Consider the following 506454-nt stretch of genomic DNA (forward strand, 5'->3'; position numbering starts at 1 on the left):
AACGACATCTCTTTGTCACCTAGAGTTGCGCTACTGAATGACTTGCCGAAATTACCGTGCAAATTAAGACTGACCATACTCCAAATGAGCATGACAGGAGCCAAAGCGCTCATAGCATTACACTGGAAGACCCCCTACTCACCGACATTGACAAACTGGACGGACAAAGTCACTGACCTCCTAAACCTGGAGGAATATGGCTACACTAAGAGGGGGAAATTACACATGCTAGCAGATATAAAATTCCTATGGGAGGGTGGTGGACGAGATACCGTACCAACTGCACCCACGGAAATTTAGCTCCTAGACCCACAAGGGGGACACTTCAACAAGACTTTCTTTAGAAGGACTAATGAGTGAAAGGACAGATTTTCAACCACACTTTTAAACTCTCTTTTGAAGACGCACTTCTTCAAGATAAGCATTATAGAGGATGACAGATATTTTCTTTTTTCTTTTCTTTTCTTCTTTTTCCTTTTACTTTCTTTCTTCTCTTGTTTGTTTTATGTGTATGTTCAAGTTGTTCGCAAACTGTTATTATCATTAAGATTCAATTCTCTTTTTTGTGATTCAAAGTATAAGGGTAAGTTAACATAGACCAGTTATCAATCCCCGGTGTGAAACTTTGGACTTTGAGACATTTACAAGAACCCGGGTTATAGATAGCTCAAAACCGATAATGTCAATGCCATGTATATAGTATATGTCTACCATAGATAAGAATATCATTGGAAATGCATTGTACAATCTTTTTCTGAATCAATAAAACTGTTAAAATAAAAAAAAAAAAAAAAAAAAAAAAGAAATCTAACGACAAAACTCCAGCCGCAGAAAAAAGTCAGTAGTTAAGAGCTTTTTGGGCTAACGCCGGTTTATAAAGCTCTTAACTACTGTACTCTAAAGTACACTAACACCCATAAACTACCTATGTACCCCTAAACCGAGGTCCCCCCACATCGCCGACACTCAATTTATTTTTTTTAACCCCTAATCTGCCGACCGCAAAGCGCCGCCAGCTAAATTATCCCTATGTACCCCTAATCTGCTGCCCCTAACACCGCCGACCCCTGTATTATATTTATTAACCCCTAACCTGCCCCCCACAACGTCGCCGCCAGCTACCTACAATAATTAACCCCTAATCTGCCGACCGCAAAGCGCCGCCACCTACATTATAGCTATGTACCCTTAATCTGCTGCCCCTAACACCGCCGACCCCTATATTATATTTATTAACCCCTAATCTGTCGCCCTCAACGTCGCCTCCACCTGCCTACACTTATTAACCCCTAATCTGCCGAGCGGACCGCACCGCTATTATAATAAAGTTATTAACCCCTAATCCGCCTCACTAACCCTATAATAAATAGTATTAACCCCTAATCTGCCCTCCCTAACATCGCCGACACCTAACTTCAAACATTAACCCCTAATCTGCCGACCGGAGCTCACCGCTATTCTAATAAATGTATTAACCCCTAAAGCTAAGTCTAACCCTAACACTAATACCCCCCTAAGTTAAATATAATTTAAATCTAACGAAATTAATTAACTCTTATTAAATAAATTATTCCTATTTAAAGCTAAATACTTACCTGTAAAATAAACCCTAATATATAGCTACAATATAAATAATAATTACATTGTAGCTATTTTAGGATTAATATTTATTTTACAGGCAACTTTGTAATTATTTTAACCAGGTACAATAGCTATTAAATAGTTAAGAACTATTTAATAGCTACCTAGTTAAAATAATTACAAATTTACCTGTAAAATAAATCCTAACCTAAGTTACAATTAAACCTAACACTACACTAGCAATAAATAAATTAAATAAAATACCTACAATTACCTACAATTAAACCTAACACTACACTATCAATAAATTAATTAAATACAATATGTACAAATAACTACAATGAAATAAACTAACTAAAGTACAAAAAATAAAAAAGAACTAAGTTACAAAAAATAAAAAAATATTTACAAACATAAGAAAAATATTACAACAATTTTAAACTAATTACACCTACTCTAAGCCCCCTAATAAAATAACAAAGACCCCCAAAATAAAAAATGCCCTACTCTATTCTAAATTACTAAAGTTCAAAGCTCTTTTACCTTACCAGCCCTGAACAGGGCCCTTTGCGGGGCATGCCCCAAGAAGTTCAGCTCTTTTTCCTGTAAAAAAAAAACATACAATACGCCCCCCCCCCAACATTACAACCCACCACCCACATACCCCTAATCTAACCCAAACCCCCCTTAAATAAACCTAACACTAAGCCCCTGAAGATCATCCTACCTTGTCTTCACCTCACCAGGTATCACCGATCCGTCCTGGCTCCAAAATCTTCATCCAACCCAAGCGGGGGCTAGACATCCATCATCCGGTGGCTGAAGAGGTCCAGAAGAGGCTCCAAAGTCTTCATCCTATCCGGGAAGAAGAGTAGATCCGGACCGGCAACCATCATCTTCCAAGCGGCATCTTCTATCTTCATCCGATGAGGACCGGCTCCATCCTGAAGACCTCCGACGCGGACCCATCTTCATCCGGCGACGTCCAACTGAAGAATGACGGTTCCTTTAAGGGACGTCATCCAAGATGGCGTCCCTCGAATTCCGATTGGCTGATAGGATTCTATCAGCCAATCGGAATTAAGGTAGGAATATTCTGATTGGCTGATGGAATCAGCCAATCAGAATCAAGTTCAATCCGATTGGCTGATCCAATCAGCCAATCAGATTGAGCTCGCATTCTATTGGCTGTTCCGATCAGCCAATAGAATGCGAGCTCAATCTGATTGGCTGATTGGATCAGCCAATTGGATTGATCTTGATTCTGATTGGCTGATTCCATCAGCCAATCAGAATATTCCTACCTTAATTCCGATTGGCTGATAGAATCCTATCAGCCAATCGGAATTCGAGGGACGCCATCTTGGATGACGTCCCTTAAAGGAACCGTCATTCTTCAGTTGGACGTCGCTGGATGAAGATGGGTCCGCGTCGGAAGTCTTCAGGATGGAGCCGGTCCTCATCGGATGAAGATAGAAGATGCCGCTTGGAAGATGATGGTTGCCGGTCCGGATCTACTCTTCTTCCCGGATAGGATGAAGACTTTGGAGCCTCTTCTGGACCTCTTCAGCCACCGGATGATGGATGTCTAGCCCCCGCTTGGGTTGGATGAAGATTTTGGAGCCAGGACGGATCGGTGATACCTGGTGAGGTGAAGACAAGGTAGGATGATCTTCAGGGGCTTAGTGTTAGGTTTATTTAAGGGGGGTTTGGGTTAGATTAGGGGTATGTGGGTGGTGGGTTGTAATGTTGGGGGGGTGGGTATTGTATGTTTTTTTTTTACAGGAAAAAGAGCTGAACTTCTTGGGGCATGCCCCGCAAAGGGCCCTGTTCAGGGCTGGTAAGGTAAAAGAGCTTTGAACTTTAGTAATTTAGAATAGGGTAGGGCATTTTTTATTTTGGGGGTCTTTGTTATTTTATTAGGGGGCTTAGAGTAGGTGTAATTAGTTTAAAAATGTTGTAATATTTTTCTTATGTTTGTAAATATTTTTTTATTTTTTGTAACTTAGTTCTTTTTTATTTTTTGTACTTTAGTTAGTTTATTTCATTGTAGTTATTTGTACATATTGTATTTAATTAATTTATTGATAGTGTAGTGTTAGGTTTAATTGTAGGTAATTGTAGGTATTTTATTTAATTTATTTAATAGTGTAGTGTTAGGTTTAATTGTAACTTAGGTTAGGATTTATTTTACAGGTAATTTTGTTATTATTTTAACTAGGTAACTATTAAATAGTTCTTAACTATTTAATAGCTATTGTACATGGTTAAAATAATTACAAAGTTGCCTGTAAAATAAATATTAATCCTAAAATAGCTACAATGTAATTATAATTTATATTGTAGCTATATTAGGATTTATTTTACAGGTAAGTATTTAGCTTTAAATAGGAATAATTTATTTAATAAGAGTTAATTTCGTTAGATTAAAATTATTTTTAATTTAGGGGGGTGTTAGTGTTAGGGTTAGACTTAGCTTTAGGGGTTAATACATTTATTAGAATAGCGGTGAGCTCCAGTCGGCAGATTAGGGGTTAATGATTGAAGTTAGGTGTCGGCGATGTTAGGGAGGGCAGATTAGGGGTTAATACTATTTATTATAGGGTTAGTGAGGCGGATTAGGGGTTAATAACTTTATTATGATAGCGGTGCGGTCCGCTCGGCAGATTAGGGGTTAATAAGTGTAGGCAGGTGGAGGCGACGTTGTGGGGGGCAGATTAGGGGTTAATAAATATAATATAGGGGTCGGCGGTGTTAGGGGCAGCAGATTAGGGGTACATAAGGATAATGTAAGTAGCGGCGGTTTACAGAGCGGCAGATTAGGGGTTAAAAATAATATGCAGGGGTCAGCGATAGCGGGGGCGGCAGATTAGGGGTTAATAAGTGTAAGGCTAGGGGTGTTTATACTCGGGGTACATGTTAGGGTGTTAGGTGTAGACGTAGGAAGTGTTTACGCATAGCAAACAATGGGGCTGCGTTAGGAGCTGAACGCGGCTTTTTTGCAGGTGTTAGGTTTTTTTTCAGCTCAAACAGCCCCATTGTTTCCTATGGGGGAATCGTGCACGAGCACGTTTTTGAGGCTGGCCGCGTCCGTAAGCAACTCTGGTATCAAGAGTTGAAGCTGCGTTAAATATGCTCTACGCTCCTTTTTTGGAGCCTAACGCAGCCTTTATGTGGACTCTCAATACCAGAGTTATTTTTATGGTGCGGCCAGAAAAAAGCCGGCGTTAGCTACGCGGGTCCTTACCGCCAAAACTCTAAATCTAGCCGTTACTTAGCTTAGCCTCCTTTATTGCCTTTACTATCTCCTGTATTGTGATTGGAACATTAAGTGCTGCGAGTTGTTCCTCTGTAATTTTAGGTATTATAACTTGTGACCAGAAGTTTTCTTGATTCGGGTTATCGCTCTTAATGTTTGTGTATAGCTGTTGGTAGTAATTAAAAAATAGTTCACTAATATCTCTAGAGTCTGTGCACCTCTGGTCCTCTTTTCTGATGGCTAGAATATAATTTTTCTTCCTTCTATTCTTGACTAGATTGGCCAAATACTTGGCCGAGCAACCATGAAATCCTTTAAACTTTATACTAATTTTTTGCTCTTCTTCCTGAGATTTTTGTTTTAATACTATATCCCTTTCTCGCCTTGCTTTATTATCGTTTCCCCAGCAGTTTATATCCGATTTGTTATTATAAAACTTCCTATAGGCGTTTTTAACTTGGTTAGATAGTTGTATTTCCCTGGCTAGTGCTTTCTTTTTCCTACCATGCACATATGACTTAATTTCTCCCCTTAATACTGCTTTTGATGCTTCCCAGAATGTTACTATTTTTTTCAAATATGTGATATTATTCATACAGTAGTCTCTCCATTTCTGTTTTAACCAGTAAGAAAATCTAGTGTTATAATACATATAGCGTGGGAAGGGAATAGTTTGAGTACCAGTTTTAGGTCTAGTCCCTATCTGGAAGAAAAGTGAAATGATTGCATGATCTGATACTGAGATATCACTTATCTGTGGATCGATCTTCATTATAGAGAGGGACTCAGCCACCAATAGAAAGTCAATTTTCGAGAAAGATTTATGTGACTTGGATTCCCATGTAAAAGTATGAAGGTTTGGGTTTTTAAACGCGCCTTATATCTATTAACTTGAGCTTGTGACAGACATTTGTAAAGTATTTTTGTTTTTAGAATATTTCTATTTCAGGGACTAGGGACATATTAAAATCACCCCCTACAATCAGGTTAGCTGATACAAATGAAAATAGTTTAATCTTAATTTTTTCCCAGAATTCCTTAGAGAATTTATTTGGGGCATAGATATTACAAAGTACAAATTTAACTGCGTTAACCTGGATCTGGACAATCATATACCTAGCATCTTTATCTAGTTCAATTTTAATGATCTCATAAGTTAGGTTTTTACTTAGGAGGATGGCTACCCCTAGTTTTCTGCTTGTACAGGGGGTCGCTATCACCTCACTGACCCATTTTGATTTTAATTTAGGGATTTCGATCTCTTAAATGTGTTTCCTGTAGGAAGACAATACTCAGATTTTGTTTACCTAATTTTTTAATTATAAGTTAAAGGGACATGACACCCACATTTTTTCTTTCATGATTTAGAAAGAGAATGCAATTTTAAACATCTTTCTAATTTACTTATATCATCTAATTTGTTTTATTCTCTTGATATTCTTTGCAGAAAAGCATATCTAGATATGCTCAGCAGCTGCTGATTGGTTGCTGCACATAGAAGCCTCGTGTGATTGGCTCACCATGTGCATTGCTTTTTCTTCAACTAAGGATATCTAAAAAATGAAGCAAAATAAATAATAGCAGTAAATTGTAATGTTTAAATTTCTATTCTCTATCTGAATCATGAAAGAAAGATTTTCGGTTTAGTGGCCCTTTAACGTTTGCTCGTTGAGGTGATACCGCCTATATTCCAAGAGAGAACATTCAAGTCATTTAACATGATATAGATTCACTTTTTATTTTCCCTACCCCCATTTTTTCCACATTCTATCCCTGTCTAGAGATAGTATCTACACTACAGCATCTAACTGGTAGGCAACGGGGGGAGAGAGAGAGGACGAGAGAGAAAAAAAAAAAAACAGCACAAAAGTAAAGAAAAAAGTGGGAAAAAACCCACCCCAGAGTATACATAAAAAATGCAAATATGTGTCCTAATATTCTCTATCTAGTCCTACATTTCTTGATATTTGTTTAGAGTTTACAAATTCTTTTGCCTCAGCTGGATCGTTGAATGTGTATCTATTACCATTCTCCTCAACTATAATCTTAGCTGGGTATAGCATACGTGCTTGAAGACCTTTCTTAATCATAGATGTGCATAGTGGAGCCATAATCTTCCTTTTTTGTGATGTTTCTATGGAGAAATCCTGAAACAACACGATTTTTTTCCCTCCTGTGGTAAATGTTTCTATTTTCCTAAACAATCTTAGTAGTTCTAACTTGTCTTGGTATCTTAGTAGTTAAAAAATACACATTCTGGGTCTGGAAATGTTATCTTCACTAGGGCTCCTAACGCCAATTCTGTGTGCTCTTTCAATAGGGAGGGGAAGGAGATGTGAAGGAAATCCTAAGGCTTGCGGTAAAACCTTACTAGTGAATTCTATTAAGTCTAGATATTCCGGAATTTCGGGCAGCCCAACTATTCTTATAATGTTGCGTCTGGAGCGATCTTCCAGATCCTCCAGATGAGCTTGCATGTTCTGAATTTTGGAAACTTGTGCAGTTTAAGCTGATTCTTGAGTGTTAACTAGGTCCTCTAAATTGGAAACTCTATTTTCCACCTCTGTCCTCCTAGTGGCAAATTGTTTAACCTCAGTGTTTAATGTGGCCAGTTCAGTAGAGATGCCACATAGTTATTTTTTAATAATATCAAACTGTGGCGAGAAGAGGTTGCTTAATTGGGCTACCAGGGTTTAAATATCAAAGGGGAGTGGAGATACTTCAACAAAGTCAGAGCTGGTATCAGTGACCCTAGTTTTTTTATCTTTTGATTTAACAGGCATTATGGGAGAATGGTGTTTCACTTGGGTGGTATGTTTTTTTCACTCTAGATTTGCCACTTGTAGCACGCTTAGAGTCTGTAGATAGTAAAGTGGCCTATCCTCGAGAGGCTCTGTTAACTTGGAGACTAAGGTTACAACCAAACATTAACACGTATCCTCCTTATTATGCTGGATGTTATATTAAATGTTTTGTTTTTGGAAACTGGAAGATGGCAGACAAGTTTTCTCTCTCCACTTCACCCTTTGGTCTGGTATTGCAGTTCCTCCACTCTCAAAGAGAGATGTTTTGATTGCTTAGTTTTATTTCCTACGCTCCTCATATATCTATGTTTAGATTTTTGCGGTTTATCCATCAGCCCTGAGTTCAGTACCTTTTTGGAGATGTCTGAGATGGTCTGAACCAGGACTATTGCTATTATAATAGTGATTCTTCTCCAGGTTTAGCCCTAGAATATTCTCATCATGTCTTCTAGACTTTTCTCGGGGAATTGCCCTGGACAACCCTAAGAGAGATTTTTTTTTTTATCCTAGAGGTTCGTTCAGGGATGTCTATCCAAGATTCCAGTTTTTCTGGAGACCTTCTTGAGAGATTTGTCTCTTTAGCTGACAGATCTGGTTGGGGTTCTCTGGAACCTTGGTGGATCTGGTTTATACAGAGTTTAGATCAATCTTCTTTGCTCTAATAGCTTAGATGCTAGTAGTTTGGTCTGTCTTTCATATTCTATGGAAGTAATCTCTTTGGGTCCTGTTTCATCATTCTGGAATGTACAAGTAGTGTCCTAGCGATGAAAGAGGGATCTTGCATCTTTCTTTAGGCGGAGATGTATCTCTAGGATATTTTTCATGTGTGAGTTTCGGAGCGGGTTAAAATGGTGTCTCTTCTAAATACCAAGCTTCCTAGATACGGATCTAATCAAGGGATTCACTTGCAGCTCTGGTCATCCCTCTGGCGGTTCCTCCTGTTTCCTTTTTTCCTCGGGGAATAGCCTGTTTTTCATACTGGAGCAGGCTTCAGTGCTTCTACTCGACCCGGCTTGGCATCATTGACTACGGTTCTGGTGTCAATGTCATCCTTTCCCCCATGGAATTTGCCTCTGAGTTAGGACTTTCTATTTAAGGGTCCTTTCCTACATCCCATCTAGATTCTATAAAACGGTCTGCCTGGAGATTGGACACCTAGTCTCGACAAGGATTTTCTGATAGATAATTGATCTTATGTTCAGGATCGTATGCCAGTTATTTGTAAAATTTACACTATGTATGTTGTACATACTTTTTCTGGTGTAAATCCAAAGATTTCTCTTGGAGCAGGTCCATTCTTCAGGAGACCCTGGAGAAGGATTTTTCAGTCTGGTCTCTAAAAGGCCAGATCTCTGTTATTTCACTTAACCTAAGTGTCTGGCCGACTCCAGATATTCAATCTCCTGTTCAGACCTTAGTATGATTCAGGACTGTGTTTTAGTAGGTTGCTCCTTCTTGGAGCCTTATCCTTGTTTCTAGAGTTCTGCAGAAGGCTCCATTTGAACCTGTGAACTCTGATAAATTTAGTTTCTGTTTTTGGATTTTTTTTTTGTCTCTACTCACTCTTCAGGAGCTTTTGGCTCTTTAATGTGATTGTTATTGTTTTATTTTTCATGAGGATATGGCGGTCCTTCGTACCAACATGGGATTCTCTCCTGAGTTTGGTGTATGAGACAGTGAAGTGGAGCGCTGAACTCAACCCACGTAGCCAACCTCTTATACTACCTCCTTCCTGGGTAGTTTTTGTTAAAGGAAATTTACGTTAGAGTGCAGGTGGCGCTAGAAGTTAATCAAGCGATGGGTTAATAAACTATTGTCTAAGCCTATTTCATTCAGCCTCTAACAATGGGCGTATCTTAATATAGTATAAGTCTGGCTAATAACCGTTGGCAAACTAGAGGGTTCCAGAGAGAAATACATTTCTAAAACTAGTTTCTAAAATATCATAACAAGTTTATTCAGCAGTTTTCTTAGATCATAACATAAAAATTCATCACACACAATCATACATGTGGCCCATACAATTCAGTCGATTCACCTTCCAAACACACAATGTCACAATATGTTAATATCCTCAATTAAAACAGTAAAAAATAAAACATATAGATAATCAGTTTGTATACACAAAAAATTATGGCAATAAAAGTGTTAAGCAATCAGGCTTAGAGAGTAAATGCCTTTTTCCAGTCTCTTATATTATAATGGTGATCCTTCCTCGATATAAAGTTTTGCTTAGTCCATAGATAGACTTCTGTAGCAATCAGGATCAAGTGACAACTATCTCAAGTTGATTAGGGCAAAGCCCGGTTGTTCAAGCCGCTCTTATAACTTGCTAATGTGACCAGTACTAGAAGTGATTCCAGATTAACTTATTGTATTTTTGGCTCTCACTTTTCTTGTCAGAGGAGTCACAATTAGAGTAACAGTTTGTAAATGTTAAGAAATAAGTCTGTTTGGATTTAACCCCAACGGACTGCCGTGGTCCGGTATTGAAGTAGCTATGCAGGGGGGAACTGATAACAGCACAAACACTCTCACCTGCTTCTCTTCGTCTCGGTATATCCACTCCTGTATAGGTATGCTGTTCAGATGTATGTCTCGGACCTCCGGGTCCTAATCTGTAACTGTCTTCACTCCTGAGTCTGGGTCAAACCGCAAGTTTTCTCTGGAGTTGACATTCCTTCGTTCTGCCCTAGTCCTTAAGGAACGTCTGTTGTTCTGATGTTTCTATTGCCGAACATTAAGGGATTTTGATCCTCTGCCCTTTTTTGTGGTCTCTGGTAAATGTAGGGCCAGAAAACCACTTCTCCTTTATTTTTGGTTGAGAATGGTTATATGGTTGGCTTGTGAGTCAGCTGGATAACTGCCTCCTGTTGGGGTTACAGCTAATTCACTAGGGCTGTTTCGTCTGCCGGGGTATTTAACATTGTGTTTTCTGTGAACATATCTGCAAGGCGACCGTTTGGTCTTCATTGCATATTTTTTCAGAGTTTTACAAATCTGCTTAACAAAGCTGAGGCTTCCTCTGGGAGGAAAGTTATTCAATCGGTGGTGCCTTCTGTTTAGGTCCGCCTGTCTTATTCTTCCTCCCTTCCATTATGTGGCCTCTAGCTTGGGTATTGGTTACCACTAGTAATTGAATGGATTTGTGGACTCTCCATGCCATTGGAAAGAAAACAAAATTTATGATTTCCTGATAAATTATTTTCTTTCCTGGCATGGAGAGTCCACGACCCGCCCTTAATTTATTTTAAGATGGCGGTTTCTCTATTTTAAAAAAAACAGCAGGCACCTCTAACCCTTGTCATCTTCTCTTTCCATGTTCCTTTTGTTATGCTCGTGGGATTCTCCGCTATTAGACCAAACTCGGCCAGTAGTCTTCTTATCCCAGCGTCGAGCCGGAATGATAGGGAATATCCCAGAGCAGAGAAAGTTCGCAAGATGAGGTAAGCAGCACTCACCACAGGCAGGATAGTCTTCAGCGGCAACTGTAAAGCAGTCCAAAGGTAAACCACTAGAATGGTCAGGCAGGCAGGGTTTGGCAACGGTAAAGCAGTGCAAGGGTAAACCACTCGTTTCTGAGTGACTTACATAGGAGCAGGACTCGCGCCACAGGAATCCGGACCGGCATCAGAAAAAAGTAGCGTGCAGCGATGACGCCGGCACCGCACGCATCCGGACCCGACACAGTCCCTTACAACGAGCAGGGAAGGAGACACTGCACCCTAGGAAGAGCTAGAGCGGCACGGTGTGACACCTTCGGCTGAATGACTGGGAGTTATGGGAAATGGGAGTAATACTTAACAGCTCTGCTGGGGTGTTCTTTGCTTCCCCCTGGTGGCCAGGAGTTGAATTCCCACTAGTAATTGAATGGATTCGTGGACTCTCCATGCCAGGAAAGAAAATAATTTATCAGGTAAGCATAAATTTTGTTTTTAAACATAATATGGCAATAATTTTTTTTTTAGCCGCAAAACAGTAACAGAGGATTATTTTAGCCACTTAACACAATGAGGCCTACTTATCAAGCCGTCAACTTACTTGCATTCGACGGCACCAATACGCTCACCTGACATCGCCTAACATTGCGGCCGCGGACCTGAATACACTCTCCATATTTAATAAAAAAGCTGTCAAAAAGCCGTGCACCAAGTACGGGGTGATGAGCAGTGGACTGTTGTTAACTAACAGTCATCGATCTCGTTGCTATTCGGCTTTTTCCCAGCTTTATTTATATACTCTCACTAAACACTGCCACTATACTAAACTGTTTAACCCTTATCCCGCTGCTCCCCGACACCGCCGCAACCTAACAACCCGCTAACTTTATATTAAATATTAACTCATCCCTATGTTATAATAAATTTAAACTTACCTTTAGATTTAAATTAAACTATATTAAACTAATAATTAATCTAACCTAACTATTAGACTAAAATTACATTAAACTATATTAAACTAATAATTAATCTACCCTAACTGTTATACTACATTACATTAAACTACATTAAACTAATAATTAATCTACCCTAACTGTTATACTAAAATTTCATTAAACTACAAATTAAATTAAATATATTATATAGTTAAAAACCTAACCCTACTCAAATAATTTAAATCTACTATTACAAATTACAAAGTTACAAAAAACTAACTAAGTTACACAAAATAACAAACACTAAGTTACAAAAAAAGCAAAACACTAAGTTACACAAAATAAAAAATAAATTATCAAAGATTTAAACTAATTACACCTAATCTAATATTCCTATGAAAATAAAAAAGCCCCCCCCCAAAATAAAAAAAAACCCTAGCCTACAATAAACTATTAATGGCCCTTAAAAGGGCCTTTTGCGGGCATTGCCCCAAAGAAATCAGCTCTTTTACCTGTAAATAAAAAATACAAACACCCCCCAACAGTAAAACCCACCACCGACACAACCAACCCCCCAAATAAAAACCTAATCTAAAAAACCTAAGCTCCCCATTGCCCGGAAAAGGGCATTTGTATGGGCATTGCCCTTATAGGGCATTAAGCTCTTTTTCAAAAGCCCAAACCCTAATCTAAAATTAAAACCCACCCAATAAACACTTCAAAAAGCCTAACACTAACCCCCGAAGATCAACTTACAGTTTCTGAAGAGCCGACATCCATCCTCAACGAAGTGGCAGAAGTCCTCATTGAATCCGGCAGAAGTCTTCATCCAAGCGGGCCAACGTCTTCATCCAACCGGGCAGAAGTCTTCATCCAGATGGCATCTTCTATCTTCATCCATCCGGCGCGGAGCGGCTCCTTCAAGACATCCGACGTCTTCAAGACATCCGACGCGGACTTCGTTCGATGTCTTCTTTACAATGAATGTTCCTTTAAATGACGTCATCCAAGATGGCGTCCCTTAGAGTCCGATTGGCTGATAGAATTCTATCAGCCAATCGGAATTAAGGTTGAAAAAATCCTATTGGCTGTTGCAATCAGCCAATAGGATTGAGCTTTCATCCTATTGGATGAAAGCTCAATTGAAGTTCAATCCGATTGGCTGATCCAATCAGCCAATCGGATTGAGCTCGCATTCTATTGGCTGTTCCAATCAGCCAATAGAATGCGAGCTCAATCCTATTGGCTGATTGGATCAGCCAATCGGATTGAACTTCAATCCGATTGGCTGATAGCATCAGCCAATCGGATTTTTCCTACCTTAATTCCGATTGGCTGATAGGATTCTATCAGCCAATCGGAATTCAAGGGACGCCATCTTGGATGACGTCACTTACAGGACCAGTCATTCAGTCATCGCTGTTGGATGGAAGAGGATGCTCCGCGTTGGATGTCTTGAAGATGGACCCGCTCCGCTCCGGTTGGAAGAAGATAGAAGGTGCCGCTTGGATGAAGAGTTCTGCCGGTCTGGATGTCCTCTTCTGCCCGGATAGGATAAAGACTTCGGACCCTCTGGAGGACCACTTGTGCCCGGCTGGGTGAAGACGGCTCAAGGTAGCGTGATCTTCAAGGGGGTTAGTGTTAGGTTTTTTTAAGGGGGGATTGGGTGGGTTTTAGATTAGAGGTATGTGGGTGGTGGGTTGTAATGTTGGGGGGGTATTGTATTTTTTTTTACAGGTAAAAGAGCTGATTACTTTGGGGCAATGCCCCGCAAAAGGCCCTTTTAAGGGCTATTTGTAATTTAGTATAGGGTAGGGAATTTTATTATTTTGGGGGGCTTTTTTATTTTATTAGGGGGATTAGATTAGGTGTAATTAGTTTTAAAAATTTTAATTTCTTTTTTATTTTCTGTAATTTAGTGGGGGGTTTTCCGTAATTTAGTTTATTTAATTTAATTGTAATTAGTTTAATTTAATTTAGTTAATTTATTTATTTATAGAGTAGTGTTAGGTGTAATTGTAACTTAGGTTAGGGTTTATTTTACAGGTATATTTGTATTTATTTTAGCTAGGTAGTTATTAAATAGTTAATAACTATTTAATAACTTTTGTACCTAGTTAAAATAAATACAAAGTTGCCTGTAAAATTAAATTAAATCCTAAAATAGCTATAATGTAACTATTAGTTATATTGTAGCTATATTAGGGTTTATTTTATAGGTAAGTATTTAGTTTTAAATAGGATTTATTTATTTAATTATAGTAATTTTAGTTATATTTATTAAAAATCGATTTAAGTTAGGGGGGTGTTAGGGTTAGGGTTAGACTTAGGTTTAGGGGTTAATACATTTAATATAGTAGCGGCGAGGTTGGGGGCAGCAGATTAGGGGTTAATAATTGTAGTTAGGTTGCGGCGACATTGGGGGTGGCAGATTAGGGGTTAATATATATAATGTAGGTGGTGGTGGTATTAGGGGCAGCAGATTAGGGGTTCATAGTTATAACATAGGTGGCGGCGGTGTCCGGAGCGGCAGATTAGGGGTTAATAGTATAATGCAGGTGGCGATGATGTCGGGGGCGGCAGATTAGGGGTTAATAAGTTTAAGGTTAGGGGTGTTTAGACTCGGGGTTCATGTTAGGGTGTTAGGTGTAGACATAAAAGGTATTTCCCAATAGGAAACAATGGAGCTGCGTTAGAAGCTGGACGCTGCTTTTTTGCAGGTGTTAGGTTTTTTTCCAGCCGTTTCAGCCCCATTGTTTCCTATGGGGAAATCGTACACAAGCACGTTTTAGCCAGCTTACCGCTACCGTAAGCAGCACTGGTATTACAGTGAGAAGTGGAGCTAAATTTGCTCAACGCTCAACGCAGCCATTCAGAAAACTTGTAATACCAGCGTTGTTTAATGTCAGCGCTGGAAAACAAAGGCTCGTTAGCAACGCACCCCTGTTACCGCATAACTCGTAATCTAGGCTATAGTTATTTTAGCTACTATACAGCAATACAAGGTTATTTTAGCCATCTAAAAAGTAGTAAACATAGGATTATTTTCTCTATTACACAGCAATGAACAAAGTGTTGTTTTAGCCACAATAGGGCAATACAAAGATTATTTTAGCCACTTGTCTAGATTAATTGCTGCTAGATACTGTATGTTAAAAGTCTTTCAGAACTCATCAATTCTTTCTGTTGTAAGCAAGGTTTTCACCTGAATCTTGCTTTATCAGAACTTCTCACTGGTTTCTCCTAGTGTATGTTGTATTAGCATTAAATTGTCTTTTTTGTCATAATCCTATTGATAGGGCAAGGCTGTTGTAATCAACAAGATTACTGAGAAACAATTGAATACTAAATAATCTTTGTCAAAACCTTACAATGAGTATTGAAATGAAGATACTTGTTACTGAAGTATAACAGCAGTATCTCACCTGAAAAGCCAGTCCTTAAAAAAAAATTGTACCGTTCCAAATAACGTGATGATATTCACAGTACCAAAAACCTGACAACACATTAACCTATATATGTATACAGAAAAAAAAATGTATGCTTACCTGATAAATTTATTCATTTCATGATGGCGAGTATTCATGAGCCATTACATGTGGGATTAACCTCCAGTCCACTAGGGGGAGACAAAAACAACATAGCAGAGCTTTAAACCCTCCCACCTTGCCATAATCCCTCAGGCTTATATATGGCCAAGAAAAACAGGAAAGACAAAGTAGAGCAAGTGAAGTCTAAATTGTTACTGCCACAATTTGTAGAAAAAATAATAGTGGTTCTCGTGGACACTAATCATCATAAAATAAATGCATTTATCAAGTAAGCATACATCGTAATATCTTTCATAAAATGGTGAGAGTCCACAAACAAACCTATACCCATGCTCTGAAATCCACAACATGAAATAGGGTGAGATAATAGTTAAGACAGATATGTTATTGAACAGGTACAGCAAAAAGCAGAACATTCTTGCCTAATGAAGCCTCAGAAGAAGCAAACTCATTAAAATGGTGGTATGTAATAAGGACCAAGTAGCAGTCTTTTTTCCATGGACTCTTCATTCCTGAAAACCCAAGCGGAAGTAACTGCTCTAGTGGAATGAACAGTAATATCCTCTGGGGAAGTCTACTCTGCAAACAAATACAACTTATTAATGAAAGCCTTAAAGGGACACTGTACCCAAAATTTTTCTTTTGTGATTCAGATTGAGCATGAAATTTTAAGCAACTTTCTAATTTACTCCTATTATCAAATTTTCTTCATTCTCTTGGTATCTTTATTTGAAATGCAAGAATGTAAGTTTAGATGCCGGCCCATTTTTGGTGAACAACCTGGGTTGTCCTTGCTGATTGGTGGATAAATTCATCCACCAATAAAAAAGTGCTGTCCAGAGTACTGAAACCAAAAAAAAGCTTAGATGCCTTCTTTTTCAAATAATGATAGCAAGAGAACAAAGAAAAATTGATAATAGGAGTAAATTAGAAAGTTGCTTAAAATTGCATGCTCTTTCTGAATTACAAAAGAAAAAAATTGAGTTCAGTGTCCCTTTAAGCCAAGCAACTGAAGTAATTGATGTAGCTATGTTTTTGTTTATATGGACTAGAAAATGAATAAAAAATAAGAATATCTAAAATCTTTAACTTCTAAATAAAATGTTAAGGCTCTGATATCTAAATTGTGAAGAAGTCGCTCCTTAGAATTCCAAGGAGCTGAAAGGAACCACAAGATACAACCTTGGGTAGGAAAGAACAGTTGGTTTCTAAAACCACCTTATCCTGATGAAAAATCAGGTAAGCAAAATTACATAACGGAGCTGAAAGTTGAAACAAGATTAGGCATTTAATTTAGAGATTTAAGTTCTTAAAGGGACATAATACCCATATACTAAATTACTTGAAAGTGATGCACCATAACTGTAAAAAGCTGACAATAAAATATCTCCTAAGCATCTCTCTGTAAAAAAGGAAGATATTTTACCTCAAAATTTATTTATCTTACCAGAGTAAATGCTGTTATACATTTATACATAAATACAGTTATACTTCAGCTGCTGTCCAGCTACAAGTTTAAAGAGAAAAAAAAACAATAGCCAGTCAGCATCAGCAGTGCTGAGGTAAGGCTTTGCCTTTGCTTTGATCTAATGAGATTTCATAGAAGTTACTTAAACTGAAAAGGAAAATAACATGACTGTGCCTGCACATGCACAATGCACACTGAGGTGGGGTGTGAATACTTAGGACATTTTAGGTAAAATATCTTCAATTTTTTACATAGAGATGTTCAGGTGATATTTTCTACTCAGCTTTTTACAGCTATGCTGCATCACTGTAAAAAGCTGACAATAAAATATCACCTGAGCATCTCTCTGTAAAAGAGGAAGATATTTTACCTCAAAGTATCTTCATTTTACCAGATTAAGTGCTGTGTAAACAGTTACACTTCAGCTGCTGCCCAACTGCAAGTTTTTTTTAAAAAAAATAGCCAATCAGCATCAGTAGTGCTGAAGTAATGCTTTGCCTTTTCTGTGATCTCATGAGTTTTCAAAGAATTTACTTAAAGTGAATAGGAAAAATAACATGCCCACTGCACACTGGGGTGGTGTGAATATTTAGGAAATTTGAGGTAAAATATCTTCCATTTTTACATAGAGATGTTCAGGTGGTGTTTTCTAGTCAGTTTTTTACAGCTACAGTATGCTACCTCACTTTCATGTGCTTCAACATTTGGGTATCATGTCTCTTGAAAGAAGGGACCATGAAAGAGAAAGTTATTCCTGAGGGGAAGGCTGTCTGGAGGACATTTGGAGTTAATATGCATACCAAGCCCTGTAAGGCCATGCTGGAGCAATCAGTATTACAGATGCTTATCTTTGTTTTATTCTGGATATCATCCTAGATAGCAACACAAATGAGGAAAGATGTAAATGATTTTGAACAACCAGAAAGTCATTAGGGCATCTACGACAGTCAGCTACTGATCCTAAGATTTCACACAATATTGGGGCAGCTTGTGATAGTGAGAGGCCATGAGATCTATTTTTGCCCCAACATCTCCCCATATGGTTGACTTCCTGATTCAGTGATCATTCACCATGGTGAAATTACTGACGCTAAGGAAATCAGCTTCCCAGTTGTCTTCCCCGAGGAATTATGCAATGATGGCATTCTGCCCAGGTTAAAATACGGCTATGTCTTACATTGCTAAGGCTCTTCGAGTTGCGCAGTGACATTGTCTCATTGAAACCTCCAAAGAAAGCGCTGCAATGCCCATAAGATAGTGCTTAGTTACAAGATGTTGATTGGTATACTCTCCCCCTGAGGAGACCAGATTCCCTGTGCTTTTCCTTGACAGTCTGACATTTGTTTTGATCAACACCCATGTTGGCCAAAGAAAGGAGGCCCCTAGAAGAAGAGACTGGTTAGTTTGCCACCAAGTCAGTGATTGCCTTGACTTGAAGTCTAGAGAGACTTTTGGAGATAGATCTTTGTAATCTCTGTACCACTACTGCAACAATCTCAGTTGTAGTGTGTGTAGGTGGAATTTGGCAAATGGAACTGCATCTGAGGTTACTACTATGAGACAACATTCATGCATTGATCTACTGAAGAAAGGAAGGATAGTTGTAGAAGATCACACGTCTTCTTCAACTTGAGCCTGGTCTGTGGAATTATAGAAGGTTGACATTCCAACCATGAATATGATGGATTGGAAGGGCTTTGATTGTATTTTTCTTTGCCATTTGGAGGGAGGGTGCGTGAACCAGAATGTTGTTTAGATATGGAGCTGCTGCAATTCTCTGAGCTCTCACTACTGACAAAAGAGCACGAGAGAAGAGACTGTCAATCACTGAGAGCTAGTAAGCTCTTGGTGATTTCTCTTCGCCACCTTACATTGCAGGAAGCAGTCTTGCATGTGTGAACCTGCCCTGCAAGGGCCCCAGAGCAGCTTATGCTGCTTCATACATTGAGCCCAAAGTCTGAATGCTTGACGCAATAAAAACAACTTTATGAATTTCAGCACAGTCCTAATGTTAGCGAACTTCAGTTTTGTGTACTCGTTTCACTGTTAGCAGACCCGCTCACATGACCAGTTTCCATAAATAATCATCCTCAAACTGGCTTTGCTGATCAACAGCTCATCCCTTGGAGCTCACTGTGGGGAGCAGTCACAATCCTGCTGAAAAAAAAACACATTTTTTTTACAATACCATGGTACTCAGCCAGATTATGTCTTCCTTTTACGTCCAGTTTCAATAGCTTTGGTTCTCTACGTGTTTTGGTCTGCAAAGCCTTTATTAAGATACCTTAGCTAAATCAGTTCTAGTGTATAAATACCCTTACAATTGGGTTAGAAAGTTAACTCCTTGTGATCCAGAAAGAAAAAAACGTCTGAACATAGTGCACAATAAAACAAGAAAAAAGTTAGATTGTAAAATTACAATCATAATTAAACATCTAGTATAATAAAAATAATTAATAAATTAATAATATACAAAGCCATTGAACAAAGTAGCATCTAAAAACATTATTAGGTCTATTTATTATTGTAGCATATCATGTCCGCCGCTCATCGATAAATGCAGACAGCATACGCTGTCAGCATTTATCATTGCACCAGCAGTTCTTGTGAACTGCTGGTGCAATGCAATGCCGCCCCCTGCAGATTTGTGGCCGCTAGCAGGGGGTGTCAATCAACCCCATCGTATTCGATCGGGTTGATTCCTGTCCGCCGCCTCAGAGCAGGCTGACAGGTTATGGAGCTGCTTCATAACTTCTGTTTCCGACAAGCCCCGTACGGAGCTTGATAAATTGGCCCCTATGTATTCTTTCCAGAATGTTCAATGTTATTCAGACATTATCCTTAATTATTACTAAAATAATTAAGATCGTATGCAAACTTTTTTCTTTAAAACTTTTATAATTTCCTTAAGAACCCCATTATACAGTACAAATATCGATCTTCCTAATTTCTTCCTTATATTAAATAGTTTAAATCCATTTTAGCATTTTACCCCTTTGGGTTAAGTAAACTATAAATAAGTTTAGTTTCTTTAAGTAGTAGATCTTTTTCCATATCCCCTGCACTACAACTGTTTCTTACTTTTTTTAATACCCAATATTTAAAGAATGTTGTGTTTTCATTATGTGACTCGTTAAAATGTTTATATAGTGACAATCATTATTCCTTTGTTCAATATTCAGTAGATGCTTCCCAATTCTATCAAGTAGACGACTGCTAGTGCCAGGCATTAATTGGGGGACGATATCCGTTGATTTAGTAGTCTGTTAACTTTGTTACTTGTGGGACCTTGTCCCTATCTCCACACAGACCGGTGCTTACTAGAGCTCTTTATGCACTTATTTAGTTAATATTGTTGTTGGGGTCAATCCCCTTTTCAGTTAATAATTTGGCATTGAGCTTTTCCGTTAGTTTGCACTGGAACTGTGTGGAGTTTAGTACAGCAATCAATTGTTTATGTGGATAGCAGTCTCCCTCTTTACATTTTTACTCTAAGTTTTAAAGACACTACACACACTTTATACAGCCTATTGTATATATTAATTTATTTCAATAAATGTTATGTTTTATATTTAACCTGACCTAGGCGATTCTCCCTATCACCTTCCATATGATCTTTTTATTGTCCAAAGAGTGCTAGTATACTGTCGCTTTTCTTTACATTTTTTCAATTACATTATTGGACAGTCAGCACCCCCCTATCTTTCTTTATTCAATATATTTATCTTATTTAGATCTGATTATCAGATCTGGATCTCATTCTCATATTAGTTATTGATTAGTAGGGGTTTTCTCTAATTAGCTTTATCCCATTTATATTATTCTCTTCATAGAGGAATTGCCTGGTATTTCGGCGCTGGACTGATCGTAATAGGCAAGATTAGACTGATATACTACAGGAAAGTTCTATTTGTGAAAAGCATTACTGGGATTAAAGAAGCTGCACCCAGGTGGTAAATCACCATAGAACAGGCTAACAATGGTACTGAGCCGGTTGTTCATTCCTGTGAGTGTGCTTCTCTCTCTGTGTGTATATATATATATATATATATATATATATATATTTATATATTCATGTGTTTATATGTGTATATATGTTTTGAAATAAATATATACACATATAAACACATAAATATATATATATATATACATATATATATACATACATTCATATAGTTATATATTAATGTGTTGTTGCGATCAGGGTTGCGCGAGCTGTGGCATGAAAACGAGGCTCCATTGAAGTCTATGGGGAAATGTGATTATGTCCTTTTTGAGCGCAAGGATGCGACCACAAAGTTGTGTTCTTTTTACTATCAACTTGCAATACCTGCTCACATTAACGCATACAACAACAACAAAAAAAACAAATTTGCGCTCCAACTGTAATTAACCCTAAGACGTTAAAGGAATAGGAAACCCCAAATTGTATTTTGTGATTCAGACAGAACATACCATTTTTTAAAAAGTTTACAATTTACTTCCATTATTAAATTTGCTTCTTTCCATGATATTCTTTGTTGAAGAGATACCTAGGTAAGCATCTGCCATCTAGTGCTCTTGCAAATGGATAACATTCTTGCAAAACTGCTGCCATATAGTGCTCCATAAATGGGCCGACTACTAAGTGCACGTACCTGCTTTTCAACAAAAGATACCAAGAGAATGAAGAAAAATAGGAAGTTAATTATTTCCAATATACTTCCCTTATCAAAACATAAACATGCACATGGTCTGAGACTACAGCTCCTGCTAGAGGGAAAATTGAATTAACTTCAAAATTTGCCAGAAAAAATATTCTACTGTTTTAGTTCAATATACTGTGTACCATTAAGGTGGGGAATAACAGCTATTGTTTATCAGCTGCCTGCTATGGTTAAGTAAGAGGTCTGTGTGATGAGCTCTGTAAATCTCTTGCAGAGGAAACCCCAATAAAAATAATAGACTTAGATTACATATGTTTACATTCATATACTAAATATTGAAGTCTATGGGGGAAACTTAAACCGCGATCCACATGCTTTTGAGCGGGAGGATGTGATCGCGAGGGAGCGATATTTGCACTTCCCAACTGTAATCTCACGCTTAGTAGAGCGCACAGAAATTTCAAAACTGAGTGTAGATTATTTGTTCACGGAAATGTAAATATGCTCTCCAACTGTAACCTAGCCTTTATTGTGAATCAAGTAAACAATGCAATGTATCGATTACTGTAAATATTATACATATTGAGAGGAAGAAAGGACATCTTTATAACAGGCAGAGATGGTGTACCCTAGACCCTAAGTGAAATAGAGAACTGTAGATAAAGATAAAGAAGTATTTGTGTATGCCGTGTATGAATATGAGTATGTATGTGTGTGTATGTAAAGATGTGTGTGTATACATGTGTGTATATGAGTATGTATATGTGTGTATGTATTGATGTGTGTGTAAACATGTGTGTATGCCGTATGTATATGCGTATGTATATGTGTGTAGACACGTGTGTATGCTGTATATGTATGTATTGATGTGTGTGTATACATGTGTGTGTATGCCATATGTATATGAGTATGTATATGTGTGTAAACATGTGTGTATGCCATATGTATATGCGTATGTATATGTGTGTATACATGTGTGTATGCTGTATATGTATGTACAGGTAGCCCTCAGTTTACGCCGGGGTTAGGTTCCAGAAGGAATGGTTGTAAATCGAAACCGTTGTAAATTGAAACCCAGTTTATAATGTAAGTCAATGGGAAGTGAGGGAGATAGGTTCCAGGCCCCTCTCAAAATTGTCATAAGTAACACCTAATACATTTTTTTTAAAGCTTTGAAATGAAGACTTTAAATGCTAAACAGCATTATAAACCTAATAAAATAATCACACAACACAGAATATCTAATTAAACTAAGTTAAATGAACAAAAATATTTGCAAAACAGCATTATAAACCTAATAAAATAATCACACAACAAAGACTTCACTTGCATTTTCTGCAAACAGTTCTTTCTATGCCTTCCAATCCAGACTGATTTATAGACAGGAGATCTTGTTCCTTTGAAATCTGCTCGATAGCTCAGGTCTGGTTAAACTGATTAATTTCAGCTTGCCTGGCTTTGCGACAACACAAGCGGACAGCTCCACCTACTGGCTATTTTAATAAATGCACTGCTTCTCAATGCTTTTCAATAGCAGTCACATGACTGGAAAAAAGGTTGTTATTCTGAAACGGTGTAAATTGAACCGTTGTAAAATGAGGGCCACCTGTATATGAGTATGTATGTGTGTGTATGTATTGATGTGTGTGTATAAATGTGTGTGTGTGCCATATGTGTGTGTATATGAGTATGTATATGTGTGTATGCCGTATGTGTATGTATATGAGTATGTATATGTGTGTATGTGTTGATGTGCGTATACATATGTGTGTGTATGCCGCGAGCCACGTACGGAGCTTGATAAATTAACCCCTAAGTATTCTTTCCAGAATATTTAATGTTATTCAGACATTATCCTTAATTATTACTAAAATAATTAAGATCGTATGCAAACTTTTTTCTTTAAAACTTTTATAATTTCCTTAAGAACCCCATCATACAGTACAAATATCCATCTTCCTAATTTCTTCTTTATATTAAATAGTTTAAATCCATTTTAGCATTTTACCCCTTTGGGTTAAGTAAACTATAAATAAGTTTAGTTTCTTTAAGTAGTAGATCTTTTTCCATATCCCCTGCACTACAACTGTTTCTTACTTTTTTTAATACCCAATATTTAAAGAATGTTGTGTTTTCATTATGTGACTCGTTAAAATGTTTATATAGTGACAATCATTATTCCTTTGTTCAATATTCAGTAGAAGCTTCCCAATTCTATCAAGTAGACGACTGCTAGTGTATCTTAAAAATTGAAGGTTGCAGGAGCATTGTAATAAATAAATAACATCAATATCCATATATCTTATGATGCCTTTAATGTTTTCCTTATTTCCGGTGTTAGAGGAAGTAACTGTTTTCATTTTGCTACTATGTTTGCAAGCTTTGCCACTAATACAAGGGAAAAACCCTTCTAATACCTCATTGTCGAAGCTAATATCAACTGTATTCAATTATTTCTAAAATCACTAGGGGCAAGGATATTTTTAAAGTTCTTTGCTTCTTTGTAAATAAATTCAGGATGATTACAAACTCGATTTCCCAACAACGGATCTTTTTTGATTATCTGCCAATGTTTATTAATAATCCTCTTGATCAATCAATGTTGTGAACTGTAGTTGGTAATGAAATCAATCTCCAGTTGATCTGTCCCATCACCTGTTTTTCTGTGGGATACTATACTTCATTATAGCTAATAATTATTTTTGTTATTTTTCTTTTACTGCTTCCTAAAACTAAGACATTACTTACATTTACAGATCTGTTATGCTTTATACTCAGATTAAAATATATATTTATAATAATACTGTACTTTTCTCCTCAAATACAGAATTGAAGGATTTAAATGAAGCAACAGGTGAGTACATAACTTTTCCAGCCTATAAATATTATAAAATTTTTAATTATGTTTATTCCGAATGATTTTGTTTAGCATTCAAGCCCTTAAAGAACACACAAATTACATACGAATAGAAGCATTTTGCAGTGTGCATGAATAATTATGGGAGCTAGCTGGTGATTGGTGGCTGCACGTATATGCCTCTTGTCAATTGCTCAACCGAGGTGTTCAGCTAGCTCCCAGAAGTGCATTGCTGTTCCTTCAATAAAGGATATCAGGATAATGAAGCAAATGTGATAATATAAGTAAATGAGAAAGTTATTTACATTTGTCTGCTCTAGCTGAATCTTAAAAGAAATATTTTGGTTTCATGTTCTTTTAGCCTCTAAAGACCAGCGACATACCCTGCACGTCTCTGGTCTGTCAATGGGGGCTCGCTTTTATAATAGGGAGGCTCTCGCTGACAGTGGCAAGACATTACGATTATAGGAGGCCTGCTGGAGGGAGGTTTTGATAGCACGGTCTTGTTGCCGCCGGCAAGACCTGCGCTACTAAGGGCCGAAAAAACCTTCTTGACCAGCGTTGTGGTCGCTAAGGGGTTTAAGGCAAGAAATAGTGCAACAATAAAATGATTTAACACTTTTATTTTTGTGCTTTGATGTCCTTTTAAAGGGACATTAAACCCAAAAAATTTCTTTCATGGTTTAGAAAGAGCATGCAATTTTAAAGAACTTTCTAATTTACTTCTATTATCTAACATACTTCATTCCCTTGCTCAGTAGCTGCTGATTGGTCACTGCACATAGATGCCTTGTGTGATTGGCTCACCAATGTGCATTTCTATTTATTCAACAAAGGATATCTAAAGAATAAAGCAAATTAGATAATAGAAGTAAATTTGAATGTTGTTTAACATTGTATTCTTTATCTGAATCATGAAAGAAAATGCTTGGGTTTAATGTCCCTTTAACTAAACAAATGAGTCTGAAATAGATTCACATTAATTAGTCTAATGTCTATTGCGGCCTAGTCAAAGGTGAGGGTTGAAATCACAAAATGATTTTTTTATACCATCCTAGTAAAGTAACATACACTGATTTTTCTATTAAGGGCAAGTATGCGCCTTTTCGGGTGCATGTAAAAGACCATTCGTATTACAAGCTGAAAGTAAATGCGAGCACATGTGCGATAACGTAGTTTGCGCCAGAATGATTCCTTCAACTTTAAAGCTCTGGTTAATTGTTAAACGAGACAAAAAATTTGCACCAAAAACACATAAAAAATAATATAAATGTTTAATAAAAAATATTGCACAAAAAAAATGATAAGGGCTTAAAGTTACGAGATGTCAGTGGTTTTACATAGGGACCCATAGGAACACATTTTTTTATATTTGTATGTCTATAAATATATACGTATATGAATGTGTGTATATACAGTATATATACAGTATATATATATATATATATATATATATATATATATATATCAAACAAGTAGAATCCTAGGATAAAATCCCAGGAAGCTCAGGGTCTATTAGCGCTCCATATAAGGGTAATACAGTATAAACCCTAGATAATAGTTATAGAATTTTAATCCTATATATGCAAATGGCTGCTGCGGCACCAAACTCGAAGGGAGATTCCCTATTTCACCCTTCTTAATAAGAAAAATCAAAAACAAATACAAGGTTAGCGCTGCCTAGCATAGATATAAAAACAGTATTAGCAAATGATAAATAAAATAAATAAATACATACAGTATATCTATCAATAAATATAGTGAGAAATAGCAGTATAGAGATAAAAAAATGATAAAACAATCACAGTAAAGTCCATAAGTACATAGGTAAAAGAGCAAAATCTGTAATGCAAATAAATCCGGATATTTCTTGTTTCTTCAGATAGGATCCCCCTAAGGGTATGCACTTACTTGAGCAAACCTCAATCAATATGAGGTAAGTAGAGACGTAATCACCATCAAATCACGCTGTCTGAGTAGCCACTCGTTTAGGAAGCAGGTCCTTCTTTACTCTTGGGATTCCCAAAGGTAGAAACTTTCCGACTCCCTTAGTTACCAGTCCACGAGCACTTGCAACTTTTTCCTCTCCCATATCTCCGCATGCTGCTGGCAGTGAGAGCTGCGAAGCACATCAAGCCCATACGAAGTTTCACCACACTCCAAGGAAAGGGAGTCTAAAAGTTTCTACCTTTGGGAATCCCAAGAGTAAAGAAGGACCTGCTTCCTAAACGAGTGGCTATTCAGACAGCGTGATTTGATGGTGATTACGTCTCTACTTACCTCATATTGATTGAGGTTTGCTCAAGTAAGTGCATACCCTTAGGGGGATTTAATCTGAAGAAACAAGAAATATCCGGATTTATTTGCATTACAGATTTTGCTCTTTTACCTATGTACTTATGGACTTTACTGTGATTGTTTTATCATTTTTTTTATCTTTATACTGCTATTTCTCACTATATATATTGATAGATATACTGTATGTATTTTTTTATTTTATTTATCATTTGCTATTACTGTTTTTATATCTATGCTAGGCAGCGCTAACCTTGTATTTGTTTTTGATATATATATATATATATATAATGTCCACAATAATGGAAGTCATTCACAGGGTCTTAGTACAAATCATCCAATATTTCATTGACGTTTTAGGGTTTCCTCTGTTTTCAAAACAAGTAGTACTTGTTTTGAGAACTGGGGAAACCCCAAAACATCATTTAAATATTGGATGATTTGTACTAAGACCCTGTGAGTGACTTCCATTATTGTGGACTTTATATTATTGTTGAAGTGCACCCAGGGCTACACAGGCCGATTCCCTTTCTATTAGGACCAGGAGTGCTTCCACCTCACTGACGGGGCCCAATGAAAGCCAAAACGATTGTCTGGAGTTGCTGTGTTCCTTGTTCAGAGAGGAATTGCCTGGTATTTTGGCGCTGGACTGACCGTAATAGGCGGGATCAGACTGATATACTACAGGAAAGTTCTTCTCTGTGAAAAGCATTACTGGGCTAAAAGAAGCTGCACCCAGGTTGTAAATCACCTTAGAACAGGCTAACAATGGTATTGAGCCAGTTGTTCGTTCCTGTGAGTGTGCTTCTCTCTGTGTGTATTTAGTTTCCCTATGGGCAAAAGGGTAAACCAGACGTGGACTCCTTGCCTTGCTCAGTGTGCTTAGAGGAATATGGCTACACCTTACTGACGAGGCCCAATGAAGGCCTAAACAATCGTCTGGGGTTGCTGTGTTCCTTGTTCAGAGTGGAATTGCCTGGTATTTCAGTGCTGGACTGACCGTAATAGGCGGTATCAGACTGATATACTACAGGAAAGTTCTTCTCTGTGAAAAGCATTACTGGGCTAAAAGAAGCTGCACCCAGGTGGTAAATCGCCATAGAACAGGCTAACAATAGTATTGAGCCAGTTGTTCGTTCCTGTGAGTGTGCTTCTCTCTGTGTGTATTTAGTTTCCCTATGGGAAAAAGGGAAATCCAGACGTGGACTCCTTGCTCAGTGTGCTTAGAGGAATATGGCTACACCTCACTGACGAGGCCCAATGAAGGCCGAAACAATCGTCTGGGGTTGCTGTGTTCCTTGTTCAGAGTGGAATTGCCTGGTATTTCAGTGCTGGACTGACCGTAATAGGCGGTATCAGACTGATATACTACAGGAAAGTTCTTCTCTGTGAAAAGCATTACTGGGCTAAAAGAAGCTGCACCCAGGTGGTAAATCGCCATAGAACAGGCTAACAATAGTATTGAGCCAGTTGTTCGTTCCTGTGAGTGTGCTTCTCTCTGTGTGTATTTAGTTTCCATATTGGAAAAAAGGGAAACCAGACGTGGACTCATTGCCTTGCTCAGTGTGCTTAGAGGAATACGGCTACACCTCACTGACAAGCCCCAATGAAAGCCGACAAGATCGTCTGGGGTTGCTGTGTTCCTTGCTCAGAGCAGAATTGCCTGGTATTTCGGCGCTGGACTGACCGTAAAAGGCGGGATCAGACTCATATACTACAGGAAAGTTCTACTCTGTGAAAAGCATTACTGGGCTAAAAGAAGATGTTGTTGCGATCAGGGTTGTGCAAGCTGTGGCATGAAAACGAGGCTCCATTAAAGTCTATGGGGAAATGTGATTATGTCCTTTTTGAGCACAAGAATGCGAACGCAAAGTTGTGTTCTTTTTACTATCAACTTGCAATACCTGCTCACATTAAAGCATACAGCAAAGAAAATCAAGCAAATTTGCGCTCCAACTGTAATTTAGCCCTAAGACGTTAAAGGAATATGAAACCCCAAATTGTATTTCTCCTGTTAAGTGTGGTCAGTCCACGGGTCATCATTACTTCTGGGATATTAACTCCTCCCCAACAGGAAGTGCAAGAGGATTCACCCAGCAGAGCTGCTATATAGCTCCTCCCCTCTACGTCACCCCCAGTCATTCTCTTGCACCCAACGAATAGATAGGATGTGTGAGAGGACTGTGGTGATTATACTTAGTTTTATACCTTCAATCAAAAGTTTGTTATTTTATAATAGCACCGGAGTGTGTTATTCCTTCTCTGGTAGAATTTGAAGAAGAATCTACCTGAGTTTTTTCTATGATTTTAGCCGGCGTAGTTAAGATCATATTGCTGTTTCTCGGCCATCTGAGGAGAGGTAAACTTCAGATCAGGGGACAGCGGGCAGATTAATCTGCAAGAGGTATGTAGCAGCTTATTATTTTCTGACAATGGAATTGATGAGAAAATTCTGCCATACCGATATAATGTAAATTGAGCCTTAAATGCAGTAGCAGCAACTGGTATCAGGCTGTCATGTATGTATATTTTACACTTCAGTATTCTGGGGAATGGCACTTCACTGGAATTATACTGTATGCATAAGACTTTAGCCTAATTTGCAGGGACTAGCAACAGGCTTTTTAATAACACTTAATTTATTTATGTTAAACGTTTTTTGCTGGCATGTAAAATCGTTTAAATTTCTGAGGTACTGGGTGAAAAAATGTTTTGGGCACTATTTTTTCCACTTGGCAGTCGTTTTTATTTAATTTATGACAGTTTACTGATCTCTCTCACTGTTGTGTATGAGGGGGAGGGGCCTTTTTTGGCGCTTTTGCTACGCATCAAAAAATTCAGTCAGAAGTTTATTGTCTTCCCTGCATGATCCGGTTCATCTCTACAGAACTCAGGGGTCTTCAAAACTTGTTTTGAGGGAGGTAATCACTCACAGCAGAGCTGTGAGATTGTAGTTGACTGTGATAAAAAACGTTTATTTCTGTATTTTTTTTTTTTTTCTGCTATCAGGGTTAGTTATCCTTTGCTAATGGGAGCAATCCTTTGCTAAAAGTGTGTTTTTTACAAAGATTTGATGCTATAACTTTTCAGTTTATCAATTTTCAACTGTCATAACTTTTTCTGTGCTTCTTATAGGCACAGTACGTTTTCATATTATAGTAAATTACTTGAAAAGTATTTCCAAGTTGCTAGTTTATTTGCTAGTGTGTTAAACATGTCTGATTCAGAGGAAGATATCTGTGCTATATGTGCTAAAGCCAAAGTGGAGCCCAATAGAAATTTATGTACTAACTGTATTGATGCTACTTTAAATAAAAGTCAATCTGTACAAATTGAACATATTTCACCAAACAACGAGGGGAGAGTTATGCCGACTAACTCGCCTCACGTGTCAGTACCTGCATCTCCCGCTCAGGAGGTGCGTGATATTGTAGCGCCGAGTACATCTGGGCGGCCATTACAAATCACATTACAGGATATGGCTACTGTTATGACTGAAGTTTTGGCTAAATTACCAGAACTAAGAGGTAAGCGTGATCACTCTGGGGGGAGAACAGAGTGCGCTGATAATATTAGGGCCATGTCAGACACTGCGTCACAATTTGCAGAACATGAGGACGGAGAGCTTCATTCTGCGGGTGACGGTTCTGATCCAAACAGACTGGATTCAGATATTTCAAATTTTAAATTTAAACTGGAAAACCTCCGTGTATTACTAGGGGAGGTGTTAGCGGCTCTGAATGATTGTAACACAGTTGCAATACCAGAGAAATTGTGTAGGTTGGATAAATATTTTGCGGTACCGTCGAGTACTGACGTTTTTCCTATACCTAAGAGACTTACTGAAATTGTTACTAAGGAGTGGGATAGACCCGGTGTGCCGTTCTCACCCCCTCCAATATTTAGAAAGATGTTTCCAATAGACGCCACCACACGGGACTTATGGCAAACGGTCCCTAAGGTGGAGGGAGCAGTTTCTACTTTAGCTAAGCGTACCACTATCCCGGTGGAGGATAGCTGTGCCTTTTCAGATCCAATGGATAAAAAGTTAGAGGGTTACCTTAAGAAAATGTTTGTTCAACAAGGTTTTATATTGCAACCTCTTGCATGTATTGCGCCTGTCACGGCTGCAGCAGCATTTTGGTTTGAGTCTCTGGAAGAGACACTTGAATCAGCTCCATTAGATGAGATTACACACAAGCTTAAAGCCCTTAAGTTAGCTAACTCATTTATTTCGGATGCCGTAGTACATTTAACTAAACTTACGGCTAAGAATTCCGGATTCGCCATTCAGGCGCGCAGAGCACTGTGGCTAAAATCCTGGTCAGCTGATGTTACTTCTAAATCTAAATTGCTTAATATTCCTTTCAAAGGGCAGACCTTATTCGGGCCCGGGTTGAAAGAAATTATCGCTGACATTACAGGAGGTAAAGGCCATGCCCTGCCTCAAGACAGAGCCAAACCTAAGGCTAGACAGTCTAATTTTCGTTCCTTTCGTAATTTCAAAGCAGGAGCAGCATCAACTTCCTCTGCACCAAAACAGGAAGGAGCTGTTGCTCGCTACAGACAAGGCTGGAGACCTAACCAGTTCTGGAACAAGGGCAAGCAGGCCAGGAAACCTGCTGCTGCCCCTAAGACAGCATGAATCGAGGGCCCCCGATCCGGGAACGGATCTAGTGGGGGGCAGACTTTCTCTCTTCACCCAGGCTTGGGCAAGAGATGTCCAGGATCCCTGGGCGTTAGAGATCATATCTCAGGGATACCTTCTGGACTTCAAATCCTCTCCCCCAAGAGGGAGATTTCATCTGTCAAGGTTGTCAACAAACCAAATAAAGAAAGAGGCGTTTCTACGCTGCGTACAAGATCTTTTATTAATGGGAGTGATCCATCCGGTTCCGCGGTCGGAACAAGGACAAGGGTTTTACTCAAATCTGTTTGTGGTTCCCAAAAAAGAGGGAACTTTCAGGCCAATCTTGGATTTAAAGATCCTAAACAAATTCCTAAGAGTTCCATCGTTCAAAATGGAAACTATTCGGACAATTTTACCCATGGTCCAAAAGGGTCAGTACATGACCACAGTGGATTTAAAGGATGCTTACCTTCACATACCGATTCACAAAGATCATTACCGGTATCTAAGGTTTGCCTTTCTAGACAGGCATTACCAGTTTGTAGCTCTTCCATTCGGATTGGCTACGGCTCCAAGAATCTTCACAAAGGTTCTGGGTGCTCTTCTGGCGGTACTAAGACCGCGAGGAATTTCGGTAGCTCCGTACCTAGACGACATTCTGATACAAGCTTCAAGCTTTCAAACTGCCAAGTCTCATACAGAGTTAGTACTGGCATTTCTAAGGTCGCATAGATGGAAGGTGAACGAAAAGAAGAGTTCTCTCTTTCCACTCACAAGAGTTCCCTTCTTGGGGACTCTTATAGATTCTGTAGAAATGAAGATTTACCTGACAGAAGACAGGTTAACAAAGCTTCAAAATGCTTGCCGTGTCCTTCATTCCATTCAACACCCGTCAGTAGCTCAATGCATGGAGGTGATCGGCTTAATGGTAGCGGCAATGGACATAGTACCCTTTGCACGCCTACATCTCAGACCGCTGCAATTGTGCATGCTAAGTCAGTGGAATGGGGATTACTCAGACTTGTCCCCTACTCTGAATCTGGATCAAGAGACCAGAAATTCTCTTCTATGGTGGCTTTCTCGGCCACATCTGTCCAGGGGGATGCCATTCAGCAGGCCGGACTGGACAATTGTAACAACAGACGCCAGCCTACTAGGTTGGGGCGCTGTCTGGAATTCTCTGAAGGCTCAGGGACAATGGAATCAGGAGGAGAGTCTCCTACCAATAAACATTCTGGAATTGAGAGCAGTTCTCAATGCCCTTCTGGCTTGGCCCCAGATAACAACTCGGGGGTTCATCAGGTTTCAGTCGGACAACATCACGACTGTAGCTTACATCAACCATCAGGGAGGGACAAGAAGCTCCCTAGCAATGATGGAAGTATCAAAGATAATTCGCTGGGCAGAGTCTCACTCTTGCCACCTGTCAGCAATCCACATCCCGGGAGTGGAGAACTGGGAGGCGGATTTCTTAAGTCGTCAGACTTTTCATCCGGGGGAGTGGGAACTTCATCCGGAGGTCTTTGCCCAAATACTTCGACGTTGGGGCAAACCAGAGATAGATCTCATGGCGTCTCGACAGAATGCCAAGCTTCCTCGTTACGGGTCCAGATCCAGGGATCCGGGAGCGGTTCTGATAGATGCTTTGACAGCACCTTGGACCTTCGGGATGGCTTATGTGTTTCCACCCTTCCCGATGCTTCCTCGATTGATTGCCAGAATCAAACAGGAGAGAGCATCAGTGATTCTAATAGCGCCTGCATGGCCACGCAGGACTTGGTATGCAGATCTAGTGGACATGTCATCCTGTCCACCTTGGTCTCTACCTCTGAAACAGGACCTTCTGATCCAGGGTCCCTTCAAACATCAAAATCTAATTTCTCTGAAGCTGACTGCTTGGAAATTGAACGCTTGATTTTATCAAAACGTGGTTTTTCTGAGTCAGTTATTGATACCTTAATACAGGCTAGGAAGCCTGTTACCAGAAAAATTTACCATAAGATATGGCGCAAATACTTATATTGGTGCGAATCCAAGAGTTACTCATGGAGTAAGGTTAGGATTCCGAGGATATTGTCTTTTCTACAAGAAGGTTTAGAAAAGGGTTTATCCGCTAGTTCCTTAAAGGGACAGATTTCAGCTCTGTCCATTCTTTTACACAAACGTCTGTCAGAAGTTCCGGACGTTCAAGCTTTTTGTCAGGCTTTAGCTAGGATCAAGCCTGTGTTTAAAACTGTTGCTCCACCATGGAGTTTGAACTTAGTTCTTAATGTGTTACAGGGTGTTCCGTTTGAACCCCTTCATTCCATTGATATCAAGCTGTTATTTTGGAAAGTTCTATTTTTAATGGCGATTTCCTCGGCTCAAAGAATCTCTGAGTTATCCGCTTTACATTGTGATTCTCCTTATCTGATTTTTCATTCAGACAAGGTAGTTCTGCGTACTAAACCTGGGTTCCTACCTAAGGTGGTCACTACCAGGAATATCAATCAAGAGATTGTGGTTCCATCTTTGTGTCCTAATCCTTCTTCGAAGAAGGAACGTCTGCTTCACAATCTAGATGTAGTCCGTGCCCTGAAATTTTATCTACAGGCAACTAAGGATTTTCGACAAACGTCTTCCCTGTTTGTCGTTTATTCTGGTCAGAGAAGAGGTCAAAAAGCTTCGGCTACCTCTCTCTCTTTTTGGCTTCGTAGCATAATTCGGTTAGCCTATGAGACTGCTGGACAGCAGCCTCCTGAAAGAATTACAGCACATTCTACTAGAGCTGTGGCTTCCACTTGGGCCTTTAAGAATGAGGCTTCTGTTGAACAGATTTGCAAGGCTGCAACTTGGTCTTCTCTTCATACTTTTTCCAAATTTTACAAATTTGATACTTTTGCTTCTTCGGAGGCTGTTTTTGGGAGAAAGGTTCTTCAGGCAGTGGTTCCTTCCGTATAAAGAGCCTGCCTGTCCCTCCCGTCATCTGTGTATTTTAGCTTTGGTATTGGTATCCCAGAAGTAATGATGACCCGTGGACTGACCACACTTAACAGGAGAAAACAAAATTTATGCTTACCTGATAAATTCCTTTCTCCTGTAGTGTGGTCAGTCCACGGCCCGCCCTGTTTTTTATGGCAGGTAAAAAATTTTTGATTTATACTCCAGTCACCACTACACCCTTTGGCTTCTCCTTTCTCGTTGGTCCTTGGTCGAATGACTGGAGGTGACGTAGAGGGGAGGAGCTATATAGCAGCTCTGCTGGGTGAATCCTCTTGCACTTCCTGTTGGGGAGGAGTTAATATCCCAGAAGTAATGATGACCCGTGGACTGATCACACTACAGGAGAAAGGAATTTATCAGGTAAGCATAAATTTTGTTTTTGTGATTCAGACAGAACATACAGTTTTTAAAAAGATTCCAATTTACTTCCATTATTAAATTTGCTTCTTTCCATGATATTCTTTGTTGAAGAGCTACCTAGGTAAGCATCTGCCATCTAGTGCTCTTGCAAATGGATAACATTCTTGCAAAACTGCTACCATATAGTGCTCTATAAATGGTCCGACTACTAAGTGCATGTACCTGCTTTTCAACAAAAGATACCAAGAGAATGAAGAAAAATAGGAAGTTAATTATTTCCAATATACTTCCATTATTAAAACATAAACATGCACATGGTCTGAGACTCCAGCTCCTGCTGGAGGGAAAATTGAATTAACTTCAAAATTTGCCAGAAAAATATTCTACAATTTTAGTTCAGTATACTGTGTACCATTAAGATGGGGAATAACAGCTATTGTTTATCAGCTGCCTGCTATGGTTAAGTAAGAGGTCTGTGTGATGAGCTCTGTAAATCTCTTGCAGAGGAAAACCCAATAAAAATAATGCACTTAGATTACATATGTTTACATTCATATACTAAATATTGAAGTCTATGGGGGAAACTTAAACCGCGCTCCACATGCTTTTGAGCGGGAGGATGTGATCGCGAGGGAGTGATATTTGCACTTCACAACTGTAATCTCATGCTCAGTAGAGCACACAGAAATTAGAAATTGAGAGGAAGAAAGGACATCTTTATAACAGGCAGAGATGGTGTACCCTACACCCTAAGTGAAATAGAGAATTGTAGCTAAAGAAGTATGTTTGTATGCCATGTATGTGTGTGTGTGTATTGATGTGTGTGTATACCGTATGTATATGAGTATGTATATGAGTATGTATGTGTGTATGTATTGATGTGTGTGTATACATGTGTGTGTATGCCGTATGTATATGAGTATGTATATGTGTGTATACTTGTGTGTGTATGCCGTATGTATATGAGTATGTATATGTGTGTATGCTGTATATGTATGTATATGAGTATGTATGTGTGTGTATGTATTGATATGTGTGTGTGTGTACATGTGTGTGTGCCATATGTGTGTTTATTTGAGTATGCATATGTGTGTATACATGTGTGTATGCCGTATATGTATGTATATGAGTATGTTTGTGTGTGTGTATGTGTTGATGTGTCTATACATATGTGTGTATGTTGTATGTGTATGTATATGAGTATGTATTTGTGTGTATGTGTTAATGTGCGTATACATATGTGTGTGTATATAAGTATGCATATGTGTGTATACATGTGTGTATGCTGTATATGTATGTATATGAGTATGTATGTGTGTGTATGTATTGATATGTGTGTGTGCCATATGTGTGTTTATTTGAGTATGCATATGTGTGTATACATGTGTGTATGCCATATATGTATGTATATGAGTATGTTTGTGTGTATGTGTTGATGTGTCTATACATATGTGTGTATGTCGTATGTGTATGTATATGAGTATGTATTTGTGTGTATGTGTTGATGTGCGTATACATATGTGTGTGTATATGAGTATTCATATGTGTGTATACATGTGTGTATGCCGTATATGTATGTATAGGAGTATGTTTGTGTGTGTGTATGCGTTGATGTGTGTATACATATGTGTGTATGCTGTATGTATATGAGTATGTATTTGTGTGTGTTGATGTGTGTATACATATGTGTGTGTATATGAGTATGCATATGTGTGTATACATGTGTGTATGCCGTATATGTATGTATATGAGTATGTTTGTGTGTATGTGTTGATGTGCGTATACATATGTGTGTGTATATGAGTATGTGTTGATGTGTGTATACATATGTGTGTATGCCGTATGTGTATGTATATGAGTATGTATTTGTGTATATGTGTTGATGTGTGTATACATATGTGTGTGTGTGCCATATGTATATGAGTATGTTTGTGTGTGTGTGTATGTGTTGATGTGTGTATACATATGTGTGAATGCCATAAGTGTATGTATATGAGTATGTTTGTGTGTGTGTGTATGTGTTGATGTGTGTATACATATGTGTGTATGCCATAAGTGTATGTATATGAGTATGTATTTGTGTGTATGTGTTGTGTGTATACATATGTGTGTGTATGAGTATGCATATGTGTGTATACATGTGTGTATCCTGCAGTGACGTGCAGTGAGGTCAGAGGCAGGTGAGGCACTGGCTAGGATATGCTTCATTTTTTAGATATCCTTTGTTGAAGAAATAGCAATGTACATGGGTGAGCCAATCACATGAGGTATCTATTGTGCAGCCACCAATCAGCAGCTACTGAGCATATTTAGATATGATTTTAAACAAAGGATATCAAGAGAATGAAGACTATTATATATTAAATGTAAATTGGACAGAGGGGGTGAGAGAGACAGAGGGTGAGAGAGAGACAAAGAGAGACAGAGGGGAGAGAGAGAGACAAAGAGAGACAGAGGGGAGAGAGACAGAGAAAGAGACCATGAGGGAAAATGAGACACGTAAGGAGAGAGACAGAGGGGGTAGGAGAGACAGAGGGGGGGGGGGGGAGACAGAAGAAAGAGACAGAGTGGAGAGAGAGAAACAGAGGTGGAGAGAGAGAGAGAAACACAGAGGGGAGAGAGAGAGAGAGACAGACAGAGGGGGAGGGAGAAAGGGAGAGATGGAGGGGGAGGGAGAGAGAGAGATAGGGGGAGAGAGAGAGAGACAGAGGGGAGAGAGAGAGAGAGAGAGAGAGACACAGAGGGGAGAGAGAGAGACAGAGGGAAGAGAGAGAGAGACAGAGGGGAGAGAGAGAGAGACAGAGGGGGAGGGAGAAAGGGAGAGACAGAGGGGGAGGGAGAGAATGAGAGAGACAGAGGGGGAGGGAGAGAATGAGAGACAGAGGGGAGAGAGAGAGAGAGACAGGGGGGGGGAGGGAGAGAGAGAGAGAGAGAGAGAGAGAGAGGGGGAGAGAGACAGACAGAGGGGAGAGAGAGAGAGACAGAGGGGAGAGAGAGAGAGAGACAGAGGGGGAGGGAGAAAGGGAGAGACAGAGGGGGAGGGAGAAAGGGAGAGACAGAGGGGGAGGGAGAAAGGGAGAGACAGAGGGGGAGGGAGAAAGGGAGAGACAGAGGGGGAGGGAGAAAGGGAGAGAAAGAGACACAGAGGGGAGAGAGAGGGAGAGACAGAGGGGTAGGGAGAAAGGGAGAGACAGAGGGGGAGGAAGAGAGAGAGAGACAGAGGGGAGAGAGAGAGAGAGAGAGAGAGAGAGAGACAGAGGGGAGAGAGAGAGAGAGAGACAGAGGGGAGAGTGAGAGGGGGAGAGAGAGAGACAGAGGGGGAGGGAGATAGAGACAGAGGGGAGAGAGAGAGAGACAGAGGGGAGAGAGAGACAGAGGGGGGAGAGAGACAGAGGGGGGAGAGAGACAGAGGGGAGAGGGAGAGACAGAGGGGAGAGAGAGAGACAGAGGGGAGAGAGAGACAGAGGGGAGAGAGACAGAGGGGAGAGAGAGAGACAGAGGGGGGGGGAGAGACAGAGGGGGAGGGAGGAGGGAGAGAGAGACAGAAAGGAGAGAGGAGAGACAGAGAGGAGAGAGAGAGACAGACGGGAGAGAGATAGAGACAAAGGGGAGAGAGAGAGAGAGAGAGGGGAAGGGAGAGAGGGAGAGAGACAGAGGGGGAGGGAGAGAGGGAGAGAGACAGAGGGGGAGGGAGAGAGAAAGACACAGGGGGAGGGAGAGAGAGACAGAGGGAGAGAGGGAGAGAGAGAGAGAGAGAGAGAGAGAGAGAGAGAGAGAGAGAGGGGGAGAGACAGAGGGGGGAGAGAGAGACAGAGGGGAGAGAGAGAAACAGAGGGGAAGGGAGAAAGGGAGAGACAGAGGGGGAGGGAGGGAGAGAGACACAGAGGGGAGAGAGAGAGACAGAGGGGAGATAGAGAGAGAGAGAGAGAGAGAGAGAGAGAGAGAGAGAGAGAGAGAGAGAGACAGAGGGGGAGGGAGAGAGAGACAGAGGGGGAGGGAGAGGGGAGAGAGAGAGACAGAGGGGAGAGAGAGAGAGAGACAGAGGGGAGAGAGAGAGACAGAGGGGAAGGGATAGAGACAGAGGGGAAGGGATAGAGACAGAGGGGAAGGGAGAGGGGAAGGGAGATAGACAGAGGGGGAGGGAGAAAGGGAGAGACAGGGGGGAGGGAGAGACAGAGGGGGAGGGAGAGATAGAGACAGAGGGGAAGGGAGAGAGAGAGACAGAGGGGGAGGGAGAGAGAGACACAGAGGGGAGAGAGAGAGACACAGAGGGGAGAGAGAGAGACACAGAGGGGGAGGGAGAAAGGGAGAGACAGAGGGGGAGGGAGAGAGACAGAGGGGAGGGAGAGAGAGAAACAGAGGGGGAGGGAGAGAGAGAGACAGAGGGGGAGGGAGAGAAAGAGAGACAGAGGGGGAGGGAGAAAGGGAGAGACAGAGGGGGAGGGAGAGAGACACACAGAGGGGAGAGAGAGAGACAGAGGGGAGGGAGAGAGAGAGAGAGAGAGGGGGAGGGAGAGAGGGAGAGACGGGGAGGGAGAGAGGGAGAGACAGAGGGGGAGGGAGAAAGGGAGAGACAGAGGAGGAGGGGGAGAGAGAGAGACAGAGGGGGAGAGAGAGAGACAGAGGGGAGAGAGAGAGAGACAAAAAGGGAGAAAGAGAGACAAAAAGGGAGAAAGAGAGAGGGGGAGGGAGAGAGTGAGAGACAGAGGGGGAGGGAGAAAGTGAGAGACAGAGGGGAAGGGAGAGAGAGAGAGAGACAGAGGGGAGAGAGAGACACACAGAGGGGAGAGAGAGACACACAGAGGGGAGAGAGAGACAGAGGGAGAGAGAGACATAGGGGAGAGAGAGAGAGACAGAGGGGAGAGAGAGAGAGAGACAGGGGGAGAGAGAGAGACAGAGGGGAGAGAGAGAGAGAGAGACAGGGGGAGAGAGAGAGAGACAGAGAGAGACAGAGGGGAGAGAGAGAGACAGAGGGGAGAAAGAGAGACAGAGGGGAGAGAGAGAGACAGAGGGGCGAGAGAGACAGAGGGGAGAGAGAGAAACAGAGGGGAGAGAGAGAAACAGAGGGGAGAGAGAGAAACAGAGGGGAGAGAGAGAGACAGAGGGGGAGAGAGAGAGACAGAGGGGGATGGAGAAAGGGAGAGACATAGGGGGAGGGAGAGAGGGAGAGACAGAGGGGAGGGAGAGAGAGAGACAGAGGGGAGGGAGAGAGAGAGACAGAGGGGGAGGGAGAGAGAGAGACAGAGGGGGAGGGAGAGAAAGAGAGACAGAGGGGGAGGGAGAAAGGGAGAGACAGAGGGGGAGGGAGAGAGAGACAGAGGGGAGAGTGAGAGGGGGAGAGAGAGAGAGAGAAAGAGGGGGAGGGAGAAAGGGAGAGACAGAGGGGGAGGGAGAGAGACACACAGAGGGGAGAGAGAGAGAGAGACAGAGGGGAGGGAGAGAGAGAGAGACAGAGGGGGAGGGAGAGAGGGAGAGACAGAGGGGGAGGGAGAAAGGGAGAGACAGAGGAGGAGGGAGAGAGAGAGACAGAGGGGGAGAGAGAGAGGGGAGAGAGAGAGACAAAAAGGGAGAAAGAGAGACAAAAAGGGAGAAAGAGAGAGGGGGAGGGAGGGAGTGAGAGACAGAGGGGGAGGGAGAAAGTGAGAGACAGAGGGGAAGGGAGAGAGAGAGAGACAGAGGGGAGAGAGACACACACAGAGGGGAGAGAGAGACAGAGGGGAGAGAGAGAGACAGAGGGGAGAGAGAGAGAGAGACAGGGGGAGAGAGAGAGACAGAGGGGAGAGAGAGAGAGAGAGACAGGGGGAGAGAGAGAGACAGAGGGGAGAGACAGAGGGGAGAGAGAGAGACAGAGGGGAGAGAGAGAGACAGAGGGGAGGGAGAGACAGAGGGGAGAGAGAGAAACAGAGGGGAGAGAGAGAAACAGAGGGGAGAGAGAGAAACAGAGGGGAGAGAGAGAAACAGAGGGGAGAGAGAGAGACAGAGGAGGGGAGAGAGAGACAGGGGAGGGGGGGGAGAGAGAGACAGGGGAGGGGGGAGAGAGAGAGAGACAGGGGAGGGGGAGAGAGAGAGAGACAGGGGAGGGGGGGAGAGACAGGGAGGGGGGAGAGAGAGAGAGAGAGAAGGGGAGGGGAGAGAGAGAAGGGGAGGGGGGAGAGACACAGGGGAGGAGGGAGAGACAGAGGGGAAGGGGGAGAGAGAGAGAGACAGGGGCGGGGGGAGAGACACAGGGGAGGGGGGAGAGACACAGGGGAGGGGGGAGAGACACAGGGGAGGGGGGAGAGACACAGGGGAGGGGGGAAAGAGAGAGAGACAGGGGAGGGGGGGGAGAGACAGGGAGGGGGGAGAGAGAGAGAGAGAGAAGGGGAGGGGGGAGAGACACAGGGGAGGAGGGAGAGACACAGGGGAGGGGGGGGAAGACACAGGGGCGGGGGGGAGAGACACAGGGGAGGGGGGAGAGACACAGGGGAGGGGGAGAGACACAGGGGAGGGGGAGAGACACAGGGGAGGAAGGGTGGGGGAGAGACACAGGGAAGGAAGGGTGGGAGAGAGATACAGGGGAGGAAGGGTGGGAGGGAGATAGTGCAGGACCAAGAGTGTTCAGATTTTACCTGCACTAAAGGTTGCCATGATGCTAAACAGACTAACTGTAGCTTCTAATTGGTCATAGCAAGAAGTTATCTTCAAGTGGTTTATCCTTATTCTAAAGTAGGAACCACCCCCCCTTTTTTCCCAACAAAATAAATTTTAAATGTGTGCAGACTTTATGCAGTGCTGCTTGCCAAGCATATTATACATATAAAATGAATTTCCCTTGAATAAATAAAAAGCATTTAATATACAATGAGAAAAAACTATAAAGATATAACTGTATTCACACCATCCTTTACAAGTTCCCACCTGTTATAATGACTGTTAACTAGAGGAGTGACAGAACAGGATAAAAACCATGACAGCAAGCAAGTAAAAAGGCTGCATGGAACAAAAGTCTGTACTTTCTACAGCAAAGCACATTAAGCAAGCTTCAGTCTATGCTGAAAATCCCTATATACATTTTTTTTAACCATGTAAAATATTCAGTATAAATTTGCATTTTGTTTTATAAATAATTATTCTATATATTATTTTTCATAAAATGTATAATGTGGTCTTAAAATTTAAATGAGGATACAATTATATTTAAAGTGCTACAACATTGAATTATCAGTACAAACAACTACAGAAATAGAATAACCAACGCATAAAAAAGTTCATGTGCCTGTGTTTTGAAATCTGGCAGGCAAGAGGTTAAACAAGATACTGCAGCAATAGTTTAACTATTTTATAAAACAGGCTCAAATTGTATTGTAAAGGTTACACTGAAGAATTTAGGGAAATGTTCAAATACAAAATTAAATGTAGTATTTTGTCTCTGTTAAAAGGATGTTTTTCAATTGCCCTGAAAATATTCCATTGGGAGGACTTACCTTCAGCTGTGGGGTTTCCATAAACATGGGGATCCAGGGAAAAAGAAGAAGCTGAGGTCCCCAGTAGGAGCAGAGTATAGATCCAGGAAGTGCACTGAAGGCTGCAGCAGCTAGCTGGTTGCTTAGCAACCGTTACCGGAGTCTTTTCCCTGCATGCTCTGTATTAGAAAGTCTCCTGTCCTGTATGCAGTAAGTTGCAGTGCACGGCCATGCAGATTAATATGAAACAAAAATATCAGAATCATTTGTGGAATGCTTCCAGATGGATTAGAATCATTAGATATATAGCTCTAATGATTCTAATCCATCTGGAAGCATTCCACAAATGATTCTGGATATTTTTGTTTCCTAAGGTAGGGGGATCAGCAGCTCAGTCTCTGTCACGTGACTCACTGTGTGTGTACTACTGTACTCCGGCTGTAATAATAAAATAATATTCAATAGTTCTTTTCAATTGCAGATTTCAACTCAAGACCAAGTTCTATCTAGACTACTGCTGTCTTCTTGTCACTCAGTCACCCACCTATGACCGTGCAGTGCCGCACTGACTTCCTCTGAGTCTCTGACTCACTCAGCTGAGCTGACAGCCTGCCCGACATTCAGTCCAGTCCACCAGTCCTCCCACTCCACACCCGGTCCGGTCGTAGACTGTCTCAGTGACTCAGTCCCTCGCCGACAGTACACAATAGTTAGTAGTAGTACATACATAAGATTATTACACACAACACAGTACACCACCTGACCCTTCCTTTCTGTCCTCCTGACGCAGACGCAGACCTGCCTAATTTCCCGCCCGGCAACTCAGCCCAGAGACTCAGACATACTCATGTCTGATTGGCTGAGGGGCGGGCAGGCAGGGCTGAGGGCTCCTCAAGCCTCCGGTGGGAGCAGTATATGGACCGCAAGAGACTGCTGCACATAGCTATTATTCCAGTGGGTGGCAGTCTTTAGCAGCCCATATACAACACATTCCTGTTACATTCATATTGCGCAATGAAAGGATAGCTTGCCTCTTCTTTCTTGCACAATATGAATGTATATTACGTTTTTTTTTTTTAAAAAAAAAAAAACCAAAATGGAAATAAAATAATGAATTTGGTGGAGGGGTGGGGGGGTTGGGGGGGTCACCTTTTAAGATAAAAAAAAAAAAATGAAAATAAAAAAACATTATTTTTTTTTAATTATTATTTTTATAAATAAGCCTGTAATGCACCATTTGGCCAGGGGAGGCACTGCCTCACCTGCCTCCTATGAGTGCACGTCACTGGTATCCTGTATGTATTTGTGTGTATGTGTTGATGTGCGTATACATATGTGTATGTATATGAGTATGTATGTGTGTGTATGTGTTGATGTGTGTATACATATGTGTGTGTATGTGTTGATGTGCGTATACATATGTGTGTGTATACTTCCCTGTAAGTATATACTACACTATAAAGGTTTCTTCTTGTGTGCTTCCCACCTTTGCTTTTATCTATGTGAGGACCAAAGTAGTGGAGTTTGGGCAGTTGTTGGGCTGAGGTTCTGTGCTCCTCCAGCTGTGGAAATCACCTCCCGCTATTGGATCTGCATAGAAAATAACTGCCATTTTACCTGCAAAATGTTGTTGCTTTTCCTTTTCTATGGCAAATAAGGGACAGATATAAATGAGTTCCTGCACTGATCAAGCAAACACTGTACAACATGCAGGAGGGCGGGGGCACTGAAATCTATGGAATGGACTCCAGCCTCTCTGGGGACAGAGCAAAAAGAATAATTTTATATTAAAATGACATGAAAATACAGCAAAATAAGTAATATAAGTGCATTTTATTCTTCAAATCTTTACTTGGATGATGTGGGGGGGTAATAGAATTTTAAAATGAATGACCATGTCTTGCGAGTCTGTATTTACTTGTTAATAAACTTGTTGTTTGACAAATGCATTACTGCTCTCATCTCTTTGAGTTTAGTAAATAATAGCTGCTATCTACACTGTACTCATTATAGAGTGAAACTGATTCTGATTGCACGGTCACAGTAATGAAGAATCAGAATAACCGCACACATTATGTAATTGCTCTCTGGCACACAGGGGGTTACTATATCTAGTGTGATTGCAAAGAATATACAATGTATATTATGTAAATGTAATACTTTGTTTATTTTCAGATAACCAAACCAGAAGTACAGATGAGGAGATGGAGTTATGAACAGATTCATGAAACAACTTAAAGGGACAGTCAAGTCAAAATGAAACTTTCATGATTCAGATAGGACATGCACTTCTAAACAACTTTCCAATTTACTTTTATCATCAAATTTGCTTTGTTCCCTTGTTGGTATTTTTGAAAAGCTAAACCTAGGTAGGCTCAAACTGATTTCTAAAACCATTGAAAACCGCCTCTTAGCTCAGAGCATTTTAAAAGTTAGACAGTGCTAGGTCATGTGTTTCATATAGATAACAGTTTGCTCACTCCCGTGGAGTTATTTATAAGTCTGCACTGATTTGCTAAACTGTATGTCTGTCAAAAGCACTGGCATAAGGGGGCAGTCTGCAGAGGCTTAGATACAAGGTAATCACAGCAGTAATATGTGTATTAATATAACTGTGTTGGTTATGCAAAATTGGGGATTGGGTATTAAAGGGAGTATCTATCTTTTTAAACATTAAAAATTCTAAAGTAGACTGTCCCTTTAATGTATGATAGTACAGCTGGTAATAACGACATTATTTAAAAAAAATTAAATGATTATAACAAAATTGTATATTTTTTTTAACACTTATGGTGTTACTGAACTTGTGTTGTTTTATAGCAAAAATAATCACAAATGACTGAATACTTATGAAGGAACTTTTTTATTTAAAATAAAAAGGTGAGATTATTCAGCAGTTTGAGGTTGTATTGTCCATTGTTTATAGACAAATATAAAAATGACAGATGGTGCTGAATTCATCTGAAAATGGTAAATGAAAAGCCTATTAACACACAAACCAAATGCATGTATGAAAGGCTTTAGTTAATGCGATTAAAACCATTACTCTAAAGGTGGGAAAGATTTTTTGCAGATGGGAAAGGCTTCATAAATTTCAAATTTATACAATTTAGGTGGGAAAGTTAACATTTGCTCTATGCAATGAGGATTTAACACTGTCCTTGTTAGTTGATTAATTCTTCTGTCATCCAGTAATTATGTAAGCTTCGCTTTTGTTCTTGGTCAATCCTGACCCCATTTAAAAGTTAAAACGCTGCAGGCTTGCAGCAGTAGCACTAGCTACTAATTTAATTTTATTTAAGTTTTAACTGCTTTCAATTTGCTCCTTTGCTGCTATTGAGATGTTTTCCATAGAAAATAGCAGAGAAATTATCTCTAGTGAACACTGAAGCATTATGTTTTGTTTTTTCCAATATTTATTAAGGGGGTCACGTGCTGTCTGCATTTATCGATGTGCTGTCGGCATTTATCTTTACTTTGTTACATTGGCCCCTTGGCCTTTTAAACCTGATGCACTTTGTCATTAATTGTATTGGGGACTTATACAGTTATTCATTAGCGTTTTAAGTTAGCTTAGGGTGTTAGATCTCCTGACAAGATCTATGCTACTCTTTTTAGAATTGTGATTGTCTGGCCTGCAATTGCCTTCATCATCTCAATTAAGTATGATTTAAAAAAAAAACATAGGATATCAGTATTATTTATGCCAGACTAGTTGGGGGACACTACTTTCAACACTTAGGGCTAGATTACAATTGAGGTGCAAACTATTTTATGCACGTGATATGTAATTTTTGCAAACCATTTCCATTGCGCTAATATTACAAGTTGAGCGAAATTTACACGTCAATCTTTACCGCACTCTCAGAGCTGTGGTTAACTGTTTTCCGAAACAAAAAGTTGTACAAAACACTTAAAAAATACATTAAAAATACATACAAAATACATTAAAATGTACAGTTACACTCATAACACCATCTATTAAAAATAATTGTAAAAAATATTGCATAAAACAGTTATAAGGACTCAAAGATATGAGATCTTAGCTGTTAGAAAAAAATGGCAGCCAAAGTACCTTAACATAGAGATGCATACAGATACATGTCTAAAGATGTTTTTTGTATGTAGATATATACAGAGTATATATATATATATATATATATATATATATATATATATATATACGCTGAAAACCATGAAGGAAGAAAAGCGCAACTGGACTCAAGTGAAAAGGGTTTTAATAGCACACAATAAAGACCTTTAACCCTTTAATGACCGACGATGTGCAGGGTACGTCCTCCAAAAAAATACACTTATTGACCGAGGACGTACCCTGCACGTTGTCGGTCTCTGAAAGCAGTGGAAGTGATCCTGATGTCTTCCAGACGCTTTCCGGTTATTGCAGTGATGCCTCGATATCAAGGCATCCTGCAATAACATTCCTTACCCTTCCGATGCAGAGAGAGCCACTCTGTGACCCTCTCTGCATCGGACATCAATGTCCGCAATCGTTGGAGGGTGGGGGGCGGGTGGGTGGACATCGATGCCTTCTTGGATACAGAGGGGGGTGGGATCATGGGCAGGGTAGCCGGGGGGTGCACAGACACGGAGGGGCAGCGCGTGCATGGGGCAGGAGCCGCTACACTGCAGAAAAATGTTGAAAGAAAAGTGGGAGAGGGGTAGTGGAAATTTAAAATAAAAATGATCTAAGGGATCTGGGAGGGGGTGGGGGGTTGGTGTTTGGGCGGGGGGGAAGCTACACTACACTAGCAGAGAGCTGCCAGTACCCAAGATGGCTCCCAATAAGTTAGAGGGGGAGGGTTAGAGAGCTGTTTGGGGGGGATCAGGGAGGTTGCGGCTAAGGCGGGATCCTACACAGCAGCATATGTAAATGATAGCTTTTAAAAAGATAGCTTTTATTATAGTACTGGCAGACTTTCTGCCAGTACTTAAGATGGCTGGGACAATTGTGGGGTGGGGAGGGAAGAGAGCTGTTTGGTAGGGATCAGGGGGTGGGATGTGTCAGGTGGGAGGCTGATCTCTACACTAAAGCTAAAATTAACCCTACAAGCTACCTAATTAACCCCTTCACTGCTAGCCATAATACACGTGTGATGCGCAGCGGCATTTAGCGGCCTTCTAATTACCAAAAAGCAGTGCCAAAGCCATATATGTCTGCTATTTCTGAAAAAAGGGGATCCCAGAGAAGCATTTACAAACATTTGTGCCATAATTGCACAAAATGTTTGTAAATGATTTCAGTGAGAAACCTAAAATTTGGAAAAATGTAACGTTTTTTTTTTTATCGCATTTGGCGGTGAAATGGTGGCATGAAATATACCAAGATGGGCCTAGTTCAATACTTGGGGTTGTCTACTACACTACACTAAAGCTAAAATTAATCCTACAAGCTCCCTACATGCTCCCTAATTAACCCCTTCACTGCTGGGCATAATACATGTATGGTGCGCAGTGGCATTTAGCGGCCTTCTAATTACCAAAAAACAACGTCAAAGCCATATATGTCTGCTATTTCTGAACAAAGGGGATAACAGAGAAGCATTTGCAACCATTTATGCCATAATTGCACAAGTTGTAAATAATTTCAGTGAGAGACCTAAAGTTTGTGAAAAAAATTGTGATAAAGTGAACAATTTTTTTTTATTTGATCGCTAGTAATGTTGCGAACCTAAAATTTTGCGTTCGCAAACGGCGAACGCAAACTTCCACAACTGTTCGCGAACGGGCGAACCGGGCGAACCGCCATAGACTTCAATATGCAGGCGAATTTTAAAACCCACAGGGACTCTTTCTGGCCACAATAGTGATGGAAAAGTTGTTTCAAGGGTACTAACACCTGGACTGTGGCATGCCGGAGGGGGATCCATGGCAAAACTCCCATGGAAAATTACATAGTTGATGCAGAGTCTGGTTTTAATCCATAAAGGGCATAAATCACCTAACATTCCTAAATTGTTTGGAATAACGTGCTTTAAAACATCAGGTATGTACACTACTGTTACACCAGATATGAGTTGCACTGGGGTGACACTGTGCCCTGGCAGACAGGCACTTAAACGCACACATGTGAAGGAAACTGACTGCTATTATTTAACACAGTTAAAAAAGTGTTGTTTTTTTAAAATCTACACTACTGTTACACCACATATGAGTTGCACTGGGGTGACACTGTGCCCTGGCAGGCAGGCACTTAAACGCACACGTGTGAAGGAAACTGACTGCTATTATTTAACACAGTCAAAAAAGTGTTTTTTTTTTTAAATCTACACTACTGTTACACCACATATGAGTTGCACTGGGGTGACACTGTGCCCTGGCAGACAGGCACTTAAACGCACACGTGTGAAGGAAACTGACTGCTATTATTTAACACAGTCAAAAAAGTGTTGTTTTTTTAAATCTACACTACTGTTTCACCACATATGAGTTGCACTGGGGTGACACTGTGCCCTGGCAGGCAGGCACTTAAAGGCACACGTGTGAAGGAAACTGACTGCTATTATTTAACACAGTCAAAAAAGTGTTGTTTTTTTTAAATCTACACTACTGTTACACCAGATATGAGTGGTGGCACTGGGCAAGTGGGCACAGTATACGCTGTGAGCCTGACACACATGCTGGCAGGCAGGCAACTGCAATTAGATTACACAGGGAAAAAAAAAAAAAGCAGCCCTAAAAAACAGCAGAGATCAGATGAGTCCTTCAGGACTGTAGTGGACACTGAATACACTAGCCTAGCTATAGATTTCCCTACTAAATCAGCAGCAGCTACACTGTCCCTCCTCTCACTAACAATGCAGCTTCCGAATGAATCTAAAATGGATGCTGTCCAGGAGGTATGAGGGTCTGGGAGGGAGGGTCTGCTGCTGATTGGCTGGAATGTGCCTGCTGACTGTGATGTACAGGGTCAAAGTATTACTCAATGATGATGAATAGGGGGTGGATCGAACATCGCATATGTTCGCCCGCCGCGGCAAAGGCGAACATGCTATATTCGCCGGGAACTATTCGCCGGCGAACAATTCGCGACATCACTATTGATCGCATTTGGCGGTGAAATGGTGGCATGAAATATACCAAAATGTTCCTAGATCAATACTTTGGGTTGTCTTATAAAAAAAAAAATATATATATACATGTCAAGGGATATTCAGGGATTTCTGAAAGATATCAGTGTCCCAATGTAACTAGCGCTAATTTTGAAAAAAAAGTGGTTTGGAAATAGCAAAGTGCTACTTGTATTTATTGCCCTATAACTTAAAAAACTTATAAACGCATTTGGCGGTGAAATGGTGGCATGAAATATACCAAGATGGGCCTAGTTCAATACTTGGGGTTGTCTACTACACTACACTAAAGCTAAAATTAATCCTACAAGCTCCCTACATGCTCCCTAATTAACCCCTTCACTGCTGGGCATAATACATGTATGGTGCGCAGTGGCATTTAGCGGCCTTCTAATTACCAAAAAACAACGTCAAAGCCATATATGTCTGCTATTTCTGAACAAAGGGGATAACAGAGAAGCATTTGCAACCATTTATGCCATAATTGCACAAGTTGTAAATAATTTCAGTGAGAGACCTAAAGTTTGTGAAAAAAATTGTGATAAAGTGAACAATTTTTTTTTATTTGATCGCTAGTAATGTTGCGAACCTAAAATTTTGCGTTCGCAAACGGCGAACGCAAACTTCCACAACTGTTCGCGAACGGGCGAACCGGGCGAACCGCCATAGACTTCAATATGCAGGCGAATTTTAAAACCCACAGGGACTCTTTCTGGCCACAATAGTGATGGAAAAGTTGTTTCAAGGGTACTAACACCTGGACTGTGGCATGCCGGAGGGGGATCCATGGCAAAACTCCCATGGAAAATTACATAGTTGATGCAGAGTCTGGTTTTAATCCATAAAGGGCATAAATCACCTAACATTCCTAAATTGTTTGGAATAACGTGCTTTAAAACATCAGGTATGTACACTACTGTTACACCAGATATGAGTTGCACTGGGGTGACACTGTGCCCTGGCAGACAGGCACTTAAACGCACACATGTGAAGGAAACTGACTGCTATTATTTAACACAGTTAAAAAAGTGTTGTTTTTTTAAAATCTACACTACTGTTACACCACATATGAGTTGCACTGGGGTGACACTGTGCCCTGGCAGGCAGGCACTTAAACGCACACGTGTGAAGGAAACTGACTGCTATTATTTAACACAGTCAAAAAAGTGTTTTTTTTTTAAATCTACACTACTGTTACACCACATATGAGTTGCACTGGGGTGACACTGTGCCCTGGCAGACAGGCACTTAAACGCACACGTGTGAAGGAAACTGACTGCTATTATTTAACACAGTCAAAAAAGTGTTGTTTTTTTAAATCTACACTACTGTTTCACCACATATGAGTTGCACTGGGGTGACACTGTGCCCTGGCAGGCAGGCACTTAAAGGCACACGTGTGAAGGAAACTGACTGCTATTATTTAACACAGTCAAAAAAGTGTTGTTTTTTTTAAATCTACACTACTGTTACACCAGATATGAGTGGTGGCACTGGGCAAGTGGGCACAGTATACGCTGTGAGCCTGACACACATGCTGGCAGGCAGGCAACTGCAATTAGATTACACAGGGAAAAAAAAAAAAAGCAGCCCTAAAAAACAGCAGAGATCAGATGAGTCCTTCAGGACTGTAGTGGACACTGAATACACTAGCCTAGCTATAGATTTCCCTACTAAATCAGCAGCAGCTACACTGTCCCTCCTCTCACTAACAATGCAGCTTCCGAATGAATCTAAAATGGATGCTGTCCAGGAGGTATGAGGGTCTGGGAGGGAGGGTCTGCTGCTGATTGGCTGGAATGTGCCTGCTGACTGTGATGTACAGGGTCAAAGTATTACTCAATGATGATGAATAGGGGGTGGATCGAACATCGCATATGTTCGCCCGCCGCGGCAAAGGCGAACATGCTATATTCGCCGGGAACTATTCGCCGGCGAACAATTCGCGACATCACTATTGATCGCATTTGGCGGTGAAATGGTGGCATGAAATATACCAAAATGTTCCTAGATCAATACTTTGGGTTGTCTTATAAAAAAAAATATATATATATATACATGTCAAGGGATATTCAGGGATTTCTGAAAGATATCAGTGTCCCAATGTAACTAGCGCTAATTTTGAAAAAAAAGTGGTTTGGAAATAGCAAAGTGCTACTTGTATTTATTGCCCTATAACTTGCAAAAAAAGCAAAGAACATGTAAACATTAGGTATTTCTAAACTCAGGACAAAATTTAGAAACTATTTAGCAGGGGGTTTTTATGGTGGTTGTGAATGTTTAACAGATTTTGGGGCTCAAAATTAGAAAAAGTGTGTTGTTTTCCATTTTTTTCCTCATATTTTATAAAAAAAATTTGTAGCAAATTATAAGATATGATTAAAATAATGGTATATTTAGAAAGTCCATTTATTGGCAAGAAAAACTGTATATAATATGTGTGGGTACATTAAATGAGTAAGAGGAAAATTACAGCTAAACACAAACACCGCAAAAATGTAAAAATAGCCTTGGTCCCAAACGGACAGAAAATGGAAAAGTGCTGTGGTCATTAAGGGTTTAAAAACAATAGGTATTCAGCGTACCAGATAATAAAAACATATATGCATATCAGACAATACTGTCTTTGAAGTAGAGCAGGTTACCGCCTTGATCAGCTGTGCTGTAGTGGTCTCAAAACGGGCTGTTTCCCCTGGATAGCGTTAAGCTTGTCAGCTGCTTGCTTCAATAGACTGGAGGTTCCGGTGTTATTGGGAAGTCCTTGACTGTGCTCCTGTTGTACGTAACACCTGTTACACCTGTTACATTCACCCATAGGGGATTATTGATTCTCCTCCTCCAGTCTATTGAAGCAAGCAGCCAACAAGCTTCACGCTATCCAGGGGAAACAGCCCGTTTTGAGACCACTACCCCACAGCTGATCAAGGCGTTTTCAATCGGTAACCTGCTCTACTTCAAAGACAGTATTGTCTGATATGCACATATGTTTTTATTATCTAGTATGCTGCATACCTATTGTTTTTAAAGGTCTTTATTGTGTGTTATTAAAGCCTCTTTCACTTGAGTCCAGTTGCACTTTTCTTTCTTCATGTTTTTCAGCGTTTGCCTTCTCTTTAGGGATATTTGATGATACACCCTCAGAAAAGCAGCATACACCATTTTGCGGTGGGGACTCAGAGTTTAACTGCTCAAACTCTACACACATTCATCAGATTGGTGAGATTATAATATCAGGAGAACTATATGAGACTGACACGGATGTAAAATTATCAGTGTGTTATTATCACAATAATTGTTCCTAGAATTTGTATATTTTTAAAGTCGTTTTTTAAAGTCTGTTTTTATAGATTTCCTTCTTAGATATTATATAACATATATCCTATTATACTACAGACCATTACAATTAGGGCATCTGCTTGTTAAGCAATCTCAGTGTTCTACTTTCTACTTTAGTAGCAACATACAAAGATATTTTATACAATATATTTCATTTGTGATTTTTTATATATACTGTATATACAAACTATCCACTTCCTCCTCAGCAGCGCTGATACGTTGTTGTTTTATATATAGATAGATAGATAGATAGATAGATAGATAGATAGATAGATAGATATGTCTATACATGTGTACATATATATTAATGTTTTTATATGTGGAAACAATTTTTGTTTCCCCATTAACTTCTATAGGGAATGCGGAAATGCAATGGTTTTGGTGCAATCTAGGTTGTTATTTTTTTGTCTCCATTGATTTATATGGGAGAATACATGCACACGAAAACTCATGGTAGGAATTTTGCACTATTCGGATTAACACTTGTGAAAAATAAATTTTGTTTTTTTACTTGTAATACTAACACAACCCGACTAGTGCAAAAAGCTTAACTCTAGTAATGTTTTCAAGATCGTGAAAACGTGTTTTACTGCGCCACTTGTAATCTAGCCCTTATTTTTTATTTACACACACTGCCCAGTAACATGTTGTGTGTCTGTAGCTTTCAGCATAATATCTGTGTAACATGTTAACTCTTGTAACTGTTTGTAGCTGGTTAAACACTTATTCAATCCTAAGCCCCCATTTATGATTGTGCGGACGGACATGATCCGCTATAGCGAACCATGTCCAACGCAAATCGATAAATGCCGACAGCATACGCTGTCGGCATTTATCATTGCACCAGCAGTTCTTGTGAACTGCTGGTGCAATGCCGCCCCCTGCAGATTCGCAGCCAATCGGCTGCTAGCAGGGGGTGTCAATCAGCCCGATCGTACATGATCAGGCGGATTGCTATACGCAGCCTCAGAGGTGTATGAGTTAGGGAGCAGCGGTTCCCCTGAAGGCTCACACGGAAACAAGGGGAACAGGGGCCATTCGGCCCTTGTTAAATAGACACCAAAATGTTTTCGCATTACGGTCACTATATAATTTCTCAAAGAAAAGATGGAATAATATTTTGTATAATTTTATGTATGACATTTTACATTTACCATCTCATAATAGAGTTTCAAAATATGTATAAATTAATTTGTTTAAGATAAAATGATAGCATTGCTACCAATGTACCTTTTGTGTTCCAGTGCACATATTTTTTACTATATAAGAGTGAAGAATTCGACTTGTCCTTCCATGTGCTCTTTTGTCTAAAGTATAAACATCTTAAAAAAATAAAAACACTATGGTAAATCTTATAAATGACTACTTATTATTTGCTTGCTAATATATAGTGTGCTATCCATGGATTGTGCGCCTTCATCATGTGTACATATGGTACTTCCCTTCAGGTGAACCTCAAGCAGTAATCCAGCTTTTCAAGTAAAACTATGGAAAACAGTTTGGAGATTTCTGGTGGTAATTAAATATTTTTTTTCATTATGTGCTCTTGGAGTATTGCAAATCTTTGCCTCCTGCTAGTGGCCCGGAATTTGAATCCAATGAGTAATGGCTCATGGACCCTCAACACCTTATGAAAGAAAAGGTTTACCAGAGAATCTTAACGCAGCCAAAACAAAATAAGTGGGGGGTTCAGCTATGGAAAATTAACTACTTTTGGAAACCTGTAGTAAAGTGTTAACACTTTAGTAAATAATATTAAAATATATCCATAGCAAAATACATGTATAATATATTAACTAAGGGCCAGATTATGAGTGGAGCACAAACATTTGCGCACAAGTGATAGGGGTTTATTAAGAGTGTTTGCTCTCGTCATGCTTACCGCTGGTATTACAAGCTGAAAGTAAACACGATCGCTTGAACAGAATCGTGATTTATTCTAGAATGATTACCGTGACTTCAGAGTTTCAGAAAAGAAAAATGTTGCACAAAACATTTCAAAAATATATTACAAAGTATAGTTGCACTCATAACACTATCTAATAAAAATTATTCACAAAAAAATATTACACAAAAAAGTTAAATGGGCTCAAAGATAGGAGGTCTCAGATGTCAAAAAGGCAGGGAAATGGCTTTAACTTAGACGTACATACATATATCGGTCTAAAGATGTATATGTATTTATATATATATATATATGCAAACAATTTCCAGTTCAGCCCACCGGGAGATATCAGCCTGGGTGCAAAAATACAAGGTATATGTAACAAAGACAAATGCACTCTCAGGACTTCCACAAAACTTTTTTTAATGGAACGTTTTCGGGGGTTCACAACCCCTTCATCAGCATCAACTTGCAAACAAACATATCACAATTTATAGTGTTTCTAAATAACATCTCACCAATCCAGTGTTACTCCAAAAAGTGCGCAAAAATTATCGAGTGTGGAACGCATCTTGCGTTCCACAGTGTGAGTGCCGACCGGAAGTGATATCATCTGACTTCCGGTTTCGCGGCAATATAGTGTAAAATTTACAAAACATATTATATATACTGCCGTCAAATAATAACTGATACATACGAAGTATCTAATGTGTGTCAAATAAACATGTGTCTAAATGCCTCCTGAGTTAATCAGCATTTGTTTTTTTAAATCGCCGTTATCATTACCCTGATCGGCAATTACAGGTGTCACCGTATGTGTACATCACCATAGTAACAGTTGTTATGGTTATACTAAACAATCCTACGTTGTGTCTTGATACTGTGTGAATACCCATACTCTGATAATCATATATACGTGATAGTGAATGATAGGTTTTTTTTGTCTCCTTCATATATACAAACTACCATTCATGTGCATAAATAAAATATGCAACTATTTACAGTTATTTACAAACAGATGTGGTTGTACTTGCTATACTGGTTATCAACTCATGTATTACAATGAAATATCTGCAGACCGTAAGGGAGGCTCATCATTGGTTGTATATCCCCAAAATTGTATATGCAGAAGTTAATCTTAGTACTTTAAGTTATCCAGCAGAAAATTGAATAAATGTAAAGTGTGTTATGGTTACTTGTGAACACGTCAATTTAACCCTTAGTGCCACAGTAGTTAAACTGTCAGTGTATCAATGTAGCTACTTTATTATGACTATGTGTGAGTACTGTGCAGCAATAGGAATTAGCTCCTAATTACAATGTGAATTCTTACACAGATATAACCTATCAAGTTATGGCTGGGGAGAGGCTGGGTAATAACCTCAATATTCACATTCCCATGTTTAAATGGATATTTACACAGAAGCTCAACTTCACACATATATTTAAGAAGATATGGGAGTCCAACTTGTAGATGCCCTGAGTACAGGCAGTCCCTTTAGTAACTTATTCATGTCAAGGAGTGTTGAACGCCCTGAAAATAAGGACTAAGGTGCATATGAAGGTAATTCTACCTCAGGGTCCAGGCTTCCACAACCCTAGCGGGGGGTATCCCCTCCACCGGGATGTGTCGTAAGCAATCAGATACCACCGTTGCAGGAACCATGGAGCTGGAAGCTACACGTAGCCACAATGACCCTAGGTAATACCCCAAGTATGTGGCACAGCCTTAAAGAATCAAGTAAGATTTTTGAAATCTGGGGTGGTATTTAAACCTCCTGGGTGTATGGTTCCGAGTTTGAAGATCCACTGAGCTTCACGTTTGAGCAATATCTTGCTCCTATCCCCTCCCCGGTCCAACGGGGGTATATGATCAATCAGGATGTAACGTATCGAAGAGACACCATGGCCTTGTTTAGCGCAGTGGCGTGCAACAGGCTGTTCAGAGTCCCCCTGTTTTAGTGCAGATCGTATTGCATGCCTGTGGTTTGCCATTCGCTCCCGTAACGTGCCTGTAGTTTTACCCACATAAAAGCACGAGCATGGGCAGAAGAGGAGGTACACTACATGTGTGGTGGTACATGTAATGGAGTGGTTGATCGCATATCTCCTGTTGGTGTGTGGATGCTGAAAACTTTTGGTACTGACCAGGCCATTACACGTTGTGCAGCCTAAGCATCTGTAAGATCCTTTGATGTTTGTTCTGGGCCCTGTTGTATGACATGATTTCTGATCCGTGCGCATGAGGAGGTCTTTGAGATTAGTACCTCTCTTAAAACCCACCATAGGTTGTAACTGGTGAGAGAATGTTAGTTTTGGGTCAGATGTCATGATGGGCCAATGCTGATGTAAAATGTATCCCGTATTTTTTGTGGTTGGAGTGAAAGTAGTTGACATGATTAGTTTATTGCTCATTTCCCTCTTGGGTGTGGATTTGATCAGTTCATCTTGGGTAAGTGAGGATGCTGTGGTCATGTTGTCTCGGATAATGGAGGGTTTATATCCCCTCTCCCGGAATCTTTCTCCCACTCCTGCCAGTTGGGAGACCCCAGTGTGTGCCTCTGTGTTATTTCTCATTGTTCTGACAAACTGAGACTTGACTATGCCCTTTAAGAGGGCAGGGGGGTGGCAGCTGTCTGCTCTCAGGATCGAATTGCGGTCAGTTTTTTTATAATATAAGGTAGTGCCCAACTGATGTTCCTTTTTGAAGACTGTTAGATCAAGGAAATTGATGGACTGTGTATCAGATATATATAACACACAGAGAAAACCCAGCACTCACTTACAAGCTCTCAGCTAAGATTTAAAAGCAAAACTGGAAAGGTTAGTCACCGCATCTGGCCAAATGGGACAAGCTCAGGTACCACGTCAAGGTCCTTTCCAAATACCTGAGACCCTATAACAGCCACACAATGCAAGCTTTCAAATCCAAACAAACTGAAAACAAAAAAAGGGTGCACAGGAATATGTAATCACCCTAGACATATACAAAACACGGAAGGGAACTGCACTCTCATACCGGACCGGGTACACATCCTATGACCCTGCAACATGCTCAGCCCTGGGTGCCACTGGCACTCACAGGAAGCTGTGCTGTCCCCAGAGCCACAAGCAGTTAACCCCAGACAGGTCTGGGTGCAAGAACCATAGGGAAAATTACAAAACAAATTAATACAACACACAGAGAAAACCCAGCACTCACTTACAAGCTCTCAGCTAAGATATAAAAGCAAAACTGGAAAGGTTAGTCACCGCATCTGGCCAAATGGGACAAGCTCAGGTACCACGTCAAGGTCCTTTCCAAATACCTGAGACCCTATAACAGCCACACAATGCAAGCTTTCAAATCCAAACAAACTGAAAACAAAAAAAGGGTGCACAGGAATATGTAATCACCCTAGACATATACAAAATACGGAAGGGAACTGCACTCTCATACCGGACCGGGTACACATCCTATGACCCTGCAACATGCTCAGCCCTGGGTGCCACTGGCACTCACAGGAAGCTGTGCTGTCCCCAGAGCCACAAGCAGTTAACCCCAGACAGGTCTGGGTGCAAGAACCATAGGGAAAATTACAAAAGCTTGCATTGTGTGGCTGTTATAGGGTCTCAGGTATTTGGAAAGGACCTTGACGTGGTACCTGAGCTTGTCCCATTTGGCCAGATGCGGTGACTAACCTTTCCAGTTTTGCTTTTAAATCTTAGCTGAGAGCTTGTAAGTGAGTGCTGGGTTTTCTCTGTGTGTTGTATTAATTTGTTTTGTAATTTTCCCTATGGTTCTTGCACCCAGACCTGTCTGGGGTTAACTGCTTGTGGCTCTGGGGACAGCACAGCTTCCTGTGAGTGCCAGTGGCACCCAGGGCTGAGCATGTTGCAGGGTCATAGGATGTGTACCCGGTCCGGTATGAGAGTGCAGTTCCCTTCCGTGTTTTGTATATGTCTAGGGTGATTACATATTCCTGTGCACCCTTTTTTTGTTTTCAGTTTGTTTGGATTTGAAAGCTTGCATTGTGTGGCCGTTATAGGGTCTCAGGTATTTGGAAAGGACCTTGACGTGGTACCTGAGCTTGTCCCATTTGGCCAGATGCGGTGACTAACCTTTCCAGTTTTGCTTTTAAATCTTAGCTGAGAGCTTGTAAGTGAGTGCTGGGTTTTCTCTGTGTGTTGTATTAATTTGTTTTGTAATTTTCCCTATGGTTCTTGCACCCAGACCTGTCTGGGGTTAACTGCTTGTGGCTCTGGGGACAGCACAGCTTCCTGTGAGTGCCAGTGGCACCCAGGGCTGAGCATGTTGCAGGGTCATGGGATGTGTACCCGGTCCGGTATGAGAGTGCAGTTCCCTTCCGTGTTTTGTATATATATATATATATATTTCTTTCATGTAATTAACAAGAGTCCATGAGCTAGTGACGTATGGGATATACATTCCTACCAGGAGGGGCAAAGTTTCCCAAACCTTAAAATGCCTATAAATACACCCCTCACCACACCCACAAATCAGTTTTACAAACTTTGCCTCCAAGGGAGGTGGTGAAGTAAGTTTGTGCTAGATTCTACGTTGATATGCGCTCCGCAGCAAGTTGGAGCCCGGTTTTCCTCTCAGCGTGCAGTGAATGTCAGAGGGATGTGAAGAGAGTATTGCCTATTGAATGCAGTGATCTCCTTCTACGGGGTCTATTTCATAAGGTTCTCTGTTATCGGTCGTAGAGATTCATCTCTTACCTCCCTTTTCAGATCGACGATATACTCTTATATTTACCATTTCCTCTACTGATTCTCGTTTCAGTACTGGTTTGGCTTTCTACAAACATGTAGATGAGTGTCCTGGGGTAAGTAAGTCTTATTTTCTGTGACACTCTAAGCTATGGTTGGGCACTTTATTTATAAAGTTCTAAATATATGTATTCAAACATTTATTTGCCTTGACTCAGAATGTTCAACTTTCCTTATTTCCAGACAGTCAGTTTCATATTTGGGATTATGCATTGAATTATCATATTTTTTCTTACCTCAAAAATTTGACTTTTTTCCCTGTGGGCTGTTAGGCTCGCGGGGGCTGAAAATGCTTCATTTTATTGCGTCATTCTTGGCGCGGACTTTTTTGGCGCAAAAATTCTTTTCCGTTTCCGGCGTCATACGTGTCGCCGGAAGTTGCGTCATTTTTTTGACGTTATTTTGCGTCAAAGATGTCGGCGTTCCGGATGTGGCGTCTTTTTTGGCGCCAAAAGCATTTAGGCGCCAAATAATGTGGGCGTCTTTTTTGGCGCTAAAAAATATGGGCGTCATTTTTGTCTCCACATTATTTAAGTCTCATTATTTATTGCTTCTGGTTGCTAGAAGCTTGTTCACTGGCATTTTTTTCCCATTCCTGAAACTGTCATTTAAGGAATTTGATCAATTTTGCTTTATATGTTGTTTTTTTCTTTTACATATTGCAAGATGTTCCACGTTGCAACTGAGTCAGAAGTTACTACAGGAAAATCACTGCACAGTGCTGGAGCTACCAAGCTAAGTCTGCTATAAACTTTTGGTATCTGTTTCTCCAGCTGTTATTTGTATTGCATGTCATGTCAAACTTATTAATGCAGATAAAATTTCCTTTAGTACTGTTACATTACCTGTTGCTGTCCGTCAACATCTAATTTTCAGAGTGTTCCTGATAACATAAGAGATTTTATTTTTTAAATCCATTAAGAAGGCTATGTCTGTTATTTCTCCTTCTAGTATACATAAAAGTCTTTTAAAATTTCTCTTTTTTTCAGATGAATTTTTAAATGAACATCATCATTCTGATACTGATAATGGTTCTTCTGGTTCAGAGGTTTCTGTCTCAGAGGTTGATGCTGATAAATCTTTGTATTTGTTCAAGATGGAATTTATTCGTTCTTTACTTAAAGAAGTGTTATTTGCATTAGAAATAGAGGATTCTGGTCCTCTTGATACTAAATGTAAACGTTTAAATAAGGTTTTTAAATCTCCTGTAGTTATTCCAGAAGTGTTTTATCTCCCTGATGCTATTTCTGAAGTAATTTCCAGGGAATGGAATAATTTGGGTAATTTATTTACTCCTTCTAGACGTTTAAGCAAATTATATCCTGTGCCATCTGACAGATTAGAGTTTGTTGGGACAAAAATCCCTAAGGTTATGGGGCTGTCTCTACTCCTGCTAATGTACTACTATTCCTATGGCAGATAGTACTTCATTTAAGGATCCTTTAGATAGGAAAATTGAATCCTTTCTAAGAAAAGCTTACTTATGTTCAGGTAATCTTCTTAGACCTGCTATATTTTTAGCGGATGTTGCTGCAGCTTCAACTTTTTTGGTTAGAAGCTTTAGCGCAACAAGTAACAGATCATAATTTTATAGCATTATTATTATTCTATAACATGCTAATAATTTTATTGGTGATACCATCTTTTGATATCATTAGAGTTGATGTCAGGTATATGTCTCTAGCTATTTTAGCTAGAAAAGCTTTATGGATTAAACTTGGAATGCTGACATGTCTTCTAAGTCAACTTTGCTTTCCCTTTCTTTCCAGGGTAAATAATCATTTCGTTCCTTTCCTCACAACAAGGAACACAAGCCTGATCCTTCATCCTCAGGAGCGGTATCAGTTTGGAAACTATTTCCAGTTTGGAATATATCCAAGCCTTATAGAAACCTATAGCCAGCTCCTAAGTACCTATGAAGGTGCGGCCCTTATTCCAGCTCAGCTGGTATGGGGCAGATTACGTTTTCTTCAAAGAAATTTGGATCAATTCCGTTCTTAATCTCTGGTTTCAGAAACATTGTTTCAGAAAGGTACAGAATTGGCTTCAAGTTAAGGCCTCCTGCTAAGAGATTCTTTTCTTTCCCGTGTCCCAATTGACACAGCAAGGCTCAGCATTTCTGAAATGTGTTTCAGATCTAGAGTTGGCTGGAGTATTTATGCCAGTTCCAGTTCTGGAACAGGGGCTGGGGTTTTATTTTATCTCTTCATTGTACCAAAGAAGGTCAATTCCTTCAGACCAGTTCTGGATCTATCATTATTGAATCGTTATGTTAGGATACCAACATTCAAGATGGTTACTGTAGGACTATCCTGCCTTTTGTTTAGCAAGGGCATTATATGTCTACAATAGATTTACAGGATGTGTATCTGCATATTCCGATTCATCCAGATCACTTTTAGTGTCTGAGATTCTCTTTTTAGACAAGCATTACCAGTTTTGTGGCTCTACTATTTGGCCTAGCCTCAGTTCCAAGAATTTTTTTCAAAGGTTCTCGGTGCCCTTCTTTCTGTAATCAGAGAATAGGGTTTTGGTATTTCCTTATTTGGACGATATCTTGGTACTTGCTCAGTCTTCTCATTTTTCGAAGAATCTCATACGAATCGACTTGTGTTGTTTCTTCAAGTTCATGGTTGGAGGATCAATTTACCAATCAGTTTATTGATTCCTCAGACAAGGGTAACCTTTTTAGGTTTCTAGATAAATTCAGTGTCTATGACTCTGTCCTTGTCAGACAAGAGAAGTTTAACATTGATATCAGCTTGTCAAAACCTTCAGTCACAATCATTCCCTTTGGTAGCCTTATGCATGGAAATGTTGGATCTTAGGACTGCCGCATCAGATGCGATCTCCTTTGCTCGTTTTCACATGCGACCTCTTCAGCTCTGTATGCTGAACCAATGGTGCAGGGATTACTCAAAGATATCTCAATTAATATCTTTAAACCGATTTTACGACACTCTCTGGCATGGTGGACAGATCACCATCGTTTAGTTCAGGGGGCTTCTTTGTTCTTCCGACCTGGACTATAATCTCAACAGATACGAGTCTTACAGGTTGGGGAGCTGTGTGGGGGTATCTGACGGCACAAGGGGTTTGGGAATCTCAGGAGGTGAGATTTCCGATCAATATTTTGGAACCCCGTGCAATTTTCAGAGCTCTTCAGTCTTGGCCTCTTCTGAAGAGAGAGTTGTTCATTGTTTTCAGATAAGACATTGTCACAACTGTGGCATACATCAATCATCAAGGAGGGACTCACAGTCCTCTGGCTATGAAAGAAGTATCTCGAATTTTGGTTTGGGCGGAATCCAGCTCCTGTCTAATCTCTGCGGTTTATATCCCAGGTATGGACAATTGGAAAGCGGATTATCTCAGTCGCCAAACGTTGCATCCGGGCGAATGGTCTCTTCACCCAGAGGTATTTCTTCAGATTGTTCAAATGTGGGAACTTCCAGAAATAGTTCTGATGGCTTCTCATCTAAACAAGAAACTTCCCAGGTATCTGTCCAGATCCCGGGATCCTCAGGCGGAGGCAGTGGATGCATTTTCACTTCCTTGGAAGTATCATCCTGCCTATATCTTTCCGCCTCTAGTTCTTCTTCCAAGAGTAATCTCCAAGATTCTGAAGGAATGCTCGTTTGTTCTGCTGGTAGCTCCGGCATGGCCTCACAGGTTTTGGTATGCGGATCTTGTCCGGATGGCCTCTTGCCAACCGTGGACTCTTCCGTTAAGACCAGACCTTTTGTCTCAAGGTCCTTTTTTCCATCAGGATCTGAAATCCTTAAATTTAAAGGTATGGAGATTGAACGCTTGATTCTTGGTCAAAGAGGTTTCTCTGACTCTATCATTAATACTATGTTACAGGCTCGTACATCTGTATCCAGAGAGATATATTATAGAGTCTGGAAGACTTATATTTTTTGGTGTCTTTCTCATCATTTTTCTTGGCATTCTTTTAGAATACCGAGAATATTACAATTTCTTCAGGATGGTTTAGATAAGGGTTTGTCCGCAAGTTCCTTGAAAGGTCAAATCTCTGCTCTTTCTGTTCTTTTTCACAGAAAGATTGCTATTCTTCCTGATATTCATTGTTTTGTACAAGCTTTGGTTTGTATAAAGCCTATCATTAAGTCAATTTCTCCTCCTTGGAGTTTGAATTTGGTTCTGGGGGCTCTTCAAGCTCCTCCATTTGAACCTATGCATTCATTGGATATTAATTACTTTCTTGGAAAGTTTTGTTCCTTTTGGCCATCTCTTCTGCCAGAAGAGTTTCTGAATTATCTGCTCTTTCTTATGAGTCTCCTTTTCTGATTCTTCATCAGGATAAGGCGGTGTTGCGAACTTCTTTTAAATTTTTTACCTAAAGTTGTGAATTCCAACAACATTAGTAGAGAAATTGTGGTTCCTTCATTATGTCCTAATCCTAAGAATTCTAAGGAGAAATCGTTGCATTCTTTGGATGTTGTTAGAGCTTTGAAATATTATGTTGAAGCTACGAAATCTTTCCGTAAGACTTCTAGTCTATTTGTTATCTTTTCCGGTTCTAGAAAAGGCCAGAAAGCTTCTGCAATTTCTTTGGTATCTTGGTTGAAATCTTTAATTCATCTTGCCTATGTTGAGTCGGGTAAAATTCCGCCTCAGAGAATTACAGCTCATTCTACTAGGTCAGTATCTACTTCCTGGGCGTTTAGGAATGAAGCTTCGGTTGACCAGATCTGCAAAGCAGCAACTTGGTCCTCTTTGCATACTTTTACTAAATTCTACCATTTTGATGTATTTTCTTCTTCTGAAGCAGTTTTGGTAGAAAAGTTCTTCAGGCAGCGGTTTCAGTTTGAATCTTCTGCTTATGTTTTTTGTTAAACTTTATTTTGGGTGTGGATTATTTTCAGCAGGAATTGGCTGTCTTTATTTTATCCCTCCCTCTCTAGTGACTCTTGTGTGGAAAGATCCACATCTTGGGTAGTCATTATCCCATACGTCACTAGCTCATGGACTCTTGTTAATTACATGAAAGAAAACATAATTTATGTAAGAACTTACCTGATAAATTCATTTCTTTCATATTAACAAGAGTCCATGAGGCCCACCCTTTTTTGGGGTGGTTATGATTTTTTTGTATAAAGCACAATTATTCCAATTCCTTATTTTATATGCTTCGCACTTTTTTTCTTATCACCCCACTTCTTGGCTATTCGTTAAACTGATTTGTGGGTGTGGTGAGGGGTGTATTTATAGGCATTTTAAGGTTTGGGAAACTTTGCCCCTCCTGGTAGGAATGTATATCCCATACGTCACTAGCTCATGGACTCTTGTTAATATGAAAGAAATGAATTTATCAGGTAAGTTCTTACATAAATTATGTTATATATATATTTCCATCTAAAGGGGAGGAGAGTCCATGGCTTCATTCATTACTATTGAGAATTAAGAACCTGGCCACCAGGAGGAGTCAAAGACACCCCAGCCAAAGGCTTAAATACCTCCCCCACTCCCCTCATCCCCCAGTCATTCTTTGCCTTTCGTCGCAGGAGGCAAAGAATGACTGGGGATGAATTCGGCAAAGAATTTGGAGGTCTCTTATGGAGGGTATTACTTTTCGCAATGGAACAGGAGTTTTAAGTAGCCCTATAAGCTTCTCAGTGAGGGCCTGGGTGAAAGTTAGAGTCCGGAGATGCAGGGAGAGTCTCTTTTGTGAAACCATCCCGACTCATATTAATAGCTCCTACAGCAATCGGCGTTGATGAGTTTAGCAGACTGCTTTCTTCTCTCAAGTCCATGTCAGGAGTGATGCTACGACCTGTCACACTTGAAGGGCCGTGTTCCTGTTCCACGGCGTAGATTCTGGTAAGATTGTTTCATTTTTTATTACATAATGTTAACACAGAAGACAGGGTCACAGTGTGGCGCCTTTTATCTTTGCAGAATTATGGGTTAATATTCCTGATAAGGGGATTATTGAACAGGGGGGTTTATACATGATATTGTTTATTGTGTCATTGCTGCGTTATTTGCTGGATGAGGCTCTGGCAATGTGTGGAACTGTCAGGTTTTTTCCTGGGAGTTTTTGCGCAGCCTTTTTTGGCACTCTTTCTCCTTTATGCAGGGGCGGTCCTGCGAGGCACCCGTGTGACCGGGCGGGGTTTCTTCAATTCTGGTCTGATCTGCGACGGAGAAGACTAAGTGGTTTCTGTAAAGATGGCAAACATTTACAAGAACGAGTGGGAACGATTAGGTTCTTCCTTTTCCTCTTCCTTTTAGAAAATTTTCCCCATTCCGGAGGCTCAGCTGGAGCTGTGGGGGACCATTCCCAAGGTGGATGGGGCTATCTCCATGCTCGCTACGTGAACGACTATTCCCCTAGAGGATAGTTCGTCGTTTAAGGAGCCCATGGATAAAAAGTTAGAGAACATGCTGAGATAGATGTTTCAGCACACAGGGTTTGTTTTTCAGCCGGCAGCAGCCATAGCTGCAGTTACTGGAGCTGCATCATATTGGTATGATTCCCTGTGTGAGATGATTGAGGGTGAGCCCTCTTTCGAAGAGGTGCAGGAGAAGACTAAGGCTCTGAAGCTAGCCAATTCTTTCATTTGTGACTCCAATATGCAGATTATCCGCCTAAATGCTTGGTCCAGGCCTGGACTCAATCATATCCATGGTTACGGGAGGCAAGGGAGCCTTCCTGCCCCAGGATAAGAAAGCTAAACCTAAGGGATCTACTTTTCGTCCCTTTCATATGGATAAGGCCCAGCGCCAGCAGCCCGCCGCGAAAGCGGACTAGTCCAAGGGAACTTGGAAACCTGCTCAGTCTTGGAACAAGTCCAAGCAGAACAAGAAGCCCGCCGAGACCAAGTCAGCATGAAGGGGTGGCCCTTGACAGGTCTACGGACCGAGTAGGGGGCAGGTTGTCTCTATTCTCCAAAGCCTGTTTGCAGGATGTTCAGGATCCTTGGGTTCTAGAGGTTGTCTCCCAGGGTTACAGGATAGGGTTCAGGTCTCTTCCGCCAAGGGGTAGATTCCTCTTGTCAAACCTGTCATCAACACCGGAAAAGAAAGAGGCTTTTATAGAACGTGTGAGGGATCTCTTCTCTCTAGGTGTTATCGTACCGAGGCTTTTATAGAACGTGTGAAGGATCTCTTCTCTCTAGGTGTTATCGTACCAGTATCCCTTGCAGAAAGGGGTCTACGATATTATTCAAATCTGTTTGTGGTTCCAAAAAAGGAGGGCACATTCCCGCCCGATTTTGGACCTCAAGTTCCTGTCCGTTCCATCGTTCAAAATGGAAACAATCAGGTCCATTTTGCCCTTAGTTCAAGAGGGGCAGTTAATGACCACAATAGACTTGAAGGATGCCTACCTTCATGTTCCAATTCACAGGGACCACTTCAAGTTCCTCAGATTGTCGTTTCTGGACCAGCACTTCCAGTTTGTGGCCCTTCCTTTTGGTCTGGCGACGGCCCAAGAGTCTTCACAAAGGTTCTGGGGGCCTTGCTTGTAGTGGCCAGATCCAGGGGCATTGCGGTGGCGCCTTATCTGGACGACATTCTTGTTCAGGCGCCTTCCTTTAGTCTGGAAGAGGACCATTCAAGGGCTCTGCTCCTGTTGTTCCAATCTCACAGTTGGAAGGTAAACTCTGTAAAGAGTTCCCTGGTACCCAGCACCAGTTTGGAGTTTCTGGGCACGATCATAGACTCTGTGTCCATGAAAATATTTCTCACAGATCAGATGCAAGAAGCTTGCATCCACCTGCCTGGCCCTTCAATCCTCAGAGAGGCCCTCGGTGGCCCAATGTATGGAGGTGATTGGGCTTATGGTCTCTAGCATAGACATCATTCCATTCACCAGGTTTTATCTCAGGCCTCTTCAATTGTGCATGGTGAGGCAGTGGAACGGCGATCATTCCTATCTGTCACAGCTGATATCAATGGATGTGTGGACTCGGACCTCTCTCTCTTGGTGGATCCGTCCGGACCAACTGTCCATGGGGACATTCTTCTTGAGACTGTCCTGGGAGATTGTGACCACGGACGAGAGTCTGGCGGGATGGGTAACTGTTGGGGGTGCCAGGATGGCACAGGGAAAATGCTGGAGTCCCTTTTGCCAATAAATAGCCTGGGGGCGTTCAACTTCATAAGGTTTCAGACGGACAACATTATCTCAGTGGCTTACATTAACCATCAGGGGAGTATGAGGAGCTCCCTACCAATGAGGGAGGTGTCTCGGATCCTGGAGTGGGCGGAGTCCCACAACTGCTCGTTTTCAGCGATCCACATTCCGGGTGTGGACAACTGGGAAGTGGACTTCCTCAGCAGGCAAACATTCCATCCGGGGGAATGGTCTCTTCACCCCCCGAGGTGTTTGCAGAGATTTGTCTCAGATGGAGGACGCCGGAGATAGATCTCATGGCGTCCAGACTCAATTGCAAACTTCCCTGATACGTGTCGAGGTTGAGGGACCCCCAGGCAGAACTGATAGATGCATTGGTGGTGTCTTGGGGGTTCAGTCTAGCGTACATTTTTCCTCCATTACCACTTCTACCTTGTATAGTGGCACGTATAAAACAGGAGAGAGAGTCGACCATTCTGATTGCTCCTTCATGGCCGTGGAGGACGTGGTTTATGGACCTGGTGGGGATGTCATCCTCTCCACCCTGGAGGTTACCCTGTTGCAGGGATCTGCTGGAAAAGGGTCCTTTTCAACATCAATATCTCGATTCTCTGAGGCTGACTACGTGGAGATTGAACGCTTAGTTTTAACCAAGAGAGGCTTTTCTGAAAGCGTAATTGATACTCTAGTTCAGGCAAGAAAACCAGTAATGTGGCACATCTACCATAAGGTGTGGAGAACTTACTTGTCCTGGTGTGAGAGACATGGATACCCTTGGCACAAGGTGAAGGTTTCCAGGATTCTGTCCTTTCTCCAAGAAGGTTTGGATAAGGGACTTGCCGCTAGTTCCTTAAAGGGACAGATTTCGGCTTTATCAGTTTTGTTACATAGGAGACTCGCTGAGCTCCATGACATTCAATATTTTGTTCAAGATTTGTCTAGAATCAGGCCTGTCTTTAGGCAGTCTGCTCCTCCATGGAGCTTAAACTTGGTCCTTAAGGTTTTGCAGGAGGTTCCGTTTGAGCCTATGCATTCTCTTGACGTAAAAATTCTGTCCTGGAAGGTTCTCTTCCTGTTGGCCATTGCATTGGCTCACAGAGTATCTGAACTGGCGGCCTTGCAACATGAGCCCCCTTATCTGGTTTTTTATGTGGGTAAGGCTGTTCTTCGCACAGGCTTGGGGTTTCTCCCCAAGGTAGTGTCTACTCGTAACATCAATCAGGAAATAGTTGTCCCTTCTTTGTGTCCTAACCCCCCTTCTCCTAAAGAGAGGTTACTTCATAATCTGGATGTGGTTCGTGCCCTGAAATTCTATCTTCAGGCTACAAAGGATTTCAGACAATCTAAATCTCTGTTTGTTGTGTATTCAGGGAAGTGCAGGGGTCAGAGGGCTTCTGCCTTTTTTTTGTCTTTTTGGCTGAGGAGCTTGATCCGCTTGGCCTATGAGACAGCGGGACATAAGCCTCCTCAGAGGATCACAGCTCATTCCACTAGCACGATGGCTTCGTCTTGGGCCTTCAAGAATGAGGCCTCTATGGAGCAGATTTGTAAGGCGGCTACCTGGTCTTCCTTACATACTTTTAGAAAGTTTTACAAATTTGACGTCTTTGCTTCTGCGGAAGCTGTTTTTGGGAGAAAGGTTCTGTAGGCTGGGGTGCCCTCAGATTAGGGGTCCGCCTTTTACCCTCCCGGTTTCATTCAGTGTCCTCTAAAGCATGGGTATATATTCCCAATAGAATCTCCGGTAGGCGGACCTACATTTTTTTTTTGGCACTATTTATACACTGATATTTCTCCTACTGTTCCTTGTTCCTTTGGAAGAATGACTGGGGGATGAGGGGAGTGGGGGAGTTATTAAAGCCTTTGGCTGGGGTGTCTTTTCCTCCTCCTGGTGGCCAGGTTCTTAATTCCCAATAGTAATGAATGAAGCTGTGGACTGTCCTCCCCACGATGGAAATAAAATTATCAGGTAAGCATAATTTATGTTATACACATACACACAGAGAAGCTCACTCACAGGAACATCAACCAGCTTAATAACATTGTTAGCCTGTTCTATGGCTATTTACCTTCTGGGTGCATCTTCTTTTTAGCCCACTAATGCTTTTCACAGATTAGAACTTTCCTGTAGTATATCAGTCTGATCCCGCCTATTACTGTCAGTACAGCGCAGAAATACCAGGAAATTCCTCTCTGAACAAAGAACACAGCAACCCCAGACAATCATTTCAGCCTTCATTGGGTCTCATCAGTGATGTGTAACCATATTCATCTAAGCACACTGTGCAAGGAGTCTATGTCTGATTGCCTCTTTTTCTCTTACGGAGATTTAATACACAAAGAGAGAAGCACACTCACATGAACCAGCTCAGTAAAATTGCTAGCCTGTTCTACAGCAATTTACAACCTGTGTGTAGCTTCTTTTTAGCCCAGTAATGCTTTTCACAGAGTATATCAGGCTGATCCTGCCTATTATGGTCAGTCCAGCGCCAAAATACCAGGCAATTCCTCTCTGAACAAGGAACACAGCAACCCCAGAATATTGTTTTAGCCTTTATTGGGCCTCATCAGTGAAGTGTAGCCATATTCCTCTAAGTCTCCCTAAGGGAAAAAGGGGCATCAGATATATATAGAAATATACATTTCTGAATAAATAGAACATAATGTGCTATGTCAAGATCATGGGAATGTGAAATGTTAATATTTTTATGTTGGGTTAATGCACGTGAGAAAATCGGGTTTGTGTGCGAGTAGTGTGTTAGGTTTTTGCCCACTTTTTTTGCACTATTGTCATCTATGGAAAATAGGTGATCGTACGCACGATATTCTAAGTTTAGCTTTCTACGCTTGTCAGGTTAGCACGTGAGCGAAAAGAGTTTATCTTCAAATTGTAATATGAATGTAACCCAACGCATGCAAAAAGCTTACTTCTAGCGCAGTTAACTCCCGAGTGAGAACATTAAATAATGTTCCATTTGCAATCCGGCCCTATATCGGGACTGTTACCATCTGTAAAGAAGTTTCCTGCCTTCAGTCAATAAGCCAGAGAAAAAAAATAGACTGTGAAACCGGCTCTGTTCTTTTTTCCTCAAAAGATAAGAGTGCTATCTCTTTTCAAAACTCCAATCCGGCCTTGACACCTGGTTCTTCTTTGGCCATAAATAAGCAGCACAAAAAAGTCCAACCCCAACATCTGTATGAAGGTGCGGTTCCCAAAACAGATTTTGTTCTGGTAGAGGGCAGATGAGTCCTTTATAAAAAAAACATGGTGTCTTGAGTCCAGGACACTTGGGTTCAATATATCAGATCCCAGGGTTACAGAACAGGTTTTCGATCCTGGTCTCTTAAAGATCTATTCCATCTGTCTCATTTCCCTAAATCTTGTGAAGATGGCTGTCTTCATAATATATTCAGGTTTTAGAAGGAGGTGAGTATTTGTTCCAGTACATTTCTCAATAGGGTTGTGGTTTTTACTCCAACCTCTTCTTTGTCCCAAATAAAGAAGGGACTTGCAGTCTCTTTTTTGGTCCTGAACACTCTAAACAAGTTTAAAGGGTCCATTTCAAGAAGGAAACTATTTGCTCTTTTTTACCCTTAATCCAACAGGGTCAATTCATGTCTTTTATAGACCTCAAGGATGCATACCTACTCATCTCTATAAACAAGGATCATTATATATTCCCCAGGTTTGCATTCCTAGACAACACTATCTGTTTGTCACCCTTACATTTGGTGTGGCTTCAGTTCCACGCATCTTCACAAAGGTTTTAGGAGCATTATTGGCGGTGATAACAGCTCAAGGGATCTCAATTGCCTCTTATCTGGATGATATCTTAGTGCAGGCTAAGGCTTCTCTATTTCTAGCTATTGCCTATACTCAAAGGCTCCTACCTTTTCTCCAGGACCATGGTTGGAGATCCAATGTTGCAAAGAGCACTTTATCTCCAACTATAAAGGTGTCCTTTTCTAGAAGTCATCATATGTACAGTCCTAATGTGTCTTTTCCTGAAGGAATCATGCTGATTAAACTTCAGAAGGTGTTTCTGACCCTAAAACGTACTTCATTTCCATCAGTGGCTCAATGCATGGAGGTAGTGAGTCTTATGACTATAGACGCAGTTTCATTTGCTGCCTCCACTTGCAACCCCTTCATCGACCTATGCTCAATCAGTAGTCAAAGAATTATCTGCAATTGGAACATATTGCTCTGGTTTGTTTTACCCAGACAGTCTCTGTCTTGGTGGATACAAGGTGCTTCTTTGACTCTTGGGGTGTCTTTTCTTTGCCCATCATGTGCTAATGTGATGATATTCGCGAAGAGCACAAGGAGTTTGGTAACTTCGCCTCCAGAGGGGACCAATCAACATTCTGGAACTCCAAACGATTCTTCTGGCTTTTCAGTCCTGACCCCTCTTAAGGTTTATCAGTTTCCAGTCAGACAATATTTCAGCAGTGGCCTACAAAAATTATCAAGGGGTATCAAGGGGTACCCGCAGTCCATTGGCTATGCAGGAAGTGTCCCAGATATTGTTTTGGGCAGAGAGGAATCAATGCTCCCTGTCAGCAGTTCACATTCCACTAGTGAACAATTGGGAAGCAAATAACCTCTGCCATCATTAGATCCACCCAGGAGGGTGGTCTTTCCATCAGGATATCATCAATCAATTAGTGAACATATGCGGTCTACTAGATAGTTGTGATGGCCTTCCAGTTTATTCACAAACTTCCAATGTATTGTGCAAGATTAAGAGATCTAAAGGCTCAAATGATAGTCACCTTGGTGTGTCCATAGAACTTTTATCCAGCATACTTTTTTTCCCAATTTGCTCTTCTTCCAGGAGTAATTGCTTGAATCAAACAGTAGTCAGCTACTGCAATCTTGATTGCTCCAGCCTGGCCTCACAGAATATGGTGTGCAGATCTAGTGCAGATGTACTTTTCTCCTCCATAGTTTCTTCTTCTAAGACAAGAGATATTGTCTCAAGTGCCTCTTTTCCATCAGGATTTCACATCTCTAAGTTTCACGGCATAGAGGTTTAACACCTAATTTTAAAACATACAGGGTTCTCTGATTCAGTTATTGACACTCTGTTTCAAGCCTGAAAGTCTGGTGCCAAAAAAAGATCACAAAATTTGGAAGGCATTCTTTAACCCCTTAATGACCGAGGACGTGCAGGGTACGTCCTCTAAAAAAATACCCTTAACAACTTCCAGCTGCTTTCCGGTTATTGCAGTGATGCCTTGATATCAAGGCATCCTACAATAACCCTTAGTAGCCATCCGATGCAGAGAGGGCCACTCTGTGGCCCTCTCTGCACCGGACATCTATGGCTTTCATCGTTGGTGGGTGGGAGCCTGTGTGGGAGGCGGGTGGCGGCAATCGATAGCCCAGGTGATGTGGAGGAATGCGCGCACGTGCACGAAGAGGCGGGGGCGTGCGCGTGCACGGGAGGGAGCGGGTGGGAACCGCTACACTACAGAGATAATTAACTGATTAGTGGTGGAACCGTGGAAAAATGTTAAAAAAAAAAAAAATAAGGGAAATCAGGGGGTGTTTGGTTGCTCTGTGGAGGGAGGGAAGATACACTACAGAAAAAAAACGGGAGAAAAAAAATAAAACCATTTTTTTCTGCAAACTGGGTACTGGCAGACAGCTGCCAGTACCCAAGATGGCCCCCAATAAGGCAGAGGGGGGGGGTTAGAGAGCTGTTTGGGGGGGATCAGGGAGGTTGGGGGTTATGGGGGGTCTACAAAGCAGCATATGTAAATATGCCCCAAATAAATAAAAAACAAACAAAAAGATACCTTTTATTTTAGTACTGCCAGACTTTCTGCCAGTACTTAAGATGGCGGGGACAATTGTGGGGTGGGGGAGGGAAGGAAGCTGTTTGGGAGGGATCAGGGGGTGTGATGTGTCAGGTGGGAGGCTGATCTCTACTCTAAAGCTAAAATTAACCCTGCACGCTCCCTACAAACTACCTAATTAACCCCTTCACTGCTAGCCATAATACATGTGTGATGCGCAGCAGCATTTAGCGGCCTTCTAATTACCAAAAAGCAACGCCAAAGTCATATATGTCTGCTATTTCTGAACAAAGGGGATCCCAGAGAAGCATTTACAACCATTTGTGCCATAATTGCACAAGCTGTTTGTAAATACTTTCAGTGAAAACCTAAAATTGTGAAAAAATTATTATTTTTTTTAATTTGATCGCATTTGGCTGTGAAATGGTGGCATGAAATATACCAAAATGGGCCTAGATCAATACTTGGGGTTCTCTACTACACTACACTAAAGCTAAAATTAACCCTAAAAGCTCCCTACATGCTCCCTAATTAACCACTGCTGGGCATAATACACGTGTGGTGCGCAGTGGCATTTAGCAGCCTTCTAATTTTCCAAAAAGCAAAGCCAAAGCCATATATGTCTGCTATTTATGAACAAAGGGGATCCAAGAGAAGCATTTACAACCATTTATTTCATTATTGCATAAGTTGTTTGTAAATAATTTCAGTGAGAAACCTAAAGTTTGTGAAAAAATTTGTGAAAAAGTGAACAATTTTTTTTATTTGATCGCGTTTGGCGGTGAAATGGTGGCATGAAATATACCAAAATGGGTCTAGATCAATACTTTGGGATGTCTTCTAAAAAAAAATATAAACATGTCAATGGATATTCAGGGATTCCTGAAAGATATTAGTGTTCCAATGTAACTAGCGCTAATTTTGAAAAAAAAAAAGTGGTTTGGAAATAGCAAAGTGCTACTTGTATTTATGGCCCTATAACTTGCAAAAAAAGCAAAGAACATGTAAACATTGGGTATTTCTAAACTCAGGACAAAATTTAGAAACTATTTAGCATGGGTGTTTTTTGGTGGTTGTAGATGTGTAACAGATTTTGGGGGTCAAAGTTAGAAAAACTGCGTTTTTTTCAATTTTTTCCTCATATTTTATAATTTTTTTATAGTAAATTATAAGATATGATGAAAATAATGGTATCATTTGAAAGTACATTTAATGGCAAAAAAAACGGTATATAATATGTGTGGGTACAGTAAATGAGTAAGAGGAAAATTACAGCTAAACACAAACACTGCAAAATGTAAAAATAGCCTTGGTCCCAAACGGACAGAAAATGGAAAAGTGCTGTGGTCATTAAAGGGTTTATTGCTGTTTTTCTGGAGGATTTTATTAATATTCCTTTAGGATTCCTAGAATTCTTTAGTTTCTACAAGATGACCTTGACAAAGGTTTGTCTGCTAACTCTCTGAAGGGTCAAAGTTTGCTTTATCTGTTCTCTTTCATAGAAAAAGTCACTATTTGGATCCACACTCCAGGGCCATCCCCAGTATGAACAAAGACTGCTTAAATGCAGAGAGGGGTGCTAAAACCTTCATGGACCCCCCTCCAAGGTCCAGAACTAATATAATGTGGAAAAGAGAAGGTAGCACACTGATGAATGGAAACACCTTTATTGGAGCAACATTTCGATGCTACTTGCCCCTTTCTCAAGCTTACATACACTGAGTTGTGAACACAACTTTATTCACAAGGCAATTAGTGAAGGACCAATCCCCAAGCTGAAAGTGGACGTGTATAAATAATGACATCACACAAACACTTGTAATTGATTTTTAACCCAATAAAAACTGAAAAGAGGGGGGAGTTGGACCCTCAAAAAAATAAAATAAAAACAATGAATAATACAGAACCAGAGGCATAGACTAAAAGATCTCAATGTATAGAGCAAACAAATCAAATTAATAGTAACAAATCAAACTCCCTATTGAGGTCTTTAGGTGTCATGGTATCTAATAGCCAAATCAATTTGGCTTCTTTGTATAACAAATCCCTCATCCTGTCTCCTCCTCTTGGCTTTTTACTGACATGATCAATAAACATAAATCTTAACTGATTGGCTTGATGGCCCTTTTCCAAAAAGTGTGAGGGGACAGGAAGATGGGATTGTTTCTCATTGCCAATTTTCAATTTGTGCTGGCAGAAGCAGTCCTTAACCTTCTGAGTGGTCTCGCCTATATATAACAGGCCACATTTTATATAACAGGCATGCACCAATTTTTTAGAATAAAGGACACTTAGATTATGCTTCACATTAAATAACAGGCAATCCAAAACCTGATTCAAATGGATATAACAAAAAAATGGGGGAGAGAATGTAAAGCGCCCAAAATAATAATATTTCTGTCTTAAAATTTAAAAATATATACAAGCAAGCAATATAATATAATATATATATATATATATATATATATATAAAATGTTTATATTATATGTGTAACAATACGATATAAAAACTTTCTGTTATACACCATACAGTATATGTAACAATAAATCAACCAATGCGTATTCTATTATAGGTGGATAGTTAAATAAAACCTCAAACAACCATTGCTCAAAGAATGTAATATTTTGTTATGATGATTAAAATAGAAATAAAACTATTAAATGAAATAAGTTCAATTCATGCATGAATATAAATACTATTACTAAAATATATTAAAATCCTAAAATCTCCCTTGTGGAGATGTCTGAGAAAGAAACAAATCTTTTTTTTCCAAAAAGGATTTAGTGCACACTTAATTGAGAAAAAAAATTGAGTGTAATATTGTGGTTCCTATATACAATATAGAGCCACAGTTGTCAAAGTTCTTTTTTATCCAAATGAGTTTTTCTGTAAGAATAACCGTCCGGATTTACCTTAGGTAAATAGTTCTCCTTAGTGACAAGGTCTTACCGCAAATCCTTTGTATGAAAATACTTTACTTTGTCTGGTTAAACCAACCGGAAGATGGATCCGTTGATCAGTGGTGTGTGTGTTCTTTGATGTGATGCGTCCTTGTATCCGTGCAGTCCTTTCAGCACGCCCACCAATGCGGGATGGCGTCACCAATTGAACAACCAATCCGTAGCGGCAACGCGTTTCAGCTCCTCAGAGCCTTTCTCAAGCCAATACGGATGTTGGTATTAACGGTCTTTTTAAAGCCCAGGAACAGGGCGGTCCTCATGTGTTTTCAAGCAACTATTATTTGGCTATTAAAGTTATAACTTTATTTATAAATGCCCTTAATCAAATTTGATTGTAACAGACTGGGATAATATTACCAAGTGTCAATTCTATTGTGCATCATTTGTAGAGGTATAACCCATCCATCCATTATTTCTGCTAACGCATTAAAACAAATAAATATCAAAACAAATACTGCACTCTGTCTCACAGGAAAAGGTCTGGTATCGAATTAACACATATATATTAATAAAAGTTATCCATAAAAAGTTAAAAAACAGAATTTATGTTTACCTGATAAATTACTTTCTCCAACGGTGTGTCCGGTCCACGGCGTCATCCTTACTTGTGGGATATTCTCTTCCCCAACAGGAAATGGCAAAGAGCCCAGCAAAGCTGGTCACATGATCCCTCCCAGGCTCCGCCTACCCCAGTCATTCGACCGACGTTAAGGAGGAATATTTGCATAGGAGAAACCATATGTTACCGTGGTGACTGTAGTTAAAGAAAATAAATTATCAGACCTGATTAAAAAAAAAAAAACCAGGGCGGGCCGTGGACCGGACACACCGTTGGAGAAAGTAATTTATCAGGTAAACATAAATTCTGTTTTCTCCAACATAGGTGTGTCCGGTCCACGGCGTCATCCTTACTTGTGGGAACCAATACCAAAGCTTTAGGACACGGATGAAGGGAGGGAGCAAATCAGGTCACCTAAATGGAAGGCACCACGGCTTGCAAAACCTTTCTCCCAAAAATAGCCTCAGAAGAAGCAAAAGTATCAAAGTTGTAAAATTTAGAAAAAGTGTGCAGTGAAGACCAAGTCGCTGCCTTACATATCTGATCAACAGAAGCCTCGTTCTTGAAGGCCCATGTGGAAGCCACAGCCCTAGTGGAGTGAGCTGTGATTCTTTCAGGAGGCTGCCGTCCGGCAGTCTCATACGCCAATCGGATAATGCTGTTAATCCAGAAGGAGAGAGAGGTAGAAGTTGCTTTTTGACCTCTCCGTTTACCAGAATAAACAACAAACAAAGACTAAGTTTGTCTGAAATCCTTAGTAGCTGCTAAGTAAAATTTGAGAGCACGAACTACATCCAAGTTGTGCAACAAACGTTCCTTCTTTGAAACTGGATTAGGACACAAAGAAGGCACAACTATCTCCTGGTTAATGTTCTTGTTAGAAACAACTTTTGGAAGAAAACCAGGTTTAGTACGCAAAACCACCTTATCTGCATGAAACACCAGATAAGGAGAAGAACACTGCAGAGCAGATAATTCTGAAACTCTTCTAGCAGAAGAAATTGCAACCAAAAACAAAACTTTCCAAGATAATAACTTAATATCAACGGAATGTAAGGGTTCAAACGGAACCCCCTGAAGAACTGAAAGAACTAGGTTGAGACTCCAAGGAGGAGTCAAAATTTTGTAAACAGGCTTGATTCTAACCAGAGCCTGAACAAAGGCTAGAACATCTGGCACAGCTGCCAGCTTTTTGTGAAGTAACACAGACAAGGCAGAAATCTGTCCCAACAAGGAACTTGCAGATAATCCTTTTTCCAATCCTTCTCGAAGGAAGGATAGACTCTTAACCTTGTCCCAAGGGAATCCTGCAGATTCACACCAACAGATATACCAAATTATGTGGTAATTTTTCTGGTTACAGGCTTTCAGGCCTGAACAAGAGTATTAATAACAGAATCTGAGAACCCTCGCTTTGATAAGATCAAGCGTTCAATCTCCAAGCAGTCAGCTGGAGTGGGTCGAACGGACCTAGAACAAGAAGGTCTCGTCTCAAAGGTAGCTTCCATGGTGGAGCCGATGACATATTCACCAGATCTGCATACCAAGTCCTGCGTGGCCACGCAGGAGCTATCAAAATCACCGACGCCCTCTCCTGATTGATCCTGGCTACCAGCCTGGGGATGAGAGGAAACGGCGGGAACACATAAGCTAGTTTGAAGGTCCAAGGTGCTACCAGTGCATCCACTAGAGCCGCCTTGGGATCCCTGGATCTGGACCCGTAGTAAGGAACTCTGAAGTTCTGACGAGAGGCCATCAGATCCATGTCTGGAATGCCCCACGGTTGAGTGACTTGGGCAAAGATTTCCGGATGGAGTTCCCACTCCCCCGGATGCAATGTCTGACGACTCAGAAAATCCGCTTCCCAATTTTCCACTCCTGGAATGTGGATAGCAGACAGGTGGCAGGAGTGAGACTCCGCCCATAGAATGATTTTGGTCACTTCTTCCATCGCTAGGGAACTCCTTGTTCCCCCCTGATGGTTGATGTATGAACTTGGCCCTCGCTAGCTGAGGCCAAGCTTTGAGAGCATTGAATATCGCTCTCAGGACCAGAATATTTATCGGTAGAAGAGATTCTACCCGAGACCAAAGACCCTGAGCTTTCAGGGATCCCCAGACCGCGCCCCAGCCCATCAGACTGGCGTCGGTCGTGACAATGACCCACTCTGGTCTGCGGAAGGTCATCCCTTGTGACAGGTTGTCCAGGGACAGCCACCAACGGAATGAGTCTCTGGTCCTCTGATTTACTTGTATCTTCGGAGACAAGTCTGAATAGTCCCCATTCCACTGACTGAGCATGAACAATTGTAATGGTCTTAGATGAATGCGCACAAAAGGAACTATGTCCATTGCCGCTACCATGAAACCTATCACTTCCATGCACTGCGCTATGGAAGGAAGAGGAACGGAATGAAGTATCCGACAAGAGTCTAGAAGTTTTGTTTTTCTGGCTTCTGTCAGAAAAATCCTCATTTCTAAGGAGTCTATTATAGTTCCCAAGAAGGGAACCCTCGTTGACGGAGATAGAGAACTCTTTTCCACGTTCACTTTCCATCCGTGAGATCTGAGAAAGGCCAGGACAATGTCCGTGTGAGCCTTTACTTGAGGAAGGGACGACGCTCGAATCAGAATGTCGTCCAAGTAAGGTACTACAGCAATGCCCCTTGGTCTTAGCACCGCCAGAAGGGACCCTAGTACCTATGAGAAAATCCTAGGAGCAGTGGCTAATCCGAAAGAAAACGCCACGAACTGGAAATGCTTGTCCAGGAATGCAAACCTTAGGAACCGATGATGTTCCTTGTGGATAGGAATATGTAGATACACATCCTTGAAATCCACCTTGGTCATGAATTGACCTTCCTGGATGGAAGGAAGAAGTGTTCGAATGGTTTCCATCTTGAACGATGGAACCTTGAGAAACTTGTTCAAGATCTTGAGATCTAAGATTGGTCTGAACGTTCCCTCTTTTTTGGGAACTATGAACAGATTGGAGTAGAACCCCATCCCTTGTTCTCCTAATGGAACAGGATGAATCACTCCCATTTTTAGCAGGTCTTCTACCCAATGTAAGAATGCCTGTCTTCTTATGTGGTCTGAAGACAACTGAGACCTGTGGAACCTCCCCCTTGGAGGAAGCCCCTTGAACTCCAGAGAATAACCTTGGGAGACTATTTCTAGCGCCCAAGGATCCAGAACATCTCTTGCCCAAGCCTGAGCGAAGAGAGAGAGTCTGCCCCCCACCAGATCCGGTCCCGGATCGGGGGCCCGCATTTCATGCTGTCTTGGTAGCAGTGGCAGGTTTCCTGGCCTGCTTTCCTTTGTTCCAGCCTTGCATAGGTCTCCAGGCTGGATTGGCTTGAGAAGTATTACCTTCCTGCTTAGAGGACGTAGCCCTTGGGGCTGATCCGTTTCTGCGAAAGGGACGAAACTTAGGTTGAAAAGACCTATCCTGAGGAAGGGCGTGGCCCTTGCCCCCAGTGATATCAGAGATAATCTCTTTCAAGTCAGGGCCAAAGAGTGTTTTCCCCTTGAAAGGAATGTCAAGCAATTGTTCTTGGAAGACGCATCCGCTGCCCAAGATTTTAACCAAAGCGCTCTGCGCCACAATAGCAAACCCAGAATTTTTTCGCCGCTAACCTAGCCAATTGCAAGGTGGCGTCTAGGGTGAAAGAATTAGCCAATTTAAGAGCACGAATTCTGTCCATAATCTCCTCATAAGAAGAAGAATTACTAATAATCGCCTTTCCTAGCTCATCAAACTAGAAACACGCGGCTGCAGTGACAGGGACAATGCATGCAATTGGTTGTAGAAGGGAACCTTGCTGAACAAACATCTTTTTTAGCAGACCTTCTAATTTTTTATCCATAGGATCTTGGAAAGCATAACTATCTTCTATGGTATAGTGGCGCGCTTGTGTAGAGTAGAAACCGCCCCCTCGACCTTGGGGACTGTCTGCCATCAGTCCTTTCTGGGGTCGACTATAGGAAAACTATTTTTTAAATATGGGGGGAGGTACTAAAGGTATACCGGGCCTGTCCCATTCTTTACTAACAATGTACGCCACCCGCTTGGATATAGGAAAAGCTTCGGGGGGCCCCGGGGCCACTAAGAACTTTTCCATTTTACATAATGGTTCTGGAATGACCAGATAATCACTAAAAAACTCTAAGCCATCTCCGTGGAGATGTTGCCTGTACAACGGCAAAGAGAATGACTGAGGTAGGCGGAGCCTGGGAGGGATCATGTGACCAGCTTTGCTGGGCTCTTTGCCATTTCCTGTTGGGGAAGAGAATATCCCACAAGTAAGGATGACGCCGTGGACCGGACACACCTATGTTGGAGAAATATTATATTTTATCACCATGATAGAGAAATATATTACATGAAAAGGGAGAAAAATAAATGTCACAAAAATGCCAAATTAATTAGGAATTATGCTTATATATATATGCATATATTTAGAAAAAAGGATGTCATATAATATCATTAACAAATTTATACAGTAAAAAATATTAAAAATATTAAAAATATTTCTTTATTTCATGAAAGGGGAGAAAAGTAAATAAATGTCACAAAATTGATAAAAAGATAAAAAAACTTTTCCCCATTCAATGAGGAAAAATGGCAGGAAAAAATGACAACATCAAAGAGAAAGAATTTATTTTAAAATGTTATTAATATAGAAAATTATTTTAGGAAGCTCCCTAATTCAAATTCAAGGTTTAGGCCATACGGATTTAGGGTATCTAAATTAAAAATCCATTTGCTTTCTAGTTGTAATAGGCAATTATATTTATCTCCACCTCTTGTTTATTTTTTTAGTTTTGCTAACCCTGTATAGTTAAAATGTTTTACATTGCCACTATTACATTCTTTAAAATGTTTCGGCACCGGTAAATCTTTATTTCTCTCTTGGTCCATATGTTCTATTGATAAAATATGTTCGCGTATTCTTTCTCTTAGTTGTCTCTCAGACTCACCAACATATTGCATCCCACACTTACATTGGATAACGTATATAACATCATTATCTGTACACCTAATGCAGTCATTAATCCTAAATTCTTTTTTTTTTTTTTTTTAAACTTTATTTGTATAAATACTGGATCCGCAACAACATGAAAACATACACATTGTACAGAGATTTACCTTTACACATACAAAGGTTGAAAAGGAGACAGCATACTTCTCGCACTGCTTGGGTGGATGAGCGACGCTAATCAGAGATTAATTTCCATACCGTTACAGACCCCAGCATCATTTTCTATTTTTAACAAATACAAAACATTAATAAACACCAACTTAACACTCAACCTGAGTGAATAGTCACTTTACTAGATCCTCCACTCCGGGGGGGGGGGGGGGGCCTACACCCTGGCACACGAAAGGGGGACAAAACATGGTCCTGATGATTCTAAATTAGACCTTAATTTTAGGAGAGCAATAGGGCAAAAGTCCTCTACACAGAGCTCAAATTATGGAGGCCCAGGGGGAGGGCACCATCTACCATGAAGATTCTCCTCCAGCATGAACAAGGAGTTGCGGAAGGGATAGAGTATCCTATGTCTTACTTGTGGGGATATGTGGAGGAGATAGGGTTCCCATTTGTGGGTAAAGGCCTTGATTCTTTTTTCTAAGTCTCCCTGTACGTCTGATTGTTCCACAAGTACCTGGTTATGTATTGCAAGTAATAACTTCCTAAAGGGAGGGGCTCTTTTGGTTACCCAAAATTGCAGAATTAGTCTCCTGGCAAGGAGTATAACAGCGTGGAGAAATTTTTTGTGTCTTGGTGTAACCGTAAAGTCATGGAGAAATATAATGTTAGATGACGTCAAAACCACTCTCTCTCTCAGGACCTTTTGTAGCCAAAACCCAAGTCTCCCCCACAGTCCAACTAGTTTTGGGCAGTCCCAAATGAGATGTATAATGTCAGGAGACGGTAAGGAACATTTAATGCAACTATCAACTGCCTGCGGTATGATTTTAGCTCTAAGCCCTGGGAGAATGTATGCCTGGTGCAGCAACTTTGTATGAGCTTCTCTCGAATACGCAGCGAGAGTGGCCCCATGAACTCTAGAAAAACTATCAGTTAAATCTGGCATGGTAATGGATATATCTCTTGTTCGCTGCCATTTGTTGTGTAGCGTCTGTATGACCGGCTGCTCCAGGTGTGTCACTATTTCATTGTATATGCTGGTAATGGAATGTGAGCCTCGTTTTGTAATGCGGAACAGCCTATCTATACTGGAGCTAGTATCTGCAAGTTGTTTGGTGGTGACTAGGGCGTTCACATAGTGCCTGCATTGAATGTAGGCAAATCTGGTATTGAGTGGGATGTTGTAGGCTTCCCTAAGAGCCTGGAATGAGAGCATCTGAAGTGTGGTGGGGGTAAGTAACTGAGCAACAGAAGTCAGCCCAAGAGCTCCCCACACCGGAAAGCCTGTGTAGTGTATCCCGGAATGAACTTAGGATTCCCCTGGATGGGTAAGTGCTTAGTGACTTCATGGTCAATCTTCCAGAATCTACACAGCTTGCGCTATGCTGTAAGCAGGTCGCGAAATAGTATGCTTTGTGAAATATGGGGGGGGAGAGAAGACAGCCTAGCATGTGGCAAATAAGCCAGACTCAGAGGTGCAACCATATCTATTTCTACCGCAGGGCTAAAATAGTCAGATCGCGTAAGCCATCCCATAGTCAGCTTAGCTAGTGTTGCCCAATTATACCATTGGATGTTTGGAAACTTAAAGCCTCCCGCATTTACTGGCATAGACACTTTGGATTTGCTGATCCTATGCTTCCTCTGGTTCCATATAAATGAGGCAAATGTGGTCGAAATGGTTTGTATGTCCTTGTTGTGAAGAAGCAGGGGAAGCATCTGTAAGGGATATAAGATTTTTGGCAGAATGATCATTTTGAGCAAATGGATTCTGCCATGTAAGGAGAAAGGAAGTCCCCACCATCCCCTAATGAGATCTTATGTACTAGCTATAACCCCGGGAATGTTAAGGTAGTAGAGGCGCGTGGGATCAATATGCAACTGGATGCCCAAATACTTAAAGGAGCCAGCTGTGATATGCAGATTTGTGCCACCAAGTGTGGAATTCTTGCTGTTTTTGAGCCAAGTCACCTCTGACTTGTCGACGTTTATTTTATAGCCAGTAAAGCTACCAAACCTTGAGAGAATCTCAAGCATTTTAGGTATATTTAAGACCGGGTCGCTTATATAAAGGAGCAGGTCGTCCGCAAAGAGAGATAAGTGCAAGAGTTGTGTGTGGATCTGTAGGCCAACACAATGCTGACGTATATAACACGCTAAGGGTTCGATGGCCAGGTCAAAAAGGAACGGGGACAGTGGGCAGCCCTGCCTTGTCCCCCTGCCAAGCATAAAAGAAGGGGACAAGTTGTTATTTATAATTATGGATGCCGAGGGAGAATCATATAGTCTTTGTATGATCTCGAAGAAGTGACCCGTTATCCTGAATTTTGCCAGCGCTGTATAAAGATGGTCCCACTCCACTCTATCAAATGCTTCTCGGCGTCTACAGCAAGAAAGCAGGCATCAGGCAGTGGGGTGTCTGTGGAGGATTTGCGGGCTCGGTGGTATTGATCAATAACTGCAAGCGTTTTTCTCAAATTGAGTACAGAAGAACGGTGTTTAACAAACCCGGTTTGGTCCGGATGGACCAGAAAATTAAGGACCTCTGCCAGTCTATTGGCCAGAATCTTAGTTAGTAGTTTATAGTCTCCATTCAATAGGGAGATCGGCCTATAAGAGCAAGGCGCGGTAGGGTCTCTATCGGGCTTAAGTATAATGCAGATGTTCGCATCTGAAAATCTAGGATCAGGGACAGATGCCCCGAAAGATACTCAGTGTAGAGGGCCGCCAATGTGGGGGCTATATCAGGGGACAGGATTTTGTAGTATTCTGCGGGGAGACCATCGGGTCCCGCCGCCTTGCCGAGTTTAATGTGTTTGATGGTTTCTAATAGTTCACGCGGTTGGATGGGCGCATTTTAAGAGGACAGCTGGTCCTGTGTCAGGGTTGGAACAGCTACATCGTTCCAAAAAGAGCGTTTATCAGGTTCAGATATCTCCTGCTTAGAGTACAGAGTAGTATAGAAAGAGACAAACTCCCGCATAATTGCAGGAGTGTCTGTGCAGAGCTCGCCCTTGACATTTAACGCTGGAATATATGATTTAGGCATGACCACCTTAACCATAGAAGCCATGGTCCCACCAGCCTTATTCCCATATCTGCAAAACTTCCCCTGTCTGTGTATCGCGTATGCATTTTCTACCATTTGGATGTGTGTGTCCCTTTCCTGTTTAAGGTCGTAGTAGAGCTGTCTAGTTTGGGGTGTGGGATGGGACAAGTAATTATTATAAGCTGCTGCGAGGTTTGCTAACATCTGATCTGATAACTTTTTGCCTTTAAGATTGTGATGTGCAGTATATGCCGTGATTCTCCCTCTCAGAACAGCTTTGGAGGCATGCCAAAAGAGGTCTACATTATCCTGATGCTGCGCATTATCCGCCATATAGTCTATCCAGAAGGAACGCAATTGCTGCCGAAAGTCGGCGTTACTATATAGGAAAGAGGGGAATCTCCATGTTTTTTGAGAACTATTAGGGGAGTTAAAATCCAAGAGGAGCAGGATGGGTGCATGGTCCGAGATAGTTACTGGGTAAATTTTAGTAAGAGGGATATGTGGTGTAAGAGCAGGGGTTGTCAAGAAAAAGTCAATCCTAGACATAGTATGATGTGACTTAGAGACACAGGTGTAGTCTTTAACTGTCGGGTTTCGCAACCTCCACAGGTCAATCAGTCCCAAGCCCACCCTGAATATCTCGGCAAGTTTCACCTCAGATTTTTGTCTGCGGGAGGAGGTACGCAAGAGAGGTTCAGTCGTGGATTCTACAAGTCTGTCAAGCGGTAAAAGTTGCGTCATGTTAAAGTCTCCCCCCATGATTAGAGGAAGCTTACTCCTTTTTCCTAAGTGGTCCCAGAAGTGGGGCGATAAATTGTTCGGACCATATACATTACAGAGTAAGTATGATTTGGATGCAATGCTCATGTTGGTGATTATGAAACGTCCTTTAGTATCTAAGTGTGTGTCTTTAAAGGTGGCAGAGAGTCCCCCTCTTATCAAAATAGCCACCCCTCTCTTCCTTCCCTCCGTGGGCATGCTAATAACCTGTCCCACCCATCTGGTTTTAAGCTTATCGTGTTCTTCTTGAGTTAAGCGGGTCTCTTGCAAGAGAGCTATGCCTGCGTGTATTGTGTTTAAATAATGCAGAATTTTACTTCGTTTGGCGGGAGATGTAATACCCCCAACATTCCATGAAACTATATTACACCTTATTGCCATAATATAGGAAAAGAAAGATGCAGTGACCCCGGCCCATTATGGGAAGTAAGTGGATGGGGGGTAGGGAGGGAATCATCAGCGTGTGCAATGTTGCGTGCCAGGGTGCAGTACCTACAGAAACAGGGGCAGAAGAGGATCCAAGTATCAGCTCACATAACCACCAGAGCGCTAGTTGGTCTTGGGGTCGGGGTTCCCCGGAGTGGAGGTAGAGCCTCTGGAGAGGACACAGAGAGGAGGATGTTAGAAGAGCACATAATAACAGCAACATTGAGGCCCCCCCCCCCCCAGTACCATGCCCCACTCCACCGGTGCTACTAGTCATACTGCAAAGCAGTGGACAAGAAATCAGTGCTAATCCCCCATGACTGCAGATGGGTAGAGCAACAGGGGAGTGCTGGCCAGACATCTGCAAAGAGAGATAGAAAAATACATTCAGCAGTAATAATGATAATAAAAGAGAGTGCAAACCCCTAGGGTTTAAAATGCTAATCTTGAATATACTACAGTGTTGTTCATTATCAAGTGCTTGTAAAATGGATAGGAAATAAGGCATAGGGTCCTGTAAATGCGGCCCAAGGGCATAACAATCTCCAATAGACGACATAGCCTTGGCGAACAGCTGGTTGACAAAGCTAATCATTAACCAGTAATGCAGCCACCAGGGGCAAGGCTGTATAGGGAAAAAGGTGGATAATCCACCTAGGCTTAGGCCGAAGTTTGAATTAGATTCACAAGTAGATAAAAGGCCTAAGAGGGTTAGGGGCAACAATAGTTGACATATGGGTCTCTGTGGTGGAGACATTTCATATAGGCCTTCTTGGTTGGGGTATAGAGCCTGGCAGGATTTATCGGGAGATTAAAATCAGGAACAGGGCATAACAAATCTCTCTTTAGGTTATGTGTAACTGCGTATGGGGTTGGGTATGTGCCATGCCTAGGACCCTGGGCTGCAAAACTAAGAGTGGAGTGTGGAAATATGAAAACATTCAAAACAATAACAACTATTTTAACTTTCAAAAACATTGTAAACAAAGCCCAACGGAGCAGACTCTCTCTCACAGAATCCACCTCCAGGGAATCCCCCAAAGCGACAGACATCTTACTCCTCTGTCCCTCCATCAGGAGACAGAAGAAGAAAACATAAAGGGATCAAGAGGGCTAGGCGCCCTAAGTCAGTGTACTTCATCCGGCGTATCCTTGTCTAGGTATGTTTGCAGTTCCTTAGGAGTGCTGAAGTATTTAGGCCCAGAAGATGTTTGCAACCGTAGCTTAGCCGGGTATAGGAGTGTGGCCTGTTTCCCCTCCTTATGCAATCTTGAGCACAGTGGGGCAAAGTCTCTTCGCAGTTTAGACACCTCAGCAGAGAAGTCCTGAAAAATTAGCAGTTTCTTTCCCTCAAACTGTAGATTTCCAGCATGGGCCCGGTATGCTCTCAGCAAAGCAAGTTTTTCCTGATAATTTAGGCACTTGAAGATCACTTGCCGGGGGCGAGAATTCAAGGTTTCCAGACCCTTATCCGGACCCAACCGATGGGCCCGTTCCACATCTAGAGGCAGGTGATCTGGATTCATTTTTAGCAGTTTAGGCAGGGTTAAGGCAGTAAATTCTAGCAGGTTTTTGTTTTGAATTGTTTCCGGCACCCCCACTACCCTAAGATTATTCCTTCGACTTCGGTTTTCAAGGTCTTCGACCTTCTCCTGTAGAGCCTTATTCTGTCGCTGGAGTTGTCTCACTGAGGCAGAGGTAGACGTTTGCACATCTTTCATATCAGATATGCGCTGTTCGGCGTGGGTGAGCCTAGTAGAAAACTGACACACTTCACTGATGAGCGTGTCCATCCCTGCTTGGAGGGTGTCCATTTTGGGTAAGAAAAAGGATTTTAGCTCTTGAAGTAAGGTAGATGAGTCTGCCATGATAAGATGTGAGGGTCTAGGGGACGGTGGATGGTCTGGATGCTGGTCCATTGCTGGCCGCTTCTTCTCTGAGTGTTTGCCTCTGGAAGACATTGTTTCCGCCGCCCTGCTGGTAGTAGGCGCAAAATAGTGGTCAAGCTTCATGCAAACCTTGCTCTGGTCTTATTACAAGTTTATTATTGCTTGCCTGCTATAAATGGAGATGTCCCCTAGGTGGCAGTTCAGGACAACAAATCTCAACTTGCAAATATAATATCAGGTAGATGAAAATAGAAAAACCTGCACAATGAGGAAGATAGATAATTAGCTGCTCTCACAATTATCCTATTTAGATAGAGATAGTCCACACAATCATGCTGTAAACGGTAAATACCAATCCAAAAGATCATAAGCAACATGGAGAGTTAACAGTGCAGCCCATCAAGTAGGCGCAAACCTCAGTGAGATAAACCGAGGCTTCCCCCTTCACCTCTCTGTCTCCTGCAAGTTTCACACTAAGGCCGCAGACCCAGCAAAGCAGTGCAAAAGACAGTTCCTGGGAGATGTGTTTCCCCAAAGTTCAGCCGAAGGCCCAGATAATGTGGGTAGTGGGAAGTCCCTGTTACAGTGTCCGCAGGGTAAGGGGATTATCTTAGTCAGTTCCCCATGTGGCAGTTGGCACTTGTTGGCTTCTTGGCAGGCAACTGGAGCGGATCAAGTTAAAAGTTAAAAGTTAGTAGGCCCCGTCTGTGGTGTAAGTGTTAACCTGGGTGAGGTGTGGCAGCTGTAGCTGTAGCAGCAACGGTATTAATGCAAACCTCCGTGACTCCAGAACTAAACCAGCCCGCCACGCTTACCCCCACCTCAGGTACCGCACTGCCTTTTATTTGTAAATGTCCAAGGGGCACTATCTGGGACCTTGAGGTATCTTACCGCCGTCGCTCTGTAGCGTTGCAAGGTGGTGTCCTCCGGTGTTCCCAGCCCGGCTGGCGTGACTGCTGAGGAAGGAGGCTTGGATCCAAGATGGCACCTGTACCTTGCGCTCCGTTGCGCACTGCTGACTCTGTGGGGGCAAGGGCAATATTGTAGCCCTTCACGCTGCTTTGCCAGTTAGGGTAGGGAGTAAAGGGGGTCCCAACAAGGCTGTTGTGCATGGGAATTGGGCCGGCAGCAGGCTATTTAGCTGTTTTTAAGAGCTGAGGATGCGGAGCTCTTCTCCCCTGCTGCCAGTCCGTTGCGCCGCCCACCGGAAGTCCCCCTAAATTCTTTTTTATTTGCATTTGAAACAATAGATTTACTTTTCCTTGAATGCACCAATTTTTTGCCCATTGTGTTGCCTTTACGATAAGCAGCTCTAGGCAATTGTTTAAATTTCTGTATGTCAGGGCAAGCTTCCTTCAGCATGAACCAGTTTTCTTGATAATATGAAATGTATTGTTGCTCATAGAGCTATATGTGCTGACAAATGAGACCCTATTTGGATAATCGCCTGTCTTAATGTAAGTGTCACTAGTAGGACTCATCTGAATAGTCTTAAGTTCATGTGGGCTATACCCTCTCTTGATGAATTTCTCCACCATTTGACCTGACCTTTCCTGACGTTTCTCTGGGTCACTGACATTTCTATTGACTCGTATGAGCTGGGATTTGGGAACACTCTTAAATACCCTTGGAGGGTGAAAACTAGATCTATGTAGCAAAGTGTTGCGATCAGTGGGTTTAGTGTACAAATCAGTGTGCAATCTATCTTCAGTTTTATAAAACATAGTGTCAAGGAACTCAATGTTAGTCATACTTGTTTTAGTACTGAATTTCAGAAATGGGACTTCCCTTTCTATCTCATTTTTTAATTGATTGAGTTCCTCCGGTGTGCCCTGCCACAGGATGAACAGGTCATCTATGTAGCGGACCCATCCTAAACAGAATCGCTGAAAAAGACAATGAGTGTATACATATTTCTCCTCAACCTAATTCATAGTGAGGCATGCATATGATGGGGCCACATTCGGCCCCATCGTCGTACCCTTGTTACTACTAAGGGTGGCCAACAAAAGTTTTTTGACACCCCTAAGAATGGGACATTCCCATGCCTTGGATGTGCCCAATGTAATAGTGTGATCAAGGGAGGAGAGATATCACATCCCCACACAGGTAAAAAAAAAAAAATCCCAGGGTATTTTACATTTAATTCTACATATGTAGTGTATGCGCTCAAGTGCCTACGTGGACTGTTATATATAGGCGAGACCACTCAGAAGGTTAAGGACCGCTTCTGCCAGCACAAATCCAATATTGGCAATGAGAAACAATCTCATCTTCCTGTCCCCTCCCACTTTTTGGAAAAGAGCCATCAAGCCAATCATTTAAGATTTATGGTTATTGATCATGTCAGTAAAAAGCCAAGAGGAGGAGACAGAATGAGGGATTTGTTATACAAAGAAGCCAAATGGATTTGGCTATTAGATAGGCCTCAATAGGGAGTTTGAATTGTTGCCATTAATTTAATTTGTTTGCTCTAGACATTGAGATCTTTTAGTATATGCCTCTGGTTCTGTATTATTCATTGTTTTTAATTTTATTTTTTTGAGGGTCCAATCCCCCCCTCTTTTCAGTTTGTATTGGGTTAAAAATCAATTACAAGTGTTTGTGTGATGTCATTATTTATACATGCCCACTGTCAGCTTGGGGATTGGTCCTTCACTAATTGCCTTGTGAATAAAGTTGTGTTCAATTATTTAGCTATGTAGTATTTAAATAGTTAATAACTATTTAATAACTATTGTACCGAGTTAAAATAAATACAAAGTTGCCTTTAAAATAAAAATAAATCCTAAAATAGCTACAATGTAATTATTAATTATATTGTAACTATATTAGGGTTTATTTTATAGGTAAGTATTTAGTTTTAAATAGGAATAATATAGTTAATAAGAGTAATTTTTATTTAGATTTATTTAAATAATATTTAAGTTAGGGAGGTGTTAGGGTTAGGGTTAGACTTAGGTTTAGGGGTTAATAAGTTTAATATAGTGGCGGCCGTGTAGGGGGGGCAGGATAGGGGTTAATAAATTTAATACCAAGATTTATCATACAGAGATATTCAAGTGTACGTTTACACTAATATAGCAATTGCTTAGACATTTATCGACTTACAGCTCACTCTGAGCCCCACGCATTGCGGACGTCATAATGTCATAGTGTCATAAAATCCCCCACAAAGTGATTAAATTCAGTACAAAGCACAAGATACAGCTTACCCCTCCTCTGTCAAGTTTATGCTCTTCTGTGGCGGTTTCGTAAGGACTTAAACTCTCAGCATGATCCTAGTGTAATCACAAACTCACCAGTCCGAAATGGCGCTTGACGCTAATGCTCCCAGAGGGGGGTGTGTGTATCACCTGAGTGCAAATGCTGAATCCCAATGTCCGACATAGGCTGCAATGCAGGACTCGCTGGGGCTCTCCGCTACCCCTGAAAATCAATACTTCAATGCAGAAACAACAAATGTAGCGATGTCCATAAAGCACCAAACAGGAGAAGAGGTATTAAAGTAAAACGTACATTTTATTATACAAAATTTAAAAGAGCAAAAGGGCACAGCACACAGAGCTGCTGCTGACGCGTTTCCTGCCTAGCGGCACTTCCTCAGATCTAAACTACAGGTAAGACTGCAGGTGTTAAATTGCCTACGGTGTTGTCTGCTTAGACCAATAAAATAACAGTATTTGATTTTCGCTATCCATTGCACAGACAAACTCCTCAATTCATATCTCAAAAGCCACAGTATTACACTTGACCTATCACATTTGAATTAACAAATTCAATCTAAACTACCTATCTTAAAAAAGATATAATAAAATGTACGTTTTACTTTAATACCTCTTCTCCTGATTGGTGCTTTATGGACATCGCTACATTTGTTGTTTCTGCATTGAAGTATTGATTTTCAGGGGTAGCGGAGAGCCCCAGCGAGTCCTGCATTGCAGCCTATGTCGGACATTGGGATTCAGCATTTGCACTCATGTGATACACACACCCCCCTCTGGGAGCATTAGCGTCAAGCGCCATTTTGGACTGGTGAGTTTGTGATTACACTAGGATCATGCTGAGTGTGTAAGTCCTTACGAAACCGCCACAGAAGAGGATAAACTTGACAGAGGTGGGGTAAGCTGTATCTTGTGCTTTGTACTGAATTTAATCACTTTGTGGGGGATTTTATGACACTATGACATTATGACATCCGCAATGCGTGGGGGAGTGAGCTGTAAGTCGATAAATGTCTAAGCAATTGCTATATGTAAACGTACACGTGAATATCTCTGTATGATAAATCTTGGTATTATGTTTATTGCTTCAAACAATCTCCATTATACAGAGTAAAATCGTGTCAACGACACATACTTGTTTGGATTCCCACTGAGTTGTTATAATTAACATGGCTGCTTCATGTGATAAGAGCAGGAGAGAGATTTTTGAGAAATTAATAAATGGCACAGCAACAGTCTGTTTGAAAAAAGAGGGGCTGGAAACATTATATGCTAAGAAAGAAAAAACCCACATTAAAGAACTTAAACTATGGTGGGATATTGAATTTCTGGAACACTATATAGAAGAAAAAAAGATCCCAAGGGGCCTGAGAGTAAAAAAATTCCCAGCATTTTACAAAGAATATCCGGAATTTATGGTAGGCTGGAATGAAACACTTACAGACTGTTCGCTAATTTTGATGGGAAAACTAGTCAAGTTCAAAAAAGAACAAAGAGAATTAATTCTTGCTGAAATAGATCTGATAGAAGAACAACTAAAGGATTATAAAGATGATGAGAAATTTATACTATTCAAAAATCAATGAAATGAAACAATGGAAAAAATGAATGTGGAATTATCAGATTTCAAATTTAAGAAATATGAGAGAGATTCAAAAGACTACGAATTAGGGATAGTCTATAATTGGAATACAGATAAGAAAAAGAATTATATGAAAAAACAAAGAAAGAGAGATAGCAGCAAGACTACGCCAAAGAAAGTAACCTTCACTAGTTTTGAAAGTACTACAACGGATGGAGGTGAAAAATCAGATTTGACAGTTAATATTCCTACCACTTCAACTCCAAAGAGAGCAGTTGAAATTCACACTACAGATCTGGGAGCTAGGCCAAAAAACGGGGTAAGCAACAAGAAGAAAGAGAAAGACAAAGCCCCAGAAATTCAAGAGGAAAACAGGATTGTAATAGAAGTACAAACCCCAAGATACCCAAGTCGAAAGACTCAGTGGAAAAGGAAGAACAACAAAAACTAAAGATAATAAACTTGTCTCCTATACAATTAAGTAAACAAGAAGAACTGGTTCTGTCCAAAGGACTAGGTTTTTCTCCTTCTAGGGACTTTAACTTATTTGATACCATTTTGGATACTAACAAATTTGTTGCATTGAGAAAACACTTTGCAAATCGGAATGCATCCTTAGAGATTGTTAATTCTACAGTATCTGAACATAGACCAGCCCCTACCAAGAATGAAAACTGTAATTTTGGTGATTTATGTGACATTGTTTCTTTGTGTGATTTACAGCTAGAGTCTAATTTGGCAAGTGGGGGTCATAGACAGCAACTGATGAAAGAGGTTAAGAAAAGTACTTTTTACCCTGTTAATGCGAGAAATTATATCATTGAAATATTTCATTCAATAGTGGAACAAGATTTAATCACTCTGTCAGAGGATATCTCAAAGAATAAAACACCTTATAACAATCTAAATAGCAAAGAACTTGCTTTAAAGAAATTGGAGACTAACCCTGACATAGTGATCTTAAAATCTGATAAGGGAGGATCTATAGTGGTTCTGAGTAAAGAACAATATCTGAATGAGGCATATAGACAGCTAAACGAGACATACAAAAAACTTACATTTAATCCAACACATAAATTTCAAAATGAATTAACACACCTTATAGACCTGGGAATTGAAAAGTCAATTTTGACTAACAAAATAACACCTAGATTTAGAGTTTTGCTTTAGCAGTCCAAACCAGCGTTAAGGGGTCCTAACGCTGGTTTTGGCCGCCCGCTGGTATTTAGAGTCAGTCAGGAAAGGGTCTAACGCTCACTTTCCAGCCGCGACTTTTCCATACCGCAGATCCCCCTATGCCATTTGCGTAGCCTATCTTTTCAATGGGATCTTCCTAACGCCGGTATTTAGAGTCTTGGCTGAAGTGAGCGTTAGAACTCTAACGACAAAACTCCAGCCGCAGAAAAAAGTCAGGAGTAAAAAGCTTTATGCGCTAACGCCGGTTCATAAAGCTCTTAACTACTGTGCTCTAAAGTACACTAACACCCATAAACTACCTATGCACCCCTAAACCGAGGTCCCCCCACATCACCGCCACTATAATTATTTTTTAACCCCTAATCTGCCGACCGCACACCGCCGCAACCTACATTATCCCTATGAACCCCTAATCTGCTGCCCCTAACATCGCCGACCCCTATATTATATTTATTAACCCCTAATCTGCCGCCCCCAACGTCACCGCTACCTACCTACACTTATTAACCCCTAATCTGCCGACCGGACCTCGCCGCTACTCTAATAAATGTATTAACCCCTAAAGCTAAGGCTAACCCTAACACCCCCCTAAATTAAATATAATTTTAATCTAACAAAATAAAATAAATCTTATTAAATAAATTAATCCTATTTAAAGCTAAATACTTACCTGTAAAATAAACCCTAATATAGCTGCAATATAACGAATAATTATATTGTAGCTATTTTAGGATTTTTATTTATTTTACAGGCAACTTTGTATTTATTTTAACTAGGTACAATAGCTATTAAATCGTTATTAACTATTTAATAGCTACCTAGTTAAAATAATTACAAAATTACCTGTAAAATATATCCTAACCTAAGTTACAATTAAACCTAACACTACACTATCAATAAATTAATTAACTAAACTACCTACAATTATCTATAATTACATCAACTAAACTTAATTAAAAAAAAAACAAACACTAAATTACAAAAAATAAAAAAAGATTACAAGAATTTTAAACTAATTACACCTACTCTAAGCCCCCTAAAAAAATAACAAAGCCCCCCAAAATAAAAAAATGACCTACCCTATTCTAAAATAAAAAGTTAACAGCTCTTTTACCTTACCAGCCCTTAAAAGGGCCTTTTGCGGGGCATGCCCCAAAGTCATCAGCTCTTTTGCATTTAAAAAAAACATACAATACCCCCCCCCAACATTACAACCCACCACCCACATAGCTCTAATCTAACCCAAACCACCCTTAACAAACCTAACACTAAGCCTCTGAAGATCTCCCTACCTTATCTTCACCACGCCGGGTATCACCGATCCGTCCAGAAGAGGGTCCGAAGTCTTCATCCTATCCGGCAAGAAGAGGTCCAGAAGAGGGTCCAAAGTCTTAATCCTATCTGGCAAGAAGAGGACATCCGGACCGGTAGACATGTTTATCCAGGTGGCGTCTTCTATCTTCATCCATCCGGCGCGGAGCGGGACCATCTTGAAGCAGCCGATGCGGATCCATCCTCTTCTTCCGGCGACTCCAGACGAATGAAGGTTCCTTTAAGTGACGTCGTCCAAGATGGCATCCCTCGAATTCCGATTGGCTGATAGGATTCTATCAGCCAATCGGAATTAAGGTAGGAAAAATCTGATTGGCTGATTGAATCAGCCAATCAGATTGAAGTTCAATCCGATTGGCTGATCCAATCAGCCAATCAGATTGAGCTCGCATTCTATTGGCTGATTGGAACAGCCAATAGAATGTGAGCTCAATCTGATTGGCTGATTGGATCAGCCAATCGGATTGAACTTGAATCAGCCAATCAGATTGAGCTTGCATTCTATTGGCTGATCGGAATAGCCAATAGAATGTGAGCTGATAGAATCCTATCAGCCAATCGGAATTCAAGGGACGCCATCTTGGATGATGTCACTTAAAGAAACCTTCATTCGTCGGGAGTTGCCGGAAGAAGAGGATGGATCCGCGTTGGCTGCTTCAAGATGGTCCCGCTCCGCGCCAGATGGATGAAGATAGAAGACGCCGCCTGGATGAACATGTCTACCGGTCCAGATGTCCTCTTCTTGCCGGATAGGATGAAGACTTCGGACCCTCTTCTGGACCTCTTCTTGCCGGATAGGATGAAGACTTCGGACCCTCTTCTGGACGGATCGGTGATACCCGGCGTGGTGAAGATAAGGTAGGGAGATCTTCAGGGGCTTAGTGTTAGGTTTGTTAAGGGTGGTTTGGGTTAGATTATAGGTATGTGGGTGGTGGGTTGTAATGTTGGGGGGGTATTGTATGTTTTTTTTAAAAGCAAAAGAGCTGATTACTTTGGGACATGCCCCGCAAAAGGCCCTTTTAAGGGCTGGTAAGGCAAAAGAGCTGTTAACTTTTTATTTTAGAATAGGGTTGGGCATTTTTTTATTTTGGGGGGCTTTGTTATTTTTTTAGGGGGCTTAGAGTAGGTGTAATTAGTTTAAAATTCTTGTAATCTTTTTTTATTTTTGTAATTTAGTGTTTGTTTTTTTTGTAATTTAGTTTAGTTTATTTAATTGTAGATAATTGTAGGTAGTTTAGTTAATTAATGTATTTATAGTGTAGTGTTAGGTTTAATTGTAACTTAGGTTAGGATTTATTTTACAGGTAATTTTGTAATTATTTTAACTAGGTAGCTATTAAATAGTTAATAACGATTTAATAGCTATTGTACCTAGTTAAAATAAATACAAAGTTGCCTGTAAAATAAATATAAATCCTAAAATAGCTACAATATAATTATTCGTTATATTGTAGCTATATTAGGGTTTATTTTACAGGTAAGTATTTAATGATAGTAAAGTGATTTCTATAGAAGAAAAAACTATGGGGACGCGCTACTACAGAAACAAGTGATGGTGTAAAAATCGTGGTGTATCTGCTTAGATGAAAAGTGGATGTTGTGCAAATAAAGACAAAAAATTGGTTGATAAACGAATTAGCAACTTAGCTCGGTGTATGGTAACACCAACCACTGTGGTGTGTTTAAGGCAAAAAAATGCTTAAGAGAGAGAAAAATATATATAAAAATAAATATAAAAATAAACATATAACAAAACACTTGTGCAATTTGAACATATAAATATGTATAGGTGAAACTCCCAGTGTCCAGTATACTTGAAAAGTCCAAGACCTAAAAAAGAGTAAGTGGAAACAGACAATGGACAGTCCACTTCAAAAAAAGGATATGGTAGCAATCATAAGTTCGTGATAAAAAGGCTTGCTCCGCTTGTGTCCACGGTGTAATGGATCAATGAATCTGTGAGAATATAAAAGCAACAACGGGCGCCAACATAGTGTGAATCAGTTTACATCAACTGAGAGATAAAGTATAAGAAATATACTCACAAGTGGAGTGGCACCTTGAATCAACAAGGTGCGTGCAGGCAGGCTGACATTCAAAACCAGCAGTCAGTACGCTGGAGGTCTCACCCGGGAAACCTATGGATTGATGAAAACAGGTGTGGCTTGCGTCAGCTGTGGGTCGTTTGAGAGGCCGGAATACCAGTGGAGAGGTGCAAACAACTGTGAATACTTTCCCCAAACGATCGTGTTTGTACAATCAGATTTGATCCCAAATGAACTGATGGTAGTCCAAATAAGGAAAAGTGTTTAAAATCCAACCAAATATGAAATCAATAGGACATCAGTATAAAATCGCAAAGAAACCGGGTCTGTATAAAAACAGAATATTTTATTTGCTACGCGTTTCTCAGTCCGTAAAGGACCGTTTCCTCAGGCATATACATAGGTGTTTCACAGGTGACTTCATACATAAGGTCATGGGTTTGAGCCCAACTTGGAAATTTATTGAATCTCAAATTATTTTTAAGACAGATAAAGCGCTGTTCTCCTATTTTTGGGGATTGCTTTTTATGTTATTGTCCAATTATACTATTCATGTAACAAGTCATGATGCCTCGCTATAATAATTGTTCAACAAATTGGTACCCTTATAATTTTCGGTTTCCATTTCATACTATAACTTTGGCATGTTTTTGGTATATCTAGACCAACATTACCTAATTTGTTATTACATCTGACTAGCTCTTTTAGATAAACACAAACCTAGTATACATAGGGTCAAGAGTTCGAGTCCAACCTAGAATTTTATTGAAGTCTAAAATATTTTGAAGACAAGAAAAGCGCTGTTCTCTTTTATGAATGGTTTTTATGCTATTTCCTAACTACACTATTTATGAAATGATCACTTATCCAGCATATTAGTTTGGGTGATGCATTTTCAGTAACATTATTACAGGTCACATTACTAGCGTAAACATGCACTTAAACAGTTACTTGCAAAAAAAAATTTATTTTTGATATTTTATGATATGTATATCATTTCCGAATACTGCTCAATATGACACTTTTATTACATTGTTTTTAATATTATTATTTTTTAATGTACAATTGTTTGGAGATGACCTCCAGATTAGATTCCGGGTCATTATCAGGTATAAATAGTCACCTGTGAAACACCTATGTATATGCCTGAGGAAACGGTCCTTTACGGACTGAGAAACGCGTAGCAAATAAAATATTCTGTTTTTATACAGACCCGGTTTCTTTGCGATTTTATACTGATGTCCTATTGATTTCATATTTGGTTGGATTTTAAACACTTTTCCTTATTTGGACTACCATCAGTTCATTTGGGATCAAATCTGATTGTACAAACACGATCGTTTGGGGAAAGTATTCACAGTTGTTTGCACCTCTCCACTGGTATTCCGGCCTCTCAAACGACCCACAGCTGACGCAAGCCACACCTGTTTTCATCAATCCATAGGTTTCCCGGGTGAGACCTCCAGCGTACTGACTGCTGGTTTTGAATGTCAGCCTGCCTGCACGCACCTTGTTGATTCAAGGTGCCACTCCACTTGTGAGTATATTTCTTATACTTTATCTCTCAGTTGATGTAAACTGATTCACACTATGTTGGCGCCCGTTGTTGCTTTTATATTCTCACAGATTCATTGATCCATTACACCGTGGACACAAGCGGAGCAAGCCTTTTTATCACGAACTTATGATTGCTACCATATCCTTCTTTTGAAGTGGACTGTCCATTGTCTGTTTCCACTTACTCTTTTTTAGGTCTTGGACTTTTCAAGTATACTGGACACTGGGAGTTTCACCTATACATATTTATATGTTCAAATTGCACAAGTGTTTTGTTATATGTTTATTTTTATATTTATTTTTATATATATTTTTCTCTCTCTTAAGCATTTTTTTGCCTTAAACACACCACAGTGGTTGGTGTTACCATACACCGAGCTAAGTTGCTAATTCGTTTATCAACCAATTTTTTGTCTTTATTTGCACAACATCCACTTTTCATCTAAGCAAATACACCACGATTTTTACACCATCACTTGTTTCTGTAGTAGCGCATCCCCATAGTTTTTTCTTCTATAGAAATCACTTTACTATCATTTAGTACTCTGGTGTTCATTAGGGGACAGTCTCGCTTCATAATCACATTTAGTTCAATCCTCACACACTGTTTTTTCTTTGATATATTATTTTATTCACTAACAACACTAGAAAGTCCACAGAATAACAACTAATACACGTACTGATTTTATTAAACATTCAAACACACATTGTATTTTTAGAATGCAGTCCAAGGATGATAGAAATAAGAAACGCTCTAACTACATTTTACAAAGTAGCACTGTGACCCTAGAAACATATTCTGACCCCAATGTACAAAAATCCATGAAAGATTTGTTCCATCTACTTGAAGAGGAACTAATGAAAGAGCACCGCCATTGGTGGGATTTAAAAACTTTAGAAAAGTATGTAGAAACTAAACAGATCCCTAGAGGTTTGCGAATTCTGAAACATTGTTCCTTTAAGGAAGACAAAGATCTTTTAGACAGTTGGTACAAAGCCCTAGATGAGTGTTCTTTTAGTTTAATTAAAATTTTAATTGATCACAGACAAAAACTCACTGATGAATGCAGTCACAATATAGAAAAAATTCAGAAAGATCTACAGACACATGCCAACAATCCTGAGTATCAAAAGACTCTTAAAGAAATCAATGATCGTACTGACAAATACCAGGATGAAATTGTTATAAATAAAAGCAGAAAATTACAAAGGGACCAAATAGACTACAATAATGATCAAGTATACACTTTCAATAGAATAGAGAAAGAGAAGTCTTTACCCGTACACAAGGAAAACATTAGGGTTCATCAAAACTCTTCTGTTTCTCAGAATTCAGAAGGCCATAATTGGACTACGGTCCAAAATGGAAGCCACAAAAGAGAACAATTTAGAAATCAGAGGAATACACAACACAATTACAGTGGTAATTACAGACATGATCATTATGACCATAGACCATATTACTCAGAAAATCAGAGTAATTATGGACAAAGAATGTATCAACCCAATACAAATAGAAATACACATTATTATTCCCATGGGACCTATCAGAGTCAATTCAAGGAGAGAAATAGTAACATCTCTAAGCCATGTTACAATTCACCTTACCAAGGTCCTATGCCTTATTCGCATTCAAACATACATAAAAACACCCACAACCAGGGCGTCCAAGATTTTTATCCACAACATAACCAAAAAACTTTGTTAGAAACACCACATGACCAGATACCTAAACCAAATATCTCTTTTGAACATCAGAATAGATATGGTGCTTTAGCATCGATTTCTGATGGAGAAAACACCCCCAGCACATCACATGGTTATTCCTCATCTTTTTTAGAGAACGGCCACAATCAAAACAGATTATTTTTTCCGCACACCAATCTAGAAAACCAAAGAAAAAGACCACTCCCTTCAGACCAAGAGGTTCAAGAGGAAGGGGTCTTTCAGCCCAAAAAGAGAAACTATCCAAATTAGAACATGGCATATTCAATTTGTCATCACATATCCTAACTACCAATGAAAAAAGAGTACTCCATAAGGGCCTCTCTTATTGTCCACCCAATCCTCATAATTTATATCATTTATTTGTTGATGTAAACAAATTTACAAGGAAATTATCTTTGCAAAAATTTTTTGCACAAAAGAAACTCAAGCAACAAAAATATATACACACGGAAAACACACAGACAATTTTAGTCAACAATATGACTCCAAATAACAACATGCAAGTAATATATTCTGATACAGAGGGCCTAACCACTCATCTGTTTGACGATTACATACATACAGATATAAAGGTCAAATCACAATTTACACCATCTTTATCCACCAATCATTACATTGAGTTATTTCAAAGATCAGTTATTGAAGATTTAGAAAAATTATCCAAAAATCAAAAGAAACAATATTATTTTCACAAAAGTGAACAAATAGCTTTAAGCACTTTAGTTAATAACGAAAATTTGATAATCAGGGATGCCGATAAGGGCGGTGGCATAGTTTTACAGGATATTGGTGATTATTTACTAGAGGCTAATAAAATTCTAACAGACACCCATTATTATAGAGAAATCATGTTTAACCCCACTAGTGCCTTCTTAAAGGGATATAGCAATCTGATACAGAAAGGTATTACAACGGGCATTTTGAATAAAGAAGAAAAGGAATTTCTAAAAGTAACCAATCCAAGTGTGGCACACTATTACCATTTGCCCAAAATACATAAAAATCAAGCGAATCCACCGGGGCGCCCTATTATAGCGGGCATAGGCAATCTCACGTACAACCTATCCTTTTATATAGACCAATTTCTACAGAAATATGTGGTCAATTTACCTTCTTATATTAAAGACAGTACACATCTTTTATACCAACTCAAAAATGTTCGTAACAACAATGATCTTATATGGATCACTTGTGACGTGGGATCTCTTTATTCCAACATCTGTCACAATATGGGAATAAATGCGATCTCTGTTTTTTTGGATAATGATCCATATATGCCTGATCTTCAAAAGGAATTCATTTTAGAAGGGATAGAATATATACTCAAACACAATTATTTTATTTTTCAGGATACATTTTTCATGCAAGTCAAGGGTACGGCCATGGGTACCAGGTTCGCCCCAAGCTTTGCCAATCTCTTCATGGGGATTTTTGAAGACCAATATATTTACTCTGCAGGCTTTTGGGCGAACCTGGTATTCTATGGCCGCTACATTGACGACCTTATCTTTATTTTAAGAGGGGATCTCACATCAGCCAATTCCATAGTTGAACACCTAAATACCAATCATATGGGTCTCACGTTTACAGCAAACATTCAGAATTGTTCCATAGAGTATTTAGATCTACTGTTGAGCTGGGATAGTACAGGGAATGTTGTCTCCCAAACCTTCTTTAAGAAGGTGGACAGCAACAGTTACCTGGATTTTTCCAGCAACCACCACATTGGGTGGAAAAGAAATATCCCTTTCAGTCAATTCCAAAGAATACGGAGAAATTGCTCACATTTAAACACCTTTGAGTCACAAAGCAAGATTCTATATCAACGCTTTCTTGACAAGGGATACCCTATAGACCTACTTGATCGTTGCCTTAACAAAGCACGAGATCTAGACAGAAATCTCTTTTTTAAAAAATTTGAAAACAAAACAACTAATTCTAGTGACCCAACTAGTGTCAAGGCAGACAGCGAACCTCTCTTTATAACACAATACAATAGTAACAATAAAAAAATTTGTAACATATTGAACAAACATTGGAACATTATCCAAAAGGATCCTTTATTGAAAAATATAGTTAAAGAAAGACCAAAAATCGTCTATAGACGGGCACCAACCCTTAGGAACAAACTAGCACCAAGCAAAAGGGTCAAACATTGCCAATCCTCTCTTAATAATCCGAAAAAAACTCTGAATTTTCTAAGATCACATGGTTCTTACAAATGTGGCAAGAGAGGATGTAATATGTGCAAATTTATCAGTTCCCAAAAAACATTTAAATCCAATACCACCGGTCTCACTTACCGGATCTCACATCGTCTCAATTGCGAATCGAAGTATATTGTTTATCTTTTAAATTGTGTATGTGGGGTCCAATATATTGGACGTACCACTAGAAACATACGCACCCGTTGGGGTGAACATTATCGTAATTGCAAGAATTGCAAGAAAAGTAAAATTAACCATAGTGTTCCTAATCATTGTGAAATGATATATGATGGTAGATCAGACATTTTTAAAATCATTCCAATAGATCATGTACCCCCTTCGACAGATTACGATCGTCTAATTAAACTTAGACAATTAGAAACATATTGGATACACAAACTCAAAACACTGTACCCCCAGGGTTTGAATGCCAATGTTGATTTGGCAGCTTTCATTTAAATTTATTTACATTATAATTGGGCGCAGAGAATTTATTGCATATTATATTCTGTACACATCAATAGACTTCACCGGTTTTATAGACACATCTTTATTGCTCAAACATTTTTTCAGGTACATACATACAAAGAGAATGAATCAGACCAAACATTGCAATTAGTCCTTAGTAATATATAGGATCCACCCACCAGTTTAGAGCCTAGTAAACCGAGATCCTCATATAATCTGTTATCCACAGATAGCTCATCAGACTAAGTATAGGTTTGCCATACACAAGGGCACGAGTTCGTGTCTACCCCACAAACAGTGAGAAATTCATCATCATTCATTTTTTTCACATCAGACTTCATATTATTTCCAACTACAACACCATCACTACCACTTATCTTTACTGCTAAATCCAACTCACTCATGTGGCCACTATATACCATACACAGATATATTATTTTACTAACAATTACCATACAATATACATAGTGAATTATGTTTTTAGTCTCATTTAGAATCTAATAACATTTATCTAATATTCATTATCATTTTTGCATCTTGCAATAAGTCATGCTGCTATGCAATAACAATTGTTCAACAAATTGGTACCCTAATAGTTTTCGGCTTTTATTTCTTACTACAACTTTGGCATGTCTCTGGTATATCTGGACCAACATCACCCAATTTGTTATTATATCCGATTAGCTCTTTTGGATAAGCATAAACCTAGTATACATAAGGTCATGGGTTTGAGCCCAACTTGGAAATTTATTGAATCTCAAATTATTTTTAAGACAGATAAAGCGCTGTTCTCCTATTTTTGGGGATTGCTTTTTATGTTATTGTCCAATTATACTATTCATGTAACAAATCATGATGCCTCGCTATAATAATTGTTCAACAAATTGGTACCCTTATAATTTTCGGTTTCCATTTCATACTATAACTTTGGCATGTTTTTGGTATATCTAGACCAACATTACCTAATTTGTTATTACATCTGTCTAGCTCTTTTAGATAAACACAAACCTAGTATACATAGGGTCAAGAGTTCGAGTCCAACCTAGAATTTTATTGAAGTCTAAAATATTTTGAAGACAAGAAAAGCGCTGTTCTCTTTTATGAATGGTTTTTATGCTATTTCCTAACTACACTATTTATGAAATGATCACTTATCCAGCATATTAGTTTGGGTGATGCATTTTCAGTAACATTATTACAGGTCACATTACTAGCGTAAACATGCACTTGTTGCTTTTATATTCTCACAGGTAAGTATTTAGCTTTAAATAGGATTAATTTATTTAATAAGATTTATTTTATTTCGTTAGATTAAAATTATATTTAACTTAGGGGGGTGTTAGGGTTAGGGTTAGACTTAGCTTTAGGGGTTAATACATTTATTAGAGTAGCGGCGAGGTCCGGTCGGCAGATTAGAGGTTAATAAGTGTAGGTAGGTAGCGGCGACATTGGGGGCGGCAGATTAGGGGTTAATAAATATAATATAGGGGTCGGCGATGTTAGGGGCAGCAGATTAGGGGTTCATAGGGATAATGTAGGTTGCGGCGGTGTACGGAGTGGCAGATTAGGGGTTAATAATAATATGCAGGGGTCAGCGATAGCGGGGGCAGCAGATTAGGGGTTAATAAGTGTAAGGTTAGGGGTGTTTAGACTTGGGGTTCATGTTAGGGTGTTAGGTGCAGACTTAGGAAGTGTTTCCCCATAGGAAACAATGGGGCTGCGTTAAGAGCTGAACGCTGCTTTTTTGCAGGTGTTAGGTTTTTTTTCAGCTCAAACTGCCCTATTGTTTCCTATGGGGGAATCGTGCACGAGCACGTTTTTGAAGCTGGCCGCGTCCGTAAGCAACGCTGGTATTGAGAGTTGAAGTGGCGGTAAATTATGCTCTATGCTCCCTTTTTGGAGCCTAACGCAGCCCTTCAGACAACTCTAAATACCAGCATTATTTAAAAGGTGCGGGGGAAAAAACACACGTAGCTAATGCACCCCTTTGGCCGCAAAACTCTAAATCTAGCGGTTAGTGATTATGTATTTGTGGAATATCCGAGAGTGCCAGTATTCAAATTTCTGCCAAAAGTGCATAAATCGCTGATCAATCCCCCAGGGAGACCAATTATTTTAGCTATTGGTTCCCTGGGGGAAAGATTAGGTCAATGGGTGGATGCACAATTGCAACCGGTGGTGTAATCTCTACCTGGGCTCTTAAAAGACACTAAGCATCTTCTTAGATTATTACAAAAGGTCAATTGGTGCGAAAATAAAAATTTTGTAACTATTGATGTTGCTTCGCTCTACTCGTGCATCCCCCATGATAGAGGTTTGATAGCTGTAAAGAACATGCTGGTAAGATTTTCTGATTATGGTGAAGAATTGATTGAGTATATACTAGAGGTTATTTCCTTTTTACTAGAGCATAATTATTTTATCTTTAACAGTGAGTTCTTTATACAACTTAGAGGAACTGCGATGGGGGCGAAATTCGCCCCATCATATGCAAACCTTTACCTGGGAGATTTTGAAAGAATATTTATCTTTAGCGAAGAGAAATCTTTTGTAAAAAATATTAAATTTTACACAAGATTTATAGATGATATTCTTGTAGTGTGGGAGGGGCCAGTTGTTGAATTAGAACTGTTCATGAAATATCTGAATAACAATGTGGGCAATTTAAGTTTCACCCATACTGCCTCTGAGACTAACATGTATTATTATCTCATGATCAAGATAGTATTATCCCAGAAGTATATAGGAAGGAAATTAGTGGTAACACCATTTTAAGAGCGGATTCCTCCCATCCACATCATCTGAATAGGGGCATACCCAAGGGACAGTACATCAGATTGAGACGTAACTGTACCAATCTAAAATCTTACTGGGAACATGCAAATGAATTAACCTCGCGTTTCGTAGAGAGAGGTTATGATTCTTCTTTGTTACAGAATATTGCAGGACAAGTATCTGGGTTTGATAGAAACAATCTCCTTACAGATAAAAAGAAAGAGAAGGCAAGTCATGGGGATATTAGTTTCATAACTACTTACAGTAGACAATATAGTAATATCTGTGAAATTATTAAAAAGAGGTTGTCTATATTGGAAAAAGATAATGATCTGAAAAGTGTATCCAGTAACTGTAAATTTGTATCTAGTAGAGCGGAAACAATTGGAGACAGAATAGACAAAAATTTTACAACAAAAGCAAGTGATGTTGGAGCCAAGACAAACTGTCTCTCTCAAAAAACAGGATTTTATAAATGTAGATGTAGACCGTGCAAGAGCTGTCATTATGCCACAGTAGGAGACAAATTTACATCTACAAATACAGGGAAGTTATACGACATTAGGACGAGACTTCATTGTAATTCGACCTATGTTGTATATCTTATTTCCTGTGGTTTTTGTAATTTTCAGTACGGGGGTCTTACTTCAAGGTTTCTTAAGGACAGGATAAGGGAACACCTTCTGTCCTTAGAAGCAGAAGTCCCTAAAACGCCAGTGGCAAAACATTTTGCCAAGCATGATGAGGGTTTGAAGTATTTTCATTTTCAGGGTATTGACCAAGTAAGAGTTAATGCAAAGGGAGGAGATAGATATATGGCCCTAAGCAAAAAAGAGGTCTTTTGGATCTATACATTAAAAACAGGATATCCATTGGGAATTAATAAAATCAGCGATGTTAAATTATTTATAGATCATAATTAGTTTTGTGATGAAAATTTATGTCTTTCTATATATAATAATTTAACATAATATTTTCTTGTAGGTTTGTTTTCCTGTATGATCTTTACCAGTTGTTTATTCAATCGTAATATATGTGAGCTTGAATTATACTAGGCTTAACTTTGTGTTAGAGGAGACGATTGTATAAATTATTAATTAAGACATTTATATTTTTTATACTGAGAATGTATTGTATAATTGAGTCTCCCTAAGAATGAATATATGTCTTTTCAATGAAATGCCATAGTCATAAAATTCAAGTATTTATATTAGTATCAACTTCAATTCTATAGCATATCAAAATGTTTTTTTCAAGTCACTCTTTTTACTATGTAGTATAATCTTTTTTAAGATAGGTAGTTTAGATTGAATTTGTTAATACGAATGTGATAGGTCAAGTGTAATACTGTGGCTTTTGAGATATGAATTGAGGAGTTTGTCTGTGCAATGGATAGCAAAAATCAAATACTGTTATTTTATTGGTCTAAGCAGACAACACCGTAGGCAATTTAACACCTGCAGTCTTACCTGTAGTTTAGCCCTGAGGAAGTGCCGCTAGGCAGGAAACGCGTCAGCAGCAGCTCTGTGTGCTGTGCCCTTTTAAATTTTGTATAATAAAATGGGCGTTTTACTTTAATACCTCTTCTCCTGTTTGGTGCTTTATGGACATCGCTACATTTGTTGTTTCTTAATAAATTTAATATAGGTGGCGGCGGTATAGGGGGGGCAGGATAGGGGTTAATAAATGTAATATAGGTGGCGGCGGTATAGGGGGGGCAGGATAGGGGTTAATAAATTTCATGTAGGGGGCGGCGGTATAGGGGGGGCAGGATAGGGATTAATAAGTTTAATATAGGTGGCGGCGGGGTCTAGGAGCGGCGGTTTAGGGGTTAAACAATTTATTTAGTTGTGGCGGGGTCCGGGATCCGCAGGATAGGGGTTAATAACTTTATGTAGGTGGCGGCGGTATAGGGGGCAGCAGATTAGGGGTTAATAGGGATAATGTAGGTGGCGGGGTCCGGGAGTGGCGGTTTAGGGGTTAATATATTTATTATAGTTGCGGCAGGGTCCGGGAGCGGCGGTTTAGGAGTTAATAAGTATTATATAGGTGGCGGCAGTGTAGGGGGGGCAGATTAGGGGTGTTTAGACTCGGGGTACATGTTAGGGTGTTAGGTGCATACATTTCCCATAGGAATCAATGGGATATCGGGCAGCAGCAAATATAAGCTTTCGCTGCTGTCAGACTCCCATTGATTCCTATGGGATCCGCCACCTCCAGGGCGGCGGATAGAAAACCAGGTACGCTGGGCCGGAAAAGTGCCGAGCGTACCTGGTAGGATTTTGATAACTTTCAAAAGTAGTCAGATACTGCCGAACTTGCGTTCGGCACATCTGGAGTGACGTAAGAATCGATCTGTGTCGGACTAAGTCCGGCGGATCGTAGCTTACGTCACTAGATTCTACTTTTGCCGGTCTGTAGGGCTTCATAAATATGGCGAATCAGCCTCGCCACAAATACGCTGCGTAATTCCAGCGTATTTGCGGTTGAGGGCTTGATAAATACAGGCCTATATGTCTATTGAGGAATCAATACCCAAAGGCATGTATTACTGAGTAAATAATGTTGGATGGGGGTGCTATGTACAAAACAACAAGTTGAATTTAATCAGTATCAAGACTGATAAACAAATACATATAGGTAGCACTCACAGTCCTAAACAACTGGAATAGTTAGAGCAAGAGAACAAGGGGGCAGAGCGAAATAAAAAATTATAAAGAAAATGTGACCTTTATTAGGATGCATAAAATCAATCATACACAAACATTTAAAAACACAAATGATTAAGTCTGAAAAAATATATTGTCCAAAGATACTGATACAGGTCAGAGAGAGTATTACAGTATATAAGTGATAGAAACCTAGGATGTGGCTGTTAACCCTTAGTTTATATCACATTATAGAGGCAAGTGTGCTGAACAAGTGTCATATCTATGAAGAGACCTAATATCACAGGTATTGGAATGGCTGGGAGAACAATTTCCTCAAATATATTCAATATTTATTATAGCCACAGTACTAAATGGTTTAAAAATGGTGCTATAATTTACACATAGGAGGTATAGAAAATAGATACAATGTCCATATGTATGTAAACTAGACTCTATTATAAGTAATACATTTACACGCGCATACATCCGCAGCGTGTCTTGTTAAAGTTAGTTTACCAATTATCAGTCTACACCTTTAAAAAATTCTAACCATCCATTGCTTGGCATATAATGGCTTTATATATAGCATTTGAAATGTAAGGGCTATAAAACAGATAAATAATTATATTAGTTCAATTATAAATAGTTTAGGTGCATAAGTAGACCTCCTCTATATATCCAAGGATTACAAATCCCACAATTGCAAATCTGTACCAATAGGCCTAATACGCTAAATTCAGAGTACCCTGATTTGAAGTAGGTACACTATCTGAGAGAGTATAGGCTGTTTGTTATATCATCTATAGTGAGAGTTCACGGGCATACATCGTAATGACTAAGTAGAAGTATACCGCCTAAACCTCTAAAACAGACTATCATTAGAAATTAAAATTTACAAAGACCCAATCCCCCTGATATAAGGGTACGGGGGCGCCATTTACAAGGATATTTATGCGCATTTACTCTGCCTCTTAAGACATCATGACCTATCAGATTAGATGTGAGATTGGTTCAATCACAGCACTAGATTACTGCAATGACTCCCTCTGTACTCTTACTTAATATTCTGTTGATGCTTTGTTGAAAGAGTAGTTCTAGCTCAACATAGGTGAAGGGGAGAGTGGCAGGTAGCTCAAGGTCCATTTAGCTGAAGTAGAGATTGGCAGGTAGCTCAAGTTCTATATAGGTGAAGGGGAGAGTAGCAGGTTGCTCAAGTTCTATATAGGTGAAGGAGAGAGTTGCAGGTACCTCAAGTTCTATATAGGTGAAGGGGAGAGTAGCAGGTTGTTAAAGTTCTATATAGGTGAAGAAGAGAGTAGCAGGTAGTTAAAGTTCTATATAGGTGAAGGGGAGAGTAGCAGGTAGTTAAAGTTCTATATAGGTGAAGGGGAGAGTAGCCGGTAGTTAAAGTTCTATATAGGTGAAGGAGAGAGTTGCAGGTAGCTCAAGTTCTATATAGGTGAAGGGGAGAGTAGAAGGTAGTTAAAGTTCTATATAGGTGAAGGGGAGAATGGCAGGTAGTTCAAGTTCTATACAGGTGAAGGGGAGAGTGGCAGGTAGTTAAATGTATATATAGATGAAGGGGAGTGTATCAGGTAGTTAAAGTTCTATATAGGTGAAGTGGAGAGTAGCCGGTAGTTAAAGTTCTATATAGGTGAAGGAGAGAGTTGCAGGTAGCTCAAGTTCTATATAGGTGAAGGGGAGAGTAGAAGGTAGTTAAAGTTCTATATAGGTGAAGTGGAGAGTAGCCAGTAGTTAAAGTTCTATATAGGTGAAGGGGAGAGTGGCAAGTAGTTAAAGTTCTATATAGGTGAAGGGGAGAGTAGAAGGTAGTTAAAGTTCTATATAGGTGAAGGGGAGAGTAGAAGGTAGTTAAAGTTCTATATAGGTGAAGTGGAGAGTAGCCAGTAGTTAAAGTTCTATATAGGTGAAGGGGAGAGTGGCAAGTAGTTAAAGTTCTATATAGGTGAAGGGGAGAGGGGCCGGTAGTTAAAGTTCTATATAGGTGAAGGGGAGAGTGGCAGGTAGTTCAAGTTCTATATAGGTGAAGGGGAGAGTGGCAGGTAGTTCAAGTTCTATATAGGTGAAGGGGAGAGTGGCAGGTAGTTCAAGTTCTATATAGGTGAAGGGGAGAGTGGCAGGTATTTCAAGTTCTATATAGGTGAAGGGGAGAGTGGCAGGTAGTTCAAGTTCTATATAGGTGAAGGGGAGAGTGGCAGGTAGTTCAAGTTTTATATAGGTGAAGGGGAGAGTGGCAGGTAGTTCAAGTTCTATATAGGTGAAGGGGAGAGTGGCAGAGGGAGAAAATATTCTTTTTTGTTTCTGTGAACACTGTGAGGATTATAGGACGTTAAGTAAAAATCCCATACTTCTGCAAAGCACTACCCAGGTGCTGAAACAAAAATGGGCTGGCTCCTTAGCTTATATTCCTGCTTTTTTAAATAAAAAAAAATACCAAGAGAACAAGAAAAATTTATGAGGAGTAAATTAGAAAGTTGCTTAACATTGAATGCTCAATTTATGGAAATGTGGGTTTTTATATCTCTTTAAGATGCTTTTATTAGTAAGATTATAATAAAGGTTGTGTTTTAACCGCCCAGTGTTATTATGGTACTTGTATATTGGTGACTCTATTATTGAATTTATGGAACCATATGTATGTGTGAGATCATTGACAAATGCTTCTTTTCTGTCTTTTTGTTATAAGACTATCACATATTCTGCAATAACTCTTACAGAGCACATGACCCACCAAACTTGCGTCAGTAAGTGCGCCTACATCTCCGTCTTAGACCTGGATTCTGTTGTACATTTATTGTGAGTATGAGGGAGGTGTCTGGAACTTGGTATGCAGGAATGGAAAACCAATACAAAGAAAGTGTTTCTTGAATAAACTTTTACTTAAGAAATGTAATGCAGAAACAGGTAAAACATATTGAGGTCAATATTGAACCAAATAAGTTTTTACAATGAAAAGTTCAAGCACAAGTCTCTCAGCAATCACAGAACCCAGCGGGTATTGTTGGTGAGGAATGTTGTGAAATATCCAGGAACAAGAAAGCATATATAATTAAGCACAAGTCTCTCAACAAGCACAGCATATGTCTTTGATCTCAGCAGTAGTATAAGCATACACAAGTATCACAACAGAGGTCTTTGGTCACAGCAATAGTATAAGCATACACAAGTATCACAGAAGAGGTCTTTGGTCTCAGCAGTAGTCTAAGCATACCCAAGTATCACTGCAGAGGTCTTTGTTCACAGCAGTAGTGTAAGCATACACAAGTATCATGGCAGAGGTCTTTGGTCTCAGCAGTTGTATACGCATACCCAAGTTTCACAGCAGAGATATCTGGTATCAGCAGCAGGATAAGCATACCCAAGTACAGTATGCCAGCAGAGGTCTTTGGTATCAGCAGTGGGATAAGCATACCCAAGTATCATAACAGAGGTCTTTAGTCTCAGCAGAAGGACAGGCATACACAAATATCATAGCAAAGGTCTTTGGTCTCAGCAGAAGGACAGGCATACACAAGTATCAGCAGAGGAGCAGGAAAAAGGACCTTACAAGGCAATAACTTATTACAGAGTGAGGTACTGAGTAGCCTTTTATAGGAACTCCCACACCTGCGCCCTCCAGGTGTGAGTTTCTGAAACTAGTGCCTGGCCTTTTAAATCTAGGCAGAGTGCAGCCGCACACACCTAGAGACTAGTTCTAGCTGCAGCTGCTTGAAGACTGGTCTCTGTTTCTCTCCACGTGGGACATCGAGACAGATTGCTGATGGCTCTGCATTCGCTGCAACTGCGGCTAGGAGAGCAGGTAAGCTGGGGTCCATGTATTCTCCGCAACGGCAGCTAGAGTAACCTGACATTTGTAAAGGGTTTAAAGTTTACAACTGCTTAATATCTAGTTCTTAGACAACAAGTACATGTCACTAATGCTCACTCTACTAAAACTAAAAATTTCCTTTTATAATTTTTTAAATGAAGCATATAATAGCCAGCACCCTGTTTGCTATAAAACCATACAAATACAAATGTTTAAGATAAAAAGCAGTAAGATTTATCAGAACAAAAAGTTAGCTAGAAATACTTTTATTAACCCCTATGTTTTTAGTTATGATAAATAGGTTAACTTGGATGCATTTTCCTAAATACGCTTCCTCGAAGGGGTTGCACTCTCATTAGGGTACGACCCCTCTCTCTTTTATGCTGCTTACTCAGGTGTTCATTATGCAATTGGCAGTCTTTATGTTTATCCGATACCAAACAGATTAAAATTAATTGAGCTCCCGCTATAGAAGGAGCTTAGTTTTAGACTAGCATTTAAATGTATGTGATTTAGGTTACGACTACTCTCTCCATATATTCAAAGAGGTAGCCTCTAATGCGCACAATATTTTCCTCTAGACCAATATTGCTAGCCTATACACCAATACTTTAGCTGATACCCATCATTCTGATAGATTACACAATACAATTTGTGTGTAGTGTGTGCATGTGTGTACCGTTTGGCTGGATTTTATATTTCCAATAAAGTTATTTTGTGTGACAAGATTTCATTTGATACGTTCTATCCTTAATTACATACATTGGGGCCAATTTACCATAGTGCAAGCGGACATGATACAATGTAACGTATCATGTCCGCCGCACATCGATAAATGCCGACAGCATACGCTGTCGGCATTTATCATTGCACAATTCTGGGGAACTGCTTGTACAATGCCGTCCTCTACAGATTCACAGCCAATCGGCCGCTAGCAGGGGGTGTCAATCAACCCAATCGCATTTGATTGGGTTGATTTCTGTCCGCTGCCTCAAAGCAGACGGACAAGTTATGGAGCAGGGGACCACAGCTTCATAACTTCTGTTTCTGGCGAGCCTGAAGGCTCACACGGAAAGAGGGGCATCAAGCTCCATTTGAAGCTTGATAAATCGGCCCCATAGAGTAAAGCAACTCTTTTTTTTTTGTGCAACTTTTTTTGCCTTTTTGTAGAATTCTTTTAATTAGAGCCCAGGTAAAATGGTAGGACAGATGGACAGAGCTTTCAAACTTCAAGATGGCTGTGTGATAAGAAAGACTCCCACAGGTATATTGGTGAACAAGGACACATACCCACGGTGATAAAAACAAAAAAGCTAACACATTTTACATTAATTTTACATTAAACACAGTTATGCATAATTAAACATTTGCAATACATATTGATTATTTATTTTACCTGCTTTTACAGTAATTGTATGTGCCTGTATTTATAACAAAAATAACCCTTTCATTACTCACACTTTATTTCATATAATGTAATATATCACTTTAAATTGGTATGCAGTATTTAAAACTTCTTGTATGTATACTGGTATGCAGTATTTAAAGCCATTTCTGTTGTGTTGCTTTAGAATAACAAATCAGCCAAGTCTTAGGGCTTGATGATTTAAACTTTGTCAGCTCAAACCAAGTTTTTCTCGCAGACTTTCGCAGGTCTGCCCTGGTGAAATGATTGCAGAAAAGGGGCAGTCCCTGCGAGTGGCGAGATGGCTCCTACTAAAAGTAATGGAGCTTGCTGGATAGGGACACCGCAAGGAGCAGGGGGTGCACTTTAAAAATGAAATCCTGCAGCCGATATAAATCACATTACGCTTCTTTCTGCCTATAGTGTCTTACATTCGCCTATATTTTCATATGAATGTGTTTTTCTATTAGGGTATTAAGTATTTGTAGTGTTTTGAGAAAAGCTTGTCACGCCCATCTTCAGCCCTGTGACGGACTCCCGCTACCCTGACTGTGTAGCTCTGCCAAAGCATTCTTCCTGTACATGGAACCTAAAGCTGTAGAGCGGAGAAAGTGATTTTAGCAAGAGCCCACCCAAATAACAAGACAAGACCAGTATTAAGGTGAAACACGAACAGAATTTATTGGGAAAAACACACTGCTTATATACACATTGGCCATCTTGATAAGAGCCTTACCTGATCCCAAGATTCCCGCCCCTCCAGACAGACTGGTGCCTCCATACCAACAATAGGGACCCCACAGTAGCTATCCTGCAATCTCGTGGGTGATCCCGATGGAGCAGCGGCTATTCCCAGGTTTCATAGTAGAGCTCCGGGCCCCAAGTGGTCTCAGTCCAAAAAGGGTCATGATCTGTCACTGGTGGCCGGAGCGGCAGCTGGTCAAAGGTACGCCGGGTCAGCCAGAGGCAGAAGTGGTAGAGGGGAGTCCTGAAATTACAAGTTTCGAAGTGAGCTCCCTCTTGGAAATCACCTCAACCCTTGTCCTTCATATGAAGTACAAACCCCAAAAGCGCGGAGCTCTGGGGAAAAGGGCCTCTGGAGCAACCTGGGTTGTAAGTTCAGCGGGGATCCCTATCGAGTCCAGCCGGCGAGTAGTTCCATAATATTACGGCCAGACCTCGATAAGGCGGTAAGGGGATAAGCAGGGTAGCGATCAGCTCTTTCAGGGAAAGTTCAAGCAGTGTAGCAACAATAAAAAGGGGATCAGTGAAAACACACTAATCAAACAATGGGGAGGTGGCCTTGGCAGCTTGGTATCTTTAACAGTGGTCCCCCCCCCCCCATAGTCCGGCAGACCCAGCTAGATCCTGATGGGTCGGCTTGGGGCTGTCAGGTGCAGCTAATCCAATTCAGTTTGCCGGGAGAGGCCATCTGCATTGCCGTTGCTCTTACCTGGCCGATACTGAATTGTAAAGTTAAAGGGCCATAATACCCAAATGTTTAAACACTTGAAAGTGATGCAGCATAGCTGTAAAAAGCTGACTAGAAAATATCTCCTGAACATCTCTATGTAAAAAAGAAAGATATTTTACCTCAAAAGTTCCTCAGTAGCCACCTCCCATTGTAAAGGATTTCTAAGCAGCATTTTAGTGTGTCTGTCCTTGGACAGCTGAAAGGATGAGCCTCGTGAACTCTCATATTATTTCACCAATCAGGTAAAGGAAGCTTACTATGAAATCTCATGAGAGTTAAGTCAAATCTCATGAGATCAAGGTAAGAGTTCATGACCTCAGCACTGCTGATGCTGATTGGCTGCTGTTCATTTCTTCATTTTTTTTAAATTTTTACCTGCAGCTGGGAGCAGGTGAAGTATAACTGTTTACACAGAACTTACTCTGCTGAGCTGAGGAGATTGTGAGGTAAAATATCTTCCTTTTTTACATAGAGATGCTCAGGTGATATTTTCCTGTCAGCTTTTTACAGTCATACTGCATCAGTTTCAAGTGATTTAGCATATGAGTATTATGTCCCTTTAATGGGCTGCAAGGCCAAGCTCCACTGCAACAGGCGTTCCTTGTCCCCAGAAACCCTGTTAAGCCAGATCAGGGGGGTTGTGGTCTATGGGGTGCTCACAGCCCTCCTCATCCACCTGGCTCAGCCCTGCTCCCAACCCGAACATGGAGGCATTTGGGTCTCAGTCTCGAGTGCCTCAGTCTGGAGTCTGGCTTGTTGGTGGGTAGTAACCGGGCAAGCATCCGGAGGACCATCTATGAGGAAGGAAGAGGCGAGGTGTCCCAGATCATTTCCTAGCAACACCTCTGCCGGCAAATGGCTCATGATGACTACTTCTACAGCATGGGAACCTGCTCTCCAGTGCAAGTGGACCCATGCTGTGGGGATTCGGAGCATCTTACCCCCAGCCACACAAACTGTTATTAACTAAAGGGTCTGGTCTAAACTAGTGACCAAGTGTGGCTGTACAAGGGTAATGGTGGCTCTGCTGTCCCGTAATCCTTGAGCCTGCTGGCTGTTCATCCACTCTGGATGGCAATGATGCAGGTGATTGTCGCCAGCGCCTGCTTGTACTTGATCTACTTCATATAAAACTCTGAATTCCACTTCGACCCAAGTGGCGGGGTCCGTGGGGCTTCCTGACTCCAAGCAGTGAGCTGCTGCTTTGGAAACTCCAGCGGAAGTTCTGGTCCAGTTGGGGTGTGGTTGATTCTTTGAACAATTGGACCGTGCATGGCCCACCAAATTCCTGTCTTCCGATCAGAGTGGAGCAGGGGGTACTGGTGGGTCACTGGAGGCAGAGGGGATGCAGGAGTGGAGTGGGCTGTTGGATTGGGTTTGGGTCGATCTGTGGGTCTGCCAGGACAGCAGCTTGATCCACCATCTCATGTTTCCGATCTCTGATCCATTCTTGTACCTTCCGCGTGGAGTGGTCATAAAAATGCTCCATAAGGATGAGTTGGAATGCTTGGGCCAGGGTGGTCACTTGGCAACCCGAAAACTAATAGTCCAGGGAGCAAGTGAACTGGTGGGTCCACTCTGTAAAGGGTTGCCCCTCTCTCCTCTTCAGGCTCTGGAACTTCAGATGGTGAACCTCAGGGGTGATGGCATACCTAGCCAAGATGTGCTCCTTCACCCGCTCAAAGTTCCACTTGTCTTTTAGGGGAATGGCTTCCAAGGCATCCAAGGCCCTCCCCAACAGTTTCCCAATCAGGAGGGTAACCCTGTCGGCATCATCGATGCCCTGCAGCTCGCACTGAGTCTCGAATACCTGTTGGTATCGGTCAATTTCCTCCTCTCCATCTTTAAAGGCACGGAAAGCATCATGGGGTAACTTCTTCCGGGGGAGCAGGCCTCAGATCGGCCAATGCAGCTCCCCCCATAGCTTTCTGGACCTCCAGAATTTTGAGGCATGTAGTGTCAGCAATAATTTGCGTGATGGTCTCCTGGGGTGGGGTGGTCCCATAGAGCGCCAGCCGCCACTGGATCTCCCTCTGGACTTCAGACATCTCCGTTCCTCCAGTTGAGGGCTCGCTGACCCTGTCACTGCCCCGGCTGCTGCTGGGCTCACTGGCCTGATCACTGGCTCGAAGGCCTTCCACCAGCTCGGCGATGACCGCTGCCTTGGATTTGTTGCTGGCCACTTATCCGCAAACTTCCAGCATGTCTTTAAGTGTACTTCTTTTAAACCCGGAGTATCGCTGCTCCATCCAAAGGGGCTCTGGTGGTTGCTTGAATGTTTCAGGTAGGAGGAAGCATCCCACTGCTGCTAACCAGTTGTGACAGTCTCCATCTACCCCAACTGGGTAGCTCCGCCAAAGGGTCCTTCCTGTACCTGGAACCTGTAGCTGTAGAGCGGAGAAAGTAATTTTAGCAAGAGCCCACCCTAATAACCAGACAAGACCAGTATTAAGGTGAAACACAAACAGACTTTATAAGGAAAAACACATTGGCCATCTTGATAAGAGCCTAATCTGATCCCACCATTCCCGCCCCTCCAGAAAGACTGGTGCCTCCATATGAACAATAGGTACATAGGGATCCCACAGTAGCTAGGCCACGATATTGGGGTGTTCCCAAGGGAGTGGCCTCTATTCCCAGGTACCATGGTAGAGCTCCGGGCCCCAAGTGGTCTCAGTCTAAAAAGTGACCTGATCCGTCACTGGGGGCCGGAGCGGCAGCTGGTCAAAGGTATGCCGGGTCAGCCAGAGGCAGAAGGGCTAGAGGGGAGGCCTGAAACCCAGAGTTCCAAAGTGACCCCCCTCCTGAAAATCACCCCAACCCTTGCCCTTCATGTAAAGTACAAACCCCCAAAAGAGAGGAGCTCTGGGGCAAAGGGCCCCTTAAGCGACCTGGGTGGAAGTTCACCGGGATTCCCTATTGAGTCCACCCGGCAAGTAGTTCCATGACAATCCGGCTGGACCTTAATAAGGCAGTGAGGGGATAAGCAAAGTAGCGATCAGCTTTTTTTCGGGGCAAAGTTCAAGCAGTGCAGCAACACCAAAAAGCAGGTCGGTGAAAACAAAGTAATCCAACAATGGGGAGGTGACCTTGGCAGTTTGGTATCTGTGACAAGCCCATTTTATAAAGAAACAACAATTACGCTTTGAATTTTGTATTAATAAGTACAAATTTCTGTGTGATTTTTGCACATCCAGTGCACTAAAATTACAATCTACGATATGCATATTTAATACGATTTATTCATGCGTAAATTACATACAAATTTTACATTTTTGTTAAAATCCGATTTTTGGTGACGAATTTTGTTACGATTTTTGATGCACCTTAACAATACAATTTCCCCCTGCTTATTTTTGTGTGATTGGTTCAATTATTGGTTTTGTATTAGGTTTAAAATACAAATGTTATTGTGCACATTTCATATGAAAATGCAGTATACGCCGCTCTTGATATACTCTTGATATACTTTGCTGAAATGCATATCTAGATAGGCTCAGTAGCTGCTGATTGAAGGCTGTACATAGATGCCTCATGTGATTGGCTCACCCATGTGCATCACTATTTATTCAACAAAGGATATCTAAAGATTAATGCAAATTAGATAATAGAAGTAAATTAGAATGTTGTTTAAAATTGTATCCTCTACTTGAATCCTGAAAGAAAATTTTTGGGCTAAGTGTCCCTTTAAGATATGCACAATATTTTATCCATTAACTGTAAAGTGTCTTTTCCCAGAAATCACTTGTCCCTCTCCATAGTTACATCATTATGCTGTTATCCTAGTTCCTACATCTGAAACTGAAAGTAAATGTTTGTACTTTATACTGCTAAATCAACTGGCTGTCTCAATTTCTGTGATGAGAAATGGAGCTGGAAAGATTATTTGTGCTGCTTTTTCTACAACCGACATGTGAGTTTAACCTGAAATATTCTCTGCAGGGAAAATACTGTAGTTTGTAGCTGTGTATCGCAGTGATGATATGTGACATGCAGCAGGGATCTGTACAGGGTGTATACCGGTGTGACATGCAGCAGGGATCTGTACAGGGTGTATACCAGTGTGACATGCAGCAGGGATCTGTACAGGGTGTATACCGGTTTGACATGCAGCAGGGATCTGTACAGGGTGTATACCGGTGTGACATGCGGCAGGGATCTGTACAGGGTGTATACCAATGTGACATGCAGCAGGGATCTGTACAGGGTGTATACCGGTGTGACATGCAGCAGGGATCTGTACAGGGTGTATACCAGTGTGACATGCAGCAGGGATCTGTACAGGGTGTATACCAGTGTGAAAAGTTCCAGGAAGCGCTCAGACACTGCACTCGATGCGGCAAAAGGTTACCAGGAACCCTGCAGTGGCCTTCACGTAGAGAGTCACACCCCCTCCAATGCGTCGTAATGACGTCACAGCTTCACCCGACTGGTGCGAGGACAGGAACGTTCCACCTGTGCTCCAAATTCAGTCAACAATGTTAGTAGTCAGCGCACCCAGGTAGGTAAAGAAAAACGTAGAGAAATGATATTTGATCCAACTCTTTTATTTGTAACGAGTCACATTACAAATGTATAGGCATCAAAAATAATACGGCTGGCAGCTCAGGTCAGGTTAGGGAAAAACAAAAAGGTCAGACGCGTTTCCTAGTGCATTAAGCACATTATCAGCATTAGCTCCTTAGCTCCTCAGTGACCATTAATGTGCACCCATAATTCCAAGGTTTATATGCACAGGTAAACTCCTCCTAGGTAATTGCCTAACCAATTATGTGTAAGCAACTGGGTAAATATGGGGAAACTGCACATATAGGAAAAATTGGGTGCACATTAGGGGGATTTTTAGAAATAACACGCTCAGTATGCTACAGTCCCTAAAATAAAAATAGTCAAAAAATGACTTCATGTATATATATATTATTTGATATCCATAATATACTGAAAAAGTTTGGGACGGTGCAGTATTAGCATGTGTATAATTATTTGTAAAAAACAACAATTAAAGACACATTTCATTAAATGCAGAATGTGATGAAAAATTTAAAGGTACAGCAATGAACAATTAAATTTGAAAAGTTGAAAACGGTTTTGAAAAAATAATCATAAATAAAGATTCAAATCAGGCTTGCTATTGATCCACATACAGCTTAACATCCCACTCTGAGTTAAGACCAATTGGCATTCGAGTATCCAAATGAAAAATCCAAAAAACCTCTCTTTTACTGAGGGTTATCCCTCTATTACCCCCTCTGGGGTGTCTCGGGATACATTGGATACCCTGGAATGTCAAGAGGGAAATGTCAGAGTTATGAAATTTTTTGAAATGCAAAGATATTGGGGTAGTGGACTCAGGGTCCTCTATAGAGCGTAAATGTTCAAGAAAGCGATCTTTCAAGGCTCGTGTAGTTTGACCTACGTATTGCCTTGAACAACCCTTGTATGTCAAAAGGTAGATGACATAACAAGAATTACAAGTCATGTGTTCCCGAATTTGAAAACTCTTGTCATTAGCAGAAGATACAAAGCTTGTCCCAAAAGAAGCATGAGAACAAGATTTGCACCTCCTGCTCCCACATTTGAAAAACCCTGGCTTAATTGAAAGCCAATTCTGTGTATGTGGTACTCGTGGCAACATGGAGGGAGAGAGAAGATTCCCTAGAGTTGGTGATTTGCGTGACACAAAGCAAGTGCCATCTCTTACAATGCTTTTAAGGCTCTCATCGGTATCTAAAATTGGTAAAACTCTCCTTACTATATCACAGATTTGCCCAAATTCAACACTATACGTAGTGATGAACTTGAGTTTATTGAATCCACTCATTTTGGTAGATTTTTCTGATTGAAAAAAAGTTTTCCTATCAAACTGATCTACTTCCTGTTTGGTCCGTTCAAGAAGGTCCTTAGAATAACCTCTCTCAATAAGTCTGGCTGTTAGTTCTGCAGAAAATTTTGAATAAGTCTGTTGATTGCTACAGTTACGTTTGACCCTGATGTATTGGGACTTGGGTATGTCATCTACCTTTTGACATGCAAGGGTTGTTCAAGGCAATACGTAGGTCAAACTACACGAGCCTTGAAAGATCGCTTTCTTGAACATTTACGCTCTATAGAGGACCCTGAGTCCACTACCCCAATATCTTTGCATTTCAAAAAATGTCATAACTCTGACATTTCCCTCTTGACATTCCAGGGTATCCAATGTATCCCGAGACACCCCAGAGGGGGTAATAGAGGGATAACCCTCAGTAAAAGAGAGGTTTTTTGGATTTTTCATTTGGATACTCGAATGCCAATTGGTCTTAACTCAGAGTGGGATGTTAAGCTGTATGTGGATCAATAGCAAGCCTGATTTGAATCTTTATTTATGATTATTTTTTCAAAACTGTTTTCAACTTTTCAAATTTAATTGTTCATTGCTGTACCTTTAAATTTTTCATCACATTCTGCATTTAATGAAATGTGTCTTTAATTGTTGTTTTTTACAAATAATTATACACATGCTAATACTGCACCGTCCCAAACTTTTTCAGTATATTATGGATATCAAATAATATATATATACATGAAGTCATTTTTTGACTATTTTTATTTTAGGGACTGTAGCATACTGAGCGTGTTATTTCTAAAAATCCCCCTAATTTGCACCCAATTTTTCCTATATGTGCAGTTTCCCCATATTTACCCAGTTGCTTACACATAATTGGTTAGGCAATTACCTAGGAGGAGTTTACCTGTGCATATAAACCTTGGAATTATGGGTGCACATTAATGGTCACTGAGGAGCTAAGGAGCTAATGCTGATAATGTGCTTAATGCACTAGGAAATGCGTCTGACCTTTTTGTTTTTCCCTAACCTGACCTGAGCTGCCAGCCATATTATTTTTGATGCCTATACATTTGTAATGTGACTCGTTACAAATAAAAGAGTTGGATCAAATATCATTTCTCTACGTTTTTCTTTACCTACCTGGGTGCGCTGACTACTAACATTGTTGTATACCAGTGTGACATGCGGCAGGGATCTGTACAGGGTGTATACCAATGTGACATGCAGCAGGGATCTGTACAGGGTGTATACCGGTGTGACATGCAGCAGGGATCTGTACAGGGTGTATACCGGTGTGACATGCGGCAGGGATCTGTACAGGGTGTATACCAGTGTGACATGCGGCAGGGATCTGTACAGGGTGTATACCAGTGTGACATGTAGCAGGGATCTGTACAGGGTGTATACCGGTGTGACATGCGGCAGGGATCTGTACAGGGTGTATACCGGTGTGACATGCAGCAGGGATCTGTACAGGGTGTTTACCAGTGTGACATGCAGCAGGGATCTGTACAGGGTGTATACCGGTGTGACATGCAGCAGGGATCTGTACAGGGTGTATACCGGTGTGACATGCAGCAGGGATCTGTACAGGGTGTATACCAGTGTGACATGCGGCAGGGATCTGTACAGGGTATATACCAGTGTGACATGTAGCAGGGATCTGTACAGGGTGTATACCGGTGTGACATGCGGCAGGGATCTGTACAGTGTGTATACTAGTGTGACATGCAGCAGGGATCTGTACAGGGTGTATACCGGTGTGACGTGCAGCAGGGATCTGTACAGGGTGTTTACCAGTGTGACATGCAGCAGGGATCTGTACAGGGTGTATACCAGTGTGACATGCAGCAGGGATCTGTACAGGGTGTATACCGGTGTGACATGCCGCAGGGATCTGTACAGGGTGTTTACCGGTGTGACATGCAGCAGGGATCTGTACAGGGTGTATACCGGTGTGACATGCAGCAGGGATCTGTACAGGGTGTATACCAGTGTGACATGCAGCAGGGATCTGTACAGGGTGTATACCGGTGTGACATGCAGCAGGGATCTGTACAGGGTGTATACCGGTGTGACATGCAGCAGGGATCTGTACAGGGTGTATACCAGTGTGACATGCAGCAGGGATCTGTACAGGGTGTATACCAGTGTGACATGTAGCAGGGATCTGTACAGGGTGTATACCAGCAGGGTGTATACCAGCAATATCATGTGCTGATGTCTTTCTGCTCCCAGATGATGAAAATGGCTGATGAAAACAAAATTTTATTTTATGTAGAGAAATCTGTGCTTAAAAATGATATACTGTATATAATAGGGAGAAGCGACTACATTGTCTCTGTTATCAAGAAATTGATCATTTTAGGCTGTTAGTTACTGGTCAATGTTTTTAAAAATGCTTAGCAGAAACCTGTATGTTTTAATTAATGTTTTATTAAAAAATAAGTATATAATGTAATAAACCAGCAAATTAGATATTTTAAAATTTTATTTTTTAAATGGTAATTTTTCTTTATAATTTTTAATCAAGGTGGGATTTATTGTGCTTTATGGTTTAAAAATAAAATCAAATGAACTGACTCAATTTTGCTATATTCTGGTTTGTTTTTGTTTCATGCAAAACGCAAGTTACAGAAAAAAATAAAATAAAAATAAACTGCAAATCTAATACAGTTTATTCAGCATATTGTTTTCCAAGTTCTCCTAAAAAGTAACTATTACAATGTATCTGTATACAGACGTGTTGTTAGTGCTTTAGTTACAATTACCCTTATATATCTATGATTGCTGCAGAATAATAGGATTTTTGTTAAAATAGATAAAAGGGATACTAAGCAATACATTAATGCTAGCTATAATAATGTATTAAAAGCACAGCACACACTCAAGCACAGGCCTCAGAAGATGGCCGGTGTAACCTGTATATTGAAAATAGCCTATTACTTTGGTCGGCCTCCTTTTTTCTAATATAAGGAACATAAGGGGAGATTTATTAAAACTTACCGAATCTTGGTATATGCCCTGAATTATTCTCTCTATATTTTTTAAAAGGATAATATTGGTAAACGGCTATTAAATACTCCTCACAATTGTAGCCTTTTTAGGGTTAATCTGAGGAAACTGGTTGAACTTAATATTATATAATCTCTTATTACCCAAGGGTCTGTTGGTAACCAAGGACCATAAACCAAAGCGAAAGTGATATAACATCTTCCTGTACTTTTTCTGTAGCAGAAAGTAGGTGATTTAGGCATGATCATTTAAACTCACTAAGTTTACATCACACTAGTCCACATTTTATTTCACTGTTTTTTTTTTCTCCCCCCTTCCAAGATTCACTCATATTTCACCATGGGGGTTTTCTCCCCTTAAGCACACTATGTACTGTCTCTAGCTTATATCCTTTCGGCTAGTTTTCTGTCTTCCATCACAATCACGAGGAATATATGGAAAGATTCCTCATCCCACACATCACATTTTCACAGATCATGCCGCCCAAAATTAAAGACAGGAAGCTACGCACATCGGATGCAATGATGGAAAATACTAGCAAAGGTATAAATGTGAAAGCAGACCTACAACCATTAATCACTCAGCTGAGTGACATTTTTTTGGCCCAATTTGAATTCCCTTAAAAATCAATTGTCTGGCCTATCATCAGAACTTAAAGTATTTGCCAATAGACTCACAGAAGTAGAAGATAGAGTATCTACAGTAGAAGACACATGTAATAATTATTCGCAAAGAATATCAGATTTGGAAAAGAAGAATATGATTTTGACTGCCAGGATAGATGACTTAGAAGACCGCTCTCGGCGGAATAATCTAAAAATAATAGGCTTACCGGAGTCAGATCAATATAAGAATCTTTTACAGTTTGCATCAATAACTCTCCCTCAGGCCCTAGGTATAGAATATGTGCAGGTGCCAATACTGGTAGAAAGAGCGCACAGATTGGGACCACCTAGACGTAGAGGCAATGGGAAAAATGCCCAGAGACCAATTTTGATAAAGTTTTTGAACTTCCAAGACAAAACAAATATTCTTAGAGCATATAGAAAAGCTGGAGATTTTCATATTGGAGAAAATAAAATCTTACTATTTCAAGATTACTCAGCAGATACAGCTTTTAGGAGAAAAGAAATGGCACCCTTCTGTTCTAGGCTGATACAAGAGGGCTTTTTAGCCAAACTACTGTATCCTGCTAAAATTGTCATAGAAGAGAAGGAGGGCATAGCTAGACTAGACAATTTAGAAGAAGCTAAAGCTTATTTAAAAAAATACAAGATATCACTCACATGAAAAATTACGGAATTTATAGTAGGTAATCTACTCTGAGAATGACTATGCTAATATATCTGTTAGAAAGGGGAAACTTGTTTAATGCACTTAGGATATATAGGCTGTCTATTAAGCTGAGATACATGTTAAAAGATCTAGTAGATCTTGTTTTGCTTCAGCTGGAAATTTTTTGTTGTTTTGTTGTTATTTTTAATTGCTTGTATGGTTATGGGGGCGCTTTTTTTTTTCCCTTCCCCAATAGACAACAAATGCATTATAAATGAAAGGGAATATTAGATGTCTATCGTGGAATGTGGGGGGTATCACCTCTCCAATTAAAAGGAAAATAATAATTAATCAATTGGGTAAACATAATCCTGATATAGACCTACTACAAGAAACACACTTTAAAGCGGAGGAAATTGTTAAACTTAAAAGTAAGTGGGTTGGGGAGGTAATAGCCACCCCATGCTCTAGAAGGAAAAAAGGAGTTGCCATCTTGATAAATGGCTAGATGGGCAGTTTTGGAGATACAGGTGAACAGCCTCAGACTGGTGATCTGTAATGTTTATGGTCCCAACAATACGGAGCCTAGTTTTTGGAACAACCTAGTTTTTATGCTAACCAAATTCCTTGGACAAAATATAATTTTAGCGGGTGATTTCAATGTAATACCTATAGAAATGCTAGATAAATTCTCGCCCAAAATTTCACCCTTCTCCAAGCAGAAAGCAAAAATCTTTAAACAAGTTTGCAAAAACTTAAAGCTCCATGATATTTGGCGTCTGCAGTACCCTGATACGAGGTCCTTCACCTGTGACTCTAAAAGCCACGGCTCCTTCTCACGGATAGATTTCTTTTTGATATCGAGCTCACTAATTAAATTAGAAGTTAAGGCAGAGATATTTGATATTCTGATATCAGATCATACAATTGTCTCCCTAGATCTTCAGTTACAATCAACCCAGAGTAGTGAAAGGAATAACTTTTTCTTCCAAAAATTTCTAGTAGATAATTTAGAATTTGGTAATTGGTTAAAATATAAGTGGAGAGAATAGGAAACTCTAAATATAGCATACCGTGGGAAAATAGAAATATTCTGGGAAGCCGCGAAGGCCTATCTTAGAGGACATATTAAAGCCTATATGTCTTTAAAAAAAAAGGAAGTTACAAGAAAGGGAAATCCAGGTATCTAAACAAGTTCACAATGCATATGTAAATATATCAATAACCCCTCTAAACATTCTAGAGATAAATATAGAATAGCTAAAGCAGAAAGGGATATTTTCATTAAAAAAAGGTCTCATGGGAAGAACTTAAATTAAGCACTAAATATAAAGGCCAATTCGGGAAGTCGGCTACATTTTTATCCAGGTTAGATAAAGCCAGGACAAAATCCAACATAATAGAATCAATTAATGACGGGCCAAATAGAGTCACAGACCAGACTAAAATCAAAAAAGTTTTTTTAGAATTTTATCAAAATCTATATTCAGCAAAAGAAATAAATATTGAGAATAAGAATAATTTCTGGCATAAGATAATATTACCTAAGATTGCGCAGGAGTCAGTTAGCGCTCTTAATAGACCTATAACAAAAGAGGAAGTATTGGAAGCCATAAACAATGCTAAGTCTAATAAATCGCAAGGTCCGGATCAGATACCTGCTGAAATGTACAAAATACTTAGAACAGAGATAGTAGATAGTTTAGTTTTATTGTACAACCGATATTATATCGATGGTCTAAATATGTCTAAATATTTTTCCGAGTCCATCATTTCATTGATTTTGAAAAAAGGGAAAAACCCATTAGATCCTAAGTCATATAGACCTATTTCATTACTCAATGTCGATTATAAGTTATTAACACATATTGTTGCGAACCGACTGAAATCTTGTCTGGACCCCATTATTCATGCTGATCAAACAGGCTTTATGTATCAAAGATCTTCCATCAAAAATAGTCGGAAAGTAGCCTTAGTACTAGAACATTTTTGGAACAAAACTGTGGATAGGAAAACAGACAACCAGGATTTTGCATTAATTACAATTGATGCCGAAAAGGCATTTGATTCTGTGGTCTGGGACCATCTGTTCTCTGCGTTAATTTTTTTTGTTTTTTCAGGACATTTTCCACAATTTATTAAAATTCTATATGACCACCCACGATCTAGTATTTTAGTCAATGGTAGTCATACTGCAAATCTAACTCTATACAGGGGAACGAGACAGGGATGCCCACTCTCCCTGCTACTGTTTAATCTGGTGATAGAACCCCTGGCTATTATATTATGGCAAGAGCTACTCGGTATTAGGTTAGGGCAAGAAAAATTAGTTTTATCTTTATATGCAGATGATCTGCTACTATTTGTAAGAAATACAAAGAGAAATATACCACAGGCATTAAATATTATTGATAAGTTTGGTTCTATCTCAGGGTACAAAATTAATGCTAGCAAGTCCGAAATTCTCTGGTTACGCAAGACCAAAAAAAGTATCCAAGAACATCCATTTCAAGAGTCCGCTAGTATTAACTACCTAGGGTTAAATTTTCATGCCGACCCAAACCACTGGTACAAATTAAATTTCTTTATCTTTTTTAAAAAAGCCTCTGAGAAATTACAACGATGGATGGTCTTTCCCATTTCCCTTTCTGCCAAGGTGATGATTATAAAAACTATATTGTTCCCTCAATTAATGTACATAATGCAAAACCTACCACTATTTATTAAGAGTCAAGATATAAAAAGATTCAATAGAGAGTGTAGTAACTTCTTATGGAATAATAAGAGACATATGCTATCTATAACAAAATTAGTACTTAGGCCCGAAGAAGGTGGTCTATCTCTCCCTGACATTAAAAAGTACAATATAGCTATACTCGCTCGCTTCGCATTTGATTGGCTAACAGAAGCCAACCACCTTACACATTGTGGTATAGAAGAACAATTGTGCGCACCATACATATTGAAAGCCCTGTTACACTGCCCAATAGCACAGTTGCCATACGATATTAAAAAGATGATACTAATACGGAACACTATAGAAGCATGGCAAAAATTAAATAAACTACTTGAACTTAAGTCTGAGATATCCCCACATCTTCCAATACGAGGTAATCCAAAATTTATTCCTGGTTTATCCCATGAAGTTTATAATGTTTTGGGCGCAAAAAGGTCTAATATATGTCTATCAATGCCTAAATAACCACCTTCAGATGAGAACTTTTGAAGACATTGTTAAAGAATTTTCTCTTTCAAACAAAAATTTTTTTGCTTATCTCCAGATTAGACATTTTATAGCAGAAAGTAAAACATCAGATCTTGAAAGTGAAGGATGGGGGCAAATTGAAAAATATCTAATGACTTATAAAACAGGCAAACATAGTATTGCCCTATTATATTAAATTATGTTAGCTAAGCAAGGCCAGTTAATAGTTAATAGTCTCTGTGAGAAATGGAATACCTCCTACCCGGATATCTCTTTAGACACATTGAATGTAAGTTTTAAATGGTTTAAGAGCGCTACTATTTCTATATCCTGGAAAGAATCCCATATAAAGCTACTTAATAATGCTTATCTTACACCAATGAAAATGTCTAAATGGAATACGAATTCCTTCAATACATGCCCTAGATGCAATAACTCTATGGCAAATATAATACATTGTTTCTGGGATTGTCCCAAAATTATGCAGTTCTGGACCAAAGTAGAATTTTGGCTTAACAATGGTCTAGATAATAGGATAAAAATTAATTCTAAGCACATATTCTTTCTCTTTACCTCAGAAACTAACAGAGACAATGTTAATCTTATTAACATGGCGATCATGTTGGGCCGCAATTTAATATTAAAAAATTGGAAAAGCAAAAAGACTCCCTCATTCTCATGTTTCATAAATTCAATATACTCCCAAATAATCTTTGAACAAATGAGTATCTCTGCTTTACAAAAGAAAAAGATTAAACCTTTTTTTTAAATGGCTAAGAGTTATATTATCTTACCCACGAGATATTCAATTTTCCCTTGTCAATAATTTTCGAAGATCAGATTATTTTGAAACCCTGATCTTATCTGGGGTTTTTCCTACCGAATGGTATTGAATGTGGCTGAAGCATCAGGGGGGAAGGGAAGAGCACGTAGGAAAGGCGGGGGGTTGGCGAGAGATAAGAGAGAGAAATAGGGCTTGGTTGTGTTCTCCCCCATTTTTTTTTCCTTTCCTTTTTTTTTTTTTTTTTTTTTGAATTGGTCCCCCCCTATCTTTTGTAATTGAGGATTAAGGTAGAGGGATCTATAGGTTTGGAAGAGATAATTTGGGTACCAGATTATATTATGTTTGAATTCTATTGTTTGAATAAGAGGGAATTATATCTGTAATTATTTCTATAAGATTTCAATACGTTTTCTCTGTTTCTAAGCTCTACCCATTTTTTTTTTCTTTTTTTTTCTTTATGTCCTGTGAATGAATGGATACCCTTTTTCTCTCATAATTGAGGGTTAAGGTAAAGGGATTTATAGCTTTGGAAAATACAACTTGGGTACTAAACTTTATTATGTTTGAATCATATTGTTAGAATAAGAGGGGATCATACCCATAATTATTTCTATATGATTGCAATACGATGTTTTCTCTGTTCATAAATTGTACCCATTTTTGTTTCAATAAAATTATTTAAAAAAAATAAATAAAAAAAAACACATATGAGAATAATATGCAGATTTCTTTAACATTTATATTAGTTGTTAAATGTTAAAGAAGTTATTTTAGTTTCTATAAAGTAATTGGCTATCATGTTGTAATGTAGTTTTACCTACTATATAGGTTTAAATGCATGTTCTTATATAATTTATTTCTGCTGGGGCCATTTAGTTATAAACTGATAAAGTAACAACCACAAAGTGTTTTGTATCCTTTTATTTATTCCTTTTATTTGTTTAATGTGTTCCCAATGACATAACAGCTGCATAATATGATATATTGAAATTTGCTCCTTTAGGTTTATTCTTGCAACTAAAATAACATTTTTTTTCTCATTTACCGCCCATTATGACCTTTGTGTATAAAAAGAGAAATATAAGATAAACAAGTCTGTTCTTCTCACAGGCTCATCCAATTTAAATTTACATGGTCTTAAGAACAATGAGTTGTGGTTTCATTCGGCAAAAGCAGTCATTTAACACTCTCCATCTGGTATAATGCAAAACAAATTTGACACTACAGGGCCCTTTTAGTCTCAAAAATACTCCTGCTTAGACTGACTGATTTTTTTTTTTTGTAGGAGACATTTTTGCCTAAATGGGACTTAATCATAATTCACATTTAATATTTTAATAGTAAACATCACTGCTTTAGTTATCTCTTTTACTGTGCATGTCTTGTGAAGCATACTTATATATGCTGTGTGCACTTGCATTCATAGCTTGCTGATCCTCAGTGTGCATGTCGGTAATCATATGAGCTAACACCAGCTGTTTTATTAGTTGCAAATTGTAACTGCAAGTGCATGAGGTATACATAAATATGCTCCACAAGTGATCACTAAGACAGTGATAGTTTTACTAAGCATTTTACTTATAGGGACATGTTATCCTAAAAGTTGAAACACTTAAAAGTGATGCAGCATATCTGTAAAAAACTGACCAGAAAATATCACCAGAACATCAGAATTGTCTTATCAGCCATATCTTACTGTAAAGGGATTTTAAGCAGCCAATCAGGATGCTTGTCCTGAGACTAGCAAGGGAGTTTGCATCTTTCTCTCCTCAGTTTGAGGAAGTTATAACACAAATATTGTGAAATCTCACAAGATCACAGTAAAGCAAAGTGTGAACTCGATACTGATGATGCAGATTGGCTGCTTGTGGTTTGGTTTTTGTTTCTACCATGCAGATTACAATAAAGAATAACTGATCACAGAGCGCTTACTCGGGTGAGCTGAACACATTTTGAGGGAAAAATATCTTTCTTTTAGAAATAGAAATGTGCATGTGATACTTTGTAGTCAGCTTTTAACAGTTATTCTGCATTGCTTTCAAGTGATTTATCATATGGGAATTATGTCCCTTACACTATTGTTCATTTCACTATTGAGTTGAATGTGGGACATAAAACATAACATTTTTTGTTCCTGAATAATACAGATCCTACAATTTTAAACAACTTTCCAATTTTCTTCTATTATTACATTTTCTTTTTTTTTCTTTTGTTATCCTTTGTTGAAGGTGCAGTGATACACTACTAGGAGCTAGCTGAATACATTGTGTGAGCCAATACAAGAGGCATATATGTGCTGCCACCAATCAGCAGCTAGCTCCCAGTAGTGAATTACTGCTCCTGAGCCTACTTGGGTATACTTTTTAACAAAAGATAACAAGAGAACAAAGCAAATTAGTTAATAGAAGTACATTGGACAGTTTTGTTTTTAAAATTGCTCACTCGATCTAAATCATGAAATAAAACTGTGTTTTATTCCTCTTTAATTACTGACTTTCTATGAAGTTTCCATTTGGAATATTGTTGTTACTTTTGTTTTAGTGTTATAAATATTTTATTGCACAAACTAATAGCAATCTGTCCCATAGTCTGTACTTTGACCAGAGCGGCTATAAAACTTTTTTGTTTGTTCCGTTAATGAATGCCAATGGCAGCTTTGTGTTGTTCGTTATCTTTATATTTTAGTTTGTGGATGAGTTTCACATGTGCATGTCTGGTACTGGCAGATCCCATCACAATATAAGAGAGAGTGTGACACACTATTTAAGGTCTTTTCTCCAGATCACACTATGAATCAGTAAAATTCTGCTGTAAAATGAAAAATGAAATTATTCAGATATCTTTCTGCGTTATCTTTTAAGTTCAGAAATCTGTAACATGCTTCTGTCACAAAAATGTTACTAAATTAGTTGAATACATTTCCAAAAAGTAGATTATACCCAGATTATAAAGATAGTATTGCTATGCTTTCTAAAATGGTAACATTTGAAAATGCATAATAGATTATTTTGATCAAAAATACATGAATTAAAAATACATTATCTATTTAACCCCTTTGCTACCAGGAATTAAAAAAAAAAAAAAACTTGCCTTAAATACCGAATATTTTTTTGAATTTTTGCTATTAGTCCATTTAAACAGAAATAGAGACTTGCTTTTTTTAATATATATATATATATTTTTTGACAACCTATGGTACCATGCCACCAAATGCGAACCTATAAAAAAATAGTTAACTTTTTCACAAACTTTGGGTTTGTCACTGAAATTATTTACATACCGCTTGTACAATCATAAGAGATTATATATACATATAGGGCACAGGCTTCAGCGCAAGTGCTGAATAGTGATGTCCCAAACTGTTCGCCCGCGAACGGTTCACAGCGAACATAGGTTGTTCGCGTTCGCGTTTGTGGGCGAACACATGGCGATGTTCGATCCGCCCCTATGTGTCATCATTGTGGAAACTTTGACCCTTTATGTCACAGCCGCCTGACACATTAGAGCCAATCAACATCAGACACTCCCTCACAGACACTCCCAGCTACTAGGAATCTGCCATTTTAGACTCATAACGACCTTGCTTTTTTAATGAGAGGACGTGTTGTGTTTTTGCTCCTGACATTAATAGGAAAAACATAGCTAGGCTAGTGTATTTACAGTCCAGAAGGACTCCACTCATCTCTGCGGCAAGCACAGCATCCCAAAAAGCCCTTTTTAGGGCTATATTTCGTGCCGTTTTTTTTGTTTGTTTGTTTGTTTTTTATTAGCATTTGCCTGGCTTTCAGCTGTGTGTTTAAGGCTCACAGCATATGCTGTGACTACTGCCACCACTGATATCTCCCTAACAACATTAGTTTAAATTTAACTAACCCAAAAATATAATTATTTTTCTAGTGTAATTTTTTTTCATTTTCTATCAGGCCAGTGTCACACAGCATATACTCTGGTTCATTGCTCTGTGCCAGCCAGCAGCCACCAGTGTTAATATCCGATTATAACATTATTTTTATTTAAAAAAAAAACACAAAAAAATATTTTTCTAGTGTAATCTAATTACATTTACTATCATGCCTGTGTCTGTCAGGCTCACTCAGCATTAATATACCTCTTTTTTTTTCTTTTGGTTAATTGGTCTGTGCCAGGCAGCCACCCAGCACTCATATCTATTTTTCTTTAACCTTAATTTTAATATATAAAAAAAAAAGTTTAAATTTGTTTGCTAGTGTAATCAAATCTAATTTTCTATCCGGCCTGTGTGTTTTGCTGACATAGAGAGCCTACTGTGTTTACTTGCTGCCCTCCCTAGTCTATGAGCCACGACTCATATGTGTTTAACCTTTTTTTAATTTCCCCCCCAAAAAAATTATTTCAATCATTTTTCTAGTGTAATCTAATAGTATTTTCTATCAGGCGTGTGTGCATCCGACATACATAGCCTACTGTTTTTAATAGCTGCCCTTCCAAGGCTATCAGCCACGACTCATATGTATGTGCTTAACCTTTTTCTTAAAATTTCCAAAAAAAAGTCTTTAAATCATTATGCTAGTGTAATCTAATTGTATTTTCTATCGGGCCTGTGTCTAACTGTCTATCTGACTTACACAGCATACTGTTGTTATAATTGCTGCCCTACGTAGCAGCCAGCCAGTGCGACCACTCATAGAGTCATATGTGCATTGCACTTCTTAACATAATTTTAATATTAAAATCTAAAATTTTAAAATATTTTGCTAGTGTAATGTAACTTAATTTTCTATCAGTCCTGTGTTTTTGTCACTTACACTGCATACTGTGTTAAATTACTGCCCTACCTACCATCCACGACTCATATCTGCCAGCCTGTCTGCCATGCCCAAGTAGCCAATTAGTGGCACCAATCACAATTCTTGTAACAGTAATAAAAAAAAAAAAAAACATAATTTTTTGGACTGCAAATATTCAGTCTCCTAGGGCCATTGAATTTCATTTACCTCCTGCCTGCCACTGCCAGCCTTTTGTGCCAGGCCGTCTAGCCAACTATTTACACCAATCATAATTGTTGTCACAGTCAGACAGTATAGTTATTAATTTAAATAAAAAATTTTTTTAGTGTTGATCTTAACCCTCAGTTTGCTCGTGCCTTTGAATTGCACTTTTCTACAGCCTTCCAAGCCTGTGTGCCAGGCCTACTTAAAAAATATTTACACCAATCATATTTGTTGTGACAGTATTCTAATAATTAAAAATTAAAATTTTTGGTAATAGTTGCTGTGATTTGAATCGTCAGTTTGCTGGTGCCATTGAAACGCACTTTCCTCCTGCCTTGCAGCCTGCTGTGAGCCAGGCCCCCACCTAGCCAATTGTTGTCAGCAATCATATTTCTGTTAACAGTATTGCAAAAATTGTCAATCATCACTGTTTAGACTGTCAGTAATCAGTCTCCTAGTGTCCTTGAATTGCATCTCCCTCCTGCCTGCCATCCTTTTGTGCCAGGCCGTCTTGCCAACTATTTACACCAATCCTAATTTTTTGTCACAGTATAGTTACTAATTAAAATTAAAAAACATCTTTATTGTTGATGATCTTAACATATCATGTAGACCACCACCACCGAGAGTCCTGGAAGCAGTGACGTGCATTGACGTCAGAGGCTGGAGAGGCAGTGGCTAGGATACGCCTTCATTCTTTAGATATCCTTTGTTGAAGAAATAGCAATGCATATGAGTGAGCCAATCACATGAGGTATCTATGTGCAGCCACCAATCAACAGCTACTGAGCATATTTAGATATGATTTTCAACAAAGAATATCAAAAGAATGAAGAAAATTAGATATTAGATGTAAATTGGAAAGTTATTTAAAATTGCATGCTCTTTCTAAATCATGAAAGAAAACATATGGGTTTCATGTCCCTTTAAATGGTGTCTTGGAAAACTGGTCAACTTATTAAACATCTGATTTTAGTCTAAAGGATTGTAACAGAAACTCTTGCCAGATAACAAAATGCTTGCTCTGATTATGAGATCTATAAATCCATGCCCATTAAAATATGTTTAAAACATACTTTTTACTTTAATGCTGCAAATTATGCTTGTAGATTCTTTCATTATTCAGTAAATATAAAAATGTCTTGATCCAGTGGCGGCTGGTGAAATTTAAAGATGGTGGGGCACTTGACCCCACCCCTTTAAATAAAGCCACACCATCAGATGGCACTACCAATTCATTAAGTAAATAAATAAAAGGTAGATAGAAACACAGAAAAGCACTCGGGGGGAGAGGGAGAGAGAGACGGGGGAAAGACACACAGAGGGTTAGAGAGAAAGAGAGAGAGACACAATCACACACAGAGGGTTAGAGAGAGAGAGAAAGAGAGAGAGACACAATCACACACAAAGGGTTAGAGAGAGAGAGAGAGAGAGAGAGAGAGAGAGAGAGACACAATCACACACAGAGGGTTAGAGAGAGAGAGAAAGAGACACAATCATATACAGAGGGTTAGAAAGAGAGAGAGACACAATCACACACAGAGGGTTAGAGAGAGAGAAAGAGAGAGAGACACAATCACACACAGAGGGTTAGAGAAAGAGAGACACAATCACACACAGAGGGTTAGAGAGAGAGAGAAAGAGAGACACAATCACACACAGAGGGTTAGAGAGAGAGAAAGAGAGAGAGACACCATCATATACAGAGGGTGAGAGAGAGAGAGAGAGAGAGAGAGAGATAATCACACACAAAGGGTTAGAGAGAGAGAAAGAGAGAGGGAGACACAATCACACACAGAGGGTTAGAGAGAGAGACACACACTCACACACAGAGGGTTAGAGAGAGAGAGAAAGAAAGAGAGAGACACAATCACACACAGAGAGTTAGAGAAAGAGAGACACAATCACACACAGAGGGTTAGAGAGACACATAAGGGATGAGAGAGTCAGAGGAAGAGAGACAGAGAGAGAAAGAGACCATGGGGGGGAGAACAGCACATAAGGAGAGAGATGGATAGATATAGAGAGAGAGAGACACACACACAGTCACAAATAAATATCTGAAACAGAACAGCACATATGAATGGGAGCATTAATAAATTATTATTTGTTGTCTACATCAGGGTTGTCCAACATACACCTAAGGAATCACTGGATTACATGAAATACTTTAGCTACAGGAGCCATGGAGAATATTTGCTATAATCATTCTAAATTGCTTGGTTTCATTTTACATTACCATGCTGTTGGTCTAGCTTACTCTGGTCAAATAACAACTCATCCATACAAACAGCAGTGCTACAGAGAGTTCAGAAAGTGAGATATGAATTAGTGTGCAGTACAGAGGCAAGCTGCTGGGTGTAAAGTTTGAGTAAACAAAATACAAAAACGATCCTTAAACTGCTGTAAAAGAGTAAAAAAAACAAAAAAACACTAGACCACATTCATTAAATTATAATTTTCACTAACAGAATCCCTTTCAGTAAAATCTAAGGTTGCAGAACATACTTTAATAAAATGTGTCTAAAACATTGCTCTCTCTGCATCTCTTCCTGCCCTGTAGTCTGTAAGGAAGTGACAGTGGAACATTCCACTGCACTTGGAGGGGAAGAACAGAACTTTCTTTTTTTATTGAATAAAAGCTTACAGCTTTACAGGACAGCAACAAAATAAATTAAAGTATTTTTTTCCGTTTTTGTTTTGTTTTATATAATTAAATATCCAGCCCCAACCCTAAGTTTCACTTACTAATGCCTCTCACTGGATTGGTTCAGCCCAAATAGGACTGCCTCAAATAAGCAGTTATGGGCCATGCAATGATCTTAACCACTTTCATCCAGTAGGTGGCGCAGCATGTTGTGTAATGGTGGGCAGACCTGCTTGTGCCTCTCCATTGCACAAGATGTAGCTGTGAAAAAAAAATGCTGGGGGAAAAAAATTGCAATTTAAAAAAAAAAAAAAAAAAAAAAAAGCCAATAAAAAATATATATTTTTGCCCATATGAGAGGTGAAGCACTGCCTCACCTGCCTCTAGTGACTGCACATCACTGCCTGGAAGTAACAGGGATGATGAGATGAAAGTGCTAAGAATAGTACTACTTGAAACAACAGAGTTAGCCATGGGTGTTAATCCAAGACCGCTTGGATTTATTTTTGTATTGGGTGCAGCTAATCATGCAGGCCATATAGAGCTGACAACATTCGGTGTTGTATCAGCTATAAAAATAATAAGAACTGTACTATCAAAATACAGACAATGAAGGGCCTATGAAGACTGAGCAAAGGTTGGATTGTAGTATTTTGTTCGGCTAATCATGATGGCCATATAGACCGTCCGTAACAGGGATGAAAGTGCTAAGAATAGTACTAATTGAAACAACAGAGTTAGCCATGGGTGTTAGTCTAAGACCACTCGGCTTTTTTTTGGGTTTGGGTGCAGCTAATCATGAAGGACAGATAGACCTGCCACCATTTGGTGTTGTAACAGGTATGAAAATGCAAAGAACAGTACTACATAACACAACCTACTTACCATGGGTCCCAGAACATATGTTTGGTTGTTATATTTTGTAAGGGTAATCATGCAGGCCATATAGACCTCCACCGATAGGGTGAGTATGAGTAACAGCTATTAAAATGCGAAGGACATTACTAATTAACACAACATAGTTACCATGGGTCGCAGACCAAGAGCAGATGTCTTATTATTATATTTTGTATGGGTAATCATCCAGGCCGTATAGACCTCACCAAATAGGGGGAGTTACAGAGATTAAAGTGCTAAGAATGGTAGTACTTAAAACACAACCTCGTTAAAATAGGTAGCAGACCACATGTCTTATTATTATAATTTTTCAGGGTAATCTGGCAGGCCATATAGAACTCCCACGATAGGGGGGGGGACAGGGATTAAAGTGCTAAGAAAAGTACTAATTGACACAAGCTAGTTGGGTCCAAGAACGCATGTTTGATTATTAGAATTTATTAGGGTAATTATATATCTAACAAATATATCTATTTCTCTTCTATCGATTCTATCTAACTATCAGTCTATGTATATCTATCTATCCTATCTATCACTATCAATCTATCTTCTGTCCGGGATGTTTTGAGACAGCCACTTTGGGAATGTTAGTTGATTTAGACCCATTATGGCTTAAAAGCAGACTCTGCATCAACTATGTAATTTTCCATGGGAGTTTTGCCAGGGATCCCCCTCCAGCATGCAACAGTCCAGGTGTTAGGACCCTTGAAACAACTTTTCCATCACTATTGTGGCCAGAAAGAGTCCTTGTAGGTTTTAAAGTTCGCCTGCCTATTGAATTCAATGGCGGTTCGCGCGGTTCGCACGGTTCGCACGTTCGCGAACAATACCGGAAGTTCGAGTCCGCGGTTCGCAAACCGAAAATTTTAGGTTCGCGACATCACTAGTGCTGAAACACGCGCCGCACGTAATTTCACCTCGCACATCGGGGTATCCAATAAACCCTGCCAGCAGTTCATTAAGTGCCGTAAATCGGATAAACTAGCTATGTCCAGAAATGAGCATAAATACAAATTTCTGGAGTCGTCAGTAATTTACGGCACTTTAGAAATTGCTGGCGCCTAAGAAAATAAAAAAAAATAACAAATCTCCCATAAGAGTCTAACACGCCTCCCAAAAATAAACCCGACACGTAAAACCCCTATATCTGCCATCAAACCCACATCGGAACTAATAATAAAAGTATTAACCACGAAACCAACAACCCCTCACAACGCAATATGCCTAATTAAACTATTAACCCATAATCTGCCATTAACCCACATTGCGATCTACCTAGTAAAAGTATTAACCCCTAATCTGCCATTAACCCACATTGCAAAGTACCTATTAAAACTATTAACCCCTAATCCACTATTAACCCATATCGCAACAAACCTTATAAATCTATTACCCCTAATCTACCATCCCCACACAACGCAATAATCCTAATAAAACTATTAACCTCTAAACTACCATCCCACACAAACGCAATAAACTTAATTAACCTATTAACCCCTAATCTGCCATCCCCACACAACGCAATAATCCTAATAAAACTATTAACCCCTAAACTGCCACAACCACACAACGCAAATAACTAATTAAATTACTAAGCCCCCTAACCTATCACCCCCTAACCTAACACCCCCTAAATTAACCCCATTACCTAAATTAAAAAATAGTAAGTTACAAACAATTAAAATAAAAACTAACATTCGTTAAAATTAAAAAACAAAAAAATAAGATTAAATTCATATAAGATTACAAAAAATAAAAAATTCTAACATTACAGAAAATAATGAACAAAATTATCCAAAAAAAAATTAAACCTAATCCCTATGAAAATAAAAAAGCCCTCAAAATAAAAACACCCCCTAATCTAATGCTTAACTACCAATAGCCCTCAAAAAGGGCTTTTTGTAGGGCATTGCTCTAAATTAAACAGCTCTTTTGCAGTTAAAAATAATTCTAAGCTTCCTCTAACAGTAAAACCCACCACCCACCAAACCCCCCAAAATAAATAAACCTAACACTAAAAAACCTAAACTACCCATTGCCCCTAAAGGGGCATTCATATAGGCATTGCCCTTAAAGAGGCATTAAGCACTTTTACTGCCCTTAAAAGGGCATTCAGCTCTTTTAAAAGTGCCCATAACCTTAATCTAAAAAAAACAAACCCCCAAAAAATAAAAAAAGCCTAAATCTAGCCCCCAGGTAGGTACTCACAGTTCCTGAAGTCTGGCGGAGAAGGTCCTGTTCCAGGCGGTGAAGTCTTCTTACAAGTGACGACATCTTATTCCAAGCGGCGACCTCTTCTATCTTCTTCCAGGAACAAGTCAGCGTAGAGCAGAGGGCGGGACTGAAGACCGGTGACCGCGGAACTGAAGACCGCGGAGCCATGGAGTGTGGCGATCCTCTTCGTACGATCACCGCCGCACACTGAGGATTAAATTCAAGGTACGCATTTAAATATGGGGTACCTTAAATTTCTATTGGCTGATTTGAGTCTTCAAATTCAAATCAACCAATAGAATGAGAGCTACTGAAATCCTATTGGCTGTTCAAATCAGCCAAAATGATTTCAGTAGTTCTCATCCTATTGGCTGATTGAATTTGAAGAATCAAATCAGCCAATAGGAATTCAAGGTACCCCATATTTAAACATGTACCTTGAATTTAGTCCTCACTGTGCGGCGGTGATCTTACATAGAGGATCTCCACGCTCCATGGCTCCACTGTCGTCTGTCTTCAGTTCCACCGTCGCCAGTCTTCAGTTCTGCGGTCACCCGTGTTCAGTTCCATCCACCGCTCTGTGCCGGCCTGTTCCTGGAAGAAGATAGAAGAGGTTGCCGCTTGGAAGAATACTTCAACGTCTGGAACAGGACCTTCTCCGCCGGACTTCAGGAACAGTGAGTACTTACCTGGGGGTTAGATTTAGTCTTTTTTTTAATTTTGTGTTTTTTTTCAGATTAGGGTTATAGGCACTCTTAAAAGAGCTGAATGCCCTATTAAGGGCAGTAAAAGAGCTGAATGCCCTTTTAAGGGCAATGCCCATACAAATGTCCCTTTAGAAGCAATGGGTAGTTTAGGTTTTTTAGTGTTAGGTTTATTTATTTTGGGGGATTTGTTGGGTGGTGGGTTTTACTGTTAGGGGGGCCTAGAATTTTTTTTAACTGCAAAAGAGCTGTTTAACTTAGGGCAATGCCCTACAAAAAGCCATTTTAATGGCTATTGGTAGTTTAGCATTAGATTAGAGGGTGTTTTTATTTTGCGGGGCTTTTTTATTTTCATAGGGATTAGGTTTAATTTCTTTCCTAAGATATGGTGAGTCCACGGCATCATCAATTACTAGTAAGAATATCACTCCTGGCCAGCAGGAGGAGGCAAAGAGCACCACAACCAAGCTGTTAAGTATCACTCCCCTTCCCACAAAAACCAGTCATTATCTTTGCCTTCGGTGCAAGGAGGAGATGAAAAGTTGGTGTCTGAAGAAGATTTGATTTATTTCACTTCAATCAAGATTTTATTATTTTGCTGCATTTTCCTAACATGTTTGCTGCCCTTGGTATAGAAAGCCAGAGTAGGTTTACTCTGTTCTTTCTTTTTTCTACAGGTCTCTGTGAGGAGTGGCGTCCTCTCATACCATGTAAGCTGTCCTCCTGCCGGACGGCTAGATGCATCTAGCCGCCCGGCAGGAGGACAGCTTACATGGTATGAGAGGACGCCACTCCTCACAGAGACCTGTAGAAAAAAGAAAGAACAGAGTAAACCTACTGCATCTTGCATTTTGTCTTCTAGGCGAGGAGACTTGCACTTCAGAGTTTTAGAACATAACTCTCTGCTTTTTATTATTGGAACTTTAAGAATCCTTAGTAGGATTTAATTCAGGTAGTATGCAGTCACTTTCTATATATGTGACTAGAGACTTGAGTTGAACTCGTTTATGAGTATGAAAAGGTTAACTCATTAATTTGGGCTCATTTTTATTATTGAACATGTTAATGTTCTTTGGTTGTCTTCAATACTTCTGTGGGTCATTTGATATTAAACTGCTCAAAGTGTGTTTACTTTCGTTTTGAACTGGTTTGGAAGCGCACACTTTGCTAAATGGCACAGCTTCTCTCAACCTGGTCCTGTGATCTTCCTCTTTGCTTCGGAGTGGTGGCTGCTTCCGTCAGAGGATTATGTTTTAATGCGGCTAGTGGCTGTGATATGGCTGCGCATTGATGCAGCTGTTTATTTATACAATAAGTGGCTGGTTAGCTTGTTTTATTTTTGTACACAATGCGCGCCGTCATTGAGGACGGATTGATCACGTGACCCCGTCTCCTTCACTGGCCGAGAATTGGGCGGCGGGTTTGTTTGTGGTCAGTGTGTTTTGAGACTTTTTCAGTGATAAAAAATTCTTATAGCATATAGAGAACAAGTTATTCAAATGGCTATCGTTTTTATTAGTGAAACACTAATCCAACTTTTGTTTACTTTTTAAGTATTTATATTTTGTGTTTTTTTCTGTTAGTTTGTTCATGGAGCTAGAGATCTGCTCCCAGGGATAAATATATGCTATGATTTGCATAACTTATTATGTTACTATGCGATTTGTTGCACCTGATTAAACGGTCTTTAAAATGTATTTATTTTCTGAGCCTCATGTCTCTTAGGATGATGCTGTTCAGGCGATGCCATAGCTTTTTCCTCAAGCGTCCCAAGCCTTAATGGCATCACATGCAGTGCCCTGTGGTTCCTTTTAATCTCCTAGAGGAGTTAATTTGCTTGCAGAAATTTCTGCTCAGGTATCTTCAACGGTATCTGTGGCATTATCTGCTTTTCCTATGTTAAGGGAAGACACAAAAGGAACATAAGAGATTCAGATTGTAAGGTTTCTGTTTCATCTGCTGCTACTCAAGCTGTCCTTCCTTTCACGTCGGTAGCCTCTGAGAGTAAAATCTCAGATTCAGACAGTAAAATTCCTTCGTCTGATACTGAAGTCGTTACCTTCAGATGTATGCTTTAAGACCTCCTGTATTGTTAAAGGAGGTTTTTGCTACTTGGAAGACACCAATTGTCATTGTCAACCCTTGGAAGTTTTGCAACTTTATCTTTACTATGATGTTCCTCCCTATGTTGAAGTGTCTCGAGATGTGCTATGGAGATTTTTCACAGGACTAGAGGAAGTTTAGGATACTTTTCTTCCTATCTCCCATCTTTTACAGGATTTTTCCTGTCTCGGACTCCATTAAGTGCACGGCTCCTTAAGTAGAAGGGTTTTTTCTACGATGACTCAGATAATTTTGATCCCTATGGAGGATAGCTGCTCCTTTATGTATCCATAGACAAGAAGCTGGAGGCTTATTGATCATTCAGAATTTCTATGGGAAACTGCAATTGAGTAGTGCCACTGGGTCCAGTACAACATCTTTTTGGTGAGATGTCTTGTCTTATAGACTTGGAACCTAGATATCGAGCTTCGCTGTGTTAGCCTGCCGGACGTTGTGGCAAGAAACTTGGTCAATCTTATGTTTCCTCCAAGTACAAGCTTCTGGCATTTAATGACAAGGGTGAGACCTTGTAAGGACCTGTCTGACATGAATAATTTCTGATATTTGTTCCTTTCATAGTTTCAAAGGACAGTCTTCCTTTTCTCTTCCAAGCAGGAACAGTCCAAGTCTTCTTGGAATTCCAATCAGTCTTAGAACATGGGGAAGCTTGTTAAAAAACCTATAGCTGTGTTTAAGTCAGCATGAAGGGTTTGGCTCAGATCAGGAATCGGATCAAGTGGGAGACAGATTTTCTCCAGGGACAAAATGTCTCACGGATACAAATAGGGTTCATTCCTTTTTCTGCCAGGGGCAAATTCCTTCTCTCAAGATTATCTGCAGTTCAGATAAAGAGAGAGGCGTTCCTGAAATGTGTTTAGGACCTGTTCTTCTTGGGAGTGGTAGTTCCAGTTCCAGTAAGGGACCAGGGCCTAGGATTTTATTCTAATCTGTTTGTGGTTCCCAAAAAAAGGGAACTTTCTGACTTATTCTTGACCTGAAGGGGCCTATGTATCAAAGGTCTTGCGGACCTGATCCGACAGTGTGGATCAGGTCCGCAAGACCTCCCTGAATGTGGAGAGCAATACGCTCTCTGTATTCAGCATTGCACCAGCAGCTCACAAGAGCTGCTGGTGCAACACCGCCCCCTGCAGACTCGCGGCCAATGGGCCGCCAGCAGGGAGGTATCAATCAACCCAATTGTACTCGTTCAGGTTGAATTTTGGCGATTCCTGGCCGCCTGCTCAGAGCAGGTGGACAGGGTTATGGAGCAGTGGTCGACCGCTCCTTCATAACTGCTGTTTCTGGCGAACACAGGCCCACAAGCTCCATACGGAACTTGATAAATGGGCCTCAAAGTGTCTAAACAAGTATCTTAGAGTACCGTTGTTCAAGATGGAAACTAACCATTCCATTCTTCCTTTAGTGCAAGAGGGTCAGTTATTGATGACCATAGACCTGAAGGATGTGTACTTTCATGTTACCAGTCACAGGAATCTTTACACATTTTTGAGATTCGCCTTTCAGGACAAACTCTTTCAGTTGGTGGATCTTCCGTTTGGCCTTGCCACAGCTCCCAGAATTTTCTCAAAGGTTCTGGAGGTTCTCTTAGCAATGACTTCCTACCTGGATGACATATTGGTTCAGGCGCCATCTTTTCAACAAGTAAACTCTCACACAGAGATCCTGTTGTCTTTTCTACGTTCCCCAGATGGAAAGTGAACCTGGAAAAGAATTCCCTTGTTCCAGCTACAAGGGTAGTTTTTCTTAGGGACAATAATCGACTCCCTATCAATGAATATTTTTCTGACAGAGGTCAGAAGATTCAAGATTCTTTCCTCTTGCCTCTCTCTACAGTCTACTGTTTGACCATCAGTGGCTCAATGTATGGAGGTAATTGGTCTGATGGATGCTTCCATGGACATTATTCCCTTTGCTCGATTCCATTTGAGAGCTCTGCAGTTATGCATGCTCAGTCAATGGAACGGGGACCATGCGGATCTGTCTCAGAGGATAGATCTAGATCAGTTAATAAGAGACTCTCTCCTGTGGTGGCTTTCTCAGGAACATTTGTCTCAGTGAACATGCTTTTGAAGATCTTCCTGGATGATTGTGACCACGGACGCCAGCCTGCTGGGCTGGGGAGCAGTCTGGGACTCATTAAAAGTGCAGGGATTCTGGACTTGGGAAGTGTCTGCTCTCCCCATTAAACATCTTGCAGTTAAGAGCAATTTTCAATGCTCTGATGGCTTGGCCTCAGCTGTCCTTAGACCGGTTTATCAGGTTCCAGTTAGACAACATAACCTAAGTGGCTTACATCAACCACCAGGTAGGAACTCTGAGTTCCTTAGCCATGAAGTAGGTGGCTCGGATTATTCAGTGGGCAAAAGCTCACAATTGCTGTCTATCTGCCATCCACATTCCAGGAGTGGACAACTGGGAAGCGGATCTTCTGGGCAGACAGACTTTTCATCCCGGGAGTGGGAACTCCATCCATAGGTATTCTCCAGTTTAGTCCTCAGATGGGGGGTTGAACGCTTAGTTCTGTCTAAGCTTAGTTTAGTCGGTCATTGAGACCATGATTCAGGCTTGCAAGCCTGTTACTAGAAAGATTTACCATAAGATATGGCGTAAATATTTTTATTAGTGTGAATCCAAAGGCTATTTTGTCCTTTCTTCAGGAAAATCTGGAGAAGGGTTTGTCAGTCAGTACCCTTAAGGGTCAAATTTCTGCATTATCTATTTTGCTACATAAGCATCTGGCGGACGTGCCAGACGTGTAATCTTTTTGTCAGGCCTTGGTCAGTATCAGGCACGTGTTTTAGTCTGTTGCTCCTCCTTGGAGCCTTAACCTTGTTCTTAAGGTTTTGCAGCAAGCTCTGTTTGGGCCGTTGAATTCCATAGATATTAAGTTGTTCTCTTGGAAGGTTTTGTTTCTTATTGCTATCTCTTCAGCTCGGAGAGTCTCTGAACTCTCTGCTTTGCAGTATGATTTGCCTTATCTAATCTTTCATGCCGATAAGGCGGTTCTTGGTACTAAGTTAGGTTTCCTTCTTAAAGTTGTTTCAAATAGAAATATTAAGCAGGAAATTGTTGTTCCTTCTCTATGTCCTAATCCTTCTTCTCATAAGGATCGTTTGTTGCACAACTTGGTTATTGTGCGTGTTCTTATATTCTATCTGCAGGCGACTAAGGATTTTTGCCAGTCTTCTGCCCTGTCTGTTTGTTTCACTGGGAAAGTAAAGTTTAGAAAGCTACTGCTACTTCTCTTTCTCTCTGGTTGAGAAGTATAATTTGTTTGGCTTATGAGACTGCTGGACTGCAGCCTCCTGAGAGAATTACAGTTCATTCAACGAGCGCTTTTTCCTATTTTTGTCCTTTGAAAAATGAAGCTTATGTGGAACAGATTTGCAAGGCTGCAACTTGGTCTTCCTTAAATACCTTTTCCACATTTTATAAATTTGATACTTTTGCCTCGGCTGAGGCCTCTTTTGGGAGAAAGGTTCTTCAGATGACAGTGCCTTCTGTTTAGGTCTACCTATCTTGTCCCTCCCTAATCATCTGTGTCCTCTAGCTTGGGTATTGGTTTCCACTAGTAATTGATGATGCCGTGGACTCACCATATCTTAGGAAAGAAAACATAATTTATGCTTACCTGATAAATTTCTTTCTTTCCGGATATGGTGAGTCCACTGTCCGCCCTTTATTTTAAGACAGTTATTTTTTACTAAACTTCAGGCACCTCTACACCTTGTGTTACTCCTTTTTTCTCCATTTACATTTGGTCGAATGACTGTGGTTCGTGGGAAGGTAAGTGATACTTAACAGCTTGGCTGTTGTGCTCTTTGCCTCCTCCTGCTGGCCAGGAGTGATATTCCCACTAGTAATTGATGATGCTGTGGACTCACCATATCCAGAAATAAATACATTTATCAGGTAAGCATAAATTATGTTTTTTTTTATTTTGGATAATTTTGTTTACTATTTTCTGTAATGTTGGAATTTTTTAGATTAATTTAATCTTAGATTTTTTTTATTGTTATGTAATGTTAGCTTTTTTATTTTAATTGTTTGTAACTTAGTATTTTTTAATTTAGGTAATTGGGGTTAATTTTCGGGGGTGTTACATTAGGGGGTGTTAGGGGGCTTAGTAATTGAATTAGTTATAGATGTTGTGTGGGTTTGGTGGTTTAGGGGTTAATAGTTTTATTAGGATTATTGTGCTGTGTGGGGATGGCGGATTAGGGGTTAATAGCTTAATTAAGTTTATTGTGTTGGTGGGGTGGCGGTTGAGGGGTTAATAGTTTTAAAAGGTACTTTGCGATATTGGTGAGTGGCAGATTAGGTGTTAATAGTTTATTAAGGTATATTGCGTTGTGGGGTGATGGCGGTTTAGGGGTTAATAGGTTAATTAGATGTTTTGCGATGTGGGACTTGGCTTGGGACTTGGCTGATTAGGGGTTAATATAGTTTATTAGTTATTGCGGTGGGGGATGGCGGTTGACAGGTAGATAGATATAGTAAATTCAACGATAATGCATATGGTATCAATATAGAAAATAAATTGTTATAAATAAAAATACAAAATATAAAAAATTGGTTTAAAAATGGTTTAAAAAGTCGGGACGTCTCCCGATAATGAAAAATGTTAAAAGAAAATTTCACCAGAATCAATTTTATAGAACAGGATCATATGATCTCTAGACACATAAAGCATATATTCTCAATTTATAATCTCAGCAATATATTTCCAAATAATCACCAGCTTTCAAGAGGCAAGCACTGTGTGTAGTATGTGCAACAAAGTCCAAAATATTCAATAAGGGCCGTCTAAGGCAATATGTTATCAAACAACCACCAAAATTAAAGGGGGCACTCGCTGTGTAGCGCATTAATAACAATAAAGTCGAGAATATTCAATAAGGACCATCCGAGGTAAATACCGGTGACTCCAGAAAGTAAGCCAATAACGGCAAAGTACCTGTATCTTTTGATTAAGTGAGTAAAGGTGCTTTTGTTGTAATTAGTATTTGTGGTTCCTCTCAGCGGCTCCGTCCGCATCTAGGAGGACAACCTTTGATGCCTGTTTGCAGTGTGTGTATCACGTGGCTCGGGTTCCATCATGTATGACAGTTCTGTCAATCCGATAGAAAGGTGACTGTAGCGCTACAGCTTCTTATGAGAGATCAGTCTCTATTGAAGTATTCTAGGGATCCTTCCCTTTACATTTCCTTTAGGAGTAATCAAGCAGTTACCTAATTAAGAAACAAAGCAATTTCTTACAGTACGATGCAGACTTAGCAAGTCTGTTAGTAACAAGGTTATGACAGGAAAATTCCTGCTCGGTGGGATGTGTCTACGCATTTCGCCCTGGACTGGGCTTTATCAAGACTCTTGAGGGTTGACAGAGTTAATATTCTATCATGAAGTGGCATTGCAACACTTAGGTTATAATGGTATAGAGATTAAGGGGTGGGCTAAGTATAAAAGAGTTCTGTAGGCTATGAGCTGGTAGTAATATCATTGCACAATCCCTTCCTATAAAGCCACAAATACAGAGTGAAGGATGCTGAAGTGTGTAAGGTATTAAATCTGGATCACTCCATTTAAAACTTTCACCTGTTGCCCATCCTTCTCCCCGCCGGCTGAGGGGGAAGACAGGAGCCACAACTATATGTGTAACTAGGAGGAACTAATACACTTCAATGTATCTTAACACTACAAGAGATCTATAAGAAAATGGGCTCTGATATACACTAAACGTGCATAAGACGTTATTTTAAAACCTTGCATTAATATTGGTGTATGCTGACAAGCAACACATAATAGCATGTAGCATAGTATATAGCACAAAACTGCACAAAATAAATTCACCATAGACTTATTAGGATATGGAGATAGGCAACTGATAGTGCAAATGGCTGTGCAAATGGATACATCTGCTGTTCTTCTTCTTCTTCTTCTTATTATATAGAATAGAAGTATAATATAGGGGAGTCCGTGGGGTTTTATACATGTCCAGATAAAGATATTTTTAGCAAGTCAAAGGAATTTTAAGGCAGTCAAAATAAAATTATATCATGTGAATTAGAATGCAGATTGAGTTTATCTCTGTCCCTATTTTCCCTTCAAGTAACCTTGTTCACTTGATAGAGAACAGGCCATTTTCAGACCTTAAGATACCCATAACGTTTAGGGAATAGTAGATAATGAAGGCCTTAATCCGGACTTAATTTGACTCAACTATAAATCTATAATAGGGATAATAAACTATGAAACATAGAACTAGGGAGATATACTGGGTTTAGCCATAACAGAGTCATATTGCAGAGACATTAACATCTGTAGACCAGGCACATGTATAACAAGTCAAACCACCTATATAATAACTTGGTAATCACTTGTCACATATGTATAAATTCCCACTGTATATATCTTATGCACAACAGGAACCTATTATTAAAACAGAACAGTATCAGTGAGAACTATAAGGAGTAGCTGTATAGGAGCATTGAATCAGCATTAAGACATTTAACTTTATCAAATACATAGCTCTGTAACATCATGTCTAACATTACAAAGGCCTGTGAAAAAGAATTATGCATCTATATTCACGAGAATAAGCACATGCCTATGTATCCCATACATAAATAGCAATGAAAGCTGGCGCTATGTATCACACCACTTGAGACCCAAATTATGCTAGCTGAGCTGTGCAGACTTGAACTGCGCATTTCGCATATTAAAGATTGTTCATGTGTGAGAAACATTAAAGTTATAAAGTTCATGTGGCAAGAAAACTCAGCAATTCAGAAATCGTAAAGTAAGAGCATGGTAATTTTTTAACCAATTTTATATCCATTAATACCCCTATAGGAGATCCAAGTAGACTTCTAACACCGAAAAGTTGGGTCTAATCGTCCAATATAGGTTTAGGGGTATTAAAGTGACGGCCAGGCAGTTATCCAATCCCTCTCTTGTAGTGGCAACATTTTGCAGGTAGTTGAGAATCTTGTATGGGATCTATGGACCCAATCAGCATGCTCAGAGTGCACACCGGACAGATGGCAGGGTCTCCAGTAAAGAGTAAAGTCAGGTTTTTGGCTCTACAAACACATTTGAGCCTGTGGAATAAAACCTTTATGGTTGGCATTACTGAGATTTGCCTCAGTCTTCTAAAGGTAGGAGTACCGGATTAGGACCTACCCAATAGTGACTGTGGCGCAGCTGATGCGTATAGTGTTACATCTAGAGAAGTCCGTTTTCCAGATATTATACAGTATAAGTGAAAACCCGAGCAGGCGTTTGCAAAAAGGAAAAGATACAGGCAACACAGATATGTTATTTCCAGGAGAAATGGATTAAAGCATGACCCCACTTCTTTTGCCCACCTCAGTCACCCAGCATTATGCACCCTTTAAACATACAGGATCCTGTTGTATTGATTGACAGAAGTCACTATTTTTCAAATAGATACTCACAGCAAATTCCATGTGTAATGCTAGATAGTGTCTGACAATTCAACCAGCCATAACTACTGCCGCAACTCCGTTAGCCTATTAAACAACAGCTGTGGTTACCTCGATCCCTGAATGTCTGGTTACTGCAAATGCGGTGCTATGCTGACTGAGGTATTTTGCAAGATGGCGCCCAATGTGCCGATGCTCAGTTACTGTTGCTCCAATGTGCTGCAGAGAGGGCTCTGATATCAATCATGAAAACATGTAGCTGCTCCAGGGGGGTTCCCCTGCATTGTGCATGTTATTTCCCCTCTTTATGATGGTGTAAGGTCCATCCTGAGCTCCGGTCCCTCAGAGCCTCTTCACTGAGCGGCCATGTCAAAGCATGGCCAAGCTCCGCCCCCGACGTCCTGACTTTTTGAACCATTTTAAACATATTTTTTATATTTTGTATTTTTATTTATAACATTAATTTATGTTCTATATTGATACCATATGCATTACCGTTGAATTTACTATATCTGATTTTGTTACTATATGTTATATTTAGATTAAATTGTATCCATGCTTTTAGTGCTCCTCTCTTTTCTTTTATTGTGTATTCTAGTTTAAACTTGAGGGGTTAAACTGAGGTAGCAGGATATCATCTCTAGCGCTTTTTATATATTTTAATTAAGGTAGATAGATATTGCACATGCGTTAGGCGTTAGTTATTTTCAGGAGGTAGATAGATATTGCGCATGCGTTAGGTGTTTTTTTCATACTTTTTTATTTAAATAAATAGATGTCTCCAGCAAAATAGCAATCTTATATCACATATGAATCATAAATAAACATAAATATTATTGCCTCGCAGGGCTGTAGACCAATAATAACATCAATTGCATTTCTTGTCCAAAAAAGAAAACTGTGGAGACAATTAAAAAGAGAAACCCCTAGATTTTATATTTTGATATCCAATATAACCTAAATTCTTGCTAATTATAATAACATAAATAAATATCTTGATATCCCTTCTCAACGCATCCGTTAGGTGTTAGTTACTATTTTCAGGGGGTTACGGTGCTCACATACTCAGAGCAAGGCTTACTGCACCTGCCTATGTGTGGCGAGGTGAAAATGGAGTAAAATTTCTCAATTTTTGCCACGTAAGTCCTTGCACTGAATATGTGATACCGATTTGCGATGCGGTTCTGTTAGCTTATGGGAGTAAAAATTGCGGCCGACGGGTGAAATATACATGCCACATTTATTTGCAGCTCTGTATATGTGATACCAAAACCGAGTAAAAACCGGCGTCGCCGGCTTTTGCGGGCGACGCAGCATATGTAATCTTGCTCATGGTGCTCTGGGCTCCCTTTTGCTCAGAAATAGCAGACATTCATGACTTTGCAATTATTTTTGCCAATTAGAATGCCACTAATTGCAACTGCGTACCACACTTCTGAAATTCCCAACAGTGAAGGGGTTAATTGGTTAGCTGGTAAGGGTAATAGTATTTTTAATGCAGAGATTACCTTCCTACCTGACACTTCCCACCTCCCTGAACCCTCCCAAACCGCTTCTTCCCACCTGCACCCACACTCCTGACCTCCATTTTAGGTACTATGTAACAACGTATTAGTACAGCAACTTGAGGAGTCCAGTGTGCTTGAAGACAGGGACTCTGCCAGGCTCCCCCAATCACAACAGTATATACAAACGTGTACACCACTGTTATTCTTAGATTTCTTTATTCTCTGTTAAGGTACAGACATAAAAAAGTGACGTTTCGAGTGTTGCCACTCTTACTCATGCATTTATGTCTGTACCTTAAAGGGCCACTGTAAGTAAATATTTTCTATGCCTGTTACTAACTAACTACCCCAAATATGCTTTTTATCAATAGCATTTCATTAACATATCTCTACCGTATATTAGAAATCTTGTCTGCAAATGTAATCGTTTTCCAAACCCACTCCGTGGGTATCCTTTGCTCTGTACCAATCCGTTTACAATACCTAGGTTTCAAAATGGCGCTTTAAACACAAAGTTATTGGTTTAAGTATTTTGAACATGCAGTGCTGAAAATAGTGGGCAGGATAATGTGACATCATGGGCGAATAAAAGATATAACTTTTAGAACATTATGAAACTTCGTTTTGGAGAAAATATAGGTTTTAATTAATGTTTATTAACTTTAATATGTTAGTTGTTTAGCTTAAAAATTATAACAGAAAGTAATCCTTTAACAGAGAATAAAAAAATCTAAGAATAACAGTGCTGTGGACAAGTTTGTATATACCATTTTAGGTACTGGTAGACAGTGTGCCAGTATGATTTTAGGATTTATTTATTTTTTAAAAAATAAATTAATTTTATTTATTTTCTGCAGTGTAGGATTCCCCTTACCCTCTTACCTCCCTGATCCCTCCCAAACAGCTCTTTAAACCTCCCTGTTCCCAGTGGTGTCCACCATCTTAGGTACTGGCAGCTATCTGCCAGTACCCAGTTTACAGTTTTAATTTAAAGCTCAATCCTATTGGCTGATTACAACAGCCAATAGGATTTCCCCCCCCCCTTAATTCCTATTGGCTGATAGAATTTTATCAGCCAATCGGAATGTAAGGGACGCCATCTTGGATGACGTCATTTAAAGGGAAACCTTATTCTTCAGCAACCATCGTAAGAAGAGGATGCTCTGCGACGGATGTCTTGAAGATGGACCCGCTCTGCGCCGGATGGATGAAGATAGAATATGCCGTCTTGGATGAAGACTTCTGCCCGCTTGGATGAAGACTTCTGCCAGCTTCGAGGAGGAATTCTGCCTGCTTGAATGAAGACTTCTGCCGGATTGTTGAGGACTTCTGGATCGTCGGGGGTTAGTGTTAGGTTTTTTTAAGGGTTTATTGGGTGGGTTTTATTTTTAGCTTAGGGTTTTGGGCAATGTAAAAGAGCTAAATGCCCTTTTAAGGGCAATGCCCATCCAAATGCCCTTTTCAGGGCAATGGGGAGCTTAGGTTTATTTATTTATATGGTGGGTTTGGTTGTGTGGGTGGTGGGTTTTACTGTTGGGGGGTTGTTTGTATTATTTTACAGGTAAAGGAGCTGATTTCTTTGGGGCAATGCCCCGCAAAATGCCCTTTTAAAGGCCATTGGCAGTTTAGTGTAGGCTAGGGATTTTTTTTATTTTGGGGGAGCTTTTTTATTTTGATAGGGCTATTAGATTAGGAGTAATTGGTTTTTATTTTTGATCATTTCTTTTTTTATTTTTGTGTAATTTAGTGTTGATTTTTTTGTAATTTAGATAATTGTATTTTGTTAATTTAATTTATTTAATTTTATTGTAATGTTAGGTGTTAGTGTAACTCAGGTTAGGTTTTATTTTACAGGTAAATTTGTATTTATTTTAACTAGGTAGCTAGTAAATAGTTAATAACTATTTACTAACTAGTCTACCTAGTTAAAATAAATACAAACTTGCATGTAAAATAAAAATAAAACCTAAACTAGATACAATGTAAATATTAGTTTTATTGTAGCTAGCTTAGGGTTTATTTTACAGGTAAGTATTTAGTTTTAAATAGGAATTATTTAGGTAATAATAGTAGGTTTTATTTAGATTTATTTTAATTATATTTGTTAGGGGGTGTTAGGGTTAGGGTTATGTTAGGGTTAGGTTTAGGGGTTAATAGATTTATCATAGCGGCGGAGTGGGCGGACTGCAGATTAGGGGTTAATTATATTTAAATAGTGTTTTTGATGCGGGAGGGCGGCGTTTTAGGGGTTAATAATTTTATTATAGTGGTGACGATGTGGGATGGCCTCAGTTTACGGTTAATAGGTAGTTTATGGGTCTTTAGTGTACTTTGTGACAGTTTAGTTATGAGTTTTATGCTACAGCTTTGTAGCGTAAAACTCATAACTACTGACTTTAGATGGCGGTACGGATCTTGTCATTTTAGGCTGTACCGCTGACTTTTTGGCCTCACAGCAAAACCTGTAATACTGGCGCTATGGAAGTCCCATTGAAAAAGGACTTTTCTTAAAGTGCGGTACTGACGCTGCGTGACGGCCAAAAAAGCGTGTGGTACAGCTATTCTGACAAGACTTGTAATAGCAGCGGTAGGGAAAAAGCATCGTTATGGGCCATAACAATGCTTTTTCACTCATAACGCAAAACTCGTAATCTGGCTGTTTGTTTTTATGTAAATTATACTGTTCGTTAAAAAGCTGTCTCCAGTAAAGTGAAAAGATAATAGCAAAATATGAGTCTCTGTCCTTGCAATAAAATCCTTCAGCTTCAAAATACTAACAGTACAGTTTATACTGACACTGCACATGATCAGATGTGTGAGTTACGTTCACTGTGCTAATAGCTTTTTAACTAAAACAGTGATTATCCTACATACATCCCTATAAAAAAAAAAAACATTTAACGGTTCTTAAAGGGATATGAAACCCAAACACTTTGTTCTGTGATTCAGACAGAAGATACAATTTTTAAAAGTGTCCAATTTACTTCAATTATCAAATTTGCTTAGTTCTTATTGAAGAGATACGTAGGTAGGTGTCTGTAATACTACAAGACAGGAAATAGTGCTGCTATCTAGTGGTCTTGCAAATGGATAAGATTATTGCAAAACAACTGCCATATAGTGCTCCAGATATATGCACGGTTCTCAGCTTATGTCCTTGCTTTTCAACAAAAGTTACCAATAGAACAAATGAAAATTAATAATAGAAGTAAATTAGAGATTTGTTTACAATTTTACTTTTTATCTGAATCATGAATTAATATTTTTGCGTCTCATATCCCTTTAAGAAATGGATTGCTCCTATGTATTCTAAATGTCTCCTACATTTTAAATAAATTTGCCAACCGCTGAATCACATACATTTATTTACAACAATATATCATGTTTACAAACAAATTTGTATGATTTGAAGAGTGGTCCAAGTGTCTTTGTTCTGAAAAAGGAGGATTTAAACATGTTGTTTGTCTCTTTCTGTAAAACCAATTTAAATTTAAACCAATGCAACAATATCAGTTGCATACTTCCTGCTAATGCTCATTGGCCTACATGTACTTCCTGCTAATGCTCATTTGCCTACATGTACTTCCTGCTAATGCTCATTGGACTATAAATACAACTCCCACTCTTCTATTGACAAAGAGGAGCATTCTTCTGAAACCTAAAAATATATTCATTATAGATACATTTAGTTTTCAAAATGACAACTTTAATACATTTTAAAATGTACTGTTTTAGATAAATTAAAAAAAAAAATAACTTTCAATCTTCATCTAATATTCCACTGTTCATTATACTGCAGGCTAACAGAAAACTATACAATAACCTATTTGTTGCCATAGGGTATCAGTGCAGTAAGACTGTATAGTCAGGAGATAGATTACTTGCAGAGATATTATTTGGTGAAATGTAGATTTGCAGCGCTCTAAAGTTACAAACTCTCTTTGAGAATTCAGAATCTAGAATGAAAATTTTAGGCTTGTTCAGATTATTTTACTAAATGTCATGCAGTTATGTGCTACAAAAATACAATACATTCTAAATATTGTGCTTTCAGGTGACACATTTTATCATTATATTGCAATTTAGTTTGTGATAAGATTAATAGATTGTAGTAGCTGTATTAGTTTAGTAGGTAAATATCGCAATAACAAGGGTATTGTAATATGCAGTGATGCTTTTTTAATTGGACTAACATTACATAGTAAATCACAAGCTTTTTAGTTATATCTCACTTCCTCTGGTCTGAAGCAAGAATGGAAAACATTTGAATGGAAAATGGTGACACATTTTACCACATTAAACACAGGACTAAATGCAGATTCCAGCTTTTTGTCACATTATCAAAACTATATATAGTAAGTCCCCTAACATCTGTCATTGGCTTATACACATATGTACATATTAACATCAGTGACTGACTGTGCATTATAATGTATATGTTACGTACATACAGTGTAAGGTGTTGGTTTCAGGAGGAGGGTGTCAGATCAGGCCTAAGCCTCGGGCCCACTGTACCACCTGGAGATGACGTAGATTATCTGATAAGGACGTCCAGAGAACAGTAATTCAGACCATGCAGCAATGATCTAACACTATTCTGTTTATTGAAAGACGCACAACATGTCTTATAGGCACCAATTACAGTGTACAGGGTTAACTTGATGACACGTTATGGCCGCGTCATTTTACACAGTTATACACAGTGTTGTTCAGGAAAGTTACTAGCGCTAAACAATATTTCTATAGTCATAATAAGGAGTGCATCTAGGATGAACACAAGGTTATTTGAACATCTTATAGAGATAGCGGTTTCCAGGCGTTTTGCCCAGAACAACTACAAGGCCAACTAGCTTTGCAGAAACCAATAACAAAAATATATTTCTCCCTAGAGAATAAACTACTTATAATAAAGATTATTCAGACAAGATGGATGCCAAAGACAAAATGGCGCCCAAGAACAAGATGGCGCTACTTACGCTAACAATAATTCCTAACATACCACTCTTTTATTCTAACAGAATAACATAAAAATAGACAGGCGCAGAAAATGAGGAAAGCCTTTAACAACAGTATGAGCCTAATACTACGGTAACAGAACTCTATGTGAGAATACTATAGAGAAAAATATTCACATGTCGTGGTATAATTTTATAGGCTAACAGGGCACAATTTGTCACTGCACATAGGTGCAGCCTCTCCAATACGCTCCGTCTAACTTCCAGCATCCCCAAAACTACCGGTCTATCTGCACAAAGACCCAACCAGCCCCCCATCTACCCCCAAACAACGCTGCATCTTTTATTTCTCCACCTGCATTGATAGCACCCCCCCCCAATATGTCCAACAGTTCTTTACACTCTTCACAGTGAAGCATGACATGGGAACAGCACAAATGTCTCTAGGTGGCCTCTGATCACTTTAAGAACAGTCTTTGTCCTCTTAGAGCACTCCACCTTCCTCAGACACTTTGCTTTAATACAGTTCATATGCAGTAGGGGTGCTTATCCAGTGTTCTTCCGCAGGGAGATGCTGGAAATATGATGGTTTGTTCATGGGGTAGACAAGGTAGCCAGTGGATCGCCATAGCAAGCAGACACTCGAGTCAGAAGGAGTCTAAGAAGGAAACAAAACAGCACAAGATGAGTACACACCCCAATACAATCACAATTATGTCCAAATAAAACTTCTTTCATCTTTTTTGTAAGCATCACAATTCCTTTAGCTTAACTCATCCTATGTCATTTAGAACCAAAAAAACATGGTGGATATATAATACAAACTAAATACATTAATACTTTTACAGAGAATAATTCACAGCTTCTCTATACAATTTAAATGATACTTCATGAATACTAAGCAAGTGAAAACTGCTAGATGTCATCAAGAGACTGAATGGCTATGCTAAAACTTATGCTAAGGCCTGCCCTGTAGCAAAAATATAAAATAAAACAGTCAATACAAATATTTTCTTAAAAAAAAATGAATCTCTTTACACTGTCAATCTGAACTACTAAAAATAAAAGAACCTAGTGTTGCTTTATTCTGCACAGCTACTATCTATAATATTTATAGTTCTCCAACTATGATCCTAATAGTCAACAATCTCATCTGATATAAACACTACTAGTTTACTAATTATTTTATGCAACCTAAATTCTCTCACACTTCTGTATGAGGAAAGCATACAATCATAACATCATTTAAAACTACAAAATCTCTTAAAGGTAAACATATCTTTATGGAAAAATAATTCCTTTCATTGACAAACCTCTGGAATTACCAACTTCACTTTGCAGATACCATACCAATTAATAAAAGGGGAAAATACATTTGCTTTCATAAACTATAATTATGCTACTCCCTAAATAAATATTTCTCTGTATAGTTAATACAAACTTCTAGCTGAGACATATCCTCATTGCGTTCCATAGGGTGAAGGGTCTAAAATATTCTGATATATTGCAGCATTTCCTTAAAATTATAAAGGTGCAAACATATTTTCTATACTCAGTGGGCCATTCAATAGGTTACAATACTGCAAGGTTTAGAGTTATGCTTATCTAAAGGGTTACTTTGTTAAGTACATAAACCACAATGTGCACTAATACCAATAAGGCATGCTTTTCTGTAGACAAAACTATATGACTTCTTATAACTAATATGATCAACAGAAAATAACACCAATACAAGAGAATACATAACAAGCAATATAAGTAAACAAGTTAAAACAATACTCCCCTAATTTAATTGGTTGACCCTGTAACAGCATAACAGGTCCTCAATATCAACCGGCAAGGCACAGTCCAGAGAAGGATAGTCTTTATGTTCTGACGACACACATCAGAGGAAACAGTCATGGATTACCCAGAGTCCAGTTCTGGGGCTGGTACCAGCATGCAATGCAAAGAATGAATCCAAAGATAGTTCAGCAACTTTTACTGCAATATGGTGGTTAAAACAAGCTTGACAAAAGGTCTTTTATCTTCATTTTTTCTCTCTTTAAAAGGTTTACTTGCATTCAATCTTCAATCTTTTGAAGAGTGTACTTATGGAATTTTGTCTGTACAGATTTTACCTAAATATGGAAAACTCAAAATTAATTCAGTTAGTGTCTTTATTCTCTGGATACAGCTGCATGATCTCATCCTGCAAATACAAATATTGTGTTAAGAACACAATAGGTTCACTTTCTTACTTAAAATAATAATCACCCATCTCACATAAAGATACTCAGCAATACTCATCAATATTTCCCCCTTGTTTCCGTGAAACATCCCATGTAGCACGCAAACACAATATAACAATAAACTAAAAGACAAATCATGCACTCCACTCATGCATGCAGAATACTATTCTCAATAGCACGCAACATCAAATACACCTCACTATTCAATATGCCATTCATACAGCACGCTTCCACACGCAGTCACAAAAGAGAAAAACATAACAATCTCTTAGAAAACATTTCAAACCACTTGTCCATTCCACAAAACAAAACATTAGCAGCCGACACAAACTTTAAACAACCACAATTAACCTGAAATTCAACACATATACTGACATTCACTGAAACACAGCACTCGCAAAAGACTACAAATAATTAAAATCCTATAAGAACCATCTATACCCTGGTTTCTGCAACTTCTACTATGCACAATACTATGAGATCATACTAATGATACAATCACTGCAGATGCTCAATAAACTCCAGTTGCATATTTACAAATAAATCCCTCACCATAAACTTACAAAGGAACACACAAACACCTAAATATCCTATTTTGGTAAAGATTAGATAATAATGGTACAGCCACTGTTCTATATAGCTCCTGCCTGCATGCACCATGCAAATCCACTGTTAAATAAATCAGGTGTGGCACAAATAACTTGTGAAAAACTCTAGAATCCAGTCTATACTTTTACATAACCAAAATTTTAATAACAACACAATTATTTGATTTAACTTTGTTTATAATTTGATATTCACCATTCTGCAGCTCTCTAGCCAAATATAACAATTGTATATAACAAAAAAAATGAGCTTTCTACAAAAGAATAATAATAAAATGTCCCCTTTAAATTATTCCCAATGATCCATTGGCCTTACTTATAATAAAAATGTATACTGACGTTCATTAAATAGCCTAAGCAAGCATAACCAGCATAAAAAACACACTCACAGTGAGATGCAGGCTAGTTAAAGGGACATTTTACCCAAATTAAAAATTATCTTTAATTGAAACTGCTGACACAGTTAAATATATTAGTGTTAGGCTTACAGTAAACCTCATTGTCTTCTCTGTAAATATTTCCTTAAAATCTCAGATTTTATATCAGTTTGCCTGTATCCCTTTAAATATTTTCTCTCCTCCTTTTTTTTTCCTTCTCCGCTAGTCTCACAGATCGCAACACCAAGATTGTAGACAATTTATCAGTTCAGCTTGCATTACAGAGAGAATTAAGTTACACTGCGTAAATATCTGCTATCTAAACGGCAGATTTAAAAAGAATCATACAAAGAAAGGTCTCAAAAAATATATTTTGCAAACTGCTAATACAGTGCTATTGCTGCTCATGAACTCATTTCACATGAGTGAACTGGTCCTTTAAATAATAAAATGACAATTTTCCATTGCTCTGTCTAAGCCCTAAGCTTCGGTTTTACAGACAAATATAACACAATAAAATATACTTATTACCTGAGATTCAACCCATTGCAATAACTGTGTCTTGAAAGCACAAAACTAGCTACTTAATATACACAAACAAACTCATAAATACTATTCAGCTTGTATAACAAGCCATTGACAGTACTTTAATATCAAACCTATGTTACAGTGTATTGTCCCTTTAAGGACTAACCATTTATCACGTAAATTACATACGTATATCCTAACCATGATTTAGGCTGCTTGTATGATTTACCACACAAATTCAACTTATGTACTGTATCATGACCTGCATATTAATTTACTTGCAACAGAAACTGACCCAAATACTTTTAGATAAATTTAATGATATACAGCCTATAACCATATTTTATCTTTTCCACTAACGCTGTGCCCAGATCTTGCAAATACAATGTTAATCTTTTTCATTTACCCAAACATGACCAAAGGTCCTCAATCATCCGCACATTCACAAATCCCTTAACTAGTTCACTTGCAAAAAACAACATATTTATATGCCGCAACAGGTGGACAGTTTTTTTTTTTTATTTGCGTACAACAATTATCACTTAAAACTAAAACTGCTATTAATAACACACATACTTAAAACATGCTGTTGAATTTAAAATACAATTATAAAGCTATAACAAGCAAACTTCAAATACCTCATCACAACGTCTGATTTCTTAGCTAATAAACTAGCTTAAATAATTACCATACAGCACCAAAGTCATTTTTACAGCAATACACACACACAAGCTCATCTCATCTCGCATACCAGAAATTCACTCCCTTTTTTTCTTTCCTTCTCCAGAAAACAAATATTTCATAACATACCAAAGACATATCAAAATACAACAAGATTAACTTTCCACCAAATTTAAAATGTATTTGAAAGTGTCCGAATTTGCAGAGAATGGCCATTTTCCCACAAATTGAGAAAAACACATTTCAAACAGGATAAAACATCCTCTACTTTTTTTTTTTAAACAACTCTTTTACACGTGATAACAGACACAGTGAAAACCGACAAACCATCACATGACACATCAAATGCACAAAATCTATGTTTTGTTACTGCAAACAAAGAGAGAAAAGAGTTTTACAAACGGAGCTGCTGTAACAGTTTTTTTTTTCTGTTCTCTGACTATGTGATCTGTGTGTGCGCTCGGTGGCCCCCCTTCTTTGCCCTCAACATTCTTTAACACAGAGTTTTCTCTTTGAATCTACACAGCAGTGCTTACTGACAGTTTTTTTTTTTAATGATCCCCTCCCTTTCTCGAGTGGATGTCTCTCTGCTTCTGAAATACTTCTGTTAACCCCTTTGTAGACATTAAAAATGCAATGACGTTCTCCTTTTCGAACACACATTTATTATCAATATTTTACATGCAAATAAGAGCAGCAATGCTAAAATGCACAGTCACAACAGCACAGCACAGCAATTAAAAGCATGCAAGCAAAGCATCAAATATCAAACATCAGCTCCAGGTGGGTAACAAAACTCTATTATAGGAATGGATATGGACAACTTCAACACACGTGAGACTCAAACTCACTGTCACAAAGCGATGGCAACTTGCACGGGGATATAAGACCCTCACGTCAAGTGCATGCCAACTTTTATCTTGCGCGCTTCAACAGACAGGACTACAATATCTGTCTTAAACTAGAACAGGACTATTAACCTGTCTAGAGGGATTATCACAAGTGCCGACAGGACTCAAACCTTTGCACAAACCCTGCTTCTGTCTTTACTGCAGGAATCCCTTTTAACCCTTTATCATATATTACCAACACCTATTACAAAAAATAAAACCAACTAAATTTAGGTTCAGATTCACAGAGGGAAAGTAGAGTAAAAAAACACTCATCCACTTACCCCGTTTAAATCCCACGAGCTGACACCAGAAACTGTAAGGTGTTGGTTTCAGGAGGGGGGTGTCAGGTCAGGCCTAAGCCTCGGGCCCACTGTACCACCTGGAGATGACGATTATCTGATAAGGACGTCCAGAGAACAGTAATTCAGACCATGCAGCAATGATCTAACACTATTCTATTTATTGAAAGACACACAACATGTCTTATAGGCACCAATTACAGTGTACAGGGTTAACTTGATGACACGTTATGGCCGCGTCATTTTACACAGTGATACACAGTGTTGTTCAGGAAAGTTACTAGCTCTAAACAATATTTCTATAGTCATAATAAGGAGTGCATCTAGGATGAACACAAGGTTATTTGAACATCTTATAGAGATAGCGGTTTCCAGGTGTTTTGACAAGAACAACTACAAGGCCAACTAGCTTTGCAGAAACCAATAACAAAAATATATTTCTCACTAGAGAATAAACTACTTATAATAAAGATTATTCAGACAAGATGGATGCCAAAGACAAAATGGCGCCCAAGAACAAGATGGCGCTACTTACGCTAACAATAATTCCTAACATACAGTATATCTCAGCATGCTATTCTCTGTTCTAAGCTTATTCAGCATTTATCCTGATAGTGTGTGTTTTTCTTGTCATTTTCTAACCCCCATGATTTTTTCAGACTGGTCTTCTGTTAATTATGACCCCCTTAACTTCTCATGATCTCTCCCACCACCTTTCTCTACAACCCCCCTTCTTTCCAAGACATCAATGAACAAATTCTATCATATTGATTAATATTGCTTCAGACCAGAGGATGGGAGGTATAACTCGAAAGCTTGTGATTTACTATCTAATGTTAGTCCCATAAAAAAAGATATCACTGCATATTGCAATACTCTTGTTATTGTGATAAGATTAAAAATAGATTTTAGTTTGGCATAAAAAGGAGGTTGTACGTGAACAACATTTATTACTGCTTTCAAAACATTATATACTCAGGTTTTATATGGGACAATGTGTAAAATTGTTGTTTCTTTTCCAGTGGGAGTTGTGCTAGATGTCAATGTTCCTCCATCCCTTAGCGCAGAATTGGGATCTGATGTTACCCTTCCTTGTACCTCCACTGTGAAAGATTCTGCTCTGAATGTTAATTATTTAGCATTTGTGTGGCAATTTAAAGGCCAAGACATTCTCACTTGGAACAATAAGAAGAAAAGCTCCAACGCAAGAGTGGTGTTCAATGACCAAGAAGCCAGAAAAGGAAATGCTACTCTGGTTCTTCAAAATGTTAGTACCTCAGATGAAGGAAGTTATACGTGTACAGCTATTTACAGCCCAGAAACCCAAACAAGACAAATCCAGCTGACTGTTTATGGTAAGAGGTAGCCTAAAGACACTTTATCTGGCACTAGGGTGTATACAATGTATATAGATTTGTTTGTTCTTATGTAAAAAGCAAATTTTAAGATATTATGGCCTCTATCACAATCTATGGGGAGCAGCTTTTTCAGTTCTTTTGTGGGCCAAAAAGGCTACTTATCAATTTGGCGAGATCACAATAGTGCGTTTTTGACTGATTCCTGCATTCACAAAAAGGATTTCGGATCCTCGATAAAAGTCCTGTTTTCCTTATGAAGCCGAAAGGTTCAACAGCTTTTCCAGACCATTTTTGGCTTTACAAATTCTCCACCTCTAAGCACTTGAAAAGTCCTCGAAATGGCTTTTTGGGCAACTTTAACACTATTTCACAGCTATTTTCAAACAGTCTGCTATCTTGCACATATGCCACTGAAATGGTCACTGAAGACATTCTAGAGGGTAATTAACATACAGGGTATTGATTCATTAAAGCTCCATTAATCCCTATTAGAGAGCCTATATACAGGGAACAGGGGAAAACATTTACATATGTATAGGGACATATAGATATGTAGATGTGCTGACTATGTGATATCATCTACAGCTAGATTATATTAATAGTTAATATTGCCACTTTGGTTGTCACTAACAGCACTGGTGTCTTTTAAATCAGATTTTTATAGTTCAAAACAATAGCCCATTCACACATTTACGGCTACAGAAATGATCTATTCATAATCTATGTATGTAACCCCTTTGTTCACTAGCAAAGGACAATACTAATTTGCATGTGTGGCATTTATCACAATACATCCTCAACACTCAGTAACCATATGAATGCCATACGTATCTTGGCATGATTATCACTAGCAGTACTGGTGTCTTTTAAATCAGCCTTTTTAAGGAGATCACTTAATCTCAACTTTCATAGCTATAACTAAATATTGCAATCTGCTTCCATCCGCACCACTGCTAACCAATGGTGGCTCTTGGGTTATTCAAATGGGAGTTCACTATATATATATATCTCATAACCAAAAAAATGTTTATCCTTATATCTGGTAACTTTATTTCTTGGGAGTCACCATCATTCTCCATGTAACCATACTGCTTCGACTACATAGCTCAACTATAATAAAATATAATGTATTTCTCTAACATTAAATATATTCCTATATTTCTTACATCACACCATCAGAGCACTGCACTGTACCCCACTAAACATAAAAGCTATGAAAGCACAAGCACATACTTTTCATTATACAAGAGTGGAATAATAATTATTAACTTTACATTTTCTGTAATGTTCATTTAAAGCAATGATGCATTAACTGCTCCCCTGCCTCCTCAACTCTCACCCATCCATCACATCCAGGTTCAGGTAATCAGCCCCACTCTGAAGCATTCACTCACTTGCTCACACTCTGCACCAAGGCAGGATAGGTTGCTGTTTATGATGGACGGTCCGATCTTGGAGTCAGACGACATGATGAAAACTAAATGGACACAGAATGCAACCACCTAACACATGCTCACAGTTCCGAACTTCCGAGTGAACGCCGGGAAACGGAGTCCAAGAGGCGTGTATACGCTCCGAGATAAAAGAGAAACTAATGAAATTTCCCAGTATGCTCCTGTGATGGGGGAACGACACAAAGCATGGCTCACTTGCACAGGCTGAACTGTGCGATTAAGCCAGTATAGGGATGGGTTGGAGGGTGGGAGTGGCATCTCAGCTTCTGCATGAAAAGCAATACAGGTAGCTAATGACAAAGGCATGTAGGCTCTACTGCATGTGCGGTTAAATAAAGAAAAAAACAGTGGAGGAAAAAAAAATATTTTACGACAAAAAACTTTTTTGATTTCACTTTTTTGGGGTATAAATTAAATATAATTTTTCCAATAGGGGGCTATTGCAAAAATTATATTTTCTTCAGAATTTTTTTTCTTCTTCTTTTGACTGGGGATTCACGTGCGGGTGTGCACATAAAGAGGAGCCTCCACTGCTGCTAACCCTTCTAAACATTTTAAGTTGTTAGGATGGACAGGCTGTTCACTGGTTTTCTAGTGTGCATAGAGGCGTGTCCCCTATATAAACCTGTTTACAAAGGCACAATCTTATTTAAGGGTCTCACAGGAAGATACAAAGTAGCCAGGCAGCAGGGTCACGATTTGCATTTAAAAAAACTATATCATTAGTCTTTTGCATGGAAACTTATAGTTGCCATTTTGTTCACACCAAAATGGAAACAGTGCTTTAGCAAACAATAGAAATAAATATTGTTTAAAACAATACTTGTGAAAGTTGCAAAGCGATCATATAGAGATAGAAAAACATTGCACAGTCTGCTCATCCTGACAACCTAAAAGATGCATTTAGATGGGTTAGCTGTGGTGTGGATGGAAACAGATTGCATTAGTTAATTATAGCTATGAAAGTTGAGATTAAGTGATCTCCTTTAAAAGGCTGATTTAAAAGACACCAGTACTGCTAGTGATAATCATGCCAAGATACGTATGACATTCATATGGTTACTAAGTGTTGAGGATGTAATGTGATAAATGCCACACATGCAAATTAGTATTTTCCTTTGCTAGTGAACAAAGGGGTTACATAAATAGATTGTGAAAAGATCATTTCTGTAGCCTTAAAGGTGTGAATGGGCTATTGTATGTTTCAGTTACAGGAGACCTCCCAGTTTCTATTTTGAAAAGAGGTACTTTACACATGAAACGTCCTTTTCAGGAGCTTTTCTGCTGAAAACGCATTTGCGTCAACAGGGTTTTAACAAACAAAACAATGTAGCATTGTGATCACTCAAGAAACTCAGCTCTCTATTCGGTCAGAAAGCAAAAAAAAAAACATTTTCAGGAGCAAATTGCCAATAGAATGTAATTGAGGCTTAAATGTTAACCTGTATGAACTTCATTTGCATGCTTCTACCCGGAATCTCTAGCTGCAGATGAAACAAATTGTATGATTACAAGATATGTTGGATATCAGGGATCATGACTTGTCTGAAAGATGTAAATGCACTGCACAGTAATTTGTTTTAATTATACTTTACAGTATGTTTAACCTTTTAGTATTAAGTCTGAAAGCTTTGATTGGCATAACTTCTTGACATACTTTCTCTAAAATGTTGGTGATCAGTGTTGGAGGGTGGTGGTTGGTTGATGGTATATAATACATACTGGTGGTGGTTGGGTTGTGGTTTGTAACCAGGCAAAGCTAAGAAAGCTTCAGTTTCATCTGCACAACAAGAAATGCATTATAAACCCAAAAGCAGATGTTACCTTAACCTTCTAGAATAAAATTAATTTACCCTACATCCAGTGACACATGCTTGTGGGCATGTGGACAGGAAGGAAATATGCTTCATATATGGTTGTCTTGCCATAGGTTGGCAAATTTCTGGTTAGAACTGCTCAACTATATGTCTGAACTTCTGGGAATAGCTATCCAGAAAGACCCTAATATTTTATTGTACTATGCGCTTCCTAAACTCAAGGACGCAACAAAACACAGTTTGTTATTGTATAAGCTTAATGGTGCAAAAAAATAATAATCCCAAAATATTGGAAACAGGAGTGGTTATGTCATGTCACTGAATTGATCCAAGCAAGCAGAACATTACCATTACTCGCAAAATGGCACAAAAAAAATAAAAATAAATGAAAGGCCACAAAAAATAAACCATGGATCCTCATCTTTTCTTCCTCAGTTGTACATCCAAATGGACCTTGCAATGAACCCCCCCCAAAAAATCCACAATGTTCTTGGCAATGTCAGCAGTGGTCCTCCAGGTCATTGATGTCAGCAGTTGTCATACCCGGCGACAGTTCCTCCGTGACTGTGGATCATCTCCAGTGGTGGGGGTGAAACTAATCTGGCGGCGGTGATCCTTGTCAGTGCTAGCGCTCCTTTTTTCTATGCTCCATTCTTCATGCTGTCCGGTAGCACACTGAATTTTTTATGTCAGTTTACCCCTTTTAAGTGTGTGCTGGCATTCCTATAGGATAATTTAAAAAAAAAAAAATTCAAACCAGCCAATAGAAAGTGATTTTTAAAATCAGCCAATAGAAATATAGTAAATTCTATTGGCTGATTTAAAAAATATAGGGGGGTTAGGGTACATGGGGGTAAGGGCATAGAAGGGGTTAATAGTATAGAGATGCTTTATATGTACTGTATATACACATTTTTATTTATATGTTTTTTTCTCTTGGAATTAATATTATTTTAATTTAATTATTGTATTGATGTTGAACAGGTTTTTGTTACGGTGTGTTATATTGTTTGTTTTAACAATAATATTTATTTTTCATGATATAAATATGTTCTATAACACAATGGCAGTGAGTTTCCAGTTTTGCATAGCTGCATTTGTTTAACTTTGCAGTGTTAAACATTGCCCAGTTATGTAAAACTATACATTTGCCGATACTGTTTTTTTGTTAACATATGTATATAACAAAACATAAATATTATTGTAAAGAAACAAACAATATAACACGCCAAAACAACAACTGTATAAAATCACTACAATATTTAAAATACATAGTATCACATTGTTCAATTGAATACATATAAATGAAACATTGTATATACATGTATACACACAGCTCCTATAGTTTTAATAGGAAAGTTTTTTTCTTTTTTTTTTCTTAATTAGAATGGTAGATAGATTGCAGACATGTAGATATAGGCATTTTGTGAGGTTTGCTGGGAGTTCCATGGGGGTAAACTGTATTTAAAAGGGGAAATATAACCAGTAGTGTGAAATATTAAAAGTGTGCATTATTTGAAGTGCACCTACACCAAAATCTTTTTTGGTTTTAGCGAACACACTGTCTGTGTTGTGTAGGAACATTTAATCTACAGACCCCCCCCCCCCCCCATGCTAATATCACATATGAGTGGTGATGCTGGCACACTTTTGCAGAAACTGCAATCCCTATTACATCCTATGGGACATATGGATGTTTGTATCTGACCACAGGCCTTGAGATTCCGTTTTGCAGGACTGGGCACTGATACCTGACTGTTCTAATATTCCCTTTTATTTACTGTTGATATATATTATTCAGTACTAATGTTTTGTACAAATGTATGGTTGTTTAATAAAGCTTGTTTAAAATAAAATGTTATTTGTATAGAAGTCCGTAGTAACTATATTCAGTAAGAAAACAGAAAAACAAGCACACACTAACATAATTATCTGAAAATATGAAATAGATATATAGTTAATTATGTTTAATACAAGAACAATTTATTCTTGTTTAAATTTTTTTTAAATATATCAACATACAACTGAGCCACAATGTGTCTCACAATGAGACAGTTTGAGAGAGTTTGATGGGCTTGAATGCAGAATTATATAATGAAATGAGGCTCTTATACACCCTGTAAATATTGACACAAGAATAAATATAAAAATATTTAGGAAAAGACACTAAACAAAGAGACAATATGGAGATAGATTCTAGCAACTGATTTGTAGCAAAGACATTTTTACATGTTTTTCTTTCTATATATAATGATATCGTTTTTCCTGTGATTAGTTATATGAGAATGCAGTATAAACACATCTGTGGTTACGCCTTTATACTTTGTAAGTTGTAAGTCTGACAACAGCAAAATGAGAACTCCCAGAGGTCCTTAATAACATTTGTGATTTAGATTTATCATATATAATGGTAGGAAGAAATAAAATGAATAAAGGAGAAATAATAGAATGCTCTAATGTACCACAGAATTGTATCATTGCATTGTTGTTTGCAGATAATTATGTGCAGTTATGATTATCATTACACTATTGCTTGAGCAGACCTGCATATTTAAACCTTTGCAAAGCTGTTAAAGGTACAGTATGCTTACATTTTTTTATTGTTTAAAAAGATAGATAATCCCTTTATTACCCATTCCCTAGTTTTGCATAACCAACATGGTTATATAAATACACTTTTTACCTCTGTAATTACCTTGTATCTAAACCTCTGCAGACTGCCCCCTTATCTCAGTTCTTTTGACAGACTTCAATTTTAGCTAATCATTGCTGACTCGTAAATAACTCCACAGGAGTGAGCACAATGTTATCTATATAACACATGGACTAGCACTGTCTAGATATAAAAAACTGTGAAAATGGTCCATTCCTGAACATGGCTGCTGAGCCATTCACGGGTGGCAAATATACATAGCTGTCATTCATGAGTTCTGTTCATCACAGGATCAGCAGTGTGCGTATTTTATAGGGTGCTTAACACCTTTCCAGGTGTTAAACACATAGGTCTGTACAAACAGTAGTGTAATAATAAAAAGTTCTAGCACATTAGAACATTTTGCTCCATTAAACGGATATGAAACCCCAATTTTTTCTTTCATGATTCAGATAGAGCATCAGTTTTAAGCAACGTTCTAATTTACTCCTATTGTTTATTTCTTCATTTTCTTGGCATCTTTATTTGAAATGGAGGAATATAAGCTTAGGAGCTGGACCATTTTTGGTACAGTACCTGAGTAGCGCTTGCTTATTGGTGCCTAAATGTAGCCGGCTCCTAAGCTTACATTCTTACTTTTTCAAATAAAGATACCAAGAAAACAAAGAAAAATTGATAATAAGGGGTCAATTTATTAATGTGCGGATAGACATGATATGATTCAACGTATCATGTCCGTCGCACATCGATAAATGCCGACACGGGGAATCAAGCTCCATACGGAGCTTGATAAATTGACCCCCAAGACTAAATTAGAAAGTTGCTTAAAATTGCTGCTCTATCTGAATCATTAAAAATAAATAAATTGGGTTTTATATCCCTTTAAGGTTACTCCTGCAGTGTGTTTAAAGGGCCATAATACCCAAATGTTTAAACACTTGAAAGTGCTGCAGCATAGCTGTAAAAAGCTGACTAGAAAATATCACATGAACATCTCTATGTAAAAAAGAAAGATATTTTACCTCAAAAGTTCCTCAGTAGCCACCTCCCATTGTAAAGGATTTCTAAGCAGCATTTTAGTGTGTCTGTCCTGGGACAGCTTAGGGGATGAGCCTTGTGCACTCTCATATTATTTCCCTATTCAGCTTACTATGAAATCTCATGAGAGTTAAGTGAAATCTCATGAGATCACAGTAAAAGAGTTCATGACCTCAGCACTGCTGATGCTGATTGGCTGCTGTTCATTTCTTCATTTTTTTTATTTTTTTTTACCTGCAGCTGGGAGCAGCTGAGTATAACTTTTTACACAGAACTTACTCTGCTGAGCTGAGGAGATTGTGAGGTAAAATATCTTCCTTTTTTACATAGAGATGCTCAGGTGATATTTTCCTGTCAGCTTTTTACATTTATACTGCATCACTTTCAAGTGATTTAGCATATGAGTATTATGTCCCTTTAAGCAAAACGTAGGTCATATGAAGTAAGATCATGATCTATATCTGGTGGCAATGTCTAATGTGTTTGTCTTATCTTACAGAGCTTCCAATAATCAGCAATATTAAGAGGTTGGATGACCAGCTGCTGTGCTCAGTCACTGGGTTCTACCCAAAAGATATCTTTGTAGCATTATTAATGGATGGAAAGGTGCTGAACAGTTCTGTTTTGGTCAGTAACCAGAATATAGATGGCACATACAGCATTAATATATCTGCACCATACACAGAGATGGAAAAATCTAAGTCTTTTTCCTGCAAAGTTCAACACAAATATCTACCAAGCCCCCTTGAGAAGCACGTCCAGCTGGTGGTTGAAGGTGAGATGACAACTCTTAATATATGTGCACTGCACTTTAAAAATGTAATTGTGTTGTATAGAAATACATGAGTGAATAATAAGGGGTAATACTTCATAGTAACATGAGGTATATTAGTGTGTGTCATTATGCCCAGCTTCTAACCCAACAAAAATAACGACTAGACCACTTTTTGTACTTTTTGGGAACGGTGTACATTTAATTTTAAAATGCAGTTATACTTATTTGTTATACAGTTGTATCAAGAAACAAAAATCTATTTGTATAAAATAATAATGTTAAACATAATATAAACACGTTCTCTTACTTGAAAAGAGATATTTCTTCCTCAGAGAGAGGCAAGCTGAGGCAGAAATCGACATAAAATTACACACAGCATGTATGGACACAGACACACAGAGTGGTAGAGATAGACGCACATAGTCAGGGATACAATGACACAATCAGTAATACACACACTACATACAAATACATAGACAGACACAGTCAGTAATAGACATACACTACATACAAATACATAGACAGACACAGTCAGTAATAGGCACACTACATACAAATACATAGACAGACACAGTCAGTAATAGACACACACTACATACAAATACATAGACAGACACAGTCAGTAATAGACACACACTACATACAAATACATAGACAGACACAGTCAGTAATAGACACACTACATACAAATACATAGACAGACACAGTCAGTAATAGACACACACTACATACAAATACATAGACAGACACAGTCAGTAATAGACACACTACATACAAATACATAGACAGACACAGTCAGTAATAGACACACACTACATACAAATACATAGACAGACACAGTCAGTAATAGACACACACTACATACAAATACATAGACAGAAACAGTCAGTAATAGACACACACTACATACAAATACATAGACAGACACAGTCAGTAATAGACACACACTACATACAAATACATAGACAGACACAGTCAGTAATAGACACACACTACATACAAATACATAGACAGACACAGTCATTAATAGACACACACTACATACAAATACATAGACAGACACAGTCAGTAATAGACACACACTACATACAAATACATAGACAGACACAGTCACTAATAGACACACACTACATCCAAATACACAGACAGACACAGTCAGTAATACGCACACTACATACAAATACATAGACAGACACAGTCAGTAATAGACACACACTACATACAAATACATAGACAGACACAGTCAGTAATAGACACACTACATACAAATACATAGACAGACACAGTCATTAATAGACACACACTACATACAAATACATAGACAGAAACAGTCAGTAATAGACACACACTACATACAAATACATAGACAGAAACAGTCAGTAATAGACACACACTACATACAAATACATAGACAGACACAGTCAGTAATAGACACACACTACATACAAATACATAGACAGACACAGTCAGTAATAGACACACACTGCATACAAATACATAGACAGAAACAGTCAGTAATAGACACACACTACATACAAATACATAGACAGAAACAGTCAGTAATAGACACACACTACATACAAATACATAGACAGACACAGTCAGTAATAGACACACACTACATACAAATACATAGACAGACACAGTCAGTAATAGACACATACTACATACAAATACATAGACAGACACAGTCATTAATAGACACACACTACATACAAATACATAGACAGACACAGTCAGTAATAGACACACACTACATACAAATACATAGACAGACACAGTCACTAATAGACACACACTACATCCAAATACACAGACAGACACAGTCAGTAATACGCACACTACATACAAATACATAGACAGACACAGTCAGTAATAGACACACACTACATACAAATACATAGACAAACACAGTCAGTAATAGACACACACTACATACAAATACATAGACAGACACTGCTGAGAAATTAGAATCAGGGATGGCTACAAACAGAAACATACATAGGAAGGAGTATACAAACACACAAAGAGGCACACAGGCACAGAGATAGGCTGACACAGTGAGGGAAAGACATAAACAGACACACACACCCAGGGATAGAAACATACAGTGAGGCAGGGGATAAACACACTTACACACACAAAAAAGCATATAGAGAGTAAGGCACTTACAGATACATAAGGTAGGGATAGACACACGCACACACACACACATGCAGAGACAGACAAAAACAAATGCATGGACAGATACACACACACATGCAATTGCAGGAGCAGATATAGACCCACACAGTCAAAAGTAGGGACAGACACACACACACACACACACAGAGAGTAAAACACACACACTCGCAGGGACAAACAAACACATAAAGGGACAGACACACACATGCAGGGACAAACACACACACATGCAGGGACATATACACACATGCAGGGACAAACACACATAAAGGGACAGACACACACATGCAGGGACAAACACACACTTGCAGGGACAAACACACACATGCAGGGACAGGCAAACACTTGCAGGGTCAAACACACACACTTGCAGGGTCAAACACACACACACACACTTGCAGGGTCAGACACACACACACACACTTGCAGGGTCAAACACACACACTCGTAGGGACAAAAACACACATGCAGGGACAAACACACATGCAGGGCAAACACACACACTCGCAGGGACAAACACACACACTCGCAGGGACAAACACACACACTTGCAGGGTCAAACACACACACACACACTTGCAGGGTCAGACACACACACTTGCAGGGTCAAATACACACACTCGTAGGGACAAAAACACACATGCAGGGACAAACACACATGCAGGGCAAACACACACACTCGCAGGGACAAACACACACATGCAGGGGCAAACACACACATGCAGGGACAGGCACACACTTGCAGGGTCAAACACACACACTTGCAGAGTCAAACACATACACACACACACTTGCAGGGTCAAACACACACACACTTGCAGGGTCAAACACACACACTTGCAGGGTCAAACACACACACACACTCGTAGGGACAAAAACACACATGCAGGGACAAACACACATGCAGGGACAATCACACACACACAGGGACAAACACACACAAACTTGCAGGATCAAACACACACACTTGCAGGGTCAAACACACACACACTTGCAGGGACAAACACACACACTTGCAGGGTCAAACACACACACACTTGCAGGGACAAACACACACACTTGCAGGGTCAAACACACACACTTGCAGGGACAAACACACACACACTTGCAGGGACAGACACACTTGCAGGGACAGACACAGTGAAAAACAAGTTTAGAGTGAGTGCACCTGGTGAGTGTTAATGTTTGGGGAAAATTGGTTAATATAACCACGCTCTAAACCCTACAAGTGTGACAGTTGTTCCTTCAAACGACTGTCAAAGAATGAAGCGCAATAACCAAGGTGAGGGGAGATAAAGGTATAATTGGTGGTGATAGTATGTTACTGTGTAACCTAAATAAGAGTTTATGCTTAAGCGTTATGGTTGAAAAAATAATATATTTATTTTAAAACACTTTAAAACATGTGCATAATAAAAGTATAGAGCTCTATTACTTTAAGACATATAAAACAATATACAATATACAATTTGTAATAACAATAATTGAAGATAGAAAATAGTTGCTAAAATATTGTACACTTTTTGCTTGTTTCTGTGGTCTATACGGTCTCTTTTGAGGCTTTAAAAGTTTAGTATTATTGTTGTTCTAGTACTCACGATTTTGTCTTGAGTGTAAAAGGCTTTTTAGCTTTATGGGGTTATAAAAAACCGTTGCGGAGGCAATATACGTTTGGAGTAATTAAAGCCTTAAAATTGACGATCTTGCTTTTTGTAGCTTTGGAGGTAAATATGAACAAGCAGTAGATTTGTTTCTATTTCTATTTCCTTTGTTAGGAGTTGCAAAGTTTTAAAAGAGGCTGATACAATGTATATCTCCAATGGTTGTGCTTAAGAAAAATCTTAGCCGTTTTAACGCTGTTATGGTGCTTGAAAGTTCCTCAATTTTTCGTGGGGGGTTTCAAATTGAATTATCCGTTGGTCTCTGAGACTGTATACCCTATTTTATGCTAGTATGCTGTTCAGGGTTTGCAGGAGTCTCTAAGAGGCTTATAGCGTTTGAAAATTTCTCAATCTTTAGCAGGAGTTTGATTGGGAATATCCGTTGGTCTCTGAGACTGTTTACCCTTATGATTTTTGCTGGTGGTTGTTCAGGGTTTGCAGGAGTCTCTAAGAGGCAGTTCTGTCTGTTGTCCGGTGTTTTTCTTCTTTTGCGCTTAATATTTCAAGCGCTAGATATAGCTGAATCCGTTGAAGGGAAGATAGTTCTTGTCCCACAGTGTGGGCATAAACTGTCAAAGAGGGTGCACACTCAGGTGGGCAGATCTACGCGTTTCGGCGGGTGCCTTTATCAAGATGCCTCTGAGAGTGTTCGCGGTCCTTTTTAAAAAGGGGTAGGTAGGTCCTGATTGGTTAATTACAGAGTCTTAGTTGACCAATCTTTGTGCAGATATTTGAGCAGAGTGTTCGGTTACAATTTTTAGCTGTAGTACAGATTTGTGGAATGATATAATAACGTCAGTTAGAATGAAACTTTTAACATATAAAGCTACTCATAATTTTTTAAACATAGTTGATCTGAATGTGTGTTTAGTTTGTGTGTGCGCCCTCTAAAAACATTCTATAGATGATAGAAATATACTGTTTAAATTTGTGAATAGGAGAAGATAAACTAAATATAATTGTGAGTTGGAAAGAAGGGGGTGTTTTTGTTTTAGGACATATGTGATAACTTAGAATTTTTGCATCCGCATAAAAATGCTTTAATTATTTTGCTGTTTTGTTGCTGAATGGTGTGTAAAATTTGCGACAAATTTCGAAACGTTGATGTAATATGATATATTCCTCTGTGAATATATGTAGATATAGGAATGTTTAAATTTAAAAGTTTTAGATCAGAAAGTTTAAATCAAACTCCATATTTAATCCATGTGGATATAAAGTTTTAAAGGAGTAAATATATTCCGCTTCTTTTCTAAGTAGGAGGTTTTCTAGATTTCCCCCTCTGGGATTAAGGAAAACTTTTTTGACTCCCCAATATTTCAGGTGGTGGATATTGCCATTATGATATTCAGTAAAATGTTTATATAGATTGGTGCTAGTTGATTTATGTTCGATATGGTGAAGGTGTTCTCTTATGCGGTCTCTGAGCATACGGCTCGTTTGGCCAAAGTATTGGTAACCACATAAACATTGTAAACAATAAATGACATTCTTATCTGAACATTGTATGATTTCCTTGATGTTGATATATTGGTTGTTATTATTAGATTTCAGGGTTTTAATCTTGCTACTATGTTTGCATGATTTACAGGATATACATGGAAAGAAGCCTTCAACTTTTTCTTTATTAAGATCGAATGTATTGGGGTTGTGAATTTCCTTATTTTTGAATTCACTTGGTGATAGTATGTTTTTTAGATTTTTTGCTTTTTTAAAAATGATGTCGGGATTATTTTTCAATCTATGTCCCAAAATTTGGTCATGTTTAATATAATGCCAGTGTTTGTTTAAAATCTTTTTGATTTCATGATGTTGTGAGTTGTATTGCGTTATAAAAGGAATAAATAAGGGATCGTTTTTGTTTTGGTTAGGTGTTGATTTTTGTTTTGGTGCGAGTATCAAGTTCCTATCCATTTCTTTTACCTCTAATTGTGTTTTCTCCAAAGTGTGGATGTTATATCTTTTTTCAATGAATCTTTGTTTTAAAGTTTCTGATTGGGTGGAGTATTGATTAATATCTGAACAATTTTTCCTGATTCTGGTGAATTGATTTTTGGGGATATTTGTTTTCCATTTATTTAGGTGGCAGCTTTTATTGTGTATGTAGTTATTGGCGTCTGTTTTTTTAAAGAAGGTTTTGGTTGTAATCATCATATTTTTAATTTCTATTTCTAGGTCCAAATAGTGAATTGAGTTTGTGCTAAATTCATGAGTGAAATTAAGGCCTAGTATGTTGTTATTTAAGTCTTCTAGAAATAATTCTAGAAGTTCAGGTTCGCCTTTCCAAATTATAAATAGGTCATCTATATAGCGGTAATATAGCACAAGGTTCGCCCCCCATGGGCTAGAATTTATGTAATTATGTTCAAAATAACCCATGAATAGATTAGCATAACTGGGGGCGAACCTTGTGCCCATAGCAGTCCCCTTGTGTTGTAGAAAAATCTCTTCATTAAATAAAAAAGAGTTGTTATATAATATAAAATGGATACAATCAATTAGGAATTTATTTTGTTCTTTATTTAAATTTGGATCCTTGTCTAAGAAGAATTTTATAGCTTTAAGCCCTTTTTGGTGATCTATGTTTGTGTATAGGGAATTTACATCACATGTTACTAAAAGGAAGTTTTCTTCCCAAGATATATCTTTTAGGATGTTGAGTAATTGAGTCGAGTCTTTTAGATAGGAGGGTAACTGGGAAACGTATGACTGTAAGAAGAAATCGACATATTGCGAAAGATTTGATGTGAGGGATCCTATGCCTGAAATGCAGGGACAAACACACATGCAGGGCAAACACACACACTCGCAGGGACAAACACACACATGCAGGGGCAAACACACACATGCAGGGACAGGCACACACTTGCAGGGTCAAACACACACACTTGCAGAGTCAAACACATACACACACACACTTGCAGGGTCAAACACACACACACACTTTCAGGGTCAAACACACACACTTGCAGGGTCAAACACACACACACTCGTAGGGACAAAAACACAGATGCAGGGACAAACACACATGCAGGGACAATCACACACACACAGGGACAAACACACACAAACTTGCAGGATCAAACACACACACTTGCAGGGTCAAACACACACACACTTGCAGGGACAAACACACACACTTGCAGGGTCAAACACACACACTTGCAGGGACAAACACACACACTTGCAGGGACAGACACACTTGCAGGGACAGACACACACACGCAGGGACAAACACACACATGCAGGGACAGGCAAACACTTGCAGGGTCAAACACACACACTTGCAGGGTCAAACACACACTCTTGCAGAGTCAAACACACACACACACTTGCAGGGTCAGACACACACACTTGCAGGGTCAAACACACACACTTGTAGGGACAAAAACACACATGCAGGGACAAACACACATGCAGGGCAAACACACACACTCGCAGAGACAAACACACACACCCACAGGGTCAAACACACACACTCGCAGGGACAAACACACACATGCAGGGGCAAACACACACATGCAGGGACAGGCACACACTTGCAGGGTCAAACACACACACTTGCAGAGTCAAACACATACACACACACACTTTCAGGGTCAAACACACACACTTGTAGGGTCAAACACACACACACACACTCATAGGGACAAAAACACACATGCAGGGGCAATCACACACATGTAGGAACAATCACACACACCCGCAGGGACAAACACACACACTTGCAGGGACAAACACACACACTTGCAGGGACAGACACACACACTTGCAGGCACAGACACACACACGCAGGGACAAACACACACACGCAGGGACAGACACACACGCAGGGACAAACACGCACACGCGCAGGGACAGACACACGTGCGCAGGGACAAACACACACGCAGACAACATTCATCCTTTAATACACCTTTTTCATCCCTTTCATGTACTGAGCTTTCTAGCTCTGCAGAGAAGCATGCGCGCATATACTAAACTTTTAAAAAAAGGAAAATTACACATTTTTGAAAAATAAATAATTGTAATTTCTGCATCTTATGCAACTCACCCACTTATAATTTCTACTCATCTTGGATAACACAAGTGAACTTTTTCAAGCTTTGTGTAGGAAGAAAGTTTCATTTGTTCCTATATAAAACCTTTAGTAGATTAGTAACTTCTCCCCTCTTGTACTGTACACTATTGTGTCTTTATGTATATATATATAAATTTATGCTCCCTATATTTTCTATGGCAATGTGCACTCATTTTACAAGTTAAAAGTAAATGTGATTGATAAAACACACCCCTATTTATCATGATGCATACGCTCTCAGCATTTATCATTGCACCAGCAATTCTGGTGAACTGCTGGTGCAATACCGCCCCCTGCAGAATTGGCCTCTAGCAGGGGGTGTCAATCAACCCGATTGTATTGGATTGGGTTGATTTTCGGCGATGTCTAAAGATTTCTGCCTGGAGGATGATGATCTTAGCATTTCTAACTAAGATCCAGTGCTGTTCCCACAGAATGGCTGAGGAGTACAGGAAAGTTCAGTGTGAGGAACGTTTTCATGCTATACAGCAATGAGGTATGTTCAGTCATTTTTTCTGGAGAGACTGTGATATTTCAGAAAGGCTGACAGTATCCCCATGAGGGTAAGGGTAAGCAGTAATCCTAGACTTATAAAAAAAGAAGCATTACTAAGCTTGCTTTAAGGGCTAATTGAAATTATGGTTGACACTCAGTTTGAATGATATGAACAAACGGTTGTGTGTACTGGGAGTGCTGTTAATAAGTTTTTGAGGGACAAGTTTATTGAGGGTACACTTGGCTTTTTGGGGTTTTAGAACCCACATGTCTGGTTAAAATGCTTTTGTATGTTTTTGGGAGGCCTTAGAAACATTGAGTGAGATGGGCGGGGCCTAATTTTGCGCCTCAGTTGCGCAGTTGTTTTCTCTTGACAAGCAGCAAGCTACAACACCGGAGGGTCCTGGTGAACATTTTGGGCCAAAACAAAGCTTTAACCCCACATTTCCAATCCCTAAGGGCAGGTAGGCACCACAGCAGAGCTGTGGCAAGGTGCTGACAGGTTTTTTTTCCGGTTTTTGGCACTTTGTCAATCCGGTTTCCATATTTAAGGGTTAAATGGTTCATTTGCTTGTGGGGCAATCTTACTAAAGCTTATTGAATCTGCTGTAAAAAAATTCGAAAAGTTTGATGCATTTTTAAGCAGTTTTGCAGTTTGTGTATGCCTTTTTTTCTCTTAAAGGCACAGTACCGTTTTTTAAAATTGTTGTTTTTTCACTGAATAAAGTGTTTTCCAAGCTTGCTTGCCTCATTACTAGCCTGTTCAACATGTCTGACATTGAGGAAACTCCTTGTTCAATATGTTTAGAAGCCATTGTGGAACCCCCTCTTAGAATGTGTCCCACATGTACTGATATGTCTATAAATTGCAAACAGCATATTTTGACTTATAAGAGTTTGGCGCTGGATGATTCTCAGACAGAAGGAAATCAGGTTATGCCATCTAGTTCTCCCCAAGTGTCACAACCAGTAACGCCCGCACAAGTGACGCCAAGTACCTCTAGTGCGTCTAATAAATCTCCTAAAGAAAATTTTTGTTCATCAGGGTTTTCTTTTCCAACCTATAGCGTGTATTGTTCCTGTAACCACTGCAGCTGCCTTTTGGTTTGAGGCTCTGGAAGAGGCTCTTCAGGTGGAGAGCCCATTAGATGATATTCTGGATAGAATTAGGGCTCTTAAGCTAGCTAATTCTTTCATTACAAATGCGGCTTTTCAACTGGCTAAATTAGCGGCAAAGAATTCAGGTTTTGCCATTTTAGCGCGCAGAGCGTTATGGCTTAAGTCCTGGTCGGCTGATGTGTCATCAAAATCTAAGCTTTTGACCATCCCTTTCAAGGGTAAGGCCCTATTCGGGCCTGAACTGTAAGAGATCATTTCAGATATCACTGGAGGGAAAGGCCATGCCCTCCCTCAGGATAAGACAAATAATATGAGGACCAAACAAAATAATTTTCATTCCTTTCGAAACTTCAAAGGTGGTCCCGCTTCCTCTTCCCCTGTTGCAAGGGGGAACTTTGCTCAATCCAAGTCAGTCTGGAGACCTAACCAGGCTTGGAACAAAGGTAAACAGGCCAGGAAGCCTGCTGCTGCCACCAAGACAGCATGAAGGGGTAGCCCCCGATCCGGGAGAGGATCTAGTAGGGGGTAGACTTTCTCTCTTTGCTCAGGCTTGGGCAAGAGATGTTCATGACTCCTGGGCTTTAGAAATCGTAACCCTGGGATACCTTCTAGATTTCAAGGATTCTCCTCCAAGGGGGAGATTTCATCTTTCTCAATTGTCTGCAAACCAGACAAAAAGAGAGGCGTTCTTAGGCTGTGTTGAAGACCTACATACCATGGGAATGATCCGCCCTGTTCCGAATGCAGAACAAGGGCAAGGGTGTTACTCCAATCTGTTTGTGGTTCTCAAAAAGGAGGGAACCTTGAGACCAATCTTAGATCTCAAGATCCTAAACCAATTCCTCAGAGTCCCATCCTTCAAGATGGAGACCATTCGGACTATTTTACCAATGATCCAGGAGGGTCAATATATGACCACCGTGGCCTTAATGGATGCGTATCTACACATTCCTATCCACAAAGATCATCACCAATTTCTCAGGTTTGCCTTTCTGGACAAGCATTACCAGTTTGTGGCTCTTCCCTTCGGGTTGGCCACGGCACCACAAATCTTCACAAAGGTGCTAGGGTCCTTTCTGGCGGTCCTAAGGCCGTGGGGCATAGCAGTGGCGCCTTATCTAGACAACATCCTAATTCAAGCGTCGACTTTCCAACTAGCCATGGCTCACACAGACTTAGTGTTGGCATTTCTAAGATCTTATAGGTGGAAGGTGAATGTAAAAAAGAGTTCTCTTTCCCCCCTCACAATAGTTTCATTCCTAGGGACTCTGATAGATTCGGTGGACATGAAAATATTTCTGACGGAGGTCAGGAAATCAAAAATGTCAACCACCTGCCGAGCTCTTCATTCCATTCCTCTGCCTTTAGTGGTGCAGTGTATGGAGGTAATCGGACTAATGGTAGCGCAATGGACATAGTTCCGTTTGCTCGCTTACATCTCAGACCACTGCAACTATGCATGCTCAGACAGTGGAATGGGGATTATGCAGATTTATCTCCTCAGATAAATCTGGATCAGGAGACCAGAGATTCTCTTCTTTGGTGGTTGTTACAGGATCACCTGTCCCAGGGAATGTGTTTCCGCAGGCCAGTGTGAGTTATAGTGATGACAGACGGCAGCCTACTGGGCTGGGGTGCAGTCTGGAATTCCCTGAAAGCACAGGGTTTGTGGACTCAGGAGGAGGCCCTCCTACGATAAATATTCTAGAACTGAGAGCGATATTCAATGCTCTTCAGGCGTGGCCTCAGCTGGCTTCGGCCAGATTCATCAGATTTCAGTCGGACAACATCACGACTGTGGCTTATATCAATCATCAGGGGGGAAAAAAGAGTTCCCTGGCGATGATAGAAGTTTCCAGAATAATCCGATGGGCAGAGACTCACTCTTGCCATCTATCAGCAATCTATATCCCAGGGGTAGAGAACTGGGAGGCGGATTTTTCATCCGGGGGAGTGGGAACTCCATCCGGAGGTGTTTGCTCAACTGGTTCATCTATGGGGCACACCAGAATTGGATCTGATGGCGTCTCGTCAGAATGCCAAACTTCCTTGTTATGGGTCCAGGTCAAGGGATCCTCAGGCAGTACTGATAGATGCTCTAGCAGTACCCTGGTCGTTCAACCTGGCTTATGTGTTTCCACCATTCCCTCTTCTTCTGCGTCTGATTTCCAGAATCAAACAAGAGAGACCTTCAGTGATTTTGATAGCACCTGTGTGGCCACGCAGGACTTGGTATGCAGACCTGGTGGACATGTCATCTCTGCCACCATGGACTCTGCCACTGAGACAGGACCTTTTGATTCAAGGTCCGTTCAAGCATCCAAATCTAATTTCTCTGCAGCTGACTGCTTGGAGATTGAACGCTTGATTTTATCAAAGCGGGGTTTCGCTGAGTCGGTCATAGATACCTTGATTCAGGCTCGAAAGCCTGTCACCAGGAAAATCTATCACAAGAAATGGCATAAATATCTTTATTGGTGCGAATCCAAAGGTTACTCATGGAATAAGATCAGGATTCCTAGGATTGTGGCCTTTCTCCAAGAAGGATTGGAGAAGGGATTGTCAGCTAGTTCCTTAAAAGGACAGATTTCTGCTTTGTCTATTCTATTGCACAAGCGTCTGGCAGATGTCCCAGATGTTCAGGCGTTCTGTCAGGCTTTAGTTAGAATCAAGCCTGTGTTTAAACCTGTTGCTCCGCCATGGAGTTTGAATTTAGTTCTTAAAGTTCTTCAAGGGGTTCCGTATGAACCCATGCATTCCATAGATATTAAGCTTCTATCTTGGAAAGTTCTGTTTCTAGTTGCTATCTCTTCAGCTCGAAGAGTTTCTGAACTATCTGCATTACAATGCGACTTGCCTTATCTGGTTTTCCATGCTGATAAGGTAGTTTTGCGTACCAAACCTGGATTCCTTCCTAAGGTTGTTACTAACAGGAATATCAATCAGGAAATTGTTGTTCCTTCTCTGTGTCCTAATCCTTCTTCTAAGAAGGAACGTCTGTTGCACAACTTGGACGTGGTTTGTGCTTTGAAGTTTTATTTGCAAGCAACCAAAGATTTCCGTCAAACATCTTCTTTGTTTGTTGTTTTTGGCTGAAAAGCATCATCCGTTTGGCATATGAGACTGCTGGACAGCAGCCTCCCGACAGGATTACAGCTCACTCTACTAGAGCGGTGGCTTCCACATGGGCTTTTAAAAATGATGGTTCTGTTGAACAAATTTGTAAGGCTGCGTTTTCGCTTCATACCTTTTCCAAATTTTCCAAATTTGATACTTTTGCTTCTTCGGAGGCTATTTTTGGGAGAAAGGTTCTGCAAGCAGTTGTGCCTTCCGTTTAGGTTCCTGTCTTGTCCCTCCCTTCATCCGTGTCCTAAAGCTTTGGCATTGGTATCCCACAAGTAAGGATGAAACTGTGGACTCGGTACATCTTGCAAAAGAAAACTAAATTTATGCTTACCTGATAAATTTCTTTCTTTTGTGATGTACGGAGTCCACGGCCCACCCTGTCTATTCAAGACAGATAGTATTTTTTATTGAAAACTTCAGTCAACTCTTCACCTTATAGTTTCTCCTTTTTCTTCCTAAGCCTTCGGTCGAATGACTGGGGGGTGGAGTTAAGGGGGGAGCTATATAGGCAGCTCTGCTGTGGGTGCTCTATTTGCCACTTCCTGTAAGGAAGGATAATATCCCACAAGTAAGGATGAAACTGTGGACTCGGTACATCGCAAAAGAAAGAAATTTATCAGGTAAGCATAAATTTAGTTTTTTTAACATCACTGCTCCATTGATTTCACTAGGGTTACAGTGATATCGAGATTGCGATATCCTATGGTAAACTTTTTGTGCGTGTTGGGTTTTGTGCAAATGCAACATTTTTGCTTTCAACTTGTAATACCAGCTCTACCTGACGCGGCGCAAAAAGTGAACCTCTAGCAATTTTAACGCTCGAGTGGGAGAGGTTATTACCGCTTCACTTCTAATCTAGCCCTAAATAAAATTTGGTTCAGGTTATCACCTAATCAGTACCTCATCAAGTAGAATTAGGTGTGCCTGTGTTGGAATTCAGAGACACTGGAATGGAATGGCTGCCATACATCTAGAGATGCTGATTTAAGGGAAATTGGAGTGGTCTCTTAATTTTTTCCAGAGCTGTGAATAAATATATATGGGGCGCGATCACATATACGGCGCAGGTTTCGGCGCAAGCGTGGAAACCTGCACCGCACGTAATTTCACCTCGCACATCCAGGTATAACATATAGGGCACCGGCATTTCCTAAGTGCCATAAGTCGTATAAACTAGCAATGTCCAGAAATAAGCATAAATACAAATTTCTGGAGTCGCCAGTGAGTTACGGCACTTTAGAAACTGCCGGCGCCAAGAAAAGTAACAAAAATTTTAAATCTCCCGTAACTGTCTAACACGCCTCCCAAAAATAAGCCCGACACGTCTAACCCTTATATCCGCAATCCCCCCTCTCACTACTACTAATAAATGTATTAACCCCTAGACCGACAACCCCCACAACGCAATATGCCTATTTAAACTATTAACCCCTATATCCGCCATCAAACCCACACCGCAAGTAATAACTAAATTATTAACCCCTAAACCGCCATATCCCACATAGCCTATTAAATGTATTAACCCCTAATCTGCCGCCGCCAATGTTGCCGCCACTATAATAAAGTTATTAACCCCTAAACCTAAGTCTAACCCTAACCCTAACACCCCCCTAACTTAAATATTATTTAAATAAATCTAAATAAATGTACTATTATTAACTCAATTATTCCTATTTAAAATTAAATACTTACTTATAAAATAAACCCTAAGATAGCTACAATATAATTAATAATTACATTGTAGCTATATTAGGATTTATTTTTATTTTACATGCAACTTTGTATTTATTTTAACTAGGTACAATAGTTATTAAATAGTTATTAACTATTTAATAACTACCTAGCTAAAATAAATCCAAATTTACCTGTAAAATAAATCCTAACCTAAGTTACAATTACACCTAACACTACACTATCATTAAATAAATTAAATTAATTAACTACAATTAACTAAAATTAAATACAATAACTAAAATAAACAAAAGTACAAAAAAACCCGAAATTACAGAAAATTAAAAAAAATTACAAGAATTTTAAACTAATTACACCTAATCTAAGCCCCCTAATAAAATAAAAAAGCCCCCCAAAATAATAAAATTTCCTACCCTATACTAATTACAAATAGCCCTCAAAAGGGCTTTTTGTGGGGCATTGCCCCAAACTAATCAGCTCTTTTACCTGTAAAAAAATAAAATAACCCCCCCTAACATTAAAACCCACCACCCACACACCCCTACTCTAAAACCCACCCAACCCCCCCTTAACACTAACCCCCTGAAGATCACCCTACCTTGAGCCGTCTTCACCCAGCCGGGCCGAAATCTTCATCCAATCCGGGCGATGTGGTCCTCCAGACTGTCCGAAGTCTTCATCCAATCCGGCCAGAAGAGGTCCTCCAGACGGGCAGAAGTCTTCATCCAGACGGCATATTCTATCTTCTTCCATCCGACGAGGAGCGGGTCCATCTTGAAGCCATCCGACGCGGAGCATCCTTCCAGCACGACGACTACTCGACGAATGATGGTTCCTTTAAATGACGTCATCCAAGATGGCGTCCCTCGAATTTAATAGGCTATGTGGGCTATGGCGGTTTAGGGGTTAATAATTTAGTTATTACTTGCGTTGTGGGCTATGGTGGTTTAGGGGTTAATAGACTTTTTATTTATTGCGGTGGGGGATTGCGGTTGACAGGTAGATAGACACTGCGCATGCGTTAGGTGTTAGTTAATTTTTTGGGAGTTACGGCTGCTTGCTACGGCTGCTTTTTATGGCGAGGTAAAAATGGAGTAAGATTTTTCAATTTTCGCCACGTAAGTCCTTGTGCTGGATATTGGATACCGATTTACGACGCGGTCCCATGTTAGCTTATGGGAGTAAAAATTGCAGGCGACAGGTAAAATATACGTGCCGCATTTATATGCGGCGCTGTATATAGGATACCAAAATCGTGCAAAAAACGGCATCGCCGGCTTTTGCGGGCGACGCTGCATATGTAATTGAGGCCATGGTGTATTTGTTATAAAATAACATTTCAGGGTAACTCACCCCTTCTTCTATTACTGTTCAAATGCGTCCATGGAGGGGCAAGAGAGGACAATGTTTCTGGTGGCATGGGCATGTCTCACATAGGATTCTGGAAGTAAACAATAAAGGAGCCCTTCAGCTCACATTGCAACTTAGATGGACACATGAACCCTCATTAGAAAGAAAACTGTCTTGGTGGGGGTCACAGTTCGTCGACCCTCTAGTTATAACATCTGCTTTCAACAAAACAAAATAAACATACTGTACATATAACAGAATACTCTCTTCTTCCTAGTACATGATGAATGTAAAAAGTGCCAATCAGTGTAAAATTGAGTACTCAAACTATGAGGCCTACTTATCAAGCCATCAACTTACTTGCATTCGACGGCACCAATATGCTCGCCTGACATCGCCTAACATCGCTGCCGCGGACCTGAATACGTTCTCCAAAGTTACCAAAAAAGCTGTCAAAAAGCTGCGCACTAAGTACGGGGCGATGAGCAGCGGACTGTTGTTAACTAAACAGTCATCGATCTTGCTGCTATTCGGCTTCTTCACAGCTTTATTTATACCCTGTCACTAAACACCCACACTATACTACACTATTTTACCCCTATGCCACTGCTCCCGGACCCCACCGCAACTAAATAAAGTTATTAAACCCTAAACCGCTGCTCCCGGAGCCCACCGCTACTCTAATAAATTTATTAACCCCTATCCTGCCGCTCCCGGAGCCCACCGCCACCTACATTATGTTATTAACCCCTAATTTGTCCCCCCCTTACACCTCTGCCACCTACATTATGTTATTAACCCCTAATCTGCTACTCCCTATACTGCCGTCACCAACATTATACTTATTAACCTCTATCCCGCCGCTCCCGGATCCCACCGCAACTAAATAAAGTTATTAACCCCTAAACCGCCAGCCCCCCTCCTCGCCATAAACTAAATTAACCTATTAACCCCTAAACCTAACAATCTGTTAACTTTATATTAAATATTAACTCATCCCTATCTTATAATAATTTTAAACTTAATTTTAGACTAAACTATATTAACCCCTTGAGTGCTAACGATGGCTCTGAGCCGTTGCAGAGTTTCCCACACTGGTGCTAACGACGCTAGCACTCTCTCACCTTGAGGGAGATCAACTTTATTTATACTTAACAATGTTACGTATAGGAGCAGGGGGCATGCTGCTTTGAAGCCTGTATCTCAGGCATCTAAACAGCTACAGACCCCCAAGACCCACCGTTGGAAAGGTAATCACCTTACCTTTCCAAAAGTGTAAGTGGGGATCTGAAAAAAAAATCAAAAAATAAAAAACCTAAAAAAAACTTAAAAAAGCTTAGTACCAAGGTGGGCAGGTGCTTAGCACTCAAAGGGTTAAACTAATAATTAATCTACACTAACTGTTATACTAAAATTACATTAAACTATATTAAATTAATAATTAATCTACACTAACTTTTATAATACAATTACATTAAACTATATTAAATTAATAATTAATCTACACTAACTTTTATAATAAAATTAGATTAAACTATATTAAATTAATAATTAATCTACCCTAACTGTTATACTAAAACTACATTAAACTACAAATTAAATTATCTATATTTAGAAACCTAACCCTACTTAAATAATTTAAATCTACACTAAAAAATTACTAAGTTACAAAAAACTAACAACTTATTTACAAAAAATAACAAACACTAAGTTACACAAAAAAATAAACACTAAGTTACAAAAAATAAAAAAGAAATTATCAAAGATTTAAACTAATTACACCTAATCTAAGGGCCCTATGAAAATAAAAAAGACCCCCAAAATAAAAAACCCTAACCTACAATAAACTACAAATAGCCCTTAAAAGGGCCTTTTGCAGGGCATTGTCCCAAAGAAATCAGCTCTTTTACCTGTAAATAAATAATACAAACAACCCCCCCAAAAGTAAAACCCTAACTTAAAAAACCTAAGCTCCCCATTGCCATGAAAAGGGCATTTGCATGGGCATTGCCCTTAAAAGGGCATTTAGCTCTATTGCACCCAAACCCTAATCTAAAAATAAAACCCACCCAATAAACTCTTAAAAAATCCTAACACTAACCCCTGAAGATCGACTTACAGTTTTGAAGATCCGACATCCATCCTCCAGGAAGTCCTCATCGAAGCCAGGAGAAGTCTTCATCCAAGCGGCCGAAATCTTCATCCAAGCCCGCAGAAGTCTTCACCCAGATGGCATCTTCTATCTTCATCCGTCTGGCGAGGAGTGGGTCCATCTTCAAGACATCCGACGCGGAGCATCCTCTTCTTTCCGATGACTCCCGACGAATGAAGGTTCTTTTAAGTGACGTCATCCAAGATGGCGACCCTTAGATTCCAATTGGCTGATAGAATTCTATCAGCCAATCGGAATTAAGGCTGAAAAAATCCTATTGGCTGATGCAATCAGCCAATAGGATTGAATTTCAATCCTATTGGCTGTTCCAATCAGCCAATAGAATGCGAGCTCAATCCTATTGGCTGATTGCATCAGCCAATAGGATTTTTTCAACCTTAATTCCGATTGTCTGATAGAATTCTATCAGTCAATCGGAATCTAAGGGACGCCATCTTGGATGACGTCACTTAAAGGAACCTTCATTCGTCGGGAGTCGTCGGAAATAAGAGGATGCTACGCATCGGATGTCTTGAAGATGGACCCACTCCTCGCCGGATGGATGAAGATAGAAGATGCCGTCTGGGTGAAGACTTCTGCAGGCTTGGATGAAGACTTCTCCCGGCTTCGATGAGGACTTCTGTCGGCTTCTTGGAGGATGGATGTCGGATCTTCAAAACTGTAAGTCGATCTTCAGGGCTTAGTGTTAGGATTTTTTAAGGGTTTATTGGGTGGGTTTTATTTTTAGATAAGGGTTTGGGTGCAATAGAGCTAAATGCCCTTTTAAGGGCAATGCCCATCTAAATGCCCTTTTCAGGGCAATCTGGAGCTTAGTTTTTTTTTGGTTAGGGTTTTATTTGGGGGGTTGGTTGTGTGGGTGGTGGGTTTTACTGTTGGGGGGGTTGTTTGTATTTTTTATTTACAGGTAAAAGAGCTGATTTCTTTGGCGCAATGCCCCGCAAAAGGCCCTTTTAAGGGCTATTTGTAGTTTATTGTAGGTTAGGGTTTTTTTATTTTGGGGGGGCCTTTTTATTTTCATAGGGCCCTTAGATTAGGTGTAATTAGCTTAAATCTTTGATAATTTATTTTTTATTTTTTTGTAACTGTTTATTTTTTGTGTAACTTAGTGTTTGTTATTTTTTTGTAACTTAGTAATTTTTTAGTGTAGATTTAAATTATTTGAGTAGGGTTAGGTTTCTAAATGTATAATATAGTTAATTCAATTTGTAGTTTAATGTAATTTAGTATAACAGTTATGGTAGATTAATTATTAATTTAATATAGTTTAATGTAATTTTGTTATAAAAGTTAGGGTCGGTTAATTATCATTTTAATATAGTTTAATTTAATTTTAAAGGTAATTTAAAATTGATTATAAGATAGGGATGAGTTAATATTTAATATAAAGTTAGCGGGTTGTTAGGTTTAGGGATTAATAACTTTATTTTGTTGCGGTGGGCTCCGGGAGCGGCGGGATAGGGGTTAATAACTTTATGTAGGTGGCGGCGGTGTTGGGGCGGCAGATTAGGGGTTAATAAGTATAATGTAGGTGGCGGCGGTATAAGGGGTTGCAGATTAGGGGTTAATAAGTATTATGTAGGTGGCGGCGGTGGCGGGCGGCAGATTAGGGGTTAATAAGTATAATGTAGGTGGCAGCGGTGATGGGGCAGCAGATTAGGGGTTAATAAGTATAATGTAGGTGGCGGCGGTGTAGGGGGCGGCAGATTAAGGGTGTTTAGACTCGGGGGACATGTTAGGGTGTTAGGTGTAAACATAACTTTTATTCTCCCATAGGAATCAATGAGATATCAGGCAGCAGCGAACATGAGCTTTCGCTGCTTTCAGACTCCCATTGATTGCTATGGCATCCACCTCCTCCAGGGCGGCGGATTTAAAACCAGGTACGCTGGGCCGGAATAGTGGCGAGTGTACCTGGTAGAAATTTGATAACTAGCAAAAGTAGTCAGATAGTGCCGAATTTGCATTCAGAACATCTGCAATGATGTAAGCATCGATCTGTGATGGACTGAGACCAGCGGATTGTATGTTACGTCACAAATTTCTACTTTTGCCGGTCTGTAGGGTTTGATAACTAAGGGGAATCAGGCTTGCCACAAATACGCTGCGGAATTCCAGCGTATTTGCGGTTGACGGCTTGATAAATAGGGGCCTATGTCTCAGCAAAAATTAAAGGAACATGAAAGTCAAAACAAAACTGTCATGGTTTAGATAGAGCTTGCAATTTTAAGACACCTTTCAATATACTTCTATTATCAAATGTACTTTGTTATCTTGGTATTTTTATATTAAAAAGCATTCCTAGGTAGGCTGAGGAGCAGCCATGTGCTTCTGAGAGCTAGCTGGTGATTGGTGGGTACACATATGCCTCTTATCATTAGACAGCCGTATGTGTTCAATTAGCTCTAAATAATGCATTGCTGTTCTGGGGGTGAAATTTGAAGGAGTTAGATATATGTAAGTAATTGTGCACGGATAACTTACTCTTCCACATTACAATATTTATAATATGAGGGGAACAAGACCTTAGATACTTTAGATGCTTTAGAGCTAGGTGGGGTGGGTGCACTATGCAGGACATTTGAGAGCTCTGCATTAATAGTGTAGGAAGTTTGTGCATTTATTAATTTTTCTTATTGAATCCTCTAGGAGATAAAGAGAGCGGCTTGAATGTGTTCTTATTGGTTGGGATCCTTGTAGCTCTTGTGTTTATTGGAGCTATAATTGGTGCTGTTTTTTATTACAGACACAAGAAAGGTAAGGCACATTTACCATTAACTGCTGTTACCGTTCATAGCCTAGTATTGGCCTGTAAAATAATTAGCTTTGTTCTGTTTTACTCTACCTTTGTATCTCACATTAAATAGGTATGAAATCTTTCCTGATGAATAAAATTCATGGTCCTGATACTTGGGTTGATGGAGAGAAGATTACTTTGTACTGCACAGCTTCTCACTGTATTAAAGATGTGCAAGCGACATGGATTATAAAGAATAAAGATGGTACAATGTGTGAGATCGCAGACTCTACAAAGGTGCAATCAGAAGAGGAAGAGCCTCTCATGGCCAAGGAATATGAGATGACCAATGAGAGAACAGATAAACCAGGAGAAACGAGATCTTGTGATTTTACAACATCTCTAAGCTTCATTCCATCTGTATCAAGACATCTAGACTCATCCATTATTTGTCTATTTTTGTGCCGGATGGAGAAGATGGAGAGAGCATTTCAGTTCAAATCTATTCATGGTAATGATTACCTACCAATTTGTCTTAATTTTTATCTATTTATTCTATCTGTTCTTTATCACAGTATTATTATATACTGTATATTCCATCTCTTCACCTTATACTGCTGTATCTATCTATCTATCTATCTATCTATCATTTGTTTATATTGATAACTTGCTATAATACAGTATTATATGAATACACGAGAAGAGTATCTATGCTATTAGAATATACTGTATATAAAATTGTCATCAAACTATTTAGCCATTTAGTACACAATTAAATATGGCACAAATAATTAATGTTTCCTTCTATTGGCAGTGAGAGTCCACAAGAACATTCATAACCAATGGGAAATAATATTACTGGCAACCAGGAGGAGGCAAAGACACCCCAAACAAAGCTATAAATATATCTCCAACTTAACCTATCCTCCAGATAGTTCTTTGCCTTGTATCATGGAGGTTGGCAGAGAGAGGTGCTTTATATGGAAGAAAATAAGTTTGTCATAGATTGGCTCAGGATAGCCGGGGATCATATATCCATATAAATCTCAATCGAGTATTGGCATATATAATGCTGGTCGACGCTGGGTCTCCCATGTCTCTTTCCAGTCAAAACTAAATGCCCTGTCTATTAACGGGGTGGGTTTCTCACTAACTTACAGACTATATATATATATATATAGGTAAGTTGTTTACTATTTCATGGCAAATTATCTAATAATGAGGTGGTGCAAGTCAGGTGGTTCCTGCATTTTTGTTTGTTCGCTGTACTCATTCCTATGCTCTTTGCTATGTAGCGCCTACCATATGCTTCACAGTAATACAGCCACAATCATATAAGACTGAGAGGGCTTTGCTTCTGCACTTTAATACACAGGACATTGACAGGGTTTTCAATCCTACCATGCTTGTGACCGTACTGGTGACCAGGTTTCCGGTCTCATCTAACTAAACTCAGGTGCCATACATAGTAGGCTCTGTGTTACTACAGACCACAGGCTATGAACTGATGTAGGCCACTGAGGTTGGTGGAGATGTGGTTTTCCACTGTAGACATCGCTTCTGCACTATTTCTGCTTTAGATCAGTGCCGTTGTCCTGTGGGAGAGAGGTATAAACGTGTTTGGCCGTAGTGGAGGTGGTAAGACGCCTTAAACTGGACTTTCAAGCGGTCAGTTGCTCTTTCTGGTGCGTGAAACATACCCTCTGTGGGGATTGTTCGGAACATGTCAGTCCAGCAGCCCTTGAAAGTGTCTTCCTTTGACCCCAATAGGGACGTAGTGGCTGGTTTCATCCCAACTGGGGTGAGCCCTTTTAGTGAGGACCTTGAGGCCTGCATCTGGGCAACGGTGTCGATGCTCTGAGATATAGGAATGTATCAGGGACTAGAATGAGGGTGGATGATTTCTGTGTTGGAATAAGTAGCCCGGGCGTGGTGGCAGAGGCCACAACGAATAGTTTTGGGCAACAATCTTAGGTGGCACTTGTTCGTTCTGAAGGAGATTCAGATTTTTCCTGTACCTTCAGTTATTGCGGACATCATTGCTAAGGAATGGGAGAGGCCGGGTGTCCTTTCATCTCTTCTGAGACATTATGCTTATGTTTTCCTGTTCCAGTCTCCCATGCATAGATTTTGTGTGCTTCTATCTCGAGCCCAGCACATTACTGTTCCGCTTTGGAATGATTCTTTCTCTGGGAATAAGTCCATTAGAAATCTGGAAGGATATCTTGGAGTTCTGTTTCTCCAGTCTGCCAGCTTGTTTCAACCTGCAGTAGGAATTAGCTGCTGTCACGATGGCAGCAATATCCTGGTATGAATCCTTAACAGACATGATTGCTGGTGAGGCTTCCTAGGTGGAGATCTTGGATCGAGTTAGGCTACTGTGGTTAGCGAATGACTATATCCGAGATGCCATTATGCAAATTGTTCTCATCAATGATAGGAATTTTAGCTTTGCTCTTCTAGCTAGGGGGGCCCTGTGGCTTATGTTTGAGCCCATGGATAATATTCCTGACTCTATCCTGTTGTCTTTACCCTTTAGGGGCAACTCCATATTTGGTCTAACCATAGATTCTCCCATTGATATAGTGTTGTATGATAGGGGAGGTCTCCTAGTTCAATATGAGAAACCTACGTCTAGTAGGAAGAGCATGAAGGCACCTGAGGGGGAGCTTCCTGGAACAACTCGGAATCCTTCTAGGTCAGAATTGAGTAGTACTAGACTTCGGTCCAGGAGAGAAAGTCAGCGTGGTGAGACTGTTCCTGACCTGGATCAGGGTAGTCTGGGAGGCAGACTTTCTTTATTCCAGAAGGATTTTTATCAGTCTGTCAGAGATCCCTGGGTTTTATACATTATCCACCAGGGTTACAGAATTAGTTTTCAATGTTGTCCACCATTGGATTGTTTTTTAGCATCTGGAGTTCCTAAGAACCCTGTAAGAAGGGCAACTGTACTTCGTTGCCTCAATGACCTTATTGCTATGAGAGCAATAGTTCTAGTTCCCCCATCAAGATCATTACCGTTTTCTGCGGTTTGCCTTACTAGACGAGCATTACCAGTTTGTAGCACTCCCAGTTGGTCTAGCTACAGCGCCACAAGTGTTTACAAAGGGACTGGGAGCTTAACTGCCTATGGTTCATTTTCAGGGGATTTTTATAGCTCCATACCTGTATGACATTCTGTTGCAGGCTCTTGTATAGTTCAGGGCCATACAAAGAGACTACTCTCGTGTCTTAGGCCTCATGGTTAGCAGATTAACCTGGAGGAGAGTTCTCTCATTCCAGCTACAAGGAATACGATTTTGAGGAATGATCATAGATTCTCTAAGTATGCACATTTATATCTCTGATTAACGCAGAGCAAGACTTCAGAAGGCTTGCTCCTTATATCAGTCCAGTCCCCAGTCTTCTGTGGCACAATGCATGGAGGTGGGGGATCTTATGATTGCAACATCAGCCTCTATTCCATTTGCTCAATTCCATCTGAAACTTCAGTTGAGTATGCTTAGACAGTGGAATGGGGATCATTCTGATTTGTCTCAGACTGTCTTTCTGGATGTTCAGATGAGAGAGAGTCTTGCCTGGTGGCAATCTCTCACAACAGTTTTATTAGGGAGGAGTTTCTGTGGTTTCTTCTGTCTTGTCATATCAATGGAAGTTACCACTTTTGGCTGGGTGGTGATCTGTGGATCCTTAAAGGCCCTGGGGGCTTGGTGTCAGGAGGAAGTATCACTTCCGATTTCTGTTCTTGAGTTAAGAGCCATTTGTAATGTGCTTTTACCATGGCCTCATTTAAGTTTTTCCCGGTTTATCCAACTTTATTTGGATAACATCATGACTGTGGCATACATCAATCTTCAGGGTGGTGCAGGGTTTCCTCTGACATTGCAGGAGGTCTCTAAAATCCTGTTGCGGGCAGAAAGGAATCCATGTCAGGTTTCAATTCTGCATACTCAAGGTGTGCATTATTAGGAAATTGATTTTCTAAACAGGCAGACTCTCCATTCAGAGGAGTGGTCCCAGAATCAGAAGTTATTTCTGGAGATAACTCGAAGATAGGGTGTTCTGGATATAGACTTGATGGCTTCCTGCTTAAATACTAAGCTTTAAATTTGTTTACCTGTTTCCACCTATGGTTCTTCTGCTTTGGGTGGTTGCTTGCATCAAACAGGAAATCATTTAAACTATTCTGATATCCCCTGCATGGCCATGTGGAATGTGCATCTAGTGCACATGTCATCAGATCTTCCTTGGCTTCTGCCTTTGCATCAGGATTTACTAACTCAGGGTCCGTTCTTTTATCAAGACCTAGAGACTGCATCTGAGTGCTTGGAAATTGAATGGTTGATTTAGTTCAGAGAGGTTCTCTGACAGTGTGTTAGTACCCTATTCAGGCTTATAGGTCTGTTTTTTGCTTTTATATTTGACTAGGTCTGAATGTTTTCCCTTCCTTAATTTGATCAGTTTTGTCTTCTCCAGGTGGCTCTGGAGAAGGACTGGTAGGCCTGTTTTGCTAGAGATCATATCTGAGACCTTGTTGTTGTTGTTGCTTTGTATATGTTGCTCCCTTGTGGAGCCTATCTAGTTATATAGTTTTTGAAGAGCTCCGTTTGAGGCTTTGGTTTTGAGTACCGATTTGGTTTTAATCTTTTTAGTGGCTGTTTCTCTGCTAGTTAAGTGACAGAGTGTTTCGGCTTTGCTGTGATTTCTGTATTTGGAGATACATCTGGATTTGGTTGGATAGCAGAATTAATCTAATTTCTTTTGGCAGGACTTGTGATTCCTTATAGAATCATGACCTATTTGTAATGGGTCTTTGGCGTGGGCTTTCAGGTCTAGGGCTTCAGTTGAGAGGTTCTGCATAGTTGTTCTGTGGGGGGTTTTTCTTCTTTTTTTTTTGCACCTCTGTATCTCTCTTCATTTTTCCTTATCCCCGGCAAAACTACTGGAGGGTAGGGAAAGTGGGAGGGAGTTTTATAGCCTTGTTTGGGGTGTCTAAGCCTTCTCCTGGTGGCCAGGAATAGTATTTCCCATTGATTATGAATGTTCTCATGGACTCTCCCTGCCAAGATATATCTAATGGAATAGTATTTTGCCAGTTCTATTTTATCCACTTGAGAAATAGTGGATAAAAATCAGAACTGGAAGGTTTCAATTAATTAGTAATATATGGCATTTCTAACCTAAATTACTACATATCAGGATTTTAAAGACATGATATAGGGGCATATTTATCAATGTGCGAATGGACAGTATATGCTGTCGGCATTTATCATTGCACCAGCAGTTCTTGTGAACTGCTGGTGCAATACCGCCCCCTGCAGATTTGAGGCCAATCGGCTGTTAGCATGGGGTGTCAATCAACCCGATCGTATTAGATTGGGTTGATTTCTGTCCGCGGCCTCAGAGCAGGCGGACAAGAAATTTTGGGCTTGCCGGAAGCAAGGGGCATCAAGCTCCATACTGAGCTTGATAAATATACCCCTTAAACTGCAATAAAATATGCATTTTAGTTTGAAAAGACTGAAAATGCAAATGCATATGAGCCCAGAAATTATTTTAAATATTTGTATATGAAGCTGCTATTAACATCCCTAAAAAACCAAAACTGCTTCATTTTTTTAAGTAGTCTAGGAGTCAGATTATCTAAAGGTCTCACAAGATTATTAAAGAATTCTCAGCAGTGCTTTATTTCCCTGGTGGAATGGTCTAAAGTCACTTTTCTCACTAAGGGGCGTATACTGCATTTTCGAATGTGCAGGAGATGCTACACTACAAAGTGCACAATAATATTAGTATTTTAAAAATCTTACAATAGAATAATTGAACCATTCACAGTGCACACAAAAATTCACAGGAAAAAATTGTTAAGGTGCAAATAAAATGTGTCTGTAAATTACACTGGAAAAATTGTGTTAAATATGCACAGCAACAAATTGTAAAGTTTAAAGGGACATAAAAAAAAACAATTTTTTTTCTTTCATAATTCAGACAGCTCATTCAATTTTAAACAACGTTCCAATCTACTTCTGTTATCAAATTTGCTTCATTCTCTTGGTATCCTTTTTTGAAGGAGCATCAATGCCCTACTGGGAGTTAGCTTAAGGCCAATGACAAGAGGCAGATATCTGCAGCCACTATTCCAGTAGCTTCTTAGCCTACCTAGGTATGCTTTTCAACAAAGAATGCAAATAGAACTAAAATTAGTTAATAAAGATAAATTAGAAAGAACCAAATACAAAGCGTAATTGTTTTGGTAAAATGGGCTGAACATGTGTGTATATAAAATTGTCTCTCGAATCCCAGTATAATTCTGTAAAGATTTTTGCACTGCAGATCTTACAGTTTTTTCTCACCAGCTAGAAGGCTTTTCTCAAGGCACTCAAAATACTAATAACCCTAATAGGCAAACACAAGGGAAAATATAGGCAACTGTAAGATGCTATACGCAGAAAGCAGCGTAATGTGATTTTTATTGGCTACAGGATTTAATCTTTAAACTGTGCTCCCTGCTTATTCACTCTATCCCTTTAAAGCGAGCTCCATTACTTTAAATAGGGACTGACCCTTTTTTTCTGATAATTCCACCAGGGCAGCTCCTGTGAGGGTTGTCTTGCAAAGCCACATCTGATCCGGCGAAGTTTAGATCATCGGCCCTTTGTGAGTGGTCAGTTCATAGTGGTCAGTTGTCAGTGAGTCTCCAAACTCTAAAACTGTAGTGTGTTCTCTGTTAAAAACATATTGTGCATATTTTATATTCATAATATTTATCTTTTTAGTAAAAATAAAACTTAAGTTTATATTATACACTATTTTCATGTATTTGTAACAATACTAAAGACTCAGTTAATTCACTTTTATTTATATATATATATATATATATATATATATATATATATATATATATATATATATATATATATATATATATATATATATATATATATATATATATATATATATATATAGAAAGAAAACACTATAAAATAAGAGTATTGAACTAAACAGACAAACAGGTGCTTTCACTAAAACTTCTTCATCTTAATACCCTTATTGTCCAATACTGATTGGCTGCATGACCAAGCCTCCAAAATGTTTTGCTTCTAGGAAGATCCTTATTTAATTCCTAATGCTACCTAATGATTTTATTTTATAGCAAAGCCCAAGTTCTTGGAGCCAGTAATATTCTCACTTTGTGAGCCAGACGATGTGCAGCTGTCAGTGAATCTGCAAAGATTTTATCCTCAAAATATCCAGATAAGCTGGGGCTGTGATGGGAAAGAGTCCAAAGAGGGCAGGACCTCAGAAGATGAGATAAATAACAATCCTGATAAAACTTTTAGTCTTCAAAGCAAATGTAAGATCCCTGGTTATCTCTTCAAAGATCCAGCTTTTAAAGTGCGTGCGACTTGGCAACATGAATCTATGGAAAGCCCTGAGTCTAGAGAAGTGTCTGTTAGAGGTAAGTGTGTGTGATAGTAAGTGTTAGATGAGGGAAAACTGTCATTTGCTTGATATAACTGGCCTTTATATTAACTCATTTGCTGTGGTCAGTTAGGGACAGGTATAAATTAATCCTGCATGGATTAACTAATCACTGTGTATCATGTATGGGGGGGCAAGGTTCTGAACTCTAACTCCAGTTTCTTTTGGGGCAGTGTAAAAACTACAATTTTCCAGGATAAATTACAAGAAAAAAAGGCAAATTTAATAATGAGAGTGCAGGGCAAAGTTATTTCACTGTGTATTACTATACATTTGATGGGAAAACTAATTTTGAGTTTACCGTCCATTTAATGCCCCTTTTACAAACCAGTATTGTCCAACAATATTTTTATTCTTTTCACTTAATAAAGTGGTTGCAGTCTCACACTGAAATGTTGGGTTATGTGGCATCTCTTATATTTATACTTAACATGACAATGATTATGTCACTATATGTGCACTGTGAATTTACATTTTTCAGCTTATACAGGTCTATTGCGTATATTATGAGTGGCGCACGAACTGTAGCGCAAGTGCTCCCTAGAGCGCCTTTAGCCTCTCTAGCCTCACCAGTCCTTATGTTATTAAATACTATTTAATAACAAAACCATAGTGCACTTGTGCTACAGTTTGCGCACAACTAGTAATATAGGCGTATATATGTTTTTAACTAATTATACTGTTTTGTGTGTATTTAGTAAGGTTATGGTTAACCTATGATTACTCCTAAAACAATACAAAAACAACCCATAAAGCACAATCTTGTCTTAGATGAATCAAACATTGAATTAAAATGTGTTCATTAGTAAAAGCACATACATAAATTAATACAAAACAAGCTGATAACTCAGGGGGGGGTAATTAGACCTTACTGAGCCCAGGGCAAAGGTTTGAAAAACCCCATTTGAACAGTGTCATTTCTGCTGGCAGGGTTTTCTGTACAGCAACACTTTGGCAGCCATCTTAACTTACCCACAACCATATTATAAAAGCAACATACATTTTTTTTAAAGAAGTATTAAATAGGGATGGGCGAATGTGTAAATTTACGAATTAGAATGTTAGAACAAATGTTATTACCGAAATTCGAATTACAAATCCGAATGTTGATACAAACAAATATTCTTAAAAATTCTATAATCGAATGCTATTTACAGTTTTTGAATGTCACTTTCGAATTCGAATGTTTATAATTAGATCGAATGTCCACATTCGAAATTTCGAATTTAACATTCTATTTAACAAATACTATTCAGAAGTTCAATAGTTCATGTGGTAGGGAATCTAGTAAATTGATACATAATAGATATATATCAATTTGAATGTTTCTATTTCGATCGAATATTGCATAATTTGAATATTACATTTAAAGAAAGCATTAGAAATACTATTACAAACATATAAATTCAAATATTTTGAATTCGAATATTGCATAATTTGAATAGTACATTTAAATAAAGCATTATAGAAATACTATTACAAATATATAAATTCAAATTTTTCGAAACAAATATTTGCGAATGTAATCATAAAATTCGAAACCGGACATTTGAAAATCGAATGTTAGAATGTTATGTAAACATTCGAAATTCGATTAGAAAAAACGAATGTGTTAAAATTTGTTTCATTTTTCGAATGTTGTGAAACATTCGCCCATCCCTAGTATTAAACACCTTGAAATTACAAGACATTTCTGTTTTGTTGCTATAGAATAACATATCAGCCAATTCTTAATGTTTTGAAAACAAATTAACATCCTTTTGCAATTAGTTTTCTTTTTTTATCTTTATTTCTTTGTTTTTTATTGATTTTCAGTATATTTTGCATACAATAAAGAAGTAAACAAAAAAGAAAAAGAAATGAGGGACATTTCCTCAAACATAAATCAAAATAAAAGAGCATAATAAGAATACATATGTATTGTATCAGAACATGTTCATTTATACATCTGAAAAAGCAAATGTCTACTAGCCTCTTATATTTCTAAAACATATTGAATTGTTCTGTCTGACTTTTTTATGACATCATTTTCTTTAACAATGAAAATAACAACAAGAACAATACAAAGAATCAAGCAGATTTTAAACTTCTGTATTAGATATTAACCAATAGGCAGTTAAGATAAGATATAATTTAACATCAGCTCTGCAAAACTGATGGAGTTTAAAAAACGAAAGATAATCTGTTTTTGGTTTGTAATCTGATACATTTTACCAATCTAGCAGAATTTCTTTTATGTTTTTTTCTGAAGTGATTTTAACATGGAAAGATTCAAATATGATTTGGTTTTGAATCTCTTTAATAAAAAGATAAAAACCGGGAGCAGCGTGTGCTTTCCAAATTTTGAGAATAAGATGTCTAGCTACTAGTATAATGGTATTCAAAACCTTTCGAGAACAAAAAGTAGCTTGTTTGTGAGAAAGAAGAAAAAATACATTCTCTAAACAAAGAGTAGCCCTATTCTCATACACATTATTATATAAAAAAATAATTTTCTGCCAAAATTGAATTTTTTTTGGACAGTACCAAAACATATGCAAGATATTGGCCTTAAGAGACATGCAATGGGGCTAAGGGAACTGCTGAGAGGGAAAGAATCTTGCCATCTTGGAAGGTGATAAATAATAATTATTTAGAAGTTTCATATGTGATTCTTTCCATGATATTGAGATCTCACACTCATCCAAAGCTGCAAAGCTATATCTAATCAAATTTGGATCTAAGGAAGGAAAAAAAAGTCATCCAGTAATTAGTTTATTAGATAACAGCTGGCTTTGTTTATTGCGCATAATATTATAAATGAGTGAAATTGAAAAGTTACCTACTGCAATTTTTTTAATACAAGATACAATATCGGACCAGCAATCTAATGAGCCCCTATCCCAATCTAAAGGTAGATTACGAGTTTTGCATTACAGCTTTTAACGCTGAGAAAATGGCAATTTCAGCGTAAAAGCAGTAACGCAGCTATTTGGAGTCTTGTCGGTATAGCTATACAGCAAGCATTTTAGCCTTTAACGCAACGTCCATTCCACACTCAAAAAAATGACGTTTTGTGTGAGATTTTCATAGCACCGGTATTACAGGTTGTGAGGTCAGGCTAAAAAGCTTGCGTTGTGCTCTATACCGACACGATCCATTCCGCCAACTGAGACCAGTAGTTAAGAGTTTTGTGCAACAAAAATGTTTCACAAAACTCATAACTAAAGTATTACAAAGTACACTAACACCCATAAACTACCTATTAAACCCCTAAACCGCCACCCTCCTGCATCACAAACACTATATTATACCTATTAACCCCTAATCTGCTGCCCACCCACATTGCTACTAATAAACTAAACCTATTAACACCTAATCTGCTGCCTACCCACATTGTGACTATTAAATAAACCTAATAACCCCTAATTCGCCACCCCGACATTGCCAACACAATAATAAAGATATTAACCCCTAATCTGTCGCTCCCCAATGACGCTGACACTATAATAAAGGGATTAACCCCTAATCCACCATTCCCTGACATCACCGCCACTATAATAAAGTTATTAACCCCTAAACCTCCGGCCTCCCATATCTCCGCCACTAAATAAACCTATTAACCCCTAAACTGCAGGCCCCCACATCGCAAAACACTAAATTAAACTAATAACCCCTAAACCTAACACCCCCTAACTTTAAATTAAAATTACAATATAACTATCTTAAAATAAATAACAACTTACATGTGAAATAAAAATAAACCTATCATTAAACTATAAATTAACCTAACCCAACTATTCTAATAAAATAAAAAAATACTACCAATTAAAAAATGTAAATTACAAATTTAAAAAAAACCTAACACTACGAAAACATAATAAAATTTAAAATTACAAAAAAATAATAAACACTAACGCCTAGATTTAGAGTTTTGTCGGTAAAGACCCGCGTAGCTAACGCTGCTTTTTTTCCCAATGCACCCTTCCAACAACGCTGGTATTTAGAGTTGTCTGAGGGACTGCGTTAGGCTCAAAAAAGGGTGCGTTGAGCCTAATGTAGCTCCACTTCAACTCTCAATACCAGCGTTGCCTACGGTAGCGGTAAGCTGGGAAAACGTGCTTGTGCATGATATCCCCATAGGAAACAATGGGGCTGAGCTGGCTGAAAAAAAAACTAACACCTGCAAAAAAGCAGCTTTCAGCACCTAACGCAGCCCCATTGTTTCCTATGGGGAAACACTTTCTATGTCTGCACCTAACACCCTAACATGAACCCCAAGTCTAAACACCCCTAACCTTACACTTATTAACCCCTAATCTGCCGCCCCCGCTGACCCCTGCATATTATTATTAACCCCTAATCTGCCGCTCCGGACACCGCCGCAACCTACATTATCCCTATGAACCCCTAATCTGCTGCCCCTAACACCGCCGACCCCTATATTATACTTATTAACCCCTAATCTGCCCCCCCCAAAGTCGCCGCTACCTTACCTACACTTATTAACCCCTAATCTGCTGACCGGACATCGCCGCCACTATAATAAATGTATTAACCCCTAAACCGCTGCACTCCCGCCTCGCAAACACTAGAATAAATAGTATTAACCCCTAATCTGTCCCCCCCAACATCGCCGCCACCTAACTTCAAGTATTAACCCCTAATCTGCCGTCCGGACCTCGCCGCTACTATAATAAATGTATTAACCCCTAAAGCTAAGTCTAACCCTAACACCCCCCTAACTTAAATATAATTTTAATCTAACGAAATAAATTAACTCTTATTAACTAAAGTCTTCCTATTTAAAACTAAATACTTACCTGTAAAATAAACCCTAACATAGCTACAATATAACAAATAATTATATTGTAGCTATTTTAGGATTAATATTTATTTTACAGGCAACTTTGTATTTATTTTAACTAGGTACAATAGCTATTAAACAGTTATTAACTATTTAATAACTACCTAGTTAAAAGATTTACAAAATTACCTGTAAAATAAATCCTAACCTAAGTTACAATTAAACCTAACACTACACTATCATTAAATTAATTAAATAAATTAACTACCAATAACAACAATTAAATACAATTAAATAAACTAAACTAAATTACAAAAAAAACATAAACACTAAATTACAGAAAATAAAAAAAGATTACAAGAATTTTAAACTAATTACACCTAATCTAAGCCCCCTAATAAAATAAAAAAAAACAAAATAATAAAAGTCCCTACCCTATTCTACATTACAAAGTAATCAGCTCTTTTACCAGCCCTTAAAAGGGCTTTTTGCAGGGCATGCCCCAAAGTAATCAGCTCTTTTGCCTGTAAAAAAAATACAACCCCCCCCAACATTAAAACCCACCACCCACATACCCCTACTCTAACCCACCCAAACCCCCCTTAAATAAACCTAACACTACCCCCCTGAAGATCTCCCTACCTTGAGTCGTCTTCACCCAGCCGAGCCTGAAGTCTTCATCCGATGGGGCAGAAGAGGACATCCAGACCGGCAGAAGTCTTCATCCTATCCGGGCAGAAGAGGACATCCGGACCGGCAGAAGTCTTCATCCTATCCGGGCAGAAGAGGACATCCGGACCAGCAGAAGTCTTCATCCTATCCGGGCAGAAGAGGACATCCGAACCAGCAGACATCTTCATCCAAACGGCATCTTCTATCTTCATCCATCCGACGAGGAGCGGCTCCATCTTCAAGACCTCCGGCGCGGAACATCCTTCTTCACCGACGACTACCCGATGAATGAAGGTTCCTTTAAGGGACGTCATCCAAGATGGCGTCCCTCGAATTCCGATTGGCTGATAGGATTCTATCAGCCAATCGGAATTAAGGTAGGAAAAATCTGATTGGCTGGTGCAATCAGCCAATCAGATTGAAGTTTAATCCGATTGGCTGATCCAATCAGCCAATCGAATTGAACTTGCATTCTATTGGCTGATCGGAACAGGCAGACAGGAATCGCCGTAAATCAACCCGATCGAGTACGATTGGGTTGATTGACACCCCCTGCTGAAGGGCGATTGGCGGCGTTGCACCAGCAGCTCTTGTGAGCTGCTGGTGCAATGCTGAATACAGAGAGCGTATTGCTCTCCGCATTCAGCAATGTCTGGCGGACCTGATCCGCACTGTCGGATCAGGTCCGCCAAACTTTGTTAAATAGAGGCCATAATGATGATCTTTGGAACATACTGAGATTTTAACCCACAAAAATTAACTTATATGAATATCTTTTCTTTTCTTTTTTTCTCCCTCTTTTCTCCCCCTTTTCTCTTCCTTCCCCTTCTCTTTCCTTTTCCTTTTCCTTTTTTTCTTTCCTTTTCCATTTGAGGGGAAAACTAAATAGTTACTTTTGTTTTATATACAGGAATATATGCAAAAAATCACAGCCTATACAATGCAATAGTGCAAATGAACCAAAACAGATAATAGCTTCCAGCCTATGATTAGGCCAACACTTTATTTATAATAGAACTGTCCAGGTAATTTACATACTGGTACATCAGTCACCAAAAACTATAAATCCTTTTCTTCTCCTCTTTTATCCCCACATAATAGGTGTGGAATCCAGATTGAAATGTTTAGAAAATGTAAGACAGCTACAGATATAATTTCAGAACGTTCTAATGTGGCTTTGTAGAGGAGAAGTAGCACCTTAGACTAAGGCCAAGCAAATGTTGTGCAACAAGGATATATGAATACGTATATATTTTATGATGCTTGCTAATTCACTCTTCTTTTCAGGCAAGCAATTCAAGAGAAGATGTTAAAAATGAGGGAGAGCCGTCCTATCTGGAGATATCATTCCATTAAAGGCCAAGGGTATAGGTAATAAGGCCAGCTGTATAGTCAATACTCCCAGCAAAACAAAAAGGGCAGACTTAATAAGAATACAAACCCATATACTTGCGACTTAGAGCTTAGAGAATGAAGGTTGCTCTGGTAGTAATCTGGGTCTCCGTAGAAACTCTCAGCGATTAGATGCAGACAAGGGATCACAGGATAACCTTCAAGGAAACGGGAACCTCTTACAGCCGCAAGGAGGAAGTGGAGTTCCCAGGGACCACCAAGCACACACAATTCTGACCTACAAGCGGCATTCACAGGCTTCCAGCCTTGGATACGTCACATGGGACCAGTATCCAGCTGCTTGCCTTACGATAGCCGATATCCGGCTGCAACGCTATCGGCAGAAACACAACCCTCTCTAGCTCCAGAGGATCCTTGTGCAGATATTGCAGAAATTACCATAGGCAAATACTGCCACTGGAGAGAGATTCACCGCCAAAGACCGAATGGAAAATTGGGTGCCCGAGCAGACCCAAAAGAGATCCAGGGCCAAGGGCAATAGCGGCATGGGAAACGCTTTTACGGACCATGGTCGATGTAGGAACCTGCACAATGCAGACGCACACTACGTGCTAGCTCCGCCCACAACGGAAGTCTCCCCAGTTGACCTGCAATTAGTTTTCAATAGCCAAACTGAACCCATTTGAATACCATGTTATTTTAAATCTTAAGACAATCATGCATGGGCCCTCTGTGTTCCACCTGTGAAAAAGAGCTCACAGCATTGCACAAGCATTTCACTAGACATGCTTGTGCAATGATAGATGTAGACAGTGTATACCGTATGCATTTAGCGAGGACGAGCGGACATGATTCGCTACAGAGAATCATGTCTGCTCGACCCATAATAAATCTATCCCAAAAACTTGGGTGATATGTTATTCTATAGCAACACAACCAAAATGTCTTGTAATTAAAGTAATGATCAACTTTGAATATTTTAATGTTATAATATTACAGTAAATGATGCATGTAGTTGAGCCATAAGTATTTAGGGCTAGATTACGAGTGGCTCGCTAATGATAGTGCAGGATGTTATAAGCAGTATCGCTTGGGGTTTAATATCCCTTTAAATGTTAGATTCAGCATTGCAGTTTTGTCAAGATGAGACTAGCTGCATAAAGTGACCCTTGACAGGACAGACACAGTAACTGGTTAGTTGTAGAACTTAACAATACATAAAAACATAAACACAGACATTGCTTGACTTTTATGTGCATGAGTAAGAACTTAAAGGGATATGAAACCCAAACATTTTCTTTTGTGATACAGACAGAGCTTAATTTTTTTTTAAAAAAGTGTACAATTTACTACTAACTTCTATTATCAAATTTGCTTTGTTCTCATGATATTCTGTGTGGAAGACATACCTGGGTAGCATCTGGAGCGCTACATGGCTGGAAATAGTGCTGCCCTCTAGTGTTCTTGCAAATTGATAACATTCTTGCAAAACTGCTGCCATATAGACCTCCAAAAATGGGCTGGCTCCTAAGCTAATTTCCGTTTCTTTTCAACAAAAGAAACTAAGAGAATGAAGAAAAATAATAATAGAAGTAAATTAGAAAGTTGTTTAAAAATGGTATGCTCTGAAAAAATTGCATGCGCTGGGGTTTCGGAGGAGGAGCTAACTGCAAACACCTGTGTGTGGTTACCTTCCAGTCCTACAGCTGCTGGCGGAGTTTGTCTCTCGTGCCGAACCCAGAGACCTGGGTAGCTACCTGGATAGCTTGTACCAACGCTTCTGGAACCAGACAGTGGATAGACATCCCACTGTGCTGACATTGTTAGTCAGCTTGCAAAAAACTTGTACCTTGGTGCTTTTTGTTTCATATTTATCGGAGCTCTTGACTTAGCTTCAAAGAGGAATTTGTAAAGGGAAATCGGTTGCCTCCCTCCCCCACCGGTGCTGCGTGGGAGGCTGAGGCTACTTCTATACACCTTTTCTGCTTCATCGACAAAGTGCCTTGAATTTTGCCCTGAACATCTATAGGATAGTAGCGGACTCTCCACATACCCTTCCCTCCCCCACCGGTGCTGCGTGGGAGGCTAAGGCTACTTCCATACACTTTTTCTGTCTCATCTACAAAGGGTTTTGACTTTTGCCTTCAATACCTACAGCAGAGCGGCAGACTCCCCACATACCTTCCCCTCCCCCACCGATGCTGCGAGGGAGGTGGAGATTACCTATGGATACACTTTGCTTCACTGTTGGTGGATATCCCTGGACCGGCCGATTCAAAGTGTGGTGGCGGAACCGCAATGCCAAGCAGGGAGTGACGAACATCTAAGGCAGACCTACCTGGTGTTGGATTGGATGCTTGCTGTGGATTCCCCCCCTCCCCCACTGGTGCTGCGCGGGAGGTCGGGGCTGTGTGTGTCCAGCCTTGGAAGTTGCAGCTGAGATTCTTTTGTGTGGTGCTCCTAGTATCTTCGCCCTGGCTGGCCGAGACGCTGTGAGTGCTGAAACAAGAGGCGGTCTTACCGGGAGTTGGTTTTCTTCCTTTCACCCCTTCTGGAGTTACCGACCGGAGCTGTTTGACCGACCTGGGTAATGCCACGCTGGCCGCTGATAGAGGGCTATGGTAGGCGGCTGCACATTATAACCCTTTGATGGTGTGCCTGCATTCCTGGCGATATCTCATTTAAAGGCCATCCCCGATCACCTACCTGGCCACTAGCTGAACGTTGTTTTGTGTAAAAATCCAGGTAAGGTGGCGAGCTGCACGCATAAAGGAGCTGGCTGAACTTTACTAAATATACATAGGAATTTAAAAGATAGTATTGCCTAGCTAACTGCACTTTTATAATAAGCTTTAATCCTTCTACGGTTTTCACATAATTCTCTCTTGCCCATGATTTATTTGGACACTTAACCAGAGTATTTATCAGCAAAAATCTGTTATATAAATGCATTTAGTGTGCCATTGCAAAGATGTCAATGTTAAGGAAAATGTAAATTGTGTTTAACATGTAAAAAGACACTGCACCTTCTCTTTAAAAACTGATTGTTCCTATAATCTGAAAATGTATTACTAGGAAGCAGCTTTCTAAAAATCTTCTATAGGAAATCAGAAGGAGGGGAGGTGAGAAGGGGGAAAATGTCTCAGGGGAAGGAGCGAAAGGTTACTTACTACAAATGAGGAGCTAATAACTTGTTAGTAAATGAATCTGTTCTAACCCTCACCGGGAATATATTACCCTTCATTACTGGATGGAGAGAAAGGTTATATAGAACATAAAGATTCTCAGCTATATTACCCAATAATCTTTCTTTAAGAATAGATTTCTCACTCTCCCTGAAAATAAAATATAATATACAAATGAAACTGGATGAAACAGGATTCAGATAGGCTATTGTATATATATATATCTGTTTATCTGCAAGATACATTGTATATATTTGCTGGAATAATATCAGAACCTTGCTGACTATAAATTTAACTAGGATATTGTTACTGGTGCCTTTTGAGGTACCTTCTTTTCTATCATATTGTATACACCTTACCCTAGGAATCTAGGTGTTTCCTGAAGGGTTATATTACTAAGACAGCTGGCAAACTGACGTGACATTGCTTCTTATTTATAACGTTCTCTGGCCTCCGCACCCTTGGCTGGATTTTCTCACACAACTAAATAGCACTGGTTTAATTTTCACTTCACCCCCTTTTTTTTTTTTCTTTCTCCCCCCCTTCCCCTCACCTGACCACCACTGTGCACATACCCACCCTCACTTGTCCATTCGAGAACGTTTTACTTTCTCAGAACTTAACTCTATAACCACTATAACCCCTGCACTGACTCTCACGTAGCGACAATCTTGCTCCACCCTATTTTATTTTATTTTTATTTTTTCTTGGCACATGGACAAATTCCTTCACACTTCACCCAGGAATCCTTCTCCAGCCATGGCAGCGAGACAGAGGGACAGGAAACTGAAGGGTAACCAAGAGGCTGGCACGGAAGCACAACCAACTTTGTTAAATGCACCAGCTGTACAAGAAGCAACCAATATTCACAGCTTAGTTGCTAGTATATCTGATGCACTTTCTCCTAAATTTGAGGCTCTCAGAGCTGAAATTAAACAAGATTTTCTCTCTCTGACACAGGAGGTTCGTCAATTTTCCAATAGGCTGCAGGAAGCCGAACAAAGAGTTTCGGACCTGGAAGACCTAACAATAGTTCATAGTTCTAACCTAGAAGGTGTAAACACTAACTTACAAAAAATTCAAAATAGATTAGAAGACCTAGAAAACCGCTCTAGAAGAAATAATATAAGAATTATAGGTCTACCGGAAGAACAGCAATATGATAACCTTGCCAATTTTATATCAGAAACCTTGCCTATAATTTTAAAGATGCCATCCACTCTATATCCCATCCCAGTGGAGAGAGCGCACAGACTAGGTCCACCTCGTGCAGATAACAAAGGTAGAACTAGGCCTAGGCCTGTCATAGCTAGACTACTAAATTTTCAAGATAAACTTACTTTATTTCAGCACTATCGTAAACAACAGCCTGTTAAGGCTGGAGACGCTACAATTCTTATGTTTCAAGACTTCTCAGCTGATACTGCAGCAAGGAGAAGGGAGCTTGCCCCTGTCTGTTCTAAGTTAATACAAAAAGGATATCAACCATAATATATCCTTATAAATGAATGGTCAAAGTTGGAGATGTTACACATTTCTTTGAAGAAGCTCATTTGGCTGAGAGCTTCTATAATATACTGGACTCTTCGGTTCAATGACAGCATGGCTGAATACCTAATTCTTAGATTTGGTATAACATGCAGGTTTTTAGACGCGAGTCTCAGGGTCCAACTCCCCCCTGTGCGGAGAGAATGTATTATTATATCTACTTAGAAGGCAAAGGGGAAAGGAAGGTTCCCCCCTCCCTTTTTTTATTTTTTTTTTATTTTTTCGTGTGGTGTCTTTTTTTTCTTTTTCTACCTCTTTCTTCCCTAATTCATAAATGACTATGCGAAATGATAATTGTAAAATAGTGTCATGGAATGTAGGTGGTATATCTACCCCTATAAAGAGGAAGGCGATCCTCACTCAGTTACGAAAAATTCAGACTGACATAGGCTTCATTCAAGAAACCCATTTATCAGCCGAAGAATCTTTAAAACTTAAAACAGCATGGGTGAAGGAAATATACTTTGCACCCAGTATTAAGAGAAAGAGGGGGGTGGCAATACTAATAGGGAAGAAATTTTACACCAAAGTTGTACACTTTGAGGCTGATCTGGGGGGAGGTATGTTTTATTGAAAATGAAGATCGCCCAGAAGATGTATACATTGTGCAATACATATGGCCCCAATGTATTTGATCCAAAATATTGGAACGCTTTGCAGACCAAACTATTATCTTATACGGAAGGTTGCCTAATTATGGGTGGAGACTACAATATGGCACCACAATGTCGGATTGATAGGCTAAGACACAATGTCAAACAGCTGAAACAAAAAAAAGATAATCTAGAGTGTAAGATGTTCAAAACAATTATGCAGAATTTAGCGCTACGGGATATTTGGAGATATCAAAATCCTTCCATTCAGAATTTTACTTGTCTTTCCAAGGCGCATAAGACACTCTCTAGAATTGACATATTTTTAAATGATGAACGTATGTTAACGAGAGGGGTAAAATCAGACATAAGGCCAATTCTTCTTTCAGATCATGCGCCGATTGTTCTCGAGTTCCAGCTTTCACATCTGCATTCTACTGCAGCACGTTTTTTTTCCCTATTACTTGATGTCCGAGATAAAATTCAAGAACTGGCTTATAAACAAGTATAAGGAATATGTGCATTTCAATAAAGATTATTTAAGCTGCCCTGAAATATTTTGGGACACTGCGAAAGCAGTAATGAGAGGGGAGATAATCTCATATAGTTCAGCTTTACATAAGAAAATCAGGTCCAGAGAAAGAGAGTCATGTCAATGTTTAACCAATACTTACAATCAATACTTGCTTGACAAAACTCCACTAAACTGGGCAAAATATGTCAAAGCAAAAAATGAAAGGGATACTTTTGTTTTATTTCAAGAAACACAAAGAGAGTTAAAAATGCAGGCTAAGTTGTACAGATATGGTAACAAATCGGGTAAGATTCTGGCCAAATTAATAAGAAATGAGAAAAAACAACCAATCATAGATAAATTGTACAATAAAGGGTTACAGCTTTCAAAAGCTGATGATATTCTAGATGCATTCCATGGATATTATCAGGAATTATACTCATTTAAAACAAGTGATATACAGAAATCTGTTGATTTTTGGAGGGATATCACATATCTTACAGTCACATCAGAAATGGCTAACAGCCTCAACGCCATTATCTCCATAGAAGAAATAGAGAAAGTAATATCTATGCTCGCTCCAAATAAGGCAGCAGGTCCAGATGGTCTACCTAGTGAATTTTATAAGATCTTGATTGGTGAAGCCACCCCACATCTTTGTACGCTTTTTAATAGCTTTTTTATCAATGGTAAATTGATCCCTCCTTCATTTACTAACTCTTGGAATCTTATAGACCAATTGCTCTGTTAAACTCAGATTATAAAATTCTTACTGCAATCTTAGCATCCAGACTTCAAGGGTCCCTCTCAGAAATCATTCATACTGATCAAGCAGGTTTTCTAAATAACCGCAATTCAGCTGCAAAAATTAGAGAAGCTCTGTTGGTGACAGAATATTTTGAGGCTCTGTCTAGTTCAAATAGCAGGGGGGGGGGAGGACATACCTGATCTTGCTATCATCTCTTTAGATGCTGAAAAAGCCTTCGACTCAATATTTTACGAACATTTCAAATCATCATTAAGGCAATTTGGCATTGGAGGTAACTTTCTTGAATTCATTGAGAATCTATATAAACAACCGTCTACAAGATTGATAGTGAATAACAACATTTCCCTTCCTATCTTGTTAGGCAGAGGAACAAGGCAGGGCTGTCCTCTCTCCCCGCTCTTATTTAATATCTCTATTGAACCTCTGGCAATTAAAATTCGTCATCACCTGGATGGCATAAAAATTTGCAACTGCGAAATAAAAATTGGTTTATATGCTGATGACCTACTGCTTTATCTGGCTAATACCAAATTGAAACTACCAAAACTTTTTCAGATCTTGGAACAATTTGGTTCATTCTCTGGATATAAAGTAAATACGGCAAAGTCAGAGATATTATGGCTTAGAAAAAACAATACCTCTATATTAAAAACCCCTTTCCCACAACCTCATAGGAATCTCTCCAGCACACCGCACCTACAAGAAGCGAATAACTCCCCCATACGGTAAGACAAGCCTGGAAGACTTTATAGCAGACCCTCACACGAACACTACACATGACCTCTAGACCACTTACAATTATATCCCAAAACACTAAAGGCTTAAACTCGCCCACTAAAAGGTCAGTTGCAATACACTGGTTCGCTAAACAAAAGGGCTCTATTATATTTCTACAGGAGACTCATTTCCCTTGAGCAAACGAACCTAAATACTCGAACAAACACTTCCCTCTCAGTTTTTTTAACTCCCATGACAAAAAGATAAATGGAGTGGGAATCCTTTTCCACTCATCCCTACCCTTTCAACTGCTTCATAACATATAAGATAAGGAGGGGAGGATATTAATATTAGTGGGCCTACTTTACAACAGACCAATCACTCTAGTCAACGTGTACGCCCCCAATACAAATAAGAGCAAGTTTTTTAATACTCTCAAATGCATGATAAGTGAATCACGCAAAGGCACTGTAGTGATGGGTGGAGACCTGAACGTTATCTTAGACCCCGCACTTGACTCTACCTCATTAAACACAAGTAACACGTCACGCCCTCCTAACGCTACTTATTCATGCCTTAAACAAACAGGACTCATAGACACATGGACACTGCAGCATCCCACACAACGCGGGTACTCCTTTTTTTCACACCCCTGGTCCATGTACTCAAGGATCGACTATTTATTCCTAGACCAGTCTAGCTTATCCCTACTATCAAACACCGACATATCATCAACGGCATGGTCAGATCACTCTATGGTGTCCTTAGAACTACACTGGCTTGATTCCCCACTCCATCCGTTCATATGGCGCCTGGACCCATACCTTCTACACCACCCACTAACAGCCCAAAAACTCAAGACAGCATTGACCGAATACTTTGACTTAAACGCTAACTTAGAAACACATCCGATGTATGTATGGGAAGCACATAAAGCAGTTATACGCGGAGAGTGCATAAAACACAAAGCATATATTAAAAAACAATACAACACTCAGCTAAACACACTCACTGACAGACTTAACGACCTAGAGACTCAACATAAACAATCCCCCTCGGACAGAACCCTACTAACAACGCTGACCGCCACACGAAAAGAACTTAATACACTACTGTACTCTGAAACCCAAAGAAAAATGCTGAACCTTCGGAAGAAATATTTCTACGAAGGGAACCGCCCAGGCAAAATCCTTGCTAACACCCTGAGGGATAAAAAATACCCTTACATATATCCACAAACTCAGAACTAAACAGGGAGAGTATGTAGTCGACAGTAAGGAGATAGCCGCTCATTTTCGAAGCTTCTACCAACAATTATACAACCTGACAAAAACTACTCAACACGACCACATACAAAACATGAGAACATACATAGCTACAGCAGATCTAAACAAATTAACGCAAGTCCAGATGACTGACTTGGAAGCAGATATAACATTAACAGAAATCGTGAAAGCCATTAAGAGCCTTCCAACAGGTAAGAGCCCAGGACCTGACGGACTAACCAATCAATACTACAAGATACACTGCCCCATTCTAGCCCCACATTTATTAAAACTTTTTAACTCACTAGATGAAAGCACTCAACTCTCTATAGATTTTCTAGCAGCCCACATATCTGTAATTTTGAAACCAGAAAAGCCACAGGACGACCCAGGTAGTTACCGACCTATATCGCTACTAAACACAGATCTCAAGATTCTAGGGAAAATCTTAGCGAACCATATAAACTCTATTCTTAACGACATAGTCCACACAGATCAAGTGGGATTTGTTCCTGGCAGAGAAGCCAGGGACAATACTCTTAGAGCCCTTACCCTTATAGAATACGCTAAGACCCATAAAATAGAATCAGTACTGATAGCCATAGACGCCGAAAAGGCATTCGATCGAACAGACTGGCAGTTTCTCCTAGAAACCCTTAAAAACATTGGATTTGGCCCGAAAATAATTAACAGAATCTTTAGTCTATACTCAAACCCAAATGCCAAAGTTAAAGCTAATGGTATATTGTCAGACACATTCCCCATACATAATGGCATGCGCCAAGGCTGTCCCCTATCACCGATCTTGTTCGTTTTGATGATGGAGGTCCTCACTTCCCACGTCCGTAAAAACCCAAGAATCAAAGGTATATAATTCGACAATCAATCCTACAAAATCGCAGCTTTCGCTGACGACTTATTATTCTCAGCTACCTCACCCCTAACGACCGTCCCAGAAATACTAACAGAGTTAGACAGATTTGGATGGTATTCTAACTTTCTAGTCAACAAACAAAAGTCAGAGATCCTAAATGTGAGCTTATCAGACACCAAATTTCACTCACTATCGAAGATATGCCCATTAAAATTAAGAAAAGACTCTATCAAATACTTAGGGATTCACCTCGCTCCCAAGCAGACAACACTCTTTGACAAAAACTACTTAACTTTATTAAACAATACACAACATGACCTTCAGACGTGGACGAGTAAGCCTCTCTCATGGTGGGGACGGGTCCAGGCCTTAAAAATGACCACGCTCCCTAGGATCACATACATATTACAGACACTACCTATGCACTTACCTTGTTGGTATTTAAACCGTCTCCAAAACAGCCTTAATTCCTTTGTGTGGGGGAAATATAACCTAGAGTTAATAGAGACACAATGTATAGGTCAACTGCTGATGGAGGATTAGGTCTACCAAAAATTGAAGAGTATTACCTAGCAGTCACATTACAAAGGATACTAGATTGGCATGGGAAACAGGAATGTAAAGCTCGAGTCGCATTAGACTCACATATACTTAGGGCACCACTAGTGCACGCGTTGTGCTGGGTACCTAGCGACTTAAGACCACCTCAGTGTAGACAACTAGAAATTCACAAACACCTATTTAAGACTTGGGATCAAATAACATCATCCAGACCGTACATCTCAACTAGCAGGTCTCCTCTATTTCCGATTGTCCTAAACGTGAAAATGGTAGGTGGCCTTGACAAGGGATACCAGAGGCTCTCTGAATGGGACTACACCATCCCTTTACTAAACTTCACGGAGGCAGGCAAACTTCTAGAAAGGGACAAATTAACCAACATAGCTCAAGGCAAATACAACAATTGGCTAAAATACGCACAATGGGGGGCGGAGCCAACAGCCGAAGCAGACAGTAGCATATCTTTTAAGCTCTTAGGCCTCGAATTAAAAATCTACATATTCCCAGCGTTAAACCTACTTAATTCTATTTGTGGATCATCACTAGTGGTGTGTGGATTGAAGGACTATGGATTGCTAAAGAATTATGCAGCTAACTAAACGCTTATTCACATCTCTAGAGGAGAGAAATTGCGCCATAAGTGGCAAGCTTGGCGGGCTTTCTGTTACTACTCCTAACTTGAAGATGTATGAGAAGAATCTTGGAACTAGCCTTAAACCAGTGTCGGACTATGAGTTGCTTTATTCTTTACTACAAGATTTGGATCAAAGGGTGGATCACTATTTCTCTGATCTGCGGGATTCCCTGACAACAGCACTAGAGGGAAAGACCTACAGTCCACCGGTCAGTGAAGAACCCGGAGATACACAGACTAAATCACTGCAGGAATGCCCGCTGCTTAACGTGGTTAGTAAAGATGTTCTTACCCCATTACAGGACTGCTATGACCCGCCCTTTGTTGATCACACCACTATCGATGTGAGAGGGACTACACTACCGGAACAGACCATGCAGGATGCTGGATATTATGGGCCTTCTGGGTCCCTACCGGACCTTAAGGAGATCGAGACACATGACCTGTTTTCCAACAGCAGCAAACGAACCGACTGGCATGATGGCGACTCAGCTCCTACAGTCCTATTGCTCCCACAGAGGGAGATATTGAGGCCTGTCACTCTTCTCAAGCTGAACTCTGAATACGAGTTTATGGTACAGATTCCTGCTTGCACTCCTTCAGAGTGGGAGTCGCAAGAGGACAGTAACTCTAACCTGCAGACGCCGAGGAGAGAGATTTTCACAACCCCAAGCACCGCGCCGGGTCAGAAATTCATGTGGGCTGATGTGGCTCGGTGCCATACGGATCGGAAATGCGAAGCAGCATACTCTGACAGCAGCTTCTGGATTCTATTTGAGTCGTTGACCGCTACGACTATATTAGAGCTACCGCCAAAACTGGGCATCGGGTGAGTCGAAGTAGTGCCCCAGCAGCTAAGGGATCAGATGTATGGAAACTTCTCAGGAAGGAACAGTTTTTAACTTATGCTATATTCCAAAGAAGAGTCTGCAGCATAGGTTGAGCTATATATTGGACTCTGTCCTTTCCCTAAGTTCTCAATTGTAATTTGCAAATCCTTCCTGATGACTCTTTTACTCTTTTCCCTTTTGATAAAGTTTGCTGTGTTGGTATCTCACTGAAAATTAAAGGGACAGTCTACACCAGAATTTTCTATTGTTTTAAAAGATAGATAATCCCTTTATTACCCATTTCCCAGTTTTGCATAACCAACACAGTTATAATAATATACTTTTAACCTCTGTGATTATCTTGTATCTAAGCCTCTGCAAACTGCCCCTTTTTCAGTTCTTTTGACAGACTTGCAGTCTAGCCAATCAGTGCTTGCTCCCAGATTACTTCACGTGCACGAGCACAGTGTTATCTATATGAAATATGTGAACTAACACCCTCTAGTGGTGAAAAGCTGTTAAAATGCAATCTGAAAGAGGTGGGCTTCAAGGTCTAAGAAATTAGCATATGAACCTCCTAGGTTAAGCTTTCAACTAAGAATACCAAGAGAACAAAGCAAAATTGGTGATAAAAGTAAATTGGAAAATTGTTTAAAATGACATGTTCTATCTGAATCATGAAAGTTTATTTTGGCCTAGACTGTCCCTTTAAGACGTTTAATTATACCCAGTTTCCAATTAATGTTAAGACACATTCCATATCTGCAGTTTCTATTATCTAATCTTGTTTTTCTTGTTATTAATATCAGGACATGCATTTTCATATATTTATAGTATTTACTATTCTTATTAATTCATATGCTAAAGGTTTATTTAGTAACTGTGAACTGCAGCTTAACAAAGATATCTAGAATGTATCCTCCAAAGATGTTTGCACTCTTTTTAGCAGGTTTCGTTAGGATGTTTATACACCGCTATGCCTATTCACTTTGTGAAAGTTTCAGTATAGGTCTAGAAAGCTGGGGCTCCAGTCCCTGTAGTGTCTATGTCATCTCATAATTTAATGCCCCTCATTAGGGAATTAGAAGCTTAAGGCCCTCACTGTTTACTGACATTTGAGTCATCTCTCTATGTATACTGTTCCCAGTTATATATATCAATACTACATCTGGATCTATTTCAGATACCAGTAATCTTTTCATAAATATTGGGTTATTGCTAATACTGATCTATGTTTTAGGACATATAATACGGTCAATCTCTCACAGATCAGTACAGGCCCTTGCCTGGGTCACATCACTTTTTATAAGAGACAAAAGAGACACTAACCCAAATCTCTAAGGCTGATATGGACCGACAATTAACCTGTGTCACCATACAGTCTACTGTGCCCCTTATGGAATTGTGTAAAAATCTCTAACAATATATCTTCTCCATACACCTACTTAACCAGTAGAGTGTTGGACTGCTACTCAGTTCGCACATGAGAGTGTATTATTTTAGCTTAAACTGTTTTATGAGAGTTCACCCCAATAAAATTCTAAATCCAGCTTTTTGAATTTCTCCCTCAAACTGCTTTAGTACAGTGGAACCCTGGCATGGAGCCCTTTTATCTTTCTATATTGGTATCTAGTAAACCCATTATTGACCTCTCACTATTTTCACTTACTAAGCTGTTATCCTAGCCCTACTAAGATAACCATAGATAACTTATTGTCAGACTATATACTGTCCAAGTTCCCTTATAATTCATATAATTTACCTAGTTTAGCTCTAATATAGAGGTAGAAACCAGGTGTTCTTACTCCTTTTACCATAAACTCATGACTTATATTTAGCAAGTGGGGTTTACTTTTTTATATGGGGGTCTCATGGAAATACAGAATTGCCTCATCTTAAAATATACTTTAATTATGGTTATATATATCTTACGGTAATTTTGGGTATATACCTTATTCCCTAGACACGGTCCTAAGTGGGACCACACTTGACTGACCCTTAGCTCTTTTATACCAATATTTACGTTGAGTATCGAGAAGCATTCCCACACAGAGTTAAAATTGTATAATTATATCTGCTAGATCCTACTATAGATGGTACAACTATGTTATATGTTTGTATGTATAGTAATGTTATTTATGCTGCCTAATATTCTTCTTTAGAGAAGTATTGTTTATATCATTCTCAAAGAAGATAGCTCTGATCTGTTTGTATTTCCCTGAGCTGTCCTATTACACATTTAGGCCTAGATTTAGAGTTCGGCGGTAGCCGTCAAAACCAGCGTTAGAGGCTCCTAACGCTGGTTTTGGCCGCCCGCTGGTATTTGGAGTCAGTCAGGAAAGGGTCTAACGCTCACTTTTCAGCCGCGACTTTTCCATACCGCAGATCCCCCTACGCCATTTGCGTAGCCTATCTTTTCAATGGGATCTTCCTAACGCTGGTATTTAGAGTTGTTTCTGAAGTGAGCGTTAGAGCTCTAACGACAAAATTCCAGCCGCCTGAAAATAGCAGGAGTTAAGAGCTTTCTGGCTAACGCCGGTTTATAAAGCTCTTAACTACTGTACCCTAAAGTACACTAACACCCATAAACTACCTATGTACCCCTAAACCGAGGTCCCCCCACATCGCCGCCACTCGATTAAAATTTTTAACCCCTAATCTGCCGACCGCCACCTACGTTATCCTTATGTACCCCTAATCTGCTGCCCCTAACCCCGCCGACCCCTATATTATATTTATTAACCCCTAACTTGCCCCACACAACGTCGCCGCAAGCTACTTAAAATAATTAACCCCTAATCTTCCGACCGCAAATCGCCGCCACCTACGTTATCCCTATGTACCCCTAATCTGATACCCCTAACATCGCCGACCCCTATATTATATTTATTAACCCCTAATCTGCCCCCCTCAACGTCGCCGACACCTAACTTCAATTATTAACCCCTAATCTGCCGACCGGAGCTCACCGCTATTCTAATAAATGTATTAACCCCTAAAGCTAAGTCTAACCCTAACACTAACACCCCCCTAAGTTAAATATAAGTTTTATCTAACGAAATTAATTAACTCTTATTAAATAACTTATTCCTATTTAAAGCTAAATACTTACCTGTAAAATAAATCCTAATATAGCTGCAATATAAATTATAATTATATTATAGCTATTTTAGGATTAATATTTATTTTACAGGCAACTTTGTAATTATTTTAACCAGGTACAATAGCTATTAAATAGTTAAGAACTATTTAATAGTTACCTAGTTAAAATAATAACAAATTTACCTGTAAAATAAATCCTAACCTAAGATATAATTAAACCTAACACTACCCTATCAATAAAATAATTAAATAAACTACCTACAATTACCTACAATTAACCTAACACTACACTATCAATAAATTAATTAAACACAATTCCTACAAATAAATACAATTAAATAAACTAGCTAAAGTACAAAAAATAAAAAAGAACTAAGTTACAGAAAATAAAAAAATATTTACAAACATAATAAAAATATTACAACAATTTTAAACTAATTACACCTACTCTAAGCCCCCTAATAAAATAACAAAGCCCCCCAAAATAAAAAATTCCCTACCCTATTCTAAATTAAAAAAGTTACAAGCTCTTTTACCTTACCAGCCCTGAACAGGGCCCTTTGCGGGGCATGCCCCAAGAATTTCAGCTCTTTTGCCTGTAAAAAAAAACATACAATACCCCCCCCCAACATTACAACCCACCACCCACATACCCCTAATCTAACCCAAACCCCCCTTAAATAAACCTAACACTAATCCCCTGAAGATCTTCCTACCTTGTCTTCACCATCCAGGTATTACCGATCCGTCCTGGCTCCAAGATCTTCATCCAACCCAAGCGGGGGTTGGCGATCCATAATCCGGTGCTCCAAAGTCTTCCTCCTATCCGGCAAGAAGAGGACATCCGGACCGGCAAACATCTTCTCCAAGCGGCATCTTCGATCTTCTTCCATCCGGTGCGGAGCGGGACCATCTTGAAGCAGGCGACGCGGATCCATCCTCTTCTTCCGATGTCTCCCGACTAATGACGGTTCCTTTAAGGGACGTCATCCAAGATGGCGTCCCTCGAATTCCGATTGGCTGATAGGATTCTATCAGCCAATCGGAATTAAGGTAGGAATTTTCTGATTGGCTGATGGAATCAGCCAATCAGAATCAAGTTCAATCCGATTGGCCGATCCCATCAGCCAATCAGATTGAGCTCGCATTCTATTGGCTGATCGGAACAGCCAATAGAATGCGAGCTCAATCTGATTGGCTGATTGGATCAGCCAATCGGATTGAACTTGATTCTGATTGGCTGATTCCATCAGCCAATCAGAATATTCCTACCTTAATTCCGATTGGCTGATAGAATCCTATCAGCCAATCGGAATTCGAGGGACGCCATCTTGGATGACGTCCCTTAAAGGAACCGTCATTAGTCGGGAGACATCGGAAGAAGAGGATGGATCCGCGTCGCCTGCTTCAAGATGGACCCGCTCCGCACCGGATGGAAGAAGATCGAAGATGCCGCTTGGAGAAGATGTTTGCCGGTCCGGATGTCCTCTTCTTGCCGGATAGGAGGAAGACTTTGGAGCACCGGATTATGGATCGCCAACTCCCGCTTGGGTTGGATGAAGATCTTGGAGCCAGGACGGATCGGTGATACCTGGATGGTGAAGACAAGGTAGGAAGATCTTCAGGGGATTAGTGTTAGGTTTATTTAAGGGGGGATTTGGGTTAGATTAGGGGTATGTGGGTGGTGGGTTGTAATGTTGGGGGGGGGTATTGTATGGTTTTTTTTACAGGCAAAAGAGCTGAAATTCTTGGGGCATGCCCCGCAAAGGGCCCTGTTCAGGGCTGGTAAGGTAAAAGAGCTTGTAACTTTTTTAATTTAGAATAGGGTAGGGAATTTTTTATTTTGGGGGGCTTTGTTATTTTATTAGGGGGCTTAGAGTAGGTGTAATTAGTTTAAAATTGTTGTAATATTTTTATTATGTTTGTAAATATTTTTTTATTTTCTGTAACTTAGTTCTTTTTTATTTTTTGTACTTTAGCTAGTTTATTTAATTGTATTTATTTGTAGGAATTGTGTTTAATTAATTTATTGATAGTGTAGTGTTAGGTTAATTGTAGGTAATTGTAGGTAGTTTATTTAATTAATTTATTGATAGGGTAGTGTTAGGTTTAATTATATCTTAGGTTAGGATTTATTTTACAGGTAAATTTGTTATTATTTTAACTAGGTAACTATTAAATAGTTCTTAACTATTTAATAGCTATTGTACCTGGTTAAAATAATTACAAAGTTGCCTGTAAAATAAATATTAATCCTAAAATAGCTATAATATAATTATAATTTATATTGTAGCTATATTAGGATTTATTTTACAGGTAAGTATTTAGCTTTAAATAGGAATCATTTATTTAATAAGAGTTAATTTATTTCGTTAGATAAAAATTATATTTAACTTAGGGGGGTGTTAGTGTTAGGGTTAGACTTAGCTTTAGGGGTTAATACATTTATTAGAATAGCGGTGAGCTTCGATCGGAAGTTTAGGGGTTAATAATTGAAGGTAGGTGTCGGCGATGTTAGGGAGGGCAGATTAGGGGTTAATAACTTTATTATAGTAGCGCTCAGGTCCGCTCGGCAGATTAGGGGTTAATAAGTGTAGGTAGGTGTCGGCGACGTTGTGGGGGGCAGATTAGGGGTTAATAAATATAACATAGGGGTCGGCGATGTTAGGGCAGCAGATTAGGGGTACATAGGGATAACGTAGGTTGCGGCGGTTTACGGAGCGGCAGATTAGGGGTTAAAAATAATATACAGGAGTCAGCGATAGCGGGGGCGGCAGAATAGGGGTTAATAAGTGTAAGGTTAGGGGTGTTTAGACTCGGGGTACATGTTAGAGTGTTAGGTGCAGACGTAGGAAGTGTTTCCCCATAGGAAACAATGGGGCTGCGTTAGGAGCTGAACGCTGCTTTTTTGCAGGTGTTAGGTTTTTTTTCAGCTCAAACAGCCCCATTGTTTCCTATGGGGTAATCGTGCACGAGCACGTTTTTGAGGCCGGCCGCGTCCGTAAGCAACTCTGGTATCGAGAGTTGCATTTGCGGTAAAAATGCTCTACGCTCCTTTTTTGGAGCCTAACGCAGCATTTGTTTTAACTCTCGATACCAGAGTTAAATTTATGGTGCGGCCAGAAAAAAGCCCGCGGAGCGTTAACAGCCCTTTTACCGCCGAACTCCAAATCTAGGCCATAGCCTTTTAGCACTTTACCTCTTACAAGCTATCAGATCTGTACTGAGATTTCGGATATTTAAAATAAGTCAGACGGCAATATTTAAACACTAGATATGAATCTTCGAAGTCATACTCATTTCATTTTTAGGCCTCAGGCCCAGATCCCAACTAGCTCCCACAAGGTAGCAGAGTCATACTATCTATTATGTACAGTATATTCAGGTAAGCTACCTGCAGAAACTAGATTAGCTAACTAACCTATAGTCTTGCATCTGTATGTTTAGAACCGCTTGTTTTAACATACAGTATGTTATATAAACAACAGTTCAACTGGTGCTATAAAGTACCCAGAGAGGTTCTCTACTACAAAATATATTTATATGTTTTCATATCACCTACTATAACATATTTTGTCATGACATCTTATAATGTCATAGGCACTTTATTACTGAACTAGAGTCATAGGAACTTTATTCCTGATACCTCCGCTCCCCCCCCTCCCTTTTTTCCCCTTTCTTCCATGCTCCGATCGGTGCTTACCCGCTGACTTGTTCCCTACATCCCCCAAACTATCAGAAAACCCAAAAGCGGCTATTCTCCAGACTAACATACCAATTCATTTATTATATCTAAAAGGGTCCATAAGTGGCCTTCTAATTAGTCTGTCAAATTAAGATAAAAAAATTATAAAATAGAGGTTTGATTAGCCTCGCTCTCTTATATATGTACACTGTCTTGCAATTGTTTTCGTTCTATATATATTGACATGTTTACTGTTGGCAATATGAGGCGATGTTTGTTTTCTTTTCTTTTGTATGTATCATAAAACCTCAATAAAAAATTATTCAAAAAAAAAAAAAATACGCACAATTACATCACTTTGTACATACCTCCCCATTCAAAACCGATCTACTAAGAACACCCACAACATTTGAAACAGTATGCCATGGAGGGATTATACCGAGAGGAACACTTTCGCTCTCCCGCAAACTTTTAACCAAGAACATTAGGGACACCCTGCCCCCATACTCAGCTAAATGGAATGCAGATATAGGTAGTCATATAACAGATGACAACTGGGTCAACATATTCAAATCAGTCAAAAAATCCTCAACCTCGCCAGTAATACTAGAGCTCAATTATAAGATTATCCTGCGGTGGTATTTAACCCCGTCGAAGTTAAGCAGTATTTACCCAAACCTGTAAGATAGATGTTGGCGCTGCTGCAGGGGACATGGTAGCCTGATACACATGTGGTGGCAATGCCCTAGAGTACGCCCCCTATGGAAGACGATAGAGCAACATTTCAGACAAAGTATTTCAGCTGAATTTACATTAAACCCAAAAATGGCGTTGCTCAATGACCTTCCTAAATTGCCGTGTCGCTTGCGGCTTCTGGTGCTCCAAATAGGCCTTAATAGTGCGAGAAAATTAATAGCCCGAAACTGGAAGAAACGCCTGACCCTTTCTAAAACAATGTGGCTTGAGGAAGTAGAAGAACAATTTACATTAGAACAATACGGCTACTTATGCCGAAATAGAATGGACACCTTTCTAGATGCCAAATTTATTTGGCAGGAATCCCTACACACTACACTTTTTCCACATGCCCCTCAAACTGCCACCCCTTCTCTCTAGATGGTTGTACTAATAGTTACCAAACGAAAAGGATGTAAATCCTTTCCTCATGGTGAACAGACTATACAATACTTCAATAATCACATATTCTAAGAGCCAGTGCCGATCCGGATAAAGATACGCAGACGTAAGACATCATATTTGTTTTATTAATTTGTTTGTTTACTTGTTTACTTGTTACTTAGAACCCATGTTCCCCCCTGTCCCCACTCTTACTCATTTGAGAAACTACATGGACTAGCTGCATTACAAAGATGGAACTACAGCTTATAAAGCAGCAGCAAAACACATGAACATTTAGCTATAACAAGCAATATTCTTTTTGTAGACCATTTTCATATTGAAATATGTTATTGTGAATATTTAAATTTTCAATAAAAAAAAGATTTAAAAAAAACAAAAAAAAAAACCCTTTCCATCAAGTAACAGATTCCTTCAAATATCTAGGGATTCATATTCCGACAAGGACTGCGGATCTCTATGCTTTGAATGTTCCCCCAGTAGTGAAAATGATCAAGGAAAAGCATTTGGTTTGGCAAAATCTTCCAATATCGCTCTCTGGAAGGATTGCTCTTTTTAAAATGGCTCTTCTTCCAAAACTTTTATATATACTTCAAAACACACCAATAATTCTCCTAGGAAAGGATATACGTTCAATTAATACTTCACTTATTCAGTTCCTATGGCAGAATAAGAGGTCAAAGATATTTTTTATGAAACTCTCGGTACCAAAAGAAGATGGAGGTCTTGCCTTACCGGATATAAGGCTATATAATCTTTCCTTTCTTGCTCGAGTCGTAGTAGATTGGATCTCGTCTATGTCTTGAATAATTATCTTGAGACTAGTGTCTGCCACCCGTATTCTTTATCTGCATTATTACATTTAGTACCTAAGGAAATTCCAACAGAAATCAAAAGATTTAAAACAATTCTTAACCCACTTATAGCCTGGCACAAAATAGTAACTCTTCTTTCAATTAACAACAGTGCTACTTGTCTCTTGCCTATAATAGGTAACCCTACTTTTCAAGCAGGTCTGTATTCTGAGGTCTTTAGAAAATGGCATACCTTTGGGCTAACAAAGGTATGTCAAATAATAGATAAAGAAAGGAAATGTATTAAAACATTTCAGGAATTAAAAAGAGATTTTGATTTGTCCAATAAAGATTTTTTTGCGTATCTGCAATTAAGACACTTTGTTCAAGACCTAGTTAAAAAAGCAGGTTGGGAATGGGGATTAGGTAAATTGGAGGATTGGCTTGTTTTAACAAGAAATGGTCATATGTCAATTGCACCATGTTATCATCTTCTGGGTAAAAATAAAGGGGTACCGGTCTTGGCAAAACTAGCTTCTTATTGGAATACATTAATCCCTCAGAATAACATTGAGTCCAAAACCATTCAACTGTGAATTAAAAAAATTGCACAAGTGACATTATCTGCAACTTGGAGAGAGGCACATGTCAAGCTCCTTCACGGGGCATACTTTACTCCCAAAAGAGGGTTCAAATGTGTTAATGTGGGGTTCAATAAATGTCCTAAATGCTCGTATCAGGCAGCCAATTTAATACATATGTTTTGGTTATATCCAAAGATTAAAAATCTCTGGACTAAGGTTGAATATTGGCTAAAGAAGGTACTAAAGATAGACCATGTTTCTTTGACATTATATCAGATAATACTTTGCCTCAAGAAAGAGCTTGGCAGGCAAAATAATGAAAGAATAATATCTCCACGATTCTTGCTACCAGATATTTAATTTGTAAGAAGTGGAAAAGTCATGCAATGCCAAGTATCTCTGAAATAAAAAACTGCATGAAAAAGCAATGCATTGTAGAACAGAGAGACGCGGACCTAAATAATGAACAAGACATTAAAAGGTTTTTTGACAAATGGGCTGTCTTTTTAAAAATATTCCCTGTCGCAGAAATAGATCATATAATCTTCCCCTTCAGAAATACAGAAATTGTCTTATTAGGGAACTGGTAAAGCACCGGGAGGAAGAAAGTGATAGAATCAATTAATTTTTTCCCCTTCCTTTTTTTTTTTTTTTTTTCTTTCTTTTTCTTCTCTTTTCTTTCTTTTCTTTCCTTTCTTTTTCGCTGCTACGTCGTAGATGTGTTGCCCCTCCGCATGGGGGGAAGGGGGAAAAAGGAGGGGGGATGTATGGAAAATAAAAAACCCAAGCATTGTCGAGAATAAATTGTTTATGTTATATTAATATAATGATCAGTTTAAATATACTATATGTATAAATGAATATAGTACTATGTTGATGAACCTATTATATTTTCTGATTATGTTATGTTTTCAATGTTGTTGATATTGTTCTTGGACTATGTCTTGGATTATAAATAAAATAATAATAAAAAAAAAGGTATGCTCTATCTCAATCACAAAATAAATGTTTTGGGTTTCAGATCCCTTTAAAGGCAATCAACCCCCTACTTTATTGGCTTTTTCTATGTATTAAATTGTTATCCTTAAAATGTTATTTCTTCTATCAGAAGTCCTGTACCAAACCTCTCAAAAGCATCAAAATGACCTCTCCTGAGCAGTAGTCTTGGAAAAGCTCTGCAATGGTTGCAGTTGTGCCGGCGGCTCCTCCAGAGCTACTATAACAGGGAATCACAGTACATATCTGGTAGGGATGAGAAAGGACAACAGTTGCCTTTGGTGCTTTCAAGACGACCAGTGCAGGAGCTTGTATAATATCAAGCAGTCAGATACGAACATTATCTTTTGTAGCCGGCTATAAATAAATTCAGAAATAATTCTGTAACAAGAAGACCTGTTAATATGTGGGATGTCAGGTTATGAGATTAAAGCTAATAAGCTAATACTCTGAGGCCTATTTATGAAATGTCTGTCAGAACCTGATCCGACAGTGCGGATCAGGTCCGACAGACATCGCTGAATGCGGAGAGCAATACGCTCTCCATATTCAGCATTGCACCAGCAGCTCTTGTGAGCTGCTGGTGCAACGCCGCCCCCTGCAGACTCACGGCCAATCTGCCTGCAGGCTTGCCAGAAACACGGGGCGCCAAGCTCCATTCGGAGCTTTATAGATAGGCCCCAATATCTGTAATTATAAAGTCCTTGTTTGCACAGTTAACTTTAGCACAGCTGCTCAGTATAATAGATAGCCTGCTGTGAGAAGGTGGACAGAGATCGCCACAATTCAACCCGATCCAATACGACGCTGCCAGCCGATTGGCCGCAAATCTGCAGGGGGTGGCGTTGCACCAGCAGCTCACAAGAGCTGCTAGTGCAATGCTTAATACGGAGAGCGTATTGCTCTCCGCATTCTGCGAGGTCTGTCGGACCTGATCCGCACTGTCGGATCAGGTCCGACAGACCTTTGATAAATATCCCCCAAAGTATGAATGGTTAAAAATTGTTCCTGTATTATTCAGTGAGAATTTTTCCTATATAATTGTAGGGATAAAGCACTAACTCATTTTTCTATGAGTCTCTTTAGTGCTATATTGCCCCCCCTAACAGGTGCTTGTTGATTATAAAAATATCTGGCACCTATAGGTACTTACCATTAGTAATACTTTACCTACTATCTTGTTACTATAGTAAGCAGTAGATATCTAAGTATCAGTTGATCACAAACATGCACGTCCTGGTAATTTTACTTTAAATTTAAACATCTTTTATTTAACAGTTAACCTTGTTTCGAATTATGCATAACTGCTGCTTTTTTTTACATGAAAGAACAATATTAGGTATTGTGCCCCTTTAGGTTTTTACATTTTTAGGTCAAAACCACATTAGAAAAGGAACATTTCTAAGGCTAAAACAAACTGAAATTATACATCATGAAATATAACAGCCGGTTATTGCCTCTAAGCACAGATGTATCAGACAATATGATATTCATGTCATTGACTTGTATTCATTTCCTTTGCAGATTTCCCGTGGTCCCCAGAAATTGAGGACAATCCCATAGAAAGTAACTCTAATAGCAACAAACTAAATTATAAAATCACTAAGTATTTTCCAGATGCACTGACAGTAACTTGGTGTAAGAAGGAAGGAAATACAGACTTAGTGCCGATTTCTACAGATAACACTTATGAAGTACCAGCTATTCACTCGCAGAAGCAGGCAGATGGCACGTTCACATGTAACGCTTGTTTGGTCATTAGCGTTCCAGCAACCCATAAGCAACACGAGCAATTTGTCTGTAGAGTGGAGCACCCAAGTCTGAAGAAACCATTACAGACAGCAATAACTGCACTGCAGGACAATGGTGTGTATGTGTAATGATATGAAATATATGTTTAATGATACGTACACAATACAAAAATCCTACATGAATGTTGTCAATAGTAAAAAAAAATGAACAACGCTAAGGGGCCTAATTATAAAGCTCCGAATGGAGCTTGATGCCCCTGTTTCTGCACGAGCCTTCTGCCCGAAACAGAAGTTATGAAGCAGCGGTCTAAAGACCGCTGCTCCATAACTTATTTGCCTGCTTTAAGACTTGCGGACTCAATTTATCAAATGTCGAACGGACATAATTCCCTATTGCTAATCATGCCAGCAAGATATCACTGCAGTCAGACAGCATTTATAATTGCAAGCATTTCACCAGTAAAGATAATTTATTATTGGTATTATTCTAATATTATCAACAATTATAATACTGATATATTTAGGAGTTATTGCATTGTTATATTAATTTGTATTTTAGTCAATCTCCTGATTCCCAATTTACATTAAATTAGTTTTCTTTTCAATACAGTATAATATTTATTTTCTATCTATTATTGGTATAATATTGTTTTACAGAAACATTCAAAGTCAGTAACATCCATGGACCTAAGAAGTGGATTGATGGTGAAAAGGTCACATTATATTGCACAGCCTCCTATTGCCCGGAGGACGTCCAGGTGACGTGGGTTATAACAGAGCATGACGGAACTGTGCGAGAGGTCTCAGAGCTTCCACCAGTAAAGGACAATGAAGGAGGGAAAGTTGTACCCACTGGATATGTTGCAAACAGGGAAATAACAGAGACATCAGATAGAGATGGACTTACAGACTTTACTACGTCACTGAGCTTCACACCATCTATAGCAAAACACAAAGACTTATCCCTAGTCTGCAGATTTGTTTGCAATAACAGAGCCAAGGAGAAACGGTTTAAACCTGAGTCTATTTTTGGTGAGAAAATCAAAATGATCGAGCAGCAACTCCTGTTTGTTTTAAATACACTAAACTATCAATGCAAAATAGGAAATACTCATCTTGTATAGCTCACTTATGGCTCAGTGAATGCTGCATTCATCGTAAATCACTTGTAATAGAATTTAAAAATAATTTAAAAGAAGTTTCCAATTTACTTCTATTATCAAATTTAGTTCCCATGGTGTTCTTTGTTGAAGAGATACCTAGGTAGACATCTGGCGCACTACATGGCAGGAAATAGTGCGGCATCTAGTGCTCTTGCTAAAGGATAACATTGATGAAAATTGCTGCCATATAGTGCTCCAGAAATTAGCTGGCTTCTAAGCATACGCCCCTGCTTTTCAACAAAAGATACCAAGGGGTCTATTTATTATTGTGCGCATGGACATGATACGATGTAGCATATCATTTCCGCCGCACATCAATAAATGCTGATATCATACGCTGTTGGCATTTATCATTGCACTAGCAGTTCTTGTGAACTTCTGGTGCAATGCCGCCCCCTGCAGATTTGCGGCCAATCGGCTACTAGCAGGGGGTGTCAATCAACCCGATCGTGTTCGATCGGGTTGATTTCTGTCCACCACCTGAGAGCAGTAGGACAGGTTAGGGAGCAGAGGTCTTTTCTTGCCAGAAACACGGGGCATGAAGCTCCATACGGAACTTGATAAATTGACCCCTAAGCGAATGAATAAACATTGATAATAGAAGTAAATTAGAACGTTGTATAAATTGTAATGCTCTATCTGAACCATGAAAGAACAATTTGGAGTTTCATATCCCTTTAACGTGTTACATGATTATAACAGAAGAACGTCTTACAAATTAGGTGACATTTTATATAGAATTTATATATGGATCTCAATAATTGTGTATATTTTTTCAGCAAAACCTAAGGTGCGGGAGCCTATAAAATTGTCTCTGGCCACTTCTGGAGAGGTGCTTTGCTCTTTTATAATGGAGGAGTTTTATCCAAAGAATATTTTCATAAGCTGGAGCTATGGAAGAAGTAATTCCGTCATAACTATAGAATCAAAAGAGAACTTCACAGAACATAATCTCACCTGGAAAGTTCAAAGTAAATGCAGAGTTCCTGGTCAACTTTTTAAAGATGCAGATTTTACTGTGATTGTAAAATGGAAACATGATGAGAGTATGGATGACTATGAATCAAAACAGATATCTATAAAAGATAAAGGTAAATAAGAAACAAGTGTTATGTTTTAGTCATTGAATGCCCTTTCTTATCCATACATTTAAAGTGACAAAGTTGCATGCATTAACATGGATAAAAATAACACGACAAATGGTATTGGTTCCTTTTAAAAATGATATGTGTAACATTTCTTTAAGCATTTAACTTTTTTATTTAAGATACATGGAAGTCAAAATGAAACCTTCATAAGTCATAAAAAAATCCAAATTAATTTATTTGATCAAATGTACCTTGTTCTATTGGTATCCTTTATTTAAACTTCTTTCCAGAAGAGCATACCTAGGTACCCTCAAAAATGTGCATGTGTCATAAGCACTATATGTATTGCATTGTTACAAATATTCATTATGTTGCTGAAGGGTCTCGTTGCTCAGACAAGATCATGATTAAAATGAATTGAGGCTTGTTTCACCTATAATTCCTAGCTGATCGCCAGTGGGCATTTCAATAATTAAGGTGTATAGTTGTGTTAAATGACCTAATACCTGATATCTCACTGGAACCATTAAAATGCAAAAACAAAAGAAAAACAATAAATACAGATCCAGCGCTTTGGGAACACATTTGCAAAACAGGATCTGTAAAAGCACATAATTGTTACATATTTACATGTCTGTTATGTTATGTTGAAGTAGTCTAGCTGGGTAGAATGGCAAATTTGCAGACGTGAATACGTGGCAGACCGTGGGTGTTCCAGGGCATTCTCGAAGGGTGGTCGAGATTTTTCACCTAAAAGGTGACTTAGCATGTAGGATTTAAAAAGACTCAATTGTCTGTGTGAAATATCTCATCTTGAAGTTGTGTATTAAAGCTGACGAGGCTGTGACTTTATTTTATGTTTCTTCAGTTATATTTTTATAATGTTTTTAAGACATTTTTGTGATGTTTCCTAAACAGTTGAAGTCTGTCTATGCCATTGGGAGTTAACAGTTGTGAGACAGAATTAGTTTCATAGTTTTCAATGGAGCTGATCTCACCACTTCCTGCTCCGAAGAGAGACGATTACAAATCTCTTTGAATCTTACTATTTTCCAGGGTGATATTGCCTCAAATTCTTTTCATCTAGAGATTATTTTTACTAGAAAGTTTTTAAAGGGTTTTGAACAGGGCCGGTGCTCGGATTTTTGGCCACACAGGCGAGGATACATTTTGCCGCCCCCCGCCCCCTGCCCCCATGATTACATACTATCTCCATTGCTAGTTAAAGGAATATGAAAGTCAATTTTTTTCTTTCATTATTCAGACAGAACATGGAATTTTAAGCAAATTTCTAATTTACTCCTATTATCAATTTTGTTTCCTTCTCTTGCTATCTGTATTTGAAAAGTAGGAATGTAAGCTTAGGAGCCGGCCCATTTTTGGTTCAGCACCTAGGTAGCTCTTGCTAATTGGTGGCTAAATGCAAATCAAACAGTGGTAGCGCAGCAAAGCAAATCAAACAGTGGTAGCTCTGCATAACAAATCAGACAGTGGTAATGCCACATAACACATCAAACAGTGGTAGCACTGCATAGCAAATGAAACAATGGTTATGCCACATAACAAAATCAAATTGTGGCAGTGTTGTATAACAATAATATATATATAGTGTATATATATATATATATATATATATATATATATATATATATATATATATATATGTGTGTGTGTGTGTGTGTGTGTATATATATATATATATATATATATATATATATATATATATATATATAGTGTGTGTGTATATATGTATATATATATATATATATATATATATATATATATATATATATATATATATATACACACACAGAGATATATTTAAAATTGCACCTAAACCTAACACACACATGCCCTCAGACAAGGGTGACCATATTGCCGCTTTCAAAAGGGACACATATGAAACATTCATATGTCAGGGCTGTTTTCAGGTCTGTTTAAAGAAATGTTTTGTATAAGAACCCTGACATATGTATTTGTCATATGTGTCCCTTTTTAATGCAGCAATATGGTCACCCTACCTCAGACCCACACTAACACAGAGACTCTAACATAGACACACACTAACACAAACACAGTACACAGAAACACGCAGACACCAACATGGAAACAGACACACAAACAATAACACAAAGACACAGATGCACTAAAACAGACAGAGAGATTCAGCAGAACCCCTCAATAACCCAGGATCAGCAGCAGCATGATAATCTCTTTCAATTAGAATAATTAAACATTAACTAATGTTTTTAGACATTATTTATATTAAATATATAATAAATCTGCCAGACAAAATATACTTTTTTTTACACCACTGCAGTATGTTCAGTAGAAATGGGTATAGCTAGTGTTGTGCTACTTATAATAATATATTTATGGGTATAGCTAGTGAGTGTTGTGCTATTTATAATAATATAATTATATAAAATAATATATGATTTGTTACAGAGGCATGAGCATAGTAACTTGCCCCCCCTCCCAAATAACTGGCTTTAAAGCCCAACAACACAGCAACGGATCATATTATTAATCCCTGAGCTTCCAGAAACAGATTCATGTGTTGCCGTTATTTGGCAAATGATTACTTGGACAAAAAAATCCTTTTCTAATATATTTGTGTAAGCATATGTCAGCAACAAGCTTTTTACATAACATTTAATAGTTTAAATCTGTGATTCTCAAGCAAAGTTATGTGACACTCTGGATTCTGGAACCTGACACAGAATGGGGACTGACGTTAAAAGAAGTCAGACTAAAGACCTCAGTCCTGACTCCGGGCCCCACCACCATCCTACCTCACTGATCAGTGCCAGACCCAGTCTGACCGGCTCGTCTGGATGGGCGTTACTCACCAGGCCACCACAGTGTGACCATGCATCATTCCTACCTGCTCGTCAGTCTTCACTTATCGGGCAACAGGCGGGCTGACTCAGTCACCACCTCACTCACGTGACTGCGTGTTCAGATCTGGATGGTGCTGCTGCAGTTGGACAGACAGTGTGAGCCTCCAGTATCACGTGGAGACGTCAGGCGGCCGCGGCTTATCTCGCATGATTTCTCCTGCTCCCTCTCAGTCTGAGTGATGTCAATAGGTAGTGCAGCAGCTGTGCAAGGCAAGTGAGCTCTGCCTTGTCACCTCCAGTCCACTGTCCTATGCTGAGCCGCTCCACTCTATGACTCTGAACTGAGTCTGACTGTAACACTGACACCACTGATTCACTGAGTAGTAAAATAAGTAAATAGTTGAGTTTAGTTGCGTTGCAGCAGGCACAGGACCACCACGCAAGAAGCAAGATCATTAAGGCGGCTGCCTATGCTGCCAAATACAAAACGCCAGCCCTGGTTTTGAAGAGTTTTTTTGGTAAGCAGCAAAGTAGTGTAGGATGGGTAAAAAGCCTAAAACTAACTTTTTTAAAAGAAGTCAAACATAGGTCGTCATTTGCCAGACGGATAAGGGGCCTATATGCTCACAATTAAAGAAAAAGTGCAGACTTTGGGGGTCAATTTATTAACCCTTTGAGTGCTAAGCAATTTCCTACCTGGGTGCTAAGCTGGATTTGAGGGGGGGGTTATGTTTTTTTTTTTACTTTTTAAATTTTTTTCAGACCCTCAAGACTTATACCGTTGTTGGAAAGGTTAGGTGATTACTTTTCCAATGGTGGATTATGGGGGCCTGTAGCTGCTTTGATGTCTGAGATACAGGCTTCTAAGCAGCATGTCCCCATTTCCCTATACTGTCAATTATAATTTTTAAACAAAGTTGCACGGTGACATCATCAAAACGTGAAGCCCCGGTGATGCCTGTCACTATACAGGCCAGATTGCCGGGTTGGGAGTCAGTGGGAGCCCCCAGATTGCCCTCAAGGTGGGTGAGTGCTAGCGACGGCTACCAGAGATCTGATCTCTGGTTAATTTTCTAAGCGCTAATTGCTACCGCAAGATTATTGGCTGGTTATTTATTGCGTGCCTGCAAACGGCAAATTTGCCAGTTTGCGAGCTCACGATAAATAAGAGCTCCACTTATAATCTAGCCCACAATATTTTGAGGCATTTAAACAAAACATTTTTTGCAAAGTTTGCAATGCTTTATAGACATCTCCATTGAAAAGCATCTTGAGTATGTTTATCTTTCATTCCTTGCTGTGGTTTATTAAGGACAGATATAAATGAGCTCCTTCACTGACCAAGCAATCACTACATAGCATGTTGCAGGGTTAGTTTCTGGGTCTGGTGGGATCCACTCCAGCCTCTCTGGGGGCAGTTGCAAAACTACAGTTTTGAGTGATAAATTTCAGGATTGCAGGATAGGCAGGAGACACTAGTATGCAATGCATAATTAAAGGGCCATTATACACCAAATTTTTCTTTGCATAAATGTTTTGTAGATGATCCATTTATATAGCCCACCTGGGAGTGTTTTTGTAACAATGTATAGTTTTGCTTATCTTTTAATAACATTGTGCAGATTTTCAGACTCCTAACCAAGCCCCTCAGTGTCAGAAGTAGAAGCGTTTATCCAGTCTACTGCTGGCTTCTGTTTGTATAATCTGTCTTTACATATGCAGGTAAGGGTGGGGTGTCTGCTTTCAAACACTTTCCCTGGTTATTCCTGCTAACCTTATCAACAGTACTAAACTGGAAACTTCTAAGTAAGTTTTTAAACGGTTTTAATACTGGATTTTTAGATCAGTATCTGTGCATATTATTATTTATAGTAGTGTCTATTACATGCAGGTATATGAAAATGGGCATATATTGTCCCTTTAATGATGTCATGGGGAAGTATATTTTGGAAAAAAAAATAATTTCTCTTTTTATTAAGGTATACATAGCCATACAATTGTGTCATTTACAGGATCCATTTCCAACTACATATAACAGAAAACCTTCTTGAAAGTCCAGCAAATCCAACATCTTTACAATCCTTAATAATTAACTCAGAGAGAATATAAGCAACATCTAGAAATATATGAAATAAGAAAAAGAAAAATAGAAATGTAGATCCCCTTAAATACATTACATTTCAAGGGCCCTATTTAGCCAGTAGTTAATTTTATACCAAAATTTCCTAATTTTTGAGCATAACCAGAAATAATGTATTAAATTGGCTTTTACAGCATAACATCTAGAACAGTTTGATATATTATTGGACGACCATTTACCTAATTGTGCTGGCATTATATAGGTCCTATTTTTTAGCCTACACTCTCCATGCCACTATAAAAGATGCTCTCTTAGATGCTATCTTGATATCATCCAAGGCTATAGGAGGGATATCTTTTATTCATTTTACAAGCAATCTATTCAGATTCTTTTGACCTAAATAGTTAATCAGAATATTATAAAGGAGTGATATAGAGTACATACCCTGTCTATAGATATCAGTTGCTGCGTCTAGATTGCCCAATCCCCAATTTGCATCAGAATTCCTTATAGCCTGATTGATGTGATGAGGGATGTCAATCAACCCGATCGTCTTAAGACCGCTACTTCATAACTGCTGTTTCCGGCGAGCCTAAAGGCTCGCACGGAAACAGGGTCATCAGGGACCATTCAGCCCTTTATAAATCAGCCCCATAGTCAGGGATTGTGGTGTTAGTAAAAACAAACTTAAGTAGAGCCGAGAGATTATAATATTTTAAATTGGAGAGAGCTAGGCCACCAGCAGTGCTATGTAGGCTTAAATTTATATAAGAAAGACAAATTATTTTCTGCTGCCAAATCAATTTTTCTACTATTTTATTAAAAAAAACAAGATATCATTATCATGAATATTATATTAAATGGTAGATTTTGTAGAAGATATAACAATTGAGGGAAAAGAAGAGTTTTAATCAGAGCTATTCTAGTTGACAAGGAAATTGGTCAACATGTCCATGTTTTTAAATCCTCATTTAGTTTATAGAAAAGAGGGGAAAAGTATAGGCTATGCCATCTAAAGGGGTCTATACATATCTAGATACCCACATAATTTATTATATCAACTACTTGATAGTGATCTCTTGATTTAAATTGTATAATCCACAAAATCTCTGACTTAACAGGATTCATTTTGTAGCCTGAAAATGATCCAAATAAATCTGATAAATTTAAAAACTGCTTGATAGAGTGCTTTGTATTACTCAAAAATATTAATAGATCCTCTGCAAAAAGAGTGAGAACAGCTTTGTATTTGCCTTCAGTAATGCCAACCATCTCCTGTCATAGGATAATCACAAAAAGTTCCAGTGAGATATTGAAAAAGAGAGGAAATAGTGGGCATCCCTGTCTTGTCCCTCTCTCTAGAATAATATTATCAGTTAAAGTGTTGTTTATTCAGATTAGAGACCGGCTTTTTATAGAACAGTTATATTAGTTTTAAAAAGTTCCCTTGATATCCAAATTGTTCCAAGGCCGTAAAGAGGTGATCCCAACTAATTAGATCAAGTGCCTTCTCTGCGTCAACCGATAGTATTGCTTGATTAGGTCTATTTGCCCTCTTCCGTTCACCCCCTTTATTCCAAAAACATTCCAAAACTGTAAGTACCCTGCGGATTATCTTTGAGATATTTCTGCCCTTCATAAATCCCACTTGGTCCTCATGAATTAAGGAACTAAGGTGTTTTTTAATTCTGTCAGCCATAATAGACATTACGATTTTATAGTCATTGTTAAGAAGTGAAATGGGTCTGTAGAAAGTTACATCTTCAAGGACTTTGTTTTTTTTTTTAAGAATTACTGTGATTGTAGAAGCTGCAAAGTATTTGCAAGTCCATTTTATTTTTAATTAAAATGTTGATTAAAGAGGTTGGCTAGTGATGGTGCTATCTCTTCTGTTAACATTTTATATAGTTCCGCTGGAATAAAATCTGTCCATGGCGCTTTACTTCCGTATATTTTGCATTTAATGTTCTATAAAATGCTTTCTCCTTTTTTTACATTTTTAGATTTCCCTTGGAAACCAGAAATTAAAGAAATACCTCTGCCACATATTTTTATCAATAAATCAGCCACTTTGATGTGTACAGTTTCTAACGTATTCCCTGATTTTCTAAATATGAAGTGGTCAAGAAAAGAAATGGATGGTAAAGAATGTTTCCCTTTATCTGACTGTGACAAATATAAGATTCCTAATACCCAGCAAGAGAAGCAGAGAGACGGCACATTCATCTATAAATCACGGTTAACTTTTACTCCATCTGTGAAAAATGATCTAGGAGCTGAGTTCATCTGTGAAGTGGATCATCCTAGATTAAAAAAAAGAAAACGGAAATCAACAGGGCCCCTCCAAATAAAAGGTACAATCACTGCCAATGTTAGGATATAGCTTACTTTCTCTTATTTTAAACAGAATATAGATGGGATATCTTTACAAAATTATATATTACGCCAAATAGAACTGTTTTTAATGTTTATGCTCTTTGGTGTAGGAACCTCTATCTTTGGTATAATAATAATAATAATAATAATAATAATAATAATAATAATAATAATAATTACTTTTGTTCTTCATCTAATATTTTACAGTTGGGGTATTAAACTTGTTATTGCCTTTTGGCTAGATTATAAGTTTTGCGTTAGGAGCTGTGCGGTGCTAACGAGCAGTTTTTTCTCACCGCTCACTTACCTGCAGCGCTGGTATTACGGGTTTTTATAAACCCGGCGTTAAAAGACAAGAAGTGAGCGTAGAGCAAAATTGTGCTCCATACTGCACTCCAATACCAGCGCTGCTTAAGTCAGCGATGAGCTGGTTATACGTGCTCGTGCACGATTTCCCCATAGACATCAATGGGGAGAGCTGGCTAAGAAAAAGTCTAACACCTGCAAAAAAGCAGCGGAAATCTCAGTAACGCAGCCCCATTGATTCCTATGGGGAAACACATTTTATGTTTACACCTAACACCCTAACATGAACCCTGAGTCAAAACACCCCTAATCTTACACTTATTAACCCCTAATCTGCCGCCCCCGACATTGCCGACACCTACATTATTCTTATTAACCCCTAATATGCCGCTCCGGACATCGCCGCCACCTACATTATACTTATTAACCCCTAATCAGCCACCCCCAATGTCGCCACAACCTACTTACACTTATTAACCCCTAATCTGCCGCCCCTAACGCCGCCGCCATTATATTAAATTTATTAACCCCTAAACCTAACCCTAACCCTAGCGCCCCTTAATTGAAATATAATTTAAATAAATCTAAATAAAACCTACTATCATTAACTACATTATTCCTATTTAAAACTAAACACTTACCTATAAAATAAACCCTAAGCTAGCTACAATATAACTAATAGTTACATTGTATCTAGCTTAGGGTTTATTTTTATTTTACAGGCAAGTTTGTATTTATTTTAACTAGGTAGAATAGTTATTAAATAGTTATTAACTATTTAATAACTACCTAGCTAAAATAAATACAAATTTACCTGTAAAATAAAACCTAACCTAAGTTACACTAACACCTAACACTACACTACAATTAAATAAATTACCTACATTAAATACAATTAAATTAAATTAGCTAAATCACAACCCCCCCCCACTAAATTACAGAAAATAAAAAAACAAATTACAGATCTTTAAACTATTTACACCTAATCTAATAGCCCTATCAAAATAAAAAAAGCCCCCCCCAAAATAAAAAAAACCCTAGCCTAAATTAAACTACCAATAGCCCTTAAAAGGGCCTTTTGGGGCATTGCCCCAAATAAATCAGCTCTTTTTCCTGTAAAAAAAAATACAAACACCCCCCCAACTGAAAAACCCACCACCCACACAACCAACCCCACAAATAAAATACTAACTAAAAAAACCTAAGCTCCCCATTGCCCTGAAAAAGGCATTTGGATGGGCATTGCCCTTAAAAGGGCATTTAGCTGTATTGCAGGCTTAAAGCCCTAACCTAAAAAATAAACCCACCCAATACACCCTTAAAAAAATCCTAACACTAACCCTGAAGATTCACTAACCGGGAGAAGTCTTCATCCAAGCGGCAAGATATCCTTAACGAAGCCGGCAGAAGTGGTCCTCCAGATGGGCAGAAGTGGTCCTCCAGACGGGCAGAAGTCTTCATCCAGACGGCATCTTCTATCTTCATCCTTCCGGTGCGGAGCGGGTCCATCTTCAAGACATTCGACGCGGAGCATCCTCCTCAAACGACGGCTTCTTCATAATGAATATCTCTTTAAGTGACGTCATCCAAGATGGCGTCCCTTAGATTCCAATTGGCTGATAGAATTCTATCAGCCAATCGGAATTCAGGTAGAAAAAATCCTATTGGCTGATTGGATCAGCCAATAGGATTGAACTTCAATCCTATTGGCTGATTGAATCAGCCAATAGGATTGAGCTTGCATTCTATTGGCTGTTCCAATCAGCCAATGGAATGCAAGCTCAATCCTATTAGCTGATCCATGCAGCCAATAGGATTTTTTCTACCTTAATTCCGATTGACTGATAGAATTCTATCAGCCAATCAAAATCTAAGAGACGCCATCTTGGATGATGTCACTTAAAGAGATATTCATCACGAAGAAGCTGTCGTTTGAAGAGGATGCTCTGCGTCGGATGTCTTGAAGATGGACCCGCTCTGCGCTGGAAGGATGAAGATAGAAGATGTCATCTGGATGAAGTCTTTTGCCCGTCTGGAGGACCACTTCTGCCGGCTTCGTTGAGGACATCTTGCCGCTTGGATGAAGACTTCTCCCGGCAAGTGAATCTTCGGGGGTTAGTGTTAGGATTTTTTTAAGGGTGTATTGGGTGGGTTTATTCTTTAGGTTAGGGATTTTGGCCTGCAATAGAGCTAAATGCCCTTTTAAGGGCAATGCCCATCCAAATGCCCTTTTCAGGGCAATGGGGAGCTTAGGTTTTTTTAGTTAGAATTTTATTTGGGGGGGTTGGTGTGTGGGTGGTGGGTTTTACTGTTGGGGGGTGTTTGTATTTTTTTTTTAAAGGCAATGCCCCGCAAAAGGCCCTTTTAAGGGCTATTGGTTGTTTAGTTTAGGCTAGGGTTTTTTTAATTTTGGGGGGCTTTTTTATTTTGATAGGGCTATTAGATTAGGTGTAATTAGTTTAAAGATCTGTAATTTGTTTTTTATTTTCTGTAATTTAGTGTTGTTTTTTTGTGATTTAGCTAATTTAATTTATTTAATTGTATTTAATGTAGGTAATTTATTTAATTGTAGTGTAGTGTTAGGTGTTAGTGTAACTTAGGTTAGGTTTTATTTTACAGGTAAATTTGTATTTATTTTAGCTAGGTAGTTATTAAATAGTTAATAACTATTTAATACCTATTCTACCTAGTTATAATAAATACAAACTTACCTGTAAAATAAAAATAAACCCTAAGCTAGATACAATGTAACTATTAGTTATATTGTAGCTAGTTTATGGGTTATTTTACAGGTAAGTATTTAGTTTTAAATAGGAATAATTTAGTTAATGATAGTAATTTTATTTAGATTTATTTAAATTATATTAAAGTTAGGGGGTGTTAGGGTTAAGGTTAGACTTAGCTTTAGGGGTTAATACATTTAATATAGTGGCAGTGACGTTGGGGGCGGCAGATTAGGGGTTAATAAATGTAGGTAGGTGGCGGCGATGTTGAGGGCAGCAGATTAGGGGTTAAGAAATATATGTAGGTAGGTTGTGGCGATGTCCGGAGCGGAAGATTAGGGGTTAATAAGTATAATGTAGGTGGCGGCAATGTTAGGGGCGGCAGATTAGGGGTTAATAATATTGAGGGCAGCAGATTAGGGGTTAAGAAATATATGTAGGTAGGTTGCGGCGATGTCCGGAGCGGAAGATTAGGGGTTAATAAGTATAATGTAGGTGGCGGCAATGTTAGGGGCGGCAGATTAGGGGTTAATAATATTTAACTAGTGTTTGCAAGGCGGGAGTGCAGCGGTTTAGGGGTTCATATGTTTATTATAGTGGCAGCGATGTTCAGAGCGGAAGATTAGGGGTTAAAAATTGTATTATAGTGTTTGCGATGCGGGAGGGCCTCGGTTTAGGGGTTAATAGGTAGTTTATGGGTGTTAGTGTACTTTTTAGCACTTTAGTTATGAGTTTTATGCTACAGCATTGTAGTGTAAAACTCATAACTACTGACTTTAGAAAGCGTTACGGATCTTGGTGGTAGAGGGTGTACCGCTCACTTTTTGGCCTCTCAGGACAGACTCGTAATACCCGCGCTATGGAAGTCCCATAGAAAAAAGGGTTTACCAAGTTTACGTAAGTTGGTTTGCGGTAAGGCCAAAAAAGTGTGCGGTGCCCCTAAATCTGCAAGGTTTGTAATAGCAGCAGTAGTGAAAAAGCAGCGTTAGGACCTGTTAACACTACTTTTTTTACCTTACCGCAAAACTCGTAATCTAGCCATTTGTTTTTAATAGCTGTGTGTTTTACTTTTTATTTTTTAACATATTAGTATTTTTCTGAGAATTTTTCAGATGAATTGCAAAACATGAGCGTAACAAGCTGTATATTCTAGCAATTATTTTTTCTGTCATGCACCTAGTGTGTTAAGGGAAAAATCAAAATGATTGAAAAAGAAAGATTATAATCTGTGCAAACCTAAATAACATAATGATTTGATAGATTTTTCTGAGGTAAAAACATCTACATATGTGTATTTTTATTTTATATTATTTTTATAATTGTAACACCTCAACAGATACTGCTGTGCTACACAGTGGGTACAAAAATATAGACAATGAAGGGGGTCGGCAAACTAAGTGCCCGATAATCAAAAATGTCTTAACACACAGAACCCTGCAAAGTAAAATAAACAGCACTCAAACTAAAATTTCTATTTCTAAAATTCTTTGAGGGACCTCACCATACTGATATGACTTTCTAGATCATCTCACCTGATTAGAGAGCTTTAAATCATTGGGCCCTAAAACAGAAGAATTAGAGAACATAAATTCATAGGGAGCTCACAAACTGAGGGGTTTTGTACACAAAAGGTGGGAGGGGGTAGCTTGTAGGACAAGCTGTCTGTAGGTTTAGGTCTGCTGATGATATTGAGCTTCCAGCTTGAAGAGTTGGACTTAGATGGAAGTTAAATTTCATGAGGTTAGCTGGTAGGCTTTGCAGAATAGGTCATTTTTGATGGAAGAGTTAAAGTTTTGAAAATTTAGTTGCAGTCTGACAGACTGACAAAAAATGGTTACGATAAGTGCAGTGCAAGAAAAATTCTAGAATAGTAGTGAAGGTAGTGATCTTTGGTCAGAGATTTAAAGGGATTCTATGTGTTATAGAGGGCTTGTAAGTTGGGTTAGAATTTAGAATTTGATCCTGGAAGATAATGGAAGCGAGTGAAATGACTTGTATTTACGAGTGTCAGAGAAAGAACTATGGATGAAGTGAATAAGCTTGGCAAAGGCATTTAGGATAATTTAATGAAGGGTAGAGCAGCTAAAGGGCATTGCAGTGGTTGAGACACCAGATGATAATCAGAATAGTTGTCATGTGTCATGGCGCTGTTACACAAATGGAAGTGGGGGGATTTGGAAGAAGAGTAGATGTGGTTGTAAAGGAGAATGGAGAATTAAGTATTACTCCAAGGCAGGAGCACTAGGTTATTAGTGCTATAGTGGAGTTGTTTACAGTGAGCTGCTGAAAGATTTATTTTACACCTTTTACATTTTTATGTATTTTTAGCATTTCCAGAAGTAAAGGATATTTGTCATCCTGAGGATGGGATCTTTACTTTGGAAGTTGATGCTTTTTACCCTGAAAAAAATACTATATCATGGAAACTGACTCTGGATTCATCAAAAGAAGAGGATATAACACAAAATAACTCTTCTGTTAAATCTGAAATGTATGAAAATGGCAGCTACAGAGCTTTAAGCACCTGTGACTTGAGGAAAAATGATTTAATTGAGGGGAAATCATATTCTGTAACAGCCACAGTGTACCATGAGACGCTCGACTCTGCTATTCATAGATCATTTAAAATGGAAAGAGGTAAAATGTAATTCTTAAGAAAGTATATGAGAAATTCTTGCAGGATTTGTGTATTACCACATTTTATAAAATAATGTAAAGTTATCTCCAGCTAAATACCTTGTGCTTTCGATGAAAAACAGTTTTATAAGTTTTTCAGTGATGCGTTATGGAAATTACAGTCTTACTAGAGAGAATACAATGAGTAAAACCAGTTCACTTCTTAAAGGGACATAATACCCATATGCTAAATCACTTGAAAGTGGTGTAGCATAACTGCAAAAAGCTGACAAGAAAATATCACCCGAACATCTTTATGTAAAAAATGGAAGATGTTTGACTTCAAATGTCTTCATCTCACAATAGTGCTCATGAAACAGTTATCCTTCAGCGACTGTCCAAATGGATGTTGAAAAAAAACAACAGTCAGCAGTGCTGAGGTCATGCTTTGCTTTACTTTGATTGCTTGAGATTTCACTGAAGATTTCATAGTTATCTTCTGTAAACTGAGCAGGGAAATAACATAACTGTGCCTGCACATGCCACTTCCTTGCAAGTCTTAGGACTAGCATTCTGATTGGCTACTTAAGGTCCCTTTACAATGGCATGTGGCTACTGAGAAAATTTTAAAGTAAAATGTCTTCCTTTTTTCTTAGAGACATTCAGGTGATATTTTCTAGTCAACTTTTACACAGCTTTGCTGCATCACTTTGAAACGCTTTAACATTTGAGTATCATGTCCCTTTAAAGTGTGTGTTACATTATATTGTGTTATTTTATTGCAGAATTGCTTTGTGTCCGAAAATATGCATGTTAGGCTTTAGCCACTGCTGAACCTACTGTCTGGCTTAGGGACAATAGACTTTTAATTTACAGATGATAAAGCTGTAAAATAATCCTGTATTAGAAGGCTCATACATTTTCAGCTACATATTTTTGTATATTAATAATTAACTTTGTTTTAATCTAAAGCAGGGACTTCTCCATTGAATCAAGAAAAGAGCCAAGAATGTCCCTCACCAGCTATGCAAGGCAATATCAGTCCTTCAAACCCTCAAACAGGTATGATTTATGGGTAGGTACTACAGTGCTAAAGTGCTTACAGTTAGTAATTGCTTTGCTGAAAGTTGTATATTTTATATGTGAGAGCACAGTATAGATCTGTGTGAATTAGCGCACAACTCACCGCTCCAAATTAGAATACTCTAAGGGGTGGAGATTCCAATCCTCCTGTCGGCTCAATGGAGAGTGGGTATGTGTTGCAAACTACGATAGTCTCGTTATGCGGCCCCAAACAAGTCTGCCAACTTATCCATATATTATCCATATATTATACATGCAGTGAACAAATGAGCATGCTCACGAAACATGTCTGCAAGACTAACTGACACACCTGTGTTGTTTTAACCTGTGAGCTTTCTGGGCCTGTGAGCCCTAGCATGCTTTTACGTTGTGCCGAATAAACGAAAGATTTTTATCTACATGAACTTTTCTGATTGTCTCTGTGGTGCGACATATTTTATATGTGACCCTAACCATGAACTCTAACCCCAACTTGAAATTCTAACACTTAGCCCCTTAATCTATCTATGACTCTATTGCTAATAATAGCGATTAAAGTGATGGGAAATTACTTTGTTTAGCAAACCCACCTTAAGAACCTATGTGAAATACTAATTTAAACCATTGTAATACATTTTAAAATTGGTGACTTTACATATATAAAAAAATAACTTACTCTTTTAACGTTGTTTGATATTCCCTCTGCCCCATTTAGTTTTTTGCAGTGTGGTGAGGTAGAGAGTGGTCCCACTTGCTCTCTACATAGTAGGTAATGTGTGCTCTACATAGTAGGTAATGTGTGCTCTACATAGTAGGTAATGTGTGCTCTACATAGTAGGTAATGTGTGCTCTACATAGTAGGTAATGTGTGCTCTACATAGTAGGTAGTGTGTGCTCTACATAGTAGGTAATGTGTGCTCTACATAGTTGGTAGTGTGTGCTCTACATAGTAGGTAGTGTGTGCTCTACATAGTAGGTAATGTGTGCTCTACATAGTAGGCAATGCACATCGGCTACTTCTTCAATAATATATTTATATTGACATTTTAAAACTTTTGAATTACAATGGGAAATATGTCACAGTAAATTAGAAAAAGATTATTTATTTTTCTTTCAAACAGATCACCAGAAGTTCATTGTAAATACTATACAGGGACCTCAGGTTTGGTCCAATGGGGAAAAGGTTTATCTGTATTTAACAGCCTCTTACTGCACTAAGGATGTGACGGTGACCTGGAATATAACAGAGAGAGATGGCAGCGTATGGGAAATACCTGACACAGCAACAGAACAGACCAGCAATACAAATAGATTGTCTAGTGGATATGAAGCAACAAGAGAGAGCACAGATAAGTCAGACAAAGAGGGGCTTCTAGACATTGTGAGTTGTCTGACAGTTGTACCCTCTGTGTCTAAACATTCAGCAATGACTCTGTCATGTAAAGTCATCTGTGAAGGAGAAGTGAAGGAAAAACAATATACATTACAATCTATTCATGGTAAGTATCATGTTCAGTAATTAACACTATTAAATGTTCAAAATCAAAACTGAAGAAGTAGCCATATAAATAAACAACCCTGTTTTTATACTATACAAAAATAAAGGAGGAGACATTATTTAAAGGGACATTGAAGTTAAAAGAAAATTCAGGATGAAGATAGAGTGTCCAGTTGGAAAAATACAGTTTTACCAATTGAGCTTATGGGCAGATTTATCATCAATCTGTTCGACATGATCCGCTCAGCGGATCATGTCCGACAGACATCGATCAACGCCGACAGCATACGCTGTCGGTATTTATCATTGCACAAAAAGTTCTTGTGAATTGCTTGCGCAATGCCGCCCCTGCAGATTCACGGCCCTTTGGCCGGTAGCAGGGAGTGTCAATCAGCCCAATCGTATGAGATTGGGCGGATTGATGTCCGCAGTCTCAGAGCAGGCGGACCAGTTAAGGAGCAGCTGTCTTAAGACCTCTGCTTCATAACTGCTGTTTCCAGCTAGCTTGAAGGCTTGTACGGAAACAGGGGCATCAGGGGCCATTCGGCCCTTGATAAATTGGCCCCTTAGTCTTAAGCACTATATGAATAACATTGGCCTAGGTTAAATAAAACTAATGTAAAATTAATATCTCACTGACGAAAATCACCGCAATATCACAACTCAAAAACTGTACAATTCATAAAGATTTCCAATCACCCCTCATCACAGTCATGAGTTTGTCTTGTAACCGATAACTGTGCATAGATCTAGATCCACTGTGAATGATACTGATACCAGATAAACCCACCTTCAAAACCTTACAGAATACATAAAAAAATACTCCACCAATAAAACGGCCCACTGTAACGTGCAAAACAGAACACTTGAAATGAGTTATGGAGAAATTAAAATAAATAAAACAAGATAAATGTGTGAGATGTGAAATAGAGAGACACAATCGTGAGATGAGATCATTCACTGGGGCAATAAATGAATTCCCTAAGGTATAGGTGAAACATCTTGCCCATGCCTCTAAAACACCCCAGAACGCCGATAGAAGAACCCCTCTTTCACACCTGAGAGATTGCTGTCCTGAATGTCATGTGTGAGATATCATGTGATGGGCACCTCACACAACTATACATGTTAATAGGGAGAACTTCCACTAATGAAACACTGGAAAATATAGCTGAAGTGAGGCACAATTAACTTAGTACATGATCCCACATTCACAGCAAGGCCCCTTGGCAATCGCAAAGGTTTATGAATTAATCCCATTGTTACAAACTTTGTTGCAAACAATCCTGCTATCTAGCTCTGAAGTTGTGCATGCTCCTAGAAAGGAGCTTAAAGGGACATTCCAGTCAAAATTTAAATGCATATAGATTTATTACATCTTTGAATAGAAACATATTTGCAATATGCATGTGTTGGCAAAATTGCTTCTAGTAAAAGTTATCACTGTTTTAGTGTTAACATTTTTCTTTGCACGTGCATGTGAAGCATAGCTAGATATTGTCAATGCACCCACATTTAAAATAATGCAGCTGCTCAGATCATCAGTGGGGCTTGTATCATGTCATCAATTAACAAATTGAGTCATTACCAGATGTACAAGCACCTTAGGCTCTCTAAGCAAGTGCTGTGTTTAAAATGCTGGTGCATACTTAAATACACTTTTGAAACAGCTATAGCATTTATTAGAAGCATTTTTGCTAATGCATGTATATTACAAAATTTCTTATGTTCAATACCGAAATGCACCCATGTGGTTTCCAATTTTGGCTGGAATATCCCTTTAATCCAAACAAAGAATACTTAGAGAGAACATTGTACTTTTGATAATATAAATAAACTATAATGTACGCTCTATCTGACTCATGAAAGTTTCATTTTGACATTGATTACATATTACAAAAGCTCTACTGGATAGGTTTTTAAAATATTATTATTTTGTTTTTAATTGTATGTTTCTGTGACAGATTTAGATATTTAGCCAAAGGATATTCTCTTGAGGTGCAATCTGAAAAGTACATATTAACTTTACACGTTTGCTTTCTAGCAAAACCAACATTCCTGGACCCTGTAAAATTAAGTCTGTGTGACTCAGGAGAGGTGATGTACTCAATAAATCTGCTGGGATTTTATCCAAAAGATATTGATATTTGCTGGGAATGTGGAACCGACGAGTCACTAAAAAGACTTCAATCCCAAGAACAACTACAACGAAATCCTGATATGACATTTAAAGTCCAGAGTGAGTGTAAAGTTCCAGGAAATTCTCTCAAAGGTCAGAACTTTAAAGTGCGAGTAACCTGGAAGCACAGCTCTATAGATGTGATGGAATTCAGAGAAATGTCTTCAACAAATGCAGGTAAGAAATCAAGTAAATGTAAAAAGACATTAAACTCAAAATATTATTCCCCATAAAGGACTACATTACAAGTGGAGTATTATCAGTATCAAGTGGCTCTAACCATATTGTGATTTTGCAATAATTTACCACTTAAATTTGAATTTGAGTAAGATGTAAAACAAAATGTCGCTCCCAGTAGTTTCAATGACAAGCACCAAGAGGAAACTAATTAACGGTTATTATGAAAAAAAAAAAAATGATTTTGTGATTCAGGCCCCGATATTCAAAGCATTAAAATATTCAAAGAAAAGGGGTGTGTCCGAGCAATGCGGCCGGGCGGCGATGTCTCTCCCATAGAAGTCAATGGGAGCTTGACATCACCCCCCACATCACCACTTAATGGCATTGTGCTGCAGAGGGTGGCCCTATTCGAAGTGTGCCTACATGGCACAGACAGTGCGCTCCCTAAAACTAAAATTAGTTTCAGTGTAGGCACACTTCAAATATTGCCGTGGGGACCTAAGTTTATTTACACATACACTAACTACATCAGGTGATCTATTCTCGGCAGCTTATAGCTAACGAGACAAACATAGCCGCTACTCTCCTCGCAGCCTGCACTTCGCTGCTTTGAACATATTGATCTTGTTTTGATGTGGGTGAAGCAAATTTCAGGCTACTCTTTCTAGCACGCCTTGCTAATTCCCCCTGAATGCCTATAACTACATCACGCCTAAGCTACACTCCCCTTGCGCCACCTCGCTACCTCCCACTGACCGCCTACACCAACGTCAGAGCTCACCTACACTCCCCCCTGCATGGCCCAGCTAACTCCCCTACTGCCTACACCTAATTCACACCTAACCTGCACACCCCTGGAGTCACGCCTAAGTCACACCTAGCCTGCACACTATATATAAATATATATATAAATATATAGTAAGTATATCTGTACTGGAGAGAGATTAGAAACTTTGCCTACCTTAAAAAACTATTTTTCCAAAATGGTTCAAAGTAAACTTATCCAGAAAAGGTGGTGCAACTTACGTTGCCTGTTCCTAATTTCTCTGTTAATAGTAATTACTCCCAACTACAATGTGTGAAAAAATATTTAAAATGTATTTATTATCACAATTGTTAAAATTCAGTTTAACACAATTAGCCATTGGTGTCTATAAAAATATAGGTAATAAAATTATGACAGGCTTATACTCATATTCTAAAGACTATGATTACGGTGTAACTGCCGAAACATGTCAGTCTAAGTGGTATGCCTTGTACTCTCTGTGGATGCGTCCATATATTTTTAAATAATTTTGATAATAAAGGATTTTTATCGTTTGAAGATTGCAGTTCCGCTTTCACTATAATCTATATAGCTTAATATCATAAGTCTCTAATATGGAGGAGGAATGTAAGATATAAACAAATATGTGTTAGTATTAGGAAATATAACGACTTGAAAATATATTGACATAAAGAATGCGTGGTAATTTAAAATATATAAAAATTATATAAATTTTGCTACTGAGGGGGCCCTATTCGAAGTGTGCCTACATGGCGCAGACAGTGCGCTCACTAAAACTAAAATTAGTTTCAATGTAGGCACACTTCAAATATTGCAGTAAGGACTTAAGTTTAGTTACACCTGCACTAACTACATAGCTGCTACTCTCCTTGCAACCTGCACTTTGCTGCTTTGAACATATTGATCTTGTGTCGATGTGTCCGAAGCTAATTGCAGGCTACTCCTACTAGCACACCTTGGTAATTCCCCCTATAACTATGTCACGCCTATGCTACACTCCCCCTGCTCCTCCTTGCTACCTACCACCAACCACCTACACCTACGTCAGAGCTCACCTACACCCTACACTCCCCCTGCATGGCCAAGCTAACTCCCTGACTGCCTACACCTAAGTCACTTCTAACCTGCACACCCCTGGAACGCCCAGATAAGTCTAATGTACAGCCCACACGGACGTAATGTCTAACCTACACTCCCATAGGACGCCCAGCTAACTGCCTACTGTCAAAAAATAACTCACAAGTTATCATCAATGTTTAAATAATGTGTCACAGAGATGTGATAAAACGCTGGTGGACAACCACCGATAGACCAACAAAAACTATCCTGCCTAGTCGTGCTCCTGGAACTGGAGCGGAATTGAGCCCCGGTCCGACACTTCTTAAAAGGGGTGTCGATCAAAAAGTGTGCAAGGGATCAAGTGGGTCTTTTATTATCTTGTTGGCAATTTGATGAACCACCTAGGGGTACCCCTTGTTTGGGAGTGCTACCTTCTGGGAGGAATGGGGGACCCTTCAAACCACCACCTCGCAATGAAAACTAGAACTACACCAACACCTAACCCTCCCTAATGTAGATGGGGGCTTTTGTAATTTTTTTTTTGCAAAAGAGCTAAAATCTCTTTAGGGCAATGCCCTACAAAAGTCCCTTTTAGAGTTATACTAAACCCAAAGTTTTTCTTTCATAATACAAATAGAGCATTCAATTTTAAGCAACGTTTCAATTACTCATATTATAATTTTTCTTTGTTCCCTTGCTATCATCTTTATTTGAAAAAGCAGGAATCTAAGTTTAGGAGTTGGCCCATTTTGGTTCAGCACCCTGGGTAGTGCTTGCTCATTGGTGGCTAACAGTTAGATAATAGCAGTGGGTATTTGGCGGTATATGGGTTAATAGTTAGATAATAGCGGTGGGTATGTGGCGACATAGGGGTTAATATTTAGATACATGCGGTGGGTATATGGCGGCATAGAGGTTAATAGATACTTGCTGTGGGTATGTGGCAGCATAGGGGATTAGAGTTAGTGACTTGTGATGGGTATGTAGCGGCACAGGGTTTTTTTAATTAGAGACATAGGGGTTAAAGGGATACTGAATCCAAATTATTTATTTTGTGCTTCAGATAGAGCATGCAATTTTAAGCAACTTTCTCATTTACCCCTATTATCAATTTTTCTTCGTTCTCTTGCTATCTTTATTTGAAAAAGAAGGCATCTTAGCTTTTTTTAAGTTCAGTACACCGGACAGCACTTGTTTATTGGTGGGTGAATTTATCCATCAATCAGCAAGGACAACCCAGGTTGTTCACCAAACATGGGCCGGCATCTAAACTTACTTTCTTGCATTTCAAATAATGATACCAAGAGAATGAAGAAAATGTGATAATAGGAGTAAAATAGAAAGTTGCTTAAAATTGCATGCTCTATCTGAATCACGAACGAAAAAATTTGGGTTCAGTGTCCCTTTAATAGTTTATTGCGGTGGGTATGTGGGTGCATAGGGGTTAATAAGATAGTAGCTGCAGTGGGTATGTGGCGGTTTAGAGCTTAATAGTTAGTGCGACTTGCAGTGGGTATGTGGTGGTTTAGATTTTTATTAGTGTAGTGTTAGTTTGCGATCTTGGGGTACGCTTTAGGGGTATTAGGATTAGTGGTTAGGCTGACAGCAGTAATATTCAAGGGATCATTTACTATACATCACCAATATGGTCGGCGATGCTGGGTATTGTCTAAGCCAGCATCGACGACTAATGGCATACATAGTAAACGCCGCCTCTTGGCGATGCCGTTATGTTGAGAGCTTGGAATATTCCGACAGGTTTGCTCGACATAGTAGCAGTAGATCTATATGGTACACTTGAACGCAGACAAGAGGCGTCTTTAAAATACTTAGAAATCAGTGTATGAGCCTACCTAGGATTAGCGTTCAATAAAGAATACCAAAGTACAAAGCAAATTTGATGGTAAAAGTAAATTGGAAAGTTGCTTAAAATTCAATGCCCTATTTGAATCATAAAATTAAAAAAACAACTCCTAAAGGAAAAGCAGCAAAAAGAAAGGATATTTCAGACACCCAAAGCATAGTTCATATGTTTTCTTAACACAGACATGAATCGAAAAACAATACTGTGGACCAAAAGTATAATAATAAAACTTAACTTTTAATGAGATCCCAGATATCTAAAAACAAAAGGTAAAACATCAATAGTAATACCAGGGTTGCAAACAATGCTCCACATTAAACTATCAAAAATCCATATAAATATATACACAAAAAGTAACCATTTAATATGCCTATCATCCCAACTGGGGAGCCGATCCCTACTAAATTATTAGTATGATTACATGAAGCCCTCAAAAGGGGAAATAAATGGACCTTAACACTAGGGATGAAAGGTACAGCAAAATAAACTAACGAGTACACTCGTAATGCTGCTTGCACTTATCTGATTATATATTCAGTGTGGTGATGCATCTGCCTCTATGCTAATATGATGTTCTCATTGTTATGAATCACATCTACTTCATATGCTCTCTTCATTTATCATTGCACCAGCAGTTCTTGTGAACTGCTGGTGCAATGCTGCCCCCTGCAGATTCGTGGCCAATTGGCCACTAGCAGGGGGTGTCAATCAATCCAATCATATTCGATCGGGTTGATTTCTGTCCGCTGCCTCAGAGCAGGTGGACAGGTTATGGAGCAGGAGTCTTTAGTCCACTGCTTCATAACTTCTGTTTCCGGTGGAAGGCTCGCGCAGAAACATGGGGCATCACGCTCCATACGGAGCTTGATAAATATGCCCCAATGTGTTTGTTCAGACCAAAATATGTACATATTTATTCAGTACATCTGATATTGTCTGATGTTGTTTGTTGAAAGTACTCACAAATCTTACAGTCACATTTATTGTATAATTCTTTATTTTTGGAACCAACATATGGTCACGAGAGGTATGTAATGCTCTCTGAAATGCTCTTCTAATAAGACTAGACGGATATCCACAATCTCTTAATATAAATATTAGTTCTTTAGCTCTAGATCTGAAAGTTTTGTTGTCTGAGCAGTTCCTCCTTAGCCTTAAAAATTCACCAAATGGAATTGTACGCTTTGTGGCAGGATGAGCACTGTCAAAACTCAGAACTGAATTAGTAGCTGTTGATTTGCAAATACAAATCTGTTTGTGTATTTCCAAGATTGTCATGAGAAATTGTGATATCGAAAAATTTAAAAGATTCAAAAATAATCTCATATGTTAATCTCAGATTATAGTAATTTATGTTGAGAATGTCCAGAAATTCTCTTAAAAGATTTTTACTGCCTTGCCATAAGATAAACAGATCATCAATATATCTGATCCATAATAAAATATAATCAGTATAATTTGTCAGAGTATCAGAAAATACTATTTCACGCTCCCACCAGCCTAGATACATTTTGGCATATGTGGGAGTGCATGCCGATCCCATGGGGGTTCTGTTTGTAAATATTATTCCTGATCAAATATAATATTATTATGATTTAATACAAAATCTAATAATTTTAGCAAAAAAATATTAGTCCTTACTTCATTAGAGGCAGTCATACCTAAGAAATATTGAACTGCTTGAATACCAAATCAATGATCTATTGATGTGTAAAGTGATTCCATGTCACAACTTACAAAAAAGTGTTCTCATCCAATCTTATGCCTTCTATCCTATTAAGTACATCCATTGTGTCTTGGGCATACAAGAGTATGGTCAGAACGATAGGTCTTAATCTGATATCTAAATACTTACAGACCTGTTCACATAAACTATTGTTACTTGAAAGTATTGGTCTACCTGGTGGTGTTATTTCATTCTTATGGATCTTTGGTAACAAATAAAAAGTTGCCACAACTGGTTGATTTCAAATATTGCAATAATTCTTCATAATTTTTCAAAAAGCTTCCTGTTGGATCACACCACAGCCTTTTGTAGCAATTCTTATAATTTAGCTGTTTATAGGCTTCTTTTAAGTAAAGTTCAGTTGACCCGAGTACAATGTTGCCACCTTTATCAGAGGGTTTTATGACCACATCATTCCACGATTGTATTTCCAACAACTCCTTATATACTTGATCTGTAAAATTACAGATACCTTTCTTGTCAATCTGTAAAATATCTTTCTTCACAAGTCTTAAGAGAACCTCTAACTCTGAAAACTGAGAAAGTTGGGACATTTATTTTGACTTGAGTTTTAGTTGTATAAGCCACTTTAAATCCTTCTTGTCTTGATCTTCATTTTCTTCAATTAGTGATATCAAATCCCATAATGAATCTTCCTCAGTAGGTTGAAATGTATGATCAGATCTTATTTTGTATATCAATTTCAGAGCCAGTATACGCAAAAATAAGTTTACATCCTTTATAACCTCAAAATAATCTACATTTTTTGAGGGAGCAAAGGAAAGACCTTTTTGAATGTCTGTAAAGAGGAAAGAGTTCTATCGGTAAGATTAATAATCCTTAGATTATAAGTTACTACTTTGGTCTCCTTGACCATTGATGACTCTGAAATTGATATACAAAATAAGATCTGATCATACATGCTGTCCCGCTGCTCCTCTTAAGCTTTAAAGATTTTTCTCATTGAAAATAGCAGACAGATGGATTTTAGTCAAAAAATGAATTAAGAACGAACCCCTTAACAAAATAATAAATAAAATGAAAAAAGAAAATTTCTACATTAGTATTTTATATATATATATATATATATATATATATATATATATATATATATATATATATATATATATATTTATTAAAATTATGGTGGAGATAAACAATTGAGATTTAAATCCTCCATGCCTCAAAATTAAATTAATACAAATTTTTGCATAGGAAATTAGCACATCTAGGCAAGATTCCCCGCTTACTTTTCCCTATAAATACTCCATATACAATGTTACCAATGCACAAGAGAATTCTGGGTAAGATTTGCAAATTAGATAACGTATGAAGTGTGTGGACCCTGCGCTATTTCTAATATACCTCTGGCTCCCCTCGAGAGGTCCCCTAGTGGACCCAAAAAATGGAAAGTATATGTAGTGGAGAGGCGAGCGCCAAAAAAGGCTGAGGTGACTAAAAAATTTTTTTGTCTCACCGTATTTTTTCACTTATAAATATATTTTTTTCTCTCACCTCACTTTTTTCACTTGTGAATTATCCTCCGTCATTAAAATTTAATTTAACCACGGACACACTAGGATATGTACATTTAGGACTGCTTATCTGGACATTCCTCTGCATGGCCTGGTTGACCTAACAATAGGCTAGTCACTACATCAGGACATTTCACCATTTGTTTTATCATTTATGTTTGACGTTTTAAACATTTTTATGTAACATGGATCCATGATATTATTGTATTTTGAGATATGTATTAAAATTTAAACCTCTTTAAACACTTCACATACACCTGTGTTATTCTATCTGTCACCTCAGCCTTTTTTGGCGCTCGCCTCTCCACTACATATGCAAATTAGATATGCAAATTCTCAGTTTTTTTGCTTCAAATACTGTTTTAACACAGCAATCCTTTTAACAGGATCATTGCAGCAATATAGAAATCACTCACTAGACAGCCTGTTTCGTTCTTTTTAGAACTCGTCAGTAGGAGATAGATTTCTGGTTGCTGCATTGGTAAAGCTACTTTCAGGCTTAAATCAAAATTGAAAGAAATCTATCTCCTACTGACGAGTTCTAAAAAGAACAAAACAGGCTGTCTAGTGAGTGATTTCTGTATTGCTGCAATAATCCTGTTAAAAGGATCGCTGTGTTAAAACAGTATTTGAAGCAAAAAAACTGAGAATTTGCATATCTAATTTGAATAAAGAATTCTGTGGTGTAATGTAGGGCCCAGTGTCAGAAAATTGGGTCTCCGTCAGAGGTCATGGGTATTACAGCAGGACAATGACCCAAAGCACACATCAAAAAGCACCAAGAAATGGTTTAAGGCAAAGCGCTGGAGAGTGCCGAACTGGCCAGCAATAAGTCCAGATCTCAATCCCATAGAGCACCTGTGGAGAGATCTCAAAACAGCAGTTGGAAAAGGAACCCTTCCAATCTGATAGACCTGGAGCAGTTGGTGAAAGAAGATTGGTGAAAAAATCCATTAGAGAGGTGAAGAAACTCATTGATGGTCACAGGAAGCGATCGATTTCAGTTATTTTTTCCAAGGGGTGTGCTACCAAATATGAAATTGAGGGTGACAATAATTTTGTCCTGTCCATTTTTGGAATGTGTCAGATTTGGCTTTTTTTTCCCTCCACTTTATTTGTGTCATACCAATACAAACAAAAGACATAAACATTAGAATACCTAAACAATTGTAATTGCAACAATTTTCTGGGTGAAGTGGTGCATTATCTGACAGAAATGCAGGGGTGCCAATATTTCTGGCCATGACTGTATATGCTTTTTACAATCAAAAAATAAATTCATAAGGAAAAAAACAACATTAATGCCCGTTTAAGTTCCCAATCAAGGGCGAGATTACATATGCGGCGCAAGCTTCAGCGTAACTGCTGAAATCTGTGTCGCCCGTAATTTTTCCTCGCACATTGGGGAATCACATAAACCCCGCTGGCAGTTCATAAACGACTGTAAGTCGGATAAACTAGCGATGTCGAGAAATGTGCGTAAATACAAATTTCCGGAGTCGCCAGTGACTTACGGCACTTTAGAAACTGCCGGCACCTAAGAAAATAAAAAAAAATGTCAAATCTCCCGTAAAAGTCTAACCCGCCTCCCAAAAATAAACCCTAAATGTAAGACCCCTATATCCGCCATCAACCCCATATTGAAACTAATAGTAAATGTATTAACCCATAATCCACCAGCCCCCCACATCGCAATCTAACTAATTAAACTAATAACACCTAATCCACCATTCGCCCACATTGCAATCTAACTAATAAATGTATTAACACCTAATCCGCCATTCACCTCTTTTACAGTGCTCATTAAAAGCCCTAATCTTAAAAAAAAAAATAAAAAAAAAATCCTAAATTTAACACCCAAATAGGTACTCACCATTCCTGAAGTCTGGCGGAAAAGGTCTTCTTCCAGGCGGCGGTGAAGTCTTCTTGGAGGCGGTGACATCTTCTTCCAGGTCGGTGACCTCTTCCATCTTCATCCAGGACCAAGCCAGTGCGGAGGTGACCGCAAAACTGGGCTGGCGACTGCCGAGCCATCGAGCATGGAGATTATTTTTGTACGATCACCGCTGCACACTGAGGATTGAATTCAAGGTACCCGTTTAAATATGGGGTACCTTGCATTCCTATTGATTGAAATTGTCAAATCAGCCAATCAGATGAGAGCTACTGAAATCCTATTGGCTGGAACAACATTAGATTAATTATATAAAGCCTCAAAGGTACAGTACAGTAGCCATGTTAAACATAGAATTTTAGTAGTAATCTGCAAGAGTCAAATGTAAATGTTTAACCTAATATAGGTAATGATATGGCAACCATCTATAAGGATATGTCATAAAAAACATATGGGCTAAAAATAGGCTGAAATAGTAATAATATATAAGGAATAATGAGGCTATGTATTTAGGATAAGAATTCTATATGTAAAAGAAAATGTAGTTTTTTTTTTTTAAATTGTTTATTTATGCGTGCCAAGAATGTATTTAAAGTTAAAGATATTACAGGAATAAGAACACCACGCAGGGCGTCGTTCTACATAGTTACATAAAAAACAATAAAGAACCATGCAATATACATTATTGAAATAACATAATTACAAGCTATGCCAGTTCTGTCCAATTCTTGGAAGTAAAACATAAAAGTTATAATCAAAGAAAATGCTTTTTACATTTATAGCACATTTTATTATTAACCTTTAGGCCAAAAAAAAAGAAAAAGAGAGAAAAAAGAAAAAAAAAAAGGTAGAACTACTCCCCAACTCGCCCGGCCCCCCCTCCACTCTCCTCAACTCCCAGTCAGATACCAGGCGCACCGACTTACCGGCTAAAGTTCAATATTATAATATTATGAATCTCTATAACTCGTTAACCAGTCTGTCGGAAAGTCCCCTAATAATACCAAGTCACTGAAGCAATCTGAACTTAGAAATGGGTATAATATAGTCTTTTGAACACATTCCGGATATATCTTAATTATCGGTAACCATCCTAGCAAAAACCTCCTAACTTCCCTTTGTCTTGCTTCTCTCAGATGGAAAGACTCAAAAATTATTTGCATCTGAATTTCTTTAATAAACACTGAAAAACCTGGCATCTTTTTGGCTTTCCAATTCTTTAATATAAGTTGTCTAACAAGCAAAATAATTACGTTTAAAATTTTTCTTTGTGGAAATGCCTCATGATTGGTATAGTTAAAAAAGAAGATATTATCTACATCAAAATTAATATTGGTTATATACAGCCTATTGATCCAAAAAGCAACCTTCTTCCAGAACTGACCAATCTTGGGGCAATACAAAAGCATATGCAAAATATCTGCATTAATATAGAGACAGCGTGGGCATGAAAAGTTCTGACTAGGGTACATTTTGGACTTTTTCATAGGTGTACAATAAAAATAATTGATTAGTTTCATATGACTCTCTTTCCAACTTATTGGTATTCGACACTTATTAACTGCTTTACAGCTGACTCTAATTTTATCTTGATCAACCCTTGGAATCTGTGATCTCCACTTTCCATTGAGATTTTCCATCAGAGAATCGCTTTGCTTGGCCAACATAATACTATATAATAATGAGATTGACGGTGCTTTAACTCCAGAAATGACAATACAAGATCTTAACTCGGACCATACAGCTATCTCACTGCCTTTCCAATTCTTAGATTTTATAAAGTGATATGTTTGTAAATAGGCATATAAATTATTACTCGGTAAATCAAACTGCCCTCTTAAATTATCAAAAGATTTTATTTGTCCATCTTCTGAAAAAAATTGATATATTGCTTTGAGACCCTTATTGAACCATATTCTGAATGCCTTCTGATTATTCCCGGGGGGAAACTCAGGGTTACCTATTAAAGGTAGATATTCTGAAAGAGAATAGTCTATACCTATTAAGGTACACAGATTTTGCCAGGCAAGGATTATATTTTTAACAGAGATTAAACTCTTAATGTTACTTGGTATTTCCTTAACCTGTACATGTAATAAAGCTTTAAGAGAAAAGGGGGCGACTAAAAAGGTTTCACTTTCTTTCGTCGAGAACCAGTTTGTTTCTGCAAGCCAATCTAATGCAATTTTTCCCAAGGCAGCAAAATTATAAAACTTTATATTGGGTAATGCTAAACCGGCAGATTCGCGTGTTTGCATCAATTTTTCCAGCGCAATTCGCGGCTTTTTCTTACCATACCAAATGAATTGGGAAAAATTTGCATTTAATATCCGCAAGTCTGTTTTAGTTAAAATTAGAGGTAAATTCTGTAAAGGAAAAAGCAGTCGGGGAAAAATAATTGTCTTAATAAGGTTGACCTTAGCAGATATCGATAATGGAAATGCAGCCCACAGTTTCAAATCTAATTGAATTTTTTGTAGTAACAGATGAAAATTAAGGCCATAAAACATTTCTGGGTTCTTATGTAGAAAAATCTCTAAATATCTTAACGTATCGACTTCTTTAAATACTGTATTGACTGTCGTATAACTAGTTTTGTGGATCCACATCATTTCACTTTTATTATAATTCACTTTGTAACCAGAAAATGAGCTGAAGAGATTCAAGGAATCCAATACTATAGGAATAGATTTAGATGTATTATATAGGCAGATTAAAAGATTGTCTGCGTACAATAGGGTTTTAAGAGGAGTTTTACCCATAGTGATCCCTTCTAACACTTCCCTTAACCAGATAGCAAGAGGTTCTAGGGCCAAATTAAAAAGGAGGGGAGACAATGGACATCCTTGCCTAGTACCTTTTTTAATCTTATTCCTGGTGTTAAGGTATCATTAATCAATAGATAAGATATAGGGCACTGGTATAAATTACGAACAAAGTGAACAAACTGGTTTTTAAATCCAAACTTTTCGAGTGTCTGAAATAAATATTCCCATTCTATAGAGTCGAATGCCTTGACCGCATCAAGCGTTAAGAGCGCAATATCATGTTTAAATTGTTTATTATTACCTTTATTTAAGTTCCATATATAGTCTAGGAGAGTAATAATTTTTCGCATATTTTTAGATGCATTCCTTGAAATCATAAACCCTGTCTGATCCGGATGTATAATTTTGTCCAGACATATCATTAGTCTAGAAGCTAAAATAGAGGTCAATATCTTGTAATCTACATTGAGTACTGATATTGGTCTGTATGAAGCTGGATACTCTAAATCTTTGTCTTTTTTGGGGATTAATGAAATATTGGCGGCCGCAAAATATTCTGAAAATGGGCTACTACACATAAAATAGTTATTAAAAAGTTTTTCCAAAGTGGGTTTAATTTCTTCCGCTAGTATTTTGTAGTATTCTGCGGGGAGGCAGTCTGGACCGGCTGCTTTATTTAACTTGACATTATCAATTGCTTCCCCTATCTCTTTAAGTGAAATGGGGGCATTGAGATTCTCAAGAAGATTGTCTGCCACTCGAGGAATTTTTATTTGTAACCAAAATTTTTCTTGATTCTGTCTGTGATTAATACTCTGTGAATAAAGATTCTGATAGTCTGAAAAGAAAACCTTACTAACATCAGTCAATTCAGTATACCTGTTGCCATTATCTTTAATTGCTAGAATATATTTTTTTCTTTTCTTTTGCAAGATGTACCGAGTCCACGGATTCATCCTTACTTGTGGGATATTATCCTTCCCTACAGGAAGTGGCAAAGAGAGCACCCACAGCAGAGCTGTCTATATAGCTCCTCCCTTAACTCCACCCCCTAGTCATTCTCTTTGCTGGCTCTAAGCAGGAAGGGTAAAGTGAAAGAGGTGATATAATATTAGTAGTTTGTTTTCTCCAGGAGTGGAGAATTGGGAAGCGGATTTTCTAAGTCGTCAGACTTTTCATCCGGCGGAGTGGGAACTCCATCCGGAGGTGTTTGCTCAACTGATTCAGAAATGGGGCACTCCAGAATTGGATCTGATGGCGTCTCATCAGAACGCCAAACTCCCTTGTTACGGGTCCAGATCAAGGGATCCTCAAGCAGTACTGATAGATGCTCTAGCAGTACCCTGGTTGTTCAACCTGGCTTACGTGTTTTCACCATTTCCTCTCCTTCCTCGTTTGATTGCCAGAATCAAACAGGAGAGAGCTTCGGTGATTTTGATAGCACCTGAGTGGCCACGCAGGACTTGGTATGCAGACCTGGTGGACATGTCATCTCTTCCACCATGGACCGCTGAGGCAGGACCTTATGATTCAAGGTCCATTCAAGCATCCAAATCTAATTTCTCTGCGACTGACTGCTTGGAGATTGAACGCTTGATTTTATCCAAGCAGGGTTTCTCTGAGTCGGTCATAGATACCTTGATTCAGGCTCGAAAGCCTGTCACCAGGAAAATCTATCATAAGATATGGCGTAAATATCTTTATTGGTGCAATTTCAAAGGCTACTCATGGAGTAAGATCAGGATTCCTAGGATTTTGTCCTTTCTCCAAGAAGGATTGGAGAAGGGATTATCAGCTAGTTCCTTAAAAGGACAGATATCTGCTTTGTCTATTCTATTACACAAGCATCTGGCAGATGTTCCAGACGTTCAGTCGTTCTGTCAGGCTTTAGTTAGAATCATGCCTGTGTTTAAACCTGTTGCTCCGCCATGGAGTTTGAATTTAGTTCTTAAAGTTCTTCAAGGGGTTCCGTTTGAACCCATGCATTCCATAGATATTAAGCTTCTATCTTGGAAAGTTTTGTTTTTAGTTGCTATCTCTTCGGCTCAAAGAGTTTCTGAATTATCTGCATTACAATGCGACTCGCCTTATCTTGTTTTCCATGCTGATAAGGTGGTTTTGCTTACCAAACCAGGATTCCTTCCTAAGGTTGTTTCTGATAGGAATATCAATCAGGAAATTGTTGTTCCTTCTCTGTGTCCTGATTAAAGAAGGAACGTCTGTTGCACAACTTGGACGTGGTCCGTGCTTTGAAATTTTACTTGCAAGCAACCAAAGAGTTCCGTCAAACATCTTCTTTGCTTGTTGTCTATTCTGAGAAACGTAGAGGTCAAAAAGCTACGGCTACCTTGCTTTCCTTTTGGCTGAAAAGCATCATCCGTTTGGCATACGAGACTGCAGCCTCCTGAAAGAATTACTGCTCATTCTACCAGAGCAGTGGCTTCCACATGGGCTTTTAAAAATGAGGCCTCTGTGGAACAGATTTGTAAGGCTGCGACTTGGTCTTCGCTTCATACCTTTTCCAAATTTTCCAAATTTGATACTTTTGCTTCTTCAGAGGCTATTTTTGGGAGAAAGGTTCTTCAAGCAGTGGTGCCTTCCGTTTAGGTTTCTGTCTTGTACCTCCCTTCATCCGTGTCCTAAAGCTTTGGTATTGGTATCCCCCAAGTAAGGATGAATCCGTTGACTCGATACATCTTTCAAAAGAAAACAAAATTTATGCTTACCTGATAAATTTCTTTCTTTTGCGATGTACCGAGTCCACGGCCCGTCCTGTCTATTCAAGACAGATAGTATTTTTTATTGCAAACTTCAGTCACCTCTGCACCTTATGGTTTCTCCTTTTTCTTCCTAAGCCTTCGGTCGAATGACTGGGGGCTGGAGTTAAGGGAGGAGCTATATAGACAGCTCTGCTGTGGGTGCTCTATTTGCCACTTCCTGTAGGGAAGGATAATATCCCACAAGTAAGGATGAATCCGTGGACTCGGTACGTCGCAAAAGAAAGAAATTTATCAGGTAAGCATAAATTTTGTGTTTTCTGCATCTGACTAAATTAGCAAGATGTTTAGAGGAACATCCATAATATCCTTTATAACGTAAATTTAGTTTGGTCTCTTCCTCTAGAGATTTCTGTTTAAGGAATATGTCCCTTTCCTGCCTAGCACTAGAATAGCTCTCCCAATGAGGGCGAATTAGATCAGCAATATATTTCTTAAAACTATTTCTGACTTGCTTAGCTAATTGTACTTCTCTCATACTATCTTTCCTCATCTTTTTGCACATATAAGCCTTTATTTCTCCCCTTAAAAATGCTTTAGAGGCTTCCCAAAAAGTTTAAATTTTTAGATAATATGAAATATTAAAAGTACAATAATCCTTCCATTTCTGTTTCAACCATAGAGTAAATTTCATATTTTTATACATATAACGCGGAAAGACAATATTAGAATTCCCTTTTACCAGGTTTGTGAGAGAGTGAAATGACAGTGAGACAATCGCATGGTCCGAAATAGCTATGTCACCTATTTTGACCTCCATTTTCTGTAATGCCAAAGATTCTGTAACTAGGATAAAATCAATTCTAGAGAATGTCCTGTATGTTTTGGATTCACATGTGAACATACCTTGATTAGGGTTATAGAGTCTCCAAATATCAATTATTTTTAGATGATAACAAAACCTTTTCATAAATTCGGCTTGCTTGTTATATAGAGCCAAGATTTTTTTTGAGAATCTATCAATCGCAGGACAAAGTGAAAGGTTAAAATCACCTCCTATTATCATCTTGTCTGTTACAAATGGTAGTAGCTTAATCTTTAACTTTTACCAAAATACTTTAGAGAAGACATTTGGTGCATATATGTTACAAAAAACGAACTTAATCCCATTAATTTGTATTTGTGTTATCATATATCTTGCCTGTGGGTCTAATTCACTTTGTATTATTTGATATGTTAAATTTTTATTTATCAGGATAGCAACCCCTGATTTCCTATCTTTACATGGTGCTGCTATCACTTCTCCTACCCATCTGGATCTCAATTTAGGGATCTCAAGATTTTTTAAAATGAATTTCTTATAAAAATACTATACTTGGTTTTTGGGACCCTAGTTTTTTAATTATGAGTTTTCGTTTTATTGGGTTAGTTATGCTCCCCACATTCCAGGAGAGGATCTTAAGATTCCCTATTGCCTCAACCATTTTAACAAAAAAGATAAAAATTTAATCTTGTTCCTAAACCTATTACACTAAAAATTCAGTATTTCTCTTGAACTTCACATAATCTCTTATTTCTATCTCTCCAACGAACGAACGAAAAAAAAAAAATACTACTACCGGTAGAGAGAGACCTAACATCACATAAAAGACCAAGGGGGGTAGTTATCAACGTGTCAACTTTCCTGCCTTCGCCGGCCCAATACGCCCGCCTAAGCTCGCCTACCATCGCCGCCGCGGACCTGAAAAAATTCGCCTAAGTTATCAATAAATCTGTCAAAAAGCCGCGCACCAAGTACGGGGCAATGAGCAGCGGACTGTGAGAGTTATCACTCATCCGATCTCGCTGCTCTTCGGCTTTTTGACAGCTTTATTGCTAGCCTGTCACTAAGCACCCACACTAACTACACTGTTCTACCCCCTATACCGGCGCCCCCGGAGCCCCCCGCAACTCAATAAAGTTACTAACCCCTAAACCGCCGCTCCTAGACCCCGCCGCAACTCTTATAAATGTATTAACCCCTAAACTGCCACTCCTAGACCCCGCCACAACTCTTATAAATAATTTAACCCCTAAACCGCCACTCCCGTACACCGCCGCAACCTACATTATACCTAGTAACCCCTATCCTGCCCCCCCTATACCGCCGCCCTCTATAATAAAGTTATTAACCCCTATCCTGCTGATCCCGCACCTTGCCGCAACTAAATAAATAATTTAACCCTTAAACCGCAGCTCCCGGACCCTGCCGCAACCTATATTAAACTTATTAACCCCTAATCTGCCCCCCCTACACCGTCGCCACCTATAATAAATGTATTAATATTTATATTATAATATTTCTATTATGAAATAAATTAATCCTATTTAAAACTAAATACTTACCTTTAAAATAAACCCTAATATAGCTACAATATAAATAATAATTATATTGTAGCTATCTTAGGATTTATTTTTATTTTATAGGTAACTTTCAATTTATTTTAACTAGGTACAATAGCTATTAAATAGTTATTAACTATTTAATAGCTACCTAGCTAAAATAAAGAGAAATTTACCTGTAAAATAAAAACTAACCTAAGTTACAATTACACCTAACACTACACTATCATTAAATAAATTATTCCTATTTAAAACTAAATACTTACCTGTAAAATAAACCCTAAGATAGCTACAATGTAATTAATAATTACATTGTAGCTATTTTAGGATTTATATTTATTTTACAGGTAACTTTGTATTTATTTTAGCTAGTTAGAATAGTTATTAAATAGTTATTAACTATTTAATAACTACCTAGCTAAAAGAAATACAAAATTACCTGTAAAATAAATCCTAACCTAAGTTACAATTAAACCTAACACTACACTATCATTACATTAATTAAATAAATTAACTACAAATAACTACAATTAAATACAATTACATAAACTAACTAAAGTACAAAAAATAAAAAAAGCTAAGTTACAAAAATAAAAAAAATAAGTTACAAACATTTAACAAATATTACAACAATTTTAAGCTAATTACACCTAATCTAAGCCCCCTAATAAAATAACAAAGCCCCCCAAAATAAAAAAATTCCCTACCCTATTCTACATTTAAAAAGTTCAAAGCTCTTTTACCTTACCAGCCCTTAAAAGGACCTTTTGTGGGGCATGCCCCAAAGAAAACTGCTCTTTTGCCTGTAAAAGAAAAATACGACCCCCCCAACATTAAAACCCACCACCCACATACCCCTAATCTAACCCAAACCCCCCTTAAAAAAAAACTAACACTAATCCCCTGAAGATCATCCTACCTTGAGTCGTCTTCACTCAGCCGAGCCACCGATGGAACTGAAGAGGAGATCCAGAGCGGCATAAGTGATCCTCCAAGGGGCGCTGAGGAAGTCTTCCATCCGATGAAGTGATCCTCCAGGCGGCGCTGAAGAAGACTTCCATCTGGGCGATGTCATCTTCCAAGCGGCGCTGAAGAAGTCTTCCATCCGCGCAATGTCATCTTCCAAGCGGCGCTGAAGAAGTCTTCCATCCGGGCGATGTCATCTTCCAAGCAGGGTCTTCAATCTTCATTTCGCCGACGCGGAACATCCTTCTTTCCCGACGGACTACCGACGAATGAAGGCTCCTTTAAGGGACGTCATCCAAGATGGCATCCCTTCAATTCCGATTGGCTGATAGGATTCTATCAGCCAATCGGAATTAAGGTAGGAAAAATCTGATTGGCTGATTGGCTGATTGGAACCTTCATTCGTCGTCTAGTCGTCGGAAGAAAAGGATGGATCCGCGCTGGAGGTCTTCAAGATGGAGCCGGTCGTAATCGGATGGAAGAACATAGAAGATGCGGCTTGGATGCAGATGTTTGCTGGTCCGGATGTCCTCTTCTGCCCGCTTGGATCAAGAATTCAGCCGGAGGATGGATGTCTTCAGCCCCCCGCTTGGGCTTGGATCAAGACATCGGAGCCAGGACGGATCGGTGTGATACCCGGTGTGGTGAAGATAACGTAGGAAGATCTTCAGGGGCTTAGTGTTAGGTTTATTTAAGGGGGGTTTGGGTTAGATTAGGGGTATGTGGGTGGTGGGTTGTATTGTTGGGGGGGGGTATTGTATGTTTTTTTTCTCCAGGCAAAAGAGCTGAATTCTTTGGGGCATGCCCCGCAAATGGCCCTTTTAAGGGCTGGTAAGGTAAAAGAGCTTTTCTATTTTAATTTTAGAATAGGGTAGGGCATTTTATTTATTTTGGGGGGCTTTGTTATTTTATTAGGGGGCTTAAAGTAGGTGTAATTAGTTTAAAATTGTTGTAATATTTTTCTAATGTTTGTAAATATTTTTTTATTTTTTGTAACTTAGTTCTTTTTTATTTTTTGTACTTTAGCTATTTTATTTAATTGTATTTATTTGTAGGTATTTTATTTAATTTATTTATTGATAGTGTAGTGTTAGGTTTAATTGTAGATAATTGTAGGTAGTTTATTTAATTTATTTATTGATAGTGTAGTGTTAGGTTTAATTGTAACTTAGGTTAGGATTTATTTTACAGGTAATTTTGTAATTATTTTAACTAGGTAACTATTAAATAGTTATTAACTATTTAATAGCTATTGTACCTGGTTAAAATAATTACAAAGTTGCCTGTAAAAAAAATATTAATCCTAAAATAGCTACAATATAATTATAATTTATATTGTAGCTATATTAGGGTTTATTTTATAGGTAAGTATTTAGCTTTAAATAGGATTAATTTATTTAATAAGAGTTAATTTATTTCGTTAGATTTAAATTATATTTAACTTAGGGGGGTGTTAGTGTTAGGGTTAGACTTAGCTTTAGGGGTTAATACATTTATTAGAGTAGCGGCGAGCTCCGGTCGGCAGATTAGGGGTTAATAAGTGTAGGTAGGTGGAGGCGACATTGGGGGCGGCAGATTAGGGGTTAATAAATATAATATAGGGGTCGGCGGTGTTAGGGGCAGCAGATTAGGTGTACATAGGTATAATGTAGGTTGCGGTGGTGTACGGAGCGGCAGATTAGGGGTTAATAATAATATGCAAGGGTCTGCGATAGCGGGGGCGGCAGATTAGGGGTTAATAAGTGTAAGGCTAGGGGTGTTTAGACTCGGGGTACATGTTAGGGTGTTAGGTGCAGACTTAGGAAGTGTTTCCCCATAGGATACAATGGGGCTGCGTTAGGAGCTTAAAGCTGCTTTTTTGCAGGTGTTAGGTTTTTTTCAGCTCAAACAGCCCCATTGTTTCCTATGGGGGAATCGTGCACGAGCACGTTTTTGAAGCTGGCCACGTCCGTAAGCACCGCTGGTATCGAGAGTTGAAGTGGCAGTAAATATGCTCTACGCTCCCTTTTTTGGAGCCTAACGCAGCCCTTCTGTGAACTCTAAATACCAGCGGTATTTAAAAGGTGCGGGAGAAAAAAAGCAAGCGTAGCTAACGCACCCCTTTGGCCGCAGAACTCTAAATCTAGCCGTTAGCTTCTCTCATGTCTTCTACTATTTCTGATGTGTTGTCTGCCTTTCCAATGTTGCAGGTAAAGCGTAAGAGGAAAGTCAGACATTCAGTAAGCGAGGTTTCTGATGCAATTGTTGCAATTTCAGAGGTGCCCTCCCAAAGACCCGAAGAGGAGGGTACTGCTGTAGCATCTGAAGGTGAAATCTTAGATTCAAAAGGTTTATTGCCTCTGACGGATACGGAGGTTGTAACTTTTAGGTTTAAACTAGAGCACCTCCGCCTGTTACTTAGGGAGGTTTTAGTAACTTTGTACAACAGTGACTCCACGGCAGGGGTCGTCCCTATGAAGTCTAGTAAACTGGACAGATATTTTGAGGTTCCTTCTTACTCAGACATATTTCCAGTCCAAAAAGAGCTTCGGAGATCATTACTAAGGAGTGGGAGAGACCAAGCATACCCTTTTCTCCCTCTCCTATTTTTAAGAAGATGTTTCCCATAGCCGACTCTATTAAGGAGGCTTGGCAAACAGTTCATAAGGTCAAAGAGGCAGATTCCACCTTAGCCAAGAGAACTACTATTCCCATAGAGGATAGTTGTGCCTTCAAAGATCCTATGGACAAAAAGTTAGAGGGTCTACTCAAGAAGATTTATGTTCACCAGGGTCTGCAATGGAAACCACCTGCATGCATTTCTATTGTCACTAGTGCAGCGACATATTGGTTTGATGCTCTGTCTGAGTCTCTCAGGACAGAGACTTCCTTGGATGAGATCCAAGACAGGATAAAGGCTCTGAAACTAGCTAATGCCTTTATTACGGATGCTTCCCTTCAAATTATTAAACTGGGAGCTAAGATTTCGGGTTTCTCTATTCTAGCCCGCAGAGCCTTATGGTTAAAGCCTTGGTCTGCGGATGTTTCCTCTAAGTCTAAGCTTCTGGCTCTTCCTTACAAGGGGAAGACCTTGTTTGGACCTGGCCTAAAGGAAATTATCTCTGATATCACAGGAGGTAAGGGTCATCTTCTCCCTCAAGATAAGAGAAACAAACAGAAAAGACGACAGAGTAATTTTCGTTCCTTTCAAAATTTCAAAGGAAATTCTTCTTCTTCCTCCTCTGATCAGGAACAATCCAAACCTGCATGGAGACCTAACCAGTCTTGGATGAAGGGAAAGCAATCCAAAAAGCCTGCTATTGAATCCAAGACAGCATGAAGGGCATGCCCCCGATCCAGGACCGGATCTTGTGGGGGGCAGAGTTTCCTTCTTTGCTCAGGTTTGGGTTTGGGATGTTCAGGATCCCTGGGCAATAAGACACATATCAAAGAACTTAAACTCTGGTGGGACATAGAATTCTTGGAACAATATCTGGAAGAGAAAAAAATTCCCAGAGGTTTGAGAATGAAAAAGTTTCCAGCATTTCATAGAGAATACCCAGAATTTATGTCTACATGGAATGAATCGCTGTCAGATTGCTCCCTGATATTAATGGAGAAATTGGTGAAGTTCAAAAAAGAACAAAGAGAAAATATCCTAGTCGAAATAGAATCTATGGATAAACAATTGGAGTTATTCAAGGATGATGAAAAACTAATACCCTATCAAAATCAACTAGATGAGACTCTAGAGAAATTGAGTGTGGAACTGTCAGATCATAAATATAAAAAATATGAAAGAGATTGTAAGGATTATGAACTGGGTGTAGTATACAGCTGGAATACTGAGAGGAAGATGCGAAGAAATAAGAATAATAAGCAGAAAAATTTCAACCAAAATAAAAACAAAGATAAGAACTCAAGGAAAGTCACTTTTTCAAGCTTTGAAAGTACAGCAGGCTTAAGTGAATCAAATACAAGCTCATCCTCAACGATTGCAATAGATCCAGCTGTTCCTACTACTTCCACACCGATCAGAACATCCACAGATACTGATTCTAAACTAGGAGCTAAGCCAAAAAACGGGGAGAATCCAGTGATCAACAACAAAAAAGAAAAACAAAAAGAAAAACGAGAGGAAAATACAGCACCGGGATTAATGATACCCAGATACCCAAGTCGACGCACACAATGGAAGAAGAAGAACAACAAAAACGACAAATAATCAACTTGTCATCAACCACATTGAATCCTAATGAAATATCGGTACTAAGTAAAGGACTGGGTTTCTCACCAACTAGAGATTTCAACCTATTTGAAACAATTTTGGACATTAATAAATTTGTCCGTAAAATTACTTTAACTAAACATTTTAGAAACCTAGGTACTGATGATCAGCCTAGTAGCACACAGAAAGACGCTATTACAATTAATGACACATGTAATTTTAAAGATCTTTGTGATATAGTGTCTTTGTGTGAGCTACAAGTTGCTGATTTAGATACTGGTAGTTATACAAAACAATGTGTGATTAAAGAGTCGAAACCTAGTGTGTTTTATCCTGTGAATGCTAGAAATGATGTGATTGAGCTTTTCCATTCTATCTTAGAACAAGACCTCATTTCTTTATCAGAGAAAGTAATCAATGATGAAAAAAAAGGCAAACACACTTATAAAAACATAAGTAATAAAGAGACACAGGCATTAATGAATCTAAAAAATAACCAAGACATAGTGATTGTTGACTCGGACAAAGGGGGATCCATTGTGGTCCTAGATAACATTGATTACTTAAAAGAAGCCTATAGGCAATTGGATGACATTAATACTTATAAAAAAATGACATTTAACCCTACAATTAAATTCCAGAAAGAATTGAGACATCTTTTGGATTTGGGACTGGAGAACTCCATACTCACTACCAAAACATGTGATTTTGTCTTTGTTGAGAACCCAAGAGTACCGGTTTTCAAATTTTTACCTAAGATACATAAGTCTTTGGTTAACCCCCCAGGGAGACCAATCATTTCTGCGATTGGTTCCCTGGGGGAGAAATTGGGTCAATGGGTAGATGCCCAGTTACAACCAATTGTGCAGTCGCTACCTGGGTTTCTAAGAGATACAAAGCATTTAATCAGGCTGATTCAGAATTTTGAATGGAAAAAGAGTTTTCTTTTTGTCACCATAGATGTAATCTCTTTATACTCGTGTATTCCGCACAACCTGGGGTTAAATGCCATGAAAAAAATGCTGGATAGATATTCTGGGTATAATGCTGATTTGATAGAATTTATTCTGATGGCTACTTCCTTTCTATTGAATAGAAACTTTTTCATTTTCAATGGGGAATTTTTTATTCAACTTAAGGGCACTGCGATGGGGGCAAAGTTTGCCCCCTCATATGCGAACCTCTATTTGGCTAATTTTGAAATTCTCAAAATTTTCAGTGAAAGCAACACCTTTAATAACAACATTAAGATGTATACTAGGTATATAGACGATATTTTGCTGGTGTGGGATGGCACTGAGGGAGAACTGAATCATTTTATAGACTATCTTAATTCCAATGATGGCAATCTCAGGTTCACGTTCAGTGCATCGCACAGTAGCATTCCTTATCTAGATTTATACCTTAAAAATGACGGCCATACAATATTCACAGAATCGTATAGGAAAGAAATAAGTGGTAACACTATTCTTAGGGCTGACTCTTCCCATCCTAAACATTTAAAAAAGGGGATACCAAAGGGCCAATATATCAGACTTAGACGCAACTGTACTAATTTAAGTGATTATTGGAAGCATGCCAATGATCTAACAGAGCGTCTGGTAGCTAGAGGTTATGATCTAGAGTCCCTAAAGAAACAGTCTATTTTGGTATCAGGCTTTGATAGAAATAATTTATTAAAAGACCGCATTGTCCCTAATTCTGATCATGGATTGAACCAAAAAAAAGGTATTAATTTTGTCACCAAATATAGTAGACAGTTTGGAGATATCTGCAACATAATCAAAACAAGATTACCATTGCTAGAGAGAGATGCTGATCTCAAATTGATATCTGGTAATTGTAATTTTGTTGCTAGCAGATCTGATACTATAGGTGACCAAGTAAGAAAGAATTTCTCTTCCAAAGCTAAATTTAGCGAGAATACAAAAAATAATTGGTTACCAACTAGTATTGGCTTTAACAGATGTGGTACTAAACCTTGCAAGTGCTGTGAATACGCACTTGTAGGTAATAGTTTCACTTCCATGCAGACTGGGATTTCTTATAAAATAAGAGAATCGATCAATTGTAATACTGTATATGTTATCTATCTCATAAGTTGCTCATTTTGTAATTTTCAATACGTTGGCCTTACCTCAAGGAACCTCAAAGACCGTATAAGAGAGCATCTGCTGTCATTGGAAGCAGAGGTTCCAAAGACTCCAGTTGCAAAACATTTTTTCACACATACCAATGGACTTGCTCACTTTCATTTTCAAGGAATTGAGCAAGTCACATTGGGAGCTAGAGGAGGAGATAGGTATCAGGCTCTATCAAAAAGAGAAATTTTTTGGATTCACACCTTAAAAACAGGTCATCCACTAGGAATAAACAAAATTAGTGATGTCAAACTTTTCATAGACAGGAGTTGATCTATATTTATAGATTAGAGACTGCAGAAAGACAGATGTTAACCTGTCCAGTCTAATTCCCTGTAAAGTTATCTCACATATTTTTCACATATTTTTATAACCCATGCAATTTCAGAACTTAGTGTCTCTTTTAGTCCATATAGTAATGTTGCCAGGGTATGTGTCTTTTTAAGAATATATAATCAAAACACTGAATAATTGGCTTAATCATCTGCTTAAAGTTATTTGTCTATTTTTTCTCTAATCAATTCTTGACTAACATAGTCTTGGTGATGACCCTTAGTTAATAATTTGCATTTATCTTTTATACTTTAATATTAATGGGTTATTTCACTTATATTTTTGTTTTCACTTTTGCTAATATTAAATTTTAGCAATTTGTAAACATTTGATTAGAGATGCTACAACTATAGATAAATTGTTATGATTTATAATGTTCCCAAATCATGTTTTATTCGAAATATTCATTTTTTTCATTTTTTTCATTTTTAATCAACTTTGTTTTCTATTTTGTATTTCTTTTGTGCTGTTTTTCCTGAGGAAACCCAATTGGTTCAGTTATATTTAAATAATGTGTAATATGTTAACGGATTTGAAGGAGTTAAAGGGTGGGTTTTTTTCTTATACACACCTAGCTTCTATGTGATTGGTCTCTCTTGGTGTACCTGTGTGTGTAAAACAGCAGCTTCAGGTGATCTCTGTATGCTCTGATGAACTGCCCGTGAGGCAGGAAACGCGTCAGCAGTGGGGATTTCTATGTGCTGTGCCAGGTCTGTTTTTACGAATTTAATAAAATGACTTTTTAAATTTCACTTCATCATCTCTCTCTCTCACTGAAATCCTATTGATTGAACTGTGAAATCTTTGTTGCATATTTGTTAAATGTTTAATACGAGTTCAGGAGAGCTCCAACAGTTCTAATATAGGACAGCGCACGTCACAGGTACTCACCTGTTGAAATTATCAGTGAAGTATACACAGCGTTCATGCCGGAGGGCAGACAGTTTACTAAAGAGTACCTTTGAATCATTTGTATCTGCTACCAAGCTGAATCTGTCTGAAATATACAGTTAACGATTGACACCGGAGTGGTAAGCACGCTGTTTATGCATATCATAAGTCTGAAGTGTATATTATAGGAACGGTTCTTTTCACCTGTAAACTCAGTGATTCCCGCATTTGTTGGGGCCCCTAATGAGGGGTTGTTCACAAAAGGTATATGGACACTACTATTACACTGTATAAGTCTAACACAACATTTTGAAATATTGTTGCAAATAAGTTTATCTCCAGTGGAGACTTTACAGTGTTTAACACAGAAGACTACGAAACGAATATGGCTGTATTTAACGATAAACACAGGAGAGAGAGATTTGAACAGTTACTTAAAGGCACAGCACATAATGAGAGTAAACCTGATTTGGGAACTTTTTTTGCCAACAAGGAAAAGACACATATCAAAGAACTTAAACTCTGGTGGGACATAGAATTCTTGGAACAATATCTGGAAGAGAAAAAAATTCCCAGAGGTTTGAGAATGAAAAAGTTTCCAGCATTTCATAGAGAATACCCAGAATTTATGTCTACATGGAATGAATCGCTGTCAGATTGCTCCCTGATATTAATGGAGAAATTGGTGAAGTTCAAAAAAGAACAAAGAGAAAATATCCTAGTCGAAATAGAATCTATGGATAAACAATTGGAGTTATTCAAGGATGATGAAAAACTAATACCCTATCAAAATCAACTAGATGAGACTCTAGAGAAATTGAGTGTGGAACTGTCAGATCATAAATATAAAAAATATGAAAGAGATTGTAAGGATTATGAACTGGGTGTAGTATACAGCTGGAATACTGAGAGGAAGATGCGAAGAAATAAGAATAATAAGCAGAAAAATTTCAACCAAAATAAAAACAAAGATAAGAACTCAAGGAAAGTCACTTTTTCAAGCTTTGAAAGTACAGCAGGCTTAAGTGAATCAAATACAAGCTCATCCTCAACGATTGCAATAGATCCAGCTGTTCCTACTACTTCCACACCGATCAGAACATCCACAGATACTGATTCTAAACTAGGAGCTAAGCCAAAAAACGGGGAGAATCCAGTGATCAACAACAAAAAAGAAAAACAAAAAGAAAAACGAGAGGAAAATACAGCACCGGGATTAATGATACCCAGATACCCAAGTCGACGCACACAATGGAAGAAGAAGAACAACAAAAACGACAAATAATCAACTTGTCATCAACCACATTGAATCCTAATGAAATATCGGTACTAAGTAAAGGACTGGGTTTCTCACCAACTAGAGATTTCAACCTATTTGAAACAATTTTGGACATTAATAAATTTGTCCGTAAAATTACTTTAACTAAACATTTTAGAAACCTAGGTACTGATGATCAGCCTAGTAGCACACAGAAAGACGCTATTACAATTAATGACACATGTAATTTTAAAGATCTTTGTGATATAGTGTCTTTGTGTGAGCTACAAGTTGCTGATTTAGATACTGGTAGTTATACAAAACAATGTGTGATTAAAGAGTCGAAACCTAGTGTGTTTTATCCTGTGAATGCTAGAAATGATGTGATTGAGCTTTTCCATTCTATCTTAGAACAAGACCTCATTTCTTTATCAGAGAAAGTAATCAATGATGAAAAAAAAGGCAAACACACTTATAAAAACATAAGTAATAAAGAGACACAGGCATTAATGAATCTAAAAAATAACCAAGACATAGTGATTGTTGACTCGGACAAAGGGGGATCCATTGTGGTCCTAGATAAAATTGATTACTTAAAAGAAGCCTATAGGCAATTGGATGACATTAATACTTATAAAAAAATGACATTTAACCCTACAATTAAATTCCAGAAAGAATTGAGACATCTTTTGGATTTGGGACTGGAGAACTCCATACTCACTACCAAAACATGTGATTTTGTCTTTGTTGAGAACCCAAGAGTACCGGTTTTCAAATTTTTACCTAAGATACATAAGTCTTTGGTTAACCCCCCAGGGAGACCAATCATTTCTGCGATTGGTTCCCTGGGGGAGAAATTGGGTCAATGGGTAGATGCCCAGTTACAACCAATTGTGCAGTCGCTACCTGGGTTTCTAAGAGATACAAAGCATTTAATCAGGCTGATTCAGAATTTTGAATGGAAAAAGAGTTTTCTTTTTGTCACCATAGATGTAATCTCTTTATACTCGTGTATTCCGCACAACCTGGGGTTAAATGCCATGAAAAAAATGCTGGATAGATATTCTGGGTATAATGCTGATTTGATAGAATTTATTCTGATGGCTACTTCCTTTCTATTGAATAGAAACTTTTTCATTTTCAATGGGGAATTTTTTATTCAACTTAAGGGCACTGCGATGGGGGCAAAGTTTGCCCCCTCATATGCGAACCTCTATTTGGCTAATTTTGAAATTCTCAAAATTTTCAGTGAAAGCAACACCTTTAATAACAACATTAAGATGTATACTAGGTATATAGACGATATTTTGCTGGTGTGGGATGGCACTGAGGGAGAACTGAATCATTTTATAGACTATCTTAATTCCAATGATGGCAATCTCAGGTTCACGTTCAGTGCATCGCACAGTAGCATTCCTTATCTAGATTTATACCTTAAAAATGACGGCCATACAATATTCACAGAATCGTATAGGAAAGAAATAAGTGGTAACACTATTCTTAGGGCTGACTCTTCCCATCCTAAACATTTAAAAAAGGGGATACCAAAGGGCCAATATATCAGACTTAGACGCAACTGTACTAATTTAAGTGATTATTGGAAGCATGCCAATGATCTAACAGAGCGTCTGGTAGCTAGAGGTTATGATCTAGAGTCCCTAAAGAAACAGTCTATTTTGGTATCAGGCTTTGATAGAAATAATTTATTAAAAGACCGCATTGTCCCTAATTCTGATCATGGATTGAACCAAAAAAAAGGTATTAATTTTGTCACCAAATATAGTAGACAGTTTGGAGATATCTGCAACATAATCAAAACAAGATTACCATTGCTAGAGAGAGATGCTGATCTCAAATTGATATCTGGTAATTGTAATTTTGTTGCTAGCAGATCTGATACTATAGGTGACCAAGTAAGAAAGAATTTCTCTTCCAAAGCTAAATTTAGCGAGAATACAAAAAATAATTGGTTACCAACTAGTATTGGCTTTCACAGATGTGGTACTAAACCTTGCAAGTGCTGTGAATACGCACTTGTAGGTAATAGTTTCACTTCCATGCAGACTGGGATTTCTTATAAAATAAGAGAATCGATCAATTGTAATACTGTATATGTTATCTATCTCATAAGTTGCTCATTTTGTAATTTTCAATACGTTGGCCTTACCTCAAGGAACCTCAAAGACCGTATAAGAGAGCATCTGCTGTCATTGGAAGCAGAGGTTCCAAAGACTCCAGTTGCAAAACATTTTTTCACACATACCAATGGACTTGCTCACTTTCATTTTCAAGGAATTGAGCAAGTCACATTGGGAGCTAGAGGAGGAGATAGGTATCAGGCTCTATCAAAAAGAGAAATTTTTTGGATTCACACCTTAAAAACAGGTCATCCACTAGGAATAAACAAAATTAGTGATGTCAAACTTTTCATAGACAGGAGTTGATCTATATTTATAGATTAGAGACTGCAGAAAGACAGATGTTAACCTGTCCAGTCTAATTCCCTGTAAAGTTATCTCACATATTTTTCACATATTTTTATAACCCATGCAATTTCAGAACTTAGTGTCTCTTTTAGTCCATATAGTAATGTTGCCAGGGTATGTGTCTTTTTAAGAATATATAATCAAAACACTGAATAATTGGCTTAATCATCTGCTTAAAGTTATTTGTCTATTTTTTCTCTAATCAATTCTTGACTAACATAGTCTTGGTGATGACCCTTAGTTAATAATTTGCATTTATCTTTTTTACTTTAATATTAATGGGTTATTTCACTTATATTTTTGTTTTCACTTTTGCTAATATTAAATTTTAGCAATTTGTAAACATTTGATTAGAGATGTTACAACTATAGATAAATTGTTATGATTTATAATGTTCCCAAATCATGTTTTATTCAAAATATTCATTTTTTTCATTTTTTTCATTTTTAATCAACTTTGTTTTCTATTTTGTATTTCTTTTGTGCTGTTTTTCCTGAGGAAACCCAATTGGTTCAGTTATATTTAAATAATGTGTAATATGTTAACGGATTTGAAGGAGTTAAAGGGTGGGTTTTTTTCTTATACACACCTAGCTTCTATGTGATTGGTCTCTCTTGGTGTACCTGTGTGTGTAAAACAGCAGCTTCAGGTGATCTCTGTATGCTCTGATGAACTGCCCGTGAGGCAGGAAACGCGTCAGCAGTGGGGATTTCTATGTGCTGTGCCAGGTCTGTTTTTACGAATTTAATAAAATGACTTTTTAAATTTCACTTCATCATCTCTCTCTCTCACTGAAATCCTATTGATTGAACTGTGAAATCTTTGTTGCACAATAGAAATTGTATCCCAGAGATACAAACTAGAGTTCAAGAGTTTTCCTACCAGAGGCAAGTTTCTGCTTTCAAGATTATCTGCAAACCAGACAAAGAGAGAGGCATTCTTACACTGCATAGGAGATCTCTCTGCCCTGGGAATGATTGTTCTCATTCAGAGCCTGTTCTTCCTATAAACATTCTAGAACTGAGAGCGATCTTCAATGCCCTTCTGGCATGGCCCCAGTTAGTCTCACTCTGGTTTATCAGGTTCCAGTCGGATCAACATAACTTCAGTGGCTTACATTAAACATCAGGGAGGAACAAGGAGTTCCATAGCAATGACAGAGGTATCCAAAATAATACAGTGGGCGGAAGCCAACTCTTGTTACCTATCCGCAATCCATATCCCAGGGGTGGACAACTGGGAGGCGGATTTCCTGAGCAGACAGACCTTTCATCCGGGGGAGTGGGAACTCCATCCGGAAGTGTTCTCCAACCTGATTCTTAAGTGGGGTCAGCCGGAATTGGATCTCATGGCATCCCAACAGAATGCCAAGCTCCCAAGATACGAGTCGAGGTCCAGGGACCCCCAGGTGGAACTGATAGATGCTCTGGCGGTTCCTTTGAACTTCAGTCTAGCATACCTATTTCCTCAGTTTGCTTTTCTTCCTTGGGTAATTGCTTGAATCAAACAGGAGACGGCCTCGGTGATCCTCATAGCACCAGCCTGGCCTTGCAGGATTTAGTATGCAGATCTGGTGGAGATGGCATCTCTGCTACCTTGGAGACTTCCGTTGAGGAAGGACCTTCTAATTCAGGGGCCCTTCCTTCACCCAAATCTAGTTTCTCTGAAGCTGACTGCTTGGAGATTGAACGCTTAATTTTATCCAAGCGGGGGTTCTCTGACTCGGTCATAGAGACCATGATTCAGGCTCGTAAACCTGTAACTCGAAGGATTTACCATAAGATTTGGCGTAAATATCTATATTGGTGTGAATCCAAGGACTACTCATGGAGTAGTGTTAGGATTCCTAGAATTCTGTCTTTTCTCCAAGAAGGTTTGGAGAAAGGTTTATTGACGAGTTCCCTAAAGGGTCAAATCTTGGCCTTATCTATTTTGTTACACAAACATCTGGTGGATGTCCCAGATGTACAATCTTTTTGTCAGGCCTTGGTCGGAATCAGGCCTGTGTTCAAACCAGTTACTCCTCTATGGAGTCAATTTAGTTCTCAAAGTTCTTCAAGGGGCTCCGTTTGAGCCTATGCATTCCTTAGATATTAAGTTGTTATCTTGGAAAGTTTTATTTCTTGTTGCTATTACTTCTGCTCATAGAGTGTCAGAGCTCTCGGCATTGCAGTACGAGTCTCCTTACCTTATTTTCCATTCAGATAAGGTTGTTTTACGTACTAAATTAGGATTTCTTCCTAAGGTTGTTTCCGATCGGAACATTAATCAGGAGATTGTTGTTCCTTCTTTGTGTCCTAATCCTTCTTCTCAGAAGGAACGACTTCTGCACAATTTGGACGTGGTCCATGCTTTAAAGTTTTATCTGCAGGCAACATACGACTTTCGTAAGTCTTCTTCTTTGTTTGTGATTTTCTCATAAAAACGTAAGGGACAGAAAGCTACGGCTACCTCTCTTTCTTTTTGGCTAAAGAGTATCATACGATTTGCATATGAGATTGCTGGACAGAGCCTCCCGAGAGGATTACGGCTCATTCCACGAGGGCTGTTGTTTCCTCATGGGCATTCAAAAATGAAGCTTCTATGGAACAGATTTGCAAGGAGTGGTGCCTTCCGTTTAGGTTCCCTGTCTTGTCCCTCCCGTATCATCTGTGTACTCTAGCTTGGGTATTGAATCCCTTTAGTAATTAAGATGATCCGTGGACTCATCATGTCATAAAAAAGAAAAGAAAATTTATGCTTACCTGATAAATTAATTTCTTTTTTGACACGATGAGTCCACTGCCGGCCCTGTACTTGTAAGACAGGTTGTTGGGTATTATAAACTTCAGACACCTCTGCACCTTGGCTTTTCCTTTCTTTCCTTAACTTCGGTCAAATGACTGGAGTGGGAGGGAAGGGAGGAGCTATTTAACAGCTTTGCTGGGGTGCTCTTTGCTGCCTCCTGCTGACCAGGAGGTGACTATCCCATTAGTAATTAAGATGATCCATGGACTCATTGTGTCAAAAAAGAAATAAATTTATCAGGTAAGCATAAATTTTCTTTTTTAAACAATAACAATTCTGGAGTAGACTGTCCATTTGATAATTGGTTAAATTCGAGTGTTAAAGGGACACTCAACACCAGAATTTTTGTTGTTTAAAAAGAAAGATAATCCCTTTATTACCCATTCCCCAGTTCTGCATAACCAACACTGTTATAGAAATGCACGTTTTACCTCTGTGATTACCTTGCATCTATGCCTCTGCAAACTGCCCCCTTATTTTAGTTCTTTTGACAGACTTGCATTTTAGCCAATGAGTGTTCACTCCAGGGTAACTTCACATGCATGATCTCAATGTTATCTATACAAAACACATGAACTAATGCCCTCTAGTGGTCAAAATGCATTCAGATTAGAGGCAGTCTTCAATGTCTAAGAAATTAGCATATGAACCTCTTAGGTTTAGCTTTCAACTAAGAATACCAAAAGAAAAAAGAAAAATTGGTGATAAAAGTAAATTGGAAAGTTGTTTAAAATGACATGCCCTATTTAAATCACGAAAGTTTTTTTGGAGTTGACGGTCCCTTTTAAGGTTCATGAAAGTCACAATTTAAGCAGGTCAAACAATGTTTTACTTTTATGGTCAAATTTACCTCTTTTTCTTGGCAAAAATACTTAGCTTTAATCTACAAAAGGTGGGCTCAGGAGCATGCATGTGTCTTGAGCACTATATGTATAACAGTCTTACAAACATTTTTGCAAACAGTGCTGCCGTATAGTGCTTAAAACACGTGCACAAGCCTCAGTCCACGTCAATATATTATAACAGAACAGGACTAATTTTCAACTAAAAGAAAAAGAGGTAAACTTTATAATAGAAAGATGAAAAGATTTTTGATAAATTGTACCGATCATAAAAGTTTTATTACATTTTTTGATAAAGGCAGCTGTTCAGTTTTTAACTAAATGCAAAACCTGGGAAATGCTTGGGTTTATGTTTTCACCATATTACCTAAATGTTCTCTACAATTAACTTGCTTAAGTAAATGTCCTATACGAATGAACTCTTTTGCTAAAGTAAATGTCCTATATGAATGAACTCTCTTGCTTAAGTAAATGTCCTATACGAATGATCTATAAGAAAAAGAAGCACAGAGGCGCCAACATGGCCTAGTAACGTCACAGCAGTCAGATACAAAACATCGGCAGGATAGGAAATATACTCACAAGCGTAGCGCACCCAAATGGTGCTATTGTGGCAGCCTGGAACATCAAACAGTGGTCCAGCTCACTGGTGTCTCCAGCCAGATAGAGATGATCCTTGGCGAGGGCCTATCCTATGATGCCTATAAGGGCAAAAAAGGCACACACATAGCCCAGTAACGTTTGTACACCAGATAAAAAAGGATTCAAGGTTGTACTTACAGGAAACAAAGGACCACCAGGTGCAATATCAGCAGTACTGGGACCTCTCAGCCGCCCAGTGGACTGTGGAATCCAATTTGCAGGATGCAGAAAATCACCACTTTGAAAGATAGGACTAGCACACACACTCTGCCCCCAGACAGGAGCAGAATAATTGTGATAAAGCAAGTGTATATTTAAAAACTTTTATTTTAAAAACAGCGACATGTCCTATACGAAGTAACTCTCTTGCTTAAGTAAATGTCCTATACGAAGTAACTCTCTTGCTTAAGTAAATGTCCTATACGAAGTAACTCTCTTGCTTAAGTAAATGTCCTATACGAATGAACTCTCTTGCTTAAGTAAATGTCCAATACGAATTAACTCTCTTACTTAAGTAAATGTCCTATACGAATTAACTCTCTTGCTTAAGTAAATGTCCTATACGAATGAACTCTCTTGCTTAAGTAAATGTCCTATACGAAGTAACTCTCTTGCTTAAGTAAATGTCCTATACGAATGAACTCTCTTGCTTAAGTAAATGTCCTATACGAAGTAACTCTCTTGCTTAAGTAAATGTCCTATACGAAGTAACTCTCTTGCTTAAGTAAATGTCCTATACGAATGCACTCTCTTGCTTAAGTAAATGTCCTATACGAAGTAACTCTCTTGCTTAAGTAAATGTCCTATACGAAGTAACTCTCTTGCTTAAGTAAATGTCCTAAACGAATTAATTCTCTTGCTTAAGTAAATGTCCTATACGAAGTAACTCTCTTGCTTAAGTAAATGTCCTATACGAATGAACTCTCTTGCTTAAGTAAATGTCCTATACGAAATAACTCTCTTGCTTAAGTAAATGTCCTATACAAATGAACTCTCTTGCCTAAGTAAATGTCCTATACGAATTAACTCTCTTGCTTAAGTAAATGTCCTATATGAATTAACTCTCTTGCTTAAGTAAATGTCCTATACGAAGTAACTCTCTTGCTTAAGTAAATGTCCTATACGAATTAACTCTCTTGCTTAAGTAAATGTCCTATACGAAGTAACTCTCTTGCTTAAGAAAATGTCCTATACGAATTAATTCTCTTGCTTAAGTAAATGTCCTATACGAATTAACTCTCTTGCTTAAGTAAATGTCCTATACGAATGAACTCTCTTGCTTAAGTAAATGTCCTATACGAAATAACTCTCTTGCTTAAGTAAATGTCCTATACGAAGTAACTCTCTTGCTTAAGTAAATGTCCTATACGAATTAACTCTCTTGCTTAAGTAAATGTCCCATACGAAGTAACTCTCTTGCTTAAGTAAATGTCCTATACGAAGTAACTCTCTTGCTTAAGTAAATGTCCTATACGAATGAACTCTCTTGCTTAAGTAAATGTCCTATACGAAATAACTCTCTTGTTTAAGTAAATGTCCTATACGAAGTAACTCTCTTGCTTAAGTAAATGTCCTATACGAATTAACTCTCTTGCTTAAGTAAATGTCCTATACGAAGTAACTCTCTTGCTTAAGAAAATGTCCTATACGAATTAATTCTCTTGCTTAAGTAAATGTCCTATACGAATTAACTCTCTTGCTTAAGTAAATGTCCTATACGAATGAACTCTCTTGCTTAAGTAAATGTCCTATACGAATGAACTCTCTTGCTTAAGTAAATGTCCTATACGAATGAACTCTCTTGCTTAAGTAAATGTCCTATACAAAGTAACTCTCTTGCTTAAGTAAATGTCCTATACGAAGTAACTCTCTTGCTTAAGTAAATGTCCTATACGAATTAATTCTCTTGCTTAAGTAAATGTCCTATACAAAGTAACTCTCTTGCTTAAGTAAATGTCCTATACGAATGAACTCTCTTGCTTAAGTAAATGTCCTATACGAAATAACTCTCTTGCTTAAGTAAATGTCCTATACAAATGAACTCTCTTGCCTAAGTAAATGTCCTATACGAATTAACTCTCTTGCTTAAGTAAATGTCCTATATGAATTAACTCTCTTGCTTAAGTAAATGTCCTATACGAATTAACTCTCTTGCTTAAGTAAATGTCCTATACGAATTAACTCTCTTGCTTAAGTAAATGTCCTATAGGAATTAATTCTCTTGCTTAAGTAAATGTCCTATACGAATGAACTCTCTTGCTTAAGTAAATGTCCTATACGAATGAACTCTCTTGCTTAAGTAAATGTCCTATACGAAATAACTCTCTTGCTTAAGTAAATGTCCTATACGAAGTAACTCTCTTGCTTAAGTAAATGTCCTATACGAATTAACTCTCTTGCTTAAGTAAATGTCCTATACGAAGTAACTCTCTTGCTTAAGTAAATGTCCTATACGAATTAATTCTCTTGCTTAAGTAAATGTCCTATACGAATTAACTCTCTTGCTTAAGTAAATGTCCTATACGAAATAACTCTCTTGCTTAAGTAAATGTCCTATACGAAGTAACTCTCTTGCTTAAGTAAATGTCCTATACGAAGTAACTCTCTTGCTTAAGTAAATGTCCTATACGAAGTAACTCTCTTGCTTAAGTAAATGTCCTATACGAATGTACTCTCTTGCTTAAGTAAATGTCCTATACGAATGAACTCTCTTGCTTAAGTAAATGTCCTATACGAATGCACTTTCTTGCTTAAGTAAATGTCCTATACGAAGTAACTCTCTTGCTTAAGTAAATGTCCTATACGAATTAACTCTCTTGCTTAAGTAAATGTCCTATACTAATTAACTCTCTTGCTTAACTAAATGTCCTATACGAATTAACTCTCTTGTTTAAGTAAATGTCCTATACGAAGTAACTCTCTTGCTTAAGTAAATGTCCTATACGAATTAACTCTCTTGCTTAAGTAAATGTCCTATACGAATGAACTCTCTTGCTTAAGTAAATGTCCTATACGAAGTAACTCTCTTGCTTAAGTAAATGTCCTTTACGAAGTAACTCTCTTGCTTAAGTAAATGTCCTATACGAATTAATTCTCTTGCTTAAGTAAATGTCCTATACAAAGTAACTCTCTTGCTTAAGTAAATGTCCTATACGAATGAACTCTCTTGCTTAAGTAAATGTCCTATACGAAATAACTCTCTTGCTTAAGTAAATGTCCTATACAAATGAACTCTCTTGCCTAAGTAAATGTCCTATACGAATTAACTCTCTTGCTTAAGTAAATGTCCTATATGAATTAACTCTCTTGCTTAAGTAAATGTCCTATACGAATTAACTCTCTTGCTTAAGTAAATGTCCTATACGAATTAACTCTCTTGCTTAAGTAAATGTCCTATACGAATGAACTCTCTTGCTTAAGTAAATGTCCTATACGAATGAACTCTCTTGCTTAAGTAAATGTCCTATACGAAGTAACTCTCTTGCTTAAGTAAATGTCCTATACGAATTAACTCTCTTGCTTAAGTAAATGTCCTATACGAAGTAACTCTCTTGCTTAAGTAAATGTCCTATACGAATTAACTCTCTTGCTTAAGTAAATGTCCTATACGAATGAACTCTCTTGCTTAAGTAAATGTCCTATACGAAATAACTCTCTTGCTTAAGTAAATGTCCTATACGAAGTAACTCTCTTGCTTAAGTAAATGTCCTATACGAATTAACTCTCTTGCTTAAGTAAATGTCCTATACGAAGTAACTCTCTTGCTTAAGTAAATGTCCTATACAAAGTAACTCTCTTGCTTAAGTAAATGTCCTATACGAATGAACTCTCTTGCTTAAGTAAATGTCCTATACGAATGTACTCTCTTGCTTAAGTAAATGTCCTATACGAATGAACTCTCTTGCTTAAGTAAATGTCCTATACGAATGAACTCTCTTGCTTAAGTAAATGTCCTATACGAATGCACTTTCTTGCTTAAGTAAATGTCCTATACGAAGTAACTCTCTTGCTTAAGTAAATGTCCTATACGAATGAACTCTCTTGCTTAAGTAAATGTCCTATACGAATGCACTTTCTTGCTTAAGTAAATGTCCTATACGAAGTAACTCTCTTGCTTAAGTAAATGTCCTATACGAATTAACTCTCTTGCTTAAGTAAATGTCCTATACTAATTAACTCTCTTGCTTAAGTAAATGTCCTATACGAATTAACTCTCTTGCTTAAGTAAATGTCCTATACGAAGTAACTCTCTTGCTTAAGTAAATGTCCTATACGAATGAACTCTCTTGCTTAAGTAAATGTCCTATACGAATGCACTCTCTTGCTTAAGTAAATGTCCTATACGAATGCACTCTCTTGCTTAAGTAAATGTCCTATACAAATTAACTCTCTTGCTTAAGTAAATGTCCTATACAAATTAACTCTCTTGCTTAAGTAAATGTCCTATACAAATTAACTCTCTTGCTTAAGTAAATGTCCTATACGAATTAACTCTCTTGCTTAAGTAAATGTCCTATACGAATGAACTCTCTTGCTTAAGTAAATGTCCTATACAAAGTAACTCTCTTGCTTAAGTAAATGTCCTATACAAATTAACTCTCTTGCTTAAGTAAATGTCCTATACAAATTAACTCTCTTGCTTAAGTAAATGTCCTATACGAATTAACTCTCTTGCTTAAGTAAATGTCCTATACGAATTAACTCTCTTGCTTAAGTAAATGTCCTATACGAATTAACTCTCTTGCTTAAGTAAATGCCATAATATGCTTGGATAAATGTAATGAAAGCCTCAAAACTTGGGAGGTTTCTCCCAATCTCATTATTCCACAAGGGTGATGTTCATTTAAACTATAATTTTTCCACCTTTGCTATTTCCTTTACAGAACATACCCTTGATTTTGAAAAGGAAAGATATTAGTAATCTCAACAAGATGTGCTCATCTTTCATTTGACAAGGGAAAAAAACACAATGTTCAGCAGATACACTTAGCTTAAAAACAAGATCAAGTGGACTGACCCTACCTAGTTTGAAAATATATCATTTGGCAGCACTACTAAAATTTGCACTAGATTGGATAGTTGAAGGGTATTATGTAACTTATTTCCAATTAGAATCAGATCTGTGTGCACCGTTCTCTTTACGAGCACTACTACACTACCCGATAATACAGCTACCTTGAAAAATTGTAAAGATAGTAGTGATTAAAAATATTATACAGGCATGGAATCATGATTTTTGTCAATAACTGGTAACCCTAATTTCCCTCCAGGTCTGAAGAATATAATTTTTTTATGATTGGAAAGCCAAGGGATTTACTAATATGATACAATTAAAAGATAATACAACAATATCTATTAAAACATTTGAATAAATTATTACTGAATTTCCCAAATAGCTAAGTTACATTTCTATGCCTATCTTCAGGTTAGACACCTTTTTAATGAGCAATGTTGTAAATATGGATTAGATTGGCATTTAGGTGACTAAGAACAGGCTATTGGGTCATATGCTAAAGGGAAACATTCCATCTTGATGATTTACAACATTGCCCTTAAATACAAGGGGGACAGACATATACAACTATTAGTCAATAAATGGAATAAAGTATTCCCTGCCCTTACCCAAGAAGAGGTAAAATACAGTTTAAATACTATTATTAAAACCACACATATAATAACATGGAGGAAGTCACACTTTAAAACATAAATAAACTATACTATACTTTCATGAAACTCACTAAATAGTACAAAAAGGATAATATATTTTGCTATAAATGTAGGGAGATAATTGCAGATATTATGCATTGCTTCTTTTTGTGCCCTAAAATATCACAATTTTGGCAGAAAATCAACTACTGGTTGGGAAAGTGTTAAAATCTAATTTTAAGATAGAAAATTTACATATTTTTTTCTATATAATTCCCCAGGAGCTAAATTAAATACTAAGCTTATTAATGCTGCGATATTACAAGGCCGCAACTTAATCTTAAACAACTGGAAATCAGCTCATGCGCCTACCACTGCAGAATTCTGTAAAGGAATGATAAAGCAGATGACTTTGGAATAATATAATGTAGTGACAGATTCAGAAAAAAAAATTAAGGTTTTCTTTACCAAGTGGCTAAGTGTAATAGAAACTATGGGGCCAATTTACTAAAGTGCGAGCGGATATGATACGGTGTAGCGTATCATGTCCACCGCACATTGATAAATGCCGACAGCATAAACTGTCTGCATATATCATTGCACAAGCAGTTCTTTGGTCATTTTTTATTTACTTTTTGTTATTTTTTCAAAACAACCAGGGGATAAACTGGCGACCGTAGTGAATTATTGTTATTTTATTGTACCTGTATTGCAGAAAATTAATCTAAAATTGTTTTATTTCTTATTTACTGATATGGCCTATAAAATTCCCTTTTACGCCAGATTAGAATTAAGGACATTTTGTTTCCTTTGAAGGCGGTAATGTAAAGTATTATTTTATAATGGCTATCTCTTATTTCTTGCAACTTAGGCCATATATGTGCCCTTATTTAAGTGTCTATGTGGGCTTAGTATTATATTGACCCAAGAAATGTATTTATGTCTCTTTTTTTTTCTTTTTTGTTGTTTATACGGATTATGGATGTTGTATTTTTATGTTTGAAATCAGTAAAGAAAGAAGTAATCTTATGTTACTATTTTTCTATTGTTTATTATATTTCTTCACTAATTAATTTTTATTTTTATCATTTAGACTTTCCTTGGCGACCTGAAATACAAGAAATCCCCATATCTCATGTAATAAATGGCAGAGAGGTCACAGTGCAGTACAACATCTATAAATATTTCCCTGATGCTCTGACTGTGAGATGGTTTAGGAAGGAGAGAGGAGGTCAGGAGCTGTTTCCGTTATCTCACTCTGAGAACCTCAGAATGTCAGATCTCACACACAACAAGCAGTCGGATAACACATACACCTGTACAGCTTGTTTGTTATTTACTCCATCACTGAGCTCAGACCAAGGAGCAGAATTTATCTGCAGAGTGGAACATCCCAGCCTGAAACAACCAATAGAAAGAGGAACTGGAGCTCTTGTAATTATGTGTGAGTGATATATTTGTTTTCTAGTATTTCTACATGTTGGTATTTTCTTACTGTTGAATGGGTTTTAAATATTGAGGAGGGAATTATGATCATGCTTTAAAATCTAAAATATTGTTATTCTCTTTCAGCTAAGCCAAATATTACAGGTCCTTTAAAATTAAACATTTGTGACCCCAACAGCCTGACGTGTACTCTGAATCTGACAAAATTATACCCTAAAGATATCCAGATCACATGGCTCTATAGAAGCGGACAATACTCACAGGAGCTGTCATCAGAATCAGTATCTGAAGAGTGTGCAGATCACACATTTAATGTAACAAGTACTTGTACAATTCCTGTACATCTCTTCATAGATCCAACCTCTAACATTTGTGTTAAATGGAAACATGAGTCTATGGATAAACCAGAATCCAAAGTACTTTCTATAAAAGATCCAGGTATGAAAAAGAGAATATCAGTTTTATTTTCTGTTTACTGAAACACAGAATATCCCAATTGGTCAGAATGGTACAGGGACATAATCAGGCTTTTTTAGGATTGTGTTTTAGTTTAAGTAATTATTTATGTGTTTTAGTAATTACTTATATGTTTAGTAATTATTTATATGTTTAGTAATTATTTATATATTTTAGTAATTATTTATATGTTTAGGAATTATTTATATGTTTTAGTAATTATTTATATGTTTAGTAATTATTTATATGTTTTAGTAATTATTTATCACCTAGATTACGTGTTGGGCGTTATGGGTGAAAAAGCACCGTTATGGCTCATAACGCTGCTTTTTCCCTACCACCGGTATTACGAGTCTTGTAGTTACAGTTGTACCGCACACCTTTTTTGCCGTCACGAAACGTAACTACCGCAGCTTTCAAAAAGTCATTTTCCTATAGGACTTCCACAGCGCAGGTATTACGAGTTTTCCTATCCGGCCAAAAAGTGTGTGGTACAGGCTATAACTACAAGATCTGTACCGCCACCTGAAAGTCAGTAGTTATGAGTTTACGTTACAGATCTGTACCATAAAACTCATAACTAAAGTGTTACAAAGTACACTAACACCCATAAACTACCTATTAACCACTAAACTAAGGCCCTCTCACATTGCAAACACTAAAATAAAATTATTAACCCCTAATCTGCCGCTCCGGACATCTCCGCCACTATAATAAACATATTAACCCCTAAAGCGCCGCACTCCCGCATCGCAAACACTAGTTAAATATTATTAACCCCTAATCTGCTGCCCCAATGTTCTCGCCACCTACAGACACTTATTAACCCCTAATCTGCTGTCCCTAACATCGCCGCAACCTACATTACTGTTATTAACCCCTAATCTGCTGCTCCCAAAATTGCCGCCACCTAACTACACTTATTAACCCCTAATCTGCTGCCCCCAATGTTGCTGCTACTATACTAAAGTTATTAACCCCTAAACCTAACCCTAAGTCTAACCCTAACACTACCTAACCCTAACACCCCCTAACTTTAAAGTAATTAAAAATAAAAATCACAATTAATACCTAAATTAGTCCTGTTTAAAACTAAATACTTACCTGTAAAATAAAACCTATCGGCTAGATTTACGCCTAGATTTAGAGTTTGGCGTTAGCCGTCAAAACCAGCGTTAGAGGCTCCTAACGCTGGTTTTGGGCTACCGCTGGTATTTAGAGTCAGTAAGGAAAGGGTCTAACGCTCACTTTCCAGCCACGACTTTTCCATACCACAGATCCCCCTACGCCATTTGCGTATCCTATCTTTTCAATGGGATCTTTCTAACGCCGGTATTTAGAGTCGTGGCTGAAGTGAGCATTAGAAATCTAATGACAAAACTCCAGCCGCAGAAAAAAGTCAGGAGTTAAGAGCTTTCTGGGCTAACGCCGGTTCATAAAGCTCTTAACTACTGTGCTCTAAAGTACACTAACACCCATAAACTACCTATGTACCCCTAAACCGAGGTCCCCCCACATCGCCGCCACTCTATTAAAATTTTTTAACCCCTAATCTGCCGACCGCACATCGCCGCCACCTACGTTATCCATATGAACCCCTAATCTGCTACCCCTAACACCGCCAACCCCTATATTATATTTATTAACCCCTAATCTGCCGCCCCCAATGTCGCCGACACCTACCTACAATTTTTAACCCCTAATCTGCCGACCGGACCTCACCGCCACTATAATAAATGTATTAACCCCTAATCCGCCTCACTCCTGCCTCACTAACCCTATAATAAATAGTATTAACCCCTAATCTGCCCTCCCTAACATCGCTGACACCTAACTTCAAGTATTAACCCTTAATCTGCCAACCGGACCTCACTGCTACTCTAATACATTTATTAACCCCTAAAGCTAAGTCTAACCTTAACCCTAACACCCCCCTAAATTAAATATAATTTAAATCTAACGAAATAAATTAACTCTTATTAAATAAATTATTCCTATTTAAAGCTAAATACTTACCTGTAAAATAAATCCTAATATAGCTACAATATAAATTATAATTATATTGTAGCTATTTTAGGATTAATATTTATTTTACAGGCAACTTTGTATTTATTTTAACCAGGTACAATAGCTATTAAATAGTTAATAACTATTTAATAGCTACCTAGTTAAAATAATTACAAAATTACCTGTCAAATAAATCCTAACCTAAGTTACAATTAAACCTAACACTACACTATCAATAAATTAATTAAATAAAATACCTACAATTATCTACAATTAAACCTAACACTACACTATCAATAAATTAATTAAATACAATACCTACAAATAAATACAATTAAATAAACTAACTAAAGTACAAAAAATAAAAAAGAACTAAGTTACAAAAAATAAAAAAATATTTACAAACATTTAAAAATATTACAACAATTTTAAACTAATTACACCTACTCTAAGCCCCCTAATAAAATAACAAAGCCCCCCAGAATAAAAAAATGCCCTACCCTATTCTAAAATTAAAATAGAAAAGCTCTTTTACCTTACCAGCCCTTAAAAGGGCCCTTTGCGGGGCATGCCCCAAAGAATTCAGCTCTTTTGCCTGTAAAAAAAAACATACAATACCCCCCACCAACATTACAACCCACCACCCACATACCCCTAATCTAACCCAAACCCCCCTTAAATAAACCTAACACTAAGCCCCTGAAGATCTCCCTACCTTGTCTTCACCTCACCGGGTTCACCGATCGGTCCAGAAGAGGGTCCGAAGTCTTGATCCAAGCCCATGCGGGGGCTGAAGAGTGACGTCCATCCTCCGGCTGAAGTCTTGATCCAAGCGGCGGCTGAAGAACAGGCTATTGGGTCATATGCTAAAGGGAAACATTCCATCTTGAGGATTTACAGCATAGCTCTTGAATACAAGGGGGATAGACATATACAACTATTAGTCAATAAATGGAATAAAGTATCCCCTGCACTTACCCAAGAAGATGTAAAATACAGTTTAAATACTATTATTAAAACCACACATATAATAACATGGAGGGAGTCACACTTTAAAACATAAATAAACTATACTATACTCTCATGAAACTTGCTAAATAGTACAAAAAGGATAATATATTTTGCTATAAATATAGGGAGATAATTGCAGATATTATGCATTGCTTCTGGTTGTGCCCTAAAATATCACAATTTTGGCAGAAAATCAACTACTGGTTGGGGAAAGTGTTAAAATCTAATTTTAAGATAGAAAATTTACATATTTTTTTCTATATAATTCCCCAGGAGCTAAATTAAATACTAAGCTTATTAATGCTGCGATATTACAAGGCCGCAACTTAATCTTAAACAACTGGAAATCAGCTCATGCGCCTACCATTGCAGAATTCTGTAAAGGAATGATAAAGCAGATGACTTTGGAACAATATAATGTAGTGACAGATTCAGAAAAAAAAATTAAGGTTTTCTTTACCAAGTGGCTAAGTGTAATAGAAACTATGGGGCCAATTTACTAAAGTGCGAGCGGATATGATACGGTGTAGCGTATCATGTCCACCGCACATTGATAAATGCCGACAGCATACACTGTCTGCATATATCATTGCACAAGCAGTTCTTTGGTCATTTTTTATTTACTTTTTGTTATTTTTTCAAAACAACCAGGGGATAAACTGGCGACCTTAGTGAATTATTGTTATTTTATTGTACCTGTATTGCAGAAAATTAATCTAAAATGGTTTTATTTCTTATTTACTGAAATGGCCTATAAAATTCCCTTTTACGCCAGATTAGAATTAAGGACATTTTGTTTCCTTTGAAGGCGGTAATGTAAAGTATTATGTTATAATGGCTATCTCTTATTTCTTGCAACTTAGGCCATAGATGTGCCCTTATTTAATTGTCTATGTGGGCTTAGTATTATATTGACCCAAGAAATTTATTTATGTCTCTTTTTTTTTCTTTTTTGTTGTTTATACGGATTATGGATGTTGTATTTTTATGTTTGAAATCAGTAAAGAAAGAAGTAATCTTATGTTACTATTTTTCTATTGTTTATTATATTTCTTCACTAATTAATTTTTATTTTTATCGTTTAGACTTTCCTTGGCGACCTGAAATACAAGAAATCCCCATATCTCATGTAATAAATGGCAGAGAGGTCACAGTGCAGTACAACATCTATAAATATTTCCCTGATGCTCTGACTGTGAGATGGTTTAGGAAGGAGAGAGGAGGTCAGGAGCTGTTTCCGTTATCTCACTCTGAGAACCTAAGAATGTCAGATCTCACACACAAGAAGCAGTCGGAAAACACATACACCTGTACAGCTTGTTTGTTATTTACTCCCTCACTGAGCTCAGACCAAGGAGCAGAATTAATCTGCAGAGTGGAACATCCCAGCCTGGAACAACCAATAGAAAGAGGAACTGGAGCTCTTGTAGTTATGTGTGAGTGATATATTTGTTTTCTAGTATTTCTACATGTTGGTATTTTCTTACTGTTGATTGGGTTTTAAATATTGAGGAGGGAATTATGATCATGCTTTAAAATCTAAAATATTGTTATTCTCTTTCAGCTAAGCCAAATATTACAGGTCCTTTAAAATTAAACATTTGTGACCCCAACAGCCTGACCTGTACTCTGAATCTGACAAAATTATACCCTAAAGATATCCAGATCACATGGCTCTATAGAAGCGGCCAATACTCACAGGAGCTGTCATCCGAATCAGTATCAGAGTGTGCAGATCACACATTTAATGTAACAAGTACTTGTACAATTCCTGTAAATCTCTTCATAGATCCAACCTCTAACATTTGTGTTAAATGGAAACATGAGTCTATGGATGAACCAGAATCCAAAGTACTTTCTATAAAAGATCCAGGTATGAAAAAGAGAATATCAGTTTTATTTTCTGTTTACTGAAACACAGAATATCCCAATTGGTCAGAATGGTACAGGGACATAATCAGGCTTTTTTTAGGATTGTGTTTTAGTTTAAGTAATTATTTATGTGTTTTAGTAATTACTTATATGTTTAGTAATTATTTATATGTTTAGTAATTATTTATATATTGTAGTAATTATTTATATGTTTAGTAATTATTTATATGTTTTAGTAATTATTTATATGTTTAGTAATTATTTATATGTTTTAGTAATTATTTATCACCTAGATTACGTGTTGGGCGTTATGGGTGAAAAAGCACCGTTATGGCTCATAACGCTGCTTTTTCCCTACCACCGGTATTACGAGTCTTGTAGTTACAGTTGTACCGCACACCTTTTTCTCTTGTTAAGTGTATCCAGTCCACGGATCATCCATTACTTATGGGATATATTCTCCTTCCCAACAGGAAGTTGCAAGAGTCCACCCACAGCAAAGCTGCTATATAGCTCCTCCCCTAACTGCCATTACCAGTCATTCTCTTGCAAGTCTCAACATAGATAGGAGGTCGTGAGAGTCTGTGTTTTTTTATACTTAGTTTATTTCTTCAATCAAAAGTTTGTTATTTTTAAATGGCACCGGAGTGTGCTGTTTATTTCAGGCAGTATTTGGAAGAAGAATCTGCCTGCGTTTTTTCTATGATCTTAGCAGACGTAACTAAGATCCAGTTGCTGTTCTCACACATTCTGAGGAGTAAGGTACTTCAGAGGGGGAATGGCGTGCAGGTTTTCCTGCAAATAAGGTATGTGCAGTAAAATATTTTTCTAAGAAATGGAATTGACTAAGAAAATACTGCTGATACCGAAGTAATGTAAGTACAGCCTTTAAATGCAGTGAAAGCGACTGGTACCAGGCTGATTGATAGAGATATATGCTAAGGTATGTGCAGTAATATATTTTTCTAAGGAATGGAATTGACTAAGAAAATACTGCTGATACCGAAGTAATGTAAGTAAAGCCTTAAATGCAGTGATAGCGACTGAATCAGGCTTATTAATAGACATACATACTCTTATAAGAATGTGTTTTAAAACGTTTGCTGGCATGTTTAATCGTTTTTTAACATATGTTTGGTGATAAAACTTATTGGGGCCTAATTTTTCCACATGGCTGGCTTAAATTTTGCATAGAAACAGTTATAGGGAAGGTAATCCACAGCTCAGCTGTGGCAGTTTTGTTGTGTCTGTTTAAAAAAAAATGTCGTTTTTTTTTTTTTTTTATCTGTTTTTTGCATTAAGGGGTTAATCATCCATTTGCAAGTGGGTGCAATGCTCTGTTAACTTATTACATGTACTATAAAAATTTCGTTTGATTTACTGCCTTTTTTCACTGTTTTTCAAATTTTGACAAAATTTGTTTCTCTTAAAGGCACAGTAACGTTTGTTATATTTGCTTGTTAACTTGATTTAAAGTGTTTTCCAAGCTTACTAGTCTCTTTATTAGTTCTAACATGTCTAACATAGAGGAGGCTCTGTGTTTATTATGTTTAAAGCCATGGTGGAACCCCATTTTAGAATGTGTACCAGATGTACTGATTTCATGTTAAACAATAAAGATCATTTTTTGTATTTAAAAACATTATCACCAGAGGATTCTGTCGAGGGGGAAGTTATGCCGACTAACTCTCCCCACGTGTCAGACCCTTTGACTCCCGCTTTAGGGACTTACGCTCAAATGGCGCCAAGTACATGAAGGGCACCCATAGCGTTTATTTTACCAGAGGATTCTGTCGAGGGGGAAGTTATGCCGACTAACTCTCCCCACGTGTCAGACCCTTTGACTCCCGCTCCAGGGACTCACGCTCAAATGGCGCCAAGTATATCAATGGCGCCCATAGCGTTTATTTTACAAGACATGGCAAAGGTTGTGTATAATACACTGGCAGCAGTATTAGTCAGACTACCTGAAATTAAAGGAAAGCAAAACAGCTCTGGGGGTAGATACAGAGCAAACAGACGCTTTAAGAACCATGTCTGATACTACCTCACAATATGCTTAGTCTGTGGGTGATATTTGTGACTCAGGGAAGATGATTTAACCTGATTCTGATATTTCTACATTTAAAATTTATGCTTGAGAACCTCCACTTGTTGCTCAGGGAGGCTTTAGCTGCTCTGAATGAATGTGTACAATCGCAGTGCCAGAGAAATTGTGTAGACTGGATAAATAATATGCAGTGCCGGTGTGTACTTATGTTTTTCCAATACCTAAAGAGGTTTACTAAAATTTTTCATAAGGAATGGGATAGACCAGGTGTGCCGTTCTCTTCCCCTCCTATTTTTTAGAAGAATGTTTTCTAATAGTTGCCACCACACGGGACTTATGGCAGACAGTTCCTAAGGTGGAGAGAAGAGTTTCTACTCTAGCTAAGCGTACCACTACCTCTGGCGAGGACTGTTGTGCTTTTTTAGATCCAATGGATAAAAAATGTTTATTCAACAAGGTTTTATCCTGCAGCCCCTTGCACGCATTGCTCCTGTCACTGCTGCTGCGGCGTTCTGGTTTGAGTCTCTTGATGAGGCTTTACAGGCTCCATTGGATGAATATATTTGACAAGCTTAGAGCACTTAAGCTAGCCAATTCCTTTGTTTTCTGATGCCATTGTTCCTTTGACTAGACTAACGGCTAAGAATTCTGTTTTTTACTATACTGGCGCGCAGAGCGCTATGGCTTATATCATGGTCAGCTGTCGTGACTTTAATAAATAAGCTACTTAACTTCCCTTCAAGGGGCAGACCCTATTCAGGCCTAGTTTGAAGGAGATTATTACTTATATCACTGGAGGAAAAGATCATGCCCTTCCTCAGGACAGGTCCAAATCAAGGGACAAAAAAGGCCTAATTTTCGTGCCTTTCGAAAATTCAAAGCAGGTGTGGCATCAACTTCCTCTAAGGCAAAATAAGAGGGAACTTTTGCTCAGTCCAAGGCGGTCTGGAGACAACCGGACCTGGAACAAAGATAAGCAGGTCAAGGAGCCTGCTGCTGCCTCTAAAACAGCATGAGGAACGGACCCCTATCTGGTAACGGATCCTATAGGGGGCAGACTTCATTCTTCGCCCAGGCGTGGGCAAGAGATGCCCAGGATCCCTGGGCATTGGAAATTATACCCCAGAGATATCTTCTGGATTTCAAAGCTTTTCCCCCCAAAAAAGGGGAGTTTTTGCCTTTCACATTTATCTGCAAACCAGATAAAGAAAGAGACATTCTTGCATTGTGTACGTGACCCATTCAGTTCCAATAGAGGAACAGGGACACAGTTTTCCTCAAATCGGTTTGTGGTTCCCAAGGAAAGGAAACCTTCAGACCTATTTTGGATCTAAAAGATCTTAAACAAATTCTTTAGAATTCTATCATTTAAGATGGAAACTATTCGTACCATCTTAACTATGATCCAGGAGAGTCAATAGAGGACTACAATGGATTTGAAGGATGCTTATCCTCACATTACGATGCATAAAGATCACCATCGGTTTTTCAGGTTTGCCTTTCTAGACAGGCATTACCAGTTTGTAGCTCTTTCCTTTGGGTTAACTACAGCCCCTAGAATCTTTATGGAGGTTCTGGGGTCACTTTGGCGGTCCTTAGACCGCGGGGCATAGAAGTGGCCCCTTATTTAGACGACATCCTGATACAGGCGTCAAACATCCAAGTTGCCAAGTCTCATACGGACATAGTACTGGCATTTCTGAGATCGCATGGGTGGAAAGTGAACAAGGAAAGAGTTCTCTATCCCCAATATCAAGGGTTTCCCTCCTAGGGATTCTGATAGATTTTGTAGAAATTAAAATTTACCTGACGGAGTCCAGGTTGTCAAAGTTTCTAAATTTCTGCCGTGTTTTTCATTCCATCCGCGCCCTTTGGTGGCTCAGTACATGAATGTAATCGGCTTAATGGTAGCGGCAAGGGACATAGTACCGTTTGCACGCCTACATTTCAGACCACTGCAACTATGCATGCTCAGCCAGAGGAACGGGGATTACACAGATTTGTTCTCCTGTTAAATCCGGACCAAGAAACCAGAGATTCTCTTCTCTGGTGACTATCTCGGGTCCATCTGTCCAAGGGTATGACCTTCCGCAGGTCAGATGGGACAATTGTTACAACATATGCCAGCCTTTTAGGTTGGGATACAGTCTGGAACTCCCTGAAGGCTCAGGGATAGTGGACTCAGGAGGAGACCCTCCTTCTAATGAATATTCTGGAACTGGGAGCGATATTCCATGCTCTTCAGACTTGGCCTCAGTTAGCAACTCTGAGGTACATCATATTTCAGTCGGACAATATCACGACTGTGGCTTACATCAACCATCAAGGGGGAACAGAAGTTCCCTAGCAATGTTAGAAGTCTTAAAATAATTCACTGGACAGAGACTCACTCTTGTCTAAAAGCTATCCCTATCCCAGGTGTTGAGAACTGGGAGGCAGATTTTCTAAGTCGTCAGACTTTTCATCCGGGGGAGTGGGAATTCCCTCCGGAGGGGTTTGCACAAGATCAAGCAGGAGAGTGCTTTGGTGCTTTTGACAGCGCCTGCGTGGCCACGCAGGACCTGGTATGCAGATCTGGTGGACATGTCATCCTTTCCACCACGGTCTCTGCTTCTGAGACAGGACCCTCTACCTCAGGGTCTTTTCAACCATCTAAATATAACTAATCTGAGATGGACTGCCTGGAGACAGAACACTTGATGTTATCAAAGCATGGCTTCTCCGAGTCAGTAATTGATACCTTAATACAGGCATAAAAGCCTGTCTCTAGGAAAATTTAACATAAGATATGGTGTAAATATCTTATTGTTATGAATCCAAGGGTTACTCATGGAGTAAAGTCTGGATTCCCAGGATATTATCTTTTCTCCAAGATGATTTTGAGAAAAGGGTTGTCAGCTAGTTCTTTAAAAGGACAGATTTCTACTCTGTCTATTCTTTTGCACAAGCGTCTGGCAGGTATTCTAGACGTTCAGGCATTTGGTCAGGCTTTGGTTAGAACCAAGCCTGTGGTTAAAAATGTTGCTCCACCATGGAGCTTAAAGCTGGTTCTTAAGGTTCTTCAAGGAGTTCCATTTGAACCTTTTCATTCCATAGATATCAAACTTCTATCTTGGAAAGTTCATTTTTGGTAGCTATTTCCTCGGCTCATAGAGTCTCCGAGTTATCTGCGTTGCAATGTGATTCTCCTTATCTGGTTCTCCGTACGGATAAGGTAGTCCTGTGTACCAACCTGGGTTTTTACCTAAGGTGGTATCTAACAAGAATATCACTCAAGAGATTGTTGTTCCATTCTTGTATCCTAATCCTTCTTCAAAGAAGGAACGTCTATTACACAATTTGGACGTGGTTCGTGTTTTAAAGTTTTACTTACAAGCTACTACAGATTTTCATCAAACATTCACCTTGTTTGTTGTCTATTCTGGACAGAGGAGAGGTCAAAGGACTTCAGCAACCTCTCTGTCTTTTTGGTTAAAAAGCATAATTCATTTAGCTTATGAGACTGCTGGACAGCAGCCTCCTGAAGGGATTACAGCTCATTCTACTAGAGCTGTGGTTTTCACTTGGGCCTTTTTTAAATGTGGCTTCTGTTGAACAGATTACAAGACGGAGTCTTGGTCTGCGTTTCATACTTTTTCAAATTTAACAAATTTGATACCTTGCTTCTTCGGAGGCTATTTTTGGGAGAAAGGGTTTTTTACAGGCAGTGGTAACTTCCGTTTAAGTACCTGCCTTGTCCCTCCCATCATCCGTGTACTTTAGCTTTGGTATTGGTATCCCATAAGTAATGGATGATCCCTGGACTGGATACACTTAACAAGAGAAAACATAATTTATGCTTACCTGATAAATTTATTTCTCTTGTAGTGTATCCAGTCCACGGCCCGCCCTGTCACTTTAAGGCAGTTAATTTTTCCATTAAACTACAGTCACCACTGCACCCTATGGTTTTCCTTTCTCTGCATGTTTTCGGTCGAATGACTGGTAATGGCAGTTAGGGGAGGAGCTATATAGCAGCTTTGCTGTGGGTGGACTCTTGCAACTTCCTGTTGGGAAGGAGAATATATCCCATAAGTAATAGATGATCCGTGGACTGGATACACTACAAGAGAAATAAATTTATCAGGTAAGCATAAATTATGTTTTTGCCGTCACGAAACGTAACTACCGCAGCTTTCAAAAAGTCATTTTCCTATAGGACTTCCACAGCGCAGGTATTACGAGTTTTCCTATCCGGCCAAAAAGTGTGTGGTACAGGCTATAACTACAAGATCTGTACCGCCACCTGAAAGTCAGTAGTTATGAGTTTACGTTACAGATCTGTACCATAAAACTCATAACTAAAGTGTTACAAAGTACACTAACACCCATAAACTACCTATTAACCCCTAAACTAAGGCCCTCTCACATTGCAAACACTAAAATAAAATTATTAACCCCTAATCTGCCGCTCCGGACATCTCCGCCACTATAATAAACATATTAACCCCTAAAGCGCCGCACTCCCGCATCGCAAACACTAGTTAAATATTATTAACCCCTAATCTGCTGCCCCAATGTTCTCGCCACCTACAGACACTTATTAACCCCTAATCTGCTGTCCCTAACATCGCCGCAACCTACATTACTGTTATTAACCCCTAATCTGCTGCTCCCAAAATTGCCGCCACCTAACTACACTTATTAACCCCTAATCTGCTGCCCCCAATGTCGCTGCCACTATACTAAAGTTATTAACCCCTAAACCTAACCCTAAGTCTAACCCTAACACTACCTAACCCTAACACCCCCTAACTTTAAAGTAATTAAAAATAAAAATCACAATTAATACCTAAATTAGTCCTGTTTAAAACTAAATACTTACCTGTAAAATAAAACCTATCGGCTAGATTTACGCCTAGATTTAGAGTTTGGCGTTAGCCGTCAAAACCAGCGTTAGAGGCTCCTAACGCTGGTTTTGGGCTACCGCTGGTATTTAGAGTCAGTAAGGAAAGGGTCTAACGCTCACTTTCCAGCCACGACTTTTCCATACCGCAGATCCCCCTACGCCATTTGCGTATCCTATCTTTTCAATGGGATCTTTCTAACGCCGGTATTTAGAGTCGTGGCTGAAGTGAGCATTAGAAATCTAACGACAAAACTCCAGCCTCAGAAAAAAGTCAGGAGTTAAGAGCTTTCTGGGCTAACGCCGGTTCATAAAGCTCTTAACTACTGTGCTCTAAAGTACACTAACACCCATAAACTACCTATGTACCCCTAAACCGAGGTCCCCCCACATCGCCGCCACTCTATTAAAATTTTTTAACCCCTAATCTGCCGACCGCACATCGCCGCCACCTACGTTATCCATATGAACCCCTAATCTGCTACCCCTAACACCGCCAACCCCTATATTATATTTATTAACCCCTAATCTGCCGCCCCCAATGTCGCCGACACCTACCTACAATTTTTAACCCCTAATCTGCCGACCGGACCTCACCGCCACTATAATAAATGTATTAACCCCTAATCCGCCTCACTCCTGCCTCACTAACCCTATAATAAATAGTATTAACCCCTAATCTGCCCTCCCTAACATCGCCTGACACCTAACTTCAAGTATTAACCCTTAATCTGCCAACCGGACCTCACTGCTACTCTAATACATTTATTAACCCCTAAAGCTAAGTCTAACCTTAACCCTAACACCCCCCTAAATTAAATATAATTTAAATCTAACGAAATAAATTAACTCTTATTAAATAAATTATTCCTATTTAAAGCTAAATACTTACCTGTAAAATAAATCCTAATATAGCTACAATATAAATTATAATTATATTGTAGCTATTTTAGGATTAATATTTATTTTACAGGCAACTTTGTATTTATTTTAACCAGGTACAATAGCTATTAAATAGTTAATAACTATTTAATAGCTACCTAGTTAAAATAATTACAAAATTACCTGTCAAATAAATCCTAACCTAAGTTACAATTAAACCTAACACTACACTATCAATAAATTAATTAAATAAAATACCTACAATTATCTACAATTAAACCTAACACTACACTATCAATAAATTAATTAAATACAATACCTACAAATAAATACAATTAAATAAACTAACTAAAGTACAAAAAATAAAAAAGAACTAAGTTACAAAAAATAAAAAAATATTTACAAACATTTAAAAATATTACAACAATTTTAAACTAATTACACCTACTCTAAGCCCCCTAATAAAATAACAAAGCCCCCCAGAATAAAAAAATGCCCTACCCTATTCTAAAATTAAAATAGAAAAGCTCTTTTACCTTACCAGCCCTTAAAAGGGCCCTTTGCGGGGCATGCCCCAAAGAATTCAGCTCTTTTGCCTGTAAAAAAAAACATACAATACCCCCCACCAACATTACAACCCACCACCCACATACCCCTAATCTAACCCAAACCCCCCTTAAATAAACCTAACACTAAGCCCCTGAAGATCTCCCTACCTTGTCTTCACCTCACCGGGTTCACCGATCGGTCCAGAAGAGGGTCCGAAGTCTTGATCCAAGCCCATGCGGGGGCTGAAGAGTGACGTCCATCCTCCGGCTGAAGTCTTGATCCAAGCGGCGGCTGAAGAACAGGCTATTGGGTCATATGCTAAAGGGAAACATTCCATCTTGAGGATTTACAGCATAGCTCTTGAATACAAGGGGGATAGACATATACAACTATTAGTCAATAAATGGAATAAAGTATCCCCTGCACTTACCCAAGAAGATGTAAAATACAGTTTAAATACTATTATTAAAACCACACATATAATAACATGGAGGGAGTCACACTTTAAAACATAAATAAACTATACTATACTCTCATGAAACTTGCTAAATAGTACAAAAAGGATAATATATTTTGCTATAAATATAGGGAGATAATTGCAGATATTATGCATTGCTTCTGGTTGTGCCCTAAAATATCACAATTTTGGCAGAAAATCAACTACTGGTTGGGGAAAGTGTTAAAATCTAATTTTAAGATAGAAAATTTACATATTTCTTTCTATATAATTCCCCAGGAGCTAAATTAAATACTAAGCTTATTAATGCTGCGATATTACAAGGCCGCAACTTAATCTTAAACAACTGGAAATCAGCTCATGCGCCTACCATTGCAGAATTCTGTAAAGGAATGATAAAGCAGATGACTTTGGAACAATATAATGTAGTGACAGATTCAGAAAAAAAAATTAAGGTTTTCTTTACCAAGTGGCTAAGTGTAATAGAAACTATGGGGCCAATTTACTAAAGTGCGAGCGGATATGATACGGTGTAGCGTATCATGTCCACCGCACATTGATAAATGCCGACAGCATACACTGTCTGCATATATCATTGCACAAGCAGTTCTTTGGTCATTTTTTATTTACTTTTTGTTATTTTTTCAAAACAACCAGGGGATAAACTGGCGACCTTAGTGAATTATTGTTATTTTATTGTACCTGTATTGCAGAAAATTAATCTAAAATGGTTTTATTTCTTATTTACTGAAATGGCCTATAAAATTCCCTTTTACGCCAGATTAGAATTAAGGACATTTTGTTTCCTTTGAAGGCGGTAATGTAAAGTATTATGTTATAATGGCTATCTCTTATTTCTTGCAACTTAGGCCATAGATGTGCCCTTATTTAATTGTCTATGTGGGCTTAGTATTATATTGACCCAAGAAATTTATTTATGTCTCTTTTTTTTTCTTTTTTGTTGTTTATACGGATTATGGATGTTGTATTTTTATGTTTGAAATCAGTAAAGAAAGAAGTAATCTTATGTTACTATTTTTCTATTGTTTATTATATTTCTTCACTAATTAATTTTTATTTTTATCGTTTAGACTTTCCTTGGCGACCTGAAATACAAGAAATCCCCATATCTCATGTAATAAATGGCAGAGAGGTCACAGTGCAGTACAACATCTATAAATATTTCCCTGATGCTCTGACTGTGAGATGGTTTAGGAAGGAGAGAGGAGGTCAGGAGCTGTTTCCGTTATCTCACTCTGAGAACCTAAGAATGTCAGATCTCACACACAAGAAGCAGTCGGAAAACACATACACCTGTACAGCTTGTTTGTTATTTACTCCCTCACTGAGCTCAGACCAAGGAGCAGAATTAATCTGCAGAGTGGAACATCCCAGCCTGGAACAACCAATAGAAAGAGGAACTGGAGCTCTTGTAGTTATGTGTGAGTGATATATTTGTTTTCTAGTATTTCTACATGTTGGTATTTTCTTACTGTTGATTGGGTTTTAAATATTGAGGAGGGAATTATGATCATGCTTTAAAATCTAAAATATTGTTATTCTCTTTCAGCTAAGCCAAATATTACAGGTCCTTTAAAATTAAACATTTGTGACCCCAACAGCCTGACCTGTACTCTGAATCTGACAAAATTATACCCTAAAGATATCCAGATCACATGGCTCTATAGAAGCGGCCAATACTCACAGGAGCTGTCATCCGAATCAGTATCAGAGTGTGCAGATCACACATTTAATGTAACAAGTACTTGTACAATTCCTGTAAATCTCTTCATAGATCCAACCTCTAACATTTGTGTTAAATGGAAACATGAGTCTATGGATGAACCAGAATCCAAAGTACTTTCTATAAAAGATCCAGGTATGAAAAAGAGAATATCAGTTTTATTTTCTGTTTACTGAAACACAGAATATCCCAATTGGTCAGAATGGTACAGGGACATAATCAGGCTTTTTTTAGGATTGTGTTTTAGTTTAAGTAATTATTTATGTGTTTTAGTAATTACTTATATGTTTAGTAATTATTTATATGTTTAGTAATTATTTATATATTGTAGTAATTATTTATATGTTTAGTAATTATTTATATGTTTTAGTAATTATTTATATGTTTAGTAATTATTTATATGTTTTAGTAATTATTTATCACCTAGATTACGTGTTGGGCGTTATGGGTGAAAAAGCACCGTTATGGCTCATAACGCTGCTTTTTCCCTACCACCGGTATTACGAGTCTTGTAGTTACAGTTGTACCGCACACCTTTTTCTCTTGTTAAGTGTATCCAGTCCACGGATCATCCATTACTTATGGGATATATTCTCCTTCCCAACAGGAAGTTGCAAGAGTCCACCCACAGCAAAGCTGCTATATAGCTCCTCCCCTAACTGCCATTACCAGTCATTCTCTTGCAAGTCTCAACATAGATAGGAGGTCGTGAGAGTCTGTGTTTTTTTATACTTAGTTTATTTCTTCAATCAAAAGTTTGTTATTTTTAAATGGCACCGGAGTGTGCTGTTTATTTCAGGCAGTATTTGGAAGAAGAATCTGCCTGCGTTTTTTCTATGATCTTAGCAGACGTAACTAAGATCCAGTTGCTGTTCTCACACATTCTGAGGAGTAAGGTACTTCAGAGGGGGAATGGCGTGCAGGTTTTCCTGCAAATAAGGTATGTGCAGTAAAATATTTTTCTAAGAAATGGAATTGACTAAGAAAATACTGCTGATACCGAAGTAATGTAAGTACAGCCTTTAAATGCAGTGAAAGCGACTGGTACCAGGCTGATTGATAGAGATATATGCTAAGGTATGTGCAGTAATATATTTTTCTAAGGAATGGAATTGACTAAGAAAATACTGCTGATACCGAAGTAATGTAAGTAAAGCCTTAAATGCAGTGATAGCGACTGAATCAGGCTTATTAATAGACATACATACTCTTATAAGAATGTGTTTTAAAACGTTTGCTGGCATGTTTAATCGTTTTTTAACATATGTTTGGTGATAAAACTTATTGGGGCCTAATTTTTCCACATGGCTGGCTTAAATTTTGCATAGAAACAGTTATAGGGAAGGTAATCCACAGCTCAGCTGTGGCAGTTTTGTTGTGTCTGTTTAAAAAAAAATGTCGTTTTTTTTTTTTTTTTTATCTGTTTTTTGCATTAAGGGGTTAATCATCCATTTGCAAGTGGGTGCAATGCTCTGTTAACTTATTACATGTACTATAAAAATTTCGTTTGATTTACTGCCTTTTTTCACTGTTTTTCAAATTTTGACAAAATTTGTTTCTCTTAAAGGCACAGTAACGTTTGTTATATTTGCTTGTTAACTTGATTTAAAGTGTTTTCCAAGCTTACTAGTCTCTTTATTAGTTCTAACATGTCTAACATAGAGGAGGCTCTGTGTTTATTATGTTTAAAGCCATGGTGGAACCCCATTTTAGAATGTGTACCAGATGTACTGATTTCATGTTAAACAATAAAGATCATTTTTTGTATTTAAAAACATTATCACCAGAGGATTCTGTCGAGGGGGAAGTTATGCCGACTAACTCTCCCCACGTGTCAGACCCTTTGACTCCCGCTTTAGGGACTTACGCTCAAATGGCGCCAAGTACATGAAGGGCACCCATAGCGTTTATTTTACCAGAGGATTCTGTCGAGGGGGAAGTTATGCCGACTAACTCTCCCCACGTGTCAGACCCTTTGACTCCCGCTCCAGGGACTCACGCTCAAATGGCGCCAAGTATATCAATGGCGCCCATAGCGTTTATTTTACAAGACATGGCAAAGGTTGTGTATAATACACTGGCAGCAGTATTAGTCAGACTACCTGAAATTAAAGGAAAGCAAAACAGCTCTGGGGGTAGATACAGAGCAAACAGACGCTTTAAGAACCATGTCTGATACTACCTCACAATATGCTTAGTCTGTGGGTGATATTTGTGACTCAGGGAAGATGATTTAACCTGATTCTGATATTTCTACATTTAAAATTTATGCTTGAGAACCTCCACTTGTTGCTCAGGGAGGCTTTAGCTGCTCTGAATGAATGTGTACAATCGCAGTGCCAGAGAAATTGTGTAGACTGGATAAATAATATGCAGTGCCGGTGTGTACTTATGTTTTTCCAATACCTAAAGAGGTTTACTAAAATTTTTCATAAGGAATGGGATAGACCAGGTGTGCCGTTCTCTTCCCCTCCTATTTTTTAGAAGAATGTTTTCTAATAGTTGCCACCACACGGGACTTATGGCAGACAGTTCCTAAGGTGGAGAGAAGAGTTTCTACTCTAGCTAAGCGTACCACTACCTCTGGCGAGGACTGTTGTGCTTTTTTAGATCCAATGGATAAAAAATGTTTATTCAACAAGGTTTTATCCTGCAGCCCCTTGCACGCATTGCTCCTGTCACTGCTGCTGCGGCGTTCTGGTTTGAGTCTCTTGATGAGGCTTTACAGGCTCCATTGGATGAATATATTTGACAAGCTTAGAGCACTTAAGCTAGCCAATTCCTTTGTTTTCTGATGCCATTGTTCCTTTGACTAGACTAACGGCTAAGAATTCTGTTTTTTACTATACTGGCGCGCAGAGCGCTATGGCTTATATCATGGTCAGCTGTCGTGACTTTAATAAATAAGCTACTTAACTTCCCTTCAAGGGGCAGACCCTATTCAGGCCTAGTTTGAAGGAGATTATTACTTATATCACTGGAGGAAAAGATCATGCCCTTCCTCAGGACAGGTCCAAATCAAGGGACAAAAAAGGCCTAATTTTCGTGCCTTTCGAAAATTCAAAGCAGGTGTGGCATCAACTTCCTCTAAGGCAAAATAAGAGGGAACTTTTGCTCAGTCCAAGGCGGTCTGGAGACAACCGGACCTGGAACAAAGATAAGCAGGTCAAGGAGCCTGCTGCTGCCTCTAAAACAGCATGAGGAACGGACCCCTATCTGGTAACGGATCCTATAGGGGGCAGACTTCATTCTTCGCCCAGGCGTGGGCAAGAGATGCCCAGGATCCCTGGGCATTGGAAATTATACCCCAGAGATATCTTCTGGATTTCAAAGCTTTTCCCCCCAAAAAAGGGGAGTTTTTGCCTTTCACATTTATCTGCAAACCAGATAAAGAAAGAGACATTCTTGCATTGTGTACGTGACCCATTCAGTTCCAATAGAGGAACAGGGACACAGTTTTCCTCAAATCGGTTTGTGGTTCCCAAGGAAAGGAAACCTTCAGACCTATTTTGGATCTAAAAGATCTTAAACAAATTCTTTAGAATTCTATCATTTAAGATGGAAACTATTCGTACCATCTTAACTATGATCCAGGAGAGTCAATAGAGGACTACAATGGATTTGAAGGATGCTTATCCTCACATTACGATGCATAAAGATCACCATCGGTTTTTCAGGTTTGCCTTTCTAGACAGGCATTACCAGTTTGTAGCTCTTTCCTTTGGGTTAACTACAGCCCCTAGAATCTTTATGGAGGTTCTGGGGTCACTTTGGCGGTCCTTAGACCGCGGGGCATAGAAGTGGCCCCTTATTTAGACGACATCCTGATACAGGCGTCAAACATCCAAGTTGCCAAGTCTCATACGGACATAGTACTGGCATTTCTGAGATCGCATGGGTGGAAAGTGAACAAGGAAAGAGTTCTCTATCCCCAATATCAAGGGTTTCCCTCCTAGGGATTCTGATAGATTTTGTAGAAATTAAAATTTACCTGACGGAGTCCAGGTTGTCAAAGTTTCTAAATTTCTGCCGTGTTTTTCATTCCATTCGCGCCCTTTGGTGGCTCAGTACATGAATGTAATCGGCTTAATGGTAGCGGCAAGGGACATAGTACCGTTTGCACGCCTACATTTCAGACCACTGCAACTATGCATGCTCAGCCAGAGGAACGGGGATTACACAGATTTGTTCTCCTGTTAAATCCGGACCAAGAAACCAGAGATTCTCTTCTCTGGTGACTATCTCGGGTCCATCTGTCCAAGGGTATGACCTTCCGCAGGTCAGATGGGACAATTGTTACAACATATGCCAGCCTTTTAGGTTGGGATACAGTCTGGAACTCCCTGAAGGCTCAGGGATAGTGGACTCAGGAGGAGACCCTCCTTCTAATGAATATTCTGGAACTGGGAGCGATATTCCATGCTCTTCAGACTTGGCCTCAGTTAGCAACTCTGAGGTACATCATATTTCAGTCGGACAATATCACGACTGTGGCTTACATCAACCATCAAGGGGGAACAGAAGTTCCCTAGCAATGTTAGAAGTCTTAAAATAATTCACTGGACAGAGACTCACTCTTGTCTAAAAGCTATCCCTATCCCAGGTGTTGAGAACTGGGAGGCAGATTTTCTAAGTCGTCAGACTTTTCATCCGGGGGAGTGGGAATTCCCTCCGGAGGGGTTTGCACAAGATCAAGCAGGAGAGTGCTTTGGTGCTTTTGACAGCGCCTGCGTGGCCACGCAGGACCTGGTATGCAGATCTGGTGGACATGTCATCCTTTCCACCACGGTCTCTGCTTCTGAGACAGGACCCTCTACCTCAGGGTCTTTTCAACCATCTAAATATAACTAATCTGAGATGGACTGCCTGGAGACAGAACACTTGATGTTATCAAAGCATGGCTTCTCCGAGTCAGTAATTGATACCTTAATACAGGCATAAAAGCCTGTCTCTAGGAAAATTTAACATAAGATATGGTGTAAATATCTTATTGTTATGAATCCAAGGGTTACTCATGGAGTAAAGTCTGGATTCCCAGGATATTATCTTTTCTCCAAGATGATTTTGAGAAAAGGGTTGTCAGCTAGTTCTTTAAAAGGACAGATTTCTACTCTGTCTATTCTTTTGCACAAGCGTCTGGCAGGTATTCTAGACGTTCAGGCATTTGGTCAGGCTTTGGTTAGAACCAAGCCTGTGGTTAAAAATGTTGCTCCACCATGGAGCTTAAAGCTGGTTCTTAAGGTTCTTCAAGGAGTTCCATTTGAACCTTTTCATTCCATAGATATCAAACTTCTATCTTGGAAAGTTCATTTTTGGTAGCTATTTCCTCGGCTCATAGAGTCTCCGAGTTATCTGCGTTGCAATGTGATTCTCCTTATCTGGTTCTCCGTACGGATAAGGTAGTCCTGTGTACCAACCTGGGTTTTTACCTAAGGTGGTATCTAACAAGAATATCACTCAAGAGATTGTTGTTCCATTCTTGTATCCTAATCCTTCTTCAAAGAAGGAACGTCTATTACACAATTTGGACGTGGTTCGTGTTTTAAAGTTTTACTTACAAGCTACTACAGATTTTCATCAAACATTCACCTTGTTTGTTGTCTATTCTGGACAGAGGAGAGGTCAAAGGACTTCAGCAACCTCTCTGTCTTTTTGGTTAAAAAGCATAATTCATTTAGCTTATGAGACTGCTGGACAGCAGCCTCCTGAAGGGATTACAGCTCATTCTACTAGAGCTGTGGTTTTCACTTGGGCCTTTTTTAAATGTGGCTTCTGTTGAACAGATTACAAGACGGAGTCTTGGTCTGCGTTTCATACTTTTTCAAATTTAACAAATTTGATACCTTGCTTCTTCGGAGGCTATTTTTGGGAGAAAGGGTTTTTTACAGGCAGTGGTAACTTCCGTTTAAGTACCTGCCTTGTCCCTCCCATCATCCGTGTACTTTAGCTTTGGTATTGGTATCCCATAAGTAATGGATGATCCCTGGACTGGATACACTTAACAAGAGAAAACATAATTTATGCTTACCTGATAAATTTATTTCTCTTGTAGTGTATCCAGTCCACGGCCCGCCCTGTCACTTTAAGGCAGTTAATTTTTCCATTAAACTACAGTCACCACTGCACCCTATGGTTTTCCTTTCTCTGCATGTTTTCGGTCGAATGACTGGTAATGGCAGTTAGGGGAGGAGCTATATAGCAGCTTTGCTGTGGGTGGACTCTTGCAACTTCCTGTTGGGAAGGAGAATATATCCCATAAGTAATAGATGATCCGTGGACTGGATACACTACAAGAGAAATAAATTTATCAGGTAAGCATAAATTATGTTTTTGCCGTCACGAAACGTAACTACCGCAGCTTTCAAAAAGTCATTTTCCTATAGGACTTCCACAGCGCAGGTATTACGAGTTTTCCTATCCGGCCAAAAAGTGTGTGGTACAGGCTATAACTACAAGATCTGTACCGCCACCTGAAAGTCAGTAGTTATGAGTTTACGTTACAGATCTGTACCATAAAACTCATAACTAAAGTGTTACAAAGTACACTAACACCCATAAACTACCTATTAACCCCTAAACTAAGGCCCTCTCACATTGCAAACACTAAAATAAAATTATTAACCCCTAATCTGCCGCTCCGGACATCTCCGCCACTATAATAAACATATTAACCCCTAAAGCGCCGCACTCCCGCATCGCAAACACTAGTTAAATATTATTAACCCCTAATCTGCTGCCCCAATGTTCTCGCCACCTACAGACACTTATTAACCCCTAATCTGCTGTCCCTAACATCGCCGCAACCTACATTACTGTTATTAACCCCTAATCTGCTGCTCCCAAAATTGCCGCCACCTAACTACACTTATTAACCCCTAATCTGCTGCCCCCAATGTCGCTGCCACTATACTAAAGTTATTAACCCCTAAACCTAACCCTAAGTCTAACCCTAACACTACCTAACCCTAACACCCCCTAACTTTAAAGTAATTAAAAATAAAAATCACAATTAATACCTAAATTAGTCCTGTTTAAAACTAAATACTTACCTGTAAAATAAAACCTATCGGCTAGATTTACGCCTAGATTTAGAGTTTGGCGTTAGCCGTCAAAACCAGCGTTAGAGGCTCCTAACGCTGGTTTTGGGCTACCGCTGGTATTTAGAGTCAGTAAGGAAAGGGTCTAACGCTCACTTTCCAGCCACGACTTTTCCATACCGCAGATCCCCCTACGCCATTTGCGTATCCTATCTTTTCAATGGGATCTTTCTAACGCCGGTATTTAGAGTCATGGCTGAAGTGAGCATTAGAAATCTAACGACAAAACTCCAGCCGCAGAAAAAAGTCAGGAGTTAAGAGCTTTCTGGGCTAACGCCGGTTCATAAAACTCTTAACTACTGTGCTCTAAAGTACACTAACACCCATAAACTACCTATGTACCCCTAAACCGAGGTCCCCCCACATCGCCGCCACTCTATTAAAATTTTTTAACCCCTAATCTGCCGACCGCACATCGCCGCCACCTACGTTATCCATATGAACCCCTAATCTGCTGCCCCTAACACCGCCAACCCCTATATTATATTTATTAACCCCTAATCTGCCGCCCCCAATGTCGCCGACACCTACCTACAATTTTTAACCCCTAATCTGCCGACCGGACCTCACCGCCACTATAATAAATGTATTAACCCCTAATCCGCCTCACTCCTGCCTCACTAACCCTATAATAAATAGTATTAACCCCTAATCTGCCCTCCCTAACATCGCCGACACCTAACTTCAAGTATTAACCCCTAATCTGCCAACCGGACCTCACTGCTACTCTAATACATTTATTAACCCCTAAAGCTAAGTCTAACCTTAACCCTAACACCCCCCTAAATTAAATATAATTTAAATCTAACGAAATAAATTAACTCTTATTAAATAAATTATTCCTATTTAAAGCTAAATACTTACCTGTAAAATAAATCCTAATATAGCTACAATATAAATTATAATTATATTGTAGCTATTTTAGGATTAATATTTATTTTACAGGCAACTTTGTATTTATTTTAACCAGGTACAATATCTATTAAATAGTTAATAACTATTTAATAGCTACCTAGTTAAAATAATTACAAAATTACCTGTCAAATAAATCCTAACCTAAGTTACAATTAAACCTAACACTACACTATCAATAAATTAATTAAATAAAATACCTACAATTATCTACAATTAAACCTAACACTACACTATCAATAAATTAATTAAATACAATACCTACAAATAAATACAATTAAATAAACTAACTAAAGTACAAAAAATAAAAAAGAACTAAGTTACAAAAAATAAAAAAATATTTACAAACATTTAAAAATATTACAACAATTTTAAACTAATTACACCTACTCTAAGCCCCCTAATAAAATAACAAAGCCCCCCAGAATAAAAAAATGCCCTACCCTATTCTAAAATTAAAATAGAAAAGCTCTTTTACCTTACCAGCCCTTAAAAGGGCCCTTTGCGGGGCATGCCCCAAAGAATTCAGCTCTTTTGCCTGTAAAAAAAAAAACATACAATACCCCCCACCAACATTACAACCCACCACCCACATACCCCTAATCTAACCCAAACCCCCCTTAAATAAACCTAACACTAAGCCCCTGAAGATCTCCCTACCTTGTCTTCACCTCACCGGGTTCACCGATCGGTCCAGAAGAGGGTCCGAAGTCTTGATCCAAGCCCATGCGGGGGCTGAAGAGTGACGTCCATCCTCCGGCTGAAGTCTTGATCCAAGCCCAAGCGGGGGCTGAAGAGTGACGTCCATCCTCCGGCTGAAGTCTTGATCCAAGCGGCGGCTGAAGAACAGGCTATTGGGTCATATGCTAAAGGGAAACATTCCATCTTGAGGATTTACAACATAGCTCTTGAATACAAGGGGGACAGACATATACAACTATTAGTCAATAAATGGAATAAAGTATTCACTGCACTTACCCAAGAAGAGGTAAAATACAGTTTAAATACTATTATTAAAACCACACATATAATAACATGGAGGGAGTCACACTTTAAAACATAAATAAACTATACTATACTCTCATGAAACTTGCTAAATAGTACAAAAAGGAAAATATATTTTGCTATAAATATAGGGAGATAATTGCAGATATTATGCATTGCTTCTGGTTGTGCCCTAAAATATCACAATTTTGGCAGAAAATCAACTATTGGTTGGGGAAAGTGTTAAAATCTAATTTTAAGATAGAAAATTTACATATTTCTTTCTATATAATTCCCCAGGAGCTAAATTAAATACTAAGCTTATTAATGCTGCGATATTACAAGGCCGCAACTTAATCTTAAACAACTGGAAATCAGCTCATGCGCCTACCATTGCAGAATTCTGTAAAGGAATGATAAAGCAGATGACTTTGGAATAATATAATGTAGTGACAGATTCAGAAAAAAAAATTAAGGTTTTCTTTACCAAGTGGCTAAGTGTAATAGAAACTATGGGGCCAATTTACTAAAGTGCGAGCGGATATGATACGGTGTAGCGTATCATGTCCACCGCACATTGATAAATGCCGACAGCATACACTGTCTGCATATATCATTGCACAAGCAGTTCTTTTGGTCATTTTTTATTTACTTTTTGTTATTTTTTCAAAACAACCAGGGGATAAACTGGCGACCTTAGTGAATTATTGTTATTTTATTGTACCTCTATTGCAGAAAATTAATCTAAAATGGTTTTATTTCTTATTTACTGAAATGGCCTATAAAATTCCCTTTTACGCCAGATTAGAATTAAGGACATTTTGTTTCCTTTGAAGGCGGTAATGTAAAGTATTATGTTATAATGGCTATCTCTTATTTCTTGCAACTTAGGCCATAGATGTGCCCTTATTTAATTGTCTATGTGGGCTTAGTATTGTATTGACCCAAGAAATTTATTTATGTCTCTTTTTTTTTCTTTTTTGTTGTTTATACGGATTATGGATGTTGTATTTTTATGTTTGAAATCAGTAAAGAAAGAAGTAATCTTATGTTACTATTTTTCTATTGTTTATTATATTTCTTCACTAATTAATTTTTATTTTTATCATTTAGACTTTCCTTGGCGACCTGAAATACAAGAAATCCCCATATCTCATGTAATAAATGGCAGAGAGGTCACAGTGCAGTACAACATCTATAAATATTTCCCTGATGCTCTGACTGTGAGATGGTTTAGGAAGGAGAGAGGAGGTCAGGAGCTGTTTCCGTTATCTCACTCTGAGAACCTAAGAATGTCAGATCTCACACACAAGAAGCAGTCGGAAAACACATACACCTGTACAGCTTGTTTGTTATTTACTCCCTCACTGAGCTCAGACCAAGGAGCAGAATTCATCTGCAGAGTGGAACATCCCAGCCTGGAACAACCAATAGAAAGAGGAACTGGAGCTCTTGTAGTTATGTGTGAGTGATATATTTGTTTTCTAGTATTTCTACATGTTGGTATTTTCTTACTGTTGAAGGGGTTTTAAATATTAAGATGGGAATTATGATAATGCTTTAAAAACTAAAATATTGTTATTCTCTTTCAGCTAAGCCAAATATTACAGGTCCTTTAAAATTAAACATTTGTGACCCCAACAGCCTGACGTGTACTCTGAATCTGACAAAATTATACCCTAAAGATATCCAGATCACATGGCTCTATAGAAGCGGACAATACTCACTGGAGCTGTCATCAGAATCAGTATCTGAAGAGTGTGCAGATCACACATTTAATGTAACAAGTACTTGTACAATTCCTGTAAATCTCTTCATAGATCCAACCTCTAACATTTGTGTTAAATGGAAACATGAGTCTATGGATGAACCAGAATCCAAAGTACTTTCTATAAAAGATCCAGGTATGAAAAAGAGAATATCAGTTTTATTTTCTGTTTACTGAAACACAGAATATCCCAATTGGTCAGAATGGTACAGGGACATAATCGGGCTTTTTTTAGGATTGTGTTTTAGTTTAAGTAATTATTTATGTGTTTTAGTAATTACTTATATGTTTAGTAATTATTTATATGTTTAGTTATTATTTATATGTTTTAGTAATTATTTATATGTTTTAGTAATTATTTATCACCTAGATTACGTGTTGGGCGTTATGGGTGAAAAAGCACCGTTATGGCTCATAACGCTGCTTTTTCCATACCACCGGTATTACGAGTCTTGTAGTTACAGGTGTACCGCACACCTTTTTGGCCGTCACAAAACGTAACTACCGCAGCTTTCAAAAAGTCATTTTCCTATAGGACTTCCACAGCGCAGGTATTACGAGTTTTCCTATCCGGCCAAAAAGTGTGCGGTACAGGCTATAACTACAAGATCTGTACCGCCACCTGAAAGTCAGTAGTTATGAGTTTACGTTACAGATCTGTACCATAAAACTCATAACTAAAGTGTTACAAAGTACACTAACACCCATAAACTACCTATTAACCTCTAAACTAAGGCCCTCTCGCATTGCAAACACTAAAATAAAATTATTAACCCCTAATCTGCCGCTCCGGACATCTCCGCCACTATAATAAACATATTAACCCCTAAAGCGCCGCTCTCCCGCATCGCAAACACTAGTTAAATATTATTAACCCCTAATCTGCTGCCCCAATTTTCTCGCCACCTACATACACTTATTAACCCCTAATCTGCCGTCCTTAACATCGCCGCAACCTACATTACTGTTATTAATCCCTAATCTGCTGCCCCCATGTCGCTGCCACTATACTAAAGTTATTAACCCCTAAACCTAACCCTATGTCTAACCCTAACACAACCTAACCCTAACACCCCCTAACTTTAAACTAATTAAAAATAAAAAGCACAATTAATACCTAAATTTGTCCTATTTAAAACTAAATACTTACCTGTAAAATAAAACCTAAGCTAACTACAATATAACTAATTGTTATATTGTATCTAGCTTATGTTTTATTTTTATTTCACAGGTAAGTTTGTATTTATTTTAACTAGGTAGAGTAGTTATTAAATAGTTATTAACTTTTTACTAACTACCTAGTTAAAATAAATACAAACTTACCTGTAAAATAAAACCCTAACCTGTCTTACAGTAAAACCTAACATTACAATACAATTAAATACATTAAATATAATTATCTAAATTATAAAAAACAAAAAAAACACTAAATTACACAAAATAAAAAAGAAATGATCAAATATTTAAACTAATTACACCTAATCTAATAGCCCTATCAAAATAAAAAAAGTCCCCCACAATAATAAAACCCCTAACCTAAACTTAACTGCCAATAGCCCTTAAAAGGGCCTTTTGAGGGGCATTGCCCCAAAGATAACAGCTCTTTTACCGGGAAAAATAAATGACAAACAACCCCCCAAAAGTAAAACTCACCACCCACACAACCAACCCCCGCAAATAAAAACCTACCTAAAAAACCTAAGCTACCAATTGCCCTGAAAAGGGCATTTGGATGGGCATTGCCCTTATAAGGGCATTCAGCTCTTTTACATGCCCAAACCCTAAGCTAAAAATAAAACCCACCCAATAAACCCTTAATAAAACCTAACAATAACCCCCAAAGATCCACTTACAGTTTTGGAAGACCAGACATACATCCTCATCCAGCCGGGAGAAGTCTTCATCCAAGCGGCAAGAAGTCCTCAACGAAGCCCGGAGAAGTCTTCATCCAAGCGGCAAGAAGTCATCCTCCAGGCGGGCAGAAGTCTTCATCCAGACAGCATCTTCTATCTTCATCCTTCCGGCGCGGAGCGGGTCCATCTTCAAGACATCCGGCGCAGAGCATCCTCTTCATACAGTCCCAGCCGTACACTGAAGGTTCCCTTCAAGGGACGTCATCCAAGATGGCGTCCCTTGAATTCCAATTGGCTGATACAAATTCTATCAGTCAATCGGAATTAAAGGCAAAAAAATTCTATTGGCTGATGCAATCAGCCAATGGAATTAAGTTTGCATTCTATTGGCTGATAATGTGTATATGGATTATGGATGTTGTATTTTTATGTTTGAAATCAGTAAAGAAAGAAGTAATCTTATGTTACTATTTTTCTATTGTTTATTATATTTCTTCACTAATTAATTTTTATTTTTATCATTTAGACTTTCCTTGGCGACCTGAAATACAAGAAATCCCCATATCTCATGTAATAAATGGCAGAGAGGTCACAGTGCAATTCAACATCTCTAAATATTTCCCTGATGCTCTGACTGTGAGATGGTTTAGGAAGGAGAGAGGAGGTCAGGAGCTGTTTCCGTTATCTCACTCTGAGAACCTCAGAATGTCAGATCTCTCACACAACAAGCAGTCGGATAACACATACACCTGTACAGCTTGTTTGTTATTTACTCCATCACTGAGCTCAGACCAAGGAGCAGAATTTATCTGCAGAGTGGAACATCCCAGCCTAGAACAACCAATAGAAAGAGGAACTGGAGCTCTTGTAGTTATGTGTGAGTGATATATTTGTTTTCTAGTATTTTACATGTTGGTATTTTCTTACTGTTGAATGGGTTTTAAAGATTGAGGAGGGAATTATGATCATGCTTTAAAAACTAAAATATTGTTATTCTTTTTCAGCTAAGCCAAATATTACAGGTCCTTTAAAATTAAACACTTGTGACCCCAACAGCCTGATGTGTTCTCTGAATCTGACAAAATTATACCCTAAAGATATCCAGATCACATGGCTCTGTAGAAGCGGACAATACTCACCACAGCTGTCATCAGAATCAGTATCTGAAGAGTGTGCAGATCACACATTTAATGTAACAAGTACTTGTACAATTCCTGTATATCTCTTCAAAGATCCAACGTCTAACATTTGTGTTGAATGGAAACATGAGTCTATGGATAAACCAGAATCCAAAGTACTTTCTGTAAAAGATCCAGGTATGAAAAAGAGAATATCAGTTTTATTTTCTTTTTACGGAAACACAGAATATCCCAATTGTTCAGAATGGCACATGGAAATAATCAGGCTTTTTTTAGGATTGTGTTTTAGTTTTAGTAATTATTTATGTGTTTTAGTAATTATAAAATAAAAAAGAAATTATCAAATATTTAAACTAATTACACCTTATCTAATAGCCCTATCAAAATAATGAAAGCCCCCCCCAAAATAATAAAACCCCTAGCCTAAACTAAACTGCCAATAGCCCTTTAAAGGGCCTTTTGCGGTGCATTGCCCCAAAGATAACAGCTCTTTTACCTGGCAAAAAAAAATACAAACAACCCCCCCAACAGTAAAACCCACCACCCACACAACCAAACCCCCCAAATAAAAACCTACCTAAAAAAAACCTAAGCTACCCATTGCCCTGAAAAGGGCATTTGGATGGGCATTTAGCTCTTTTACATGACCCAACCCTAAGCTAAAAATAAAACCCACTGTAATGCTCGTGGGATACTCCTCTATCAGACCAGTAGTCTTGTTATCCCGGCGTCAAACCGGAAAGATAGGTAATATCCCAGAGCAGAGAATATTAGACAAATGAGGAGAGTGGCACTCACCACAGGCAGGACAGCACAAGCAAATTACAAGAATGGTCAGGCAGGATTCGGCAACCGTAAAACAGTCCAGCAATTCAGGGGTTAAACAGGTAGCGTAGTGAGACAGGCAGGGTTCAGCAACAATATATCAGTCCAGCAATTCAGGGGTTTACCAGGTAGCGTAGTGAGACAGGCAGGGTTCAGCAACAAAAGATCAGTCAGTAATGCAGGGGTTAACCAGGTAGCGTAGTGAGACAGGCAGGGTTCAGCAACAAAAGATCAGTCAGTAATGCAGGGGTTAACCAGGTAGCATAGTGAGACAGGCAGGGTTCAGCAACAATAGATCAGTCAGTAATGCAGGGGTTTGCCAGATAGCATAGTAAGACAGACAGGGTTTCAGCAACAATAGATCAGTCAGTAATGCAGGGGTTAACCAGGTAGTGTAGTAAGACAGGCAGGATTTCAGCAACAAAATATCAGTCCAGCAAACGATCTATCACTCCCAGGAGTACACAAAGTAGCACCTAAACTTGGGCTGTGACAGATCGTTTGCTGCCCATTCAAATACCTGAAGGATTGGCGCCACAAAACCGGCCGGCATCAGGAGCGTGTAGCAATGACGTCAGCACCGCACGCATCCAGAGCCGACCCAGCCCTAGGCAACGAGCAAGAGGGAGATGACACGCCCCTAGCAAGGGCGCGGCGTTACATGGCCCCTCCTCAAGGGTTCCCTCCGGGAACCAGAGTCGGCTTCAAAGGGTGAGCAGCATGGTATTTGGAGACCAGAGATGGAGCATGCACATCACGGGCAGGAACCCAGAAACAGTCTGCCACAGAGTAACCCTTCTAATGTATCAGATACTGCAGTGGTTTACGCCTGTATCTGGAGTCCAGAATCTTAGCCACTTCATATTCAAGATCACCACAGATCAAGATCGGAGGAGGGGGAGTTCGAAGCTGGGTATATCTATACTTGATGTACGGTTTGAGTAGTGAGATGTGGAAGACTGGATGTATGCGTAGGGTTCTTGGCAAGGCCACTTTGTAGGCAACAGGAGACAGTCTTTTCAGGACCTTGTAAGGACTGATAAATCTAGGCCCCAATTTGTGACAGGGTTGACGTAGATGAATATGTCGAGTGGAGATCCAAACATGTTCACCCACTGGAATGGCACGTACAGAAGCCCTATGTCGATCAGCAAACTTCTTATATCCACAGTAGAGACAGCTCTGCAATTCCTTTAAAGAGGTAGGTTGAGGCCATTCTAGTACAGCGGTGAGTTTAGCAGGATCCATGGCAAAACCCTCCTTCGAGATGACATATCCAGGAATTGGATCTGGACTTGATCAAACTCGCATTTTTCTAGCTTGGCTACCAAAGAATTATCTCTGAGACGAAGAAGCACCTGTCTCACGTGCCTGTGATGCTCCTCTAAAGTGGAAGAGAAAACAAGGATATCATCCAGATAAACAATGACAGTGCGGTTGAGGAAGTCACGGAAGACGTCGTTGACAAATGCCTGGAAGACTGCAGGGGAGTTACACAGCCCAAAATGCATTACAAGGTATTCATAATGCCCTGATCTTGTGTTGAAGGCGGTCTTCCATTCGTGGCCTGGAGAGATGCGAATCAAATTGTATGCCCCACGTAAGTCCAATTTAGTGAAAAAGCGAGCATCCTGGAGTATGTCATACAGTTCAGTGATCAACAGTATGGGATAGCGATTCTTGATGGTTATGTTATTCAAGGCCCTGTAGTCTATGCAGGGTCTGATCCCACCAAAAAAAAGGCCAGCCCCAGCAGAAGAGGAAGAAGGTTGAATGAAACCTTTAGCTAGGTTCTCTTGGATGTACTCCTCCATGGATTTGGTTTCAGCCTTGGAGAGTGGATACATCCTGCCTTTAGTTATTGGAGCTCCAGTAGGTGGTCGATCTTGCAGTCATAGGGACAGTGGGGTGGCAACACGTCGGCTGCTTTTTTCTCACACACAGGAAGGATGGAAGGAGTCTGGATGCTGGCTATGGTAATGCGGAGCAGAGGAGTGACTTTAGCAAGGCAGGAGTGGAAACAGGAGGCACCCCAAGAAGCCAGTTGTCCCTCAGCCCAGTCGAACTGTGGATTGTGTAAGCGAAGCCAAGGAAGACCAAGGATGACAGGCTGAGCTGGGGAATGAATGACCTCGAAATGGAGCTGTTCGGTATGAAGAACACCCATGGTCAGGGTCAGGGGTGCTAACTCAAAATGGATCAAGCCTGAACCAAGGAGGGTGCCATCCAGAGTAGTTATCTTGAGACAATGTCTTTTCTGTAGAAGAGGTAGACCAGCTTGAATCATAAAACGGTGATCCAGGAAGTTGCCAGCTGCCCCTGAATCAATGAAGGCTTGAGTGTGGACAGTATTCTGAAGGAAGGTAAGGGTAACAGGTACCAGGATCCAAGAGGAGTGAGTGGATTTTTAGAAATCATGCTTAGAGGTACCCCTGTGTTATCCTCTAAGCATTGGCTTTTCCCGGCCGAATGTCACAGTCCTTTAGTTGGTGGGAGTTAGAACCACAATAAAAGCATAGTCTCAGTCTCCTTCTTCTCTGTCTTTCAGACTCTGAAGGTTTGAAGGAGGAGAGATCCATGGGTTCCTCCACTGAGGTAACTGGAGCTGCTGAAGGGGTAGAGGATGCTGTCAGAACTGGACAAACAGGGGGAAGGGAAGGGAGGACCCTCCTTGTTCTGTTTCTCTCGGCTTGTCTCTCCTGAAAGCGAGAGTCCAGGCTGATACAAAGTGCTATAAAGTCATCCAAAGAAGAAGGAATATCACAGTAGGTGAGTTCATCTTTGATGCGTTCATGCAGACCCCTTCTAAAGGCTGCCTTGAGAGCACTGCCATACCCAAGTGTTTTCAATTGCCAAGGTGCGAAACTCAATGACAAACTGTGCCACAGTTCTGTTGCTCTGGCGGAGATCCAGGAGAGAAAATTCCGCAGCAGAGGTACGGCCAAAAGTCCCAAACACAGAAGATAAAACAGAAATGAAATCATCAGCATCATGTAGGAGTGGAGCATTCTGTTCCAGAAGAGGAGAGACCCAGGCTAGGACCTTGTCTTTCAGCAAGGAAATTATAAAGGTGACCCTTGACTGGTGAGACTGAAAGGTGTGGGGATCATTACGGAAGTGCAGCCGGCATTGGTTAAGAAAACCCCTGCAATCCGTAGTACCTTCATACTTGTCAGGCAAAGGTATCCGGGGTATGCTTCCAGAAGCAGAGGGAGAGGCCACAGTACTAGGAATAGAGACTGGCGGTGAAACAACAGGAGTAGTACTCCTCGATATGACTAGTAAGGAGAGTTGAGCGGTAATAGCCTCCAGCTTGGAATCCATATTCTGCAATTGTGTAGTATGGGTTCCCAACATCTGTCCTTGGAGATAAACAGCTCGTGCCACCTCATCTGGTTCCATGGCCCAAGTATAATGTAATGCTCTTGGGATACTCCTCTATCAGACCGAACTCGGCCAGTAGTCTTGTTATCCCGGCATCGAGCCGGAAAGATAGGGAATATCCCAGAACAGAGAATATTAGACAAATGAGAAGAGTGGCACTCACCACAGGCAGGGCAGCACAAGGCAAATTACGAGAATGGTCAGGCAGGCAGGATTCGGCAACAGTAAAACAGTCCAGCAATTCAGGGGTTAAACAGGTAGCGTAGTGAGATAGGCAGGGTTCAGCAACAATATATCACTCCAGCAATTCAGGGGTTAACCAGGTAGCATAGTGAGACAGGCAGGGTTCAGCAACAATATATCAGTCCAGCAATTCAGGGGTTAACCAGGTAGCGTAGTGAGACAGGAAGGGTTCTGCAACAAAAGATCAGTAAGTAATGCAGGGGTTAACCAGGTAGCGTAGTGAGACAGGCAGGGTTTAGCAACAAAAGATCAGTCAGTAATGCAGGGGTTAACCAGGTAGCGTAGTGAGACAGGCAGGGCTCAACAACAATAGATCAGTCAGTAATGCAAGAGTTAACCATATAGCATAGTAAGACAGGCAGGGTTTCAGCAACAATAGATCAGTCAGTAATGCAGGGGTTAACCAGGTAGCATAGTAAGACAGGCAGGGTTTCAGCAACAAAATATCAGTCCAGCAAATGATCTATCACTCCCAGGAGTACACAAAATAGCACCTAAACTTGGGCAGTGACAGATCGTTTGCTGCCCGTTCAAATACCTGAAGGATTGGTGCCACAAGACTGGCCGGCATCGGGAGCGTGTGGCGATGACATCAGTGTCGCACGCATCCAGAGCCAACACAGCCCTAGGCATCGAGCAAGAGAGAGACGCCCACGCCCCTAGCAACGGCGCAGCATGACACCCACCCAATAAACCTTTAATAAAACCTAACACTAACCCCCGAAGATCCACTTACAGTTTTGGAAGACCAGACATCCATCCTCATCCAGCCGGGAGAAGTCTTCATCCAAGCGGCAAGAAGTCCTAATCGAAGCCACGAGAAGTCTTCATCCAAGCGGCAAGAAGTCGTCCTCCAGGCGGGCAGAAGTCTTCATCCAGACGGCATCTCCAATCTTCATCCTTCTGGAGCGGAGCGGGTCCACCTTCAAGACATCCGGCACGGAGCATCCTCTTCATACGGTCCCAGCCATACACTGAAGGTTCCCTTTAAGGGATGTCATCCAAAATGTCGTCCCTTGAATTCCTATTGGCTGATATAATTCTATCAGCCAATCGGAATTAAAGGCAAAACAATCCTATTGGCTGATGCAATCAGCCAATAGGATTGAGCTTCAATCCTATTGGCTGACCCTATCAGCCAATGGGATTGAGTTCGCATTCTATTGGCTGATTGGACCTGCTCGACGGAAGGATGAAGATAGAAGATGCCGTCTGGATGAAGACTTCTTGCCGCCTGGAGGACAACTTCATGCCGCTTGGATGAAGACTTCTCCCGGCTTCGTTGAGGACTTCTTGCCACTTGGATGAAGACTTCTCCCTGCTGGATGAGGATGGATGTCTGGTCTTCCAAAACTGTAAGTAGATCTTCGTGGGTTAGTGTTAGCTGAATGCCCTTTTAAGGGCAATGCCCATCCAAATGCCCTTTTCAGAGCAATGGGTAGCTTAGGTTTTTTTAGGTAAGTTTTTATTTGGGTGGGTTGGCTGTGTGGGTGGTGGGTTTTACTGTTGAGGGGATTGCTTGTAATGTTATTTGCTAGGTAAAAGAGCTGTAATCTTTGGGGCAATGCCCCACAAAAGGCCCTTTTAGGCAGTTTAGTTTAGGCTAGGGGTTATATTATTATTTTTTTTTTTGGGGGGGGGGGTTATTTTGATAGGGCTATTAGATTAGGTGTAATTAGTTTAAATATTTGATAATTTCTTTTTTATTTTGTGTAACTTAGTGTTTATTTTTTGTAATTTAGTTAATTGTATTTGATTAATGTAATTTATTTATTTTGAGTTTTATTTTACAGGTAAATTTGTATTTATTTTAACTAGGTAGTTAATAAATAGTGAATAACTATTTAATAACAAATCTACCTAGTTAAAATAAATACAAACTTACCTGTGAAATAAAAATAAAACCTAAGCTAGATACAATATAACTATTAGTTATATTGTAGCTAGATTAGGTTTTATTTTACAGGTAAGTATTTATTTAGTTTTAAATAGGTATTATTTAGATATTAATTGTAAGGTTTATTTTTAATTATTTTAATTATGTTAAAGTTAGTGGGGGTTAGGGTTATGTTAGCGTTAGGTTTAGGGTTTAATAACTTTAGTATTGTGGCGATGACTTTGGCGGCAGCAGATTATGGGTTAATAACTGTAATATAGGTTGTGGCAATGTTAGGGGCAGCAGATTAGGGGTTAATAAGTGTAGTTAGGTGGCGACAACATTGGGGGCGGCAGATTAGGGGTTAATAACTGTAATGTAGGTTGCGGCAATGTTGGGGGCAGCAGATTAGGGGTGTTTAGACTCGTGTTTTTGTTAGGGTGTTAGGTTTAAACGTACAGATTTTTTACCTCATAGACATCAATTGGGGGTGTTACGGAGCTTTACGCTCCATTTTTGCAGATGTTAGGCTTTTTTTTAGCTGGCTCTCCCCATTGTTGTCTATGGGGAAATTGTGCACGAGCATGTAAAAGCAGCTCAAAGCAGCGCTGGTATTTGGGTGCGTTATGGAGCTCAATGCTGCTATATCACCCACAAATGCCGTTTTTTTTCAAACCTGTAATACCAGCACTAGAGGGAGTGAAATAACGCCAAAAAAGCTGCGGTCCTTACTTTCCCTATAGCGCTGAAAACTCATAATCTCGCTCTATGTGTTTTAGTAATTATTTAACTAATTTAATTTATGGTTAGCAGATTTAAATCAGCCTAGACTGATCCATCAGGAGTGAATGACCATTCCTGCTTTTATGTGATTTGTTGTGCAAGAGCATTGTTGGGGCTGCACAAGCATTTTCTTGTGAAGTCATAAATTCCGCCAGAGGAGGCTGCTGTGTTGGCAGCAAACACGACAGACACGACGCCTTGTCCCCCTGCACATTCACAAATAGGGCACATAATGTAATTTATTACAAAGTAAAATTATTACAAAGTGTTCTGGTGACAAGGGGATAATTTGTACAATACTTTACAGGGGTAAAAAAAATGTTGACAGTATTTATGAATAAATAGAGAATAGATAGCTGGATACTGTGCCTGCAAACATTCCAAAATACGTCACATGTAAAAATCTAGAAATAGGTGTCTACTAATTATACAATTAACTGTCTTAGAGAAAGAAAGTTCTGTAATTGATCTATTTATGGAGAGTCATTTGCTTAAAAAAAAAGGACCCGTAAATAAAATGATCTTTTTCTGTTTGTAAAATGAATTTGTAATATGGCAATATTTAATGTTTGTAGACTGTAGTTATTATATAAAAATCAGCTAACATTAAAAAAATAATTTTGTCCAACATTTTTCAATAATAGCTTTTTAAGGGACAGTCTAGTCAATAGTTCATGATTCATATAGGACATGTAATTTTAAACAACTTTCCAATTTGCTTTTATCATCAAATTTGGTTTGTTATCTGGGTAATTATTGTGCTCACTCCTGTGGAGTTACTTATGAGAGGGCAATGATTGGCTAAAATGCGAGTCTGTCAAAAGTGCTTAAATATGGGGACAGTCTACAGAGGCTTAGATACAAGTTAATCACAGTGGTAAAAAGTGTATTAATATAACTGTACAAGTTATGTAAAATTGGTGAATGGGTAATAAAGGGAATATCTATCTTTTTAAACAATAAAAATTCTGGAGTAGACTGTCCCTTTAATAATTGGTTAAATTTTAGTGTTAAAGGGACACTCAACACCAGAATTTTTGTTGTTTAAAAAGAAAGATAATCCCTTTATTACCTATTCCCCAGTTTTGCATAACCAACACTGTTATAGAAATGCACGTTTTACATCTGTGATTACCTTGCATCTATGCCTCTGCAAACTGCCCCCTTATTTTAGTTCTTTTGACAGATTTGCATTTTAGCCAATCAGTGTTCACTCCAGGGTAACTTCACATGCATGATCTCAATGTTATCTATACAAAACACATGAACTAATGCCCACTAGTGGTCAAAATGCATTCAGATTAGAGGCAGTCTTCAATGTCTAAGAAATTAGCATATGAACCTCCTAGGTTTAGCTTTCAACTAAGGATACCAGGTGAAAAAAGCAAAATTGCTGATAAAAGTAAATTGGAAAGTTGTTTAAAATTACATGCCCTATTTAAATCACAAAGGTTTTTTTGGGAGTTGACTGTCCCTTTAAAGGGACATGAAAGTCACAATTAAAGCAGGTCAAAATTTTTTTTACTTTTATGGTCAAATTTACCATTTTTCATGGCAAAAAAACTAACGGCTAGATTTAGAGTTGGGCGGTAGCCGTCAAAACCAGCATTAGAGGCTCCTAACGCTGTTTTTTACCGCCCTCTGGTATTTGGAGCCAGTCATTAAAGGGTCTAACGCTCACTTTGCAGCCGCAACTTTTCCATACCGCAGATCCCCCTACGCCATTTGCGTATCCTATCTTTTCAATGGGATCTTTCTAACGCCGGTATTTAGAGTCGTGGCTGAAGTGAGCATTAGAAATCTAACGACAAAACTCCAGCCGCAGAAAAAAGTCAGTAGTTAAGAGCTTTCTGGGCTAACGCCGGTTTATAAAGCTCTTAACTACTGTGCTCTAAAGTACACTAACACCCATAAACTACCTATGTACCCCTAAACCGAGGACCCCCACATCGCCGCCACTCTATTTAAATTTTTTAACCCCTAATCTGCCGCTCCGTACACCGCCGCCAACTACGTTATCCCTATGTACCCATAATCTGCTGCCCCTAACACCGCCGACCCCTATATTATATTTATTAACCCCTAATCTGCCCCCCACAACGTTCCCGCCAGCTACCTACAATAATTAACCCCTAATCTGCCGACCGGAGCTCACCGCTAGTATAATAAATGTATTAACCCCTAATCCGCCTCACTCCCGCCTCAATAACCCTATAATAAATAGTATTAACCCCTAATCTGCTCTCCCTAACATCGCTGACACCTAACTTCAAGTATTAACCCCTAATCTGCCGACCGGAGCTCACCGCTACTATAATACATTTATTAACCCCTAAAGCTAAGTCTAACCTTAACCCTAACACCCCCCTAAGTTAAATATAATTTAAATCTAACTAAATAAATTATTTCTTATTAAATAAATTATTCCTATTTAAATCTAAATAATTACCTGTAAAATAAACCCTAATATAGCTACAATATAAATTATAATTATATTGTAGCTATTTTAGGATTAATATTTATTTTACAGGCAACTTTGTATTTATTTTAACCAGGTACAATAGCTATTAAATAGTTAATAACTATTTAATAGTTACCTAGTTAAAATAATTACAAATTACCTGTAAAATAAATCCTAACCTAAGCTACAATTAAACCTAACACTACACTATCAATAAATAAATTAAATAAACTACCTACAATTACCTACAATTAAACCTAACACTACACTATCAATAAATTAATTAAATAAAATACCTACAATTATCTACAATTAAACCTAACACTACACTATCAATAAATTAATTAAATAAAATACCTACAAATAAATACATTTAAATAAACTAACTAAAGTACAAAAAATAAAAAAGAACTAAGTTACAAAAAATAAAAAATATTTACAAACATTAGAAAAATATTACAACAATTTTAAACTAATTACACCTACTCTAAGCCCCCTAATAAAATAATAAAGCCCCCCAAAATAAAAAAATTCCCTACCCTATTCTAAATTAAAAAAAGTTCAAAGCTCTTTTAACTTACCAGCCCTTAAAAGGGTCCTTTGCGGGGCATGCCCCAAAGAAAACTGCTCTTTTGCCTGTAAAAAAAAACACAATACCACCCCCCAACATTACAACCCACCACCCACATACCCCTAATCTAACCCAAACCCCCCTTAAATAAACCTAACACTACCCCCCTGAAGATCTCCCTACCTTATCTTCACCACGCCGGGCCGAACTCCTCATCCGATCCGGGCGATGTCTATCCAAGCGGCAAAGAAGAGGTCTTCATCCCGGCGATGTCTTTATCCAAGCGGCAGCAAAGTCTTCTTCCATCCGGAAGCAACTTCCATCAAGCGGCAGCAAAAGTCTTCTTCCATCCGACAGCATCTTCCATCAAGCGGCATCTTCAATCTTCTTTCTTGGCTCCACCGGCGCGGAGCATCCATCCCGGCCGACGACTGAACGACAAATGAGGTACCTTTAAATGACGTCATCCAAGATGGCGTCCGTCGAATTCGGATTGGCTGATAGGATTCTATCAGCCAATCGGAATTAAGGTAGGAAAATTCTGATTGGCTGATGGAATCAGCCAATCAGAATCAAGTTCAATCCGATTGGCTGATCCGATCAGCCAATCAGATTGAGCTCGCATTCTATTGGCTGTTCCGATCAGCCAATAGAATGCAAGCTCAATCTGATTGGCTGATCGGATCAGCCAATCGGATTGAACTTGATTCTGATTGGCTGATTCCATCAGCCAATCAGAATTTTCTTACCTTAATTCCGATTGGCGGATAGAATCCTATCAGCCAATCGGAATTCGATGGACGCCATCTTGGATGACGTCATTTAAAGGTACCTCATTCGTCGTTCAGTCGTCGGCCGGGATGGATGCTCCGCTTCGGTGGAGCCAAGAAAGAAGATTGAAGTAGCCGCTTAATGGAAGATGCTGTCGGATGGAAGAAGACTTTACTGCCGCTTGATGGAAGATGCTTCCGGATGGAAGAAGACTTTGCTGCCGCTTGGATAAAGACATTGCCGGGATGAAGACCTCTTCTTTGCCGCTTGGATAGACATCGCCCGGATCGGATGAGGAGTTCGGCCCGGCGTGGTGAAGATAAGGTAGGGAGATCTTCAGGGGGGTAGTGTTAGGTTTATTTAAGGGGGGTTTGGGTTAGATTAGGGGTATGTGGGTGGTGAATTGTAATGTTGGGGGGTGGTATTGTGTTTTTTTTTACAGGCAAAAGAGCAGTTTTCTTTGGGGCATGCCCCGCAAAGGGCCCTTTTAAGGGCTGGTAAGGTAAAAGAGCTTTGAACTTTTTTTAATTTAGAATAGGGTAGGGAATTTTTTTATTTTGGGGGGCTTTATTATTTTATTAGGGGGCTTAGAGTAGGTGTAATTAGTTTAAAATTGTTGTAATATTTTTCTAATGTTTGTAAATATTTTTTTATTTTTTGTACTTTAGTTAGTTTATTTAAATGTATTTATTGTAGGTATTTTATTTAATTAATTTATTGATAGTGTAGTGTTAGGTTTAATTGTAACTTAGGTTAGGATTTATTTTACAGGTAATTTTCTAATTATTTTAACTATTTTTGCTATTAAATAGTTATTAACTATTTAATAGCTATTGTACCTGTTTAAAATAATTACAAAGTTGCCTGTAAAATAAATTTTAATCCTAAAATAGCTACAATATAATTATAATTTATATTGTAGCTATATTAGGATTTATTTTACAGGTAAGTATTTAGCTTTAAATAGGAATAATTTATATAATAAGAGTTAATTTATTTCGTTAGATTTAAATTATATTTAACTTAGGGGGGTGTTAGTGTTAGGGTTAGATTTAGCTTTAGGGGTTAATCCATTTATTAGAGTAGCGGTGAGCTCCGGTCAGCAGATTAGGGGTTAATACTTGAAGTTAGCTGTCGGCGATGTTAGGGAGGGCAGATTAGGGGTTAATACTATTTATTATAGGGTTATTGAGGCGGATTAGGGGTTAATACATTTATTATAATAGCGCTCAGGTCCGGTCGGCAGATTAGGGGTTAATTATTGTAGGTAGCTGGCGGCGACATTGTGGGGGGCAGATTAGGGGTTAATAAATATAATATAGGGGTCGGCGGTGTTAGGGGCAGCAGATTAGAGGTACATAGGTATAATGTAGGTTGCGGCGGTGTAGGGAGCGGCAGATTAGGGGTTAATAATATTATGCAGGGGTCAGCGATAGTGGGGGCGGCAGATTAGGGGTTAATAAGTGTAAGGTTAGGGGTGTTTAGACTCGGGGTACATGTTAGAGTGTTAGGTGCAGAAGTAGGAAGTGTTTCCCCATAGAAAACAATGGGGCTGCGTTAAGAGCTGAACGCTGCTTTTTTGCAGGTGTTAGGTTTTTTTTCAGCTCAAACAGCCCCATTGTTTTCAATGGGGGAATCGTGCACGAGCACGTTTTTTAAGCTGGCCGCATCCGTAAGCACCGCTGGTATCGAGAGTTGCAGTGGCGTTAAATTATGCTCTACGCTCCCTTTTTGGAGCCTAACGCACTGAAAACCCAGCCATTCTGTGAACTCTAAATACCAGCGGTATTTAAAAGGTGCGGGGGGAAAAAAAGCACGCGTAGCTAACGCACCCCTTTGGCCGCAGAACTCTAAATCTAGCCGTTAGCTTTTTATCTACAAAAGGTGGGCTCAGGAGCATGCATGTGTCTTGAGCACTATATGTATAACAGTCTTACAGACATTTTTGCAAACACTGCTGCCGTATAGTGCTCAAAACACATGCACGAGCCTCAGCCCACCTCAGTATATTATAACAGAACGGGGCTAAATTCTTACTAATAGAAAAAGAGGTAAATTTTATAATAGAAAGTTGAAAAGATTTTTGATAAATTGTACCGATCATAAAAGTTTCATTACATTTTTTGCTAAAAGCAGCTGTTCAGTTTTTAACTAAATGCAAAACCTGGGAAATGCTTGGGTTTATGTTTTCACCATATTCCCTAAATGTTCTCTACAATTAACTTGCTCTTCTAATGTCTTACAAGAATTAACTCTCTTATCTCATTGTCTTTTTACAATTGTCACCTTATTTTGCATCCCTAGGTTTCCCTTGGCGACCACAAATAGAAGATATTGTCATTCCTACTCTCTTACCTAATGTCAGATTACAATGTAAAATCTCACATTATTTCCCTGATGTGCTGACTGTAACGTGGTTTAAGAGAAAGAAAGGACAGCAGGAGAGACAGCTGGTTCCTAATGAAAAGTACAACATTCCTGATATTCAGTCTGTAATACAGGCAGATCAGTCCTACACCTGCACAGCACATGTGACCTACACACCGTCAGTTCATGCAGAGCAAGAAGCAGAATTTATTTGTAAAGTGGATCATCCGAGTCTTGTCCGACCAATAACTAAATGCACAGGAATGTTACAGCTTGCAAGTAAGTGTCACTAGGTCCTTGTATTGTAGCCAGGGATTACTAATCTGTGTTTAACTGTAACAGAGAAAAAGTTATTTAAATGTTGTATTAGTTTTCCTCTTTTGGTGTATTATTTAAAGGAAAAGTATCAGAATGAAGCATTCATTATTCAGATTGAGAATACAAGTTTTAACAGCTTTTCAATTTATTTATATTATTGAATTTGCTTCATTCTCTTGCTATACTTGTTGAAGAGTAAAGCTTGGTATGGTGATAGATTAGGAGCGTGCAGGTACGTGTCTTTAGCAGTCTATGAACTCTCTTCCATTGAGTCGTAATTCAGTTTGCGTGCACTCGCAAACCGTTAAATATAATGTCGAAAGCAATATCGTTTATCGCCTGTTTCCAATGTCGCGTTATACCTCAATATCGGCAGTCGGACTTCTGCTGCCGAAAAGATCTTCGCGTCCCATAGAAAGTAATAGAAGCCGTTAATCGATAAATTATACCAGGTTTCCAATGAAAGCGCTAACCGTTAATACACTGTCGGAGGCTGTTGATACATTGAGAAATATTACTCCCAGCTCAACTAGGTGTAAAAGAGGAGAATTGTGCTTTTTGAGACCTATTTTCTATTGAAATTATAAAACTTGCAAATATTGCAAGTGTTTTAATGTAGAAATAAATTGTTATAAGTAATTTTTATTGTTGTCTCATGTACAGGAATAGTTAAACTTATATTCTAATAGAAATATCAGTATATATTTAAATATAATAATATATGCAAGAACATATCTACAGAATGGAAACTAGACATATGCCTAGGGCAGCAATACATATTACTTATATTTATGAAGTGGAAAATATAATTATATTAAAAAATAGTATTTGATTATTAAAAATATGGATAAGTGTATCTTTATTTTTCTTGAGAGGTGATCACCGGTAAGTAGCACGGACGTTAAATGTAAATTCTATAGCGTAAGGTCGGGTTACCTTAGCAACTAATTGATTTTTAAGAAATCCGACGTTAGATGGAAGCGTTAACACAGCGTTAACTTACAGCTACACGAAAAGAGCAACTGCACGCAATGCGCAAAATATTTCAATGGAAACCTGGTACTAAAATGGAGCCGTAAATTACTTTTAGCTGTCGGCTGCTTCGGTAGCTTACGGCTCCATTTTTAACGACTCAATGGAAGCGAGCTCTATGACAGCAATGTTTGCAACTATGTACAACATTGTTATTAACATTGTTGCAAACACTGCTGCCAGATGGATACGTGCACCCACCTGAGCACACCTACAATTACTCTTTAACAAAGGCTATCAAGAGAACTAAACACAATTGATAGAAGATAAAAGTAAATTTGAATGTTGTTTAAAATTTATTTGAGTTTAATTTTGATTGGTCCCTTGTGAATATATTATATTAATATATACAATTACTTTAATGTCTCAGACACTACAGCTTCTGAGGCTTTGTTTTTCTCATCCTTTCTAAATAATACTTGTGAGAGGACCACTCATAGCCCCGTCCATAAATTACCGGCGCCACCGCCGACAAACTTTTAACCTCCCACATCCCAGAAATCACCTGGCAGATGTTGGGAGGTATGTAGTTTTACATTACAGGTAAATCTACACAGTAAAGAATAAATAATAAAAATAAAGTCTCTTCTATGGTGGGATGTAATCCGACATAAAGGATTGTTTAAAATCCGTCCTATTCCTTTTGCGATGTATGTTACTTAATCATTAAGCTAATTAGCATGATCAGCATTTTCCCTAGATGGGTAGTACCCTAAGGTAACTGCTTACATTTCCTAACAAGAAGTCTGTCATGTAAAAGGTGAGTGACGTTGAAATCTCTCTCTCTCTCTCTCTCTCTCTCTCTCTCTCTCTCTCTCTCTCTCTCTCTCTCTCTCTCTCTCTCTCTCTCTCTCCCTCTCTCTCTCTCTCTCTCTCTCTCTCTCTCTCTCTCTATATATATATATATATATATATATATATATATATCTCTATCTATATATCTCTATATATATATATCTATATATCTCTATCTATATATCTCTATCTATATATCTCTATATGTCTCTATCTATCTATATATATATATATATATATATATATATATATATATATATATATATATATATATATATACATATTATATAGAATAATATTTAATTTATATATAATGCTACTTGACATAAAATGTTTTGACCATTGTAAAATACAGATCTATTTAGCCAAACTGGATACATCAAAAGACCCAGACCCCCCTTGCTGTCAGATACACATTAAAGATCTGATGTCTCAAAAAACAAAGGGAATAGACTTGCCCAGATGGTAAGGATGTCACATCTTAAGAACCTGTATTACACACTATCTCCAAAGATCGGGACCATCAAAGGAATTCCCTTCAAAAGCTTCCTGTCGGGGCAAATTTGTCTGGAGAACAACTAGATAACCACCCCCTGTAGTGACAGGGACAGTCTACAGTGGTTAGTGCTTGAAGTATAGCAGAATTTCAGGAAATATAACTATTTTCCACCTAAGAGTTAATTAATACATGCTGAGTCACTACAAAGATATCCAGACTTTGTGCCTACTTTAAATATCCTTAAATTATCCTTAATATTATAATTGGAGATTGAAAGCAATCAAGATGGTGATTTAAAATGTAACTTGTGTCTGTACATATATTTAATATACATCAGTACTGTATAAATGTGTATCTAGATTGGGGGCAGAATCAACCACTGAGCTGTTTGGTCGCAGGGAGAAAGAGCTCTGAGATATAACTTATATATTCCAACAATATTTCACTATCAGGCTCTTGGGGACAACTTTCCTGCGCTAGGAGGTTCACCTGAGTACATTTAATAGCACACGGAAGGAGGTTCTGAAATTAACAGAAAGGTTGAAGCCAGTCAGCTTTGGCTTTCCTCCCAGACCACGATTGCCACAGAACTTGGAGTGCGTCTTACCATCGGACCACCGTCTAACCTCTGTCTACCCTGCTTCAAATATCCTCCGGAGGGTCGTTGCTCCGCTCCGGAGATAAGTGCAGACGTCTATACCTGGGTGGCCTTGAGGTTCCATTGTGCCTATCGGATAGAAGTGGATTAGAAGACCTGACCCAGGGTATAAGAGGCAGGAGGTAAGACCATGAGGGATATTTATCATAGGTCTTGCGGACCTGATCTGACAGTGTGGATCAGGTCCGCAAGACCTTGCTGAATGCGGAGAGCAATATGCTCTCCGTATTCAGCATTGCACCAGCAGTTCACAAGAGCTGCTGGTGCAATGCCGCCCCCTGCAGATTCATGGCCAATAGGCAGCCAGCAGGGAGGTGTCAATCAACCCGAACGTACTCAATCGTACTCAATTCCTGTACGCCTCATCAGAGCAGGTGGACAGGGTTATGGAGCAGCGGCCTTTTGACCGCTGATACATAACTGCTGTTTCTGGCAAGCCTGCAGGCTCGCCAGAAACACGGGGCATCAAGCTTCATTTGGAGCCTGATAGATAGGCCCCAATATCATCACCCTACTGCGGATCTATACTCAGTAAATGTTAAACACAACCAGAGAAGGCCTTCTCCCCTCTTATGGCCAATGCACTTTTTGGCGTGAAAAACTGCCATTTTCAGACTGATCCGGTGCGGCCTGTCAAACACACAGAACCAATAACACAGCGGAATTAAGGCCCAGTATGTGGTGCATGCCAGCATAAACAAATAACAAAACCCTAGACATCAAGCCCAATAGGCCTAGTGTTGTAGCCAAAGGGATTAGTGAGGGCTCGAAGTGGACTGACACTTAATCCCTCTGAACTGTACCAGCCCGTAATTTAATTTATACTTAGTCTCCTCCAGTGGGCAGAGAAGACCCGAAGAATTTAATTGGATGAGCTAACTCTAATGTTAGCCTTTGCTAGCGATTGAGCTGCACTTACTATAAAGCAGCGAAAGTGGGTGGCAAAGCGGGTATCTGGGCAGATCAGGAGAAGACACATCATTCCTTCCTTTACAGGAGGATGTGGGGCCATATTCCTATAAGTAGTTTTGGGCTAAATTCACACAGTAGCACATAAGCAAGACAGTACGCACACCCTGATAGGGGTCATCTAACAACACCTATGCTATATCTGGGAGCCTGAAGCAACAAGGTACTGCAGGTGCCATCTTTGTTAACCCCTATTGCTATTTCCTATACCCAGGCCTTTGTGTTTCAATACACTACAGGCCTAGTTCAGGCAAGCTACCTCCAGATTCTGCCTAGAATTAGGATAAGTTGAGCTTAATCGCCCTCCCCATTTCCCGTTGTCCTTAAAGTCAGCGGGTCATATCCCCCAATCCTTTTCCCAGCTTGGTCTAGTGAAGACGTATGTCCCTGAGGGTAGAGTAACTCAATAGGCCAATATTATCACACAGACTGTCTCCTTGCAGAATGTAAGAAAGCCTTTATCACTCTCTGCTTATTATACTGAATCCCATACCATAAACAAGGATGGGTTTGTCTGAATAAATGTGATCTTGGGTATCAAAGGGAAGTGCATCGCATCAAAGGGGCAGAGATGATACCGGAGTCATAACACCTGTTTTAGGACACTTTGAAATTTTATGCTTAGTTCTATAACTTTAATTGCACACTCCAATAGGAAGAAGCATAGACAAATGGATTGTCCTAAGAGAACGGTTGCTGACTATTTCAATAGTAAAGCCTTACTGGACAGGAATTGCTCAGATGAAGAGTCGAGAGACTTACTGGTTAGCCTCAAAGATCATACAGAAAACGGCACTCCAGGGTCATCAGACATGCTGCTAGCGATACTTCTGTGATGGAATCTATTAAAGCTCTCTCCTCTAAAATGGACTCTCATTATGCCTCACTAAAAAGTGAAATCAAAAGTTCTGTATCTGAGTTAAAAAGGGACATAAATGCTCTTGGTGAAAGGACAGAGTTAATTGAAAGGAGACAGGAAGACCTGTCTGTAGATCATGCTAATTTACTGTCCTATACACAAAACCTAGCCAAGCAGATTGCAGATCTAGAGGATAAACTGGCAGATCAGGAAGACAGGTCCCGCCACAACAACATCAGAGTGCGGGGGCTCCCAGAAGAGATTACAAGGTCTGAGCTCCCTTCCTTTCTATAAGGCATGAAACGCATTGCATTAGAGGGGATTATCCCCTTGACCACTACTTTTTGTTATTATATTCTTTTAATATTTTAATTTTTAATTTAAATTTTTGTTTTCAGTCTTTTAATAAAAATGGTTTTTACTATAACACAAGTATAGGGGTTTCTACCTTACCTCTAATTTCACAATATTGGGCTGTTTGTGCATTTATCCTGTTTTTGGACCATATCGTTGGTAACACCTGGAGTGGGTGAGCTGATACGCCCTTACCTAAAATTATCTGTCTGCATCTACCAGCACATAGGTGTGCTATTGAACATTGTGAGTACACATTTGGCATAATTATCTCCATTGTTCTATCTATTTGGTTGATCTGCACATGTGGTTTCCTTTGTTGTCTTGACTCTCCATTACAGACACACCTGGCGGGGATATCCTGGAGTGGGTGTACTGACACACCATATTATGTCAGTCTGCTTCCATTAGCACATTGGGGTGCTCATTTTAAATGTGAGTACTAATTTGGCTCGAGTGCATAAACTTTGGCTTTTTTGATTTGGTGATTCTACACATGAGGCGCCCCTCTCTTTCTTCTATTTTAAAGTTTTTCCAGTATCTTCTGTGAAGAGGAGTGTAGCCATCATTCACACTGAGGACATACCTGATTTTTTGCACTATCACAGTGGCTTTTAACATGGGACTTTGATATAATTGTATGTTAATAGGTACAAGTGTCATATATTGAATGAGCTGTGTATGTTGTTTTTTTGCGGTTGTACAGTGTATATATAGTGTATGCGCCCTCTCTTATCTTTGATATCCTGTTGAATTAGCACTCTATAGATATGACACTTCTGAAATCCAGCCAATGTTAGTCTAAGTTACCTACATCTTTATAAATATGCCAGAGTTCATGCTGCTCTCCTAATTGTCTCGTGTATCTTAGGAGAGATGAGCAAGAGTCTTAGTCACAAGTCCAGGCACACTATTAATGTACTTTACATTGAACAACGTAGGGCACTAGGAAGACACAAAAGCTCACATGAAGAATATAGGCTGGATTATATAATGAATAATGTATATTGTTGTTGTTTCTGTAGCACTGTTTTTTTCCTTCACAGCTGTAGCTTAGTATGAGTAAAGAGTTATAGGTTCTTATATTGGAACATTATCATTATATTTAGCCTAGCTTTTAGTTCCATGTCTCTAATATAGGGTTATAGAGCGTATTCAGGATGCAAATAGCAATGTGGGATCAAGAGTACTTTTTTTTTAACCAATCCTTATCTTTTAAAATTAGAAACGCTCAGAGTTTGGAGCCACGGGTTAACACCTCTTCCATAACCCATTGATCACTAAGTCCAGCATTGTGTAATATAAAAATTGTGACTTGAGATAAAAGGTAGAGTTATAGTTACATAATGCAATAGGATTGGGTATAAATGTTGTGTATACATGGCCTGACCTTGTTAAAGGGTTTAGCCCAGATGATGGCACAGGGTATTTAGGATGCCCCAAGTTGAAAGGTTAAAGTTAAAAATTAAGTGGATTGACAATAAATTGTACATGGAAGTTACTATTTGTACTGTATTCATATGTATCTAATGTTCTCTATAGAAGTATCTCTCCGACCCCCACACACACTCTGTACATTAAAGCCTAGGTATCGGCTGTTGGTAAGCGGTTATTTCCTGATGACCACTCCAAACGTTCAAAATAGTAGAGATTCTTGAAGTCCGCCCCCCCACATCACCCCCCACCCCCGGTTTCAACACCTAGAAACATGTTATAATATTAAGTAAAAATAAATAGGCAGCACAGACTCGAGATAAATGCGAATGTAAGTGAAATTTATTTACAGGTAGCGGTACATCGCTACATGAGTGAAATTGACAAAAATCAACAAAATTCAGCAAAAGTGCAAACACATTGCGTGGAGGAGATCAGCACCCTGGGGTTAAAGACACAGGGATAAGAAATGTAGGCAGATATGAAACAGGTAAACGCGTTTCAGCACTTGGCCTTACTGCCTGCTAACTTTCCCATTGGTCCACTGGGATACACCCCTTACAAACTTCGGACCAATGGGATGGCTCATCCTAGCTGCATTACATGTACAACAAATAATTTGTATAAATGAAATTGCACACAAAGAACTGTATTGTGGCATGAGCTAAATTACAACAGGGAATGTGTACATACGAAAATTACATGCAAACTATGGCTTAAATAAAGATTAGTATGTATGGTGAGACTCTTCAATTCGTTCCTATAGTGACCTTCGTATAGAACAACCTTGTCATTCGGTTGGCACCCACTGCAATATATAAAAAAATTCATTAGTGGGGTTAGTCCTCTGGCTTTCTACGAGGTATATTTAACAAGTAGTCGATTTGAAGAACCCTCACTGATGTGTGCACTGCTATACTGTAATAGTCAGAATAGTCTGACGCTTGTAAACCTAAGAGATATGATGCTTACTGTAGGGTAGTGCTAAACTCTAGTTGTGACTACAGTGACCTAATGTGTAGAAATATGGATACTGTGAAAATGTCAGAACATGTAGTGTTTAAATATGCCAATTACCTTGTCAGGTGACCTCTCCCTATTGTAACGTCGGTCAATAGTACTTCTTATAGGTTACAGCGCTATACTCTGTGTGTTGCTATAAAGCCTAAAGATATGAGCAGTAGAAAGGAGTGGAGTTTATCAAAAGTGGATTAAATATAGATTGGCAGGAGGAGATTTAAATTTCTCCTCTCCTGTAACTATAATTAAATGAGTTGAAGATTATAGTATACCAAACAATGATCTTTCCTCAACCCATTTAAATAGTACCAAAGTAAACAAAGGACTGGTATTAAAGGTATCCTATGGGTAATTAAGACTTATAAAATGAGAAAAAGTGGGATACAGAGAGAGAATGTGTAAGACAAACTCTGCGCAAAGTGAACAAAAGACGTTGTGAATTTTTTTGCTGTTTACTTGAAGTGGATCAGCCTTAACTTTGAAAATACCCCAAAGCCGCAAAAGCCGCAATTTGGACGCACAGATTGGGTATAGCATTCCATGTGACTAGGTAACGTCAGTCACAGCCCATCCGGGACCGCGCACAGAGCAGTCTTAAAACAAGGAAGGCAAGAGAAAACGCCAAACTGATTATCACTTTATCCAGGCTGGGGAGTAAGATACGTTCTAAAGGTAAAGTCGGACATCCCAAGGCTTAAAAGCAGAAAGGTAACACAGTCAACTACAGGCTACATTTGTGTTTACAAGTAACATTTATTACACGCATCAAATAGATGTAAGTTCTGAAACCGATCAGCAACACTCAAAGGTGAACAATCACATCAATAAACTTTGACCATATTGAACCAGTTTATCAGGTATATATGGTGGATTACCTTATGAAAGGTTTTTCTGTGATTTTATAATCAGACTTTTAAGTTGCACTTTTAAATTTTGGCCTAAAATAGTGATATTCCTATATGAAGTATTGATGTTTTAGTATGTATTTTATTATGTCAGTGACCGGTCACATATTGTTTATTTGGTAACTTATTTAGTTTTATTTGTGCAAACTTTTCCTTTTATATATATATATATATATATATATATATATATATACATACTGTATATATAAACACAATTGATCGATATTATTGAATATCTTCTTTTCCCTGTTGTCCCTTTATGTATATATTGCATAGCATATTTATATTATACATTGATTTATACAGATATCATATCACAGATCATCACATATTCACTATTTAGTGAAATATCACTGGGATATATTTATATTATATAAATCCCTTTTGCAGAACTTCTGCCTAGACATTTACACATAATATCCACATAGAGTGATACTAGATACTGTCCTCTGCAACATTTCGCTCCTTTAAGATTATCCTACACATTAATAACTTCTATCTGTTTAACACAAGAAATCACACTCTTCAATTTTATTTTGTAGCCAAAAATATATATAAGCTTTTGTTAAAGTTTCTACTATATTGGACACTATTACCACCTAAGGCAGAGTTATAGGGGCATATTTATAAAGCTCCGTATGGAGCTTGATGCCCCGTGTTTCCGGCGAGCCTCCAGGCTCACCAGAAACACCAGTTATGAAGCAGCGGTCTAAAGACCGCTGCTCCATAACCTGTCCGCCTGCTCTGAGGCAGCGGACAGACATCGCCAGAAATCAACCCGATCGGGCCGCGAATCTGCAGGAAGCGGCATTGCACCAGCAGTTCACAAGAGCTGCTAGTGCAATGATAAATGCCGACAGCGTATGCTGTCGGGATTTATCGATGTGCAGCGGACATGATCCGCAATATCGGATCATGTCTGCTCGCACAATGATAATTCGGCCCCATAGTGTGGTTTCTCTTACAGTAAATGTTTTTTTTGCTTTTAAGTGCCACAAATAACTAAATAGCTAGGGTTGTCATATAATTGCTCTTTGAAAAATACACGTCAGTCGTCTTTTAACATAATGCTTTAAAGTGTGTTGTTATAAGATCCCTGACATAGAAGTAATCTTTGAGGGTTTATATGACAATTCTATAAATAGTTAACAAATATATTGATAAAAACTAATCGTAACACCTCTCAAGAGTCAAAAGAACAAGTTTGGCTAAACTATTCTCATATTCCAAATGGACACAGAGATACATCATACAGTACTTTGCATAATATAAAGCTTCATCCTCCACTGCCTTGCAATTAACAATTACTTTGTTACAGCTGACAATGTAATAACACATATGCAGACAGCTCCTTCCATGTGTACATGACTTTTTTTTATTAAGTGAATATAAAATATTTCCAATAAATAAAATGTAAAATATCACCACAATAAATAAAAGAAAAAAAACAATGTGCCAAAATTCACATAACAAAAATAACTTTCCTCAGAAAAAAATATAACTATCCCTAAGAAACTTAAAAAAACCTTCTTACTATCCCTTCACACTGTCCCCCAAAACTAACCTTTACCTTTTTAACCCGCTAAACCCTAACACCTAAAACATTTCCCTAAATACTGTTCCTTCAGCTGTCCCTATGATCCTCATGCTGACCCTATTTAAAAAAACAAAACACAATATAAAATCTTAGAACATTTAAAAGGTGCTCGACAGCAAACAATCCCCAAATTACAAGAACCCCCCCAAAACTGTGTTTCCACTTCTGTATTTTCCAGATACCTTCAGAGTCAACTATTCCCAAATTCTTCCTATAAATGCAACCTTCTATGGATAATGCTAACACAAGCATCCATGATCCACTACCTCATTATTAAGAACTAAAATTTTACCAACATCTCATATACGGCCAGATTACAAGTTTTGCGTTATGAGTGGCCAGTTATTTTCACCGCTCACCTTTAATAGTGCTGCTATTACAGATTTGCAAAAATCTGGCATTAGCGGGCAATATGGCAGCGTTGAGCTCCCTATCGCACACAAATACCGGCGCTGCTTTGAGCTGGTTTTACATGCTCATGCACAATTTACCCATAGACATCAAAGGGGCGAGCCAGCTTAAAAAAAGCCTAACACCTGAAATAATGGAGCATAAAGCTCCGTAACGCAGCCCCATTGATTCCTATGGGGAAAAAAATGTATGTTTAAACCTAACACCCTAACATAAACCCTGAGTCTAAACACCACTAATCTGCTGCCCCCGACATCGCCGCCAGCTACATACAGTTATTAACCCCTAATCTGCTGCCCCGACATCGCCCACACCTACATTACACTTATTAACCCCTAATCTGCCGCCTCCAATGTCGCCGCCACCACTATACTAAGGTTATTAACCCCTAAACCTCTGGCCTCCCACATCATTAACACTAAATAAATATATTATAGTTATATTGTAGCTAACTTAGGTTATTTTTATTTTACAGGTAAGTTTTTATTTATTTTAACTAGGTAGAATAGTTAGTAAATAGTTATTAACTAAATTACACAAAATAAAAAAGAAATTATTAAATATTTAAACTAATTACACCTAATATAATAGCCCTATCACAATAAAAAGCCCCCCAAAATAAAAAAAAACCTAGCCTATAATAAACTGCCAATGGCCCTTAAAAGGGCCTTTTGCGGGGCATTGCCCCAAAGAAATCAGCTCTTTTACCTGTAATAAAAAAATACAAACAACCCTGCAACAGTAAAACCCACCACCCACACAACTAAACCCCCCTCAAAAAAACCTACCTAAAAAAAACTAAGCTCCCCATTACCCTGAAATGGGCATTTGGATGGGCATTGCTCTTTAAAGGGCAAAGTCTCTAAAATAAAAATAAAACCCACCCAATAAACCATTAAAAAAACCTAATACTAACCCCCGAAGATCCACTTACAGTTTTTGAAGACCGGAAATCCATCCTCATCCATCCGGGAGAAGTCTTCATCCAAGCGGCAAGAAGTCCTCAATGAAGCCGGGAGAAGTCTTCATCCAAGCGGCAAGAAGTCGTCCTCCAGGCGGGCAGAAGTCTTCATCCAGATGGCATCTTCTATCTTCATCCTTCCGACGAGGAGCGGCTCCATCTTCAAGACATCCAGCGTGGAGCATCCTCTTCTTTCGATGGTTCTTGAAGAATGAAGGTCCCTTTAAATGATGTCATCCAAGATGGCTTCCCTTGAATTTCGACTGGCTGATAGAATTCTATCAGCCAATCGGAATTAAAAGGTAAAAAATCCTATTGGCTGATGCAATCTGCCAATAGAATTGAGCTTCAATCCTATTGGCTGATCCAATCAGCCAATAGGATTGAGCTTGCAAATAGCCAATTGTATCAGCCAATAGGATATTTTACACTTTAATTATGATTGGCTGATAGAATTCTACCTAAGGATGAATTCTATCTTCATCGGAAGGATGAAGATAGAAGATGCCGTCTGGATGAAGATTTCTGCCCGCCTGGAGGACGACTTCTTGCCGCTTGGATGAAGACTTCTCCCGGGTTCATTGAGGACTTCTTGCCGCTTGGATGAAGACTTCTCCCAGATGGATGAGTATGGATGTCCGGTCTTCAAAAACTGTAAGTGGATCTTCGGGGGTTAGTGTTAGTTTTTTTTAATGGTTTGTTGGGTGGGTTTTATTTTTAGATTAGGGACTTTGGGCATTGTAAAAGAGCTAAATGCTCTTTTAAGGGCAATGCCCATCCAAATGCCCTTTTCAGGGTAATGGGGAGCTTAGGTTTTTTAGGTAGGTTTTTTTTGTGGGTGGTTGGTTGTGTGGGTGGTGGGTTTTACTGTTGGGGGGTTGTTTGTATTATTTTTTTACAGGTAAAAGAGCTGATTTCTTTGGGACAATGCCCCGCAAAAGGCCCTTTTAAGGGCCATTGGCAGTTTATTGTAGGCTAGGTTTTTTTATTTTGGGGGGCTTTTTTATTTTTATTTTTATTTTTTTCCTTAAATTTTTATTGAAGTCAAAAATAAACATAACATTCAGGGTTCATCCAAAAACATTGATAAATAAAGAGTATACAGAGCTAATACAGTGATATTGCCATACAAATTATACCAGCCCAGAGATATATTAATAAGTTTAAAGAGTGATAAGTGAAGGGGCTATAATTGATTAGGAGTATGAAAGGGCAAGGGGGCTGACTTGGCAGAAAAGGTAAACACAAACACAAAGAGCCCATTCATTTAAGGTATTAGCAAGGAATTTGGACTAGTAGAATTGAGACTTCGGTTTTATGTTTTTACATAATATGAAAATGAAAAGTGATCCCGCCTTGCCGTGGGAATACATAAATTAGAATATTCATTAAAGAGATATAAAGAGGCAAGGGGGAGTTGGTTGCGTAGGGTTATGGGAAGGGGAATGCAGCGGGCAAGAGCCGCTCAGAATAAAATTTAAATAGGGGGATGGGGGGGGGGGCGTGTCCAATTGCTTTAGAGGTACCGTGAATGGGATGAGCTAAAGGGTGGTGGGTATACTAATCCAGCACTTCACTAATGCTAAACACAAAGCATGTATCTGCTGTCAAAAATACACCAAAATATATCAAAACATTGCTCAGGAGAGAAGCTTTACAATAAAAAAAAGTATGGCCATTACAATCAATAAGAATATAAGTATGCGACTGAGGCAATATAAAAGTAAGAGATAATAAAGCTTAGTTGTGGTGAGTGGTACATGATATTGTAGGTTTAGATTCAGGACTCTAAGGGTATCTCTCAAGATGCGTTATAACCGTACATGCTAATCTTGATTGTCACAGCACTACTAATATAACAGTTTAAACATTATCATCATCTAATATATAACAATTATAACCCACCGAAAACTAGGATAATAGGAAGTTAATTGCGTCCAACATATTAGACGGCTATTGGGTCCAAAATACTAAAACTTAAATCCAGTAGGTACTACCGCCATTATGAATAGAGCATAGAATAGCTATCATATAGACATCGCTCAAACCTATGAGAGTGTGTCAGAGTATTTGCTCATAGCATAATAATCTCAAGGCCTGCTAACCTTGGAAAAGGAGAATTAAATACCCTCCCATTACTTAACATAATATATAATGGGCATACCTAGTAGGACTGTAGAAGAGGAGGCAACATACACATTTTATTAATCTAAGTCAGGGTCTTAGCTCTCTGGAGGGCTATTGAAGGCAGAGAGTATCATGTGATAAGGGGAGATAGGTGGTGATCACTAGATTTAAAATTCTTGGCACTGCACATAATTTAACACAGTGAGGAGTTAAACTTAAAGCTTTTTAGTGATTAGGCAGATAACTAAAGTATTTGAGCTATTATAGAGATATCATGAACGACATCTAATACACATCAAATTCATCTAGCGTTACGACCATACCATATAATAAAAATAGCTGCCCTCTTTACACTATGATCTCTGGACTTTATAGGTAGCTAATCTCATTGAGATGTCATAGTTTTGTAAAGCAATACTTATGAACTAGAGAGACAAAGTCAGAGGTTATGAATTCCCGCCAACACAGAAAGGTTTCACTTGCCAGTGGTTAGGTGGCTATCGCTAGCTCTAGAATGCTTCGTAACGCTCAAAATTTAACACAGTAGGGAGAGTATGATAAGGCTTTTTAGACATTAGGCAAACAACTAAAATAGAGGAGCTAATGTAGAAACATTATGAATGATATCTAGGACACTCCATTTTCCTCTAACGTTACAGCCTGATCCCATAATGTAAATAGCTGCCCCCTCTGCGCTATGGTCTTAGAACTGCTTAGTAAACTGATCTCACTAAGATGGCACCATTATGTAAAACAATACTTATGAACCAGGGAGACAATCCCTGTCAAAAGTTATGCAGCACCATTGACACAGAGAAATAGAAGTGGTGGACACAGCCTCTGTAAGACAGATCACTAGAGTAGAGGATAAGCACAAGAGAATGTGGCACTATAAACATGAGAAGAGGTTAGGTCTGTAGGGAAAACTAGACAGTAATCTATAAAGATTAAAGAATAACTGTAATCATCAACCTAACAGTGTGGGTTTAAATCCTATTACAAAATGTGAAACATTGAGGTTGCAATAAAGGTATGTGCAGCAAATTCTAAAAAACAAACAAAAAACTATTAACTTATAATATATATTGTCAAACATCAGAAAAGATCTGTAATACACCCAGTCAAGTTCAGGCATATGAGGAGAGGTCCTTCACAAGAAGTGGCAGAATTTCTTTCTTTAACCCACACCAGATTTAAACAAGATCTGTAGGCAGCAGTGGGAGATTGTTTCAGTGAATGTAAAGTACAGGTCATACGCATGTAAAAGTCCAGCTACTGAAACAATGCTTGTGGAGATGACACTCAATTTACCCAGAAAGAGAGGACTAATCAACAAAGCTGAGATCCCCCAATCTTTATGGGTCCTAACTGCGTACATTGTAAAGTCCAGAACCCACCCGCGGGAGTCAGCTGTGCCTTCTCTACTCGGGACTATAAGTGAGTGGTCTGGGTGCTGTGCTGCATGGAGGTATGAGCTGGGACAGTTCCGGTACTGCAATCTGCGCCACTCCGGTATGGTATTTACCCAGATCTTCCTTATAGCTTCGGTACAGGTAAATAGGTTGGCCTCATGATATTCTTCTCCTCTGCAAACTGTGTTATCATTCGCGAGGTGTTCTGTGCCGCTGTCAGAGCTCTCTCCCTTCGCCGCTGGTAATTGCTTTACATGTAGCTGCTCCCCTGTGTCAATGCCGTGGCTTGTCAGATGTTGGGCGCCATCTTGAGTACAGGCTGATCTAATGGTGGAACGCAGATCTATAAAATCCTCCTCTAACTTGCTCCCCATTGCTTCTAGCAGTTCAAGAATATGAGAGTAGGGCACCTCCATCATGTATCAGTAAGATGGATTCACCCGGTCAGCAGCAAAACCGGAGGCGGGATGACAGCGAGAGAGATCAGGCCTTTAGTTGCGTTCTCGGCTGGTTCAGATCTTAGGCAGTTAAATTGTGAAGAAATTGTTAGCATTCGACTCTAAATCATCCCCTCAGTTGAGTTGTTAGCATATCTTTGAAAGAGGGCTGAAAGGTTGGGCGAAAATTCTTATATTATTTAGCATTCTGTAGGAGCTACTGAGAATAGCGTCTGAATCCGGCCATGGCTTGGACACGCCCCCCGGGCTTTTTTATTTTGATAAGGCTATTAGATTAGGTGTAATTAATTTAAATATTTGATAATTTCTTTTTTATTTTGTGTAATTTGGTGTTTATTATTTTTTGTAATTTAGATAAATCTATTTTGTTAATTTAATTTATTTAATTTTAGTGTAATGTTAGGTGTTAGTGTAAGGCAGGTTAGGTTTTATTTTACAGGTAAATTTGTATTTATTTTAACTAGGTAGCTAGTAAATAGTTAATAACTATTTACTAACTAGTCTACCTAGTTAAAATAAATACAAACTTGCATGTGAAATAAAAATAAAACCTAAGATAGCTACAATGTAACTATTAGTTATATTGTAGCTAGCTTAGGGTTTATTTTACAGGTAATATTTAGTCTTAAATAGGAATTATTTAGATATTAGTAGGTTTTATTTAGATTTATTTTAATTATATTAAAGTTAGGGGGTTAGGGTTAGACATAGGGTTAGGTTTAGGGGTTAATATATTTATTTAGTGTTAGTGATGTGGGAGGCCAGAGGTTTAGGGGTTAATAACTTTAGTATAGTGGCGGTGACATTTGGGGCAGCAGATTAGGCATTAATAATATTTAACTAGTGTTTGCGATGCGGGAGTACGGCAATTTAGGGGTTAATATGTTTATTATAGTGGTGGTGATGTCCGGAGCGGCAGAATAGGGGTTAATATTTTATTTTAGTGTTTGCAATGTGGGAGGGCCTCGGTTTAGGGGTTAATAGGAAGTTTATGGGTGTTAGTGTACTTTGTAGCATTTTAGTTATGAGTTTTATGCTACAGCTTTGTAACGTAAAACCCATAACTACTGACTTTCAGTTGACGGTACGGATCTTGTAGTTATGGGCTGTACCGCTCACTTCTTGGCCTCCTAGGCAAACTCGTAATACCGGCACTGTAGAAATCTCATTGAAAAAGGACTTTTTAAAAAGTGCGGTAGTTACGTTGCGTGACGGCCAAAAAAGCGTGCGGTACAGCTATACCTACGAAACTCGTAATAGCAGCGGTAGTGAAAAGTATTGATGTCCCCAACTGTTCGCCCGCGAATGATTCACGGCGAATATAGCTTGTTCGCGTTCGCATTTGTGGGCAAACACATGGCTATGTTCGATCCGCCCCTATGTGTCATCATTGTGGAAACTTTGACCCTTTATGTCACAGCCGCCTGACACATTAGAGCCAATCAACATCAGACACTCCCTCACAGACCCTCCCAGCTACTCGGAATCCGCCATTTTAGACTCATAACGACCTTGCTTTCTTAATGAGAGGACGTGTTGTGTTTTTGCTCCTGACATTAATAGGAAAAACATAGCTAGGATAGTGTATTTACAGTCCAGAAGGACTCCACTCATCTCTGCTGCAAACACAGCACCCCAAAAAGCAGTTTTTAGGGCTATATTTCGTGCCGTTTTTTTTTTTTTTTCATTTTTTTTTTAGTAGCATTTGCTTGGCTTTCAGGCTGTGTGTTTAAGGCTCACAGCATATGCTGTGACTACTGCCACCACTGATATCTCCCTAACAACATTAGTTTAAATTGAACTAACCAAAAAATTTAATTATTTTTCTAGTGTAATTTTTTTTCATTTTCTATCAGGCCAGTGTCACACAGCATATACTCTGGTTCATTGCTCTGTGCCAGCCAGCAGCCACCAGTGTTAATATCCGTTTATAACATTATTTTAAATTTAAAAAATATATATATATATTTTGCTAGTGTAATCTAATTACATTTACTATCAGGCCTGTGTCTGTCAGGCTCACTCAGCATTAATATACCTCTTTTTTTTCAGTCTTTTGGTTAATTGGTCTGTGCCAGGCAGCCACCCAGCACTCATATCTATTCTTCTTCACCTTAATTTTAATATAAAAAAAAAAAGTTTAAATTTGTTTGCTAGTGTAATCTAATATAATTTTCTATCCGGCCTGTGTGTTTTGCTGACATACAGAGCCTACTGTGTTTACTTGCTGCCCTCCCTAGTCTATGAGCCACGACTCATATGTGTTTAACCTTTTTTTAATTCCCCCCCCCCAAAAAAATAATTTCAATAATTTTTCTAGTGTAATCTAATAGTATTTTCTATCAGGCGTGTGTGTATCCGACTTACAGAGCCTACTGTTTTTAATAGCTGCCGTTCCAAGGCTATCAGCCACGACTCATATGTATGTGCTTAACCTTTTTCTTTAAATTTCCAAAAAAAAGTCTTAAATCATTATGCTAGTGTAATCTAATTGTATTTTCTATCAGGCCTGTGTCTAACTGTCTATCTGACTTACACAGCATACTGTTGTTAATTGCTGCCCTACGTAGCAGCCAGCCAGTGCGACCACTCATAGAGTCATATGTGCATTGCACTTCTTAACATAATTTTAATATTAAAATCTAAAATTTTAAAATATTTTGCTAGTGTAATCTAACTTAATTTTCTATCAGGCCTGTGTTTTTGTCACTTACACAGCATACTGTGTTAAATTGCTGCCCTACCTACCATCCACGACTCATATCTGCCAGCCTATGTGCCAGGCCCAACTAGCCAATTAGTGGCACCAATCACAATTCTTGTAACAGTATATAAAAAAATAAAAATCATAATTTTTTGGACTGCAAATATTCAGTCTCCTAGTGCCATTGAATTGCATTTACCTCCTGCCTGCCACTGCCAGCCTTTTGTGCCAGGCCGTCAAGCCAACTATTTACACCAATCATAATTGTTGTCACAGACAGTATAGTTACTAATTAAAATTAAAAAAAATTTGATTGTTGATCTTAATCCTCAGTTTGCTCGTGCCCTAGAATTGCACTTTTCTACTGCCTTCCAAGCCTGTGTGCCAGGCCTACTTGAAAAATATTTACACCAATCATATTTGTTGTGACAGTATTCTTAATAATTAAAAATTAAAATTGTTGGTATTAGTTGTTGAGAATCCTCAGTTTGCTGGCGCCATTGAATAGCACTTTCCTGCTGCCTTGCAGCCTGCTGTGAGCCAGGCCCACCTAGCCAATTGTTGCCAGCAATCATATTTCTTTTAACAGTATTGCAAAAATTGTCAATCATCACTGTTTTGACTGTCAGTAATCAGTCTCCTAGTGTCCTTGAATTGCATCTACTTCCTGCCTGCCAGCCTTTTGTGCCAGGCCGTCTTGCCAACTATTTACACCAATCATAATTTTTTGTCACATTATAGTTACTAATTAAAATTAAAAAATTCTTGATTGTTGATGATCTTAATCCTCAGTTTGCTCGTGCCCTAGAATTGCACTTTTCTACTGCCTTCCAAGCCTGTGTGCCAGGCCTACTTGAAAAATATTTACACCAATCATATTTGTTGTGACAGTATTCTTAATAATTAAAAATTACAATTTTTGTTAATAGTTGTTGTGAATCCTCAGTTTGCTGGTGCCAGTGAATAGCACTTTCCTCCTGCCTTGCAGCCTGCTGTGTGCCCAGCCCACCTAGCCAATTATTGCCAGCAATCATATTTTTTTAACAGCATTGCAAAAATTGTCAATCATCACTGTTTTGACTGTCAGTAATCAGTCTCCTAGTGTCCTTGAATTGCATTTACCTCCTGCCTACCAGCCTTTTGTGCCAGGCCGTTTTGCCAACTATTTACAGCAATCATAATTGTTGTTACAGTATAGTTACTAATTAAAATTAAAAAATTCTTGATTGTTGATGATCTTAATCCTCAGTTTGCTCGTGCCCTAGAATTGCACTTTTCTACAGCCTTCCAAGCCTGTGTGCCAGGCCTACTTGAAAAATATTTACACCAATCATATTTGTTGTGACAGTATTCTTAATAATTAAAAATTAAAATTTTTGTTAATAGTTGTTGTGAATCCTCAGTTTGCTGGTGCCATTGAATAGCACTTTCCTCCTGCCTTGCAGCCTGCTGTGAGCCAGGCCCACCTAGCCATTTGTTGCCAGCAATCATATTTCTTTTAACAGTATTGCAAAAATTGTCAATCATCACTGTTTTGACTGTCAGTAATCAGTCTCCTAGTGTCCTTGAATTGCATCCACCTCCTGCCTGCCAGCCTTTTGTGCCAGGCCGTCTTGCCAACTATTTACACCAATCATAATTATTGGTCACAGTATAGTTACTAATTAAAATTAAAAAATTCTTGATTGTTGATGATCTTAATCCTCAGTTTGCTCGTGCCCTAGAATTGCACTTTTCTACAGCCTTCCAAGCCTGTGTGCCAGGCCTACTTGAAAAATATTTACACCAATCATATTTGTTGTGACAGTATTCTAATAATTAAAAATTAAAATTTTTGGTAATAGTTGTTGTGAATCCTCAGTTTGCTGGTGCCATTGAATAGCACTTTCCTCCTGCCTTGCAGCCTGCTGTGAGCCAGGCCCACCTAGCCAATTGTTGCCAGCAATCATATTTCTGTTAACAGTATTGCAAAAATTGTCAATCATCACTGTTTTGACTGTCAGTAATCAGTCTCCTAGTGTCCTTGAATTGCATCTACCTCCTGCCTGCCAGCCTTTTGTGCCAGGCCGTCTTGCCAACTATTTACACCAATCATAATTTTTGGTCACAGTATAGTTACTAATTAAAATTAAAAAATTCTTGATTGTTGATGATCTTAATCCTCAGTTTGCTTGTGCCCTAGAATTGCACTTTTCTACAGCCTTCCAAGCCTGTGTGCCAGGCCTACTTGAAAAATATTTACACCAATCATAGTTGTTGTGACAGTATTCTTAATAATTAAAAATTTAAATTGTTGGTAATAGTTGTTGAGAATACTCAGTTTGCTGGTGCCATTGAATAGCACTTTCCTGCTGCCTTGCAGCCTGCTGTGAGCCAGGCCCACCTAGCCAATTGTTGCCAGCAATCATATTTCTTTTAACAGTATTGCAAAAATTGTCAATCATCACTGTTTTGACTGTCAGTAATCAGTCTCCTAGTGTCCTTGAATTGCATCTACCTCCTGCCTGCCAGCCTTTTGTGCCAGGCCGTCTTGCCAACTATTTACACCAATCATAATTTTTTGTCACAGTATAGTTACTAATTAAAATTAAAAAATTCTTGATTGTTGATGATCTTAATCCTCAGTTTGCTCGTGCCCTAGAATTGCACTTTTCTACAGCCTTCCAAGCCTGTGTGCCAGGCCTACTTGAAAAATATTTACACCAATCATATTTGTTGTGACAGTATTCTAATAATTAAAAATTAAAATTTTTGGTAATAGTTGTTGTGAATCCTCAGTTTGCTGGTGCCATTGAATAGCACTTTCCTCCTGCCTTGCAGCCTGCTGTGAGCCAGGCCCACCTAGCCAATTGTTGCCAGCAATCATATTTCTTTTAACAGTATTGCAAAAATTGTCAATCATCACTGTTTTGACTGTCAGTAATCAGTCTCCTAGTGTCCTTGAATTGCATTTACCTCCTGCCTGCCAGCCTTTTGTGCCAGGCCATCTTGCCAACTATTTACACCAATCATAATTGTTGTCTACAGTATAGTTACTAAGTAAAATTAAAAAAATTTTGATCCTCGGTTTGCTCGTGCCATTGAATTGCACTTTTCTACTGCCTGCCAGCCTGTGTGCCAGGCCCAACTATCCAATTAGTGCCAGCAATCATATTTCTTTTAACAGTATTGCAAAACTTGTCAATCATCACTGTTTTGACTGTCAATCTGCAGTCTACTAGTGCCCTTGAATTGCATTTTCCTCCTGCCTGTCTGCGTGCCAGTCCCAACTAGCCAATTAGTGCCACCACTCATATTTATTGTAACAGGATTTGAATTTTTGTTAATCATAACTGTTTTGACTGTGATTCTTCAGTCTCCTAGTGCCATTGAATTGCAGTTTCCTTTCTCCCAGCATGTGTGCCAGACAGGCCCATTTTCCAACTAGTGCCAAACAATCATATTTGTTGCCACAGTACTTGTAATATTTTAAAAAATTAACAATTTGTGATTTTTAAAACATCTGTCTTTTTTGTTGTTGTCAGTCTCACAGCGTATACTGTGCCCACTTTCACAATGCCACCACTCAATTGGTGTAATAGTATTGTTAGTGTCCATTTAAAAAAAAATGACAGGCAGAGGCAGGCCACCCCGCAGGTTCCGTGGTCGTGGTGCTGTGATTCCTTTAGACCCTACAAATTTGCACATTGTTCAGACACCGGGTGCCAGGGGGGACGCAAAAACTTCTGAGGAGGACCTATTTGAATGGCTAACACAGGACACCCAATCTTCCAGCTTCCAGTCCAGCTGTGCTTTGGGCAGGTCTCAAGTGACCAGTGCCACTCCCCCGCCTGTCGCCACCACCAACACTAGCACCACAGCCACTTCACTTGATCTGTCACAGGAGTTATTGACACATCATTTGGAAGAAATGAGTGATGCACAACCATCATTGACAGAGGATGTAGATAATAGTGATCAGTCTCAGTCAGGCAGCATTACTGACATGGAGGTACGGTGTGATGATGATGATGATGTTGTACCCGCTGCTGCTTCCTTTCTTGATGTTTCAGATACAAGTGAAGTGGTTGATGATGATGTGTCGGTGGATGTCACGTGGGTGCCTGCTAGAAGAGAAGAAGAAGAGGGGGAAAGTTCAGATGGGGAGACAGAGAGGAGGAGGAGACGATTTGGAAGCACGGGGAGGTTGTCTCAAGGAGCTAGTGGCACAGTCAGACAGCATGCATCGTCACCAGTGGTCAGCCAGACAGCACACCGACGCCCATCAACGCATGCTGTTGCCACCACCAGAATGCCGTCATTGCAGAGCTCAGCAGTGTGGCATATTTTTTGTGTGTCTGCCTCTGACAACAGCGATGCCATTTGCAACCTGTGCCAAAAGAAACGGAGTTGTGGGAAGTCCAACACCCACCTAGGTACAACTGCTTTGCGAAGGTACATGGTCTCCCATCACAAAGGCCGATGGGAAGAACACATGAGTAGAAGCAGCACACAAAGTGAAAGCCGCCCTCCTCCTCCTGCTCCATCATCTTCAGCCACGTCAACCAGTGCTGTCCTCCTTGCCCCCTCTCAACCATCCTCCACTCAGTCTCTCTTACGTAGCAGTTCCTGGTCATCTGCCCACAGTCAGGTGTCTGTCAAGGACATGTTTGAGCGTAAGAAGCCAATTTCTCAAAGTCACCCCCTTGCCCGGCGTCTGACAGCTGGCTTGTCTGAACTCTTAGCCCGCCAGCTTTTACCATACAAGCTGGTGGAGTCTGATGCTTTCAAAAAAAATTGTATCTATTGGGACACTGCAGTGGAAGGTACCTGGCAGAAATTTCTTTTCACAAAAGGCAATCCCAAACCTGTACTCTGTTGTGAGAAAGGAAGTTATGGCATGTCTGGCACACAGCGTTGGGGCAAGGGTCCATATGACCACGGATAGCTGGTCTGCAAAGCATGGTCAGGGCAGGTATATCACCTACACTGCGCATTGGGTAAACCTGCTGACTTCTGACAAGCATGGAATGCGTGGCTCTGCAGAAGAGTTGGTGACAATGCCACGACTTGCAGGCAGGCCTGCTGCTACCTCCTCTACTCCTCCTACTCCATCCTCTTCCATAACCTCTTCCTCGGCTGAGTCCTCTTCAACTTCTGCGTCTTGCTCCACATCTATGGCACCCCCCCAGCTCCCCAGGTACTATGCTACATCCCGGGTACGGCAGTGTCACGCCGTCTTGGGGTTGACTTGCCTGAAAGCGGAGAGTCACACCGCACCAGCACTCCTGACCGCCCTGAACGCACAGGTGGATCAGTGGCTGACTCCGCACCAACTGGAGATTGGCAAGGTTGTTTCTGTCAATGGAAGTAATTTGGTGGGGGCATTGAAATTGGGCAAGTTGACACATATGCCGTGCATGGCACATGTGTGTAATCTAATTGTACAACGATTTGTCCATAAGTACGTAGGCTTACAGGATGTCCTGAAGCAGGCCAGGAAGGTGTGTGGCCATTTCAGGCATTCCTACACAGCCATGGCGCACTTGTCCGATATCCAGCGTCGAAACAACCTGCCAGTGAGGCGCTTGATTTGCGACAGCCCGACACGGTGGAATTCAACACTCCTAATGTTTGACCGCCTGCTACAACAAGAAAAAGCTGTTAATGAGTATTTGTATGACCGGGGTGCTAGGTCAGCCTCTGGGGAGCTGGGGATATTTTTTCCAAATTACTGGACGCTCATGCGCAATGTCTGTAGGCTCATGCGTCCTTTTGAGGAGGTGACAAACCTTGTCAGTCGCACCGAAGGCACCATCAGCGACATCATACCATTTGTTTTCTTCCTGGAGCGTGCCCTGCGAAGAGTGCTGGATCAGGCAGTAGATGAGCGTGAAGAGGAAGTGGGAGAGTTGTGGTGTCCATCACCCCCACAAACAGCCGAATCAGCATCGCTTGCTGGACCTGCGGCAACGCAGGAAGAGGATTGTGAGGAAGAGGAGTCAGAGGAGGAATGTGGCTTTGAGGAGGAGGAGGAGGAAGACCAAGCACAACAGGCATCCCAGGGTGCTCGTTGTTGTCACCTCTCTGGTACCCATGGTGTTGTACGTGGCTGGGGGGAAGAAGATACCATCAGTGAGATAAGTGAGGAGGAGGAACGGGACATGATTAGCTCGGCATCCAACCTTGTTCAAATGGGTTCTTTCATGCTGTCGTGCCTGTTGAGGGACCCTCGTATAAAAAAGCTGAAGGAGAACGACCTGTACTGGGTGTCCACGCTCCTCGACCCCCGGTATAAGCATAAAGTGCCTGAAATTTTACCAAATTCCTGCAAGTCGGAAAGGATGGAGCATTTTCATAATAAATTAAAAACTATGCTTTACACAGCGTATAAGGGTGATGTCACAGCACCACGGGAATGTAACAGGGGAAGAGATGAAATTAATCCTCCTCCTCCTCCTCCCACGACCACGGCGGCAAGGACCGGACGCTTTTCTGACGTCTTGTTGATGGAGGACATGCGTACCTTTTTAACTCCCATGCACCATCAGAGCCTTTCGGGATCCAGCCTTAGAGAAAGACTCAACCGACAGGTAGCAGACTACCTAGCTTTAACTGCGGATCTCGACACTCTCAGGAGCAATGGACCCCTTGACTACTGGGTGTGCAGGCTGGACTTGTGGCCTGAGCTATCCCAATTTGCAATGGAACTTCTGGCCTGCCCCGCTTCAAGTGTCCTGTCCGAAAGGACTTTCAGTGCAGCAGGAGGTTTTGTCACTAAGAAGAGAAGTCGCCTAGGTCAAAAAAGCCTTGACTATCTCACTTTTATAAAAATGAATGAGGGCTGGATCCCCAAGGGACTAACATTGGGCGATACATTTGAATAAAAAAGGCCTGATGATGAGATGAGCTGGCTTGGGCTACAACTGGTACACAGGCTGGCCTTTTTTTTTGGTTATAAAGCCGGAGGACTTGCTTGACTTATCCGCCAACAACTAGTGTTCAAGCCACAAGCTTTTAGGGCACTTGTTAAATTTTTTACAAACATCAATTTTTCTGGCCGCTGCTACAGCAGTTGCTACAACAATACCCATTTTTTTCAGTCATTTGTACATTCCTAATTTTTCGGGCCTCTACTGCAGCTCTGTGGGTACAAAACTCAAATAAAAAAATAAGGCACATAACAATAGTGATTAAACTGTTACAAATTGTACAACTTAGCATTAGCAAACCACTCATATCTGGTGGACCATTAAATTGAACGCAAAATGCCACAAATTTGAAGGAGGAGGACCGATCAAGCATCTTTATCCGTCTCTTGGTTGCTCTAAATTATCTCCGTGTTCCATCTATGCCATACCTGTACTCTATTGTGCAAAAGGATGGCATATGTGGTGTTTCATGCTGTTGTGCCTGTTGCGGGTCGTGGCCCATGGTATAAAAAGGCTGAAGGAGAACGACCTGTAATGGGTGGCCCATCAAATTTTTAGAAAAATGTTCCTGGTTCCTCTCAATTATCTCTGGGTTTCTAAAATGGATGCCATACCTGTACTCACTATTTAATAGCTATTGTACCTGGTTAAAATAAATACAAAGTTGCATGTAAAATAAATATTAATCCTAAAATAGCTACAATATAATTATTATTTATATTCTAGCTATATTAGGGTTTATTTTACAGGTAAGCATTTAGCTTTAAATAGGAATAATTTATTTAATAAGATTTATTTTATTTCGTTAGATTTAAATTATATTTAACTTAGGGGGGTGTTAGTGTTAGGGTTAGACTTAGCTTTAGGGGTTAATACATTTATTAGAGTAGCGGTGAAGTCCCGTCGGCAGATTAGGGGTTAATAAGTGTAGGTAGGTAGCGGCGACGTTGGGGGCGGCAGATTAGGGGTTAATAAATATAATATAGGGGTCGGCGGTGTTAGGGGCAGCAGATTAGGGGTACATAGGGATAACGTAGGTTGCGGCAGTGTACGGAGCGGCAGATTAGGGGTTATTAATAATATGCAGGGATCAGCGATAGCGGGGGCGGCAGATTAGGGGTTAATAAGTATAAGGTTAGGGGTGTTTAGACTCGGGGTTCATGTTAGGGTGTTAGGTGCAGACTTAGGAAGTGTTTCCCCATAGGAAACAATGGGGCTGCGTTTGGAGCTGAACGCTGCTTTTTTGCAGGTGTTAGGTTTTTTTTTCAGCTCAAACTGCCCCATTGTTTCCTATGGGGAGATCGTGCACGAGCACATTTTTGAAGCTGGCCGCGTCCGTAAGCACCGCTGGTATTTAGAGTTGAAGTGGCGGTAAATTATGCTATACGCTCCCTTTTTGGAGCCTAACGCAGCCCTTCAGAGAACTCTAAATACCAGCGGTATTTAAAAGCTGCAGGGTAAAAAATACACGCGTAGCTAACGCACCCCTTTGGCCAGAACTCTAAATCTAGCCATTAGTTAATAAGAATAATATTTATTTAGATGTATTTAATTAATATTTACGTTAGGGGGTGTTAGGGTTAGGGTTAGACTTAGGTTTAGGGGTTAATAATTTTAATTTAGTGGCGGTGATGTAGTGGGGGGCAGGATAGGGGTTAATAAATTTATTATAGGTGGCGGCGGTATAGGGGGCCAGGATAGGGGTTACTAGGTATAATGTAGGTGGCGGTGGGCTCCGGGAGCGGCGCTTTAGGGGTTAATACATTTATTATAGTTGCGGCTGGGTCTAGGAGCGGCGGTTTAGGGGTTAATAAGTTTATTAGAGTGGTGGTGGGCTATTTATTTAGTTGCGGCGGTGTAGGGGGGGCAGATTAGGGGTGTTTAGACTCGGGGTACATGTTAGGGTGAAAATAGGTGTGTGGGGTTAGCGCTAAATTAAAGCTTAAAAGAGTTATAAGAGAGATATTATCTCTTGATTGAGAGCAATATCTAAGATGTTAGTATCTAACACAATAATGTTGATATGAAAATGTGGTAAATATAAAAAGTTTTAATAAAAATCAATTATACAAATAAAGATGGATGCCGGCATCAATTATATAAGAATGATTAAATGCAATTTTATACCAATGTATCGAAATGGTTAAAAACAATTCATATAAAAAACAAATTGATAAAGATTTGATACATTAAGCTCTAAGGAGAGAATAGAGATATTCACCATGCGTTTAGGTAATATATATTTGCATATATTTGCATGAGTTTACCTTATATACAGATAACTTGTGTATATTCGCTGTTGCAATGATCAGTGTTAGATCTTATATTGATTCTGGTCTCTTATTTCAGAGTTAGTCTCTGTTTGTCGGCAGTTCTTTTATGGTAAATAGATCAAATTTCCGACCGTAACTTTCACTGTGGTTAGATGTCCGTGTCCTGAAGTTGGAAATGTTCTCATATACCAGCTCTGTGGTTTGTGATGGTTCAAGATGCGTATTACATACGCTGTATAGAGTGCCAGCGTGGTTGTGAAATCCTTGTATTTCTGTGTGAAAATTCTCCGTTGTGTTAGATTACCTCCAAGTAGTTCCAGAGCAAGGTTGGAGTAAAGTGGATTGTTTGCTGAGTCACCGCTGTCTTTTATTCACAGCGTTAAGATGTAAGAAGGAAAGTGATCAGATCATGGGTTAGGGATTACACTTATAGAACTGCACATGCTTATGATTAGTTCAAAGTACCCAACCTACTGCACTATATCCGACTTTATGAAAATATCCAAAAGTAACAATGTTTCCAATGAGTGAGCAAAATTCTACGCATTTCAGCCGCTTGGGCCTTTATCATGTTAGGGTGTTAGGTGCAGACATCTCCCATAGGAATCAATGGGATGTCGGGCAGCAGCGAACATGAACTTTCGCTATGGTCAGACTCCCATTGATTCCTATGGGATCTGCCGCCTCCAGGGCGGCAGATTGAAAACCAGGTACGCTGGGCCGGAAAAGTGCAGAGCGTACCTGCTAGTCATTTGATAACTAGCAAAAGTAGTCAGATTGTGCCGAACTTGTGTGCGGAACATCTGGAGTGACGTAAGAATCGATCTGTGTCGGACTGAGTCCGGCGGATCGAAGCTTACATCACAAAATTCTACTTTTGCCGGGCAGCAGGGCTTGATAACTAAGGCGAATCAGCCTCGCCACAAATACGCTGCGGAATTCCAGCGTATTTGAGGTTGACGGCTTGATAACTAGGGGCCAATGACTCTTCTTGAAGAAACTACACAGTATATAAAAAAAAACTTTCGGCCAGATTACAGATTTTGCGGTAACAGGGGTGCGTTGCTAACGTGCACTTTATTCTCACCAACTCACTTACTTAAGTCAGCGGTGAGCTGGTTGTACGTGCTCGTGCACAATTTCCCCATAGACATCAATGGGGAGAGCCGGCTGAGAAAAAAATCTAACATCTGCAAAAAAGTATCGTTTAGCTCAGTAACGCAGCCCCATTGATTCCTATGGGGAAACTAAATTTATGTTTACACCTAACACCCTAACATGAACCCTGAGTCTAAACACCCCTAATCTTACACTTATTAACCCCTATTCTGCCGCCCCCGACATCGCAGACACCTACATTATACTTTTAGTCTCTTACACTGCCTGTCTGCATGTACTGTTTTTTAATGGAATGAAAATAAAGCATTTCATTTGTTTTATTATAACACGGATTGGAGTAGTGCCTGCCTATTTCTTCTTCTTATACTTATTAACACCTAATCTGCCGCCCCCAATGTCACCGCCACTATAATAAGCATATTAACCCCTAAACCGCCATACTCCTGCCTCGCAAACATTAGTTAAATATTATTAACCCCTAATCTGCAATCCCTAACATCGCCGCCACCTATCTACATTTATTAACCCCTAATCTGCCACCCCCAACGTCGCCGCCACTATATTAAATTTATTAACCCCTAAATCTAAGTCTAACCCTAACACCCCTAACTTAAATATAATTAAAATAAATCTAAATAAAACCTACTATCATTACCTAAATAATTCCTATTTAAAACTAAAATAATCCCTAAGATAGATGCAATATAACTAATAGTTACATTGTAACTAGCTTAGGGTTTATTTTTATTTTACAGGCAAGTTTGTATTTATTTTAACTAGGTAGAATAGTTAGTAAATAGTTATTAACTATTTACTAACTATCTAGCTAATATAAATAAAAATTGACCTGTAATATAAAACCTAACCTAAGTTACAGTAACACCTAACACTACACTACAATTAAATAAATTCCCTAAAAGCAATACAATTAACTAAATTCAATAAAATTAGCTAAATTACAAAAAACCCCCACTAAATTACAGAAAATAAAAAACAAATTACAAGATCTTTAAACTAATTACACCTAATCTAATAGCCCTATCAAAATAAAAAAGCCCACCCAAAATAATAAAACCCCCTAGCCTAAACTAAACTACCAATAGCCCTTAAAAGGGCCTTTTGCGGGGCATTGCCCCAAAGAAATCAACTCTTTTACCTGTAAAAAAATTACAAACAACCTTCCAAACTGTAAAACCCACCACCCACACAACCAACCCACCAAATAAAACCCTAACTATAAAAACCTAATTTGCCCATTGCCCTGAAAAGGGCATTTGCATGAGCATTGCTCTTAAAAGGGCAATTAGATATTTTTCTGTGCCCAAAAGCCCTAACCTAAAAATAAAACCCACCCAATACACCCTTAAAAAAACCTAACACTAACCCCGTGAAGATCCACTTACAGTTTTGAAGATCCGACATCCATCCTCAGCGAAGCCGGGAGAAATCCTCAATGAAGCCGGGAGAAATCTTCATCCAAGCCGGGAGAAGTGGTCCTCCAGATGGGCAGAAGTCTTCATCCAGACGACATCTTCTATCTTCATCCATCCGGAGCGGGTCCATTTTCAAGACATCCGGTGCGGAGCATCCTCTTCCAACGACGACTACCCAATGAATGAAGGTACCTTTAAGTGACGTCATCCAAGAGGATTTTTTCCACCTTAATTTCCGATTGGCTGATAGAATTCTATCAGCCAATCGGAATCTAAAGAACGCCATCTTGGATGACGTACGTCACTTAAAGGTACCTTCATTCGTCGGGTAGTCGTCGTTGGAAGAGGATGTTCCGCGCCGGATGTCTTGAAGATGGACCCGCTCTGTGCCGGATGGATGAAGATAGAAGATGCCGTCTGGATGACGACTTCTGCCTGTCTGGAGGACCACTTCTCCCGGCTTGGACGAAGACTTCTCCCGGCTTCATTGAGGACTTCTCCCGGCTTCGTTGAGGATGGATGTCGGATCTTCAAAACTGTAAGTGGATCTTCAGGGGGTTAGTGTTAGGTTAGGTTAGTGTTAGGTTTTTTTAAGGGTGTATTTTTAAGGGTTTTATTTGTTGGTTAGGGCTTTTGGGCACAGAAAAAGAGCTAAATGCCCTTTTAAGGGCAATGCCCATCCAAATGCCCTTTTCAGGGCAATGGGGAGCTTAGGTTTTTATAGTTAGGGTTTTATTTGGGGGGTTGGTTGTGTGGGTGGTGGGTTTTACTGTTGGGGGGGTTGTTTGTAATTTTCTTTACAGGTAAAAGAGCTGATTTATTTTGTTCAATGCCCCACAAAAGGCCCTTTTAAGGGCTATTGGTAGTTTAGTTTAGGCTAGGGGGTTTTATTATTTTGGGTGGGCTTTTTTTTTATTTTGATAAGGCTATTAGATTAGGTGTAATTAGTTTAAAGATCTTGTAATTTGTTTTTTATTTTCTGTAATTTAGTGTTTTTTTTTTGTAATTTAGCTAATTTTATTGAATTTAGTTAATTGTATTTATTTTAGGGAATTTATTTAATTGTAGTGTAGTGTTAGGTGTTAGTGTACTTATGTTAGGTTTTATTTTACAGGTCAATTTGTATTTATTTTAGCTAGGTAGTTAGTAAATAGTTAACAACTATTTACTAACTATTCTACCTAGTTAAAATAAATACAAACTTGCCTGGAAAAAAAATTAACCCTAAGCTAGATACAGTGGGGGGTAGTTATCAACGTGTCAACTTTCCTGCCTTCGCTGCCTAAGCTCGCCTCACATCGCCGCCGCGGACCTGAAAAATTTTGCCAAAGTTATCAAATAAAGCTGTCAAAAAGCCGCGGGGCGATGAGCAGCGGACTGTGAGAGTTATCACTCATCCGATCTCGCTGATCTTTCGGCTTTTTCCCAGCTTTATTGCTAGCCTGTCACTAAGCACTCACACTAACTACACTGTTCTATCCCCTATACCGGCGCCCCCGGAGCCCCCCGCAACTAAATAAAGTTATTACCCCCTAAACCGCCGCTCCTAGACCCTGCCGCAACTCTGATAAATGTATTAACCCCTAAACCGCCGCTCCTAGACCCTGCCGCAACTCTGATAAATGTATTAACCCCTAAACCGCCGCTCCCGGACACCGCTGCCACCTACATTATACCTATTAACCCCTATCCTGCCCCCCCTACACCGTCGCCACCTATAATAAATTTATTAACCCCTATCCTGCCCCCCACTACACCGCCGCCACTGTAATAAATTTATTAACCCCTAAACCTAAGTATAACACTAACCCTAACACCCCCCTAACTTAAATATTAATTAAATAAATCTAAATAATATTTCTATTATGAAATAAATTAATCCTATTTAAAACTAAATACTTACCTTTAAAATAAACCCTAATATAGCTACAATATAAATAATAATTATATTGTAGCTATCTTAGGATTTATTTTTATTTTACAGGCAAATTTCAATTTATTTTAACTAGGTACAATAGCTATTAAATAGTTATTAACTATTTAATAGCTACCTAGCTAAAATAAAGAGAAATTTACCTGTAAAATAAAAACTAACCTAAGTTACAATTACACCTAACACTACACTATACTTTAATAAATTATTCCTATTTAAAACTACTTACCTTTAAAATAAACCCTAATATAGCTACAATATAAATAATAATTATATTGTAGCTATCTTAGGATTTATTTTTATTTTACAGGTAACTTTGTATTTATTTTAGCTAGTTAGAATAGTTATTAAATAGTTATTAACTATTTAATAACTACCTAGCTAAAATAAATACAAAATTACCTGTAAAATAAATCCTAACCTAAGTTACAATTAAACCTAACACTACACTATCATTAAATAAATTAAATAAATTACCTACAAATAACTACAATTAAATACAATTACATAAACTAACTAAAGTACAAAAAATAAAAAAACTAAGTTACAAAAAATAAAAAAAGGTTACAAACATTTTAAAAATATTACAACAATTTTAAGCTACTTACACCTAATCTAAGCCCCCTAATAAAATAACAAACCCCCCCCAAATAAAAAAATGCCCTACCCTATTCTAAATTAAAAAAGTTCAAAGCTCTTTTACCTTACCAGCCCTTAAAAGGGCCATTTGTGGGGCATGCCCCAAAGAATTCAGCTCTTTTGCCTCTAAAAGAAAAATACAACCCCCCAACATTAAAACCCACCACCCACATACCCCTAATCTAACCCAAACCCCCCTTAAAATAACCTAACACTAATCCCCTGAAGATCATCCTACCTTTAGTCGTCTTCACTCAGCCGAGCCACCGATGGAACTGAAGAGGAGACCCGGACCGGCAGAAGTGATCCTCCAAGCGGCGCTCAAAACAGCCAATAGAATGCAAGCTCAATCTGATTGGCTGATTGGATCAGCCAATCGGATTGAACTTGAATCTGATTGGCTGATTCAATCAGCCAATCAGATTTTTCCTACCTTAATTCTGATTGGCTGATAGAATCCTATCAGCCAATCGGAATTGAAGGGACGCCATCTTGGATGACGTCCCTTAAAGGAGCCTTCATTCATTGATAGTCAGTCGGTAAAGAAGGATGTTCCGCGTCGGCGGGATGAAGACTCAAGACCCGGCTTGGAAGATGACATCGCCCGGATAGAAGACTTCTTCAGCGCCTCTTGGAAGATGACATCGCCCGGATGGAAGACTTTTTCAGCGCCGCTTGGAGGATCACTTCATCGGATGGAAGATTTCTTCAGCGCCGCTTGGAGGATCACTTCTGCCGGTCCGGGTCTCCTCTTCAGTTCCATCGGTGGCTCGGCTGAGTGAAGACGACTAAAGGTAGGATGATCTTCAGGGGATTAGTGTTAGGTTATTTTAAGGGGGGTTTGGGTTAGATTAGGGGTATGTGGGTGGTGGGTTTTAATGTTGGGGGGGTTGTATTTTTCTTTTACAGGCAAAAGAGCTGAATTCTTTGGGGCATGCCCCACAAATGGCCCTTTTAAGGGCTGGTAAGGTAAAAGAGCTTTGAACTTTTTTTATTTAGAATAGGGTAGGGCATTTTTTTATTTTGGGGGGTTTGTTATTTTATTAGGGGGCTTAGATTAGGTGTAAGTAGCTTGAAATTGTTGTAATATTTTTAAAATGTTTGTAACCTATTTTTTTATTTTTTGTAACTTAGCTTTTTTTATTTTTTGTACTTTAGTTAGTTTATGTAATTGTATTTAGTTGTAATTATTTGTAGGTAATTTATTTAATTTATTTAATGATAGTGTAGTGTTAGGTTTAATTGTAACTTAGGTTAGGATTTATTTTACAGGTAATTTTGTATTTATTTTAGCTAGGTAGTTATTAAATAGTTAATAACTATTTAATAACTATTCTAACTAGCTAAAATAAATACAAAGTTACCTGTAAAATAAATATAAATCCTAAGATAGCTACAATATAATTATTATTTATATTGTAGCTATATTAGGGTTTATTTTAAAGGTAAGTATTTAGTTTTAAATAGGATTAATTTAGTTCATAATAGAAATATTATTTAGATTTATTTAATTAATATTTAAGTTAGGGGGGTGTTAGGGTTAGTGTTAGACTTAGGTTTAGGGGTTAATAATTTTATTACAGTGGCGGCGGTGTAGTGGGGGGCAGGATAGGGATTAATAAATTTATTATAGGTGGCGACGGTGTAGGGGGGGCAGGATAGGGGTTAATAAATTTAATATAGGTTGCGGCGGGTTCAGGGAGCGGCGGTTTAGGGGTTAAACTATTTATTTATTTGCAGCGAGGTGCGGGATCAGCAGGATAGGGGTTAATAACGTTATTATAGAGGGCGGCGGTATAGGGGGGCAGGATAGGGGTTACTAGGTATAATGTAGGTGGCAGTGGGCTCCGGGAGCGTCGGTTTAGGGGTTAATACATTTATTATAGTTGCGGTGGGCTCCGAGAGCGGCAGTTTAGGGGTTAATATGTATAGAGTAGCTTGCGGTGGGCTCCGGGAGCGGCGGTTTAGGGGTTAATATGTATAGAGTAGCTTGCGGTGGGCTCCGGGAGCGGCGGTTTAGGGGGTAATACATTTTTTTAGTTGCGGCGGTGTAGGGGGGACAGATTAGTTGTGTTTAGACTCGGGGTACATGTTAGGGTGTTAGGTGCAGACATCTCCCATAGGAATCAATGGGATGTCTGGCAGCAGCGAACTTGTACTTTCGCTATGGTCAGACTCCCATTGATTCCTATGGGATCCGCCACTTACAGGGTGGCGGTTTGAAAACCAGGTACGCTGGGCCGTAAAAGTGCCGAGCGTACCTGCTAGTTTTTTGATAATTTGCAAAAGTAGTCAGATTGTGCCGCACTTGTGTGCGGAACATCTGGAGTTACGTAAGAATCGATCTGTGTCGGACTGAGTCCGGCGAATCGAAGTTTACGTCACAAAATTCTACTTTTGCCGGTCTCTAGCCTTTGATAACTAAGGCGAATCAGCCTCGCCACAAATACGCTGCGGAATTCCAGCGTATTTGAGGTTGACGGCTTGATAACTAGGCCCCAGTGTAACTATTAGTTATATTGTAGCTAGCTTTGGGTTTATTTTACAGGTAAGTATTTCATTTTAAATAGGAATTATTTAGGTAATGATAGTAGGTTTTATTTAGATTTATTTTAATTATATTTAAGTTAGGGGGTGTTAGGGTTAGGGTTAGACTTAGATTTAGGGGTTAATAAATTTAATATAATGGCAGCGACATTGGGGCGGCAGATTAAGGGTTAATAAATGTAGATAGGTGGCAGCGATGTTAGGGACGGCAGATTAGGGGTTAATAATCATTTAACTAATGTTTGCGAGGCGGGAGTGCAGCGGTTTAGGGGTTATTATGTTTATTCTAATGGTGGCGATGTCAGGAATGGCAGATTAGAGGTTAATATTTTTATTATAGTGTTTGTGATGCGGGAGGGCCTCAGTTTAGGGGTTAATAGGTAGTTTATGGGTGTTAGTGTACTTTTTAGCACTTTAGTTATGAGTTTTATGTTACGGCTTTGTAGTGTAAAACTCATAACTACTGACTTTAAAATGCTGCACGAATCTTCGCAGGATAGGGTGCACCGCTCACTTTTTGGCTCCCAGGACAAGCTCATAATACCAGCGCTATGCAAGTCCCATTGAAAATAGACTATACGCAAATTGTGTAAGTTGATTTGCGGTAAGGCCAAAAAAGTGTGCGGTGCCTCTAAATCTGCAAGACTCGTAATAACAGCGGTAGTAAAAAAGCAGCGTTATGGGGGCGGAGCTAGCTGCCAACAGGAGCATACGTGCTGGAAGAGAGCTCCTATCTTTAGACTCTGAAAAGTGTACCCTTAGACATATAGATACTTATATCTGGGGGTTATTTTGACCCACTTCATTCAAAATCAGTAGCCCTCCATTGTTAAAGTAAGAAAGGGGGCCTCTGCAAATATTTTTCGCTCCGTTGGGGCCTATATTGACTCGGCTGCTGTTTTACCTCACCAAGGTGCCATTTACTAGCTCCGGAGGGTCGGGGATCCGCTCCGGGGCAGAAGACTTCTACCTCCCTAAGGGCTAAGAGACTGATTAGGCTGCCGCACTTGTGACCGGAGACCCGGCTGATACACCAGCCATACTGCTTTGCCTGAGGCTCATCCTACCTTGGGGTAAAGTACATGGCCACACAGACCGCCATCCTAGGTGGTAGGTAAACACCCCATAGCCCTGTGTCCTCTCATATTAGGAGCTTTTGTCATGTCAGACAGCATAGCAGGTAAGTGCTGTTTTCCTTCCTATGGGGAGAAGGGCACTTCAGAATTCCTGTTTAATATAATGTAAGGGACAGATAATTCACTCATGGGATGGGTGTTATTACTATGAGATGCTTGCAGGCACAGGTCAAGGAGAAGAGACATGTGAGGCTTAAGAGTCTCAATGCTATTTTTTTTGTTGGTTAAGCGTTTTTTTCTCAGATTGCGGGCATTTTCTTAACCATGCCCACCTCCTTGTCTAGACCACGGGAGTGTTTTTGCACCTTCTGATGTCTGTGATGTCATTGGGCCTGCGCATTTCTGCTCTGTGTGAATTTATTGCTGCATAGTGAGGAGTGCTTAAGGAGCGCAAGTGAATACGTTGCAGGGTTGATCCGCTTCAAGTGGTGTTAAGGGCACCTCGGTATACTGAGGTGCGGAGGGAGGTTTCATCTGAGATATTTTATTAAAGGTTTTTATTAAAAACTTAATTATTTTTGACTTGTGTAATTCTTGTTGAATATTAAATGCTAGAGAGTTTGAATAGAGGATAATTACCAGTTATCAGCAAGAAAAAGAAGGGTGGTGTGAGTGCTAGTCAAATGGTTAATGCTTAAATCCCTTGTGTTGTCTGAAAAAATCTCAAATTTCGGACTGTTGGTAGAAGAATAAAGATAGATGTGGGATAAGCGCTCTAAAGATAGAGCTAACCAACAGATAATTTAGATTATACAATGAAATAACTGGAGAAACAAAATGTTACTAAGAACAAAGTATTTTTATATATAATAAATTTATATAGCGGTTTAGGCAAATATCGTGTTAACACATACACAATTTACTAAGGATGCCGGCATCTAAAAACAATAATAAAATATCATAAATGTATTAAAAAATGCATTAAAAACAAAGGTAATCGGCCGATACTAGAATTCTAAATAATATAAGATAGACAGTAGAAATATATCTATCTATAAACTTGTTAAGGCAGATAACTTTGTCACAATAATCTTAACTCTATGTATATTACCAGTACTTAGATTAGACAGTTAGTATGTCAAGGCACAGTACATGAAGAAAGCGTCTAATTTGTTAGCCGTTAGGAGTGACTGTGGGTGATGAGACGTGAAATTGAACGTCACGTCACCTGACTAGTAGTTTTCCTCCAATCCCTGGATTCAATGGTTATTTGAAAACATATATTTCTTTGAAAAAATATATATGTATATATATGTCCCAGTTGAGGAATATACAATTGTATCAAAGTGTGATTAGATTATAGCAGTTAGTAACAATACTTGCAAGTGTCCGATATCCAATAATCTTTTCCAAATTGTAGCGAGTTGTTGTATCCACGGCTTTAGATTATGTGAAATGTTGATCTGTTCTTTTTCATCCGTTCTTTTTCATCCGTTTTTTATCTGTTTTTTCAGTGAAGCTCCTAAGCACTTAGTTGTTATCCGTACTGTAGTTTTGATTAAGGCTATGATGGGAGCGAGATGGAACAAGAGGGCACACAGGAATTACTCATACATCCATCTCAGTGTTTTAGTCAAGGGGATGGAAATGAACCTGATTATAGTGCTAGTGAAACAGTTCAGCATATGAATAGCTTTAGGTTAGGTTTAAGTAGTTACACACAGGAATTATTCATATGTCTTCTCTCTATATATATCATAGAGATAGAGATGAACCTGTGAGTTGTAACACTGTGGATAATAAAAGTATCAGAGAACAAAAGTAAGCAAATCTACGCGTTTCGGCAGTGTTAGCTGCCTTTATCAATCTTGATAAAGGCAGCTAACACTGCCGAAACGCGTAGATTTGCTTACTTTTGTTCTCTGATACTTTTATTATCCACAGTGTTACAACTCACAGGTTCATCTCTATCTCTATGATATATATAGAGAGAAGACATATGAATAATTCCTGTGTGTAACTACTTAAACCTAACCTAAAGCTATTCATATGCTGAACTGTTTCACTAGCACTATAATCAGGTTCATTTCCATCCCCTTGACTAAAACACTGAGATGGATGTATGAGTAATTCCTGTGTGCCCTCTTGTTCCATCTCGCTCCCATCATAGCCTTAATCAAAACTACAGTACGGATAACAACTAAGTGCTTAGGAGCTTCACTGAAAAAACAGATAAAAAACGGATGAAAAAGAACGGATGAAAAAGAACAGATCAACATTTCACATAATCTAAAGCCGTGGATACAACAACTCGCTACAATTTGGAAAAGATTATTGGATATCGGACACTTGCAAGTATTGTTACTAACTGCTATAATCTAATCACACTTTGATACAATTGTATATTCCTCAACTGGGACATATATATACATATATATTTTTTCAAAGAAATATATGTTTTCAAATAACCATTGAATCCAGGGATTGGAGGAAAACTACTAGTCAGGTGACGTGACGTTCAATTTCACGTCTCATCACCCACAGTCACTCCTAACGGCTAACAAATTAGACGCTTTCTTCATGTACTGTGCCTTGACATACTAACTGTCTAATCTAAGTACTGGTAATATACATAGAGTTAAGATTATTGTGACAAAGTTATCTGCCTTAACAAGTTTATAGATAGATATATTTCTACTGTCTATCTTATATTATTTAGAATTCTAGTATCGGCCGATTACCTTTGTTTTTAATGCATTTTTTAATACATTTATGATATTTTATTATTGTTTTTAGATGCCGGCATCCTTAGTAAATTGTGTATGTGTTAACACGATATTTGCCTAAACCGCTATATAAATTTATTATATATAAAAATACTTTGTTCTTAGTAACATTTTGTTTCTCCAGTTATTTCATTGTATAATCTAAATTATCTGTTGGTTAGCTCTATCTTTAGAGCGCTTATCCCACATCTATCTTTATTCTTATAATTACCAGTTATGTCTGATATGGATTCCACTCATTTCAATCCCTGTTTATTGTGTTTAGATGCACAAATTGCAGCTCCAATGCAGTTCTGTTCTTGTTGTGTTAAACAGACATTGCAGAGTAAATACAAGTTTTTTAATGTTGAGCCTTATGTCTCTCAGGAGGATGTTGTCCAGGTAATGCCCCGGGCCTTCCCCTATTTCATCCCAAGCCTCTATGGCAGCAAACACTCGGCTAGATTTAGAGTTTTGTCGGTGACGACCCGCAAAGCTAACGCTGGCTTTTTTCTGGCCGCACCTTTTAAATAACTCTGGTATTGAGAGTCCACAGAATGGCTGCGTTAGGCTCCAAAAAAGGAGCGTAGAGCATATTTAACGCAACTTCAACTCTCGATACCAGAGTTGCTTACGGACGCGGCCAGCTTCAAAAACGTGCTCGTGTACGATTCCCCCATAGAAAACAATGGGGCTGTTTGAGCTGAAAAAAAACCTAACACCTGCAAAAAAGCCGCGTTCAGCTCCTAACGCAGCCCCATTGTTTGCTATGGGGAAACACTTCCTACGTCTGCACCTAACACTCTAACATGTACCCCGAGTCTAAACACCCCTAACCTTACACTTATTAACCCCTATTCTGCCGCCCCCGCTATCGCTGACCCCTGCATATTATTATTAACCCCTAATCTGCTGCTCCGTAAACCGCCGCTACTTACATTATCCCTATGTACCCCTAATCTGCTGTCCCTAACACCGCCGACCCCTATATTATATTTATTAACCCCTAATCTGCCCCCCACAACGTCACCTCCACCTGCCTACACTTATTAACCCCTAATCTGCCGAGCGAACCGCACCGCTATTATAATAAAGTTATTAACCCCTAATCCGCCTCACTAACCCTATAATAAATAGTATTAAACCCTAATCTGCCCTCCCTAACATCGCCAACACCTAACTTCAAACATTAACCCCTAATCTGCCGACTGGAGCTCACCGCTATTCTAATAAATGTATTAACCCCTAAAGCTAAGTCTAACCCTAACACTAACACCCCCCTAAGTTAAATATAATTTAAATCTAACGAAATTAATTAACTCTTATTAAATAAATTATTCCTATTTAAAGCTAAATACTTACCTGTAAAATAAATCCTAATATAGCTACAATATAAATTATAATTATATTATAGCTATTTTAGGATTTATATTTATTTTACAGGTAACTTTGTATTTATTTTAACCAGGTACAATAGCTATTAAATAGTTAAGAACTATTTAATAGCTAAAATAGTTAAAATAATTACAAAATTACCTGTAAAATAAATCCTAACCTAAGTTACAATTAAACATAACACTACACTATCAATAAATTAATTAAATAAAATACCTACAATTACCTACAATTAAACCTAACACTACACTATCAATAAATTAATTAAATACAAATAACTACAATTAACTAAACTAACTAAAGTACAAAAAATAAAAAAGAACTAAGTTACAAAAAATAAAAAAATATTTACAAACATTAGAAAAACTAAAAACAATTTTAAACTAATTACACCTACTCTAAGCCCCCTAATAAAATAACAAAGACCCCCAAAATAAAAAAATGCCCTACCCTATTCTAAATTACTAAAGTTCAAAGCTCTTTTACCTTACCAGCCCTGAACAGGGCCCTTTGCGGGGCATGCCCCAAAGAATTCAGCTCTTTTGCCTGTAAAAAAAAACATACAATACCCCTCCCAACATTACAACCCACCACCCACATACCCCTAATCTAACCCAAACCCCCCTTAAATAAACCTAACACTAAGCCGCTGAAGATCTTTCTACCTTGTCTTCACCATGCCAGGTATCACCGATCGTTCCAGGCTCCGAAATCTTCATCAAAGCCCCTGATGGCGTCCCTCGAATTCCGATTGGCTGATAGGATTCTATCAGCCAATCGGAATTAAGGTAGGAAAATTCTGATTGGCTGATGGAATCAGCCAATCAGATTCAAGTTCAATCCGATTGGCTGATCGGATCAGCCAATCAGATTGAGCTCGCATTCTATTGGCTGTTCCGATCAGCCAATAGAATGCAAGCTCAATCTGATTGGCTGATTCCATCAGCCAATCAGAATTTTCCTACCTTAATTCCGATTGGCTGATAGAATCCTATCAGCCAATCGGAATTCGAGGGACGCCATCTTGGATGATGTCCCTTAAAGGAACCGTCATTCGTCGGGAAGTCGTCGGAAGAAGAAGATGGGTCCGCGGTGGAGGTCTTCAAGATGGAGCCGGTCCTCATCGGATGAAGATAGAAGATGCCGCTTGGAAGAAGATGGTTGCTGGTCCGGATCTACTCTTCTTCCCGGATAGGATGAAGACTTCAGCCGGATCATGGACATCTTCAGCCCCCCGCTTGGGCTTGGATCATGACATCGGAGGAGCTCTTCTGGATCGATCGGTGAACCTGGTATGGTGAAGATAAGGTAGGAAGATCTTCAGGGGCTTAGTGTTAGGTTTATTTAAGGGGGGTTTGGGTTAGATTTTGGGTATGTGGGTGGTGGGTTGTAATGTTGGGGGGGGGTATTGTATGTGTTTTTTTTACAGGCAAAAGAGCTGAATTCTTTGGGGCATGCCCCGCAAAGGGCCCTGTTCAGGGCTGGTAAGGTAAAAGAGCTTTGAACTTTAGTAATTTAGAATAGGGTAGGGCATTTTTTTATTTTGGGGGTCTTTGTTATTTTATTAGGGGGCTTAGAATAGGTGTAATTAGTTTAAAATTGTTGTAATATTTTTCTGATGTTTGTAAATATTTTTTTATTTTTTGTAACTTAGTTCTTTTTTATTTTTTTGTACTTTAGTTAGTTTATTTAATTGCATTTATTTGTAGATATTGTATTTAATTAATTTATTGATAGTGTAGTAATTATTTTAACTATTTTAGCTATTAAATAGTTCTTAACTATTTAATAGCTATTGTACCTGGTTAAAATAAATACAAAGTTACCTGTAAAATAAATATAAATCCTAAAATAGCTATAATATAATTATAATTTATATTGTAGCTATATTAGGGTTTATTTTACAGGTAAGTATATAGCTTTAAATAGGAATAATTTATTTAATAAGAGTTAATTTATTTCGTTAGATTTAAATTATATTTAAGTTAGGGGGGTGTTAGTGTTAGACTTAGCTTTAGGGGTTAATCCATTTATTAGAATAGCGGCGAGATTCGGTCGGCAGATTAGGGGTTAATGTTTGAAGTTAGGTGTCGGCGATGTTAGGGAGGGCAGATTAGGGGTTAATACTATTTATTATAGGGTTATTGAGGCGGGAGTGAGGCGGATTAGGGGTTAATAACTTTATTATAGTAGCGGTGAGATCCGCTCGGCAGATTAGGGGTTAATAAGTGTAGGCAGGTGGAGGCGACGTTGAGGGGGGCAGATTAGGGGTTAATAAATATAATATAGGGGTCGGCGCTGTTAGGGGCAGCAGATTAGGGGTACATAAGTATAACGTAGGTGGCGGTCGGCAGATTAGGGGTTAAAAATATTTAATCGAGTGGCGGCGATGTGGGGGGACCTCAGTTTAGGGGTACATAGGTAGTTTATGGGTGTTAGTGTACTTTAGAGCACAGTAGTTAAGAGCTTTATGAACCGGCGTTAGCCCAGAAAGCTCTTAACTACTGACTTTTTTCTGCGGCTGGAGTTTTGTCGCTAGATTTCTAACGCTCACTTCAGACACGACTCTAAATACCGGAGTTAGAAAGATCCCATTGAAAAGATAGGATACGCAATTGACGTAAGGGGATCTGCGGTATGGAAAAGTCTCGGCTGAAAATTGAGCTTTAGACCCTTTCCTGACTGACTCCAAATACCGGCGGTAGCCTAAAACCAGTGTTAGGAGCCTCTAACGCTGGTTTTCACGGCTACCGCCAAACTCTAAATCTAGGCCACTGTGTCCTGCGATTCCTCTTTAATTCCCAGTGGAGCATTTTTAAAGGCAGAGATTGCTGCACACGTATCCTCAGCGATATCTGCAGCCTTAGCCGAGTTTCCAAGATTTTCAGGGAACCGCAAGAGGAAACCTAAAGTTTCAGAGACTAGGGTATCTGTTTCTAATGCTGACCCTCAGGTTCCTTTAAGATCGCAGGGTGAGGAGGATTCTCGCTCAGAGAGTGAGATTTCAGATTCAGACAGTGTAATGCCTTTCTCTGATAGTGAAGGTTCTTCCTTCAGGTTTAAGCTAGAACACCTCCGGGTGTTATTAAAAGAGGTTTTAGCTACTTTGGACGATTCTGATTCTCAGGCAGTAGTAACGCCTAAGAAGTCCAACAAACTTAATAGTTTCTTTGATGTTCCTTCAGAGGTTTTTCCGGTCCCAGATAGGGCTAAGGAAATCATAGCACAAAAGTGTGAGAAACCAGGAGTAGTTTTTACACTGTCTTCGGTGTTTAAGAAGATGTTTTCAGTAGATTCCTCCATTACGGAGGCTTGGTCTTCTGTACCCAAGGTAGAGGGTGCCATTTCCACTCTGGCCAAAAGGGCTACTATACCTATTGAGGACAGTTGTGCCTTAAAGGATCCTATGGATAAAAAGATGGAGACTTATCTTAAGAAGATCTATGCACATCTTGGTCTCCAATGTGGTTGCTACAGTGACTAGTGCTGCCTCATATTTGGTTTGAGGCATTAAATGATTCTCTAAAGGAGGAAACGCCTCTTGACGAGATTCAGGACAGAATCAGAGCTCTCAGGTTCGCCAATTCCTATATTGCTGATGCGGTCCTTCAGGTCGTTAGATTGGGTGCTAAGGCTTCTGGTTTTGCTGTTTTGGCCAGACGGGCTTTATTGTTGAAGTCTTGGTCAGCTGATGTTTCATCTAAGGCTAAACTGATGGCTCTTCCTTACAAGGGGAAGAACTTATTTGGACCAGGTTTGGCGGAAATCATTTCTGATGTTACGGGCGGAAAAGGTTATTTTCTGCCCCAGGATAAGAGGAGCAAACCAAAGGGACATCAGAGTAATTTTTGCTCCTTTCACATCTTTAGAGGAAAGTCCTCCGCATCTTCATCTAAACAGGATAATAACAAGCCAGCCTGGAAACCAACTCAGTCCTGGAGTAAGAGTAAGCAGGCCAAGAAGCCCACTACTTACTCTAAGTCTGCATGAAGGGGTTGCCCCCGATCCAGGCCTGGATCTAGTGGGGGGCAGAGTTTCTCAGTTTGCTCAGGTCTGGTTAATGGATGTTCCAGACCCATGGGTGGTGGAAATTGTGTCTCAGAGCTACAGGTTAGAGTTCAAGGGTTGTCCTCCCAGGGGCAGGTTTCACCTTTCCAGATTATCTGCAGACCAGATAAAGAGAGAGGCGTTCTTGAGGTGTATCGAAGAACTCTCGGCCCTGGGGGTGATTGTTCCGGTTCCAAAGTTGGAACAGAGTTTGGGTTTTTACTCAAACCTGTCCGTGGTTCCCAAAAAAGAGGGAACCTTCCGCCCAATTCTAGACTTAAAATGTCTCAACAAATTCCTCAAGGTTCCGTCATTCAAGATGTAAACCGTTCGGACAATCTTTCCTTTGATCCAAGAGGGTCAGTATATGACGACCATAGATTTGAAGGATGCTTAATTACATGTTCCCATCCCCAGGGATCATCACAAGTTTCTGAGGTTTGCATTTTTGGATCGTCACTTTCAGTTTGTGGCTTTGCCTTTTAGCCTGGCCACAGCTCCCAGAATATTCTTGAAGGTTCAAGGGGCCCTTTTAGCGGTGGTCCAATCAAAGAGGATAGCAGTGGCCCCCTATCTGGATGACATTCTAATACAGGCTCCTTCCTTTCCAAAGGCAGCATCTCACACAGAGATGTTACTGTCCTTCCTCTGGTCTCATGGGTGGAAGGTAAATGTGGAAAAGAGTTCTCTGGTTCCAGCGACAAAAGTTCTTAGGGACGATCATAGGCTCTGTCCTGATGAAGATATTCCTGATGGAGACCAGAACAGTCAAGCTCCTATTGGCTTGTCAAGTCTTTCAGGAGACAGCTTGTCCTTCAGTTGCTCAGTGTATGGAGGTAATTGTACTGATGGTGGCAGCCATGGACATTGAGCCATTTGCTCGTTTTCATCTGAGAGCCCTGCAGTTATGCATGCTCAATCAGTGGAACAGAGATTATCTGGATCTTTCTCCAAAGATAGTGTTGGATCAGAAGACAAAGGATTTTCTTCATTGGTGGCTTTCTCGAGATCAACTGTCCCGGGGCACTTGCTTTCGGGGACCATCTTCGGTGATAGTGACTACAGATGCCAGCCTGCTGGGCTGGGAGGCAGTATGGAAATCCCTCAAGGCTCAGGGTCTTTGGACTCAGGAGGAGTCTAAACTGCTGCTCAACATCCTGGAGTTGAGAGCAATTTACAATGCACTGTTAGCCTGGCCTCAGTTGGCCTCGAACCAGTTCATCAGATTCCAATCAGACAACATAACATCAGTAGCGTACATCAACCATCAGGGGGGGACACAAATTTCCCTAGCTATGAGAGAGGTGTCTTGGATCATTCAGTGGGCGGAAGACAACTGGGAAGCGGATTTTCTAAGCAGGCAGACTTTCCATCCGGGGGAATGGGAACTCCATCCAGAAGTGTTCTCCAAACTGGTATCCAGATAAGGAATGTCGGAGTTGGATCTTATGGCATCCCGCCAAAATGCAAAGCTTCCAATGTACGGTTCCAGGTCAAGGGATCCTCAGGCCTCTCTGATAGACGCCTTGGTAGTTCCGTGCGACTTCAAGATGGCTTATCTGTTTTCTCCGTTTGCTCTCCTGTCTCGGGTAATTGCACGCATAGGACAGGAATGAGCATCAGTGATTCTAATCACTCCATCCTGACCTCAGAGAATCTGGTATGCAGATCTAGTGGTTATGTCAACTTTACCTCCGTGGAATCTTCCCATAAGGAAGGATCTTCTTCTTCAGGGGCCCTTTCTTCACCCAAATCTTGTTTCTCTGAAGCTGACTGCTTGGAGATTAAACGCTTGATTCTATCTAAGCGGGGGTTTTCAGAGTTAGTGATTGAGACACTGATCCAGGCTTGTAAGCCGGTCACTAGAAGGATTTGCCATACGATATGGAGGAAATATATTTTTTGGTGTGAAGCTAAGGGATATTCTTGAAATAAGGTTAGGTTTCCAAGAATATTATCCTTTCTTCAGGAGGGTCTGGAGAAAGGCTTGTCTGTTAGTACCCTGAAGGGTCAAATTTCGGCCTTATCAGTCCTTTTGCACAAACGTTTGGCAGATGTGCCGGACATTGTCTTTTTGTCAAGCCTTGGTCAGAATTAGGCCGGTGTTTAAGGGGATTGCTCCTCCTTGGAGCCTTGATCTTGTTCTTAGGGTTTTACAATGGCATCCGTTTGAGCCGATGCATTCCCTTGACATTAAACTTTTGTCTTGGAAAGTTTAGTTCTTGTTGGCTATTTCTTCTACTCGGAGAGTATCTAAACTCTCCGCTTTACAGTTTGATACTCCTTATCTAATTTTTCATGCTGATAAGGCTGTTCTTCGTACTAAGTTGGGATTCCTTCCCAAGGTTGTATCTACTAAGAATATTAATCAGGAAATTGTTGTTCCTTCCCTGTGTCCGAAGCCTTCTTTAGATAAGGAGCACTTGCTGCATAATCTGGATGTGGTTCGTGCTCTTAAGTTTTACTTGGAAGCGACTTAAGACTTTCAGAAGTCTTCCGCTTTATTTTTTCGTTTTTCTGGGAAGTATAGAGGTCAGAAGGTGTCTGCCCCTACTCTAGTGCTTTGGTTGAGGAGTGTGATCCACATGACCTATGAGTCCTCTGGGAATCAACCTCCAGAGAGGATTAAGGCTCATTCCACCAGAGCCATAGCCTCTTCTTGTGCTTTCAAAAATGAAGCTTCTATGGAGCAGATCTGCAAAGCTGCAACTTGGTCATCTTTGCATACTTTTGCAACATTTTACAGATTTTTTTGGAGAAAGGTTCTTCAAGCGGTGGTGCCTTCTGTTTAGGCATGCTGGTTTTTTATCCCTCCATATTCATCTGTGTACTCTAGCTTGGGTATTGGTTCCCAAAAGTAATTAAGATGAACCTGTGGACTCACCACATCTTTAGAAGAAAACAAAATGTATGCTTACCTGATAAATTTATTTCTTCAAGATGTGGTGAATCCATGGACCCACCTTTTGTTTTTTTAAGTAATTGTTTTAGGTTTTTGAGTAAACCTCAGTCACCTCCACACCTTGTGTTACTTTCCTTTCTCCATTTACTTTCGGTCGAATGACTGGGGGTTATGGGTAGGGAAGTGATACTTAATAGTTTTTACTGTGGTGCTCTTTGCCTCCTTCTGCTGGCGAGGAGTGGTATTCCCAAAAGTAATTAAGATGAACCCGTGGATTCACCACATCTTGAAGAAATACATTTTTCAGGTAAGCATAAATTTTGTTTTTTTAAATATTATCTAATAAAGTTCCAGGACTATTGGCAGTTAAGCAGTAGGACAATAAATATAGAATTATTTTAGACACAATGTGGCAATAAATATAGTTATTTTAGCCACGATATGCCAAGAAATAGATGATTATTGTATCCATTGTAAGACAATACATACAGTAATATATTAGTCACAGAAGAGAAATAAATAGGGGATTGTGTACCCAATATAGGACAGCAAAGAGTTAGTTTAGTTATTATAAAAAAATAAATACGGTGATTTTCTTTAGCTCCTATATGGCAATAATTATAGCATTATTTTAGCCACAATAAACAGAAAATTAACTGAGTCTAGACACTGGATGCTGCACGCTACATCTCTTTCTAAATTTGCTATACGTAACTAGGCTGCACTGAGATGAATGCTACTATCTGTTGTAAGCAATATTCTCACCTTACTCTTGCATTGGAAGGTCTTTAAATAAGTTGTATTAGCTTTAATTGTGTTATAGTGAATCTGGGCTGTTGCAATTAAAAGATTAGTGAGTGTTAATATAAAACATGGTCCTTATGATATGAATAATAAGTAAGTAACCACTGTATAAACCTTGTGGTTAAATGACAATATGTGTTATTGAAGTATAACACCAGCATTTCACCTGAAACTTCCATCCAAACCTAGAATACTGTGATATTCTGTATGGTGGCAAAATTGTCTCTTTCATTTCATGACTTCATTTATAAGTTTCGAGACTTTCATTTAGTTCCTTTATCAGTAACATGATTTATTACCTCTAGAATTCTAGCCTGTATATGTAGATAGAAAGATAGATAGACAGATAGATAGATAGATAGATAGATACATAGATAGATACAGTATCTCGCAAAAGTGATGGCACCCCTCACATTTTTGTAAATATTTTATTATATCTTTTCATGTGACAACACTGAAGAAATACTACTTTGCTACAATGTAAAGTAGAGAGTGTACAGCCTGTATAACAGTGTAAATTTGCTGTCCCTCAAAAAAACTCAACACACAGCGATTAATGTCTAAACCATTGGCAACAAAAGTGAGTACACCCCTAAGTGGAAGTGTCCAAATTGGGCCCAATTAGCCATTTTCCCTCCCCGGTGTCATGTGACTCGTTAGTGTTACAAGGTCTCAGGTGTGAATGGGGAGCAGGTGTGTTAAATTTGGTGTTATCGCTCTCACACTCTCTCATACTGGTCACTGGAAGTTCAACATGGCACCTCATGGCAAATAACTCTCTGAGGATCTGAAAAAAAGAATTGTTGCTCTACATAAAGATAGCCTAGGCTATAAGAAGATTGCCAAGACCCTGAAACTGAGCTGCAGCACGGTGGGCAAGAACATACAGCGGTTTCACAGGACAGGTTCCACTCAGAACATGCCTCGCCATGGTCGACCAAAGAGGTTGAGTGCACACGTGCTCAGCGTCATATCCAGAGGTTGTCTTTGGGAAATAAATGTATGAGTGCTGCCAGCATTGCTGCAGAGGTTGGAGGGGTGGAGGGTCAGTCTGTCAGCGCTCAGATCATACGCCGCACACTGCATCAAATTTGCAGCATGGCTGTCGCCCAGAAGGAAGCCTCTTTTAAAGATAATGCACAAGAAAGCCTGCAAACAGTTTGCTGAAGACAAGCAGACTAAGGACATGAATTACTGGAACCATGTCCTGTGGTCCGATGAGACCAAGATAAACTTATTTGGTTCAGCTGGTGTCAAGCATGTGTGGCGGCAACCAGGTGAGGAGTACAAAGACAAATGTGTCTTGCCTACAGTCAAGCATGGTGGTGGGAGTGTCATGGTCAGGGCCTGCATGAGTGCTGCCTGGCACTGGAGAGCTACAGTTCATTGAGGGAACCATGAATGCCAACATGCACTGTGACATACTGAAGCAGAGCATGATCCCCTCCCTTCGGAGACTGGGCCGCAGGGCAGTATTCCAACATGATAATGACGCCAAACACACCTTCAAGATGACCACTGCCTTGCTAAAGAAGCTGAGGGTAAAAGTGATGGACTGGCCAAACATGTCTCCATACCTAAACCCTATTAAGCATCTTTGGGGCATACTTAAACGGAAGGTGGGGAAGCGCTCCATGATGTCGTCATGGAGGAGTGGAAGAGGACTCCAGAGGCAACCTGTGAAGCTCTGGTAAACTCCATGCGCAAGAGGGTTAAGGCAGTGCTGCAAATTAATGGTGGCCACACAAAATATTGACACTTTGGTCCCAATTCGGACATTTTCATTTAGGGTTGTACTCACTTTTGTTGCCAACAGTTTAGACATTAATGGCTCTGTGTTGATCTATTTTATGTGGACAGCAAATTTGCACTGTTATACAGGCTGTACACTCACTACTTTACATTGTAGCAAAGTGTAATTTCTTCAGTGTTGTCACATGAAAAGATATAATAAAATATTTAAAAAATGTAAAGGGTGTACTAACTTTTGTGAGATACTGTAGATAGATACGGCTAGATTTAGAGTTTTGTCGGTAAAGATCCGCGTAGCTAACGCAGCTTTTTTTCCCAACGCACCCTTAAGACAACGCTGGTATTTAGAGTTGTCTGAAGGGCTGCGTTAGGCTCCAAAAAGGGTGCGTTGAGCCGAATTTACCGACACTTCAACCCTCAATACCAGCGTTGGTTACGGTAGCGGTAAGCTGGAAAAACGTGCTTGTGCACGATTCCCCCATAGGAAACAATGGGGCAGTTTTGGCTGAAAAAAAACCTAACACCTGCAAAAAAGCAGCATTCAGCTCCTAACGCAGCCCCATTGTTTCCTATGGGGAAACACTCTATAAGTCTGCATCTAACACCCTAACATGTACCCCGAGTCTAAACACCCCTAACCTTACACTTATTAACCCCTAGTCTGCCGCCCCCGCTATCACTGACACCTGCATTATATTATTAACATCTAATCTGCCGCTCCGTACACCGTCGCAACCTACATTATCCCTATGAACCCCTAATCTGCTGCCCCTAACACCGCCGACACCTAATCTGCCCCCCCCACGTCGCCGCTACCTAACTACACTTATTAACCCCTAATCTGCCAACTGGACCACGGCGCCACTATAATAAATGTATTAACCCCTAAACCGCCGCACTCCTGTCTCACAAACACTATAATAAATAGTATTAACCCCTAATCTGCCCTCCCTAACATCGCCGCCATCAAACTTCAAGTATTAACCCCTAATCTGCCGACCGGACCTTGCCGCTACTATAATAAATGTATTAACCCATAAAGTTAAGTCTAACCCTAACCCTAACACCCCCCTAAGTTAATATAATTTTAATCTAACGAAATAAATTAACTCTTATTAAATAAAGTATTCCTATTTAAAACTAAATACTTACCTGTAAAATAAACCCTAAGCTAGCTACAATATAATGAATAATTATATTGTAGCTATTTTAGGATTTATATTTATTTTACAGGCAACTTTGTATTTATTTTAACTAGGTACAATAGCTATTACATAGTTATTTACTTTTTAATAGCTACCTAGTTAAAATAATTACAAAATTACCTGTAAAATAAATCTTAACCTAAGTTACAATTAAACCTAACACTACACTATCAATAAATTAATTAAATAAATTACCTACAATTACATACAATTAAATAAACTAAACTAAATTACAAAAAAAACAAACACTAAATTACAAAAAATAAAAAAAGGTTACAAGAATATTAGGCTAATTACACCTACTCTAAGCCCCCTAATAATTTAAAAAAGCCCCCAAAATAATGAAGGTCCCTACCCTATTCTAAATTAAAACGTAATCAGCTCTTTTACCATTCCTTAAAAGAGCTTTTTGCGGGGCATGCCCCAAAGTAATCAGCTCTTTTGCCTGTAAAAAAAAATACAACCCCTCCCAACATTAAAACCCACCACCCACATACCCCTACTCTAACCCAAACCCCCCTTAAATAAACTTAACACTACCCCCCTGAAGATCTCCCTACCTTGAGTCGTGTTCACCCAGCCGGGCCAAAGTCTTCATCCGATGGGGCAGAAGAGGACATCCAGACCTGCAGAAGTCTTCATCCTATCCTGGCAGAAGAGGACATCCGGACTGGCAGACATCTTCATCCAAGCGGCATCTTCTATCTTCATCCATCCGACGAGGAGCGGCTCCATCTTCAAGATCTCCGGCGCAGAACATCCTTCTTCCCCGATGACTACCCAACGAATGAAGGTTCCTTTAAGTGACATTATCCAAGATGGCGTCCCTCGAATTCCGATTGGCTGATAGGATTCTATCAGCCAATCGGAATTAAGGTAGGAAAAATCTGATTGGCTGATTGAATCAGCCAATCAGATTTAAGTTCAATCCGATTGGCTGATCCAATCAGCCAATCAGATTAAGCTCGCATTCTATTGGCTGTTCCGATCAGCCAATAGAATGCGAGCTCAAAATAGCTACAATATAATTATTTGTTATATTGTAGCTAGCTTAGGGTTTATTTTACAGGTAAGTATTTAGTTTTAAATAGGAATACTTTTGTTTATAAGATGTAATTTATTTCGTTAGATTAAAATTATATTTAAGTTAGGGGGTGTTAGGGTTAGGGTTAGACTTAGATTTAGGGGTTAATACATTTATTATAGTAGCGGCGAGGTCCGGTCGGCAGATTAGGGGTTAATACTTGAAGTTAGGTGGCAGCGATGTTAGGGAGAGCAGATTAGGGGTTAATACTATTTATTATAGTGTTTGTGAGACGGGAGTGCGGCGGTTTAGGGGTTAATACATTTATTATAGTGGCGGCGAGGTCCGGTCGGCAGATTAGGGGTTAATAAATGTAGTTAGGTAGCGGCGACATTGGGGGGGCAGATTAGGGGTTAATAAATATAATATAGGTTTTGCCGATGTTAGGGGCAGCAGATTAGGGGTTCATAGGGATAATGTAGGTGGCGGCGATATGCGGTCGGCAGATTAGGGGTTAAAAATATTTATTATAGTGGCGGCGATGTGGGGGGACTTTGGTTTAGGAGTACATAGGTAGTTTATGGGTGTTAGTGCACTTTAGAGCACTGTAGTTAATAGCTTTATAAACCGGCGTTAGCCCAGAAAGCTCTTAACTACAGCCTTTCCATGGGCGTTAGGAGTTTTGTCGGTAGAGGTGTGACGCTCATTTCAGCCATGACTCTAAATACCAGTGTTAGGAAGATCCCATTGAAAATATAGTATACGCAATCGGCGTAAGAGGATCTGCGGTATGGAAAAGTCGTGGCTTGAAAGTGAGCGTTAGACCCTTTCCTGGCTGACTCTAAATACCAGCGGGTTGCCAAAAGCAGCGTTAGGACCCCTTAACGCTGCTTTTGACGGCTAACGCAGAACTCTAAATCTAGGCGATAGATAGATAGATAGGTAGATAGATAGATGGATGACAGACAGATAATTTCTCCATGATTATTCTTTGTATAATGTATTTAATTGTAATATATTTCCCCTACTCTCATATATTAAAACAGAAGCCATTTTTATCTTTAGAACAGTATCAGATCTTTGATGCTTTAAACTATTATGCTAAATATACATCTATGATAATACTGTACTTTTCTCCTCAAATACAGAAATGACAGATCTTTCTTTACAAAAAGGTGAGTACATAACTTTTAAATTCTTTATAATCATTGATTATGTTTACATTGGAATGTGAGTTCCTCGTATTCTTGTAGAAGATCTCTATATCGCTGTATATTGAGGCATCAACATCAACACTGAGAATAAAGTTACCTGCAGCACTCTGCTGATTGTCTGTATAATGTCAGATAAAACAGAGAAACACGTATTTATTATCATGCTACAATGAGTATTGATACTTTTTGGAGCACAAGCCCTTAAAGGGACAGTAAACAATTTGCAATTACAACATTTTTCTGCAGTCTTCTAATAGATTTAACGTCAGCAGAGTCTGAACTATATTAAACAGATAAACACTTATTTGCTACAATTTTTTTTTAAAATATTCACACTCCACCCACCACTTTTCTTATATGGAGGAGCAATTCCGGTTTGGGGTTTGGTCACTGTCATTGTGTTAAAAGTTACATCTGAAATGCAACTGACTATAAGTACGTTTGCAATGTGCATGAAAAAATGATTCTAGTAAGTGTTATCAAGTTTTTGTGATATGTCTTACTATTCACATGACGCAATGAGATGACTTGTGCATGTGCATGGTGCTGAGGTCTTGTGCATGTGCATGGAGCTGGAGGTCTTGTACATGTGCATGGTGCTGGAAGTCTTGTGCATGGAGCTGGAGGTCTTGTGCATGGTGCTGCAGGTCTTGTTCATGGTGCTGGAGGTCATGTGCATGTTGCTGGAGGTCATGTGCATGTTGCTGGAGGTCTTGTGCATGGTGTTGGAAGTCATGTGCATGGAGCTGGAGGTCATGTGCATGTTGCTGGAGGTCATGTGCATGGTGCTGGATGCCTTGTGCATGATGCTGGAGGTCTTGTGCATGGAGCTGAAGGTCTTGTGCCTGTTGCTGGAGGTCATGTGCATGGTGCTGGATGTCATGTGCATGGTGCTGGAGGTCATGTTCATGGTGCTGGAGGTCATGTTCATGGTGCTGGAGGTCATGTTCATGGAGCTGGATGTCATGTGCATGGTGCTGGAGGTCATGTGCATGGTGCTGGATGTCTTGTGCATGGTGCTGGAGGTCTTGTGCATGGTGCTGCAGGTCTTATGCATGGTGCTGAAGGTCATGTTCATGGAGCTGGAGGTCTTGTGCATGGTGCTGGAGGTCTAGTGCATGGAGCTGGAGGTCTTGTGCACGGTGCTGCAGGTCATGTGCCTGTTGCTGGAGGTCTTGTGCATGGTGCTGGGGGTCATGTGCCTGTTGCTGGAGGTCATGTGCATGGTGCTGGAGGTCTTGTGCATGGTGATGGAGGTCATGTGCATGGAGCTGGAGGTATTGTGCATGCTGCTGGGGGTCTTGTGCATGGAGCTGGAGGTCTTGTGCATGGTGCTGGAGGTCTTGTGCATGGAGCTGGAGGTCTTGTGCATGGAGCTGGAGGTCTTGTGCATGGAGCTGGAGGTCTTGTGTATGTAGCTGGAGGTATTGTGCATGTAGCTGGAGGTCTTGTGCATGCAGCTGGAGGTGTTGTGCATATGCATGTAGCAGCAGGTCGTGTTCATGGTGCTGGAGGTCTAGTGCATGGAGCTGGAGGTCTTGTGCATGGTGCTGCAGGTCATGTGCCTGTTGCTGGAGGTCTTGTGCAGGGTGCTGGGGGTCATGTGCCTGTTGCTGGAGGTCATGTGCATGGTGCTGGAGGTCTTGTGCATGGTGATGGAGGTCATGTGCATGGAGCTGGAGGTATTGTGCATGCTGCTGGGGGTCTTGTGCATGGAGCTGGAGGTCTTGTGCATGGTGCTGCAGGTCTTGGCATGGAGCTGGAGGTCTTGTGCATGTTGCTGGAGGTCTTGTGCATGGTGCTGGAGGTCTTGTGCATGCTGCTGGAGGTCATGTGCATGGAGCTGGAGGTCATGTGCATGGAGCTGGAGGTCTTGTGCATGGTACTGCAGGTCTTGTGAATGATGCTGCAGGTCCTGTGCATTGTGCTAGATGTCTTGTGCATGGTGCCGCTGGTCTTGTACATGGTGCTGGAGGTCATGTGCCTATTGCTGGAGGTCATGTGCCTGTTGCTGGAGGTCATGTGCATGGTGCTGCAGGTCTTGTGCATGATGCTGCAGGTCCTGTGCATTGTGCTAGATGTTCTGTGCATGGTGCTGCTGGTCTTGAGCATGGTGCTGTAGGTGATGTGCCTGTTGCTGGAGGTCTTGTGCATGGTGCTGTAGGTCTTGTGCATGGTGCTGGAGGTCATGTGCATGGTGCTGGAGGTCTTGTGCATGGTGCTGCAGGTCTTGTGCATGGTGCTGGAGGTCATGTGCCTGTTGCTGGAGGTAATGTGTATGGTGCTGGAGGTCTTGTGCATGGTGCTGCAGGTCTTGTTCATGTAGCTGGAGGTCTGGTGCATGGTGCTAGAGGTCTTGTGCATGGTGCTGGAGGTCTTGTGCATGGTGCTGGAGGTCATGTGCAGGGTGCTGGATGTCTTGTGCATGGTGCTGGAGGTCTTGTGCATGGAGCTGGAGGTCTTGTGCATGGTGCTAGAGGTGTTGTGCATGTGCATGTAGCTTGAGGTCTTGTACATGGTGCTGGAGGTCTTGTGTATGGTGCTGGAGGTCTTGTGAATGGTGCTGGAGGTCATGTGCAGGGTGCTGGAGGTCTTGTGCATGGTGCTGGAGGTCTTGTGCATGGTGCTGGAGGTCTTGTGCATGGTGCTGGAGGTCTTGTGCATAGAGCTGGAGGTCTTGTGCATGGTGCTGGAGGTATTGTGCATGTGCATGGTGCTGGAGGTCTTGTACATGGTGCTGGAGGTCTTGTGCATGGTACTGCAGGTCTTGTGAATGATGTTGCAGGTCCTGTGCATTGTGCTAGATGTCTTGTGCATGCAGCTGGAGGTGTTGTGCATATGCATGTAGCAGCAGGTCGTGTTCATGGTGCTGGAGGTCTAGTGCATGGAGCTGGAGGTCTTGTGCATGGTGCTGCAGGTCATGTGCCTGTTGCTGGAGGTCTTGTGCATGGTGCTGGGGGTCATGTGCCTGTTGCTGGAGGTCATGTGCATGGTGCTGGAGGTCTTGTGCATGGTGATGGAGGTCATGTGCATGGAGCTGGAGGTATTGTGCATGCTGCTGGGGGTCTTGTGCATGGAGCTGGAGGTCTTGTGCATGGTGCTGCAGGTCTTGGCATGGAGCTGGAGGTCTTGTGCATGGTGCTGGAGGTCTTGTGCATGGTGCTGGAGGTCTTGTGCATACTGCTGGAGGTCATGTGCATGGAGCTGGAGGTCATGTGCATGGAGCTGGAGGTCTTGTGCATGGTACTGCATGTCTTGTGAATGATGCTGCAGGTCCTGTGCATTGTGCTAGATGTCTTGTGCATGGTGCTGCTGGTCTTGTGCATGGTGCTGGAGGTCATGTGCCTGTTGCTGGAGGTCATGTGCCTGTTGCTGGAGGTCTTGTGCATGGTGCTGCAGGTCTTGTGCATGATGCTGCAGGTCCTGTGCATTGTGCTAGATGTTCTGTGCATGGTGCTGCTGGTCTTGAGCATGGTGCTGTAGGTGATGTGCCTGTTGCTGGAGGTCTTGTGCATGGTGCTGTAGGTCTTGTGCATGGTGCTGGAGGTCATGTGCATGGTGCTGGAGGTCTTGTGCATGGTGCTGCAGGTCTTGTGCATGGTGTTGGAGGCCATGTGCCTGTTGCTGGAGGTAATGTGTATGGTGCTGGAGGTCTTGTGCATGGTGCTGCAGGTCTTTTTCATGTAGCTGGAGGTCTTGTGCATGGTGCTAGAGGTCTTGTGCATGGTGCTGGAGGTCTTGTGCATGGTGCTGGAGGTCATGTGCAGGGTGCTGGATGTCTTGTGCATGGTGCTGGAGGTCTTGTGCATGGAGCTGGAGGTCTTGTGCATGGTGCTGGAGGTGTTGTGCATGTGCATGTAGCTGGAGGTCTTGTACATGGTGCTGGAGGTCTTGTGTATGGTGCTGGAGGTCTTGTGAATGGTGCTGGAGGTCTTGTGCAGGGTGCTGGAGGTCTTGTGCATGGTGCTGGAGGTCTTGTGCATGGTGCTGGAGGTCTTGTGCATGGTGCTGGAGGTCTTGTGCATGTAGCTGGAGGTGCATGTGCATGTAGCTGGAGGTGTTGTGCATATGCATGTAGCAGCAGGTCGTGTTCATGGAGATGCTGGTCTTGTGCATGGTGCTGCAGGTCATGTGCATGGTGCTGCAGGTCTTGTGCATGGTGCTGCAGGTCATGTGCATGGAGCTGCACGTCATGTGCATGTGCTTCCCAGACTCACTTGTGCTCTAGATGGCAGCAGTAACACTTTGGGTGACATCATTATTGTTGTGTAGTAAGGTGATGCCTGTGCACATGACCAATAACCTTATGAGTCTTTGCATAATAAGTTTTACAAAACCTATGCTAACTTTTACTAGAATCATTGTTTAAGTATAGTGGTCACACAGCACAAAATGCATCTAGTGATATGGATAACTGATCATTTTTACTTAAGTACCAATTGAGTCTCCATACACTTGGAGGACATAAGCTATTCATCTTTATTAAAGCATGGAGTGATGCTTAAAGGGACAGTCAACTACAGAATTGTTATTGTTTAAAAAGATAGATAATCCCTATATTACCCATTCCACAGTTTTGCATAACTAACACAGTTATAATAATACACTTTTTACCTTTGTGATTACCTTGTATCTAAGCCTCTGAAAACTGCCCCCGTATCTCGGTTCTTTTGACAGACCTGCATTTTAGCCAATCAGTGCTATCTCCAGGGTAACTTCACGTGCATGAGCTCAATGTTATCTATATGAAACACATGAACGTATGCCCTCTAGTGGTAAAATTGCATTCAGATTAGAGGCAGTCTTCAAGGTCTAAGAAATTAGCATATGAACCTCCTAGGTTTAGGTTTCAACTAAGAATGCCAATAGAACAAAAAATGGTGATAAAAGTAAATTGGAAAGTTGTTTAAAATTGCATTCCGCCCTCCTTGGGTCAACCACCCGGTCCCTCTGTGTACATACAGCAAGCTTCAACAAAATCAAAGGCAAACCAGGTTTTCTTCAAAACAATTTAGTCAAATTTATTGATGTTTCGGGGAACAAAACTCCCCTTCTTCAGAACACAAATAACACACACAAACCATGCCTAAATAGAGTGAAACACAAACAGGTACCTCCTTCTTCCTGTAAAAAAGGCGCCAAACTGACATAATTTCCTGTTTAGGTTAATGTGACCCTGGAAGTTTACAAGATCCACTTCCGGGTTATTACAACAATCTTTAAGTTACGTCACTTCCGGTTCCGGTTGCATATATATATGTATATAGCATATAGGTTCCCATAGCAATGATGATGATTATCAGCTTATTTTCGGAGCAGCAGAATAGTCCTTTACAGTTAAGTTTAGAAAATGATTGTCAAACTGGCTAATTTAAAGGGACATGAAACCCAAATGTTGTCTTTTATGATTCAGATAGAGCATGTGATTTTAATCAACTTTCCAGTTTACTTCCATTATCTAATGTGTTATGTTCTCTTGGTATTCTTTGTTGAAAAGGATATCTAGGTAGGCTCAGGAGCTGCTGATTGGTGGCTGCACATATTTGCCTCATGTTATTGGCTCACACAATGCGTTCAAATAGCTCCCAGTAAAGCATTGCTGCTTCTTAAACAAAGGATACAGAGATAATAAAGCAATTTCGATCAATTGGAGAGTTGTTTAAAATTGTATTCTCTATCTGAATCATGAAAGAAAATTTTGAATAACTGCACAAAGCAGTTATGAGGGGTTACATTGTGCGGTTGTGCGGTGCCTTTACATTGAGGTCTATGGGAACTGTGTTATTCCTAGAAATGTATATGTATATGCTTATACACATAGAGTATATATTTAACATTTGCTGTGCAACTTACCCCCTTTGCCGCGCTAGGTTCTCAGCCTTGTGTCATAGCATGAGCGCGAGTTACCCAATGGAGCCTATGGAAGCGACCTCTTGTGAGTGCAAAGCTTCTCTGCAATGCAAACGTGAGGTAGCTTTCCCATAATGCTCTAAACGTTCATTTTCATTTGTTCGTTCTAAGTATTATACAGAGATAGAGCTAAGAAAGGGAAGCATTTGAGTAATAAGATAACAAGATCTGATCTGTCAGCAAACCAAGCCTATTTTGATGGGCTGTGGTTTGAAAGAGCAAATCTAGCTATTTATTTTGCAAAAAAAAGCATACATTAGCTATTTCTCATACATTTTATATGCTGCAAAATGGTGAACATATTAAGGGAAAATATTTGTACTGTCCCTTTAACGAATAAAAATAAGTTATTCATATGGATTTTACATTTCTTTGCACCACTTTAACACCTCAGATTATTCTCATTGAGTCCTGTGCATATCTGTTCTGCTACAGAAAACGCATTTTGCACAGAATTTATAAAACTATTTCTTGACTACAGGATTTACCATGTTTATCATTTATGTGTCTCTTTAGGGTGCCCATAAGAAACATGGTGCATTTAAATTAATTTGATGAATAAAGCTGTCCAATGAATGCCCAGAAATGCTTTTTACAAATTCTCCATAACTGTATTAACAATAGGATAAACACCTCAGCAGCATGTGGCCAACACTGTAAGGCTTTCATTTTTATTTTTTTTTCTTTATTAATTATAGGAAAAGAGAAAAGAAAACGTGATTTTAATCAGACTGACCAAGACAATCAAGTGCTGGAAACAACAGGTAGAGCTGGTGTGTTCATGTTCTTAGTCCAGTGTTTTTCAACTCCAGACCTTAGGGCACACCAACAGCCCAGATCTTCATGATATCTGAACTAGAGCACAGGTGAAATAATATGCTGATGGGTGCAGGTTTGTAACTATGGTTAGGGATCAGCTGATTATTTCACCTGTGCTCTAATTCATCTATCATAAAAATGTGGCCTGTTGGTGTGCCCTAAGAAATGGAGTTGATAAACATTGACCTAAACCCTAAGGCCTAGATTTGGAGTTTGGAGGTAGAAGGGCTGTTAACGCTCCGCTGGCTTTTTTCTGGCCGCACCATAAATTTAACTCTGGTATCGAGAGTTCAAACAAATGCTGCGTTAGGCTCCAAAAAAGGAGCGTAGAGCATTTTTACCGCAAATGCAACTCTCGATACCAGAGTTGCTTATGGACGCGGCAAGCCTCAAAAACGTGCTCGTGCACGATATCCCCATAGGAAACAATGGGGCTGTTTGAGCTGAAAAAAAACCTAACACCTGCAAAAAAGCAGCGTTCAGCTCCTAACGCAGCCCCATTGTTTCCTATGGGGAAACACTTCCTACGTCTGCACCTAACACTCTAACATTTTCCCCCGAGTCTAAACACCCCTAACCTTACACTTATTAACCCCTAATCTGCCGCTCCCGCTATCGCTGACCCCTGCATATTTTTTTTAACCCCTAATCTGCCGCTCCGTAAACCGCCGCAACCTACGTTATCCCTATGTACCCCTAATCTGCTGCCCTAACATCGCCGACCCCTATATTATATTTATTAACCCCTAATCTGCCCCCCACAACGTCGCCGACACCTGCCTACACTTATTAACCCCTAATCTGCCGAGCGGACCGCACCGCTACTATAATAAAGTTATTAACCCCTAACCCGCCTCACTAGCCCTATCATAAATAGTATTAACCCCTAATCTGCCCTCCCTAACATCGCCGACACCTAACTTCAATTATTAACCCCTAATCTGACGACCGGAGCTCATCGCTACTATAATAAATGGATTAACCCCTAAAGCTAAGTCTAACCCTAACACTAACACCCCCCTAACTTAAATATAATTTACATCTAACGAAATTAATTATCTCTTATTAAATAAATTATTCCTATTTAAAGCTAAATACTTACCTGTAAAATACATCCTAATATAGCTACAATATAAATTATAATTATATTATAGCTATTTTAGGATTAATATTTATTTTACAGGCAACTTTGTAATTATTTTAACCAGGTACAATAGCTATTAAATAGTTAAGAACTATTTAATAGTTACCTAGTTAAAATAATAACAAATTTACCTGTAAAATAAATCCTAACCTAAGATATAATTAAACCTAACACTACCCTATCAATAAATTAATTAAATAAACTACCTACAATTACCTACAATTAACCTAACACTACACTATCAATAAATTAATTAAACACAATTCCTACAAATAAATACAATTAAATAAACTAGCTAAAGTACAAAAAATAAAAAAGAACTAAGTTACAAAAAATAAAAAAATATTTACAAACATCAGAAAATTATTACAACAATTTTAAACTAATTACACCTACTCTAAGCCCCCTAATAAAATAACAAAGACCCCCAAAATAAAAAATTCCCTACCCTATTCTAAATTAAAAAAGTTAAAAGCTCTTTTACCTTACCAGCCCTGAACAGGGCCCTTTGCGGGGCATGCCCCAAGAATTTCAGCTCTTTTGCCTGTAAAAAAAACACATACAATACCCCCCCCCCAACATTACAACCCACCACCCACATACCCCTAATCTAACCCAAACCCCCCTTAAATAAACCTAACACTAAGCCCCTGAAGATCTTCCTACCTTGTCTTCACCATCCAGGTATCACCGATCCGTCCTGGCTCCAACATCTTCATCCAACCCAAGCGGGGGTTGGCGATCCATCATCCGGTGGCTGAAGAGGTCCAGAAGAGGCTCCAAAGTCTTCCTCCTATCCGGCAAGAAGAGGACATCCGGACCGGCAAACATCTTCTCCAAGCGGCATCTTCGATCTTCTTGCATCCGGTGCGGAGCGGGTCCATCTTGAAGCAGGCGACGCGGATCCATCCTCTTCTTCCGTTGTCTCCCGACGAATGACGGTTCCTTTAAGGGACGTCATCCAAGATGGCGTCCCTTGAATTCCGATTGGCTGATAGGATTCTATCAGCCAATCGGAATTAAGGTAGGAATATTCTGATTGGCTGATGGAATCAGCCAATCAGAATCAAGTTCAATCCGATTGGCTGATCCAATCAGCCAATCAGATTGAGCTCGCATTCTATTGGCTGTTCCGATCAGCCAATAGAATGCGAGCTCAATCTGATTGGCTGATTGGATCAGCCAATAGGATTGAACTTGATTCTGATTGGCTGATTCCATCAGCCAATCAGAATATTCCTACCTTAATTCCGATTGGCTGATAGAATCCTATCAGCCAATCGGAATTCAAGGGACGCCATCTTGGATGACGTCCCTTAAAGGAACCGTCATTCGTCGGGAGACAACGGAAGAAGAGGATGGATCCGCTTCGCCTGCTTCAAGATGGACCCGCTCCGCACCGGATGCAAGAAGATCGAAGATGCCGCTTGGAGAAGATGTTTGCCGGTCCGGATGTCCTTTTCTTGCCGGATAGGAGGAAGACTTTGGAGCCTCTTCTGGACCTCTTCAGCCACCGGATGATGGATCGCCAACCCCCGCTTGGGTTGGATGAAGATGTTGGAGCCAGGACGGATCGGTGATACCTGGATGGTGAAGACAAGGTAGGAAGATCTTCAGGGGCTTAGTGTTAGGTTTATTTAAGGGGGGTTTGGGTTAGATTAGGGGTATGTGGGTGGTGGGTTGTAATGTTGGGGGGGGGGGTATTGTATGTGTTTTTTTTACAGGCAAAAGAGCTGAAATTCTTGGGGGCATGCCCCGCAAAGGGCCCTGTTCAGGGCTGGTAAGGTAAAAGAGCTTTTAACTTTTTTAATTTAGAATAGGGTAGGGAATTTTTTATTTTGGGGGTCTTTGTTATTTTATTAGGGGGCTTAGAGTAGGTGTAATTAGTTTAAAATTGTTGTAATAATTTTCTGATGTTTGTAAATATTTTTTTATTTTTTGTAACTTAGTTCTTTTTTATTTTTTGTACTTTAGCTAGTTTATTTAATTGTATTTATTTGTAGGAATTGTGTTTAATTAATTTATTGATAGTGTAGTGTTAGGTTAATTGTAGGTAATTGTAGGTAGTTTATTTAAATAATTTATTGATAGGGTAGTGTTAGGTTTAATTATATCTTAGGTTAGGATTTATTTTACAGGTAAATTTGTTATTATTTTAACTAGGTAACTATTAAATAGCTATTGTACCTGGTTAAAATAATTACAAAGTTGCCTGTAAAATAAATATTAATCCTAAAATAGCTACAATGTAATTATAATTTATATTGTAGCTATATTAGGGTTTATTTTACAGGTAAGTATTTAGCTTTAAATAGGAATAAGTTATTTAATAAGAGTTAATTAATTTCGTTAAATGTAAATTATATTTAAGTTAGGGGGGTGTTAGTGTTAGGGTTAGACTTAGCTTTAGGGGTTAATCCATTTATTATAGTAGCGATGAGCTCCGGTCGTCAGATTAGGGGTTAATAATTGAAGTTAGGTGTCGGCGATGTTAGGGAGGGCAGATTAGGGGTTAATACTATTTATGATAGGGTTAGTGAGGCGGATTAGGGGTTAATAACTTTATTATAGTAGCGCTCAGGTCCGCTCGGCAGATTAGGGGTTAATAAGTGTAGGCAGGTGTCGGCGACGTTGAGGGGGGCAGATTAGGGGTTAATAAATATAATATAGGGGTCGGCGGTGTTAGGGGCAGCAGATTAGGGGTACATAAGGATAACGTAGGTGGCGGCGCTTTGCGGTCGGAAGATTAGGGGTTAATTATTGTAAGTAGCTGGCGGCGACGTTGTGGGGGGCAGGTTAGGGGTTAATAAATGTAATACAGGGGTCGGCGGGGTTAGGGGCAGCAGATTAGGGGTACATAAGTATAACGTAGGTGGCGGTCGGCAGATTAGGGGTTAAAAAATTTAAATCGAGTGGCGGCGATGTGGGGGGACCTCGGTTTAGGGGTACATAGGTAGTTTATGGGTGTTAGTGTACTTTAGGGTACAGTAGTTAAGAGCTTTATGAACCGGCGTTAGCCCAGAAAGCTCTTAACTCCTGCTATTTTCCGGCGGCTGGAGTTTTGTCGTTAGATGTCTAACGCTCACTTCAGAAACGACTCTAAATACCGGCGTTAGAAAGATCCCATTGAAAAGATAGGATACGCAATTGATGTAAGGGGATCTGCGGTATGGAAAAGTCGCGGCTGAAAAGTGAGCATTAGACCCTTTAATCACTGACTCCAAATACCGGCGGTAGCCTAAAACCAGCGTTAGGAGCCTCTAACGCTGGTTTTCACGGCTACCGCCGAACTCTAAATCTAGGCCTAAGACTTTGATGTACTGCAATATGACTTAAAGGGTGAAATATTAAACACATATACTCCCAAAAGGAACACACATGAACTTTTTTTTTATTTGCCATCAAATTATTTTTAAATTGGTGAGGAATGAAAGGAGAGTGCATGCATTTTGCAAGGTACAACACAGGATCTTTGTTTTCTTGTGGTACAAAAGGTCATCCTTTCTCCCTGGGGAGGCCAGTCGTACTAGGGAAAGCTTCTGAGGGCCACATTACCTAGTCAATGGAAAACTGCAGCAAAAATAGTGATTGTTTCCAGCTGGTTTTTTTCTTAAGTGCAGGTAAATTACTCAAAATTTCACTGGTTGGTCTAAAGTGATGGAGATTCATTACATACACATTGCAATGAATTCATGATATATACATACCGTAGTATCTGTAGTTTGCCAGTATAATTATTTATTTGATAAATAAGCATGTGCACTGTTTCTTGACAAATGCATTAGTACTCTCATCTCATTCATCTGAGTTTACTAAGCAGTTCCCATTTTCTCCCATGTACATCAGATCTACCTTGAGCATTGATTTAGAGTGAAATTAGTTTTGATCACATGACCACTGGACTAAATAATCATCTTAACCCTTCACTGCCAGAGAATGCCACAAAACATTGTTATGCTGCTGCTGCTGTCCAGCAGCCAAGGGGTTACTAAAGATAAATATGATTGCCAATAAATTAACAATATAAAAACATCTAAACATCTTACTTTACATTTATAGATTACAACACTTTGAAAAAGGCTAAAAGTGAATCTCCTCAGCACCATTTACAGATGGGAGAAATACAGACACAAGTATCTGTGTCCACAGAAGACCAAGACGAAATGGATACACATGATGAATAAAGAGTTTATAATATTACTTATTTACAACCTACATTGTGTCATTTTTTTTAACAATGGGAATAAGTAGCCTTTTAAAAAATAAATAAAATTTAAAAAAAAAGTTTAAACAAGGTGTATTTATATACTGGCCTCTAGTTATGAAGCCGTCTACTTACCTGCATTCGCCAGCCCAATACGCTCGCCTAAGCTCGCCTACCATCGCTGCCGCGGACCTGAATACACTCGCCAAAGTTATCAATAAAGCTGTCAAAAAGCCGCGCACCAAGTACTGGGTGATGAGCAGCGGACTGTGATAGTTATCAATCATCAATCTCGCTGCTCTTTGGCTTTTTTACAGCTTTATTGATACCCCAGTCACTAAGCACTCACACTATACTATACTGTTCTATCCCCTATACCGGCGCCCCCTGAGCCCCCCGCAACTAAATAAAGTTATTAAACCACCTAAACCGCCACTCCTAGACCCCGCCGCAACTATAATAAATATGTTAACCCCTAAACCGCTGCTCCCGGACCCCGCCGCAACTATAATAAATATGTTTACCCCTAAACTGCCGCTCCCGGACCCCGCCGCTACCTACATAATACCTATTAACCCCTTTCCTGCCCCCCCCCTATTCTGCCGCCACCTATTATAAATTTATTAACCCCTATCCTGCCCCCTTACACCCCCGCCACTATAATAAAATTATTAACCCCTAAACCTAAGTCTAACACTAACCCTAACACCCCTAACTTAAATATTAATTAAATAAATCTAAATAATAGTACTCTTATTAAATAAATTAATCCTATTTAAAACTAAATACTTACCTGTAAAATAAACCATAGGATAGCTACAATGTAATTAATAATTACATTGTAGCTATTTTAGGATTTATTTCTCCAACATTGGTGTGTCCGGTCCACGGCGTCATCCATTACTTGTGGGATATTCTCCTCCACTACAGGGAAAGGCAAGGAGAGCACACAGCAGAGCTGTCCATATAGCTCCCCCTCTAGCTCCGCCCCCCAGTCATTCTCCTTGCCGCTCTGAACAAGTAGCATCTCCTCGGGGATGGTGAGGAGTTTGTGGTGTTAGTTGTAGTTTTTTATATCTTCTATCAAGAGTTTGTTATTTTAAAATAGTGCTGGCTTGTACTATTTACTCTACAACAGAAAAGTGATGAAGATTTCTGTTAAGAGGAATATGATTTTAGCACAAGTAACTAGAATCCATTGCTGTTACCACGCAGGACTGTTGAAACCAGAGAACTTCAGTTGGGGGTAACAGTTTGCAGACTCATCTGCTTCAGGTATGACTAGTCTCCTTCTAACAACACAGGCTAATGCTAGATGACAGTCATTTTTCCCCTCAGGGAAAATGGTAAGCCATTTTTCTTTCACCTCAGCAAAAAAGATAACAGGCTTCCCCTTTTTGATTTTTATGCTGGTAGACACTGTTAGGGGCAAAATCGATTGGTTTTTATTACAATATCATGGCATTTGAACTGTTTTATAAGCTCACATACACTTGGGAACATTTTTTTTTATTGATCTGGCATGTTTTAGACACCTAAATCTAGTCAGGAAGGCCCCTTCACTCTAGTGTGCTGAGGGAGGAAGCCTCATTTTGGTGCTTCAGCTGTGCAGTTGATTTCAAGGCAGTGCATGCAGATAGGGTCCTGTGACTCAGAAAGTGACTCCAGAAGGCTTATTTCTGTGGATGATTGACCCCTAAGGAAGGTAAAATGCTGCAGCAATACTGTAGCAGGGATTGTAGTGTATAAAAACGGTTAAATCCAACAATTAGCTCCGGTTTGCTTGTTTTAAGAGCTAGAGTCTCCATATTTGCTGTGCAATACTTTCTAAGCATTAAGACACTGGGGTCCAAATTTCATAAAAATCGGATATTGCCTTCATAGTTTTTTGAACATTCAGAAATAAAGTGTGTAATTTTATTATTTAAAGAGACAGTAACGTTTTTGTTTAAAATCGTTTTTATTGCATTGTTTGCCTGCCTAAATCTGTTTAACATGTCTGTTCCATCAGATAACCTATGTTCTGTGTGTGTAGAGACAAATGTGTTCCCCCTTTGAGTGTTTGTGATAATTGTGCCATAGCGTCCAAACAAAATAAGGACAGCTCTGTTACATTTCATAATGTTGCCCAAGATAATTTATCTAATGAAGGTAGTGAGGATAATTCTACATCCTCTCCTTCTGTGTCTACACCAGCTTTTCCCGCGCAGGCGACACCTAGCGCGCCAGTGCTTATTTCTATGCAACAATTATCAGCAGTAGTGGATAATTCTATAGCAAATCTTTTATCCAAACTGCCAGCATTTCAGAGAAAGTGTGATTGTTCAGTTTTAAATACAGATAAAAAAAGGATGAACAATCAGACGCTGATGATGCCTTATCTATTTTACCCTCACATCAATCGGAATTGGCTGTGAGGGAAGGGCTGTCTGAGGGTGAAATTTCAGACTCAGGAAAAATTTCTCAACAGGCAGAACCTGATATAGTAGCATTTAAATTTAAGCTAGAACATCTCCGCGCTTTGCTTAAGGAGGTATTAGCTACTCTGGATGACTGTGATTCTATGGTAGTACCAGAGAAGTTGTGCAAATTGGACAAATTTTTAGAGGTCCCAGTGCACGAAGACGCTTTTCCAATACCCAAGAGGGTAGCGAGCATAGTGGATAAGGAGTGGGAGAAGCCAGGTGTACCCTTTGCCCCACCTCCTATATTTAAGAAAATGTTTCCCATAGTAGACCCTAGAAGGGACGCATGGCAGACGGTCCCGAAGGTTGAGGGAGCTGTTTCAACACTAGCGAAGCGCACAACTATTCCTATAGAGGACAGCTGCGCTTTCAAAGATCCTATGGATAAAAATTGGAAAGATTGCTTAAAAAGATTTTTGTTCAACAAGGGTTCATCCTTCAACCAGCTACGTGTGTTATTACTGTCACTTCAGCGGCGTCCTTTTGGTTCGAGGAACTAGAAAGGTCGCTCCAGAAAGAGACTTCCTATGAAGAAGTCATGGACAGAATTCACGCATTAAAGTTAGCTAATTCCTTTATATTGGATGCCGCTTTTCAAATAACGAAATTGGCGGCGAAAAACTCAGGTTTTGCTATAGTAGCGCGGAGGGCACTTTGGCTAAAATCCTGGTCGGCAGATGTGTCGTCCAAGACTAAGTTACTTAATATTCCTTTCAAGGGTAAGACCCTTCACTGGGGGTAAGGGCCATGCCCTCCCACAGGATAGGCCTTTTAAGGTTAAGAACAAGTCTAATTTTCGTTCCTTTCACAATTTCAAGAACGGACCGGCTAATAACTCCACTGCCGCTAGACAAGAAGGTAACGCGGCCCAGCCCAAACCCGCTTGGAAGCCCATGCAAGGCTGGAACAAGGGTAAACAGACCAAGAAACCTGCTGCTGCTACCAAGACAGCATGAAGGGGTAGCCCCCGATCCGGGACCGGATCTGGTAGGGGGCAGACTATCTCTCTTCGCTCAGGCTTGGGCAAGAGATGTTCCGGATCCCTGGGTACTAGAAATAGTCTCCAAGGGATACCTGCTAGAGTTCAAGGGACTTCCTCCAAAGGGAAGCTTCCACCTGTCTCACTTATCTTCAGACCAGATAAAGAAACAGGCATTCTTACATTGTGTAAGAGACCTATCAAAGATGGGAGTGATAAACCCAGTCCCCTCCGGGGAACAAGGTCTAGGTTTTTACTCAAACCTGTTTGTGGTTCCCAAAAAAGAGGGAACTTTCAGGCCAATCCTGGATTTAAAGATATTAAACAATTTCCTCAGAGTTCCATCCTTCACGTGGCTCTTCCATTCGGTTTAGCCACCGCTCCCAGAATTTTCTCAAAGGTGCTAGGGTCCCTTCTAGCGGTCCTAAGGCCGAGGGGCATCGCTGTAGCACCTTATCTAGACAACATCCTAATCCAAGCGTCGTCTCTTTCCAAAGCGAGGGCCCATACAGACATTGTGTTGGCTTTTCTCAGATCTCACGGGTGGAAGGTGAACATAGAAAAGAGTTCACAAGGGTTCCGTTTCTGGGAACAATAATAGATTCTATGGAAATGAAGATCTTCCTGACAGAAGTCAGAAAGTTAAAGCTTCTAAACGCTTGTCGAGTTCTTCATTCTATTCCTCAACCCTCCATAGCTCGGTGCATGGAAGTAATAGGACTAATGGTCGCAGCAATGGATGTGGTTCCTTTTGCTCGAATTCATCTAAGACCATTACAGCTGTGCATGCTCAATCAGTGGAATGGGGACTATACAGACTTGTCTCCCCAAATTCAAGTAGACCAGGTAACCAGGGACTCACTTCTCTGGTGGTTGACCCAGGATCACCTGTCTCAGGGAATGAGTTTCCGCAGACCGGAGTGGGTCATTGTCATGACCGACGCCAGCCTCTTGGGGTGGGGTGCGGTCTGGGACTCCCTGAAAGCTCAGGGCCTATGGTCTCGGGAAGAGTCGCTTCTCCCGATAAACATTTTGGAACTAAGAGCAATATTCAATGCGCTCCTGGCTTGACCTCAGCTAGCGAAAGCCAGGTTCATAAGATTTCAGTCGGACAACATAACGACTGTTGCGTACATCAATCATCAGGGGGGAACAAAGAGTTCCCTAGCGATGAAGGAAGTAACCAAGATCATACAACGGGCAGAGAATCACTCCTGCCATCTATCTGCTATTCACATCCCAGGAGTAGACAACTGGGAGGCGGACTATTTGAGTCGTCAGACTTTCCATCCGGGGGAGTGGGAACTCCACCCGGAGGTCTTTGCTCAGTTAACCCAATTATGGGGCATTCCAGACATGGATCTAATGGCGTCCCGTCAGAACTTCAAGATTCCTTGTTACTGGTCCAGATCCAGGGATCCCAAGGCGATTCTAGTGGATGCATTAGTGGCGCCTTGGTCGTTCAACCTAGCGTATGTGTTTCCACCGTTTCCTCTCCTTCCCAGGCTCATAGCCAGGATCAAACAGGAAAAGGCCTCAGTGATTCTGATAGCTCCTGCGTGGCCACGCAGGACTTGGTATGCAGACCTGGTGAATATGTCATCGGCTCCACCATGGAAGCTACCTTTGAGACAGGATCTTCTAGTACAAGGTCCATTCGAACATCCAAATCTAGTTTCTCTGCAGCTGACTGCTTGGAAATTGAACGCTTGATTTTATCCAAACGTGGGTTTTCGAATTCTGTGATAGATACTCTGGTCCAAGCCAGAAAACCTGTGACTAGAAAGATTTACCATAAAATATGGCGTAAATATATCTGTTGGTGTGAATCCAAGGGATTCTCCTGGAGTAAAATAAAATTTCCAAGGATTCTCTCCTTTCTCCAAGAAGGTTTGGATAAAGGGTTGTCCGCTAGTTCTCTAAAGGGACAGATTTCTGCTTTATCTGTCTTGTTACACAAACGACTGGCAGCTGTGCCAGATGTACAAGCTTTTGTTCAGGCTTTGGTTAGAATCAAGCCTGTTTACAGAACCATGACTCCTCCTTGGAGTCTAAATTTAGTTCTTTCAGTTCTTCAAGGGGTTCCGTTTGAACCTTTACATTCCATAAATATTAAGTTATTATCTTGGAAAGTACTGTTTTTGGGTGCTATTTCTTCTGCTAGAAGAGTTTCTGAATTATCTGCTTTGCAGTGTAATCCACCCTATCTGGTTTTCCATTCAGATAAGGTTGTTTTGCGTACTAAGCCTGGTTTTCTTCCAAAAGTTGTTTCCAACAAGAATATTAACCAGGAAATAGTTGTTCCTTCTCTGTGTCCGAAACCAGTTTCAAAGAAGGAACGTTTATTACACAATTTAGATGTTGTTCGTGCTTTAAAGTTCTATTTAGAAGCAACAAAAGATTTTAGACAAACCTCATCTTTGTTTGTCGTTTACTCTGGTAAGAGGAGAGATCAAAAAGCTACTGCTACCTCTCTCTCTTTCTGGCTAAAAAGCATTATCCGATTGGCCTATGAGACTGCCGGACGACAGCCTCCTGACCGAATCACAGCTCACTCTACTAGGGCTGTGGCTTCCACATGGGCCTACAAGAATGAGGCTTCTGTTGATCAGATATGTAAGGCAGCGACTTGGTATTCTCTGCACACTTTTGCCAAATTCTACAAATTTGATACTTATGCTTCTTCGGAGGCTATTTTTGGGAGAAAGGTTTTGCAAGCCGTGGTGCCTTCCATTTAGGTAACCTGATTTGCTCCCTCCCTTCATCCGTGTCCTAAAGCTTTGGTATTGGTTCCCACAAGTAATGGATTACGCCGTGGACCGGACACACCAATGTTGGAGAAAACAGAATTTATGCTTACCTGATAAATTACTTTCTCCAACGGTGTGTCCGGTCCACGGCCCGCCCTGGTTTTCCTAATCAGGTTGAATTTTTTTTTGTCTTTATACACTACAGTCACCACGGCACCCTATAGTTTCTCCTTTTTCTCCTAACCGTCGGTCGAATGACTGGGGGGCGGAGCTAGAGGGGGAGCTATATGGACAGCTCTGCTGTGTGCTCTCCTTGCCTTTCCCTGTAGGGGAGGAGAATATCCCACAAGTAATGGATGACGCCGTGGACCGGACACACCGTTGGAGAAAGTAATTTATCAGGTAAGCATAAATTCTGTTTTTTATTTTACAGGCAACTTTGTATTTATTTTAACTAGGTACAATAGTTATTAAATAGTTATTAACTATTTAATAACTACCTAGCTAAAAGAAATACAAAATTACCTGTAAAATAAATCCTAACCTAAGTTACAATTACACCTAACACTACACTATCATTAAATTAATTAAATAAATTAGCTACAAATACCTACAATTAAATACAATCAAATAAACTAAACTAAATTACAAAAAACACTAAATTACAGGGAAAAATAAAATTACAAGAATTTTAAACTAATTACACCTAATCTAAGCCCCCTAATAAAATAAATAAAAAAAAATAATAAAAGTCCCTACCCTATTCTACATTACAAAGTAATCAGCTCTTTTACCAGCCCTTAAAAGGGCTTTTTGCGGGGCATTGCCCCAAAGTAATCAGCTCTTTTACCTGTAAAAAAAAATACAACCCCCCCCAACATTAAAACCCACCACCCACATACCCCTACTCTAACCCACCCAAACCCCCCTTAAATAAACCTAACACTACCCCCCTGAAGATCTCCCTACCTTGAGTAGTCTTCACCCAGCCGGGCCGAATTCTTCATCCGATGGGGCTGAAGAGCACATCCAGACCGGCAGAAGTCTTCATCCTATCCGTGCAGAAGAGGACATCCAGACCGGCAGAAGTCTTCATCCTATCCGGGCAGAAGAGGACATCTGGACCGGCAGACATCTTCATCCAAGCGGCATCTTCTATCTTCATCCATCCGACGAGGAGCGGCTCCATCTTCATGACCTCCGGCGTGGAGCATCCTTCCTGGCCGACGGACTAACGACAAATGCTTGGTCCTTTAAATGACGTCATCCAAGATGGCGTCCCTCAAATTCCGATTGGCTGATAGGATTCTATCAGCCAATCGGAATTAAGGTAGGAAAAATCTGATTGGCTGATTCAATCAGCCAATCAGATTGAAGTTCAATCCGATTGGCTCATTGGATCAGCCAATCGGATTGAACTTCAATCTGATTGGCTGATTGCATCAGCCAATCCGATTTTTCCTACCTTAATTCCGATTGGCTGATAGAATCCTATCAGCCAATCGGAATTCGAGGGACGCCATCTTGGATGACATCATTTAAAGGACCAGGCATTCGTCGTTAGTCCGTCGGCCAGGAAGGATGCTCCACGCCGGAGGTCTTGAAGATGGAGCCGCTCCTCGTCGGATGGATGAAGATAGAAGATGCCGCTTGGATGAAGATGTCTGCCGGTCCGGATGTCCTCTTCTGCCCGGATAGGATGAAGACTTCTGCCGGCCTGGATGTGCTCTTCGGCCCCATCAGATGAAGACTTCAGCCTGGCTGGGTAAAGACGACGCAAGGTAGGGAGATCTTCAGGGGGGTAGTGTTAGGTTTATTTAAGGGGGGTTTGGGTGGGTTAGAGTAGGGGTATGTGGGTGGTGGGTTTTAATGTTGGGGGGTGGTTGTATTTTTTTTTTGCAGGTAAAAGAGCTGATTACTTTGGGGCAATGCCTGTAGAATAGGGTAGGGACTTTTATTATTTTTTTTATTATTATTTTATTAGGGGGCTTAGATTAGGTGTAATTAGTTTAAAATTCTTGTAATATTTTTTTCTGTAATTTAGTGTTTTGTTTTTCTTGTAATTTAGTTTAGTTTATTTAATTGTATTTAATTGTAGGTATTTGTAGCTAATTTATTTAATTAATTTAATGATAGCATAGTGTTAGGTGTAATTGTAACTTAGGTTAGGATTTATTTTACAGGTCATTTTGAATTTCTTTTAGCTAGGTAGTTATTAAATAGTTAATAACTATTTAATAACTATTGTACCTAGTTAAAATAAATACAAAGTTACCTGTAAAATAAAAATAAATCCTAAAATAGCTACAATATAATTATTAATTACATTGTAGCTATCTTATGGTTTATTTTACAGGTAAGTATTTAGTTTTAAATAGGATTAATTTATTTAATAAGAGTACTATTATTTAGATTTATTTAATTAATATTTAAGTTAGGGGGGTTTTAGGGTTAGTGTTAGACTTAGGTTTAGGGGTTAAGAATTTTATTATAGTGGCGGCGGTGTAGGGGGGCAGGATAGGGGTTAATACATTTATTATAGGTGGCGGCGGTATAGGGGGGCAGGATAGGGGTTAATAGGTATTATGTAGGTGGCGGCGGGGTCCAGGAGCGGCGGTTTAGGGGTTAAACAATTTATTTAGTTGCGGCGGGGTCCGGGATCCGCAGGATAGGGGTTAATAAGTTTATGTAGGGGGCGGCAGATTAGGGGTTATTATGTATAATGTAGGTGGCGGCGGGTTAGGGAGCGGCGGTTTAGGGGTTAACATGTTTATTATAGTTGCAGCGGGGTCCGGGAGCGGCGGTTTAGGTGGTAATAACTTTATTTAGTTGCGGCGGTGTAGGGGGGGGTCAGATTAGGGGTGTTTAGACTCGGGGTACATGTTAGGGTGTTAGGTGCAGACGTTTCCCATAGGAATCAATGGGATATCGGGCAGCAGCGAACATGGGCTTTCGCTATGGTCAGACTCCCATTGATTCCTATGGGATCTGCCACCTCCAGGGAGGCGGATTGAAATCCAGGTATGCTGGCCCAGAATAGTGGCGAGCGTACCTAGTAGTAGTTTGATAACTACCAAAAGTAGTCCGATTGTGCCGAACTTGCGTTCGGAACATCTGTAGTGACGTAAGCATCAATCTGTGACGGACTGAGTCCGGCGGATCGAAGCTTACGTCACTAGATTCTACTTTTGCCGGGCAGTAGGGGTTGACAACTAAGGCGAATCAGCCTCGGCACAAATACGCTGCGGAATTCCAGCGTATTTGCAGTTGACGGCTTGATAACTAGAGGCCACTGTATTTTGTATGTATTTGTTATAGTATAAATGAACATGTAATATTTGGTAATATAAAATGATTACATATAATTAAATACTTATGAAGGAACCTTTTTAACCTGTTGATATCAAAATGGTTTAAACCCTTAATGACCAGGTTGTACCATGGCAGCGAGACCAAGCAATTAATAACGCAATCCCCATAAAAATAACAATACAGGGTACGTTGCTGGCCCTTAAGGGGTTAAATCCCCTAAACTCATGCAAGAAAAATCTGCCGATCCCTTTCTACAATTATTATTATAGTTGTTTCATATCACAGCGGGGTACTCTAGTGGCATCTGTGGTATATAGTGGTTACATGCTGGGGCAAGTGGTCCCTTGAATGAGGCTTCTTCTGGGGGGAATTTTCAGTCAGGTATTTGAAGGCAATCACCTCAATTTGTTATAGTCTTTTATTAACACAAAGCAGTGGCCATTCAATGCATTTTTTGTATATTGTCTGTGATTATATTGATATGGGGAAGTCATACAGTTATTTATTAGTGACATCAGTTACTTTGGGGGGGTTATGTTTCAATCCAAGAACACTTTGCCACGTTTTAAGACAGCCTAACCTCTAATTGTTAGATTAGAAATGAAAAAAAAATAAAAAAACAGTTAAAGAGCCTTGCAAAAGAGGTACAGTTTAAACTTTTTGGAAAAAACACTTTTTTTCAATAGACTTCCATTAACAGAAATGCTTCTAGCAAGAGTAATTACTGTTTTTTCTGCAGCATACGTACATATCCTGTGAAGGGAGCAGTTGTACACAAGCACACACTTCCTGTTCACCTCAAAATCAAAATAAACTGTTTTAATTTAACCTTTTCTAATGTAAAAATATTTTCACATTTAAACCCTTGACCCAAAACTGGACATATATATATATATGTCAAGTGGTACTTTGCCCATTATACTGCATATATATATATGTCCTAGCTTCAGGAAGTTAGCTGCATGCATCTGTCTGCATATGAACCGGAGCACGATTCCTTCATCCATATGAAGGCAGATGCCTGATTGTTACAGACAATGACACAATCTATGTCACAGTTTATAATGAACTTCTGTTTCTGCCAGAGGGAAGTTTGGGAGGGATGGAGGGAGGCAGGAGGGCGGCACAGTGGTGGAGGGGGGAGGGAGTGGGAGGAAGGGGCGGGGCCCTAAACTGCAGAAGAATTAGTGTGAATGGGAGAGGGAGGAAAGGCACACTACACGGCAAAACCAAATATGATTTCAGGTGTGGGGACCCTACACTAGCGATCAAGGGGGGTGGATGGGATTGCTACACTACAGAAAAATATTTAAAATAATAAATAAAATAAAAAATCTATAAACTGGGTACTGGCAAATAACTGCCAGTACCTAAGATGCTGGGCACCATTAGGAGGGGGAGGGTTAGAGAGGAATCCTACATTTTAAATTATAAATAAATAATTTTATTTAAAAAAATAACAAACCCAAAAACTGCCTGCCAGTACTTACGATGGTGGTCAGGAGTGTGTGGGAGGGAAGAGAGCTGTTTGGTGGGATCAGGGAAGTGGGAAGTGTCAGTTGGGAGCAGTAGCAGACCTACTCAAGGAGGGCCCTGGTGCAAGATTTTTTGAGGCCCCCTAAACGTAACTCAATAAAAAGCAAAAGTAATAAAATACATTCTGCTCAATGTAATGATTTTGAAGATAGACAGATGGACCTGCAACCTGCACTAATAAAAGGCTTCCCTGCATTAGGATTGTACAAATTCTGCATACGCCTATGTATAGGCTGGCTTTTATGGGCCCCTCCAGCTCTTGGGCCCTGGTGCCACTGCACCTACTGCACCAATGGTAGTTCCGCCCCTGGATGGGAGGGTAATCTCTGTATTAAAATGCTATTACCCTTACCAGCCAGGAGTGGTGTACAGCTGCAATTAGCGGACTCCTAATTGCTAAAACCTAATTGCAAAGCCATGCATGTCTGCTATTTCTGAACAAAAAGGGACCACAGAGAACCTTTTACAAACATTTGTGTTATGACTGCAGTGAGAAACCCAAACTTTGTTAAAAAGTTAACATTTTTTTTATATGATTGCATTTGAAACAGTGCCATGAAATATACCAAATGGGCCTAGATCAATACCTTGATTCTTTGGAATTTTTAATATTTAATGTCTCTTGAATGCATCATTTTCATGTCTCTTTAAAGTGAATGTAAATTTCATGAATCAGTGCCGGTTTTTAAAAATACTATTAAAAACAGGGGCACTATCATTCATGAAACTTTACATTGCAGCGTTTTCTTTACAAATACCTTTTTCTGCAGCAAAGCTAGATCGGCGACCCCCCACCCGCTTCTCCTGAAGTACTTACACAGCAATGACGAAACTGGCTTCCTCCAATCATGGCCGGCCTCAGGAAATGTTTGCTCTGGGGTGCACTCCATGATCGGACGAAGCCGGTTTTGTCATTGCTGATGTAAGTACAGAGGAGCTGCGGGCGGGGGATCGCCAATCCGGCTTTGCTGCAGAAAAAGGTATTTTGAAAATACCGCTGCAATGTAAAATTTCATGAATGAAAGTGCCCCTGTTTTTAATAGTATTTTTAAAAACCGGCAATGATTTATGAAAGTTTACATTCACAGTAAGTGATTTTAGCTGTCAGCATAATATCTGTCTATTATGTTAACCTCTTCACTGTTTAGCCTGTATATAACTGGTAATTCCTAAAATTTAAAGGGACAGTAGGCACCTTAACATTGTAATGTAAAATGCTTAATTGCAGCATCTTTGCAATATACTTTAATTACTTTAAAGGTGTTAATGAAATAAAACATCACAAACACAAGTTCATTTAATGCAAAAATGCAGAAAGAATATTTTAATTTTTTTAAGTTTTTTACTGTCCTTTTAAAAAATGTTTCTTTTCATTGCTGGTGGATCAATATATATTGTTAATGGGAATCTTTTTTATATGTCAGTTTACAATTTCCATGAATAAAATAATGAATACAGACATCCATGCATTGCTTACCCTCATTAATTACTTATATATTCTCGTTAGTGCAAACATAGGGTACCACAAGTGATAGATCCGCTTTTCAAAGAAAGTTGATATTAAAAGCTCTAATAAGGAACAGTTTCCACCAAGAACCTTTCTTCACAAGAGACACGTGTATTTTCACAAAGGGCCCGATTCTTAAAAATTCTCCGTCTCGCAGAGGAATCATCACCTTATTTTACCGAGCATGATATTGTAAAGTAAGTATCTCTCCTTAAAGGGACATTAAACTCTAAGTACATTTAATAAGCGTAGTATTGAGAATATTCCCCGCCTCCCTCTAGTCCCGGGTGCTGCCATGTTGAACTTTGCCTTTTATTGCATTACAGTGCTGACATTTTTGCACATGTGCAGCATCTTTCCTTCAGATACCTGAAGTGTAACCTAAGTTCCAAAATGGCGACACCCATGATTTAAGTGAGGTTCATGAGATGTATTTAGTGTTTAATGTCCTTTTAACATAAAGCATATTAATACATTCTTCTTAATGAGAAACACTTTAAAACAATCCCAGAGGGGTCTTGTAATACTGATGCGGCATCTTATAGAATCTCGCCGGACCAGAGAGTCAGATTGTCAAAGGTTTATTTAAGCAGCATGATTTCTTCAACTATATTTCTCCGCTTTCACAAAGTCATCAGGTGTAATTCTAAAATTAATGGACTGTTTCTTCCTTATTGTAAAGGTGATGCGTGAACTGCTTTCTATATAGTATACATTATGCAATTTAATTTGTGCAACTTCACTATACATGATTTATATTTTTTATATTAAAATAACCAATTCATTTACTTTTGATGAAAATACAAATTAATACATACAAACATTGTATTATTTTTACATATATGATTTGTAAAAGGAATTGTATACATACCAGAACATTTCCTGTCTTGTCAGGTTCAGATTTGGATTTTAAATGGGCAGAGCTGGAGGGGGGTGGGTAGGTTGGGCGGAAAGAGGGGAGAAGTAGGTGGATCACAGAGTTGCTGTGAGCACCTTAGCAAACTCTGACTTTTATATTATAAGTTCCTGGGGAGCTGTGGAAAGGACAGTGGGGAAACCACCAAAACCATGACAACCCAGCAAAGTGTGGGAGGTTGACTCTCAATAGCAAACACTCGGCTAGATTTAGAGTTTTGTCGGTAACGACCCGCGTATCTAACGCTGGCTTTTTTCTGGCCGCACCTTTAAAATAACTCTGGTATTGAGAGTCCACAGAATGGCTGCGTTAGGCTCCAAAAAAGGAGCGTAGAGCATATTTAACGCAACTGCAACTCTCGATACCAGAGTTGCTTACGGACGCGGCCAGCCTCAAAAACGTGCTCGTGCACGATTCCCCCATAGGAAACAATGGGGCTGTTTGAGCTGAAAAAAAACCTAACACCTGCAAAAAAGCCGCGTTCAGCTCCTAACGCAGCACCATTGTTTCCTATGGGGAAACACTTCCTACGTCTGCACCTAACACTCTAACATGTACCCCGAGTCTAAACACCCCTAACCTTACACTTATTAACCCCTATTCTGCTGCCCCCGCTATCGCTGACCCCTGTATATTATTTTTAACCCCTAATCTGCCGCTCCGTAAACCGCCGCTACTTACATTATCCCTATGTACCCCTAATCTGCTGCCCTAACATCGCCGACCCCTATATTATATTTATTAACCCCTAATCTGCCCCCCACAACGTCGCCTCCACCTGCCTACACTTATTAACCCCTAATCTGCCGTGCGGACCGCACCGCTATTATTATAAAGTTATTAACGTTAAAATGGGGAGAGAGTAAGCGCTAAAAAGCTTAAAAGGCTAGTAAAAAGTACATTTTAATACATATAAAAAAAAATTTACAAATGGCAATCAGACGCATGGATCCATGTCTGACTTAACAAAAAAATATATAATAAACAAATCTAAAAATATCTAAAAATATCCAATGGAGTAAAGCATGTGACGCTGACTTAGTGAGCCAGTGATGAGGAGTTAGATGGACATGTACATTCAATAATATAAACAACCTAAGTGAGTGATTGAGTGCACACAATAGCTGTCAATAAAGAAAAATAGCATTCACAAAAAAGAAAAATAGCATTCACAAAAAATAGTGTTCACAAAAATTGGCGTACATAAAAAATGTTCAAATGTTCAACCGGTTATATGTAAGTGAATCCAGTAGTGTTTCCTCCAAAGTGACGTGTAGAAATATAACGTGAAGTCAATAATAGTGGAATGTAAACGTTGAGTGGGTCAAATTATTGTGGTTCAGCTGCTAAATTAAAAAATTGTAAATCTGTGAGGTGTATAAAAATAAAAATAAAAATAACGTGAAAAAATCCACGTGGAAAACTTGAATTCAAATGATAAACAAAGGTCAAAAATCAAAAGACAAAAATCAAAAGACAAAAATATCAAAAGACAAAAATAGAAAATCAGTGATAATATTAAAAAGCACTAAAGATCTAGTGAAAACAAATCCTTAATTCAGATGTTAAAAATCCTTGGTAAGATCCATAACAAACAAATACATCGATAAAATACCTAAAAGGGAACAAAAGAGAAACAAATAGTGCAACACTGTATATGATATATAATATAGGTAATTAAAACCAAGCTCACCAGTATGCCAACGCGTTTCGGCCTAGACTAGGCCTTTCTCAAGACTATACTGTATCAGAAAATCATTTTTTTATATGTATTAAAAAAATGTATATGTATTAAAATGTACTTTTTACTAGCCTTTTAAGCTTTTTAGCGCTTACTCTCCCCATTTTAACTTTTATATTGTTAGCCTACTAGGAGGCTATATAGTTAGTAAGCTTAAGGCCCTGGGTGTAGCGCTCGGTCCACTTCTCCTGTTCTTATAAAGTTATTAACCCCTAATCCGCCTCACTAACCCTATAATAAATAGTATTAACCCCTAATCTGCCCTCCCTAACATCGCCGACACCTAACTTCAATTATTAACCCCTAATCTGCCGACTGGAGCTCACCGCTATTCTAATAAATGTATTAACCCCTAAAGCTAAGTCTAACCCTAACACTAACACCCCCCTAAATTAAATATAATTTTAATCTAATGAAATTAATTAACTCTTATTAAATAAATTATTCCTATTTAAAGCTAAATTCTTACCTGTAAAATAAATCCTAATATAGCTGCAATATAAATTATAATGATATTATAGCTATTTTAGGATTAATATTTATTTTACAGGTAACTTTGTATTTATTTTAACCAGGTACAATAGCTATTAAATAGTTAAGAACTATTTAATAGCTAAAATAGTTAAAATAATTACAAAATGACCTGTAAAATAAATCCTAACCTAAGTTACAATTAAACCAAACACTACACTATCAATAAATTAATTAAATAAAATACCTATAATTATCTACAATTAAACCTAACACTACACTATCAATAAATAAATTAAATACAATTCCTACGAATAAATACAATGAAATAAACTAACTAAAGTACAAAAAATAAAAAAGAACTAAGTTACAAAAAATAAAAAAATATTTACAAACATTAGAAATATATTACAACAATTTTAAACTAATTACACCTACTCTAAGCCCCCTAATAAAATAACAAAGCCCCCCAAAATTAAAAAATGCCCTACCCTATTCTAAATTACTAAAGTTCAAAGCTCTTTTACCTTACCAGCCCTGAACAGGGCCCTTTGCGGGGCATGCCCCAAGAAGTTCAGCTCTTTTGCCTGTAAAAAAAACATACAATACCCCCCCAACATTACAACCCACCACCCACATACCCCTAATCTAACCCAAACCCCCTTAAATAAACCTAACACTAAGCCCCTGAAGATCTCCCTACCTTGAGTCGTCTTCACCCAGCCGAGCCAAATTCTTCATCCAAGCGGAGCAAGAAGAGGTCCTCCATCCGATAGAAGTCTTCATCCAAGCGGGGCAGAAGAGGTCTTCCATCCAATTGAAGTCTTCATCCAAGCGGGATCTTCTATCGTCATCCATCCGGAGCAGAGCGGCAGCATCCTGAAGACCTCCGACGCGGAACATCCATCCTGGCCGACGACTGAACGACGAATGACGGTTCCTTTAAATGACGTCATCCAAGATGGCGTCCCTCGAATTCCGATTGGCTGATTTTTTTATTTTGGGGGGCTTTGTTATTTTATTAGGGGGCTTAGAGTAGGTGTAATTAGTTTAAAATTGTTGTAATGCATTTCTAATGTTTGTAAATATTTTTTTATTTTTTGTAACTTAGTTCTTTTTTATTTTTTGTACTTTAGTTAGTTTATTTCATTGTATTTATTTGTAGGAATTGTATTTAATTTATTTATTGATAGTGTAGTGTTAGGTTTAATTGTAGATAATTATAGGTATTTTATTTAATTAATTTATTGATAGTGTAGTGTTAGGTTTAATTGTAACTTAGGTTAGGATTTATTTTACAGGTAATTTTGTAATTATTTTAACTATTTTAGCTATTAAATAGTTCTTAACTATTTAATAGCTATTGTACCTGGTTAAAATAAATACAAAGTTACCTGTAAAATAAATATTAATCCTAAAATAGCTATAATATCATTATAATTTATATTGCAGCTATATTAGGATTTATTTTACAGGTAAGTATTTAGCTTTAAATAGGAATAATTTATTTAATAAGAGTTAATTAATTTCATTAGATTAAAATTATATTTAATTTAGGGGGGTGTTAGTGTTAGGGTTAGACTTAGCTTTAGGGGTTAATACATTTATTAGAATAGTGGTGAGCTCCAGTCGGCAGATTAGGGGTTAATAATTGAAGTTAGGTGTCTGCGATGTTAGGGAGGGCAGATTAGGGGTTAATACTATTTATTATAGGGTTAGTGAGGCGGATTAGGGGTTAATAACTTTATTATAGTAGCGCTCAGGTCCGGTCGGCAGATTAGGGGTTAATAAGTGTAGGCAAGTGGAGGCGACGTTGAGGGGGGCAGATTAGGGGTTAACAAATATAATATAGGGGTCGGCGGTGTTAGGGGCAGCAGATTAGGGGTACATAGCTATAATGTAGGTGGCGGCTCTTTGCGGTCGGCAGATTAGGGGTTAATTATTGTAGGTAGCTGGCTGCGACGTTGTGGGGGGCAGGTTAGGGGTTAATAAATATAATATAGGGGTCGGCGGTGTTAGGGGCAGCAGATTAGGGGTACATAAGTATAACGTAGGTGGCGGTCGGCAGATTAGGGGTTAAAAAAATGTAATCAAGTGTCTGCGATGTGGGGGGGCCTCGGTTTTAGGGGTACATAGGTAGTTTATGGGTGTTAGTGTACTTTAGAGCACAGTAGTTAAGAGCTTTATGAACCGGCGTTAGCCCAGAAAGCTCTTAACTACTGACTTTTTTCTGCGGCTGGAGTTTTGTCGTTAGATTTCTAACGCTCACTTCAGACACGACTCTAAATACCGGAGTTAGAAAGATCCCATTGAAAAGATAGGATACGCAATTGACGTAAGGGGATCTGTGGTATGGAAAAGTCGTGGCTGAAAAGTGAGCGTTAGACCCTTTTTTGAATTACTCCAAATACCGGCGGTAGCCTAAAACCAGCGTTAGGAGCCTCTAACGCTGGTTTTCACGGCTACCGCCAAACTCCAAATCTAGGCCAAAGTGTGGAATTCTAACAGCACATTCAACAAAGAAAATGAAAACCTTTACACAGTCTCAAACAATGATATGATAGTTGAAGGCTCTCTAGTGGGCCTGTAACAAAACTAATGGATAATTGACTTGAAGTCTGGAGTTTGCTATATGTGTTTTTCTTTCCTAAAATATGGTAAGTCCACGGATTGAGTAATTACTGTTGGGAATATCTCTCATGGCCAGCAGAAGGAGGCAAAGAGCACCCCAGTTAAACTGCTAAGTATCACTCCCTTACCCACAACCCTCAGTCATTCTCTTTGTCTTCGGTGCATGAAGGAGGTGAAGTTTAGGTGTCTGAAGAAAAATGTTGATTTCATCTACAAGAAAGTTTTGTGGTATAGCCGTATTCCACGTCATTCCTTGCAGTCGGGTAGTGGTGGCTTTAAAGCAGTTAGGAACTTGTAAAGAGGTACTTACTGCATTTTCCTAACAATTGTTGCCCTAGTTTAGAAAGCCAGAGTTGGCTACTCTGTTCATTCTTTTTCAAAGGTCTCTGTGAAGAACTGTGACTTGTCATACCTTGTAACGGTCTACATGCCAGACAGCAGAGCACGTAAGTGCTTTTTCTTCCAGTTGGGGAAACCATGTACTTAACAAATTAAAAGCCACTGCTTTTTTATCGGGACATAGATAATCCTGTTGTATGGGTTACATGGGGTATGAAGCAGGCACTGTAGCATATGTGAGACTAACATTTAAACTTTTAAAAAGAAAGGGTAAAATGTTTTTATTGGGCTTTATTTTATGACACATATTTACTTGATAAAACAATGCAAGTTTAAACTGAAAGTAAGGCTGAATTTTCTATTTCAGCAGCTTATTCATTTCCCCTTTGCTTTAAAATAAAATGATCCAACATTTTAAACTGTTAGGTTTGAAAAAAAAAACGGTTATTTCTAGTACTCAGTGTACCAGGAAGCTATTTTTAGTGCCTCTCGGTGTAGCAGCAGTAATTTGAGCTTGGCAGTTGCGGTCAAATTTATTTTTCTCCATTTCTGGGTGATCCGGTCTTAATTGATAGCAGTAAGGCACCTCAGTAATTGAGGTGTGGGGGTGCCTGAGGGGTATTTTAGAAGTTTATTTAATGTTTTTTCTTAACTTTTCTCACATACTTTTAGCTGGGGATTGATCCTAATTTGGGATAAAATGTAAAGTTTATTTTTTTTCCTTGGCTTATTTTAATTGAATATTAAAATCTTTTAAACTTATCCGTACAAGTTTATTTACTGTTTCACAACATGTCTGATCTGGAGCAAGAACCTGCTCTTATGAATTCATGCTTATTATGTTTAGATGCACAAATTGCAGCTCCTATGCAATGTTGTTCTTCATGTGTCAAGAAAACCTTGCAAAATATAGGTAAAATTTTTTAGCCTAATGTCTCTCAGGATGATGCTGTTAAAATAATACCTCAGCTTTCTCCTGCTACGTACCAAGCCTCAATGGTGTCACATGCAGTGCCCTGCGCTTCCTCTATAACTCCTAGTGGAGTTTATTTAAAAGCAGAAATTGCTGCCCAGGTATCCTCAGCAGTATCTGGGGCATTAGCTGCCATTCCCAGATTACAGGGAAAACGCAAGAGGAAATCTAGAAATTCAGAAAGTAAGGTGCCTGTCCTCTTTTCTGCTGACCAAGTTGCCTTTTCTCATAAGTCTGATGAGGAAAATACATTGGGACTTTCTGAGGGTGAAATCTCAGATTTGGACAGTATAATTCCTTCTTCTGAGACTGAGGTGCTATCCTTCAGATTTAAGCTTGAACACCTTTGTGTATTGTTAAAGGAAGTTTTAGCTACTTTAGATGATTGTCACTTCTAAGAAATCTAGTAAACTTAATAGTTTCTTTGATCAACCTTCCACTTCTGAGGTTTTTCCTGTACCGGACCCTGCTAGGGAGATTTTCTCACAGGAATGGGAGAAACCAGGGGTGTCTTTTTCCCCGTCTCACATTTTTAAGAAAATGTTTCCTGTTGAGGACTCTATTAAAGACCCTTGGTATACTGCACCCAAAGTTGAAGGGGTCATTTCCACTCAAGCTAAGAGAACCACTATTCCTATTGAGGATAGCTGCTTTTTTAAGGATCCGATGGACAAGAAGCTGGAGGCTTATTTGAAAAAGATTTATGTTCATCAAGGTCTCCAATGTGTATTGCCACCGTGACTAGTGCGGCATCTTATTGGTTCGACACCTTGTCTGATTCTCTTCAAGTAGAGACTTCCTTGGATAAAATTCAAGATATGATTAAAGCTCTTAAATTGGCCAATTCCTTTATTGCAGATGACATTTTACAGGTTGTTAGACTAAGAGCTAAAACTTTTAGTTTCGCTGTCCTAGCCCGCAGGGCGTTATGGTTGAAATACTGATCTGCGGACGTTTCCTCTAAATTCAAGCTTCTGGCTATTCCTTACAAGGGCAAAACCTTGTATGGACCCAGTTTAGCAGAAATTATCTATGATATTATAGGTGGAAAAGAGTCTTTTCTACCTCAAGAGAAGAATAGGCCCTTAAGGACGTCAGAGTAATTTTCGTTCTTTTCGTAACTTCAGAGTGAAGCCTTCCCCTTCTTCTTCCAAGCAGGAACAATCAAAGTCTTCTTGGAAACTCAATCAGTCTTGGAACAAGGGGAAACAATCAAAGAAACCTGCAGCTGATTCCAAATCAGCATGAAGGGTTTGCTCCTGATCTGGGATCGTATCAGGTGGGGGGCAGACTTTCTCAGTTCTCTCAAGCCTGGATACAAGATGTTCTAGATCCCTGGACTGTGTACCTAGTATCCCAGGGTTACAAATTGGAATTCAAGACTTTTCCTCCCAGAGGCAGATTCCATCTCTCAAGATTATCTGCAGACCAGATAAAGAGAGAGGAGTTCTTGAAATGTATACAGCATCTTTCCTCCCTGGGAGTAATAGTTCCAGTGCAGGAACAGGGTCTCGGGTTTTACTCCAACCTATTTGTGGTTCACAAAAAAGAGGGAACTTTCTGTCCCATTCTATACATGAAGTGTCTAAACAAATTTCTCAAAGTTCCATCCATCAAAATGGAGACTATACGCTCCATTCTTCCTTTAGTACAAGAGGTTCAGTTCATGACAACTATAGACCTAAAGGATTTGTATCTTCATGTTCCTATTCACAGGGACCATCACAGATTCCTGAGATTTGCCTTTCTGGACAAACATTTCCAGTTTGTGGCCCTTCCATTTGGTCTAGTAACGGCTCTCAGAATTTTTTCAAAAGTTCTGTGCGCTCTTTTGGCAGTGATCCATTCTCATGGAATTGCTGTGGCACCCTACCTGGACAACATATTGGTTTCAACAATCCCATGGATCGAATGTGAATCTGAAAAAAAGCTCCCTTTCCCCTGCTACAAGAGTGATGTTCTTAGGGACCATAATAGATTCTCTATTAATGAAGATTTTTCTGACAGAGGTCAGGAAAAACAAAATCATTTCCTATTGCCTCTCTCTTAAGGCTACAGCTCATCCTTTAGTGGCTCAATTTATGGAGGTAATCGGTCTGTTGGTGGCTTCCATGGACATCATTCCTTTTGCTCAATTCCATTTTAGAGCTCTCCAGTTGTGCATGCTCAGACAATGAAATGGTGACCATATGGATCTATTTTTTAGAGAATAGAGTTAGATCAGTCATCAAGGGACTCTCTCTCGTGGTGGATTTCTCAGGGACATCTGTCTCAGGGAACATGCTTTCAAAGACCTTCCTGGGTGATCGTGACCATGGACACCAGCCTGCTGGTCTGGGGAGCAGTCTGGAACTTGTTAAAAGTTAAGGGCCTTTGCACTCTGGAAGAGTCCCATCAACATCTTGGAGTTGAGGGCGATTTACAATGCTCTATTGGCTTGGCCTCAGTTGTCCTCAGCCCAGTTTATCAGGTTCCAGTCAGACAACATAACCTCTGTGGCTTACATCAATGACCAGGGAGGAACTCAGAGTTCCTTAGCCATGAAGGAGGTTACTTGGATTCTACTGTGGGCAGAGACCCACAATTGCTGTCTATCTGCCATCCACATTCCAGGAGTAGACAACTTGGAAGTTGACTTTTCATCCCAGGGAGTGGAAACCCAAGGTATGGTTCAAGGTCAAGAGATTTGCAGGCCGTTCTGATAGATGCTCTAGCGGTTCCTTGGGTTTTCAGGTTGGCATACCTGTTTCCTCCCTTTGCTCTCCTTCCACTAGCAATTGCGCCTATCAAACAGGAGAGGGCATCCTGTTTGCAGGATCTGGTTTGCAGACCTAGTGGAGATGTCATCCATTCCACCTTGGAGACTACCTCTGAGGAAGGACCTCCTGATTCAGGGTCCCTTCCTTCATCTGAATCTCGTTTCTCTGAAGCTGACTGCTTGGAGATTGAACGCTTAATTCTGTCTAAGAGTGTTTTTTCTGAGTCGGTCATTGAGACTATGATTCAGGCTTGCAAGCATGTTACTAGAAAGATTTACCATAAGATATGGTGTAAATATCTTTATTGGTGTGAATCCAAGGGCTACTCTTGGAGTAGAATTAGAATTCCTAGAACTTTATCTTTTCTTCATGAAGGCCTGGAGAATGGATTGTCAGTCAGTACCCTGAAGAGTCAGATTTCTACTTTATCTGTTTTACTACATAAACGTTTGGTGGATGTGCCAGATGTGCAATCTTTTTGTCAGGCCATGGTCAAAATCAGGCCTGTCTTTAAGTCTGTTGCTCCTCCTTGGAACCTTAACCTTGTTCTTAAAGTTTTACAGCTGGCTCTGTTTGAGCCGTTGCATTCCATAGACATTAAGTTGTTATCTTGGAAGGTTTTGTTTCTTGTTGCTATCTCGTCTGCTCGAAGAGTCTCAGAACTCTCAGCTCTGTGGTGTGATTCCCCTTATCTTATTTTTCATACTGATAAGGTGGTTCTTCGTACTAAGTTAGGTTTCCTTCCTAAGGTTGTTTCTAATAGAAATATTAATCAGGAAATTGTTGTTCCCTCTCTGTGTCTGAATCATTCTTCTTCCAAAGAATGTTTGTTACACAATTTGGATGTTGTACATGCTTTTAAATTCTTCTTACAGGCGACTGAGGATTTTCGCCAGTCTGTTTCTCTGGGAAACGTAAAGGTCAGAAAGCTACTGCTACTCTCTTTCTTTATAGTTACGAGGTATAATTCATTGGGCTTATGAGACTGCTGGACAGCAGCCTCCTGAGAGAATTATGGCTCATTTCATAAGAGCTGTTTCCTCTTCTTGACCTTTTAAAAATGAAGCTTCTGTGGAACAAATTTGCAAACCTGCAACTTGGTCTTCTCTACATACTTGTTCCAAATTTTACAAATTTGAAACTTTTGTCTCGGGTGAGGCTTTTTTCGGGAGAAAGGTTCTTCAAGTGGTGGTACCTTCTGTTTAGGACTGCCTGTCTTGTCCCTCCATATTTATCTGTGTCCTCTAGCTTAGGTATTGGTTCTCAACAGTAATTAATCAAGCCGTGGACTCACCATATCTTAGGAAAGAAAAACAAAATTTATGCTTACCTGTTAAATTTCTTTCTTTCTGTATATGGTGAGTCCACGGCCCCACCCTTTATTTTAAGACAGTTTTTCTTTTGACTATAACCTCAGGCACCTCTACACCTTGTGTTACTCCTTTAACTCCATTTCCCTTCGGTCGAATGATTGGGGGTTGTGGGTAAAGGAGTGATACTTAGCAGTTTAACTGTGGTGCTCTTTGCCTCCTCCTGCTGTCCAGGAGAGATATTCCAGTATTTACTCAAGCCGTGGACTCACCATGTCTGGGAAGAGTGCAACTTGAGGGGTGGAGAGTGTGCTTACCTTTATAGGGTCCTGTTGCAGTTGTTCTAGCCTCTTTTCCTGCTTCCAGACTTGAAGAGGATTTTCTTCTGTGACGGAGAGATATAAATTGAATTCTTGATTGCAGCATGGATCGTGCTAGGCAAACTTGGGTCCCCCCTAGGCATTACAGAGAAGAGTTGGAGGCATCCACAAGGAGGAGAGGTCCTGCAAGGGAAAGTGTGGGAAGCTCTGATCGCAGTGAGGTTGTACCACCTACCCCCCAACCCCCCTCCCCAGTAGGCCACATAACAGGGTCCAGGAAGAATGTTAGGAAGGGTACTAGGGCTACAAGCAGGCCAATCCTTACAACGGCTGCCCCCCTCACTGTAGAGGGTGTGGTTTCTAGGCCCTTACAAGAAGAGGTTAATCCTGGAGTCCACTCAAGTTTTACACAGACCCTAACTCTGGTTAATCTTACCCCACACCAACATATACTACCTACTCAGGAGATGCACTTGCCAAGTGTGCAGCATGCCCCTAACCTTCCGGCAACATCCTGTGCTGAGCAGCTCCTGACGGCACGCCCCTCTGCCACACTGGCAGCCATTCTGGCCTTGGCCCCTTCTCTGGCGGCCATTATATTGCCCACTGGGACTGCGGCGAGATTAGATTGCGCGGTGTGGGGAGGGGAGGTGGTGGGCCTGCTGAGGCCGTGAAGATGCTAAGGGGATGAGCCACGCCCCCGTTATGTGACACGGCATGCGCATCATCACCATCAGACACAGTCGCGTTCGTGGGAGACGGAGAGCAAGGAGCAGGGCCTATTCCCCTCATGGAGCCCCCAGTCAGTTGGGGATACTCTGGGAAGAGGGTAGTGCTCCAGGGGGAGGGGAAGCAAGGTCAGGCCATGAGAATATGAGAAGGAATGCAGGATTGACTAGGTCAGAGGGGGGCATGGTTGGGAGTATGCTTCAAGAAAGCACATCACCTACTGCGGGGCCGCTTAATAGGTTGAGAGACTTTGATACAAGTGGGGATGATCTCAGTGGAGGATATTGAACCAGTGAGCGCAGGGTGAAAAGCACCAAACTCCTGAGAGTACCTATGTATCCCCAAAAATAGGCAAATAAATAACCAGAAAGAAAGTGTGTATCAGGAGCGCTACAGCTAAAGGTGAAGGAGACTATACAATAATTCAAAATTAAGACATAGACAATGCGTTATCTAAAAACTGACATGAATTTATTGCACAAATTGTAATATCAATAAAAACGGACGTCTCCGTAGATAAAAATCTTAGGTTGCCGCCATATAGGTAATTGTGAAAAAAGAGTTCATAATACAGATACAGAACAGTCCAGTGTACACTTTAAATATCCTTAAATAGGTGTCGGTTTGCTAGCAAACAACGGCTTACCCCAAACTTTGTCCACTCGATATCCTCCGTGAGTAAGTTACAGCCGTTTACGTAATGACATCACTTAAGTAGGCGCTGTCCCAGACGGGCTCTCCAACAGCGACAGTAGTGAATCTTCCAGCTGTAATGTAGCGATCATCCGATGAGTATTACCTGCTCTTAGTGCTAACCAGCACGCAAGGTACAAAAATTAGGGTTGTAGGTAAACCTGATTATCCGATAGAAAGTTCAGAGAGATGGTTGCAAGTTTTCTCAAATGGCTAATTATATTAGCAGTATTGCACAATCCTCAATGAACACTTTGGTAGCTCCAGCTACATATAGTAAATATCATTAACAGTTGCAGCACATCGACGCGTTTCTCCCTCTGCAGGGCTTTCTCAAGATGAATAATCTGCAACAGGTGTATCTTTATTTAAAGGTGTAGCTTACTTTTCATTGGTTAAGAATCACCTGGGTGTTACCTAAGGCGGTCTTCATATTTAAGATGGTATTGGCAAATTACCGTATAACCTAGGCAACTTAATATATGCAGTTACTTCGTATTGTTAAAAAATGCTTTCTATTACTCAGTATTACAGAAATCCCTTAAAAGTAGATTTAAAACCAATTTTGTATCATTTTTAAACATTTTTAAACAACTTCTAAACTGTTTAGATTAAAAATGTATATTAAAAACATTTATTAAAATGGCTAAATGAGTGCTCTAAAGGACATAGTAGTTATACTGTGGGTCTGAGTTACTAACATATGTCTCGTGTAGTAAAGTGCAATATTGTACAATAAATTAAATTAGCTATTATTAGTCAAATAAAAATGGAGAAATGTCTAGTTCAGAATTCAAACCGGCAGGGAACAAAGTATTGTGTCTATAAATCAGTTCTGCCTCTTTTATTTTCAAAATTTTTTCTATATTTCCCCCCCTCCAATTCTGCTTAACTTGTAGTATTCCCCAATACTTTAGATCTTTAGTATTGCCATTGTGTATAGATTTAAAGTGCCTATATAAATTGGTGTCTACCACTCCCTTCTCAATACATAGTAAGTGTTCTCTTATCCTGTCTTTGATCATTCACTTGGTCTCTCCAAAATAAAATAAATTGCATGTGCATTTAAGAATATAGATTACCCCCTTCGTGGTGCATCTGATGCATTCTTTAATAATGATTTCTTCTCCTGATTTTGGAATGGTGATAACCTTCCTTTTATCACTGTGTTTACATGCCTTGGATGAATAGCAAGGGAAGAAACCTGATATTTTTCCTCCTTGTAGATCTTTTTGTGTGAAATTTGATTTCTGTTTTATCTCACGTGAGCTGGGCGCAAGTATTGATTTAAAATTTCTTGTCTTTTTAAAGATTAATCTCGGTTTGTGAGGGAGTGCATCTCCCAGTATTGGATCAGCTTTTAGTATTGCCCAGTGTTTATTTAAAATCCTTCTCATAATGCCATGATCTACATTGTATTCCGTTATAAATGGGACATCAATTAGATCTAAATTCTTTTTAGTCATTTTTTGTTTATATGAGAGGAGGCTCTTTCTATCTGTGTTCCTTGCTCGTATCACAGCCCTATTAACAACCTCCTCGTCATATCCTCTATCTCTAAATTTCTCAATTAAGGACTCTATTTGATATTCAAAGTCCGAGAGTCTAGAGCAATTTTTTCTCACTCTCAGGCTTTGGCCCACAGGGATGTTGTCCTTCCATTGGTGGAGGTGACAGCTCTTGGAATGAATGAAACTATTAGAGTTAACTTCTTTAAAATGTGTTCTTGTTTCTATGTTTTTGTTAATGGCCATAATTTCTAAATATAGAAAGACAGCCTTATCTTTACTATGGTTAAAGGTAAATTTAAGACCTTTGTCGTTAGAGTTCATATCGGAAAATAATTTTAGTAAGTTAGGTTCAGACCCCCTCCATATCAACAAGACGTCATCTATGTAACGTCTATAGAGCACGAGGTCCGCGCCGTAGTTACCTGACTGGAAGAAAGACTCTTCCCAATTGCCAACAAATAAGTTAGCGTAAATCGGCGCGAACCTCGTGCCCATAGCCGTACCCTCTATTGGTAAATAAAACGTATTATTGTACATGAAGTAATTATTCTTCAGTATAAACGAAATACTCTTTAATAGAAATTCTTTTTGTTCTGATCTCATCTCTGAGTCTTTATCCAAATATTTTTTGATGGCTATAATCCGTTTATCATGATCAATTACTGTGTAAAGAGACGTAATATCTCCAGTCACTAGGATAAAGTCATCTTCCCAAACAAATTGTTCCAAGATATTTAGGACTTGATTTGATCTCTCAAATATGAGTCCAAATTCCTTACGTACTTTTGCAGGAATGTGTCCACATATTGTGAGAGATTGGAAGATAATGCTCCTATGCCCGAAATAATCGGTCTCCCTGGTGGTTGAGTGAGGTTCTTATGTATTTTCGGAAGGAAGTAGAACACCGGGACCCTAGGATGGGTAGGGTCCAGGTATTCTACCTCCCTCTCATTTAATATTCCTGATTCTCTGCCTTCTCTTATAAGTCTTTTTAATAATGCAGCAAATTTGTTAGTAGGGTTTAAATCATGTTTTCTGTAAGTTTTATTGTCGCTCAATAGTCTTAAAGACTCTGTTTCATAATAGCTGGTATCCGTCACCACAATCCCGCCGCCCTTATCGGCGGGCTTGATGGTTATCTTATGGTTCTTTTTCAAATTTTCTAGAATAAGGGTCTCTTTTTTATTCATGTTTGTTTTAAGAAATTTTGATGGTTTACTATTCTTTAAGTCTTTAAGGACCATTTGCTCAAAAGTCTCAAGGTGATTTCCTTCAGCAGAAACAGGATTAAATGTCAATTTTGATTTTAGATTACTGTGAATAAAATTATCCTCTCTTGTTTTATCTTTGGTCATGGATATTCTCTCAAGGGGACTTTTCATATAGAATCTTTTGAGGGTGAGGTTCCTAACAATTTTTTTTATATGGATATGTGTATTGAATTTATTTAGTCTGACACTTGGGGCAAAGGAGAGGCCGTAGCTTAAAATCTTTTGGCTAGATTTAGAGTTGGGCGGTAGCCGTCAAAACCAGCGTTAGAGGCTCCTAACGCTGGTTTTTACCGCCCTCTGGTATTTGGAGTCAGTCAGGAAAGGGTCTAACGCTCACTTTGCAGCCGCGACTTTTCCATACCGCAGATCCCCCTACGCCATTTGCGTAACCTATCTTTTCAATGGGATCTTTCTAACACCGGTATTTAGAGTCTTGGCTGAAGTGAGCGTTAGAAATCTAACGACAAAACTCCAGCCGCAGAAAAAAGTCAGTAGTTAAGAGCTTTTTGGGCTAACGCCGGTTTATAAAGCTCTTAACTACTGTGCTCTAAAGTACACTAACACCCATAAACTACCTATGTACCCCTAAACCGAGGTCCCCCCACATCGCCGCCACTCTAATTAAATTTTTTAACCCCTAATCTGCCGTCCGCACGCCGCCGCAAGCTACGTTATACTGTACCCCTAATCTGCTGCCCCTAACACCGCCGACCCCTATATTATATTTATTAACCCCTAATCTGCCCCCCTCAACGTCGCCTCCACCTGCCTACACTTATTAACCCCTAATCTGCCGACCAGACCGCGCCGCTATTATAATATAGTTATTAACCCCTAATCCTCCTAACTCCCGCCTCAATAACCCTATAATAAAGAGTATTAACCCCTAATCTGCCCTCCCTAACATCGCCGACACCTAACTTCAATCATTAACCCCTAATCTGCCGACCGGAGCTCACTGCTACTATAATACATTTTTTAACCCCTAAAGCTAAGTCTAACCCTAACACTAACACCCCCCTAAGTTAAATATAATTTAAATCTAACGAAATAAATTAACTCTTATTAAATAAATTATTCCTATTTAAAGCTAAATACTTACCTGTAAAATAAACCCTAATATAGCTACAATATAAATTATAATTATATTGTAGCTATTTTAGGATTAATATTTATTTTACAGGCAGCTTTGTAATTATTTTAACCAGGTACAATAGCTATTAAATAGTTCATAACTATTTAATAGTTACCTAGTTAAAATAATTACAAAATTACCTGTAAAATAAATCCTAACCTAAGTTACAATTAAACCTAACACTACACTAGCAATAAATAAATTAAATAAAATACCTACAATTATCTACAATTAAACCTAACACTACACTATCAATAAATGAATTAAATAAAATACCTACAATTATCTACAATTAAACCTAACACTACACTATCAATAAATTAATTAAATACAATACCTACAAATAAATACAATGAAATAAACTAACTAAAGTACAAAAAATAAAAAAGAACTAAGTTACAAAAAATAAAAATAAATATTTACAAACATTAGAAAAATATTACAACAATTTTAAACTAATTACACCTACTCTAAGCCCCCTAATAAAATAACAAAGACCCCCAAAATAAAAAAATGCCCTACCCTATTCTAAATTAAAAAAGTTCAAAGCTCTTTTACCTTACCAGCCCTGAAAAGGGCCCTTTGCGGGGCATGCCCCAAAGAATTCAGCTCTTTTGCCTGTAAAAAAAAAACATACAATACCCCCCCCAACATTACAACCCACCACCCACATACCCCTAATCTAACCCAAATCCCCCTTAAATAAACCTAACACTAAGCCCCTGAAGATCTCCCTACCTTGTCTTCACCTCACCGGGTTCAGCAATCGGTCCAGAAGAGGGTCCGAAGTCTTGATCCAAGCGGCGGCTGAAGAACTTCATCATCGGGCTGAAGTCGGAAGTCCATCATCGGGATGAAGTCTTCTATCAAGCCGCATCTTCAATCTTCTTTCTTCCGGAGCGGGCGGAGCCATCTTCTTCCCAGCCGACGCGGATCCAACCTCTTCAAGCGACGCCTACTCGCCGAATGATGGTTCCTTTAAATCACGTCATCCAAGATGGCGTCCCTTGAATTCCAATTGGCTGATAGGATTCTATCAGCCAATCGGAATTAAGGTAGGAATATTCTGATTGGCTGATGGAATCAGCCAATCAGATTCAAGTTCAATCCGATTGGCTGATCCAATCAGCCAATCAGATTGAGCTCGCATTCTATTGGCTGTTCCGATCAGCCAATAGAATGCAAGCTCAAAATAGCTACAATATAATTATTCGTTATATTGTAGCTAGCTTAGGGTTTATTTTACAGGTAAGTATTTAGTTTTAAATAGGAATACTTTAGTTTATAAGATGTAATTTATTTTGTTAGATTAAAATTATATTTAAGTTAGGGGGTTGTTAGGGTTAGGGTTAGACTTAGCTTTAGGGGTTAATACATTTATTATAGTAGCGGCGAGGTCCGGTCGGCAGATTAGGGGTTAATACTTGAAGTTAGGTGGCGGCGATGTTAGGGAGGGCAGATTAGGGGTTAATACTATTTATTATAGTGTTTGTGAGACGGGAGTGCAGTGGTTTAGGGGTTAATACATTTATTATAGTGGCGGCGAGGTCTGGTCGGCAGATTAGGCCAATAGAATGCGAAATAGAATGCAAGCTCAATCTGATTGGCTGATTGGATCAGCCAATCGGATTGAACTTAATCAGATTTTTCCTACCTTAATTCCGATTGGCTGATAGAATCCTATCAGCCAATCGGAATTGAAGGGACGCCATCTTGGATGACGTCCCTTAAAGGAGCCTTCATTCGTCTGTAGTCCGTCGGGAAAGAAGGATGTTCCGCGTCGGCGGAATGAAGATTGAAGACCCCGCTTGGAAGATGACATCGCCCGGATGGAAGACTTCTTCAGCGCCGCTTGGAAGATGACATCGCCCGGATGGAAGACTTCTTCAGCGCCGCTTGGAAGATGACATCGCCCGGATGGAAGACTTCTTCAGCGCCGCCTGGAGGATCACTTCATCGGATGGAAGACTTCTTCAGCGCCCCTTGGAGGATCACTTATGCCGTTCCGGATCTCCTCTTCAGTTCCATCGGTGGCTCGGCTGAGTGAAGACGACTCAAGGTAGGATGATCTTTAGGGGATTAGTGTTAGGTTTTTTTAAGAGGGGTTTGGGCTTGATTAGGGGTATGTGGGTGGTGGGTTTTAATGTTGGGGGGGTTGTATTTTTCTTTTACAGGCAAAAGAGCAGTTTTCTTTGGGGCATGCCCCACAAAAGGCCCTTTTAAGGGCTGGTAAGGTAAACGAGCTTTGAACTTTTTAAATGTAGAATAGGGTAGGGAATTTTTTTATTTTGGGGGGCTTTGTTATTTTATTAGGGGGCTTAGATTAGGTGTAATTAGCTTAAAATTGTTGTAATATTTGTTAAATGTTTGTAACTTATTTTTTTTATTTTTTGTAACTTAGCTTTTTTTATTTTTTGTACTTTAGTTAGTTTATGTAATTGTATTTAATTGTAGTCATTTGTAGTTAATTTATTTAATTAATGTAATGATAGTGTAGTGTTAGGTTTAATTGTAACTTAGGTTAGGATTTATTTTACAGGTAATTTTGTATTTCTTTTAGCTAGGTAGCTATTAAATAGTTAATAACTATTTAATAACTATTCTAACTAGCTAAAATATATACAAAGTTACCTGTAAAATAAATATAAATCCTAAAATAGCTACAATGTAATTATTAATTACATTGTAGCTATCTTAGGGTTTATTTTACAGGTAAGTATTTAGTTTTAAATAGAAATAATTTATTAAAGTATAGTGTAGTGTTAGGTGTAATTGTAACTTAGGTTAGGATTTATTTTACAGGTAAATTTCAGTTTATTTTAGCTAGGTAGCTATTAAATAGTTAATAACTATTTATTAGCTATTGTACCTAGTTAAAATAAATTGAAATTTACCTATAAAATAAAAATAAATCCTAAGATAGCTACAATATAATTATTATTTATATTGTAGCTATATTAGGGTTTATTTTAAAGGTAAGTATTTAGTTTTAAATAGGATTCATTCAGTTAATAATAGAAATATTATTTAGATTTATTTAATTAATATTTAAGTTAGGGGGGGTGTTAGGGTTAGTCTTAGACTTAGGTTTAGGGGTTAATAAATTTATTACAGTGGCGGCGGTGTAGGGGGGGCAGGATAGGGGTTAATACATTTATTATAGGTGGCGACGGTGTAGGGGGGGCAGATTAGGGGTTAGTAAGTTTAATATAGGTTGCGGCAGGGTCCGGGAGCGGCGGTTTAGGGGTTAAACTATTTATTTAGTTGCGGCGAGGTGCGGGATCAGCAGGATAGGGGTTAATAACTTTATTATAGAGGGCGGCGGTATAGGGGGGCAGGATAGGGGTTACTAGGTATAATGTAGGTTGCGGCGGTGTCCGGGAGCGGCGGTTTAGGGGTTAATACATTTATAAGAGTTGCGGCGGGGTCTAGGAGCGGCGGTTTAGGGGTTAGTAACTTTATTGAGTTGCGGCGGGCTCCGGGGGCGCCGGTATAGGGGGTAGAACAGTGTAGTTAGTGTGGGTGCTTAGTGACAGGCTAGCAATAAAGCTGTAAAAAAGCCGAAGAGCAGCGAGATCGGATGAGTGATAACTTTCACAATCCGCCGCTCATCGCCCCGTACTTGGTGCGCGGCTTTTTGACAGATTTATTGATAACTTAGGCAAATTTTTTCAGGTCCGCGGTGGTGATGGTAGGCGAGCTTAGGCGGGCGTATTGGGCTGGCGAAGGCAGGAAAGTTGACATGTTGATAACTACCCCCCATAGGGTTTAATAAATGCAATGAGTATTACTCTGTTATATTCTTAACAAAAAGTATAGTTATTAAATGAAGAAAAAAAACGTTTAAAATTAGGTTCATAATGAAGAATGGATAAAAATGTTACATTTTAAGGAGCTGAGAATGGATCATTTTGATACCAAGAAAACCAATATTTTTAGGCTGTAAGTGTATCCAAAAGTCCCTGGAAAGAATAGGGATCCTAGAAATCAGCCACAGTATCAATAAAAAGGAATTGTAAAGAATTATATTGTGGTCAGTTTCTAGTAAATCAGTGAGTAGTTGTGGAAAAGTGAAAAGGCTGTGGGAGTTTGCAAGAACACAACCAATTGGAGTAAAAAGCTTTTGAATTGACTGTTCATGGTAACCACTCTCCTTTACCTGTGCATCTCTCTGAAGGCATCTTGTTTCTCAGCTCTCTGAAGAAGACTTAGATTTGGAATATTTGGCCTTGATTTTGTGTTGTTGTGTTCAACTGATCGCATTACTTTTTAAAGGGACATTAATCCCAAAATGTTTCTTTTATGATACAGATGGAGAATTCAATTTTAAACAACATTCCAATTTACTTCTATTATCTAATTTGCTTTATTATTTCAATATCTTTTGTTGAAGAAATAGCCAATCACATGAGGCATCTATGTGCAGCTAATGAGCCTATCTAGATATGCTTTTCAGCAAAGACTATCAAGACAATGAAGCAAATTAGATAATAGAAGTAAAAAAGAAAGTTGTTTAAAATGATATTCTCTTTTTAAATCATGAAAGAAAAAAATTGGGTTTCATGTTCCTTTAACTTGTAAAAAGTGTACAATTGAAATATTGCTACCAGGCTAACATTACCACTCCACTCATAATCTAGCCCTTTATGTTTTACCTGATTTACATGTGTCAATTATTTAAGAATTCTCCTAAGATGGATACTGCTGTAAGCACATGGTTGACTAACTAAATATATCACGTCAGACTGAATTTGGATATTGTTCCCAATAATGATAATTATCAGCACATTTGTGCGCCCTTCTTTTACATGACTGTCACAGCTGTCACAATATTCATAGGGCCGTCCCCTAGTAATGACAGTCTGAACAAAATAGAGGCGGTATCTAATGACAATTCCAGTGTGAGGGCTTAAGGTGAGTATAACTCCATAACCAGGAATAGATAAGCAGGAAAATAAAAGTATTTTAAAATACGTTAATAAATAATAGAAAACAAAACCAAGTATTGGTCAATTTCAAGGTTCAAACAACAGCAGTCCAGAAACAGGCCAAAGGTTGGGTACAATGAGATCAGGCCAGCAACTGAGGTACCAAGGAGGCAGAGTCCAGGAACAGGCAAAAGGTCAAGCTCTGTGCGATTAGTCAAAAGGGGTCAGGAAATAGCAGTGTCTTGTAGGTTTAAGTGGACAAGCTGGCAAAGGATATCCAGTGGGTACTGGTGGCAAGGTTGCCTCGGGATACCAGGTAGGTGCAGTGCATACAGCAGGATTAAGGTAAGCTGCCACTGGCACTGGAAATTCAGCAGGTACAGGATACTGTTGGCGATGGTTGCCACAAGATACCAGGTAGGTGGAGCAGATACAGCAGGTTTCAGGTAAGCTGCCACTGGTACAGCAAGCACAGCAAACTTGGCAGGCACATGAACAAGGTAAGCAACCAGCTTGTAAACGCAGCAGGCACAGGAACAAGGTCAGTATCAACAGGGCACAAGACCAAGGTAAGTATCAACAGGGCACAAGAACAAGGTAAGTATCAACAGGGCACATGACCAGGTAGACTAACTTAGTCTAGAGAGATGGACTGAGTGGCTATATATAGGAACTCCCTCTGAAAAATGCTTTCATCTTCCACTTTTTTAAGCCCCTTAATATACTTAAAAGTTTCTATCATATAATTTATTTCACTTCTCTCCTCTAGGCTAGGGCCTCTATTTAACAAGGTCTTGTGGACCTGATCCGACACTGCGGATCAGGTCCGCAAGACCTCGCTGAATGCGGAGAGCAATACGCTCTCCATATTCAGCATTGAGCTGCTGGTGCAATGCCGCCCCCTGCAGACTCGCGGCCAATGGGCTGCCAGCAGGGGGGTGTCAATCAATCCGATCGTACTAGATCGGGTTGATTTCCGGCAATGTCTGTCCGCCTGCTCAGAGCAGGTGGACAGGTTATGGAGCAGCGGTCTTTGTGACCGCTGCTTCATAACTGCTGTTTCTGGTGAGTCTGAAGACTCGCCAGAAACAGGGGCCATCAAGCTCCTTACGGAGCTTGATAAATAGAGGCCTATGCATGTTTAGGCTGTTGAGCCTTTGTTTGTAAAAATTTTTTATCAGACCATTTAAAATTTTAGCTGCCCACCTTTAAACAGATTTCAGTTTCTTTAGTTCCTTTAGAAGATATGGCCTCCACAAATGCACACAGTATTCAGGATGAGGCCTAACAACTAATCTAAAATGTGGCATAAAAATTGTAGTATTTCTGCTGCAAATATCTCTACCTATACAAACAAGCATTTTACAGGCCTGCATTGTTTAACACATTTCAAATCATCTGAAATAATAATTCCCATGTCCTATTCTGTAACAATCGGAAAAGTGCAATTGAATCTGTAATTAATGTTTGGATTTTTCTTTTCTAAATGCTTAATATTGTACTTTGTGATCTTGAACTTTAGATTTCAGTCCAATTCTCCCAGTGGGGCTGATTTATCAAGCTCCGAATGGAGCTTGATGCTCCTGTTTCCTTCAGGCTCGCCGGAAACAATAGTTATGAAGCAGTGGTCTAAAGACCGCTGCTCCATAACTTGTCCGCTGCCTTTGAGGCTGCGGTCTTCAATCCATCTGATCCTATAAGATCGTGCTGATTGACACCCCTGCTAGCGGCCGATTGGCCACAAATCTGCAGGGGTCAGCATTGCACAATCAGTTCACAAGAACTGCTTGTGCAATGATAAATACAGACAGCGTATGCTGTCTGCATTTATCGATGTGAGGTGGACATGATAGGCTACATTGTATCATTTCCGTCCGCACTTTAGTCAATCGGCCCCTCTGTGTCAACTCTGTTAAAAAAGTGTATTATATGCAAAACAGAATTGATCGCAGAGGAACAACTCTAGTAACTGCACCCACAGCTGAGTGTTCTCAATTTACTAAGACACTCCGGGCCTAATACTCAAAAAATTGCTGGTATGGAGAGAAAGCATCTGCTTATTTTGTTGAGCAATATATTGTAATGTAAATGTCTCTCTTTTGAATAAGAAAAAGTAGGAGGCACCCCTAACGGGACAGTTTACCCCCCACAATTCTCCCATTTAAATTGTTCACAATGATCCATTTTACCTGCTGGAGTGTATTAAATTGTTTACAAGTAGCTCCTTTACCCCTATTTTGGCCTCTGAAATAGCCGATTTAGCCTGTGGTTTCCCAATCTATACTGAAAGTTTTGATACTGGAGTCTCAGCTATTGAATAGCCTAAGTAAACACAGCCAGCAGAATAAATTACACTCACAGTGGGGTGCAGGATAGTTAAGTAATAAAATGACAATTTTCCATTGTTCTCTCTATGTATTGAGCTTTAGTTTTCCAGACAAATATAAGATAAAGAAGCAAGTGTGTGTACACAAAGTGATAACATAATGAGATATGGCATTACCTGATACTTAACCCATTGTAATAGGCTGTGGTTTAAAAGAACAAAACCAGCTATTTCATATACACAAATAAACCTGAAAATGCAATTTATCTTACATTTTATACTCTGCAGCTGGTATAACAAGTCATTGAAAATACATTCATATAAAAACAATATCCGTGTATTGTCCCTTTAAAGGAACAGTCTAGGCCAAAATAAACTTTCATGATTCAGATAGAGCATGTCATTTTAAACAATTTCCAGGAGAGGCTGGGAAACGCGTTGGTGTGAGTAGTGTGTGTTGAAGACTCTGACAGGGAGAAGAGGGGGATCATCTCAGGAATTTTCCGGGTGGTGACATCACACACTGACACAGACAAATTTGAATGGAGTGACCGGATTATGCTCCTGACTCCCCCAGTGCCATTGCTTTTATAGTGCACACATTTTATGTGTTTGTGAGAAGATAGCATGTGATAAATTAAACCTTGTTGTTTTTGATTTTACACTGTTGTGGGTTTTCTGTGTTTCCCTCTGCGCTTTTAGACTGGAGATGGTGTGTGTAGCTGTGAAGCAAGCAGCATTTTTAACGAAGAAGCAGTGAGAAGCTTGAAGCTCATATACGGCTCTTAGATATACCACATTAACTAGTTCACATTCAGAACAGCGTATCATCTGTATTTAAGTAAGACTGTTTTAGTCTTTTGGGACATTGGAATATTGCTCTCGCTCTCTTTTTGTTCTGTTGTTGTTTTGTCTTTATGTAAGTCATAATTCTTTTAAAGAGTTTCCATTAATTCTCCTACTACTTAAGTTAAACTCACAGGCCTATAGTTACCAGAGCCTTCCCTACTGCCCTTTTTATATAAAGGTACTACATTAACCATTCTCAAGTTAACACAAATTTAAGTTCCTTTCTTATTGTTAGCTGTTTTCATTTGTAGTGTGAGCTATCATATATTGGGCACTTAACGTAAGTATAGATGTTAATGATAGGGACATCCACTAAGAAAATTGTAGAAACGATAGGTGAATTTTAAACATTATCTCACCTTTAAAAGAATGTTTCTTTGGCAGATTCTTGAACTTCAATTAATCTAGTACAATACATGATTTATGTGGACACCTTTCATAAAAACACACTAAAAAAGCGATACTTAAATGCAGGTCTAAAAACAGAGTCAGCAGCATATAATGAATAATCAGGGAAAGGGTTAATAATTTCTGGCTTTTGTCACAGACTATGACAGCTATGTAGCGGTGCAAAGTACACTGCCAAATCAAACATAGACATATATCAAATACAGACAAATGGCTCATCTCCGAATACTGCTGTTTCTTCTGCTACACAAAACATGTGAGTTGTATTCACTTGCGGAATTTCTGAATGAAAAGAAATATAAAGTTAAGGAACAATTTGTGACGTGAGGATTTCTATTGTTTGTTGAGCAGAGGGACAGCATTTAAAACTAAAACTAAAATTTAAACAGTTGCAAATCTCAGTTAATGTATTAAAAGAACATTTTAGACTATGAGGTTATTCACAATACTTTAGACAAACTTATCTAATGATTTTCAACAGACAAACATCTTTTATAGGGGATTTTGTAGATAAAAAGTTTAATTCATTTTTCTAGATGATTGTGGTTTGTTCTTAGTTTGTATATTGGTTATATTTTTAGTACAGGTAGTGGTAAATTAGTTTTTTAAACCATTAGGAAAATGTCATTTGTACAATAAAACGTATTTATTTAGTAACTGGATAGTTGCAGAAATTTCTAAATAAAAAAAACAAAACCAATGGTTTACCAGGGCATTCTGTTATGCGTAAAAAGGCAAGAGCGAATTTTATGTACATAGAAACTAAAGTTGTATAGAATTTTGCAATGGTTGTAATTCTTGGGTGGTTGCAGTCAGACATTGCACACATTTTTTTTTATTTCATGATTCAGATAGAGCATGTGATTTTAAACAACTTTGTTCACTTGGTACTCTTTGTGGAAAAGCATACCTAAGTAGGTTCAGGAGCTGCTGATTGATAGCAGAACATACATGCCTCATATTATCAACTGACCAATGTGGTCAGCTAGCTCCCAGTAGTGCATTGCTGCTTCTTCAACAAAGGATACCAAGATAATGAATCAATTTATATAATAGAAGTAAATTGGGAAGTTGTTTTAAATTATATTTTTTATCTGAATCATGAAAGAAATTTTTTTAGGTTTTGTGTCCCTTTAATTTTGAAAATGTCACTCACTCCAGGATAAACAGCAGATTTCTTAATGAAACATTAACTTAATTTTCATATAATTGTGCATAGAATATACCAGCAAATAATACATCTGCATACACAATAAGGCCGAGATTGCAAGTGAAGCTTAAAAAAACATTAGCACTATAGAAGGTTAACACCACTTAAATACCAGTTTATTTTAGGTGAAGAACTATAGCCTAGATTACGAGTTTTGCGTTAGAGGCTATGCGGTGCTAACCAGCAGTTTATGCTCACCACTCACCTACAGACAATGCTGGTATTACGGCGGTTTAGGGGTTAATATATTTATTATAGTGGGGCCGATGTCCGGTTCGGCAGATTAGGGGTTAAAACATTTATTTTAGTGTTTGTGATGTGGGGGGACCTCAGTTTAGGGTTTAATAGGTAGTTTATGGGTGTTAGTGTACTTTTTAGCACTTTAGTTAAGAGTTTTATGCTACGGCGTTGTACCATAAAACTCTTAACTACTGACTTTAAAATGCGGTACCAGGCTTGACAGGAGAGGGTCTACCGCTCACTTTTTGTCAGACTTGTAATACCGGCGCTATGCAAGTCCCATTGAAAATATAGGATACGCAATTGACGTAGGTGGATTTGCGGTATTTTCGAGTCTGGCCGAAAAAGTGAGCGGTACACCTGTACCTGCAAGACTCGTAATACCAGCGGGCATTAAAAAGCAGCGTTGGGACCTCTCAACGCTGCTTTTTAACCCTAACGCAAGACTCGTAATCTAGCAGAAAGTTTGAAGTATTTCTATTTTAAAAACAAAAAAAGGTTATTCACTTTTCATGGGACATGGTATTTATATATATATATATATATATATGTATGTGTGCAATCTATATATTGAGCTCTTCTACCAATCCAGCAATCTCAGTGTAGATTGTTACAGGTTCAGAATATAAATCCTATTCCCTACCTCTCTGGTAGGAACTGAAAAAAAACCAACTTTAATTTAAAGAAAAACTGAGGGAAATAAAATTTGAAAGTAACTTCCTGTTTTTTTTACTATAGATAACTAAACATAAAATTACATTTAGTCTCTTTAAGTGACATAATATTTAAAATTGATATATCCCTAAGTGAATTTCATTGTTGAATAAAAGCATCTTGCAATATATTTGTGCATGGGGTATGCACAGCATACGTGCATATGCAGCTGAAACAGTAATAACCTACTAGAAACATAATTGTTATACAAGTTTATCACAGAAATATTTCAATTCAAATTATAATGCACTCATTCATATATTGAATTTTTATTAGTATGTCCCTTTAAGGGACACTAAAGTAAACTTTCATGGTTTGGGTAGAAAATGCAATTTTAAAGGGAAATTATTTTTCTTTCATGATTCAGATCAAGAATGCAATTTTAAACAACTTTCCAATTTACTTCTATTATCTAATTTGCTTCATTTTCTTAATATTGTTAGTTAAAAAAACATATCTAGGTAGGCTCAGGATCAGCATTATGCTACTGAGAGCTAGCTGCTAATTGGATGGCAGCACATATTTGACTCTTGCCATTGGCTCACGTTATGTGTTCCCGCTAGCTCCCAGTAGTGCATTGCTACTCCTTTAACAAAAGTTGCCAAGAAAATGAAGCAAATTAGATAATAGGCATAAATTGGAAAATTATATCTTCTCTCTGAATCATGAAAGAAAATGTTTAAGTTTTATGTCCCTTTAAAGAACTTTTAAATTTACTTCAATTATCAAATAATGTATAGTCTTTTTATAGGCACCAACTTCTTCTGAGCATGTGCAATAGTTCAAAGTGCATACACATGTGAGTCTGTGATTGGTAGATAGCTGTCACATGATATAGGGGCAGGCAAATGGAAAACATTTTGAAATTTGTCAGAAATAAAAAATCATTTTAAATATAGACTCTTATTATATTCTCTTTTTTATCTACTGTATTTGATGGTCCTATAAGTTAGCTTTGGTTGAGTCATTTGCAGTATTGTGTGAGGGGATTACAAGCAGAACACCTACTAAAGACAAAATACCACCAACCAACCTGTAGACTATTTTAGTACAGTAAACAACTTTTATGTAACAAATCTCCTCACATTGTTCACATTTTTTTTTAAAGGTACAGTATATGAAATCCCACAAAAATTGTTTCTAATTTACTTCTATTATCAAATTTGTTTTGTTCCCACGATATTCTGTGTTGAAGAGATACCTAGGTAGGTGTCCGGAGCATGAAATGGTAGGAAAGATTGCTGCCCTCTAGTGCTCTGACAAATGAATAACATTCTTGCAAAGCTGCTGCCACATAGCGCTCTAGACTGGCTCCTGAGCTTACGGCCCTGCTTTGGAACCAAAGATACCAAGAGAACAAAGAAAATTAGATAATAGAAAAAAATTAGAAAGTTGTTTACAATTTAATGCTTTATTTGAATCATTACAGAAAAATGTGGGGTTTCCTGTCCTTTTAAGATACATAGAATCTCACATTTTCTGTCAAGCAAGTACAAAAGCTGCGCCTGCTAATGAAAACATTTAGTAACTAGTGAGCACTACTAATAGTGTATGGATTTTAAGGGTGTCTCACTGACATCACTCACAGGCCCCTATTTATGAAAGGTCTTGCGGACCTGATCCGACAGTGCGGATCAGGTCCGCAAGACCTCGCTGAAGTTGGAAGCAATACGCTCTCCGTATTCAGCATTGCACCAGCAGCTCACAAGAGCTGCTAATGCAACGCCGCCCCCTGCAGACTCGCGGCCAAAGCAGGGAGGTGTTAATCAACCCGATCGTACTCAATCGGGTTGATTTCTGGTGATTCCTGTCCGCCTGCTCAGAGCAGGCGGACAGGGTTATGGAGCAGCGGTCTTTGTGACCGCTGCTTCATAACTGCTGTTTCTGGCGAGTCTGAAGACTCGCCAGAAACACGGGCCCACAAGCTCCTTACGGAGCTTGTTAAATGGGCCCCACAGTGTTAATTGGTTGACAATGTTTTTCAACAGCCTATTTTAGTTGCCATAGAGTTAAACAAACTTTTAAACAACAGACAATCATAACTTTATTCAGTAATAAATGCATTATGCATTTCAAAAGCATTAATTAATTAATTAATTAATTAATTAATTAATTAAGTTTTGCCCACTTTTGTTGTATTGAACTTAAATAGTTTTCACTTTTTACCAAGAGACCTAGATCAGTGCTTGATTGACCAAAAAAAAGAGATAATCTAGATAATACTGAAAAGGCTAGGAAACATTAAACAATACATAATTTGCCAACAAAAGGGTGGTTTTAAATGCTAAAGATCTTTTAATTATATATATATATATACGCATGTATTGTCCTTTTAAGTGTGTGCTACTTTAATGCTATGTAAAATAAAATGATATATTATGACTAACCATGTGTATATTTGTTTGGATATATGCCCATGCAGGTGTATTGCTTCAGTTATCTGCGCCTTCACCTCAACATGCACTGAATGGCTCAGATATCCTTCTCCCTTGTATATTTACTGTTGGAAAACCCTCTATTGAACTTAAATTCCTTGCTGTATTCTGGTACTTTAATGACAAAGAGATCCTTAGATATGATAACAAAGGACTGAGCAAATATTCTACAGGAGTATCATTTAATAAAGAAGCTGCAAAGGATGGTAATGTGTCTCTGACCCTGTCAGATGTAACCATCTCAGATGGAGGAACCTACAGATGTGTAGTGATTTATAGTCCAGAAAAAGATGAGAGAGACATCAAGCTGGAGATCCTAGGTAAGGATTTAATGTTATATTAACCATGATTTTGGTATTTCAAATAAGTTGTATGTCAAATACTGAGCATGACTGTAATATATCTTTATCACCTGTTTTATATGTGGTAGAGTATTATGACACTTTCTGATAGAGTTATAGACAATTCAATCACTTGTCCTTATCGATAAATACAACTATTATTGCATATCAATATACGCGGGTTTATATGCTTTTTAAGATATGTATAATCAATTTCTAACCATTATAATATTTGTAAATTATGTAAATTTTCAAATTCTCAATAAGCGCCATTTGAACATAAGTGTATGCATTCGTTTTTTGCAGTGGCGTCACTAGGGGGTGCGTGGGGTGCGGGCCACACCCGGGTGACACCCTCTAGGGGGTGACACCGGCAGAATTTTTTTTTTTTTAATTTTATTTAAATTCAAAGAAATACAATGTAGAGATGCATATATTTTTTTATTAGAGGGGCCAGCATTTGTGAACATTAGTGGGGCTGGGGAAGTTGTAGAAACACTTCATTTTTTGCCCCTTGAGCCAGCGCTTCAATTTCCACAAATAGTTTTCCCAGCTGCTTTTGTTTGTTTGTACTTTGCTCCTCCCCTGCCCAATTTCACTATGAATGTTGTGGGCGTGCCGTGGGACTTGCGAAGTTGCGCTGCTAGCCTAAACCTGCCTGCCTATCTGTGCTCACTGCTCAGTGATGTGTGGAGCAGTGGAGTCACTCACTGCTGTGCTGTCTCTCAAAACGGGAACCGGGAAATCATGAGGGGGATGCCTGGCACCTGACCGCATGACTGTATCCATACTTGAATTTTTTAGCAATTATATAGACACCGGTGTCTTTTAGATTTTATATAATACAGATATTTAGCTTGCATTGTGAGAAGACACACCATTATGGATTTTATCTAATTAGGTTTTTTTATATAATTTTCCTTGTGTCACATTAAATCTTTAATGTACTGTATTTTTTCATTATTTTATCTTACTGTATATACCAATTAATATTCTGCTGAAAATATCTAAAGTATTCTCTGACATAGATTAGACATCCAATTTGAATTGGGTTAGTTCGAGTTCTATTTCAGATACAACAGGCACCACCTCCACCTGTCTTTTTTGAGTATTGTAATCCTGCCACAGTCTTTGTAAAAAGTGTGACCAGTGAGGTTGGCTGTTCTGTTACATATAATAACCAGTTATATACATCCTTTTTTGTGCTTCTTGTCATTTCTATTTGCAGTTCCACCTATAATCACAATTCCTAATAAGGTAATTATTAGAAATAAGGACCATATGCTACACTGCTCAGCCATTGGATTTTATCCAGCTGACATTAACATTACTTGGCTTGGAGATGGAGAAATCCTACAAAGGTCACTCTTGGGCAAAGTTCACCAGAACTTCAATGGTACCTACAATGTGGACAGCACAGTAACAATAACAAAGAATCACGAGAAAAGGATGCTGTCCTGCAGAGTTCAACATGCATCCCTTAAGGAGCCTCTTCAGGAAGACTTCTATCCAGTTTATATAGGTAAATATCCATAAGTCTCAGTCATTTTGATAGTTGGGACATTATATGTATTTATGTGTTTGTTGTTTATTGAAACTTTACGTCTCAAGAAAAATGTTAATAATGTGTTTTTATTCAATACAAATGAGAATTTGATATATAAAAGTTTTAGATTTGCCCAGTTTGAGTTAATTTGCCAACTGGGGAAATAAATGTGTATTGAGTCTAGTAGACACAACCCAACTACTTTTTTCTTTGGTCAAACAAGCAGAGAAATCCAGATATTATACTACAACCTGGACACACTTACTGACCCATGCCTTCCTTCTTTGCTGCTACAATTATAGATCCTATCAGCACCATTGACCCTGTACTGGTGAAACAAGCCAATAAACGTTTTATCAACCACTAATGCAGAATATTAGATTTCACCTTGGTCATCTAGTAGTGTTGCGTGATAACTGACTTCTTTACCACAGGTGCGTAACAACTCCAAGTGCATCTTATACATGGAACTAAAATTAGCAACATAATGCTCAATCCATTTCTTATTGAAAACCCTTGACTTGATTTTCATATTTATTCCAAGATGATAGGTCTGCCAAATATCTTTCTTTTCTGACACGTTATGATGCTTCCTTTGAGGAACCTTATAAATGAACTCTAGCACACAATGCATCAATTATACCTTAGACTTCAAAAATTGTCCAGTTGGGGATATGGTCACTTCTTTACTCTGATGACCCTTGGCTGATACCCAATAATTTTCTGGTTGTTCAGTTTAATTATTCCTTGATGGATATAACATGGACAAATTTATTATACAACATAAACCTTGCAAGATAGTATGTGTTGCTTAGATTTAGCCATCTGAAATGTATATTACATTCATTATATCATTAAAAATGTCAACACATTTTGCTTGCAATTTTCAGTGATGTAAATATAAACGGCTGAACATTCAATCAGCTCTTGACTATCTGTGAAATCCAGGAAATTTAACTGATATTTAATATAAATCAGAATGTTTTAATAATTTTCAAATCCTTAAAAATATTTTTGTTCATTTATTTCCTTCATCAATCTCTTACAGTTGTTAGCTGGTCATAAATAAATGTATTCTATGGATGCAAATAAATCAATAAATCTCATATATACTGCAAGGAACCTGTTTTAGTGTATACAAGTATGATTGTAACGAGAATGTAGTGTAACTTGATTCCTAGTTTAGGTTACCTTTTTCTGTCATTTTAGATACTATATGTAGCATTTAATTTTAAAAAAAAAGAGAAGATTATTTTAGGGAAAGCTTAAAGGGACATAATACTCATATGCTAAATCACTTGAAAGTGATGCAGTATAACTGTAAAAAGATGACAGGAAAATATCACCTGAGAATCTCTATGTAAAAAAAGGAAAATATTTTACAACACAACTTCCTCAGATTACCAGAGTAAGTATTATGTAAAAGTTATCTTTCAGTTACTGCCCAGTTTAAAAAAAAAAAAGGAAGAAATTAACAGCAGCCAATCGGCATCAGCAATGCTTAGGTCATGAACTCTTTTACTGTGATTTCATGAGATTTCACTTAACTCACATGAGATTTCATAGTAAACATCCTTAAACTAAATAGGGAAATAACATGAGTGTGCATGAGGCTCACTCCCTTGCCTGTCCCGGGACAGACATACTGATTTGCTGCTTAAAGCCCTTTACAATAGTGTGTGAATACTTAGGACATTTTGAGGTAAAATATCTTTCTTTTTTACCTAGAGATGTTAAGGTGATATTTTCTAGTCAGGTTTTTACAGCTATGCTGCAGCACTTTCAAGGGTTAAAACATTTGGATATTATGGCCCTTTAACAACAAGGAGAACTGTGAGGAATCTTCAAATACCCTACAAATGTTCTTTCAGTCAACTTGCTGTGATAAAAGACAACATGAAATAAAATGTAAACAATATTCCCTGCTATAAAAAATATTAAAAACCTTAAGTACAAAAAAACTTTCATTTTATTGCATTTACTATCTTGTATTTTTCATTTTTGCATAAATACAGTATTTCGGGAAATATTTTTTGGCATTGACACTTAAAGGGACAGGAAACCCCAAAATATTATTTCATTCAGATAGAACATGGAATTTTAAACAACTTTCTAATTTACTTTTATCATCACATTTTCTTCTTTTGTATCTTTTGTTGAAGAACAGGGAGGTAAGATCAGGAGCATGCATGTGTCTTGAGCACTATTTGGCAACAGTTTTGCAAGATTGTTATCCATCTGCAAGAGCACTAGAGGGCAGCACTATTCCCTACCATATAGTGCGCCAGACGTCTACCTAGGTATCTCTTTAACACAGAATATCATGGGAACAAAGCAAATTTAAAGGGACACTGAACCCAATTTTTTTTCTTTGGTGATTCAGATAGAGCATGCAATTTTAAGCAACTTTCTAATTGATTCCTATTATCAAATTGTTTTCATTCTCTTGGTATCTTTATTTGAAATGCAAGAATGTAAGTTTAGATGCCAGCCCATTTTTTTGGTGAACAAACTGTGTTGTTCTTGCTGATTGGTGGATAAATTCACCCACCAATAAACAAGTGCTTTCCATGGTTCTTAACCCAAAAAATAGCTTAGATGCCTTCTTTTTCAAAAAAGAAAGCAAGAGAACGAAGAAAAATTGATAATCGGTGTAAATTAGAAAGTTGCTTAAAATTGCATGTTCTATCTGAATCATGAAAGAAAAAATTTGGGTTCAGTGTCCCTTTAATTATAGAAGCAAATTGGAAAGTTTCTTCTGTCTGAATCACTAAATAATTTTTCTCCTAGCCCATTAAATTAAAGCTTTTGTTTTCGAATAATAAATACAATTTTTCAGTTCTTCTTATTAAATCTACACAGTTTCACTTCTCTTTTTATATAATGCAGAGATAATGATAAAAAACACAAACAAATCTGTATTAAAGGGCATTTTCATTCATTCCTATAGATGAGCAACCTATTGTGGTTATTGTGGTCTCCTGTGCCGCGGCTGTGGTTCTAGTTGGAGCTGTGACAGGTGTTATACTACGGTTTAAATGTCGCCAGACAAAAGGTAAACGCGCAATAGACGTTTTATTCTTATATTACCTGAAATCATTTGCCAACTCCATTTCTAACCTGCAGATAATCCAGTGCACAACATGGTGCCAATCTTAATAAGCCGCTGTAGGCATTAGACATCTATGCATGAATTTAACTAGATCCTTCCTTGCCTTAAAGGAATGTTTATTTTAAGATTCAGAAAAGAAAAAAAATCTTTACAATGTACTTGTATATCAAATTTACTTTGTTCTCTTATAACCCTTTGTTTAGGGCAGACAGCCTCAAACTTGGCCCTCCAGAGGTTTTGGAACTACATTTCCCATGATTCTCAGCTAGCATATCAGCATCATGGGAAATGTAGTTCCAAAACCTCTGGAGGGCCACGTTTGAGGATGTCTGGTTTAGGGGCATGCATCTCTCTGGAGCACTATACAGCGGCACTTTTGCAAGAATGCGTTTAATAATGTTATACATTTGAAAGAGCATTAGATGATTAGTGTTCCAGACAGGTGCATGCTCCTTAGTCAGGTACCTAGATATGATTTTTTTCAACAAGAATACCATGAGAACAAAGCAAATGTGAGATTCAAATTAAATTGGAAACTTTGTCATAAAATAACATTCTGGGCTTTATGTCACTTCAAAAAGGAATTTATCCATCATGGAAATCAGTTAAAGGGACCTGAAACCTCAAAGTTTTCTTTCACAACTGAGATAGATCATAAAATATTAAACACATTTACAATTTTCTTCTATTATCTCATTTGCTTCATTCTCTTGGTATCCTTTGTTTTAGAAGCAGCACTACTGGGAGCTAGCTGAAAGCCAATGACAAGAGGTATAGATGTGCAGCCAGCAATCAGCAGCTTCTGAGCCTACCTAGGTATATTTTTCCACAAAATATACAAAGGGGTGAATTTATTAAGCAGCGGATGCTGCATCAACGCCCCATTGTTTAAGATCCGCCAGAAACGGAAGTTAAGCAGCAGCAGTCGTAAGTCCCCTGCTCTTTAACTTCTCCGCCACCTAAAAGGGATGATTGACGCTCCCTGCTAGCAGCTGATTGGTTGCGAGTGAGCAGGGGGCGGCATTGAACAAGCATTTCACCATTTAGTGAGGTCGAGATTTATTCGCTATTAATAAATCTACCCCAAAGAGCACAAAACAAATTAGATACTAGAAATAAATTGGGAAGTGATATAAAATTGCATGTTCTATCTGAATCATTAAAACAATTCATGTCCCTTACATTTGATCAAGATATATGGGGGTAGATTTTCTATAGGTCGAGCGGACATGATTTGCTGTAGCTCTACCTCACTAAATGGCGATAGCAAACGCTGTCGGCATTTATCATTGCACAAGCATTTCTTGTGAGCATTAAACATGCATTTCTTGTAAACATTGCACAAGCATTTCTTGTGAGCATTAAACATGCATTTCTAGTAAAATGCTTGTACAATGCTGCCCCCTGCACACTCACAGTCAATCATCCAATCGTATCTGATCAGGATGATTTCAGTCCGCCACCTTTTAGTTAAGGAGCATCGGTCTCAGGTTAGCCTGAAACGATGGGGGTAGAATGTAGCATCTGCTGGATAATAAATCTACCCCATGGAATCCTGTATTTATAGAAAAATATGTTTTTTCAATTTTTTGTGTAGGTTTTTAATTAAATGTTATAAAATGTCAATTTACAACTGTGCACATTTTAATTCTATCAAGTCAAACTCTGCTGCTGTAACTGGTTGATATATCTCCTGTGTCCTCTAAAGCAGTGATTGCCAACCGCGGTCCTCAAGGACCCCCAACAGTCCTGGTTTTCATTATAGCTGAACCAGTGCACAGGTGAAATAATCAGCTGATGGATGAGAGCAGGTTGGTTACAGATCAGCTTATTACTTCACCTGTGCACTGGTTTAGCTATAATGAAAACCAGGACTGTTGGGGGTCCTTGAGGACCGCGGTTGGCAACCACTGCTCTATAGTATGTGATTGTAAAGTGTAAACATGCTCTGTGGCTTTTCTATTATTATTCATTTATTAAAGGGACAGTAAAATCAAATTTAGGTTTTCATAATTCAGACAGAGCCTACAATTTAAACAACTTTCCAATGATCTATTTTTCTTGTTTTTCTTATCCTTAGTTTAAAAGCAGGTAGGCTATCAAGCACATATGGGCCTCTTGTCATTGTCTCACCCAATTTACTAGCTCTCAGTGTATTGCTGCTTCATCAACAAAGGATGCCAAGAGAATGAAGAAATCTGATAACAGAAGTAAATTGGAAAGATCTTTAAAATTGTATGATCTTTATCATGAAAACTACATTTTGGATTTCATCTTCCTTTAAGGGATACATTCCACTTGATCATCCAGTCTAAATGCTAAACTTTATTTCAATGTATTCAAGCAAATGATCCATGAAATTATAATAATATTTATAAACCTCCTTCCTGAGTAAATGAGTCTCTCAATTCTCTACCATTCTTTATTTAGCATTGTCACTGCATCTATATATGGTTAGTAATACAAGTGAGCTGTAATTACAGGCGTACCTTGGAGATATTGCAGGTTTGGTTCCAGATCACCGCAATAAAGTGAATGTAGCAATAAATTGAGTCACACTATTGTTTTTGTTATATATATATACATTATCTGTGGTACATGAAATATGAGTGTTTCGCAATATTACTCATTACAATTTGAATGTAGTCAAATCTGTTTTCACAATTTGCAGCAACATTTAAAAATTCTATGTCCACTTTCTTTTTATTTTATCCACACTTACAGGCAAAAGACATGGATGGCCAGTCCCATATAAATACATTTGTAAAGCAAGTCCAGGTGTAAATATATAAAAAATACATTTATAGTTCCATGTGGGTCAAGATACAATCAGATGATCGTTGTTTTATTGTATCTTCACCCACATGAAGCAATAAAGGTTATTTTTATATATTTACGGCTGGACTTGCTTTACATATACAATATATTTCAAAGTTGCATGTCATTAGTTATGATGTTTTTTTGCTATGTCATAATTATGATGATATTGTTTGCTATATAAATTACCAAATAACTCTCCCCTTTATTGGCCCTGTTGAATGTTTTTTTGTTTTACCTAGGAAAAAGTTCCCTATATGCTTTTTAGTTTTTACAGCTGCCCTCTATCTTATCTTCTCTATACCTATTTTTCTGTTAGCTGTATTGCTTCTTCATTATAAATATACAACTTCCATGAACTTCTAGGAATTCTAATGTATTGCCCTTTAGGTGTATTTTTGTTTGTTTATATACATAACCTTTACCAGTACTGCTAACTTTACATGTTGTATATTTCCCCAGCTTTACAGAGTATCACTGTTAGTGACATTAAGGGACCTCTGAAGATGATTGAGGGAGAAGAGGTGACACTGTACTGTACTGCTACCAACTGCACTGGGGACATGCATGTGAAATGGTTCGAGGAAATAAATGGCAGTGAGAGTGAGATCCCACACACTCAATCACAAGATGAAGAAGAATCAGAGAATTTGTTGGGAAGATTATATGTGGTCACATTAAACCGAGAAGGACATAATGATCAGACATCATCAATTAGGTTTATACCATCTGTAGAGAAACACAGAAATGTGACCTTCAGCTGTAGGTTTAACTATGCTGGCAAAACCAGAGAGAAGAGGTTCCTTTGTAACACTCTATGTGGTAAGAAAACTACTGACCAAATTAATAACTGGGGGGGGGGGGGGTTGTAAGAAAAATCCAATGGTTGATCTTCTCTTTTATTATGATTTTTCAGATGTCTAAGAGACATTAGTGACTTTCCCAGCAAGAAACTAACATTTTGCATAAAAGTCAGAATAACCTGTATCACTAGTGTGCAATTATTATATAGGGGTCTATAACTTTTTATTATTAAATGCATTAAAATTAATTTTATTTATTAAACTAGTTACGATAACAAACTAAAAACAGCTCAGGGAAACAAATTAATCTTCAATATCGTAATTATTTGACAATCATAAAGTTCTTACTTTTTGTTTACTATTTAGAAGAAAAATGTTTTTATTTGTTTACATTGTAATTAAAGGGCAATGATACCCAAATGTAGAAACACTTGAAAGTGATGCAGCATAGCTTAAAAAAGCTGACTAAAAAATATCACCTGAACATCTCTATGTAAAAAAGAAAGATATTTTACCTCAAAATGCCCTAAGTATTCACACCCCATTGTAAAGAGGCTTTAAGCAGCAAATTAGTATGTCTGTCCTGGGACAGCTCAGGGAGTGAGCTTACGTGCACACTTGTGTTATTTCCCTATTCAGTTTAAGGAAGTTGACTATGAAATGTCATGAGAGTTAAGTGAAAATCTCATGAGATCACAGTAAAAGAGTTCATGACTTCAGCACTGTTGATGCTGATTGGCTGCTGTTCATTTCTTCATTTTTTATTTTTTTCCTGCAGCTGGGCAGTAACTGAATTATATTGTTTTACACAGAACTTACTCTGCTGAGCTGAGGAGATTGCGAGGTAAAATATCTTCCTTTTTTACATAGAGATGCTCAGGTGATATTTTCCTTTCAGATCTTTACAGTTATACTGTATCAGTTTCAAGTGATTTAGCATATGAGTATTATGTCCCTTTAACAGATAGTTATACTAGTCATCTTGTATTACTAACAAGAATAAATATAATTTACTTAGTAAAATATCTAATTCTTCTATTTCATTTGTAGATACAAGTAGCCCTCAGTTTACACCAGGGATCTGTTCCTGAAAGAACAGTTTTAAAATAATTTGGTGTAAAATGAACCCAGTTATATAATGTAAGTCTATGGGAAGTAGATTAGTTAGGTTCCAGGCCCCTCTCAAAAATGACATCAGTAATGTAATATTTTATTATTTTATAAATTAATATATATTATTTTTGTTATTATTTAATATTATATTACACTTAAAGCTATAATATTAATGATGTAAATATATAAAAAGCAATAAAAAAACATTTATTTTACAGTATTGCAATTTTTTTACAGTTCACTGTACTGGCCCTTTAAGTAAGCAAATTAATGGCAAACTACTCTCATGTGATGTACACAGTATTAGAGTGCTGTACATAGTATTCGAGTGCTGTACATAGTATTCGAGTGCTGTACATAGTATTAGAGTGCTGTAATATAAGTGCAGGTGGCTACAAATCTTATTCAGTTCTTTTAATTTCAGCTAAGGCGCCTGTGGAATAACTTCCTGAATAGTGGTCACATGATCACTAGGAAGAGGCGCTATTGTGAAATGGCTTATATTGAACCTTTGTAAAATGAGGGCTACCTTTATTTTGTTTTACAGCAAAACCTCAGATTTTAGAGCCTGTTAAACATATTCTTTGTGCCTCTGGGGAGATTCTGTATTCCTTGAAGTTACAGAAGTTTTATCCAAAAGATATTTGCATCAGCTGGACATGTGGAGTAGGAGATCTACATAATACAATATTATCTAAAGAAATATCTGAAGAAAACCCTGCTGGAAGATTTAATGTTTGCTCTGAAATCAGAATTCCTGGAGATCACTTCAAAGATCCATCATTTTCTTTATATGTGACTTGGGAACACAAATCATTGGATACAGCTGGAAGCAAATATCTAACTATAAAAGATCAAGGTGAGCTGGAAGTAATACTGTTTATGGTAAAGCTAATTTACCTGATTCTATAGGATACAGCAATATTATAATGTATCAGTAAGGTCTAAGTTAACATTTAACTGAGAATTGTAAAGGGAGAATATATATCACTTAAGTTCAAATTATTAAATGTAAGTATCTGGTGCAGCCCCTTATTTCATATAACTTTTAGTTGTATAAATATATTCAGGTGAGGATAAATATTAAATACAAGTTGAAAGTAAATGGCTGCAATATATATACACACACACACACACTTTTAAGCATTTTCCAGTCAAATATCACATGCAATAACATTTATAACCAATTCCAATGTGTTTTAATGTGTTGTGAATAAAAATATGTTATATTCCGATGTTCTTCACATAGAAAACCCCCCATAATTTATGCTTACCTGATAAATTAATTTATATCATGGTGGTAAGAGTCCACAATGCATTACTCCTGTGAACCAATACCAAAGCTGTGGAGAGTCCACGAGAAATAAATAGATAGGGTAGGATAAAAAAACATCTTTTTTTCCATAAGGAAATTAAATCTACAACCCTAAAAAGTACATATATTTTATTTATATTTTTTCCATGCACTTAAAAACAACCAACAGGCGAAATTACACAGAAACAACAGCTTGACGGACCTTTCTACCAACAGCTGCCTCAGAGGATAGCAAAAATATAAAAACGGTCGAATTTAGTGAAAGTATGCAAAGAAGACCAAGTAGCTGCCTTGCAAATTTGGTCAACAGAAGCTTCATTCTTGAAAGCCCAAGAAGTAGCTGCTTATTTAGTAGAGCAGGCAGTAATCCGATTAGGAGGAGTCTGACCTGCCTTTAAAAAACCTTCAGGATTTAAAAGCATATATAAGTGCATTGGTGTCCTTTGCAGTAGATGAAAACATGAAACAAACATATTTATGCAATATTCATATTTAATAAAGGTTTTAACTATGTATTTATGTTCTTCACATAGCAAAATATGTTCTAAGTATTCCTAAATAGATATTCCTATATGTATCTGTATTCATCTATACCTATATATAATCAAGTATATATATATATATGTATATATATATATATATATACATATATGTATATATATATATATATATATGTGTATATATATATATATGTGTGTATATATATATATATATATATATATATATATATATATAGTATATAGAGGTATAGATATATATTGTACAAAAAAAAACCTAAGATATATATAGCAATATTTATTTATGAATAAATAGAACATATTCTACTATGTGAAGAACATTGGAATTTGAAATATTAATATTTTCATGTCGGGTTAGCGCACTTGAGAATATGTTATCGGGCTTGTGCGAGAGTGGGGTGTTTTTTTACACTTTTTTTTCTCCATTGGCTTCTATGGGGGAATACATGAATGTGCATGTGATATTCTAACTTCAATTTTGTATGCTCGCCAGGTTACTACTCAAATGAAAACAGTTTACTTTCAACTCGTAGTACGAGCGCACCCCGACAAGCACAAAAAGCTTACTTCTAACGCAATTAATACTCAAATGAAAGGGTTAATTAGTGCTCCACTTGTAATCTGGCCCTTTGAGTCCACCTTATGCATAGGCTCAAATGGATGAGCCTGCAAAACCTTCAGTACTAGATTCAATTTTCAAGTTGGAGGAATTGGTTTTATAGCAGACTTAGTACGCACTAAAGCCTGAACAAACCACAAATATCAGCAAGATTAGCAATTTTCTTGGGAAACAAACAGAGCAGAAATCTGACCTTTCAAAGATCAAGACAGCAAGAAATAAAAGTTTTCCAAACCCTATAATAAATTATCCTGGTAACTGCCTTCTGAGCCTTAATCAGGGTTTCAATCACTGACTAAGAGAAATCCCTATGCCTAAGAACTAACCATTCAATTTCCATGCCATCAAGTTTAGAGATTTCAGATCCTGATGGGAAAATGGACCTTGATGAGGAAGAGGCCAAGGAGGGCAACTGGACCTCTGAACCAGATCCACAAACCAAACTCTGCGGGACCAAGCTGGAGAATTAGAATCACTGAAACATTATCCTGCCTGGTCTAGGAAACTACCCTTGGAAAAAGTACCAGAGGCTAAAATACATAGGCCAGCTGAAAGGACCATGTAGCTTTCAGAACATCCACAAATTCTGCCTGAGGATCCCTTGATCTTGCAAAGAATCTGAGCAGTTTGTTGCTTAACCAAGAGGCCATCAGGTCTACCTCTGGGAGACCCCCAAAGATCTACAATCTGATTGAACACTTCCATATGAAGAGACAATTCCCCTGGATGAAGAAACTAACAACTTAGAAAATCCACTTCCCAATTGAACACCCCTGGAATGTGGACTACTGAAATTAGACAGCAGTTGGCCTGCCCTAGAGAGAATTAGAAAAACGTGGCTAAAGACTGCAAGCCCGTCCTTGATAATTGACATAAGCCATGGTTGTGACATTTTTCTGTCTGGAACAGGAGAAAAGATTATCGTTTCAGAAGAGGCCAAGTTCGAAGAGCTCTGGAAATTACACCAAGTTCTAAGATGTTTATAGGAAACCTTGCCTCCCAAGAAGCCAAAACTCCCTGTGCTGCCAGAGACTTCCAAACAGCTTCACATCCTGAAAGACTTGCATCTGTAGTGATCACAGACCAAATAGGATGAGCCAAAGAAGCTCCCTGCAAAATAGGCTGGGGATCCAGCCACCAAGACAGAGACTGTTTTGTTTTGATATCTAGAAAAATCCTCTAAGACAACAGAGTATTATACCTGCACCACTGTTAAAGCACACAATGCTGAAGTAGTCTCATATGAAAATGAGCAAATGTAATAGCATCCGATGATGCAACCTTAAAACCTAGAACCTTCATACAGAGCGCCTCAGTGGGAATCTGGAGAAACTGAAGATTTTGACAAACTGAAATCAACATCAACCTTATTTGATCTGTTAGAGGCAGTCTCATGGAGACTTAATCCATCCTGAACCCCAGAAAAGTAACCTTTGTTTGAGGAACCAAAGAACTCTTTCGCAAATTGATCCTCTAAACATGTTGATGAAGAAACAAATGTATGTTGGTATGGGATTCTGCTAAATGTAAAGATGGCGCTAGTACCAAGATAAGGGTCAAGTAAGGAAACACAGCTATTGCCTAACCTCTGATGACAGACAAAAGAGCCCCCAGAACCTTTGTAAAGATCATTGGAGCTGTAGCCAGACCAAATGGAAGAACAATAAACTGAAAATGCTTGCCTAGAAAATCAAACCTCAGAAACTGAAAATGTTCTTTGTAAATTGGAATATGGAGTTAAGCATCCTTTAAATCTATTGTGGACATAAATTGCCCTTGCTTAATGGAAGACAGAATGGACCGAATAGCCTCCATTTTGAAGGTTGGAACTCCTCCAAACTTGTTCAGAGCCCTTAGATCCAAAATGGGTAAGTAAGTTCCCTCTTTCTTGGGAACAATAAAGAGGTTTGAATAAAACCCCTTTCCCTGTACCAGCAGAGGAATAGGACCTATTCCAGATCCAGGACTGAATGAAGAAAAGCCTGAACTTCCAATTAATGTTTCGGAACATTTGATATTTTTACCCTAAAACCTATCCAATAAACTTCGGAAATTATATTCAGAGTCCAATTATCTGACACTTGTCGAAACCATGCCTCCTGAAAGAGACTTTACCTACCCCCTACCAGAGAATCTGGATTGTGGACTTCACCTTTATGTGGATTGGACTTTTTGGCCTACTTAGGCCTGTTCCAATTAGAGCTTGTTTTCCAACCTGAGGGACCCTGGTTAGTTGAGGAGGAATCAGACTTTTGCTCCTTATTCTGATGAAAGGAATGAAAATGATTAGAAGCTTTACATTTACCCTTAGATTTGTTATATTGGGTAAGAAAAGCTCCATTGCCACCAGTAGCAGTGGAAATGATAGAATCTAAATCTGCCCCAAACAATTTATTTCCTTGAAAATAAATATTCAAGAGTCTAGACTTAGAAACTACATCAACAAACTAACGGCTAGATTACGAGTTTTGCGGTATGAGTGAAAACGCAGCGTTAAGGCTCTTTTTCACTACCGCTGGTATTACGAGTCTTGCAGGTTTAGGGGCAACGTAATTTACCACAGCTTTCAAAAAGTCTTTTTTCAATGGGACTTCCATAGCGCCGGTATTACGAGTTTGCCTGGGAGGCCAAAAAGTGAGCGGTATAATATTGTATTTAATTTAGGTAATTGATTTAATTGAAGTGCAAGGTTAGGTGTTAGTGTAAGACAGGTTAGGTTTTATTATACGGGTAAATCTTGTATTTAGCTAGGTAGTTAGTAAATAGTTAATAACTGTTTAGTAACTATTCTATCTAGTTAAAATAAATACTAAATATAGATAAAACCTAAGCTAGATACAATGTAACTATTAGTTATATTGTAGCTAGCTTAGGGTTTATTTTACAGGTAAATATTTAGTTTTAAATATTTAGTTATTAATAGTAGGTTTTATTTAGATTTATTTTAATTACATTAAAGTTAGTGTTGTTATGGTTAGGGTTATGTTAGGGTTAGACTTAAAGTTAGGTTTAGGGGTTAATACATTTAGTATAGTGGCGGCGATGTTGGGGGCGGCAGATTAGGAGTTAATAAGTGTAGGTAGGTTGCGGCGACATTGGGGGCGGGAGATTAGGGGTTAATAACATTATGTAGGTGTCGTGATGCTGGGGGCAGCAGATTAGGGGTTAATAAGTATAATGTAGGTGTTGGCGATGTCGGGGGGTGGCAGATTAGGGGTTAATATGTATAATGTATCCAGTCAAGAGCTTGAGTTATTAAATGCACCAATTACAATGGAAGAAATTGCAAAACAGATTAAGGCGGCCAAAACCTCTAAGGCTCCTGGCCCTGACCAACTGCCGATGGAATTATATAAAATCCTTCTGGAACATGTTCCGGAAACACTGGCGAAGTTGTTCAATTCGTATTACATAGAAAATAAGAAACCATCTAGATACTTTTCGGCATCTTTAATTACCCTCATACCGAAAAAGAATAAAGACCCAGAAAACATGGCGGCATATAGGCCTATATCATTACTAAACTGTGACTATAAGATTCTCACTTCAATTTTAGCAAATAGATTGAAAAGTTGTATTGGAAATCTGGTCCACGCGGATCAAGTTGGCTTCATGCCAGGTAGAAATGTGTCCAAAATCATACGCCGAGTTTTGACAGTTCTGGATTTCTTCTGGTTAGAAAATAAGGGCAAAACATGTCGAGAAAGATCCAATATGGCCTTGGTGGCGATCGACGCCGAAAAGGCCTTTGATCTCATTAATTGGGATCATCTATTTTGTTCCTTAGCAACTTTTGGTTTCATGGGTAACTTCCTAACAATGATTCATACAATCTATCAAAATCCAATCTCTAATCTATTAATAAATTCTGAACCTTCTCCAGATATTATTCTAGGCAAAGGCACACGACAGGGCTGTCCACTCTCACCTCTCTTGTTTAACTTGGCGTTAGAGCCTTTTGCGGTGAAATTAAGGCAAGACTTACCTGGGATAATGATTGGTAAAAATAAAAGCGTGCTTACGTTATATGCGGATGACTTACTCCTATTTATAAATGAATCAGATCTAGCTATACAACACTTTTTGACCTTAGCTAAACAATTTGGGTCTTTTGCGGGCTACAGGATCAACCCAGAAAAATCCGAAATTTTATGGTTTACTCAAAATGACACTCCACCGGGTAGATATCCCTTTAAACTGGTAGATTCAATAAATTACCTAGGGATAAAAATTCATAAAGACCCTAATTCATGGTATGATCTGAATTTCACACCGTACTTTCTCAAATACAAACAAGAATTGGACAGGTGGAACGCGCTCCCAATCTCGCTATCTGCGCGAGTTGCCATGATTAAGACTCTTTTCTTCCCCCAGCTTCTCTATTTACTTCAAAATCTGCCGCTCCTGATTAAAAGTAAAGATGTAACCTTATTTAATAATCTTACTGCAGGGTTCTTATGGAAACAAAAACGTAGACGTATATCTATACAAAATTTAGCCTTACATACAAATATGGGAGGTCTGGCACTTCCAAATCTTAAATATTATAACTTAGCCATATTAAGTAAATACATTCTCAATTGGATCACGGAATCAGAGTATACAACTAACCTACATCTGGAAATGGAAATTGTATCTCCATTTAGTCTGAGAGCGCTGATTCATCTAGATAAGAAAGAGCTACCTAAACGACTGGCAAAGATGGGGACTCTGCTGCACCCTATCTTGGCCTGGCATAAATTGTGTCATGAGCTAAGGATTAATTGGAAATCCTCTAAATATTTGCCCATTCAAGGCAACCCTAAATTTCCAGCGGGAATTTCTACTAGGACTTTTAAAGTATGGTTTAATAAAGGATTACAGGATGTGATCCAAATAAGGGATAATAGGCTAGATATAGCTAAGTCGTTCTCAGATCTCCAGAGTGAATTTGGGATCCACAAACATAGCTTCTATGCATACTTGCAACTAAGACATTTATATGAAGAATTGTGGCAGGACAATAAAACTGATTGGAAGCTTGGAGATATTGATATAATAATTAAAATTTACAGACAAGGTATCAGGTCTATTTTTCCCTTGTACAATTTGTTAATCCAGAAAGCTGGCCAGGCCCGACTTGAAGTTCTAGCTGAGAAATGGAAAATATATTTCCCCCAGCTTACCCCGCTAGAAATTGAAGATAGTTTTAAAAGAATAGGGAAAACTACCAGCATAATATCCTGGAGAGAATTGCATTGCAAACTTCTTAACTTGATATACGTCACCCCTGCACATCTTAAAAAATGGTATCCTCTTGGTAACAATGTATGCTTGAAGTGTGGGAACTTGAACGCAGACATTATGCACTGCTTTTGGAACTGTCCAATAATCTATCAGTTTTGGAATAAGATAAATTTTTGGTTAGCTCTTAGTTTAGAAGTCCCACATAAGATAGGCCCACTAGAGGTTTTCCTCCTGTGTAAACCCTCCGAAAATAAATATTACAAGATAATTAACACAATCATATTAATTGCCCGTAATATGATTTTATTAAATTGGAAAACTAATAAATTTATATCTTTCTCAAAATACAAATCAATGGTGGCCAATACAATTATTACAGAACAATACTCCAGTGATCTATTTATAGAAAGGAATTTCAAGAAATATCTGCAAAAATGGCTGGGTATAATAAAATCATATTCCCCCTCAATTCAAGAGCAGTTAATCTCTTTTATAAAGAAAACAACTTTTTTTGACATTTGGGTGCAGCTAGGTAGTTTACCACCTGAATGGGCGTAAAATTCTTACTACAGAATTTGGCTAATTATAAAATACTGGGATAGTCGGAACGAGGATGGGGGGCGAGAGAGAAGTGGAGGAACCCTTTTCCCCCTCCCTTTTTTTTTTTTTTTTTTTTGTTTGGTTGTTCTATTTTGTTTTGTTTTAGCTAGTTTGATTTGGGGCGATTGGCCAATATAATAATAAAAACACACCAACATCAACCCAATGTTAATGTAAAATTGAAACAAGAAAAGAAAGGAGTGAGAAAGGAAGAAAATGTTAGGTGAAGTAAAATTATATATTTAGATAATCAAGCTGATATAAATAGGTAGATATGCTTATTTCTCCCTTCCTTTTCTCCCCCCCCTTACGAGCTTACTGATACAGTATTTGTTAAGTTTTGTTTCAAATTACCCTGCGTGGTAAGATTAATATGTGCATGTAACAAAATTTTCTTTTTCTTGCTACAAAGAATGTCTGGATATTCTGTTGGCTTATAAATAAACATTTAAAAAAAAAAAAAATATGTATAATGTAGGTGTCAGTGATGTCGGGGGCGGCAGATTAGTTGTTAATAAGTATAAGATTAGGGGTGTTTAGACTCAGGGTTCATGTTAGGGTGTTAGGTGTAAACATAAATTTTGTTTCCCCATAGGAATTAATGGGGCTGCATTACGGAGCTTTATTCTGCTTTTTTTAGCCGTAATATTTTAACCGTGAGACTTGCCTAGAAAGGACAGACCAGGACATGCTTTTAGCATTAATCCTAATAATATCCAAGATGGCATCTCCAATTTGCAAATTTAAGCGAAAACAAAAGGTTAAGAAAATCTTCACTATCATAATCCTTTGAAATCTGATTAGAAAGACGATCCAACCAAATGGAAACAGCAGCAGAAACATCAGCAGTTGCAATAGCTGGTCTGAAAAGATAACTTGTCTGCAAAAAATAACTTCTGTGAAAGGATTCAAGTTTCCAATCGAAACAAATTTTTCCACCGCACACAAGTCTGTTAATTTCTAAAGTAAGAAAAACCTCCTTTAATAAAGAACTCATATAATCAACCTTAAAAAAGGAGGAATCCAAGACAGGCATCCAATAACCAGAAAAATACTCACCCTCAGGAGCCTCATCAGCCTCATGAGACACAGGAATATTGTTACTAGTAAAAGGCATATCTTGTATTGACATCTGGAGGCCAATTTATCAAAGGTCTTGCAGACCTGATCCGCAAGACCTCGCTGAATGCGGAGAGCAATACGCTCTCCGTATTCAGCATTGCACCAGCAGTTCACAAGAGCTGCTGGTGCAACGCCGCCCCCTTTAGATTCAAGCCCAATCGGCCACCAGCAGGGGGGTGTCAATTAACCTGATCATACTCGATCGGGTTGAATTGTGGCGATTCCTGTCCGCTTGATCAGAGCATGTGGACAGGATTATGGAGCAGCGGTCTTTAGACCGCTGCTTCATAACTGCTGTTTCTGGTGAGTCTGGAGACTCGCCAGAAACATGGGCCATCAAGCTCCATTTGGAGCTTGATAGATAGGCCCCTTAATGTTTACTTCAAGGCAGAATGACTGCCAACATTTCAGACACTGTAGCTTTAATACATTCCTTAATGCCAGGAGCAATTTGAGCCAGACTGTCCTGTAATGAACAAACAGAAGGAGCAATAATGACTTTGGAAGCAAGTGCAGCATTAACTTGGTCTGAGTGCATCAATTCATTAAGGTAGGACTCACATACGTATGAAGGTGGGAAAACCTCAGCCTACTTACATTAAATACACTTAATATAGGTAGAAAGGTGTTCATCAATTTCAGCTTCCAAATGAGGATTAGGGTCATAGGTGAGCAAAAGCTGTTCTTGAAACAAGAGCTTCATTCTCATTGGGCTATTTGTGCTATCTGTGCTATGATCTTTTATGCCTGTTACTGGGTTGAGCGAATGCAGGGTCTATGAAATGTCTTTTTTTTATTTTATTATTAGCAGTTTTCAAAGTTAATTACTGGAACAGAATCTACCCTATGTTGACCACGAATGCATTCCATTTATAAATAGAATGTGCTTGTGCATTTTCTGGTGGATTAGAGAATAATTTTTCGACAATTATGGTCCTTTAAATAGATTTTGCAGTGAGCTGCAAGTCTCTGTCATTGTGTTACATGATTACTATATATTTTTTTTATTGTGCATCAATAATAATCATAATACACAATCTCACTGTTTTTTAATTATTTGTTAGAATTCACATGGACACCAAAAGTGGAAGAAATACAGACACCTCTAATGCTCCATGAAACACCGGTCACCCTGCAATGTAACATCTCTCTGTATTTCCCAAATGCACTGACTGTGAGATGGCTGAGAAGAGAAGAAGGAAGCCAGGAATTAACTGAAGTGACTGACAGACCTGATATAAAGTCACACAGAGATCAGGATAACACCTACAGCTGCACAACCAGCCTGACTGTCACCCCAACACTAAGTACAGACCAAGGAGCAGAATATATCTGCAGGGTACTACATCCTACACTGGTGCAGCCAATAGAGAGAAGCACAGGGAAGCTTATTGTAATGGGTAAGTTTATCATTAGAGTTACAGGGAAGATTACTGTAAAAAAGTAAGTTTATCATAAGAGATACAGGGAAACTTACTGTAATGGGTAAGTTTATTATTTGTGTTACAGGGAAACTTACTGTAATGGGTAAGCTTATTATTTGTGTTAGAGGGAAACTTACTGTAATGGGTAAGTTTATCATTAGAGTTACAGGGACACTTACTGTAATGGGAAAGTTTATCATTAGAGTTACAGGGAAACTTACTGTAATGGGTAAGTTTATCATTAGAGTTACAGGGAAACTTACTGTAATGGGTAAGTTTATCATTAGAGTTACAGGGAAACTTACTGTAATGGGTAAGTTTATCATTAGAGTTACAGGGAAACATATTGTAATGGGTAAGTTTATTATTTGTGTTACAGGGAAACTTACTGTAATGGGTAAGTTTATTATTTGTGTTACAGGGAAACTTATTGTAATGGGTAAGTTTATCAATAGAGTTACAGGGGAACTTACTGTAATGGGTAAGTTTATCATTAGAGTTACAGGGAAACGTATTGTAATGGGTAAGTTTATAATTAGAGTTACAGGGAAACACTGTAATGGGTAAGTTTATCATTAGAGTTACAGGGAAACTTACTGTAATGGGTAAGTTTATCATTAGAGTTAAAGGGAAACTTACTGTAATGGTAATTTTATCATTAGAGTTACAGGGAAACTTACTGTAATGGGTAAGTTTATCATTAGAGTTACAGGGAAACTTACTGTAATGGGTAAGTTTATCATTAGAGTTACAGGGAAACTTATTGTAATGGGTAAGTTTATCATTAGAGTTACAGGGAAACTTACTGTAATGGGTAAGTTTATCATTAGAGTTACAGGGAAACTTATTGTAATGGGTAAGATTATCATTAGAGTTACATGGAAACTTATTGTAATGGGTAAGTTTATCATTAGAGTTACAGGGAAACTTATTGTAATGGGTAAGTTTATCATTAGAGTTACAGGGAAACTTACTGTAATGGGTAAGTTTATCATTAGAGTTACAGGGAAACTTATTGTAATGGGTAAGTTTATCATTAGAGTTACAGGAAACTTACTGTAATGGATAAGTTTATCAATAGAGTTACAGGGAAACTTACTGTAATGGGTAAGTTTATCATTAGAGTTACAGGAAACTTACTGTAATGGGTAAGTTTATCATTAGAGTTACAGGGAAACTTATTGTAATGGGTAAGTTTATCATTAGAGTTACAGGGAAACAATGTAATGGGTAAGTTTATCATTAGAGTTACAGGGAAACTTACTGTAATGGGTAAATTTATTATTAGAGTTACAGGGAATCTTACTGTAATGGGTAAGTTTATCATTAGAGTTACAGGGAAACTTACTGTAATGGGTAAGTTTATCATTAGAGTTACAGGGGAACTTACTGTAATGGGTAAATTTATCATTAGAGTTACAGGGAAACTTACTGTAATTTGGTAAGTTTATTATTAGAGTTACAGGGAAACTTACTGTAATGGGTAAGTTTATCATTAGAGTTACAGGGAAACTTATTGTAATGGGTAAGTTTATCATTAGAGTTACAGGGAAACTTATTGTAATGGGTAAGTTTATCATTAGAGTTACAGGGAAACTTACTGTAATGGGTAAGTTTATCATTAGAGTTACAGGGAAACTTATTGTAATGGGTAAGTTTATCATTAGAGTTACAGGGAAACTTATTGTAATGGGTAAGTTTATCATTAGAGTTACAGGGAAACTTATTGTAATGGGTAAGTTTATCATTAGAGTTACAGGGAAACTTACTGTAATGGGTAAGTTTATCATTAGAGTTACAGGGAAACTTATTGTAATGGGTAAGTTTATTATTAGAGTTACAGGGAAACTTACTGTAATGGGTAAGTTTATCATTAGAGTTACAGGGAAACTTACTGTAATTTGGTAAGTTTATTATTAGAGTTACAGGGAAACTTACTGTAATGGGTAAGTTTATCATTAGAGATACAGGGAAACTTACTGTAATGGGTAAGTTTATTATTAGAGTTACAGGGAAACTTACTGTAATGGGTAAGTTTATCATTAGAGTTACAGGGAAACTTACTGTAATTTGGTAAGTTTATTATTAGAGTTACAGGGAAACTTACTGTAATGGGTAAGATTATCATTAGAGTTACAGGGAAACTTACTGTAATGGGTAAGTTTATCATTAGAGTTACAGGGGAACTTACTGTAATGGGTAAGTTTATCATTAGAGTTACAGGGAAACTTATTGTAATGGGTAAGTTTATCATTAGAATTACAGGGAAACTTACTGTAATGGGTAAGTTTATCATTAGAGATACATGGAAACTTACTGTAATGGGTAAGTTTATTATTAGAGTTACAAGGAAACTTACTGTAATGGGTAAGTTTATTATTAGAGTTACAGGGAAACTTACTGTAATGGGTAAGTTTATCATTAGAGTTACAGGAAAACTTACTGTAATGGGTAAGTTTATCATTAGAGTTACAGGGAAACTTACTGTAATGGGTAAGTTTATTATTAGAGTTACAGGGAAACTTACTGTAATGGGTAGGTTTATCATTAGAGTTACAGGGAAACTTAGTGTAATGGGTAAGTTTATCATTAGAGTTACAGGGAAACTTACTGTAATGGGTAAGCTTATCATTAGAGTTACAGGGAAACTTACCGTAATAGGTAAGTTTATCGTTAGAGTTACAGGGAAACTTACTGTAATGGGTAAGTTTATCATTAGAGTTACAGGGAAACTTACTGTAATGGGTAAGTTTATCATTAGAGTTACAGGGAAACTTCCTGTAGTGGGTAAGTTTATCATTAGAGTTACAGGGAAACTTACTGTAATGGGTAAGTTTATCATTTGAGTTACAGCGGAACTTACTGTAATGGGTAGGGAAACTTACTGTAATGGGTAAGTTTATCATTAGAGTTACAGGGAAACGTACTGTAATGGGTAAGTTTATCATTAGAGTTACAGGGAAACTTACTGTAATGGGTAAGTTTATCATTAGAGTTACAGGGAAACTTACTGTAATGGGTAAGTTTATCATTAGATTTACAGGGAAACTTATTGTAATGGGTAAGTTTATCATTAGAGTTACAGGGAAACTTATTGTAATGGGTAAGTTTATCATTAGAGTTACAGGGAAACTTACTGTAATGGGTAAGTTTATAATTAGAGTTACAGGGAAACTTACTGTAATGGGTAAGTTTATTATTAGAGTTAAAGGGAAACTTACTGTAATGGGTAAGTTTATCATTAGAGTTACAGGGAAACTTACTGTAATTGGTAAGTTTATCATTAGAGTTACAGGGAAACTTACTGTACTGGGTAAGTTTATCATTAGAGTTACAGGGGAACTTATTGTAATGGGTAAGTTTATCATTAGAGTTACAGGGAAACTTACTGTTATGGGTAAGTTTATCATTAGAGTTATAGGGAAAGTTACTGTAATGGGTAAGTTTATCATTAGAATTACAGGGAAACTTACTGTAATGGGTAAGTTTATCATTAGAGTTACAGGGAAACTTACTGTAATGGGTAAGTTTATCATTAGAGTTACAGGGAAACATATTGTAATGGGTAAGTTTATTATTTGTGTTACAGGGAAACTTACTGTAATGGGTAAGTTTATTATTTGTGTTACAGGGAAACTTATTGTAATGGGTAAGTTTATCAATAGAGTTACAGGGGAACTTACTGTAATGGGTAAGTTTATCATTAGAGTTACAGGGAAACGTATTGTAATGGGTAAGTTTATAATTAGAGTTACAGGGAAACACTGTAATGGGTAAGTTTATCATTAGAGTTACAGGGAAACTTACTGTAATGGGTAAGTTTATCATTAGAGTTAAAGGGAAACTTACTGTAATGGTAATTTTATCATTAGAGTTACAGGGAAACTTACTGTAATGGGTAAGTTTATCATTAGAGTTACAGGGAAACTTACTGTAATGGGTAAGTTTATCATTAGAGTTACAGGGAAACTTATTGTAATGGGTAAGTTTATCATTAGAGTTACAGGGAAACTTACTGTAATGGGTAAGTTTATCATTAGAGTTACAGGGAAACTTATTGTAATGGGTAAGATTATCATTAGAGTTACATGGAAACTTATTGTAATGGGTAAGTTAATCATTAGAGTTACAGGGAAACTTATTGTAATGGGTAAGTTTATCATTAGAGTTACAGGGAAACTTACTGTAATGGGTAAGTTTATCATTAGAGTTACAGGGAAACTTATTGTAATGGGTAAGTTTATCATTAGAGTTACAGGAAACTTACTGTAATGGATAAGTTTATCAATAGAGTTACAGGGAAACTTACTGTAATGGGTAAGTTTATCATTAGAGTTACAGGAAACTTACTGTAATGGGTAAGTTTATCATTAGAGTTACAGGGAAACTTATTGTAATGGGTAAGTTTATCATTAGAGTTACAGGGAAACAATGTAATGGGTAAGTTTATCATTAGAGATACAGGGAAACTTACTGTAATGGGTAAGTTTATTATTAGAGTTACAGGGAAACTTACTGTAATGGGTAAGTTTATCATTAGAGTTACAGGGAAACTTACTGTAATGGGTAAGTTTATCATTAGAGTTACAGGGGAACTTACTGTAATGGGTAAGTTTATCATTAGAGTTACAGGGAAACTTACTGTAATTTGGTAAGTTTATTATTAGAGTTACAGGGAAACTTACTGTAATGGGTAAGATTATCATTAGAGTTACAGGGAAACTTATTGTAATGGGTAAGTTTATCATTAGAGTTACAGGGAAACTTATTGTAATGGGTAAGTTTATCATTAGAGTTACAGGGAAACTTACTGTAATGGGTAAGTTTATCATTAGAGTTACAGGGAAACTTATTGTAATGGGTAAGTTTATTATTAGAGTTACAGGGAAACTTATTGTAATGGGTAAGTTTATCATTAGAGTTACAGGGAAACTTATTGTAATGGGTAAGTTTATCATTAGAGTTACAGGGAAACTTACTGTAATGGGTAAGTTTATCATTAGAGTTACAGGGAAACTTATTGTAATGGGTAAGTTTATTATTAGAGTTACAGGGAAACTTACTGTAATGGGTAAGTTTATCATTAGAGTTACAGGGAAACTTACTGTAATTTGGTAAGTTTATTATTAGAGTTACAGGGAAACTTACTGTAATGGGTAAGTTTATCATTAGAGATACAGGGAAACTTACTGTAATGGGTAAGTTTATTATTAGAGTTACAGGGAAACTTACTGTAATGGGTAAGTTTATCATTAGAGTTACAGGGAAACTTACTGTAATTTGGTAAGTTTATTATTAGAGTTACAGGGAAACTTACTGTAATGGGTAAGATTATCATTAGAGTTACAGGGAAACTTACTGTAATGGGTAAGTTTATCATTAGAGTTACAGGGGAACTTACTGTAATGGGTAAGTTTATCATTAGAGTTACAGGGAAACTTATTGTAATGGGTAAGTTTATCATTAGAATTACAGGGAAACTTACTGTAATGGGTAAGTTTATCATTAGAGATACATGGAAACTTACTGTAATGGGTAAGTTTATTATTAGAGTTACAAGGAAACTTACTGTAATGGGTAAGTTTATTATTAGAGTTACAGGGAAACTTACTGTAATGGGTAAGTTTATCATTAGAGTTACAGGAAAACTTACTGTAATGGGTAAGTTTATCATTAGAGTTACAGGGAAACTTAGTGTAATGGGTAAGTTTATCATTAGAGTTACAGGGAAACTTACTGTAATGGGTAAGCTTATCATTAGAGTTACAGGGAAACTTACCGTAATAGGTAAGTTTATCGTTAGAGTTACAGGGAAACTTACTGTAATGGGTAAGTTTATCATTAGAGTTACAGGGAAACTTACTGTAATGGGTAAGTTTATCATTAGAGTTACAGGGAAACTTCCTGTAGTGGGTAAGTTTATCATTAGAGTTACAGGGAAACTTACTGTAATGGGTAAGTTTATCATTTGAGTTACAGCGGAACTTACTGTAATGGGTAGGGAAACTTACTGTAATGGGTAAGTTTATCATTAGAGTTACAGGGAAACGTACTGTAATGGGTAAGTTTATCATTAGAGTTACAGGGAAACTTACTGTAATGGGTAAGTTTATCATTAGAGTTACAGGGAAACTTACTGTAATGGGTAAGTTTATCATTAGATTTACAGGGAAACTTATTGTAATGGGTAAGTTTATCATTAGAGTTACAGGGAAACTTATTGTAATGGGTAAGTTTATCATTAGAGTTACAGGGAAACTTACTGTAATGGGTAAGTTTATAATTAGAGTTACAGGGAAACTTACTGTAATGGGTAAGTTTATTATTAGAGTTAAAGGGAAACTTACTGTAATGGGTAAGTTTATCATTAGAGTTACAGGGAAACTTACTGTAATTGGTAAGTTTATCATTAGAGTTACAGGGAAACTTACTGTACTGGGTAAGTTTATCATTAGAGTTACAGGGGAACTTATTGTAATGGGTAAGTTTATCATTAGAGTTACAGGGAAACTTACTGTTATGGGTAAGTTTATCATTAGAGTTATAGGGAAAGTTACTGTAATGGGTAAGTTTATCATTAGAATTACAGGGAAACTTACTGTAATGGGTAAGTTTATCATTAGAGTTACAGGGAAACTTACTGTAATGGGTAAGTTTATCATTAGAATTACAGGGAAACTTACTGTAATGGGTAAGTTTAGCATTAGAATTACAGGGAAACTTACTGTAATGGGTAAGTTTATTATTAGAGTTACAGGGAAACTTATTGTAATGGGTCAGTTTATCATTAGAGTTACAGGGAAACTTACTGTAATGGGTAAGTTTATCATTAGAGTTACAGGGAAACTTACTGTAATGGGTTAGTTTATCATTAGAGTTACAGGGATACTTACTGTAATGGGTAAGTTTATCATTAGAGTTACAGGGAAACTTACTGTACTGGGTAAGTTTATCATTAGAGTTACAGGGGAACTTATTGTAATGGGTAAGTTTATCATTAGAGTTACAGGGAAACTTACTGTAATGGGTAAGTTTATCATTAGAGTTACAGGGAAACTTACTGTAATGGGTAAGTTTATCATTAGAATTACAGGGAAACTTACTGTAATGGGTAAGTTTATCATTAGAGTTACAGGGAAACTTACTGTAATGGGTAAGTTTATCATTAGAATTACAGGGAAACTTACTGTAATGGATAAGTTTAGCATTAGAATTACAGGGAAACTTACTGTAATGGGTAAGTTTATTATTAGAGTTCCAGGGAAACTTATTGTAATGGGTCAGTTTATCATTAGAGTTACAGGGAAACTTACTGTAATGGGTAAGTTTATCATTAGAGTTACAGGGAAACTTACTGTAATGGGTTAGTTTATCATTAGAGTTACAGGGATACTTACTGTAATGGGTAAGTTTATCATTAGAGTTACAGGGAAACTTACTGTACTGGGTCAGTTTATCATTAGAGTTACAGGGGAACTTATTGTAATGGGTAAGTTTATCATTAGAGTTACAGGGAAACTTACTGTAATGGGTAAGTTTATCATTAGAGTTACAGGGAAACTTACTGTAATGGGTAAGTTTATCATTAGAATTACAGGGAAACTTACTGTAATGGGTAAGTTTATCATTAGAGTTACAGGGAAACTTACTGTAATGGGTAAGTTTATCATTAGAATTACAGGGAAACTTACTGTAATGGATAAGTTTAGCATTAGAATTACAGGGAAACTTACTGTAATGGGTAAGTTTATTATTAGAGTTCCAGGGAAACTTATTGTAATGGGTCAGTTTATCATTAGAGTTACAGGGAAACTTACTGTAATGGGTAAGTTTATCATTAGAGTTACAGGGAAACTTACTGTAATGGGTTAGTTTATCATTAGAGTTACAGGGATACTTACTGTAATGGGTAAGTTTATCATTTTATTTACAGGGAAACTTATTGTAATGGGTAAGTTTTTTTTATTGATGTATTTAGTTTTAAGTTTTTGTGCTGCCCTAGGCACTAAGAAATATTCTGCTGCTGAAACCTCTATCCCAACAGTTGTATCTCATATTTGCCACATATTTCTTATAAGCAGAGGTCAGGGGTACAATGAGAAGTCATGCAACCCCCTAGAAACCAGATTTCTGTGTCTACTTAAAACTACATGGAGATGTTGCTTCTAATTTAGGAGGAACTTTTTGGATGTTATAAAAAAAATCATAATAATAATATAATAGTAAGATTCACTGGCGTTATGATAGCTCTATTTCTTATGGGATTTGCTGAGACATAATATTAATAGGTGCACTGAAGAGGGGTCATTATATATCATAGGTTATTTTTGTATATATACAATATAAAATAACACATTTTACTATATTTTCACCAAAAGCAATGTGATAATATAAATAATAGTCAGAATTAGTAGAAAGGGAGTGACAGTGGGAGTCACCCCAAGGTAGAAACCAATACAGCAGTAGCGTAGTAGGAGGGGCCAGGGGGAGCTCCCAACTTTAATTGTCACTTGTGTTTTCAACAACTTTTCTGTACAGGATCCCCAGCTCTACTCAGGCCCGCCTATGGAACACCCCACCCCATCCATGGAATGTCTAAGCCTGCCCACAGACTGCTTGGTCCGGCCCCTCCTGTTATGGATCCGCCCACAAAACACTGGTGGGCCTCTTGAAAGTACCCCCCATAATTAAATCCTGGAGACACCACTATGATACAGAAATAACAGATGCAGAAAGAAGCAGTAGGATTTATTACTTGAAAAGATTAACACAGAAATTATCTACTAGAATTTCCATTGACTTTAATGTAGAATTGTATAGGTAATAAACATTCAGTATAAACGTTTCAATTGAGTTAAAATACAAACTAGAGAGAAACAGTGAGAGAGAGGGTTTCAGACCCAGAGATAAACTGGTATAAGAAAGTTCTATTGCTATGAAAAATAAAACAAACAGAAGTAATACCATATCATTTAGTATCAGGAAAGATAAATAGTACATTTGTGATCTAATAAAGTTAATGCTCAACCTTTTGGGACTGTAAGACACATATCTGTGAACTAACGAGTTGGAGGTCTAAACATATTAACTATCAATAATGTGATATAATGCAGTATGTACATTATTCCAGTATAGCTCAGTACAGTAACCTCATCCAATGCTTCAGTTACCAACGTTTTCTGTGCAATCTGATTGAATGAATCAAATTATACAGGATTGTGACATGAAGGCAACAACATACAAATAACCTGATAGCAACAACAGAGATCTATTACTTTTTTGTTCTCTGCGTCTCACAAAAACATCACAAGAAAGTGTTGCACCATCTGTAACTGCTGTCAATAGAGGATGCATTGTTACGTCCCCTTCATCCCAAATACGTCACATGTAAGACCAACTCAACCCTCAAAGGCTACATACTTATTTGCAGCATGGGGAGATACATGTGCAATACTTAAAGGGACATTAAACACTTTGAGATGGTAATATAAAATGATAAATCCTATATAAACAAATAACTCTTCAATATACTTTTATTATTTATTTTGTCCCCTTTTTCTGTAGTTGCATTCTGAAATTGTGAGCTTTTCAGTTCCTGTTAGAAACGGAAGTGCAAAACACTGGTATGTTCAACACAGCCATTGGCTGCACATTCTAGTGACCCAATTATAACTGTCCCTAATTGGCTACAGCAGAGAAGGTAACCTAAGTTACAACATGGCAGCTCCCATTGTTTTATAGACACTAAAACTTTACACTTATTTTGTATATATTTAAACAGATAATGAAACTTTAATAAATGCACCTACATGTTATTCTCAGACTAATCTTTTCTTTAAATGCTTCATTTTATCTAGCATTTATTTAGTGTTTAATGTCCCTCTAAATGCACATTTGAGTATTCAAAGGCACATAATATCCACATGCTAAATCACCTGAAATTATACAGCATAATTGTGTAACGTTCACAAGAAAATATTGCATGATCATCTCTACTAAAATAAAGGAGACATTTAAACTGAAAATGTCTTCAGCTCACCAGAATATGTACTCTATAAACAGTTATTCTTCAGCTAATGTCAGCTGCAACACATGCAAGTGCTTTAACATATGGGCTTCATGTCCCTAAAAAGGAACACTAAAGTCACAATTAAACGTTCATGATTTAGATAGAACAAGCAGATTTCTAAATTTTAAAACAACTTTCCAATTCACTTCCATTATCTAAATGTGCGCAGTCTTTATATATGCACACTGTCTGATGAACCAGCTATTACTGAGCATGTGCAAGTATTTGCAGTATATGCACTTATGCATTTTTTGATTGGATGATAAATGTCGCATGATGAAGGGGGAAGGAAAATTGATCTAACTTTTAATAAAGGGGTCGATTTATTAATAGTCGAGCGGACATGATTGGCTGTAGCAAATCATGTCCACTCGACCTCGCTAAATGCCGACAGCATACACTGTTGGTATTTAACATTGCACAAGAATTTCTGGTGAAATGCTTGAGCAATGACGCCCTCTGCTCACTGGCAGCCAATTGGCCGATAGCAGGAGCTGTCAATGATCCAGATCGGATCAGATCAGGATGATTTCAATCCTCCACCTAAAATGTGGCGGAGAAGTAAAGGAGAAGGAGTCTTATGACCGCTGCTTCTTAACTTCCATTTCAGGCTATGAAGCAGCATCCACTGCTTAATAAATGGAGCCCTAAGTGCTTTTAAATTGTCTTTTTAATATTAATTTACTGATTATGGCATTCTGCTGTATTTAATGGTCATTTAACCCTTTGAGCACTTTCCCACCTGGGTGGTAAGATGGATTTGAGGGGGTTTTTTTCTTTCAGATCCCCAAGACTTATATCATTTGAAAGGTTAGGTGATTACCTTTCCAACGGTGGGTCTTGGGGGTCTGTAGCTGTTTAGATGCCTGAGATACAGGCTTCTAAGCAGCATGCCCCAAACGTGAAGCCCCCGCGATGCCTCTCACTATACAGGTGCGATCGCTGGGGTGGGAGTCGATGAAAACCCAAAGATAACTCTCAAGGTGGGTGAGCGCTAGCGACGGCTCTGAGCCGTTGTCAGCACCTGACTGGGAAAACAGAGCCGTCGTAAAAACCCAAATATTTCCTTTCATGATTCAGATAGAACATACAATTTAAACAACTTTCCAATATACTTCTATTACCAAATGTTCTTCTTTTTTTAACCTTTGTTGAAAAGCAGGAAGGTAATATAGCAGCAGTTTTGCAGCAATGTTATACATTAGCAAGAGCACTAGATGGCAGCATTATGTCCTGTTATGTAGTGATCCAAACATGTGCATGCTACCTATCTGGGTATCTCTTCAACAAAGAGTAACAAGAGAACAAAGCAAATTTGATCTTATAAGTATGGAAAGGTTTTTTTCTCTATCTGATCACGAAGGAAAAGTTTTGAGTTTCATGTCCCTTAAAGTAAGCGAAGCTTCACTTGCTGAGCCAATCATGTAGACACTATACTACAATATACATAACAATTCTTCTTGCTCTCTAATCTGCTACTTTCATTACCACTCAGTCTTACTCTATGGGATTCATTATTTCTCTTCCTATCATGGGGGATTCTACCCATCAAATTCTTCTACAAAACACAAAGGTTTGAAACACTAAAATAAGTAAATACAATCTTACAAAATAATCTTACAAGAAGACCAACATGAACGATTTTACATAACATATGGCTGATTAAAATGATCTTTATGTTAGACTTTATAGGGCTTCTTCACCAGCGAGAATGACCATAGGAATAAATTACTACCACAAGCTGAACGTGCATTGTTGATCTTTGGTGACATAAAGTGCCTTACCCTTAATCACTACCGTAGTGGTCACACCCCAAGCTGACAAATGCATAAAGTGCATCCACATAACTGTGTTGCTATTATTTTTTATGTAAACTGGACCTGAGTATGGACTCTTTGGTTCAATTTAGTATCACTGTAAGCTTTTAAATAATTCAATTTATTTTATTTTTTGTGATATATTAACACTTAAATCCCAATAATTTTACTTTTATCCTTAAGCAAAACCTCAAGCCATGGAGCCCATTAAGATAGAATCTGGTGCATCCTCACGGGTTAAATTCTCTCTAAACCTGCAAAGATTTCACCCTAATGAAATTGAGATCAAATGGAAGCATGGAGATTGTCTACAGCATTTTAAGGAATCTGAAAAAAAAATCATAAATACTGATGAGACATTCAGTGCTTTAAGTGAGTGCAACTTTCCTGGACATCTCTTTAATGATCCAACATATAAAATTGCTGTGATTTGGAATCATGTGACCATTGATAATCCTGAATCCCGAGAGCTGTCTGTAAGAGGTAAGGGGAATATAAATGACATTAACTTTGTGATATATAATCATACATTAACTGACATTAAATTCTTTGAAACCATACACATACCCGTATGTTCCATATTTTTTCCCAAATTAATGTGTATATCTTTGGTACAGTAAGAGTATATAACCATCTTTACTCTTACGGTCATATGTGTCATTATCTGTTCGTGTTTATAATATGGCTTGTGGGTGTGCTCAGTATTAGGGTCTGGTTTGTGAGAGGATTTTTGACACTTTGTAGTTTAGCGCCTGCTTTTGTAAATATTTGGTCTTTTGCCTTCTTGGGGAAGTTTAATTTCTAACTCAGTGCCCATGAACATAGCAGGTCTGTTTCTTTCATTATAGATGCAATTATTTCAGCTGTACTTACCAGATTCCTGTGCATCACACTGCTTAGATTCTGGACTTTGCTTTGGATACTAACCAAACTAAACTGCCTAATTCCTGTCTGTGGGTCTAGACCTGTTTGACAACTTCCTACATGATATAACTCACGTGACTTCTTTGCTACATCTGGGAATTACTGCACCTACCTTATTCCTTCTTTGTCACAGTTTGTCAATTGGATCACACCCAAGTTAAAGCTCAGGGTTATAGGTCATTTTAATAACTCCCTGCCTCAGCTCATTGGTCTTATTCTAGGACTGTGCATCATACTCTAGTTGTAAAATTTACAGCAACTTCTGAAATTGATAAAAATGAAATAAAGTGGCTGCCATAGGAGTTGCACAGCACCCCAATCATTATTATAGTTTCCTTCATTTTCCTACAAACAGCAGAAGTAAATGGGGATAATAGACAGGTGTTAAACAAAAGAAGAGAAGGTCAGTGGCTGTATGTAGCTAGGAAAAAAGAAGACAACAGTAAGAAGGGAAATGAGGGAAATGTGGGTTTACATACAGCAATATATATTGGTAAAATTTGTAGTCATGTTTTTTTTAACCCCCTGTATGGAGTGGGAAAATCTTTTCATGATTCCATAAACAAATAATTAATCAGTAGTCAATGTATTATCAGTTTATATTACCAATTTTGCTTAGTAGAGATTATACACAATTCTATATTGCTTTAAACACATATATCCCTTTAAGAAAATGCCTTTAAGAATTCAGTTCTGCTGTTTCACATGTATTTCTGCTTTCATTGTTTTGCTTTCAATTTCTGTGTTTTTATATTTGGTGATATTAAATAGAAAGGTTAACAAACAAATTATAACAATATTGTCTCTATATCCTCAGATTTCCCCTGGAAACCACAGTTACAAGATATAATTGTACCAAGACTAGAAGCAAACAAGAAGGCCACAATAAAATGTAACATTTCTAACTACTTCCCTGATAATCTAACTGCTGATTGGTTAATAAAGGAAACAGGAAGTGATGTGGAGTCTGCACTGCCTGATGGTTATCATGTTTCAGTTAGGGAGAAGCATACACAGGAGGATGGGACACTGACATGTCAAACTTGTGTGACATTTACCCCAAATACAAAAAAAGCACAAATTGTAGAATTCATCTGTAGGGTGAATCATCCCACACTGGAGAAACCAAAAGAGAGAAGAACAAGACCCCTAATAATAGGTGGTTCTAACCTCACTGAGGATGAATTCAAAGTTAATGTTGCTAAGTCACAGAACCAGATCTAGGAAAGCTACAATAACCTACCATATAGAAAATATGCTTTACTGCAAGAGAGACAGACATGGCAATGCTTTTTCATGAACTGACCTGGGGTGACCTGGATTCAGCATGAACTCAAAGAACTCTTTGGACATGAAGATCATTATAATTACATGCTAGAATATTTTTTATACTATATTTGCTGTCTGAATCAACTACTTAACAAACATTTGTGTCACCTGTGCTGAACTATATACATTATTGATTCATTCAGAAGATATATACATTTCCAGTAGTGTGCCTCAGGCCTGGGCTCTGGGGCATGTTTAATTTAATATATACTGATGAATTCTGTGAGACTAGATATTTTGTCACACAGTGCTAGTATTAAATCACTTTACTTAATTCACTATTACTCATTTAGTAATTTTCTTTTAAACCCTTTTTGTTTTTCATTTTCATGGTTCTTCTGTACCTTGCAGGATTTATTGATATCATTCCATATTGAGAACATTCCAATTTACTTCTGTTATCTAATTTGCTTATTTTTTTTAGAAATCCTTTATTAAAGAAATATCAATGCACATTGGTGAACCAATCACACAAGGCATCTATGTGCAGCCCCCAATCAGCAGCTACTGAGCCTATCTAGATATGCTTTTTAGAATATCAAGAGAATAAAGCAAAATTAGATAATAGAAGTAAATTAGAAAGCTATTTAAAATCACAGGCTCTTTCTAAATCATGAAAGAAACAAAATTGGGTTTATGTCCCTTTAAGTAGCTGCAGTCTCAATTGGCCATGCACAAGCTGCAGCTTGTGCATTGTTAAATGCTCGAAGCTGGGACGACAGGTTCACAGGAGCAAACCTTGTCCATTCAGCCATTAATAAATGGGGCCCAGTATCACTTTAACTACTTAGACCTATTCTTACCGACTATGGGCTAGCTTATGTGTGCGAGAGAAACCCGACGCACGCTAACCAAATATCGTGACTGCATATAAACTTATTCTCCCTAAAGAAGTCAATTGAGAGTGGATAAGAAAAAGTCTAACACCTATTACTTGCACGCTAACCAGACAGTAGTTATGAATGCTTCACATTCTTATGTTCTTTACTTACAGAACAATGTACTTTTTATTGTAAATACATATTTATATATATATATATATATATACCTATACAAGCATATCTATTTCTATAGATATAGGTATAGACATCTATTTTACATTCATATTATCATATATATATATAGTGAAATATATATTTAATAATAAAAAGTAAAAAAAATTTAATGTGAAGAACATAGGAATGTAAAATATATCTAATGCGCATTGGGTTCACGACTTAGGTGTAGCGCAGTTGAGTTAGCGCACATCAAGAATTGTTAACTTAAATGCGTGTTCTTTAAATATTAAATATAAAATAATAAAAAATATTAATACAAATTATTTAAAAAATGTATACATACTGTTTTACTATCTTTAGAGGGTATTCATTGAAACTGCTCATCATTATGAGGTATATAATTAGCTTGGGGGGGTCTTAATCCCTTTCTGTGTTAATGCTGAATGTCAGTGTAGAGAGCAGGAAAAAACGAATTATAGAGACAGAGTAGATATACAGTTCCAATGTGCAGACTTTGTTTTCCCCTCTCTCAGTTATTGCATGCAATTGAAAATGTATCTAAAAAACATTTACTTCATTAATGTTTCCTTTAAGAAAAAATACTACTAGAAAGCTATTAAAATGTTCTTGTTAAAATAAACAATTTTACAAAAACAAATCTCAATGTCTTTATTTTTGTATCTACTTTTGTTCTGTGTCAATAAATATTCCCAATGTAAGAGAATAGTTGTGTGTTATTGCAGAAAGGATAAACAAATAAAGTAAATCTCTGTTATAGGAAAGGCATAAACTTATATCTGAATGTGCAGATATTTCCTGATTGTTATAAAAGGATAAACGTTTATGCTGCTGATGGTAAGAAATAGGTAGGAAAGCTCCCAATTCTTTTTGGGTATTTGCATACAAAGTGCTTAATGTACGAAGCAACGTTACCTGCTTCAGAGCCCTTGCGGGCAAGATTCGAACATGCAAGCCTGCTTCCTGCAATGTAAGAAGCAGCGGTCATTAGTAATGCTGCATACGGGCCAGCAGACGAACAGATCCACTGCCCGTATGCAGTGAAGGCGTGCGGTAAGCTTCTCAAATTGGGAAGCTGTCCACACGTCTTATAATACAGGGGACCCAATGAGTCTATTTGTACTCTGTGTAAGGGAATACTTGTTGTCTGGTGCTGTGATGATTTTTGTTTGTAGTGTGGCGAGCAGGACAGGAAGTGACCTCACCATTGAGTTCCCGCACCTGACAACTTATATTCCCTTACACAGAGTTTAAATAGACTCATTGGGCTCCATTTATCAAGCAGCAGCTGCTTCTTAACCTCTCCACCATCGACAATCAGAATGATTGACAGCCCCTGCTAGTGGCTGATTGGCCACCAGTGAGCAGGGGGCGACATTGCACAAGCATTTCTGGTGAAATACTTGTGCAATGATAAATGAGGACAGCATATTCTGTACGACTGCAGCTATGACCAGCAGACATAATTCTCTATATATTTGCTTAATTGAGCCCATTCTATGCCACTACCCAAAAATAATTGGGAACTTATCCTACCTACTTCTTACCATCAGCAGCATAAACTCTATGTAAAAAAAACACATTTAAAAATATTAAATAATAGAACTGCATAGCCTAATCTACTCTACTTATTTAAAGGGACATAAAATCCCTTGGTTTTAAGTGGAAATTGGGCAAATCGGAATAAACTGAATTAACTGAGTGCTGGGTCAGGTTGATCTGAGGGCAGGGTTTACTTCGGGAGGTAAAACTACCTTGAACTGAAAATGTAGGATGATTTGAACTCTCTGCCACGCTTAATTTTACTTAATTTTAAATGTAAACAGCAAAAAATACATTTATGCAAAATAAATAAACAAATAAATAACTGCTGCTCTTTCACATAAATGAATAAAATTTGAGAAAAAAATGACTACCACATTCCTTTGAGGTTTTTGTGCATCTTCACGTGTTAACATATTAATAACATTATTGTTTACTGACTTAAAGGGATATGAAACCCAAATGTTATCTTCTGTGATTCATACAATTAAAAATAATAATAATAATAATAATTCCAGTTTACTTCTATTATCAAATGAACTTCCTTTCAATGTTATTCTTTGTTGAAGCGATACCTAGGTAGGTGTCTGGAGCACTATATGTCCTAGGTATCTCTTCAACAAAGGATATCATGAGAACAAAGCAAATTTTCCAAGTTAAGTAATTTGGAAACTTAAAAAAAAAAAATGTATACAGAATCACAAAAGAAAATGTTTGGGTTTCATATCCCTTTAAGCTGTATTTAAAAATGCAATCATTTTACATAACAAAGTACTTCATATTTGAAAAAATTATTTCCTGCCACTGTGTCTGAGTCTTTCCACTACACTCCAAATTTGTGTGTAGGGATGGGCGAATGTTTCGCAAAATTCAAAAAATGAAACATTTGTTTGAATCAAATTTCGAATGTTTTTGAATCTAATTAGTTTAATGTAAAACTGTAGTATGCTAATGCTCTCTTTAAATATAACATTTTAATTATACAATATTTGATTTGATATATTTGTATCTATTATGAATCATTTTACTAAATTCCCTACCACATTAACAATTGAGCTTCTGAATAATATTTGTTAAATCGGATGTTACATTAGAAATTTCGAATGTGGACATTCAATCTAATTATGAACATTTGGAAATGACATTTCAGAACTGTAAATAACATTCAATTACAGAATTTTTAAGAATATTCATTCTTATCAACATTCAATTACTTAAATCAAATTTGTACAATAACATTCCTTCTAACATTCAAATTTGAATAAAAACACAATCACCCATCCCTATTCTGGGTCATACTTTGCTGGAGTTTTTTTTTAAAAGGTTAGTGCATTTAGTGATATAGGGATTATTACGTCCCTTTAAGTTTAAATACACACCTTTCAGAGAGCTGTCAGCGGTATTGCATCAGTGAATAGTTAAGGGACATAAAATCCAAAATATCTTGTGATTAAGATAGAACATGCAATTTTAAACAACTTTCCAATATACTTCTCCTATCAAACTGTCTTTGTTTTCTTGTTATCCTTTATTGAAAAGCAGGACAGTAAGTTCAGGAGCTTAGTGTTTGAATGCTGGTGCACAGATCACTCACAGCATATGTGCGTATGCCACTGAAAAACAGTAATTACTTTTACTAGAAGCATTTGTGCTTTTGGAAGTATATTTAATTTAAACTATTAATACACCCATGCCGATTTTAGTTTCCATCTTTCCCTTTAACAAATAGTTTTATTATTAACCTAAGACACAACCTTTGATATTTAGAAAGTGAAAGTGTTGCACAGAGAAAATGGAGCTGAGGGGATTCTTGTTTATCTTATTCTTGCCTCAAGCACGTAAGTTCCCTAAAATGTGTCACAATTAGAGGCACCATGAGAGGTAGAATATTACGCTAGAGAGGGGGACGGTGGGGAACTGTTATGGGATTTTGTCTGTTGCAGTTTGTGTGAGAGCTGTGAGGCTCACTGTTTGTTCATCTAAACAAAGGAGCGTCTTTCATATAAATAATCATTTTCTGTGCTATATGTTCTGCTTAATCTTTTACAGTCCAGTCACTGACTTTGTCCTACAGTCATCTGGGTGTCCAACCTTGCGGCTCCAGAGGTCAGCTCAGTGTCTGAGCATCATGGAAAATGTAGTCCCAAACCTCTGGAACACCAAGGTTAGACACCCATATGACATACACTGTATGTAATATTTTACGTGTTCCATATTCATATAGTATGTTTCTGGGAAGGGATTACTTGTATAGATTAATAGTAAAACTGTGATCTAATAAGCAAATGCTTTAATTCAAATGCATTATTATTTTTTTATTTAAATTTCTCAGTCTAGTTTTTTTTTAATATAAAATAATCAGTAATTTAAAAATATTGAACAACTAGAAATAAAAATTATAAAATAATCTATGATGCTAAATATTTAACATGAAAAACATAAGACAAATGCATGTGTGTGTATATTTATTTTATATGATGTGTTCAAGTGTAATAAGGATTTTACTCTGTGATTCTATGGGGTTGCTGGGGACACGTGTTGTGTTGTGAAAGGGCTCCATATATTATATGTGCTGTGACTTACAACTTTACACCACCTTTGTTAGCCTCCAATTATTAAAGGGACATGAAACCCAACATTTTTCTTTCATGGCATACCCCGCAACTGTCCCGATTTTCACGGGACAGTCCTGATTTTAGGGGTTGCTAGCCATCTGTCCCACATTGCTCCATGCGTTTAAAAAAAAAAAAATATGTTTTTTTAATTATATTAGGCCCATACTCAGAAGCAGCTGGCTTTGCTCTCCCAGGGTTAGATACCTGTTAGATTCCCTGTGGAAAAGGAATGGTGTGTGGTGTGTGGGTTAAGCAGGAGTAAGAAGGCTGTGTACCCTCTGACCTCAGGTAATGGTGACCTCTCTAACCTCTGGTAGTGATGACGTCTATCCCCTGGTGATAATACTAGCATGTCTCCAGTTTTATACGATGAGCAGTGCTAACACCAGGGTAACGAACAGTGGCAGCCGCAAACTGCCAGCTAATGTGCTTGCCATCCCCAGGACCCCATAAATGAATTGCAGATACCCATATATGATGTAGTGTGTGTGTCTATCTGTATCTATAAGTGTGTATATCTGTATGTATAAGTTTATGCTATGTAGTGTGTGTGTATATCTGCATGTATAAGTGTAAGCTATGTAGTGTGTGTATCTGTATGTATAAATGTGTTTGTGTATTTGCATGTATGAGAGTATGCTATGTAGTGTGTGTGTGTGTATCTGCCTGTATAAGTGTAAGCTATGTAGTGTGTGTATCTGTATGTATAAGTGTGTGTGTATCTGCATGTATAAGTGTAAGCTATATAGTGTGTGTGTGTATCTGTAAGTATAAGTGTGAATCTGCATGTATAAATGTATGCTATGTAGTGTGTGTCTGCATGTATAAGTGTAAGCTATGTAGTGTGTGTATCTGTATGTATAAGTGTGTGTGTATCTGCATGTATAAGTGTAAGCTATATAGTGTGTGTGTGTATCTGTAAGTATAAGTGTGAATCTGCATGTATAAATGTATGCTATGTAGTGTGTGTGTGTCTCTGCATGTATAAGTGTAAGCTATGTAGTGTGCGTGTGTGTGTATCTGTAAGTATAAGTGTGTATCTGCATGTATAAGTGTATGCTATGTTGTGTGTGTCTGTGTGTATCTGCATGTATAAGTATATAATCGTTCTAGTTAGTTTGATGCAAGGTAAAGGAGCGCCTCAAAAGAGAGGCCTAAGTATAATAGGGTATTATGTGATATCCCAAAGAGCTCAGTTTATTAGAACAAGAACTTTCTTTAATTGAAAAAAATGACAATAGTACAGTAAGATACTGTGGTTAGTGCGGAGGATGCAAAAGTGTTATATTAATTGAATAAATTTACATGAGTGTTTCAATTATGAAAGGAATGTGCAACAATATCTGGAATGTGAAAGGATAAAAGAGGGCGACTCCTAGTGCAGATCAGTGAGTACAATAATCATCCACTGGTAGTTACCAATAAAATGAATACTCACATATCCTGAAGCACACTATAGTGCAAATGTAGCAAGCTGGGTATATTACAGTGGCCCAGCGCACATAGAGACTGATGACATTGTTTTATATTTTAGCTGTGAAACTGTTTTTTACTTTTGGATTATAAAGAATCTTTTTATTACTGGAGTCTCCTGTTCATCAATCACTATCCTTTAGGATCCAGGAACAAGCCTTGGTCTCTATGTGCGCTGGGCTCTGTAATATACCCAGCTTGCTACATTTGCACTATAGTGTGCTTCAGGATATGTGAGTATTCATTTTATTGGTAACTACCAGTGGATGATTATTGTACTCACTGATCTGCACTAGGAGTCGCCCTCTTTTATCCTTTCACTTTCCAGACTACAGTACTTTGCTACATCTAGGAGGAGCTGCCCTGACATTCGTGTACAGTCAACTGGAACACTGTAGAGTTTCCAGACCGCACACCTAGGCATTACCTTTGCCTTTGAAAATTGTGAGTACCATTTTTTCTATATGTGGAATTATTTAATTGTGTATTGGCTACACTAGGAGGCGCCCTTTCTCTCTTTGTATATAAATATCTGGAATGTGAAACAGTGTAGTCAGTGCTGATTGATATGTAGCAATATGGCAAATGTAGCAATAGTGTAGTGATTTATGGTGACAATATGAACTGCAAATATCTTTTACACTATGAGAAGCAATCTTATATATAAAGAATATTGAATAGACAGTGTGGTGTAGAGGGTAAAATATACCATTTAATATTTAATTAGTATAATAAGTGTAAGCTATTTAGTGTGTGTGTATCTGCATGTATAAGTATATGCTGTGTAGTGTGTGTGTATCTGCATGTTTAAGTGTATGCTGTGTAGTGTGTGTGTATCTGCATGTATAAGTGTATGCTATGTAGTGTGTGTGTATCTGCATGTATAAGTGTATGCTATGTAGTGTGTGTATCTGCATGTGTAAGTGTATGCTATGTAGTGTGTGTGTATCTGTATGTGTAAGTGTATACTATGTAGTGTGTGTATCTGCATGTGTAAGTGTATGCTATGTACAGGGAGTGCAGAATTATTAGGCAAGTTGTATTTTTGAGGATTAATTTTATTATTGAACAACAACCATGTTCTCAATGAACCCAAAAAACTCATTAATATCAAAGCTGAATATTTTTGGAAGTAGTTTTTAGTTTGTTTTTAGTTTTAGCTATTTTAGGGGGATATCTGTGTGTGCAGGTGACTATTACTGTGCATAATTATTAGGCAACTTAACAAAAAACAAATATATACCCATTTCAATTATTTATTTTTACCAGTGAAACCAATATAACATCTCAACATTCACAAATATACATTTCTGACATTAAAAAACAAAACAAAAACAAATCAGTGACCAATATAGCCACCTTTCTTTGCAAGGACACTCAAAAGCCTGCCATCCATGGATTCTGTCAGTGTTTTGATCTGTTCACCATCAACATTGCGTGCAGCAGCAACCACAGCCTCCCAGACACTGTTCAGAGAGGTGTACTGTTTTCCCTCCTTGTAAATCTCACATTTGATGATGGACCACAGGTTCTCAATGGGGTTCAGATCAGGTGAACAAGGAGGCCATGTCATTAGATTTTCTTCTTTTATACCCTTTCTTGCCAGCCACGCTGTGGAGTACTTGGACGCGTGTGATGGAGCATTGTCCTGCATGAAAATCATGTTTTTCTTGAAGGATGCAGACTTCTTCCTGTACCACTGCTTGAAGAAGGTGTCTTCCAGAAACTGGCAGTAGGACTGGGAGTTGAGCTTGACTCCATCCTCAACCCGAAAAGGCCCCACAAGCTCATCTTTGATGATACCAGCCCAAACCAGTACTCCACCTCCACCTTGCTGGCGTCTGAGTCGGACTGGAGCTCTCTGCCCTTTACCAATCCAGCCACGGGCCCATCCATCTGGCCCATCAAGACTCACTCTCATTTCATCAGTCCAAAAAACCTTAGAAAAATCAGTCTTGAGATATTTCTTGGCCCAGTCTTGACGTTTCAGCTTGTGTGTCTTGTTCAGTGGTGGTCGTCTTTCAGCCTTTCTTACCTTGGCCATGTCTCTGAGTATTGCACACCTTGTGCTTTTGGGCACTCCAGTGATGTTGCAGCTCTGAAATATGGCCAAACTGGTGGCAAGTGGCATCTTGGCAGCTGCAAGCTTGACTTTTCTCAGTTCATGGGCAGTTATTTTGCGCCTTGGTTTTTCCACACGCTTCTTGCGACCCTGTTGACTATTTTGAATGAAACGCTTGATTGTTCGATGATCACGCTTCAGAAGCATTGCAATTTTAAGAGTGCTGCATCCCTCTGCAAGATATCTCACTATTTTTGACTTTTCTGAGCCTGTCAAGTCCTTCTTTTGACCCATTTTGCCAAAGGAAAGGAAGTTGCCTAATAATTATGCACACCTGATATAGGGTGTTGATGTCATTAGACCACACCCCTTCTCATTACAGAGATGCACATCACCTAATATGCTTAATTGGTAGTAGGCTTTCGAGCCTATACAGCTTGGAGTAAGACAACATGCATAAAGAGGATGATGTGGTCAAAATATTCATTTGCCTAATAATTCTGCACTCCCTGTAGTGTGTGTGTATCTGCATGTATAAGTGTATGCTATGTAGTGTGTGTGTATCTGCATGTGTAAGTGTATGCTATGTAGTGTGTGTGTATCTGCATGTATAAGTGTATGCTATGTAGTGTGTGTGTATCTGCATGTGTAAGTGTATGCTATGTAGTGTGTGTGTATCTGCATGTGTAAGTGTATGCTATGTAGTGTGTGTGTATCTGCATGTGTAAGTGTATGCTATGTAGTGTGTGTGTGTATCTGCATGTATAAGTGTATGCTATGTAGTGTGTGTGTATCTGCATGTGTAAGTGTATGCTATGTAGTGTCTGTGTATCTGCCTGTATAAGTGTATGCTATGCAGTGTGTGTGTATCTGCATGAGTAAGTGTATGCTATGTAGTGTGTGTATATGTATGTATAAGTGTGTGTGTATCTGTATGTGTAAGTATGTGTGTGTATCTGTATGTATAAGTGTATGCTATGTAGTGTCTGTGTATCTGCCTGTATAAGTGTATGCTATGTAGTGTGTGTGTATCTGCATGTGTAAGTGTATGCTATGTAGTGTGTGTGTATCTGCATGTGCAAGTGTATGCTATGTAGTGTGTGTGTATCTGCATGTGTAAGTGTATGCTATGTAGTGTGTGTGTATCTGCATGTGTAAGTATATGCTATGTAGTGTGTGTGTGTATCTGCATGTGTAAGTGTATGCTATGTCGTGTGTGTGTATCTGCATGTGCAAGTGTATGCTATGTCGTGTGTGTGTATCTGCATGTGTAAGTGTATGCTATGTAGTGTGTGTGTATCTGCATGTGTAAATGTATGCTATGTAGTGTGTGTGTATCTGCATGTGTAAGTGTATGCTATGTAGTTTGTGTGTGTGTATCTGCATGTGTAAGTGTATGCTATGTAGTGTGTGTGTGTGTATCTGCCTGTATAAGTGTATGCTATGTAGTATGTGTGTATCTGCCTGTGTTAGTGTATGCTTCCCTCTTAGGCTTAGTTTCTATTGAGGTGGTAATGCTTTGAAACTGGTGGAAAATCAATTATCTCCATTAAAGTCTATGGATAATTGTTATGTTAAGTGCCATAAAATATGTTGAGATCTGTGCATATCCTAAAAGGGCTAATTACTGGGGGGCGGAGCCAACTACCTAAATGGCTGGTCGCATGTTGTGAGAGCTCTGACTCTAAATTCTAAACTTTGGAGTTAAACCATGATCTACGGTATGATTTTACAGCATGATTGAACACATCTGCATGCTTCCTTCATAAAGCACCCTGCTAATCCAGCCTGGGCGCCTATATACCTAATTCAGCCCCGATTTGAGCTTTGCAGCGTGGCCCAGGAGGCACAGTCTAATGGCGTAGCTGTTGAAAACTTTGCAGTGGAGGGGGTAAGGCTGCTTATACGAGTTGCATAACTACTATTATTTGCATCTAGCTTGCTGAACTGGCCTGCCAGGACAACCTCAGAGGACATTGCATCAGCCGCATTGTTGGCTTCTCTACAGGACAAAGTAAGCAAGGCACATCTATCCATATAAAAATGGCGACAACGGAGGACTGGGAGTTAATAGCTTTGGGCTATATTGAGGCCACCCACCGGCTCCTAGAGACTCAGCTACTCAAGGTTTTTACTAAAATAGCCTCTAAGTATGTTACCCCTACTCTGGTGGCCCACGGCCAAGAAATATGTGGAAAGAGAGGTACCATTCAGAGCACAACTGCCGATACCTATAATGCTAGGGCGGAGGCTCCGCTTTACATTATTGAGCCGCACCAGGAAATTCAAGCCCACAGATGGAAGAATGCGACTCAGCGCAATCCCTGCTTATCACTTGCTTTTGAGAGCCTCTGTTCACTCGGGTCTCCCTTCTGTTCTAGTGCGGTATCGGAGCTTGCCCTGCGGTGTGGTGATGAGATGCAGGCGCCTTACACTCCGGGGGAGATCGTCTGCAAGCCCCGGGACATTTGCAGCATTGAATTGATCCGGCTCCCTGCCGCATATTTTGACCTACCCGTGGAGGTTCCTGCAGTGGGAGACGCCAGACCTGCACTCGCATCTGTGGAGAGTCGGAGTGTTCCTTTGCGTGGGCCCGAGACATACAGCCCGCATTATCGATCCCAGCAACAGCCAGATGCAAGCTTGCTGGTTCCGGACTATGATAGAACGCTGAGTAGCAAATCTATCAGTTTGAAGCGAGAGTCTGAGAAGAAAAAGAGCCGCTGTGGAGTTGGCTGAAAAGAGGTTGCAAATTTTCTTTATGTGCCGTTAAAACTTTCTGGATTCTTGATATGGCTCATAACTTGCATAATAAAGTGCTCTTTGTATAACAGTTTTGGAGGATCTTGCAATAGATCTAAAATTTGCTCCAGTTATTGCCCTCTATTCATATTGGCTAATTTCTGTAGACACTGTATATTGAATGCCTGTCATTGTTGTGAACTAATGTGCATTATGGTACCACAGGATAGTTTAATTCCTTTTAGCATATTTTCACAATGTTCTTCAGGGTTGGTGCGATGGGCTTACCCCTATAAATATATATGATGTGTCCCTGAGCATTTCCAGTTACAGACATGGTATCCATTACACCCTGTTTAGACTTGTACAAGCTTCCTGTATTGGTATTTTTGTGTTTTCTTCTATTATGTTTTCTTACAGTATAATTAATGACAAGGGTATGTTTATAACGCCCAATCTCATTTCACTTATTTTACCCATGAAACTTGGCCTATTCACAGAAAAAGTGTTTCTTCATTAACTGTGCAACCTACTTTGTTAAGCATTGATAAGTATGTGTATCCTTTTTAGCTACACCCTACTCACTTTTCTCTCAGTTTGCAAATGTGAAGTCCCTCAGCTTGATCTATAAAGCACTCCTACAGGCTTGATACCTAAGCTTGTTCACATAACTCTATCTAATTATTGTGATGTGATAACATGGCTGCCGACAGTGCTGCTTAAAACTATACATAGCTGTCTCCCTCGTCACAGTTTTATAAAGCCTTGCATATACTTAATCTTATACATGGCTTGCACCCTGACATATTTAACTCATGGGATTTCTTCCTATAGGATTATAAATGTACTTATTCACGATGTTTGTTTACTATTAGCACTAAGTTTGTATTTTATGTTCATACCCAAGTCAGTGTACCTGCTATTAATCACCATTTAATGTGTGAAGGGTTACTCACAAAAGGCACTGTTTTCCCATATATTATTGATAATTGACATCTTACAACTTAAATTTAGGCTAAAGTAGAGTTTGCTATTTCATCCCTGTTATTTTTATGCTGCAGTGTTGTCTTTATCTCCCATATCTTGATTGAATCTAGGAGTATAAATTCTTTATCTATTGATATTATTCTCTTTATCTTCTGATATTACTCTTTATCTATTGATATATTTCTGTATATTTATACCCTCAGGGTTAAATATGAGTCCTCATATAGGCAGAAATGAGTTCTTGATATGTTGGATATTTTTTGGTCTCTCTTTATATCTAATATTCAAACATTTACTCTTATAGTATCATCTTTATGATTATTTAAATACCCAATATATGTAGTTTGTTAATACACTGTTTGGTGTATTTGTTTTTCATCTAATAATTTTCATTATATTGTAATTATCATCTGTTGAATCTGTTTTATACGCAGTCTGTTCTCATCCATTTAATTATTTTACTTGCCTTTTGAGATTCCACCTGTGTATCTAACTCACATTGCAGTCTGTTTTTAAACCTTTTTTCTCTTTATGACTATGAGGCAAGGAAATAGTTAAGTCTATGGGGGGTAGTTATCAAGCCGTCAACCTCAAATACGCTGCGTATTCCGCAGCGTATTTGTGGCGAGGCTGATACGCCTTAGTTATCAAAGGCTCGAGACCGGCAAAAGTAGAATTTTGTGACGTCAGCTTCGATCCGCCGGACTCAGTCCGACACAGATCGATTCTTACGTCACTCCAGATGTTCCGCACACAAGTGCGGCACATTCTCACTACTTTTGCTAGCTATCAAAAAACTAGCAGGTACGCTCGGCACTTTTACGGCCCAGCGTACCTGGTTTTCAAAGCGCCAGCCTGGAGGCGGCGGATCCCATAGGAATCAATGGGAGTCTGACCATAGCGAAAGTACAAGTTCGCTGCTGACAGACATCCCATTCATTCCTATGGGAGCTGTCTACACCTAACACCCTAACTTGTACCCCGAGTCTAAACACCACTAATCTGTCCCCCCTACACCGCCGCAACTAAATAAAGTTGTTACCCACTAAACCGCCGCTCCCGGAGCCCACCGCAAGCTACTCTATACATATTAACCCCTAAACCGCCGCTGCCGGAGCCCACCGCAACTATATTAAATGTATTAACCCCTAACCCGCCGCTCCCTGAACCCGCCGCAACCTATATTAAATGTATTAACCCCTATCCTGCCCCCCCTACACCGTCGCCACCTATAATACATTTATTAACCCCTAATCTGCCCCCCACTACGCCGCCGCCACTGTAATAAAATGATTAACCCCTAAACCTAACCCTAACCCTAACGCCCCCTAACTTAAATATTAATTAAATACATCTAAATAAATTAACTCTTATTAACTAAATGAATCCTATTTAAAAATAAATACTTACTTATAAAATAAACCCTAATATAGCTACAATATAAATAATAATTATATTATAGCTATCTTAGGATTTATATTTATTTTACAGGTAACTTTGTATTTATTTTAGCTAGTTAGAATAGTTATTAAATAGTTATTAACTATTTAATAACTACCTAGCTAAAAGAAATACAAAATTACCTGTAAAATAAATCCTAACTTAAGTTACAATTAAACCTAATACTACACTATCATTAAATTAACTAAATAAACTACCTACAAAGAACTACAATGAAATACAATTACATAAACTAACTAAAGTACAAAAAATAAAAAAAGCTAAGTTACAAAAAATAAAAAAATAAGTTACAAACATGTTAAAAATATTACAACAATTTTAAGCTACTTACACCTAATCTAAGCCCCCTAATAAAATAACAAACCCCCCCAAAATAAAAAAAATCCCTACCCTATTCTAAATTACATAAATTTCAAAGCTCTTTTAACTTACCAGCCCTTAAAAGGGCCATTTGTGGGGGCATGCCCCAAAAAGTTCAGCTCTTTTGCCTGTAAAATAAAAATACAACCCCCCCCAACATTAAAACCCACCACCCACATACCCCTAATCTAACCCAAACCCCCCTTACAAAAACCTAACACTAATCCCCTGAAGATCATCCTACCTTGAGTCGTCTTCACTCAGCCGAGCCACCGATGGAACTGAAGAGGACATCCGGAGCGGAAGAAGTTAATCCTCCAAGCGGCGCTGAAGAAATCTTCCATCCGATGAAGTCATCATCCAGGCGGCGCTGAAGAAGTCTTCGATCCGGCCGATGTCATCTTCAAAGAGGCGCTGAAGAGGTCTTCTATCCGGGCGAAGTCATCTTCCAAGCCGGGTCTTGAATCTTCCTTCCGCCGACGCGGAACCACCTTCTTCAACGACGGACTACGACGAATGACGGCTCCTTTAAGGGACGTCATCCAAGATGGCGTCCCCTCAATTCCCATTGGCTGATAGGATTCTATCAGCCAATCGGAATTAAGGTAGGAAAATCTGATTGGCTGATGGAATCAGCCAATCAGATTGAGCTCGCATTCTATTGGCTGTTCCGATCAGCCAATAGAATGCGAGCTCAATCTGATTGGCTGATTGGATCAGCCAATCGGATTGAACTTGAATCTGATTGGCGGATTCCATCAGCCAATCAGATTTTCCTACCTTAATTCCGATTGGCTGATAGGATTCTATCAGCCAATGGGAATTGAGGGGACGCCATCTTGGATGACGTCCCTTAAAGGAGCCGTCATTCGTCGTAGTCCGTCGGTGAAGAAGGTGGTTCCGCGTCGGCGGAAGGAAGATTCAAGACCCGGCTTGGAAGATGACTTCGCCCGGATAGAAGACCTCTTCAGCGCCTCTTTGAAGATGACATCGGCCGGATCGAAGACTTCTTCAGCGCCGCCTGGATGATGACTTCATCGGATGGAAGATTTCTTCAGCGCCGCTTGGAGGATTAACTTCTTCCGCTCCGGATGTCCTCTTCAGTTCCATCGGTGGCTCGGCTGAGTGAAGACGACTCAAGGTAGGATGATCTTCAGGGGATTAGTGTTAGGTTTTTGTAAGGGGGGTTTGGGTTAGATTAGGGGTATGTGGGTGGTGGGTTTTAATGTTGGGGGGGGGTTGTATTTTTATTTTACAGGCAAAAGAGCTGAACTTTTTGGGGCATGCCCCCGCAAATGGCCCTTTTAAGGGCTGGTAAGGTAAAAGAGCTTTGAAATTTATGTAATTTAGAATAGGGTAGGGATTTTTTTTATTTTGGGGGGGTTTGTTATTTTATTAGGGGGCTTAGATTAGGTGTAAGTAGCTTAAAATTGTTGTAATATTTTTAACATGTTTGTAACTTATTTTTTTATTTTTTGTAACTTAGCTTTTTTTATTTTTTGTACTTTAGTTAGTTTATGTAATTGTATTTCATTGTAGTTCTTTGTAGGTAGTTTATTTAGTTAATTTAATGATAGTGTAGTATTAGGTTTAATTGTAACTTAAGTTAGGATTTATTTTACAGGTAATTTTGTATTTCTTTTAGCTAGGTAGTTATTAAATAGTTAATAACTATTTAATAACTATTCTAACTAGCTAAAATAAATACAAAGTTACCTGTAAAATAAATATAAATCCTAAGATAGCTATAATATAATTATTAATTACATTGTAGCTATTTTAGGGTTTATTTTACAGGTAAGTATTTATTTTTAAATAGGAATAATTTATTAAAGTATAGTGTAGTGTTAGGTGTAATTGTAACTTAGGTTAGGATTTATTTCACAGGTACATTTCTCTTTATTTTAGCTAGGTAAGCTATTAAATAGTTAATAACTATTTAATAGTTATTGTACATGGTTAAAATAAATTGAAAGGTACCTGTAAAATAAAAATAAATCCTAAGATAGCTAGAATATAATTATTATTTATATTGTAGCTATATTAGGGTTTATTTTAAAGGTAAGTATTTATTTTTAAATAGGATTCATTTAGTTAATAAGAGTTAATTTATTTAGATTTATTTAATTAATATTTAAGTTAGGGGGCGTTAGGGTTAGGGTTAGGTTTAGGGGTTAATCATTTTATTACAGTGGTGGCGGCGTAGTGGGGGGCAGGATAGGGGTTAATAAATTTATTATAGGTTGCGGCGGGTTCATGGAGCGGCGGTTTAGGGGTTAAACTATTTATTTAGTTGCGGAGAGGTGCGGGATCAGCAGGATAGGGGTTAATAATTTTATAATAGAGGGCGACGGTATAGGGGGGGCAGGATAGGGGTTACTAGGTATAATGTAGGTGGCTGCGGTGTCCGGGAGCGGCGGTTTAGGGGTTAATACATTTATAAGAGTTGCGGCAGGGTCTAGGAGCGGCGGTTTAGGGGTTAATACATTTATAAGAGTTGCGGCAGGGTCTAGGAGCGGCGGTTTAGGGGTTAATACATTTATAAGAGTTGCGGCGGGGTCTAGGAGCGGCGGTTTAGGGGTTAATACATTTATAAGAGTTGCGGCGGGGTCTAGGAGCGGCGGTTTAGGGGTTAGTAACTTTATTGAGTTGCGGGAGGCTCCGGGGGCGCCGGTATAGGGATAGAGCAGTGTAGTTTAGTGTGAGTGCTTAGTGACAGGCTAGCAATAAAGCTGGGAAAAAGCCGAAGGGCAGCGAGATCGGATGAGTGATAACTGTCACAGTCCGCTGCTCATCGCCCCGCGGCTTTTTGACAGCTTTATTTGATAACTTAGGCGAACGTATTCAAGGTCCGCGGCGGCGAAGGTAGGCGAGCTTAGGCGGACGTATTGGGCCGGCGAAGCCAGAAAAGTAGACGGCTTGATAACTACCCCCCAGAGTCCCTCATCTATGAGTAAGCGCCTGTAGGGGGCGCGAAACATGTAAGATTACCTGCACTGTTTTATCTGCCATGTCTGATGTTCATCATTTTTAAGCTGTCTAATAAATTTTTAGTTTTTATACTAGTTTCTGGATTGAGAGCCTGCCATCTTTTCTACATTTTACTCACGAAAGGCACTGTAATCCCATATATAGGTCCTTGGTATGGTCACGCTCTTTTTTAGGATTTCTTCCTACAAGGTCATGATTGTACTAACCCACATTGTTTGCTTACTGTTAACATCAAGTTTGCATTTTATATTATATACAGTATGAGCCTCCACTATAGTCATCGCACAGCTTTTTTTTTTCTTTTTTTTTTTTTTTCTTGGTTAAACCCAGCAGCCTGCATTAGTATTCATTTGCTCCATTTCAATTACAAGCTACAGTAGATAAAGAAGACACTTAGGGGAACCTTAGACCAGGACAGGGCACTTATTTATCTACTTAACTTTATGGTGTCTCAGGGTATAGCATTCTGTACAACAGCTGATAACTTATGTAAGGATATTGATGCATACCTATTCAATGTGAGATGAGTTTCCTTGGGGGCTTGGTGTCTGCGGCCGGGATACCTGAGCCTCTTAACCCCTACCCTGTAGGCCTGATAGGCAACACGCATGAAGACAGTAGACCTAATGACTAGGTGAGACATATTATCATTCTTAGGTAGATATGTTCATATGCCCTTTTACAATAGCTCTAGATGCTTGTTTCTGAGGGAGGATGCATATCATTATGTGCAACACCTTAACTGAGTATTTAACATACTAATAACGCAGGCTGGTCCTGCAGCCTATACAGTCTCTCTCACCATAGATCCAGAGAGGAGCTTCATAAGGCATGTTAGACCTATACAGTTGGACCTTTTTCCTTCGATACTTTGGGTATGACATTGTTCCAATACGCATTAGTCCTTTGCTATGCATTTATTGTTTGCTCATATATACTTATTCTCATTTAGCTGGGATGCTGTGGCTCACTGAGGCATGTTTACTTTGTATTATAAGAATACATTCTGATTTATTAGATTTAGTATATCCAGGTCACCACCTCCCCCCCCCCCACACACAAAATATACCTCCTTACTTAGGAGAGTTAACTGCGCGGTCTCTCTTTCACTTGTGCCGCACCCTAGCTACCTTCTTCATGAGTATATCTTTCAATATAATTTTACAGCAATCATTTTCCCATAGATAATTGTCTTGAATGACAGCTAGGAGGGATTAACCCTGGTTATTACCTGTATGTTTTTCTTTTGATATAGTCCCTAACAGTGTGTTAATATAAAAATAACTTTAAAAATCTGAGGTAAACAGAATAAAATCCACAGGTGTTCTCCCATATAGCAGGTAGCCTCTTACTTTAGCAAAACTCTCACTTAGTCAGGGGCCCAAGAGTGGCCCTTTTAGGTAAGGAGGGAGGCTTAAACCATCATTGGCACGACTGTATGATGTTCCTATAAAACTTCTTTAACTTTATTTACCTTGTTAATTTGTCAGTTGATATTACTGATTATACTATGTAGCATACCCACAGTTTGATGAACCTTGTACTATGTTGTTTATGATGACACTGGTGGAATGTTTTACATATCTTGTTTGTATGCCAAAATTTACCTCAATAAAAATATTTATATAAAAAAAAAAAAATGCAATTCTGATTTAGAAAATCACAAACAAAAAATAAAAAAATAAAAGAGCTAATTAAGTCAAAATAGTTTGCATAAAAACATTGTTTAAATATTGCTGGCAAGTATTTTAAAATAATTTTCAAAAATAGGCAAAATTAGTTACATAGCCATGCTGTCTGGATTAGTCTGATCCACCCCCCTTATGAGTGTTTAGCATCAGACATTGTATTTCACAGCAGCTTATTTGCTTCCAGGCATGCTCCGGAAGATAATAACTGTACAGGGCTGCATTCCACCAAAAGCAAAGATAGATATAGATACAGCCCTAGAAGGAAATGTGTGGGGGTAGTTAGACCTGTACAATTCAGAAACTTAAAATAAAGGGTTAATGGCAAGGCACTGCAGTATAAATTTGCAGGTAAAGTAATTAAAGTACATATTATTATATTTTGTCTCTATCCCAACTTGTTTTATGTCCCTTTAACACCAGTTTTCAAACACCACCACATCGTGGAAACTAGGCCTTAGTTAGAGGATATGCACGTATACAGCCTTCCTGTACATGGATAGGTGCAGGCTTTTCTACACAGAAATACTGTGGTGGCCACAATGGAAACCCTGACACCATATTGTAAAGGCCAATCTAAATACTTTCCTTAAACTGTGAACCTTTTTTGCAGAGGGCCCACAGAGGGGCAAGACATAATGCAGAAGGAGCCTCACTATGGTCTCCTATAGCAACACCACTACTTATTGTAGGGCTTTGTCTCAATTGAGAGCTCTGAGACATTTAGTTACACCTCTGCTTCAATCTATACCAACAGCATGTACAGGTTTAATTCCTTTTTATTCCTGCAGCTTTTTGGATGTTCTTAGGGGTTCCCACCTATTTTTAATTTTCTGCATCCTGATTAGTTAATCAAGTTAACCAATCAGGTTTGTTGATGGGCTGGTTTACTGCCATAACTGAGCGTGTCCTATTTTCTTAATGTGATAGAAATCTGAGTGCATGCAGCTAATAAAATTATAAAAACACACAGATGTTTTTCTATAGCATCTCAATTCTAAAGACAACATATGATCTAGTCCTTAGCTGGTTGTTTATGTTCTTTGGTTGTTACAAGTTGACAGATTTCTCTTGCTTTCTGTCTTTATCACAGTTAAAGTGATTGTAAATCCTAGTAATGCTGAAAGTATATTTCTATAACAGTGTTTGTTATGCAAAACTGGGGAATGGTAAATAAAGGGATTATCTATCTTTTTAAACAAAAACATTTTTGGTGTTTACTTTCCCTTTAAGGAACAACTGTTTGGGACAAAGGGACAAACAAATTATGATTTTTTTTTCTTTTTTAAATATTTTTCTATAACAAAGGTCTGGTGAATTGAGCAATTTTTATTGGGTAAAACAGAAAGAGAAGCAGTCTGCCAGGAATGAACAGCTGCTTAAATAGCTTGTTCTATGGCCCGGTTACCACCTGGGAGTAGCTTCTTTCTGCCCAGTTGTGTTTTTCACAGAGGAAAACTTTCCTGTAGTAAATCAGTCTAATGCCGCCTATCAAGATCAGTCCAGCCCCAAAATACCAGGTGTGATGTGAGCCACCAAGATCTAAGGGCCTGTTATGGAACATTCTTTAGGCAGGAGGTGCATGGGCTTAAGGATACCCAGAGACTGCATGGGAATGTGTAATTTTATATGCTGGACACCCCATGTACTTTAATAACTCTGTCTTATGTCCACGTCACCCTGTATCCATAAATACAGGATGGGTACAGGGTGTGAGTGCCCCTTGTGGGAGCAATTGTGACTCTATAAACCAAGTGAGCATAAAGGACTTAATAGTTAATAAGAGCTGTTATTATATTCTGTAATAAGATGTATTTTATTTACGTTTCAGATCTGATTGTGTCTCAGGAGTCTGTCTGGGTAAACTGATTGTGTTCCTGTGTGATTATGTTAACTAGACTGCCCAACATCAGATCGTCTGAGTAAACTTTCTTCCCCAGTTAATTAACTTGATATGTTAATCTGTTTTACCTGTGAATAGACAATTGTTAGAGGTTTGATGTATTGTTCATATGTTTGCTTTACCGTTTAACCAATTCCCTCTGTAACTTGAAGTTCGGTGACTCTGGAATGCCAGGGTGTATAAATCTGTGTGCTGCTATTAAATAAATTATTAATTTTGTGTTCAGACCCCTGAGTGTTGCCTCAGTTCTGTTCACCTCTATAACTTTAGACTGTGGTCAAAGGGAGATACCCGGAGCATTTGCTCTGTATAAAGGGATGTACAGGACAAGGGAAATGTTCTGACGGAGGTACTCATTCAGGGTACCAGGCGGTCCATCACATTTGGTGGCAAGCGCTGGGATTGATTTCTTGTCCTGCTGACAGAGGAGGAGCGACACCGTCACCCGCAGCTATGGAAGCGGAGCTCCTATGGTGAATGCAGCAAGTGCTGACCCACCTTGATGAACCTGTTTCTGCACAGAACAAGCTGGGATGGAGGGATGTGCTGCCTAGCTATCAGTCCCTAGGCAGCACTACAAAGATGCGTCAACGGCAGCCAGTGAAGGATCGCAGTCAGACGATTATGGATGATGCAGAGGAAAAATTCCACAGAAGAGTGCAGAGAAGTTTGTCAATCTATGGAGCCAACCCATCCGAAGCAGAAGTCCAGGTATGAATGCCGTGGTGGTGAAGTAGATCACCAGTTATCGGAATATTCAGACAGCTGAGATGCTGGGATCAGTTCCAGAGGAGATATGCCTGCAATGGAGAGCCATGATTCGGCTAGAGATGTGGGAAGATGCATTGGAGAATTGGTATGGCTGCAAAGGCAAAGTCCTGCCCTCCCCAGAACAGCACTTCGGGGACCAGGAAAATTTGCAGCTTTGCTTACTGAGACGACAACCCACAGGTGAGGGGATAGCCAAACTGAAGTGTCTGGTGCAAAGAGAGGTCGGGCTCGAGGATTGGTTTGCAGACAGGTGGCAGTCAAGGGCAGAAACGCACTATTCCCCAGAAGGTGATGACTTTGGCAGCCCCGGCTTATTATGGGAAGCATTTGAGGAGAAAGTTGACATTGGCAGTCCCAAGGGATATTGATTCTGGGACATTCAAAGCAAGAGGCAGGAGCTCTTACAGCCATCAGAAGCACTTGCCTTAGAGCCTGACCTGACATGGTTTATCTATCAGGAATGGTACATTGAGGTGAATTACCTAGAACTGCTGGAAAGTGGTCCTTAACTTACTTCTGCGGCAGGGGATCTAGTGGACTTAATATCCAAGGATGTTGGTCCGGAAGGTGTGGATGAGACAGTGGTCTCCACACATGGAGAGCAGGGATACGGGGAAGTCAGCCCAGGTCCCCAACCCCCTGGCATGGGGACCCTAGTCACCCTGTTATTTCCCCAGCAGGACCCAGAGATTGTGGATCTAATTGACTTTTCCTCTGAGGTATCAGATGCAGATTACCCAGCAGAAGAGCAGGCAACAGGGCAGAGTGTTGTTGGCCTCTGCCCACTCCTTACCCATGCCCCAGAAAACAGGAATGACAGACTCATGCTGGCAGAGGGACCAGAGGAGCATGCAGCAAACCCGGCGGAGGAGCTGGCATTGAGACCGAGAGATTTTGACCTCTCTCCACAAACAATGGGAGATTCCTATCCAGTACTAGTGGATGGGACTACAGTCTTCACCTGTATTCTCCAGGGATGCTGGGCAGTTGGCCCAGATCCACAACAGCATGTTGGAGTGAGCCCAGTCACCCTGTCTTTTCTCCAGCAACTGAAAGGACTCCAGGGAGAAGGGACAGTCAGCACTTCTCCACAGCAGCAGGTATGTTCTATGAGAGAGGTAGAGGTCGGCCGGGTGAGTGGTGCTTTATTTGGGACAATTTGTTTGGGGTACTGTGTGGATACCGACATTGAGGGAATGGATCTACAGACTGACTTTGAAGTAAACCGGTCTGCGGTCTTCTCCTGTGTTAGTCTCCTTCCGAAGGGGGAGATGTGTGATGTGAGTCACCAAGATCTGAGGGCCTGTTATGGAACATTCTTTGGGCAGGGGGTACATGGGCTTAAGGATACCCAGAGATTGCATGGAAATGTGTAATTTTATATGCTGGACAGTGGACACCCCATGTACTTTCATAACTCTGTCTTATGTCCACGTCACACTGTATCTATAAATACAGGATGGGTACAGGGTGTGAGTGCCTCTTGTGGGAGCAATAGTGCCTCTGTAAACCAAGTGGGCATAAAGGACTTAATAGTTAATAAGAACTGTTCTTATATTTTGTAATAAGATGTATTTTATTTACGTTTCTGATCTGATTGTGTCTCAGGAGTCTGTCTGGGTAAACTGGTTGTGTTCCTGTATGATTATGTTAACTAGACTGCCCAACATCAGATTGTCTGAGTAAACTTTCTTCCCTAGTTAATTAACTTGATATGTTAAATTAATCTGTTTTACCTGTGAATAGACAATTGTTAGAGCTTTGATGTATCGTTCATATGTTTGCTTTACTGTTTACAGAATTCCTTCTGTAACCTGAAGCTCTGTGACTCTGGAATGCCAGGTGTATAAATATCTGTGCTGCTATTAAATAAAGTGTTCATTTTGTGTTTAGACCCCTGAGTGTTGTTTCATTTCTGTTCACCTCTATAACTTTAGACTACGGTCAAAGTGAGATACCCGGAGCATTTGCTCTGGATAAAGGGATGTCCAGGACAAGGGAAGTATTCTGACGGAGGTACTCATTGGTGGTACCAGGCGGTCCATCACACCAGGCAATTCTCATCTGAACAAGGAACGTGACAACCCCAGATGATCGTTTTCGGCTTCTCTAGGACTCGTCAGTGAGGTGCAGCCATATCCCTCTAAGCATTGGACAAGGAGTCCATGTCTGGTTTCCCACCTCACCTTTAGGGCGACTATCCCCAGGGTCATATTTACATATGCAAAACAGAAAGAGAAGTAGTCTGCCAGGAACGAACAACAGCTCAATAACAGAGGTCAAATAACTTCATACTGGGATAATCAGTTATAATAATTTGTTACATATAAAAGAAATGTTATGTTTTATATCAAAATATGTTACATTGTTTCCCAAGGTAATTGAGCTTAAATGTATTAGTAACGAGTACTTGCATAAGGTTAAAATTTATTTCATATTTTCAGTCGGTTTTTGGGAACTGTTTTATTGCCCACCATAAAGACGACAACCCTCCTGCCCCGTTAAACAATGCCTGGGGGCAGAAACTAAAGATGCTGTGAAACAGAATTTGTCGTTCATTTGGGAGGCAACAAACAGTTTCACTATTTTAGTGTTAACATTTTCTCTAGACGTTCATGTGAAGCATAGCTAGATATTCTCAGTGCACCAGCATTTTAAATATTGCAGCTGCTGAGAGTACCAGTGGGGCTTGTATGGTGTCAGCGATTAACACATTGGGGCTGATTTAACAAGGGCCGAATGGCCCCTGATGCCCCTGTTTCCGTGCAAAACTTAAGACCGCTGCTCCTTAACTAGTCCGCCACCTCTGAGGCGGTGGACAGCAATCCACCCTATCAGATATGATCGGGTTGATTAACACCCCCTGCTAGTGCCGATTGGCCGTGAATCTGCAGGGGACAGCATTGCACAAGCAGTTCAACAGAACTGCTTGTGCAATGTTAAATGCCGACAGTGCTGTCAGGTGGACATGATTCGCTACAGTGAACCATGTCCGCCCACCATTTAGTAAACCGGCCCCATAGAGTCATTACCAGATGGTACAAGCAAGTGCTGGTGCACAGTGCATACTTAAGTACACTTTTGAAACAACTATAGCTTAGCGTTTATTAGAAGCATTTGTGCTAATACATTTATATTACAGAAATGCTACTGTTCAAAACTGAAATACATCCGTGTCTGTTTCAGTTTTGCCTGGAATATCCTTTTAATTATTATTTATGTAAATGCTTTGGGGCTGTTTTTATTCATAATAAATATTCTTTTATTCAAGGGATAGAAGTTTACAAATGAAATGTGCATAAATACATCTCAAACTGAAATAGAAGCATTTTTGCAATATACTTTCTTTACTAATAATGCTTCCAGTAAATTACTGTTTTTCTGCAGCATACGCACATATGCTGTGAGGGCCGTGCATATGTATTTAAGCACCGCAGCATCTCAGTGAGATGGTAGTGGTGTATTATTTCTGAAGATATAATTTGTGTCATACAAGTCACTGCCGACTGCACGAGCCCTCACAGCATATGTGCGTATGCTGCTGAAAAACCTGTTATAACTTTACTAGAAGTATTTTTGCTAATTGAAGTATATTGCAAAATGCTAATATTTCCCATCGAAATTCACCCACAGACATTTCAGTTTTGACCTTTCTATCCCTTAAGGTTTGCTTTAACCTATTGGGGAATATTTATCAAGCTCCGTATGAAGCTTGATGCCCCTGTTTCCGCGCGAGCCTTCATGTGCATCGGAAACAGAAGTTATGAAGCAGCGATCTAAAGACCGTTGCTCCATAACTTCTCCGCTGGCTCTGAGGCCGCGGACAGAAATCAACCCAATCAAATACGATCGGGTTGATTGACATCCCCTGCTACCAGCCGATTGACCTCGAATCTGCAGGGGGCGGCATTGCACCAGAAGTTCACAAGAACTGCTGGTGCAATGATAAACGCTGGCGGCATTTATCGATGTGTGGCGGACATGATACACTACTTCGTATCATGTCCGCTTGCACATTGATAAATATGCCCCATTATCTCTACTATAGAGATAGTAATGACAGAAATCTCTTTTTACATAGCTTTTTACCAAATTGTGTTTCAAGGTTTTCATTTGTTAGTTTGGGGATTCTAGGGCTTCCAGTTTGGGAGTAACAGCATTGCAGATAGGTCAATGTGCTTGACATTAAAAGGAGATTTTTAGTAATATTCTGTGTATAGTACGTAGTAGAGAGCATTTTTTTTAATCCTGCACCCAGTGAACTAAAGCACAGGGTCACTTAAAGTGACCTGGTAGTCAGAGGCATAACTACAAGGGTCTCCACTGCTACTGGGTTCTTCCTTTTAGGGAGCCCACAGCAATGCACAACTTAATTTATAGTGCACACAGCAACTCAATTGGCAGCCTGGGTAGAAATCTGGGTCATAAATTAGAAATAGTTGCATGATGTTTCAATTCATCTTTTGTAATATTATGTTTATTAGTTGCTTGTGTGTGTATATGTGAGTGTACCTGTGTGTATGTTTATCTGTGTGTGTATATGTGTATGTATGTGTGCATGTTTTTGTATGTGTATATATGTACAGGGAGTGCAGAATTATTAGGCAAGTTGTATTTTTGAGGATTAATTTTATTATTGAACAACAACCATGTTCTCAATGAACCCAAAAAACTCATTAATATCAAAGCTGAATATTTTTTTTAGTAGTTTTTTTAGTAGTTTTTAGTTTGTTTTTAGTTTTAGCTATTTTAGGGGGATATCTGTGTGTGCAGGTGACTATTACTGTGCATAATTATTAGGCAACTTAACAAAAAACAAATATATACCCATTTCAATTATTTATTTTTACCAGTGAAACCAATATAACATCTCAACATTCACAAATATACATTTCTGACATTCAAAAACAAAACAAAACAAAAACAAATCAGTGACCAATATAGCCACCTTTCTTTGCAAGGACACTCAAAAGCCTGCCATCCATGGATTCTGTCAGTGTTTTGATCTGTTCACCATCAACATTGCGTGCAGCAGCAACCACAGCCTCCCAGACACTGTTCAGAGAGATGTACTGTTTTCCCTCCTTGTAAATCTCACATTTGATGATGGACCACAGGTTCTCAATGGGGTTCAGATCAGGTGAACAAGGAGGCCATGTCATTAGATTTTCTTCTTTTATACCCTTTCTTGCCAGCCATGCTGTGGAGTACTTGGACGCGTGTGATGGAGCATTGTCCTGCATGAAAATCATGTTTTTCTTGAAGGATGCAGACTTCTTCCTGTACCACTGCTTGAAGAAGGTGTCTTCCAGAAACTGGCAGTAGGACTGGGAGTTGAGCTTGACTCCATCCTCAACCCGAAAAGTCCCCACAAGCTCATCTTTGATGATACCAGCCCAAACCAGTACTCCACCTCCACCTTGCTGGCGTCTGAGTCGGACTGGAGCTCTCTGCCCTTTACCAATCCAGCCACGGGCCCATCCATCTGGCCCATCAAGACTCACTCTCATTTCATCAGTCCATAAAACCTTAGAAAAATCAGTCTTGAGATATTTCTTGGCCCAGTCTTGACGTTTCAGCTTGTGTGTCTTGTTCAGTGGTGGTCGTCTTTCAGCCTTTCTTACCTTGGCCATGTCTCTGAGTATTGCACACCTTGTGCTTTTGGGCACTCCAGTGATGTTGCATCTCTGAAATATGGCCAAACTGGTGGCAAGTGGCATCTTGGCAGCTGCACGCTTGACTTTTATCAGTTCATGGGCAGTTATTTTGCGCCTTGGTTTTTCCACACGCTTCTTGCGACCCTGTTGACTATTTTGAATGAAACGCTGATTGTTCGATGATCACGCTTCAGAAGCTTTGCAATTTTAAGAGTGATGCATCCCTCTGCAAGATATCTCACTATTTTTGACTTTTCTGAGCCTGTCAAGTCCTTCTTTTGACCCATTTTGCCAAAGGAAAGGAAGTTGCCTAATAATTATGCACACCTGATATAGGGTGTTGATGTCATTAGACCACACCCCTTCTCATTACAGAGATGCACATCACCTAATATGCTTAATTGGTAGTAGGCTTTCGAGCCTATACAGCTTGGAGTAAGACAACATGCATAAAGAGGATGATGTGGTCAAAATACTCATTTGCCTAATAATTTTGCACTCCCTGTATGTATGTGTGCATGTATTTGTATATGTGTATGTATGTGTGCATGTTTTTGTATGTGTATATGTGTTTCCATGTGTGCATGTATTTGTATGTGTATATATGTATGTATGTGTGCATGTATTTGTATGTGTATATATGTATGTATGTGTGCATGTATTTGTATGTGTATATATGTATGTATGTATGTGTGCATGTATTTGTATGTGTATATGTGTTTCTATGTGTGCATGTATTTGTATGTGTATATATGTATGTATGTGTGCATGTATTTGTATATGTATATATGTATGTATGTGTGCATGTATTTGTATATGTATATATGTATGTATGTGTATATGTGTATGTATGTGTGCATGTGTGTATGTAAGTGTATATGTGTTTGTGTGTGTATATGTGTATGCATGTGTGCATGTGTTTGTATGTGAATATGTGTATTTATGTCTGCATTTGCGTATGTATATATGTGTATGTGTTTGTATGTGTGCATGTGTTTTAACATATGTGTATGTGCGTGTGTGTGTATGTTTATCTATGTGTGTATATGTATATAGTGTAAGTGTTTGTGTTCATGTTTTTGTATTATTATTATTTTAAATATTATACTTTATTTATGAAGCGCCATCATATTCCGCAGCACTGTCCATGGGTACAATTAATTTTAAACAAAACAATGATGTAAAACTTTTAAGAGACAAGAAAAATTTTGACAAACACATACAGGAGGGATTTAGGGCCCTATTCCTGTGGGAACGTACAATCTAGAAGGGTAGGAAGTTGAGAAACAGGAGGTGGGGAATGCAAGATTGAGAAAGATGTTAATGCAAAGTTATATGAGTGAAATGTTAGGTAAGGGAAATTAATTTATAACTCAGTTGGGTGTTAGGCTTCTCTGAACAGATAAGTCTTCAGAGAGCATTTATAGGAAGAAAGATTATGGCAAAGCCTGACAGCACGAGGGAGAGAGTTCCAGAGGGTTGGTGCTGCACGAGGGAGAGAGTTCCAGAGGGTTGGTGCTGCACGAGGGAGAGAGTTCCAGAGGGTTGGTGCTGCACGAGGGAGAGAGTTCCAGAGGGTTGGTGCTGCACGAGGGAGAGAGTTCCAGAGGGTTGGTGCTGCACGAGGGAGAGAGTTCCAGAGGGTTGGTGCTGCACGAGGGAGAGAGTTCCAGAGGGTTGGTGCTGCACGAGGGAGAGAGTTCCAGAGGGTTGGTGCTGCACGAGGGAGAGAGTTCCAGAGGGTTGGTGCTGCACGAGGGAGAGAGTTCCAGAGGGTTGGTGCTGCACGAGGGAGAGTGTTCCAGAGGGTTGGTGCTGCACGACAGAAGTCCTGCAGTCTAGCATGAGAGGAGGTGATAGTCGCGGATGCAAGGAGCAGGTCATTGTTGGATCTTAGTGGGCGGGCTGGAGTATACTTGTTTATTAGAGAGGATAGGTAGAGGGGAGTGGCGTTGATGAGAGCTTTGTATGTAAGGGTGAGAATTTTGAATTTAATTCTACTGTGTATGGGGAGCCAATGAAGGGACTCTCAGAGAGGTGCAGCAGATACAGAGTGACAGGAAAGCTGTATTATGTTTGAGTCTCTCTCTCTCTCTCTCTCTCTCTCTCTCTCTCTCTCTCTCTCTCTCTCTCTCTCTCCAGAAGTAAATGATTATATATACTGTATAAAAAAGGAAATTTCAGCCATCAGAGTAATATACTACTGACAATAGTGTCATGTTATTTCTAACACAATGATAATTATTTAAAAAAATATATTAAGGGATTTCTGTTTTCCTATAATACAACATTGTACATGACAAGTGGAGCAGAAGTCACAACCAAATGAGATTATAGACTGTTTGCCACCCTGAATTAAAGGGACATGATGCTTCATTCTCTTGGTATCCTTTTTTGAAGAAGCAGCACTGCACTACTGTGAGCTAGCTGAAAGCATTGGATGAGCCAATAACTTGAGGCATACATTTGCAGCCACCAATCAGCAGCTCCTGAGTCTACCTAGGTATCATTTTCAGCAATAGATGTCAAGATAACAAAACAAATGAGATAATCTAAGTAAATTGGAAAGTTTTTTAAAATCACTTGCGCTATCTGAATCATGAAGACAAAATATTGTGTTTCATGTCCCCTTAAGTAGATCATAACTGTCTCACAATTACAGGCAATGGATACAGCTTTGTATACCTGATCTAACTA

The 506454-nt window shown here is 38.9% G+C and overlaps 4 protein-coding genes across 9 annotated transcripts in view; all 4 read left to right on the forward strand.

The window, feature by feature from the left end:
• LOC128641641 (uncharacterized) overlaps window positions 1-45146 on the forward strand; it is a 505331-nt gene extending 460185 nt beyond the window's left edge. Inside the window, 2 exon segments of the mRNA XM_053694177.1 lie at window positions 24512-24538; window positions 44426-45146. Coding sequence (XP_053550152.1) covers window positions 24512-24538; window positions 44426-44466 — 68 coding nt within the window. The 3' untranslated portion in view covers window positions 44467-45146.
• Window positions 45147-124861: 79715 nt separating this feature from the next.
• LOC128641642 (uncharacterized) lies at window positions 124862-233468 on the forward strand. The gene is made up of 12 exons (XM_053694178.1): window positions 124862-124928; window positions 163750-164082; window positions 171547-171822; window positions 192350-192457; window positions 192568-192948; window positions 199591-199896; window positions 217376-218219; window positions 224634-224707; window positions 230043-230384; window positions 230927-231301; window positions 232212-232523; window positions 233413-233468. Exons 1-12 carry the CDS (start codon window positions 124862-124864, stop codon window positions 233466-233468), a joined length of 3474 nt encoding a protein of 1157 aa, XP_053550153.1.
• Window positions 233469-235549: 2081 nt separating this feature from the next.
• LOC128642123 (uncharacterized) lies at window positions 235550-399332 on the forward strand. 6 transcript variants are annotated; one of them, XM_053694795.1, is made up of 20 exons: window positions 235550-235881; window positions 239447-239797; window positions 245177-245485; window positions 246437-246526; window positions 247648-248025; window positions 250069-250380; window positions 290408-290758; window positions 290887-291198; window positions 295320-295670; window positions 295799-296107; window positions 306021-306371; window positions 306500-306808; window positions 316780-317130; window positions 317259-317570; window positions 319814-320164; window positions 320292-320603; window positions 333645-333986; window positions 387194-387220; window positions 393868-393933; window positions 399192-399332. In XM_053694795.1, exons 2-20 carry the CDS (start codon window positions 239518-239520, stop codon window positions 399314-399316), a joined length of 5238 nt encoding a protein of 1745 aa, XP_053550770.1. In that variant the 5' UTR covers window positions 235550-235881; window positions 239447-239517; the 3' UTR covers window positions 399317-399332. The 6 variants fall into 6 exon arrangements, with proteins under 6 accessions (XP_053550770.1, XP_053550771.1, XP_053550772.1 ...); XM_053694796.1 differs by having other exon boundaries at window positions 246440-246526; XM_053694797.1 differs by lacking the exon at window positions 387194-387220.
• Window positions 399333-437405: 38073 nt separating this feature from the next.
• LOC128641644 (uncharacterized) lies at window positions 437406-476784 on the forward strand. Its single transcript, XM_053694179.1, has 9 exons — window positions 437406-437451; window positions 441782-442114; window positions 443364-443657; window positions 446632-446736; window positions 450073-450432; window positions 452074-452385; window positions 461991-462326; window positions 474420-474719; window positions 475978-476784. The coding sequence occupies exons 1-9, from the start codon at window positions 437406-437408 to the stop codon at window positions 476382-476384; spliced, it is 2493 nt and encodes an 830-aa protein (XP_053550154.1). The 3' UTR covers window positions 476385-476784.
• The last annotated feature ends 29670 nt before the right edge of the window (window positions 476785-506454 follow it).

Source organism: Bombina bombina, chromosome 11 (genome assembly GCF_027579735.1).
Source record: "Bombina bombina isolate aBomBom1 chromosome 11, aBomBom1.pri, whole genome shotgun sequence".
Classification (NCBI taxonomy): Eukaryota; Metazoa; Chordata; class Amphibia; order Anura; family Bombinatoridae; genus Bombina; species Bombina bombina.

Excerpts from the sequence above, each read along its gene's own strand:
- LOC128641642 (XM_053694178.1), top strand. The coding sequence starts at position 124,862 with ATGCCGCCCAAAATTAAAGACAGGAAGCTACGCACATCGGATGCAATG. Across the intron at positions 218,220-224,633 it reads CCGCCAAAACTGGGCATCGG|GCCTCAGGCCCAGATCCCAA; the intron begins GTGAGTCGAAGT and ends TTTCATTTTTAG. Across the intron at positions 231,302-232,211 it reads TAAACCTGAGTCTATTTTTG|CAAAACCTAAGGTGCGGGAG; the intron begins GTGAGAAAATCA and ends ATATTTTTTCAG.
- LOC128642123 (XM_053694795.1), top strand. The coding sequence starts at position 239,518 with ATGTGTACAGTTTCTAACGTATTCCCTGATTTTCTAAATATGAAGTGG. Across the intron at positions 246,527-247,647 it reads TCCTTCAAACCCTCAAACAG|ATCACCAGAAGTTCATTGTA; the intron begins GTATGATTTATG and ends TCTTTCAAACAG. Across the intron at positions 248,026-250,068 it reads TACATTACAATCTATTCATG|CAAAACCAACATTCCTGGAC; the intron begins GTAAGTATCATG and ends TTTGCTTTCTAG.
- LOC128641644 (XM_053694179.1), top strand. The coding sequence starts at position 437,406 with ATGGCTCATCTCCGAATACTGCTGTTTCTTCTGCTACACAAAACAT. Across the intron at positions 437,452-441,781 it reads TCTTCTGCTACACAAAACAT|GTGTATTGCTTCAGTTATCT; the intron begins GTGAGTTGTATT and ends ATGCCCATGCAG. Across the intron at positions 450,433-452,073 it reads CCTTTGTAACACTCTATGTG|CAAAACCTCAGATTTTAGAG; the intron begins GTAAGAAAACTA and ends TTTGTTTTACAG.